The sequence below is a fragment of the Mobula birostris genome, chromosome 10 (assembly GCF_030028105.1).
Source record: "Mobula birostris isolate sMobBir1 chromosome 10, sMobBir1.hap1, whole genome shotgun sequence".
NCBI classification, from domain to species: domain Eukaryota; kingdom Metazoa; phylum Chordata; class Chondrichthyes; order Myliobatiformes; family Myliobatidae; genus Mobula; species Mobula birostris.
The window spans coordinates 57,823,730-58,400,445 of record NC_092379.1 but is presented as its reverse complement, the minus strand read 5'-3'; the positions used below and the strand labels follow the sequence as shown (position 1 = coordinate 58,400,445).

At 45.6% G+C, this 576,716-nt stretch overlaps 2 protein-coding genes and 1 long non-coding RNA gene across 14 annotated transcripts; 1 reads left to right on the top strand and 2 right to left on the bottom strand.

Annotated features, from left to right (window-relative positions):
* Positions 1 to 246,813: 246,813 nt before the first annotated feature.
* Positions 246,814 to 563,688, bottom strand: LOC140204064 (probable G-protein coupled receptor 174). Of its 4 annotated transcripts, none has more exons than XM_072270355.1 (4): positions 563,609 to 563,688; positions 291,636 to 291,746; positions 290,164 to 290,298; positions 246,814 to 251,955 (listed from the first exon to the last, which is right to left on the bottom strand). In XM_072270355.1, the coding sequence occupies exon 4, from the start codon at positions 251,599 to 251,601 to the stop codon at positions 250,642 to 250,644; it is 960 nt and encodes a 319-aa protein (XP_072126456.1). In that variant the 5' UTR covers positions 251,602 to 251,955; positions 290,164 to 290,298; positions 291,636 to 291,746; positions 563,609 to 563,688; the 3' UTR covers positions 246,814 to 250,641. The 4 variants fall into 4 exon arrangements, with proteins under 4 accessions (XP_072126456.1, XP_072126454.1, XP_072126453.1 ...); XM_072270353.1 differs by lacking the exon at positions 563,609 to 563,688 and adding an exon at positions 562,893 to 562,974; XM_072270352.1 differs by lacking the exon at positions 563,609 to 563,688 and adding an exon at positions 556,759 to 556,841.
* On the bottom strand, positions 502,039 to 563,672 carry LOC140204063 (probable G-protein coupled receptor 174). Of its 9 annotated transcripts, none has more exons than XM_072270349.1 (3): positions 562,893 to 562,974; positions 517,540 to 517,638; positions 502,039 to 506,234 (listed from the first exon to the last, which is right to left on the bottom strand). In XM_072270349.1, exon 3 carries the CDS (start codon positions 506,184 to 506,186, stop codon positions 505,224 to 505,226), a length of 963 nt encoding a protein of 320 aa, XP_072126450.1. In that variant the 5' UTR covers positions 506,187 to 506,234; positions 517,540 to 517,638; positions 562,893 to 562,974; the 3' UTR covers positions 502,039 to 505,223. The 9 variants fall into 9 exon arrangements, with proteins under 9 accessions (XP_072126450.1, XP_072126445.1, XP_072126444.1 ...); XM_072270344.1 differs by lacking the exon at positions 562,893 to 562,974 and adding an exon at positions 556,759 to 556,841 and having other exon boundaries at positions 502,039 to 506,237; XM_072270343.1 differs by lacking the exon at positions 562,893 to 562,974 and adding an exon at positions 556,759 to 556,841.
* On the top strand, positions 530,423 to 531,688 carry LOC140204065 (uncharacterized). Its single transcript, XR_011887511.1, has 3 exons — positions 530,423 to 530,504; positions 531,130 to 531,230; positions 531,355 to 531,688. It is a non-coding gene; the product is annotated as an uncharacterized lncRNA (long non-coding RNA).
* Positions 563,689 to 576,716: the final 13,028 nt, after the last annotated feature.

Below are 576,716 nucleotides of genomic sequence, written 5' to 3'. Positions count from 1 at the left end.
CTAGAGACACTGTCACGGAGCCTACAAACTACAGACTCACTGTCACTGAGTCCGCAACCTATAGACACTGTCACTGAGACTACAATCTACAGACTCACAGTCACTGTGTTCAGAGCATACAAACCGATTGTCACTGAGTCCACAACCTACAGACTCACCGTCACAGAGTCCACAACCTACAGAGTCAGTGTCACTGAGTCCACAACCTAAAGTCACAGTCAATGTGCCCACAACCTACAGACACTGTCACAGATTCCACAAACTACAGACTCACTGGCACTACGTCTAGAAACTACCGACTCACAGTCACTGTGCCCACAATATACAGATTAACTGTCACTGAGTCCAAAACCTACAGGCTCACTGTCACTGAGTCCACAACCTACAGAGTCACTGTCACTGAGACCACAACAAATATACTCACTGTCACTGAGTCGACAACCCACAGACTCACTGTCACCGAGTCCACATCCTAAAGACTATATGTCACTGAGTCCTCATACTACAGACTCACTGTCACTGAGACCACAACCCACAGATTCACTGTCACTGAGTGTAAAACAAACAGACACTGTCACTGAGTCCACATCCTATATACTCACTGTCACTGAGTCCACAACCTACAGACTCACTGTCACTGAGTCTGCAACCTACAGACTCATCGTCACAGAGTCCACAACCTACATAGTCAGTGTCACTCTGTCCAGAACCTACAGACTCATTGTCACTGAGACCACAACCTAACGACACAGTCACTGAGTCCACAACCTACAGACTCACTGCCACTAAGTCCACAACCTATAGACACTGTCACTGAGACTACAATCTACAGACTCACTGTGACTGAATCCAGAACCTACAGACTCACTGTCACTGAGACAACAACATACAGACTCACTGTCACTGAGACCATAACCGACAGACCCTGTCACTGAGTCCACAACCTACAGACTCACTGTCACTGAGTCTGCAACCTACAGACTCACCGTCACAGAGTCCACAACCTACAGAGTCAGTGTCACTCTGTCCAGAACCTACAGACTCATTGTCACTGAGACCACAACCTAACGACACAGTCACTGAGTCCACAACCTACAGACTCACTGCCACTAAGTCCACAACCTATAGACACTGTCACTGAGACTACAATCTACAGACTCACTGTGACTGAATCCAGAACCTACAGACTCACTGTCACTGAGACAACAACCTACAGTCTCACTGTCAGTCAGTCCACAACCTACAGACTTAATGTCACTGAGTGCACAACCTACAGACACTGACATTGAGTACACAACCAACAGACTCATTTTCAGTGACAACATGGCCTACATACTCACTGTCACTGATTCCACGGCCTAGAGACACTGTCACGGAGTCTACAAACTACAGACTCACTGTCACTGAGTCCACAACCTACGGAATCACAGTCACTGAGTCCACAACGTATAGACTCACTGTCATTGAGTCCACAACCTACAGAATAACTGTCACTGTGTGCACAATCTGCAGAATAACTGTCACTGAATCCATGGCCTACAGACTCACAGTCACTGAGCCCACAACCTACATACTCACTGTCACTGATTCCACAACCGACAGACCCTGTCACTGAGTCAACAACCTACAGACTCACTGTCACTGAGTCTGCAACCTATAGACTCACCGTCACAGAGTCCACAAACTACAGACTCACTGACACTGTGTCAGAACATACAGACGCACTGTCACTGAGTCCACAACCTATAGACACTGTCACAGATTCCACAAACTACAGACTCACTGTCACTGTGTCCAGAAACTACAGACTCACAGTCACTGTGCCCACAACATACAGACTAACTTTCACGGAGTCCACAACCGACAGACCCTGTCACTGAGTCCACAATATACAGACCAACTGTCAATGAGTCCAGAACCTACAGCCTCATTGTCACAGAGTCCACAACCTACAGACTCGCTGTCACTGAGTCCGCAACCTACAGACTCACTTTCACTGAGTCCACAAGCTATAGACACCTTCATTGGGACCACAATCTACAGACTCACTGTGACTGAATCCAGAACATACGGAATCACTGTCACTGAGTCCTCATACTACAGAATTACTGTCACTGAGACCACAACTCACAGATTCACAGTCACTGAGTCCACATCCTACATACTCACTGTGACTGAGTCCACAAGTTACAGACCAACTGGCAATGAGTCCACAACCTACAGACTCACTGTCACTGAGTCTACAGCCTACAGACTCACCGTCACAGAGTCCACAACCTACAGAGTCAGGATCACTGTGTCCAGAACCTACAGACTCACTGTAACTGAGTCCACAGCCTAAAGTCACAGTCAATGTGCCCACAACCTACAGACACTGTCACAGATTCCACAAACTACAGACTCACTGTCACTATGTCTAGAAACTACACACTCACAGTCACTGTGCCCACAACATACAGATTAACTGTCACTGAGTCCACAACCTACAGAGTCACTGTTGCTGAGACCACAATGAACAGACTCACTATCACTGAGTCCTCAACCTACAGACTCACCGTCACAGTGTCCACAACCTACAGAGTAAGTGTCACTGTGTCCAGAACCTACAGAATAAGTGTCACTGTGTCCAGAACCTACAGACTCACTGTCACTGAGCCCACAACCTCACGACACAGTCACTGAGTCCACAACCTGCAGATTCACTGTCACTGAGTCCACAACTTATAGACACTGTCACTGAGACTACAACCTACAGACTCACTGTGACTGATTCCAGAACCTACAGACTCACCGTCACAGAGTCCACAACCTACAGAGTCAGTGTCACTGTGTCCAGAACCTACAGAATCACTGTCAGTGAGTCCACAACCTAAAGACACAGTCACTGTGCCCACAACCTGCAGACACTGTCTCTGAGTCGACAACCCACAGACTCACTGTCACCGAGTGTAAAACAAACAGACACTGTCACTGAGTCCACATCCTACATACTCATTGTCACTGAGTCTACAACTTACAGACCAACTGCCAATGAGTCCACAACCTACAGACTCACTGTCACTGAGTCCTCAACCTACAGACTCACTGTCACTGAGTTTTCAACCTACAGACTGACCCTCAGAGAGTCCACAACCTACAGAGTAAGTGTCACTGTGTCCAGAACCTACAGACTCACTGTCACTGAGACCACAACCTAACGACACAGTCACTGAGCCCACAACTTGCAGATTCACTGTCACTGAGTCCACAACCTATGGACACTGTCACTGAGACTACAATCTACAGACTCACTATGACTGATTCCAGAACCTACAGACTCACTGCCACTGAGTCCACAACCTAGAGTCTCACTGTCAGTCAGTCCACAAAATACAGACTTACTGTCACTGAGTCCACAACCTACAGACACTGTCACTGGGTCCACACCTGCAGAGACTGTCACTGAGCCCTCAGCTTACAGACTGACTGTTTCTGAGTCCACAAACTACTGACACTGTCACAGATTCCACAACCTACAGACTCACTGCCAATCAGTTCACAACCTACAGACTGACTGTCACAGAGTTCACGGCCAACAGACTCACTGTCATTGAGTCCACAACAGACATACTCACTGTCACTGAGTCGACAACCCACCGAATCACTGTCACCGAGTCCACATCCTAAAGACTAACTGTCACTGAGTCCACAACCTACAGACCCACTGTCACTGAGTCCACAACCTACAGACTCACTGTCACAGAGTCTGCAACCTAAAGACACAGTCACTGTGCCCACAATCTACAAACACTGTCACTGAGTCCACAACCTACAGACTCACTGTCAATGAGTCCACAACATATGGACACTGTCACTGAGACCACAATCTACAGACTCAATGTCACTCTATCCAGAACCTACAGATTCACTGTCACTGAGTGCACAACCGACAGACACTGTCACTGAGTTCACATCCTACATACTCACCGTCACTGAGTCCACAATCGACAGACTCTGCCACTGAGTCTCACAACTTACAGAGTCACTGTCAATGAGTCCACAACCTACAGACTCACCGTCACTGAGACCACAATCTACAGACTCATTGTCACTGAATCCAGAACCTACAGACTCACTGAGTCCACAACCTACAGACTCATTGTCACTGAGACCACAACCTAACGACACAGTCACTGAGTCCACAACCTACAGACTCACTGCCACTAAGTCCGCAACCTATAGACACTGTCACTGAGACTACAATCTACAGACTCACTGTGACTGAATCCAGAACCTACAGACTCACTGTCACTGAGACAACAACCTACAGACTCACTGTCAGTCAGTCCACAACCTATAGACTCATTTTCAGTGACAACATGGCCTACATACTCACTGTCACTGATTCCACGGCCTAGAGACACTGTCACGGAGTCTACAAACTACAGACTCACTGTCACTGAGTCCGCAACCTATAGACACTGTCACTGAGACTACAATCTACAGACTCACAGTCACTGTGTTCAGAGCATACAAACCGATTGTCACTGAGTCCACAACCTACAGACTCACCGTCACAGAGTCCACAACCTACAGAGTCAGTGTCACTGAGTCCACAACCTAAAGTCACAGTCAATGTGCCCACAACCTACAGACACTGTCACAGATTCCACAAACTACAGACTCACTGGCACTACGTCTAGAAACTACCGACTCACAGTCACTGTGCCCACAATATACAGATTAACTGTCACTGAGTCCAAAACCTACAGGCTCACTGTCACTGAGTCCACAACCTACAGAGTCACTGTCACTGAGACCACAACAAATATACTCACTGTCACTGAGTCGACAACCCACAGACTCACTGTCACCGAGTCCACATCCTAAAGACTATATGTCACTGAGTCCTCATACTACAGACTCACTGTCACTGAGACCACAACCCACAGATTCACTGTCACTGAGTGTAAAACAAACAGACACTGTCACTGAGTCCACATCCTATATACTCACTGTCACTGAGTCCACAACCTACAGACTCACTGTCACTGAGTCTGCAACCTACAGACTCATCGTCACAGAGTCCACAACCTACATAGTCAGTGTCACTCTGTCCAGAACCTACAGACTCATTGTCACTGAGACCACAACCTAACGACACAGTCACTGAGTCCACAACCTACAGACTCACTGCCACTAAGTCCACAACCTATAGACACTGTCACTGAGACTACAATCTACAGACTCACTGTGACTGAATCCAGAACCTACAGACTCACTGTCACTGAGACAACAACATACAGACTCACTGTCACTGAGACCATAACCGACAGACCCTGTCACTGAGTCCACAACCTACAGACTCACTGTCACTGAGTCTGCAACCTACAGACTCACCGTCACAGAGTCCACAACCTACAGAGTCAGTGTCACTCTGTCCAGAACCTACAGACTCATTGTCACTGAGACCACAACCTAACGACACAGTCACTGAGTCCACAACCTACAGACTCACTGCCACTAAGTCCACAACCTATAGACACTGTCACTGAGACTACAATCTACAGACTCACTGTGACTGAATCCAGAACCTACAGACTCACTGTCACTGAGACAACAACCTACAGTCTCACTGTCAGTCAGTCCACAACCTACAGACTTAATGTCACTGAGTGCACAACCTACAGACACTGACATTGAGTACACAACCAACAGACTCATTTTCAGTGACAACATGGCCTACATACTCACTGTCACTGATTCCACGGCCTAGAGACACTGTCACGGAGTCTACAAACTACAGACTCACTGTCACTGAGTCCACAACCTACGGAATCACAGTCACTGAGTCCACAACGTATAGACTCACTGTCATTGAGTCCACAACCTACAGAATAACTGTCACTGTGTGCACAATCTGCAGAATAACTGTCACTGAATCCATGGCCTACAGACTCACAGTCACTGAGCCCACAACCTACATACTCACTGTCACTGATTCCACAACCGACAGACCCTGTCACTGAGTCAACAACCTACAGACTCACTGTCACTGAGTCTGCAACCTATAGACTCACCGTCACAGAGTCCACAAACTACAGACTCACTGACACTGTGTCAGAACATACAGACGCACTGTCACTGAGTCCACAACCTATAGACACTGTCACAGATTCCACAAACTACAGACTCACTGTCACTGTGTCCAGAAACTACAGACTCACAGTCACTGTGCCCACAACATACAGACTAACTTTCACGGAGTCCACAACCGACAGAACCTGTCACTGAGTCCACAATATACAGACCAACTGTCAATGAGTCCAGAACCTACAGCCTCATTGTCACAGAGTCCACAACCTACAGACTCGCTGTCACTGAGTCCGCAACCTACAGACTCACTTTCACTGAGTCCACAAGCTATAGACACCTTCATTGGGACCACAATCTACAGACTCACTGTGACTGAATCCAGAACATACGGAATCACTGTCACTGAGTCCTCATACTACAGAATTACTGTCACTGAGACCACAACTCACAGATTCACAGTCACTGAGTCCACATCCTACATACTCACTGTGACTGAGTCCACAAGTTACAGACCAACTGGCAATGAGTCCACAACCTACAGACTCACTGTCACTGAGTCTACAGCCTACAGACTCACCGTCACAGAGTCCACAACCTACAGAGTCAGGATCACTGTGTCCAGAACCTACAGACTCACTGTAACTGAGTCCACAGCCTAAAGTCACAGTCAATGTGCCCACAACCTACAGACACTGTCACAGATTCCACAAACTACAGACTCACTGTCACTATGTCTAGAAACTACACACTCACAGTCACTGTGCCCACAACATACAGATTAACTGTCACTGAGTCCACAACCTACAGAGTCACTGTTGCTGAGACCACAATGAACAGACTCACTATCACTGAGTCCTCAACCTACAGACTCACCGTCACAGTGTCCACAACCTACAGAGTAAGTGTCACTGTGTCCAGAACCTACAGAATAAGTGTCACTGTGTCCAGAACCTACAGACTCACTGTCACTGAGCCCACAACCTCACGACACAGTCACTGAGTCCACAACCTGCAGATTCACTGTCACTGAGTCCACAACTTATAGACACTGTCACTGAGACTACAACCTACAGACTCACTGTGACTGATTCCAGAACCTACAGACTCACCGTCACAGAGTCCACAACCTACAGAGTCAGTGTCACTGTGTCCAGAACCTACAGAATCACTGTCAGTGAGTCCACAACCTAAAGACACAGTCACTGTGCCCACAACCTGCAGACACTGTCTCTGAGTCGACAACCCACAGACTCACTGTCACCGAGTGTAAAACAAACAGACACTGTCACTGAGTCCACATCCTACATACTCATTGTCACTGAGTCTACAACTTACAGACCAACTGCCAATGAGTCCACAACCTACAGACTCACTGTCACTGAGTCCTCAACCTACAGACTCACTGTCACTGAGTTTTCAACCTACAGACTGACCCTCAGAGAGTCCACAACCTACAGAGTAAGTGTCACTGTGTCCAGAACCTACAGACTCACTGTCACTGAGACCACAACCTAACGACACAGTCACTGAGCCCACAACTTGCAGATTCACTGTCACTGAGTCCACAACCTATGGACACTGTCACTGAGACTACAATCTACAGACTCACTATGACTGATTCCAGAACCTACAGACTCACTGCCACTGAGTCCACAACCTAGAGTCTCACTGTCAGTCAGTCCACAAAATACAGACTTACTGTCACTGAGTCCACAACCTACAGACACTGACACTGAGTAAACAACCAACAGACTCATTTTCACTGACAACACGGCCTGCATACTCACTGTCACTTATTCCACAGCCTAGAGACACTGTCACGGAGGCTACAAACTACAGACTCACAGTCACTGTGTTCAGAGCATACAGACCCATTGTCACTGAGTCCACAACCTACAGACTCACCGTCACAGAGTCCACAACCTACAGAGTCAGTGTCACTGAGTCCACAACCTAAAGACACAGTCACTGTGCCCACAACCTACAGACACTGTCACAGATTCCACAAACTACAGACTCACTGGCACTACGTCTAGAAACTACCGACTCACAGTCACTGTGCCCACAATATACAGATTAACTGTCACTGAGTCCAAAACCTACAGGCTCACTGTCACTGAGTCCACAACCTACAGAGTCACTGTCACTGAGACCACAACAAATATACTCACTGTCACTGAGTCGACAACCCACAGACTCACTGTCACCGAGTCCACATCCTAAAGACTAAATGTCACTGAGTCCTCATACTACAGACTCACCGTCACAGAGTCCACAACCTACAGAGTCAGTGTCACTCTGTCCAGAACCTACAGACTCACTGTCACTGAGACCATAACCGATAGACCCTGTCACTGAGTCCACAACCTACAGACTCACTGTCACTGAGTCTGCAACCTACAGACTCATTGTCACTGAGACCACAACATAACGACACAGTCACTGAGTCCACAACCTACAGACTCACTGCCACTAAGTCCACAACCTATAGACACTGTCACTGAGACTACAATCTACAGACTCACTGTGACTGATTCCAGAACCTACAGACTCACCGTCACAGAGTCCACAACCTACAGAGTCAGTGTCACTGTGTCCAGAACCTACAGAATCACTGTCAGTGAGTCCACAACCTAAAGACACAGTCACTGTGCCCACAACCTGCAGACACTGTCTCTGAGTCGACAACCCACAGACTCACTGTCACCGAGTGTAAAACAAACAGACACCGTCACTGAATCCACATCCTACATACTCATTGTCACTGAGTCCACAACCTACAGACTCACCGTCACAGAGTCCACAACCTACAGAGTCAGTGTCAGTGAGTCCACAATCTAAAGACACAGTCACTGTGCCCACAACCTACAGACACTGTCACAGATTCCACAAACTACAGACTCACTGTCACTATGTCTAGAAACTACCGACTCACAGTCACTGTGCCCACAATATACAGATTAACTGTCACTGAGTCCAAAACCTACAGGCTCACTCTCACTGAGTCCACAACCTACAGAGTCACTGTCACTGAGACCACAACAAATATACTCACTGTCACTGAGTCTGCAACCTACAGACTCACCGTCACAGAGTCCACAACCTACAGAGTCAGTGTCACTTTGTCCAGAACCTACAGACTTATTGTCACTGAGACCACAACCTAACGACACAGTCACTGAGTCCACAACCTACAGACTCACTGCCACTAAGTCCACAACCTATAGACACTGTCACTGAGACTACAATCTACAGACTCACTGTGACTGAATCCAGAACCTACAGACTCACTGTCACTGAGACAACAACCTACAGTCTCACTGTCAGTCAGTCCACAACCTACAGACTTAATGTCACTGAGTGCACAACCTACAGACACTGACACTGAGTACACAACCAACAGACTCATTTTCAGTGACAACATGGCCTACATACTCACTGTCACTGATTCCACGGCCTAGAGACACTGTCACGGAGTCTACAAACTACAGACTCACTGTCACTGAGTCCACAACCTACGGAATCACAGTCACTGAGTCCACAACGTATAGACTCACTGTCATTGAGTCCACAACCTACAGAATAACTGTCACTGTGTGCACAATCTGCAGAATAACTGTCACTGAATCCACGGCCTACAGACTCACAGTCACTGAGCCCACAACCTACATACTCACTGTCACTGATTCCACAACCGACAGACCCTGTCACTGTGTCCACAACCTACAGACTCACTGTCACTGAGTCTGCAACCTATAGACTCACCGTCACAGAGTCCACAAACTACAGACTCACTGTCACTGTGTCCAGAAACTACAGACTCACAGTCACTGTGCCCACAACATACAGACTAACTTTCACGGAGTCCACTACCGACAGACCCTGTCACTGAGTCCACAATATACAGACCAACTGTCAATGAGTCCAGAACCTACAGCCTCATTGTCACAGAGTCCACAACCTACAGACTCACTGTCACTGAGTCCGCAACCTACAGACTCACTGTCACTGAGTCCACAAGCTATAGACACCTTCATTGGGACCACAATCTACAGACTCACTGTGACTGAATCCAGAACATACGGAATCACTGTCACTGAGTCCTCATACTACAGAATCACTGTCACTGAGACCACAACTCACAGATTCACAGTCACTGAGTCCACATCCTACATACTCACTGTGACTGAGTCCACAAGTTACAGACCAACTGGCAATGAGTCCACAACCTACAGACTCACTGTCACTGAGTCTGCAGCCTACAGACTCACCGTCACAGAGTCCACAACCTACAGAGTCAGGGTCACTGTGTCCAGAACCTACAGACTCACTGTAACTGAGTCCACAGCCTAAAGTCACAGTCAATGTGCCCACAATCTACAGACATTGTCACAGATTCCACAAACTACAGACTCACTGTCACTATGTCCAGAAACTCCAGACTCACAGTCACTGTGCCCACAACATACAGATTAACTGTCACTGAGTACACAACCTACAGAGTCACTGTTGCTGAGACCACAATGAACAGACTCACTATCACTGAGTCCACAACAAACATACTCACTGTCACTGAGTCAACAACCGACAGACCCTGTCACTGAGTCCACAACTTACAGACCAACTGCCAATGAGTCCACAACCTACAGACTCACTGTCACTGGGTCCACAACCTATAGACACTGTCTCTGAGTCGACAACCCACAGACTCACTGTCACTGAGTGTAAAACAAACAGACACTGTCACCGAGTCCACATCCTACATACTCATTGTCACTGAGTCCACAACCGACAGACCCTGTCACTGAGTCCACAACTTACAGACCAACTGCCAATGAGTCCTCAACCTACAGACTCACTGTCACTGAGTCCTCAACCTACAGACTCACTGTCACTGAGTCCACAATCTACCGACACTGTCACTGAGACTACAATCTACAGACTCACTGTGCCTGATTCCAGAATCTACAGACTCACCGTCACAGAGTCCACAACCTACAGAGTCAGTGTCACTGTGTCTAGAACCTACAGAATCACTGTCAGTGAGTCCACAACCTAAAGACACAGTCACTGTGCCCACAACCTGCAGACACTGTCTCTGAGTCGACAACCCACAGACTCACTGTCACCGAGTGTAAAACAAACAGACACTGTCACTGAGTCCACATCCTACATACTCATTGTCACTGAGTCTACAACTTACAGACCAACTGCCAATGAGTCCACAACCTACAGACTCACTGTCACTGAGTCCTCAACCTACAGACTCACTGTCACTGAGTCCACAGCCTAAAGTCACAGTCAATGTGCCCACAACCTACAGACACTGTCACAGATTCCACAAACTACAGACTCACTGTCACTATGTCTAGAAACTACAGACTCACAGTCACTGTGCCCACAACATACAGATTAACTGTCACTGAGTCCACAACCTACAGAGTCACTGTTGCTGAGACCACAATGAACAGACTCACTATCACTGAGTCCTCAACCTACAGACTCACCGTCACAGTGTCCACAACCTACAGAGTAAGTGTCACTGTGTCCAGAACCTACAGAATAAGTGTCACTGTGTCCAGAACCTACAGACTCACTGTCACTGAGCCCACAACCTCACGACACAGTCACTGAGTCCACAACCTGCAGATTCACTGTCACTGAGTCCACAACTTATAGACACTGTCACTGAGACTACAACCTACAGACTCGCTGTGACTGATTCCAGAACCTACAGACTCACCGTCACAGAGTCCACAACCTACAGAGTCAGTGTCACTGTGTCCAGAACCTACAGAATCACTGTCAGTGAGTCCACAACCTAAAGACACAGTCACTGTGCCCACAACCTGCAGACACTGTCTCTGAGTCGACAACCCACAGACTCACTGTCACCGAGTGTAAAACAAACAGACACTGTCACTGAGTCCACATCCTACATACTCATTGTCACTGAGTCTACAACTTACAGACCAACTGCCAATGAGTCCACAACCTACAGACTCACTGTCACTGAGTCCACATCCTACATACTCATTGTCACTGAGTCCACAACCGACAGACCCTGTCACTGAGTCCACAACTTACAGACCAACTGCCAATGAGTCCACAACCTACAGACTCATTGTCACTGAGTCCTCAACCTAGAGACTCACTGTCACTGAGTCCACAACCTACAGACTGACCCTCACAGAGTCCACAACCTACAGAGTAAGTGTCACTGTGTCCAGAACCTACAGACTCACTGTCACTGAGACCACAACTTAACGACACAGTCACTGAGCCCACAACTTGCAGATTCACTGTCACTGAGTCCACAACCTATAGACACTGTCACTGAGACTACAATCTACAGACTCACTATGACTGATTCCAGAACCTACAGACTCACTGTCGCTGAGTCCACAACCTATAGACACTGTCACTGAGACTACAATCTACAGACTCACTGTGACTGAATCCAGAACCTACAGACTCACTGCCACTGAGTCCACAACCTAGAGTCTCACTGTCAGTCAGTACACAAAATACAGACTTACTGTCACTGAGTCCACAACCCACAGACACTGACACTGAGTAAACAACCAACCGACTCATTTTTACTGACAACTCGGCCTACATACTCACTGTCACTGATTCCAGAGCCGAGAGACACTGTCACGGAGTCTACAACCTACAGACTCACAGTCACTGTATTCAGAGCATACAGACCCATTGTCACTGAGTCCACAACCTACAGACTCACCGCCACAGAGTCCACAACAAATATACTCACTGTCACTGAGGCGACAACCCACAGAATCACTGTCACCGAGTCCACATCCTAAAAACTAACTGTCACTGAGTCCACAACCTACAGACCCACTGTCACTGAGACCACAACCTGCAGACTCACTATCACAGAGTCTGCAACCTACAGACTCACTGTCACAGAGTCCACAACCTACAGAGTCAGTGTCACTGTGTCCAGAACCTACAGACTCACTGTCACTGAGACCACAACCTAAAGACACAGTCACTGTGCCCAAAATCTACAAACACTGTCACTGAGTCCACAACCTACAGACTCACTGTCAATGAGTCCACAACATATGGACACTGTCACTGAGACCACAATCTACAGACTCAATGTCACTCTATCCAGAACCTAGAGACTCACTATCACTGAGTGCACAACCGACAGACACTGTCACTGAGTTCACATCCTACATACTCACCGTCACTGAGTCCACAATCGACAGACTCTGCCACTGAGTCTCTCAACTTACAGACTCACTGTCAATGAGTCCACAACCTACAGACTCACTGTCACTGAGACCACAATCTACAGACTCACTGTCACTGAATCCAGAACCTACAGACTCACTGTCACTGAGTCCACAACCTACAGACTGAATGTCACTGAGTCCACAACCTACAGATTCACTGTCACTGAGTCCACAACCTACAGAATCATCGTCTGTGAGTCCATAACCTACAGTCTCACTTTCACTGAGTCCACAACCTACAGACTCACTGTCACTGAGTCCACAACCTACAGACTCACTCTCCCTGAGTCCACAATCTAAAGACTCACTGTCACTGAGTCCACCAACAAAAGACACTGTCACTGAGTCAACAAACTACGGAGACTGTCACTGAGCCCTCAACCTACAGACTCACTGTCACTGAGTCCACAACCTACACACACTGTCACTGAGTCCACACCTGTAGAGACTGTCACTGAGCCCTCAGCTTACAGACTGACTGTTTCTGAGTCCACAAACTACTGACACTGTCACAGATTCCACAACCTACAGACTCACTACCAATCAGTTCACAACCTACATACTGACTGTCACAGAGTTCACGGCCAACAGACTCACTGTTATTGAGTCCACAACAGACATACTCACTGTCACTTAGTCGACAACGCAGAGAATCACTGTCACTGAATCCAGAACCTACAGACTCACTGTCACTGAGTCCACAACCTACAGACTGAATGTCACTGAGTCCACAACCTACAGATTCACTGTCACTGAGTCCACAACCTACAGAATCATCGTCTGTGAGTCCATAACCTACAGTCTCACTTTCACTGAGTCCACAACCTACAGACTCACTGTCACTGAGTCCACAACCTACAGACCCACTCTCCCTGAGTCCACAATCTAAAGACTCACTGTCACTGAGTCCACCAACAAAAGACACTGTCACTGAGTCCACACCTGTAGAGACTGTCACTGAGCCCTCAGCTTACAGACTGACTGTTTCTGAGTCCACAAACTACTGACACTGTCACAGATTCCACAACCTACAGACTCACTACCAATCAGTTCACAACCTACATACTGACTGTCACAGAGTTCACGGCCAACAGACTCACTGTTATTGAGTCCACAACAGACATACTCACTGTCACTTAGTCGACAACGCAGAGAATCACTGTCACTGAGTCCACATCCTAAAGACTAACTGTCACTGAGTCCACAACCTACAGACTCACTCTCCCTGAGTCCACAACGAACAGACTCACTGTCCCTGAGTCCACAACCTACAGACTCACGGTCTGTGAGTCCATAACCTGCAGTCTCACTTTCACTGAGTCCACAACCTAAAGACACTGTCACTGAGCCCTCAACCTACAGACTCACTGTCACTGAGTCCACAACCTACAGACACTGTCACTGAGTCCACAACCTGCAGAGACTGTCACTGAGCCCTCAGTTTACAGACTAACTGTTTCTGAGTCCACAAACTACTGACACTGTCTCAGATTCCACAACCTACAGACTCACTGCCACACAGTTCACAACCTACAGACTGACTGTCACAGAGTCCACAACATACACTCACTGTCACTGAGTCCACAACCTACAGACACACTGTCACTGAGTCCACAACCGACAGACCATGTAACTGAGTCCACAACTTACAGACCAACTGCCAATGAGTCCACAACCTACAGATTCACTGTCACTGAGTCCACAACCTACAGACTCACCGTCACAGAGTCCACAACCTACAGAGTCAATGTCACTGTGTCCAGAACCTAGAGACTCACTGTCACTGAGACCACAACCTACAGTCTCACTGTTAGTCAGTCCACAACTTACAGACTTACTGTCACTGAGTCCACAACCTACAGACACTGACACTGAGTAAACAACCAACAGACTCATTTTCACTGACAACACGGCCTGCATACTCACTGTCACTGATTCCACGGCCTAGAGACATTGTCACCGGTCTACAAACTACAGACTCACTGTCACTATGTTTAGAGCATACAGACCCATTGTCACTGTGCCCACAACCTACAGACACTGTCACAGATTCCACAAACTACAGACTCACTGGCACTATGTCTAGAAACTAGCGACTCACAGTCACTGTGCCTACAACATACAGATTAACTGTCACTGAATGCACAACCTACAGAGTCACTGTCGCTGAGACCACAATGAACAGACTTACTGTCACTGAGTCCACAACAAATATACTCACAGTCACTGAGTCGATAACCCACAGACTCACTGTCACCGAGTCCACATCCTAAAGACTAAATGTCACTGAGTCCTCATACTACAGACTCACTGTCACTGAGACCACAACAAACAGATTCACTGTCACTGAGTGTAAAACAAACAGACACTGTCACTGAGTCCACAACCGACAGACCCTGTCACTGAGTCCTCAACCTACAGACTCACTGTCAATGAGTCCACAACCTACAGACTCACTGTCACTGAGTTGCAACCTAGGTGGATGTGGGAAGATAGCTTCCTTAACTCATATGTTTTGGGCCTGTCCTACTCTGGAAAATTTTTGGAAAGATATTTTTAATATTATTTCAAAGGTATTGAATATAGATATTTCTCGCCATCCTATTACTGCTATCTTTGGATTACCTAAAATTTCCAGTAATCTTTCCCCTTCAGCCCGTAGATTGATTGCATTTCTTACTGTAATGGCGATAAGATGTATTTTACAACATTGGAAGGAGATTAATGCTCCAACTTCATTCTTCTGGTTTTCCCAGACGATACTTTGTTTTAATCTGGAGAAAATTAGAAGTAATCTTTATGATTCTTCAGTTAAATTTGAACAGACTTGGAGATCTTTTATTCAACATTTTCAATTAATGCAACTTTTTTTTCTTTCTCTGGCCATATCTACATTCCCTTCTTGCTTTTTAACTGTTTTTAATGGAGGTCGGGTTTGAGAACGTGATTGTTTTAAGTTGTTTAACTCTACTTGATACCTAGTTAGCCCATTGTTTTGCTTTGCTTTTTCGTTTAGTTGCACGGTGGGGATTTTTTGGGTTTTTTTTGTTTTTTTTTCCTTATTGACATGTTTGAAAATTAGTATACTATTATATTACCTGGTTATTTTAAATTTAAACTGCACTGTTTGTACTAACTTTTCTTTTGTGTGTATTAATATCTCTTGTAAAGTTATATTGCAACTGTGTATCGGTGCCTATATGGTTTACCCTTTGTGTACTAATTCAATAAAAAGATTTAAAAAGAAAAGATATTGGGGAAGCTACGAGAGGTGCGTGAAAACACATCGATACAGTTGAAGGTATGAAACGTGTGCGAAAACACAATGATGTAGGGGAAGCAATGCGAGGTGCGCGAAAACACAGCGATATAGGGGAAGGTATGAGAGGCCGGTGAAAACACAGCGATATAGGGGCAGCTATGACAGGTGTGCGAAAAAACGGCAATATAGGGGAAGGTATGAGAGGTGCGCAAAAACACATCGATAAGGGGAAGCTACGAGAGGTGCGCGAAAACACAGCGATATAGTGGAATGTATGAGAGGTGTGCGAAAACAGAGATTTTGGGAAAGCTATGAGAGGTGCGCGAAAACACAGCACTATAGGGGAAGTGCGTGAAAACATGGCGATATAGGGGAAGCTATGGGAGGTGTCCCAAATTACAGCGATATCAGGGAAGGTATGAGAGCTGCGTGAGAACAAAGTGATATAGGGGAAGCTATGGGAGGTGCGCGAAAACACGGCGATATACGTGAAGGAATGAGAGGTGTGTGAAAACACGTCAATATAGGGGAAGCGATGAGAGGTGTGCGAAAATGCAACGATATAGGTGGATGGTATGCAGGGTGCGTGAAAACGCAGTGATATAGGGATAGGTATGAGAGATGCACGAAAACACAGCCATATTGGGGAAGGTATCAGACGTGCGGGAAAACACAGCGATATAGTGGAAGCTATGAGAGTTGCGAGAAAACACAGCGATATAGGGGAAGTTATGAGAGGTGTGCGAAAACTCAGCGATACAGAGGAACGTATGAGAGCTGCACGAAAACACAGCGATATATTGGAAGCTATTGGAGTTGCGCGAAAACATAGCGATATAGGGGAAGGTATGGGAGGTGTGCAAAAACGCAGCTATTTAGGGGAAGGTATGAGAGGGAGGCAAAAACACAGCGATATAGGGGAAGCTATGGGAGGTGCGTTAGAACATGGTGATATAGGAGAATGTATGCGAGGTGCGCGAAAACGCGGCGATACAGGGGAAGGTATGAGAGGTTAGGGAAAACATGGCAATATAGGGGAAAGCTATGTGAGGTGCACAAAAACAGAGTGATATAGAGGAAGGTACATGAGGTGTGCGAAAACAGCGATTTTGGGGATGTTGTGGGAGGTGCGGGAAAACTCCCTCACTGCCACTGAGACCACAATCTACAGACTGACTGTGACTGAATCCAGAACCTACAGATTCACTGTCACTGAGTCCACAACTGACAGACTCACTGTCAGTGAGTACACAACCTACAGACTCACTGTCACTGAGTCCACAAGCATGAAACTCACTTTCACTGAGTCCACAACCTACAGACTCACTGTCACTGAGTAGACAACCTACAGACTCACTCTCCCTGAGTCCACAACCTAAAGACACTGACACTGTGTCCACAACCTACAGACTCACTGCCACACAGTTCACAACCTACAGACTGACTGTCACAGAGTCCACAAAATACAGACACTGTCACTGATTCCACAACCTAAAGACTCACAGTCACTGAGTCCACAACCAACAGACACTGTCACTGAGTACACAACCTAAAGGCACAGTCACTGTGTCCACAACCTACAGACACGGGCACTGAATCCACAACATATGGACTCACTGTCACTACGTACACAAACTACGGACACTGTAAACTGAGTCCACAACCTATAGACTCTGTCACTGAGCCCACAACCTATGACTCACTGTCAATGAGTCCACGAACTACAGACACTGTCACAGATTCCACAAACTACAGACTCACTGTCACTATGTCCAGAAACTACAGACTCACAGTCACTGAGCCCACAACATACTGACTAACTGTCACTGAGTGCACAACCTACAGAGTCATTGTCACTGAGTCCACAACCTGCAGAGACTGTCACTGAGCACTCAGCTTACAGACTGACTGTTTCTGAGTCCACAAACTACAGACACTGTCACAGATTCCACAACCTACAGACTCACTGCCACACAATTCACAACCTACAGACTGACTGTCACAGAGTCCACAAAATACAGACACTGTCACTTATTCCACAACCTAAAGACTCACAGTCACTGAGTCCACAACCAACAGACACTGTCACTGAGTACACAACCTAAAGGCACAGTCACTGTGTCCACAACCTACAGACACGGGCACTGAGTCCACAAACTACAGACTCACTGTCACTGAATCCAGAACCTACAGACTCACTGTCACTGAGTCCACCACCTACAGTCTCACTGTCACTGAGTCCACAAGCATCAAACTCACATTCACTGAGTCCACAACCTACAGACTCACTGCCACTGAGACCACAATCTACAGACTCACTGTGACTGAATCCAGAACCTAAAGACTCACTGTCAGTGAGTCCACAACCTACAGACTCACTGTCAGTGAGTCCACAACCTACCAACTCACTGTCACTGATTCCACAACCAACAGACTCATTGTCACTGAGAACACAGCCTACAGACTCACTGTCACAGATTCCATGGCCTAGAGACACTGTCATTGAGTCTACAACCTACAGACTCACTGTCACTGAGTCTAGAGCTTAAAGACTCACTGTCACTGAGTCCACAACCTAAAGACACAGTCACTGCGTCCACAACCTATAGACACAGTCACTGAGACCACAATCTACAGACTCAATGTCACTGAATTCAGAGCCTACAGAATCACTGTCACTGAGTCCACAACATACAGTCTCACTGTCAGTGTGTCCACAACCTACAGACTTACCGTCACTGATTCCGCAACCTAAAAACACTGTCACTGTGTCCACAACCTATAGACACTGTCACTGAGTCCACAACCTACAGACTCACTGTTACTGAGTCTACAATCTACAGACTCACTGTCACGGAGTCCACAACCTACAGACTCACAGTCACTGAGTCAACAACCTAAAGACTCACCGTCTGTGAGTGAACAACCTACAGTCTCACTTTCACTGAGTCCACAAGCATGAAACTCACTTTCCCTGAGTCCACTACCTACAGACTCACTGCCACTGAGACCATAACTTACAGACTTACTGTCAATGAGCCCTCAATCAACAGACTCACTGTCGCTGAGTCCACAACGTATTGACTCACTGCCACTAGAGTTGTCAACCTACAGACTGACTGTCACTGAGTCCATAACCTACACTCACTGTCATTAAGTCAACCTACAGACTGACAGTCACTGAGTCCACAACGTATAGACTCACTGTAACTGGGTACACAACCTACGGACAATTTAAACTGAGTCCACAACCTACGACTCACTGTCAATGAGTCCACAAACTACCGCCACTGTCACAGATTCCACAAACTACAGACTCACTGTCAATATGTCCAGAAACTACAGACTCACAGTCACTGAGTCCACAACCTACAGACTCACTGTCACTGAGTCCACAACCTACAGACTCACAGTTACTGAGTCCACAACCTAAAGACTCACCGTCTGTGAGTCCACAACCTACAGTCTCGCTGTCACTGAGTCCACAAGCATCAAACTCACTTTCACTGAGTCCACAACCTACAGACACTGTCACTGTGACTGAATCCACAACCTACAGACTCACTGTCACGAAGTCCACAACCTAAAGACACAGTCACTGTGTCCACAACCTACAGATACGGGCTCTGAGTCCGCAACCTACAGACTCACTGTCACTGAGTCCACAACCGATAGACACTGTCACTGAGACCACAATCTACAGACTCAGTGTTACTGAATCCAGCACCTACAGACTCACTGTCACTGAGTCCACAACCTACAGTCTCACTGTCAGTGTGTCCACAACCTACAGACTCACTGTCACTGAGTACACAACCTAAAGTCTCACCGTCTGTGAGTACACAACCTACAGCCTCACTTTCACTGAATCCACAACCTATAGACTCACTGTCACTGAGTCCACAAGCATGAAACTCACTTTCACTGAGTCCACAACCTACAGACTCACTGTCACTGAGTCCACAACCTACAGACTCACTGTCAATGAGCCCTCAACCAACAGACTCACTGTAACTGAGCCCACAACCTACAACGCACTGTAAATGAGTCCACAAACTGAAGACACTGTCACAGATTCCACAAACTACAGACTCACTGTCACTATGTCCAGAAACTCCAGACTCACAGTCACTGTGCCCACAACATACAGACTAACTGTCACTGAGTCCACAACCTACAAAGACTGTCACTGAGCCCTCAACCTACACACTCACTGTCACTGAATCCACAACCTACAGATACTGTCACTGTCCACAACCTGCAGAGACTGTCACTGAGCCCTCAGCTTACAGTCTGACTGTTTCTGAGTCTGCAAACTATAGACACTGTCACAGATTCCCCAACCTACAGACTCACTGCCACACAGTTCACAACCTACAGACTGACTGTCACTCAGCCCACGACATACAGATCCTGTCACTGAGTACAAAACCTAAAGACACAGTCACTGTGTCCACAACCTACAGACACGGGCACTGACTCCACAACCTACAGACTCACTGTCACTGAGTCCACAATCTATAGACACTGTCACTGAGACCACAATCTACAGACACACTGAATCTTATTCCACAACCTACAGACTCACAGTCAGTGAGTCCACAAACAAAAGACACTGTCACTGTTTCGACAACCTACAGACTCACAGTCACTGAGTCCACAACCAACAGACACTGTCAGTGTGTGCACAACCTGCGGAATAACAGTCACTGAGTACACGGCCTACAGAATCACTGTCACTGAGACCACAACACTCGGACTCACTGTCACTGAGTCGATAACCTGCAGACTCACTGTCACTGAGTCCACAACCTACAGACTCACTGTCACTGAGTCCACAACCTAGAGATATAGGCACTGAGTCCGCAACCTACAGACTCACTGTCACTGAGTCCGCAACCTACAGACTTACTGTCACTGTGTCCACAACCTAAAGACACTGTCACTGTGTGCACAACCTATAGACACTGTCACTGAGTTCACAACCTACAGACTCACTGTCACTGAGTCCACAACCTAAAGTCTCACCGTCTGTGAGTACACAAGCTACAGCCTCACTTTCACTGAGTCCACAACCTACAGACTCACTGTCACTGTGCCCACAATCTGAAGACACTGTCACTGAGACCACAATCTACAGACTCACTGTCACTGAGTCCACAACCTACAGTCACAGTCACTGAGTCCACAACCAACAGGCACTGTCACTGAGTACACAACCTAAAGGCACAGTCACTGTGTCCACAACCTACAGACTTACTGTCACTGTGTCCACAATCTAAAGACACTGTCACTGTGTGCACAACCTATAGACACTGTCACTGAGTTCACAACCTACAGACTCACTGTCACTGAGTCCACAACCTAAAATCTCACCGTCTGTGAGTACACAATCTACAGCCTCACTTTCACTGAGTCCACAACCTACAGACTCACTGTCACTGAGACCACAATCTACAGACTCACTGTCACTGAGTCCACAAGCATCAAACTCACTTTCACTGAGTCCACAACCTACAGACTCACTGTCACTGAGTCCACAACCTACAGACTCACCGCCTGTGAGTCCACAACCTACAGTATCACTTTCACCGAGTCCACAACCTACAGACTCACTGTTACTGAGACCACAAGCATGAAACTCACTTTCACTGAGTCCAGAACCTGCAGACTCACTGTCACTGAATCCACAACCTACAGACTCACTGTCCCTGAGTCGACAACCTAAAGACTCACTGTCAATGAGTCCACAACCTAAAGACACTGTCACTGTGTCCACAACCTGTAGACACTGTCACTGAGTCCACAACCTACAGACTCACTGTCACTGAGTCCAGAACCTACAGATTCACTGTCAGTGAGTCCAAAACTTACAAGCTCACTGTCACTGAGTCCACAAGCATGAAACTCACTTTCACTGAGTGCACAACCTACAGACTCATTGTCACTGAAAACATTGCCTACAGACTCACTGTCACTGATTTCACGGCCTAGAGACACTGTCATTGAGTCTACAACCTACTGACTCACTGTCACTGGGTCCAGAACTTAAAGACTCACTGTCACTGAGTCCACAACCTAAAGACACTGTCTCTGCATTCACAACCTACAGACACTGTCATTGAGTCCACAACCTACAGACTCACTGTCACTGATTCCACAACCCACAGACACTGACACTCAGTCCAAAACTGACAACATGGCCTACAGACCCACTGTCACTGATTCCATGGCCTAGAGACACTGTCACTGAGTCTACAAACTAGAGACATTCTGTCACTATGTCCAGAATCTACAGACTCACAGTCACTGTGCCCACAACATACAGACTGACTGTCACTGAGTCCAAAACCTACAGGCTCACTGTCACTGAGTCCACAACAGAGAGACTGTCACTGAGCCCTCAGCTTACAGTCTCACTGTTTCTGTGTCCACAAACTATAGACACTGTCACAGCTTCCACTCCTACAGACTCACAGCCACACAGTTCACAACCTACTTACTGACTGTCACTGAGCCCACAACATACAGACCCTGTCACTGAATACACAAGCTAAAGACACAGTCACTGTGTTCACAACCTACAGACACTGGCACTTAGTCCACAACCGACAGACTCACTGTCACGGAGTCCACAATCTTAAGACTCACTGTCACTGAGGCCACAACCTACAGAATCACTTTCACTGAGAACACAACCTACAGACTCACCGTCTCTGAGTCTACAATCTACAGCCTCGCTTTCACAGAGTCCAGAACCTACAGAGTCAGTGTAAACTGTGTCCAGAACCTACAGACTCACTGTCACTGAGTCCACAACCTAAAGGCACAGTCACTGTGCCCAAAACCTACAGACACTGTCATTGAGTCCACAACCTACAGACTCACTGTCACTGATTCCACAACCTAGAGACACTGGCACTGAGACTACAATCTATAGACTCACTGCGACTGAATCCAGAGCCTACAGACTCACTATCACTGAGTCAAAACCTACAGTCGCACTGTCAGTGTGTCCACAACCTACTGACTTACTGTCACTGTTTAAACAACTCACAGACACTGACCCTCAGTCCAAAACATGGCCTAGAGACACTGTCACTGAGTCTACAAACTATAGACTCACTGTCACTTTGTCCACAAACTACAGACACACTGTCACTGAGTGCAGAACCGAAAAACTCACTGTCACTGAGTCCACAACTTAAAGACACTTTCACTGAGTCCACAATCTCCAGGCTCACAGTCAGTGAGTCCACAACCCACAGACTCATTGTCAGTGAGTCCACAACCTACAGACTCATTCTCACTGAATCCACAACCTACAGACTCACTGTCACTAAGTCCAAACCTACAGTTTCACTGTCACTGAGTCCACAACCTAAAGACACGGTTACTGTGTACACAATCTGTAGACACTGTCAGTGAGTCCACAACTTACAGACTCACTGTCACTGAGTCCACAACCTACAGACTCACTGTCACTGAGTCCACAACCTACAGACTCACCGCCTGTGAGTCCACAACCTACAGTATCACTTTCACCGAGTCCACAACCTACAGACTCACTGTTACTGAGACCACAAGCATGAAACTCACTTTCACTGAGTCCAGAACCTGCAGACTCACTGTCACTGAATCCACAACCTACAGACTCACTGTCCCTGAGTCGACAACCTAAAGACTCACTGTCAATGAGTCCACAACCTAAAGACACTGTCACTGTGTCCACAACCTGTAGACACTGTCACTGAGTCCACAACCTACAGACTCACTGTCACTGAGTCCAGAACCTACAGATTCACTGTCAGTGAGTCCAAAACTTACAAGCTCACTGTCACTGAGTCCACAAGCATGAAACTCACTTTCACTGAGTGCACAACCTACAGACTCATTGTCACTGAAAACATTGCCTACAGACTCACTGTCACTGATTTCACGGCCTAGAGACACTGTCATTGAGTCTACAACCTACTGACTCACTGTCACTGGGTCCAGAACTTAAAGACTCACTGTCACTGAGTCCACAACCTAAAGACACTGTCTCTGCATTCACAACCTACAGACACTGTCATTGAGTCCACAACCTACAGACTCACTGTCACTGATTCCACAACCCACAGACACTGACACTCAGTCCAAAACTGACAACATGGCCTACAGACCCACTGTCACTGATTCCATGGCCTAGAGACACTGTCACTGAGTCTACAAACTAGAGACATTCTGTCACTATGTCCAGAATCTACAGACTCACAGTCACTGTGCCCACAACATACAGACTGACTGTCACTGAGTCCAAAACCTACAGGCTCACTGTCACTGAGTCCACAACAGAGAGACTGTCACTGAGCCCTCAGCTTACAGTCTCACTGTTTCTGTGTCCACAAACTATAGACACTGTCACAGCTTCCACTCCTACAGACTCACAGCCACACAGTTCACAACCTACTTACTGACTGTCACTGAGCCCACAACATACAGACCCTGTCACTGAATACACAAGCTAAAGACACAGTCACTGTGTTCACAACCTACAGACACTGGCACTTAGTCCACAACCGACAGACTCACTGTCACGGAGTCCACAATCTTAAGACTCACTGTCACTGAGGCCACAACCTACAGAATCACTTTCACTGAGAACACAACCTACAGACTCACCGTCTCTGAGTCTACAATCTACAGCCTCGCTTTCACAGAGTCCAGAACCTACAGAGTCAGTGTAAACTGTGTCCAGAACCTACAGACTCACTGTCACTGAGTCCACAACCTAAAGGCACAGTCACTGTGCCCAAAACCTACAGACACTGTCATTGAGTCCACAACCTACAGACTCACTGTCACTGATTCCACAACCTAGAGACACTGGCACTGAGACTACAATCTATAGACTCACTGCGACTGAATCCAGAGCCTACAGACTCACTATCACTGAGTCAAAACCTACAGTCGCACTGTCAGTGTGTCCACAACCTACTGACTTACTGTCACTGTTTAAACAACTCACAGACACTGACCCTCAGTCCAAAACATGGCCTAGAGACACTGTCACTGAGTCTACAAACTATAGACTCACTGTCACTTTGTCCACAAACTACAGACACACTGTCACTGAGTGCAGAACCGAAAAACTCACTGTCACTGAGTCCACAACTTAAAGACACTTTCACTGAGTCCACAATCTCCAGGCTCACAGTCAGTGAGTCCACAACCCACAGACTCATTGTCAGTGAGTCCACAACCTACAGACTCATTCTCACTGAATCCACAACCTACAGACTCACTGTCACTAAGTCCAAACCTACAGTTTCACTGTCACTGAGTCCACAACCTAAAGACACGGTTACTGTGTACACAATCTGTAGACACTGTCAGTGAGTCCACAACTTACAGACTCACTGTCACTGAGTCCACAACCTACAGACTCACTGTCTGTGAGTCCACAACCTACAGTCTCACTGTCACCGAGTCCACAACGTACAGACTCAATGTCACTATGTCTACAACCTACAGTCTCACTGTCAGTGTGTCCACAACCTACAGACTTACTGTCACTGATTCCACAACCCACAGAGACTGACACGCAGTCCAAAACCTACAAGCTCTCTGTCACTGAGTCCACAACCTATAGACTCACTGTCACTGAGTCCACAAGCATGAAACTCACTTTCACTGAGTCCACAACCTAAAGAAACTGTCACTGTGCCCACAACCTGTAGACACTGTCACTGAGACCACAATCTACAGACTCACAGTCATGGAGTCCAGAACCTACAGACTCACTCTCCATGAATCCACAACCTAAAGACTCACTGTCACTGAGTCCACACCCTAAAGAAACTGTCACTGTGTACACAATCTGTAGATACTGTCACTGAGTCCACAACCTAAAGACACGGTTACTGTGTACACAATCTGTAGACACTGTCAGTGAGTCCACAACTTACAGACTCACTGTCACTGAGTCCACAACCTACAGACTCACTGTCTGTGAGTCCACAACCTACAGTCTCACTGTCACCGAGTCCACAACGTACAGACTCAATGTCACTATGTCTACAACCTACAGTCTCACTGTCAGTGTGTCCACAACCTACAGACTTACTGTCACTGATTCCACAACCCACAGAGACTGACACGCAGTCCAAAACCTACAAGCTCTCTGTCACTGAGTCCACAACCTACTGACTCACAGTCACTGAGTCCTCAACTTATAGACTCACTGTCACTGCCTCGGCAACCTATAGACTCACTGTCACTAAGTCTACAACCTATAGACCCTGTCACTGAGTACACAACCTAAAGACACAGTCACTGTGTCCACAACCTACAGAGGCACTGTCAAGGAGTCCACCAAGTATAGAAACTGTCACTGAGTCAACAACCTACAGAGACTGTCACTGAGCCCTCAACCTACACACTCACTGTCACTGAATCCACAACCTACAGATACTGTCACTGTCCACAACCTGCAGAGACTGTCACTGAGCCCTCAACCTACACACTCACTGTCACTGAATCCACAACCTACAGATACTGTCACTGTCCACAACCTGCAGAGACTGTCACTGAGCCCTCAGCTTACAGTCTGACTGTTTCTGAGTCTGCAAACTATAGACACTGTCACAGATCCCCCAACCTACAGACTCACTGCCACACAGTTCACAACCTACAGATTGACTGTCACTCAGCCCACGACATACAGATCCTGTCACTGAGTACAAAACCTAAAGACACAGTCACTGTGTCCACAACCTACAGACACGGGCACTGACTCCACAACCTACAGACTCACTGTCACTGAGTCCACAATCTACAGACACACTGAATCTTATTCCACAACCTACAGACTCACAGTCAGTGAGTCCACAAATTACAGACACTGTCACTGTGTGCACAACCTGCAGAATAACTGTCACTGAGTCCACGGCCTACAGACTCACTGTCACTGAGTCCACGGCCAACCCACTCACTGTTACTGAGTCCACAACAAACATACTCACTATCACAAAGTCCACAACCTATAGACACTGTGACTGAGACCACAACCGATAGACTCACTGTCAGTGAGTCCACAATCTACAGACTCACAGTCAGTGATTCCACAACCTACAGACTCACTGTCACTGAGTCCACAAGCATGAAACTCACTTTCACTGAGTTCACAACCTACAGACTCGCTGTCACTGAGTACACAACCTACAGGCTCACTCTCCCTGAGTCCACAACCTAAAGACACTGACACTGTGTCCACAACCTACAGACTCACTGCCACACAGTTCACAACCTACAGACTGACTGTCACAGAGTCCACAAAATACAGACACTGTCACTGATTCCACAGCCTAAAGACTCACAGACACTGAGTCCACAACTAACAGACACTGTCACAGAGTACACAACCTAAAGGCACAGTCACTGTGTCCACAACCTACAGACACGGGCACTGTGTCCACAACCTACAGACACGGGCACTGAGTCCACAAAGTATAGACACTGTCATTGAGACCACAATCTACAGACTCACTGTTACTGAATACAGAACCTACAGTCTCACTGTCACTGAGTCCACAAGCATCAAAATCACTTTCACTGAGTCAACAACCTACAGACTCACTGCCACTGAGACCACAATCTACAGACTCTCTGTGGCTGATTCCACAACCTACAGGCTCACTGATACTGAGTCTACAACCTACAGACTCACTGTCACTGAGTCCACAACCTACAGACTCACTGTCACTGAGTCCACGGCCAACCCACTCACTGTTACTGTGTCCACAACAAACATACTCACTGTCACTGAGTCCACCACCTACAGACTCACTGTCAGTGAGTCCACAACCTACAGATACTGACACTCAGTCCAAAACCTACAAGCTCAGTATTACTGAGTCCACAACCTACCAACTCACAGTCACTGATTCCACAACCAACAGACTCATTGTCACTGAAAACATTGCCTACAGACTCACTGTCACTGATTTCACGGCCTAGAGACACTGTCATTGAGTCTACAACCTACAGACTCACTGTCACTGGGTCCAGAACTTAAAGACTCACTGTCACTGAGTCCACAACCTAAAGACACTGTCACTGCATCCACAACCTACAGACACTGTCATTGCGTCCACAACCTACAGACTCATTCTCACTGAATCCACAGCCTACAGACTCACTGTCACTAAGTCCAAATCTATAGTCTCACTGTCACTGAGTCCACAACCTAAAGACTCACTGTCACTGTGTCCACAACCTACAGACCCGGGCACTGAGTCCACAACCTACAGACTCACTGTCACTGAGTCCACAAATTACAGACACTGTCACTGTGTGCACAACCTGCAGAATAACTGTCACTGAGACCACGGCCTACAGACTCACTGTCACTGAGTCCACGGCCAACCCACTCACTGTTACTGAGTCCACAACAAACATACTCACTGTCACTGAGACCACACTCTACAGACTCACTGTCACTGAGTCCACAACCTACAGACTCACTGCCACTGAGACCACAATCTACAGACTGACTGTGACTGAATCCAGAACCTACAGACTCACTGTCACTGAGTCCACAACCGACAGACTCACTGTCAGTGAGTCCACAACCTACAGACTCACTGTCACTGAGTCCACAAGCATGAAACTCACTTTCACTGAGTCCACAACCTACAGACTCACTGTCACTGAGTCGACAACCTGTAGACACTGAAACTGAGTCCACAACATATAGGCTCACTGTCACTGAGATCGCAACCTGCAGACTCACTATCACTGAGACCACAACCTACACTCACTGTCACTGAGTCAACCGACCGACTGCCTATCGCTGAGTCCATATCCTACAGACTGACTGTCACTGAGTCCACAAAATATGGACTCACTGTTACTGAGTACACAAACTACGGACACTCTAAACTGAGTCCACAACCTACAGACTCTCTGTCATTGAGATCACAACCTACAGAATCACTGTCACAGAGAACACAACCTACAGACTCACTGTCTCTGAGTCTGCAACCTACAGACTCAATGTCACAGAGACCACAACTTACAGTCAGTTTCACTGTGTCCAGAACCTACAGACTCACTGTCGCTTAGGCCATAACCAACAGATGTTGTCACTGAGTCCACAACTTACAGAGTTACTGTCACTGAGACCACAACCTAAATAAACTATCATTGAGACCACAAGCATCAAACTCAGTTTCACTGAGTGCACGGCTTATAGACTCACTGTCACAGATTCCATGGCCTAGAGACACTGTCACTGAGTCTACAAACTACAGACTCACTGTCACTTTGTCCACAAACTACAGACACACTGTCACTGAGTCCAGAACCTAAAGACTCACTGTCACTGAGTCCACAACTTAAAGACACTTTCACTGAGTCCACAACCTCCAGGCTCACAGTCAATGAATCCAGAACCTACAGACTCATTGTCACTGAGTCCACAACCTACAGACTCACTGCCACTGAGACCACAATCTACAGACTGACTGTGACTGAATCCAGAACCTACAGACTCACTGTCACTGAGTCCACAACCTAAAGACACTGTCACTGTGTCCACAACCTGCAGACACTGTCACTGTCCACAACCTACAGACTCACTGTCACTGAGTCCAGAACCTACAGATTCACTGTCAGTGAGTCCAAAACCTACAAGCTCACTGTCACTGAGTCCACAAGCATGAAACTCACTTTCACTGAGTCCACAACCTACAGACTCATTGTCACTGAAAACATTGCCTACAGACTCACTGCCACTGAGACCACAATCTACAGACTGACTGTGACTGAATCCATAACCTACAGACTCACTGTCACTGAGTCCACAACCGAGAGACTCACTGTCACTGAGTAGACAACCTACAGACTCACTCTCCCTGAGTCCACAACCTAAAGACACTGTCACTGTGTCCGCAACCTGTAGACACTGTCACTGAGTCCACAACCTACAGACTCACTGTCACTGAGTAGACAACCTACAGACTCACTCTCCCTGAGTCCACAACCTAAAGACACTGACACTGTGTCCACAACCTACAGACTCACTGCCACACAGTTCACAACCTACAGACTGACTGTCACAGAGTCCACAAAATACAGACACTGTCACTTATTCCACAACCTAAAGACTCACAGTCACTGAGTCCACAACCAACAGACACTGTCACTGAGTACACAACCTAAAGGCACAGTCACTGTGTCCACAACCTACAGACACGGGCACTGAATCCACAACATATGGACTCACTGTCACTACGTACACAAACTACGGACACTGTAAACTGAGTCCACAACCTACAGACTCTCTGTCACTGAGCCCACAACCTATGACTCACTGTCAATGAGTCCACGAACTACAGACACTGTCACAGATTCCACAAACTACAGACTCACTGTCACTATGTCCAGAAACTACAGACTCACAGTCACTGAGCCCACAACATACTGACTAACTGTCACTGAGTGCACAACCTACAGAGTCATTGTCACTGAGTCCACAACCTGCAGAGACTGTCACTGAGCACTCAGCTTACAGACTGACTGTTTCTGAGTCCACAAACTACAGACACTGTCACAGATTCCACAACCTACAGACTCACTGCCACACAGTTCACAACCTACAGACTGACTGTCACAGAGTCCACAAAATACAGACACTGTCACTGATTCCACAACCTACAGACTCACAGTCACAGAGGCCACAACCAACAGACACTGTCACTGAGTACACAACCTAAAGGCACAGTCACTGTGTCCACAAGCATCAAACACACATTCACTGAGTCCACAACCTACAGACTCACTGCCACTGAGACCACAATCTACAGACTCACTGTGACTGAATCCAGAACCTAAAGACTCACTGTCAGTGAGTCCACAACCTACAGACTCACTGTCAGTGAGTCCACAACCTACAGACTTACTGTCACTGATTCCACAACCTGCAGACACTGACACTCAGTCCAAAACCTACAAGCTCAGTATTACAGAGTCCACAACCTACCAACTCACTGTCACTGATTCCACAACCAACAGACTCATTTTCACTGAGAACACGGCCTACAGACTCACTGTCACAGATTCCATGGCCTAGAGACACTGTCATTGAGTCTACAACCTACAGACTCACTGTCACTGAGTCTAGAGCTTAAAGACTCACTGTCACTGAGTCCACAACCTAAAGACACAGTCACTGCGTCCACAACCTATAGACACAGTCACTGAGACCACAATCTACAGACTCAATGTCACTGAATTCAGAGCCTACAGAATCACTGTCACTGAGTCCACAACCTACAGTCTCACTGTCAGTGTGTCCACAACCTACAGACTTACCGTCACTGATTCCGCAACCTAAAAACACTGTCACTGTGTCCACAACCTATAGACACTGTCACTGAGTCCACAACCTACAGACTCACTGTTACTGAGTCTACAATCTACAGACTCACTGTCATGGAGTCCACAACCTACAGACTCACAGTCACTGAGTCAACAACCTAAAGACTCACCGTCTGTGAGTGAACAACCTACAGTCTCACTTTCACTGAGTCCACAAGCATGAAACTCACTTTCCCTGAGTCCACAACCTACAGACTCACTGCCACTGAGACCATAACTTACAGACTTACTGTCAATGAGCCCTCAATCAACAGACTCACTGTCGCTGAGTCCACAACGTATTGACTCACTGCCACTAGAGTTGTCAACCTACAGACTGACTGTCACTGAGTCCATAACCTACACTCACTGTCATTAAGTCAACTTACAGACTGACAGTCACTGAGTCCACAACGTATAGACTCACTGTAACTGAGTACACAACCTACGGACAATTTAAACTGAGTCCACAACCTACGACTCACTGTCAATGAGTCCACAAACTACCGACACTGTCACAGATTCCACAAACTACAGACTCACTGTCAATATGTCCAGAAACTACAGACTCACAGTCACTGAGTCCACAACCTTTAGACACTGAAACTGAGACCACAATCTACAAACTCACTGTCACTGAATCCAGAACCTACAGACTCACTGTCACTGAGTCCACAACCTACAGACTCACTGTCACTGAGTCCACAACCTACAGACTCACAGTTACTGAGTCCACAACCTAAAGACTCACCGTCTGTGAGTCCACAACCTACAGTCTCGCTGTCACTGAGTCCACAAGCATCAAACTCACTTTCACTGAGTCCACAACCTAAAGACACAGTCACTGTGTCCACAACCTACAGATACGGGCTCTGAGTCCGCAACCTACAGACTCACTGTCACTGAGTCCACAACCGATAGACGCTGTCACTGAGACCACAATCTACAGACTCAGTGTTACTGAATCCAGCACCTACAGACTCACTGTCACTGAGTCCACAACCTACAGTCTCACTGTCAGTGTGTCCACAACCTACAGACTTACTGTCACTGAGTCCACAACCTAAAGTCTCACCGTCTGTGAGTCCACAACCTACAGTCTCACTGTCACTGAGTTCAGAAGCATCAAACTCACTTTCACTGAGTCCTCAACCTACAGACGCACTGTCACTGAGACCACAATCTACAGGATCACTGCCACTGAGTCGATAATCTACAGACTGTCTGTCAATGAGCCCTCAACCAACAGACTCACTGTCACTGAGTCCACAACGTATAGACTTACTGTCACTAGAGTTGGCAACCTACAGACTGACTGTCACTGAGTCCATAACCTACACTCACTGTCACTGCGTCAACCTACAGACTGACTATCGCTGAGTCCATATCCTACAGACTCACTGTCACTGAGTACACAACCTAAAGTCTCACCGTCTGTGAGTACACAACCTACAGCCTCACTTTCACTGAGTCCACAACCTATAGACTCACTGTCACTGAGTCCACAAGCATGAAACTCACTTTCACTGAGTCCACAACCTACAGACTCACTGTCACTGAGTCCACAACCTACAGACTCACTGTCAATGAGCCCTCAACCAACAGAATCACTGTCACTGAGTCCACAATCTATAGACACTGTCACTGAGACCACAATCTACAGACTCACTGTAACTGAGCCCACAACCTACAACGCACTGTAAATGAGTCCACAAACTGAAGACACTGTCACAGGTTCCACAAACTACAGACTCACTGTCACTATGTCCAGAAACTCCAGACTCACAGTCACTGTGCCCACAACATACAGACTAACTGTCACTGAGTCCACAACCTACAAAGACTGTCACTGAGCCCTCAACCTACACACTCACTGTCACTGAATCCACAACCTACAGATACTGTCACTGTCCACAACCTGCAGAGACTGTCACTGAGCCCTCAGCTTACAGTCTGACTGTTTCTGAGTCCGCAAACTATAGACACTGTCACAGATTCCCCAACCTACAGACTCACTGCCACACAGTTCACAACCTACAGACTGACTGTCACTCAGCCCACGACATACAGATCCTGCCACTGAGTACAAAACCTAAAGACAGAGTCACTGTGTCCACAACCTACAGACACGGGCACTGACTCCACAACCTACAGATTCACTGTCACTGAGTCCACAATCTATAGACACTGTCACTGAGACCACAATCTACAGACACACTGAATCTTATTCCACAACCTACAGACTCACAGTCAGTGAGTCCACAAACAAAAGACACTGTCACTGTTTCGACAACCTACAGACTCACAGTCACTGAGTCCACAACCAACAGACACTGTCACTGTGTGCACAACCTGCGGAATAACAGTCACTGAGTACATGGCCTACAGAATCACTGTCACTGAGACCACAACACTCGGACTCACTGTCACTGAGTCGATAACCTGCAGACTCATTGTCACGAAGTCCACATCCAAAAGACTAACTGTCACTGAGTCCTCCCACTATAGACTCACTGTCACTGAGACCACAACACTCAGGCTCACTGCCACTGCGTGTACAACCTACAGACACTGTCACTGAGTCCACAACCTACAGACTCACTGTTACTGAGTCCACAACCTACAGATACAGGCACTGAGTCCGCAACCTACAGACTCACTGTCACTGAGTCCACAACCTACAGACTTACTGTCACTGTGTCCTCAATCTAAAGACACTGTCACTGTGTGCACAACCTATAGACACTGTCACTGAGTTCACAACCTACAGACACAGTCACTGTGTCCACAACCTACAGATACGGGCTCTGAGTCCACAACCTACAGACTCACTGTCACTGAGTCCACAACCTATAGACACTGTCACTGAGACCACAATCTACAGACTCAGTGTTACTGAATCCAGCACCTACAGAATCACTGTCACTGAGTCCACAACCTACAGTCTCACTGTCAGTGTGTCCACAACCTACAGACTTACTGTCACTGAGTCCACAACCTAAAGTCTCACCATCTGTGAGTCCACAACCTACAGTCTCACTGTCACTGAGTTCAGAAGCATCAAACTCACTTTCACTGAGTCCACAACCTACAGACGCACTGTCACTGATTTCACAATCTACAGGATCATTGCCACTGAGTCAATAATCTACAGACTGTCTGTCAAGAGCCCTCAACCAACAGACTCACTGTCACTGAGTCCACAACGTATAGACTTACTGTCACTAGAGTTGGCAACCTACAGACTGACTGTCACTGAGTCCATAACCTACACTCACTGTCACTGTGTCAACCTACAGACTGACTATCGCTGAGTCCATATCCTACAGACTGACTGTCACTGAGTACACAACCTACGGACACTGTAAACTGATTCCACAACCTGCAGACTCACTGTAACTGAGCCCACAACCTACAACGCACTGTAAATGAGTCCACAAACTGAAGACACTGTCACAGATTCCACAAACTACAGACTCACTGTCACTATGTCCAGAAACTCCAGACTCACAGTCACTGTGTCCACAACATACAGACTAACTGTCACTGAGTCCACAACCTACAGAGGCACTGTCAAGGAGTCCACCAAGTATAGAAACTGTCACTGAGTCAACAACCTACAGAGACTGTCACTGAGCCCTCAACCTACACACTCACTGTCACTGAATCCACAACCTACAGATACTGTCACTGTCAACAACCTGCAGAGACTGTCACTGAGCCCTCAGCTTACAGTCTGACTGTTTCTGAGTCCGCAAACTATAGACACTGTCACAGATTCCCCAACCTACAGACTCACTGCCACACAGTTCACAACCTACAGACTGACTGTCACTCAGCCCACGACATACAGATCCTGTCACTGAGTACAAAACCTAAAGACACAGTCACTGTGTCCACAACCTACAGACACGGGCACTGACTCCACAACCTACAGACTCACTGTCACTGAGTCCACAACCTATAGACTCACTGTCACTGAGTCCACAAGCATGAAACTCACTTTCACTGAGTCCACAACCTACAGACTCATTGTCACTGAAAACATTGCCTACAGACTCACTGTCACTGATTTCACGGCCTAGAGACACTGTCATTGAGTCCACAACCTACAGACTCACTGTCACAGAGAACACAACCTACAGACTCACTGTCTCTGAGTCTGCAACCTACAGACTCAATGTCACAGAGACCACAACTTACAGTCAGTTTCACTGAGTGCACGGCCTACAGACTCACTGTCACTGATTCCATGGCCTAGAGACACTGTCACTGAGTCTACAAACTACAGACTCACTGTCACTTTGTCCACAAACTACAGACACACTGTCACTGAGTCCAGAACCTAAAGACTCACTGTCACTGAGTCCACAACTTAAAGACACTTTCACTGAGTCCACAACCTCCAGGCTCACAGTCAATGAATCCAGAACCTACAGACTCATTGTCACTGAGTCCACAACCTACAGACTCACTGCCACTGAGACCACAATCTACAGACTGACTGTGATTGAATCCAGAACCTACAGACTCACTGTCACTGAGTCCACAACCTAAAGACACTGTCACTGTGTACACAACCTGTAGACATTGTCACAGAGTCCACAACCTACAGACATAATGTCACTGAGTCCAGAACCTACAGACTCACAGTCAGTGAGTCCACAACTTACAGACTCACTGTCACTGAGTCCACAACATATAGACTCACTCCCACTAGAATTGGCAACCTACAGACTGACTGTCACTGAGTCCATAACCTACACTCACTGTCACTGCGTCAACCTACAGACTGACTATCGCTGAGTCCATATCCTACAGACTGACTGTCACTGAGTCCACAACAAATAGACTCACTGTCACTGAGTACCCAACCTACGGACATTGAAAACTGAGTCCACAACCTACAGACTCACTGTCACTGAACCCACAACCTACGACTCACTGTCAAAGAGTCCATAAACTACAGACACTGTCACAGATTCCACAACCTACAGACTCACTGTCACTATGCCCAGAAACTCCAGACTCACAGTCACTGTGCCCAAAACATACAGACTAACTGTCCCTGAGTCCAAAACCTACAGGCTCACTGTCACTGAGTCCACAACGTAAAGACTCACTGTCACTGAGTCTAGAACCTACAGACTCACTGTCACTGAGTCCACAACCTAAAGACACGGTTACTGTGTCCACAATCTATAGACACTGTCACTGATTCCACAACCTATAGACTCACTGTCACTGAGTCCACAAATTACGGACACTATCAGTGTATGCACAACCTGCAGAATAACTGTCACTGAGTCCATGGCCTACAGACTCACTGTCACTGAGACCACGGCCAACCCACTCACTGTTACTGAGCCAATAACAAACATACTAACTGTCACTGAGTCCTCATACTATAGACTCACTGTCACTGAGACCACAACCCACAGACTCACTGTCACTGAGTCCTCATACTATAGACTCACTGTCACTGAGACCACAACCCACAGACTCACTGTCACTGAGTGTACAACCTACAGACTCATTGTCACTGAGGCCACAAACGACAGAACCTGTCACTGAATCCACAACTTACAGACTCACTGTCACTGAGACCACAACCTACAGAATCACTGTCACTGAGAACACAACCTACACACTCACTGTCTCTGAGTGTGCAACCTACAGGCTCGTGTCACAGAGACCACAACTTACAGAGTCAGTTTCACTGAGTCCACAACCTACAGACTCACTGTCACTGAGTCCACAACCTGCAGACCCTGTCTCTGAGTCCACAACTTACAGACTCACTGTCACTGAGTCCACAACCTGCAGACCCTGTCACTGAGTCCACAACTTACAGGCTCACTATCACTGAGACCACAACCTATAGAAACCGTCATTGAGACCACAAGCATCAAACTCACTTTCACTGATTCCACAATCTACAGACTCACTGTCACTGATTCCACAATCTACAGAATCACTGTCACTGAGTCCACAACCTACAGAATCACTGTCACTGTGTCCGCAACCTACAGACTCACTGTAACTGAGTCCACAATCTACAGACTCACAGTCACTGAGTCCACAACCTACAGTCTCACTGTCAGTGTGTCCACAACCTACAGACTTACTGTCACTGAGTCCACAATCTAAGGACACTGTCACTGTGTCCACAACCTATAGACACTGTCACTGATTTCACAACCTACAGACTCACTGATGCTGAGTCTACAACCTACATACTCACTGTCACTGAGTCCAAAACCTACAGACTGACTGTCTCTGAGTCCACAACCTACAGGCTCACTGTCACTGAGTCCACAACCTAAAGACTCACTGTCACTGAGACCACAACCTACAGAATCACTTTCACTGAGAACACAATCTACAGACTCACCGTCTCTGAGTCTGCAACCTAAAGACTCACTGTCACAGAGTCCAGAACCTCCAGAGTCAGTGTCACTGTGTCGAGAACCTACAGACTCACTGTCACAGATTCCACAACCTAGAGACACTGACACTGAGACTACAATCTACAGACTCACTGTGACTGAATCCAGAGCCTACAGACTCACTATCACTGAGTCAAAACCTACAGTCGCACTGTCAGTGTGTCCACAACCTACAGACTCAGTGTCACTGTTTAAACAACTCACAGACACTGACACTCAGTCCAAAACTGACAACACGGCCTACAGACTCACTGTCAGTGATTCCATGGCCTAGAGACACTGTCACTGAGTCTACAAACTACAGACTCACTGCCACTATGTCCAGAAACTACAGACTCACAGTCACTGTGCCCACAACATACAGACTAACTGTCACTGAGTCCAAAACCTACAGGCTCACTGTCACTGAGTCCACAACATACAGAGACTGTCACTGAGCCCTCAGCATATAGTCTCACTGTTTTTGTGTCCGCAAACTATAGACACTGTCACAGCTTCCACTCCTACAGACTCACAGCCACACAGTTCACAACCTACTGACTGACTGTCACTGAGCCCACAACATACAGACCCTGTCACTGAGTACACAACCTAAAGACACAGTCACTGTGCCCACAACCTACAGACAGTGGCACTTAGTCCACAACCGACAGACTCACTGTCACTGAGTCCACAACCTAGAGACTCACTTTCACTGAGTCCACAACCTAAAAACTCACTGTCACTGAGACCACAACCTACAGAATCACTTTCACTGAGAACACAATCTACAGACTCACCATCTCTTAGTTTGCAACCTACACACTCACTGTCACAGAGTCCAGAACCTACAGAGTCAGTGTAAACTGTGTCCAGAACCTACAGATTCACTGTCACTGAGTCGACAACCTAGAGACACTGCCACTGAGACTACAATCTACAGACTCATTGCGACTGAATCCAGAGCCTACAGACTCACTGTCACTGAGTCCACAACCTACAGTCTCACTGTCAGTGTGTCCAGAACCTACAAACTTACTGTCACTGATTCCACAACCCACAGACACTGACACTCAGTCCAAAACTGACAACACGGCCTACAGACTCACTGTCACTGATTCCATGGCCTAGAGACACTGTCACTGAGTCTACAAACTACAGACTCACTGTCACTTTGTCCACAAACTACAGACACAATGTCACTGAGTCCAGAACCTAAAGACTCATTCTCATTGAAACCACAACCTACAGTCTCACTGTCAGTGAGGCCGCAGCCCACAGACTCATTGTCAGTGAGTCCACAACCCACAGACTCACTGTCACTGAGTCCACAACCTACAGACTCACTGTCACTAAGTCCAAACCTACAGTCTCACTGTCACTGAGTCCACGACCTAAAGACACGGTTACTGTGTACACAATCTGTAGACACTGTCACTGAGTCCACAACCTACAGACTCACTGTCACTGAGTCCACAACCTACAGACTCACTGTCACGGAGTCCACAACCTAAAGACTTACTACCAATAAGTCCACAACCTATAGACTCACTGTCACTGAGCCCACAACCTAAAGACACTATCACTGTGTACACAACCTGTAGACACTGTCGCAGAGTCCACAACCTACAGACTTAATGTCACTGAGTCCAGAACCTACAGACTCACTGTCAGTTATTCCAAAAACTTACAGACTCACTGCCACTGAGTCCACAACCTACAGTCTCACTGTCACCGAGTCCACAACGTACAGACTCAATGTCACTATGTCTACAAACTACAGTCTCACTGTCAGTGTGTCCACAACGTGCAGACTTACTGTCACTGATTCCACAACTCACAGACACTGACACTCAGTCCATAACCTACAAGCTCACTTTTACTGAGTCCACAACCTACCGACTCATAGTCACTAAGTCCACAACTTATAGACTCACTGTCACTGCCTCCGCAACCTATAGACTCACTGTCACTAAGTCTACAACCTATAGACACTGTCACTGAGATGAAAATCTACAGACTCACTGTGAATGAGTCCATAACCTACAGACTTACTGTCAATGAGCGCTCAACCAACAGACTCACTGTCACTGAGTCCACAACATATAGACTCACTCCCACTAGATTGGCAACCTACAGACTGACTGTCACTGAGTCCATAACCTACACTCACTGTCACTGTGTCAACCTACAGACTGACTATCGCTGAGTCCCTATCCTACAGACTGACTGTCACTGAGTCCACAACATATAGACTCGCTGTCACTGAGTACACAACCTACGGACATTGTAAACTGAGTCCACAACCTACAGACTCACTGTCACTGAACCCACAACCTACGACTCACTGTCAATGAGTCCACAAACTACAGACACTGTCACAGATTCCACAAACTGCAGACACACTGTCACTATGTCCAGAACCTACAGACTCACTGTCACTGAGTCGAGAACCTAAAGACACGGTTATTGTGTCCACAACCTATAGACACTGTCACTGATTCCACAACCTACAGACTCAGTGTCACTGAGTCCAGAACTTACAGACTCAGTCTCCCTGAGTCCACAACCTAAAGACTCACTGTCACTGAGTCCACAACCTAAAGACACTGTCACTGTGTACACAATCTGTAGACACTGTCACTGAGTCCACAACCTACAGACTTAATGTCACTGAGTCCAGAACCGACAGACTCACTGTCAGTGAGTCCACAACTTACAGACTCACTGTCACTGAGTCCACAACCTACAGATATTGACACTCAGTCCAAAACCTAGACTCTCACTGTCACTTATTCCACAACCTACCGACTCACTGTCACAGAGTGCACAACCAACAGACTCATTGTCGCTAAGAACACGGCCTACAGACTCACTCTCACTGTGTCCATGGTCTAGAGACACTGTCACTGAGTCTACAACCTACAGACTCACTGTCACTGAGTGCACAACCTGCAGACACAATGTCACTGAGTCCACAACCTACAGCTCACTGTCACTGAGTCCACATGCTACAGACTTACTGAATCCACAACCTACAGACACTGACACTCATTCCAAAACCTACAAGCTCACTCTTACTGAGTCCACAGCCTACCGACTCACTGTCACTGATTCCACAACCTGCAGAATCACTGTCACAGTGTCCGCAACCTACAGACTCACAGTCACTGTGCCCAAAACCTAAAGACGCACCATCTGTCAGTCCACAACCAACAGTCTCAGTGTCACTGAGTCCACAAGCATCAAACTCACTTTCACTGAGTCCACAACATACAGACTCACTGTCACTGAGTCCACAACCTACAGACACTGTCACTGAGTCCACAACCTACAGACATGGGAACTGAGTCCACAACCTACACACTCACTGTCACTGAGTCCACAACCTATAGACTCACTGTCACTGAGACCACCATCAACAGACTCAGTGTCACTGAATCCGGAACCTACAGACTCACTGTCACTGAATTCACAACATACAGTCTCACTGTCAGTGTGTCCACAACCTACAGACTTACTGTCACTGAGTCCACAACCTGAAGACACTGTCACTGTGTCCACAACCTATAGACACTGTCACTGATTTCACAACCTACAGCCTCACTGATACTGAGTCTACAACCTACAGACTCACTGTCACTGAGTCCACAACCTACAGACTCACTGTTACTGAGTCCACAATCTACAGACTCACAGTCACTGAGTCCCCAACCTAAAGACTCACTGTCACTGAGTCCACAACCTACAGTCTCACTGTCAGTGAGTCCACAACCCAGACTCATTGTCAGTGAGTCCACAACCTACAGACTCATTCTCACTGAATCCACAACCTACAGACTCACTTTCACTAAGTCCAAACCTACAGTTTCACTGTCACTGAGTCGAGAACCTACAGACTCACTGTCACTGAGTCCACAACCTAAAGACACAGTCACTGTGCCCAAAACCTACAGACACTGTCATTAAGTCCACAACCTACAGACTCACTGTCACTGATTCCACAACCTAGAGATACTGCCACTGAGACTACAATCTACAGACTCACTGCAACTGAATCCAGAGCCTAGAGACTCACTGTCACTGAGTCACAATCTACAGTCTCACTGTCTGTGTGTCCACAACCTACAGACTCACTGTCACTGTGTCCACAACCTATAGACACCGTCACTGATTTCACAACTTACAGACTCACTGATACTGAGTCTACAACCTACAGACTCACTGTCACTGAGTCCACAACCTACAGACTCACTGTCACTGAGTCCACAATCTACAGACTCACAGTCACTGAGTCCACAACCTAAAGACTCACTGTCACTGAGTCGAGAACCTACAGACTCACTGTCACTGAGTCCACAACCTAAAGACACGGTTACTGTGTACACAATCTGTAGACACTGTCACTGAGTCTACAAACTACAAACTCACTGTCACTATGTCCAGAAACTACAGACTCACAGGCACTGTGCCCACAACATACAGACTAACCGTCACTGAGTCCAAAACCTACAGGCTCACTCTCACTGACTCCACAATTTACAGAGACTGTCGCTGAGCCCTCAGCTTACAGTCTGACTGTTTCTGTGTCCGCAAACTATAGACCCCGTCACAGCCTCCACTCCTACAGACTCACAGCCACACAGTTCACAACCTACTGACTGACTGGCACTTAGTCCACAACCGACAGACTCACTGTCACGGAGTCCACAACCTATAAACACTGTCACTGAGGCCATAATCTACAGACTCAGTGTCATGGAATCCAGAATCTACAGACTCACTGTCAGTGAGTCCACAACCTAAAGACTCACTGTCACTGAGACCAGAACCTACAGAATCACTTTCCCTGAGAACACAACCTACAGACTCACCGTCTCTGAGTCTGCAACCTACAGACTCACTGTCACAGAGTCCAGAACCTACAGAGTCAGTGTAAACTGTGTCCAGAACCTACAGACTCACTGTCACAGAGTCCACAACCTAAAGGCACAGTCACTGTGCCCAAAACCTACAAACACTGTCATTGAGTCCACAACCTACAGACTCACTGTCAGTGTGTCCACAACCTACAGACTTACTGTCACTGATTCCACAACCCACAGACACAGACACTCAGTCCAAAACTGACAACATGGCCTACAGACTCACTGTCACAGTTTCCATGGCCTAGTGACACTGTCATTGTGTCTACAAACTACAGACTCACTGTCAGTTTGTCCACAAACTACAGACACACTGTCACTGAGTCCAGAACCTAAAGACTCACTGTCAGTGAGTCCACAACCCAGACTCATTCTCACTGAATCCACAACCTACAGACTCACTTTCACTCAGTCCAAACCTACAGTCTCACTGTCACTGAGTCGAGAACCTACAGACTCACTGCAACAGAGTCCACAACCTAAAGACACGGTTACTGTGTACAGAATCTGTAGACACTGTCACTGAGTCCACAACCTACAGTCTCACTGTCTCCCAGTCCACAACGTAGACTCAGTGTCACTATGTCTAAAACCTACAGTCTCACTGTCAGTGTGTCCACAACCTAAAGACTTACTGTCATTGATTCCACAACCCACAGACACTGACACTCAGTCCAAAACCTAGAAGCTCAATGTCACTGAGTCCACAACCTACAGACTTAATGTGACTGAGTCCACAACCTACCGACTCACAGTCACTGAGTCCACAACTTATAGACTCACTGTCACTGCCTCCGCAACCTATAGACTCACTGTCACTAAGTCTACAACCTATAGACACTGTCACTGAGATGAAAATCTACAGACTCACTGTGACTGAGTCCATAACCTACAGACTTACTGTCAATGAGCGCTCAACCAACAGACTCACTGTCACTGAGTCCACAACACATAGACTCACTCCCACTAGAATTGGCAGTCTATAGACTGATGGTCACTGAGTCCATAACCTACACTCACTGTCACTGTGTCAACCTACAGACTGACTATAGCTGAGTCCCTATCCTACAGACTGACTGTCACTGAGTCCACAACATATAGACTCACTGTCACTGAGTACACAACCTACGGACATTGTAAACTGAGTCCACAACCTACAGACTCACTGTCACTGAACCCACATCCTACGAATCACTGTCAATGAGTCCACAAACTACAGGCACTGTCACAGATTCCACAAACTACAGACTCACTGTCACTATGTCCAGAAACTCCAGACTCACAGTCACTGTGCCCACAACATACAGACTAACTGTCACTGAGTCCAAAACCTAAAGACACGGTTACTGTGTGCACAAACTATAGACACTGTCACAGATTCCACAACCTACAGACTCACTGTCACTGAGTCCAGAACCTACAGACTCACTGTCAGTGAGTCCACAACTTACAGACTCACTGTCACTGAGTCCACAACCTACAGACGCACTGTCACTGAGTCCACAACCTACAGACTCTCTGTCATGGAGTCCACTACCTAAAGACTGACTGTCACTGAGTCCAGAACCAACAGATGCACTCACCCTGAGTCCACAACCTAAAGACTCACTGTCACTGAATCCACAACTGAAAGACACTGTACACAATCTGTAGACACTGTCACTGAGTCCACAACCTACAGACTTACTGTCACTGATTTCACAACCCACAGACACTGACACTCAGTCCAAAACTGACAACACGGCCTACAGACTCACTGTTTCTGATTCCATGGCCTAGAGACACTGTCACTGAGTCTACAAACTACAGACTCACTGTCACTTTGTCCACAAACTACAGACACAATGTCACTGAGTCCAGAACCTAAAGACTCACTGTCACTGAGTCCACAACTTAAAGACACTTTCACTGAGTCCACAACCTCCAGGCTCACAGTCACTGAATCCAGAACCTACAGACTCATTGTCACAGAGTCCACACCATAAAGACACGGCTACTGTGTACAAAATCTGTAGACACTGTCACTGAGTCCAAACCTACAGTCTCACTGTCACTGAGTCGAGAACCTACAGACTCACTGTCACAGAGTCCACACCATAAAGACATGGCTACTGTGTACAAAATCTGTAGACACTGTCACTGAGTCCACAACCTACAGACTCACTGTCACGGAGTCCATAACCTACAGACTCACTATCACTGAGTCCACAACCTACAGACTCACTCTCCATGAGTCCACAACTTAAAGACTCACTGTCACTGAGTCCACAACCTAAAGACACTGTCACTGTGTACACAACCTGTAGACACTGTCACTGAATCCACAGCCTACAGACTTAATGTCACTGAGTCCAGAACCTACAGACTCACTGTCTGTGAGTCTACAACTTACAGACTTACTGTCACTGAGTCCACAACCTACAGATATTGACACTCAGTCCAAAACCTAGAAGGTCACTGTCACTCATTCCACAACCTACCGACTCACTGTCACAGAGTCCACAATCAACAGACTCATTGTCGCTAAGAACACGGCCTACAGACTCACTCTCACTGAGTCCATGGTCTAGAGACACTGTCACTGAGTCTACACCCTACAGACTCACTGTCTATGAGTCCACAACCTGCAGACTCAATGTCACTGAGTCCACAACATACAGACTAACTGTCACTGAGTCCAAAACCTAAAGACACAGTTACTGTGTGCACAAACTATAGACACTGTCACAGATTCCACAACCTACAGACTCACTGTCACTGAGTCCAGAACCTACAGACTCACTGTCAGTGAGTCCACAACTTACAGACTCACTGTCACTGAGTCCACAACCTACAGACGCACTGTCACTGAGTCCACAACCTACAGACTCACTGTCATGGAGTCCACTACCTAAAGACTGACTGTCACTGAGTCCAGAACCAACAGATGCACTCACCCTGAGTCCACAACCTAAAGACTCACTGTCACTGAGTCCACAACCTACAGACTTACTGTCACTGATTTCACAACCCACAGACACTGACACTCAGTCCAAAACTGACAACACGGCCTACAGACTCACTGTTTCTGATTCCATGGCCTAGAGACACTGTCACTGAGTCTACAAACTACAGACTCACTGTCACTTTGTCCACAAACTACAGACACAATGTCACTGAGTCCAGAACCTAAAGACTCACTGTCACTGAGTCCACAACACATAGACTCACTCCCACTAGAATTGGCAGTCTATAGACTGACGGTCACTGAGTCCATAACCTACACTCACTGTCACTGTGTCAACCTACAGACTGACTATAGCTGAGTCCCTATCCTACAGACTGACTGTCACTGAGTCCACAACATATAGACTCACTGTCACTGAGTACACAACCTACGGACATTGTAAACTGAGTCCACAACCTACAGACTCACTGCCACTGAACCCACAACCTACGAATCACTGTCAATGAGTCCACAAACTACAGGCACTGTCACAGATTCCACAAACTACAGACTCACTGTCACTATGTCCAGAAACTCCAGACTCACAGTCACTGTGCCCACAACATACAGACTAACTGTCACTGAGTCCAAAACCTAAAGACACGGTTACTGTGTGCACAAACTATAGACACTGTCACAGATTCCACAACCTACAGACTCACTGTCACTGAGTCCAGAACCTACAGACTCACTGTCAGTGAGTCCACAACTTACAGACTCACTGTCACTGAGTCCACAACCTACAGACGCACTGTCACTGAGTCCACAACCTACAGACTCTCTGTCATGGAGTCCACTACCTAAAGACTGACTGTCACTGAGTCCAGAACCAACAGATGCACTCACCCTGAGTCCACAACCTAAAGACTTACTGTCACTGAGTCCACAACTGAAAGACACTGTACACAATCTGTAGACACTGTCACTGAGTCCACAACCTACAGACTTACTGTCACTGATTTCACAACCCACAGACACTGACACTCAGTCCAAAACTGACAACACGGCCTACAGACTCACTGTTTCTGATTCCATGGCCTAGAGACACTGTCACTGAGTCTACAAACTACAGACTCACTGTCACTTTGTCCACAAACTACAGACACAATGTCACTGAGTCCAGAACCTAAAGACTCACTGTCACTGAGTCCACAACTTAAAGACACTTTCACTGAGTCCACAACCTCCAGGCTCATAGCCACTGAATCCAGAACCTACAGACTCATTGTCACAGAGTCCACACCATAAAGACATGGCTACTGTGTACAAAATCTGTAGACACTGTCACTGAGTCCACAACCTACAGACTCACTGTCACGGAGTCCATAACCTACAGACTCACTGTCACTGAGTTCACAACCTACAGACTCACTCTCCATGAGTCCACAACTTAAAGACTCACTGTCACTGAGTCCACAACCTAAAGACACTGTCACTGTGTACACAACCTGTAGACACTGTCACTGAATCCACAACCTACAGACTTAATGTCACTGAGTCCAGAACCTACAGACTCACTGTCTGTGAGTCTACAACTTACAGACTTACTGTCACTGAGTCCACAACCTACAGATATTGACACTCAGTCCAAAACCTAGAAGGTCACTGTCACTCATTCCACAACCTACCGACTCACTGTCACAGAGTCCACAATCAACAGACTCATTGTCGCTAAGAACACGGCCTACAGACTCACTCTCACTGAGTCCATGGTCCAGAGACACTGTCACTGAGTCTACACCCTACAGACTCACTGTCTATGAGTCCACAACCTGCAGACTCAATGTCACTGAGTCCACAACCTACAGACTCACGGTCACTGAGTCCACAATCTACAGACTCGCTGTCTGTGAGTCCACAACCTACAGTCTCTCTGTCACCGAGTCCACAACGTACAGACTCAGTGTCACTATGTCTACAACCTACCGTCTCACTGTCAGTGTGTCCACATCCTACAGACTTACTGTCACTGAATCCACAACCCACAAACACTGACACTCATTCCAAAACCTACAAGCTCACTGTTACTGAGTCCACAACCTACCGACTCACTGTCACTGATTCAACAACCTACAGAATCACTGTCACTGTGTCCGCAACCTACAGACTCACAGTCACTGTGCCCAAAACCTAAAGACGCACCATCTGTCAGTCCACAACCTACAGTCTCAGTGTCACTGAGTCCACAAGCATCAAACTCACTTTCACTGAGTCCACAACATACAGACTCACTGTCACTGAGTCCAGAACCTAATGACTCACTGTCACTGAGACCACAACCTAAAGACACAGTTACTGTGTCCACAACGCAGTGACACGGGCAGTGAGTCCACAACCTACAGACTCACTGTCACTGAGTCCACAACCTATAGACACTGTCACTGAGACCACCATCTACAGACTCAGTGTCACTGAATCCAGAACCTACAGATTCACTGTCACTGAATCCACAACCTACAGTCTCACTGTCACTGAGTCCAAAATCTACAGGCTCACTGTCTCTGAGTCCACAACCTACAGACTCACTGTCACTGAGTCCACAACCTAAAGACTCACTGTCACTGAGACCACAACCTACAGAATCACTTTCACTGAGAACACAACCTACTGACTCACCGTCTCTGATTCTGCAACCTATAGACTCACTGTCACAGAGTCCAGAACCTACAGAGTCAGTGTCACTGTGTCCGCTACCTACGGACTCACTGTCACTATATCCAGAAACTACAGACTCACTGTCACTGTGCGCACAACATACAGGCTAACTGTCACTGAGTCCAAAACCTACAGGCTCACTGTCACTGAGTCCACAACCTACAGAGACTGTCACTGAGCCCTCAGCATATAGTCTGACTGTTTCTGTGTCCACAAACTATAGACACTGTCACAGCTTCCACTCCTACAGACTCACAGCCACACAGTTCACAACCTACTGACTGACTGGCACTTAGTCCACAACCGACAGACTCACTATCACTGAGTCAACAACCTATAAACACTGTCACTGAGGCCACAATCTACAGACTCAGAGTCATGGAATCCAGAATCTACAGACTCACTGTCACTGAGTCCACAACCCACAGACACTGACACTCAGTCCAAAACTGACAACACGGCCTACAGACTCACTGTCACTGATTCCATGGCCTAGAGACACTGTCACTGAGTCTACAAACTACAGACTCACTGTCACTTTGTCCACAAACTACAGATACAATGTCACTAAGTCCAGAACCTAAAGACTCACTGTCACTGAGTCCACAACTTAAAGCCACTTTCACTGTGTCCACAACCTACAGACTCACTGTCATGGAGTCCACAACCTAAAGACTTACTACCAATAATTCCACAACCAATAGACTCACTGTCACTGAGTCCAGAATCTGCAGACTCACTCTCCATGAGTCCACAACCTAAAGACTCATTGTCTCTGAGTCCACAACCTAAAGACACTGTCACTGTGTACACAACCTGTAGACACTGTCACTGAGTCCACAACCTACAGATATTGACACTAAGTCCAAAACCTAGAAGCTCACTGTCACTCTTTCCACAACCTACTGACTCACTGTCACAGAGTCCACAACCAACATACTCATTGTCGCTAAGAACACGGCCTACAGACTCACTGTCACTGAGTCCACAATCTACAGACTCACTGTCACTGAGTCCACAATCTACAGACTCACTGTCACTGAGTCCACAACTAACAGACTCATTGTCACTAAGAACATGGGCTACAGACCCACTCTCACAGAGTCCATGGTCTAGAGACACTGTCACTGACTCCACAACCTACAGACTCACTGTCACTGAGTCCACAACCTAAAGACTTACTACCAATAAGTCCACAACCTATAGACTCACTGTCACTGAGTCCAGAACCTACAGACTCACTCTCCATGAGTCCACAACCCAAAGACTCACTGTCACTGAGTCCACAACCTACAGATATTGACACTCAGTCCAAAACCTAGAAGGTCACTGTCACTCATTCCACAACCTACCGACTCACTGTCACTGAGTCCACAATCTACAGGCTCACAGTCACTGAGTCCCCAACCTAAAGGCTCACTGTCACTGAGACGAGAACCTACAGACTCACTGTCACTGAGTCCATAACCTAAAGTCACGTTTACTGTGTACACAATCTGTAGACACTGTCACTGAGTCCACAACCTACAGACTCACTGTCACTGATTCCATGGCCTAGAGACACTGTCACTGAGTCCACAAACTACAGACTCACTGTCACTATGTCCAGAAACTACAGACTCACAGTCACTGAGCCCACAATCTACAGAGTCAGCTTACAGTCTGACTGTTTCTGTGTCCACAAACTATAGACACTGTCACAGCTTCCACTCCTACAGACTCACAGCCACACAGTTCACAACCTACTGACTGACTGGCACTTAGTCCACAACCGACAGACTCACTGTTACTGAGTCCCCAACCTATAAACACTATCAGTGAGGCCATAATCTACAGACTCAGTCTCATGGAATCCAGAATCTACAGACTCACTGTCACTGAGTCCGCAGCCTAAAGACTCACTGTCACTGAGACCACAACCTACAGAATCATTTTCCCTGAGAACACAACCTACAGACTCACCGTCTCTGAGTCTGCAACCTACAGACTCACTGTCACAGAGTCCAGAACCTACAGAGTCAGTGTAAACTGTGTCGAGAACCTACAGACTCACTGTCACAGAGTCCACAACCTAAAGGCACAGTCACTGTGCCCAAAACCTACAGACACTGTCATTGAGTCCACAACCCACAGACTCATTGTCAGTGAGTCCACAACCGACAGACTCATTCTCACTGAATCCACAACCTGCAGACTCACTTTCACTAAGTCCAAACCTACAGTCTCACTGTCACTGAGTCGAGAACCTACGGACTCACTGCCACAGAGTCCACAACCTAAAGACACGGTTACTGTGTACACAATCTGTAGACACTGTGACTGAGTCCACAACCTACAGACTCACTGTCACTGAGTCCACAATGTACAGACTCACTGTCTGTGAGTCCACAACCTACAGTCTCACTGTCTCCCAGTCCACAACGTAGACTCAGTGTCACTATGTCTAAAACCTACAGTCTCACGGTCAGTGTGTCCAGAACCTAAAGACTTACTGTCACTGATTCCACAACCCACAGACACTGACACTCAGTCCAAAACCTAGAAGCTCAATGTCACTGAGTCCACAACCTACAGACTTAATGTGACTGAGTCCACAACCTACCGACTCACAGTCACTGAGTCCACAACAATAGACTCACTGTCACAGCCTCCGCAACCTATAGACTCACTGTCACTAAGTCTACAACCTATAGACACTGTCACTGAGATGAAAATCTACAGACTCACCGTGACTGAGTCCATAACCTACAGACTTACTGTCAATGAGTGCTCAACCAACAGACTCACTGTCACTGAGTCCACAACATATAGACTCACTCCCACTAGATTGGCAACCTACAGACTGACTGTCACTGAGTCCATAACCTACACTCACTGTCACTGCGTCAACCTACAGACTGACTATAGCTGAGTCCCTATCCTACAGACTCACTGTCACTGAGTCCACAACATATAGACTCACTGTCACTGAGTACACAACCTACGGACATTGTAAACTGAGTCCACAACCTACAGACTCACTGTCACTGAACCCACAACCTACGACTCACTGTCAATGAGTCCACAAACTACAGGCACTGTCACCATTCCACAAACTACAGACTCACTGTCACTATGTCCAGAAACTCCAGACTCACAGTCACTGTGCCCACAACATACAGACTAACTGTAACTGAGTCCAAAACCTACAGGCTCACTGTCACTGAGTCGAGAACCTACAGACTCACTGCCACTGAGTCCACAAACTAAAGACACGGTTATTGTGTGCACAAACTATAGATACTGTCACTGATTCCACAACCTACAGACTCACTGTCACTGAGTCCAGAACCTACAGTCTCACTGTCAGTGAGTCCACAACTTACAGACTCACGGTCACTGAGTCCACAATCGACAGACTCACTGTCTGTGAGTCCGCAACCTACAGTCTCTCTGTCACCGAGTCCACAACGTACAGACTCAGTGTCACTAGGTCTACAACCTACCGTCTCACTGTCAGTGTGTCCACATCCTACAGACTTACTGTCATTGAATCCACAACCCACAAACACTGACACTCATTCCAAAACCTACAAGCTCACTGTTACTGTCCACAACCTACCGACTCACTGTCACTGATTCCACAACCTACAGAATCACTGTCACTGTGTCCGCAACCTACAGACTCACAGTCACTGTGCCCAAAACCTAAAGACGCACCATCTGTCAGTCCACAACCTACAGTCTCACTGTCACTGAATCCACAAGCATCAAACTCACTTTCACTGAGCCCACAACATACAGACTAACTGTCACTGAGTCCAGAACCTAATAACTCACTGTCACTGAGTCCACAACCTAAAGACTCAGTCACAATGTCCACAACCTACAGACACGGGCACTGAGTCCACAACCTACAGACTCACTATCACTGAGTCCACAACCTATAGACACTGTCACTGAGACCACCATCTACAGACTCAGTGTCACTGAATCCAGAACCTACAGATTCACTGTCACTGAATCCACAACCTACAATCTCACTGTCAGTGTATCCACAACCTAAAGACTTATTGTCACTTAGGTCCACAACCTAAAGACACTGTCACTGTGTCCACAACCTATAGACACTGTCACTGATTTCACAACCTACAGACTCACTGGTACTGAGTCTACAACCTACAGACTCAATATCACTGAGTCCACAACTTACAGACTCACGGTCACTGAGTCCACAACCTAAAGACTTACTACCAATAAGTCCACAACCTATAGACTCACTGTCACTGAGTCCAGAACCTACAGACTCACTCTCCATGAGTCCACAACCTAAAGACTCACTGTCACTGAGTCCACAACCTACCGACTCACTGTCACAGTGTCCACAACCAACATACTCATTGTCGCTAAGAACACGGCCTACAGACTCACTGTCACTGAGTCCACAACTTACAGACTCACTGTCACTGAGTCCACAACCTACAGATATTGAAACTCAGTCCAAAACCTAGAAGGTCACTGTCACTCATTCCACAACCTTCCGACTCACTGTCACAGTGTCCACAACCAACAGTCTCATTGTCGCTAAGAACACGGCCTACAGACTCACTCTCACTGAGTCCATGGTCTAGAGACACTGTCACTGAGTCTACAACCTACAGACTCACTGTCACTGAGTCCACAACCTACAGACTCACTGTCAGTGTTTCCACATCCTACAGACTTACTGTCACTGAATCCACAACCCACAGACACTGACACTCATTCCAAAACCTACAAGCTCACTGTTACTGAGTCCACAACCTACCGACTCACTGTCACTGATTGCTCAACCTACAGAATCACTGTCACTGTGTCCGCAACCTACAGACTCACAGTCACTGCGCCCAAAACCTAAAGAAGCACCATCTGTCAGTCCACAACCAACAGCTTCAGTGTCACTGAGTCCACAACCTACAGACTCTCTGTCACTGAGTCCAGAACCTAATGACTCACTGTCACTGAGTCCACAACCTAAAGACACAGTCACTGTGTCCACAACATACAGACACGGGCACTGAGTCCACAACCTATAGACACTGTCACTGAGACCACCATCTACAGACTCAGTGTCACTGAATCCAGAACCTACAGACTCACTGTCACTGAATCCACAACCTACAGACTCACTGTCACTGAGTCCACAATCTATAGACACTGTCACTGAGACCACCATCTACAGACTCAGTGTCACTCAATCCAGAACCTACAGACTCACTGTCACTGAATCCACGACCTACAGACTCACTGTCACTGAGTCCACAACCTAAAGACACAGTCACTGTGCCCAAAACCTACAGACACTGTCATTAAGTCCACAACCTACAGACTCACTGTCACTGATTCCACAACCTAGAGATACTGCCACTGAGACTACAATGTACAGACTCACTGCGACTGAATCCAGAGCCTAGAGACTCACTGTCACTGAGTCACAATCTACAGTCTCACTGTCTGTGTGTCCACAACCTACAGTCTCACTGTTACTGTGTTCTCAACCTATAGACACTGTCAATGATTTCACAATCTACAGATTCACTGTCACTGAGTCCACAACCTACAGACTCACTGTCACTGAGTCCACAATCTACAGGCTCACAGTCACTGAGTCCCCAACCTAAAGACTCACTGTCACTGAGACGAGAACCTACAGACTCACTGTCACTGAGTCCATAACCTAAAGACACGTTTACTGTGTACACAATCTGTAGACACTGTCACTGAGTCCACAACCTACAGACTCACTGTCACTGATTCCATGGCCTAGAGACACTGTCACTGAGTCCACAAACTACAGACTCACTGTCACTATGTCCAGAAACTACAGACTCACAGTCACTGAGCCCACAATCTACAGAGTCAGCTTACAGTCTGACTGTTTCTGTGTCCACAAACTATAGACAATGTCACAGCTTCCACTCCTACAGACTCACAGCCACACAGTTCACAACCTACTGACTGACTGGCACTTAGTCCACAACCGACAGACTCACTGTCACTGAGTCCCCAACCTATAAACACAGTCACTGAGGCCATAATCTACAGACTCAGTCTCATGGAATCCAGAATCTACAGACTCACTGTCACTGAGTCCACAACCTAAAGACTCACTGTCACTGAGACCACAACCTACAGAATCATTTTCCCTGAGAACACAACCTACAGACTCACTGTCTCTGAGTCTGCAACCTACAGACTCACTGTCACAGAGTCCAGAACCTACAGAGTCAGTGTAAACTGTGTTGAGAACCTACAGACTCACTGTCACTGAGTCCACAACCTAAAGGCACAGTCACTGTGCCCAAAACCTACAGACACTGTCATTGAGTCCACAACCCACAGACTCATTGTCAGTGAGTCCACAACCGACAGACTCATTCTCACTGAATCCACAACCTGCAGACTCACTTTCACTAAGTCCAAACCTACAGTCTCACTGTCACTGAGTCGAGAACCTACGGACTCACTGCCACAGAGTCCACAACCTAAAGACACGGTTACTGTGTACACAATCTGTAGACACTGTGACTGAGTCCACAACCTACAGACTCACTGTCACTGAGTCCACAACGTACAGACTCACTGTCTGTGAGTCCACAACCTACAGTCTCACTGTCTCCCAGTCCACAACGTAGACTCAGTGTCACTATGTCTAAAACCTACAGTCTCACGGTCAGTGTGTCCAGAACCTAAAGACTTACTGTCACTGATTCAACAACCCACAGACACTGACACTCATTTCAAAACCTAGAAGCTCAATGTCACTGAGTCCACAACCTACAGACTTAATGGGACTGAGTCCACAACCTACTGACTCACTGTCACTGAGTCCACAACAATAGACTCACTGTCACAGCCTCCACAACCTATAGACTCACTGTCACTAAGTCTACAAGCTATAGACACTGTCACTGAGATGAAAATCTACAGACTCACTGTGACTGAGTCCATAACCTACAGACTTACTGTCAATGAGCGCTCAACCAACAGACTCACTGTCACTGAGTCCACAACATATAGACTCACTGTCACTGAGTACACAACCTACGGACATTGTAAACTGAGTCCACAACCTACAGACTCACTGTCACTGAACCGACAACCTACGACTCACTGTCAATGAGTCCACAAACTACAGGCACTGTCACCATTCCACAAACTACAGACTCACTGTCACTATGTCCAGAAACTCCAGACTCACAGTCACTGTGCCCACAACATACAGACTAACTGTCACTGAGTCCAAAACCTACAGGCTCACTGTCACTGAGTCCACAACCTACAGACTTACTGTCACTGAGTCCAAAACCTAAAGACACTGTCACTGAGACCACCATCTACAGACTCAGTGTCACTGAATCCAGAGCCTACAGATTCACTGTCACTGAATCCACAACCTACAGTCTCACTGTCAGTGTGTCCACAACCTACAGACTTACTGTCACTGAGTCCAAAACCTAAAGACACTGTCACTGTGTCCACAACCTATAGACACTGTCACTGCATTCACAACCTACAGACTCACTGATACTGAGTCTACAACCTACAGACTCACTGTCACTGAGTCCACAACCTACAGTCTCACTGTCAGTGAGTCCACAACTTACAGACTCACTGTCACTGAGTCCACAACCTACAGACATTGACAGTCAGTCCAAAGTCTACATGCTCACTGTCACTGAGTGCATAACCTACCGACTGACTGTCACGGAGTCCACAACTGACAGACTCATTGTCACTGAGAACACGGCCTACAGACTCACTCTCACTGAGTCCATGGCCTAGAGACATTTTCCCTGATACCACAATCTACAGATTCACTGTCACTGAGTCCACAACCTACAGACTCTGTGTCACGGAGTCCACTACCTAAAGACTGACTGTCACTGAGTCCAGAACCTACAGACGCACTCTCCCTGACTCCACAATCTACAGACTCACTGTCACTGAGTCCATAACCTAAAGACACAATCACTATGTCCACAAACTACAGACACTGGCACTGAGTCCACAACCTACAGACTCACTGTCACTGAGTCCACAACCTATAGACACTGTCACTGAGACCACCATCTACAGACTCAGTGTCACTGAATCCAGAGCCTACAGATTCACTGTCACTGAATCCACAACCTACAGTCTCACTGTCAGTGTGTCCACAACCTACAGACTTACTGTCACTGAGTCCAAAACCTAAAGACACTGTCACTGTGTCCACAACCTATAGACACTGTCACTGCATTCACAACCTACAGACTCACTGATACTGAGTCTACAACCTACAGACTCACTGTCACTGAGTCCACAACCTACCGACTCACTGTCACTGAGTCCAGAACCTACAGTCTCACTGTCAGTGAGTCCACAACTTACAGACTCACTGTCACTGAGTCCACAACCTACAGACTTACTGTCAATGATTCCACAACCGACAGACACTGACACTCAACCCAAAACTGACAACACGGCCTATAGACTCACTGTCACTGATTCCATGGCCTAGAGACACTGTCACTGAGTCTACAAACTACAGACTCACTGTCACTATGTCCAGAAACTACAGACTCACAGTCACTGTGCCCACAACATACAGACTAACTGTCACTGAGTCCAAAACCTACAGGCTCACTGTCACTGAGTCCACAACTAACAGAGACTGTCACTGAGCCCTCAGCTTACAGTCTGACTGTTTCTGTGTCTGCAAACTATAGACTCTGTCACAGCTTCCACTCCTACAGACTCACAGCCACACAGTTCACAACCTACTGACTGACTGGCACTTAGTCCACAACCGACAGACTCACTATCACTGAGTCCACAACCTATAAACACTGTCACTGAGGCCACAATCTACAGACTCAGAGTCATGGAATCCAGAATCTACAGACTCACTGTCACTGAGTCCACAACCCACAGACACTGACACTCAGTCCAAACCTGACAACACGGCCTACAGACTCACTGTCACTGATTCCATGGCCTAGAGACACTGTCACTGAGTCTACAAACTACAGACTCACTGTCACTTTGTCCACAAACTACAGACACGATGTCACTGAGTCCAGAACCTAAAGACTCACTGTCACTGAGTCCACAACCTAAAGACTCACTGTCACTGAGACCACAACCTACAAAATCACTTTCACTGAGAACACAACCTACAGACTCACTGTCTCTGAGTCTGCAAACTACAGACTCACTGTCACAGAGTCCAGAAGCTACAGAGTCAGCGTCACTGTGTCCAAAACCTACAGACACTGTCATTGATTCCACAACCTACAGACTCACTGTCACTGATTCCACAACCTGGAGACACTGCCACTGAGACTACAATCTACAGACTCACCATGACTGAATCCAGAGCCTACAGACTCACTGTCACTGAGTCCACAACGTACAGTCTCACTGTCAGTGTGTCCACAACCTACAGACTTACTATCAATGATTCCACAACCGACAGACACTGACACTCAGTCCAAAACTGACAACACGGCCTATAGACTCACTGTCACTGATTCCATGGCCTAGAGACACTATCACTGAGTCTACAAACTACAGACTCACTGTCACTATGTCCAGAAACTACAGACTCACAGTCACTGTGCCCACAACATACAGACTAACTGTCACTGAGTCCAAAATCTACAGGCTCACTGTCACTGAGTCCACAACTAACAGAGACTGTCACTGAGCCCTCAGCTTACAATCTGACTGCTTCTGCGTCCACAAACTATAGACTCTGTCACAGTTTCCACTCCTACAGTCTCACAGCCACACAGTTCACAACCTACCGACTGATTGGCACTTAGTCCACAACCGACAGACTCACTATCACTGAGTCCACAACCTATAAACACTGTCACTGAGGCCACAATCTACAGACTCAGAGTCATGGAATCCAGAATCTACAGACTCACTGTCACTGAGTCCACAACCCACAGACACTGACACTCAGTCCAAAACTGACAACACAGCCTACAGACTCACTGTCACTGATTCCATGGCCTAGAGACACTGTCATTGAGTCTACAAACTACAGACTCACTGTCACTTTGTCCACAAACTACAGACACAACGTCACTGAGTCCAGAACCTAAAGACTCACTGTCACTGAGTCCACAACATAAAGCCACTTTCACTGAGTCCACAACCTTCAGGCTCACAGTCACTGAATCCAGAACCTACAGACTCATTGTCACTAAGTCCAAACCTACAGTCTCACTGTCACTGAGTCGAGAACCTACAGACTCACTGTCACTGAACCCACAACCTAAAGACACGGGTACTGTGTACACAATCTGTAGACACTGTCACTGATTCCACAACCTACAGACTCACTTCAATGAGTCCACAACGTACAGACTCACTGGCACTGAGTCCACCTACAGACTCACTGTCACGGAGTCCACAACCTAAAGACATACTACCAATAATTCCACAACCTATAGACTGACTGTCACTGAGTCCAGAACCTACAGACTCACTCTCCATGAGACCACAACCTAAAGACTCATTGTCACTAAGTCCAAACCTACAGTCTCACTGTCACTGAGTCGAGAACCTACAGACTCACTGTCACTGAACCCACAACCTAAAGACACTGTCACTGTGTACACAACCTGTAGACACTGTCACTGAGTCCACAACCTACAGATATTGACACTCAGTCCAAAACCTAGAAGCTCAATGTCACTCATTCCACAACCTACCGACTCACTGTCACAGAGTCCACAACCAACAGACTCATTGTCACTAAGAACACGGCCTACAGACTCACTCTCACTGAGTCCATGGTCTAGAGACACTGTCACTGAGTCTACAACCTACAGACTAACTTTCTGTGAGTCTACAACCTACCGTCTCACTGTCAGTGTGTCCACATCCTACAGACTTACTGTCACTGAATCCACAACCCAAAGACACAGACACTCATTCCAAAACCTACAAGCTCACTGTTACTGAGTCCACAACCTACCGACTCACTGTCACTGATTCAACAACCTACAGAATCACTGTCACTGTGCCCAAAACCTAAAGACGCACCATCTGTCAGTCCACAACCTACAGCTTCAGTGTCACTGAGTCCACAAGCATCAAACTCACTTTCACTGAGCCCACAACATACAGACTCACTGTCACTGAGTCCACAACCTAATGACTCACTGTCACTGAGTCCACAAGCATCAAACTCACTTTCACTGAGTCCACAACCTACAGACTAACTGTCACTGAGTCCAGAAACTAATGACTCACTGTCACTGAGCCCACAACCTAAAGACACAGTCACTATGTCTACAACCTACAGTCACGTGCACTGAGTCCACGACCTACAGACTCACTGTCACTGAGTCCACAACCTATAGACACTGTCACTGAGACCACCATCTACAGACTCAGTGTCAGTGTGTCCACAACCTACAGACTTACTGTCACTGAGTCCACAACCTAAAGACACTGTCACTGTGTCCACAACCTATAGACACTGTCACTGATTTCACAACCTACAGACTCAATGATACTGAGTCTACAACCTACAGACTCACTGTCACTGAGTCCACAATCTACAGACTCACTGTCACTGAGTCCCCAACCTAAAGACTCACTGTCACTGAGTCCAAAACCTACAGACTCACTGTCACTGAGTCCACAACCTAAAGACTCACTGTCACTGAGACCACAACCTACAGAATCACTTTCACTGAGAACACAATCTACAGACTCACTGCGACTGAATCCAGAGCCTACAGACTCAATGTCACTGAGCCCACAACCTACAGTCTCACTGTCACTATGTCCAGAAACTACAGACTCACTGTCACTGTGCCCACAACGTACAGAGACTGTCACTGAGCCCTCAGCTTACAGTCTGACTGTTTCTGTGTCTGCAAACTATAGACACTGTCACAGCTTCCACTCCTACAGACTCACAGCCACACAGTTCACAACCTACTGACTGACTGGCACTTAGTCCACAACCGACAGACTCACTATCACTGAATCAACAACCTATAAACACAGTCACTGAGGCCACAATCTACAGACTCAGAATCATGGAATCCAGAATCTACAGACTCACTGTCACTGAGTTCACAACCCACAGACACTGACACTCAGTCCAAAACTGACAACACGGCCTACAGACTCACTGTCACTGATTCCATGGCCTAGAGACACTGTCACTGAGTCTACAAACTACAGATTCACTGTCACTTTGTCCACAAACTACAGACACAATGTCACTGAGTACAGAACCTAATGACTCACAGTCACTGAGTCCACAACTTAAAGCCACTTTCACTGAGTCCACAACCTCCAGGCTCACAGTCACTGAATCCAGAACCTACAGACTCATTGTCACTAAGTCCAAACCTGCAGTCTCACTGTCACTGAGTTGAGAACCTACAGACTCACTGTCACTGAACCCACAACCTAAAGACACGGTTACTGTGTACACAATCTGTAGACACTGTCACTGAGTCCACAACCTACAGACTCACTGTCACTGAGTCCACAACCTACAGAGACTGTCACTGAGCCCTCAGCTTAAAGTCTGACTGCTTCTGTGTCCGCAAACTGTAGACACTGTCACAGCTTCCACCCCTACAGACTCACAGCCACACAGTTCACAACATACAGACTGACTGGCACTTAGTCCACAACCGACAGACTCACTATCACTGAGTCCACAACCTGTAAACACAGTCACTGAGGCCACAATCTACAGACTCAGAGTCATGGAATCCAGAATCTACAGACTCACTGTCACTGAGTCCACAACCCACAGACACTGACACTCAGTCCAAAACTGACAACACGGCCTACAGACTCACTGTCACTGATTCCATGGCTTAGAGACACTGTCACTGAGTCTACAAACTACAGACTCACTGTCACTTTGTCCACAAACTACAGACACAATGTCACTGAGTCCAGAACCTAAAGACTCACTGTCACTGAGTCCACAACTTAAAGCCACTTTCACTGAGTCCACAACCTCCAGGCTCACAGTCACTGAATCCAGAACCTACAGACTCATTGTCACTAAGTCCAAACCTAGAGTGTCACTGTCACTGAGTCGAGAACCTACAGACTCACTGTCACTGAGTCCACAACCTAAAGACACGGTTACTGTGTACACAATCTGTAGACACTGTCACTGAGTCCACAACCTACAGACTCACTGTCACTGAGTCCACAACCAACAGACTCGCTGTCACTGATTCCACAACCTAAAGACTTACTACCAATAAGTCCACAACCTATAGACTGACTGTCACTGAGTTCAGAACCTACAGACTCACTCTCCATGAGTCCACAACGTAAAGACTCACTGTCACTGAGTCCACAACCTAAAGACTCACTGTCACTGAGACCACAACCTACAGAATCACTTTCACTGAGAACACAATCTACAGACTCACTGCGACTGAATCCAGAGCCTACAGACTCAATGTCACTGAGCCCACAACCTACAGTCTCACTGTCACTATGTCCAGAAACTACAGACTCACTGTCACTGTGCCCACAACGTACAGAGACTGTCACTGAGCCCTCAGCTTACAGTCTGACTGTTTCTGTGTCTGCAAACTATAGACACTGTCACAGCTTCCACTCCTACAGACTCACAGCCACACAGTTCACAACCTACTGACTGACTGGCACTTAGTCCACAACCGACAGACTCACTATCACTGAGTCAACAACCTATAAACACAGTCACTGAGGCCACAATCTACAGACTCAGAATCATGGAATCCAGAATCTACAGACTCACTGTCACTGAGTCCACAACCCACAGACACTGACACTCAGTCCAAAACTGACAACACGGCCTACAGACTCACTGTCACTGATTCCATGGCCTAGAGACACTGTCACTGAGTCTACAAACTACAGACTCACTGTCACTTTGTCCACAAACTATAGACACAGTGTCACTGAGTACAGAACCTAAAGACTCACAGTCACTGAGTCCACAACTTAAAGCCACTTTCACTGAGTCCACAACCTCCAGGCTCACAGTCACTGAATCCAGAACCTACAGACTCATTGTCACTAAGTCCAAACCTGCAGTCTCACTGTCACTGAGTTGAGAACCTACAGACTCACTGTCACTGAACCCACAACCTAAAGACACGGTTACTGTGTACACAATCTGTAGACACTGTCACTGAGTCCACAACCTACAGACTCACTGTCACTGAGTCCACAACCTACAGAGACTGTCACTGAGCCCTCAGCTTAAAGTCTGACTGCTTCTGTGTCTGCAAACTGTAGACACTGTCACAGCTTCCACCCCTACAGACTCACAGCCACACAGTTCACAACCTACTGACTGACTGGCACTTAGTCCACAACCGACAGACTCACTATCACTGAGTCCACAACCTATAAACACAGTCACTGAGGCCACAATCTACAGACTCAGAGTCATGGAATCCAGAATCTACAGACTCACTGTCACTGAGTCCACAACCCACAGACACTGACACTCAGTCCAAAACTGACAACACGGCCTACAGACTCACTGTCACTGATTCCATGGCTTAGAGACACTGTCACTGAGTCTACAAACTACAGACTCACTGTCACTTTGTCCACAAACTACAGACACAATGTCACTGAGTCCAGAACCTAAAGACTCACTGTCACTGAGTCCACAACTTAAAGCCACTTTCACTGAGTCCACAACCTCCAGGCTCACAGTCACTGAATCCAGAACCTACAGACTCATTGTCACTAAGTCCAAACCTAGAGTGTCACTGTCACTGAGTCGAGAACCTACAGACTCACTGTCACTGAGTCCACAACCTAAAGACACGGTTACTGTGTACACAATCTGTAGACACTGTCACTGAGTCCACAACCTACAGACTCACTGTCACTGAGTCCACAACCAACAGACTCACTGTCACTGATTCCACAACCTAAAGACTTACTACCAATAAGTCCACAACCTATAGACTGACTGTCACTGAGTTCAGAACCTACAGACTCACTCTCCATGAGTCCACAACGTAAAGACTCACTGTCACTGAGTCCACAACCTAAAGACTCACTGTCACTGAGTCGAGAACCTACAGACTCACTGTCACTGATTCCACAACCTACAGACTCACTGTCACTGAGCCCACAACCTACAGACTCACTGTCACGGAGTCTACAACCTAAAGACTTACTACCAATAAGTCTACAAACTATAGACTCACTGTCACTGAGTCGAGAACCTACAGACTCACTGTCACTGAGTCCACAACCTAAAGACACGGTTACTGTGTACACAATCTGTAGACACTGTCACTGAGTCCACAACCTACAGACTCACTGTCACTGAGTCCACAACCAACAGACTCGCTGTCACTGATTCCACAACCTAAAGACTTACTACCAATAAGTCCACAACCTATAGACTGACTGTCACTGAGTTCAGAACCTACAGACTCACTGTCACTGATTCCACAACCTACAGACTCACTGTCACTGAGTCCACAAGCTACAGACTCTCTGTCACTGAGTCCACAATCTACAGACTCACTGTCACTGAGTCCACAACCTAAAGACTCACTGTCACTGAGTCGAGAACCTACAGACTCACTGTCACTGAGTCCACAACCTAAAGACACGGTTACTGTGTACACAAACTGAAGACACTGTCACTGAGTCCACAACCTACAGACTCACTGTCACTGATTCCACAACCTACAGACTCACTGTCACTGAGCCCACAACCTACAGACTCACTGTCACGGAGTCTACAACCTAAAGACTTACTACCAATAAGTCTACAAACTATAGACTCACTGTCACTGAGTCCAGAACCTACAGACTCACTGGCAGTGAGTCCACAACCTACAGATATTGACACTCAGTCCAAAACCTAGAAGCTCAATGTCACTCATTCCACAACCTTCCGAATCACTGTCACAGAGTCCACAACCAATAGACTCATTGTCACTAAGAACACGGCCTACAGACTCACTCTCACTGAGTCCACAACATATAGACTCACTCCCACTAGAGTTGACAACCTACAGACTGACTGTCAATGAGTCCATAACCTACACTCACTGTCACTGCATCAATCTACAGACTGACTATCGCTGAGTCCATATCCTACAAAATGACTGTCACTGAGTCCACAACATATAGATTCACTGTCACTGAGTACACAACCTACAGACATTGTAAACTGAGTCCACAACCTACAGACTCACTGCCACTGAACCCACAACCTATGACTCACTGTCACAGATTCCACAAACTGCAGACTCACTGTCACTATGTCCAGAAACTCCAGACTCACAGTCACTGTGCCCACAACATACAGACTTACTGTCACTGAGTCCAAAACCTAGAGGCTCACTGTCTCTGAGTCGAGTACCTACAGACTCATTGTCACTGAGTCCACAACCTAAAGACACGGTTACTGTGTCCACAACCTATAGACGCTGTCACTGATTCCACAACCTACAGACTCACTGTCACTGAGTCCAGAACCTACAGTCTCACTGTCAGTGAGTCCACAACTTACAGACTCACTGTCACTGAGTCCACAACCTACAGACATTGACAGTCAGTCCAAAATCTACATGCTCACTGTCACTGAGTGCATAACCTACCGACTGACTGTCACGGAGTCACAACCAACAGACTCATTGTCACTGAGAACACGCCCTACAGACTCACTCTCAGTGAGTCCATGGCCTAGAGACACTGTCCCTGAGACCACAATCTACAGATTCACTGTCACTGAGTCCACAACCTACAGACGCACTGTCACTGAGTCCACAATCTATAGACTCTCTGTCACGGAGTCCACTACCTAAAGACTTACTACCACTGAGTCCACAAACTATAGACTCACTGTTACTGAGTCCACAACCTACAGACTCAGTGTCACTAAGTCCACAACCTACAGAATGACTGTCACTGTGTCCAGAACCTATAGACGCACTCTCATTGAGTCCACAACCTAAAGACTCACTGTCACTGAGTCCACAAGCTACAGACTCTCTGTCACTGAGTCCACAATCTACAGACTCACTGTCACTGAGTCCACAACCTAAAGACTCACTGTCACTGAGTCGAGAACCTACAGACTCACTGTCACTGAGTCCACAACCTAAAGACACGGTTACTGTGTACACAAACTGAAGACACTGTCACAGAGTCCACAACCTACAGACTCACTGTCACTGATTCCACAACCTACAGACTCACTGTCACTGAGTCCACAACCTACCGACTCACTGTCACTGAGTCCAGAACCTACAGTCTCACTGTCAGTGAGTCCACAACTTACAGACTCACTGTCACTGAGTCCACAACCTACAGACATTGACAGTCAGTCCAAAGTCTACATGCTCACTGTCACTGAGTGCATAACCTACCGACTGACTGTCACGGAGTCCACAACTGACAGACTCATTGTCACTGAGAACACGGCCTACAGACTCACTCTCACTGAGTCCATGGCCTAGAGACATTTTCCCTGATACCACAATCTACAGATTCACTGTCACTGAGTCCACAACCTACAGACTCTGTGTCACGGAGTCCACTACCTAAAGACTGACTGTCACTGAGTCCAGAACCTACAGACGCACTCTCCCTGACTCCACAATCTACAGACTCACTGTCACTGAGTCCATAACCTAAAGACACAATCACTATGTCCACAAACTACAGACACTGGCACTGAGTCCACAACCTACAGACTCACTGTCACTGAGTCCACAACCTATAGACACTGTCACTGAGACCACCATCTACAGACTCAGTGTCACTGAATCCAGAGCCTACAGATTCACTGTCACTGAATCCACAACCTACAGTCTCACTGTCAGTGTGTCCACAACCTACAGACTTACTGTCACTGAGTCCAAAACCTAAAGACACTGTCACTGTGTCCACAACCTATAGACACTGTCACTGCATTCACAACCTACAGACTCACTGATACTGAGTCTACAACCTACAGACTCACTGTCACTGAGTCCACAACCTACCGACTCACTGTCACTGAGTCCAGAACCTACAGTCTCACTGTCAGTGAGTCCACAACTTACAGACTCACTGTCACTGAGTCCACAACCTACAGACTTACTGTCAATGATTCCACAACCGACAGACACTGACACTCAACCCAAAACTGACAACACGGCCTATAGACTCACTGTCACTGATTCCATGGCCTAGAGACACTGTCACTGAGTCTACAAACTACAGACTCACTGTCACTATGTCCAGAAACTACAGACTCACAGTCACTGTGCCCACAACATACAGACTAACTGTCACTGAGTCCAAAACCTACAGGCTCACTGTCACTGAGTCCACAACTAACAGAGACTGTCACTGAGCCCTCAGCTTACAGTCTGACTGTTTCTGTGTCTGCAAACTATAGACTCTGTCACAGCTTCCACTCCTACAGACTCACAGCCACACAGTTCACAACCTACTGACTGACTGGCACTTAGTCCACAACCGACAGACTCACTATCACTGAGTCCACAACCTATAAACACTGTCACTGAGGCCACAATCTACAGACTCAGAGTCATGGAATCCAGAATCTACAGACTCACTGTCACTGAGTCCACAACCCACAGACACTGACACTCAGTCCAAACCTGACAACACGGCCTACAGACTCACTGTCACTGATTCCATGGCCTAGAGACACTGTCACTGAGTCTACAAACTACAGACTCACTGTCACTTTGTCCACAAACTACAGACACGATGTCACTGAGTCCAGAACCTAAAGACTCACTGTCACTGAGTCCACAACCTAAAGACTCACTGTCACTGAGACCACAACCTACAAAATCACTTTCACTGAGAACACAACCTACAGACTCACTGTCTCTGAGTCTGCAAACTACAGACTCACTGTCACAGAGTCCAGAAGCTACAGAGTCAGCGTCACTGTGTCCAAAACCTACAGACACTGTCATTGATTCCACAACCTACAGACTCACTGTCACTGATTCCACAACCTGGAGACACTGCCACTGAGACTACAATCTACAGACTCACCATGACTGAATCCAGAGCCTACAGACTCACTGTCACTGAGTCCACAACGTACAGTCTCACTGTCAGTGTGTCCACAACCTACAGACTTACTATCAATGATTCCACAACCGACAGACACTGACACTCAGTCCAAAACTGACAACACGGCCTATAGACTCACTGTCACTGATTCCATGGCCTAGAGACACTATCACTGAGTCTACAAACTACAGACTCACTGTCACTATGTCCAGAAACTACAGACTCACAGTCACTGTGCCCACAACATACAGACTAACTGTCACTGAGTCCAAAATCTACAGGCTCACTGTCACTGAGTCCACAACTAACAGAGACTGTCACTGAGCCCTCAGCTTACAATCTGACTGCTTCTGCGTCCACAAACTATAGACTCTGTCACAGTTTCCACTCCTACAGTCTCACAGCCACACAGTTCACAACCTACCGACTGATTGGCACTTAGTCCACAACCGACAGACTCACTATCACTGAGTCCACAACCTATAAACACTGTCACTGAGGCCACAATCTACAGACTCAGAGTCATGGAATCCAGAATCTACAGACTCACTGTCACTGAGTCCACAACCCACAGACACTGACACTCAGTCCAAAACTGACAACACAGCCTACAGACTCACTGTCACTGATTCCATGGCCTAGAGACACTGTCATTGAGTCTACAAACTACAGACTCACTGTCACTTTGTCCACAAACTACAGACACAACGTCACTGAGTCCAGAACCTAAAGACTCACTGTCACTGAGTCCACAACATAAAGCCACTTTCACTGAGTCCACAACCTCCAGGCTCACAGTCACTGAATCCAGAACCTACAGACTCATTGTCACTAAGTCCAAACCTACAGTCTCACTGTCACTGAGTCGAGAACCTACAGACTCACTGTCACTGAACCCACAACCTAAAGACACGGGTACTGTGTACACAATCTGTAGACACTGTCACTGATTCCACAACCTACAGACTCACTTCAATGAGTCCACAACGTACAGACTCACTGGCACTGAGTCCACCTACAGACTCACTGTCACGGAGTCCACAACCTAAAGACATACTACCAATAATTCCACAACCTATAGACTGACTGTCACTGAGTCCAGAACCTACAGACTCACTCTCCATGAGACCACAACCGAAAGACTCATTGTCACTAAGTCCAAACCTACAGTCTCACTGTCACTGAGTCGAGAACCTACAGACTCACTGTCACTGAACCCACAACCTAAAGACACTGTCACTGTGTACACAACCTGTAGACACTGTCACTGAGTCCACAACCTACAGATATTGACACTCAGTCCAAAACCTAGAAGCTCAATGTCACTCATTCCACAACCTACCGACTCACTGTCACAGAGTCCACAACCAACAGACTCATTGTCACTAAGAACACGGCCTACAGACTCACTCTCACTGAGTCCATGGTCTAGAGACACTGTCACTGAGTCTACAACCTACAGACTAACTTTCTGTGAGTCTACAACCTACCGTCTCACTGTCAGTGTGTCCACATCCTACAGACTTACTGTCACTGAATCCACAACCCAAAGACACAGACACTCATTCCAAAACCTACAAGCTCACTGTTACTGAGTCCACAACCTACCGACTCACTGTCACTGATTCAACAACCTACAGAATCACTGTCACTGTGCCCAAAACCTAAAGACGCACCATCTGTCAGTCCACAACCTACAGCTTCAGTGTCACTGAGTCCACAAGCATCAAACTCACTTTCACTGAGCCCACAACATACAGACTCACTGTCACTGAGTCCACAACCTAATGACTCACTGTCACTGAGTCCACAAGCATCAAACTCACTTTCACTGAGTCCACAACCTACAGACTAACTGTCACTGAGTCCAGAAACTAATGACTCACTGTCACTGAGCCCACAACCTAAAGACACAGTCACTATGTCTACAACCTACAGTCACGTGCACTGAGTCCACGACCTACAGACTCACTGTCACTGAGTCCACAACCTATAGACACTGTCACTGAGACCACCATCTACAGACTCAGTGTCAGTGTGTCCACAACCTACAGACTTACTGTCACTGAGTCCACAACCTAAAGACACTGTCACTGTGTCCACAACCTATAGACACTGTCACTGATTTCACAACCTACAGACTCAATGATACTGAGTCTACAACCTACAGACTCACTGTCACTGAGTCCACAATCTACAGACTCACTGTCACTGAGTCCCCAACCTAAAGACTCACTGTCACTGAGTCCAAAACCTACAGACTCACTGTCACTGAGTCCACAACCTAAAGACTCACTGTCACTGAGACCACAACCTACAGAATCACTTTCACTGAGAACACAATCTACAGACTCACTGCGACTGAATCCAGAGCCTACAGACTCAATGTCACTGAGCCCACAACCTACAGTCTCACTGTCACTATGTCCAGAAACTACAGACTCACTGTCACTGTGCCCACAACGTACAGAGACTGTCACTGAGCCCTCAGCTTACAGTCTGACTGTTTCTGTGTCTGCAAACTATAGACACTGTCACAGCTTCCACTCCTACAGACTCACAGCCACACAGTTCACAACCTACTGACTGACTGTCACTGAGCCCACAACATACAGACCCTGTCACTGAGTCCACAACCTCCAGGCTCACAGTCACTGAATCCAGAACCTACAGACTCATTGTCACTAAGTCCAAACCTGCAGTCTCACTGTCACTGAGTTGAGAACCTACAGACTCACTGTCACTGAACCCACAACCTAAAGACACGGTTACTGTGTACACAATCTGTAGACACTGTCACTGAGTCCACAACCTACAGACTCACTGTCACTGAGTCCACAACCTACAGAGACTGTCACTGAGCCCTCAGCTTACAGTCTGACTGTTTCTGTGTCTGCAAACTGTAGACACTGTCACAGCTTCCACTCCTACAGACTCACAGCCACACAGTTCACAACCTACTGACTGACTGGCACTTAGTCCACAACCGACAGACTCACTATCACTGAGTCAACAACCTATAAACACAGTCACTGAGGCCACAATCTACAGACTCAGAATCATGGAATCCAGAATCTACAGACTCACTGTCACTGAGTTCACAACCCACAGACACTGACACTCAGTCCAAAACTGACAACACGGCCTACAGACTCACTGTCACTGATTCCATGGCCTAGAGACACTGTCACTGAGTCTACAAACTACAGACTCACTGTCACTTTGTCCACAAACTACAGACACAATGTCACTGAGTACAGAACCTAATGACTCACAGTCACTGAGTCCACAACTTAAAGCCACTTTCACTGAGTCCACAACCTCCAGGCTCACAGTCACTGAATCCAGAACCTACAGACTCATTGTCACTAAGTCCAAACCTGCAGTCTCACTGTCACTGAGTTGAGAACCTACAGACTCACTGTCACTGAACCCACAACCTAAAGACACGGTTACTGTGTACACAATCTGTAGACACTGTCACTGAGTCCACAACCTACAGACTCACTGTCACTGAGTCCACAACCTACAGAGACTGTCACTGAGCCCTCAGCTTAAAGTCTGACTGCTTCTGTGTCCGCAAACTGTAGACACTGTCACAGCTTCCACCCCTACAGACTCACAGCCACACAGTTCACAACATACAGACTGACTGGCACTTAGTCCACAACCGACAGACTCACTATCACTGAGTCCACAACCTGTAAACACAGTCACTGAGGCCACAACCTACAGACTCAGAGTCATGGAATCCAGAATCTACAGACTCACTGTCACTGAGTCCACAACCCACAGACACTGACACTCAGTCCAAAACTGACAACACGGCCTACAGACTCACTGTCACTGATTCCATGGCTTAGAGACACTGTCACTGAGTCTACAAACTACAGACTCACTGTCACTTTGTCCACAAACTACAGACACAATGTCACTGAGTCCAGAACCTAAAGACTCACTGTCACTGAGTCCACAACTTAAAGCCACTTTCACTGAGTCCACAACCTCCAGGCTCACAGTCACTGAATCCAGAACCTACAGACTCATTGTCACTAAGTCCAAACCTAGAGTGTCACTGTCACTGAGTCGAGAACCTACAGACTCACTGTCACTGAGTCCACAACCTAAAGACACGGTTACTGTGTACACAATCTGTAGACACTGTCACTGAGTCCACAACCTACAGACTCACTGTCACTGAGTCCACAACCAACAGACTCGCTGTCACTGATTCCACAACCTAAAGACTTACTACCAATAAGTCCACAACCTATAGACTGACTGTCACTGAGTTCAGAACCTACAGACTCACTCTCCATGAGTCCACAACGTAAAGACTCACTGTCACTGAGTCCACAACCTAAAGACTCACTGTCACTGAGACCACAACCTACAGAATCACTTTCACTGAGAACACAATCTACAGACTCACTGCGACTGAATCCAGAGCCTACAGACTCAATGTCACTGAGCCCACAACCTACAGTCTCACTGTCACTATGTCCAGAAACTACAGACTCACTGTCACTGTGCCCACAACGTACAGAGACTGTCACTGAGCCCTCAGCTTACAGTCTGACTGTTTCTGTGTCTGCAAACTATAGACACTGTCACAGCTTCCACTCCTACAGACTCACAGCCACACAGTTCACAACCTACTGACTGACTGGCACTTAGTCCACAACCGACAGACTCACTATCACTGAGTCAACAACCTATAAACACAGTCACTGAGGCCACAATCTACAGACTCAGAATCATGGAATCCAGAATCTACAGACTCACTGTCACTGAGTCCACAACCCACAGACACTGACACTCAGTCCAAAACTGACAACACGGCCTACAGACTCACTGTCACTGATTCCATGGCCTAGAGACACTGTCACTGAGTCTACAAACTACAGACTCACTGTCACTTTGTCCACAAACTATAGACACAGTGTCACTGAGTACAGAACCTAAAGACTCACAGTCACTGAGTCCACAACTTAAAGCCACTTTCACTGAGTCCACAACCTCCAGGCTCACAGTCACTGAATCCAGAACCTACAGACTCATTGTCACTAAGTCCAAACCTGCAGTCTCACTGTCACTGAGTTGAGAACCTACAGACTCACTGTCACTGAACCCACAACCTAAAGACACGGTTACTGTGTACACAATCTGTAGACACTGTCACTGTGCCCACAACATACAGGCTAACTGTCACTGAGTCCACAACCTACAGACTCACTGTCACTGAGTCCACAACCTACAGAGACTGTCACTGAGCCCTCAGCTTAAAGTCTGACTGCTTCTGTGTCCGCAAACTGTAGACACTGTCACAGCTTCCACTCCTACAGACTCACAGCCACACAGTTCACAACCTACTTACTGACTGTCACTGAGCCCACAACCGACAGACTCACTATCACTGAGTCCACAACCTATAAACACAGTCACTGAGGCCACAATCTACAGACTCAGAGTCATGGAATCCAGAATCTACAGACTCACTGTCACTGAGTCCACAACCCACAGACACTGACACTCAGTCCAAAACTGACAACACGGCCTACAGACTCACTGTCACTGATTCCATGGCTTAGAGACACTGTCACTGAGTCTACAAACTACAGACTCACTGTCACTTTGTCCACAAACTACAGACACAATGTCACTGAGTCCAGAACCTAAAGACTCACTGTCACTGAGTCCACAACTTAAAGCCACTTTCACTGAGTCCACAACCTCCAGGCTCACAGTCACTGAATCCAGAACCTACAGACTCATTGTCACTAAGTCCAAACCTAGAGTGTCACTGTCACTGAGTCGAGAACCTACAGACTCACTGTCACTGAGTCCACAACCTAAAGACACGGTTACTGTGTACACAATCTGTAGACACTGTCACTGAGTCCACAACCTACAGACTCACTGTCACTGAGTCCACAACCAACAGACTCACTGTCACTGATTCCACAACCTAAAGACTTACTACCAATAAGTCCACAACCTATAGACTGACTGTCACTGAGTTCAGAACCTACAGACTCACTCTCCATGAGTCCACAACGTAAAGACTCACTGTCACTGAGTCCACAACCTAAAGACTCACTGTCACTGAGTCGAGAACCTACAGACTCACTGTCACTGATTCCACAACCTACAGACTCACTGTCACTGAGCCCACAACCTACAGACTCACTGTCACGGAGTCTACAACCTAAAGACTTACTACCAATAAGTCTACAAACTATAGACTCACTGTCACTGAGTCGAGAACCTACAGACTCACTGTCACTGAGTCCACAACCTAAAGACACGGTTACTGTGTACACAATCTGTAGACACTGTCACTGAGTCCACAACCTACAGACTCACTGTCACTGAGTCCACAACCAACAGACTCGCTGTCACTGATTCCACAACCTAAAGACTTACTACCAATAAGTCCACAACCTATAGACTGACTGTCACTGAGTTCAGAACCTACAGACTCACTGTCACTGATTCCACAACCTACAGACTCACTGTCACTGAGTCCACAAGCTACAGACTCTCTGTCACTGAGTCCACAATCTACAGACTCACTGTCACTGAGTCCACAACCTAAAGACTCACTGTCACTGAGTCGAGAACCTACAGACTCACTGTCACTGAGTCCACAACCTAAAGACACGGTTACTGTGTACACGAACTGAAGACACTGTCACTGAGTCCACAACCTACAGACTCACTGTCACTGATTCCACAACCTACAGACTCACTGTCACTGAGCCCACAACCTACAGACTCACTGTCACGGAGTCTACAACCTAAAGACTTACTACCAATAAGTCTACAAACTATAGACTCACTGTCACTGAGTCCAGAACCTACAGACTCACTGGCAGTGAGTCTACAACCTACAGATATTGACACTCAGTCCAAAACCTAGAAGCTCAATGTCACTCATTCCACAACCTTCCGAATCACTGTCACAGAGTCCACAACCAATAGACTCATTGTCACTAAGAACACGGCCTACAGACTCACTCTCACTGAGTCCACAACATATAGACTCACTCCCACTAGAGTTGACAACCTACAGACTGACTGTCAATGAGTCCATAACCTACACTCACTGTCACTGCATCAATCTACAGACTGACTATCGCTGAGTCCATATCCTACAAAATGACTGTCACTGAGTCCACAACATATAGATTCACTGTCACTGAGTACACAACCTACAGACATTGTAAACTGAGTCCACAACCTACAGACTCACTGCCACTGAACCCACAACCTATGACTCACTGTCACAGATTCCACAAACTGCAGACTCACTGTCACTATGTCCAGAAACTCCAGACTCACAGTCACTGTGCCCACAACATACAGACTAACTGTCACTGAGTCCAAAACCTAAAGACACGGTTACTGTGTCCACAACCTATAGACACTGTCACTGATTCCAAAACCTACAGACTCACTGTCACTGAGTCCAGAACCTATAGACACTGTCACTGATTCCACAACCTATAGACTCACTGTCACTGAGTCCAGAACCTACAGTCTCACTGTCAGTGAGTCCACAACTTACAGACTCACTGTCACTGAGTCCACAACCTACTGACATTGACAGTCAGTCCAAAATCTACATGCTCACTGTCACTGAGTGCATAACCTACCGACTCACTGTCACGGAGTCCACAACCAACAGACACATTGTCACTGAGAACACACCCTACAGACTCACTGTCAGTGAGTCCATGGCCTAGAGACACTGTCCCTGAGACCACAATCTACAGATTCACTGTCACTGAGTCCACAACCAACAGACGCACTGTCACTGAGTCCACAACCTATAGACTCTCTGTCACGGAGTCCACTACCTAAAGACTTACTACCACTGAGTCCACAAACTATAGGCTCACTGTTACTGAGTCCACAACCTACAGACTCAGTGTCACTAAGTCCAAAACCTACAGAATGACTGTCACTGTGTCCAGAACCTACAGACTCACCGTCACTGAGTTCACAACCTACAGACTCACTGTCACGGATTCCACAACCTAAAGACTTACTACCAATAAGTCCACAACCTATAGACTGACTGTCACTGAGTCCAGAACCTACAGACTCACTCTCCATGAGTCCACAACCTAAAGACTCACTGTCACTGAGTCCACAACCTACAGACTCACTGTCACTGAGCCCACAACCTACAGACTCACTGTCACGGAGTCTACAACCTAAAGACTTACTACCAATAAGTCTACAAACTATAGACTCACTGTCACTGAGTCCAGAACCTACAGACTCACTGGCAGTGAGTCCACAACCTACAGATATTGACACTCAGTCCAAAACCTAGAAGCTCAATGTCACTCATTCCACAACCTTCCGAATCACTGTCACAGAGTCCACAACCAATAGACTCATTGTCACTAAGAACACGGCCTACAGACTCACTCTCACTGAGTCCACAACATATAGACTCACTCCCACTAGAGTTGACAACCTACAGACTGACTGTCACTGAGTCCAGAACCTACAGACTCACTCTCCATGAGTCCACAACCTAAAGACTCACTGTCACTGAGTCCACAACCTAAAGACACTGTCACTGTCTACACAACCTGTAGACACTGTCACTGAGTCCACAACCTACAGACTTAATGTCACTGAGTCCAGAACCTACAGACTCACTGTCAGTGAGTCCACAACTTACAGACTCACTGTCACTGAGTCCACAAACTACAGATATTGACACTCAGTCCAAAACCTAGAAGCTCAATGTCACTCATTCCACAACCTACCGACTCACTGTCACAGAGTCCACAACCAACAGACTCATTGTCACTGAGAACACGGCCTACAGACTCACTCTCACTGAGTCCATGGCCTAGAGACACTGTCCCTGAGACCACAATCTACAGATTCACTGTCACTGAGTCCACAAACTACAGACGCACTCTCCCTGAGTCCACAACCTAAAGACTCACTGTCACTGAGTCCACAATCTACAGACTCACAGTCACTGAGTCCACAACCTAAAGACTCACTGTCACTGAGTCCACAAGCTACAGACTCACTGTCACTCAGTTCACAATCTACAGACTCACTGTCACTGAGTCCACAAACTAAAGACTCACTGTCACTGAGTCGAGAACCTGCAGACTCACAGTCACTGAGTCCACAACCTAAAGACTCACTGTCACTGAGTCCACAAGCTACAGACTCACTGTCACTCAGTTCACAATCTACAGACTCACTGTCACTGAGTCCACAAACTAAAGACTCACTGTCACTGAGTCGAGAACCTGCAGACTCACTGTCACTGAGTCCACAACCTAAAGACACTGTCACTGTGTCCACAACCTGTAGACACTGTCACTGAGTCCACAACCTACAGACTCACTATCACTGAGTCCAGAACCTACAGATTCACTGTCAGTGAGTCCAAAACCTACAAGCTCACTGTCACTGAGTCCACAAGCATGAAACTCACTTTCACTGAATCCACAACCTACAGACTCATTGTCACTGAAAACATTTCCTACGGACTCACTGTCACTGATTTCACGGCCTAGAGACACTGTCATTGAGTCTACAACCTACATACTCACTGTCACTGGGTCCAGAACTTAAAGACTCACTGTCACTGAGTCCACAACATAAAGACACGGTTACTGCGTACACAATCTGTAGACACGGTCACTGAGTCCACAACCTACAGACTCATGTCACTGATTCCACAACCTACAGACTCACTGTCACTGAGTCCAGAACCTAGAGGCTCACTGTCTCTGAGTCCACAACCTACAGACTCATTGTCACTGAGTCGAGTACCTACAGACTCATTGTCACTGAGTCCACAACCTAAAGACACGGTTACTGTGTCCACAACCTATAGACACTGTCACTGATTCCACAACCTACAGACTCACTGTCACTGAGTCGAGTACCTACAGACTCATTGTCACTGAGTCCACAACCTAAAGACACGGTTACTGTGTCCACAACCTATAGACACTGTCACTGATTCCACAACCTACAGACTCACTGTCACTGAGTCCAGAACCTATAGATACTGTCACTGATTCCACAACCTACAGACTCACTGTCACTGAGTCCAGAACCTACAGATTCACTGTCAGTGAGTCCACAAACTGCAGACTCACTGTCACTATGTCCAGAAACTCCAGACTGACAGTCACTGTGCCCACAACATACAGACTAACTGTCCCTGAGTCCAAAACCTACAGGCTCACTGTCACTGAGTCCACAACGTAAAGACTCACTGTCACTGAGTCTAGAACCTACAGACTCACTGTCACTGAGTCCACAACCTAAAGACACGGTTGCTGTGTCCACAACCTATAGACACTGTCACTGATTCCACAACCTACAGACTCACTGTCACTGAGTCCAGAACCTACAGTCTCACTGTCAGTGAGTCCACAACTTACAGACTCACTGTCACTGAGTGCACAACCTACAGACATTGACAGTCAGTCCAAAATCTACATGCTCACTGTCACTGAGTGCATAACCTACCGACTCACTGTCACGGAGTCACAACCAACAGACTCATTGTCACTGAGAACACGCCCTACAGACTCACTCTCAGTGAGTCCATGGCCTAGAGATACTGTCCCTGAGACCACAATCTACAGATTCACTGTCACTGAGTCCACAACCTACAGACGCACTGTCACTGAGTCCACAACCTATAGACTCTCTGTCACGGAGTCCACTACCTAAAGACTTACTACCACTGAGTCCACAAACTATAGACTCACTGTTACTGAGTCCACAACCTACAGACTCAGTGTCACTAAGTCCACAACCTACAGAATGACTGTCACTGTGTCCAGAACCTATAGACGCACTCTCATTGAGTCCACAACCTAAAGACTCACTGTCACTGAGTCCACAAGCTACAGACTCTCTGTCACTGAGTCCACAATCTACAGACTCACTGTCACTGAGTCCACAACCTAAAGACTCACTGTCACTGAGTCGAGAACCTACAGACTCACTGTCACTGAGTCCACAACCTAAAGACACGGTTACTGTGTACACAAACTGAAGACACTGTCACTGAGCCCACAACCTACAGACTCACTGTCACGGAGTCTACAACCTAAAGACTTACTACCAATAAGTCTACAAACTATAGACTCACTGTCACTGAGTCCAGAACCTACAGACTCACTGGCAGTGAGTCCACAACCTACAGATATTGACACTCAGTCCAAAACCTAGAAGCTCAATGTCACTCATTCCACAACCTTCCGAATCACTGTCACAGAGTCCACAACCAATAGACTCATTGTCACTAAGAACACGGCCTACAGACTCACTCTCACTGAGTCCACAACATATAGACTCACTCCCACTAGAGTTGACAACCTACAGACTGACTGTCAATGAGTCCATAACCTACACTCACTGTCACTGCATCAATCTACAGACTGACTATCGCTGAGTCCATATCCTACAAAATGACTGTCACTGAGTCCACAACATATAGATTCACTGTCACTGAGTACACAACCTACAGACATTGTAAACTGAGTCCACAACCTACAGACTCACTGCCACTGAACCCACAACCTATGACTCACTGTCACAGATTCCACAAACTGCAGACTCACTGTCACTATGTCCAGAAACTCCAGACTCACAGTCACTGTGCCCACAACATACAGACTAACTGTCACTGAGTCCAAAACCTAAAGACACGGTTACTGTGTCCACAACCTATAGACACTGTCACTGATTCCAAAACCTACAGACTCACTGTCACTGAGTCCAGAACCTATAGACACTGTCACTGATTCCACAACCTATAGACTCACTGTCACTGAGTCCAGAACCTACAGTCTCACTGTCAGTGAGTCCACAACTTACAGACTCACTGTCACTGAGTCCACAACCTACTGACATTGACAGTCAGTCCAAAATCTACATGCTCACTGTCACTGAGTGCATAACCTACCGACTCACTGTCACGGAGTCCACAACCAACAGACACATTGTCACTGAGAACACACCCTACAGACTCACTGTCAGTGAGTCCATGGCCTAGAGACACTGTCCCTGAGACCACAATCTACAGATTCACTGTCACTGAGTCCACAACCAACAGACGCACTGTCACTGAGTCCACAACCTATAGACTCTCTGTCACGGAGTCCACTACCTAAAGACTTACTACCACTGAGTCCACAAACTATAGGCTCACTGTTACTAAGTCCACAACCTACAGACTCAGTGTCACTAAGTCCAAAACCTACAGAATGACTGTCACTGTGTCCAGAACCTACAGACTCACTGTCACTGAGTTCACAACCTACAGACTCACTGTCACGGATTCCACAACCTAAAGACTTACTACCAATAAGTCCACAACCTATAGACTGACTGTCACTGAGTCCAGAACCTACAGACTCACTCTCCATGAGTCCACAACCTAAAGACTCACTGTCACTGAGTCCACAACCTAAAGACACTGTCACTGTCTACACAACCTGTAGACACTGTCACTGAGTCCACAACCTACAGACTTAATGTCACTGAGTCCAGAACCTACAGACTCACTGTCAGTGAGTCCACAACTTACAGACTCACTGTCACTGAGTCCACAAACTACAGATATTGACACTCAGTCCAAAACCTAGGAGCTCAATGTCACTCATTCCACAACCTACCGACTCACTGTCACAGAGTCCACAACCAACAGACTCATTGTCACTGAGAACACGGCCTACAGACTCACTCTCACTGAGTCCATGGCCTAGAGACACTGTCCCTGAGACCACAATCTACAGATTCACTGTCACTGAGTCCACAAACTACAGACGCACTCTCCCTGAGTCCACAACCTAAAGACTCACTGTCACTGAGTCCACAATCTACAGACTCACAGTCACTGAGTCCACAACCTAAAGACTCACTGTCACTGAGTCCACAAGCTACAGACTCACTGTCACTCAGTTCACAATCTACAGACTCACTGTCACTGAGTCCACAAACTAAAGACTCACTGTCACTGAGTCGAGAACCTGCAGACTCACTGTCACTGAGTCCACAACCTAAAGACACTGTCACTGTGTCCACAACCTGTAGACACTGTCACTGAGTCCACAACCTACAGACTCACTATCACTGAGTCCAGAACCTACAGATTCACTGTCAGTGAGTCCAAAACCTACAAGCTCACTGTCACTGAGTCCACAAGCATGAAACTCACTTTCACTGAATCCACAACCTACAGACTCATTGTCACTGAAAACATTTCCTACGGACTCACTGTCACTGATTTCACGGCCTAGAGACACTGTCATTGAGTCTACAACCTACATACTCACTGTCACTGAGACCACAACCTACAGAATCACTTTCACTGAGAACACAATCTACAGACTCACTGCGACTGAATCCAGAGCCTACAGACTCAATGTCACTGAGCCCACAACCTACAGTCTCACTGTCACTATGTCCAGAAACTACAGACTCACTGTCACTGTGCCCACAACGTACAGAGACTGTCACTGAGCCCTCAGCTTACAGTCTGACTGTTTCTGTGTCTGCAAACTATAGACACTGTCACAGCTTCCACTCCTACAGACTCACAGCCACACAGTTCACAACCTACTGACTGACTGGCACTTAGTCCACAACCGACAGACTCACTATCACTGAGTCAACAACCTATAAACACAGTCACTGAGGCCACAATCTACAGACTCAGAATCATGGAATCCAGAATCTACAGACTCACTGTCACTGAGTCCACAACCCACAGACACTGACACTCAGTCCAAAACTGACAACACGGCCTACAGACTCACTGTCACTGATTCCATGGCCTAGAGACACTGTCACTGAGTCTACAAACTACAGACTCACTGTCACTTTGTCCACAAACTATAGACACAGTGTCACTGAGTACAGAACCTAAAGACTCACAGTCACTGAGTCCACAACTTAAAGCCACTTTCACTGAGTCCACAACCTCCAGGCTCACAGTCACTGAATCCAGAACCTACAGACTCATTGTCACTAAGTCCAAACCTGCAGTCTCACTGTCACTGAGTTGAGAACCTACAGACTCACTGTCACTGAACCCACAACCTAAAGACACGGTTACTGTGTACACAATCTGTAGACACTGTCACTGAGTCCACAACCTACAGACTCACTGTCACTGAGTCCACAACCTACAGAGACTGTCACTGAGCCCTCAGCTTAAAGTCTGACTGCTTCTGTGTCCGCAAACTGTAGACACTGTCACAGCTTCCACTCCTACAGACTCACAGCCACACAGTTCACAACCTACTTACTGACTGTCACTGAGCCCACAACCGACAGACTCACTATCACTGAGTCCACAACCTATAAACACAGTCACTGAGGCCACAATCTACAGACTCAGAGTCATGGAATCCAGAATCTACAGACTCACTGTCACTGAGTCCACAACCCACAGACACTGACACTCAGTCCAAAACTGACAACACGGCCTACAGACTCACTGTCACTGATTCCATGGCTTAGAGACACTGTCACTGAGTCTACAAACTACAGACTCACTGTCACTTTGTCCACAAACTACAGACACAATGTCACTGAGTCCAGAACCTAAAGACTCACTGTCACTGAGTCCACAACTTAAAGCCACTTTCACTGAGTCCACAACCTCCAGGCTCACAGTCACTGAATCCAGAACCTACAGACTCATTGTCACTAAGTCCAAACCTAGAGTGTCACTGTCACTGAGTCGAGAACCTACAGACTCACTGTCACTGAGTCCACAACCTAAAGACACGGTTACTGTGTACACAATCTGTAGACACTGTCACTGAGTCCACAACCTACAGACTCACTGTCACTGAGTCCACAACCAACAGACTCACTGTCACTGATTCCACAACCTAAAGACTTACTACCAATAAGTCCACAACCTATAGACTGACTGTCACTGAGTTCAGAACCTACAGACTCACTCTCCATGAGTCCACAACGTAAAGACTCACTGTCACTGAGTCCACAACCTAAAGACTCACTGTCACTGAGTCGAGAACCTACAGACTCACTGTCACTGATTCCACAACCTACAGACTCACTGTCACTGAGCCCACAACCTACAGACTCACTGTCACGGAGTCTACAACCTAAAGACTTACTACCAATAAGTCTACAAACTATAGACTCACTGTCACTGAGTCGAGAACCTACAGACTCACTGTCACTGAGTCCACAACCTAAAGACACGGTTACTGTGTACACAATCTGTAGACACTGTCACTGAGTCCACAACCTACAGACTCACTGTCACTGAGTCCACAACCAACAGACTCGCTGTCACTGATTCCACAACCTAAAGACTTACTACCAATAAGTCCACAACCTATAGACTGACTGTCACTGAGTTCAGAACCTACAGACTCACTGTCACTGATTCCACAACCTACAGACTCACTGTCACTGAGTCCACAAGCTACAGACTCTCTGTCACTGAGTCCACAATCTACAGACTCACTGTCACTGAGTCCACAACCTAAAGACTCACTGTCACTGAGTCGAGAACCTACAGACTCACTGTCACTGAGTCCACAACCTAAAGACACGGTTACTGTGTACACAAACTGAAGACACTGTCACTGAGTCCACAACCTACAGACTCACTGTCACTGATTCCACAACCTACAGACTCACTGTCACTGAGCCCACAACCTACAGACTCACTGTCACGGAGTCTACAACCTAAAGACTTACTACCAATAAGTCTACAAACTATAGACTCACTGTCACTGAGTCCAGAACCTACAGACTCACTGGCAGTGAGTCCACAACCTACAGATATTGACACTCAGTCCAAAACCTAGAAGCTCAATGTCACTCATTCCACAACCTTCCGAATCACTGTCACAGAGTCCACAACCAATAGACTCATTGTCACTAAGAACACGGCCTACAGACTCACTCTCACTGAGTCCACAACATATAGACTCACTCCCACTAGAGTTGACAACCTACAGACTGACTGTCAATGAGTCCATAACCTACACTCACTGTCACTGCATCAATCTACAGACTGACTATCGCTGAGTCCATATCCTACAAAATGACTGTCACTGAGTCCACAACATATAGATTCACTGTCACTGAGTACACAACCTACAGACATTGTAAACTGAGTCCACAACCTACAGACTCACTGCCACTGAACCCACAACCTATGACTCACTGTCACAGATTCCACAAACTGCAGACTCACTGTCACTATGTCCAGAAACTCCAGACTCACAGTCACTGTGCCCACAACATACAGACTAACTGTCACTGAGTCCAAAACCTAAAGACACGGTTACTGTGTCCACAACCTATAGACACTGTCACTGATTCCAAAACCTACAGACTCACTGTCACTGAGTCCAGAACCTATAGACACTGTCACTGATTCCACAACCTATAGACTCACTGTCACTGAGTCCAGAACCTACAGTCTCACTGTCAGTGAGTCCACAACTTACAGACTCACTGTCACTGAGTCCACAACCTACTGACATTGACAGTCAGTCCAAAATCTACATGCTCACTGTCACTGAGTGCATAACCTACCGACTCACTGTCACGGAGTCCACAACCAACAGACACATTGTCACTGAGAACACACCCTACAGACTCACTGTCAGTGAGTCCATGGCCTAGAGACACTGTCCCTGAGACCACAATCTACAGATTCACTGTCACTGAGTCCACAACCAACAGACGCACTGTCACTGAGTCCACAACCTATAGACTCTCTGTCACGGAGTCCACTACCTAAAGACTTACTACCACTGAGTCCACAAACTATAGGCTCACTGTTACTGAGTCCACAACCTACAGACTCAGTGTCACTAAGTCCAAAACCTACAGAATGACTGTCACTGTGTCCAGAACCTACAGACTCACTGTCACTGAGTTCACAACCTACAGACTCACTGTCACGGATTCCACAACCTAAAGACTTACTACCAATAAGTCCACAACCTATAGACTGACTGTCACTGAGTCCAGAACCTACAGACTCACTCTCCATGAGTCCACAACCTAAAGACTCACTGTCACTGAGTCCACAACCTAAAGACACTGTCACTGTCTACACAACCTGTAGACACTGTCACTGAGTCCACAACCTACAGACTTAATGTCACTGAGTCCAGAACCTACAGACTCACTGTCAGTGAGTCCACAACTTACAGACTCACTGTCACTGAGTCCACAAACTACAGATATTGACACTCAGTCCAAAACCTAGAAGCTCAATGTCACTCATTCCACAACCTACCGACTCACTGTCACAGAGTCCACAACCAACAGACTCATTGTCACTGAGAACACGGCCTACAGACTCACTCTCACTGAGTCCATGGCCTAGAGACACTGTCCCTGAGACCACAATCTACAGATTCACTGTCACTGAGTCCACAAACTACAGACGCACTCTCCCTGAGTCCACAACCTAAAGACTCACTGTCACTGAGTCCACAATCTACAGACTCACAGTCACTGAGTCCACAACCTAAAGACTCACTGTCACTGAGTCCACAAGCTACAGACTCACTGTCACTCAGTTCACAATCTACAGACTCACTGTCACTGAGTCCACAAACTAAAGACTCACTGTCACTGAGTCGAGAACCTGCAGACTCACAGTCACTGAGTCCACAACCTAAAGACTCACTGTCACTGAGTCCACAAGCTACAGACTCACTGTCACTCAGTTCACAATCTACAGACTCACTGTCACTGAGTCCACAAACTAAAGACTCACTGTCACTGAGTCGAGAACCTGCAGACTCACTGTCACTGAGTCCACAACCTAAAGACACTGTCACTGTGTCCACAACCTGTAGACACTGTCACTGAGTCCACAACCTACAGACTCACTATCACTGAGTCCAGAACCTACAGATTCACTGTCAGTGAGTCCAAAACCTACAAGCTCACTGTCACTGAGTCCACAAGCATGAAACTCACTTTCACTGAATCCACAACCTACAGACTCATTGTCACTGAAAACATTTCCTACGGACTCACTGTCACTGATTTCACGGCCTAGAGACACTGTCATTGAGTCTACAACCTACATACTCACTGTCACTGGGTCCAGAACTTAAAGACTCACTGTCACTGAGTCCACAACATAAAGACACGGTTACTGCGTACACAATCTGTAGACACGGTCACTGAGTCCACAACCTACAGACTCATGTCACTGATTCCACAACCTACAGACTCACTGTCACTGAGTCCAGAACCTAGAGGCTCACTGTCTCTGAGTCCACAACCTACAGACTCATTGTCACTGAGTCGAGTACCTACAGACTCATTGTCACTGAGTCCACAACCTAAAGACACGGTTACTGTGTCCACAACCTATAGACACTGTCACTGATTCCACAACCTACAGACTCACTGTCACTGAGTCGAGTACCTACAGACTCATTGTCACTGAGTCCACAACCTAAAGACACGGTTACTGTGTCCACAACCTATAGACACTGTCACTGATTCCACAACCTACAGACTCACTGTCACTGAGTCCAGAACCTATAGATACTGTCACTGATTCCACAACCTACAGACTCACTGTCACTGAGTCCAGAACCTACAGATTCACTGTCAGTGAGTCCACAAACTGCAGACTCACTGTCACTATGTCCAGAAACTCCAGACTGACAGTCACTGTGCCCACAACATACAGACTAACTGTCCCTGAGTCCAAAACCTACAGGCTCACTGTCACTGAGTCCACAACGTAAAGACTCACTGTCACTGAGTCTAGAACCTACAGACTCACTGTCACTGAGTCCACAACCTAAAGACACGGTTGCTGTGTCCACAACCTATAGACACTGTCACTGATTCCACAACCTACAGACTCACTGTCACTGAGTCCAGAACCTACAGTCTCACTGTCAGTGAGTCCACAACTTACAGACTCACTGTCACTGAGTGCACAACCTACAGACATTGACAGTCAGTCCAAAATCTACATGCTCACTGTCACTGAGTGCATAACCTACCGACTCACTGTCACGGAGTCACAACCAACAGACTCATTGTCACTGAGAACACGCCCTACAGACTCACTCTCAGTGAGTCCATGGCCTAGAGATACTGTCCCTGAGACCACAATCTACAGATTCACTGTCACTGAGTCCACAACCTACAGACGCACTGTCACTGAGTCCACAACCTATAGACTCTCTGTCACGGAGTCCACTACCTAAAGACTTACTACCACTGAGTCCACAAACTATAGACTCACTGTTACTGAGTCCACAACCTACAGACTCAGTGTCACTAAGTCCACAACCTACAGAATGACTGTCACTGTGTCCAGAACCTATAGACGCACTCTCATTGAGTCCACAACCTAAAGACTCACTGTCACTGAGTCCACAAGCTACAGACTCTCTGTCACTGAGTCCACAATCTACAGACTCACTGTCACTGAGTCCACAACCTAAAGACTCACTGTCACTGAGTCGAGAACCTACAGACTCACTGTCACTGAGTCCACAACCTAAAGACACGGTTACTGTGTACACAAACTGAAGACACTGTCACTGAGCCCACAACCTACAGACTCACTGTCACGGAGTCTACAACCTAAAGACTTACTACCAATAAGTCTACAAACTATAGACTCACTGTCACTGAGTCCAGAACCTACAGACTCACTGGCAGTGAGTCCACAACCTACAGATATTGACACTCAGTCCAAAACCTAGAAGCTCAATGTCACTCATTCCACAACCTTCCGAATCACTGTCACAGAGTCCACAACCAATAGACTCATTGTCACTAAGAACACGGCCTACAGACTCACTCTCACTGAGTCCACAACATATAGACTCACTCCCACTAGAGTTGACAACCTACAGACTGACTGTCAATGAGTCCATAACCTACACTCACTGTCACTGCATCAATCTACAGACTGACTATCGCTGAGTCCATATCCTACAAAATGACTGTCACTGAGTCCACAACATATAGATTCACTGTCACTGAGTACACAACCTACAGACATTGTAAACTGAGTCCACAACCTACAGACTCACTGCCACTGAACCCACAACCTATGACTCACTGTCACAGATTCCACAAACTGCAGACTCACTGTCACTATGTCCAGAAACTCCAGACTCACAGTCACTGTGCCCACAACATACAGACTAACTGTCACTGAGTCCAAAACCTAAAGACACGGTTACTGTGTCCACAACCTATAGACACTGTCACTGATTCCAAAACCTACAGACTCACTGTCACTGAGTCCAGAACCTATAGACACTGTCACTGATTCCACAACCTATAGACTCACTGTCACTGAGTCCAGAACCTACAGTCTCACTGTCAGTGAGTCCACAACTTACAGACTCACTGTCACTGAGTCCACAACCTACTGACATTGACAGTCAGTCCAAAATCTACATGCTCACTGTCACTGAGTGCATAACCTACCGACTCACTGTCACGGAGTCCACAACCAACAGACACATTGTCACTGAGAACACACCCTACAGACTCACTGTCAGTGAGTCCATGGCCTAGAGACACTGTCCCTGAGACCACAATCTACAGATTCACTGTCACTGAGTCCACAACCAACAGACGCACTGTCACTGAGTCCACAACCTATAGACTCTCTGTCACGGAGTCCACTACCTAAAGACTTACTACCACTGAGTCCACAAACTATAGGCTCACTGTTACTGAGTCCACAACCTACAGACTCAGTGTCACTAAGTCCAAAACCTACAGAATGACTGTCACTGTGTCCAGAACCTACAGACTCACCGTCACTGAGTTCACAACCTACAGACTCACTGTCACGGATTCCACAACCTAAAGACTTACTACCAATAAGTCCACAACCTATAGACTGACTGTCACTGAGTCCAGAACCTACAGACTCACTCTCCATGAGTCCACAACCTAAAGACTCACTGTCACTGAGTCCACAACCTACAGACTCACTGTCACTGAGCCCACAACCTACAGACTCACTGTCACGGAGTCTACAACCTAAAGACTTACTACCAATAAGTCTACAAACTATAGACTCACTGTCACTGAGTCCAGAACCTACAGACTCACTGGCAGTGAGTCCACAACCTACAGATATTGACACTCAGTCCAAAACCTAGAAGCTCAATGTCACTCATTCCACAACCTTCCGAATCACTGTCACAGAGTCCACAACCAATAGACTCATTGTCACTAAGAACACGGCCTACAGACTCACTCTCACTGAGTCCACAACATATAGACTCACTCCCACTAGAGTTGACAACCTACAGACTGACTGTCAATGAGTCCATAACCTACACTCACTGTCACTGCATCAATCTACAGACTGACTATCGCTGAGTCCATATCCTACAAAATGACTGTCACTGAGTCCACAACATATAGATTCACTGTCACTGAGTACACAACCTACAGACATTGTAAACTGAGTCCACAACCTACAGACTCACTGCCACTGAACCCACAACCTATGACTCACTGTCACAGATTCCACAAACTGCAGACTCACTGTCACTATGTCCAGAAACTCCAGACTCACAGTCACTGTGCCCACAACATACAGACTAACTGTCACTGAGTCCAAAACCTAAAGACACGGTTACTGTGTCCACAACCTATAGACACTGTCACTGATTCCAAAACCTACAGACTCACTGTCACTGAGTCCAGAACCTATAGACACTGTCACTGATTCCACAACCTATAGACTCACTGTCACTGAGTCCAGAACCTACAGTCTCACTGTCAGTGAGTCCACAACTTACAGACTCACTGTCACTGAGTCCACAACCTACTGACATTGACAGTCAGTCCAAAATCTACATGCTCACTGTCACTGAGTGCATAACCTACCGACTCACTGTCACGGAGTCCACAACCAACAGACACATTGTCACTGAGAACACACCCTACAGACTCACTGTCAGTGAGTCCATGGCCTAGAGACACTGTCCCTGAGACCACAATCTACAGATTCACTGTCACTGAGTCCACAACCAACAGACGCACTGTCACTGAGTCCACAACCTATAGACTCTCTGTCACGGAGTCCACTACCTAAAGACTTACTACCACTGAGTCCACAAACTATAGGCTCACTGTTACTGAGTCCACAACCTACAGACTCAGTGTCACTAAGTCCAAAACCTACAGAATGACTGTCACTGTGTCCAGAACCTACAGACTCACTGTCACTGAGTTCACAACCTACAGACTCACTGTCACGGATTCCACAACCTAAAGACTTACTACCAATAAGTCCACAACCTATAGACTGACTGTCACTGAGTCCAGAACCTACAGACTCACTCTCCATGAGTCCACAACCTAAAGACTCACTGTCACTGAGTCCACAACCTAAAGACACTGTCACTGTCTACACAACCTGTAGACACTGTCACTGAGTCCACAACCTACAGACTTAATGTCACTGAGTCCAGAACCTACAGACTCACTGTCAGTGAGTCCACAACTTACAGACTCACTGTCACTGAGTCCACAAACTACAGATATTGACACTCAGTCCAAAACCTAGAAGCTCAATGTCACTCATTCCACAACCTACCGACTCACTGTCACAGAGTCCACAACCAACAGACTCATTGTCACTGAGAACACGGCCTACAGACTCACTCTCACTGAGTCCATGGCCTAGAGACACTGTCCCTGAGACCACAATCTACAGATTCACTGTCACTGAGTCCACAACCTACAGACGCACTGTCACTGAGTCCACAACCTATAGACTCTCTGTCACGGAGTCCACTACCTAAAGACTTACTACCACTGAGTCCACAAACTATAGACTCACTGTTACTGAGTCCACAACCTACAGACTCAGTGTCACTAAGTCCACAACCTACAGAATGACTGTCACTGTGTCCAGAACCTATAGACGCACTCTCATTGAGTCCACAACCTAAAGACTCACTGTCACTGAGTCCACAACCGAAAGACACCGACACTGTGTACGCAATCTGTAGACACTGTCACTGAGTCCACAACCTACAGAATTACTGTCACTGAGTCCACAACATACAGACTCACTGTCTCTGAATCCACAACCTCCAGACTCACTGTCACTGAGTCCACAACCTAAAGACACTGTCACTGTCTACACAACCTGTAGACACTGTCACTGAGTCCACAATCTACAGACTTAATGTCACTGAGTCCAGAACCTACAGACCCACTATCAGTGAGTCCACAACCTACAGACTCACTGGCAGTGAGTCCACAACCTCCAGATATTGACACTCAGTCCAAAACCTAGAAACTCAATGTCACTCATTCCACAACCTACCGACTCACTGTCACAGAGTCCACAACCAACATACTCATTGTCGCTAAGAACACGGCCTACAGACTCACTGCCACTGAGTCCACAACCTACAGACTCACTGTCACTGAGTCCACAATCTACAGACTCACTGTCACTGAGTCCACAACCTAAAGACTCACAGTCACTGAGTCCACAACCTAAAGACTCACTATCACTGAGTCCACAATCTACAGACTCACAGTCACTGAGTCCACAACCTAAAGACTCACTGTCACTGAGTCCACAAGCTACAGACTCACTGTCACTGAGTCCACAATCTACAGACTCACTGTCACTGAGTCCACAACCTAAAGATACGGTTACTGTGTACACAAACTGTAGACACTGTCACTGAGTCCACAACCTACAGATTCACTGTCACTGAGTCCAGAACCTACAGACTCACTGTCAGTGAGTCCACAACTTACAGACTCACTGTCACTGAGTCCAGAACCTACAGTCTCACTGTCAGTGAGTCCACAACTTACAGACTCACTGTCACTGAGTCCACAACCTACAGACATTGACAGTCAGTCCAAAATCTACATGCTCACTGTCACTGAGTGCATAACCTACCGACTCACTGTCACGGAGTCACAACCAACTGACTCTTTGTCACTGAGAACACGCCCTACAGACTCACTGTCAGTGAGTCCATGGCCTAGAGACACTGTCCCTGAGACCACAATCTACAGATTCACTGTCACTGAGTCCACAACCAACAGACGCACTGTCACTGAGAACACAACCTATAGACTCTTTGTCACAGAGTCCACTACCTAAAGACTTACTGCCACTGAGTCCACAAACTATAGGCTCACTGTTACTGAGTCCACAACCTACAGACTCAGTGTCACTAAGTCCAAAACCTACAGAATGACTGTCACTGTGTCCAGAACCTACAGACTCACTGTCACTGAGTTCACAACCTACAGACTCACTGTCACGGATTCCACAACCTAAGGACCTCCTACCAATAAGTCCACAACCTATAGACTGACTGTCACTGAGTCCAGAACCTACAGACTCACTCTCCATGAGTCCACAACCTAAAGACTCACTGTCACTGAGTCCACAACCTAAAGACACTGTCACTGTCTACACAACCTGTAGACACTGTCACTGAGTCCACAACCTACAGACTCACTGTCAGTGAGTCCACAACTTACAGACTCACTGTCACTGAGTCCACAACCTACAGATATTGACACTCAGTCCAAAATCTAGAAGCTCAATGTCACTCATTCCACAACCTACCGACTCACTGTTACAGAGTCCACAACCAACATACTCATTGTCGCTAACAACACGGCCTACAGACTCACTCTCACTGAGTCCACAACCTACAGACTCACTGTCACTGAGTCCACAATCTACAGACTCACAGTCACTGAGTCCACAACCTAAAGACTCATTGTCACTGAGTCCACAAGCTACAGACTCACTGTCACTCAGTTCACAATCTACAGACTCACTGTCACTGAGTCCACAACCTAAAGACACGGTTACTGTGTACACAATCTGTAGACACTGTCACTGATTCCACAACCTACAGACTCACTGTCACTGATTCCACAACCTACAGACTCACTGTCATGGAGTCTACAACCTAAAGACTTACTACCAATAAGTCCACAACCTATAGACTCACTCTCACTGAGTCCAGAACCTACAGACTCACTCTCCATGAGTCCACAACCTAAAGACTCACTGTCACTGAGTCCACAACCTAAAGACACTGTCACTGTCTACACAACCTGTAGACACTGTCACTGAGTCCACAACCTATAGACACTGTCACTGTCTACACAACCTGTAGACACTGTCACTGAGTCCACAACCTAAAGACACTATCACTGTCTACACAACCTGTAGACTCTGTCACTGAGTCCACAACCTACAGAATTACTGTCACTGAGTCCACAACATACAGACTCACTGTCTCTGAATCCACAACTTACAGACTCACTGTCACTGAGTCCACAACCTACAGATATTGACACTCAGTCCAAAATCTAGAAGCTCAATGTCACTCATTCCACAACCTACCGACTCACTGTTACAGATTCCACAACCAACATACTCATTGTCGCTAACAACACGGCCTACAGACTCACTCTCACTGAGTCCACAACCTACAGACTCACTGTCACTGAGTCCACAATCTACAGACTCACAGTCACTGAGTCCACAACCTAAAGACTCATTGTCACTGAGTCCACAAGCTACAGACTCACTGTCACTCAGTTCACAATCTACAGACTCACTGTCACTGAGTCCACAACCTAAAGACACGGTTACTGTGTACACAATCTGTAGACACTGTCACTGATTCCACAACCTACAGACTCACTGTCACTGATTCCACAACCTACAGACTCACTGTCATGGAGTCTACAACCTAAAGACTTACTACCAATAAGTCCACAACCTATAGACTCACTCTCACTGAGTCCAGAACCTACAGACTCACTCTCCATGAGTCCACAACCTAAAGACTCACTGTCACTGAGTCCACAACCTAAAGACACTGTCACTGTCTACACAACCTGTAGACACTGTCACTGAGTCCACAACCTATAGACACTGTCACTGTCTACACAACCTGTAGACACTGTCACTGAGTCCACAACCTAAAGACACTATCACTGTCTACACAACCTGTAGACTCTGTCACTGAGTCCACAACCTACAGAATTACTGTCACTGAGTCCACAACATACAGACTCACTGTCTCTGAATCCACAACCTACAGACTCACTGTCACTGAGTCCACAACCTAAAGACTCACTGTCACTGAGACCACAACCTACAGAATCACTGTCACTGAGACCACAACCTACAGACTCACTTTCACTGAGAACACATCCTACAGACTCACCGTCTCTGAGTTGCAACCTACAGACTCTCTGTCATGGAGTCCACTACCTAAAGACTTACTACCACTGAGTCCACAAACTATAGACTCACTGTTACTGAGTCCACAACCTACAGACTCAGTGTCACTAAGTCCACAACCTACAGAATGACTGTCACTGTGTCCAGAACCTACAGACGCACTCTCCTTGAGTCCACAAACTAAAGACTCACTGTCACTGAGTCCACAAGTGAAAGACACTGACACTGTGTACACAATTTGTAGACACTGTCATTGAGTCTACAACGTACAGAATTACTGTCACTGAGTCCACAACATACAGACTCACTGTCTCTCAATCCACAACCTACAGACTCACTGTCACTGAGTCCACAATCTAAATACTCACTGTAACTGAGACCACAACCTACAGAATCACTGTCACTGCGACCACATCCTACAGACTCACCGTCTCTGAGTCTGCAACCTACAGACTCAGTGTCACATGGTCCAGAACCTACAGAGTCAGTGTAAACTGTGTCCAGAATCTACAGACTCACTGTCACTGATTCCACAACCTAGAGACACTGCCACTGAGACTACAATCTACAGCCTCACTACCGACTGAATCCAGAGCCTACAGACTCACTGTCACTGAATCCACAAACTACAGTCTCACTGTCAGTGTGTCCACAACCTACAGACTTACTGTCAATGATTCGACAACCCAGACTCTGACACTCATTCCAAAACTGACAACACGGCCTACAGACTCACTGTCACTGATTCCATGGCCTAGAGACACTGTCACTGAGTCTACAAACTACAGACTCACTGTCACTTTGTCCACAAACTATAGACACAATGTCACTGAGTCCAGAACCTAAAGACTCACTGTCACTGAGTCCACAACTTAAAGCCATTTTCACTGAGTCCACAACCTCCAGGCTCACAGTCACTGAATCCAGAACTTACAGACTCATTGTCACTAAGTCCAAACCTACAGGCTCACTGTCACTGAGTTGAGAACCTACAGACTCACTGTTACTGAGTGCACAACCTACAGACTCACTCTCACTGAGTCCACAACCTACAGATTCACAGTCACTGTGCCCACAACCTACAGACTCACTGTCACGGAGTCCATAACCTAAAGACTTACTACCAATATGTCCACAACCTATAGACTCACTGTCACTGAGTCCAGAAACTACAGACTCACTCTCCATGAGTCCACAAACTAAAGACTCACTGTCACTGAGTCCACAACCTAAAGACACTGTCACTGTGTACACAACCTGTAGACACTGTCACTGAGTCCACAACCTACAGACTTAATGTCACTGAGTCCAGAACCTACAGACTCACTGTCAGTGAGTCCACAACTTACTGACTCACTGTCACTGAGTCCACAACCTACAGATATTGACACTCAGTCCAAAACCTAGAAGCTCAATGTCACTCATTCCACAACATACCGACTCACTGTCAGAGTCCACAACCAACATACTCATTGTCGCTAAGAACACACCTACAGACTGACTGTCACTGTGTCCAGAGCCTACAGACGCACTCTTCCTGAGTCCACAACCTAAAGACTCACTGTCACTGAGTCCACAACCGAAAGATACTGTCACTGTGTACACAATCTGTAGACACTGTCACTGAGTCCACAACATACAGACTCACTGTCTCTGACTCCACAACCTACAGACACACTGTCACTGAGACCACAAACTACAGAATCACTGTCACTGAGACCACAAACTACAGACTCACTTTCACTGAGAACGCAACCTACAAACTCACCGTCTCTGAGTCTGCAACCTACAGACTCACTGTCACAGAGTCCAGAACCTACAGAGTCAGTGTAAACTGTGTCCAGAACCTACAGACTCACTGTCACTGAGTCCACAACCTAAAGACACATTCAATGTGCCCAAAACCTACAGACACTGTCATTGAGTCCACAACCTACAGACTCACTGCCACTGATTCCAGAACCTAGAGACACTGCCACTGAGACTACAATCTACAGACTCACTACTGACTGAATCCAGAGCCTACAGACTCACTGTCACTGAGTTCACAAACTACAGTCTCACGGTCAGTGTGTCCACAACCTACAGAGTTACTGTCACTGATTCCACATCCCACAGAGACAGACACTCAGTCCAAAACTGACAACACGGCCTACAGACTCACTGTCACTGATTCCATGGCCTAGAGACACTGTCACTGAGTCTACAAAATACAGACTCACTGTCACTTTATCCACAACCTACAGACACAATGTCACTAAGTCCAGAACCTAAAGACTCACTGTCCATGAGTCCACAACTTAAAGACACTTTCACTGAGTCCACAACCTCCAGGCTCACAGTCACTGAATCCAGAACCTACAGACTCATTGTCACTAAGTCCAAACTTACAGTCTCACTGTCACAGAGTCGAGAACCTACAGACTCACTGTCACTGAGTCCACAACCTAAAGACACGTTCACTGTGTACACAATCTGTAGACACTGTCACTGAGTCCAAAACCTACAGACTCACTGTCACGGAGTCCACAATCTAAAGATTTACTACCAATAAGTCCACAACCTATAGACTCACTGTCACTGGGTCCAGAACCTACAGACTCACTCTCCATGAGTAAACTACCTAAAGACTCACTGTCTCTGAGTCCACAACCTAAAGACACTGTCACTGTTTACACAACCTGTAGACGCTGTCACTGAGTCCACAACCTACAGACTTAATGTCACTGAATCCAGAACCTACAGACTCACTGTCAGTGAGTCCACAACTTACAGACTCACTGTCACTGAGTCCACAACCTACAGATATTGACAATCAGTCCAAAACCTAGAAGCTTAATGTCACTCATCCCACAACCTACCGACTCACTGTCACAGTGTCCACAACCAACATACTCATTGTCGCTAAGAACACGGCCTACAGACTCACGGTCACTGAGTCCACAACCTACAGACTCACTGTCACTGAGTCCACAATCTACAGACTCACAGTCACTGAGTCCACAACCTAAAGACTCACTGTCACGGAGTCGAGAACCTACAGACTCACTGTCACTGTGTCCAGAACCTTCAGACGCACTCTCCCTGAGTCCACAACCTAAAGACTCAGTGTCACTGAGTCCACAACCGAAAGACACTGTCACTGTGTACACTATCTGTAGACACTGTCACTGAGTCCACAACCAACAGAATTACTGTCACTGAATCCACAACATACAGACTCACTGTCACTGAGTCCACAACCTAAAGACTCGCTGTCACTGAGACCACAACCTACAGAATCACCGTCACTGAGACCACAACCTACAGATCACTTTCACTGTGAACACATCCTACAGACTCACCGTCTCTGAGTCTGCAATCTACAGACTCACTGTCACAGAGTCCAGAACCTACAGAGTCAGTGTAAACTGTGTCCAGAACCTACAGACTCACTGTCACTGAGACCACAACCTACAGATCACTTTCACTGAGAACACATCCTACAGACTCACCGTCTCTGAGTCTGCAACCTATAGACTCACTGTCACAGAGTCCAGAACCTACAGAGTCAGTGTAAACTGTGTCCAGAACCTACAGACTCACTGTCACTGAGACCACAACCTAAAGACACAGTCACTGTGCCCAAAACGTACAGACACTGTCATTGAGTCCACAACCTACAGACTCACTGTCACTGGTTCCACAACCTACAGACACTGCCACTGAAACTACAATCTACAGACTCACGACCGACTGAATCCAAAACCTACAGACTCACTGTCACTGAGTCCACAAACTACAGTCTCACTGTCAGTGAGTCCACAACCTACAGACTTACTGTCACTGATTCCAGAACCAACAGACTCTGCCACTCATTCCAAAACTGACAACACAGCCTACAGACTCACTGTCACGGATTCCATGGCCTAGAGACACTGTCACTGAGTCTACAAACTACAGACTCACTGTCACTTTGTCCACAAACTACAGACACAATGTCACTGAGTCCAGAACCTAAAGACTCACTGTCACTGAGTCTACAACTTAAAGCCAATTTCACTGAGTCCACAACCTCCAGGCTCACAGTCACTGAATACAGAACCTACAGACTCATTGTGACTAAGTCCAAACCTACAGTCTCACTGTCACTGAGTCCACAACCTACAGACTCATTGTCACTGAGTCCACAACCTACAGACTCACTGTCACGGAGTCCATAACCTAAAGGCTTACTACCAATAAGTCCACAACCTATAGACTCACTGTCACTGAGTCCACAACCTAAAGACACTGTCACTGTGTACACAACCTGTAGACACTGTCACTGAGTCCACAACCTACAGATATTGACACTCAGTCCAAAACCTAGAAGCTCAATGTCACTCATTCCACAACCTACCGACTCACTGTCACAGTGTCCACAACCAACATACTCATTGTCACTGAGAACACGGCCTACAGACTCACTCTCAGTGAGTCCATGGCCTAGAGACACTGTCCCTGAGACCACAATCTACAGATTCACTGTCACTGAGTCCACAAACTACAGACGCACTCTCCCTGAGTCCACAACCTAAAGACTCACTGTCACTGAGTCCACAATCTACAGACTCACAGTCACTGAGTCTACAACCTAAAGACTCACTGTCTCTGAGTCCACAACATACAGACTCACTGTCACTGAGTCCACAACCTAAAGACTCACTGTCACTGAGACCACAACCTACAGAATCACTTTCACTGAGAACACAACCTACAGACTCACTGTCTCTGAGTCTGCAACCTACAGACTCACTGTCACAGAGTCCACAACCTACAGACTCACTGTCAATGAGTCCACAACCTACAGACTCACTGTCACTGATTCCACAGCCTAGAGACACTGCCACTGAGACTACAATCTACAGACTCACTGCGACTGAATCCAGAGCCTACAGACTCACTGTCACTGAGTTCACAAACTACAGTCTCACTGTCAGTGTGTCCACAACCTACAGAGTTACTGTCACTGATTCCACAACCCACAGAGACTGACACTCAGTCCAGAACTGACAACACAGCCTACAGACTCACAGTCACTGATTCCATGGCCTAGAGACACTGTCACTGAGTCTACAAACTACAGACTCACTGTCACTTTATCCACAACCTACAGACACAATGTCACTGAGTCCAGAACCTAAAGACTCACTGTCCATGAGTCCACAACTTAAAGACACTTCCACTGAGTCCACAACCTCCAGGCTCACAGTCACTGAATCCAGAACCTACAGACTCATTGTCACTAAGTCCAAACTTACAGTCTCATTGTCACAGAGTCGAGAACCTACAGACTCACTGTCACTGAGTCCACAAACTAAAGACACGTTTACTGTGTACACAATCTGTAGACACTGTCACTGAGTCCACAACCTACAGACTCACTGTCAATGAGTCCACAACATACAGACTCACTGGCACTGAGTCCACCTACAGACTCACTGCCATGGAGTCCACAACCTAAAGATTTACTACCAATAAGTCCACAACCTATAGACTCACTGTCACTGGGTCCAGAGCCTACAGACTCACTCTCCATGAGTCCACTACCTAAAGACTCACTGTCACTGAACCCACAACCTAAAGACACTGTCACTGTGTACACAACCTGTAGACACTGTCACTGAGTCCACAACCTAAAGACACTGTCACTGTGTACACAACCTGTAGACACTGTCACTGAGTCCACAATCTACAGACTTAATGTCACTGAGTGCAGGACCTACAGAGTCACTGTCACTGAGTCCACAACATACAGACTCACTGTCACTGAGTCCACAACCTGCAGACCCTGTCACTGAGTCCACAACTTACAGGCTCACTATCACTGAGACCACAACCTATAGAAACCGTCATTGAGACCACAAGCATCAAACTCACTTTCACTGATTCCACAATCTACAGACTCACTGTCACTGATTCCACAATCTACAGAATCACTGTCACTGAGTCCACAACCTACAGAATCACTGTCACTGTGTCCGCAACCTACAGACTCACTGTAACTGAGTCCACAATCTACAGACTCACAGTCACTGAGTCCACAACCTACAGTCTCACTGTCAGTGTGTCCACAACCTACAGACTTACTGTCACTGAGTCCACAATCTAAGGACACTGTCACTGTGTCCACAACCTATAGACACTGTCACTGATTTCACAACCTACAGACTCACTGATGCTGAGTCTACAACCTACATACTCACTGTCACTGAGTCCAAAACCTACAGACTGACTGTCTCTGAGTCCACAACCTACAGGCTCACTGTCACTGAGTCCACAACCTAAAGACTCACTGTCACTGAGACCACAACCTACAGAATCACTTTCACTGAGAACACAATCTACAGACTCACCGTCTCTGAGTCTGCAACCTAAAGACTCACTGTCACAGAGTCCAGAACCTCCAGAGTCAGTGTCACTGTGTCGAGAACCTACAGACTCACTGTCACAGATTCCACAACCTAGAGACACTGACACTGAGACTACAATCTACAGACTCACTGTGACTGAATCCAGAGCCTACAGACTCACTATCACTGAGTCAAAACCTACAGTCGCACTGTCAGTGTGTCCACAACCTACAGACTCAGTGTCACTGTTTAAACAACTCACAGACACTGACACTCAGTCCAAAACTGACAACACGGCCTACAGACTCACTGTCAGTGATTCCATGGCCTAGAGACACTGTCACTGAGTCTACAAACTACAGACTCACTGCCACTATGTCCAGAAACTACAGACTCACAGTCACTGTGCCCACAACATACAGACTAACTGTCACTGAGTCCAAAACCTACAGGCTCACTGTCACTGAGTCCACAACATACAGAGACTGTCACTGAGCCCTCAGCATATAGTCTCACTGTTTTTGTGTCCGCAAACTATAGACACTGTCACAGCTTCCACTCCTACAGACTCACAGCCACACAGTTCACAACCTACTGACTGACTGTCACTGAGCCCACAACATACAGACCCTGTCACTGAGTACACAACCTAAAGACACAGTCACTGTGCCCACAACCTACAGACAGTGGCACTTAGTCCACAACCGACAGACTCACTGTCACTGAGTCCACAACCTAGAGACTCACTTTCACTGAGTCCACAACCTAAAAACTCACTGTCACTGAGACCACAACCTACAGAATCACTTTCACTGAGAACACAATCTACAGACTCACCATCTCTTAGTTTGCAACCTACACACTCACTGTCACAGAGTCCAGAACCTACAGAGTCAGTGTAAACTGTGTCCAGAACCTACAGATTCACTGTCACTGAGTCGACAACCTAGAGACACTGCCACTGAGACTACAATCTACAGACTCATTGCGACTGAATCCAGAGCCTACAGACTCACTGTCACTGAGTCCACAACCTACAGTCTCACTGTCAGTGTGTCCAGAACCTACAAACTTACTGTCACTGATTCCACAACCCACAGACACTGACACTCAGTCCAAAACTGACAACACGGCCTACAGACTCACTGTCACTGATTCCATGGCCTAGAGACACTGTCACTGAGTCTACAAACTACAGACTCACTGTCACTTTGTCCACAAACTACAGACACAATGTCACTGAGTCCAGAACCTAAAGACTCATTCTCATTGAAACCACAACCTACAGTCTCACTGTCAGTGAGGCCGCAGCCCACAGACTCATTGTCAGTGAGTCCACAACCCACAGACTCACTGTCACTGAGTCCACAACCTACAGACTCACTGTCACTAAGTCCAAACCTACAGTCTCACTGTCACTGAGTCCACGACCTAAAGACACGGTTACTGTGTACACAATCTGTAGACACTGTCACTGAGTCCACAACCTACAGACTCACTGTCACTGAGTCCACAACCTACAGACTCACTGTCACGGAGTCCACAACCTAAAGACTTACTACCAATAAGTCCACAACCTGTAGACACTGTCACTGAGTCCACAACCTAAAGACACTGTCACTGTGTACACAACCTGTAGACACTGTCACTGAGTCCACAATCTACAGACTTAATGTCACTGAGTGCAGGACCTACAGAGTCACTGTCACTGAGTCCACAACATACAGACTCACTGTCACTGAGTCCACAACCTACAGATATTGACACTCAGTCCAAAACCTAGAAGCTTAATTTCACTCATTCCACAACCTACCGACTCACTGTCACAGAGTCCACAACCAACATATTCATTGTCGCTGAGAACACGGCCTACAGACTCACTCTCACTGAGTCCATGGTCTAGAGACACTGTCACTGAGTGTACAACCTACAGAATTACTGTCACTGAGTCCACAAGATACAGACTCACTGTCTCTGAGTCCACAACCTACAGACTCACTGACACTGAACCCACAACCTACGACTCACTGTCACTGAGTCCAGAACCTACAGTCTCACTGTCACTGAGTCCACAACTTAAAGACTCACTGTCACTGAGACCACAACCTACAGACTCACTGTCACAAATTTCACAAACTGCAGACTCACTGTCACTATGTCCAGAAACTCCAGACTCACAGTCACTGTGCCCACAACATACAGACTAACTGTCACTGAGTCCAAAACCTACAGGCTCACTGTCACTGAGTCGAGAACCTACAGACTCACTGTCACTGAGTCCACAACCTAAAGACACGGTTACTGTGTCCACAATCTATAGACACTGTCACTGATTCCACAACCTACAGACTCACTGTCACTGAGTCCAGAACCTACAGACTCACTGTCAGTGAGTCCACAACTTACAGACTCACTGTCACTGAGTCCACAACCTACAGACATTGACAGTCAGTCCAAAATCTACATGCTCACTGTCACTGAGTGCATAACCTACCGACTCACTGTCACGGAGTCACAACCAACAGAATCATTGTCACTGAGAAGACGGCCTACAGACTCACTCTCACTGAGTCCATGGCCTAGAGACACTGTCCCTGAGACCACAATCTACAGACTCACAGTCATTGATTCCACAAACTACAGTCTCACTGTCAGTGTGTCCAGAACCTTCAGACTTACTGTCACTGATTCCAGAACCCTCAGACACGGACACTCAGTCCAAAACTGAGAACACGGCCTACAGACTCACTGTCACTGATTCCATGGCCTAGAGACACTGTCACTGAGTCTACAAACTACAGACTCACTGTTACTTTGTCCACAAACTACAGACACAATGTTACTGAGTCCAGAACCTAAAGACTCACTGTCACTGAGTCCACAACCTACAGACTCACTGTCACGGAGTCCACAACCTACAGACTCACAGAACGGATTCCACAACCTAAAGACTTACTACCAATAATTCCACAACCTATAGACTGGCTGTCACTGAGTGCAGAACCTACAGACTCACTGTCACTGAGTCCACAACTTAAAACCACTTTCAATAAGTCCAAACCTACAGTCTCACTGTCACTGAGTCGAGAACCTACAGACTCACTGTCACTGAGTTCACAACCTACAGACTCACTGTCACGGATTCCACAACCTAAAGACTTACTACCAATAAGTCCACAACCTATAGACTGACTGTCACTGAGTCCAGAACCTACAGACTCACTCTCCATGAGTCCACAACCTAAATACTCACTGTCACTGAGTCCACAACCTAAAGACACTCTCACTGTGTACATAACCTGTAGACACTGTCACTGAGTCCACAACCTACAGACTTAATGTCACTGAGTCCAGAACCTACAGACTCACTGTCTGTGAGTCTACAACTTACAGACTCACTGTCACTGAGTCCACAACCTACAGATATTGACACTCAGTCCAAAATCTAGAAGCTCAATGTCACTCATTCCACAACATAGCGACACACTGTCACAGAGTCCACAACCAACATACTCATTGTCGCTAAGAACACGGCCTACAGAATCACTCTCACTGAGTCCATGGCCTAGAGACATTGTTCCTGAGACCACAGTCTACAGATTCACTGCCACTGAGTCCACAACCTACAGCCGCACTGTCACTGAGTCCACAACCTATAGACTCTCTGTCACGGAGAACCACTACCTAAAGACTTACTACCACTGAGTCCACAACCTACAGACTCAGTGTCACTAAGTCCACACCTACAGACTGACTGTCACTGTGTCCAGAGCCTACAGACGCACTCTCCCTGAGTCCACAACCTAAAGACTCACTGTCACTGAGTCCACAACTGAAAGACACTGACACTCTGTACACAATCTGTAGACACTGTCACTGAGTCCACAACATACAGACTCACTGTCTCTGACTCCACAACCTACAGACTCACAGTCACTGAGTCCACAACCTAAAGACTCACTGTCACTGAGACCACAAACTACAGAATCACTGTCACTTAGACCACAACCTACAGACTCACTTTAACTGAGAACGCAAACTACAGACTCACAGTCTCTGAGTCTGCAACCTACAGACTCAGTGTCACAGAGTCCAGAACCTACAGAGTCAGTGTAAACTGTGTCCAGAACCTACAGACTCACTGTCACTGAGACCACAACCTAAAGACACAGTCAATGTGCCCAAAACCTACAGACACTGCCATTGAGTCCACAACCTACAGACTCACTGTCACTGAGTGCAGAACCTACAGACTCACTGTCACTGAGTCCACAACTTAAAGCCACTTTCACTAAGTCCACAACCTCCAGGCTCACAGTCACTGAATCCAGAACCTACAGACTCATTGTCACTTCGTCCAAACCTACAGTCTCACTGTCACTGAGTCGAGAACCTACAGACCCACTGTCACTGAGTTCACAACCTACAGACTCACTGTCACGGATTCCACAACCTAAAGACTTACTACCAATAAGTCCACAACCTATAGACTGACTGTCACTGAGTCCAGAACCTACAGACTCACTCTCCACGAGTCCACAACCTATAGACTCACTGTCACTGAGTCCACAACCTAAAGACACTGTCACTGTGTACACAACCTGTAGACACTGTCACCGAGTCCACAACCTACAGACTTAATGTCACTGAGTGCAGAACCTACAGACTCACTGTCAGTGTGTCCACAACCTACAGACTTACTGTCACTGATTCCACAACCCACAGACACTGACAATCAGTCCAAAAGTGACAATATGACCTACAGACTCACTGTCACTGATTCCATGGCCTAGAGACACTGTCACTGAGTCTACAAACTACAGACTCACTGTCACTTTGTCCACAAACTACAGACACAATGTCACTGAGTCCAGAACCTAAAGACTCACTGTCACTGAGTCCACAACTTAAAGCCACTTTCACTAAGTCCACAACCTCCATGCTCACAGTCACTGAATCCAGAACCTACAGACTCATTGTCACTAAGTCCAAACCTACAGTCTCACTGTCACTGAGTCGAGAACCTACAGACTCACTGTCACTGAGTCCACAACCTAAAGACACGGTTACTGTGTACACAATCTGTAGACACTGTCACTGAGTCCACAACCTACAGACTCACTGTCACTGAGTCCACAACCAACAGACTCGCTGTCACGGATTCCACAACCTAAAGACTCACTGTCACTGAGTCCACAACCTAAAGACACGGTTACTGTGTACACAACCTGTAGACATTGTCACAGAGTCCACAACCTACAGACTTAATGTCACTGAGTCCAGAACCTACAGACTCACTGTCACTGAGTCCACAACTTACAGACTCACTGTCATTGAGTCCACAACCTGCAGATATTGACACTCAGTCCAAAATCTAGAAGCTCAATGTCACTCATTCCACAACATAGCGACTCACTGTCACAGAGTCCACAACCAACATACTCATTGTCGCTAAGAACACGGCCTACAGAATCACTCTCACTGAGTCCATGACCTAGAGACATTGTTCCTGAGACCACAGTCTACAGATTCACTGCCACTGAGTCCACAACCTACAGCCGCACTGTCACTGAGTCCACAACCTATAGACTCTCTGTCACGGAGTCCACTACCTAAAGACTTACTACCACTGAGTCCACAAACTATAGACTCACTGTTACTGAGTCCACAACCTACAGTCTCAGTGTCACTAAGTCCACACCTACAGACTGACTGTCACTGTGTCCAGAGCCTACAGACGCACTCTCCCTGAGTCCACAACCTAAAGACTCACTGTCACTGAGTCCACAACTGAAAGACACTGACACTCTGTACACAATCTGTAGACACTGTCACTGAGTCCACAACATACAGACTCACTGTCTCTGACTCCACAACCTACAGACTCACAGTCACTGAGTCCACAACCTAAAGACTCACTGTCACTGAGACCACAAACTACAGAATCACTGTCACTTAGACCACAACCTACAGACTCACTTTAACTGAGAACGCAAACTACAGACTCACAGTCTCTGAGTCTGCAACCTACAGACTCAGTGTCACAGAGTCCAGAACCTACAGAGTCAGTGTAAACTGTGTCCAGAACCTACAGACTCACTGTCACTGAGACCACAACCTAAAGACACAGTCAATGTGCCCAAAACCTACAGACACTGCCATTGAGTCCACAACCTACAGACTCACTGTCACTGAGTGCAGAACCTACAGACTCACTGTCACTGAGTCCACAACTTAAAGCCACTTTCACTAAGTCCACAACCTCCAGGCTCACAGTCACTGAATCCAGAACCTACAGACTCATTGTCACTTCGTCCAAACCTACAGTCTCACTGTCACTGAGTCGAGAACCTACAGACCCACTGTCACTGAGTTCACAACCTACAGACTCACTGTCACGGATTCCACAACCTAAAGACTTACTACCAATAAGTCCACAACCTATAGACTGACTGTCACTGAGTCCAGAACCTACAGACTCACTCTCCACGAGTCCACAACCTATAGACTCACTGTCACTGAGTCCACAACCTAAAGACACTGTCACTGAGTACACAACCTGTAGACACTGTCACCGAGTCCACAACCTACAGACTTAATGTCACTGAGTGCAGAACCTACAGACTCACTGTCAGTGTGTCCACAACCTACAGACTTACTGTCACTGATTCCACAACCCACAGACACTGACAATCAGTCCAAAAGTGACAATATGACCTACAGACTCACTGTCACTGATTCCATGGCCTAGAGACACTGTCACTGAGTCTACAAACTACAGACTCACTGTCACTTTGTCCACAAACTACAGACACAATGTCACTGAGTCCAGAACCTAAAGACTCACTGTCACTGAGTCCACAACTTAAAGCCACTTTCACTAAGTCCACAACCTCCATGCTCACAGTCACTGAATCCAGAACCTACAGACTCATTGTCACTAAGTCCAAACCTACAGTCTCACTGTCACTGAGTCGAGAACCTACAGACTCACTGTCACTGAGTCCACAACCTAAAGACACGGTTACTGTGTACACAATCTGTAGACACTGTCACTGAGTCCACAACCTACAGACTCACTGTCACTGAGTCCACAACCAACAGACTCGCTGTCACGGATTCCACAACCTAAAGACTCACTGTCACTGAGTCCACAACCTAAAGACACGGTTACTGTGTACACAACCTGTAGACATTGTCACAGAGTCCACAACCTGCAGACTTAATGTCACTGAGTCCAGAACCTACAGACTCACTGTCACTGAGTCCACAACTTACAGACTCACTGTCATTGAGTCCACAACCTGCAGATATTGACACTCAGTCCAAAACCTAAAAGCTCAATGTCACTCATTCTACAACCTACCGACTCACTGTCACAGAGTCCACAACCAACATACTCATTGTCGCTAAGAACACGGCCTACAGACTCACTCTCACTGTGTCCACAACCTACAGACTCACTGTCACTGAGTCCACAATCTACAGACTCACTGTCACTGAGTCCACAACCTAAAGACTCACTGTCACTGAGTCGAGAACCTACAGACTCACCGTCACTGAGTCCACAACCTAAAGACAAGGTTACTGTGTACACAATCTGTAGACACTGTCACTGAGTCTACAAACTACAGACTCACTGTCACTATGTCCAGAACCTACAGACTAACAGTCACTGTGCCCACAACATACAGACTAACTGTCACTGTGTCCAGAACCTACAGACGCACTCTCCCTGAGTCCACAACCTAAAGACTCACTGTCACTGAGTCCACAACCTAAAGACACTGTCACTGTCTACACAATCTGTAGACACTGTCACTGAGTCCACAACCTACAGAATTACTGTCACTGAGTCCACAACATACAGACTCACTGTCTCTGAATCCACAACCTACAGACTCACTGTCACTGAGTCCACAACCTAAAGACTCACTGTCACTGAGACCACAACCTACAGAATCACTGTAACTGAGACCACAACCTACAGATCACTTTCACTGAGAACACATCCTATAGACTCACCGTCTCTGAGTCTGCAACCTATAGACTCACTGTCACGGAGTCCAGAACCTACAGAGTCAGTGTAAACTGTGTCCAGAACCTACAGACTCACTGCCACTGAGACCACAACCTAAAGACACAGTCACTGTGCCCAAAACGTACAGACACGGTCACTGAGTCCACAACCTACAGACTCACTGTCACTGAGTCCACAAACTACAGTCTCACTGTCAGTGTGTCCACAATCTACAGACTTACTGTCACTGATTCCACAACCCACAGACTCTGACACTCATTCCAAAACTGACAACACGGCCTACAGACTCACTGTCACTGATTCCATGGCCTAGAGACACTGTCACTGAGTCTACAAACTACAGACTCACTGTCACTTTTTCCACAAACTACAGACACAATGTCACTGAGTCCAGAACCTAAAGACTCACTGTCACTGAGTCCACAACTTAAAGCCAATTTCACTGAGTCCACAACCTCCAGGCTCACAGTCACTGAATCCAGAACCTACAGACTCATTGTCACTGAGTCCAAACTTACAGTCTCACTGTCACTGAGTTGAGAACCTACAGACTCACTGTCACTGAGTCCACAACCTACAGACTCACTGTCACTGAGTTCACAACCTAAAGACACTGTCACTGTGTACACAACCTGTAGACACTGTCACTGAGTCCACAATCTACAGATTTAATGTCACTGAGTCCAGAACCTAAAGACTCACTGTCAATGAGTCCACAACATACAGACTCACTGTCACTGAGTCCACAACCTACAGATATTGACACTCAGTCCAAAACCTAGAAGCTTAATGTCACTCATTCCACAACCTACCGACTCACTGTCACAGAGTCCACAACCAACAGACTCATTGTCGCTGAGAACACACCTACAGACTGACTGTCACTGTGTCCAGAGCCTACAGACGCACTCTTCCTGAGTCCACAACCTAAAGACTCACTGTCACACAGTCCACAACCAACAGACTCATTGTCACTGAGAACACGGCCTACAGACTCACTCTCACTGAGTCCATGGCCTAGAGACACTGTCCCTGAGACCACAATCTACAGATTCACTGTCACTGAGTCCACAACCTACAGACGCACTGTCACTGAGTCCACAACCTAAAGACTCACTGTCACTGAGACCACAACCTACAGAATCACTTTCACTGAGAACACAACCTACAGACTCACTGTCACAGAGTCCAGAACCTACAGAGTCAGTGTAAACTGTGCCCAGAACCTACAGACTCACTGTCACTGAGTCCACAACCTAAAGACACAGTCACTGTGCCCAAAATCTACAGACACTGTCATTAAGTCCACAACCTACAGACTCACTGTCACTGATTCCACAGCCTAGAGACACTGCCACTGAGACTACAATCTACAGACTCACTGCGACTGAATCCAGAGCCTACAGACTCACTGTCACTGAGTTCACAAACTACAGTCTCACTGTCAGTGTGTCCACAACCTACAGAGTTACTGTCACTGATTCCACAACCCACAGAGACTGACACTCAGTCCAAAACTGACAACACAGCCTACAGACTCACTGTCACCAAGTGCACAACCTGCAGAGACTGTCACTGAGCCCTCAGCTTACAGTCTGACTGTTTCTGTGTCTGCAAACTATAGTCACTGTCACAGCTTCCACAACCTGCAGACACACAGCCACACAGTTCACAACCTACTGACTGACGGTCACTGAGCCCACAACATACAGACCCTGTCACTGAGTCCACAACCAACAGACTCACTGTCACTGTGTCCACAACCTAAAGACACTGTCACTGTGTACACAACCTGTAGACACTGTCACCGAGTCCACAACCTACAGACTTAATGTCACTGAGTGCAGAACCTACAGACTCACTGTCAGTGTGTCCACAACCTACAGACTTACTGTCACTGATTCCACAACCCACAGACACTGACAATCAGTCCAAAAGTGACAATATGACCTACAGACTCACTGTCACTGATTCCATGGCCTAGAGACACTGTCACTGAGTCTACAAACTACAGACTCACTGTCACTTTATCCACAAACTACAGACACAATGTCACTGAGTCCAGAACCTAAAGACTCACTGTCACTGAGTCCACAACTTAAAGCCACTTTCACTAAGTCCACAACCTCCAGGCTCACAGTCACTGAATCCAGAACCTACAGACTCATTGTCACTAAGTCCAAACCTACAGACTCACTGTCACTGAGTCGAGAACCTACAGACTCACTGTCACTGAGTCCACAACCTAAAGACACGGTTACTGTGTACACAATCTGTAGACACTGTCACTGAGTCCACAACCTACAGACTTAATGTCACTGAGTCCAGAACCTACAGACTCACTGTCTGTGAGTCTACAACTTACAGACTCACTGTCACTGAGTCCACAACCTACAGATATTGACACTCAGTCCAAAATCTAGAAGCTCAATGTCACTCATTCCACAACATAGCGACTCACTGTCACAGAGTCCACAACCAACATACTCATTGTCGCTAAGAACACGGCCTACAGAATCACTCTCACTGAGTCCATGACCTAGAGACATTGTTCCTGAGACCACAGTCTACAGATTCACTGCCACTGAGTCCACAACCTACAGCCGCACTGTCACTGAGTCCACAACCTATAGACTCTCTGTCACGGAGTCCACTACCTAAAGACTTACTACCACTGAGTCCACAAACTATAGACTCACTGTTACTGAGTCCACAACCTACAGTCTCAGTGTCACTAAGTCCACACCTACAGACTGACTGTCACTGTGTCCAGAGCCTACAGACGCACTCTCCCTGAGTCCACAACCTAAAGACTCACTGTCACTGAGTCCACAACTGAAAGACACTGACACTCTGTACACAATCTGTAGACACTGTCACTGAGTCCACAACATACAGACTCACTGTCTCTGACTCCACAACCTACAGACTCACAGTCACTGAGTCCACAACCTAAAGACTCACTGTCACTGAGACCACAAACTACAGAATCACTGTCACTTAGACCACAACCTACAGACTCACTTTAACTGAGAACGCAAACTACAGACTCACAGTCTCTGAGTCTGCAACCTACAGACTCAGTGTCACAGAGTCCAGAACCTACAGAGTCAGTGTAAACTGTGTCCAGAACCTACAGACTCACTGTCACTGAGACCACAACCTAAAGACACAGTCAATGTGCCCAAAACCTACAGACACTGCCATTGAGTCCACAACCTACAGACTCACTGTCACTGAGTGCAGAACCTACAGACTCACTGTCACTGAGTCCACAACTTAAAGCCACTTTCACTAAGTCCACAACCTCCAGGCTCACAGTCACTGAATCCAGAACCTACAGACTCATTGTCACTTCGTCCAAACCTACAGTCTCACTGTCACTGAGTCGAGAACCTACAGACCCACTGTCACTGAGTTCACAACCTACAGACTCACTGTCACGGATTCCACAACCTAAAGACTTACTACCAATAAGTCCACAACCTATAGACTGACTGTCACTGAGTCCAGAACCTACAGACTCACTCTCCACGAGTCCACAACCTATAGACTCACTGTCACTGAGTCCACAACCTAAAGACACTGTCACTGTGTACACAACCTGAAGACACTGTCACCGAGTCCACAACCTACAGACTTAATGTCACTGAGTGCAGAACCTACAGACTCACTGTCAGTGTGTCCACAACCTACAGACTTACTGTCACTGATTCCACAACCCACAGACACTGACAATCAGTCCAAAAGTGACAATATGACCTACAGACTCACTGTCACTGATTCCATGGCCTAGAGACACTGTCACTGAGTCTACAAACTACAGACTCACTGTCACTTTGTCCACAAACTACAGACACAATGTCACTGAGTCCAGAACCTAAAGACTCACTGTCACTGAGTCCACAACTTAAAGCCACTTTCACTAAGTCCACAACCTCCATGCTCACAGTCACTGAATCCAGAACCTACAGACTCATTGTCACTAAGTCCAAACCTACAGTCTCACTGTCACTGAGTCGAGAACCTACAGACTCACTGTCACTGAGTCCACAACCTAAAGACACGGTTACTGTGTACACAATCTGTAGACACTGTCACTGAGTCCACAACCTACAGACTCACTGTCACTGAGTCCACAACCAACAGACTCGCTGTCACGGATTCCACAACCTAAAGACTCACTGTCACTGAGTCCACAACCTAAAGACACGGTTACTGTGTACACAACCTGTAGACATTGTCACAGAGTCCACAACCTACAGACTTAATGTCACTGAGTCCAGAACCTACAGACTCACTGTCACTGAGTCCACAACTTACAGACTCACTGTCATTGAGTCCACAACCTGCAGATATTGACACTCAGTCCAAAACCTAAAAGCTCAATGTCACTCATTCTACAACCTACCGACTCACTGTCACAGAGTCCACAACCAACATACTCATTGTCGCTAAGAACACGGCCTACAGACTCACTCTCACTGTGTCCACAACCTACAGACTCACTGTCACTGAGTCCACAATCTACAGACTCACTGTCACTGAGTCCACAACCTAAAGACTCACTGTCACTGAGTCGAGAACCTACAGACTCACCGTCACTGAGTCCACAACCTAAAGACAAGGTTACTGTGTACACAATCTGTAGACACTGTCACTGAGTCTACAAACTACAGACTCACTGTCACTATGTCCAGAACCTACAGACTAACAGTCACTGTGCCCACAACATACAGACTAACTGTCACTGTGTCCAGAACCTACAGACGCACTCTCCCTGAGTCCACAACCTAAAGACTCACTGTCACTGAGTCCACAACCTAAAGACACTGTCACTGTCTACACAATCTGTAGACACTGTCACTGAGTCCACAACCTACAGAATTACTGTCACTGAGTCCACAACATACAGACTCACTGTCTCTGAATCCACAACCTACAGACTCACTGTCACTGAGTCCACAACCTAAAGACTCACTGTCACTGAGACCACAACCTACAGAATCACTGTAACTGAGACCACAACCTACAGATCACTTTCACTGAGAACACATCCTATAGACTCACCGTCTCTGAGTCTGCAACCTATAGACTCACTGTCACGGAGTCCAGAACCTACAGAGTCAGTGTAAACTGTGTCCAGAACCTACAGACTCACTGCCACTGAGACCACAACCTAAAGACACAGTCACTGTGCCCAAAACGTACAGACACGGTCACTGAGTCCACAACCTACAGACTCACTGTCACTGAGTCCACAAACTACAGTCTCACTGTCAGTGTGTCCACAATCTACAGACTTACTGTCACTGATTCCACAACCCACAGACTCTGACACTCATTCCAAAACTGACAACACGGCCTACAGACTCACTGTCACTGATTCCATGGCCTAGAGACACTGTCACTGAGTCTACAAACTACAGACTCACTGTCACTTTTTCCACAAACTACAGACACAATGTCACTGAGTCCAGAACCTAAAGACTCACTGTCACTGAGTCCACAACTTAAAGCCAATTTCACTGAGTCCACAACCTCCAGGCTCACAGTCACTGAATCCAGAACCTACAGACTCATTGTCACTGAGTCCAAACTTACAGTCTCACTGTCACTGAGTTGAGAACCTACAGACTCACTGTCACTGAGTCCACAACCTACAGACTCACTGTCACTGAGTTCACAACCTAAAGACACTGTCACTGTGTACACAACCTGTAGACACTGTCACTGAGTCCACAATCTACAGATTTAATGTCACTGAGTCCAGAACCTAAAGACTCACTGTCAATGAGTCCACAACATACAGACTCACTGTCACTGAGTCCACAACCTACAGATATTGACACTCAGTCCAAAACCTAGAAGCTTAATGTCACTCATTCCACAACCTACCGACTCACTGTCACAGAGTCCACAACCAACAGACTCATTGTCGCTGAGAACACACCTACAGACTGACTGTCACTGTGTCCAGAGCCTACAGACGCACTCTTCCTGAGTCCACAACCTAAAGACTCACTGTCACACAGTCCACAACCAACAGACTCATTGTCACTGAGAACACGGCCTACAGACTCACTCTCACTGAGTCCATGGCCTAGAGACACTGTCCCTGAGACCACAATCTACAGATTCACTGTCACTGAGTCCACAACCTACAGACGCACTGTCACTGAGTCCACAACCTAAAGACTCACTGTCACTGAGACCACAACCTACAGAATCACTTTCACTGAGAACACAACCTACAGACTCACTGTCACAGAGTCCAGAACCTACAGAGTCAGTGTAAACTGTGCCCAGAACCTACAGACTCACTGTCACTGAGTCCACAACCTAAAGACACAGTCACTGTGCCCAAAATCTACAGACACTGTCATTAAGTCCACAACCTACAGACTCACTGTCACTGATTCCACAGCCTAGAGACACTGCCACTGAGACTACAATCTACAGACTCACTGCGACTGAATCCAGAGCCTACAGACTCACTGTCACTGAGTTCACAAACTACAGTCTCACTGTCAGTGTGTCCACAACCTACAGAGTTACTGTCACTGATTCCACAACCCACAGAGACTGACACTCAGTCCAAAACTGACAACACAGCCTACAGACTCACTGTCACCAAGTGCACAACCTGCAGAGACTGTCACTGAGCCCTCAGCTTACAGTCTGACTGTTTCTGTGTCTGCAAACTATAGTCACTGTCACAGCTTCCACAACCTGCAGACACACAGCCACACAGTTCACAACCTACTGACTGACGGTCACTGAGCCCACAACATACAGACCCTGTCACTGAGTACACAACCAAAAGACACAGTCACTGTGTCCACAACCTACAGACACTGGTACTTAGTCCACAACCAACAGACTCACTGTCACTGTGTCCACAACCTATAAACCCTGTCACTAAGACCACAATCTACAGACTCAGTGTCACGGAATCCAGAACCTACAGACTCACTGTCATTGAATCCAGAACCTACAGAGTCAGCGTCACTGTGCCCAAAACCTACAGAAACTGTCATTGAGTCCACAACCTACAGTCTCACTGTCACTGATTTCACAACCTAGAGACACTGCCACTGAGACTGCAATCTACAGACTCACTATGACTGAATGCAGAGCCTACAGACTCACTGTCACTGAGTCCACAACCTACAGTCTCACTGTCAGTGTGTCCACAACCTACAGACTTACTGTCACTGATTCCACAACCCACAGACACTGACACTCAGTCCAAAACTGACAACAAGACCTCTAGACACACTGTCACTGATTCCATGGCCTAGAGACACTGTCACTGAGTCTACAAACTACAGACTCACTGTCACTATGTCCAGAAACTACAGACTCACAGTCACTGTGCCCACAACATACAGACTAACTGTCACTGAGTCCAAAACCTACAGGCTCACTGTCACTGAGTCCACAAACTACAGAGACTGTCACTGAGCCCTCAGCTTACAGTCTGACTGTTTCTGTGTCCACAAACTATAGACACTGTCACAGCTTCCACTCCTACAGACTCACAGCCACACAGTTCACAACCTACTGACTGACTGGCACTTAGTCCACAACCGACAGACTCACTGTCACTGATTCCACAACCTAAAGACTCAGTGTCACTGAGACCACAACCTACAGACTCACTGTCACTGAGACCACAACCCACAGACACTGACACTCAGTCCAAAACTGACAACACGGCCTACAGACTCACTGTCACTTTGTCCACAACCTGCAGACTGACTGTCACTGAGTCCACAACCTAAAGACTCACTGTCACTGAGTCCACAACTTAAAGACACTTTAACTGAGTCCACAGCCTCCAGGCTCACAGTCACTGAATCCAGAACCTACAGACTCATTGTCACTGAGTCCACAACCTACAGTCTCACTGTCAGTGAGTCCACAACCCACAGACTCATTGTCAGTGAGTCCACAACCTACAGACTCATTCTCACTGAATCCACAACCTACAGGCTCACTGTCACTAAGTCCAAACCTACAGTGTCACTGTCACTGAGTTGAGAACCTACAGACTCACTGTCACAGCAACCACAACCTAAAGACACGGTTACTGTGTACACAATCTGTAGACACTGTCACTGAATCCACAACCTACAGACTCACTGTCACTGAGTCCACAACCTACAGACTCACTGTCTGTGAGTCCACAACCTACACTGTCTCCAAGTCGACAACATACAGACTCAGTGTCACTATGTCTACAATCTACAGTCTCACTGTCAGTGTGTCCACAACCTAAAGACTTACTGTCATTGATTCCACAACCAACAGACACTGACACTCAGTCCAAAACCTCCAAGCTAAATGTCACTGAGTGCACAACCTACAGACTCACTGTCACTGAGTCCACAACCTACAGACTCACTGTCTGTGAGTCCACAACCTACAGTCTCACTGTCTCCGAGTCCACAACGTACAGACTCAGTGTCACTATGTCTACAACCTACAGTCTCACTGTCAGTGTGTCCACAACCTACAGACTTACTGTCACTGATTCCACAACCCACAGACACTGACACTCAGTCCAAAACCTACAAGCTCACTGTTACTGAGTCCACAACCTACCGACTACACAGTCACTGAGTCCACAACTTATAGACTCACTGTCACTGCCTCCGCAACCTATAGACTCACTGTCACTAAGTCTACAACCTATAGACACTGTCACTGAGATGAAAATCTACAGACTCACTATGACTGAGTCCATAACCTACAGACTTACTGTCAATGAGCGCTCAACCAACAGACTCACTGTCACTGAGTCCACAACATATAGACTCACTCCCACTAGAATTGGCAGTCTATAGACTGACTGTCACTGAGTCCATAACCTACTCTCACTGTCACTGCGTCAACCTACAGACTGACTATAGCTGAGTCCACAACATATAGACTCACGTCACTGAGTACACAACCTACGGACATTGTAAACTGAGTCCACAACCTACAGACTCACTGTCACTGAACCCACAACCTACGACTCACTGTCGATGAGTCCACAATCTACAGACACTGTCAGAGATTCCACAAACAACAGACTCACTGTCACTACGTACAGAAACTACAGACTCACAGTCACTGTGCCCACAACATACAGACTAACTGTCACTGAGTCCAAAACCTAAAGACATGGCACTGTGTCCACAACCTATAGACCTTGAGTCCGTAACCTACAAACTCACTGTCACTGAGTCCAGAACCTACAGACTCACTGTCAGTGAGTCCACAACATACAGACTCTCTGTCAATGACTCCACAACCTACAAACTTTGACAGTCAGTCCAAAATCTACATGATCACTTTCACTGAGTACATAACCTATCGACTCACTGTCACGGAGTCCACAACCAACAGACACATTCTCACTGAGAACACGGCCTACAGACTCACTTTCACTGAGTCCATGGCCTAGAGCACTGTCATTGAGACCACACTCTAAGACTCACTGTCACTGAATCCACAACCTACAGAGGCACTGTCACTGAGTCCACAACCTACAGACTCTCTGTCATGGCGTCCACAACCTAAAGAGTTACTACCACTGAGTCCACAACCTACAGACACAGTGTCACTAAGTCCACAACCTACAGACTGATTATCACTGAGTCCAGAACCTACAGACTCATTCTCCCTTAGTCCACAACCTAAAGACTCACTTTCACTGAGTCCACAACCGAAACACACTGTCACTGTGTACACAATCTGTAGACACTGTCACTGAGTCCTCAACCTACAGACTCAATGTCACTGAGTCCAGAACCTACAGACTCACTGTCAGTGAGTCCACAACTTACAGACTCTCTGTCAATGACTCCACAACCTACAGACTTTGACAGTCAGTCCAAAATCTACATGCTCACTGTCTCTGAGTCCATAACCTACCGACTCACTGTCACGGAGTCCACAACCAACAGACTCATTCTCACTGATAACACGGACTACAGACTCACTCTCACTGAGTCCATGGCTTAGAGACACTGTCATTGAGACCACAATCTAAAATTCACTGTCACTGATCCACAACCTACAGATGCACTGTCACTGAGTCCACAACCTACAGATTCTCTGTGATGGAGTCCACAACCTACAGACACAGTGTCACTAAGTCCACAACCTACAGACTGACTGTCACAGAGTCCAGAACCTACAGACTCACTCTCCCTGAGTCCACAACCTAAAGACTCACTGTCACTGAGTCCACAACCGAAAGACACTGTCACTGTGTACACAATCTGTAGACAGTGTCACTGAGTCCACAACCTACAGACACTCTGTCACGGCGTCCACAACCTACAGACTCACTGTCACGGAGTCCACAACCTAAAGACTTACTACCACTAAGTCCACAACCTATAAACTCTCTGTCACGGAGTCCACAACCTACAGACACAGTGTCACTAAGTCCACAACCTACAGACTGACTGTCACTGAGTCCAGAACCTACAGACTGACTGTCACTGAGTCCACAACCTACAGACTCACTGTCACTGAGTCCAGAACCTACAGACTCTCTGTCACGGAGTCCACAACCTACAGACTCACTGTCACGGAGTCCACAACCTAAAGACTTACTACCACTGAGTCCACAACCTATAGACTCGCTGTCACTGAGTCCACAACCTACCGACTCACTGTCACGGAGTCCACAACCAACAGACTCATTCTCACTGAGAACACAGACTACAGACTCAGTCTCACTGAGTCCATGGCTTAGAGACACTGTCATTGAGACCACAAACTAAGATTCACTGTCACTGATCCACAACCTACAGATGCACTGACACTGAGTCCACAACCTACAGACTCTCTGTCACGGAATCCACAACCTACAGATTCTCTGTCACGGAGTCCACAACCTACAGACACAGTGTCACTAAGTCCACAACCTACAGACTGACTGTCACTGAGTCCAGAACCTACAGACTCACTCTCCCTGATTTCACAACCTAAAGACTCACTGTCACTGAGTCCACAACTGAAAGACACTGTCACTGTGTACACAATCTGTAGACAGTGTCACTGAGTCCACAACCTACAGACTCACTGTCACGGAGTACACAACCTAAAGACTTACTACCACTGAGTCCACAACCTATAGACTCGCTGTCACTGAGCCAACAACCTACCGACTCACTGTCACGGAGTCCACAACCAACAGACTCATTCTCACTGAGAACACGGACTACAGACTCACTCTCACTGAGTCCATGGCTTAGAGACACTGTCATTGAGACCACAATCTAAGATTCACTGTCACTGATCCACAACCTACAGATGCACTGACACTGAGTCCACAACCTACAGACTCTCTGTCACGGAATCCACAACCTACAGACTCTCTGTCACGGAGTCCACAACCTACAGACACAGTGTCACTAAGTCCACAACCTACAGACTGACTGTCACAGAGTCCAGAACCTACCGACTCACTGTCAGGGAGTCCACAACCAACAGACTCATTCTCACTGAGAACACGGACTACAGACTCACTCTCACTGAGTCCATGGCTTAGAGACACTGTAATTGAGACCACAATCTAAGTTTCACTGTCACTGATCCACAACCTATAGATGCACTGTCACTGAGTCCACAACCTACAGACTCTCTGTCACGGAGTCCACAACCTACAGACACAGTGTCACTAAGTCCACAACCTACAGACTGACTGTCACTGAGTCCAGAACCTACAGACTCACTCTCCCTGAGTCCACAACCTAAAGACTCACTGTCACTGAGTCCACAACCGAAAGACACTGTCACTGTGTACACAATCTGTAGACAGTGTCACTGAGTCCACAACCTACAGACTCACTGTCACGGAGTCCACAACCTAAAGACTTACTACCACTGAGTCCACAATCTATAGACTCGCTGTCACTGAGTCCACAACCTACCGACTCACTGTCACGGAGTCCACAACCAACAGACTCATTCTCACTGAGAACACAGACTACAGACTCACTCTCACTGAGTCCATGGCTTAGAGACACTGTAATTGAGACCACAATCTAAGTTTCACTGTCACTGATCCACAACCTATAGATGCACTGTCACTGAGTCCACAACCTACAGACTCTCTGTCACGGAGTCCACAACCTACAGACACAGTGTCACTAAGTCCACAACCTACAGACTGACTGTCACTGAGTCCAGAACCTACAGACTCACTCTCCCTGAGTCCACAACCTAAAGACTCACTGTCACTGAGTCCACAACCGAAAGACACTGTCACTGTGTACACAATCTGTAGACAGTGTCACTGAGTCCACAACCTACAGACTCACTGTCACGGAGTCCACAACCTAAAGACTTACTACCACTGAGTCCACAATCTATAGACTCGCTGTCACTGAGTCCACAACCTACCGACTCACTGTCACGGAGTCCACAACCAACAGACTCATTCTCACTGAGAACACAGACTACAGACTCACTCTCACTGAGTCCATGGCTTAGAGACACTGTCATTGAGACCACAAACTAAGATTCACTGTCACTGATCCACAACCTACAGATGCACTGACACTGAGTCCACAACCTACAGACTCTCTGTCACGGAATCCACAACCTACAGACTCTCTGTCACGGAGTTCACAACCTACAGACACAGTGTCACTAAGTCCAGAACCTACAGACTCACTGTCACTAAGTCCACAACCTACAGACTGACTCACTGAGTCCAGAACCTACAGACTCACTCTCCCTGAGTCCACAACCTAAAGGCTCACTGTCACTGAGTCCACAACCGAAAGACACTGTCACTGTGTACACAATCTGTAGACAGTGTCACTGAGTCCACGACCTACAGACTCACTGTCACGGAGTACACAACCTACAGACTTACTACCACTGAGTCCACAACCTATAGACTCGCTGTCACTGAGCCAACAACCTACCGACTCACTGTCACGGAGTCCACAGCCAACAGACTCATTCTCACTGAGAACACGGACTACAGACTCACTCTCACTGAGTCCATGGCTTAGAGACACTGTCATTGAGACCACAATCTAAGATTCACTGTCACTGATCCACAACCTACAGATGCACTGACACTGAGTCCACAACCTACAGACTCTCTGTCACGGAATCCACAACCTACAGACTCTCTGTCACGGAGTCCACAACCTACAGACACAGTGTCATTAAGTCCACAACCTACAGACTGACTGTCACTGAGTCCAGAACCTACAGACTCACTCTCCCTGGTCCACAACCTAAAGACTCACTGTCACTGAGTCCACAACCGAAAGACACTGTCACTGTGTACACAATATGTAGACAGTGTCACTGAGTCCACAACCTACAGACTGACTGTCACTGAGTCCACAACTTACAGACTCACTGTCACTGAGTCCACAAACTACAGAATCACTGTCACTGAGTCCACAATGTATAGACACTGTCACTGAGTCCACAACTTGTTGACTCACTGTCACTGAGTCCACAACCTGCAGACTCACTGTCACTGAGTCCACAACTTACAGACACTGTCAGTGAGTCCACAACCTGTCGATTCACTGTCACTGAGTCCACAACCTACAGACTCACTGTCACTGAGTCCACAAACTACAGACTTACTGTCACTGAGTCCACAACGTACAGATACTGTCACTGAGTCCACAACATACAGACTCACTGTCACTGAGTCTGAAACATATAGACTCACTGTCACTGCGTCCACATCCTACAGACACAGTCACTGAGTTCATAACCTACAGACTCACTGTCCCAGAGTGCACAACCTACAGACTCATGTCACTGTGTTCACAGCCTACAGACACTGTCTCGGTGGCCACAACCTATATACTCACAGTCACTGAGATCACGGCCGACAGACTCACTGTCACTGGGTCTACAAGCTACAGACTCACTGTTACTGGGTCTACAAACGACAGACTCACTGTCACAGAGTCCAGAAACAACAGACTTACTGTCACTGAGACCACAGACTACGGTCTCACTGTTCCTGTGTCCACAACCTACACACTAACTGTCAATGAGTCCACAAACAACAGACTCACTGTCAATGAGTACACGACCTACAGACACTGTCACTGAGTGCACATCCTACAGACACTGTCACTGAGTTCATAATCTACAGACACACTGTTACTGAGTTTGCAACCTATTGACTCACTGTCACTGAATCAACAGCCTACAGACTCACTGTCACGGTGTCCACGGCCTATAGACAAAATCACGGTGCCCACAACCAACATACTCACTGCCACTGTGATCAAGGCCTACAGACTCACTGTCGCTAGGTTTACACACTACAGACTCACTGTCAGTGAGTCCAGAACAACAGACTGGCTGTCACTGAGTTCACAAACTACAGACTCACTGTCACTGAGATCAGAAACAACAGACTCACTGTCACTGAGTCCACGGACTAGAGGCTCACTGTTCCGGTGTCCACAACCTACAGACTCACGGTCACTGAGTCTGTATACTACAGACAATTTCACTGAGTCCACAAACTACAGACTCAGTGTTACAGTGACCACAACGTACAGACTCATTTGTTACAGTGAACACAGCCTACAGGCTGACAGTCACTGAGTCCACAACCTACAGACTGACTGTCACTGAGTCCACAACCCACAGACTGACTACCACAGAGTCCACAACCTACAGACTAACTGTCACTGAGTCTGCAATCTATAGACTCACTGTCACTGAATCCACAACCTGCAGACTATCTGTCACTGAGTCCACGGCCTACAGACACTGTCAGGGTGGCTACAACCTACATATTCACTGTCACTGATATCACGGCCTACAGACTCACTATCACTGGGTCTACAAACTACAGACTCACTGTCACTGAGTCCAGGGACTACAGGCTCACTGCTCCTGTGTCAACAACCTACAGACTCACGGCCACAGAGTCCACAACCTATAGAAACACTGTCACTGAGTCCACAACCTACAGACTCACTGTGACTGAGTCCACGGTCTACAGACTAACTGTCAATGAGTCCACAACCTACAAACTCACTGTCACTGTGTCCACAACCTACAGACTCACTGTCACTGAGTCCAGAAATGACAGGCTCACTGTCACTGTGCCCACAATCTACAGACTCTCTGTCACTGCCTCCACCACCTACAGACTCACTATCACTGAGTCCACAACCTATAGACTCACTGTCACTGAGTCCACGCCCTACAGACTCTCTGTCCCTGAGTCCACGGACTACATATTCATTGTTACTGTGTCCACAACCTACAGACTCACGGTCACTGAGTCCAAAACCTACAGACCAACTGTCACTGAGTCCACGGCCTACAGACTCTCTGTCATTGAGTCCATGACCTAAAAACTCACAGTCACTGAATCCACAACTTACAGACTCACTTTCACTGAGTCCACAAACTACAGAATCACTGTCACTGATTCCAGAATGTACAGACACTGTCACTGAGTCCACAACCTGTCGACTTACTGTCACTGAGTCCACAACCTGCAGACTCACTGTCACTGATTCCACAACATACAGACTCACTGTCACTGAGTCTGAAACATATAGACTCACTGTCACTGCGTCTGCATCCTACAGACACAGTCACTGAGTTCATAACCTACAGACTCACTGTCCCAGAGTGCACAACCTACAGACTCACTGTCAGAGTCCACAACCTATAGACTCACTGTCACAGTGACCACAACCTACAGATTCACTGTCAATGATACCAAAAACTTCAGCCTCTCAGGCTCTGAGACCACGTCCTACAGACTCTCTGTCCCTGAATCCACGGACTACATACTCATTGTTACTGTGTCCACAACCTACAGACTTACGGTCACTGAGTCCACAACGTACAGACACAGTCACTGAGTCCACAACCTACAGACTCACGGTCACTGACTCCACAAACTACAGACTCACTGTTACTGAGTCCACAACGTACAGACTCACTGTCACTGAGTCCACAACGTACAGAGACTGTCACTGAATCTACAACATGTCGACTCACTGTCACTGAGTCCACAACCTACAGACTCACTGTCACTGAGTCCACAACCTAAATACTCACTGTCACTCAGTCCACAACCTGCAGACTCACTGTCATTGAGTCCACAACCTACAGACACTGTCACTGAGTCCACCACGTACAACTCACTGTCACTGTGTCTGCAACCAATAGACTCACTGTCACTGCATCCACATCCTACAGACACAGTCACTGAGTTGATAACCGGCTGATAACCGGCTTGTCTACTGAGTCCTTATGGGTGGAGCTGAGAAACAGGAAAGGTATGGACACATTAGTGGGATTGTATTACAGACCACCCAATAGTCAACGAGACTTGGAAGAGCAAATCTGCAGAGAGTTAGCAGGCAACTGCAGGAAACATAAAGTTGTGGTGGTAGGGGATTTTAATTTTCCATACATTGATTGGGACTCCCATACTGTTAAGGGTCTAGATGGTTTAGAGTTTGTAAAATGTGTTCAGGAAAGTTTTCTAAATCAATACATAGAGGGACCAACTAGAGGGGATGCAATATTGGATCTCCTGTTAGGTAACGAATTAGGGCAAGTGACAGAACACCATTAGTTTCAATTTGATCATGGACAAGGATAGATCTGGTCCTAGGGTTGAGGTTCTGAACTGGAAGAAGGCCAAATTTGAAGAAATGAGAAAGGATCTAAAAAGCATGGATTGGGACAGGTTGTTCTCTGGCAAAGATGTGATTGGTAGGTGGGAAGCCTTCAAAGGGGAAATTTTGAGAGTGCAGAGTTTGTATGTTCCTGTCAGAATTAAAGGCAAATTGAATAGGAATAAGGAACCTTGGTTCTCAAGGGATATTGCAACTCTGATAAAGAAGAAGAGGGAGTTGTATGAAATGCATAGGAAACAGAGGATAAATCAGGTGCTTGAGGAGTATAAGAAGTGCAAGAAAATACTTAAGAAAGAAATCAGGAGGGCTAAAAGAAGACATGAGGTTGCCTTGGCAGTCAAAGTGAAGGATAATCCAAAGAGCTTTTACAAGTATATTAAGAGCAAAAGGATTGTAAGGGATAAAATTGGTCCTCTTGAAGATCAGAGTGGTCGGCTTTGTGAGGAACCAAAGGAAATGGGGGAGATCTTAAATAGGTTTTTTGCGTCTGTATTTACTAAGGAAGCTGGCATGAAATCTATGGAATTGAGGGAATAGGATTCCTGGAGTTTGCCTGCGGGAACCTCGAGGCTTGGGTTGTTGAGTATTGAGCTTGGCTGTGGGTCCCCGAGGCTTAGGTTATTGGAGCTTGTCCGCGGGATCGTCTTGGCTAGTGTTCCTGGAGCGTGGCCGTGGGATCCTCGAGGCTTGGGTACTTGAGTCTTGAGCTTGGCTGCAGGGTACTGGAGCCTTGGAATCTTGAGTCTTGTGCTTGGCTGCGGGATCTTGGAGGTTTGGGTTCTTGAGTCTTGTACTTGTCTGTGGGTAGTAGAGGCCTGGGTTATTGGAGCTTAGCTGCAGGATCGTCGAGGTTTGGGTTCTTGAGTCTTGAGCTTGGCCGCGGGATCCTCGAGGCTTGGGTACTTGAGTCTTGAGCTTGGCTGCGGGTCCTCGAGGCTTGGGTTCTTGAGTCTTGAGTTTTGCCGTGGATCCTTGAGGCTAGGGTTCCTGGAGCTCGGCCGTGGGATGTTCGAGGCTAGTGTTCCTAGAGCGTGGCCACGGGATCCTGGAGGCTAGGGTTCCTGGAACGTGGCAGCGGGATCCTGGAGGCTAGGTTTCCTGGTGTTTGCCTGCGGGACCCTCGAAGCTTGGGTTCTTGAGTCTTGAGCTTGGCTGCGGTTCCCCGAGGCTTAGGTTATTTGAGCTTATCCGCGTGATCGTCTTGGCTAGTGTTCCTGAAGCTTGGCCGCGGGATCTTTGATGCTCGGGTTCATGGATCTTGGCCACAGAATGCTCGTGGCTAGGGTTCCTGGAGCGTGGCTGCGAGATCCTCGAGGCTAGGGTTTTCGGAGGTTGTCTGCGGGATCCTTGAGGCTTGGGTACTTGATTCTTGAGCTTGGCTGTGGGGTCCTGGAGCCTTGGGTTCTTGAGTTTTGAGCTTGGCTGCGGGGTCCTGGAGCCTTGGGTTCTGGAGTCTTGAGCTTGCCTGTGGGTAGTAGAGGCCTTGGTTATTGGAGCTTAGCTGCGGGATCGTCGAGGCTTGGGTTCTTCAGTCTTGAGCTTGGCCACGGGATTCTCGAGGCTTGGTTCCTTGAGTATCGAGCTTGGCTGCTGGATCGTCGAGGCTAGGGTCTGTGAGTCTTGAGACTGGCCCCGGGATACCCGAGGCTTGGGTTCTTGAGTCTTGAGCTTGTCTGCGGGATCCTTGGGGCTTGGGTTCTTGAGTATTGAGCTTGACGGCGGGATCCTCGAGGCTTGGGTTCCTGAGTCTTGAGCTTGTCCGCGGGATCCTCGATTCTTGGGTTCTTGAGTTTTGAGGTTGGCTGCGGGTCCTGGAGGCTATGGATCCTGGAGCGTGGCCGCCAGATCCTCGAGGCTAGGGTTCTAAGAGCTTGTCTGCGGTACCCTCGAGGCTTGGGTACTTGAGTCTTGAGCTTAGCTGCGGGATCCTCCAGGTTAGGTTCTTCACTCTTGAGTTTGGCTGCGGGATCCTCGTGGCTTGGGTTTGCTGAGTCTTGAGCTTGGCTGCGGTATCCTCAAGGCTTTGGTTCTTGAGTCTTGAGCTTGGCTGTGGTGTCCTGGAGGCTTGGGTTCTTGAGTCTTGAGCTTGCCTGCGGGTCGTCGAGGCTTGGGTTATTGGAGCTTAGCTGCGGGATCGTTGAGGTTTGGGTTCTTGAGTCTTCAGCTTGCCCGCGGGATCCTCGAAAGCTTGGTTTCTTGACTCTTGAGCTTGGCTGCGTGGTCCTGGGGGCTTGGGTTCTTTAGTTTTGAGCTTGGCTGCGGGTCCTCGAGGCTTAGGCTATTGGAGCTTGGTCGCGGGATCGACGAGGCGAGGGTTCCTGAAGCTCGGCCGCAGAATCCTTAATCCTAGGGTTCCTGGAGCTTGGCCATGGAATGCTCGAGGTTAGAGTTCCTGGAGAGTGGCTGCGGGATCCTCGTGGCTTGGGTTTGCTGAGTCTTGAGCTTGGCTGCGGTATCCTCAAGGCTTTGGTTCTTGAGTCTTGAGCTTGGCCGTGGGATCATCGAGGCTTGGGTTCTTGAGTCTTGCGCTTTGCCGCGGGATCATCAAGGCTTGGGTTCTTGAGTCTTGCGCTTGGCCGCAGATCCTCGAGGCTTGTGTTCTTGAGTCTTGCGCTTGGCCGTGGATCCTCGAGGCTTGGGTTATTGGAGCTTGGCCGCGGCATCGTCCAGGCTAGGGTTCCTGGAGCTTTACCGCGGGATCCTTGAGGCTAGGGTTCCTGGAGCTCGGCCATGGGATGTTCGAGGCTAGTGTTCCTGGAGCGTGGCAGCGGGATACTGGAGGCTAGGATTCCTGGTGTTTGCCTGCGGGATCCTCGAGGCTTGGGTTCCTGAGTCTTGAGCTTCGCTGCGGGATTCTCGAGGCTTGGGTTGTTGAGTATTGAGCTTGGCTGCGGGTCCCCGAGGCTTAGGTTATTGGAGCTTATCCGCGGGATCGTCTTGGCTAGTGTTCCTGAAGCTTAGCCGTGGGATCTTTGATGCTCGAGTTCATGGAACTTGGCCACGGACTGCTCCTGGCAGGGTTCCTGGAGAGTGGCCGCGAGATCCTGCAGGCTAGGGTTCTCGGCGGTTGTCTGCGGGATCCTTGAGGCTTGGGCACTTGATTCTTGAGTTTAGCTGTGGGGTCCTGGAGCCTTGGGTTCTTGAGTCTTGTGCTTGGCTGCGGGGTCCTGGAGGCTTGGGTTCTTGAGTCTTGAGCTTGCCTGTGGGTAGTAGAGGCCTGGGTTATTGGAGCTTAGCTATGGGATCGTCGAGGCTTGGGTACTTGAGTCTTGAGCTTGGCCGTAGGATCCTCGAGGATTGGGTTCTTGAGTCTTGTGCTTGGCTGCAGGATCCTCGAGAATTGGGTTATTCGAGCTTGGCCGCAGGATCCTCGAGGGTTGGTTCTTTGAGTATCGAGCTTGGCTGCCTGATCGTCGAGGCTTGGTTCCGTCAGTCTTGAGACTGGCCTTGGGATCCTCGAGGCTTGGGTTCCTGAGTCTTGAGCTTGGCTGCGGGGTCCTGGAGGCTTGGGTTCTTGAGTCTTGAGCTTGACTGTGGGTAGTAGAGGCCTGGATTATTGGAGCTTGGCCATGGGATCGTCGAGGCTAGGGTTCCTGGAACTTGGCCGCGGGATCTTTGAGGTTAGGGTTCCTGGAGCGTGGCCACGGCATCCTGGAAGCTAGGGTTCCTGGAGTGTATCCGCGGGATCCTCGATAGTACGGTTCCTGGAGCTTGTCTGCGTGTTCCTCGAGGCTTGGGTTCTTGAGTCTTGAGCTTGGCTGAGGGATTCTCGAGGCTTGTGTTCTTGAGTTTTCAGCTTGGCTGCGGGTCCTCGAGGCTTGGGTTCCTGGAGCTTGGCCGCGGCATCCTGGAAGCTAGGGTTCCGGGAGTGTGTCCGCGGGATCCTCGATAGTACGGTTCCTGGAGCTTGTCTGCGGGAACCTCTAGGCTTGGGTTCTTGAGTCTTGCGCTTGGCTGTGGGATCCTCGAGACTTGGTTCCTTGAATATTGAGCTTGGCTGCCTGATTGTCGAGGCTTGAGTCCGTGAGTCTTGAGATTGGCCCCGAGATCCTTGAGGCTTGGGTTCTTGAGCCTTGAGCTTGTCTGCGGGATCCTCGGGGCTTGGGTTTTTGAGTATTGAGCTTGATGGCGGGATCCTCGAGGCTTGAGTTCTTGAGTCTTGAGCTTGGCTGCGGGTCCTCGAGGCTTGGGTTCCTGGAGCGTGGCCACGGCATCCTGGAAGCTAGGGTTCCTGGTGTGTGTCCGCGGGATCCTCGATAGTACGGTTCCTGGAGCTTGTCTGCAGGATCTTCTAGGCTTGGCTTCTTGAGTCTTGAGCTTGGCTGCGGGATTCTCGAGCCTTGGGTTCTTGAGTCTTGAGCTTGGCCACGGGATCATCGAGACTTTGGTTCTTGAGTCTTGCGCTTTGCTGCGGGATCATCGAGGCTTGGGTTCTTGAATCTTGCGCTTGGCCGCGGGATCCTCGAGGTTTGGTTCCTTGAGTATCGAGCTTGGCTGCCTGATTGTCGAGGCTTGAGTCCGTGAGTCTTGAGACTGGCCCCGGGATCCTCGAGGCTTGGGTTCTTGAGTATTGATCTTGATGGCGGGATCCTCGAGGCTTGAGTTCTTGAGTCTTGAGCTTGGCTGCGGGATCCTCGAGGCCTGGGTTCTTGAGTCTCGAGCTTGGCTGTGGGTCCTCAAGGCTTAGGTTATTGGAGCTTGGCCACGGGATCCTTGATGCTAGGGTTTCTGGAGCTTGGGCACGGAATGCTCGAGGCTAGGGTTCCTGGAGCGTGGCCACGGCATCCTGGATGTTAGGGTTCCTGGAGCGTGGCCACGGCATCCTGGATGTTAGGGTTCCTGGAGTATGCTGCGGGATTCTCGAGTATTGGGTTATTCGAGCTTGGCCACGGGATCCTCGACGCTTGGTTCCTTCAGTATCGAGCTTGGCTTCCTGATTGTCGATGCTTGGATCCGTGAGTCTTGAGTCTGGCCTCGGGATACTCGAGGCTTGGGTTCTTGAGTCTTGAGTTTGTCTGCGGGATCCTCGGGGCTTGGGTTCTTGAGTCTTGAGCTTGGCTGCGGGTCCTCGAGGCTTAGGTTATTGGAGCTTGGCCGCGGGATCCTTGATGCTAGGGTTCCTGGAGCTTGGGCACGGAATGCTCGAGGCTAGGGTTCCTAGAGAGTGGCTGCGGGATCCTCGAGGCTAGGGTTCTCGGAGCTTGTCTGTGGGATCATCGAGGCTTGGGTACTTGAGTCTTGAGTTTGGCTGTGGGGTCCTGGAGGCTTGGGTTCTTGAGTCTTGAGCTTGCCTGTGGGTAGTAGAGGCCTGGGTTATTGGAGCTTGGCCGTGGGATCGTCGAGGCTAGGGTTCCTGGAACTTGGCCGCAGGATCTTTGAGGCTAGTGTTCCTGGAGTGTGTCCACGGGATCCTCGATACTACGGCTCCTGGAGCTTGTCTGCAGGGTCCTGGAGGCTTGGGTTCTTGAGTCTTGAGCTTGGCTGAGGGATTCTCGAGGCTTGTGTTCTTGAGTTTTGAGCTTGGCTGTGGGTCCTCGAGGCTTGGGTTATTGGATCTTGGCCGCGGGATCATCGAGGGTAGGGTTCCTGGAGCTTGGCAGCGGGATCCTCGAGGCTTGGTTCCTTGACTATCGAGTTTGGCTGCGGGATTCTCGAGGCTTCGGTTCTTGAGTCTTGAGCTTGGCCACGGATCCTCGAGGCTTGGATTATTGGAACTTGGCTGCGGTATCGTCCAGGCTAGGGTTCCTGGAGCTTTACCGTGGGATCCTTGAGGCTAGGGTTCCTGGAGCTCGGCCGTGGGATGTTCGAGGCTAATGTTCCTAGAACGTGGCCACGGGATCCTCCAGGTTCCTGGAGCGTGGCAGCGGGATCCTGGAGGCTAGGATTCCTGGAGTTTGCCTGCGTGACCCTCGAGGCTTGGGTTCTTGAGTCTTGAGCTTCGTTGCCAGTCCCCGAGGCTTAGGTTATTGGAGCTTGTCCGCGGGATCGTCTTGGCTAGTGTTCCTGAAGCTTGGCCGCGGTATATTTGATGCTCGGGTTCATGGAGCTTGGCCACGGTATGCTCGTGGCTAGGATTCCTGGAGCGTGGCCGCGGGATCCTCGAGGCTAGGGTTCTCGGAGCTTGTCTGCGGGATCCTCGAGGCTTGGGCACTTGATTCTTGAGCTTAGCTGTGGGGTTCTGGAGCCTTGGGTTCTTGAGTCTTGAGCTTGGCTGCGGGATCGTCGAGGCTTGGGTACTTGAGTCTTGAGCTTGGCCGTGGGATCCTCGAGTATTGGGTTCTTGAGTCTTGTGCTTGGCTGCGGGATCCTCGATTATTGGGCTATTCGAGCTTGGCTGCGGGATCCTCGAGGTATGGTTCCTTGAGTATCGAGCTTGGCCGCGGATCCTCGAGGCTTGGGTTATCGGAGCTTGGCCGCGGCATCGTCCAGGCTAGGGTTCCTGGAGCTCGGCAGTGGGATGTTCGAGGCTAGTGTTCCTGGAGCGTGGCCACAGGATCCTGGAGGCTAGGGTTGCTGGAGCGTCGCAGCGGGATCCTGGAGACTAGGGTTCTTGAGTCTTGAGCTTCGCTGCGGGATTCTCGAGGCTTGGTTTGTTGAGTATTGAGCTTGGCTGCGGGTCCCCGAGGCTTAGGTTATTGGAGCTTGTCCGCGGGATCATCTTGGCTAGTGTTCCAGAAGCTTGGCCGCGGGATCTTTGATGCTCAGGTTCATGGAGCTTGGCCACGGTATGCTCGTGACTAGGGTTCCTGGAACGTGGCCGCGGGATCCTGGAAGCTAGGGTTCCTGGAGCGTGGCCGCGGGGACCTCGAGGCTAGGGTTCTCGGAGGTTGTCTGCGAGATCTTTGAGGCTTGGGTACTTGATTCTTGAGCTTGGCTGTGGGGTCCTGGAGGCTTGGGTTCTTGAGTCTTGAGCTTGGCTGCGCGATCTTGGAGGCTTGGGTTCTTGAGTCTTGAGCTTGCCTGTGGGTAGTAGAGGCCTGGGTTATTGGAGGTTAGCTGCGGGATCGTCGAGGCTTGGGTACTTGAGTCTTGAGCTTGGCCGCGGGATCCTCGAGGATTGGGTTCTTGAGTCTTGTGCTTGGCTGTGGGATCCTTGAGAATTGGGTAATTCGAGCTTGGCCGCGGGATCCTCGAGGCTTGGTTCCTTGAGTATTGAGCTTGGCTGCCTGATCGTCGAGGCTTGGTTCCGTCAGTCTGGAGACTGGCCTCGGGATCCTCGGGGCTTGGGTTCTTGAGTCTTGAGCTTGGCTGCGGGATGCTCGAAGCTTAGGTTATTGGAACTTGGCCGCGGGATCCTTGATGCTATGTTTCTGGAGCTTGGGCACGGAATGCTTGAGGCTAGGGTTCCTGGAGCGTGGCTGCGGGATCCTTGAGGCTTGGGTTCTTGAGTCTTGAGATTGCCTGTGGGTAGTATAGGCCTGGGTTATTGGAGCTTGGCCGTGGGATCGTCGAGGCTAGGGTCCTGGAACTTGGCCGCGGGATCTTTGAGGCTAGGGTTCCTGGAGCGTGGCCATGGCATCCTGGAAGCTAGGGTTCCTGGAATGTATCCACGGGATCCTCGATACTACGGTTCCTGGAGCTTGTCTGCGTGATCCTGGAGGCTTGGGTTCTTGAGTCTTGAGCTTGGCTGAGGGATTCTCGAGGCTTGTGTTCTTGAGTTTTGAGCTTGGCTGCGGGTCCTCGAGGCTTGGGTTCCTGGAGCTTGGCCGCGGGATCATCGAGGCTAGGGTTCCTGGAACTTGGCCGCAGGACCCTTGAGGCTAGAATTCCTGGAGCGTGGCCACGGCATCCTGGAAGCTAGGGTTCCTGGAGTGTGTCCGCGGGATCCTCGATAGTACGGTTCCTGGAGCTTGTCTGCGGGATCCTCTAGGCTTGGGTTCTTGAGTCTTGAGCTTGGCCGCGGGATCATCGAGGCTTTGGTTCTTGAGTCTTGCGCTTTGCTGCGGGATCATCGAAGCTTGGGTTCTTGAGTCTTGCGCTTGGCCGCGGGATCCTCGAGGCTTGGTTCCTTGAGTATTGAGCTTGGCTGCCTGATTGTCGAGGCTTGAGTCCGTGAGTCTTCAGACTGGCCCCGGGATCCTCGAGGCTTGGGTTCTTGAGCCTTGAGCTTGTCTGAGGGATCCTCGGGGCTTGGGTTCTTGAGTATTGAGCTTGATGGCGGGATCCTCGAGCTTGAGTTCTTCAGTCTTGAGCTTGGCTGCGGGATCCTCGAGGCTTGGGTTCTTGAGTCTTGAGATTGGCTGCGGGTCCTCGAGGCTTAGGTTATTGGAGCTTGGGCACAGAATGCTCGAGGCTAGGGTTTCTGGAGCTTGGGCACGGAATGCTCGAGGCTAGGGTTCCTGGAGCGTGGCTGCGGGATCCTCGGGGCTAGGGTTCTCGGAGCTTGTCTGCGGGTCCTTGAGGCTAGGGTTCCTGGAGCATGGCCACGGCACCCTGGAAGCTAGGGTTCCCGGAGTGTGTCCACGGGATCCTCGATATTACGGCTCCTGGAGCTTGTCTGCGGGGTCCTCGAGGCTTGGGTTCTTGAGTCTTGAGCTTGGATGAGGGATTCTCGAGGCTTGTGCTCTTGAGTTTTGAGCTTGGCTGCGGGTCCTCGAGGCTTGGGTTATTGGATCTTGGCCGCGGGATCATCGAGGCTAGGGTTCCTGGAGCTTGGCAGCGGGACCCTCGAGGCTTGGTTCCTTGACTATTGAGTTTGGCTGCGGGATCCTCGAGGCTTGGGTTCTTGAGTCTTGAGCTTGGCTGCAGGTCCTCGAGGCTTAGGTTATTGGAACTTGGCCGCGGGATCCTTGATGCTAGGGTTTCTGGAGCTTGGGCACGGAATGCTCGAGGCTATGGTTCCTGGAGCGTGGCTGCGGGATCCTCGAGGCTAGGGTTCTCGGAGCTTGTCTGCGGGTTCCTCAAGGCTTGGGTACTTGAGTCTTGAGCTTGGCTGTGGTAACCACAAGGCTTTGGTTCATGAGTCTTGAGCTTGGCTGTGGGTCCTGGAGGCTTGGGTTCTTGAGTCTTGAGCTTGGCTGAGGGATTCTCGAGGCTTGTGTTCTTGAGTTTTGAGCTTGGCTGTGGGTCCTCGAGGCTTGGGTTATTGGATCTTGGCCGCGGGATCATCGAGGGTAGGGTTCCTGGAGCTTGGCAGCGGGATCCTCGAGGCTTGGTTCCTTGACTATCGAGTTTGGCTGCGGGATTCTCGAGGCTTCGGTCCTTGAGTCTTGAGCTTGGCCGCGGATCCTCGAGGCTTGGATTATTGGAGCTTGGCCGCGGTATCGTCCAGGCTAGGGTTCCTGGAGCTTTACCGCGGGATCCTTGAGGCTAGGGTTCCTGGAGCTCGGCTGTGGGATGTTCGCGGCTAATGTTCCTAGAGCGTGGCCACGGGATCCTGGAGGCTAGGGTTCCTGGAGCGTGGCAGCGGGATCCTGGAGGCTAGGATTCCTGGAGTTTGCCTGCGTGACCCTCGAGGCTTGGGTTCTTGAGTCTTGAGCTTCGCTGCGGGTCCCCGAGGCTTAGGTTATTGGAGCTTGTCCGCGGGATCGTCTTGGCTAGTGTTCCTGAAGCTTGGCCGCGGTATATTTGATGCTCAGGTTCATGGAATTTGGCCACGGAATGGTCGTGGCTACTGTTCTTGGAGCGTGGCCGCGGGATCCTCAAGGCTAGGGTTCTCGGAGCTTGTCTGCGGGATCCTCGAGGCTTGGGCACTTGATTCTTGAGCTTAGCTGTGGTGTCCTGGAGCCTTGGGTTCTTGAGTCTTAAGCTTGGCTGCGCGATCTTGGAGGATTGGGTTCTTGAGTCTGAACTTGCCTGTGGGTAGTAGAGGCCTTGATTATTGGAGCTTAGCTGCGGAATCGTCGAGGCTTGGGTTCTTGAGTCTTGAGCTTGGCCGCGGGATCCTCGAGGATTGGGTTCTTGAGTCTTGTGCTTGGTTGCGGGATCCTCGATTATTGGGCTATTCGAGCTTGGCTGCTGGATCGTCGAGGCTTGGGTCTGTGAGTCTTGAGACTGGCCGCGGGATCCTCGAGGATTGGGTTTTTAAGTCTTGTGCTTGGCTGCGGGATCCCCGATCATTGGGCTATTCGAGCTTGGCCGCAGGATCTTTGATGCTAGGGTTCCTGGAGCTTGGCCACAGAATGCTCGAGGCTAGGGTTCCTGGAGCGTGGTGTGGGATTCTGGAGGGAATGGTTCCTGGAGCGTGGCCGCGGGATCCTCGAGGCTTGGGTTCTCGGAGCTTGTCTGCGGGATCCTTGAGGCTTGGGTACTCTATTCTTGAGCTTAGCTGTGGGGTCCTGGAGCCTTGGGTTCTTGAGTCTTGAGCTTGGCTGTGCGATCTTGGAGGCTTGGGTTCTTGAGTCTTGTGCTTGGCTGCGGGATCCTCGAGTATTGGGTTATTCGAGCTTGGCTGCGGGATCCTCGAGGCTTGGTTCCTTGAGTATCGAGCTTGGCTGCGGGATCGTCCAGGCTTGGGTTCTTGAGTCTTGAGCTTGCCTGTGGGTAGTAGAGGGCTGGGTTATTGGAGCTTAGCTGCGGAATCATCAAGGCTTGAGTTGTTGAGTCTTGAGCTTGGCCGCGGGATCATCGAGGCTTGGGTTCTTGAGTCTTGCGCTTGGCCGCGGATCCTCGAGGCTTGGGTTATTGGAGCTTGGCCGCGGCATCGTCCAGGCTAGGGTTCCTGGTGCTTTACCGCGGGATCCTTGAGGCTAGGGTTTCTGGAGCTCGGCAGTGGGATGTTCGAGGCTAGTGTTCCTGGAGCGTGGTCACAGGATCCTGGAGGCTAGGGTTGCTGGAGCGTGGCAGCGGGATCCTGGAGGCTAGGATTCCTGGAGTTTGCCTACGTGGCCCTCGAGGCTTGGATTCTTGAGTCTTCAGCTTGGCTGCGGGTCCCCGAGGCTTAGGTTATTGGAGCTTGTCCGCGGGATCGTCTTGGCTAGTGTTCCTGAAGCTTGGCCGCGGGATCTTTGATGCTAGGGTTCATGGAATTTGGCCACGGAATGCTCGTGGCTAGTGTTCTTGGAGCGTGGCCGCGGGGACCTCGAGGCTAGGGTTCTCGGAGGATGTCTGCGAGATCCTCGAGGTTTGGGTACTTGAGTCTTGAGCTTGGCCGCGGGATCCTCGAGGATTGGGTTCTTGAGTCTTGTGCTTGGCCGCGGGATCCTCGAGGCTCGGTTCCTTGAGTTTCGAGCTTGGCTGCCTGATCGTCGAGGCTTGGGTCCGTGAGTCTTGAGACTGGCCCCGGGATCCTGAAGGTTTGGGTTCTTGAGTCTTGAGCTTGTCTGCGGGATCCTCGAGGCTTGGGTTCTTGAGTATTGAGCTTGATGGCGGGATCCTCGAGGCTTGTGTTCTTAAGTCTCGAGCTTGGCTGCGGGTCCTTGAGGCTTAGGTTATTGGAGCGTGGCCGCGGGATCCTGGAAGCTAGGGTTCCTGGAGTGTGTCCGCGGGATCCTCAATAGTACGTTTCGTGGAGCTTGACTGCGGGATCCTCGAGACATGGGTTCTTGAGTCTTGAGCTTGGCTGAGGGATTCTCGAGGCTTGGGTTCTTGAGTTTTGAGCTTGGATGCGGGTCCTCGAGGCTTGGATTATTGGAGCTTAGTTGCGGGATCGTCGAGGCTTGGGTACTTGAGTCTTGAGCTTGGCCGCGGGATCCTCGAGGATTGGGTTCTTGAGTCTTTTGCTTGGCTGCGGGATCCTCAAGTATTGGGTTATTCGAGCTTGGCTGCGGGATCCTCGAGGCTTGGTTCCTTGAGTATCGAGCTTGGCTGCTAGATCGTCGAGGCTTGGGTCTGTGAGTCTTGAGACTGGCCCCGGGATAACCGAGGCTTGGGTTCTTGAGGCTTGAGCTTGTCTGCGGGATCCTTGGGGCTTGGGTTCTTGCTTCGTGAGCTTGGCTGCGGGGTCCTGGAGGCTTGGGTTCTTGAGTCTTGAGCTTGGCTGCGGGGTCCTGGAGCCTTGGGTTCTTGAGTCTTGAGCTTGGCTGTGGGATCTTGGAGGCTTGGGTTCTTGAGTCTTGAGCTTGGCCGCAGGATCCTCGAGGCTTGAGTACTTGAGTCTTGAGCTTGGCCGCGGGATCCTCGAGGATTGTGTTCTTGAGTCTTGTGCTTGGCTGCGGGATCCTCAAGTATTGGGTTATTCGAGCTTGGCCGCGGGATCCTCGAGGCTTGGTTCCTTGAGTATCGAGCTTGGCTGCTGGATCGTCGAGGCTTGGGTCTGTGAGTCTTGAGAATGGCCCCGGGATACCTGAGGCTTGGGTTCTTGAGTCTTGAGCTTGTCTGCGGGATCCTTGGGGCTTGGGTTCTTGAGTATTGAACTTGACGGCGGGATCCTCGAGGCTTGGGTTCTTGAGTCTTGAGCTTGGCCGCGGGATCATCGAAGCTTGGGTCCTTGAGTCTTGAACTTGGCCGCGGATTCTCGAGGCTTGGGTTATTGGCGCTTTGCCGCCGGATCCTTGAGCCTAGGGTTTCTGGAGCTCGGCCGTGGGATGTTCGAGGCTAGGGTTCGCAGAGCATGGCCACGGGATCCTGGAGGCTAAGGTTCCTGGAGGTTGGCTGCGGGATTCCCCGAGGCTTGGGTTGTTGAGTCTTGAGCTTGTCTGCTGGATCCTCGAGGCTTAGATCCTTGAGTCTTGAGCTTGGCCGCGGGATCCTCGAGGATTGGGTTCTTGAGTCTTGTGCTTGGCTGCGGGATCCTCGAGGATTGGGTTCTTGAGTCTTGTGCTTGGCTGCGGGATCCTCGAGGATCGGTTCCTTGAGTTTCGAGCTTGGCTGCCTGATCGTCGAGGCTTGGGTCCGTGAGTCTTGAGACTGGCCCCGGGATCCTCAAGGCTTGGGTTCTTGAGTCTTGAGCTTGTCTGCAGGATCCTCGGGGCTTGGGTTCTTGAGTATTGAGCTTGACGGCGGGATCCTCGAGGCTTGGGTTCTTGAGTCTTGAGCTTGGCTGCGGGTCCTCGAGGCTTAGGTTATTGGAGCCTGGCCTCGGGACCCTTGATGCTAGGGTTCCTGGAGAGTGGTGGCGGGATCCTGGAGGCTCGGGTTCTCGGAGCTTGTCTGCGGGATCCTCAAGGCTTGAGTACTTGAGTCTTGAGCTTGGCTGAGGTATCCACAAGGCTTTGGTTCTTGAGTCTTGAGCTTGGCTGCGGGGTCCTGGAGGCTTGGGTTCTTGAGTCTTGAGCTTGCCTGTGGGTAGTAGAGGCCTGGGTTATTGGAGCTTGGCCATGGGATCGTCGAGGCTAGGGGTTCTGGAACTTGGCCACGGGATCCTGGAAGCTAGGGTTCCTGGAGTGTGTCCGCGGGATCCTCGATAGTACGGTTCCTGGAGCTTGTCTGCGGGATCCTCTAGGCTTGGGTTTTTGAGTTTTGAGCTTGGCTGTGGGTCCTTGAGGCTTAGGTTATTGGAACTTGGCCATGGGATCCTGGAGGCTAGGGTTCCTGAAGTGTGCACGCGGGGACCTCGAGGCTAGGGTTCCTGGAGTGTGTCCGCGGGATCCTCGATAGTACGTTTCCTGGAGCTTGACTGCAGGATCCTCTAGGCTTGTGTTCTTGAGTTTTAAGCTTGGCTGCGGGTCCTCGAGGCTTAGGTTATTGGAAATTAGTCGCGGGATCATCGAGGCTAGGGTTCTTGGAGCTTGGCAGCGGGATCCTCGAAGCTTGGTTCCTTGACTATCAAGCTTGTCTGCGAGATTCTCTAGGCTTGGGTTCTTGAGTATTGAGCTTGGCCGCGGGATCATCGAGGCTTGGGTTCTTGAGTCTTGAGCTTTGCTGCGGGATTCTCGAGGCTTGGTTTGTTGAGTATTGAGCTTGGCTGCGGGTCCCCGAGGCTTAGGTTATTGGAGCTTGTCCGCGGGATTGTCTTGGCTAGTGTTCCTGAAGCTTGGCCGCGGTATATTTGATGCTCGGGTTCATGGAGCTTGGCCATGGTATGCTCGTGGCTAGGGTTCCTGGAGCATGGCCGCGGGATCCTCGAGGCTAGGGTTCCTGAAGTGTGGACGCGGGGTCCTCGAGGCTAGGGTTCTCGGAACTTGTCTGCGGGATCCTTGAGGCTTGGTTACTTGATTCTTGAGCTTAGCTGTGGGGTCCTGGAGGCTTGGGTTCTTGAGTCTTGAGCTTGTCTGTGGGTAGTAGAGGCCTGGGTTATTGGAGCTTAGCTGCGGGATCGTCGAGGCTTGGGTACTTCAGTCTTGAGCTTGGCCGCGGGATCCTCGAGGATTGGGTTCTTTAGTCTTGTGCTTGGCTGCAGGATCCTCGAGTATTGGGTTATTCAAGCTTGGCTGCGGGATCCTCGAGGCTTGGTTCCTTGAGTATCGAGCTTGGCTGCTGGATCATCGACACTTGGGTCTGTGAGTCTTGAGATTGGCCCCGGGATACCCGAGGCTTGGGTTCTTGAGTCTTGAGCTTGTCTGCGGGATCCTTGGGGCTTGGGTTCTTGAGTATTGAGCTTGCCTGCGGGTCGTCGAGGCCTGGGTTATTGGAGCTTAGCTGCGGGATCGTCGAGGCTTGGGTTCTTGAGTCTTGAGCTTGCCCGCAGGATCCTCGAGGCTTGGTTTCTTGACTCTTGAGCTTGGCTGCGTGGTCCTGGAGGCTTGAGTCGTTGAGTTTTGAGCTTGGCTGTGGGTCCTCGAGACTTAGGTTATTGGAGCTTGCCGCGGGATCGTCGAGGCTAGGGTTCCTGAAGCTCGGCCGCGGAATCCTTAATGCTAGGGTTCCTGGAGCTTGGCCACGAAATGCTCGAGGTTAGGGTTCCTGGAGAGTGGCTGCGGGATCCTCGTGGCTTGGGTTCTCGGAGCTTGTCTGCGGGATCCTCAAGGCTTGGGCACTTGAGTCTTGAGCTTGGCTGAGGTATCCTCGTGGCTTTGGTTCTTGAGTCTTGAGCTTGACCGCGGGATCCTCGAGGCTTGGTTCCTTGAGTATCGAGCTTGGCTGCGGGATCGTCGAGGCTTGGGTTCTTGAGTCTTGAGATTGTCCCCGGGATCCTCGAGGCTTGGTTGCTTGAGTATCAAGCTTGGCTGCGGGGTCCTGGAGGCTTGGGTTCTTGAGTCTTGAGCTTGCCTGTGGGTAATAGAGGCCTGGGTTATTGGAATTTAACTGCGGGATCGTCGAGCCTTGAGTTCTTGAGTCTTGAGCTTGGCCGCGGGATCCTCGAGGCTTGTTTCCTTGAGTATCAAGCTTAGCTGCGGGATCGTCGAGGCTTGGGCTCTTGCGTCTTGACATTGGTCCCGGGATACTCGGGGCTTGGGTTCTTGAGTATTGAGCTTGTCTGCGAGATCTTTGAGGCTTGGGTACTTGATTCTTGAGCTTGGCTGTGGGGTCCTGGAGGCTTGGGTTCTTGAGTCTTCAGCTTGGCTGCGCGATCTTGGAGGCTTGGGTTCTTGAGTCTTGAGCTTGCCTGTGGGTAATAGAGGCCTGGGTTATTGGAATTTAACTGCGGGATCGTCGAGCCTTGAGTTCTTGAGTCTTGAGCTTGACCGCGGGATCCTCGAGGCTTGGTTCCTTGAGTATCGAGCTTGGCTGCGGGATCGTCGAGGCTTGGGTTCTTGAGTCTTGAGATTGTCCCCGGGATCCTCGAGGCTTGGTTGCTTGAGTATCAAGCTTGGCTGCGGGGTCCTGGAGGCTTGGGTTCTTGAGTCTTGAGCTTGCCTGTGGGTAATAGAGGCCTGGGTTATTGGAATTTAACTGCGGGATCGTCGAGCCTTGAGTTCTTGAGTCTTGAGCTTGGCCGCGGGATCCTCGAGGCTTGTTTCCTTGAGTATCAAGCTTAGCTGCGGGATCGTCGAGGCTTGGGCTCTTGCGTCTTGACATTGGTCCCGGGATACTCGGGGCTTGGGTTCTTGAGTATTGAGCTTGTCTGCGAGATCTTTGAGGCTTGGGTACTTGATTCTTGAGCTTGGCTGTGGGGTCCTGGAGGCTTGGGTTCTTGAGTCTTCAGCTTGGCTGCGCGATCTTGGAGGCTTGGGTTCTTGAGTCTTGAGCTTGCCTGTGGGTAATAGAGGCCTGGGTTATTGGAATTTAACTGCGGGATCGTCAAGCCTTGAGTTCTTGAGTCTTGAGCTTGGCCGCGGGATCCTCGAGGCTTGTTTCCTTGAGTATCAAGCTTAGCTGCGGGATCGTCGAGGCTTGGGCTCTTGCGTCTTGACATTGGTCCCGGGATACTCGGGGCTTGGGTTCTTGAGTATTGAGCTTGTCTGCGGGATCCTTGAGGCTTGGGTACTTGATTCTTGAGCTTAGCTGTGGAGTCCTGGAGTCTTGGGTTCTTGAGTCTTGAGGTTGCCTGTGGGTAGTAGAGGCCTGGGTTATTGGAGCTTAGCTGCGGGATCCTCGAGGCTTGGGTACTTGAGTCTTGAGCTTGGCTGAGGTATCCTCATGCCTTGGGTTTGCTGAGTCTTGACCTTGGCTGCGGGATCCTCGAGGCTTGGGTTCTTGAGTCTTCAGCTTGGATGCGGGATCCTCGAGGCTTGGGTTCTTGAGTTTTGAGCTTCGCTGCGGGATTCTCGAGGCTTGGGTTGTTGAGTCCTGAGCTTAGCTGCGGGTCCTCTAGGTTTAGGTTATTGGAGCTTGGCCGCAGGATCGTCTGGGCTAGGTTTCCTGAAGCTTGGCGCCGGATCCTGGATCGTGGCCGCGGGATCCTCGAGGCTTGGTTCCTTGAGTATCGAGCTTGGCTGCGGGATCGTCGAGGCTTGGGTTCTTGAGTCTTGAGATTGTCCCCGGGATCCTCGAGGCTTGGTTGCTTGAGTATCAAGCTTGGCTGCGGGGTCCTGGAGGCTTGGGTTCTTGAGTCTTGAGCTTGCCTGTGGGTAATAGAGGCCTGGGTTATTGGAATTTAACTGCGGGATCGTCGAGCCTTGAGTTCTTGAGTCTTGAGCTTGGCCGCGGGATCCTCGAGGCTTGTTTCCTTGAGTATCAAGCTTAGCTGCGGGATCGTCGAGGCTTGGGCTCTTGCGTCTTGACATTGGTCCCGGGATACTCGGGGCTTGGGTTCTTGAGTATTGAGCTTGTCTGCGAGATCTTTGAGGCTTGGGTACTTGATTCTTGAGCTTGGCTGTGGGGTCCTGGAGGCTTGGGTTCTTGAGTCTTCAGCTTGGCTGCGCGATCTTGGAGGCTTGGGTTCTTGAGTCTTGAGCTTGCCTGTGGGTAATAGAGGCCTGGGTTATTGGAATTTAACTGCGGGATCGTCAAGCCTTGAGTTCTTGAGTCTTGAGCTTGGCCGCGGGATCCTCGAGGCTTGTTTCCTTGAGTATCAAGCTTAGCTGCGGGATCGTCGAGGCTTGGGCTCTTGCGTCTTGACATTGGTCCCGGGATACTCGGGGCTTGGGTTCTTGAGTATTGAGCTTGTCTGCGGGATCCTTGAGGCTTGGGTACTTGATTCTTGAGCTTAGCTGTGGAGTCCTGGAGTCTTGGGTTCTTGAGTCTTGAGGTTGCCTGTGGGTAGTAGAGGCCTGGGTTATTGGAGCTTAGCTGCGGGATCCTCGAGGCTTGGGTACTTGAGTCTTGAGCTTGGCTGAGGTATCCTCATGCCTTGGGTTTGCTGAGTCTTGACCTTGGCTGCGGGATCCTCGAGGCTTGGGTTCTTGAGTCTTCAGCTTGGATGCGGGATCCTCGAGGCTTGGGTTCTTGAGTTTTGAGCTTCGCTGCGGGATTCTCGAGGCTTGGGTTGTTGAGTCCTGAGCTTAGCTGCGGGTCCTCTAGGTTTAGGTTATTGGAGCTTGGCCGCAGGATCGTCTGGGCTAGGTTTCCTGAAGCTTGGCGCCGGATCCTGGATCGTGGCCGCGGGATCCTCGAGGCTTGGTTCCTTGAGTATCGAGCTTGGCTGCGGGATCATCGAGGCTTGGGTTCTTGAGTCTTGAGATTGTCCCCGGGATCCTCGAGGCTTGGTTGCTTGAGTATCAAGCTTGGCTGCGGGGTCCTGGAGGCTTGGGTTCTTGAGTCTTGAGCTTGCCTGTGGGTAATAGAGGCCTGGGTTATTGGAATTTAACTGCGGGATCGTCGAGCCTTGAGTTCTTGAGTCTTGAGCTTGGCCGCGGGATCCTCGAGGCTTGTTTCCTTGAGTATCAAGCTTAGCTGCGGGATCGTCGAGGCTTGGGCTCTTGCGTCTTGACATTGGTCCCGGGATACTCGGGGCTTGGGTTCTTGAGTATTGAGCTTGTCTGCGAGATCTTTGAGGCTTGGGTACTTGATTCTTGAGCTTGGCTGTGGGGTCCTGGAGGCTTGGGTTCTTGAGTCTTCAGCTTGGCTGCGCGATCTTGGAGGCTTGGGTTCTTGAGTCTTGAGCTTGCCTGTGGGTAATAGAGGCCTGGGTTATTGGAATTTAACTGCGGGATCGTCAAGCCTTGAGTTCTTGAGTCTTGAGCTTGGCCGCGGGATCCTCGAGGCTTGTTTCCTTGAGTATCAAGCTTAGCTGCGGGATCGTCGAGGCTTGGGCTCTTGCGTCTTGACATTGGTCCCGGGATACTCGGGGCTTGGGTTCTTGAGTATTGAGCTTGTCTGCGGGATCCTTGAGGCTTGGGTACTTGATTCTTGAGCTTAGCTGTGGAGTCCTGGAGTCTTGGGTTCTTGAGTCTTGAGGTTGCCTGTGGGTAGTAGAGGCCTGGGTTATTGGAGCTTAGCTGCGGGATCCTCGAGGCTTGGGTACTTGAGTCTTGAGCTTGGCTGAGGTATCCTCATGCCTTGGGTTTGCTGAGTCTTGACCTTGGCTGCGGGATCCTCGAGGCTTGGGTTCTTGAGTCTTCAGCTTGGATGCGGGATCCTCGAGGCTTGGGTTGTTGAGTCCTGAGCTTAGCTGCGGGTCCTCTAGGTTTAGGTTATTGGAGCTTGGCCGCAGGATCGTCTGGGCTAGGTTTCCTGAAGCTTGGCGCCGGATCCTGGATCGTGGCCGCGGGATCCTCGAGGCTTGGTTCCCTGAGTATCGAGCTTGGCTGCGGGATTGTCGAGGCTTGGGTTCTTCAGTCTTGAGATTGGCCCCGGGATACTCGAGGCTTGGGTTCTTGAGTCTTGAGCTTGGCTGCGGGTCCTCGAGGCTTAGGTTATTGGAGCTTGGCCGTGGAATCCTTGATGCTAGGGTTTCTGGAGCTTGGGCACGGAATGCTCGAGGCTAGGGTTCCTGGAGCATGGCCACGTGATCCTGGAGGCTAGGGTTCCTGGAGCATAGCTGCGGGATCCTCGAGGCTAGGGTTCTCGGAGCTTGTCTGCGGGATCCTCGAGGCTTGGGAACTTGAGTCTTGAGCTTGGCTGAGGTATCCTCGTGGCTTGGGTTTGCTGAGTCTTGAGCTTGTCTGCGGGATCGTAAAGGCTTGGTTTCTTGAGTATTGAGCTTGTCTGCGGATTCCTCGAGGATTGGGCTCTTGAGTCTTGAGCTTGTTTGCGGGATCCTCGAGGCTTGGGTTCTTTAGTCTATATCTTGGCTGCAAGATCCTCAAGGATTGGGTTCTTGAGTCTTTAGCCTGGCCGCGGATCCTCGAGGCTTGGCTTATTGGAGCTTGGCCGCGGGATCGTCGAGGATAGGGTTCCAGGAACTTGGCCGCGTGATCCTTGAGGCTAGGGTTCCTGGATCTTGGCCGTGGGATTCTCAAGGCTAGGGTTCCTGGAGCGTGGCCACGGTATCCTGGAAGCTAGGGTTCCTGGAGTGTGGCCGCGGGATCCTCGATACTACGGTTCCTGGAGCTTATCTGCGGGATCCTCGAGGCTTGGGTTCTTGAGTCTTGAGCTTGGCTGCGGGGTCCTGGAGGATTGGGTTCTTGAGTCTTGAGCTTGCCTGTGGGTAGTAGAGGCCTGGGTTATTGGATCTTAGCTGCGGAATCGTCGAGGCTTGGGTTCTTGAGTCTTGAGCTTGGCCACGGAATCCTCGAGGCTTGGTTCCTTGAGTATCGAGCTTGGCTGCGGGATCGTCGAGGCTTGGGTTCTTGAGTCTTGAGCTTGCCTGTGGGTAATAGAGGCCTGGGTTATTGGAATTTAACTGCGGGATCGTCGGGGCTTGAGTTCTTGAGTCTTGAGCTTGGCCGCGGGATCCTCGAGGCTTGTTTCCTTGAGTATCGAGCTTAGCTGCGGGATCGTCGAGGCTTGGGCTCTTGCGTCTTGACATTGGTCCCGGGATACTCGGGGCTTAGGTTCTTGAGTATTGAGCTTGTCTGCGGGATCCTTGAGGCTTGGGTACTTGATTCTTGAGCTTAGCTGTGGAGTCCTGGAGTCTTGGGTTCTTGAGTCTTGAGGTTGCCTGTGGGTAGTAGAGGCCTGGGTTATTGGAGCTTAGCTGCGGGATCCTCGAGGCTTGGGTACTTGAGTCTTGAGCTTGGCTGAGGTATCCTCATGCCTTGGGTTTGCTGAGTCTTGACCTTGGCTGCGGGATCCTCGAGGCTTGGGTTCTTGAGTCTTCAGCTTGGATGCGGGATCCTCGAGGCTTGGGTTCTTGAGTTTTGAGCGTCGCTGCGGGATTCTCGAGGCTTGGGTTGTTGAGTCCTGAGCTTAGCTGAGGGTCCTCTAGGTTTAGGTTATTGGAGCTTGGCCACGGGATCGTCTGGGCTAGGTTTCCTGAAGCTTGGCGCCGGATCCTGGATCGTGGCCGCGGGATCCTCGAGGCTTGGTTTCCTGAGTATCGAGCTTGGCTGCGGGATCCTCGAGGCTTGGGTTCTTGAGTCTTGAGTTTGGCTGCGGGTCCTCGAGGCTTAGGTTATTGGAGCTTGGCCGCGGAATCCTTGATGCTAGGGTTCCTGGAGCGTGGCCGCGTGATCCTGGAGGCTACAGTTCCTGGAGCGTAGCTGCGGGATCCTCGAGGCTAGGGTTCTCGGAGCTTGTCTGCGGGATCCTCGAGGCTTGGGAACTTGAGTCTTGAGCTTGGCTGAGGTATCCTCGTGGCTTGGGTTTGCTGAGTCTTGAGCTTGTCTGCGGGATCTTCAAGGCTTTGGTTCTTGAGTTGTCAGCTTGGCTGCGGGTCCTGGAGGCTTGGGTTCTTGAGCCTTGAGCTTGCCTGTGGGTAGTAGAGGCCTGGGTTGTTGGAACTTAGCTGCAGGATCGTCGGGGCTTGAGTTTTTGAGTCTTGAGCTTGGCTGCGGGATCGTTGAGGCTTGAGTTCTTGAGTCTTGAGATTGGCCCCGGGATACTCGAGGCTTGGGTTCTTGAGTCTTGAGCTTGTCTGCGGTATCCTCGGGGCTTGGTTTCTAGAGTATTGAGCTTGTCTGCGGATTCCTCGAGGATTGGGCTCTTGAGTCTTGAGCTTGTTTGGGGGATCCTCGAGGCTTGGGTTCTTTAGTCTATATCTTGGCTGCAAGATCCTCGAGGATTGGGTTCTTGAGTCTTTAGCCTGGCCATGGATCCTCGAGGCTTGGCTTATTGGAGCTTGGCCGCGGGGTCGTCGAGGATATGGTTCCAGGAACTTGGTCGCGTGATCCTTGAGGCTAGGGTTCCTGGATCTTGGCCGTGGGATTCTCGAGGCTAGGGTTCCTGGAGCGTGGCCACGGCATCCTGGAAGCTAGGGTTCCTGGAGCGTGTCCGCGGGATCCTCGATACTACGGTTCCTGGAGCTTGTCTGCGGGATCCTCGAGGCTTGGGTTTTTGAGTCTTGAGCTTGGCTGTGGGTCCTCGAGGCTTGTGTTATTGGAGCTTGGCAGCGGGATCCTTGATGCTTGGTTCCTTGACTATCGAGCTTGGCTGTGGGACTCTCGAGGTTTGGGTTCTTGAGTCTTGAGCTTGGCCGCGAGATCATCGAGGCTTCGGTTCTTGAGTCTTGTGCTTGGCCACGGATCCTCGAGGCTTGGGTTATTGGAGCTTGCCGCGGGATGGCCCAGGCTAGGGTTCCCGGAGCTCGGCCGCGGGATGTTCGAGGCTAGTGTTCCTAGAGTGTGGCCACGGGATCCCTGATGCTAGGGTTCCTGGAGCGTGGCAGCGGGATCCTGGCGGCTAGGATTCCTGGAGTTTGCCTGCACGATACTCGAGGCTTGGGTTCTTGAGTCTTGAGCTTCACTGCGGGATTCCCGAGGCTTGCGCTTGGCCGCGGATCCTCGAGGCTTGGGTTATTGGAGCTTGGCCGCGGGATCCTCCAGGCTAGGGTTCCTGGAGCTTTACCGCGGGATCCTTGAGGCTAGGGTTCCTGGATCTTGGCCATCGGATTCTCAAGGCTAGGGTTCCTGGAGCTTTACCGCGGGATCCTTGAGGCTAGGGTTCCTGGATCTTGGCCATGGGATTCTCGAGGCTAGGGTTCCTGGAGCGTGGCCACGGCATCCTGGAAGCTAGGGTTCCTGGAGCTTGTCTGCGGGATTCTCGAGTCTTGGGTCCTTGTGTCTTGAGCTGGGCTGCGGGATCCTCGAGTCTTGGGTTCTTGAGTCTTGAGGTTGTCTGCGTGTCCTCGAGGCTTGGGTTATTGGAGCTTGGCCGCCGGATCGCCGAGGTTAGGGTTCTACGAGTTTGTCTGCGGGATTCTCGAGCCTTGCGTACTTGATTTTTGAGCTTGGCTGCTGGATCCTCGAGGCTTAGGTTCTTCACTCTTGAGCTTGGCTGTGGGGTCCTGGAGGCTTGGGTTCTTGAGTCTTGAGCTTGCCTGCGGTAGTCAAGGCCTGGGTTATTGGAGCTTAGCTGGGGATCGTCCAGGCTTGGGTTCTTGACTCTTGAGCTTGCCTGCGGTAGTCAAGGCCTGGGTTATTGGAGCTTAGCTGGGGATCGTCCAGGCTTGGGTTCTTGACTCTTGAGCTTGGCTGCGGGTTCCTCGAGGCTGGTTTCTTGAGTCTTCAGCTGGATCGTCAAGGCTAGGGTTCCTGGAGTGTGGCCGTGGGATCCTGGAGGCTATGCTTCCTGGAGCGTGGCCGCGGGATCCTCGAGGCTTGGGTACGTGAGTCTGGAGCTTGGCTGCGTGATCCTCGAGGCTTGGGTTCTTCACTCTTGAGCTTGGCTGCGGGTTCCTCGAGGCTGGGTTTCTTGAGTCTTCAGCTTGGCTCAGGGATCCTCGAGGCTTGGGTTCTTGAGTGTTGAGCTTGGTTGAGGGATGCTCGTGGCTTGGGTTTGCTGAGTCTTGAGCTTGGCTGTGGGATCCTCGAAGCTTGGGTTCTTGACTCATGAGCTTGGCTACGGGTCTCGAGGCTTAGGTTCTTGAAGCTTGGCCGCGGAATCCTTAATGCTAGGGTTCCTGGAGCTTGGCGACGGAATGCTCGAGGCTAGGGTTCCTGGGGCGTGGCCGCGGGATCCTGGAGGTTCGGGTTCCTGGAGAGTGGCTGCGGGATCCTCAAGACTAGGGTTCTCGAGGCTTGTCTGCGGGATTCTCTAGGCTTGGGTACTTGAATCTTGAGCTTGCCTGCAGGAGCCTCGAGGCTTGGGTTCTTGAGTCTTCAGCTTGGCTGCGGGATCCTCGAAGCTTGGGTTCTTGAGTCTTCAGCTTAGTTGCGGGTTCCTCGAGGCTGGGTTTCTTGAGTCTTCAGCTTGGCTGCCGGATGCTCGAGGCTTGGGTTATTGGAGCTTGGCTGTGGGATCCTCTAGGCTTGGGTTCTTGAGTCTTGAGCTTGGCTGCGGGATCCTCGAGTCTTGGGTTCTTGATTCTTGAGGTTGGCTGTGGGTCCTTGAGGCTTGGGTTATTGGAGCTTGGCCGCCGGATCGTCGAGGCTAGGGTTATTGGAGCTTGGCCGCCGGATCGTCGAGGCTAGGGTTAATGGAGCGTGGCCGCGGGATCCTTGAGGCTAGAGTTCTAGGAGCTTGTCTGCGGGACCCTAGAGGCTTGGGTACTTGAGTCTTGAGTTTGGCTGCGGGATCCTCGAGATTGGATTCTTCACTCTTGAACCTGCCTGCGGGATCCTCGAGGCTTGGGATCTTGAATCCTGAACCTGGCTGCGGGATTCTCGAGGCTTGGGTTCTTGAGTCCTGAGCTTGGCTGCATGATCCTCGAGGCTTGGGTACTTGAGTCTTGAGTTTGGCTGCGGGATCCTCGAGATTGGATTCTTCACTCTTGAACCTGCCTGCGGGATCCTCGAGGCTTGGGATCTTGAATCCTGAACCTGGCTGCGGGATTCTCGAGGCTTGGGTTCTTGAGTCCTGAGCTTGGCTGCATGATCCTCGAGGCTGGGTTTCTTGAGTCTTCAGCTTGGCTGCGGGATCCCCGAGCCTTGGGTTATTGGAGCTTGGCTGCGGGATCCTCGAAGCTTGGGTTCTTGAGTGTTGAGCTTTGTTGAGGGATGCTCGTGGCTTGGGTTTGCTGAGTCTTGAGCTTGGCTGCGGGATCCTCGAGGCTTGGGTTCTTGAGTCTTGAAGTTTGCTGCCGGATCGTCGAGGCTCGGTTTCTTGAGTCTTGAGCTTCGCCGTGGGATCCACGAGGCTTGGGTTCTTCAGTCTTGTATTTGGCTGCAGGATCCTGGCAGCTTGGGTTCTTGAGTATTAAAATTGGCTGCGGGATCCTCGAGGCTTGGGTTCTTGAGTTTTGTGCTTGGCAGCGGTATCCTCGAGACTTGGGCTCTTGACTCATGAGGTTCGCTGCGGGATCCTAGAGGCTGGATTTCTTGAGTCTTGATCTTGGCTGCGAGATCCTCGAGGCTTGGGTTTCTGAGTCTTCAGCTTCGCTGCGGGATCCTCAAAGATTGGGTTCTTGAGTCTTGAGCTTGGCTGCGGGATCCTTGAGGCTTCAGTTATTTGTGCTTGGCTGTGGGATAGTCAAGGCTTGGGTTCTTGAGTCTTGAGGTTGGTTGCCAGATCGTCGAGGCTTGGTTTCTTGAGTTTTGAACTTGGCCGCAGGATCCTTGAGGCTTGAGTTATTGGAGCTTGGTCGTGGGATCGGTGAGGCATGGGTTCTTGAGTCTTGAGCTTGGCCGCGAGATCGTCGATGCTTGGGTTCTTGAGTCTTGAGCTTGGCCTCGGGATCGTCGAGGCTGGGGTTGTTCAGTCTTGAGCTTGGCTGGCGGATCGTCGAGGCATTGTTTCTTGAGTCTTGAGCTTGGCCACGGGATCCTCGAGGCTTGGGTTATTGGAACATGGCCTCAGGGTCGTCGAGGCAAGATTTCCTGGAGCTTGGCTGCGGATTATTGAGGCTAGTGATATTGGAGCTTGTCTGCCGGATCGTCGAGTCTAGGGTTATTGGAACTTGTCTGCGGGATCCTCGAGGCTTGGGTTCTTGAGTATTCAGCTTGGCCGTGGGATCGTCGATGCTTGGGTTCTTGAGTCTTGTGCTTGGCTGCTGGATCCTCGAGGTTTGGATTCTTGAGCCTTGAGCTTGGCTGAGGGATCCTCGAGGCTTGGTTTCTTGAGCCTTGAGCTTGGGCGCGGGATCCTCGAGGCTTGGGTTATTGGAGTTTGGCGGCGGGATCGTCAAGGCTAGGGTTCCTGGAGCTTGCCCATGGTATCGTTGAGGCTTGGGTTCTTGAGTCTTGAGCTTGGCTGCTGGATCCTCGAGGTTTGGATTCTTGAGCCTTGAGCTTGGCTGAGGGATCCTCGAGGCTTGGTTTCTTGAGCCTTGAGCTTGGGCGCGGGATCCTCGAGGCTTGGGTTATTGGAGTTTGGCGGCGGGATCGTCAAGGCTAGGGTTCCTGGAGCTTGCCCACGGTATCGTTGAGGCTTGGTTTCTTGAGTATTCAGCTTGGCCGCGGGATCCTCGAGGCTTGGGTTATTGGAGTTCGGCCGCAGGATCGTCGAGGGTAGGGTTCCTGGAGCTTGCCCGCGGGATCGTCGAGGCTTGGTTTCTTGAGTATTCAGCTTGGCCGCGGGATCGTCGATGCTTGGGTTCTTGAGTCTTGAGCTTGGCTGCCGGATCGTCGAGGCTTGGCTTCTTGAGTCTTGAGCTTGGCTGTGGGATCCTTGTGGCTTGGGTTTGCTGAGTCTAGAGATTGGCTCCGGGATCCTCGAGGCTGGGGTTCTTGAGTCTCGAGGTTGGCTGCCGGATCGTCGAGGCTTGGGTTCTTCACTCTTGAGCTTGGCTGCGGGATCCACGAGGCTTGGGTTCTTCACTCTTGAGCTTGGCCACGGGATCCTCGAGGCTTGGGTTATTGGAGTTTGGCCGCGGGATTGTCGAGGCTTGGGTTCTTGAGTATTGAGCTTGGCCGCAGGATCGTCGATGCTTGGGTTCTTGAGTCTTGAGCTTGACTGCAGGATCCTCGAGGCTAGGGTCATTGGATCTTGGCTGTGGGTTCCTCGAAGCTTGTGTTCTTGAGTCTTGAGCTTGGCCGCGAGATCATCGAGGCTTCGGTTCTTGAGTCTTGTGCTTGGCCACGGATCCTCGAGGCTTGGGTTATTGGAGCTTGCCGCGGGATGGCCCAGGCTAGGGTTCCCGGAGCTCGGCTGCGGGATGTTCGAGGCTAGTGTTCCTAGAGTGTGGCCACGGGATCCCTGTTGCTAGGGTTCCTGGAGCGTGGCAGCTGGATCCTGGCGGCTAGGATTCCTGGAGTTTGCCTGCACGATACTCGAGGCTTGGGTTCTTGAGTCTTGAGCTTCACTGCGGGATTCCCGAGGCTTGCGCTTGGCCGCGGATCCTCGAGGCTTGGGTTATTGGAGCTTGGCCGCGGGATCCTCCAGGCTAGGGTTCCTGGAGCTTTACCGCGGGATCCTTGAGGCTAGGGTTCCTGGATCTTGGCCATGGGATTCTCAAGGCTAGAGTTCCTGGAGCTTTACCGCGGCATCCTTGAGGCTAGGGTTCCTGGATCTTGGCCATGGGATTCTCGAGGCTAGGGTTCCTGGAGCGTGGCCACGGCATCCTGGAAGCTAGGGTTCCTGGAGCTTGTCTGCGGGATTCTTGAGTCTTGGGTCCTTGTGTCTTGAGCTGGGCTGCGGGATCCTCGAGTCTTGGGTTCTTGAGTCTTGAGGTTGTCTGCGTGTCCTCGAGGCTTGGGTTATTGGAGCTTGGCCGCCGGATCGCCAAGGTTAGGGTTCTACGAGTTTGTCTGCGGGATTCTCGAGCCTTGCGTACTTGATTTTTGAGCTTGGCTGCTGGATCCTCGAGGCTTAGGTTCTTCACTCTTGAGCTTGGCTGCGGGGTCCTGGAGGCTTGGGTTCTTGAGTCTTGAGCTTGCCTGCGGTAGTCAAGGCCTGGGTTATTGGAGCTTAGCTGGGGATCGTCCAGGCTTGGGTTCTTGACTCTTGAGCTTGGCTGCGGGTTCCTCGAGGCTGGTTTCTTGAGTCTTCAGCTGGATCATCAAGGCTAGGGTTCCTGGAGTGTGGCCGTGGGATCCTGGAGGCTATGCTTCCTGGAGCATGGCTGCGGGATCCTCGAGGCTTGGGTACGTGAGTCTGGAGCTTGGCTGCGTGATCCTCGAGGCTTGGGTTCTTCACTCTTGAGCTTGGCTGCAGGTTCCTCGAGGCTGGGTTTCTTGAGTCTTCAGCTTGGCTCAGGGATCCTCGAGGCTTGGGTTCTTGAGTGTTGAGCTTGGTTGAGGGATGCTCGTGGCTTGGGTTTGCTGAGTCTTGAGCTTGGCTGTGGGATCCTCGAAGCTTGGGTTCTTGACTCATGAGCTTGGCTACGGGTCTCGAGGCTTAGGTTCTTGAAGCTTGGCCGCGGAATCCTTAATGCTAGGGTTCCTGGAGCTTGGCGACGGAATGCTCGAGGCTGGGGTTCCTGGGGCGTGGCCGCGGGATCCTGGAGGTTCGGGTTCCTGGAGAGTGGCTGCGGGATCCTCAAGACTAGGCTTCTCGGAGCTTGTCTGCGGGATTCTCTAGGCTTGGGTATTTGAGTCTTGAGCTTGCCTGCGGGAGCCTCAAGGCTTGGGTACTTGAGTCTTCAGCTTGGCTGCGGAATCCTCGAAGCTTGGGTTCTTGAGTCTTGAGCTTAGTTGCGGGTTCCTCGAGGCTGGGTTTCTTGAGTCTTCAGCTTGGCTGCGGGATGCTCGAGGCTTTCGTTATTGGTGCTTGGCTGCGGGATAGTCGAGGCTTGTGTTCTTGAGTCTTGAAGTTTGCTGCCGGATCGTCGAGGCTCGGTTTCTTGAGTCTTGAGCTTCGCCGTGGGATCCACGAGGCTTGGGTTCTTCAGTCTTGTATTTGGCTGCAGGATCCTGGCAGCTTGGGTTCTTGAGTATTAAAATTGGCTGCGGGATCCTCGAGGCTTGGGTTCTTGAGTTTTGTGCTTGGCAGCGGTATCCTCGAGACTTGGGCTCTTGACTCATGAGGTTCGCTGCGGGATCCTAGAGGCTGGATTTCTTGAGTCTTGATCTTGGCTGCGAGATCCTCGAGGCTTGGGTTTCTGAGTCTTCAGCTTCGCTGCGGGATCCTCAAAGATTGGGTTCTTGAGTCTTGAGCTTGGCTGCGGGATCCTTGAGGCTTCAGTTATTTGTGCTTGGCTGTGGGATAGTCAAGGCTTGGGTTCTTGAGTCTTGAGGTTGGTTGCCAGATCGTCGAGGCTTGGTTTCTTGAGTTTTGAACTTGGCCGCAGGATCCTTGAGGCTTGAGTTATTGGAGCTTGGCCGCGAGATCGTCGATGCTTGGGTTCTTGAGTCTTGAGCTTGGCCTCGGGATCGTCGAGGCTGGGGTTGTTCAGTCTTGAGCTTGGCTGGCGGATCGTCGAGGCATTGTTTCTTGAGTCTTGAGCTTGGCCACGGGATCCTCGAGGCTTGGGTTATTGGAACATGGCCTCAGGGTCGTCGAGGCAAGATTTCCTGGAGCTTGGCTGCGGATTATTGAGGCTAGTGATATTGGAGCTTGTCTGCCGGATCGTCGAGTCTAGGGTTATTGGAACTTGTCTGCGGGATCCTCGAGGCTTGGGTTCTTGAGTCTTGAACTTGGCTGCTGGATCCTCGAGGCTTGGGTTATTGGAGTTTGGCGGCGGGATCGTCGAGGGTAGGGTTCCTGGAGCTTGCCCGCGGGATCGTCGAGGCTTGGGTTCTTGAGTATTCAGCTTGGCCGCGGGATCGTCGATGCTTGGGTTCTTGAGTCTTGAGCTTGGCTGCTGGATCCTCGAGGTTTGGATTCTTGAGCCTTGAGCTTGGCTGAGGGATCCTCGAGGCTTGGTTTCTTGAGCCTTGAGCTTGGGCGCGGGATCCTCGAGGCTTGGGTTATTGGAGTTTGGCGGTGGGATCGTCAAGGCTAGGGTTCCTGGAGCTTGCCCACGGTATCGTTGAGGCTTGGTTTCTTGAGTATTCAGCTTGGCCGCGGGATCCTCGAGGCTTGGGTTATTGGAGTTCGGCCGCAGGATCGTCGAGGGTAGGGTTCCTGGAGCTTGCCCGCGGGATCGTCGAGGCTTGGTTTCTTGAGTATTCAGCTTGGCCGCGGGATCGTCGATGCTTGGGTTCTTGAGTCTTGAGCTTGGCTGCAGTATCCTCGAGGCTTGGGCTCTTGAGTCTTGATCTTGGCTGAGGGATCCCCGAGGCTGGGGTTCTTGTGTCTTGATCTTGGCTGCAAGATCCTGGAGGCTTGGGTTCTTTAGTCTTGTGCTTGGCTGCAGGATCCTGGAGGCTTGGGTTCTTGAGTCTTGAAGTTGGCTGCCGGATCGTCGAGGCTTGGCTTCTTGAGTCTTGAGCTTGGCTGTGGGATCCTTGTGGCTTGGGTTTGCTGAGTCTAGAGATTGGCTCCGGGATCCTCGAGGCTGGGGTTCTTGAGTCTTGATCTTGGATGCGAGATCCTCAAGGCTTCGGTTTTTGAGTCTTCAGCTTCGCTGCGGGATCGTCAAGGCTTGGGGTCTTGAGTCTCGAGGTTGGCTGCCGGATCGTCGAGGCTTGGGTTCTTCACTCTTGAGCTTGGCTGCGGGATCCACGAGGCTTGGGTTCTTCACTCTTGAGCTTGGCCACGGGATCCTTGAGGCTTGGGTTATTGGAGTTTGGCCGCGGGATTGTCGAGGCTTGGGTTCTTGAGTATTGAGCTTGGCCGCAGGATCGTCGATGCTTGGGTTCTTGAGTCTTGAGCTTGACTGCAGGATCCTCGAGGCTAGGGTCATTGGATCTTGGCTGTGGGTTCCTCGAAGCTTGTGTTCTTGAGTCTTGAGCTTGGCTGAGGGATCCTCGAGGCTTGGGTTCTTGATTCTTGTGCTTGTCTGCCGGATCGTTGAGGCTAGAGTTCCTGGAGCTTGGCTGCGGATCCGTCGAGGCTAGAGTTATTGGATCTTGGCTGCAGGATCGTCGAGGCTAGGGTTCTTGGAGCTTGGCTGCGGGATCGTTGAGTCTGGGGTTCCTGGAGCTTGGCTGCGGGATCGTTGAGTCTAGGGTTCTTGGAGCTTGGCTGCGGTATCGTCGACGCTAGGGTTCTTGGAGCTTGGCTGCGGGATCGTCGAGGTTTGGGTTCATGAGTCTTGTGCTTGGCTGCAGGATCGTCGAGGCTTGGATTATTTGAGCTTCGCCGCGGGATCGTCGAGGCTAGGGTTCCTCAATCTTGGCCGTGGGATCCTTGAGGCTACAGTTCCTGGAGCATGGCCGCGGGATCCTGGAGGCTTAGGTTCTTGAGTCCTGACCTTGCCTGCGGGACGCTGGAGGCTTGGGTTCTTGAGTCTTGAGCTTGGCTGCAGGATCAACCAGGCTTGGGTTCTTTCGTCTTGTGCTTGCTGCAGGATCCTGGAGGCTGGGGTTGTTGAGTCTTGAGCTTGGCTGCGGTATCCTCGAGGCTTGGGCTCTTGAGTCATGAGGTTGGCTGCGGGATCCTAGAGGCTGGGTTTTTTGAGTCTTGATCTTGGCCGCGGAATCGTCGAGGCTTGGGTTCTTGAGTCTTGAGCTTGGCAGCGAGATCTTCGATGCTTGGCTTCTCGAGTCTTTAGCTTGCCTGCGGGATCCTCGAGCTTTGGGTTCTTGAGCCTTGACCTTGGCCATGGGATCCTCGAGGCTTGGGTTATTGGAGTTCGGCCGCAGGATCGTCGAGGCTAGGGTTCCTGGAGCTTGCCCGCGGGATCATCGAGGCTTGGGTTCTTGAGTATTCAGCTTGGCCGCGGGATCGTCGATGTTTGGGTTCTTGAGTCTTGAGCTTGGCTGCAGTATCCTCGAGGATTCCGTTATTGGTGCTTGGCTGCGGGACAGTCGAGGCTTGGGTTCTTGAGTCTTGACATTGGCTGCTGGATCGTCGAGGCTTGGTTTCTTGAGTCTTGAGCTTGGCCAGGGATCCACGAGGCTTGGGTTCTTTAGTCTTGTGCTTGGCTGCGGGATCCACGAGGCTTGGGTTCTTTAGTCTTGTGCATGGCTGCTGGATCCTTGAGGCTTGGGTTCTTGAGTCTTGAGGTTGGTTGCCGGATCGTTGAGGCTTGGTTTCTTGAGTCTTGAGCTTGGCCACGGGATCCTCGAGGCTTGGGTTATTGGAGCTTGGCCGCGGGATCATCGACGCTAGGGTTCCTGGAGCTTGGCAGCGGGATCATCGATGCTTGGCTTCTTGAGTCTTGAGCTTGGCTGCGGGATCCTCGAGATTTAGGTTCTTGAGTCTTGAGCTTGGCTGCGGGAACCTCGAGGCTTGGGTTCTTGAGTCTTCTGCTGGGCTGCAGCATCGTCGACGCAAGGGATCCTGGAGCTTGGCTGTGGATTATCGAGGCTAGGGTTATTGGAGCTTGTCTGCCGGATCGTCGAGTCAAGGGTTATTGGAACTTGTTTGCGGGATCTTCGAGGCTTGGGTTCTTGAGTCTTGAACTTGGCTGCCGGATCCTCGAAGCTTGGGTTCTCGAGTCTTTAGCTTGCCTGCGTGATCCACGAGGTTTGAGTTCTTTAGTCTTGTGCTTGGCTGCGGGATCCATGAGGCTTGGGTTCTTTACTCTTGTGCTTGGCTGCAGGATCCTCGAGGCTTGAATATGGATTGTGGAGTTCTAGACATTGACAATGCAAATGGAGTGTGGATTGTGGAATTACTATACAGGGGATAGTGGAATGGGAGTGTGGATTATGGAGTTATGGACATGGTAGAGTGGAATTAGAGTTTTGAATAGTGAGTTGTGGACATGGGGAGAGTGGAATGGGAGTGTGGATTGTGGAGTTATAGTGTAGTGGACAAGGAAGTGTGAAATGAGAGTATGGACTGTGGAGTTATGTACAGGGGGGAGTGGATTGGGGGTGTGTTTTGTGGAGATATTGTTACGGGAGAGTGGAATGGCAGTGTGGATTTTGGAGTTACGGACGGCGACGGAGACAGGCATGGGAGTATGGATTTTTGGTGTCTGGATTTTGGAGTTATGGACTGATGCAAGACGGGGTGGAAAGCGAGTGTGGATTGTGCAGATATGGACAAGGGAGACTGGAATGGGAGTGTGGTTTGTGGATTTCTGGAGTTATGGACAAGGGAGTGTGAATTGGTAGTATGTCTTGTGGATTTATGGACATTGGGGAGTGGAATGGGAGTATGGATTGTTGAGTTATTGACAGGGGGTTTAAAATAGGTGTCTGGATTGTGGAATTGATGCTAATACATAAATATTTAAAAGAATCCGTAACTTTAAAAGGAATGTCATCATATATAGAAGCAGAATCATTTAAAGGAAATAATTCAGTTTTATGCTGGTTTACTTTATATCCTGAAAACGTTTCAAATTCATTTAATAATTTCAATAAAGTAGGAATAGATTCTTCAGGATTCAAAACATAAACCAAGAGATCATCCGCATAAAGGGAAATCTTATGAATAGTTCCATTTATGGAAATTCCTTGAATAGCTTTAGCTTCATGAAGTGCAATAGCCAATGGTTCCAACTTCAATTTAAATAACAAAGGGCTTAACGGACATCCTAATAGATCCTAATGGATTCCAGCCACATACATTCCATCTAATAACATTTATCTGTTAAAATACCTTTGAACATTGTTTTTAAACAAGAAAATACATGCTTACCATCATGGGGAGAGTGGAATGGGTGTGTGGATTTTCGAGTTATGGACCAGGGAAAGGGAAATGGGAGTATGGATTGTGAAGTTATTGATACGGGAGAGTGGAATGGAAGTATGGAGTATGGAATTATGGACAGGGGAAAGTGGAATGGGAGTGTGGATCGTGGAGTTATGAAAATGGTAGTGTGGAATGGGAGAGTCCACTGTGGAGTTAATGACAGGGGAGAGTGGAATTGGAGTATGGATTGTGGAGATATGTAGTTATGGACATTGGGGACTGGAATGGAAATATGGATTGTGGAGTTCTGGACATTGACAATGCAAATGGAATGTGGATTGTGGAGTTACTATACAGGGGATAGTGGAATGGGAGTGTGGATTATGGAGTTATGGACATGGTAGAGTGGAATTAGAGTTTTGAATATGGAGTTGTGGACATGGAGAGAGAGGAATGGGAGTGTGGATTGTGGAGTTATGGTGTAGTGGACAAGGGAGTGTGAAATGAGAGTATGGACTGTGGAGTTATGTACAGGGGGGAGTGGATTGGGCGTGTGTTTTGTGGAGATATTGTTAGGGAAGAGTGGAATGGCAGCGTGGATTTTGGAGTTATGGACGGCGGCGGAGACTGGAATGGGAGTATGGATTTTTGGTGTTGTGGACAAGGGAGAGTGGAATGGGAGTGTGGATTATGGAGATATGGAGTTATGGACATGGGAGAGTGGAATGGGAGTGTGGATTGTGGAGTTTTGGACATTGGAGAGTGGAATGGGAGGATGGATTGTGGAGTTATGGACAGGGGAGAGTGGAATGGGAGTGTGGATTGTGGAGTTATGGACAGAGGAGAGTGGAATGGGAGTGTGGATTGTGGAGATATGGAGTTATGGACATGGGAGAGTGGAATGGGAGTGTGGCTTGTGCAGTTATGGAGTTATGGACAATGGAGTGTGAATTGGTATTATGGACTGTGGAGTAATGTACAGGGGGAATGGAATGGGTGTGTGGTCTTTGGAGTTATGGAAGGTGTATGAGTGGAATGGCAGTGTGGATTGTGGTGTTATGGACATGAGGAGAGTGGAAATGGAGTATGGACTTTGGAGTTATGGAGTGATGGAAGACGGGGTGGAAAGCGAGTGTGGATTGTGCAGATATGGGCAAGGGAGACTGGAATAGGAGTGTGGTTTGTGGAGTTATGGAGTTATGGACAAGGGAGTGTGAATTGCTAGTATGGATTGTGGATGTATTGGCATTGAGGAGTGGAATGGGAGTATGGATTGTGAGTTATTGACAGGGGAGATTAAAATAAGTGTATGGATCGTGGAATTGATGATAATACATAACTATTTAGAAGAATCTGTAACTTTAAAAGGAATGTCATCATATACAGAAGCAGAATCATTTAAAGGAAATAATTCACTTTTTTGCTGGTTTAATTTATATCCTGAAAACGTTTCACATTCATTTAATAACTTCAGTAAACTAGGAATAGATTCTTCAGGATTCAAAACATAAACCAAGAGATCATCTGCATAAAGGGAAATCTTATGAATAGTCCCATTTATGGAAATTCCTTGAATAACTTTAGCTTCACGAAGCGCAATAGCCAATGGTTCCAACATCAAATTAAAAATCAAAGGACTGAATGGACAGCCTAATCGGGTGATTTCAGCCACATACATTCCAACTAATAACATTAACTGTTTAAGTACCATTGAGTATTGTTTTTAAACACGAAAATACATGCATACCATTTTTGGGAGAGTGGAAAGGGAGTGTGGATTGTGGAGATATGGAGCAGTTAGAGGGAAATGAGAGTATGGATTGTGAAGTTATTGATACAGGAGAGTGGAATGTTACTGCAGACTGTGGAGTTATGGATGGGGGAATGTGGAATGGGAGTGTGCATTGTGGAGTTATGGACAATGAGAGACTGGAATGGGAGTATGGAGTATGGAATTATGTACAGGGGAAAGTAGAATGGGAAGGTGGATCATGGAGGTTTGAAAATGGTAGTGTGGAATGGGAGAATCCATTGTGGAGTTAATGACAGGAGAGAGTGGAATAGGAGTATGGATTGTGGGGATATGTAGTTATGAACATTGAGGAGTGGAATGGGAATATGGATTGTGGAGTTCTGGACATTGACAGTGCAAATGGAGTGTGGATTGTTGAGTTATGGACAGGGAAGTGTGGAATGCGATTGTGGCTGTGCAGACATGGACAGGGGGAGAGTGGAATAGGAGTGTGGATTGTGGAGTGATGGACGGGAGAGAGTGGAATGGGAGAGTGAACTCTAGAGTTATTGACAGGGGAGTGTGGAATGGGAGTGTGATTGTCAGTTATGGACATGGAAGAGTGGAATGGGAGTATGGATTGTTGAGTTATGGACAGTGGAGAGTGGAACGGTAGTATGTATTGTGGAATTATGGGCAGGTGAGAGTGGATTATGGCGGTATGGACAATGCAGAGTTAATGGGAGTATGAATTGTGGATATTTTGTTCCAGAAGGGTGGAATAGGAGTGTGGGTTGTGGAGTTATGAAAATGAAAGAGTTGAATGGGAGTGTGGATAAATGAGTTAAGGACAGGGGAGACTGGAATGGGAGTGTGGATTGTGGAATTATGGACAGGTGAGAGTGGACTGTGGAGTTATGGTCAGGGAGAGTGGAATTGGGGTATGGATTTTGGAGTTGTGGACAGGTGGAACGTGGAATGGGAGTTGTATTTTGGAGTTATGGAAGGGGTGAGAGTTGAATGGGATTGTGGATTGTGGAGTTATTATACAGGGGATAGTGGAATGGGAGTGCGGATTATGGAGTTATGGACATGGTAGAGTGGAATTGGAGTTTTGAATATGGAGTTGTGGACATGGGGAGAGAGGAATGGGAGTGTGGATTGTGGAGTTATGGTGTAGTGGACAAGGGAGTGTGAAATGAGAGTATGGACTGTGGAGTTATGTACGGGGGGAGTGGATTGGGCATGTGTATTTGTGGAGATATTGTTAGGGGAAGATGGAATGGCAGTGTGGATCGTGGAGTTACGGAATGCGGCGGAGACTGGAATGGGAGAATGGATTTTAGGTGTTGTGGACAAGGGATAGTGAAATGGGAGTGTGGTATGTGGAGTAATCGACATTGGAGAGAGGAATGGGAGGATGGATGTTGAGCTATTGACAGGGGAGACTAAAATGAGTGCATAGATCGTGGAATTTTGGATAGGTGTGAGCGGAATGGGAGTATGCATTGTGGAGTTATAGACGGCAGACTGGAATGGGAGTATGGATTGTAGAATTATAGACCGGAGACTGGAATGGGAGTATGGATTGTAGAGTTATGGACAGGGGAGAGTGGAATGGGAGTATGGATTGTAGAGTTATGGACAGGGGAGAGTGGAATGGGTGTGTGGATTGTGGAGATATGGAGTTATGGACATGGGAGAGTGGGATGGGAGTGTGGATTGTGGAGATATGGAGTTATGGACATGGGAGAGTGGAATGGGAGTGTGGATTGTGGAGATATGGAGTTATGGACATGGGAGACTGGAATGGGAGTGTGGATCGTGGAGATATGGACATTGGAGGCTGGAATGGGAGGATGGATTGTGGAGTTATAGAGGGAGACTGGAATGGGAGTATGGATTATGGAGTTATGGACAGGAGAGAGTGGAAGGAGTGTGGATTGTGGAGATATGGAGTTATGGACATGGGAGAGTGGAATGGGAGTATGGCTTGTGCAGTTATGGAGTTATAGACAATGGAGTGTGAATTGGTATCATGGACTATGGAGTTATGTACAGGGGGAATGGAATGGGTGTGTGGTTTTTGGAGTTATGGAAGGTGTATGAGTGGAACGGCAGTGTGGATTGTGGTGTTATGGACATGAGGAGAGTGGAAATGGAGTCTGGATTTTAGAGTTATGGACTGATGGAAGACGGGGTGGAAAGCGAGTGTGGATTGTGCAGATATGGACAAGGGAGACTGGAATGGGAGTGTGGTTTGTGGATTTCTGGAGTTATGGACAAGGGAGTGTGAATTGGTAGTATGTCTTGTGGATTTATGGACATTGGGGAGTGGAATGGGAGTATGGATTGTTGAGTTATTGACAGGGGGTTTAAAATAGGTGTCTGGATTGTGGAATTGATGCTAATACATAAATATTTAAAAGAATCCGTAACTTTAAAAGGAATGTCATCATATATAGAAGCAGAATCATTTAAAGGAAATAATTCAGTTTTATGCTGGTTTACTTTATATCCTGAAAACGTTTCAAATTCATTTAATAATTTCAATAAAGTAGGAATAGATTCTTCAGGATTCAAAACATAAACCAAGAGATCATCCGCATAAAGGGAAACCTTAGCATAAAGGGAAACCTTATCAATTCCACTCTCACCCCTTCCATAACTCCAAACTACAGCTCCCATTCCACGTTCCCCCTGTACATAACTCCAAAATCCATACCCCCATTCCACTCTCCCTGACCATAACTTCACATTCCACTCTCACCTGTCCATAATTCCACATCCATACTCCCATTCCACTCTTTCATTTTCATAACTCCACAATCCACACTCCTATTCCACCCTCCTGGAACAAAATATCCACAATTCATACTCACATTAACTCTGCATTGTCCATACCGCCATAATCCACTCTCACCTGTCAATAATTCCACAATACATACTACCGTTCCACTCTCCACTGTCCATAACTCAACAATCCACACTCCCATTCAACTCTCCTCTGTCCATAACTGACAATCCAGTCTCCCATTCCACACTCCCCTGTCCATAACTCCACAGTTCACCCTCCCATTCCACTCTCTCCCGTCCATCACTCCACAATCCACACTCCTATTCCACTCTCCCCTGTCCATGTCTGCACAGCCACAATCCCATTCCACTCTTCCCTGTCCATAACTCAACAATCCACACTCCATTTGCACTGTCATGGTCCAGAATTCCACAATCCATACTCCCATTCCACTCTCTCCTGTCATTAACTCCACAATTGTTTCTCCCATTCCACACTACCATTTTCAAAACTCCATGATCCACATTCCCATTCCACTTTCCCCTGTACATAATTCCATACTCCATACTCCCATTCCAGTCTCTCTTTGTCCATAACTCCACAATCCACACTCCCATTCCACATTCCCCCATCCATAACTCCACAGTCCGCACTACCATTCCACTCTCCCGTATCAATAACTTCACAATCCATACTCCCATTTCCCTCTCCCCGGTCCATATCTCCACAATCCACACTATTGCACTTCATGAAGCTAAAGCTACTCAAGGAATTTCCATAAATGGAACTATTCATAAGATTTCCCTTTATGCGGATGATCTCTTGGTTTATGTTTTGAATCCTGAAGAATCTATTCCTACTTTATTGAAATTATTAAATGAATTTGAAACATTTTCAGGATATAAAGTAAACCAGCATAAAACTGAATTATTTCCTTTAAATGATTCTGCTTCTATATATGATGACATTCCTTTTAAAGTTACGGATTCTTTTAAATATTTATGTATTAGCATCAATTCCACAATCCAGACACCTATTTTAAACCCCCTGTCAATAACTCAACAATCCATACTCCCATTCCACTCCCCAATGTCCATAAATCCACAAGACATACTACCAATTCACACTCCCTTGTCCATAACTCCAGAAATCCACAAACCACACTCCCATTCCAGTCTCCCTTGTCCATATCTGCACAATCCACACTCGCTTTCCACCCCGTCTTCCATCAGTCCATAACTCTAAAATCCAGACTCCATTTCCACTCTCCTCATGTCCATAACACCACAATCCACACTGCCGTTCCACTCATACACCTTCCATAACTCCAAAAACCACACACTCATTCCATTCCCCCTGTACATAACTCCATAGTCCATGATACCAATTCACACTCCATTGTCTATAACTCCATAACTGCACAAGCCATACTCCCATTCCACTCTCCCATGTCCATAACTCCATATCTCCACAATCCACACTCCCATTCCACTCTCCCCTGTCCATAACTCCATAATCCATACTCCCATTCCAGTCTCCCTCTATAACTCCACAATCCATCCTCCCATTCCAGCCTCCAATGTCCATATCTCCACAATCCACACTCCCATCCCACTCTCCCATGTCCATAACTCCATATCTCCACAATCCACACTCCCATTCCAGTCTCCCATGTCCATAACTCCATATCTCCACAATCCACACACCCATTCCACTCTCCCCTGTCCATAACTCTACAATCCATGCTCCCATTCCAGTCTCCGGTCTATAATTCTACAATCCATACTCCCATTCCAGTCTGCCGTCTATAACTCCACAATGCATCCTCCCATTCCGCTCACACCTATCCAAAATTCCACGATCTATGCACTCATTTTAGTCTCCCCTGTCCATAACTCAACATCCATCCTCCCATTCCTCTCTCCAATGTCGATTACTCCACATACCACACTCCCATTTCACTCTCCCTTGTCCACAACACCTAAAATCCATTCTCCCATTCCAGTCTCCGCCGCCTTCCGTAACTCCACGATCCACACTGCCAATCCATCTTCCCCTAACAATATCTCCACAATACACATGCCCAATCCACTCCCCCCTGTACATAACTCCACAGTCCATACTCTCATTTCACACTCCCTTGTCCACTACACCATAACTCCACAATCCACACTCCCATTCCTCTCTCCCCACGTCCACAACTCCATATTCAAAACTCCAATTCCACTCTACCATGTCCATAACTCCATAATCCACACTCCCATTCCACTATCCCCTGTATAATAACTCCACAATCCACAATCCCATTCAACTCTCACCCCTTCCATAACTCCAAAATACAACTCCCATTCCACGTTCCACCTGTCCACAACTCCAAAATCCATACCCCAATTCCACTCTCCCTGACCATAACTCCACAGTCCACTCTCACCTGTCCATAATTCCACAATCCACACTCCCATTCCAGTCTCCCCTGTCCTTAACTCATTTATCCACACTCCCATTCAACTCTTTCATTTTCATAACTCCACAACCCACACTCCTATTCCACCCTCCTAGAACAAAATATCCACAATTCATACTCCCATTAACTCTGCATTGTCCATACCGCCATAATCCACTCTCACCTGCCCATAATTCCACAATACATACTACCGTTCCACTCTCCACTGTCCATAACTCAACAATCCATACTCCCATTCCACTCTTCCATGTCCATAACTGACAATTCACACTCCCATTCCACACTCCCCTGTCAATAACTCTAGAGTTCACTCTCCCATTCCACTCTCTCCCATCCATCACTCCACAATCCACACTCCTATTCCACTCTCCCCCTGTCCATGTCTGCACAGCCACAATCGCATTCCACACTTCCCTGTCCATAACTCAACAATCCACACTCCATTTGCACTGTCAATGTCCAGAACTCCACAATCCATATTCCCATTCCACTCCTCAATGTTCATAACTACATATCCCCACAATCCATACTCCTATTCCACTCTCTCCTGTCATTAACTCCACAATGGATTCTCCCATTCCACACTACCATTTTCAAACCTCCATGATCCACCTTCCCATTCCACTTTCCCCTGTACATAATTCCATACTCCATACTCCCATTCCAGTCTCTCATTGTCCATAACTCCACAATGCACACTCCCATTCCACATTCCCCCATCCATAACTCCACAGTCTGCAGTAACATTCCACTCTCCCGTATCAATAACTTCACAATCCATACTCTTATTTCCCTCTCACTGCTCCATATCTCCACAATCCACACTCCCTTTCCACTCTCCCAAAAATGGTATGCATGTATTTTCGTGTTTAAAAACAATACTCAATGGTACTTAAACAGTTAATGTTATTAGTTGGAATGTATGTGGCTGAAATCACCCTATTAGGCTGTCCATTCAGCCCTTTGATTTTTAATTTGATGTTGGAACCATTGGCTATTGCACTTCGTGAAGCTAAAGTTATTCAAGGAATTTCCATAAATGGGACTATTCATAAGATTTCCCTTTATGCAGATGATCTCTTGGTTTATGTTTTGAATCCTGAAGAATCTATTCCTAGTTTACTGAAGTTATTAAATGAATGTGAAACGTTTTCAGGATATAAATTAAACCAGCAAAAAAGTGAATTATTTCCTTTAAATGGTTCTGCTTCTGTAAATGATGACATTCCTTTAAAGTTACAGATTCTTCTAAATAGTTATGTATTATCACCAATTCCACGATCCATACACTTATTTTAATCTCCCCTGTCAATAACTCACAATCCATACTCCCATTCCACTCCTCAATGCCAATACATCCACAATCCATACTAGCAATTCACACTCCCTTGTCCATAACTCCATAACTCCACAAACCACAGTCCCATTCCAGTCTCCCTTGTCCATATCTGCACAATCCACACTCGCTTTCCACCCCGTCTTCCATCACTCCATAACTCCAAAGTCCATACTCCATTTCCACTCTCCTCATGTCCATAACACCACAATCCACACTGCCATTCCACTCATACACCTTCCATAACTCCAAAGACCACACACCCATTCCATTCCCCCTGTACATAACTCCACAGTCCATAATACCAGTTCACACTCCATTGTCCATAACTCCATAACTGCACAAGCCACACTCCCATTCCACTCTCCCATGTCCATAACTCCATATCTCCACAATCCACACTCCCATTCCACTCTCCTCTGTCCATAACTCCACAATCCACACTCCCATTCCACTCTCCCCTGTCCATAACTCCACAATCCATCCTCCCATTCCACTCTCCAATGTCCAAAACTCCACAATCCACACTCCCATTCCACTCTCCCATGTCCATAACTCCATATCTCCACAATCCACACTCCCATTCCACTCTCCCTTGTCCACAACACCAAAAATCCATACTCCCATTCCAGTCTCCGCCGCCATCCGTAACTCCAAAATCCACACTGCCATTCCACTCTTCCTTAACAATATCTCCACAAAACACACGCCCAATCCACTCCCCCTGTACATAACTCCACAGTCCATACTCTCATTTCACACTCCCTTGTCCACTACACCATAACTCCACAATCCACACTCCCATTCCTCTCTCTCCATGTCCACAACTCCATATTCAAAACTCTAATTCCACTCTACCATGTCCATAACTCCATAATCCACACTCCCATTCCACTATCCCCTGTATAGTAACTCCACAATCCACATTCCATTTGCATTGTCAATGTCCAGAACTCCACAATCCATATTTCCATTCCAGTCCCCAATGTCCATAACTACATATCTCCACAATCCATACTCCAATTCCACTCTCCCCTGTCATTAACTCCACAGTGGACTCTCCCATTCCACACTACCATTTTCATAACTCCACGATCCACACTCCCATTCCACTTTCCCCTGTCCATAATTCCATACTCCATACTTCCATTCCACTCTCCCGTATCAATAACTTCACAATCCATACTCCCATTTCCCTTTCCCTGGTCCATAACTCGAAAATCCACACACCCATTCCACTCTCCCCATGATGGTAAGCATGTATTTTCTTGTTTAAAAACAATGTTCAAAGGTATTTTAACAGATAAATGTTATTAGATGGAATGTATGTGGCTGGAATCCATTAGGATCTATTAGGATGTCCGTTAAGCCCTTTGTTATTTAAATTGAAGTTGGAACCATTGGCTATTGCACTTCATGAAGCTAAAGCTATTCAAGGAATTTCCATAAATGGAACTATTCATAAGATTGGGTGTATGGATTTTTGGTGTTGTGGAATGGGAGTGTGGATTGTGGAATTATGGACATTGGAGAGTGGAATGGGAGGATGGATTGTGGAGTTATAGAGGGAGACTCGAATGGGAGTATGGATTGTGGAGTTATGGACAGGGGAGAGTGGAATTGGAGTGTGGATTGTGGAGATATGGAGTTATGGACATGGGAGAGTGGAATGGGAGTATGGCTTGTGCAGTTATGGAGTTATGGACAATGGAGTGTGAATTGGTATTATGGACTGCGGAGTTATGTACAGGGGGAATGGAATGGGTGTATGGTGTTTGGAGTTATGGAAGATGTATGAGTGGAATGGGAGTGTGGATTGTGGTGTTATGGACATGAGGAGAGTGGAAATGGAGTATGAATTTTGGAGTTATGGAGTGATGGAAACGGGTTAGAAAGCGAGTGTGGATTGTGCAGATATGGACAAGGGAGACTGGAATGGGACTGTGGTTTGTGGAGTTATGGAGTTATGGACAAGGGAGTGTGAATTGGTAGCATGGATTGTGGATTTATGGGCATTGGGGAGTGGAATGGGAGTATGGATTGTGAGTTATTAACAGGGGAGATTAAAATAAGTGTATGGATTGTGGAATTGATGATAATATATAACTATTTAGAAGAATCTGTAACTTTAAAAGGAATGTCATCATAAACAGAAGCAGAATCATTTAAAGGAAATAATTCACTTTTATGCTGGTTTAATTTATATCCTGAAAATGTTTCAAATTCATTTAATAATTTCAATAAACTGGGAATAGATTCTTCAGGATTCAAAACATAAACCAAGAGATCATCCGCATAAAGGGAAATCTTATGAATAGTTCCATTTATGGAAATTCCTTGAATAACTTCAGCTTCACGAAGTGCAATAGCCAATGGTTCCAACATCAAATTAAAAAACAAAGGGCTGAACGGACATCCTAATAGGGTGATTTCAGCCACATACATTCCAACTAATAACATTATCTGTTTAAGTACCATTGAATATTGTTTTTAAACTGGAAAATACATGCATACCATTATAGGGAGAGTGGAATGGAAGCATGGATTGTGGAGATATGGACAGGGAGGGTGGAATGGCAGTGTAGATTGTGGAGTTATGGACAGAGAGAGACTGGAATGGGAGTATGGAGTATGGAATTATGGACAGGGGAAAGTGGAATGGGAGTGTGGATCGTGGAGTTATGAAAATGGTAGTGTGGAATGGGATAGTCCACTGTGGAGTTAATGACAGGGGAGAGTGGAATGGGAGTATGGATTGTGGAGATATGTAGTTATGGACATTGGGGAGTGAAATGGGAATATGGATTGTGGAGTTCTGGGCATTGACAGTGCAAATGGAGTGTGGTTTGTTGAGTTATGAACAGGGGAGAGTGGAATGAGATTGTGGCTGTGCAGATATGGACCGGGGGAGAGTGGAATGGGAGTATGGATTGTGAAGTTATTGACGGGGGAATGTGGAATGGTAGTGCGGACTGTGGAGTTATTGACGGGGGAATGTGGAATGGGAGTGTGGATTGTGGAGTTATGGACAGGGGCGAGTGGAATGAGAGTGTGGATTGTGGAGATATTATTAGGGGAGAGTGGAATGGGAGTGTGGATCGTGGAGTTATGGAAATGGTAGTGTGGAATGGGAGTGTGGACTGTGGAGTTAATGACAGGGGAGAGTGGAATGGGAGTATGGATTGTGGAGATATGGAGTTATGGACATTAGGGAGTGGAATGGGAATATGGATTGTGGAGTTATGGACATTTAGAGTGCAAAAGGAGTGTGGATTGTTGAGTTATGGACAGGGGAGAGTGGAATGGGATTGTGGCTGTGCAGATATGGACCTGGGGAGAGTTGAACGGGAGTGTGGATTGTGAAGTTGTGGGCAGAGGGAGCATGGAATAGGAGTGTGGATTGTGGAGTTATGGACGGGGGAGAGTGAAATAGGTGTATGGATCTTGGAGCTATGGAGAGGAGGAAAGAGGAATGTGTGTATGGATTTTTGATTTATTGAGTACTGGACAGGAGAGAGTGGAATGGGTGTATGTATTGTGGAGATATTGTCAGGGGAGAGTGGAATGGGAGTGTGGATTGTGGAGTTATGGACATTTTAGAGTGGAATGGGAGTGTGGATTGTGAAATTGTGGACAGAGGGGGAGTGGAACTGAAATGTGGACTGTGGTGTTATTGTCAGCTGAGAATCGAATGCGAGTCTGGGTTATGGAGTTATGGACTAGGGAGATTGTAATGGGAGTATGGATTGTGGAGTTATGGAGTTATGGACATTGAGGTGTGAAATGGGAATATGGATTGTGGAGTTTTGGACATTGAGAGTGGAAATGAGGTGTGGTTTGTTGAGAATGAACAGGGGAGAGTGGAATGAGATTGTGGCTGTGCAGATATGGACCAGGGGAGAGTGGAATGGGAGTGTGGATTGAGAAGTTATGGACCGGGGGAGAGTGGAATGGGAGTGTGGATTGAGAAGTTATGGACGGGGGAGAGTGGAATGGGAGTGCGAACTGTGGAGTTATGGACAGGGAAGAGTGGAATGGGTGTGTGAATTGTTGGATATATTGTTCCAGGAGAGCGGAATGGGAGTGTGGATTGTGGAGTTATGGACATGGTAGAGTGGATTTGGAGTTTTGAATATGGAGTTGTGGACACAGGGAGAGTGGAATGGGAGTGTGGATTGTGGAGTTATGGTGTAGTGGACAAGGGAGTGTGAAACGAGAGTATGGACTGTGGAGTTATGTACAGGGGGGAGTGGATTGGGCATGTGTTTTGTGGAGATATTGTTAGGGGAGAGTGGAATGGCAGTGTGGATCATGGAGTTACGGATGGCGGTGGAGACTGGAATGGGAGAATGGATTTCTGGTGTTGTGGACAAGGGAGAGTGGAATGGGAGTGTTGATTGTGGAGTTATGGACATTGGAGAGTGGAATGGGAGAATGGATTGTGGAGCTATGGACATGGAAGCGTGGAATGTGAGGATGGATTGTTGAGTTATTGACAGGGAAGACTAAAATGGGTGTATGGATCGTGGAATTTTGGACAGGTATGAGCGGAATGGGAGTATGGATTGTGGAGTTATAGACAGGGGAGACTGGAATGGGAGTGTGGATTGTGGAGTTATGGACAGGGGAAGAGTGGAATGGGAGTGTGGATTGTGGAGATATGAACCTGAGAGAGGGAAATATGAGACTGGATTGTGAAGTTATGGACAGGGTTGAGTGGATTGGGAGTGTGGTGTGTGGAATTGTGGACATGGGAGAGTGGAATGGGAGTATGGCTTGTGCAATTATGGAGTTATGAAGAAGAGAGTGTGAACTGGTAGTATGGACTGTGGAGTTATGGAGAGGGGGAAAGTGGAATGGGAATGTGGTTTGTGGAGTTAAGGACAGGGGAGAGTGGAATGGGAGTGTGGATTGTGGAGTTACGGATTTATGGAAAGAGTGGAATTAGAGTGTGGATTCTGGAGTTTTAGACAGGGGACAGTAGAATTTGAGTGAGGATTGTGCGGAAATGGACATTGGAGAGTAAAATGGGTGTATGGATGGTGGAGTTATGGAGTGTTGGACAGGGGGAGAGTGGAATGGGAGTGTGGATTGTGGAGATATGGACAAGGCAGAGTGGAATGGTAGTGTGGATTGTGGAGTTACGGACAGGGGGAGAGTGGAATGGGAGTATGGATTGTTGAGTTATGGACAGGGGAGCCTGGAATGGGTGTATGATATTGGTAACAAAGTTGATTGCTTCATTAAGAATAAACAAGATGATAAGTAAGAGGTGGAGAGTTTCTAAAATGCATCTATTTTAATGCTAGGACCATTGTAAGAAAGGTGGATGAGCTTAGAGCATGGATTGATTCCTAGAAATATGATGTTGTAGCTATTAGTGTAATGTGGTTGCAAGAGGGGTATGATTGGCAAATAAATATTCCAGGATTTTGTTGCTTCAGGTGTGATAGAGTAGGAGGGGCAAGAGGGGGAGGTGTTGTATTGCTTGTCAGAGAAAATATAACAGCGGTGCTTTGGCAGGATAGTTTAGTGGACTCACCCAGGGAGGCTATTTGGGGTGAATTGAGAAATAAGAAAGGAGTTGTGACGCTTATAGGGGTATATATAGACCATCTAATGGGGACCGAGAACTGGAGGAGCAAATTTGTAAGGAGATAGCAGTTATTTGTAGTAAGCACAAGGTTGTGATTGTGGGAGATTTTAATTTTCCACACATAGACTGGGGAGCCCATTCTGTAAAAGGGCTGGATGCTTTGGAGTTTGTCAAATGTGTGCAAGATAGTTTTTTGCAGCAATACATAGAGGTACCAACTAGAGAAGGGGCAGCGTTGAATCTTCTGTTCGGGAATGAGATAGGACAGGTGACAGAGGTTTGTGTTGGGGAGCACTTCGGGTCCAGTGATCACAATGCCATTAGTTTCAATATAATTATGGGGAAGGATAAGACTGGACCCAGGGTTGAGATTTTTGATTGGAGAAAGGCTAACTTTGAGGAGATGCAAAAGGATTTGGAAGGAGTGGATTGGGACAATTTGTTTTATGGGAAGGATGTAATAGAGAAATGGAGGTCATTTAAAAATGAAATTTTGAGGGTACAGGATCTTTATGTTCCTGTTAGGTTGAAAGGAAAGGTTAAAAGTTTGAGAGAGCTATGGTTTTCAAGGGATATTGGAAAGTTGGTTCAGAAAAAGAGAGGGATCTACAATAAATATAGGCAGCTGGAGTTAATGAGGTGCTCAAGGAATATAAAGGATGTAAAAAGAATCTTAAGAAAGAAATTAGAAAAGCTAAAAGAAGGTACAAGGCTGCTTTGGCAAGTAAGGTGAAAATAAATCCAATTCTACAGTTATGTTAATAGCAAAAGCATAGTGAGGGATAAAATAGGTCCCTTAGAGAATCAGAGTGGACGGCTATGTGCGGAGCCAAAAGAGATTGGGGAGATTTTGAACAATTTCTTTTCTTCGATATGCACTAAGGAGAAGGATCTGAATTGTGTAAAATAAAGGAAACAAGAAAAGTCGGTATAGAAAGTATGACGATTAAAGAAGAGGAAGTACTGGCAATTTAAGGAATATAAAAGTGGATAAGTCTCCGGGTCCGAACAAGATATTCCCTAGGACCCTGAGGGAAGTTAGTGTAGAAATAGCAGGGGCTCTGACAGAAATATTTCAAATGTCATTAGAAACTGGGATGGTGCCGGAGGATTGACGTATTGCTCATGTGGTTCCATTGTTTAAAAAGGGTTCTAAGAGTAAACCTAGCAATTATTGGCCTGTGAGTTTGATGTCAGTGGTGAGTAAATTGATGGAAATTATTCTTAGAGATGGCATATATAATTATCTGGATAGACTAGGTCTGATTACGAACAGTCAACATGGATTTGTGCGTGGAAGATCATGCTTCACAAATCTTATTGAATTTTTTGATGATGTTTCCAAGAAAGTTGACGAGGGTAAAGTGGTGGATGGTGTCTATATGGACTTTAGTAAGGCCTTTGACAAGGTTCCACATGGAAGGTTAGTTAGGAAGGTTCAATCATTAGGCATTAATATCGAAGTAGTAAAATGGATTCAGCAGTGGCTGGATGGGAGACGCCAGAGAGTAGTGCTGGATAACTGTGTGTCAGATTGGAGGACGGTGTGTAGCGGTGTGCCTCAGGGATCTGTACTGGGTCCAGTGTTGTTTGTCATATATATTAATGATCTGGATAATGGGGTAGTAAATTGGATTAGTAAGTATGCAGATGACACTAAGATAGGTGGCGCTGTGGATAATGAAGTAGGTTTTCAAAGCTTGCAGAGGGATTTAGGCTAGTTAGAAGAGTGGGCTGAAAGATGGCAGATGGAGTTTAATGCTGAAAGATGTGAGGTGCTACAGATTGGTAGGACTAATCAAAATAGGACATACATGGTAAATGGTAGTGCATTGAAGAATACTGTAGAACAGAGGGATCTAGGAATAATGGTGCATAGTTCCCTAAAAGTGGATTCTCATGTGGATAGGGTGTTGAAGAAAGCTTTTGGTATGTTGGCCTTTATTAATCAGAGCATTGAGTATAGGAGTTGGTATGTAATGTTGAAATTGTATAAGGCATTGGTAAGGCCAAATTTGGAGTATTATGTACAGTTCTGGTCACCAAATTATAGGAAAGATGTCAATAAAATTGAGAGAGTACAGAGGAGGTTTACTAAAATGTTGCCTGGGTTTCATCTCCTAAGTTACAGAGAAAGGTTGAACAAGTTAGGTCTTTATTCTTTGGAGCATAGAAAGTTGACGGTGGACTAAATAGAGGTGTTTAAAATTATGAGGGGGATTGATAGAGTTGACGTGGATAGGCTTTTTCCATTGAGAATGGGGGAGATTCAAACAAGAGGACATGAGTTGAGAGTTAAAGGGCAAAAGTTTAGGGGTAACATGAGGGGGAACTTCTTTACTCAGAGAGTGGTAGCTGTGTGGACCAAGCATCCAGCAGAAGTGGTTGAGGCAGGTTCGATGTTGTCGTTTAAAGTTAAATTGGATAGATATATGGACAGGAAAGGAATGGAGGGTTATGGGCTGAGTGCAGGTCGGTGGGACTAGGTGAGAGTAAGAGTTTGGCATGGACGAGAAGAGTAGAGATGGCCTGTTTCCGTGCTGTAATTGTTATATGGTTATATGTTATGGATTGTGAAGTTATGGACGGGGGAGAGTGGAATGGGAGTGTGGATTGTGGAGTTATGGATTTATGGACAAGGAAGAGTGTAATTAGAGTGTGAATTCTGGAGTTATAGACAGGGGACAGTGGAATTGGAGTGAGGATTGTGGAGTTATGGACACTGGAGAGTGGAATGGGTGTATGGATTGTTGAGTTCTGGACAGGGGAACCTGGAATGGGTGTATGGATCGTGGAGTTATGGACGGGGGAGAGTGGAATGGTAGTGTGGATTGCGGAGTCATGGACAGGGGTGTGTGGAATGGGAATATGGATTGTAGAGTTATGGATGGGGTGAGTGGAATGGGGGTGTGGATTGTGGAGTTATGGACAGAGCAAGAGTGGAATGGGAGTGTGGATTGTGGAGTTATGGACAGAGCAAGAGTGGAATGGGAGTGTGCATTTTGGAGATATGCACAGGAGAGAGTGTAATGTAAGTGTGGATTGTGGATTTATGGACAGGGGGATAGTGGAATGGGAGCAAGGACTGTGAAGTTAATGACGTGTGAGAGTGGAATGGGTGTGTGGATTGTGGATTTATGGACAGGGGGGATTGAATGGGAATGGTGCCTGAAGCTGGGAAATGATAGGTCAAAGTGACCAAGGTCTTAAGATTATGGATTCTTCCACAGGGAGGTGTTGATGGCAAAGGAAGAGGGTGAAGCAGTTGGAGGAATATACTTCATATGAGCAGATGCAGAATCTGGTAGAGCGGAAACAGATCAGCCATCAGCGCCCTGGTAATTAGGAAAGGAGTGATTCACCAGAAGCTGGAGAATTTGATATTTATTCCTTCAGAATTTGGAAAACCATGGTAGACTGTGGGCTTTGGAATCTGTAGGAGTTCTTTAGTGAACGCCCACGCAGTGGAAAGACTGCTCAGACCTGTTGCAACCTACTCTTGAGCAGTATGTTCCCATTTGACTTTCCATTTTCTTTACTTCTTCAGATATGGGAATGATGACTTTGTTGTCATCATTGTGGTTATTGCATTATCCCAAAATCTGGAGTGATGGATATTTGAAAGGAGTGGTGGAATGGGATGCAAAGTTTTGATGGAGCAAATGGCCCATCTGTGATTTTAATACTTTGTTACAGCCCACATAAAAATAAATATAAATATTATAATGTGCAGATGTGAGTCTATTTCTTTCTATTTGTTTTGAGCTCAATTCACACTCCAGATCCTGATCCCAAGTTCAATTGTCTTCCATGGTTCAGCATAAGATCCAGGTCCCATGGCTTTCCCCAGCCAACGGTGCATACATGAAGTGACATTTTATAATACTGTTTCAAAAGAGCCGGAAATCACACTATTTAATCAACATTCCTCTTCTGAGCACACGTTTACCAACCATTTCCTCTGTATGCACTTACCTATTTGCATACACCCATTGCATGCTCTCCTGTGACTTTATGGGCTCCCTCTTCATTTCCTTTGGGGTACCAGAAACGTGCAGGTTGATATCCTAAATGTAACTGGCTAGCAGAAAGTTGAAGAGAATGTGGAGAGAATAAAACATCAGATTAAAGTGAGAGGGAATGAGTTTGAAGAAGATGTGCAGGACAAGTACTTTACACAGAGGTTGGTGGTGCCAAGCGTGCACCTCCTGCTGTGGTGGTGAGGCAGATATGATTGAGGCATTAAAGAGGCTTTTAGCCGGCCATGTGAATGTACATGGAAGGATTTGAATATTGTGTCGGCAGAAGGGATTAGTTTAGTTGTGCAGTTGAATTCTGATGTAATTATTTTTGCACAACATTTCTGGCAGAAGGGCTTGTTCCTGTATGTTCTTATATGCAGATTGACTGTAAATGGGTGGCTGTAAGTGCTATAGTCCGAAAGGCCTATTTCAATGCTGTATTGGAGGTCTCAGGCACAGGGGTTTCACTCACTAGGTGGCAGAACAAAGTACTGAAGGAAGTGACTGAGATGGGCACAATCACAGCGTTTTAAAAGCATTTGGGCACTCATATAGATTAGAAGGGAGTTGCCGGATATGGCTCAATGTGATCAAACATGATGGCCTCACTGTCAGTATGGATGCCCTGGGACGAAATGGCCCATTTTTGTGCTGAACAACTGTTATGACTTTATGACACATTAATTGCGAACGTAGGATCCATAGAGTAGTGGTTATCACCTCTGCTTTCCATACAGAAGGTCCTGAGTTCAAGCCCGAGTGAAACTACATGTCCTTTGTGTGTGGCATGGCTGTGTGGTGCCAGTGCGATCTCAGTCGGGGTTTAATTCTCACCACTGCCTGTAAGGAGCTCATATAATTTTCCCTTGACTGTGGGGTTCCGTTGGGTTCAAAGATGTGTGGGTAGGGTTGGTAAGTTGTGGGCACACAATACTGATGCCAGAAGTCTGGTGACACTTGTGGGTTGCTCTCAAAAAAATCCTCAGGCTGTATATGTTGTTATGTGACAAATAAAACTAATTTAATTTTGTTTCAATTTTTTTTGCTTCCTCTTTCGAAGTCGGTAAAACTCAACTAAACTACAGTGACTTTACAATTAGGTACATTAAGTTCACAAAGGAATCCTTACATTTACAGTACAGTATTGACTGAAGTAATTCTGTTGACCAAGAAATTGTTGATTGTTGTTAAGTCCGACGACGTTCGGTTTCCCTTCAAGTGATGTGACCCAGCAATGCTGAAATAATCATCCATCTGTATCACACCACCCATCAAGGACAATAGAGGATAGACATGCTGAAAGTGGAGTAAGAAACAGAGCAGAACTTGAATTAACGGCTGAATTTCAACACTGGATGTGATAAACAAACAACCTCACCCACCACCAGCTCCACTCTTCGATGTTTCCTGTGCAGCTGCAAGAGGAAACTATTGCTCTTTTAGCTCTGCAAGGGTTCAAACATTATTTATAGGTGGTGCTGTGTATTTTGTTTCGATTGAGGAAATTGCTCATTGCACATGACAAGATCTCCTGCACAAGCAGCACCGTTAGGTGACGATGTTATGGAACCTGATACTCAAAATGCATTTCCAGGCCCTGACCTTGAAGATTGCCATCCTTTTATCATTTATAATTTATTTATTTATGTTACCATTTATAAATTTGCAGACTACCAATTTCCCCCAGGATCAATAAAGTATGACTACGACTACACCAGGGTTGTTGGTAAAGACCATAAGACATAGGAGCAGAATTAGGATGGAGATGAGGAGGAATTGCTTTTCCCAGAGAGTGGTGAATCTGTGGAATTCTTTGCCCAATGAAGCAGTGGAGGCTACCCCAGTAAATATATTTATGACAAGGTTGGATAGGTTTTTGCATAGTAGGGGAATTACTAGGTCTATGGGGAAAAGGCAGGAAGGTGGAGATGAGTGTGTTCAGATCAACCAGGGTCTTATTGAATGGCGGAGCATGCTAGATGGGCCAGATGGCAACTCCTGCTCCTATTTCTTATGTTCTTATGAAAGTAATTAAGGAGCCAGTGCAGGGTACCCCTGTGGCCATCTCCTTTAACAACAGGGATATCACTTTGGATACTGTAGGGAGGGAGGAATGACCTAACAGAGGAAAGTCACAGTGGTCAGGTCACTGGCACCGAGACTGCGCTATGACTCAGAAGGTAAGTGGGGAGAAGATGCATGCTGTGGAGATAGGGGATTCATTTTTAGGGGAACAGAAAGGAGGTCTGTGGATGAGAACAAGATTCCCAGATGGTATGTTGCTTCCATGGTGCCAGGGTTTGGGATATCTCAGAATGAATCCTCAGCATTCTTAAGTGGGAGGGTGAATAGCCAGAAGACGTGGTCCATGTAGGTACCAATGACATGGGTAGGTCGCGTGATGAGGTTCTGTATTGGGAGTTCAGGGAGTTATGTGTTAAGTTAAAGGGCAGGACCTCCAGGGTTGTGATCGCAGGATTACTACCCGGGCCACGTGCTAGTGAGGCCAGAACTAGGTAGATTATACAGTTTAATACGTGACTAAGGAGTTGGTGGAGGAAAGAGGGCATAAGAATTTTGGATCATTGGGCTCCCTTCCAGGGAAGGTGCATCCTGTACAGAAGGGACAGTTTGCACCTGTACTGGAAGGGACCTAAAATCCTAGTGGGAAGGTTTGTTGATGCTGCACGGTGGGGTTTAAACTAGAGCTTCAGGGGAATGGGAAGGGGAACCAGACTGTCAGAAGAGGTTGTGAAGTGGTTGAAGAGGCAGATATTGGTAAGAGCTCAGACGAGGTCAGGAATCAAAAGTTTGAGCATGGTACGAAAAAAATCTAAAATAGTGAATGCTGTACAGGACTGAAGGTTTTATATTTGAATGTGCGCAGAATATGGAATAAGGTAAATGTACTTGCAGCACAGTTGCAGGTTGGCAGGTATGATGTTGTAGGCATCACTGAATCATGGCTGAAAGAAGATTATAGCTGGGAGCTGAATGTCCAAGGATAGGTGGGAAAGCAGAGGAGTAGCATTGCTCTGTTGGTAAAAATTGAAATCAAATCATTAGAAAGAGGTGACCTACGGTTGGAAGGTGGTGAATCATTGTGAACAGGGCTAGGAAACTGCAAGGTTAAAAAGAGTTTCATACAGACCCTCAAACAATAGTAAGGATATTGCCTACGAATTACAATGGGAGATAGAAAATGCATGCCAAAAGGGCAATATTACAATAGTCATGGGGGATTTCAATATGCAGGTAGATTGGGGAAAATCAGGCTGGTGCTGGATTCCAAAATGAGGAATTTCTAGAGTGCCTATGAGATGGCTTTTCAGAGCAGCTTGTGGTTTGGCTCACTTGGGGATCAGCTATTATGGATTGAGTGTTGTCCAACAAACCAGAATTTATTAGCGAGCTTAAGGTAAAACAACCCTGAAGGCAAAGTGAACACAATATGATCAAATTCACTGTGCAATTTGAGAACAAGAAGTTAAAGTCAGACGTATCAGTATTACAGTGGAGTAATGGGAATTTATAGAGGCATGAGAGAGGAGCTGGCCAGAATTGATTGGAAAAGAACACCAGCAGGGATGATGGCAGAGCAGCAATTCAGAAGGCACAGGATATATACATCCCAAAGAGGAAGAAGCATTCTAAAGGAAAGATGACACAACCATGGATAACAAGGTAAGTCAAACATAAAAGCCAAAGAGAGGGCATCTTCAGCGGAGAGGTGCCTCAGAAAGGCAGCGTCCATTATTTAGGACCTCTAGCACCCAGGGTATGCTCTTTTCTCACTGTTAACATTAGGTAGGAGGTACAGAGCCTGAAGGCACACACTCAGCAATTCAGGAACAATTTCTTCCCCTTTGCCAACTGATCCCTAAAAGGACATTGAACCCTTGGACCCTCACTTATTTTAATATACAATATTTCTGTTTTTGCATGTTTTTTAATCTATTCAATATACATACTGTTATTTATTTATTGTTGTTATTTTATTTTATTTTATTTCTCCTCTATATTATGTATTACATTGAACTGCTGCTGATAAGTTAGCAAACTTCACATCACATGCCGGTGATAATAAACCTGATTCTGATTCTGAGTCTGACTATAATAGAGCAAAGATTAGTGGGAAGTTAGAGGATTGGGAAGCTTTCAAACGCCAACAGAAGGCAACTAAAAAAGTCATTAAGAAGGTAAAGATGGAATACAAATATAAGCTAACCAATAATATTAAAGAGGATATGAAAAGCTTCTTCAGATACATAAAGTATAAAAGAGAGATGAGAGTGGATATCAGACCGCTGGAAAATGATGCTGGAGATATAGCAATGGCGGGTGAACTGAATAAGTATTTTGCATCCGTCTTCACTGTGGAAGACACTAGCAGTATGGTGGAAGTTCCAGGTGTCAGGGGTCATGAAGTCTGTGAAGTTACCATAACCAGTGAGAAGGTTCATGAGAAATTGAAAGGTCATCTGGTCCAAATGGTGTACACCCCAGGTTCTGAAAGAGGTGGATGTTGAGAACCTAGAGGCATTAGTAATGACCTTTCGAGAATCACTAGATTCTGGAATGCTTCTGAAAGATTGGAAAATTGCAAATGTCATTCCATACTTCAAGAAGGGAGAGAGGCAGAGGAAAGGAAATTATAGGTCAGTTAGACTGACCACAGTGGTTGGGAAAATGTTGGAGTCGATTATTAAGGATGAGGTCTCAGGATATTTGGAGACACGGGATAAAATAGGCCATAGTCAGCGTGGTTTCAACAAGGGAAAATCTCACCTGACAAATCTGTTGGAATTCTTTGAAGACACAACAAGGAGGAAAGACCAAGGAGAATTGGTTGATGTTGCGGGCCTAGATTTTCGGAAAGCCTTTGACAAGGTGCCACAAGGCTGCTTATCAAACTACGAGCCCATGGTATTACAGGAAAGATTCTAGCATAGTTAAGCAGTGGCACGAGGCAAAAAGTGGGAATAAAGGGAGGTGTTTCAGACTGGCTGCCGGTGACTAGTGGTGTCCCACAGGGTTCTGTGTTGGGAACAATTCTTTTTACATTATATGTCAATGATTTGAATGATGAAATTGATGACTTTGTTGCAAAGTTTGCAGACAATATGAAGATAGGTAGTTGTGAGGAAGTAGAGAGGCTACAGGAGGACTTAGATTAGAAGAATGGGCAAAGAAATGGCTGATGGAATATAGTGTCATTTCTAAATGGAGAGAAAATAGAAAAAGCTGAGATGCAAAGGATTCCCTAATGGTTAATTTGCATGTTGAGTCTATGGTGAGGAAGGCAAATATAATGCTGGTATTCATTTGAAGAGGACTTGATTATAAAAGCAAGCATGTAATGTTGAAATTTTATAAAGCATTAGTGAGGCCTCGCTTGGAGAATTGTGAGAAGGCATCTTAGAAAGGATGCGCTGAAACTGGAGAGGGTTCAAAGGAGGTTCACAAAAATGATTCCAGGATTGGGTAGCTTGTCATATGAACGTTTGTATTCACTACAATTCAGAAGAATGAGGGGTGACCTCATTGAAACCTATCGAATGGTGAAAGGTCTTGAGAGAGTGGATGTGGAGAGAATATTTTCTATGGTAGAGGGTCTAAGACCAGAGGACACAGACTCAGAATTCAGGGATGTCCTTTTAGAATGGAGATAAGGAGGAACTTCTTTAGCCGGATGGAGGTGAATCTGTAGAATTCTTTGCCGCATGCAGCTGTGGTGGCCAAGTCTATCACGTTTGCTGTTGTGTGCAGCAGGCTGAGGGTGGCAGACATCAACAGAATTAACAAACTCATTCGTAAGGCCAGTGATGTTGTGATGATGGAACAGGTCTCTCTCACGGTGGTGTCTGAAAAGAGAATGCTATCTAAGTTGCATGCCATCTTGGTCAATGTCTCCCATCCGCTACATAATGTACTGGGTGGGCACAGGAGTACATTCAGCCAGAGACTCATTCCACCGAGATGCAGCACTGAGCGTCATAGGAAGTCATTCCTGCCTGTGGCCATCAAACTTTACAACTCCTCCCTTGGAGGGTCAGACACCCTGAGCCAATAGGCTGGTCCTGGACTTATTTCATAATTTACTGGCATAATTTACATATTACTATTTAACTATTTATGGTTCTATTACTATTTATTATTTATGGTGCAACTGTAATGAAAACCAATTTCCCCCGGGATTAATAAAGTATGACTACTACTACTTTATGTATATTTAAGGCAGAGGTTGACAGATTCTTGTCTGGTCAGGGTATGAAGGAATATGGGGAGGAGGCAGGAGATTGAGATTGAGAGGAAATTTAGATCAGACATGATGAAATGGCGGAGTGGACTCAATGGGCCAAAAGGCCTAATTCTGCTCCTATATCTTATGGTCTAAATAAATTGAGTTGGCAGTCTTTGAAAGTGAATCCATAAGTTGTGGAATCAGTTCACAGTAGGGGTGAGTGAAGCTGTCCACTCAGGAGCCTGATTGTTATGCAGTAATAACTGTTGTTGAACGTTGTGGTGTGGGACCTCTCTCCTATGCAGCAGTAAGAAGAGAGCATGGCCTGGATGGCAGGAGTTCTTGATGATGGATGCTGCTTTCCAGTGACAGCTGTCCTTGAAGATGTGCTCAGTGGTGCAGATGGCTTTACCTATGATGGACTGGGTTGCATTCTTTTATGGCAGTCCCAGTCAATGAGGGAAGCTAAAATCGCTTATTATCACGACCTTTTTATTCCTGCATCTATCTACACATTTGCTCCTCTAATCTATTGGTCTCTGGAACTGTGAAGTAGCAGCTTTATTCAATGTGTGTCAGTGTAGTCTGAGATCTCATTTTGCAATGAGTAGACAAAGGAGTAACGAATTCTGTTCATCACTGACATTCACCAATGCTCTGAAAAGTGAATACAGTGCTCTGTAGAACACTGTATCATGAATCCATGCTAAGCTGGCCAGATCTCAATCCTGACAAACAACAGAATGACCCAAAACACTGATTTCTTTCAGCAGGTTGCGTGTTGCTCTAAATTCCAGTATCTGTTGGAGACACAAGATACTGCAGATGTAGCAGGTTACACAAGAGAGAAAAAACATCTTTCAAGATCCTATACATGGCTATCATACAAGAGTCCTGGCTGCACAGTGAATCTGTAGTGTTCTTTATATGCATCGTTGCTGAATGGTGATTCAACTGTTATTATTGGCTCAAATACAATCGATCAATCATGACCAGCAGTACTCTATGTGTTGAATTTTCATGCACTCCTGTCACTGTGGGTGCTCTAGTTTTATGCCACGTCCCAAAGACATGCAGCTTGTTCAGTAAATTGTCCCCAGTATACACTGATGGTAAATGGCAGAATGTGGGGGAGTTGATGAAAGTGTGGGGAGAATATAATGGCATTAATGTAGAATTGTTGTAAGTGGCTGGCTGATGTTCATGCTGGCTCAAAGGGCCTGACTGATTCTGTCAGATTGAGTAAACCTGCCGGGCATATTTATACTTCAATCTCAGTTGCAGTAAATTGTTCTTTTATTTTATAATGTTTCATGAATAAATATGATTAATTGTGAATACTGGAATATGGCTATGGCTGGACTATTTATGACTCTTAATTGAACAGCTTGACCCTCATGGAGTACAGCACAGGAACAGACCATTTGGCCCATAATTTTGTGCTGAACCAGCTAAAAACCAAATCAAAAACACCCAAACACTAATCCCTCTAATCAACACAATGTCCATATCCCTCCATCTTTCTCACATCTATGTGCCTATCCACACGTCTCTTAAAAACCTCTAATGCATTTGCCTCTACCAGCACACCAGGCAGCGCATTCCATGCATCCACCGCTCTGAGTAAATTCCCCTTGAACCTAGCCCCTCTCACTTTCAATGCATGCCCTCTGTAATGGGACATTAACTGGCAGGAGCTGGAAGTAGTATAATCTAATCAAAATAAGAAATAACATATCACTAACTCATAAAATCCTTAACACCTGATGTATTTTTAACATGCACTAATGGAATATATTATACAGTTGAGATCTTTGGCATTTTAAGAACTATAGGGGTACATCCTCCCTCCAAGGTACTTGTGCACCATGATTTCTTTGCAGACTGTAATAATTGCTCACAATACTTTCCTTGTCACAAAGATGTTCTCTGAACCTCTTGGTTTGCTAATATGTAAGTAAATTACATGCATATAAACTAACCATATTTGCTTATTTGTCAAGTGTACATTGAAAGATGCAGCATTAACAACAAACACACCCAATAGCGTGCTAGGGACAGCCCACAAATGCTGGTACATATGCTGGTGCCAACATGACATGACCACAATGCTCTGCAGAACCAGACAGAACACAACATAACAAACAACTACAGCAAAAGCAAACCCCATTCCTCCCACCACCCACACACATGCACAGGACAAGCTCCAGCAGACATTGATTCAGGCCTACATTCACTGGGCTAAGTGATTTGCAGAATTGGCTCCAACCAACAAGTCTCAACTTCCAGACTCACGATTCATCCTCAAGCTTCGAATCTTGAAATCAATCCCAGAACAGGCCGAGCACCAAACACTAAGCCACAAAATCCAGAATCCCAAAAGGCGAGAACCCTGAACACCAGGCCTGAAATTCTGGTCTCAGCAATTTGCAAACCGAGGGGGTCATCAGAACTCATTTTTCCTACCCACACAGAACTCGAGCACTGAATCCATCAACAACTTGCTGACCTTGAGGGAGCCATCAACTTTGGTCTACCCTGCTCTGCCTGTCTGACATCTGGCTGGCCTTGCCAGCTCAGTCCTTGGATGTACCACACTTGTGTTGCTGTGTTTCAAATGCGGAGTGGAAACTTGAGACTTGAGCTTGTCCTTTAGTCTCTCTAATTCCCCCATATCCCTGTCCCTAAACCACTCTCCTGACTCCTAACTCCCTTTTCTATATCCAAAACCATCCCCATGAACCCCCCCCCAAAAAAAACACTGAATAAAACAAACTGAGGGAGGTCACAGTGCAGCAGCATCTCAAGATAGAAGTACAAGCCTGAATTACAATATTGAAGAGGCATTTGAACAATTATAGATTTATTCAGCGTGGAAACAAATCAGTCTGTGCAGCCAAACAAGACAGATGTCTAAACCAGTCCCACTTGCCTGTGTTTGGCTTTGTGTTTCTGTCAGGACACCAGAGCAAGGAATCCAATCACAGACCCAGTACTGTGCACACAGTGATACTAATTGAGTAACAAATCCCAAGGGGCAAACAAAGCCAGCATCAAAGTTCAGGCAGAGATCAAAACATCCCGAGAAATCCAAAAATCTGAATCAGGAAAGAGGTAGAGTCAATATTCAGACAACAAAGTACAGATACTCAAGAAAGACTCAAGAAAATTCACTGGCACAATCTGGCAACAAACAGCTGAAAACGCAGGACTGGAATGCACTGAGCAATAAACAGAGAGGCAGATGATAGGTGGAGCACAAGGAGACACAGGTAAATAATGAGAAACAGGTGAGAGACAGAGTACTCAGTAATACAGAGGCTAGAGTAGAGCAGGAGCGGGGACAGGAGCACATGGCAATACAAAACCACAGACTGACACAAAAAAGCAGAGTTCAGCTGGAGGTACTGACAGTTTCTCTAAGCCTTTCCAATCCATGCATGTGTCCAAGTACCTTTTAAATATTGTTAAAAGATAACAATTTAACTTACCTAAACCACTTCTTCTGACATCTCATTCCACATAGGGGCCAGCTGGATAAAACATTGTCCCTGAGGTTCCTATTCAATCTCTCCCCTCTCACTTTAAACGTATATGTTGTATTTATAAAACTACATATCAAATTAAAAAAGGCACATGCTCGGAGAAGAAGTTACTGTGTATAGAACATAGAACATAGAAATCTACAGCACATTACAGGCCCTTGACCCACAATGTTGGGCCAACCATGTAAACTACTCTAGAAACTGCCTAGAATTTCCCTAGAATTTTTCTAAGCTCCATGTACCTATCTAAGAGTCTCTTAAAAAGACCCTATTGTATCCGCCTCACCACTATTGCTGGCAGTGCATTCCATGCACCCAGCACTCTCTGTGTGAAAAACTTAACTCTGACATCCCCCCTATACCTACTTCCAAGCACCTTAAAACTATACCCCCTTGTGTTAGCCATTTCAGTCTCAGAAAAAAGCCTCTGGCTGTCCACACGATCAATGCCTCTCATCACCTTATACACCTCTATCAGGTCACCACAGGATCGGTCCGAGTCAGCATGGATTTATGAAGGGGAAATCATGCTTGGCGAATCTTCTGGAATTTTTTGAGGATGTAACTATGAAAATGGACAAGGGAGAGCCAGCAGATGTAGTGTACCTGGGCTTTCAGAAAGCCTTTGATAAGGGCCCACATAGGAGATTAGTGGGCAAAATTGGAGCACATGGCATTGTGGGTAGGGTACTGACATGGACAGAAAATTGGCCAGCTGACAGAAAACAAAGAGTAGGGATTAACGAGTCCCTTCCAGAATGGCAGGCAGTGACTAGTTGGGTACCGCAAGGCTCGGTGCTGGGACCGCAGCTATTTACAATATATGTTAATGATTTAGATAAAGGGATTAAAAGTAACATTAGCAAATTTGCAGATGGCACAAAGCTAGGTGGCAGTGTGAAATGTGTGGAGGATGTTATGAGAATGCAGGGTGACTTGGATAGGTTGGGTGAGTGGACAGATGCATGGCAGATGCAGTTTAATGAGGATAAATGTGAGGTTATCCACTTTGGTGGCAAGACCAGGAAGGCAGATTACTATCTGAATGGTGTCAAATTAGGAAAAGGGGAAGTACAACAGGATCTAGTTGTCCTTGTTCATCAGTCACTGAAAGTAAGCATGCAGGTACAGCAGACAGTGAAGAAAGCTAATGGCTTGTTGGCCTTCATAACAAGGGGAGTTGAGTATAGGAGCAAAGAAGTCCTTCTGCAGTTGTGCAGGGCCCTGGTGAGACTACACTTGGAGTATTGTGTACAGTTTTGGTCTCCAAATTTGAGGAAGGACATTCTTGCTATTGAGGGAGTGCAGCGTAGGTTCCCAAAGTTAATTCCTGGGATGGCGGGACTGTCATATGTTGAAAGATTGGAGCGACTGGGCTTGCATACACTGGAATTTAGAAGGATGAGAGGGGATCTGATTAAAACATATAGGATTATTAAGGGATTGGACACGCTAGAGGCAGGAAACATGTTCCTGATGTTGGGGGAGTCCAGAACCAGAGGCCACAGTTTAAGAATAAGGGATAGGCCATTTAGAATGGAGTTGAGGAAAAACTTTTCCACCCAGGGAGTTGTGGATCTGTGGAATGCTCTGTCTTAGAAGGCGGTGGAGGCCAATTTTCCGGATGCCTTCAAGAAAGAGTTAGATTTATATTAGATTTAGATTCAGATTATAAGAATACTCAGTCCTCTTTTATTGTCATTTTGAAATGCATACATGCATTAAGAAATGATACAATATTTCTCCGGAGTGATATCACAGAAAACAGGACAAACCAAAGACTAACACTGACAGAACCACATAATTATAAAATATAGTTACAGCAATGCAAAACAATACCATAATTTGATGAAGAACAAACCATGGGCACTGTAAAAAAAAGTCTCAAAGTCCACGAGTTGATCGACTCCCGAGTCCCCGATAGCAGGCGGCAAAAGGGAGAAACTCCCTGCCATAAACCTCCAGGCACTGTCAACTTGCCAATGCATTGGAAGCACCCAACCACAGCCGACACTGAGTCCGTCTGTCCGAAAGCTTTGAGCCTCCGACTAGCTCCTCCGATACAGCCTCCAGAGTGCCATCCTCTGCCGAGTGCCTTCGACCTAGCCCCGGCCGCTGAAACAAGCAAAGCCGAGGATTTGGGGCCTTCTGCTCCGGAGATTCCGGTTATCACACAATAGCAGCGGCAGCAATGCGGGCATTTCAGAAATTTTCCAGATGTTCCTCCGTACTCTCACGTCCGTCTCTATCAAATCTGAATTGTGCATGTTCCCCTACTTGACAGATTACAGATACTATTCACCGGAGAGGCCACGCGTGCTGCCATCGTGCCACCATCTTCTCCTTCTCCTTTAAGAGTTAGAAAGAGCTATTAAAGATATTGGAGTCAAGGGATATGGGGAGAAGGCAGGAATGGGGTACTGATTGTGGATAATCAGCCATGATCACAGTGAATGGTGGTGCTGGCTCGAAGGGCCAAATGGCCTACTCCTACACTATTGTCTATTTTCTATTATCTCTCATCCTCTGTTGCTCCAAGGAGAAAAGGCCAAGTTAATTCAACCTATGTTCATAAGGCACGCTCCCCAATCCAGGCAACATCCTTGCAAATCTCCTCTGCACTCTCTCTATAGTATCCACATCCTTCCTGTCGTGAGGTGACCTGAACTGAACACAGTACTCCAAGTAATATATTCACTTTGCAGGGAGAGCAACAAATCAATACGCATGGGTAAGTTATCAGTCAATAATTAGTGCAAAGGGGAGGACTTACGCTGAAAGAATAGATCTGTACACTACACTTCCTCCCCTTTAGATTAATATAACATAAAACTCTATATGGAACAATCATTAAATTTCCCTTTAAAAGAGCATATTCAAATAAACATGCTTTCACAATAACAATCCATAACTAACTATCTATACTGAAGGTTCAGTCTTTTGGGTTGTGTTCTGTTTCTTTCAGGATAGTGCCTTCGGACCTGTGGAGTGACATCAGCTTTGGCAGGTGTCTTGTCAAAGACAACTTTTTCTGCTGCAGGATGGTGACTGAGAGGTAAGTCCAGTGGCTGTAATATGTCCGTCTTTTTGGAAGCAGTTGACTCAGGTGTTGTTTTTGGCTGAGCATCCAGTATCTGGTCCACATGATCTCCAACATCCACTGTGTATATTAGTGGCCCGGTTCTTGTAGCTATCCTACTGGGTGCCCAATAGTCTTCTTGGTAATCATGTGCTTCCTGTCTGATCTCGAAGCTCCTTGCTGATTCACTTGGCAACTGGCTGAACTGTTTATTCTGCACTTCCCTCCATAGATCTGGTTTCAGGAGGTCTATACGAGATCTCAGATTCCTGTTCATGAACAGCATTGCAAGTGTTTGATTTGTCATCGCATGAACAGAGTTCCAATACACAAAAAGGAATGTGTCCACCTTGTGCCGTATAGCAATGTTCTCCCTGACTATCGGTTTAGTGGACTTCTTGAATGTTTGAACAAACCTTTCAGCTCATTCATTCATTGCTACGTGATGAGGAGCTGACTTGAAATGCCTGATGCCATTTTTCTTCATGAATAGTCTAAACTCTTTTGATGGGTATTGTGGTCCATTGTCACTCACAATTTGTCTGGGTAAGCTATTTCTGGAGAAGATATCCTAAGAGCAGAGACAGTCTTTTCTGATTTGGTTGACTGCACTGGTATAACCCCCAGCCACTTCGAATGAACATCCACAGCAATCAGAAACATGGAGTCCATGAATGGCCCAGTAAAGTCAATATGTACTCTTTGCCATGGTGAAGACAGCCACTCCCATGGGTGTAACATTGCCTGTGGGGGTGCATTTTAAACTTTGTGGCATCCCAAACAGCTTTTGGTCAGGTCTTCAATCTGTCTATCTATTCCTGGTCACCACATGTAGCTCTTCATTTGACTACCCAGGTGTCTTTCATGCAGATTCTCTAACACTCTGGTGTGCAGTTTACAGGGAACCACAACACGAGATCCACACATCACCATTCTTTGATGTACCAACAGTTGGTCTCATCTCACTGAGAACTTTAGAGACAATGGGTTACTATGAGCTGGCCATCCTTGTATGGTGATGTCACAGGCTTCTGACAATGTGGGGTCATCCCTTGTTTCTCTTTGTATTTCAGAATTTGTTATTGGCAGCTGGTCCAGCAATGCTGTGTGGAACAATTCTGCTGGGTCATACTATGAAGACCTTTCTTCTTCAGTTGCCAGCAGTGGAAGATGAGACAAGCCATCAGTGTTGTTGTGTTGTTTGGTACCCTTGAACTCTATGTCATAAGAGTGGGCTCTTGAGAAAATTGCCCAATGTTCCAACGTTGGATAGCAAACATCACTGGGAATCCCTTCCTGGGATTGAAAATGGACATAAGAGGCAGGATCATTCCCAATGATGTTTAGAGTAAACTTTTGTCCGTAGATGTAGTGGTGGAACTTCATTACTCCCATGCTAGACAAAAGACCTCTCGGTCAATCTGTGTGTGGTTGCGTTCCGTGCTCATCAGTGATCTTGAACCAAATTCAATTGGGCGTTCAGATCCATCTTTCACAGTGTGTGACAAGATGGCATCAATGCCATTGCATGCCACTCTGATGGGTAGAGATGGGTCATAATGGGTGAGCAGTTCAACAGATGTTATTAGTCTCTTTGCTCCCTTGAATGCTTTTTGAAATCTTTCTGACCATTCACACTTTGCTCCTATCTGTAACAGTGCGTTCAATGAATGCAGCACTGCCGCAATGTTTGGGAGAAACCGGTGGTAGTAGTTTACAGGCCCAAGTATGACCTGAGCTGAGACACATTTTCCACTTTGCACTACTTCAGTCTTCTCTTATGACTTTTGTAAGCCCTGCTTGTTAGTGACATGTCCACAACATGAGATTTCATTCTTGAAAAACTCACATTTCTCTCTCTTTGCACACAGACCATACTCACTCAGCCTGGTAATCACTTTACCAAGGGTCTGGAGGTGCTCTTCATCATTCTTGCCCGTCACAATGATGTAATCAAGGTAACATTGTGTTCCTGGGATATCTTGGAGCACTTGGTCCATTGCTCTTTGCCAAAATGCTGGAGCTGATGCGATGCCAAAGACGGGTTGATTATACTGGAACAGTCCCTTGTGAGTGTTGATTGTGAGCTTGACTCCTCCATCTTCATTTGCAGATAGGATTATGACAAGTCAATCTTTGAAAAGCTCTCCTCACCTGCCAAAGATGCAAAAATGTCTTCTATTCATGGCAGGAGATACTGCACAGTACACAGCACTAGGTGGATGCTGACTTTGAAGTCTCCACTTATGTGAATAGCTTCGACCTTCACTTTCTAAATCACCATGATAATGGGCATTACCCAATCGCTCCTCTCATTCTTGGAGAGAATGCCATATGCCTCCAAGCTCTGAAGTACAGCATCAACTTTAGGACATGCTGCGTAAGGCGAAGGGTTCCGGCCTGAAACGTCGACCGATCTTTTCCACGGATGCTGCCTGACCTGCTGAGTTCCTCCAGTGTGTTGTGAGTGACAGCTTTGATTGTGTGCCAGTCTAGTAGGGTTTTTCTCAACCATTCATGTGTGAAAAGTGCTGGCCCTCCATTTTTCAATACATAAAGCTCTAACTGCTGTGTTTAGCTTCCATACATCACATTTACTTTCAGTTTGCTTTTGGGAGATACTTTTTTGCATGTGTAGGTCTTTAGCATCACCGAAGTCTTTTCTAAAATTAGTTTAGAAAACCTCACAACATGCAGGGGGAACTCAGCAGGTCGGGCAGCATCCCTGCAGGCAGCTTAGAAAACCATCTGTTGTAGTCAACCTTTGAAATTACAGACAAAGCTGGTCCTGTATCCAGCTCCATTATCAGTTTTACAGCGAACACATCTGTTGTGATCCAGATAATTTTGTGATTTGCTTCAGTAATGCTAGACAGCTCACCTTTGTCGGAGTCTGCGTTGTCTGATGCAGTTTCACATTCAGTCACTTTATGCATTTGCTTAGTTATGCATTTGAAGCTTTTCACTCTGCGTAGTTTTTCCCTTTGGTAGTTTTTTTTTTAATCTGACTTTTACACTCTCTCAATGTGGCTTTGTGATACTTTCTGCAAACTTTTTCTTTAAACCAACAGTTATTTGCATCGTGGAAAGATTTGCTACATCGATAACAGTTTTGGCTTTATGCACCATTCAGGGACATTTTGTGCATTTCACATCCTAAATTCTTTTTCTGTAGTCCAGTCACATTCTTTGCTATAGTCTCCAATGATATTGCTATGGTCAATGCCTATTCTAAGGTTAGGTCTCTTTCTGACAGTAGCCTCTTTTGAGTGCTTTGACCATGCATGGCGCATACAAGCCTGTCCCCTAATGCATCAGAAGGTCCATCTCTAAAGTCACAGTGTGGGGGAACTTTGCACAGCTCTGCAATGCGTTCAGAAATGCTTTCATGTTTTAACTTGCTCCTTTTGTGAATTCTAAATCCCTTAGATATTACTAGCAGTTTTGCGCTCAAGTGACATTGCAAAATTGTAAGAATTTCTTCAAACGTCTTGCTTGCTGGCTTTTCAGGAGTTACTAATTTGTGTAAGAGACTGTACATTCTAGCACTCATTAAGCTAAGAAGTGTGGAGACTCTCTTTACCTCAGCCACATCGTGACCATTACAATATAGTTCAACCCTCTCAATATACAATTCCCAGTCCTCATTAGCACTATCAAGTTCATCAGCTTTCCCAAGTAAGGCCATCGTCACGTTATTTTTACTTTAGCTTTGCAAGTTGTGCGGCTTTCACTGAGTACCGTCCATTGTTACTTACTTACCCTTTTCTAGCATCCGTGACAGCCTTCACCATTCAGTTCACCCTTCCTCTTGCTCTCTCTCTCCCTTCTTCCAAATTCTGTTGTCTCATAACTGTTGGAGCAGTTGGTGATATTCGCTGACATTTGGGTTCCTGGATTTCAGTGCTTTAAGAGGGATAGAGAGGGTGGAAAAAGGGGAGGAGGGGTGGTATTACTGGTCAGGGATACTATTACAGCTACAGAAAGGGTGGGTAATGTAGCAGGATCCTCTTTTGAGTCAATATGGGTGGAAGTCAGGAACAGGAGGGAAGCGGTTACTCTATTGCAAGTATTCTATAGGCCCCCTGGTAGCAGCAGAGATACAGAGGAGCAGATTGGGAGGCAGACTTTGGAAAGGTGCAAAAATAATAGGGTTGTTATCATGGGTGACTTTAACTTCCCTAATTTTGATTGGCACCTGATTAGTTCCAAGGGTTTAGATGGGGCAGAGTTTGTTAATTGTGTCCAGGATGGATTCCTGTCACAGTTTGTGGACAGGCCGACTAGGGGGAATGCCATACTAGATCTAGTACTAGGTAATGAACCGGGTCAGGTCACAGATCTCTCAGTGGGTGAGCATCTGGGGGACAGTGACCACCGCTCCCTGGTCTTTAGCATTATCATGGAAAAGGATAGAATCAGAGAGGACAGGAAAACTTTTAATTGGGGAAAGGCAAATTATGAGGCTAGAACTTGCGGGTGTGAATTGGGATGATGTTTTTGCAGGGAAATGTACTATGGACATGTGGTCGATGTTTAGAGATTTCTTGCAGGATGTTAGGGATAAATTTGTCCTGGTGAGGAAGATAAGGAATGGTAGGGTGAAGGAACCATGGGTGACTAGTGAGGTAGAAAATCTAGTCAGGTGGAAGAAGGCAGCATACATGAGGTTTAGGAAGCAAGGATCAGATGGGTCTATTGAGGGATATAGGGAAGCAAGAAAGGAGCTTAAGAATGGGCTGAGAAGAGCAAGAAGGGGGCATGAGAAGGCCTTGGTGAGTAGGGTAAAGGAAAACCCCAAGGCATTCTTCAATTATTTGAAGAAGAAGAAGAGGATGACAGGAGTGAAGGTAGGACCAATTAGAGATAAAGATGGGAAGATGTGCCTGGAGGCTGTGGAAGTGAGCGAGGTCCTCAATGAATACTTCTGTTCGGTATTCACCAATGAGAGGGAACTTGATGATGGTGAGGACAATATGAGTGAGGTTGGTGTTCTGGAGCATGTTGATATTAAGGGAGAGGAGGTGTTGGAGTTGTTAAAATACATTGGGACGGATAAGTCCCCGAGGCCTGATGGAATATTCCCCAGGCTGCTCCACGAGATGAGGGAAGAGATTGCTGAGCCTCTGGCTAGGATCTTTATGTCCTCGTTGTCCACGGAAATGGTACCGGAGGATTGGAGGGAGGCGAATGTTGTCCCCTTATTCAAAAAAGCTAGTAGGGATAGACCGGGGATAGACCAGTGAGCCTTACATCTGTGGTGGGATAGCTGTTGGAAAAAATTCTTAGAGATAGGATCTATAGGCATTTAGAGAATCATGGTCTGATCAGGGACAGTCAGCATGACTTTGTGAAGGGCAGATCATGTCTAACAAGCCTGATAGAGTTCTTTGAGGAGGTAACCAGGCATATAGAAGAGGGTAGTGCAGTGGATGTGATCTATATGGATTTTAGTAAGGCATTTGACAAAGTTCCACATGGTAGGCTTATTCAGAAAGTCAGAAGGCATGGGATCCAGGGAAGTTTGGCCAGGTGGATTCAGAATTGGCTTGCCTGCAGAAGGCAGAGGGTCATGGTGGAGGGAGTACATTCAGATTGGAGGATTGTGACTAGTGGTGTCCCACAAGGATCTGTTCTGGGACCTCTACTTTTCGTGATTTCTATTAACGACCTGGTTGTGGGGGTAGGAGGGTGGGTTGGCAAGTTTGCAGATGACACAAAGGTTGATGGTGTTGTAGATAGTGTAAAGGATTGTCAAAGATTGCAGAGAGACATTGATAGGATGCAGAAGTGGGCTGAGAAGTGGCAGATGGAGTTCAATCCGGAGAAGTGTGAGGTGGTACACTTTGGAAGGACAAACTCCAAGGCAGAGTGCAAAGTAAATGGCAGGATACTTGGTAGTGTAGAGGAGCAGAGGGATCTGGAGGTACATGTCCACAGATCCCTGAAAGTTGCCTCACAGGTGGATAGGGTAGTTAAGAAAGCTTATGGGGTGTTAGCCTTCATAAGTCAAGGGATAGAGTTTAAGAGTTACGATGTAATGATGCAGCTCTATAAAACTCTGGTTAGGCCACACTTGGAGTACTGTGTCCAGCCTCACTATAGGAAGGATGTGGAAGCATTGGGAAGGGTACAGAGGAGATTTACCAGAATGCTGCCTGGTTTAGAGAGTATGCATTATGATCAGAGATTAAGGGAGCTAGGGCTTTACTCTTTGGACAGAAGGAGGATGAGAGGAGACATGATAGAGGTGTACAAGATAATAAGAGGAATAGAAGGAGTGGATAGCAAGCGCCTCTTCCCCAGGGCACCACTGCTCAATACAAGAGGACATGGCTTTAAGGTAGGGGTGGGAAGTTCAAGGGGGATATTAGAGGAAGGTTTTTCACTCAGAGTGTGGTTGGTGCATGGAATGCACTGCCTGAGTCAGTGGTGGAGGCAGATACACTAGTGAAATTTAAGAGACTACTAGACAGGTATATGGAGGAACTTAAGGTGGGGGCTTATATGGGAGGCAGGGTTTTGAGGACGGCACAACATTGTGGGCCGAAGGGCCTGTACTATGCTGTACTATTCTATGTTCTATGTTCATACTCATTGTCAATTAGTTGTGTCTGTACAACTACATATCAAATAAATGAAGGCACACACTCGGAGGTGAAGTTAACTTGTAGAGAGAGCAACAAATCAATGCACATGGGTAAGTTATCAGTCAATAGTTAGAGCATAAAATAACTTGTAGAGACAGCAACAAATCAATGCACATGGGTAAGTTATCAGTCAATAGTTAGAGCATAAGACCATAAGACATAGGAGCAGAATTAGGCTAGCTCTAGAGTTTTGTCATTTTAAAAATTATATTCTGAAGTTTGTTATTTCCTACAACCAAAACTTATATCTGTCAGTAGTACACCCGCTTCATAATGGGTAGCAGTTCTTTGGAGTAGTCCCTGATATACAGTGAGTGCCTCTGTGGCCTTAACTTTTGAGGTTATGGGAGCTAGGGTAATGTAGTGTTTAGCATGATGCCATTACAACTCGAGGTGTTTCAGAGTCTGGCGCAATCTGTAAGGAGTTTGTATATTCGCCCACTGAGTGCATGGGTTTCCTCCATATGCTTCAGTTTCCTGCCACAATCCAAGGTTAGTAGGTTAATTGGTCATTGTAAATTGCGCTATGATTTGGCAAGTGCTAAACAGGTGACCTGCTGGTTGGTGTGGCTCATTAGGCTGGAAGGGCCTTTTCCACACTGTAAATAAAAATGCATAAAATAAATAAATAATGTGCAGACAGTCATCCTTGTGGCGATGGAACAGTCAAGGGCAAGGTGACAGAGGTGATTGCCATCCTTTGCTGGGTCTAGGTGAGCTGGCATGCAGAGGATTTTAATTTTAAGTCACTTAATAGCTACTTATGTGATGTACCAGTGACAGATACTTTGTAAAGATAGAAAAAAATTCATTTTGTGATTTAGTAGTTGATTTTTAAAACAATCGGCTGATACATTAAATTACTATCATTATCAGTAACCCATTTAGAGTTTTTTGTTCAGCAACAAATCATTTTCTGTGGCAGAACTCAAACTTACATTGTTAAGCTTCTCTGTGGCATGAGTGGTAAGTGTGACTCATAATGCATGGGGTCAGCAAATTCTAGGAAGGGAATGGTAATCCTCACAATAGTATGACTTTCCATCAAGTCTACCCAGAAGGAGGAATTTTGAAAGAACTGTCTCCATATGATTGGTGGAGGAAGAACGGGTTTTTGTTTGTTTGAGCCTTAGAGTCCTACAGCACAGAAACAGGCCCTTCTGCCCACATTGCCCATGCCAACTGGCAGTTCTGATCCATTTTGATGTCATTTACCAGCACTTTGGGCACAGACCACAGAACTGTGGCACTTTAAGCACTCATCCAGATGCTTGTTGAATGGTGTGAAAATACCTGCTTCTATCCTCTCCTCATGCAGCATGTTCCAGAATACAGTCACCCTCTGCTTCTCAGAGTCTGATGAAGGGTCTTGGCTGGAAACGTCGACTGTTCTCAATAGCACATGTGATCCTTCCCTGACTAATTCCTTCTCGCCGTCCACTGGTTCTGTAAATGCTACCCATCCTATTCAAGTCTTTGTCACTAGACTGAACTATCCTCTTAAACGTGTTAACAGAAATAACCCTCCTCTCTTAAAACCCACCTTCCCTGCTGCACAACTCCAGGCTACTCTGTTTAAGCTAGCTCTTCTAAACGTGAGATCCTTTTCAAATGAGACTTTTATCTTCCATGATTTTCTTACCTCTGCAGACCTTGATTACAGGTTTTTTTTTGCATGTGCGTGTGCAACTGTGTGATGTTGGTGAGACGATGTCTTTTTCATGCCTTTACAAGGCGTGGAGCAAGAGATAGACTGTGTGGCGCACCACTCCTCACACAGACATTTCGCAGTATTTTTCCCTTTATTTTACGAGGTCGAGTTGTGACCTCGACACTCAACCCGGCACGGATGGAAAGCGTACTTGGGAACAGCCCCGACTGGGTTCGAACCCGGAAACCTCCACTCCAGAGTCCGGCACCGATGTCATTGCGCCACCAGCTGGCCCAATTAATTTTAGGTTCTTAACTGAGCCCTGGCTAAAACCAAATGAATACAGCCAGTTATCTGAACTGTGTCCCGCTGACTGTGACAGTTTCAGTGTACCAACGCCCAGTGGTCCAGGTGGCAGGCTTGTCACCATCCTCAAAAAGCATTTTAGGTGTGATCTACTTTTGGTCTACAATTATGATTATGAGGACACGCAGTCCCCTTCTATTGTCATTTAGTAATGCATGCATTAAGAAATGATAAAATGTTTTACCAGAATGATATCATGAAAACACATGACAAACGACTTAAAAACTAACAAAAACCACATAATTATACCATATAGTTACAACAGTGCAAAGCAATACTGTAAATTGATAAGAACAGACCATGGTACAATAAAAATCTCAAAGTCTCTTGAAAGTCTCATCATCTCACACAGACGGTAAACCTCCAGTGCCGCCAACTTGCTGATGCAGCGTCCTGGAAGCATCTGATCACAGTCTGACTCAGAGTCCATCCAAAAACTTCGAGCCTCCAACCCACCTCTTCGACACCGAGCACTGAGCACCATCTCTGCCGAGCTTTTCGACCCTGGCCCCGGCAACAGGCGATACGCAAAGCCGAGGTGGGGGGCTTTCGTCTCTGGAGATTCTCGATTGCACAGTAGCAGCGGCAGTGAAGCAGGCATTTCAGAAGTTTCTCCAGGTGTTCCTTTGCGTTTCTCACGGCTGTCCCCATCAAATCCAGATTGTGCATGGCCCCCTCGTTATACATAATCAATATTCATTCGGAACGGCTGCACATGCTGCTTTGCGCCGCCATCTTCTCCTCCCTCCTTAAAATTTTTCAAGTTTTGAGGTACCTAAGTTTAAAATGTGTGGTACCGATCCTGTCCTTGGCATTGTCGTTTACAGTATCACCCTCTTAAATCAAATGCTTGCTTTCCCTCACAATTATTATCCTGCATTCTCTTAAACTATGACAGGACTGCCATCGCTGGTGATTGGAATATTCATTTAATGATCTCTCAGATGTGAACCCTTTGGAAGCTGAATTCATGAACTTGATAGACAACCTACATCTTATCCAACATGTGACTGAGCCCATCCATTGACTTGGAAATATATTTAATCTAGTAATGACAAAAGGGTTAAATATTATTGCTGTCTCTCCATCTGATACCACTATCTCTGAATGTTTGGATGCCCTCCTGCCTGTAAGCAAAACCACAAAAGAAATTTCAATGAAAACAGATGACGTACACTTGGGAGCTGAGGCCAGTCAGGGTCGAATCAAAGGTGTATTTGTTCATCCTGTATGATTTGCTTATAATTGCAAGACACTGCTGGATACGAAGAACTTCAATTGCTACAGAAGGGGAGGAGAAGATGGCGGCTCGACGCAGCGCGTGCAGCCGCTCTGAAATGATATCAGTATTTGTGAAGTAGGTACCATGCACGATCCTGATTTGATGGAGACAAACATGAGAAGCACGGAGGAACATCTGGAGAAACTTCTGAAATGCCTGCTTCGCTGCTGCTGCTGTTACTGTGCAATCGAGAATTTCCGGAGGGGAAGGCCCCAAATCCTCGGCTCTCCCTATTGCCTGTTGCTGGGGCTGGGGTAGAAGCGCTCGGCAGAGATGGTGCTTGGTGCTCAGTGTCGGAGGGCTGGTCGGAGGTTCGAAGTTTTCGGACGGACTCAAGAGTCGGCTGTGGTCGGGTGCTTCCAGGCTGCTGCATCGACAAGTTTGCGGCGCTGGAGGTTCATGGCAGGAAGAGAGTTTTTTTTCCTTCTACCGTCTGCGTGAGATGATGGGACTTTCGAGAGACTTTGCGAATTTTTTTACCGCGCCCATGGTCTGCTCTTTAACAAATTACGGCATTGCTTTGCACTGTTGTAACTATATGTTATAATTATGTGGTTTTCGTCAGTTTTTCAATCTTGGTTTGTCTTGTGTTTCTGTGATATCATACTGGAGGAACATTGTATCATTTCTTAATGCATTGTACTAACTGACAATAGAAAAGGACTGTGTGTCCTCATAATCTAATCTACTCTAATCTAATTATCCCATCAGTGAGTTGCTCGATAATAATGGAGTTGGATATGTTGTGTTTCCACCTAGACATGTTGGGTACCATTGTTGTGTTGTCACCTGGACGTGTTGTGTTGTCACCTGGACTTGTGACTACCATTGTTGCGTTATGACCTGGACTTGTTGCATAGTGTTGTGGTGTTGTCACCTGGACGTGTTGTGTACTGTTGTGCTGAGATGATGAGCAGTGTAAGTGATTGTGTCAGACGTTTTCATTGCAACAGCAAGGCCCTGTTTGACACTGGGAACATAAAATATGACAAGTCCAGTTCACTGAGGGTGAGGGAGACTGATGGAGGGAGAGACTGATGGTGGGGGAGACTGATGGTGGGGGAGACTGATGGAGGGAGAGACTGATGGTGGGTGAGACTGATGGTAGGAGAAACTGATGCTGGGTGAGACTGATGGAGGGAGATGCTGATGGTGAGGGAGATTGATGGTGGGAAGACTGATGGTGGGGGAGACTGATGGTGGGGGAGACTGATGGAGGGAGAGACTGATGGTGGGTGAGACTGATGGTAGGAGAGACTGATGGTGAGAGAGACTGATGGAAGGAGAGACTGATGGTGAGGGAGACTGATGGTCGGGGACACTGATGGAGGAAGAGACTGATGGTGGGGAGATTGATGGTGAGTGAGACTGATGGTAGGAGAGACTGATGGTGAGAGAGACTGAAGGTGGGGAAGAATAGAAACATAGAAACATAGAAAATAGGTGCAGGAGTAGGCCATTCGGCCCTTCGAGCCTGCACCGCCATTTATTATGATCATGACTGATCATCCAACTCAGAACTCCGCCCCAGCCTTCCTTCCATACCCCCTGACCCCCATAGCCACAAGGGCCATATCTAACTCCCTCTTAAATATAGCCAATGAACTGGCCTCAACTGTTTCCTGTGGCAGAGAATTCCACAGATTCACCACTCTCTGTGTGAAGAAGTTTTTCCTAATCTCGGTCCTAAAAGGCTTCCCCTCTATCCTCAAACTGTGACCCCTCGTTCTGGACTTCCCCAACATCGGGAACAATCTTCCTGCATCTAGCCTGTCCAATCCCTTTAGGATCTTATACGTTTCAATCAGATCCCCCCTCAATCTTCTAAATTCCAACGAGTACAAGCCCAGTTCATCCAGTCTTTCTTCATATGAAAGTCCTGCCATCCCAGGAATCAATCTGGTGAACCTTCTTTGTACTCCCTCTATGGCAAGGATGTCTTTCCTCAGATTAGGGGACCAAAACTGCACACAATACTCCAGGTGTGGTCTCACCAAGGCCTTGTACAACTGCAGTAGTACCTCCCTGCTCCTGTACTCGAATCCTCTCGCTATAAATGCCAGCATACCATTCGCCTTTTTCACCGCCTGCTGTACCTGCATGCCCACTTTCAATGACTGGTGTATAATGACACCCAGGTCTCGTTGCACCTCCCCTTTTCCTAATCGGCCACCATTCAGATAATAATCTGTTTTCCTATTTTTGCCACCAAAGTGGATAACTTCACATTTATCCACATTAAATTGCATCTGCCATGAATTTGCCCACTCACCCAACCTATCCAAGTCACCCTGCATCCTCTTAGCATCCTCCTCACAGCTAACACTGCCACCCAGCTTCGTGTCATTCGCAAACTTGGAGATGCTGCATTTAATTCCCTCATCCAAGTCATTAATATATATTGTAAACAACTGGGGTCCCAGCACTGAGCCTTGCGGTACCCTACTAGTCACCGCCTGCCATTCTGAAAAGGTCCCGTTTATTCCCACTCTTTGCTTCCTGTCTGCTAACCAACTCTCCACCCACACCAATACCTTACCCCCAATACCGAGTGCTTTAAGTTTGCACACTAATCTCCTGTGTGGGACCTTGTCAAAAGCCTTTTGAAAATCCAAATATACCACATCCACTGGTTCTCCCCTATCCACTCTACTAGTTACATCCTCAAAAAATTCTATGAGATTCGTCAGACATGATTTTCCTTTCACAAATCCATGCTGACTTTGTCCGATCATTTCACCGCTTTCCAAATGTGCTGTTATCACATCCTTGATAACTGACTCCAGCAGTTTCCCCACCACCGACGTTAGGCTAACCGGTCTATAATTCCCCGTTTTCTCTCTCCCTCCTTTTTTAAAAAGTGGAGTTACATTAGCCACCCTCCAATCCTCAGGAACTAGTCCAGAATCTAACGAGTTTTGAAAAATTATCACTAATGCATCCACTATGTCTTGGGCTACTTCCTTAAGCACCCTGGGATGCAGACCATCTGGCCCTGGGGATTTATCTGCCTTCAATCCCTTCAATTTACCTAACACCACTTCCCTACTAACATGTATTTCACTCAGTTCCTCCATCTCACTGGACCCTCACTGGAATGATAGTGAGGGAGACTGATGGTAAGGAAGAGTGATGATAGGGGAGACTGATGCTGGGGGAGAATGATGCTGGGAGAGACAGACGATGGGAGAGACTGATACTGGGGAAACTGATGGTGCGAGAGACTGATGGTGAGGCAGACTGATGGTGGGGAGACTGATGGTGTGGGAGACTGATGCTGGGGAGTCTGATAGTGAGGGAGACTGCTGGTGGGTGAGACTGTTGGTGGGGAGACTGCTGGTGGGTGAGACTGTTGGTTGGCCGACTGATGGAGGGAGAGCCTGGTGGTGAGGGAGACTGATGGTTGGGAGACTGATGATGGGGAGACTGATGGGGAGAAAGACTGATTGTGGAGGAGACTGATGGTGGGTGAGACTGATGGCTTGGAAACTGATGGTTTTGAAAGTGATGGTGGGTGAGGTTCATGGTCGTAGTCACTGTTGGTGGATGTGACTGATCGTGAGCCAGACTGATGGTGGGGAGACTCGTTATAGGTGAGAGTTATGGTGGGGGAGACTGATGCTGAGAGAGACTGATGGGAAGAGAGACTGATGGAGGAAGAGACTGATGGTGGGGAGACTGATGGCGAAGAAGACAGATGGTGAGAGAGACTGATGGTGGGGGAGACTGATGGTGGGGAGACTGATGGAGGGAGAGACTGATGGTGGGGTACATGATGATGGGGGAGACTGATGGTGGGGAAACTGTTTGTTTGGGAGACTGATGGTGAGGGAGACTGATGCTGGGGAGACTAATGGTGGGGTGAATGACGGTGGGGAGACTGATGCAAGGAGAGACTGATGGAAGAAGAGACTGCTGGTGGGTGAGACTGTTGGTGGGGAGACTGCTGGTGGGTGAGACTGTTGGTTGGCCGACTGATGGAGGGAGAGCCTGGTGGTGAGGGAGACTGATGGTTGGGAGACTGATGATGGGGAGACTGATGGGGAGAAATACTGATTGTGGAGGAGACTGATGGTGGGTGAGACTGATGGCTTGGAAACTGATGGTTTTGAAAGTGATGGTGGGTGAGGTTCATGGTCGTAGTCACTGTTGGTGGATGTGACTGATCGTGAGCCAGACTGATGGTGGGGAGACTCGTTATAGGTGAGAGTTATGGTGGGGGAGACTGATGCTGAGAGAGACTGATGGGAAGAGAGACAGATGGAGGAAGAGACTGATGGTGGGGAGACTGATGGCGAAGAAGACAGATGGTGAGAGAGACTGATGGTGGGGGAGACTGATGGTGGGGAGACTGATGGAGGGAGAGACTGATGGTGGGGTACATGATGATGGGGGAGACTGATGGTGGGGAAACTGTTTGTTTGGGAGACTGATGGTGAGGGAGACTGATGCTGGGGAGACTAATGGTGGGGTGAATGACGGTGGGGAGACTGATGCAAGGAGAGACTGATGGAGGAAGAGACTGATGGTGGGTGAGACTGATGGTGGGGAGACTGGTGGTGGGGAGACTGATGGTGGGGAGACTGATGCAGGGTGAGAGTGATGGGGAGGGAGATGGATGGTGAGGGAAAATGATGGTTGGGAGACCGATGGTGAGAGAGACTGATGGTGAGGAGACTGATGGTGAGGGAGACTGATGCTGGGGAGACTGATGGTGGGGTGAATGATGGTGGGGAGACTGATGCAAGGAGAGAATAATGGGGAGGGAGACTGATGGTCGGATAGACTGATGGTGAGAGAGAGTGATTGTGGGTGAGACTGATGCTGGGGAGACTGATGGTGGGGTGAATGATGGTGGGGAGACTGATTGTTTGGGAGACTGATCATGAGGGAGACTGATGCTGGGGAGACTGATGGTGGGGTGAATGATGGTGGGGAGACTGATTGTTTGGGAGACTGATCATGAGGGAGACTGATGCTGGGGAGTCTGATGGTGAGGGAGACTGCTGGTGGGTGAGACTGATGGTTGGCCGACTGATGGAGGGAGAGCCTGGTGGTGAGGGAGACTGATGGTGGGGATACTGATGGTGGGGGAGACTGATGGTGGCGGAGACTAATGGTAGGATATAATTATGGTGAGAGAGACTGATGGTAGGATAGACTGACGGGGAGAGAGACTAATTGTGGGGGAGACTGATGGTCGAAGAGTCTGATGGCTTGAAAACTGATGGTTGGAATGTGATGGTGGTTGCGACTGATCGTGAGCCAGATTGATGGTGGGGAGACTCGTTGTGGGTTAGAGTTATGGTGGGGGAGACTGATGGTAAGAGAGACTGTTGGTGAGGGAGACTGATGGTGAGAGAGACTGATGGAGGAAGAGACTGATGGTGGGGAGATTGATGGTGGGGAGACTGAAGGAGGGAGAGACTGATGGTGGGGGACACTGATGGAGGAAGAGACTGATGGTGGGGAGATTGATGGTGGGTGAGACTGATGGTAGGAGAGACTGAAGGTGGGGAAGAATGATAGTGAGGGAGACTGATGGTAAGGAAGGGTGATGATAGGGGAGACTGATGCTGGGGGAGAATGATGCTGGGAGAGACAGACGGTGGGAGAGACTGATACTGGGGAAACTGATGGTGCGAGAGACTGATGGTGAGGCAGACTGATGGTGGGGAGATTGATGGTGTGGGAGACTGATGCTGGGGAGTCTGATAGTGAGGGAGACTGCTGGTGGGTGAGACTGTTGGTGAGGAGACTGCTGGTGGGTGAGACTGATGGTGTGGGAGACTGATGCTGGGGAGTCTGATAGTGAGGGAGACTGCTGGTGGGTGAGACTGATGGTTGGCCAACTGATGAAGGGAGAGCCTGGTGGTGAGGGAGACTGATGGTTGGGAGACTGATGATGGGGAGACTGATGGTGGCGGAGACTAATGGTAGGATATAATTATGGTGAGAGAGAGTGATGGTAGGATAGACTGATGGTGAGAGAGAGTGATTGTGGCGGAAACTGATGGTGGGAGAAACTGATGGCTTGGAAACTGATGGTTTGGAAAGTGATGGTGGGTGAGGTTCATGGTCGTAGTCACTGTTGGTGGATGTGACTGATCGTGAGCCAGACTGATGGTGGGGAGACTCGTTATAGGTGAGAGTTATGGTGGGGGAGACTGATGCTGAGAGAGACTGATGGGAAGAGAGACTGATGGAGGAAGAGACTGATGGTGGGGAGACTGATGGCGAAGAAGACAGATGGTGAGAGAGACTGATGGTGGGGGAGACTGATGGTGGGGAGACTGATGGAGGGAGAGACTGATGGTGGGGTACATGATGATGGGGGAGACTGATGGTGGGGAAACTGTTTGTTTGGGAGACTGATGGTGAGGGAGACTGATGCTGGGGAGACTAATGGTGGGGTGAATGACGGTGGGGAGACTGATGCAAGGAGAGACTGATGGAGGAAGAGACTGATGGTGGGTGAGACTGATGGTGGGGAGACTGGTGGTGGGGAGACTGATGGTGGGGAGACTGATGCAGGGTGAGAGTGATGGGGAGGGAGATGGATGGTGAGGGAAAATGATGGTTGGGAGACCGATGGTGAGAGAGACTGATGGTGAGGAGACTGATGGTGAGGGAGACTGATGCTGGGGAGACTGATGGTGGGGTGAATGATGGTGGGGAGACTGATGCAAGGAGAGAATAATGGGGAGGGAGACTGATGGTCGGATAGACTGATGGTGAGAGAGAGTGATTGTGGGGGAGACTGATGCTGGGGAGACTGATGGTGGGGTGAATGATGGTGGGGAGACTGATTGTTTGGGAGACTGATCATGAGGGAGACTGATGCTGGGGAGTCTGATGGTGAGGGAGACTGCTGGTGGGTGAGACTGATGGTTGGCCGACTGATGGAGGGAGAGCCTGGTGGTGAGGGAGACAGATGGTGGGGATACAGATGGTGGGGATACTGATGTTGGGGGAGACTGATGGTGGCGGAGACTAATGGTAGGATATAATTATGGTGAGAGAGACTGATGGTAGGATAGACTGATGGGGAGAGAGACTAATTGTGGGGGAGACTGATGGTCGAAGAGTCTGATGGCTTGAAAACTGATGGTTGGAATGTGATGGTGGTTGCGACTGATCGTGAGCCAGATTGATGGTGGGGAGACTCGTTGTGGGTTAGAGTTATGGTGGGGGAGACTGATGGTAAGAGAGACTGTTGGTGAGGGAGACTGATGGTGAGAGAGACTGATGGAGGAAGAGACTGATGGTGGGGAGATTGATGGTGGGGAGACTGAAGGAGGGAGAGACTGATGGTGGGGGACACTGATGGAGGAAGAGACTGATGGTGGGGAGATTGATGGTGGGTGAGACTGATGGTAGGAGAGACTGAAGGTGGGGAAGAATGATAGTGAGGGAGACTGATGGTAAGGAAGGGTGATGATAGGGGAGACTGATGCTGGGGGAGAATGATGCTGGGAGAGACAGACGGTGGGAGAGACTGATACTGGGGAAACTGATGGTGCGAGAGACTGATGGTGAGGCAGACTGATGGTGGGGAGATTGATGGTGTGGGAGACTGATGCTGGGGAGTCTGATAGTGAGGGAGACTGCTGGTGGGTGAGACTGTTGGTGAGGAGACTGCTGGTGGGTGAGACTGATGGTTGGCCAACTGATGAAGGGAGAGCCTGGTGGTGAGGGAGACTGATGGTTGGGAGACTGATGATGGGGAGACTGATGGTGGCGGAGACTAATGGTAGGATATAATTATGGTGAGAGAGAGTGATGGTAGGATAGACTGATGGTGAGAGAGAGTGATTGTGGCGGAGACTGATGGTGGGAGAAACTGATGGCTTGGAAACTGATGGTTTGGAAAGTGATGGTGGGTGAGGTTCATGGTCGGAGTGACTGATGGTGGGTGTGTCTGATCGTGAGCCAGACTGATGGTGGGGAGACTCGTTATGGGTGAGAGTTATGGTGGGGGAGACTGATGCTGAGAGAGACTGATGGTGAGAGAGACTGATGGAGGGAGAGACTGATGGAGGGGAGACTGATGGACAAGAAAACTGATCGTGGGGGAGACTGCTGGTGGGAGAGCCTGATGGTGGGGGAGACTGATGGTGGGAGAGACTGATGATGGGGGAGACTGATGGTTAGAGAGACTGATGGTGGGGAGACTGATGGTGGCAGAGACAAATGGTCAGGGAGACTGATGGCGAGGGAGACTGATGGTTGTGATTTTGATGGTGGGGTGTCTGATGGTGGTGAGACTGGTGGTGGGGGTGTCTAGTGGTGGGGGAGACTGGTGGTGAGGGAGACTGATGGTGGGGGAGTCTGATGATGAGGGAGAAACTGATGGTGGCGGAGACTGATGGTGTGGGAGATTGATTGTGGGGAGACTGATTGTGGGGAGATGATGAGCGGAGAGAGACTGATGGTCGGAGAGACTGATGGTTGGGAGAGACTGATGGTGGGGGAGACTGATGACGGGGCAGACTGATGGCGAGGGAAACTGATGATGAGGGAGACTGATGCTGGGGAGACTGATGGTGAGGGAGTTGTTCTGCCTCAGTAATGGTGAGGACTAAGTCCTTGCTGTGGGAACACCCGCTGCAGTCAGTCCAGAGTAGAGAAACAGGAGGTGGTGTGGAAGAGAACAGAGGCATCCGAGGACATGCTAGAATGCGTATTAGATTGAGGGCAGGCCCCTCCCATTGGTGTTGCAGTCCTGAGTTTTCTGGTGCCTTCTGTCCAGTGTTCTGTCTGTACTACCCTCTGGGGCTCACTCGGTACTGTCCTCTGGTGTTCTGTCTGTACTACCCTCTGGGGTCACTCAGTACTGCCCTCTGGTGTTTACTTGGTACTGTCCTCTGGTGTTCACTTGGTACTGCCCTCTGGTGTTCACTTGGTACTGCCCTCTGGTGTTTACTCGGTACTGTCCTCTGGTGTTCACACGGTACTGTCCTCTGGTGTTCACCTAGTACTGCCCTCCGGGGTTACTCAGTACTGCCCTCTGGTTTTCACTCGGTGAGAGAACATGGTGGACCAGGACTCTGACCATCAATCTGCAGTCAAGTCACTCAGAGAATAGGGCTACATTATTTGTTTTCTTTGTGACGGTATGTTTTTCTGAAATCATAGTTGTGCTTTGTGCTCTGTACAGTGTGTTGGGAGCTGTTGGTAATGTGTTTTGCAATTTGGCCCTGGATGTATGCTGTATTGATCGGCTATATTCCTGTGTGGTTGATGATAATTAAACTTTAATGAATTTGAAAGCATTTTTTGATACTGCAACACAACTTAAATTCTCTGAACAGATAAGTTTATTTGACCCATGCGACCCATGTTTCACATTTATCCATCGGTTGTATTGCGTCCTGCTGCTGTGTTCTGTATTCTACTAACTCTGTTGCACCTTTCTTTATGTTTAATGTTCTACACTTATCAAGTTTGTACCTTTAGAAACTTTAGTAACATTTGTATCTTTAGAAAGTAGTTCTATTATTTGAATTAATTGCTTTAGTTTTACTGATGGAGTGAATAATTTCGCAATCATCCATGTTTAGAAGGTATGTCAAGATATAATTTGTTCAGTTGTTTCTCATTTTATACCTAATTTTCATCTGATTCAGTAAATTAGGGAGCGGGTTTAAAGTTAGGCAAAACCACAGTAGTGGTAGGCACCCTGGCAAATTCTTCGGTTTATTTTGAAATTGGCGCTTGTTCTTTATCAGTTGTTGATAGGGTGATTACAATATTCCAGTGCTGGAATAATCAGATGGGTTAGGAATTTCACATCTTGGGTATAATTTATGTACATTAAGAACTTCTATTCCCTGAGTGTGTGACAGAATCAAATGCTTTTTGGTAGGCAATATAACAACACGAAAGATTTCTGCTATTCTGCTGCACTTGATTTTGAATTTCATAGTCTATTATCAGTTGTTCTTTACATCTCTTCATTCCCTTACACCATCCTTTCTGCTCTCTATAAGTATACGGTGGTTATTTCAGTGAGTGGTGATTAGTTGTGATATGCATGATGTTACAATGTTATACCTGTATATAGTTTGTAAACAAGTATATTTTTAGATGGATCATTTATTATTTCCCCTTTAGATAAGAGATACGTTCTGTCAAAAGTTGGGGCACTTTTCATGATTTTGAAGAAAATTGTTGATATTTATTAATAGGTGCGGATGAGGCAGGTGAATGTTTTAGACCATAGGACCATAAGTCATAGGAGCAGAATCTGGCCTTTTGGCCCACTGAGTCTGCTCTGCCATTCAATCATATCCTCAGCCCTGTTTCCCACCTCTTTCCCCATTACCTTTGATGCCGGGTCCAATCAAGAACCTGCCAAACGCTGCCTTAAACACACCCAATGAACTGGCCTCCACAGATGCTTGTGTTAACAAATTCCACAATTTCACCACCCTCTGGCTGAAGAAATTTCTCTGCACCTCTGTTTTAAATAGACACCCCTCTATTCTGAGGGTGTGCCCTCTTGAGCTAGGCGCCCCCACCTTCGGAAACATTATTTCTGCATCTATTCTGTCTAGCCCTCTCCAATGCCAGCACATCTAAGTGAGGCCTCACCAATGCCTTATAAAGCCTCTGCATCACATCCCTGCTCTTGTATTCCAGGCCTCATGAAATGAATGCTAACATTGCACTTGCCTTCCTCACCACCGATTCTATCCACAAGTTAACCTTTAGGGTGCGGACAGAGGACACCAGAGGGCAGTACCGAGTCCCTTTGCAGCTCAGATTTTTGGATTTTCTCCACATTTAGAAAATAGTCTGCACATTTATTTCTACTACCAATGTGCGTGACCATGCATTTTCCAACATTGTATTTCATTTGCCACTTTCTTGCCCATTCTCCTAATCTGTCTAAGTCCTTCGGCAGCCTACCTGTTTCCTCAACACCACCTGCCCCTTCACCAATCTTTGAATCATCTACATACCTGGTAACAAAGCCATCTATTCCATCATCTAAACCATTAATATACAAGACAAAAAGAAGCGGTCCCAACACCAACCCCTGCACTAGTCACTGGCAGCCAGCCAGAAAAGGATCTTATTACTCCCACTCGCTGCCTCCTACCAATCAGTCAATGCTCTAACCATGTTAGTAACTTTCCTGTAATACCAGTGTCTCTTACTTGGTAAGCAGCCTCATGTGTGGCACCTTGTCAAAGGCCTTCTGAAGGTCCAAATATACAACATCCACTGCATCCCCTTTATCTATCCTACTTGTAATCTCCTCAAAGAATTCCAACTTGTTTGTCAGGCAAGATTTTCCCTTAAAGAAACCATGTTGATTTTGTTCTATCTTGTCCTGTGTCACCAAGTAGCCATAACCACAACCTTAAAAATTGATGTTAACATCTTCCCAACCACCGAAGTCAGGCTAACCGGTCTATAATTAGCTTTCTGCTGCCTTCCTCTTTTCTTAAAGAGTGGAGTGACATTTTTATTGTTATAATTCTCTGGAACCATGCCAGAGTCCAATGATTCTTGAAAGATCATTACTAATGCCTCCACAGTCTCCACTGCTACCTTTTTCAGAACAGTAGGGTGCTGAAATCTTTTATACCAGTAACTATGAATATTATCACTGCCACTGCTTTTTATCACTGCCATTTTGTATAACCACTTTTGGCATATCCAGTGTAATGTTATACCATATACCATATCCAGTGCTCAAGGAATATAAAGAATGTAAAAAGAATCTTAAGAAAGAAATTAGAAAAACTAAAAGAAGATACGAGGCTGCTTTGGCAAGTAAGGTGAAAATAAATCCAAAGGGTTTCTACAGTTATATTAATAGCAAAAGGATAGTGAGGGATAAAATTGGTCCCTTAGAGAATCAGAGTGGACGGCTATGTGTGGAGCCAAAAGAGATGGGGGAGGTTTTGAACAATTTCTTTTCTTCGGTATTCACGAAGGAGAAGGATATTGAATTGTGTAAGGTAAAGGAAACAAGAAGGGTAGTTATGGAAAGTATGACGATTAAAGAAGAGGACTTTCTGGCGCTTTTGAGGAATGTAAAAGTGGATAAGTCTCCGGGTCCGGACAAGATATTCCCTAGAACCTTGAGGGAAGTTAGTGTGGAAATAGCAGGGGCTCTGACAGAAATATTTCAAATGTCATTAGAAACGAGGATGGTGCCGGAGGATTGGCGTATTGCTCATGTGGTTCCATTGTTTAAAAAGGGTTCTAAGAGTAAACCTAGCAATTATCGGCCTGTGAGTTTGACATCAGTGGTGGGTAAATTGATGGAAAGTATTCTTAGAAATGGTATATGAAATTATCTGGATAGACAGGGTCTGAGTAGGAACAGTCAATATGGATTTGTGCGTGGAAGGTCATGTTTGACAAATCTTATTGAATTTTTTGATGAGGTTACTAGGAAAGTTGATGAGGGTAAAGCGGTGGATGTTGTCTATATGGAGTTCAGTAAGGCCTTTGACAAGGTTCCACACGGAAGGTTAGTTAGGAAGTTTCAATCGTTAGGCATTAATATCGAAGTAGTAAAATGGATTCAGCAGTGGCTGGATGGGAGATGCCAGAGAGTAGTGGTGGATAACTGTGTGTCAGATTGGAGGAGGGTGTGCAGCGGTGTGCCTCAGGGATCTGTATTGGGTCCAATGTTGTTTGTCATATATATTAATGATCTGGATGATGGGGTGGTAAATTGGATTAGTAAGTATGCAGATGATACTAAGATAGGTGGCGTTGTGGATAATGAAGTAGGTTTTCAAAGCTTGCAGAGAGATTTAGGCCAGTTAGAAGAGTGAACTGAAAGATGGCAGATGGAGTTTAATGCTGAAAAATGTGAGGTGCTACATTTTGGTAGGATTAATCAAAGTAGGACATACATGGTAAATGTTAGGGCATTGAAGAATGCTGTAGAACAGAGAGATCTAGGAATAATGGTGCATAGTTCCCTGAAGGTGGAATCTCATGTGGATAGGGTGGTGAAGAACGCTTTTGGTATGCTGGCCTTTATAAATCAGAGCATTGAGTATAGGAGTTGGGATGTAATGTAGAAATTGTACAAGGCATTGTTAAGGACAAATTTGGAGTATTGTGTACAGTTCTGGTCACCGAATTATAGGAAAGATGTCAATAAAATTGAGAGAGTACAGAGGAGGTTTACTAAAATGTTGCCTAGGTTTCATCTCCTAAGTTACAGAGAAAGGTTGAACAAGTTAGGTCTTTATTCTTTGGAGTGTAGAAGGTTGATGGGGGACTTGATACAGGTGTTTAAAATTATGAGGGGAATAGATAGAGTTGACATGGATAGGCTTTTTCCATTGAGAGTAGGGGAGATTCAAACAAGAGGACATGAGTTGAGAGTTAAAGGACAAAAGTTTAGGGGTAACATGAGGGGGAACTTCTTTACTCAGAGAGTGGTAGCTGTGTGGAACGAGCTTCCAGCAGAAGTGGTTGACGCAGGTTCGATGTTGTCGTTTAAAGTTAAATTGGATAGATATATGGACAGGAAAGGAATGGAGGGTTATTGGCCGAGTGCAGGTCGGTGGGACTAGGTGAGAGTAAGAGTTCAGCATGGAATAGAAGGGCTGAGATGGACTGTTTTCGTGCTGTAATTGTTATATCGTTATATGGTTATCTTCAGGCATTTGCATGTCTTCAATTCTGTGAGTGTGTTCTTTTTCCTCCCTAATCCAGCTGGCTTCTTGATTCCCTGTTTGACCAGATGTTAGACCAAAAGTTCATTATCTCTCTATTTGTTGGTAATTCTGTCTTACGGTTCATGGTGGTTTGGTTTGTTGAATTAAGTTTCAATGTCCTGTACAAATGTTTTTATTGTTTCTGAACTGATAGTTCTGCTTTCTTCATCTGCCGCATTTGATGTGGCCATTTAGTCTGGCTTTGTTTGCACCAAGCTTTTGTTATAGCTTATGTATAAATTCCACAATGCTTTTGTTAGGGTGATCATGTCTTGTATTGGAGCATAGAAAACCTACAGCACTATACAGGCCCTTCGGCCCACAGAACTGTGCTGAACATGTCCCTCTACCTAGGCTTTACCCATAGCCCTCTCCTTTTCTAAGCTCCATGTAGCCATCCAGGAGACTCTTAAAGGACCCTATCATTCCCGCCTCCACCACCACCGCCAGCAGCCCATTCCATGCACTCACCGCTCTCTGCATGAAAAACTTACCCCTGACATCTCCTCCGTACCTACTTCCAAGCACCTTACAACTATGCCCTCTCACGTTAGCCACTTCAGCCCTGGGAAAAAGCCTCTGACTATCCGCATGATCAATGCTTCTCATTATCTTGTACACCTCTATCAGGTCGCCTCTCATCCTCCTTCGCTCCAAGGAGAAAAGGCTGGGTTCACTCAACATATTCTCATGTGGCATGCTCCCCAATCCAGGCAACATCCTTGTAAATCTCCTCTGCACCCTTTCTATAGTTTCCACATCCTTTATTGGGGGTAAGGTATTGATATGGATAGAGAATTGGTTGGCAGACAGGAAGCAAAGAGTGGGAATAAACGGGACCTTTTCAGAATGGCAGGCAGTGACTAGTGGGGTACCACAAGGCTCAGTGCTGGGACCCCAGTTGTTTACAATATATATTAATGACTTAGATGAGGGAATTAAATGCAGCATCTCCAAGTTTGCGGATGACACGAAGCTGGGCGGCAGTGTTAGCTGTGAGGAGGATGCTAAGAGGATGCAGGGTGACTTGGATAGTTTAGGTGAGTGGGCAAATTCATGGCAGATGCAATTTAATGTGGATAAATGTGAAGTTATCCACTTTGGTGGCAAAAACAGGAAAACAGATTATTATCTGAATGGTGGCCGATTAGGAAAAGGGAAGGTGCAACGAGACCTGGGTGTCATTATACACCAGTCATTGAAAGTGGGCATGCAGGTACAGCAGGCAGTGAAAAAGGCGAATGGTATGCTGGCATTTATAGCAAGAGGATTCAAGTACAGGAGCAGGGAGGTACTACTGCAGTTGTACAAGGCCTTGGTGAGACCACACCTGGAATATTGTGTGCAGTTTTGGTCCCCTAATCTGAGGAAAGACATCCTTGCCGTAGAGGGAGTACAAAGAAGGTTCACCAGATTGATTCCTGGGATGGCTGGACTTTCATATGAAGAAAGACTGGATGAACTGGGCTTGTACTCGTTGGAATTTAGAAGATTGAGGGGGGATCTGATTGAAACGTATAAAATCCTAAAGGGATTGGACAGGTTAGATGCAGGAAGATTGTTCCCGATGTTGGGGAAGTCCAGAACGAGGGGTCACAGTTTGAGGATAGAGGGGAAGCCTTTTAGGACCGAGATTAAGAAAAACTTCTTCACACAGAGAGTGGTGAATCTGTGGAATTCTCTGCCACAGGAAACAGTTGAGGCCAGTTCATTGGCTATATTTAAGAGGGAGTTAGATATGGCCCTTGTGGCTATGGGGGTCAGGGGGTATGGAGGGAAGGCTGGTGCAGGGTTCTGAGTTGGATGATCAGCCATGATCATACTGAATGGCGATGCAGGCTCGAAGGGCCGAATGGCCTACTCCTGCACCTATTTTCTATGTTTCTATTTCCGGCTGTTTAGACGCATCTAGGTGTAATACAGCCCTCCGCAGGATGTATAATTAATTATAGAACTTCAAGGAACTCAAATTCTCGAATACAACCTAGTCTCATGTATAAACTGAATAATAGACTCTTCAATCAGATGTTGATTCTCTTGATGGCCAAACAAAGACTTAATAGAAAACCAAAATAAATTTAAGCCAGATAGCCTCTTGAACTCCATGCTTCTTTCAAGTTTGTATCGATTACAGCTCAGCAAAACATGCTGGACTGTCTCTGGACTACCACAGTCACATAATCCAGTAGGATCTTTTCCTATTAGCTTTAAATAATAGTTTAGCCCACAATGCCGCAACCTAAGTCTTGTAAATTTCACCATATCTCTACGACTTAAAAGGTAACAGTCTGAAACCTTTTTGACTAGTGGTTGACTGGAAAAATAATGCCTGCCCCTTAATTCATTTTTCCAATCCTCCTGCCACTTCTTCTCTATACCTGTTTTAATCCTACTTCTCAATTCTGCTCTGCCTAGGGGAACTCTAATTTCCACTTGCCTGTTCTGGAAGGAAGACTTTGCAATGTCATCCACAATTTCATTTCCCTCCACTCCAGCATGCCCAGGTCCATGAAAATCTAACTGCACAACCCATCTTCCCTACTCTAAACAACACTAAGAGAATCTCAAACAACGGGAATTCTGCAGATGCTGGAAATTCAAGCAACACACATCAAAGTTGTTGGTGAACGCAGCAGGCCAAGCAGCATCTGTAGGAAGAGGTGCAGTCGACGTTTCAGGCCGAGACCCTTCGTCATTTAAGCTGAAAAAGGAGGACTGGGTCTACTTCTGGTTCTGGAAAGAGACAAAAAGGGATGGGTGGCAGGCAAATTTGGTCAACTATGTCTTCTTCAGTCAGTTTCAATTTCACAGCCCAGTTATTAACCAAATCTAAAAATGGGTATCTTTTAGTTTTACTTTGACTTCCCCTGCAAAAGACACTTTGATGGACAGCTGTGAGAGAATCCATTTAGTTTTACCCAATACTGCAGGCCCAACTGAATTTGTCTTAAATGCAGAGGCACTTCTCCCATCTCCACACTTAATGCCGGGACTGATGTTGTTCTAAAAGCTCCACAACAGAGTCTAAGTGCTTTGGACTGCACAGTGTCTAGTTTTCCAAGCACTGCCGTAGCAGTGGAACCATCAGCAATACAACCATAATCTGTAACTGATCTAATCATAGCTAGATATGTACATAGTTTCCCGCCCTGCTCCCCAGTCGCATCCAGCAATACTTTTCATAACATTTAAAACTTTCTCACACTTTCCAATTGTTTTATCTATATGAACCCTCCAAGGAAGTCTTTCATCAAACCAGACACCTAAAAACTTGAATACCTTGACTCTTTCTAGTGGAGAATCATATATACACAATTCACAATCAGGAATCTTTCTTCTAAAGCCAAAAATCATGTATTTGGACTTAGAAGCAGAAATCTCGAAAGCCCATTTATTAGCCCAGTTTTCAACTGATCTTAAAGACTTTTGTACCTGCCTTAATATATAACACGTCCTTCCTGTAGTGAGGCGACCAGAATTGAGCACTGTACTCTAAGTGGGGTCTGATCAGGGTCCTATATAGCCGCAACATTACCTCTCGGCTCTTAAACTTAATCCCATGATTGATGAAGGCCAATGCACCATATGCCTTCTTAACCACAGAGTCAACCTGCATAGCAGCATTGACCGTCCTATGGACTCGGACCCCAAGATCCCTCTGATCCTCCACACTGCCAAGAGTCTTACCATTAATTCTATATTCTGCCATCATACTTGATCTACCAAAATGAACCACTTCACACTGATTTGGGTTAAACTCCATCTGCCACTTCTCAGCCCAGTTTTGCATCCTATCAAAGTCCCGTTGTAAGCTCTGACAGCCCTCCACACTATCCACAGCACTCCCAATCTTTGTGTCATCAGCAAATTTACTAACCCATCCCTCTACTTCTTCATCCAGGTCATTTATAAAAATCACGAAGAGTAGGGGTCCCAGAACAGATCCCTGAGGCACACCGCTGGTCACCGGCCTCCATGCAGAATATGACCCATCTACAACCACTCTTTGCCTTCTGTGGCAAGCCAGTTCTAGATCCACAAAGAAATGTCCCCTTGGATCCCACGCCTCCTTACTTTCTCAATAAGTCTTGCATGGGGTACCTTATCAAATGCCTTGCTGAAATCCATATACACTACATCTATGGCTCTACCTTCATCAATGTGTTCAGTCACATCCTCAAAAAATTCAATCAGGCTCGTAAGGCACGACCTGCCTTTCACAAAGCCATGCTGACTATTTCTACTCATATTATGCCTCTCCAAATGTTCATAAATCCTGCCTCTCAGGATCTTCTCCATCAACTTACCAATCACTGAAGTAAAACTTACTGGCTTATAATTTCCTGGGCTATCCCTACTCCTTTTCTTGAATAAGGGAACAACATCCGCAACCCTCCAATCCTCTGGAACCTCTCCCGTCCTCATTGATGATGCAAAGGTCATTGCCAGAGGCTCAGCAATCTCCTCCCTCACTTGCCACAGTAGCCTGGGGTACATCCCGTCTGGTCCCGGTGACTTATGCAACTTGATGCTTTCCAAAAGCTCCAGCACATCCTCTTTCTTAATATCTACATGCTCAAGCTTTTCAGTCTGCTGCAAGTCATCCCTACTCTTGCCAAGATCCTTTTTCCGTAGTGAATTCTGAAGCAATACTGACTTTATAATTCCTTATTATTATCATTATAAAAGTCTAAAAACATTTTTTTCTCAGCTTAAGCTGGTGAAACCTGAGGTAAGGGTATAGCCAAACGTGTTCATTTCTCAATTGCTAGGAACTTATGGACTATTCTAGTAGTGTTTGGTATTGTGGCTTTCTAAAGATTTACAAAGATATTGCTGTGTAGTCCTAATTGTTTAATGCTATTGTGTAGTGCCTTTGGGACTATTGGAACAATGTATACCCTGTTCATGTTCCATTATCTTTCAATTTCCTCTATTAATTCAGCATATTTCTGGTATTTTTCATATTGATTTCTGTAAGTTATGTGCGTTTGGAAGAGCAATATCTATTAAGTAAGTTGTTCTTGCTCATTATTATTATTGTTATAATTTATTTATTCCTCTCCATAGATGCTGCCTGTCTTGCTGGATTCCTCCAGAATTTTGTGTGTTTTGTTTAAAATTTACAGAATCAGAAGACTGTTTCATTTTTAACGAAGCATTAGTACCGAACATGGACATGATCTTCCCTGATCTCATCATTGTGATTTCCTTGAGGGCTAAGTAACACAAACATTAATTTATTCTTTTCCCGTGTATGGTTACAATGGCACAGAATTAGTCAATGCCTCTTTCTCAAAAATGGGAAAGCAAGAAAGCAAGCAGAAGATGAGGAAGGATGGATGGGGTAAGGAGCATATTTCGGAGAGAGTAAGGGAAGTGTTTCTCTATGGATGTGCTGTTGCTGATCCTAGGCGCAGCATGTTCAAGTTTAGAAGGATGATCAAATTCCCCAGTTCCTCCAATTTTCATTGGGACACAATGGAACCAATAAATCTAAGCGGGAGGCACTTCAGTTCTCTTCATTTGTTTTCCAATTTCCATTCTACATTTTACAGCTTTTATGTCATTTTGTTTGCTTTGGCTTCTAGTCAATAAATGTTTATGGCTTTGATTCCTATTAATTTTTGGCCTTATTTCAGCTATTTGGTGGCAGATGTCACAATTCTCACCCTAACTCTACAGTTCAAGTTTGAATTCCTCTTTTGATCAAAGCTGCAATAAAATCCAGTTTAGAGAGTCACAGCTGAACCAACTTTGAGTATGAGTGAAAACTCATTTTAACTTCATCTCACTTGAATTACTAATGACGACTTTATTCAACACTGGAAGTTGCAAAAAGAAAAATCGAAAGAGCACACGTTGGTTTAGGTCATTTGTTCTAAAGTTAAAAAAATCTTGATGAAGCTCATGTCATTGGTTATTAAAGGTGGCAGGATTTTTTTTTAACAAACCACAAAGCACTTACTTCTTAGCCTGATGCTTCAAGCTGTGAATGGAAATGCCCGGGGTTAAAAATAGGTGAGAGGTAATGTAGTGAGTAACACAGCACTGCAAACTGTTCCAATAAGATGGAAAGTTTTCAGTTTTCTTATTAAAACAAAATTATTGATTTATATTCATACAATTCTTTAAAATGATAGTTTCTGAAGAGCCTTCGGTTTTAAATCACAAATATTATTATGATTAATTGTTGCCTTTATCCTTATTTCAAACCCTCTTCCAGCAAAAAAATGATCCAGTAGTTTGATCATTTTACTTCTTGACACAAATAAAGGAAGAAGCACCCTGTTGTTTTAAGTGGTTGATCACTTGACTGTTAACCAGAACTCAAAGTCCCAGAGTTGTTTACCCAGCAGTTTTAGTTGCAGTTTGCCTGTACTCAGCCAAACTCAATTCTGCATCTTGTGGTAATGACAGTATATTCCTCCTTGTTCAGCAGGATACTGTCTAGTTTTATAATTATAGTTCTTGCTTCCTAATTATAGAAAAGTTCACATTGGCTTTTCATCCCAAAGCATCCATCATCAGTTAGTGAAACTTACTCTCATCTCTAAGCTTTGGACTTGAACCCATTATTCCATGGTAAAGTCTTCCACCTTGATGATTGTTGGGTATTGTACTCAAGAGGAAGGAACAAAATGTAGACTGTTCCAGTAGAGTTCAGTCCATGAGGGGAATATGGATTGTATGTAATTCTTGCAGTTAACAACATAACTAGGGGCACGTGCAAATGGTTAACAACATGAATACACAAAGTACATTCATAATATGAGCTGTTTCTTCTCCAGATGGGTTTAACCTCAGCCTGATAGTGGAGAAGTACAAGTATGGACAGGTCAATGTGTGAATGGGAAGGGAAATTGAAATGGCATGCAACTGGCATGTAAATGGCTCAGTGTACTCTGTGAAATGGTTGCACCTTCTGTACTTCGATGCACTGAATGTGTTAGATGAGATTGAAGGTGGTGCTTATGTTCTTACACCTCCTCCCATTCATCTTGTGGTCCTCTGTGCATACTTTAGAAAAATATCACCTGCACTATCTTCTTTGGAAATAAGTTCCAGATTCACAACTTTGCAGACTGTTTTTAAATGTTTTATACCCTCCCGTGACCCAAACTTATCATATCTTTTAAGACCATAAGAGAGAGGAGCACACTTGGATTATTCAGCCCATTAGGTCTGCTCCATCATTCAATATTGGTTGATATATTATTCCGTCACTTGGCCCGAGACTCAGCCGTGACTGGATACATCCACTCTTCCTAACCTTTCCAATATTCAATTAGTTCCAATTTTATAAAGCTTTCCAGTGTAATCACATCCTTTCTGTAAATTTGTGAACAGAGCTAAATGAAGACTTAATTTATGGCCTAACTAGTTTTGTAGCCAATTTTGGTACTTTCTGCAGACTTCTTTATTTGCCTTAATTGCTCTCTGTGCAGCTAATGAAGCAACTGCTAAATCCTTGAATTTCTTTCTTAAGTACCTTCCAATGATTTAAAACCAATGTACCTTCAATTTAACTTTTACCTTTGCAGGTTATTATCAAAATACTACCAGCATGCCTTCTGTCCCCCCAGGGGCCCAGCCACCCTTGACTATTGCTATTAAACTATGAACTATATCTACAGGTCCATCCCCAGTCCCCCCAGGGGCCCAGCTGCCCTTGACTATTGCTATTAAACCATGAAATATATCTACAGGTCCATCCCCAGTCCCCCCAGGGGCCCAGCTGCCCTTGACCATTGCTATTAAACCATGAACTATATCTACAGGTCCATCCCCAGTCCCCCCAGGGGCCCAGCCACCCTTGACTATTGCTATTAAACTATGAACTATATCTACAGGTCCATCCCCAGTCCCCCCAGGGGCCCAGCCACCCTTGACTATTGCTATTAAACTATGAACTATATCTACAGGTCCATCCCCAGTCCCCCCAGGGGCCCAGCGCTGCCCTTGACCATTGTTATTAAACCATGAACTATATCTACAGGTCCACACTTTGCTGAATTAGACAGGTTATGCTCCTTCTCCCTGCATACAATCAGCAGCCCAGTACAAGAAGCTGTACACTGCTAGCCAATACCAGTCCAAAATCAAGCTCCAGGCTAGCCATCAATTGTGACAGAACTTTGAAAGAGACGGGCGAGATGTTTCGTGGAATTTTGCATCTGTTCTTATTCTAGAGATGGAGACAGAGTCTATAGATGTAAGGAAAGCAGCAGCAAAGCCATGGACCATATATAGATTATAGAGGAGGAGATGTTTGCCATCTTGAGGAAGATTATGGAAGATAAATCCCTATGACCAGACGAGCTGTTTCCTCAGATCCTATGTGAAATTAGTGCAGAAATTGCAGGGGACCAAACACAGATACTTAATATATTCTTAGCCACAAGTGATGTTCCTCCATTGTTTAAAAAAGACTCTAAGGATAAGCCAGTGAGCCTGATGTCAATACTAGGTAAATTATTGGAAGGTTTTCTAAGTGAGCTTAATCAGCTGGTTGAATGGTGCTGCAACAACATTAGTAAGATCAAGGAATTGATTGTGAACTTCTGGAAAGGGAAGTCAGGGGAACTCACACTAGTCCTCATCAAGGAGTCAACAATGGAAAAGGTGAGTCATTTCAAGTTACCGGGTTTCTACATCTCTGAAAATCTAGCTTGGCCCAACATATTAATACAATTTCAAAGAAGTCATGACAGTAGTTATATTTCATTGGGAGTTTGAGGAGACTTGGTCTGTCACCAAAGACTTGTCAAATTCTACAGATTTACCGTGGAGAGCTTTCTAATTGGTTTCATCACCGTCTGGTTTGGCCGCTGCTCAGGATTGGAGAAAGCTGCACAATGTTGTTAATTCAGCCAGCTCCATCTTGTGCCCAGCATAGACACCTTCAAAAGATGATGCCTCAAGAAAGTGATGCTCGGCATTCATGAGCCCCATCACCCAGGACGTGCCTGCTTCTCTTTGCTACCATCTGGGAGGAGGAACAGGAGCCTGAGACACACACTCAAAGTTTCAGGAACAGCTTCTTCTCCTCCACCACTAAATTTCTGACTGGACATTGAACACTGCCTCACTATCTCTTTTCTTTACTTTTTCTCTCTTTTTGAGCTACTTATTCAATTTAACTTTTTATATCCACTCCTGATTGTAGTTTATAGTTTTTATTATTATATATTGCAAAGCACTGTTGCCGCAAAACAACGAATTTCATGACATATGCTCATGATATTAAACCTGACAGCAGATAGCAAGGAAGGCTATCCAAGCTTGCAGCAGGATCTGGGCCAGTTGGAAAACTGGGCTGGGAAACGGGAGATGGCATTTACTACAGACAGGTGTGTGGTGATGCAGTTTGGGAGGAAAACCAGGTAGGACCTGTGTGGGTGATTGTGTGTCTTGGAGAACATACCGGACATATCGCAAATGAAAACCATGGATGAACCTGGAGATTCAGGGTCTGCTGAGGGGTTGGTTTCTGGTATTGAAGTACATTTGTATATACGTCAGCTCCAGCAGTGTCTGCAGGCCATTACTTTCTGCAAGGAAAAAACTAACATCATGAATGGCTGTGATACTTCACTCCCGGTGAGCTCAATGCCTTTTTTGCACACTTAGAACTGTAGCATACGAATCACTGCAGCGTCCGGTCACCCCGTGATCTCTGCCTCAGAACACCTTTTAAAGAGGATGAACCCTTGTACAGCATCAGGCCTTGATGGTGTACCTAGTATGCCTCTGAAATCCTCGGCAACCATTTGCCAAGAGTGTTCAAGGACATCTTCAATTTCTCAGTCAGAGGTTCCAACCTGCTTCAAAAGGGTGACAATTATACTAGTGCCCAAGAGCAGGGTGAGCTGTCACTGTCCATCAGTTGCACTCACATCATGAAGTGCTTTGAGAGTTTTGTCACATGCCGAATCAATTTCTGCCTCAGCAAGGACCTGGATCAGCTGCAATTTACCGATCGCCACAATATGTCTACAGCAGATGCAATCCTCTCGGCCTTGGATCATATGGACAATAGCAATACCTACAGGATGTCAGGTTCTGTTTGTTGATTACAGCTAAATGTTCAACATAATCATACCCTCAATCCTGATCAGCAAGATCCAAAACCCAGGCTTCCATACCTTCCTCTGCAACTAGATCCTTGATTTCTTCTTTGGGAGACCACTGAAAGTGCAGTTTGGAAATAACTTCTCCCCTTCATTAACTGGCACAGCTCAAGGATGTGTGTTTAAACCACTGCTTTACACTCATGACTATCTGGCTAGCATATTTCAATCACCACCTATAATTTTGCCAATGACAAAACTGCTGCTGACAACATTTCAGGTGGTGACGAGGAAGTGCAGAGAAGCAGAATATAGATCGGCTAGTTAAATGGTGTTGCAGAAGCCTTGCACTCAATGTCAGTAAGACCAAAGAATTGATTGTGGACCTCAGGCAGTGAAAGTGAGGAAACACACACAATTCCTCATTGAGGGATCAGCAGTGGAAAGGGTGAGCAGTTTCGTATCAACGTCTCTGGAGATTTACCCTGGGCCCAGCATATTGATGCAATTACGAAGGCACAACAGTGGCTATATTTCATTTGGAGCCTGAGGAGACTTGGTATGTCACCAAAGACTTGCAAGTTTTTACAGAGGTACTATGGAGAGCATTCTAACTGTTGCATTTCTGTCTGGTATGCAGAGGCCACTGCACAGGATCAAACACAGCTGCCGAAAGTTGTAAACTCAGCCAGCTCCATCATGGGCACTAGCATTAAGGACACCTTCAAAATATGATGTCTCAAAAAGGTGGCAACAGCCATTAAGGGTCCTCATCACCCAGAACATGCCGTCTTAGCATTGCTACCATCAAGGAAAGGTTCACACTCAATGTTAAAGGAACAGCTTCTTCCCTTCTGCCATCAGATTTCTGAACGGACAATAAATCCATGTACACTACCTCACCAACACACATGTTTCGGGCCAAAACTTCAACTGTACTTCTTTTCCATAGATATGGCCTGGTCTGCTGAGTTCCTTCAGCATTTTGTGTGTGTTGCTCGTGTTTCCAGCATCTGCAGATTTCCTCTTGTTTGTGATTTACACTACCTCACCATTTGTTTTCTTTTTTCTCTCTCTCTTTGCACTACTGATTCAATTTAACTTTATATATATATATATATATTTCTTACTGTAATTTATAGTTTTTATTATTATGTATTCTGACATACTGCTGCCACAAAACAACAAATTTCATGACATACAGTATGCACGTGATATTAAAACTGATTCTGAGGACTTACACAGTGAGTGGTGGGCACTGAGGGGTGTGGTATAACAGAGGGATCTGGGAATACAGGTCCATAATTCCCAGAATATAACATCAGAGGTGGGTTGGTTTGTAAAGAAAGCTTTTGGCACATTGGCCTTCATAAATTATAGAGAACAGGAAGTCATGGTAAAGTTGAAACAGGGATTGGTGAAACCTGATTTGGAATATTCTATGCAGGTGTGCAAGGTTTTTCTACAGAGGTTGGGTGAGGTCATGGGTTAAAAGTGAAAGATGTTTAACAGGAACATGAAGGGGAATCTCTTCACTCAAAGGGTGGTAAGGGTGTGGAACGAGCTGCCAGCAAAAGTAATGAATGCGGTTTCATTTCAACATTTCAAAGAAATTTCTATAGGTACATGGATCAAGCTGGTGAATCTCCTCTGCACTGCCTCCAAAGCCAGTATATCCTTCCTCAAGTAAGGAGACCAGAACCATAAGCAGTACTCCAGGTGTGGCCTCACCAGTACCCTGTACAGTTGCAGCATAACCTCCCTGCTCTGAAATGCAATCCTTCTAGCAATAAAGGCCAACATTCCATTTGCCTTTTTGATAACCTGCTGCACCTGCAAGCTAACCTTTTGTGATTCGTGCACAAGCACTCCCAAGTCCCCTTGCTCAGCAGCATGCTGCAATTTTTTAACATTTAAATAATAATCTGTTCTTCCATTTTAGATAGATTAGATTAGATTAGATTATGACACTCAGTCCTCATTTATTGTCATTTAGAAATGATACGATGTTCCTTCGAAATGATATCACAGAAACTCAGGACAGACCAAGACTAAAACTGACAAAAAATACATAATTATAACATATAGTTACCACAGTGAAAAGCAGTACCGTAACTCGATAAAGAGCAGACCATGGGCACAGTAAAAAACAGTCTCAAAGTCCCAATAGCCCATCATCTTACGCAGATGGTAGAAGGAAGAAAACTCTCCCTGCCATGAACCTCCAGCGCCGCAAACTTGCCGATGCAGCATCCTGGAAGCACCCGACCACAGCCGACTCTGAGTCCGTCCGAAAACTTCGAGCCTCCGACCCGCCCTCTGACACCGAGCACCATCTCTGCCGAGTGCTTCAATCCCGCCCCAGCCGCTGAGCAACGAGCAAAGCTGAGGATTCGGGACCTTCCCCTCCAGAGATTCTGCATTATATAGTAGCAGCGGCAGCGAAACAGGCATTTCAGAAGTTTCACCAGATGTTCCTCCGAGCTCTCATGTGTGCCTCCATCAAATCAGGATTGTGTATGGCACCCTACTTGACAGATAACAGATATTCATCACCGGAGTGGCCGCTGCGTACTGCATCGCGACGGCATCTTCTCCTCTCCTCACAGAGTGTGCAAGTGGATAACCGTGCATTTACCAACAATGTACTCCAGCTGTCAGACCCCTGATCACTCTCCTAACCTACCTATATCTCTCTGCAAACTCTCTGTATCCTCTGCACAATTTGCTTTTCCACTCAATTTAGTATCATCAGCAAACCTAGATACACTATGCTGTATATCGTGAACAGTTGCAGGCCCAACACCAACCCCTGTGGCTCACCACTCACCACTAATTGACAATCAGAGAAACACCCATGTATCCCAACTTTGCTTTCTATTGGTTAACCAAATATCTAGCCATGCTAATACATCACTCCCAACTTTATGCATCCTTATCTTATTTGTGGCACCTTATTGAACGCCTTCTGGAAATCCAAGTAAATAACATCAATCTGTTCTCTTCTATCCACTGCACTCATTATATCCTCAAAGAATTCCAGTAAGTTTGTCAAACAGGACCTGCTTTTGCTGAATCTGTGCTGCATCTGCCTGATGAATCCATTTCTTTCCAGATGCCTCACTATTTCTTCTTTAATGATAGGTTCAAGCATTTTCCCAAGTACAGATGTTAAACTAACTGGCCTACAGTTACCTGTCTTTTGCCTCCATCCTTTTTTGAACAGTGGCGTGACATTCGCCTCCTTCCAATCCACCAGGACCTAACCGAGGTCCAGAGAATTTTGATAAGTTATCACCAAAGCCTCTACTATAACCTCTGCCATGCCCTGGGGTGCATTCCATCAGGACCAGGGGACTTGTCTACCTTCAGGCCCATAAGTTTGCTCAGCACTGCCTCTTTAGTGATCGCTATTGTATCTAAGTCCTCACCTCCCATTGCATCCATAACGTCTCTCTTTGGCATGTTCGACATGTCTTCCACTGTGAAGACTGACACAAAATAGTCATTCAAAGCCTCGGCCATTTCTTCGTTACCCAATATCAATTCCCCCTTCTTGTCCCTTAAGGGACCTACCTTCACTTTAGCCAGCCTTTTCCGCTTGATTTAATTATAAACATTTTTACTATCCGTTTTTATATTTTGTGGTAGTTTACTTTCATACTCTATCTTCCTTTTCATAATTGCTCACTTAGTGACTCTGTTGTTTTTTAAAGTTTTCCAAATCTTCCAGTTTCCCATTACTCTTGGCGACTGTACGGACGTGCTTTTAGTTTATTATCTTCTTTTATTTCCTTAGTTATCCAAGGCTGGCTGTCCCTACCCTTACTGTCCTTGCTTTAAACTGGAATATACTTTTGTTGAGCACTTTCTTTGAAAGTCTTCCACTGTTCCTCAACCATCCCATTTATCCTGTGTTCCAATTTTACCGTATCTAACTCCTCCCTAATCCTGTTGTAGTCTCCCTTGTCTAGGCATAATACACTAATTTTAGATAAAATTATTGTCCCCTCCATTTGTATGAGAAACTCAATCATAGTGTGATCACTCTTTCTAAGAGGATCCCCAACTACAAGATTGCTAATTTTACCCGTCTCATTGCACGGGACCAGATCTAAGATAGCATGTTCCCTTGTAGGTTCAGTAACGTGTTGTTCAAGAAAGCCAAGCCATCATGTATGCATATGCATCTATGAAGTCTTCCTGAAGACTGCCTCATCCAACTTGATTCACCTAATCTGTATGCAAGTTAAGGTCCCCCACGATAACTGCTGTTCCATTTTTATATGCCTGTACCACTGTAATGTTATTATTCGGTGGCCGATAGACAACTCCCACCAGTGACTTTTTCCCTTTACTGCTCTTAATCTCTACGCAGATGAATTCAACTTTCTGCTCCTTAGGTCTTATATCGTCTCTCACTGTCGCCCTGATCTCGAGGAACCGACTAGAGAGCAGGCTATTCTGGACTGGGTTTTGAGCAATGAGGAAGGGTTAATTAGCAATCTTGTCGTGAGAGGCCCCTTGGGTAAGAGTGACCATAATATGGTGGAATTCTTCATTAAGATGGAGAGTGACATAGTTAATTCAGAAACAAAGGTTCTGAACTTAAAGAGGGGTAACTTTGAAGGTATGAGACGTGAATTAGCTAAGATAGACTGGCAAATGACACTTAAAGGATTGACGGTGGATATGCAATGGCAAGCATTTAAAGGTTGCATGGATGAACTGCAACAAATGTTCATCCCAGTTTGGCAAAAGAATAAATCAAGGAAGGTAGTGCACCCGTGGCTGACAAGAGAAATTAGGGATAGTATCAATTCCAAAGAAGCAGCATACAAATTAGTCAGAGAAAGTGGCTCACCTGAGGACTGGGAGAAATTCAGAGTTCAGCAGAGGAGGACAAAGGGCTTAATTAGGAAGGGGAAAAAAGATTATGAGAGAAAACTGGCAGGCAACATAAAGACGGACTGTAAAAGCTTTTATAGATATGTAAAAAGGAAAAGACTGGTAAAGACAAGTGTAGGTCCCCTGCAGGCAGAAACAGGTGAATTGATTATGGGGAGCAAGGACATGGCAGACCAATTGAATAATTACTTTGGTTCTGTCTTCACTAAGGAGGACATAAATAATCTTCCAGAAATAGTAGGGGACAGAGGGTCCAGTGAGATGGAGGAACTGAGCGAAATACATGTTAGTAGGGAAGTGGTGTTAGGTAAATTGAAGGGATTGAAGGCAGATAAATCCCCAGGGCCAGATGGTCTGCATCCCAGGGTGCTTAAGGAAGTAGCCCAAGAAATAGTGGATGCATTAGTGATAATTTTTCAAAACTCGTTAGATTCTGGACTAGTTCCTGAGGATTGGAGGGTGGCTAATGTAACTCCACTTTTTAAAAAAGGAGGGAGAGAGAAAACAGGGAATTATAGACCGGTTAGCCTAACGTCGGTGGTGGGGAAACTGCTGGAGTCAGTTATCAAGGATGTGATAACAGCACATTTGGAAAGCGGTGAAATGATCGGACAAAGTCAGCATGGATTTGTGAAAGGAAAATCATGTCTGACGAATCTCATAGAATTTTTTGAGGATGTAACTAGTAGAGTGGATAGGGGAGAACCAGTGGATGTGGTATATTTGGATTTTCAGAAGGCTTTTGACAAGGTCCCACACAGGAGATCAGTGTGCAAACTTAAAGCACACGGTATTGGGGGTAAGGTATTGGTGTGGGTGGAGAGTTGGTTAGCAGACAGGAAGCAAAGAGTGGGAATAAACGGGACCTTTTCAGAATGGCAGGCGGTGACTAGTGGGGTACCGCAAGGCTCAGTGCTGGGACCCCAGTTGTTTACAATATACATTAATGACTTGGATGAGGGAATTAAATGCAGCATCTCCAAGTTTGCGGATGACACGAAGCTGGGTGGCAGTGTTAGCTGTGAGGAGGATGCTAAGAGGATGCAGGGTGACTTGGATAGGTTGGGTGAGTGGGCAAATTCATGGCAGATGCAATTTAATGTGGATAAATGTGAAGTTATCCACTTTGGTGGCAAAAATAGGAAAACAGATTATTATCTGAATGGTGGCCGATTAGGAAAAGGGGAGGTGCAACGTGACCTGGGTGTCATTATACACCAGTCATTGAAAGTGGGCATGCAGGTACAGCAGGCGGTGAAAAAGGCGAATGGTATGCTGGCATTTATAGCGAGAGGATTTGAGTTCAGGAGCAGGGAGGTACTACTGCAGTTGTACAAGGCCTTGGTGAGACCACACCTGGAGTATTGTGTGCAGTTTTGGTCCCCTAATCTGAGGAAAGACATCCTTGCCATAGAGGGAGTACAGAGAAGGTTCACCAGATTGATTCCTGGGATGGCAGGACTTTCATATGAAGAAAGACTGGATGAACTGGGCTTGTACTCGTTGGAATTTAGAAGATTGAGGGGGGATCTGATGGAAACGTATAAGATCCTAAAGAGATTGGACAGGCTAGATGCAGGAAGATTGTTCCCGATGTTGGGGAAGTCCAGAACGAGGGGTCACAGTTTGAGGATAGAGGGGAAGCCTTTTAGGACCGAGATTAGGAAAAACTTCTTCACACAGAGAGTGGTGAATCTGTGGAATTCTCTGCCACAGGAAACAGTTGAGGCCAGTTCATTGGCTATATTTAAGAGGGAGTTAGATATGACCCTCGTGGCTACGGGGGTCAGGGGGTATGGAGGGAAGGCTGGGGCGGTGTTCTGAGTTGGATGATCAGCCATGATCATAATAAATGGCGGTGCAGGCTCGAAGGGCCGAATGGCCTACTCCTGCACCTATTTTCTATGTTTCTATGTTTCTATGTTAATTAAGAGTGCTACCCCACCTCCTTCACCTTCCTGCCTAACCTTCCAAATTATCTTGAATGGTTAATTCTCAATCCAATCCACCCTGCGACCACGTCTCTGTAATGGCAACTAAGTTATACCCTTTTGTACTGATTTGCGCCACAAATTCACTGACCTTGTTTCAAATACAATGGGCATCCAGATGAAGTGCGTTAACAATCATTGAGCTTTAAAATCTTGTGATCTTCGCCTGCTATGTACTTGACTTTTCTGCACCCCACCCTTACTTTTCTCTTTTACTTTCTCCATTCTTCTCCAATCTTTTGAACCCACTCCCCTGCTATTTAGTTTAAAGCCTTAGTTATGTGATTCGCCAGGATCCAGGTCCCATCACGGTTCGGGTGGAACCCATTACAGTGAAAGAGCTCTAACTCCATCCACAAGTTTATAGGTAACAGCAACGGTAGTGGCTGTACTTCAAATAATGATGAGTCTGAGTAGAGGGAGGAGACAGCATTGTGTAATGACAGCAACGTTTCCATTAATGGCAGCAAAACAAAAGAGCTGGTGTCATTGACTCCAGGAAGTGAGGCAATGTATGTGCTCCTGTTTATATCAATACAGTTGAAAAGGAGGTGGTCAGGAAACATACATATCACCAGTGCCCTGTCCTGATCTAACCACATGGGTTCTTTGGCAGGAAAAGTGCATTATCACTTCTACTTCTTCAGGAGCTTTAAAAAAATGGCACAATGCAAAGCATCCTATCCAGATGTATCGTGGCTTAATACAACAACTGCTCTCCCTGAGAGCACAGGAGCATGTAGAGTTGTACTAGCATCCCCTCTATGGATTCTGTATACACTTCTTGCTGCCTTGGTAAAGTCGGCAGCATATCAAAGACTGCACCCACCCTGCACGTTCCCACTTCTTTCTCCTCCATTTAGGCAGAAGATACAAAAACCTGAAAGTATATAAAACCAGGTCCAAGAACAACTTCTCTCCTGCTGTTAAACGACCTCTTGATAAATAAGGTGGGCCTTTGACCACACAACCTACCTCGTCATTGGCCTTGCACCTTATCTTCAGCCTGTATTACCTTTTCTCAGTATGTAGGCCTCCGTCAGTCTCATGAGACCATGGATTTACACCTTGGAAGGTTTCCAGGGTGCAGGCCTGGTCAAGGTTGTATGGAAGCCCAGCAGTTGCCCATGCTGCAAGTCTCCCCTCTCCACACCACCGATGTTGTCCAAGGGAAGGGCATTAGGACCCATACAGTTTGGCACCGATGTCATCGCAGATCAATGTGTGGTTAAGTGCCTTGCTCAAGGACACACACACAGCCTCAGCCAAGGCTCAAACTAGCGACCTTCAGATCACTAGACCAATGCCCTAACCACTTCACCATGTAGCCTTTTCTCAGTAATGTTACTTTTCTCAGTAACTGTTACACTTAATTATACCATTTGTTATTGTTTACACTTATACTTCTTCAATGTTCTGGTTTGATCAAGTGATCTGTCTGGATGGTATGCAAAGCAAAGATATTCACTGTACCTTTGGCAATTGATAATAAACATCCCAGACCACTTTTGGTGAATCACCGTAAAATTGTTCTCATTGCAATTACTTAAAATTTAATTCTTGTTTTATGCTTATTTCATTATTAAAATACAGAGCTCTGCATTGTTGAACATTTTTTGAAAATTTCTCGTATTTGAAACTGTAAATAACCTTCCATCAGAGCATTAAGTCCCTGTGAAATCAGTTTTTCCTCTGAAGATGTCTATTGCCAGTATTGAAATGATACCAACTCACTGACATCCAGCTCAACTTTCTAACAGATTTTATGTCTTCATAATGTGCTACTCCCATTATCATTCTATATATATTCTTCACATTTATTATCTGTTGGAATGTATAGTCTAAATAAACAAAGAGAGAGAAAAAAAACCACTAATTCCAGTCATCTGGATTCATGCCTAACTAATTAATCATTCTTCTCTTTCAAACCAAAGTACAAATTTCTGTATTTGAGCAGAAAGCAATGCAATGTATATCAAACAATTTTGGATTATCTCAAGGGTTTTAGCAATGTCTGTCTCAGCTCTATTTTGCTTATTTAAAAAAAATACTGTATTTGATTGCAATAGTTTAAATTATTATTACACTACACTACTTCTATCATATGTGACTAAAATTTATATATTTATAATCTAGTTCCAAGAATTCTGCCACATTCCTCAAAGAACTCAACAGCTTTTAAAACAGACAACCTTTAAAGTTGAACCTTCAATTGTACAAACCAAAGAGCAATGCTTGTGAACAAAGTTGTTACCCTTTGTATGTTTAACTTTGACAGGCAGTTGATATCAGTGAAAATGCTGGAAATACTTGGTAAATCAGACAGTGTCTTTAGAAAGAGAAACAGATTTAATGTTTCAGGCATGGACGACAAAACAAGCCCACTTATCCACATGGAAGAAGGGTACCCTTCTAGCAGGATAAAACTGGAGTAACCATGGGAATAAACCGTACGCATGGTTATCCACTCAGTAAGTTAGTGGGAGCAGTTATAGAGTGAGAACATAGACAAGGGAATTTGGAATGGGAAGATATACCTGCCAGGTTAAGCTGGTCATTCCTTACAAATAAGAGGGAAAATAAAAGAGGAAAATTAAAAATAGGCTGAGCCAATATTATAATGGCCGACTGATACAGACAGAATTCAAATTACCTGAAGCTGTGAATTAAATATTAATGTCAGAAATTTGCAATCTGTCCAGATGGAAGATGAGGAGTTGGACCTCACTGTAACACGACAGGAGGCCACAGACTGATAAGTCAGAGTGAAGGTGACATGGGGAATTAAACTAGCAGGCAGATGAAGTTCAGGTCACCATGTGGACTGAATATTGGTAGTCCACAATGCAACACCAATTTGTGTTTCATTTCCTGAGTGTAGAAGAGACCACATTATGAACACTGAATGCACTTCACTAGATTGGAAGAAGTGCAAATACTTCACTGCTTCACCTGGAAAGATTGTTTGGATGCCAGGATAGCACGAAGGGAGGAGTAACAGGACAGGTTTTGCATCACATGTGCTAGCAGGGGAACTGCCGTAAGAAGGTGAGGGAGGAGGGACTGTGGGAATGATGTGTTTGGTAGGAACAAAAGAATGGACCAGTGAGTTGTGAAAGGAATGATTCTGTTGAGAGGAGATAGAGAGATCTGACTTATGGTGCAATCTCTTTGAAGATGGCAGAAGTTGCAGACAATTATCTATTGGCCAGAGGTGTGGACAGTGAGAACAGAGAGCAGGAAATGGGTAAGATGCAGTCAAGGGCTTTGTTAACAAGAAGCTACAGTCATAAATATGCTTCAAGCTGATCATACAAATAACTATTAACAATGCATGTTGAACCTGAAGTACATCACCATCAGTTTCAAAGGTTTCCAGGTGATGGATAATTTATTATATTGCGACTGCTATTTATTCTTTGGTAGACATATGGAAATATTGAGTAACAAGACATTTCACCCAATAGAATACAGTCTACAATCCAACGAATGTAAGGAAATGGCAGCAAGAGTTGCATGATCTTATTTTAGCATTTCATCTTTTAGAAATAAATAACTCAGCAATGGCATCAATTCAATTCAACTATTTAACCAGCTCAAAGATAATGTAGTTGCCATATGCGTTAATATACATATCTCTCTTGTTATTTTCAGCACAAGGCATTAACTTCTCAGCAATCTTGCAATATTAATAAAAGTAGGTGTGGTTAAACACTATCTTTTTCTTCACTACTTATGGTTGGTGATATTATGTGACTCAGCACGATTTCCATCTGCCTGCATTTGATACATATGCCTGTAAAGAACAGACAAATATCCATGGCATGATATAAGGGAGAACAAAGTCAAACAACCTGTGTTCATGCAGCATATTCCAGATGCTCAAGATGTGCTAATGGCTGAATCTTCTCCACATCATTATCCCCAAAGACAAAAGTGATTTTGGGAACTATAGTGGTAGAACAGTCGGTAAAGAAGGCTCATAACACACTTGCTTTCATTGGTTATGTCACTGAGTATAAAAGACAGGAAGTCATGTGCAGGTCTCAAGGTCTGGTCAACTGACAGTTTGAGTTTTGTATGTGGTTCTGGTCACTGCAATACAGAAAATATGGAACATGGAACAGATGACTGAGCTGTGTAGTTGAGAGTAGCACCTTGGAGACATTCAAATCTAAACTCAATAGTTATTTCAACATACTATGTGAATAGGAATTTGGCAAGCTTTGTTGGGCTGAATGGCCCGTTCTTGTCAAAAACTTTCTAATGCTCTAATGTCCTAATATTCAAATGTGAACGCTTTGGGGATGGTGTTGAAAAAGTTCTCCAGGATGCTGTTTGGACTGCAATATTAGCTATAAGGGGAGTTTGGACAAACTTGGGATGTTTTCTCTGGAGCAGCAGAGGATGAGATGTGACCTATTAGAAGTACAGAGCCTATAAAAAATATTCACCCCACTTGGAAATTTTCATGTTTTATTGTTTTACAACATTGAGTCACAGTGGATTTACTTTGGCTTTTTTGACACTGATCAACAGAAAAGATGCTTTCAAAGTGAAACAAATTCCTACAACTTGGTCCAAATTTATTACAGTTATTAAATACGACATAATTAATTGCGTAATTACTCAACTCCTTCAAGTCGATATTCAGTAAGTGTACCTTTGGCAGCAATTACAGCCTTGAGTCTGTGTGGATAGATCTCTATCAGCTTTGTACATCTGGACACTGAAATTTTTCCCCATTCTTCTTTGCAAAACTGCTGAAGCTCTGTCAGATTACATGGGGATCATGAGTGAACAGCCCTTTTAAAGTCCAGCACAAATTTTCAATTGGATTGCGAACTTTGGACTTGTCCACTCAGTTGGACTTTGACTTGCCCACTCCAGGACATTAGCTTTGTTGTTTTTAAGCCATTCCTATGTAGCTTTGCTTTTATATACGGTGTCGTTGTCTTGCTGGAAAGCAAATCTTCTCTCAAGTCACAGTCCCCTTGCAGATTGCATCAGGTTCTCCTCCAGGATTTCCCTGCATTTTGCTGCATTCATTTTACCCTCTACCTTCACAAGCCTTCCAGGGCCTGCTGCAGTGAAGCATCCCCACAGCCTGATGTAGCCACCACCAGGCTTCATGGTAGGGATGGTGTGTTTTTGATGATGTGTGGTGTTTGGTATACACCAAACATAGTGTTTAGTCTGATAGCTAAAAAGCTCAATTTTGGTTTCATTAGACCATAGGATCTTTGTCCAGCTGACTTCAGAATCTCCCACATGCCTTTTGACAAACTCTGGATGAGATTTCATGTGAGTTTCTTTCAATAGTGGCTTTTTCTTTGCCACTCTCCCATAAAGCTGCGACTGGTGTAGCACCCAGGCAACAGTTGTTGTATACGCAGTCTCGCCCACCTCAACCACTGAAGTTTGTAACTCCTCCAGAGGTGCATGCATCTCCTGACCTTTTCACACAGTTGCTTGGATTGCTCTTTTGTCTCCATTGTGTAGTTTTTGCCAGGATACTGACTCACCAGCAGTTGGACCTTCCAGATACAGATGTATTTTTACTACAATCAATTGCACACAGGTTTATGTAACTCTTGGTTCAGCTAGCGGCTTAATCTAAGGGATGATAGCCCCCGGCCCAGCCAAACTTAAGAAATCTCGTTTGGGTGGATGTTGCAGGATGGGTCCCTTGTTACAAATCAGTACCCCGAAATAACAAACAGTACACAATATGTGATTAAATGATTGAGCTTTATAATTCTTAATTTGACTACCTGGTTAGTAAAGAAACAAAAAAGAGAGAAGGGCCCATTCTCATGAAACAGTCTAATGCGCAACATTGGAGTTCACTGATCAACCTCCTCTCATCATTGCAGACCTTTGGACCCTCGCTCCAAGTCTACTCCTTCTGGCAGTCTACCAACTCTCTCCATTCACGTCTTCTCTCCTCATCTCTCCCTGGCAAAAGACCATGACCTCCTGGCTCCCAGATACAAGAAAGAACAACATCCTGCTCATTGGCTGACATGTCCCATTATCTCTAGTCATAACCCAAATGTTGCTGCTACAGAGAAACCATTACCTTAGCAGTGGAACATTACAGAGAGGCCATTACATTAGCAGTGAAACCTTGCAGCGTGTTACATTTATATAAAGCTAGGACACCTTAACTAATTATGTGAATTCTAAAACCAATTGGCTGCACCAGTGATGATTTGGTGTTTCATATTAAAGGGATTGAATACCCATGCAATCAATTATTTTGTGTTTTATATTTGTAATTAATTTAGATCACTTTGTAGAGATCTGTTTTCACTTTGACATGAATGAGTCATTTTCTGTTGATCAGTGTCAAACAAGGTCAAACTAAATCCACGGTGATTCAACGTTGTAAAGCAATAAAACATGAAAACTTCCAAGGAGGGTGAATACACTGTATATAACACTATGAGATGCACAGACCTACAAGGCAGGCACTTTTTTTAAACAGATCATAATAGATGCTGAGAATGTATTGCCAGAGCAGCTGCTGGGAGCAATACAATACCAGCATTTCAGAAGGATTTAGACAATTGTACAGGCAGGGAATAGAAAGATATGCAGATGTGATGAGCTTAGATTAGCATCATAAAAAAGACTTTGTGGGTTTGAGAGTCTGTTCCTGTGCTCCACTGTTTTATATTCTGACAATATGAAAGAAAACTTGTTTTTAGTTGATTACAACACTTGGACAAGCATGTATAACATTTAAAGTGAAATCACCCATTCAGAAGTGAAGTTGGTGAAAGCTTCTTCAGGAATGAATAATGTTTCCATCACAATAAAGCTCAAATTGTAATTCTTCATTCTGAGAAAAATACATTTCTGCAAACCTTGGACATTGAGTGACTCTCCGGATCTGGATAAATATTATGATACTCCTGATTTTCTCATCTGACATACAGAAAAGTGGTGGCTCAGTTAGCAGTACTTAACTCTGATTCACACTGAAGTGCAGTTCTGTTGAATACTGTTTTGTTGGAAGACCTATCTTTTGGGTAGGACATTAAACTGTGCATTTAAGGGAAAATGTTTGCCATGACAGACTACATTTCCCGAGTTAAAATTTTAAGTCAAAGACTCCGAAAACAATCTAAGGCAAGTGAAGAAAAGAAGTAAACAATTTACTTTCTGATGAGAATGTTAAAGATCCTAGAGCTTAATCATGGGTTAAGGGTGAAAAGTGAAAAGTTTAAGGGGAACATGATGGGAAATACACTCACTCAGAGGGCTGTGAGAGTGTGGAGTGAGCTGCCAGCACAACTAGTGCATGTGAACTTGATTTCAATGTTTAAGGGAAGTTTGGATAGGTATATTGATGGAAGGGTATGGAGAGCTAGGGTCAGGGTGCAAGTCAATGGGAGCAGGCAGCTTAAATGGAAGATACTAGCAGTATGGTGGAAGTTCCAGGTGTCAGGGGTCATGAAGTGTGTGAAGTTACCATTACTAGGGAGAAGGCTCGTAGGAAACTGAAAGGTCTGAAGGTAGATCTATCAACTGGACCAGATTGTGTACAACCCAAGGTTCTGAAAGAGGGGCTGAGGAGATGGTGGAGGCTTTGGCAATGATCTTACAATGATCACTAGATTCTGGAATGGTTCCAGAAGACTGGAAAATTACAACTGTCACTCCACTCTTCAAGAAGGGAGAAAGGCAGAAGAAAGGAAACTATAGGCCAGTTAGTCTGCTCTCGGTGACTGGGAAGATGTTGCAGTTGATTATTAAGGATGAAGTCTCGGGGTATTTGGAGGCAGATGAGCAATTAGGCCGTAATCAGCATGGTTTCCTCAAGGGAAAATCTGATGAATCTTTTGGAATTCTTTGAAGAAACAACAAGCAGGATAGACAAAGGAGAATTGGTTGATGTTGTGTACTTGGATTTTCAGAAGGCCTTTGACACATGAGGCTGCTTAACAAGCTATGGGCCCATGGTATTACAGGAAAGATTCTAGCATGGATAAAGCAGTGGCTGATTGGCAGGAGGCAAAGAGTGGGAATAAAGGCAACCATTTCTGGTTGGCCGCTGCTGACCAGTGGTGTTCCACAGGGGTCTGTGTTGGGACCAATTCTTTTTACGTTAATGTCAATGATTTGGATGATGGAATTTATGGCTTTGTGCAAGATTTGCAGACAATATGAAGATAGGTGGAGGGGCAGGTAATTTAGAGGAAGTAGAAAGGCTACAGAAAGAATTAGATTAGGAGAAAGGGCAAAGAAATGGAAGATGGAATAGAGTGTTGGGAAGTGTGTGGTCATGCACTTTGGTAGAAGAAATGAAAGGGTTGACTATTTTCTGAACGGAGAGAAAATACAAAAATCTGAGATGCAAAGGAACTTGGGAGTGCTTGTGGAGGATTCCCTAAAGGTTAACTTGCATGTTGAGTCTGTGGTGAGGAAGGCAAATGTAATGTTAGCATTAATTTCAAGAGAGCTAGAATATAAAAGCAAGGATGTGATGTTGAGACTTTATGAAGCTCTGGCGAGGCCTCATGGAGTATTATGAGCAGTTTCGGGCCCCTTATCCTAGAATAGGATGCGCTGAAACTGGAGAGGGTTCAAAGGAGGTTCAAAAAATGATTCCAGGATTGAACAGCTTGTCATATGAAGAGCATTCGATGGCTTTGGGCCTGTATTCACCAGAATTCAGAAGGATGAGGGGTGGCCTAACTGAAACCTATCAAGTGGTGAAAGGCCTTGAGAAAGTGGATATAGAGAGGTGTTTTCTATGGTGGAAGAGTCTAAGATAGAGGACACAGCCTCAGAATAGAAGGGTGTCCTTTTAGAATGGAGATGAGGAGGAATTTCTTTAGCCAGAGAGTGGTGAATCTGTGGAATTCATTGCCACAAGCAGCTGTGGAGGCCAGGTCATTAGGTATATTTAAGGCAGAGGTTGATAGTTTCTTGACTGGTCAGGGCATGAAGGGATATGGGGAGAAGACAGGAGATTGGGAAGGAGAAGAAAATGGATCAGCCATGATGAAATGGCAGAGCAGACTTGATGGGCCCAATGGCCTAATTCTGCTCCTATGTCTTATGTTCTTATAGCATGGACTAAAAGGACCAAAGGACCTGTTTCCGTGCTGTATCTTTCTACGACTATGACTCTATGACAGTACTTTATAAAGAACAGGAATCCTCTTTGCAGCACAGACCAATATATGCTCCTCAATCACCAGTATTAGTGCTTCATCACAATTCCATTTATAGACATGTGCAAATTGCCAAAGATTGGACTTCATTGTAATAAGATGTTTGTGATGACATAATAGCTCCTAATTTTTTACCGCATTTTTCTGAAAATTACATCAAAAGATCTCCGAATTTTCACCAGAAAAAAATGGGCATGACCATAATGTAACATTATCTGAAAGTCAATATTGAAACAATAAGTTTTTCCAGAGTATTGTGCATAAATTTTGATCCAGATTTTCTTTCCAGTTCATTATAATCTTGAGCTCAATGATTCTTTTATGTACTGAGTAAAAGGCACTATATAAGACTTTAATTAGGATTCTACCACTTAAATACAGGGCTCCAAACATTCAGAAAGGCATTTAATGTTACCCACTGATAAGACAAGAAAACTACAGTTTGTGCTTTTAGAAGGAAATACAATGAGAGGGGGAAAGAAAGCTAATCTGTGGTTCCAATCCCATTATGGTATCTGGGGAGTTAAAGCTGAGATAATACGTAAACTACAATTTTTAAAGTTGCTGGTATTTAATGGAGACTATGAAATGACTGAATGAACATCAAAATGCAACTGGATCAAGAATACAATTTAGTGAATGAACAAAAGCTGATCTGGTCCATTTGTGTGTGATTCATGGCTAAATAGCCCACTGAATTAGTGAGGCATTTAGGAGTGGGCAACAATGCTTGATATTAACATGTCAAGGAATGTTGGTACCAGATGTCACTAATTGAAAACCAAATTACTAAGAAATGTGCTAAATTTTCTCAGAGGATCATGGGTCTTTGGACCTCCCTTGTTTAAATGGTGGAGGAAACAGAGCCATTGGATATGCTTAGAACCAAGTTGGATTTTTGGTCTGGTTACCAGAGGTAGGGGAAATCTGGGTTGAGGTTACATTTAGATCAGTCACAACGGGCTGCACAGTAGCAAAGTTGGCAGCTCTGGTGGCGTTTATATGTCCTCCTTGGAATGTGGGTTTCATCAGAATACTCCGGTACATCCCAAAGGAGTGGAAATTGGTAGGTTAATTGGCTGCTATAAGTTTCTCCCTGTGTGGTGAGAGGTGGTTTCTTGGGGAAGATGATGGAATGGTAGTAAGAATAAAACAGGTAAAGATGGAGCGTGATTCATTGGGCAAAGGAGCCTGTTTCTGTGTTGTTTCTCAGAGTGAATGCTGGAGCAGACTGCATGTGCAGGCCTCACTCCGGTCCCGGTCCCATTTCCTGAGCTTCAGTCTGTCCCACTGATTCAATTAGCAAAGGCTCATATGTAACTGAGACAAGTAGCTTTGTACCAACTTATTGAGTTCATTGGTGACAATCCAGGGTGGTTCTGGAGTCATTCTTTCTCTTTATGTCTCTCATGATCGAGGAAGAATTGCCTGCACCCCTGTTCTGAAAACTCTGGGGTGGTGTATAATGAGAATGTTAACGACATCTGTCATGGGTGGACAGGAGTTTGCTGATAGGCTATTACTATGGGATATAAAGGACTCTTTAAACCATTTCTGTCATGACTGCATATGGGGGTAGAAAGGTGGGTTGGCAAGTTTACAGACGACACAAAGGTTGGTGGTGTTGTAGATAGTGTAAAGGATTGTCAAAGATTGCAGAGAGACATTGATAGGATGCAGGAGTGGGCTGAGAAGTGACAGATGGAGTTCAACCCGGAGAAGTGTGAGGTGGTACACTTTGGAAGGACAAACTCCAAGGCAGAGTACAAAGTAAATGGCAGGATACTTGGTAGTGTGGAGGAGCAGAGGGATCTGGGGGTACATGTCCACAGATCCCTGAAAGTTGCCTCACAGGTAGATAGGGTAGTTAAGAAAGCTTATGGGGTGTTAGCTTTCATAAGTCGAGGGATAGAGTTTAAGAGTCACAGGGTAATGATGCAGCTCTATAAAACTCTGGTTAGGCCTCACTAGGAGTATTGTGTCCAGTTCTGGTCACCTCACTATGGGAAGGATGTGGAAGCATTGGGAAGGGTACAGAGGAGATTTACCAGGATGCTGCCTGGTTTAGAGAGTATAGATTATGATCAGAGATTAAGAGAGCTAGGACTTTACTCTTTGGAGAGAAGGAGGATGAGAGGAGACATGATAGAGGTGTACAAGATAATAAGAGGAATAGATAGAGTGGATAGCCAGCGCCTCTTCCCCAGGGCACCACTGCTCAATACAAGAGGACATGGCTTTAAGGTAAGGGGTGGGAAGTTCAAGGGGGATATTAGAGGAAGGTTTTTTTACTCAGAGAGTGGCTGGTGCGTGGAATGCGCTGCCTGAGTCAGTGGTGGAGGCAGATACACTAGTGAAATTTAAGAGAATTTTATTTTATATTAGACTATTAGACAGGTATATGGAGGAATTTAAGGTGGGGGGTTATATGGGAGGCAGGGTTTGAGGGCTGGCACAACATTGTGGGCCGTAGGGCCTGTACTGTGCTGTACTATTCTATGTAATTTTAACAATGCAATTAGGAGGCCCAGTGTTGCCATGCTCTGCATTGAGAGATCGAGAGTCCAAGGATTTCCACAAGTTAGAGGGAATATTACATTGATTATTTGTCCCTCTAATTATCTGTATCTGTGATGAAGATCAGAAGAGAATGCATGTTTCAGGGTTTTGTGGCCTGTTCTGGAGCTGACTGAGTATTTGGGTCTTTGACAGGGTTGGATCTTTCTATTTAGTGCCTGGACATGTCTGTTATAGATAGCCCATGCCACAGACGTATACAGCTCTCTTAGGTCACTGCTAATCAGTGAATCATAAGATCTGTGTTGGGCACTAGGGATTGACCTTCAGTCTCTTCCTCAGATAACCTCATTTACACATATACTGCTTCCCAAGATAAAGAAAGCCATCCATATTTTTCAGAGTCTTAATTTGAACCATTATTGTCAGCAAGGCATAGAAACATAGACTAGAGACATAGAAAACCTACAGCAAAATACAGGCCCTTCAGCCCATAATGCTGTTCTGACCATGTACCTACTTAGGAATTACCTAGGGTTACCCATAGCTCTCTATTTTTCTGAGCTCCATGTACCTCTCCAGGAGTCTCTGAAAAGACCCTTTCGTAGCCGCCTCCACCAACGTCACCAGCAGCCCATTCCACGCACTCACCACTCTCTGCGTAAAAAATTTACCCCTGACATCTCCTCTGTACCTATTTCTAAGCACCTTAAAACATGTTGGTAAAAATCCAATAGGCTGGTCCTAGACTTATTTTCCATCTGGCATAGTTTGCATTTTGTTGTTTGATTGTTTGTGGTTTTTGTATTGCTATATTTACGCTCTATTCTTGGTTGGTGCAGCCATAACGAAACCTCGGGATTAATAAAGTATATCTATCTATCTATCTATCTATCTGTTTTGCTAATATCAAGTGCAAATCCCTTTCTCTCATATGTTTCAGGACCCAGAGTTCGATTTTGAATTTTCAGACTCATCCCTGAGAATGCTTTATGGACAACTGGATGACTCTCGAACAGCAGAATCCAAAGACCATAAAGACATGGGAGCAGAACTAGGCCACGGCTGATTTATTAATCCTGTCAAACCCATTTTTCTGCCTTTTCTCTGTAATTGTTGATGCCCTGACTAATCAAAAACATATCGACCTCCATCTAATACACTCAATGACTTAGCCTTTACTCTCACCCATTACAATGAGCTCCGCAGATTCACCACTCTCTGGTTAAAGAAATTTCTCTTCCTCTCTGTACTAAGTGGATGCCTCTCTGTTCTGAGGTTGTGTTCCCTGGTCCTGGACTCACCCACTTCCAGAAATATCCTCTCCACATCCACTCTGCCTAGGCCTTTCAATGTTCAATAGGTTTTGATGAGACCCCCCTCATTCTTCTAAACTCCAGTGAGTAGAGGCCATCAAACCCTCTTTATACTTTAACTATTTAATTCCTGGAATCATTCTTGTAAACCTCCTTTCCAATGCCAACACATCCTATCCTAGATAAGGGGCCCAAAACTGCTCACAATGCTCCAAGTGTGGCCTTATAATGCCTCAGCATCAAATCCTTGCTTTTATATTCTAGTCCTCTCACAATGACTGCTAACATTGCACTTGCCTTCCTTACCACTGACTCGGCCTGCAAGTTAACCTTCAGGGCAGTGGTCCCCACAACCGGGCCGCGAGGAAACAATATGAAACGATATGAGTCAGCTGCACCTTTTCCCATTCCCTGTCACGCACTGTTGAACTTGAACAACCCAACCCCCACCCATCGGCCAGTCTGCAAGAATATTGCCAATATTAAACCGGTCCGTGGTGCTAAAAAGGTTGGGGACCCCTGCTTTAGGGTATCCTGCACGAGGACTTTGCACTTCGGATTTTTGAATTTTCTTACCATTTAGAAAATAGTCTACAGCATTATTCCTTCTATTAAAGTGCGTGACCATACAATAAATTCCATCTGCCACTTTGTTGGCCATTCTCCTAATGTGTCCAGCTTCTTCTACAGATGCCCTGCTTTCTCAACTCTACCTGCTCCTGCGTTTATCTTTGTATCCTCTGCAAATTAGGCCACAAGGTCGCCATCTCAGTCATCCAGATTGATGACGTATAATGTAACACCAGGCCCTGTGGAGCACCAGTAGTCACTGGAAGCCAACTAGAATAGTTCCTCTTTAATCACACTCTTTGTTTCTGCTCGACTTATCCATGGTAGTATCTTTCCTGTAGTCCCATGTAGTCCCAACAGTTCATAACCTGTTTAGCAGCCTCGTGCAGAAAGGTTTTCCGAAAATCTAGGTAAACACTGACTCTCCTTTTACAAACAAGAGAAAATCTGCAGCTGCTGGAAATCAGAGCAACACACACAAAATGCTGGAGGAACTCAGCAGGCCAGGCAGGATCTAGGAAAAGAATACATTTGATGTTTCAGGCCAAAACACTGCGGCAGGACACTCCTCTGTCCATCATGCCTGTTATTTCCTCAAAGAGTTCCAACAGATTTGACAGGCAAGATTTACCCTTGCGGAAATCATGCTGACTTTCACCTACTTTATCATGTGCCTCCAGGTGCTTTGAAATCTCATTTGCCCACAGTATCTGCAATGACGTCACATCCAGTAAAATTCGTATCTGCAAAGAGACTTCTTTAGCAGAAAACATAAAGGGAGTTTCAGGATGCAATTACTAAAAATTTCATCAGATTGCAAACCATGGCAACTCGAGGGAAATTAAGTAATCCTTCCTGAACCCAGAAAGAGCACAAAAGGGACAGTATCTCTATTCATGAATGTTTTGTGTTGTCAAAGACTATCTTTTTAGCATATGCAAAGCCTACCCTACTTAAATCCAAGAGCAGAGGGGGCCACATCAAGGGAAGAAAGGCAGTCAAATCTTATTGGTGGAAGACATTGAAGATCTCCTCAGATGCAACTGTGTCCTCGAGATGAATATTCCATTGCTAATTTGATGGTCCAGCATGGCCATCAAAACTGACTAACAAGAAGTTGAACAACTGTCTGCCAGCTGAGAAATGAGCAGATAGTATCTCTCTAAGTTTTGTTACAGCCTCATTTATTGAGCAGGATGAGCGGGGTAACTCAACACATTGTGACCATCTTTGAAAGAAGAAATTCATCCTGCAATGGTAATGTAATCTCCAATGAGCCCTACAATGAGTAGTTATAACTGGGCCCTCCTCAAATACCTGCCCTTCTCCTCCCCCCAAAAAAATGCACTGTGGATTCTTCCACTTAGAGGTACAATGGACTTGAGCATCCACAACAACTTCCAGAGAGAGGCAATGATCATCTTAAACTACTGTAAACATTCTATATCTCAAAGATTTTAATTGTTCTCAATTGAGAACAACGAAAGAGATTTCTTCTCAGTTTTGGAAACTTGCAGAAAGTTGTTTCCATTTATGATTGTGACATTATGGCAATAAAATAATGATCTTAACCAGTGAATCCACAAAAGACCCAATTTTGTGCATTCAGTTGTCAAGCAAGTTTCAACAACTTGCTGGAGGAAATCAGCAAATTAGATATCATCTACGCAGCGGAATAAACAGCTGGTATTTTGGGCCGAGACGTTCATCAGAACAATGATTGGGACATTGCAACAATATCTGGGTTCTGATGTAGTGTTTTGACCCAAAATGTAGACAATTCCTTTCTCTCCTGAGATGTTTTTTGACCCTCTGAGTTATTCCAGCCGATTGCTTGTTACTGAACAATTATCTGAATTATCTTCTATGGGGTGTTCTACACTTAAGTGAATAATATCCTGGCCAATCACTCTTCATAACCCTTAAGTGCTGAGTAAAAAGTAAATGGGTTTGATTTAGTTGCCATTACTTTAAATGGTTGCAGAGTGATCAAATGTAGAAACTATGTATTTCATGGAAACTGCAGTCTTAGAAACCATGTAAAATGGTGCAAAGTCTCTCCTGTGTCCTTCTACATTTAAAGGAAACACATTTCTCATCCATTTCTTTATTCCCATTTTTCACTTCTCTTTCCCAGTGGCAGAGAAAGTGCTCCTGATAATAAAAAAAATCGATTATGAGGAAGGATGTTTAGGATCAGATACTGGAAATGCAGAAAATACTGGTGGTGAAAGATTGTAAGCTCATTCCTGATTCTTTCCCTACATCAAATATTCACCCTTACAGTGTTCATAATTAAACTCATGGAATATGCACCGTGTAAATGAAGCATTTTATTATTATTAATACTATATTGCAAAATTCTTCGAACATTTATGGATGAACTTGCATAAAGTGGGATTTCTGTAAATCAGGTCTTTCATAATTCTGGTTCCACTTTAATAGTCTTTGTGGTGTTATAGTATACATACTCCTTTTAATTTCTTATTTTATGATTGCACAGTAAACATAAACCTTGCATAAACTAAAGAAACAATTGGCAATTGTAGTTTGAAGGCCATTCAAGCAATGCATCTGAGACACCTTCCCTGAAAGCCAATGATGGAAGTGACTTTTTTATATCCAGCAATGCTTAAGAAGGATTGGATTAATCTTATGGCAAAGAATCCTCTGTGGGAGGTAATTGAAATTTTGTATTGTTTGAGAATCATTGTCCACATCTTAGGTGGCAATACATGATGATGATTTGGTCATCTGAGGAAAAGGATATCTGAAGATCAAACCCAATGCAGAAGATGATCCAACAAATAGCAGTGAACTGGGGTTTCCTGTGTAAATCTGTAATATCAGTTACCTACAACTGGCATGCCCAGGCACTGAGGAGAAAGTACCAACAATATCAAGGATGTAATTACACCCAGTCAGTTTTGTTCGGCTGGCCACTTCATTTGCTCCAGTCCCCTGAAGCATACATTCGGTTCTGGTCTCCATAATGAATACAGACAATTAGAGTGTACAGAATAAACAATTTAAAGATCTCCTCAAAGCCAAGCAGGTGTGAAAAACTGAATAACTTCTGTCTACTTTTAAGTATTCTAATGTGGCAGTGAATGTGGTTTGGTTATTCAATGACGTTCTTACTTAAAGTGAAATATAGGTTGATATATAGATCTACCCGATACTGAGTGTCTCATACTCTCAGTTCCTGGCTCTTGCTTGGGAGGATCTTTAGCTATTTTAGGCCAACTTGACAGCACTGCAGAGCCAGGGTATGTTGCAGTTGTTGGGCAGTTGCTGAATCCCCTGACTTGTTTGCATCCACTTTGTTTCCTTGAGTTACAAAAGTACATCTATTCCAAGAATCACAACAGCTTATAGTTCATTGGCTCCTGGACCTTGTGATTCTTCACATCAAACCTGTTTGTGTTCCCTGGTGGGGAAATTGCATATCTCTCTGCAACCACTGATCATGATGGACTTTAGGGCAGATTATGGACATTCTGTGGCTCCTAGTGGTTGGGGTTTGTTGTACTATACTGAAGCAGAGACTGTATATAAAATTCATGGGGGGGGGGGCATGTTTTAATTTCTTTGTCATTGCTCTTCCTGCAGCAGTCTTTCTGTCATTGTATATTTGATACCGATATGGATTGATCTTTGGGCACAAATGAACAATTGTTTGAATAGGCTGAAAAACAGAGTAGGGATGAAAGTTCAGCCATGGCCTTATTATGCCTGAAACAGAGTTCAAGTATGGTCTACAATGCTTTCTTAGTATAACAATAATTTACTGTAGGATAATCTGGTAATTGAAACTAAGTAAATATTATTATAAATAAATACTTGCATTATGTGAAGAAAAAAAATCTTGCAGTGACTTAATCTCTGGAGATTTCTGGAAACTTCCAAAGACAGACTTTCCCAAAGCCTTTGCACTAGGACAGACCCAATCTCCTGCCTTTTCCCCATAACCTTTGACTCATCTCCTTATCAAGAACGAACCAAGCTCCATTTCAAATATACCCAATGACCTGAACTCCACAGTCATCTGTGGCAATAAATTACACAGATTCACCACCCTCTGGCTAAAGAAGTTCATCCTCATGTCTAAGGAGATGTCCTTCTATTCTGAGGCTGTGCCCTCAGGTCCTAGACTCTCCCACTATTGGAAACATCTGCTCCACATCCACTCTATCTAGGTCTTTCAATATTCAAGTGCTTTTCACTGAGATCCCCCCTCATTTTTCTAAACTCTAGCGAGTACCAGCCCAGAGCCATCAAACACTCATCATAGATTAACCCTTTCATTTCTGGGATCATTCTCGTCTACCTTCTCTGGACCCTCTGCAATGCCAGCAAATCTTTTTATAAATTTTTTATTAAGGAGCCCAAAACTGCTCACAATACTCCAAATACAGTCTGGCCAATGCCTTATACAGCCTGAGCATTACATCCCTGCTTTTATACTATAGAGCTCTCAAAATGAATGCTAACTGATTTAACCTGCAAGTTAACCTTTACAGAATTCTGCACAAGACTTCCACATTCCTTTGCACCTCTGATTTCTGAATTTTATCATCATTTCAAGAATAGTCTATGGCTTTATTCTTTTTACCAAAGTGCATGAACATATACTTCCCTACACTATATTCCATCTCTCATTTTTTGCCCATTCTTTTAATTTGTCCTTCTGCAGGTTTCCTGCTTCTGCAGCACTCCCTGCATCTTCATATCTCCTGCAAACTTGGCCAAAGTCCATCAATTCCATTGTCCAAATCACTTAATGTAAAAAGAAATAAGTCAAATACTTCACACCTGCAAAACATCATTAGTCACCATCAGCCAACAAAAAATGGTGCTCTTTATTGCCTTTCTTTTCATCCTGCCAGTCAGCTAAACTTCTTTCTATATTAGTATCTTGCTAGTATCTTTTCTGTAATATCATGGAATCTTATCTTGTTTAATCGCCTCATTCGTGCCACCTTGTCAAAGGCCTTTTGAAAATCCAGGTAACCAACATTCACTGACTCGTTTGTCTATCCTGCCTTAAAGATATTGTTTCTTCAGAAAGTTCCAACAGATTTATCAGGCAAGATTTCTCTTTAAGGAAACCATGTTGACTTCATCTAATTTATTATCACATGCTGATAAATAGGATTTACATAGACAGTTGGCATCAACATGGATTGTTCGAGGGATATGTTGCTGTGCTGGATGTCATAAACAGCTTTGGAATATTGTCCAATTATCTACATATTTGATTTGGGACATAATGGTGTTTATAATATAGGTGATCATTTAAAACCTTTTGCAAAACTATCGATGTACAGAGGGATTTTGGAGATAAAGTCCACAGCTTGCTGGAAGAGGCAAAACAAGTCGATAGGGTAGTAAAGAGCATATTTGTCATATTTGCCTTTGTTAGTCAGATAGGGTTTAAGAGTTAAGAAGTCATGTTGCAGTTGTATAATACTTTATTTAATCCACACATAGAGATTTGAGTGCGGTTCTGATCACCCAATTACAGAGGGAGCAGAAGAGATTCAACAGGAAGTCGCCTGGATCAGAGGGCATGAGCGTAAAGAAGAGTTTGGATAAACTTAGGTTGTCTTATCTGGAGTGACAGAGGCTGAGTGGAGAACTGGCAAAGTTATGAAAGTAGACAATGAGTATCTTTTCTCCAGTATCCGCGTGCGTGGGAGGTATGTTTTTTATAAAGTGGTGGGTGCCTGGAACGTGCTGCTGGGTGAAGGTGGAGGTAATTACGACAATTGTGTTTAAGAGGCTTTTAAACAGGCAAATGAACATGCAGTAAATGGAGGCAAATGGATTATGTGCAGGTAAAAGTGATTATTTTAATCTGGCATCCTGTTTAGCAAGGACATTATGGGCCAAAAGGCCTACTACTGTGCTAAACTATTCTGTGTTCACAGCTTTGTAAGATAATGTACATACTGTAAAAAGAGTTGTAAAGAGCAAGACATTTAACATAGAAACATAGAATACCAACAGCACAATACAGGCCCTTTGGCCCACAGTGCTGTGCCGAACATGTATTTACTTTAGAAATTACCCAGGGTTACCCATAGCCCTCTATTTTTCTAGGCTCCATGTACCTATCCAGGAGTCTCTTAGAAGACCCTATCGTATCTGCCTCCACCACTGTTGCCAGCAGCCCATCCCACGTGCTTGCCACTCTCTGCATAAAAACTTACCCCAACATCTCCTCTCAACGTACTTCCAAGCACCTCAAAACTGTGCCCTCTCGTGTTAGCCAAATCAGCCCTGGGAAAAAGTCTCTGGCTACCCACACGATCAATGCCTCTCATCATCTTATACACCTCTATCAGGTCACCTCTCATCCTCTGCCGTTCCAAGGAGAAAAGGCCAAGTTCACTCAACCCGTTCTCGTAAAGCATGCTCCCCAATCCAGGCAACATACTTGTAAGTCTCCTCTGCACTCTTTCTATGGTTTCCATCTCCTTCCTGTAGTGAGGTGATCAGAACTGAGCACAGTACTCCAAGTGGGGTCTGATCAGGGTCCTATATAACATTACCTCTCGGCTCTTAAACTCAATCCCTTGGTTAATGAAGGCCAATGTACCATTTGCCTTCTTAACCACAGAGCCAACCTGTGCAGCAGCTTTGAGTGACCTATGGACTCGGGCCTCAAGATCCCTCTGATCCTCCACACTACCCAGAGTTTTACCATTAATACTATATTCTGCTATCATATTTGACCTACCAAAATGAACCACCTCACGCTTATCTGGGTTGAAATCCATCTGCCACATCTCAGCCCAGTTTTGCATCCTATCAATGTCCCGCTGTAAGCTCTGACAGCCCTCCATACTCCATACTATCCACAGCACCCCCAACCTTTGTGTATCAGCAAATTTACTCACCCATCCCTCTACTTCCTCATCCAGGTCATTTATAAAAATCACAAAGAAAAACTTAAAAATGAACGGATGAGTCACTTTGACCTGCACTGAGAAAATTATTTGAATTCCTATGGATTTGATTTGGATTATTGTTCTAACACATGCCAGACCTCTCTGCTGTTTCTGTATGACAAATTTTATGGCAAACTTCAAACTAGACAGCATATCTTTCCATCTGTAGTTGGTACTAACAGAATAAACTCCCACATATTTACCACTATGATTGAAATAGGAAGTGGGGTTGTCAGAAAGGAACCAAAACAGTACTCTGCAGATCTACTTAAGGCACATCATAGTTCAATGGCTCAATCCTTACACTTATATTCAAACCCGTTCAACATTGCAGTGCAAAACTCTCAAAATAGAACATTTGAGCAGGCGTTTTTGAGCTGTTCACTACTGTAAAGGATTCATGTATTTTTCTTAAAAGTCTAATGTATGGCAACATATTTGATATAAATATTACTGGAAAGGTATTTATACCAAAGCCAAAGGCATTAACAGTAAATAACTTCCCTTCTATTTGTCTATTTACAAAGAAACTGAAGACTGAAACCTTGCAATGACGATAAATTCTTCACCTACTTTCTGTTAACTGGAGCTGTATACAGTTTTCATTGATTTCTTGCCGTGATAGTCTCCTCCTGAACTCATCTGTTGTGAAGTAGTATATGACTGGGTCTAAACAACAGTTCAGGCTGGCTAGACATAGTGCGACTGGGTGGAATTTAAGTATGAACGTCTTGATTGTACAATTTTCAATGCGCCCTGACAAGGCCAGAAAATGCAAAGGGAAGGTGATGTGATATGGTGCAAAGCAAACCAGAAAGACCATGGTGCAGGTCAACACCATCTTTAAGGCTTTCTTCTTCTCCCCACTGTCCTGCAAGACAGAATTTTTCTCCCGCAGGGACATGATGGTTTTCCAAGAGCAGATTATGGTAATTATGAGAGGCAATACAAATCCTGTTAGTTCAGCCAGTGTAACCATGGCAACGGAGGTAGGGATACCAATTTGTATGATAGGAAGAGCTGTAAAGCAGCTGTTAAAATGGCTGGAGTTGGTTTTTGTATCAATCCTCATCAGTGGGAAGGGCAAGCAAGCCAAACCCACAATGACCCAGCCGATGATACTTGCATAGACATCATACATTCGTTTGCAGTCATTGTACTTGAAGGGCTGAATTAGGAACAGGCATCGGCGGATACTGATGCATACCAGAAAGAATATACTTGCATACATGTTCACATATTTAAGGTAAAAACAAAACATGCACAAAAACCTGCCAAAAGGCCAATCATGGTTCAGGTAGTAGAAAATTCGCAGAGGCAAGGACATGACTTGTGCCAAGTCTGCAATGGCCAAGTTAATCATGAATATCACGGCCCGCTTTGTCTCCTTGATATAAGCATGGAACACCCAAAGAGCTAGAACATTAGCTATTAGGCCTGGTATAAATATTATAACATACATGACAGCATACAGTAAATCTGAGGCAGATCGTATATCGGTGCAGTTGGATGAATTGTTTGTCATTTTCCAGTTGCTTTGTATCTGAAAATAAATGTGGCTGAACTGGAAAAAAAGGATTTTTGAAGGATATTCCCTGTGACTAGAACAAGATTTTTGCTGGAATATATTATGAAGTTATTTGAAAGGTGTTCCAGCAGCAAACTATTAATTTGATCTTGCTTCACCATTAAGTTTGATTTCAGGATTAAATATTGATCCAAAGCTGGCTTCAGGTTGCAGACATTGTTGATGTAAAAGGACTGAAAATCCAGAGTTATGATGGGCACAGCGACATTAACAGGTGAGGTTTTTGCTATCTGTTAAGTGACAGTATCTCTGAGCTGGAGGTCCCGGTGCAGCTGGCCTTCTGGTGAGTGCCTGACAGAAAACAAAGATTAAATAGAAGCTCAATAAACATTCTTTTCCTGAAGAGCAATTACATTCAAAGAAATCTCGGCATCATCTCCAGTGCAATCAGATATTTCCTCAACTGTATGCAGTACTTGAACTATAACCCAAATATGTGTTGTGTCCAGTTCCAGCACAAATCCCTTGCTCACAGATTCACTGTGTAATATTTGATAACTGTTATAAATCAATTTAATCACTTTATTGACTTTACTTTCCACCTTTAACATTAATAATGCACCCAAGTAACTCCACACCATTCAGCATCCTCCCATTTAATGTTGGTATTCTTTCCTTCCAAGTGAAATAAAATATCTGACACTTCTCTGGCTGATACTTCTTTTGTTGTTTCCTTACTGTCTCACCAGATTACCTATAACCTCCTCCAGTTTAAAACTCCTCAACTTGTTCAACTATTTTTGAAATCATCTCAAAGCTTTAATGTGTGAACTTCTGATCAACCCGTGACAGGAAACAAGTGGAGCCTTTGGAAAGTACAGGAAGGGGTTGATGGGATACTGCCTGGATTAAAGAGTGTCTGCTACAAGGAGAGAGCAGACAAACAGGAGTTGCTTTCTCTCAAGTGTTGGAGGTTGAAAGGAGACAAGATAGAACTATATAAAAGTATGTGAGACATACAAAGGGTGGACAGTTCAGAACTTTTCCTATAATAAGAAATGTTAAGTACTGGAGGACATGCATTTAGGGTGGGAGGGGTAAATTTAAAGAAAATGTGTGGGGTATGTTTTATTCCACACAGAGTTGTGGATGCCAACAACAGGCTACAAAAGTGAATGCTGGAAGCACTTGCAATAGGAGCCTATTATGTAGATAGACGAATATTCAGAGAATGGAAGGATATGATGCATGTACAGGCAGAAGAGATTTAGGTTAATTTGACATTACATTTAGTGCAGGCCATTGGGGTTGGGGGTGGGGGGGGGATCTCTATTCCTGTGCTGTACTCTCTGTGTTCTACGTTCTATGTTCTTATCATCTTCTCATGCTTCCTTTATTTAGGTCTAAACTGAAATTTCTAGACTGAGTGCAGAGCCATGTTGCACCCATATTGTAACAGCTTGCTAATGACAACAAATGCCCATCAACCGGCTCTCTTCCGCCCTACCACTTGATCAATACGCCTTTGCCTCCTGAATTCTTTGGCATTTATATTTTGTCTGTCACCGCGAGAAGCGGAAGATCACAGCGTGAACTGGAGATAGTTCTTTGTGCACTTTACACAGCAGGTTTACGAAGTGATTGGGGTCTGTCTGGACTTGTATGTGGAGTGGGAGATGGCTTAGGTTATTAGTAACAGAGCAAGAGCCAAGAAGAAGAAGCAATGTTTAAGACGAACGGCCACTGTGGGAGCAGCTATTGTTGGAGTGCACCAGTGTTAGAGTAGTCAGACTTTATTGGAGGGCACCCATGTTAAAGTAGTCAGACTTTGTTGGAGCGCTCCAGTGTTAGAGTACTCAGACTTTGGCGAACACAGGCAAATGCTAGAACTTAATCTTGAGAAGTAGAGCCAAAGGTATAAAAAGTGTAGACAGGATGGGAGTAAGGTACCTGGTAGTCCCCTAACAGTCTCCCTGATGACTACATCTGCAGGAATTGCATCCAACTTTGGATCCTGACTGACAAGTTCAAGGAACTGGAGTTGGAACTGAATGTATTCAGGGCCATCCAGGAGGCTGAAAGCCTCATTTGTGTAACTTTTAATGAGGTGGTCACACCCAGAGTGTAGGCTTCAGATAGTATGTGACAGACCACCAGGAGAAGGTGGATACTGCTGTCCACTGGGCCGCGGACCGGTACCGGGCCACAAATCATGCGCTACTGGGCCACAAGGAAACAATATGATTTGGCAATAGGAGTCAGCTGCACCTTTCCTCATTCCCTGTCATGGCCACTGTTGAGCCATTACACACGCGTCATCCATGTCAGCATGGGAAGGAGATCAACTCCTCGAGCTTGCAAATGACGGCGGGCTGAAAGTATGTTTGACATAACATCTCTGCTGGCATTCTGGATCAAAGTCAAGATTAAATATCCTGAGATAGTCAGGAAAGCACTGAAAATGTTTCTTCCATTGCCAACATATCTCTGCAATGAATGCAACGAAAACTAAACTGCGGAATAGACTGGACATAAGGAAACCCCTTCGAGTATCACTGTCTCCCATCACCCCTCGATAGGACCGTCTTGTTGTAGGAAACAAGTATTCAGCCCAGGGCTCCCACTGATTCAGCGATGTTGGTGTGTTGCAATGATTTTATATGTTCATACGGGGAAAATATATGCTGTGTGTTTAATATCCAAACGTTACTTAAAATATTATGAAGCTATTGACTTACTTATATAACCATATAGCAATTACAGCACGGAAACAGGCCATCTGTGCCCTTCTAGTCCGTGCCGAACGCTACTCTCACCTCGTCCCACTGACCTGCACTCAGCCCATAACCCTCCATTCCTTTCCTGTCCATATATCTACCCAATTTTTCTTTAAATGATAATATCGAACCTGCCTCTACCACTTCTACTGGAAGTTCGTTCAACACCTTCCCCAGAAGAGATCCCAATGACCCATAAATCTGAAACCCTGCCCTCTGCACCAATTCCTCAGCCACGCATTCATCTGCCAAATCATCCTATTCTTGCCCTCATTGGCACATGACACAGGCAGCAATCCAGAGATTACTCCCTTGGTGGTCATGCTATTCAGCTTACGGCCTAGCTCCCTACTAAAATCTCTCTTCAGGACCTCCTCACCTTTCATACTGACGATATTGGTGCCAATATGCACCAAGATTTCTGGCTGCTCACCCTCCCCCTTTAGAATGCCATGGTTCCAATCCAAGACATCCCTGACCCTGACTGGGAGGCAACATACCAACTGGCTGTCCCTACTGTGTTCATATCATCTTGTTTCTATTCCTTTAACTATGGAGTCTCCTATTACCAATGCAGACCTCTACACTTTTCTTCTCTTCAGACCTACTTTGTCAGGCTCACTGCCAGAGAACGACTCGCTGCAGTTCCCCCCGGTGGTTTGTCCCCCGCAACAATATCCCAAGTGGCATGCTTGTTATTGAGAAGGAATGGCCACTGGGGTACTCTACACTGGCTGACTATTTCCCTTCCTTCTTCTGAAAGACACCCAGTCACCTGCTTCCTGCAACCTGCAGGTGACTGCATCGCAGTAGTTCCTACCTCAGTCTATCGTACAATCCAAAGACAATCAAGCTGCAGCTCCAGTTACTTAACACGTTCTCTGATAAGATGCAGTTAAGTCCACCTGGAGCAGATGTGGTTTTCTGGGAGTCTAGAGGTCTCCCAGAATTACCACATCTCACACATTGAACAAAACAACAGCCCCTGAATGCATCCTCACTGCACTAACTGTGCCCTGGGGCCATTCATACCGAACCAGCTGTGCACTGGGGCCATGCTCACTACACTAACTGTGTCCTGGGACCATTCTCACCACACTAACTGTACCCTGGGGCCATTCACACCGAACTAACTGTACACTGGGGCCATTCTCACTACACTAACTGTACCCTGGGGCCATTCACACCGAACTAACTGTACACTGGGGCCATTCTCACTACACTAACTGTACCCTGGGGCCATGCTCACTACACTAACTGTACCCTGGGGCCATTCTCATCACAGTAATTGTGCACTGGGGCCATTCTCACTACATTAACTGTACCCTGGGGCCATACTCACTGCACTAACTGTGACCTGGGGCCATTCTATAATCACAAACTGTGCCCTGGGGCCATTCTCTCTCACCTAACTGTGTCCTAGGAACATTCTCACCACACGAACTGTACCCTGGGGCCATTCTCACCACACTAACTGTGTCCTGGGGACTTTCTCACAGACCTAACTGTGTCCTCGGAACATTCTCACAGAACTAGCTGTGTTCTGTGGCCATTCTCACCACACTGTACCCTGGGGAGATTCTCACTGCACTAATTGTGCCCTGGGGCCATTCTCATTACACTAACTGTGTCCTAGGGCCATTCTCACCTCACTAACTGTGCCCTGGGGCCATTCTCATCACACTAACTGTGTCCTCGGAACATTCTCACAGAACTAACTGCGTCCTGGGGCAATTCTCACCACACTGTACCCTGGGGCCATTCTCACTGCACTAACCATGCCCTGGGCCATTCTCACTGCACTAACTGCATCCTGGGGCCATTCTCACTGAAAAAGACTGTGCCCTGGGCCATTCTCATCATACTAACTGTGTCCTGGGGCCATTCTCATCACACTGGGCCATTTCCAGCGCACTTACTGTGCCCTCGGGCGATTCTCACCGCACTAACTATACCCTGGGGCCATTCTCACCACACTTACTGTGCCCTCGGGCGATTCTCACCGCACTAACTGTGCCCTGGGGCCATTCTCATCATACTAACTGTGTCCTGGGGCCATTCTCATCACACTGGGCCATTTCCAGCGCACTAACTGTACTGTGGGGCCATTCTCTCTGCACTAACTGTGACCTAGGGCCATTCTACAATCACAAACTGTGCCCTGGGGCCATTCTCTCTCATCTAACTGTGTCCTGGAAACATTCCCACCACACGAACTGTACCCTGGGGCTATTCTCACTGCACTAACTGTGTCCTGGGGCCATTCTCACTGACTAACTGTACCCTGGGGCCATTCTCACAACACTAACTGTGTCCTGGGGCCATTCTCACCACACTAACTGTGTCCTGGGGCCATTCTCACTGACTAACTGTACCCTGGGGCCATTCTCACAACACTAACTGTGTCCTGGGGCCATTCTCACTGACTAACTGTACCCTGGGGCCATTCTCACCGCACTACCTATGTCCTGGGGCCATTCCCATCATACTAAATGTGTCCTGGGGACATTCTCACATCACTAACTGTGTCCTAGGGCCATTCTCATCACACTAACTGTGTCCTGGGGCCATTCTCAGCGCACTTAGTGTGTCCTCGGGTGATTCTCACCTCACTAACTGTACCCTGGGACCATTCTCTCTGCACTAACTGTGACCTAGGGCCATTCTATAAGCACTAACTGTTTCCTGGTGCCATTCTCACTGACCTCACTGCGTCCTGGGGCCATTCTCACTACACTGTACCCTGGGGCCATTCTCACTGAAAACAACTGTGCCCTAGGCCATTCTCACATCACTAACTGTGTCCTGGGGCTATTCTCATCATACAAACTGTGTGCTGGGGCCATTCACACCACACTACCCTTTTCCTGGGGCCATTCCCATCACACTAACTGTGTCCTGGGGCCATTCTCACCACACTAACTGTGTCCTGGGGCCATTCTCACTGCAGTAACTGTGCCCTGGGGCCATTCTCACTGCACTAACTGTGTCCTAGGGCCATTCTCACCACACTGTACCCTGGGGCCATTCTCACTGCACTAACTGTGCCCTCGGGCCATTCTCACTGCACTAACTGTGCCCTGGGGCTTTTGTCATCATAGAAACTGTGCTGGGGCCATTCCCACCACACTACCTTTTTCCTGGGGCCATTCCCATCACACTAACTGTGTCCTGGGGCCATTCTCACCACACTAACTGTGTCCTGGGGCCATTCTCACATCACTAACTGTGTCCTAGGGCATTCTCACCACATTAACTGTACCCTGCGGTCATTCTCACATCATTAACTGTGCCCTTGGGTCATTCTCACTGCACTCTGTCCTGGGAACATTCTCACTGCACTAAATGTATACAAGGGACCATTCTCAAGGCAGTAACTGTACCCTGGGAACATTCTCACCTCACTATCTGTGTCCTAGGGCCATTCTCACAGACCTAACTGTATCCTCGGAACATTCTCACAGAACTAACTGTGTCCTGGTCATTCTCACCACACGAACTGTATCGTGAGGCCATTCTCACCTCACTAACTGTGTCGTGGGGACATTCTCACATCACTAACTGTGTCCTAGGGCCATTCTCACAGACCTAACTGTATCCTCGGAACATTCTCACAGAACTAACTGTGTCCTGGTCATTCTCACCACACGAACTGTATCGTGAGGCCATTCTCACCGCACTAACTGTGTCCTGGGGCCATTCTCACTGGCTAATTGTATCGTGAGGCCATTCTCACCACACTAACTGTGTCCTGGGGCCATTCTCACTGGCTAATTGTACCCTGGGGCCATTCCCACAATACTAACTGTGTCCTGGGGCCATTCTCACCACACTACCTGTACCCTGGGGCCATTCCCAGCACCTAACTTTGTTCTCGGTCGATTCTCACCACACTAACTGTACCCTGAGGCTATTCTCACTGCAGTTACTGTGACCTAGGACAATCTACAATCACTAACTGAGTCCTGGGGCCATTCTCACCACACCAGCTGTATCCTGGGGCCATTCTCACATCACTAACTGTGCCCTGGGGTCATTCTCACTGCAATAACTTTGTCCTGGGGCCATTCTCACTGCACTAACTGTCTCCTGGGGACATTCTCACATCACTAACTGTGTCCTAGGGCCATTCTCACCACACTAACTGTACCCTGCGGTCATTCTCACATCACTAACTGTGCCCTTGGGTCATTCTCACTGCAATAACTGTGCCCTGGGGCCATTCTCACTGCACTAATTGTGTCCTGGGGACATTCTCACATTACTAACTGTGTCCTAGGGCCATTCTCACCACACTAACTGTGTCCTAGGGCCATTCTCACAGACCTAACTGTATCCTCGGAACATTCTCACAGAACTAACTGTGTCCTGGTCATTCTCACCACACTGTGCCCTGGGGAGATTCTCACTGCACTAACTGTGCCCTGGGGCCATTCTCATCACATTAACTGTGTCCTGGGGCCATTCTCACCTCACTAACTGTGTCCTGGGGCAATTCTCACCGCACTAACTGTGTCCTCGGGCCATTCTCGCTGCACGAACTGTGTCCTGGGGCCATTCTCAGCGCACTAACTGTACCCTGGGGCCATTCTCACTGCACTGACTGTCTCCTCATGTGATTCTGACTGCACTAACTGTACCATGGGGCTATTCTCACTGCACTACCTGTGACCTGGGGCCATTCTACAATCACAAACTGTGTCCTGGAGCCATTCTCTCTGACCTAACTGTGTCCTAGGAACATTCTCACCATACGAACTGTACCCTGGGGCCATTCTCACCGCACTAACTGTACCCTGGGGCCATTCTCACTGCAGTTACTGTGACCTAGGACAATCTACAATCACTAACTGAGTCCTGGGGCCATTCTCAGGGCAACAACTGTACCCTGGGGTCATTCTCACATCACTAACTGTGCACTGGGGTCATTCTTACTGCACTAACTGTGCCCCGGGGCCATTCTCACTGCACTGTGTCCTGGGGCCATTCTCAACACACTGTGTCCTGGGGCCATTCTCAACAACCTGTACCCTGCGGTCATTCTCACTGCACTAACTGTGCCGGGTGCCATTCTCACTGCACTAACTGTGTCCTGGGACCATTCTCACTGCACCATACCCTGGGACCATTCTCACAGCACCGTACCCTGGGGCCATTCTCATCACACTAACTGTGTCCTGGGGCCATCCTCACCTCGCTATCTGTGTCTTGGGGCCATTCTCATCACACTAACAGTACCCTGGGGCCATTCTCACCGCACTAACTATATCCTGGGGCCATTTCACTACACGAACTGTAACCTGGGGCCATTCTCATCACACTAATTGTGCCCTGGGGCCATTTTCACTGCACTAACTTTGTCCTGGGGCTATTCTCACTGCACTAACTGTGTCCTGGGTCCATTCTCACAGCACTTACTGTGTCCTCGGGTGATTCTCACCGCACTAACTATACCGTGGGGCTATTCTCACTGCACTAACTGTGACCTGGGGCCATTCTACAATCACTAACTGTGTCCTGGGGCCATTCTCTCTGACCTAAATGTGTCCTGGGAACATTCTCACCACACAAAGTGTACCCTGGGGCCATTCTCACAGCACTAAATGAGTCCTGGGGCCATTCTCACCGACCTACCTGTACCTTGGGGCCATTCTCACCACATTAACTGTGTCCTGGGGCCATTCCCACCACACTAACTGTGTCCTGGGGCCATTCCCACCACACTAACTGTGTCCTGGGGCCATTGCCATCACACTAACTGTGACCTGGGGCCATTCTCACCTCACTAACTGTGTCCTGGGGCCATTCTCAGCACCTAACTTTGTTCTCGGTCGATTCTCACTGCACTAACTGTACCCTGGGGCCATTCTCACTGCAGTTACTGTGACCTAGGACAATCTACAATCACTAACTGAGTCCTGGGGCCATTCTCACCACACCAGCTGTATCCTGGGGCCATTCTCACATCACTAACTGTGCCCTGGGGTCATTCTCACTGCAATAACTTTGTCCTGGGGCCATTCTCACTGCACTAACTGTCTCCTGGGGACATTCTCACATCACTAACTGTGTCCTAGGGCCATTCTCACCACACTAACTGTACCCTGCGGTCATTCTCACATCACTAACTGTGCCCTTGGGTCATTCTCACTGCAATAACTGTGCCCTGGGGCCATTCTCACTGCACTAATTGTGTCCTGGGGACATTCTCACATTACTAACTGTGTCCTAGGGCCATTCTCACCACACTAACTGTGTCCTAGGGCCATTCTCACAGACCTAACTGTATCCTCGGAACATTCTCACAGAACTAACTGTGTCCTGGTCATTCTCACCACACTGTGCCCTGGGGAGATTCTCACTGCACTAACTGTGCCCTGGGGCCATTCTCATCACATTAACTGTGTCCTGGGGCCATTCTCACCTCACTAACTGTGTCCTGGGGCAATTCTCACCGCACTAACTGTGTCCTCGGGCCATTCTCGCTGCACGAACTGTGTCCTGGGGCCATTCTCAGCGCACTAACTGTACCCTGGGGCCATTCTCACTGCACTGACTGTCTCCTCATGTGATTCTGACTGCACTAACTGTACCATGGGGCTATTCTCACTGCACTACCTGTGACCTGGGGCCATTCTACAATCACAAACTGTGTCCTGGAGCCATTCTCTCTGACCTAACTGTGTCCTAGGAACATTCTCACCATACGAACTGTACCCTGGGGCCATTCTCACCGCACTAACTGTACCCTGGGGCCATTCTCACTGCAGTTACTGTGACCTAGGACAATCTACAATCACTAACTGAGTCCTGGGGCCATTCTCAGGGCAACAACTGTACCCTGGGGTCATTCTCACATCACTAACTGTGCACTGGGGTCATTCTTACTGCACTAACTGTGCCCCGGGGCCATTCTCACTGCACTGTGTCCTGGGGCCATTCTCAACACACTGTGTCCTGGGGCCATTCTCAACAACCTGTACCCTGCGGTCATTCTCACTGCACTAACTGTGCCGGGTGCCATTCTCACTGCACTAACTGTGTCCTGGGACCATTCTCACTGCACCATACCCTGGGACCATTCTCACAGCACCGTACCCTGGGGCCATTCTCATCACACTAACTGTGTCCTGGGGCCATCCTCACCTCGCTATCTGTGTCTTGGGGCCATTCTCATCACACTAACAGTACCCTGGGGCCATTCTCACCGCACTAACTATATCCTGGGGCCATTTCACTACACGAACTGTAACCTGGGGCCATTCTCATCACACTAATTGTGCCCTGGGGCCATTTTCACTGCACTAACTTTGTCCTGGGGCTATTCTCACTGCACTAACTGTGTCCTGGGTCCATTCTCACAGCACTTACTGTGTCCTCGGGTGATTCTCACCGCACTAACTATACCGTGGGGCTATTCTCACTGCACTAACTGTGACCTGGGGCCATTCTACAATCACTAACTGTGTCCTGGGGCCATTCTCTCTGACCTAAATGTGTCCTGGGAACATTCTCACCACACAAAGTGTACCCTGGGGCCATTCTCACAGCACTAAATGAGTCCTGGGGCCATTCTCACCGACCTACCTGTACCTTGGGGCCATTCTCACCACATTAACTGTGTCCTGGGGCCATTCCCACCACACTAACTGTGTCCTGGGGCCATTCCCACCACACTAACTGTGTCCTGGGGCCATTGCCATCACACTAACTGTGACCTGGGGCCATTCTCACCTCACTAACTGTGTCCTGGGGCCATTCTCAGCACCTAACTTTGTTCTCGGTCGATTCTCACTGCACTAACTGTACCCTGGGGCCATTCTCACTGCAGTTACTGTGACCTAGGACAATCTACAATCACTAACTGAGTCCTGGGGCCATTCTCACCACACCAGCTGTATCCTGGGGCCATTCTCACATCACTAACTGTGCCCTGGGGTCATTCTCACTGCAATAACTTTGTCCTGGGGCCATTCTCACTGCACTAACTGTCTCCTGGGGACATTCTCACATCACTAACTGTGTCCTAGGGCCATTCTCACCACACTAACTGTACCCTGCGGTCATTCTCACATCACTAACTGTGCCCTTGGGTCATTCTCACTGCAATAACTGTGCCCTGGGGCCATTCTCACTGCACTAATTGTGTCCTGGGGACATTCTCACATTACTAACTGTGTCCTAGGGCCATTCTCACCACACTAACTGTGTCCTAGGGCCATTCTCACAGACCTAACTGTATCCTCGGAACATTCTCACAGAACTAACTGTGTCCTGGTCATTCTCACCACACTGTGCCCTGGGGAGATTCTCACTGCACTAACTGTGCCCTGGGGCCATTCTCATCACATTAACTGTGTCCTGGGGCCATTCTCACCTCACTAACTGTGTCCTGGGGCAATTCTCACCGCACTAACTGTGTCCTCGGGCCATTCTCGCTGCACGAACTGTGTCCTGGGGCCATTCTCAGCGCACTAACTGTACCCTGGGGCCATTCTCACTGCACTGACTGTCTCCTCATGTGATTCTGACTGCACTAACTGTACCATGGGGCTATTCTCACTGCACTACCTGTGACCTGGGGCCATTCTACAATCACAAACTGTGTCCTGGAGCCATTCTCTCTGACCTAACTGTGTCCTAGGAACATTCTCACCATACGAACTGTACCCTGGGGCCATTCTCACCGCACTAACTGTACCCTGGGGCCATTCTCACTGCAGTTACTGTGACCTAGGACAATCTACAATCACTAACTGAGTCCTGGGGCCATTCTCAGGGCAACAACTGTACCCTGGGGTCATTCTCACATCACTAACTGTGCACTGGGGTCATTCTTACTGCACTAACTGTGCCCCGGGGCCATTCTCACTGCACTGTGTCCTGGGGCCATTCTCAACACACTGTGTCCTGGGGCCATTCTCAACAACCTGTACCCTGCGGTCATTCTCACTGCACTAACTGTGCCGGGTGCCATTCTCACTGCACTAACTGTGTCCTGGGACCATTCTCACTGCACCATACCCTGGGACCATTCTCACAGCACCGTACCCTGGGGCCATTCTCATCACACTAACTGTGTCCTGGGGCCATCCTCACCTCGCTATCTGTGTCTTGGGGCCATTCTCATCACACTAACAGTACCCTGGGGCCATTCTCACCGCACTAACTATATCCTGGGGCCATTTCACTACACGAACTGTAACCTGGGGCCATTCTCATCACACTAATTGTGCCCTGGGGCCATTTTCACTGCACTAACTTTGTCCTGGGGCTATTCTCACTGCACTAACTGTGTCCTGGGTCCATTCTCACAGCACTTACTGTGTCCTCGGGTGATTCTCACCGCACTAACTATACCGTGGGGCTATTCTCACTGCACTAACTGTGACCTGGGGCCATTCTACAATCACTAACTGTGTCCTGGGGCCATTCTCTCTGACCTAAATGTGTCCTGGGAACATTCTCACCACACAAAGTGTACCCTGGGGCCATTCTCACAGCACTAAATGAGTCCTGGGGCCATTCTCACCGACCTACCTGTACCTTGGGGCCATTCTCACCACATTAACTGTGTCCTGGGGCCATTCCCACCACACTAACTGTGTCCTGGGGCCATTCCCACCACACTAACTGTGTCCTGGGGCCATTGCCATCACACTAACTGTGACCTGGGGCCATTCTCACCTCACTAACTGTGTCCTGGGGCCATTCTCAGCACCTAACTTTGTTCTCGGTCGATTCTCACTGCACTAACTGTACCCTGGGGCCATTCTCACTGCAGTTACTGTGACCTAGGACAATCTACAATCACTAACTGAGTCCTGGGGCCATTCTCACCACACCAACTGTATCCTGGGGCCATTCTCACATCACTAACTGTACACTGTGGTCATTCTCACATCACTAACTGTGCCCTTGGGTCATTCTCACTGCAATAACTGTGCACTGGGGTCATTTTCACTGCACTAACTGTGTCCTGGCGACATTCTCACATCACTAACTGTGCCCTTGGGTCATTCTCACTGCAATAACTGTGCCCTGGGACCATTCTCACTGCACTAACTGTGTCCTGGGAACATTCTCACTGCACTAAATGTACCAAGGGACCATTTTCCAGGCAGTAACTGTGCCCTGGGCCCATTCTCACTGCAATAACAGTGCCCTAGGGCCATTCTCACCACACTAACTGTGTCCTGGGGGCATTCTCACAACACTGTGCCCTGGGGAGATTCTCACTGCACTAACTGTGCCCTCGGGCCATTCTCACTTAGCTACTGTGTCCTGGGGCCATTCCCACCACACTAACTGTGCCCTGAGACCATTCTCACCACACTAACTGTGTCCTGGGGCAATTCTCACCGCACTAACTGTGTCCTCGGGCCACTCTCGCTGCACTAACTGTGTCCTGGGACCATTTTCACCACAATAACTGTGTCCTGGGGCAATTCTCACCGCACTAACTGTGTCCTCGGGACATTCTCACCACACTAACTGTGTCCTGAGGCCATTCTCACCTCGCTATCTGTGTCCTGGGGCCATTCTCATCACACTAACTGTACCCTGGGGCCATTCTCATCATACTAACTGTGTCCTGGGGCCATTCTCACATGACTAACTGGTTCCTGGGGCCATTCTCACTGCAGTTACTGTGACCTAGGACAATCTACAATCACTAACTTAGTCCTGGGGCCATTCTCACCACACCAGCTGTATCCTGGGGCCATTCTCACATCACTAACTGTACACTGCGGTCATTCTCACATCACTAACTGTGCCCTTGGGTCATTCTCACTGCAATAACTGTGCCCTGGGACCATTCTCACTGCACTAACTGTGTCCTGGCGACATTCTCACATCACTAACTGTATCCTGCGATCATTCTCACATCACTAACTGTGACCTTGGGTCATTCTCACTGCAATAACTGTGCCCTGGGACCATTCTCACTGCACTAACTGTGTCCTGGGAACATTCTCACTGCACTAAATGTACCAAGGGACCATTTTCCAGGCAGTAACTGTGCCCTGGGCCCATTCTCACTGCAATAACAGTGCCCTAGGGCCATTCTCACCACACTAACTGTGTCCTGGGGACATTCTCACGGACCTAACTGTATCCCCGGAACATTCTCACAGAACTAACTGTGTCCTGGGCCATTCTCACCACACTGTGCCCTGGGGAGATTCTCACTGCACTTACTGTGTCCTTGGGTGATTCTCACCGCACTAACTATATCCTGGGGCCATTTCACTACGCGAACTGTAACCTGGGGCCATTCTCATCACACTAACTGTGTCCTGAGGCCATTCTCACCACACTAACTGTGTCCTGGGGCAATTCTCACCGTACTAACTGTGTCCTCGGGCCATTCTCGCTGCACTAACTGTGTCCTGGGGCCATTCTCACCACAATAACTGTATCCTGGGGCAATTCTCACCGCACTAACTGTGTCCTGGGGCCATTCTCACCTCGCTATCTGTGTCCTGGGGCCATTCTCATCACACTAACTGTACCCTGGGGCCATTCTCATCATACTAACTGTGTCCTGGGGCCATTCTCACATCACTAACTGGTTCCTGGGGCCATTCTCATCACACTGACTGTGTCCTGGGGCCATTCTCACCTTGCTGTCTGTGTCCTGGGGCCATTCTCATCACACTAACTGTACCCTGGGGCCATTCTCAGTGCACTAACTGTGACGTAGGGCCATTCTACAAGCAATAACTGTTTCCTAGGGACATTCTCACTGACCTAACTGTGTCCTGGGGCCATTCTCATCACACTAACTGTGTCCTGGGGCCATTCCCATCACACTAACTGTGTCCTGGGGCCATTTCACCACACGAATTGTAACCTCGGGCCATTCTCACCTCGCTGTCTGTGTCCTGGGGCCATTCTCATCACACTAACAGTACCCTGGGGCCATTCTCAGCGCACTAACTGTGACGTAGGGCCATTCTACAAGCACTAACTGTACGCTGGGGTCATTCTCACTGCACTAACTTTGTCCTCGGGCCATTCTCATCACACTAACTGTGTCCTCGGGTGATTTTCACCGCACTAACTATACCGTGGGGCCATTCTCACTGCAGTTACTGTGACCTGGGGCCATTCTACAATCACTAACTGTGTCCTGGGGCCATTCTCTCTGACTTAAATGTGTCCTGGGAACATTCTCACCGCACTACCTGTACCCTGGGGCCATTCTCACCGCACTACCTGTGTAGTTGGGCCATTCTCACCACTTTACTGTATCCTGGGGCCATTCCCACCCCACTAACTGTGACCTGGGGCCGTTCTCATCACACTAACTGTGACCTGGAGCCATTCCCACCACACTAACTGTGTCCTGGGGCCATTCCCACCACACTAACTGTGTCCTGAGGCCATTCCCATCACACTAACTGTGACCTGGGGCCATTCTCACCTCACGAACTGCGTCCTGGGGCCATTCTCAGCACCTAACTTTGTTCTCGATCGATTCTCACCACACTAACTGTACCCTGGGGCCATTCTCAGTGCAGTTACTGTGACCTAGGACAATCTACAATCACTAACTGAGTCCTGGGGCCATTTTCACCACACCAGCTGTATCCTGGGGCCATTCTCACATCACTAACTGTGCCCTGGGGTCATTCTCACTGCACTAACTGTACCCTGGGGCCATTCTCACTATACTAACTGTGTCCTGGGGCCATTCTCACATCACTGTGGGTCCTGGGGCCATTCTCATCACACTAACTATCCTGGCGCCATTCTCACCTCACTATCTGTGTCCTGGGGCCATTCTTACATCACTAACTGTGCCCTGGGGTAATTCCACTGCACTAACTGTACCCTGGGGCCATTCTCAGCATACTAACTGTGTCCTGGGGCCATTCTGACATCACTAACTGGGTCCTGGGGCCATTCTCATCACACTAACTGTGCCCTGGGGCCATTCTCATCACACTAACTGTACCCTGGGGCCATTCTCATCATACTAACAGTGTCCTGGGGCCATTCTCACATCACTAACTGGGTCCTGGGGCCAATCTCATCACACTAACTGTACCCTGGGGCCATTCTCAGCACACTAACTGTGAGTGACCTAGGGTCATTCTCAAGCACTAACTGTTTCCTGGGGACATTCTCACTGACCTAACTGTGTCCTGGGAACATTCTCACCACACTAACTGTGACCTGGAGCCACTCTCACCGCACTAACCGTACCCTGGGGCCATTTCACTACACGAACTGCAACCTGCGGCCATTCTCATCACTCTAACTGTGTCCTGGGGCCATTTCACCACACAAACTGTAACCTCGGGCCATTCTCATCACACTAATTGTACCCTGGGGCCAGTCTCACTGCACTAACTTTGTCCTGGGACCATTCTCACAGCACTTACTGTGTCCTCGGGTGATTCTCACCGCACTAACTATACCCTGGGGCCATTCTCACTGCACTAACTGTGACCTGGGTCCATTCTACAATCACTAACTGTGTCCTGGGGCCATTCTCACAGCACTAAATGAGTCCTGGGGCCATTCGCGCCACACTAACTGTGTCCTGGGGCCATTCCCATCACACTAACTGTGTCCTGGGGCCTTTCCCACCACACTAAATGTGTCCTGAGGCCATTCCCATCACACTAACTGTGTCCTGGGGCCATTCCCATCACACTAACTGTGTCCTGGGGCCATTTCACCACACGAATTGTAACCTGGGGACATTCTCACCTCGCTGTCTGTGTCCTGGGGCCATTCTCATCACACTAACAGTACCCTGGGGCCATTCTCAGCGCACTAACTATGACATAGGGCCATTCTACAAGCACTAAATGTACTCTGGGGCCATTCTCACTGCACTAACTTTGTCCTCGGGCCGTTCTCACCACACTTACTGTGTCCTCGGGTAATTCTCACTGCACTAACTTTGTCCTCGGGTGATTCTCACTGCACTAACTATACCGTGGGGCCATTGTCACTGCAGTTACTGTGACCTGGGGCCATTCTACAATCACTAACTGTGTCCTTTGGCAATTCTCACCTCACTAACTGTGACCTGGAGCCACTCTCACCGCACCAACTGTGTCCTGGGGCCTTTCTCACCGCACTGACTGTACCTGGGGCCATTCTCACCTCACGAACTGTACCTGGGGCCATTCTCACCACACTAACTATACCCTGGGGCCATTCTAACCGCACTAACTATACCCTGGGGCCATTCTAACCGCACTAACTGTGTCCTGGGGCCATTCTAACCGCACTAACTGTGTCCTGGGGCAATTCTCACCTCACTGACTGTGTCCTGGGAACATTCTCACCACACAAACTGTACCCTGGGGCCATTCTCACAGCACTAAATGAGTCCTGGGGCCATTCCTGCCACACTAACTGTGTCCTGGGGCCATTCCCATCACACTAACTGTGTCCTGGGGCCATTCTCACCACACGAATTGTAACCTGGGGCCATTCTCACCTCGCTGTCTGTGTCCTGGGGCCATTCTCATCACACTAACAGTACCCTGGGGCCATTCTCAGCACACTAACTATGACGTAGGGCCATTCTACAAGCACTAAATGTACCCTGGGGCCATTCTCACTGCACTAACTTTGTCCTCGGGCCGTTCTCACAGCACTTACTGTATCCTCGGGTGATTCTCACCGCACTAACTGTACTGTGGGGCCATTCTCACTGCACTAACTGTGACCTGAGGCCATTCTACAATCACTAACTGTGTCCTGGGGCCAATCTCTCTGACCTAAATGTGTCCTGGGAACATTCTCACCACACAAACTGTACCCTGGGGCCATTCTCACAGCACTAAATGAGTCCTGGGGCCATTCCCACCACACTAACTGTGTCCTGGGGCCATTCCCATCACACTAACTGTGTCCTGGGGCCATTTCACCACACGAATTGTAACCTCGGGCCATTCTCACCTCGCTGTCTGTGTCCTGGGGCCATTCTCATCACACTAACAGTACCCTGGGGCCATTCTCAGCGCACTAACTATGACATAGGGCCATTCTACAAGCACTAAATGTACCCTGGGGCCATTCTCACTGCACTAACTTTGTCCTGGGGCCATTCTCACCGCACTTACTGTGTCCTCGGGTGATTCTCACCGCACTAACTATACCGTGGGGCCATTCTCACTGCAGTTACTGTGACCTGGGGCCATTCTACAATCACTAACTGTGACCTGGGGCCATTCTCTCTGACCTAAATGTGTCCTGGGAACATTCTCACCACACGAACTGTACCCTGGGGCCATTCTCACAGCACTAAATGAGTCCTGGACCCATTCTCACCGCACTACCTGTACCCTGGGGCCATTCTCACCACATTAACTGTGTAGTTGGGCCATTCCCACCACACTAACTGTGACCTGGGGCCATTCTCATCACACTAACTGTGACCTGGGGCCATTCCCACCACACTAACTGTGTTCTGAGGCCATTCCTATCACATTGTGACCTGGGGCCATTCTCACCTCACGAACTGTACCTGGGGCCATTCTCATGACACTAACTCTACCCTGGGGCCATTCTAACCGCACTGTGTCCTGGGGCCATTCTCTCTGACCTAACTGTGTCCTAGGAACATTCTCACCACACAAACTGTACCCTGGGGCCATTCTCACCGCACTAACTGTGTCCTGGGGCCATTCTCACTGACTAATTGTACCCTGGGGTCATTTTCAGAACACTATCTGTGTCCTGGGGCCATTCTTACTGCACTACCTATACCCTGGGGCCATTCTAACCGCACTAACTATACCCTGGGGCCATTCTAACCGCACTAACTGTGTCCTGGGGCCATTCTAACCGCACTAACTGTGTCCTGGGGCAATTCTCACCTCACTGACTGTGTCCTGGGAACATTCTCACCACACAAACTGTACCCTGGGGCCATTCTCACAGCACTAAATGAGTCCTGGGGCCATTCCTGCCACACTAACTGTGTCCTGGGGCCATTCCCATCACACTAACTGTGTCCTGGGGCCATTCTCACCACACGAATTGTAACCTGGGGCCATTCTCACCTCGCTGTCTGTGTCCTGGGGCCATTCTCATCACACTAACAGTACCCTGGGGCCATTCTCAGCACACTAACTATGACGTAGGGCCATTCTACAAGCACTAAATGTACCCTGGGGCCATTCTCACTGCACTAACTTTGTCCTCGGGCCGTTCTCACAGCACTTACTGTATCCTCGGGTGATTCTCACCGCACTAACTGTACTGTGGGGCCATTCTCACTGCACTAACTGTGACCTGAGGCCATTCTACAATCACTAACTGTGTCCTGGGGCCAATCTCTCTGACCTAAATGTGTCCTGGGAACATTCTCACCACACAAACTGTACCCTGGGGCCATTCTCACAGCACTAAATGAGTCCTGGGGCCATTCCCACCACACTAACTGTGTCCTGGGGCCATTCCCATCACACTAACTGTGTCCTGGGGCCATTTCACCACACGAATTGTAACCTCGGGCCATTCTCACCTCGCTGTCTGTGTCCTGGGGCCATTCTCATCACACTAACAGTACCCTGGGGCCATTCTCAGCGCACTAACTATGACATAGGGCCATTCTACAAGCACTAAATGTACCCTGGGGCCATTCTCACTGCACTAACTTTGTCCTGGGGCCATTCTCACCGCACTTACTGTGTCCTCGGGTGATTCTCACCGCACTAACTATACCGTGGGGCCATTCTCACTGCAGTTACTGTGACCTGGGGCCATTCTACAATCACTAACTGTGACCTGGGGCCATTCTCTCTGACCTAAATGTGTCCTGGGAACATTCTCACCACACGAACTGTACCCTGGGGCCATTCTCACAGCACTAAATGAGTCCTGGACCCATTCTCACCGCACTACCTGTACCCTGGGGCCATTCTCACCACATTAACTGTGTAGTTGGGCCATTCCCACCACACTAACTGTGACCTGGGGCCATTCTCATCACACTAACTGTGACCTGGGGCCATTCCCACCACACTAACTGTGTTCTGAGGCCATTCCTATCACATTGTGACCTGGGGCCATTCTCACCTCACGAACTGTACCTGGGGCCATTCTCATGACACTAACTCTACCCTGGGGCCATTCTAACCGCACTGTGTCCTGGGGCCATTCTCTCTGACCTAACTGTGTCCTAGGAACATTCTCACCACACAAACTGTACCCTGGGGCCATTCTCACCGCACTAACTGTGTCCTGGGGCCATTCTCACTGACTAATTGTACCCTGGGGTCATTTTCAGAACACTATCTGTGTCCTGGGGCCATTCTTACTGCACTACCTATACCCTGGGGCCATTCTCACCGCACTAACTGTACTGTGGGGCCATTCTCACTGCACTAACTGTGACCTGAGGCCATTCTACAATCACTAACTGTGTCCTGGGGCCAATCTCTCTGACCTAAATGTGTCCTGGGAACATTCTCACCACACAAACTGTACCCTGGGGCCATTCTCACAGCACTAAATGAGTCCTGGGGCCATTCCCGCCACACTAACTGTGTCCTGGGGCCATTCCCATCACACTAACTGTGTCCTGGGGCCATTTCACCACACGAATTGTAACCTCGGGCCATTCTCACCTCGCTGTCTGTGTCCTGGGGCCATTCTCATCACACTAACAGTACCCTGGGGCCATTCTCAGCGCACTAACTGTGACGTAGGGCCATTCTACAAGCACTAAATGTACCCTGGGGCCATTCTCACTGCACTAACTTTGTCCTCGGGCCATTCTCATCACACTAACTGTGACCTGGGACCATTCTCACTGCACTTACTGTGTCCTCGGGTGATTCTCACCGCACTAACTATACCGTGGGGCCATTGTCACTGCAGTTACTGTGACCTGGGGCCATTCTACAATCACTAACTGTGTCCTGGGGCCATTCTCTCTGACCTAAATGTGTCCTGGGAACATTCTCACCACACAAACTGTACCCTGGGGCCATTCTCACAGCACTAAATGAGTCCTGGACCCATTCTCACCGCACTACCTGTACTCTGGGGCCATTCTCACCACATTAACTGTGTAGTTGGGCTATTCTCACCACTTTACTGTGTCCTGGGGCCATTCCCACCACACTAACTGTACCCTGGGGCCATTCTCACCACACTAACTGTGTCCTGGGGCCATTCTCACTGACTAATTGTACCCTGGGGCCATTCTCACCGCACTAACTGTGTCCTGGGGCCATTCCCACCACACTAACTGTGTCCTGGGTCCATTCTCACTGCACTAACTGGGTCCTGGGGCCACTGTGACCTGGTTCCATTCTTACCTCACTAACTGTGACCTGGAGCCACTCTCACCGCACTTACTGTGTCCTGGGGCCATTTTCACTGCACGAACTGTACCCTGGGGCCATTCTCACCACACGAACTGTACCCTGGGGCCATTCTCACCGCACTAACTGTGTCCTGGGGCCATTCCCATCACACTGACTGTGTCCTGGGAACATTCTCATAGACCTAACTGTATCCTTGGAACATTCTCACAGAACTAACTGTGTCCTGGGCCATTCTCACCACACTGTGCCCTGGGGAGATTCTCACTGCACTAACTGTGCCCTGAGACCATTCTCACCTAACTAACTGTGTCCTGGGGCAATTCTCACCGCACTGTGTGTTCGGGCCATTCTCGCTTCACTAACTGTGTCCTGGGGCCATTCTCACCACACGAATTGTAACCTGGGGCCATTCTCACCTCGCTGTCTGTGTCCTGGGGCCATTCTCATCACACTAACAGTACCCTGGGGCCATTCTCAGTGCACTAACTATGACATAGGGCCATTCTACAAGCACTAAATGTACCCTGGGGCCATTCTCACTGCACTACCTTTGTCCTCGGGCCGTTCTCACCACACTTACTGTGTCCTCGGGTGATTCTCACCGCACTAACTATACCGTGGGGCCATTCTCACTGCAGTTACTGTGACCTGGAGCCATTCTACAATCACTAACTGTGTCCTGGGGCCATTCTCTCTGACTTAAATGTGTCCTGGGAACATTCTCACCACACGAACTGTATCCTGGGGCCATTCTCACCGCACTAACTGTGTCCTGGGGCCATTCTCACTGGCTAATTGTACCCTGGTCCATTCCCACAATACTAACTGTGTCCTGGGGCCATTCTCACCACATTAACTGTGTGCTCGGGCCATTCCCACCACACTAACTGTGTCCTGGGGCCATTCCCACCACACCAACTGTGTGCTGGGGCCATTCCCATCACACTAACTGTGTCCTGGGGACATTCTCATAGACCTAACTGTATCCTCGGAACATTCTCACAGAAATAACTGTGTCCTGGGCCATTCTCACCACACTGTGCCCTGGGGAGATTCTCACTGCACTAACTGTGCCCTGAGACCATTCTAACTAACTGTGTCCTGGGGCAATTCTCACCGCACTGTGTCCTCGGGCCATTCTCGCTTCACTAACTGTGTCTTGGGGCCATTCTCACCTAACTAACTGTGTCCTGGGGCAATTCTCACCGCACTAACTGTGTCCTGGGGCCATTCTCACGGCACTAACTGTACCCTGGGGCCATTCCCACTGACTAACTGTGTCCTGGACACATTCTACAATCACTAACTGTGTCCTGGGGCAATTCTCACCTCACTAACTGTGTCCTGGGGCCATTCTCACCGCACTGACTGTGTCCGCGTGCGATCCTCACCGCACTAACTGTACTGTGGGGCCATTCTCACTGCACTAACTGTGACCTGAGGCCATTCTACAATCACTAACTGTGTCCTGGGGCCAATCTCTCTGACCTAAATGTGTCCTGGGAACATTCTCACCACACAAACTGTACCCTGGGGCCATTCTCACAGCACTAAATGAGTCCTGGGGCCATTCCCGCCACACTAACTGTGTCCTGGGGCCATTCCCATCACACTAACTGTGTCCTGGGGCCATTTCACCACACGAATTGTAACCTGGGGCCATTCTCATCACACTAACAGTACCCTGGGGCCATTCTCAGCGCACTAACTATGACGTAGGGCCATTCTACAAGCACTAAATGTACCCTGGGGCCATTCTCACTGCACTAACTTTGTCCTCGGGTGATTCTCACCGCACTAACTATACCGTGGGGCCATTCTCACTGCACTTACTGTGACCTGGGGCCATTCTCATCACACTAACTGTGAGCTGGGGCCATTCCCACCAAACTAACTGTGTTCTGAGGCCATTCCCATCACACTGTGACCTGGGGCCATTCTCACTTCACGAACTGTACCTGGGGCCATTCTCATGACACTAACTCTACCCTGGGGCCATTCTAACCGCACTGTGTCCTGGGGCCATTCTCTCTGACCTAACTGTGTCCTAGGAACATTCTCACGACACAAACTGTATCCTGGGGCCATTCTCACCGCACTAACTGTGTCCTGGGGCCATTCTCACTGACTAATTGTACCCTGGGGTCATTCTCAGAACACTATCTGTGTCCTGGGGCCATTCTTACTGCACTACCTATACCCTGGGGCCATTCTCACCGCACTAACTGTGACCTGGGTCCATTCTCACTGCACTAACTGTGTCCTGGGGCCATTCCCACCACACTAACTGTGTCCTGGGGCCATTCTCACTGCACTAACTGGGTCCTGGGGCCACTGTGACCTGGTTCCATTCTTACCTCACTAACTGTGACCTGGAGCCACTCTCACCGCACTTACTGTGTCCTGGGGCCGATTTCACTGCACGAACTGCACCCTGGGGCCATTCTCACCACACGAACTGTACCCTGGGGCCATTCTCACCGCACTAACTGTGTCCTGGGGCCATTCCCATCACACTAACTGTGTCCTGGGAACATTCTCATAGACCTAACTGTATCCTTGGAACATTCTCACAGAACTAACTGTGTCCTGGGCCATTCTCACCACACTGTGCCCTGGGGAGATTCTCACTGCACTAACTGTGCCCTGAGGCCATTCTCATCACATTAACTGTGCCCTGAGACCATTCTCACCTAACTAACTGTGTCCTGGGGCAATTCTCACCGCACTGTGTGTTCGGGCCATTCTCGTTTCACTAACTGTGTCCTGGGGCCATTCTCACCACACTAACTGTGTCCTGGTCATTCTCACTACACTGTGCCCTGGGGAGATTCTCACTGCACTAACTGTGCCCTGGAGCCATTCTCATCACATTAACTGTGCCCTGAGACCATTCTCACCTAACTAACTGTGTCCTGGGGCAATTCTCACCGCACTGTGTCCTCGGGCCATTCTCGCTTCACTAACTGTGTCCTGGGGCCATTCTCACCACACTAACTGTGTCCTGGGCCAATCCTCACCACACTAACTGTGTCCTCGGGCCATTCTCACGGCACTAACTGTACCCTGGGGCCATTCCCACTGACTAACTGTGTCCTGGGCCATTCTCACCACACTGTGCCCTGGGGAGATTCTCACTGCACTAACTGTGTCCTGGGGCCATTCTCACCGCACTGACTGTGTCCGCGTGCGATCCTCACCGCACTAACTGTACTGTGGGGCCATTCTCACTGCACTAACTGTGACCTGGGGCCATTCTACAATCACTAACTGTGTCCTGGGGCCATTCTCTCTGACCTAAATGTGTCCTGAGAACATTCTCACCACACGAACTGTACCCTGGGGCCATTCTCACAGCACTAAATGAGTCCTGGACCCATTCTCACCGCACTAACTGTACCCTGGGGCCATTCCCACTGACTAACTGTGTCCTGGACACATTCTACAATCACTGACTGTGTCCTGGGGCCATTCCCACCTCACTAACTGTGACCTGGAGCCACTCTCACCTCACGAACTGTACCTGGGGCCATTCTCACCGCACTAACTGTACTTGGGGACATTCTCACCACACTAACTATACCCTGGGGCCATTCCCACCGCACTGACTGTGTCTGCATGCGATTCTCACCGCAGTAACTGTACCGTGGGGCCATTGTCACTGCACTAACTGTGACCTGGGGCCATTCTCTCTGACCTAACTGTGTCCTGGGAACATTCTCACCACACATACTGTACCCTGGGGCCATTCTCACACACTATCTGTGTCCTTGTGCCATTCTGACCGCACTACCTGTACCCTGGGGCCATTCTCACCTCACGAACTGTACCTGGGGCCATTCTCATCACACTAACTGTATCCTGGGGCCATTCTCAGCACATTAACTGTGTCCTCGGGCGATTCTCACCGCACTAACTGTACCATGGGGTCATATGCACGGAACTAAATGTGACCTGAAACCACTCTGACTAACCGTGTCTTGGGGTCATTCTCACCACACTAACTGTGCCCTGGGGCCATTCTCACTGCACTAACTGTGCCCTGGGGCCATTCTCACTGCACTAACTGTGTCCTGGGGCCATTCTCACCACACTAACTGTGTCCTAGGGCGATTCTCACCGCACTAACTGTGTCCTGGGGCCATTCTCACTGCACTAACTGTGACCTAGTGCCATTCTACAATCACTAACTCTGTCCTAGAGCCATTCTCACCACACACACTGTGTCCTAGTGCCATTCTCACTGACTTAACTGTGTCCTGGGAACATTCTCACCGCACTAACTGCACCCTGGGGCCATTCTCACCGCACTAACTGTACCCTGGGGCCATTCTCACCACACTCCATTTGCCCTGGGGCCATTCTCACTAACTGTAACCTGGGGCAATTCTCTCCACACTTACTGTACAATGGGCCATTCTCACTGAGGTAACTGTGTCCTCGGGTGATTCTCCCCGCACTAACTGTACTCTGGGGCCATTCTCACCACAGTAAATGTGCCTTGGGGCCATTCTCACTGACATAACTGTGTCCTGGGAAATATTCCCACCTCACTAACTGTGTCGTGGGGACATTCTCACATCACTATCTGTACCCTGGGTCCATTCTCACCACACTAACTGTATCCTGGGGCCATTCGCACCGCAATAACTGTGTCCTAGGAACATTGTCACCACACTAACTGTGCACTGGGGTCATACGCACTGAACTAACTGTGACCTGGAGCCACTCTCACTAACCCTGTCCTGGGGCCATTCTCAGCACACTAACTGTGACCTGGGGCCATTCTCACCACACTAACTGTGCACTGGGGCCATTCTCACCGCACTAACTGTGTCCTAGGGCCATTCTCACTGACCTAACTGTGTCCTGGGAACATTCTCACTGCACTAAACGTACCAAGCGACCATTCTCAAGGCAGTAATTGTGCCCTGGGCCCATTCTCACCGCAATAACTGTGTCCTGGGGCCATTTCACTGACCTAACTGTGTCCTGGGAACATTCTTACTGCATTAAATGTACCAAGGGACCATTCTCAAGGCAGTAACTGAGTCCTGGGGCCATTCTCACCACATCAGCTGTATCCTGGGGCCATTCTCACATCACTAACTGTGCCCTGGGGTCATTCTCACTGCATTAACTGTGTCCTGGGGCCATTCCACCGTCCTGGGGACATTCTCACATCACTAACTGTGTCCTAGGGCCATTCTCACCACAGCAACTGTACCCTGCGATCATTCTCACATCACTAACTGTGCCCTGGGGTCATTCTCAATGCAATAACTGTGTCCTGGGGTCATTCTCAATGCAATAACTGTGCCCTGGAGCCATTCTCACTGCACTAACTGGGTCCTGGGAACATTCTCACTGCACTAAATGTACCAAGGGACCATTCTCAAAGCAGTAACTGTGCCCTGGGCCCATTCTCACTGCAATAACTGTGCCCTGGGGCCATTCTCACTGCTCTAACTGTACCCTGGGGACATTCTCACACCACTAACTGTGTCCTAGGGCCATTCTCACCACACTAACTGTGTTCTGGGGACATTCTCACAGACCTAACTGTATCCTCGGAACATTCTCACAGAACTAACTGTGTCCTGGCCATTTTCACCACACTGTGCCCTGGGGAGATTCTCACTGCACTAACTGTGCCCTGGGGCCATTCTCATCACATTAACTATGTCCTGGGGCCATTCTCACCTCATTAACTGTGTCCTGGGGCCATTCCCACCACACTAACTGTGTCCTGGGGCCATTCTCTCTGACTTAACTGTGTCCTAGGAACATTCTCACCACACGAACTGTATCCTGGGGCCATTCTCACCACACTAACTGTGTCCTGGGGCAATTCTCACCGCACTAACTGTATCCTGGGGCCATTCTCACCGCACTAACTGTGTCCTGGGGCAATTCTCACCGCACTAACTGTGTCCTCGGGCCATTTTCGCTGCACTAACTGTACCCTGGGGCCATTCCCACTGACTAACTACGTCCTGGACGCATTCTACAATCACTAACTGTGTCCTGGGGCCATTCTCACCTCACTAACTGTGACCTGGAGCCACTCTCACCGCATTAACTGTGTCCTGGGGCCTTTCTCACCGCACTGACTGTACCTGGGGCCATTCTCACCTCACGAACTGTACCTGGGGCCATTCTCACCACACTAACTATACCCTGGGGCCATTCTCACCACACTAACTATACCCTGGGGCCATTCTCACCTCACTGACTGTGTCTGCGTGCGATTCTCACCGCACTAACTGTACCGTGGGGCCATTCTCACTGCACTAACTGTGACCTGGGGCCATTCTACAATCACTAACTGTTTCCTGGGGCCATTCTCTCTGACCTAACTGTGTCCTAGGAACATTCTCACCACACGAACTGTACCCTGGGGCCATTCTCACTGACTAATTGTACCCTGGGGCCATTCTCACCGCACTAACTGTGTCCTGGGGCCATTCTCACCGCACTAATTGTACCCTGGGGCCATTCTCACCGCACTAACTGTGTCCTGGGGCCATTCTCACCGCACTAACGGTGTCCCTGGGGTCATTCCCACCACACTAACTGTGACCTCGGTCCATTCTTACCTCACTGACTGTGACCTGGAGCCGCTCTCACCGCACTAACTGTGTCCTGGGGCCATTTTCACCGCACGAACTGTACCCTGGGGCCATTCTCACCGCACTGAGTCCTGGGGCCATTCTCAACGCACTGACTGTGTCCTCGTGTGATTCTCACTGCACTAACTGTACCGTGGGCCCATTCTCACTGCACTAACTGTGTCCTGGGGCCATTCTCTCTGACTTAACTGTGTCCTAGGAACATTCTCACCACACGAACTGTATCCTGGGGCCATTCTCACCGCACTAACTGTGTCCTGGGGCCATCCTCACTGTCTAATTGTACCCTGGGGCCATTCCCACAATACCAACTGTGTCCTGGGGCCATTCTCACCACACTACCTGTACCCTGGGGCCATTCTCACCACAATAACTGGGTGCTCGAGCCATTCTCACCAAACTACCTGTGTCCTAGGGCCATTCCGACCACACTACCTGTGTCCTAGGGCCATTCCGACCACACTAACTGTGACCTGGGGCCATTCTCACCTCACTAACTGTGTCCTGGGGCCATTCTCAGTGCACCAACTGTACCCTGCGGTCATTCTCACATCACTAACTGTGCACTGGGGTCATTTTCACTGCACTAACTGTGCCCTGGGGCCATTTTCACTGCACTGACTGTGCCCTGGGGCCATTCTCATTGCACTAACTGTGTCCTGGGCCATTCTCACCACACTATACCCTGGGGCCATTCTCATTGCACTAACTGTGACCTGGGGCCATTCTCACCTCACTAACTGTGTCCTGGGGCCATTCTCATCACACTAACGGTATCCTGGGGCTATTCTCATCACACTAACTGTGTCCTGGGGCCATTCTCATCACACTAACGGTATCCTGGGGCCATTCTCAGAGCTCTTACTGTATCCTCGGGTGATTCTCACCGCACTAACTGTACCTTGGGACCATTCTCTCTGCACTAACTGTGACCTAAGGCCATTCTACAAGCAACACTGTGCCCGGGGGCCATTCTCACCACACTAACTGTGTCCTGGGGCCATTCCCAGCACACTAACTTTGTCCTCGGGCGATTCTCACCGCACTAACTGTACCCTGGGGCCATTCTCACTGCAGCTACTGTGACCTAGGACAATCTCCAATCACAAACTGAGTCGGGGGCCATTCTCAGTGCACCAACTGTACCCTGCGGTCATTCTCACATCACTAACTGTGCACTGGGATCATTTTCACTGCACTAACTGTGCCCTGGGGCCATTCTCACAGCACTAACTGTGTCCTGGGGCCATTCTCACCACACTCTACCCAGGGGCCATTCTCAGTGCAGTAACTGTACCCTGGGGCCATTCTCACATCACTAACTGTGCCCTGGGGTCATTCTCACCACACTAACTGTGCCCTGGGGCCATTCTCACTGCACTATCTGTGCCCTGGGGCCATTCTCAGCGTTCTTACTGTGTCCTAGGGCCATTCTCACCACACTGTACCCTGGGGCCATTCTCAGTGCAGCAACTGTACCCTGGGGCCATTCGCACATCACTAACTGTGCACTGGGGTCATTCTCACTGCACTATCTGTGCCCTGGGGCCATTCTCAGCGTTCTTACTGTGTCCTAGGGCCATTGTCACCACACTGTACCCTGGGGCCATTCTCAGTGCAGCAACTGTACCCTGGGGCCATTTGCACATCACTAACTGTGCACTGGGGTCATTCTCACCACACTAACTGTGCCCTGGGGCCATTCTCACTGCACTTTCTGTGCCCTGGGGCTATTCTCATCACACTAATTGTATCCTAGGGCCATTCTCACATCACTAACTGGGTCCTGGGACCATTCTCACCTCGCTATCTGTGTCCTGGGGCCATTCTCACCACACTACCTGTGTCCTGGGGCCATTCTCATCACACTAACTGTATCCTGGGGCCATTCTCAGCACACTAACTTTGTCCTCGGGCGATTCTCACCGCACTAACTGTACCATGGGGTCATATGCACGGAACTAAATGTGACCTGAAACCACTCCCACTAACCGTGTCTTGGGGTCATTCTCACCACACTAACTGTGCCCTGGGGCCATTCTCACCGCACTAACTGTACCCTGGGGCCATTCTCACCACACTCCATTTGCCCTGGGGCCATTCTCACTAACTGTAACCTGGGGCAATTCTCTCCACACTTACTGTACAATGGGCCATTCTCACTGAGGTAACTGTGTCCTCGGGTGATTCTCCCCGCACTAACTGTACTCTGGGGCCATTCTCACCACAGTAAATGTGCCTTGGGGCCATTCTCACTGACATAACTGTGTCCTGGGAAATATTCCCACCTCACTAACTGTGTCGTGGGGACATTCTCACATCACTATCTGTACCCTGGGTCCATTCTCACCACACTAACTGTATCCTGGGGCCATTCGCACCGCAATAACTGTGTCCTAGGAACATTGTCACCACACTAACTGTGCACTGGGGTCATACGCACTGAACTAACTGTGACCTGGAGCCACTCTCACTAACCCTGTCCTGGGGCCATTCTCAGCACACTAACTGTGACCTGGGGCCATTCTCACCACACTAACTGTGCACTGGGGCCATTCTCACCGCACTAACTGTGTCCTAGGGCCATTCTCACTGACCTAACTGTGTCCTGGGAACATTCTCACTGCACTAAACGTACCAAGCGACCATTCTCAAGGCAGTAATTGTGCCCTGGGCCCATTCTCACCGCAATAACTGTGTCCTGGGGCCATTTCACTGACCTAACTGTGTCCTGGGAACATTCTTACTGCATTAAATGTACCAAGGGACCATTCTCAAGGCAGTAACTGAGTCCTGGGGCCATTCTCACCACATCAGCTGTATCCTGGGGCCATTCTCACATCACTAACTGTGCCCTGGGGTCATTCTCACTGCATTAACTGTGTCCTGGGGCCATTCCACCGTCCTGGGGACATTCTCACATCACTAACTGTGTCCTAGGGCCATTCTCACCACAGCAACTGTACCCTGCGATCATTCTCACATCACTAACTGTGCCCTGGGGTCATTCTCAATGCAATAACTGTGTCCTGGGGTCATTCTCAATGCAATAACTGTGCCCTGGAGCCATTCTCACTGCACTAACTGGGTCCTGGGAACATTCTCACTGCACTAAATGTACCAAGGGACCATTCTCAAAGCAGTAACTGTGCCCTGGGCCCATTCTCACTGCAATAACTGTGCCCTGGGGCCATTCTCACTGCTCTAACTGTACCCTGGGGACATTCTCACACCACTAACTGTGTCCTAGGGCCATTCTCACCACACTAACTGTGTTCTGGGGACATTCTCACAGACCTAACTGTATCCTCGGAACATTCTCACAGAACTAACTGTGTCCTGGCCATTTTCACCACACTGTGCCCTGGGGAGATTCTCACTGCACTAACTGTGCCCTGGGGCCATTCTCATCACATTAACTATGTCCTGGGGCCATTCTCACCTCATTAACTGTGTCCTGGGGCCATTCCCACCACACTAACTGTGTCCTGGGGCCATTCTCTCTGACTTAACTGTGTCCTAGGAACATTCTCACCACACGAACTGTATCCTGGGGCCATTCTCACCACACTAACTGTGTCCTGGGGCAATTCTCACCGCACTAACTGTATCCTGGGGCCATTCTCACCGCACTAACTGTGTCCTGGGGCAATTCTCACCACACTAAATGTGTCCTGGGGCCATTCTCACTGCACTAACTGGGTCCTGGGGCCACTGTGACCTGGTTCCATTCTTACCTCACTAACTGTGACCTGGAGCCACTCTCACCGCACTTACTGTGTCCTGGGGCCGATTTCACTGCACGAACTGCACCCTGGGGCCATTCTCACCACACGAACTGTACCCTGGGGCCATTCTCGCCGCACTAACTGTACCTTGGGGCCATTCCCACTGACTAACTGTGTCCTGGACACATTCTACAATCACTAACTGTGTCCTGGGGCCATTCCCACCTCACTAACTGTGACCTGGAGCCACTCTCACCTCACGAACTGTACCTGGGGCCATTCTCACCGCACTAACTGTACTTGGGGACATTCTCACCACACTAACTATACCCTGGGGCCATTCTCACCGCACTGACTGTGTCTGCATGCGATTCTCACCGCAGTAACTGTACCGTGGGGCCATTGTCACTGCACTAACTGTGACCTGGGGCCATTCTCTCTGACCTAACTGTGTCCTGGGAACATTCTCACCACACATACTGTACCCTGGGGCCATTCTCACACACTATCTGTGTCCTTGTGCCATTCTGACCGCACTACCTGTACCCTGGGGCCATTCTCACCTCACGAACTGTACCTGGGGCCATTCTCATCACACTAACTGTATCCTGGGGCCATTCTCAGCACATTAACTGTGTCCTCGGGCGATTCTCACCGCACTAACTGTACCATGGGGTCATATGCACGGAACTAAATGTGACCTGAAACCACTCTCACTAACCGTGTCTTGGGGTCATTCTCACCACACTAACTGAGCCCTGGGGCCATTCGCACTGCACTAACTGTGCCCTGGGGCCATTCTCACTGCACTAACTGTGTCCTGGGGCCATTCTCACCACACTAACTGTGTCCTAGGGCGATTCTCACCGCACTAACTGTGTCCTGGGGCCATTCTCACTGCACTAACTGTGACCTAGTGCCATTCTACAATCACTAACTCTGTCCTAGAGCCATTCTCACCACACACACTGTGTCCTAGTGCCATTCTCACTGACTTAACTGTGTCCTGGGAACATTCTCACCGCACTAACTGCACCCTGGGGCCATTCTCACCGCACTAACTGTACCCTGGGGCCATTCTCACCACACTCCATTTGCCCTGGGGCCATTCTCACTAACTGTAACCTGGGGCAATTCTCTCCACACTTACTGTACAATGGGCCATTCTCACTGAGGTAACTGTGTCCTCGGGTGATTCTCCCCGCACTAACTGTACTCTGGGGCCATTCTCACCACAGTAAATGTGCCTTGGGGCCATTCTCACTGACATAACTGTGTCCTGGGAAATATTCCCACCTCACTAACTGTGTCGTGGGGACATTCTCACATCACTATCTGTACCCTGGGTCCATTCTCACCACACTAACTGTATCCTGGGGCCATTCGCACCGCAATAACTGTGTCCTAGGAACATTGTCACCACACTAACTGTGCACTGGGGTCATACGCACTGAACTAACTGTGACCTGGAGCCACTCTCACTAACCCTGTCCTGGGGCCATTCTCAGCACACTAACTGTGACCTGGGGCCATTCTCACCACACTAACTGTGCACTGGGGCCATTCTCACCGCACTAACTGTGTCCTAGGGCCATTCTCACTGACCTAACTGTGTCCTGGGAACATTCTCACTGCACTAAACGTACCAAGCGACCATTCTCAAGGCAGTAATTGTGCCCTGGGCCCATTCTCACAGCAATAACTGTGTCCTGGGGCCATTTCACTGACCTAACTGTGTCCTGGGAACATTCTTACTGCATTAAATGTACCAAGGGACCATTCTCAAGGCAGTAACTGAGTCCTGGGGCCATTCTCACCACATCAGCTGTATCCTGGGGCCATTCTCACATCACTAACTGTGCCCTGGGGTCATTCTCACTGCATTAACTGTGTCCTGGGGCCATTCCACCGTCCTGGGGACATTCTCACATCACTAACTGTGTCCTAGGGCCATTCTCACCACAGCAACTGTACCCTGCGATCATTCTCACATCACTAACTGTGCCCTGGGGTCATTCTCAATGCAATAACTGTGTCCTGGGGTCATTCTCAATGCAATAACTGTGCCCTGGAGCCATTCTCACTGCACTAACTGGGTCCTGGGAACATTCTCACTGCACTAAATGTACCAAGGGACCATTCTCAAAGCAGTAACTGTGCCCTGGGCCCATTCTCACTGCTCTAACTGTACCCTGGGGACATTCTCACACCACTAACTGTGTCCTAGGGCCATTCTCACCACACTAACTGTGTTCTGGGGACATTCTCACAGACCTAACTGTATCCTCGGAACATTCTCACAGAACTAACTGTGTCCTGGCCATTTTCACCACACTGTGCCCTGGGGAGATTCTCACTGCACTAACTGTGCCCTGGGGCCATTCTCATCACATTAACTATGTCCTGGGGCCATTCTCACCTCATTAACTGTGTCCTGGGGCCATTCCCACCACACTAACTGTGTCCTGGGGCCATTCTCTCTGACTTAACTGTGTCCTAGGAACATTCTCACCACACGAACTGTATCCTGGGGCCATTCTCACCACACTAACTGTGTCCTGGGGCAATTCTCACCGCACTAACTGTATCCTGGGGCCATTCTCACCGCACTAACTGTGTCCTGGGGCAATTCTCACCGCACTAACTGTGTCCTCGGGCCATTTTCGCTGCACTAACTGTACCCTGGGGCCATTCCCACTGACTAACTACGTCCTGGACGCATTCTACAATCACTAACTGTGTCCTGGGGCCATTCTCACCTCACTAACTGTGACCTGGAGCCACTCTCACCGCATTAACTGTGTCCTGGGGCCTTTCTCACCGCACTGACTGTACCTGGGGCCATTCTCACCTCACGAACTGTACCTGGGGCCATTCTCACCACACTAACTATACCCTGGGGCCATTCTCACCACACTAACTATACCCTGGGGCCATTCTCACCTCACTGACTGTGTCCGCGTGCGATTCTCACCGCACTAACTGTACCGTGGGGCCATTCTCACTGCACTAACTGTGACCTGGGGCCATTCTACAATCACTAACTGTTTCCTGGGGCCATTCTCTCTGACCTAACTGTGTCCTAGGAACATTCTCACCACACGAACTGTACCCTGGGGCCATTCTCACTGACTAATTGTACCCTGGGGCCATTCTCACCGCACTAACTGTGTCCTGGGGCCATTCTCACCGCACTAATTGTACCCTGGGGCCATTCTCACCGCACTAACTGTGTCCTGGGGCCATTCTCACCGCACTAACGGTGTCCCTGGGGTCATTCCCACCACACTAACTGTGACCTCGGTCCATTCTTACCTCACTGACTGTGACCTGGAGCCGCTCTCACCGCACTAACTGTGTCCTGGGGCCATTTTCACCGCACGAACTGTACCCTGGGGCCATTCTCACCGCACTGAGTCCTGGGGCCATTCTCAACGCACTGACTGTGTCCTCGTGTGATTCTCACTGCACTAACTGTACCGTGGGCCCATTCTCACTGCACTAACTGTGTCCTGGGGCCATTCTCTCTGACTTAACTGTGTCCTAGGAACATTCTCACCACACGAACTGTATCCTGGGGCCATTCTCACCGCACTAACTGTGTCCTGGGGCCATCCTCACTGTCTAATTGTACCCTGGGGCCATTCCCACAATACCAACTGTGTCCTGGAGCCATTCTCACCACACTACCTGTACCCTGGGGCCATTCTCACCACAATAACTGGGTGCTCGAGCCATTCTCACCAAACTACCTGTGTCCTAGGGCCATTCCGACCACACTACCTGTGTCCTAGGGCCATTCCGACCACACTAACTGTGACCTGGGGCCATTCTCACCTCACTAACTGTGTCCTGGGGCCATTCTCAGTGCACCAACTGTACCCTGCGGTCATTCTCACATCACTAACTGTGCACTGGGGTCATTTTCACTGCACTAACTGTGCCCTGGGGCCATTTTCACTGCACTGACTGTGCCCTGGGGCCATTCTCATTGCACTAACTGTGTCCTGGGCCATTCTCACCACACTATACCCTGGGGCCATTCTCATTGCACTAACTGTGACCTGGGGCCATTCTCACCTCACTAACTGTGTCCTGGGGCCATTCTCATCACACTAACGGTATCCTGGGGCCATTCTCATCACACTAACGGTATCCTGGGGCCATTCTCAGAGCTCTTACTGTATCCTCGGGTGATTCTCACCGCACTAACTGTACCTTGGGACCATTCTCTCTGCACTAACTGTGACCTAAGGCCATTCTACAAGCAACACTGTGCCCGGGGGCCATTCTCACCACACTAACTGTGTCCTGGGGCCATTCCCAGCACACTAACTTTGTCCTCGGGCGATTCTCACCGCACTAACTGTACCCTGGGGCCATTCTCACTGCAGCTACTGTGACCTAGGACAATCTCCAATCACAAACTGAGTCGGGGGCCATTCTCAGTGCACCAACTGTACCCTGGGGCCATTCGCACATCACTAACTGTGCACTGGGGTCATTCTCACTGCACTATCTGTGCCCTGGGGCCATTCTCAGCGTTCTTACTGTGTCCTAGGGCCATTGTCACCACACTGTACCCTGGGGCCATTCTCAGTGCAGCAACTGTACCCTGGGGCCATTTGCACATCACTAACTGTGCACTGGGGTCATTCTCACCACACTAACTGTGCCCTGGGGCCATTCTCACTGCACTTTCTGTGCCCTGGGGCTATTCTCATCACACTAATTGTATCCTAGGGCCATTCTCACATCACTAACTGGGTCCTGGGACCATTCTCACCTCGCTATCTGTGTCCTGGGGCCATTCTCACCACACTACCTGTGTCCTGGGGCCATTCTCATCACACTAACTGTGTCCTGGGGCCATTCTCAGCACACTAACTTTGTCCTCGGGCGATTCTCACCGCACTAACTGTACCCTGGGGCCATTCTCACTGCAGCTACTGTGACCTAGGACAATCTCCAATCACAAACTGAGTCCTGGGGCCATTCTCAGTGCACCAACTGTACCCTGGGGCCATTCTCACCACACTACCTGTGTCCTGGGGCAATTCTCATCACACTAACTGTACCCTGGGGCCATTCTCAGCGCACTTACTGTGTCCTCGGGCGATTCTCACCGCACTAACTGTACCCTGGGATCGGGTTTTTTGAAGTGGCGACAAACAGAATTGACAAGGGCAGGGCCATAAACATTCTCTACATGGAAATGAGATTGGTATTTGACAATTTCAAATGGATATGAGCTGGGTCCACTGCTGTTTGTACATCAATGAACTGCCTGACAATGTTGTTTATAGTAAGTTTGCACATGGCACCAGAATTGACCAGAAGTGAAGTGAGTAATGTAAATTTACAAGTTGATCTCGATCAACTGAGGAAGTGGGCCAGGAAAAGCAAATGGATTTTAACTTGCAACTGTGTGAAGTGTTACGTTTGGTAAGTTAAACTAGGGAAGAAGATAGACACTAAATGGTAGGCACCTGGGGTGTGTTGTAGAACAGAGAAACATAAGTTTCAGTTTCCTGTAAGTACAGGTAGACAGGATGTTGAAGAAGGAGCTTGGTAGCTTGCTTCATTGGGCAGGGCAATAAGCACAAGAGTTTCAGTATCCTGTACAAGATATTTGTGAGATCTCACTTGGAATATGATATGCACTTCTGTTTGCCCAGCTATGGAAAGGTGGTTTTGTACAGAAAAGGGTACAGGAAAGACTTATGAGGATGTTACTGGGATTAGAGGATTTGAGTTACAGAGAGAAACTGGATAGCTGGTATTTTTTTCCTTGGGTATAGGATGCTGAGTGATGGCCTTTTTATAACATAATGAGGGGCACAGATAAAATGAATGGTCCAAAGGAATAGTGCTTATCCAAGAGGTGAAAGGGGTAAGATCTAAGGGTCGTTTTTTTATCACACGGAGGGTGATGCGTATGTGGAAAGAACTGCCAGAGGGAGTGGTAGAATCAGATAAAGTTACAATGTTCAAAGATCATTTGCACACATACATGGATTGGAAAGAATGAGAGGAATATGGGCCAAAAGCAGGGCAATGGGAGTAGCTCAAGTGGATGAGTTGGGCTTACCGACCTGTGTCCTTACTTCAGGACTCTGTGGCTCCAGAGTAAATATTGGAAACACAGTCATGGGGGGACAGAAAGAACAAAAGCAGAAGGCAGAAGTGATGAAATGACAGAAGCTTTATGAATGTGATTAGAGGAAGAAGATTACAGAAAGGTGTTAAAAAAATTGCAGAACTAGTACCTACCATCCTAGAAAAAAATATGTTGGTTTCTAAGCCTTGAAACTTTTGAATTCCATATTGAAGGATGAAGTTTTTAATGGGCTTATCAGACTTTAAAAGGTTAGAAAAATAGGGTCACTGCCTGACACATTGAGGCTGATTTAGCAGTGAGCACTCTCAGATCACTACTGTCTTCCAAAAATAAACTCAACTTGCTGCTAGCAATCTTTCCAAGGAAGAAGCTGGAAACAACAATAGAAGCCACAAAAGATTTAAGGAACTTGTTCTGCCAGCGAACTCGAGTTTCTTAGCCTATTCTTTCAAACACCATGAAACCAAACACATTGTACCCCCCCCCCCACCTCAGTACTTCTCCCCCCTTTTCTTTCTTCCATGGGCTACTTTCCTCTCCTATCAGACTTCTCCTTCTCCAGCCCTGTATTTGTTTCACAAATCAACTTTCCAGCTCTTTACTTCACCCCTCCCCCTCCCGGTTTCACCTATCACCTTATGTTTCTACCTTCCCTCTCCTCACCTTTTAACTCTACTCCTCATCTCTTTTTTCTCCAGTCCTACTGAAGGGTCTCAGACCAAAATGTTGACTGTACTCTTTTCCACAGATGCTGCCTGACCTGCTGAGTTCCTACTGAATTTTGTGTATGCTGCTTGGAGTTTCAGTGTCTGCAGATTTTCTCTTGCTTGTGACTGAAATGCTGTTTCAGAATATTCCTGAGAAATTCTGGAAACATTCATTAAATGTTTACTAACTTAATACTTAAAGATTTTAAGTCTTAGAAAGATTAGCAAATCATTTTATTGCAAAAACATATCAGAAATTAATTTTATGTGAATAAACACTTACCCGAAGCTTATGGTAATTCCCTTCCATTCCACCTCAGGGGTAAAAAAAAAGTTGTGCCTCCTTCTTTATACCGATGCATAGTTGTTCAGCGAGTTTGGAAGTTGCATAGGAAGCAGCAAACTCTTGTGCTGAGATCTACAAAGAAGTATCAGTCAGATTGCAGCCTGTTTCCCACATTTCTCCGCCCATTCACAAAACTTGCTGAGAGCCACAAGGTAGTGATTTTGAAAGCTGGCCCATCAACTAACTTTTCAGAAATATCAGTTGACAGCTTTTCCTTCTCCTTCTATCTATCATTTTCCAGTCTGCAAACTATCAGCATCTACTTAAGTACATTTGAAGTATATGTAGTATTTGAAGCGGAATTGTAAGAACAATTTGTAAAGATTGAAATTGTCACAAATAGCAAAAGGTATTTAGAGATTATTTTTGTAAAATTAAAATTGCTACCAACAGCTAAATTTGCATCCTGTTTAATGAGACATACTCTGACCAAAGTTTATGTTGAGTTTTCTCCTGCACTGATCTTCATCTGAGTTCTTGAATTATTCTTTACAAAACAAGTTGTATAAATTGCATTCTTGTTTATTCTTCAATTTTTAGGGGGAGTTCCTTAAAGAATAACAAAGTAAATAGTAAAATAATTTGTAGATAGTTCACTTTATGACGGTGAACAAGATCATGGTTTCTAGTTATGTTTAAGAAAAATAAGCAATGAAAATCATTGCCCAGATCTTTAGTCCATAATTCGTGAGATTGTAAAACATTACAGGAACAAGTCCTTCAGCTTATGATATCTATGTTGACCATGATGCCAGTTTAAACTGTCTGCACATGGTCTGTATCTCTCCATTCCCTACCTGTTCATGTGCCTTTCTGATTACCTTTTACACATTCCCTGTAATATCTGCTTCCACCACCTCCCTCGGTAGCACATTTCAGTCACATCTGTATCTGCATAAAAAGAACTTACCTTATAAATCTTTAAACTTACCACCAGCAACTTAACTCCATGCTTTCTAATATTTGATATCACCAAAAAAGATTCTGGCTTTTTACCCTGTCTATGGATCTCATAAATTTATATGCTCGTATCAGTTTGCTCCTTAGTCTCCAACTCTCTAGGGAAAACAGCTCAAGCTTATCCAACTATTTATTCCCTTTAGCTAATACTACCTAATCCAGCAAACTCTTAATGAAACATCTGTCCCTTCTCCAAAGCTGCCCTGATCTTCCTGTACTGTTACCAGAACTGCACACAATATTGTAAACTTTGCCTTATCATTATTTAATACGGTTGCAACACGACTTTCTGACTTTTCTACCCAATGCCCCAACCAATGAAGATAAGTTTGCAGTGCACTAGTTTTACCACCCCACTTATCTGTGTTGCCAATTTAAAACTTTACAAGTACTGGGAAATTATGGACACATAAGATATATAAGAAATTACATTTATTGGCACAACTTACTCAGTATTGATTAGCATTTGTTGGCCCTGATATGGATTGCTGTCTCACTTTGTTCTCATCAAAGGATTTCAGGCTTGGTTTCACAATATAACTTCTGCTGAGTGTGGTTATCTAAAGAACACCAGAAAAAAAAACTTATTATTTAAAATATATACTTTAGATGGTAACATAAACAAGTCTATATTGTTTTGCCATGTTCCCGTCACCTAATTATCAGTGCTGATTCATTTTGACTGTTTTTCCAAGGTTTTGATTTTATACAAATTTGTTAGCTATGTGATCTTATAACTGTTGTGCCCAAATACAAATAATGGCTTTTTTAAGAGGAACGTGACTGGCCGGTGGGCTCACCTTGGTTGATGATATTGGTCCATAGAGAAGCTCCTGCAGTTGTTGGTTCCAATGATCTTTGATTTTCTCCTTCCCCACCCCCTGTTATTACCTTTCCTTTCAATCCCTTTTCACTCATTGTGCATCTTGCCTTTCGTTAGATGAATCATTGTTGTCTGCCATGGCCACTCCATGTATCAGGATGCTCCTTCTGGAGAACCAACGTTGGGACGTACACTCAGTGGCCACATCACTACATACCTCCTGTTTATGGTCTTCTGCTGCTGTGGTTCATCCACTTCAAGTTTCAACATGTTCAGAGGTGCTCTTCTGCACACCACTGTGGTAACATGAGTTACTGTTGCCCTCCTGTCAGCTTGAACCAGTCTGGCCATTCTCCCCTGACCTCTCACATTAATAAGGCATTTTCACCCACAGAACTTCCACTCACTGGATGTTTCCTGTTTTTTGTGCCATTCTCTGTAAGCTCTGGAGACTGTTCTTGTTGAAAATTCCAGGAGATCAGCAGTTTCTGAAATATTCAAACCTCTCCATCTGGCACCAACAATCATCAATTGATCAAAGGCACTCAGATCACATTTTTTGGATGTTTCATCTGAACAGCAATTGAACCCCTTGACCATGTCTACACGTTTTTGTGCTTTGAATTGCTGCCACCAGATCAGCTGATTTGTGCTAATAACTTGACCACTGAGTGTATGTAGTCTGCAAACTAAGTACTAAATTCCTGAACTGCAGGTAGCTTGCTACCTGACTATCTCTTTTCTCTCTCCTCCTAATCCTGCTAAACTCACCCTAGTCCCCGTCCCTCTCTGCCCCCCCCCCCCCACTCTCTCTTTTTCAACATAGATTTGTTTCCTTATCTCTATCACTTCTGGACTGATTCATTTAACTGCAGGATGGTTACATTGACTCCATGTAGGTTTATGTGAGAAGACTCCAGTTAGTTCCACCTACCACCATCTCCTCCATTGTCCTGCTACTTCTTCCATTACAGGTAGTTTCTCTCTTTGGAGGACAACCATTAAACTTGCTTTCAAAATTACACTTGGCATTTGATCTGAACCCTGACATTGATCACATCAAAAGATTCCTCATTCACAGCTTCTTCTCCAACTTTATTGATAGAGTCTGTTCTGCTGCCTGTATTCAACTGCATCCTTCACTCATTCAGTTTAAGGTTTCCCTTGTCATCACCCAAACAGTCCAAATTTTCAGTAATCTGCCTTGGCATCTTCTGCCAATTTCAGTCAGGTGTCCACATCCTTGCCTTTTCTACATGAAATGTTGCCGTAGAAAAGCGGTATCCATCATCAAAGTTCCTCACTGTCCAGGCCATGCTCTTTTCTCACTGCTGCCATCAGGTAGAAGGTACAACAGCCTCAGGGCTCACACTAGGTTAAAGAACAGTTACTACCCCTCAACTGTCAGGTTCCTGAACAAAGGGGGATACCTACACTCATTTAAGGACTCTGTTATATTGTTATTTCATGCTTGTTATTTACTGCTGTTTATTTATATCTGCATTTGCATGGTTTGTTTTCACTTTATAGATCCTGTTTATAGTTACTGTTCTATACATTTGCTAAGTGTGCCTGCATAAAAAGAACCCCAGGGTTGTATGTGGTGACTTGTATGTACTTTGAAAATAAATTTTACTTTGAAGTTATTTATCTCAAAGTTCAAAGTAAATTTATTATCAAAGTACACACATCACCACATACAACCCTGGGGTTCTTTTTCTTTCAGGAATTCTCAATAAATCCAATAGCCATAACAGAATCAGTACCCAATAGGGCAGACAACCAGTGTGTAAAAAAACAACAAACAGCAAATACAAATAAACAAACAAATAAATAAACAAACAAGAAATATTGAGAACATAAGATGAAGAGTCCTTGAAAGTGGGTCCATAGATTCTGGGAACATTTCAATGATGAAGTGAAGTTGAGTGAAGTTATGCCCTTTGTTTCAAGAGCCTGATGGTTGTGGGATTCCTGAACCCGGTGGTGTGAGCCCTGAGGTCCTGTACACTCTCCCTGATGGCAGCAGTGAGAAGAGAGCATATCCTGGTGGTGGGGATCACTGATGATGGATGCTGCTTTCCTGCAACAATGCTTCATGTAGATGTGCTCAGTGAGGGAAGGCTTTACCTGTGATGGACAGAGGTGTATCCATACTTCTTGTAGGATTTACCATTCAAGGTCATAGGTGTTTTCAAACCAGGTTGTGATGTAACCTGTCAATTTACTCTCCACCACACATCTATAGAAATTTGTCAAAGTTTTAGATGTCATGCCAAATCTTCGCGAACTCTAAAGGAAGTGGAGATGCTGATGTGCTTTCTTCGTAATTGCATTGAGCACACAGCAGGTCCTCCGAAATAATCATACCAGGGAACTCAAATCTGCTGATCCTCTGATGAGGACTGGCTAACTGACCTCTGGCTTCCTCCTCCCGAAACCAATAATCAGCTCCTTGGTCTTGCTGACATTGAGTGAGAGGTTGTTGTTGTGGCACCGCTCAGCCAGATTGTCAATCTCCCTCCGATATACTGATTCATCACCAGCTTTGATTCTGCCTAATACAGTGGAGTTGACAGCAAACTTGAATATAGCATTGGAGCTGTGCTTAGCCACACCGTCATAAATGAGCAGGGGGCTAAGTACACAGTCCTATGGTGCACCTGAGCTGATGGAGATTGTGGAGGAGATGCCGTTGCCAATCTAAACTGACAGGGGTCTGAAAGTGAGGAGATCGAGGATCCAGTTGAACAATGGGGTGTTGAGGCCAAGTTGTTGAAGCTTATTGATCAGCTTTGAGGGGATAACAGTAGTCAATAAAAAGCATCCTGATGCATGCACCTTTACTGTGCAGACATTCCGGGGTTGAGTAAAGAGTACCAGTGAGATGGCATCTGTTTTTCTGGTAGGTCATTTGGAGTGGATACAAAATCATATCTCAAGAGTTGATATGTTTCATCATTAACTTCTCCAAACATTTCATCACTGTGGCCGTAAGTGCTATTGGACATAGTCACTGGGCAGGCTAACACATTTGTCTAGGGCACCAGTATTATTGAAGCCTGTACTTCGTCTGCTGAGGAGAGAAGCTAGAGATCTCAGTAAACTCTCTAGCCAGTTGATCACTGCAGGCCTCCAGCTGATATATTAGAATGAGGCATTTATTATCTCTCCGTAGACGATGCCACATATGGCGAGAATATCCAGCATTTCCTGTTTAGCCCTTGACCACTCTGCCAAAGAGATCTATCTCTCTCTACCTGTTCTAACCACTGTGTATGGTGTGTACCATTTTAAATGAAGAACCAGATGTCTCTTTATCTTCACTGCTCCCAGGAGAGCATCCTCTGCATCTCCAGTCAGTTTAAAGCCACCCATCCCTGAGATCATTTTGGGAAATCCCTTCTATACAATGTCTAAAGCTGTTGCATCTTTCTGAAAGTGCGGAACTCACACGTAGGATAGTGTCAATTGAACCAATGTCTTATAAGACCTGATTATAATTTCCTTACTCTTAACGCTGTGCCTTTATGTATAACTCTACAGGTCCTATATGCTTTTCAAATCAGTTTTTCCATCTTCCAGTAAATTACAATGATATCCTCCAATCCATTTCCTACCATTTTTTTGTAATTATTTGTAAGGGGTTTCTTCTTTTATGTTACTGCTAAGGCTAATAAAAATGGCTTCTTTGTTATGTTAGAATAAAATGGCTTCTTTGTTATGTTCACTGCTGAGAAAGTGCTTCTCTCTCGCAGCTTGTTTGGGTTATAATTACCGATAAGAAAATTGTATTAATTTGCTAACCAATTGGGATAGATGTTATTCTTTCTTGTGTGTCTGTTTATAGGTTTCCAGGGCGCAGGCCTGGGCAAGGTTGTATGGAAGACTGGCAGTTACCTATGCTGCAAGTCTCCCCTCTCCACGCCACCGATGTCATTCAAGGGAAGGGCATTAGGACCCATACAGCTTGGCACCGGTGTCGTCGCAGAGCAATGTGTGATTAAGTGCCTTGCTCAAGGACACAACACGCAGCCTCAGCTGAGGCTCGAACTAGCGACCTTCAGATCACTAAACAGATGCTTTAAACACTTGGCCACGCGGCAACACTGTGTGTCTGTAAGCTATTGTTTTTTGTGGGCTTTGGGGCAAAAGGCGCAATGGGGACAGAGAGAGGAGACACGATGCCGTAAGCTGGGCAGCGGGACGGACCCCGAGCGGGAGTCCGCGGCCCAGGGTCTTCGGCGAGGAGAGGAGACAAAGACAGACTTGTGTGGAGTGTCTGGTCGACCACCGTGGATGGTTCCAGGCGGCGGGTCGAGGAGGTCGGAGGGGGATCGAATAGTGGAAAGAAGACTCCATAAATTGAGCTCCAACTGTTGTGCACGAGGTGTTTGAACTTTCATAAGATTGGCACCTTTTACTTTCCTTTTATATTTTATCTCTATTAATTACATAGTTCCAGTAAGATCTATAAATTGTCATCATTTAATTGTATCTGGTGTATTGTCTGTTATTTAGCGGGGTGGGGTACATCACACAGCATCTACACAAACTAATTACCCAGTTTGGCGGGGCTGAAGGCTGCTCCCCCTAGATGACAGTGAGCTGAGCGAGTCTGAGGCTTACCAGGGGGTTACATTTGGGGGTTTGTCCGTGGATTTGATTCAGTAGGAAACTGTGTGATCGCCCTCTTTAAATTATGCATGCTGCGGGGACGGAAATTTGGTGTGCCTCTGTGGGATTGCTGGTTATTACTGCAGGCATGTTGGGTGGAGTGTTTGTTGGTACCCTGGCGGTCTTTGTTCGAGTTTAGACTAGCTCTGGCAAGTTGGTGGTGGGACTGCCAGTGTCTATTTGTGCCCCAGGTGAGGTGGGGCCATGGGCAGTCCATACTGTTGGGAGAGAGAGGAAAGAGTGGTCTGATTCGGAGGTAGTGTCTGCAAATAAATGCTCCAGCTATGGAAGGCTCTGCCTGGCTTTTGGGATATTGTCCACCCCTAAAGGGGCGGAGGCGTACGAGACATGGGCGGAGCGGATCTCTCAGTTGTTAGATGAGTGGCAGTGCTCGGTTGAGGGAGAGCGACAGGGATTGGTTGAAAGTTTGAGTAGGCGGGCTGGTGACGGTGTTAGAGCTGTCAGGTTCACTTACACCGTAGTGACAGCTGCCGGTTATCTGAAAACGGGGGAAAATGCGCTTGGTTCGACAGGAAGTAAAATGCAGCACCTGGGGGGGCTTTCCATACCTGTGTCAGGAGATTGGAGAAAAGCTTTCAGGGTATCTTCTCTGGCTAGGAGGGCAGATAAATAGCTTGCGGTGCCAGGGGGATCAGCCCCTTCCTAAGTTGGTCAGCTGATTAGAGAGGTGTTGGGAAATTTAGTGGAGGCCCATTGGGGGAATGGCTTGGGATCTCTGGGGGAGCACGTTCCCAGCAATGTACCAAGGAACTTCCGAAAGGAAAAGACCCTATTCCTGAATGCTTAGAGGGACCACGCCCCCGTGTGTCATTACGGATAGATGGAAGCTATGCTAAAGCCATCCTCGACACCAGGGCACAGATCAAGTTGTTGTACAGTTCGTTTTACAACCGGTTTCTGAAGCATTTACCCTTGACAACATTAAGGGCACTGGAGATTTGGGGTACTAGTGCCAGTGATTATCCAGAAGCTGATTATTGGTCAGTGAAATTGGAGTTCATGGGGGCATTGTCTGTGCACCCAGTGTTTCGAGCTGCTTGTGAGGACGTGTGTAGTAGCATTGGGTCGGTACCGAATTTAAACGAGAGCTGATTGTGGTATGGCTTGGAGGAAGTATCTGAGGGTGAGACACCCTTAGTAGACGCTCTGAAATACCACAAGGGAGGGAAGTTGACTGCTGAAGACACCTCGGTGAGAGAGAGGCCGTGGCGACTGGACCCTGTAGCCGTGGAAGACGAAGGCAGCGTGTGTGTGGACTATAGGACTCTGAACAGGTGCACTGTCATTGACCAGAATACGGTCGATTGTTTTTGCAGGCTTTGAGGCAGAAGGCCCAACAGGGACAGAGAGAGGAGACGCAATGCTGTAAACTGGGCGGCGGGATTGACCCCGAGTGGGAGTCTGAGGCCCAGGGTCTTTGGCGAGGAGAGGAGGCGAAGACAGACTCGTGTGGAGCATCTGGTCGACCACCGTGGTTGGTTCCAGGCGGCAGGTCGAGGTGGTCGGAGGGGATCGAATGGTGGAAAGAAGACTCCGTTAATTGAGCTCCAACTGTTGTGCACGAAGTGGTTGAACTTTCATAAGTTTAGCGCCTTTTACTTTCCTTTTATATTTTATCTCTATTAATTACATAGTTCCAGTAATATCTATAAAGTGTAATCATTTAATCGTATCTGGTGTATTGTCTGTTATTTGGGTGGGGTGGGGTACATCACACAGCATCCACACAAACTTAATTATCCAGTTTGGCGGGGCCGAAGGCTGCTCCCCCCAGACGAAAGTGAGCTGAGCGAGTCTGAGGCTTACCAGGGGGCTACATATGTTTCCTAAATCTATTCTCTTACTTTGGTACACAGATTAACATCCCATTTCTATGCTCACTCAGACAATTTGCACTTGACATCAATTACTGACCTCACAAATCAACACACAAGGCATCCATCTTCAGCTAATTCACTAATCAGCTTCCTCTGTCATTAGTCAACATGGAGCATGTTTTCTGATGATTGCACAATGTTCAATTCTATTTGCAACTACTGTATTCAGCAAGATGAACGCGCTCAGATCTGCACACAGCAAGATCTACACATCATTTTGGCATGGCCTGAGAATTAGCAAAAATGACTATGTCCCTTAAGAGAGAATTTAAACACCCACCCTTGACATTTAAGGGTATTATCATCACAAAGCTACATGCAGTAGGTCAGAGGCTGGAGGCTGGCTACCTTGAATCAAATGACTCACTTCCTGACAACCCAGATCACTTTTGTCATCTACAAGGCACAAGTGTGGAGTGTGGCCAAATACTCTGCTATTGCTGAATGCAGCAAGAATAACTTGATTGATAGCCCATCAACCACCATCCATTCCCTCCACCATTGACAGAAAGCAACAGCAAATGTGTACTTACTCATAAGTTACACTGCAGTTCCTCACCAAGGCTACCCTGAGGTACCTTCCAAATTTATTACCCCCAGCACAAAGGAGAAGGAGAGCAGAGACACAGAAATGTCACCCCTGCAGTTCATCCTTCAAGTCACGCACTATCACACAAAGTTCAAAGAAGGTGTGCAGGGCAAGTGTGTTTTTTTCACACAGAGAGTGGTAGGTACCTGAAATGCATTACCAAGGGTGGTGGTGGAGCAGATACAATAGAAACATTTAACAAGCTCAGAGATAGGCTCATGAGTTGACAATCCACGTCAGGGCTGTGTGAAAAGAGTTACCTTTTAATAAGGAGGCTGATTGAAATTTCAAAGGCAGAGTTTTACTGCAGTTTCTGCAGGTGAATAATTCAAGTGCAAGTGGAGTGGCCATTCTTTGCTCAGCCATTTACTTGTCTAGAGTGGCTTTGCCTCATCAGGTTTGGGTGAGATACATTGTCTTGTAAATCACTCTCTCTCTCTGTCCCTATTTATTTATTCCTCATGTTAGGGCATGACTGAGAATGGCTCCAGGGGCAGTGTTCTGTACTGTGTGTGGGATGTGGGAAGTCTGGTAGATGTCCAGTCTCCCAGATAAACACATCTGCATCAGGTGCATCAAGTTGTAGCTCCTGAGAGAACGTGTTAAGGTACTGGAGCTGCAGCTCGATGACCTTCAACTCATATGGGTGAATGAGGAGGTGACAGACAGAAGTTACAAGAAGATAGTTACCCCAAGGTTGCAGGAGACAGGTAACTGGGTGGCCATCAGCAGAAGGAGAGGAAATGTGCAGCCAGTGCAGAGTACACCTGTGGCCATTCCCTGCAATAACAAATTATACAACTTCATATACTAGTGAGGGGGTCACCTACCGGGGGGGAGCCACGGGGACCGGGTCTCTGGCACTGAGTCTGGTGCTGTGGCTCAGAAGATCAGAGAGATGAAGAGGACTGCAGTGGTGATAGGAGATTCCCTAGTCAGAGGACCAGAGATGAGATTTTGTGAGTGAGATAGAGACATCTGGATGGTATGTTGCCTCCCAGGTGCCAAGATCAGGGATGTCTTGGATCAGGTCTATGGCATTCTCAAGGGGAAGGGTGAACAGCCTGAAGTCTTGGTACATATTGGAATGAACGGCAAAGGTAGACAAGGTGAAGAAGTTCTGAAGAAGGATTTTAGGGAGCTAGGTAGAAAGCTGAGAAACAAGACCTCCAGAGTAGTAATCTCCAGATTGCTTCCTGTGCTAGGTGCCAGTCAGGGCAGGAATAGGATGATTTGGCAGGTGAATGCGTGGCTGAGGAACTGGTGCAGGGGGCAGGGGTTCAGATTTATGAATCATTGGGACCTCTTCTCAGGAAGATATGACCTGTAGAAAAGCGATGGGTTACACCTGAACCAGAGGGGGTCCAATATCCTTGCGGGCAGCTTGTCAGGAGTTGTTCAGGTGGGTTTAAACAAATTTGACAATGGGGTGGGAACTGGAGTGACAGTGCTAAAAATGAGGGGGTTGGTTTGTAAACGGAGGCAACGTGTAGTGAAACTCCTGGCAAGGAGATGCTGTTGATGGGGCAAAATTACAGTCAACAGGATGAGTTGCAATGTAAAAGGTGACGAAATTGAAAAGGGTAAATACAGGATTGAAGGTGTTATATCTGAGTGTGTACAGTATACGGAATAAGGTAGATGAACTTGTAGCACAGTTGCAGATTGACAGGTATGATGTGTAGGCATCACCGAGCCATGGCTGAAAGAATATTATAGCTGGGAGCTGAACGTCCAAGGAGACACATTGTATTGAAAGGACAGACAGGAAGGCAGAGAGGGCAGCATTGTTCAGTTGGTTAAAACTGAAATCAAATCATTAGAAAGAGGTGACATAGGATCAGAAGGTGGTGAATCATTGTGAACGGAGCTAGGAAACTGCAAGGGTAAAAAGACCCTGATGGGAGTTTCATACAGACCCCCAAACAGTGGTAAGGATGTGGCCTACAAATTACAATGGGAGATAGAAAATGCTTGCCAAAAGAGCAATGTCATGGGGGATTCAACAAGCAGATAAATTGGGAAAATCAGCTTGGTGCTGGATTCCAAGAGGGGGAATTTCTAGAATGCCTATGAGATGGCTTTTTAGAGTAGCTTGTGGTTGAACCCAGTAGGGGATCTATTATTCTGCATTGGGTGTTGTGCGATGAACCAGAATTGATTAGAGAGCTTAAGGTAAAAGAAACCTGAGGGGGAAGTGATCATAATATGATCGAATTCACCCTGAAATTTGAAAAGGAGAAGCTAAAGTCAGATGTATTAGTATTAAAGTGGAGTATTGGGGTGGAGCTTAGGAGGATGATGGCGCCTAACGGTGACTCCTCTGCTTGCATCTTCAGAAACATCTCTATTTCTATCTTTAATGTATCTTTTTTTCTTTTAAGGGTTCTTTTGAAGACCCTGACCTGGAGTTACACTTTGACTTCAGTGCTTTACGGAAATGGGACCTTCACGATTGGCTGCTTTTCGATATGCCAGGGTCGCGGCCTGGAAGACTAGCGTGCCTCCAGGGTGCTGGATTTTCATGGCTCTGGAGGCGGGCGGATTCGGGGCTGGTGCCACCATCTGATGTGTCGTGGGAGTACACGTAAGATCGAAAGCAGTGAGCTGGCTGTCGGCTGCGTGCCCAGAGACCCGAGTTCTTTGAGTACAGAGCTTGGAAAAAACAACACAACAGACTTTTAACACCATAAATCAGCAAGGTGCGTTGTTATGTCTTCCCTCTCGCTGTGAAATGGAGACATCTCTTTTTTCCCTTGTAAGGGAGAGAGAGAGCCTGAGGTATGCTGAATACCAGGTGAACGAGTACTCTTTGGGGTACTGCAAGTCTGTATCTTTATTGATGCTTTGGTGCACGCTTGAGTGCTCGTTGGGGGGTGCTGATGCTTCTTTTGTTGGTGGGGGGGGATTGTTGCTTTGTTGCTGCTTACGCGTGGTGGGGGAGCTGGGAGAGCATTGGGGTTCTAATATTTAACTGTCATTCATTCTTTGGGGCTCTCCTCTGTTTTTGCGGATGTTTGTGAAGAAGAAGAATTTCAGGATGTATATTATATACATTTCTCTGACATTAAATTGGCCTATTGAGTAAAGGGAATTACAGAGTTGGCCAGAATTGACTGGGAAAGAACACTGGCAGGGCTAGATTGGATGCAGAAGTGGGCTGAGAAGTGGCAGATAGAGTTCAACCCGGAGAAGTGTGAGGTGGCACACTTTGGAAGGACAAACTCCGAGGCAGAGTACAAAGTAAATGGCAGGATACTTGGTAGTGCGGAGGAGCAGAGGGATCTGGGGGGTACATATCCACAGATCCCTGAAAGTTGCCTCACAGGTAGATAGGGTAGTTAAGAAAGCTTATGGGGTGTTAGCTTTCATAAGTCGAGGGATAGAGTTTAAGAGTCGTGTGGTAATAATGCAGCTCTATAAAATTCTGGTTAGGCCACACTTGGAGTACTGTGTCCAGTTCTGGTCGCCTCACTATAGGAAGGATGTGGAAGCATTGGAAAGGGTACAGAGGAGATTTACCAGGATGCTGCCTGGTTTAGAGAGTATGGATTATGATCAGAGATTAAGGGAGCCAGGGCTTTACTCTTTGGACAGAAGGAGGATGAGAGGAAACATGATAGAGGTATACAAGATAATAAGAGGAATAGATAGAGTGGATAGCCAGCGCCTCTTCCCCAGGGCACCACTGCTCAATACAAGAGGGTATGGCTTTAAGGTAAGGGGTGGGAAGTTCAAGGGGGATATTAGAGGATGGTTTTTAACTCAGAGAGTGGTTGGTGCGTGGAATGCACTGCCTGAGTCAGTGGTGGAGGCAGATACACTGGTGAAGTTTAAGAGATTACTAGACAGGTATATGGAGAAAATTAAGGTGGGTGGTTATATGGGAGGCAGGGTTTGAGGGTCAGCACAACATTGTGGGCCGAAGGGCCTGTAATGTGCTGTACTATTCAATGTTCTATATTCTATGTTCTGGTTGGCTGCCAGTGACTACTGGTGTACCACAGGGATCTGTGTTGGGACTGCTTCTTTTTACATTATATGTTAATGATTTGTATAATGGAATTAATGGCTTTGTTACAAAGTTTACAAACAATATAAAGATAGGTGGAAGGGGAGGGAGCTTGTGGAAGTAGAGAGACTACCGAAGAACTTAAGCAAATTAAGGGAATGGGCAAAGAAGTGGCAGATAGAATACAATGTCGGGAAGTTTATGGTCATGCACTTTGGTAGAAGCAATGAAAGGGTTAACTATTTTCTAAATAGAGAAACAACACAAAAAAACTTAGGCACAAATGGATTCCCTTAAAGATTAATTTGCAGTTTGAATCTGTGGTGAGGAAGGCAAATGCAATGTTAGCATTCATTTCAAGAGGACTTGAATATAAAAGCAAGGATGTAATATTAAGAGGTTATAAAGCACTAGCAAGGCTTCAAGTGGAGTATTGTGAGCAGTCTCGGGCTTCTTATCTTATAAAGGATGTGCTAAAACTGGAGTGGTTTCTAAGGAGATTTACGAAAATTACTCCAGATTTGAATGGCTTCTCATATGAAGAGCATTTGATAGCTCTGGGCCTGTATTCACTGGAATTCAGAAGAATGAGGGGTGACCTAATTGAAACCTATCAAATGCTGAAAGGCATTGATAGAGTGGATGTGGAGAGGATATTTCCTATGGTGGAACAGTCTAGGACCAGAGGACACAGCTGCAGAATAGAGTGGCGTCCTTTTAAAACGTAGATAAGGAAGAATTTTATTCACCAGAGAATGGTGAATCTATGGAGTCGGTTGCCACAGGCACCTGTGGAGGCCAAATCTACATGTATATTTAGGCAGAGGTTGTCAGATTCTTGATTGGTCAGGGCATGAAGGGATACGGGCAGAAAGCAGGGGATTGGGGTACAACAGACTCAATGGGCCAAATGGCTTAATTCTGCTCCTGTGTCTTATGGTCTTAAGGTCTTATGAATAGTCAAGGAATGGAGGAATATCGGCCATCTGCAGCTGTAATAGATTGATGTAATTAGGCATTAGCTTGGCATAACTTCATAGTCCCTCTGCTGTGCTATGTCCTGTCTTCCATGTTCTATCATCATTTGAAAGTATAGCTTTGTTCGTTCAATCACACTGATGCTAAACCATGGAGATCCCTACCCAACAGCACCGTGAGAAATCTTCACCAGGATTGAAGAGATTCCAGAAGGTAATATGTGTGGAGGTACAGGAAATGTACAATATCTAAAAGGAATAGTTCTTGTCTGTATTTACTGTGAAGAAGGACATGGAAGTATGTGAATTCAGAGGAGACAGCAGTGATATCCTAGAGCACATCAAGATCCCGAAGAAAGAGGTGTTAGAGAACTTGAAACACATACAGAAAATGTGCATAAATCCCAGCACCTGACTAACTGTATCCTAGGATGTTATGGGAAGCAAGAAAGGAGAGTATTGGGGCACTGAAAGAGACTTCATCAGCCATGGATGAGGTACCTAAGAACTGGAGGATATCCTATGTTGTCCCTTTGAGAAGGACAGCAGGGATAAGCCAAACATCAATGGTGAGAAAGAGATTCTGACAGACAGAAAAGACAAGATCTGGTTAGGGCTTTGTGTGCAGGAAATTGCCTCTCACAGATCTGAGATTTTTGAAAGAATGACAAAGGAGATCAGTGATGGCCAGGCAGTAAGTTACCCAGGCCTTTGAGAAGCTTCTGCATGGTAGGCTAGATTAGATAGCTTGGTGGAAGGAGGCCAGAGAGTGGTAGTGGAGATTTGTTTTTCAGACTGGAAGCCTGTTACCTGTGATGTGTCAGGGTGAAAGGTGAAAGGTGTTGTTTGTCAGATATACTAACGATTTAAACCAGAAGACATTGGAGCAGAATTAGGCCATTTGGCCCATCAAGTCTGCTCTGTCACTCAATCATGGCTGATCTATTTTTTAACCCTCCTCAGCCCCACTCCCCAGACTTTTCCTTGTAACCTTTGATGTCATGTCCAATTCTGAACTGATCAAGCTCAGCCTTAAATACACCCAAAGACTTAGCCTCCAAACCTGCCTGTGGTAACAAATTCCACAAATTCACCACCTTCTGGCTAAAGAAATTTCTCCACACCTCTGCCTTAAATGGATACCCCTCTATCCTGAGGCTGTGCCCTCTTGTCCTAGACTCCCCCACCATGGGAAACATCCTTTCCACATCCACTCTGTCTAGACCTTACAACATTCAAAAGGTTTCAATAAGATCCCCCCTCATCCTTCTAAATTCCAGTGAGTACAGACCCAGAGCCATCAAACGCTCTTCATATAATAACCCTTCCATTCCCAGTCGTGAACATCCTCTGGACTCTCCAATGCCAGCACAGTTTTCTGAGATGAGGAGCCCAATTGTTCACAATACTCAAGGTGAGGCCTCACCAGTGCTTTATAAAGCCTCAGTATCACATCCCTGCTCTTGTATTCTGGACCTCATGAAATGAATGCTAACATTGCATTTGCCTTCCTCACCACTGACTCTACCTACAAGTTAACTTTTAGGGTGTTCTGCATGAGGGCTCCAAGTCCCTGTGCATATCAAATTTTTGGATTTTCTCTCCATTTAGAAAATAGTCTGCACATTTATTTCTACTACCAAATTACATGACCATGCATTTTCCAACATTGTGTTTTATTTGCCACTTCCTTGCCCATTCTCTTCTGCAGCCTACCTGTTTCTCAACACTGCCTGCCCGTCCACCAATCTCAGTTTGGTTGAGATTTAGATGAGGATGTGGTTGGCACGTAGAGTAATTTTTCAGATGACATTAACGTTGATGGTGCAGTGGACAGTAAGAAGGCTGTATAAGTTTACAACAGGATATAGATCAATCAGGGAATGGGAAGTTAAACTGGGGATGAATCTACACAGCAAGTGATAGCATCATAGGGAGTGTTGCTGAACAGATTAGTATGTTACATGTTCACAATAAATCACTGGGGAGTGTAATAGAACAGAAAGATTTAGGAATATAAGTGAAAGGGGCCATTACAAATTTCAAAGTTCAAAGTAAGCTTTTTATCAAAGTGCATATGTGTTACCATTTACTGCCTCGAGATTTATTTTCTTACAGCAAAAAAGAAATACAATAGAATTTTATCTGAAGAGTACTTGCTTTGAACACAGAGTAGTGGCTATCTGGAATGAGCTGCTAAAGTAAGGAACAGTAACAACATCTAAGAAGCAACTGGATAGATGTTTGAATGAGTAGAACATGGAGGGATATGGAACTAATAGACTGTAGATAGGCATAATGGTCAGCTTTGTCACTGAGCAGTCAACAAACCTCTGCAGAGGTATTGTTGAATTTCAATAATCTGAGATTCATGTGATTATTGGATTATACTTTATATTTCCTTGTGCCAATTGGCAGGTATGTGATCTGTTTTTTTTGTGTGTGGGTGGTTGGGGATTTTATTGCTAATTATTGCTGTTTTTCTGCAGGGGAGAGATTGGGGATTTGTTGATTTTGTCGTAGTTTTTTTCTGTGAGGGAGGGGGTGGGGGTTGGGGTTTGCAAATTTTGTTTCTTTTTTCTTTTTCTCTTTCACGCCAGGGGGAGTTGGTCTTTTGTTTCAGTAGCTCCCATGGCCTTTCTGTATTTCATGGCTACCTGGAGAAGACAAATATCAGAGTTGTACTGTAGATGCTAATGTAAAGAACTTTGACAATAAATGACTGTTTGAAGTTTTAAGCATCCTGACTGGCTGCATCATGGTCTAATATGGCAATTCAAATGTGCAGGAACATAAGAAACTGCAGAGAATTGTGGACCCTATCCAATATAAACACAAGAGATACTGCAGATGCTGGAAGTGCAGAGACACACACAAAATGCTGGAGGAATCAATATATGAGACAGCAGCTATGGAGAGAAATGAACAGTCAATGTTTCAGGCCAAGACCCTTCATCAGGATCCTGCTGAATAGTCTTAGCCAGAAACATTTACCATTTATTCCTCTACATAGACTGCCTGATGTACACAACGTATCACAGACACATCATTCCCCACCATCAGTAGTGTCTACAAATGGCAACACTCAAAAGCATATCTATCAACATAGGGCTCTACAATGGACTTTATGTTTTGTTCCAATTATGCTCTTTCCTGCAAAAATTAAATACAGTTTATGCTTAATTTATATCTTTCTTGTGAATGTAGTGTCTTTAATGCTATATGCTAAATGCGTGTGATGCTGCTGCAAGTAAAATCTTCATTGCACCTATGCACAAGACAATAAAGTTTTAAAAATATATTAACATAATTACAGAGTATTAGAGAGAGATTAGAGAAACTTAGGCTGCTTTCTCTGGAACATCTGAGGGTAAGGCATGACCTGATAGAAGTACAGTATACATGGAACATAAACAAAGAACACTATTGTATAGCAGGTATATAATATCCATTTGCCATATAATTCATCAATGAACTTCATAACCTCAAAGAAACAAGTTTGTAAAAATAATCTCCCATGCACAATGACATGGTGACTATCGCTAATAAGCCCACAATTTTCTGTGTGAATAAATCTTACCCCTAAAAATCTGTTCCAATAATTTCATTGAAGAATATCAGACTCATCAGCCTATAATTTCTTGCTGTGTCTCATAGAAACATAGAAACATAGACAACCTACAACATAATACAGGCCCTTCGGTCCACAATGCTGTGCCGAACATGTCCTTACCTGAGAAATGACCTAGGGTTACCCATAGCCCTCTATTTTTCGAAGCTCCATGTACCTATCCAGGAGTCTCTTAAAAGACCCTATCATATCCACCTCCACCGCCATCTCATTGACTCTTCTTAAACAGAGGAATAACAATTGGCTATTCTGCAGCCCTCTGGGACCTCACCTGTGGCTAAGAAGATACAATGATCTCTGTCAAGGCCTCACCAATCTCCTGCATTGCCTCTCTCAATAACCTAAGATAAAACACATTAAGCTCCAGTGACCCATTCATTTTAATGCTCTTCAAGACATCCAACATGTGTTTTTTCGAGATATCAATATGCCTCAGGATAGCAGCAGACCTCTCTCTGATCTCACTATCCTCCATGTCCCTATCCTTGGTGGATAATATTTTCAAAGTATATTGCCCACTTCCTCTGACTTCAGGCATAAATTGCCTCTTTTCTCCTTGAGTGGTTCAATCCTCTCCCTAATCACCTTTTTGATTTTAATATGTTTAAAATGCCTTAGGATTCTCTAATTGTACTTGCTGAAGATATTTCATGAGCTCTTTTAGCCCTCCTGATTCCCTGTTTAAATTTCTCCTGCTTCATTAAAATTCCCTAAAAACTTGTCTAATTTTGTCTTCCTAAAACTTACATATGTTTTCTTTTTGACTAAGTTGACAACATCCTAGGTTCTCATCATTGTCCTTTCTCCTTACTGGAACATGCCATTCCTGAGCTCTGATCAGCTGGTCTTTAAATGAATCCCAAATGGATCTACCAATAATGGCTAGTCTCAATCACTCTCCCCAACTCCTGCTTAACACTACTGTAATTAACCTTTCCCAAACGTAGCACCTTCCCTCAGGTATACTATTCTCTTTATCCATGACTATCTCAACAGTTAGAGAGTTATGATTATTGTTCCTAAAAATGTTCTCCCACTGCAAGTATATAAAATTATGAGAGGTATAGGTAGGGTAGATGAATCCTTTCTGCTAAAATTATGAGGTATAGGTAGGATAGATGGTAGACGGTAGAAGTATTGGATAGCATATATTTAAGGCAAAAGGGGGAGTGTTTAAAGAAGTTTTATGAGGTATCTTTTTTTAACACCAAGAATGGTAGGTGCCTGGAACACACTGTTAGGGGATGTGGTAGAAACAGCTATAATAGCAATATTAAAGAAGTATTTAGATAGGCATATCTCCAGGCAGAGAACAAAGGTATATAGAGCATTGCAGGCAGATACACACCATGGTCGGCACAGACACGATAGGCTATAGGGCCTGTTCTTACAATTTACTGTTCCATATTACAAGGCTAGCTTGCAGGGATGCCTAGATCCTGAAATATTAAATAGAAAGAATGGGGTCTGTGTGCGTCAGTGTGTTGCTAAAACTGCATCTACTACAGCATTAATTGACAACTCCCTAGACTTATATTATGAAAGTTCAGCATCTATATTGTAACCCAATTATGTTGCAACAGTTCAAATATGCACTTATGCTGCTGCATACAAAACACTTGTTTTGAAAAGGCACTCCATATTTCACACATTATCTTGAAAACAGATCCATTATATTTTTTACAATGGAAGAATATTCTTCCAACATTTCTCTTAGACTGTTCAATACAAAATGTCAGAAATAAACTGCTATTTCATTATTTTGCATTAGCTATGCACATTCTCTACAGTACATCAATATTGCAGTCATGTATGAAAACAGACTTGTGGATATTGGACAGCTTTTTCTTCATGAATTCCTGATTATTACGGTTGTACATTAGATGCCTGCATTGTAAATTGTGAGTATGTTTCCTTAATTTAGAAGTAAACATCCTTTCAAAATCTTCTTAATTTTCCTGTGATGAAAATGCAAGAAAATCCTTGTTTTGGCCATGGTATATCTAAAGGATGTGAGAAATTCCGATTTTAAAAATGAAATTCTTATTTCTAAATAATTGGGCTGTCACAGAGTTGTTGAAACAGGCTTTTCAGTACCCCTCCCACCATATCCATGATGAACTTTGTGCTTTATGTATTAGCATGGAGACTATATCCTGCTAATCATTACAGGTCGACCTTCACTAATCCAGAACCATTGGGACCTGAGGAGCGCCGGATTAGTGAAAATGCCGAATTACAGAAGGATCACATTAAGCATAATCAGTGCTGGATTATCGAAGGCACCGGATTACAGGTAGTCGGATTAGGGAAGGTTGACCTGTACTTGTTTAAGTGCGATTATACCTGATCTGACCACGTCTTCTGGCAGCACATTCCAGATATTACTCTCCATGTAAAAGAAAATCCAATCCCTTTAAACTTCCTTCCTCTTCTATTAAAACTATGACATCTTGTTTCTGATATCCCTACCATGAGATTTAGACTATAATGCTTTGTTAAAGTATTTGGCCTCCAACACTTTGTTTACATAAACGAGTATTACAAACAGGGATTTTGATCAACTTAACTGAATTTTTCTTTTGGTCAATCACATGGTCCTTTGTTTTCGCAGTAGAGCCCCCAAAACAGGGAAATTTGTAAAGCATGAGAAACTAAAAATTCAAAACCTGAAATGTCAGCAGCTCAAAAGTACTCACCCCCCTTTACACAGCACTTAGTTGAACCATCTCTCACAGCTCTTACAGCCATTTGTCTTTTTGAATAAAAATCTGATATTTTTGCACAAAGTGACAGAGCAAAACCTGCCCATTTCTTCTTACAAAACTGTGCCAGGTTAGTTGAGGAGTGGTGGTGGACAGCAATCTTGAGAACTTGCCAGGGATGTTTGATTGGGTTAAGGTCAGGAATCTGACTGGGCCACTCAAGGACATCAATTTTCTTTATTTGAAGTCACTTCATGGTTGCCATGGCAGTGTGAGTTGGATTGTTGCCCTGCTGAAAGACAAACTTACTCCTCAGTTTAAGCTTTCTGGCAGAGGCTAGCAGGTCTTTATCTCTCTGTGTTTAGCAGCATTCATCTTCCCTTCAATCCCGACCAAATTTCCAGACCATGCTGCTGAAGAGCATCCCCATAGCATGATGTACTGTACTCCACTGTACTTTACAGTAGGGATGGTGTTACCTGGCTGATACATAATTTTAGATTTATGCCATATGTACTGCTTAGTGTGAACCCAAGAAGTTCCATTTTTGTCTCAAATGACCACAAGAGCTTTTTCCACACCTTTACAGTATCTAATTTGACGCTTTGCTAAGTTTTTATGGAAAGAATATGCTTTTTTGTCAGTGCATCTTCCTTGCCACTTTTCCACAAATATCCTTTTTGTACAAGGATTTAGAAATTATGGAACCGTGAACTTTGTCTCCAGTTGCAGCCATTGACTTCTGCAGCTCAATCAGAGTGACTGTTGGCATCACAGCAGCTTCTCTTATAAGTGCCATTGTTCTCTGTGACTAAGTTTACCGGGGCTGCCTGACCTTATCGGTGTGGTTGTGGTTTCATATTTTTCCCACTACACTGAGTTTCAAGGTGTGTTTAGTGTCTTTGAAGTAGTCTTGCACCCTTCCCAGATTTGTGCTTTTCTGTTATCATTCCCCTGACTTGTCTTGAATGTTCCTTTGACTTCATTTTGATTTGGTCTGTTGACAATCTACCATACTGTTAGGCCTTACAGAAGGAGGGGTACTTATTCTTATGAATTCACTGAAAACAGGTGATCTTCCAATTTTCTACATCAACATCTTGGATGAGTTGGTAGGGTAATACATATATTGCACCTGAAAGTTATCATATTAGTTAGAAAGGGGATGAATACTTTTGCAGCCTCACAATTTTGATTCTTAATTTTTAGTAAATTGTTACCAGCTTTTGGAATTTTTCTTTAGATTGAACACAATCTATGCTATCAATGACAATCTTACTTACTCCTGTCACTGAGCTGCCTTCATTCCAGGAGAAAGAAGTTCAGATTATCCCACCTCTCTTCATAACTAAGGTTCTCCAATTCAGTCAACATCCTGTTGAATCTTTTCTGCAACCACATCCTGCCTACACGATACGCCAATGAGGCCTAAGCAGTGTTACATTATATCATTCCTCCTCTTAACTTCTGTGCATCTTCCTATGAAGGCAAACATGCCATATCCCTTCTTTATCACCCTATCAACCTCTGTCAATGCTTTCCAGGATTTTTGGCCATGATCTTAGTCCTGACGAAGGGTCTCGGCCCGAAACGTCGACTGTACCTCTTCCTAGAGATGCTGCCTGGCCTGCTGCGTTCACCAGCAACTTTGATGTGTGAATCGAAGCCAGGTGGCTGGAACTGGAAAAGCATTACACGAACCACGTTCCCATACCACCCATGTTTATTTTGACCTTTGAAGAATTGTCATGCTATACCTAAGCTGCCACTTCATCATAATACAGATGCATTGGTACTATTCTCTCTCCCCAAATACCACCCTGTTATGTTTTGTAACTTCAAAACATTAAACTAATTCAAAGGAAGACACAGAGTCTGAAATGCAGGTCTAACTTCATGCTTACTTTAAGCGAGGTGCACACATATCACGTGGTAGTATGATGACATATGCATTTATAAACATTATATAATAAATTATTTAAATGAACAAGAATGCAACTTTTTGCAAGCAACTCTTTGTCCCCCACTTGAAGGCCATGCATGCAGAGTTGACTCTGGTTCTTTGTACTCACAAAAGCCAAATGTTTGCAACTTTCCTTCAGCTCCTTGAAATCTCTTCCAGCTTAAAACCACACTGTATTTTGCAAATAACTGTTTGAAGCTTTCTCAGATATGTTGCTTATGGAAGCTGTTGTAGTCAGACCAATGCTTTTGTCACTTTCATACTGCCCCTGGCAGTATGGTCCTTCCTTCGTCCACTATGCTTTCCAACCACAAGCAACAGGTTGGCACCAACACTTGTTTGTCTTCTGTTGGGCAATGGTTCATGGAGACAGTTGTGGCATCATTCAGTACCATTCTTAATTCACTTTCAGTTCATCCTTTGGGAGTGGGATGTGGCATAAAATATGGTGGCAAGATCTCCAAGCAGTTTTTAATTGTCTCAGCCAATCATATCCCCACAATGCTGGTCCTTCTGATTTTACTATGTACAAGCTCAAGGTGGCTTGTTGATTGTACTTCACCGTTATGAATGTCATTCCCATAGGAGTTACCTTTTCTCCAGTATAAGTTATACTCAGCGCATCATTAAGCCTATCATTGAACTGATAATGCTCAATCTCTTCAATTCAGCCACATACACTGCAATAGACTCCTCTTCTTTTAGATTCTGCTCATGAAACCTAAAACGTGCATGTAACGAGAGCTGTATAACTCTTCTCCATCTACCTACGCCACAAACATATCAATCACCCCTGCTGTGGACCGCCTGGAGGTCTGAGACACTCTTGTTACATGTATGTGCAGTTCAACTCTTTGAGTGATAATGCAGAAAGCTTGAAGTTAGTAACTCATCTCCTTCTACCTTAGGCCATGGACTTATCAATCACCCCTGCTGTGGACCACTTCTACAAAGAAGGGATCCGTATGCTCCACGACCACTGGACTGAGTGTGTACATGTAGGAGGGGACTATGTTGAAAATAAATGTGCTAGTTTTTCTAAAATTGACTCCTTCTACCTTAGGCCACGAACTTATCAATCACCCCTCGTATAAAATGATAAATTATTTAAACAAACAAGAATGCTTAATCAAACACATACATATGTAAGATTACTCAAATCTTATTGAAATATTAAATGCACAACACACCTGACATGTTAAAAAGCTGAAGTGTTGTGAGCTGTGATGGAAGACAAGCAGAGCGTGATTTGCTTAGGATCTCCGCTTCTCACTTCTTAACCATATTTCCAGAATTAAGTCAGTTGTGCTACTTTTACATATGGAAATGTCACAGACTGTGCAATGCTCTGCAATCAGATATGATTTCTAAAATGGTATAGCAAATTGCGTAGAACTATTTCAGAGCAAAGCAGCAGTTACACTAATATCCCAGTCAGGATTTTATCTCTGATTCAAAATTATTAAAACAATGGATCTAATCATTATCATGTTGTGCAAATTTGCTAGATTTTTCTGACATTTTGCATTTTGAACAGGATTTGTATAAGCTTGATTTGGACAAATTGTTCATTGTCCATATGAACTTCATTGGCATTTCAATCATTCTGGGAACATGCTAAATTTGTGCAAAATTGACAAATTGGTCTTTTGCAGCTTAAATGAAAAATGTGAAGCAGCTCACTTCAGGGTGGGCTAGACAAGATATACTCCAGGTTACTACAGGAAGAGATTGCTGCACCTTTGGCAATGCTTTTTGCATCCTCACTGGCCTTAGGAGTAGCACCAGATGATTGGATGTTATTCCTCTGTTTGAAAAAGGGAGTTGGGATAACCCAGGGAATTACAGGCTTACTCAATGGTGGGAAAATTACGAGAGAAGATTCTTAGAGACAGGATTTGTGAGCATTTGGAGAAGTAGAGTCAGATTAAGGCTAGTCAGCATAGTTTTGTAAGAAGCAGGTTATCCCTCAACTGGCTGATTGAATTCTTTGAAGATGGAGCAAAGCATTTTGATGAAGGTAGAGCAGTGGATATGATGTATATGGCATTTGATAAAGTTGTCAATAGTAGGACCATTCATAAAGTCAGGAAGCATGGGATCCAGGGGACCCCACAGTGTGGATAAAGAATTGGCTTGCCCACAGAAGGCAGAGGATGGTAATGCATAGAAGATATTCTGCTTGGAGGTCAGTAATGAGGAATGTTCCACAGAAGATCCCTGCTCAGGATGCAGAACTGGGCTAAGAGGTGGCAAATGAAGTTCAATTTGAAGACGTATGAGGTGATTCACTTCCGACAGTTGAATATGAACAGGGTTAATGGCAGTATTCTTGGTAGGGTGGATGAACAGGGGAATGTTGGGGTCCACATCCATAGAATCTTCAAATTTGCAGCATAAGTTGATAGGGTGCTTAAGAAGGGATATGGTGTGCTGGTTTTCATTAGACAGGGAATTTGAGATCAAGAGACCATTAGACCATGAGGTATAAGAGAAGAATTAGGCCATTTGCACCACTGCATCTGTTCCGCCATTTCATCATGTGCGACCCAATTTTCCTCCTAGCCTGAATCCCCTACATTTCCCTCATATCCCTTCATGCCCTGACCACTCAAGAATCTATCAACCTCTGCCTTAAATATACATGAAGACTTGGCCTTCACAGCTGCCTGTGGCAAAGAATTCCACAGATTCACCACTCTCTGGCTAAAGGAATTCCTCTTCATCTCCATTCTAACCAGACATCCCTCTATTCTGAAGTGGTATCCACTGGTCTTAGACTCTCCCACAGTAGGGAACATCCTCTCCATATCATTCTATCTGTGGAGTTCTTTCACTATTTGATAGGTTTCAAATGGGGACACCACTCATTGTTCTGACTTCTAATGAATACAGGCCAGGATCATCAAATGTTCTTCATATGACAAGCCATTCAATCCTGGAATCTTTTTCAGGAAGCTTCTTTGAACCCTCTCCTATTTCAATACATCCTTTCTAAGATAAGGAGCCCAAATCTGCTCACAATGCTCCATGTGAGGCCTCAACAGTGCTTTATAAAGTCTCAACATTCTATCCTTGCTTTTATATTCCAGTCCCCTTGAAATGAATGCTAATATTGCATTTGCCTTCCTCACCACAGACTCAACTTGAAAGTTAACCTTTGGGGAATTCTGCACAAGACACAAGTCCATTTGTGCCTCAGTTTCTTGTTCTTTCTCTCCATTTAGAAAATAGCAACCCTTTCATTTCTTCGACCAAATTGCATGACCATACACTTCTCAACACCGTATTCCATCTGCCACTTCTTTGTCCATTCACTTAATCTGTCTAATTCCTCTGTAGCCTGTCTACTTCCTCAAAACTACCTGTCTTCCACTCCCCCACCTATCTTCACATCTTCTGCAAACTTTGCAATAAGGCTATCAATTCCTTCATCTAAATCATTGACATATAACGTAAAAAGATTGGTCCCAACACAGACCTTTATGGAACACCACTAGTCACCGGGAGCCAACCAGTAAAGGCTCCCTTTATTCCCACTCATTGCCTTCTGTTAATCAGCCACTGCTTTATCCATACTAGAAACTTCCCTGTAATACCACGGGCTCATAGCTTACTAAGCAGTCTCATGTGTGGAAATTAGTTAACGGCCTTCTAAAAATCCAAGTACACAACATCAACTAATTCTCCTTTGTCTATCCTGCTTTTTATTTCTTCAACGAATTCCAACAGATTTGTCAGGCAAGGTTTTCCCATGTAGACTAGGGCTTATTTTATCATGTGCCTCCATTAACCCTGAGACCTCATTCCTAATAATCATCTGCAACATCTTCCCAGCCACTGTGGTCAGACTAACTAGCCCATAGTTTCCTTTCTTCTGCCTCCCTTCCTTCTTGAAGAGTGAAGTGACATTTGCAATTTTTCAGTCTTTTGTAACCATTCCAGTATTGAGTGATTCTTGAAAGATCGCTACTAGTGCCTCCACAATCTCTTCAGTCACCTCTTTGAGAACACTATGGTGAACACCATCTGGTCCAGGTGACTTGCAGTAGCCAACTTCAGACCTTTCATTTTCCCATGATCCTTCTCTCTGGTAATGGTAACTTCACACATTTCATGCATGACCCCTGGTGCCTGGAACTTCCACCATACTGATAGTGTCTTCCACAGTGAAGACTGGTACAAAATACTTATTCAGTTTGTTCAGCATTTCCTTGTTCCCCATTACTACCTTACCAGATTTGTTTTCCAGCAGTCTGATATCCACTGTCATCTCTCTTTTACACTTTACGTATCTGAAGAAGCTTTGGCTAGCTTACTTTCGTATTCCATCTTTACCTTCTCAATTACTTACTTAGTTGCCCTCTGTTGGTTTTTCAAAGCGTCCCAGTCCTCTAACTTCCCACTAACCTTTTCTCCATTATATGCCCCCTCTTTGGCTTTTATGTTGGCTTTGACTTCTCTTGTTAGTCACGGTTATGTCATCTTTCCTTTCGAATACTTCTTCCTCTTTGGGATGTACATATCCTGTGCCTTCTGAATTGCTTTCAGAAATTCCAACCATTGCTGCTCTGCCGTCATCCCTGTCAGTGTTCTTTTCCAATCATTTCTGGCCAACTCCTCTCTCATGCCTCTGTAATTCCCTTTACTCCACTGTAAAACTGATACATCTGACTTTATCTTCTCCTTCTCAAATTGCAGGGTGAATTCTATCATATTATGATCGCTATCCCTTAAGGTCTGTAATCAGTTCTGGTTCTTCGTTTAACAACCAATGCAGAATAGCTGATCTCCTGGTGGGCTCAACCACAAGCTGTTCTAAAAAAGCCATCTTGTCGGCATTCTAGAATTTCCCTCTCTGGGGATCCAGCACCAACCTGGTTTTTCCAATTTATCTGAATATTGAAGTCCTCTATGACTATCGAAACATTGTCCTTTTAGCATGCATTTTCTATCTCCCATTGTAATTTGGAGACCACATCCTTACCACTGTTTGGAAGTCTGTATACAACTAACTGGAGCTTTTTACCCTCGCAGTTCCTTAGGTCTATCCACAATGATTCAACACCTTCTGACCCTTTGTCACCTCTTTCTAAAGATTTGATTTCATTTCTTTTACCAACAGAGCAATGTCCAGAACCATGATTCAGTGATGCCTACAACATCATACATGCCAATCTGTAACTGTGCTACAAGTTCGTCTACAGTACCTTATTCTATATACTGTGCACATTCAAATATAATGCCTTCAGTCCTGTATTCACCCTTTTCTATTTGTTCCACCTTTTACTTCGCAGCTCATCTTGTTGACTACAATTTTGCCCTATCATCAGCCTGTCCTCACTACATCTTGCCTCTGTTTGTAAACCAGCTACTTCATCTTCAGCACTATCATCCGCCTTCCCTACTTCTTGCATTGAAATATATGCAGCTCAGGACACTAGTCACAACCCTTTGATTCCTAACTTTGTCTGGGGTCTTACCAACATCTGCCTCCACAAACTCTCCATTAACTTTTCGGGCAACTTTTTGGTTTGGTTAGACCAAACATATTGTGTTCAGTTCTGGTCACCTCAGTATAGGAAGAATGTACAAGCTTTAGAGAAGGTGTAGCAAGATTTACCAAAATACTGTCTGTACTACAGACACACCTTATGAAGATAGTTTGAGTGAGCTATGGTTTTTCCCTCTGGAACAAAGGAGGATGAGAGGTGACTTGGTAGAGGTGTACAAGATGATAAGAGGCATAGATAGAGTGGGTAGCCAGAGACATTTTCCCAGGGCTGAAATGTTCAAGTCAAGGGGGCATGAAACTATCAGGGGGATGTGACGGGTAATTTCTATACACAGAGATGGAGGGTGCAAGGAACGGGCTGCCAATGGTGGTGATAGAAGTAGATGCATTTGGGGCATTTAAGAAACTCTTAGATAAGCAAATGGATGATAGAAAAATGGAGGGCTTTGATATTCTGGTGTTTGCCAAGCTTGGCAATTGCTTTGCTGATGCTTCATCACCAGTCAAAGTGAGCAGTTGTTATAGGCTTTATTGGAGGGAAGGGTTAGATGGATCTTCGAGTAGGTTAAAAGTCAGCACAGAATTATGGGCCAAAGGGCCTTACTGAAATGTTCTATGCTCCATGCTCTAAATTTATTGGCAATGTATGATGTCATGGGGTGATAGAGCACAGAAAATGGCCCTTTATCCAATCATGATCACACCATTCAGGTCAGGCCAGGGCCTTGCCTTGCTGCTGGTACCACGTAGCCTAGTACTACCTGTCTCAGGCCGGGTTGTCGGCCACTCCATCAGCACCCCCCGCCCCCACCCGGTGCACTTCGGTTAACCAGGGAGGAGGGTGTGTAGGCACCCAGCAGGACTAAAAACAAAACCTGTCAAAGGGCAGATGAACCCTTTGTGAGTCAACGGCCACCTACTGTCTGTGTGAGGAGTGGTGCGCCACACAGTCTTTCGTTTCACGCCTTGTAAGGCATTATGATGACAGACAACCCAACAAACCCTATACTTCCAGAGCCGGGAGTGCTCAGGAACTCTGCGGAATGCCCAGACCCTGGCCGAGACAGGCAGTATGAAGATGCAACCTCAAACCCCACAGGGAGGGTTGAGTACGACAAGGGGGCTGAGCAAACTGCACCTCTTTTGCGCTGTAAGGTAAAAACGATCATCTCAGCCTTCAACTCAATGCAAACACCATCCGCCTCTTGCCTCGATGCACAGAGTTGGCATCACAGGCAAGCAGATATGAGATCTCCATCCTGGGGATCCAAGAACACCGTTGTGTGCACCCTGAAGAAGAGATAAGGTTCACAGAGGTAGAGGGGATGCACCTCATCACCTCATCCGCATGGAGAGAGCCGACGACGATGTCAGCACAAGGTGGAGTAGGGCTGATGCTGAACAGCAAGGTGAAGGAGGCACTAAGGAGCGTAGTCTCAGTCAGTGACAGAATCCTTACTGCGGAATTCGACAGAAACCCGGTGACCTCTGTCATCATCTGTTACTCCCCGCACAACTGCAGCGAGGAGAAGGAGGTGGAGGCCTTCCACAGTAAACTTCACAAAGCTGTCACTTCAATACTGGCACGTAACTTCCTGGCTGTGCTCGGCAATTTTAATGCCCAGGTCGGACTGGAAGATATTCCACACTCATACCGAGACTTTACCAACAGAAATGGACAATATCTAGTTGATTTCATCCAGGAACACAGTCTTATTGCTGTCAACACACAATTCAAGAAGCGAGCTGGTAAACTGTGGACATACGAAAACAGAGCCTCCATCTACAGGAATCAGCTCGATTACATCCTCGTAAGAACAAAATGGCGTAATTGTGTGAGCAACACGGAAGCCTACAGCACCTTCAACTCGGTCAGTTCTGATCACAGAGTAGTGTCAATGCAAGTGAGACTGAGCCTGCGGCAATACAAAGCCACAGGTCCCAAGGAGAAGATAGACTGGAAGATATTCTCCTCATAACCTATTCTTCAAGCCCAGTACACAGTGGAGGTGAGAAATCACCTTGACCCACTGGAAACGGAGGAGGAAGAGACTGCCACCGACCGCTATCAACGGCTCATAGACGCACACACAGATGCAACAGAGTTTGCCTACTGTGAAGCGAATCAAGAAGAGTCGGATCTCGAAACATCCTGACGTCATCTCAGCAAGAAGTGTGGTCAATGCTTGTCATGCCAAACTTAGAAGGAGAAAAACAGAAGAGCTAAGAGACAAATTCAAGACAGAAAAGAAGAATCTCTTTACCATCTACGACTGATTGAAGGAAGAGGAACTAGCTGAGAGGATTAGATAGGTAGAGGCTGCTAATGAAGACAAGCAGCATGGAGAAGCATGGCTCCTGGTCAACGAGATCAGCAGACGGAAGAAGTCCCCATCAGGTCAAATAAGTGGTAAAGCAGCAGAGGACCATGTCCTGACATGGTTTACCCACTTTAAGAACCTGCTGGGAAGCCCTCCAATGATCACGAAAGAAGAAGAGGACATACCCATGATACTAACATAAGTCGACATCGATAACGGCCCATTCACCATTGAGGAACGGAAGAAGGCCAAATATGCTCTCAGACAGGGCAGGAGCGTTGGACCAGATGGGATACCACCAGATGTCCTGAAGAACTGCGACTTGGACGACATCTTGCTGGACATATATAATACGGCACTGATGGAAGGCGACAAACCAGAATTGTGGTCACTCTCAAACATTATCTCAGTCCCCAAGTCTGGATCCCTCATGAAGACAGATAACTACCACAGTATCAGCTTGACCTGCATCTTAGCAAAGCTATACAATCGGATGATCTTGAACAGGATTCGCACTGCAATTGACCCTAAGCTAAGATTCAATCAGAATGGTTTTCGGCAGGAGCACACAACAGTAATGCAAATACTTGTTCTCCGTAGAATCATCAAGGAAGTCAAGAAGAACAACCTACCAGCCGTGCTTACTTACATTGATTTTCGCAAAGCTTTTGACTCCATTCACCGAGGTAAAATGCTGAAGATCCTGAAAGCTTACAGAGTGCCAGACCATCTACTGAGAGCAATAGAGTCCAGCTACACCAAAACCATGGTGAAAGTTGTACCACCAGATGGAGAAACAGCAGTGTTGGAGCTTCTAGCTGGTGTGCTTCAAGGAGACACTCTGGCACTCTACAGCTTTATAATCGTCCTTGATTACCCTCTGCGTCAAGCTACCAAAGATCATGACGATATTGGTTTTACCATAAAACCAGGACGAACCAAAAGGGTCAGACCAGTTATACTCACAGATCTCGATTTTGCAGATGACATAGTCCTGCTCTCTGACCAGATGAAGGAAGCACTGCAGCTACTGACAAAAGTGGAAATTGAGTGCAATAAAGTTGGACTTCATCTAAATGCTAAAAAGACAGAGTACATGGAGTTTAACTGTGACAAAGGTACTCTCAAGACCGTAAAGAAAGATACCATTAAGAATGCCTTTGACTACAAGTACCTCGGGTCAAGAATGATGAGTTCGGAGAAGGACATAAAGATACGGAAGGCGCTGACGTGGAGGGCTATGAACAACATGAAGGAAATCTGGAAGTCAAACCTGACCAGAGGGCTTAAAAAAAGGATCTCCATAGCAGTCATTGAGTCCATTCTCACGTACGGATGCGAGACGTGGACACTCACCAAGACTATACGAGAGTCTCTAGATAGTTGCTATACACAAATGCTCCGGATGGTTCTTGATGTAAGTTGGCAACAGCACATGACGAACGTCGAGCTCTATGACGACCTACCGATGCTCACCACTAAAATCGAGACGAGAAGACTGCAACTAGCGGGGCTCTGTCTACGCCACCCCGAGCTACCTGACAGCCTAGTCATCATATGGGAGCCCAAGCATGGGACGATGAACCCTGGGCACCCTCCCTAGACTATGGTCAACACGCTCCTAGAAGACAGCGGTGCGGCTAATGTAGGTGAACTGACCACACTGATGAGGGAGAGGGAGAAGTGGAGAGTCCATCATCGTGCCTAACACCAGCCCCCTAGGCCTGAGTAGTAGTAGTAGTAGTAGTATCATCACACCACCCTTCAAGCACCCATTTACACCAATACTACAACAATCCCACATTATATTCCCTGCATTCCAATCACAGATTCAACCACTCACCAACCTACCAGGGCTAATTTATAATGGCCAGTTAGACTGCCAACGGGCTAGAGAGGAAGGCAGAGTGCCTGGGAGAGACCCATCCCATTCACAGTGAGAATAGGCAAACTCCAAAGAGAGCAGCTGTCAGAATTTGTGATTGCCTACTCTACTATAACACTCCCAAGGTCAAAAAGAACACCTGAGTCCAAATGTTGACCCTGAACAATTCACACCTTTTCAACATTAACTTAAGGAGAGCAAGTTTATTGAGGTAAGATTACTTGTTTGGTAATTATCATTATAGCTTCTGACTGATACTCACTGTTATGAACAGAAACTACTTGGAAAATCTCATGGAGCTGGGTTGACCATACCAAGGCTAGGTTTGCTGGAGTTGAATAGGGCCTGTGGTAGTTACAGTTAGATCTTGAGTATCCATTCCACTGAAATGGTCAAAATTTACCTCTGAATAATGACTGGGGCACCTGTTCTGCTTCAAGTAGAACCCTGATTTGGTGCTTTGCTGCACTAAAAGGGGCACCTCAAGTTCACAGCATTTCCTCCCCAAAAAGAAGCAATGCAGGTACAGTCAGAAGGCAGCAAATTCAACAGGTTTAATGATCTCTGTTCTCCCAAAAATTCAGCAAACATGACCTTTGCTGTGCCAAAGAAAGAGTATCGGAAGTATTGTATCAGACTTTCAGCCTGTACACTTGCCAAAGGAAGTGGCAAGTGGAACACTCATGTATCTCCATGGGAATTTATATGGAATATATCCGATAGCTCCAAATTCTTCTTGATCAACGATAGGATGAACATGGACTAACAGAATCACATAAACTTTAGTAGACAATTTGAAGGCTGAGCTCTAAGACATTATCAACTTGTTCATCAAAATATATGAGAGGATTGGCTTTGGACCTGACACTTGCAAGACCAACATCCACCCAATGGATCTCTCTACTCTGCACAGAAAATGGTAAACAACAAAACTCTCTTGGACCTCTTCCCATATCTTGAAGGTGACTACTCAGCAAAAGCTGATGTAAATGTTGAAATTCACTGCTGTCTTCAAATTGCTAGAGCAGTCTTTGATTTATTGACAAAAGAAGACACTTGAAGATCAAGGTCTCAGACTTGGTCTAAAACTTAAGTTCAAATAGGCTGCACTGATTCCTGCCTTCATTTGAAATCTGGATTACCTACAGTAGACATCACAAAGCAATGGAAAGTGCCCCTGTTTGTCTGCAAAATCCTCCAGGTTCATTGGAAGGATAATTGGATCAGATTGTCTCCCATAGCACTATGGTCTGAGGTACTCAGTCGGCAACACTGGACAGACAAAATTGTTTGGGTGTCTGACTGTGAACTATTGAAATGGACCTCTGATATGCAAGAAATCAACATGCACACAAAGGATGTGCTAGAATTCACACTGAGAACATCCTCATTGACATTTTGCAGACTTTCACCCAAGACTGTTCAAAATAGACAAGGAGTCTTTGAGATGATAGTGATGAACTTCAGGCCATTGACTGGGAGCAGCTAGAAACCCTGCGTAAATAGTGGAAGGAGCACGCTATCTCACAAAAGGAAGCACCCAGGTGCACTGTCAGCCAGCCCCTGCCTCACCTGTGGAAGTGTCTGCAGTTCCCACACTGGTCTCCTCAGAACATACAGAGTCAGCAAGTCATCCTCTAGCCTGAGGGATTTCTGAAGAAAGCAAAGAAACTGCAATCACCGGGTTACAATTATTGTGTCACAATTGGTACTTGAAACTTTTTACGTTGTTCAACGCAGTTTGATTGAACACATTTAAAATGGTTTCCCCACCATTATAATATCTCCACTATATTTTCTTTTGAAGATCATTCAACAATTAGCCAATAATAAAAGCAGCTGGAGGTGATTCATGGAAACTTTCCTTCCATTCTTTGGTTGGACAATGAAGGGCATACTCTTCTGTTTCTGTCCTTTACTGACAGCATACCTAAGTGAACAAAGAATCTAACTTTACATGTTACTACAACAACCTTTTCAACCAAAACTTGCATTTTCAACTCTATTCACCTTGGGTTCTAAAGTTAATGCTAATACATTTTTTTTGTGGTTCAGAAGTTCAGTTACATCTAAATGTCACTTTCTACTTTCTTTGTAGCTGAAATATATTTCATTACAAGACAGTTGCAACAAGACAGCTGTTGTCATTGGCTGAATCTACGCTAATACTTTAAAACCATTCCTGAGGAAAGAGAAGGCAGATCTTTCAAATGGTGCATTTGAAAGAATATTCGGTATGTATAATAATAATCCTTCATCCACAATATTTATATGGTTTGATGAGTGTGTGGGCTTCAAATATCTGAAAGCATTGTTAAAAGCAAATGAGGTTTATGAGATGGGGAGGGCAAAATTGATTTGAAATGGTGGTAAATCTTGAACTTCTTTCACTTAAGCAGCAGTATGTGTTAGCAGGTAGCTCAGAGTATGTCTAATGAAAACTCTAAGGGCAGGTAGAACTGTACAGTACATAAACCTGTCAGGAAATATAGAAGAGGCTTCACCCAAATGTAGAACAACATTGCCAAATGAACTCTGAATGATGACTTTAATAATAGACTGTGAAAATAACAAGCCACAAGGAATCATAAAATGAGCGAGTACAGATACTAAACACCACAGACAACTGAAGGCAAGGAGTAATTGGTTAAGGCTGGCTGGTTTGAAGGGTGAAAATAAACATGTATGAGAGCTGGGTTTACATAGGCAACAGGTAATGAGTTGGAAATAAGTGGCAGTTGACTATTTTTAGCTGGGTAGAGACTGGGAGCTGCCTGCCTCCTCCCATGGCTGGCACCCACTGGCTCAGGCCAACCCAGATACGTCCAGTGGATCTCCTCGATAAGTGATGGATCCAAGCTGAAACTGGACAGCACCAATGGCTTCTCCTCTAAGCCGCACCCTTCCCAGTCTACCAGGTACTGCACACCCGTCCACCATGTTGTGAGTCCATCAACCGCTTAACCATGTACACAGGACCTCCTTCCACCATCCTAGGTTCTGGAGGTACCGATTCAGCTGGGTCGAGTGGTCTAAGGAAAATGGGCTTGAGGCTGGACACGTGGAAGGTAGATATGATCCTGAGGTTTAGATTATGAAGACACGCAGTCCTCCCTTATTGTCATTTAGTAATGCAGGCATTAAGAAATGATACAATATTTCCTCCGGTGTGATATCACAAAAACACAGGACAGACCAAGACTGAAAAAACTAACAAAACCACATAATTATAACATATAGTTACAACAGTGCAACAATACCATAACTTGATGAAGTCCATGAGCACAGTAAAAAGTTCAAAGTCTCTCAAATGTCCCACATCTCACGCAGACGGGAGAAGGAAGGAAAACTCTCCCTGTCATGCCCGACCATAATCCGAATCTGAGTCATCCGAAAACTTCGAGCCTCCGGTCAGCTCTCCGACACCGAGTACTGAGCATCATCTCTGTCCAAACGATTCGACCTCAATCTCGGTTGCCAACAGCAGGCAAAGCCGGGGATTTTGAGACCTTCCCTCCAGAAGATTCCCAACCACGCAGTAACAACAGCAGCGAACTGGCATTTCAGAAATTTCTCCGGATGTTCCTCTGTGCTTTCACGTCTATCTCCATCAAATCAGAATTGTCCACGGCCCCTATTTAACGGATACAATATCATTTTTCACCAAAGGGCTGTGCACGTGCAGCACGCTGCTCTCTCTCCTCCCGCCGTCAGCAGATGGAGATGAAATTGATGCGATAGGTAATCTTGAATGGACCTATGAGCTTGCAGAAGAGACAGGGCAAGATCTTGGGTGAACAGCCAGACACGAGACCCCAGGCCAGAGAATTCTGGTGAAAAGCCATTGGAGAACCAGGCTCGCTGTCTCAGCCACTGATGGATGTTTGGAGAACCGGTTCACCACCATCATGATCACTATTGCCCCTTCAAAAGGTGGCAAATCTGTCATGAAATCCATGGCAATGTGGGCCCATGGTGTCGAGAATCTGTTAGGTGCTGCAAGAGCCCAGAGGAGTGTTGGATGGAGGAATCTGGCTGGGCATTTTGAGGACAGACAGCAACATTTGGGGTCATAGTGGGCCACCAGAACGATATCACAGAAAATCCATGGCCGGAGAGAGGTGAGATGGGCCCACTGAAGAGCCACAGATCACACAGCAGCTGACACTTACATCTGGCTGTCAGGACTATTGGCCAGAGCAAGTTTGTGCTATAGGGCTTGACAGATTTGGTTCTCAAGATCTCAGTTGATCGGTGTGAGGATCTGAGAAGATGGGATGATGGGCTAAAGGTCAATCTCTTTTTCCGCTGGGTCAAACTGTCATGACAGGGCACCTGCTTTAGTGTTCTTGGAACCCCAGTTGGTAGGAGATGGTGAAGTTGAATTGCTTAAAGAAGAGGGCCCAGCGAGCCTGATGTGGGTTGAGTTGGTGGGACTGTAGTGGTATGAAGTTTTGCTGGTCAGTCCAGATCAGCAAGTTTCCTATCAGACAATGTCTCCATTCCTCCAAGACCCACTTAATGGCAAATAGCCATTGTCTTCTCCTCCATAACAGTGCTGTGTAGATTTGAACATGCGTGAGAAGAAGGCACAAAGTTGTGTCTTCCCATCTGGTCCTTGCTGGGAGAGGATAGCTTCAGTGTCCACAACAGATCCATCCACCTCTACCACAAAAGATCCAGAGAGGTTCTAACAGCGGAGAATGCGAGCAGTGGTGAAGTGATCCTTGAGCTCTTCGAAAGTGTGGTCCACGGTAGTAGATCAGGTTATCCACGAGGTAGGTGAGAGAAGCAGCGATATGGCTGATGAAACGGTGGTAGAAGTTGAAGAAGCCCAAGAAGCGCTGCACGTGTTTGACAGAATGTGGGCAGGGCCATTCAATGATAGCGCCCACTTTCTCTGGGTCAATGTTAACGTGATTGGGTTTGAAAGGACATAACCCAGAAGGAAATGACTGGGATTTGGAGCTGGCATTTCTCTAACTTGCAGTACAGTTGGTTTTTGAGGAGATACTGAACAAACATTATGTATCTGGTCTAGGGGATCCTTGGAGAAGATGAGAAGGTTGTCGAGATAGATGAATACAAAGCTCTACAGTAAATCTCCAAGTGTCTCATTAATGAAGACTTGGAAAACAGTTCAATGTTGAAAGATGTCACCAAGTATTCCTGGTGGACAACGGGTGTTAGGAACACCATCTTCCACTCATCCTCCCGTGGAAAGTGGCCAGTGAGTGAGTGGGCCAGTGAAGGAGTGAAGCTTTGAGGCTTTGACTCGAGACATTCTGGCAGTTTTGGTAGTTGGTCTGTGCAATCAAGTCAACCAAGATTTGAATAGATCAGCAGAAAGTTGTTTATTAGACAATCAAGAGCTCAGACTCATCTTCCACTCATCCCCCAGTGGATACAAAGCAGGTTATATGCACTTGACAGAAGATCTTGGATCCAGGGGGTGTTTGAATGTGGAGAGGGTATCATTTCTTACTGGAGCTTTTGAGATTCCATGGTATTCAATGCAGGGATGAAGATCCTCATTTATCTTTTTAACAAAGAAGAAGCCTGCACTAGCTGGGGAGTAGGATGCTCAAATAAAGTAGTGCTGTTGTCGCTAGTGGTGATATAGTCATGCATGGTTTCAGTCTCAGGACGGGAGAAGAAGAATGTTTGACTGCAAGGAGGGATGATGCCCAGGAGGAGTTTGATCAGATGTGTTCTGTGATGTGACAGGGTGCTAGATTCTCTTTTTACTGAAGCTGATAGCTAAGTCCCTCTGGTGCAAGAAGTCCTGGATTTCTTCACTTGCAGATTGACAAAAACAGCGCCTCCACAATTTCCATTAGCACAGGTGCACCGCAGGGCTGTGTACTCACTTAGTCCCCTGCTCTATTCACTTTACACCTACCATTAAGTGGCTAAGTACAGCTCCAACACCATATTCAAATTTGCTGATGACACTATTGTAAAGGGTTGTATCAAAGATGGTGATGAATCAGCATACAGGAGGGAGATTGAAAATTTGGCTGAGTGGTGCCACAACAACAGCCTCTCACTCAATGTCAGTAAGACCAAGGAGCTGATTGTAGACTTCAGGAGATGGAAACCAGAGGTCCATGAGCCAGTACTGGGTGGAGGAGCAGAGGTGGAGAGGGTCAGTAACTTTGAATTCCTGGGTGTCACAATCTCAGAGGACCCATCATATAAATTCAATTGCAAAGGAACTGCGACAGCACATCCACCTCCTGAGGAGCCCGCGGAGATTCGGCATGATAAAAAAATCCTTGACTAACTTCTATAGATGTGTGGTGCAAGGTGTATTGACTGGCTGCATTACAGCCTGGCATGGAAACACCAATACCTTTGAACCAAAAGGTAGTAGATTCAGCCCAGTACATCATGGGAAAAGTCCTCCCAACCATTGAACACACCTACATGGAAAGCTGCCAGCGGAAAGCAGCATCCATTATCAAAGATCCTCACCACTCAGCCTATGCTCTTTTCTCGCTGCTCCCATCAGGTAGAAGGTACAAGTGCCTCAGGACTGCAGCACAGATTCAGGAACAGTTATTACCCCTCAAACATCAGGCTGTTGAACAAAGGAAGATAGATATACTCATCTATTGAGATGCTCCCACAACCACGGTTTGTCATCTTCTGTGCTCTACTTGCTCTTTCATTGATCCTGTTCACAGTTGCTAATCTATAGATTTGCTGATTATGCTCACAGGAAAAAGAATCTTCGGGTTGTATGTGGCGACATGTATGTACCTTGATAATGAATTTTACTTTGAACTTTGAAGTCGTGGTACTCTGGTAGGGTTTTGGTGAGGTGAGGGTTTCCTCTGCCTCCTATGGGAGCTACAATTGCAGACATGTGGTCTAGCAAATGGGTCCCCAACTCTGCAGTGAACAGGTGAAGTGATGGTCGTGGGCAGAGCCAGGAGTAACCCTTGATGAGAGGAGCGTTCAGAAAGTCAACCAGGAGGAGGTTGACTGCCATGGTTTGTTGTATCAAGGTGGAGAGTTGGAAGGGAGGGTCAAGCAAATGGGTCAATAGTTTCCTGCTCTTTCTGGATCATTTACTCGTGTTGAGAGACGACTTCCTTAGGCAAGCATACTCTACTGGGTCAATCAAGTGTTCACTCATCCTGTCAGGAGATGTAGAGAAGGCTTTACCCAAATACAAAGTAGCGGAGATGACTCAGAGATGAATGCTAACTTTAATTTATTTTCACAGTATAAGGCCACAGGGACCATAAACGAAAGAGAACACCCCAGACAAAAGGGTAACTGAAGGCTAGGACCAACTGGTTGAGGCTGGCTAGTTCAATGGGTGAACAAGGACTGTAGGTGAGAATTAGGTTTAAATAGGCTGCAGGTGATGAGCTGGAAACAAGAGGCAAGTGACTCTTGTTAGCTAGGTGGAAGCTGGATAAACACTATCTTTATCACCGTATCTACTTGCTTGCCCACTTTCAAGGAGCTATGATCTTGGACCACAAGACCCCTCTGTAAATCAATGATGTCAAGCTTCCTGCCATCTGTGTATATGTCCCCCTTTGCATTAGATGCATCAATTGCAATAACTCACAAGTAAGAGAAAATCTGCAGATGCTGCAAATCAAAGCAACACACACAAAATGCTGGAGAAACTCAGCAGGGCAGGCTGCATCACTGGAAAAGAGTAAACAGTCTCATTTCGGGCCGAGGTGAGATTTTCTCTTGTTTGTGAGGTATTGCAGTTCACACACATAATGCAAGGGGAATGTAGACACAAGTGGTGGGAAGCTTGAAATAGATGCTGCCTTGCCAGCTGAGTTCCTCCACAATTTTGTGTGCATTGCAATAGCTCTCACTTGCTCACTTCTCTGACCATATCTGTAACCAATCAATATTCCCTCTAAACATCCCACGACATAATCAATTTTTGTGTCATCTGCAAACTTACTGACTCCACCAGAACAGCTTCCTGGCTCTGCACACACACCTTACGAAAAGAAAGAAAACCTTTACATTAGATAATAAATACAAGACCATAAGTGATAGGAGCAGAATTAGGCCATTTGGCCCATTGAGTCTATTCCACCATTCAATCATGTCCGATCTTTTTAACAATCCTCAATCCCACACCCGTCTTCTCCCCATAATCTTTAATAGCACATCCAATCCAGAACCTATCAAGCTCTGGCTTAAATACACCCAACGACCTGACCTCCACACCTGCCTGTGGTAACAAATTCCACAAATTCACCACCCTCTGGCAAAAGACATTTCTCTGTTTCAAATGGACGCCCCCCTATCCTGAGGCTGTGCCCTCGTGACCTAGACTCCCCTACAATGGGAAACATCTTTCCACATCAACTTTGTCTATGCCTTTCAACATTCGAAATGTTTCAATGAGATCCTCTCTCATCCTTCTAAAGCTATCAAACATTCCTAGAATGATAACCCTTTCATTTCCAGAATCATCCTTGTGAACCTCCTTTGAACCCTTTTCAATGCCAGGATATCTTTTCTAATATGAGGGACCCAAAACTATTCACAATACAGTGCCTCACCAGTGCCTTATAAACCCTCAGCATCACACACCTGCTCTTGTATTCCAGACTTCTTGAAATGAATGCTAACATGTCATTTGCCTTTCTCGCCACCAACTCAATCTGCAAGTTAACCCTTAGGGTGTTCTGCACAAGGACTCTCAAGTCCCTTTTTATCTCAGGTTTTTGGATTTTCTCCTGGCTTAGAAAATAGTATACGCACTTATTTCGACTACCAAAGTCAAGACCATGCATTTTCCAACATCGTATTTCATTTGCCACTTTCTTGCCCATTCTCCTAATCTGTCTAAATCCTTTTTTCCCACTCGCTGCCTCCTACCACTCAGCCAATGCTCTAACCATGGCAGTAACTTTCCTGTAATGCCGTGGGCTCTTAACTTGGTAAGCAGCCTCATGTGTGGCACCTTGTCAAAAGCCTTCTGAAAGTCCATATATACAACATCCACTGCATCCTGTTTATCTATCCTACTTGTAATCTCCTCAAAGAATTCCAAATGTTCCTCAGGCAAGATTTTCCCTTAAGGAAATCATGCTGACTTCATCCTATCTTGCCCTGTGTCACCAAGTACTCCATAACTTCATCCTTAACAATTGACCCCAACATCATCCCCACCACTGAGGTCAGGCTAAATGATCTATAATTTCCTTTCTGCTGTCTTCCTCCTTTCTTAAAGAGTGGAGTGACATTTGCAATTTTCCCGTCATCTGGCAGCTGAGTTCAACAATTTTTAAAAGTTAATGCCTCCACGATTTCTACCATTACCTCTTTCAGAACCTTAGGCTGCAGTTTATCTGGTCCGAGTGACTTATGTACCTTTAGGTTTTTCAGCTTTTTGAGCACCTTCTGCCTTGTAATAATAACTGCACTCACTTCTCTTCCCTCACACCTTTCAACATCTGGCACACTGCTAGTGTCTTCTCCAGTGAAGACTGATGCAAAATACTCACTTAGCTCATCTGCCATCTCCTCGTCCCCGGTTATTATTTCTCTGGCCACATTTTCTCGTGGTCCTATATTCACTCTCATCTTCCTTTATTTTTTACACACTTGAAAAAAGTTTTTACTATCCATTTTGATATTGTTCGGTAGCTTGCTTTCATATTTTATCTTTTCCCTCCTAATGATTCTTTTAGTTGCTCTCTGTGGGTTTTAAAAAGCTTCCCAATACTTTACTCCACTAAAATACTGCTACATCAGATTTTACTTTCTCCCTACCAAATTTCAAGTTGAACTCAATCATATTGTGATCACTGCCTCATAAAAGCTCTTTTACCTTAAGCTCCATAATCACCTCTGGTTCTTTACATAACACCCAATCCAGTATCAATCCCCTGTCAGGCTCAATGATAAACTGCTCTAAAAGGCCATCTCATAGGCATTCAACAAACCCACTCTCTTGAGATCCATTATCAACCTGCATGTTGAAATCTACCATGACTGTCATAATATTGCCCTTTTGACATGCCTTTTCTATTTCTCATTTTAATCTGTGGACCACATCCCAGCTACTGTTGGGAGGCCTGCATATGACTGCTATCAGGGTCCTTTTACCTTTGTAGTTTCTTAACTCAACCCACAAGGATTCAACATCTTCCGATCCTAAGTCACATCTTTCTACTGATTTGATGCCATTCTTTACCAGGAGAGCCACACCACTCCCCCTGCCTACCTTCCTATCCCTCTGATATAACATGTAACCTTGGACATTCAGCTCCCAAATACAATCATCCTTCAGCACGATTCAGTGATGGCCACAACATCATACCTGACAATCTGCAATACTGCAACAAAATCATCCACTTTACTTTGAAGCATTGAAGAGAGTTCAGAGGAGGTTCACAAGGATGATTCATGGAATGAATGAATTACCATACAAGGAACGTTTGATTGGTCTGGGTCTGTATTTGCTTAAATTTAGAAGGATGAGGAGGGGATCTCATTGAAACCTTTCGAATGTTGAAAGCCCTAGACAGAGTAGATGTGGAAATGATGTTTCCCACGCTCTGCTGGGGGAATCTAGGACAAGAGGGCACAGCCTCAGGATAGAGGGGTGTCCACTTAAAACAGAGATGTGAAGTAATTTCTTTAGCCAGACGCTGGTGAATTTGTGGAATTCATTGCCACATGCAGTTGTGGAGGCCAGGTCGTTGTGTGTGTTTAAGGCACAGCTTGATAGGTTCTTGATTGGACACAGCATCAAAGGTTACGGGGAGAAGGCTGGGGAATGGGGCTAAGGAGGGGAAAAAAGGATCAGCCATGATTGAATGGGGGAGCAGATTCAATGGCCAAATGGCTTAACTCTGCTCGTATATCTTATGGTTGTATGGCCTTACACTCCGTGCATTGAGATAGAACACGTTGAGTGCTGCATTTGCTACCCTTTTTGATTCTGTATCCCTAATAAACAGATACTCACCACGCTGGCTGCAATTTTGCACTTCCTGACAGTCTGACTGCACACTATCTTTGCTTTTTTACCATCCATCCTATACTGAGTCCCTTCACTCTGGTTCCCACCCCACTGCCAAATTAGTTTCACTCTCCCCAACAGCTCTAACAAACCTGCCCGTGGGAATATTGGTCCCCTTGGGTTCAGGTGCAAACCATCACTTTTGTACAGGTCTTCCCTCTGCTAGATAAGAGATTCCAATGAACCTGAAGCCCTGCCTCCTGTACCAGCTTCTCAGCCACACATTGATCTGCCAAATCATCTATTTTCTACCCTCACTGGCTCATGGCACAGGCAGTAATGTAGAAATAACTACCCTGGAGTCCCTGCTTCTCAGTCTTCTGCCTGGCTCTCTAAGTTCTCTCTTCTAGATCTCTTTGCTTTCCCTTCCTTTGTCATTGGTACTAATATGTACCAAGACATCTGGCTGCTGTCCATCCCACTTCAAAATGTTGTAGGCGTGATCTTAGACCCTTGCATTTGGGAGACAACATACCAGTCAGGTGTCCCGTTTTTGTCCACAGAGTCTCCTGTCAGTTCCTCTGACTATTGAGTCCCCTATCAGTACCACTCCCCTCTTCTCCATCTTTCCCTTCTGCAGCATGGACCCATGTTCAGTGCCAGTAACCCGGTCTCCGTGGCGTTCCCCTAGGAGACCGTCCCCCAGAACGGTGTACTTATTATGAGGGGAATGGCTACAGGGTGCTCTGCTCTAACTGCCTATTTCCATCTCTCCCAACAGTCACACAGCTACGGGCCTCCTGCAACTTTATCTTTCTAGAAAATGAAGCTTTTCAATGAGTTCACCTCATTTCCTCCAAGCTAATAGGCCCAGCGTCCTCTTGCAACTGACTTGGCATCCAAGAATGAACCTCTTGCACTTTCACTTTCTCTGTTGCAAAGAAGACCAGGCCTACACACAATATTTCACAGAAGCCACTATCAAGGCACTAGTGCTCTTTTATTCCAAATCCCTTCAGAGGCTGATGGCAAGTTGATCCAAAAGATAGCTCAGATTCAGGATTCACTTGCCTATCAAAGACATTAGGTAGAGGTGGGAAGTTGTTATTCCGGCCAGAGAAACCGAGAGCGGTTGTTTTTCTGCAGAGATAGGCTAAGGGCTCTGTTGAATAGCCTAATTCTGTTTCTACGTCTTAAAAATTCTTGTCCATTCCTTTATTTTGACAATATCCCATCAAAGCTTTTCAACATCTTCCTCATAAACCATCAAGTATGTATCTCCATAGTGGAAATAAGACATTGAGTTTCTTGACCCTGTTCTGATATTAAGTTATATCATATCTATTAGAACATTTATTTATAAAATAACTCTTGATTAGAGGATTCGAGTACAGGAGCAGGGAGGTACTACTGCAGTTGTACAAGGCCTTGGTGAGACCACACCTGGAGTATTGTGTGCAGTTTTGGTCCCCTAATCTGAGGAAAGACATCCTTGCCATAGAGGAGTACAAAGAAGGTTCACCAGATTGATTTCTGGGATGGCAGGACTTTCATATGATGAAAGACTGGATGAACTAGGCTTGTACTCGTTGGAATTTAGAAGATTGAGGGGGGATCTGATTGAAACGTATAAAATCCTAAAGGGATTAGACAGGCTAGATGCAGGAAGATTGTTCCCGATGTTGGGGAAGTCCAGAACGAGGGGTCACAGTTTGAGGATAAAGGGGAAGCCTTTTAGGACCAAGATTAGGAAAAACTTCTTCACACAGAGAGTAGTGAATCTGTGGAATTCTCTGCCACAGGAAACAGTTGAGGCCAGTTCATTAGCTATATTTAAGAGGGAGTTAGATATGGCCCTTGTGGCTAAAGGGATCAGGGGGTATGGAAGGAAGGCTGGTGCAGGGTTCTGAGTTGGATGATCAGCCATGATCATACTGAATGGCGGTACAGGCTCGAAGGGCCGAATGGCCTACTCCTGCACCTATTTTCTATTTCTATGATTCTTGCCTTATAAGGTACAATTGTCGCACATCAAAATATTTTCTAAGACAGAACTTCAAATTTCTGCTAATCACATGGAAAATGCATTTTCTGTGTTTGTATTTGTCCCTTTCTGGGGAACTTGTCCCTTTCTGGGGAACTTACCATCTATTCAAAGGTAGTACAAAATATATCTGAAACAGAGATAATTCTTATTACAACTGCATGGGTTTCCTCCAAGTGCTCTGGAATCCTCCTACACTCCAGAGACTGGTTGGTTAGTTAATTGGTTATTGTAAATTGTCCAGTGATTTATCATCATGCCGTATAACATAGTCAACAATAGTCTTTGACCATGATTTCTCTTTGCAAATTTTTCTGCAGAAGTGGTTTGCCATTGCCTTTTTCTGGGCAGTGTTTTTACAAGACAGGTGACCCCAGCCATTATCAATACCCTTCAGGGATTGTCTGGCATCAGTGGTCGCATACCGGGGTTTGTGATCTGGTCATACGGCCATCCATAACCTGCTCCCATGGTTTCACGAGACCCTGATCGGGGGCTAAGCAGATGCTACAACTTGCCCAGAGGTGACCTGCAGGCTAATGGAGGAAAGAGTTGTCTTAGACCTCCTTTAGTAGAGACGTATCTCCAACCCACCACCAGAGTCCTGTGATTAGGCTAGGATTAAATCAGGACAACTGGGCTGTGCTGGAAGGGCCTATTCCACACTGTATCTTCATAAAAATAAAAAATAAAAACATTACTCATTCAGATGTGAAAACAGAACCAAAGCTTTTGGTTGAAACTCTCATCACAACTAGGAAAGTGAGAAATTTCCCAGTACTGGTAAGGGCTTTCACCTGAAAGATGAGCTTAGTTTTTCTTTTGCAGATGTTGCCTGATCAGCTGAGTGTGACTAGTATTTTGTATTTAACTCAGATCCCTACAGATCCTCTGCAGAGTTTTGAATTTCATCAATTTTCCAGGAAGCTGTGCCCAAACATTGAACAGATCATAGAGGAATTAACACCAATACTATATTGGCACACACAAAATGCTGGAGGAACTCAGCAGGCCAGGTAGCATCTATAGAAAAGAATACAGTCGATGCTATGGCCTGAAGGCCTTCAGCAGGACACAAATACACACACACACACACACACACACACACACACACACACACACACACACACACACACACACACACACACACAGTGAATCCTGCTGAAGGGTAAGGTCACTGGAAGATCGACTGTTTACTCCTCTTCATAGATGCTGCCTGGCCTGCTGAGTTCTTTCAGCATTGTTAATGTATTGCTTGGATTTCCAGCTTTTGAAGATTTTCTCTTGGCTATGATAACACCATTTTTTATTCTCTATACAATCCTATCAACTTATCCAAATTCTACCACTCACCTTGGGGCACATGACAGTAGCCAGGTAGTATACCAACCCACATGTCTTTGGGATGTGGGAGAAAGGGAGAGATTAGACCACCTTGGACTGTTTTCATTTGTGTGTCAGAGGTGGTAACAGCTTGCTCCCCATACCGTGCTTGAGTATCACGTGGACAGCTGGGGTACAGCGTCCACGGTCGACCCAGACCAACTGAAGGCCTCAAGCAGAAATCTGACAGGCGTTTGTTGAATTATGAGAGGATAGACAGCAACGGTCTTTTTCACTGGGTGGCAATATCAAATATTAGTGGACATAGCTTTAAGATGACAGGGGGTAAGTTTAAAAGAAATTGAAAGATCTTTGACACTGTGCTAGTTACTCTGCATTTCAAACTTTTGTTTGTTTGTGTATGTTGACCTTGCACAATGTTACCTTGTAAAGTACATTTCATTCCTTGCAAGCTTCTTACTGGGACAAAAGACATGGGACACACACACACACACACACACGTACGTTATCTTGAGCAGATTTTGAGAAGGTTACCACTTCTCTACTTATGGCATAACCAGACTATAAAAGTTTGGTTCATTAAAGTGTTGAAACTCAGTTGTATTTGAAAATTGATCACCTTTGATTATTAGCATACTAATTTCCCTCACTTCCTACTATAAACTATTAACCATGAGAATCATTATAATAGATAGAATATTTCATATTAATCAACGCTTAGATCGATCCATGATGCATAAGCCTGTTCTCCTTGTCTCCACTCAACTTCCAACAAGCTCACAATGACTACCAAATGATTCTTTATAGATTTCAGTTATGAACATGGTACTGTTTCTGAAGAGAAGCTGAAAAATTGTACAACGGCCCTTGGACCCCTGAGTTAACATGCTGAGCAATAAGGGTTAAAGCAATGGAAATGATTGAATTCTCGGCTCATTAGAGTTAGCATCGAACACTTTACCTGAGAGATCTTGGTACTGCTGAGCTCGGTCCGTGGATGAGTCTTGTCTCAGATTGTCCAGAATCTCTAGTGATGAAGCCTGTATGTTTGCACCCGATTTTCTGCTGTTTTGCAAACACGCAGAGATAGTTCCCCTCTGTGGGTCTGCCGACGGAGACTGGGACTGCTGTGATGGTAACTATGGATCTCTGTGTTTCTGTCCGGAGAGCAGTGTGTGCGAAGCACGTACATTTTACATTTCCTTCTTTGCCCTTGGCCGGTGCTTCCTGTGGTTTTATGTAAATGAAGTCTGCAGGCTGTGACTGTTTCATTTCCTACTTTGCAAATCGAGGAGCAGGCGGTTTCAGCAAGGCGTAGTTTGGAGGTGTCGGGGGTTTCACAGAGCACAGTGAAATGTCAGAACTGCGTTCTGCACCAGAACAAATTCAGAGCCATCTCCAAGATGCAGTGCCAGCTTGGCTCTAGATCCAACTCCTCAATATGGAACTTCCCGGGGCAGGCGGTGTTAACCAGTTGTAGCCTCAGGCCCAGTCCAGACCAGGACCCAGTCCCAAACCAATCCTGATTCCAGACTGAGACCTGGTCCTGAACCTGAACCCCTGCCTAAACCCAGTCCAGGACCCAGTCTAAGTCACAAAGCACCAACAATGCAGGAAGTTTTCTGGTTCCCTGTTCACCATTGCTGCTCATTGTGTCTGTGATGACCCACGACAGTTTACTTTGAGCCAATAAGATATAGGAGCAGAATTAGGCCATTTGGCCATTCAAACTGCTCCGCCATTTCATCATGGCTGATCCAATTTCTTCTCAGCCCCAATCTCCTGTCTTCTCCCCATATCCCTTCAAGAGGACCAAGAATCTAACAATCTCTGTCTTAAATGTACCTAAAGACTTAGTATCCACAGCTGCATGTGGCAATGAATTCCATAGATTCATTACTCTCTGGCTAAAGAAATTCCTCCTCATTTCCATTATTAATAGACACCTCTCTATTCTGAGGCTGTGTCTAGTCTTAAACTCTCCCACCATAGAAAATATCCTCTCCACATCTACTCTATCATGGACTTTCACCATTCAATGGATCTCAGTGAGGTCAACCCTTATTTTTCTGAATTCCAGGCTCAGAGCAGTCAAATGCTCTTCATGTGATAAGCTATTCAATCTTGGAATCATTTTCGTGAACCTCCTTTGAACATAGAAAGAATTGATCCCATCACAGACCCCTGTGGAATACCACTAGCACCGGCAGCCAACCAGAAAGGGCTCTGTTTATTCCCACTCTTTGACTCCTACCAATCTTTCCTGTAATACCATGGGCTTGTAACTTGTTAAGCAGCTGCATGTGTGGCACCTTGACAAAGGCCTTCTGAAAATCCAAGAACATAAGAACAACCGATTCTCCTTTGTTATTTCTTCAAATAATTCCAACAGATTTGTCAGGCAAGATTTTCCTTAAGGAAACCATGCTGACTATGACCTATTTTGTGCCTCCAAGTACCCTGAGACCTCATCCTTAATAATCGACTACAACATCTTCCCGACCTCCGAGGTCAGACTAACTGGCCTATAGTTTCCTTTCTTCTGCCTCTCTCCCTTATTAAGGAATGAATCGACACTTACAATTTTCCAGTCTTCTGGAACCATTCCCAGAATCTGGTGATTCTTAAAAGATCATTACTAATGCCTCCACATTCCCGTCAGCCACCTCTTTCAGAACCCTGAGGCGTACACCATCTGGCCCAGGTGACTTATCTCCCTTCAGACCTCTTAGTTTCCCAAGATCTAGTTCTGGTAACTTCACACACTTCATGACTCCTTTCACCTGGAATTTCCACCATACTGCTAGTGTCTTCCACAGTGAAGACTGATGCAAAATACTTAATCAGTTCATCTGCTATTTCCTTGTCCTTCATTACTACCTCTTCAGCATCATTTACTTGCGGTCCAATATCCACATTTGCCTCTCTTTTATCCTTTATGTATCTGAAGAAACTTTTGGTATCAGGCTAGGTTCCTTTCATATTCCATCTTTACCTTCTTAATGACCTTTTTAGTATTTCAATACAGGTAACTGTGAGGTGATGCATGTTGTAAAGTGAAAACAGTATAGGACTTGGATTGTGAATGGCAGGACACAAGAGAGTGTAACACAGCGAACTAGGAGTACAAGTTTGTTGTAAGTAGCATCACAGATACACAGGGTGGTGAAAAATGCTTTTAACATGGTGGCCTTCATTAGTCAGGCCATTAGGTAAAGGAGTTGGGAGATTATTTTGAAGTTGCATAAGTTGTTGGTGAGACCACACTTGGAATACTGTGTATAGTTTAAGTCACTCTTTTATAGGAACGATGGGTTTAAACTGGAAAGAGAGCAGAAAATTTTACAAAGATGTTGCGAGGTCCAGAAAGCCTGAGTTATCTGGAGTGATCAGCCAGGCTGGGTATTTATGACTTGAAGATTGAGGTGCAACCTCAGAAAAATGTTTACAATTACGACAGGCATAGATAGGGTGGATAGTAGCAGTCTTTTCCTCAGGGTAGGGGAGTCAGGAAATGGGGATAGTATTAGATTGAGGTGGAAATATTTAAAAGGGATCAAAGGGGCAACTTTTTCATACAGGGGGTGGAGAGTATATGGAACATGCTACCAGAGGAACTGATTGGAACAGGTATAATTGTATTACTTTTGAAGCACTTGAATAGATACACAGAGGGTTGTCTTGTGGGCGGCGGGGGGGGGATTTCAGACTAGCTTGGTAAGCACCAACAGTTAGCACAGGCCAAGTGGTCTGTAGCTGGACTATATTGCTCTTTGACTCTATGATTCTACGTTTGTATTTCTCCAAACCAATCCTATCCATGAACCTATTATGTAATTTTTAAATGTTGTCAGTGTATCTATGTACCTCAACTGCCTCCTCTGGCAGTGCATTCCATTTTCTGTCTGGTCTCTGGGTGAAACTGTTGCCCCTCTGGTTCCAATTAAACCCCTCTCCACTGGCCTTACACATATGCCCTCTAATCATTGATTCCCCTGGGAAGAAGAACATGTGCATTTACCCTATTCATGTCCTGCATAATTTTATATATCTCTGTAAAATTCCCTCATGCTTCAATGAGGAAAGTTCATAGAATCACAGAGATGTATGGCAGGGAAAATGGCACCTTGGCCCAAACTGACCAGGTGTATATTCATGCAAATCCCATTTTCCAGCTCTTGCTCCATATTTCTCTAAACTCTTGTCATCTACATTCTTCTTTAATTTCTCTAATGTACTTGCATCAACCACTTTCTCTGGCAGTTAGTTCCGTATACTGTATCTATGACTGTGTAAAAAAAGTTGTCCTTCAGGTTCTTACTAAAGCTTTCACCTGGAAAAAAAACTTAAAACCATGTCTTCTAAGTTTCAATTCCCCAACCCTGGAAAGAAAGATCACTTACCCTACTTATGCCCTTCAACTTACACACTTCTAAGAAATCACACCTCAGTTTCCTATTCTCCTGAGAGCCCAGCTGGTCTAACCTCTCTCTGTAATCTTTTTTTGCACTCTTTCCAGTTTAATCACATCCTTCCCAAAACAGTATAAACAAAACTGATCGCAATATTCTAAGTACACCAACATTTTGCATAATTACACCATAACCTCCAAAGCTCCATATTCATTGCCCTGATAATGAAGGCCAACCTGCCAAAAGACTTCTTCATCACCCCAAATACCAGTGGTTCCACTATGAGGAAACTATGCAGAGTACTTATAGGTCCCTCTGTTCTTCAACAGTACCCAGGGCCCTTCTGTTCAATGTTAAAGTCCTATCTTCATTTGTCCTTTCAAAATGTAACACTTCACATAAATTCCATTTACCATTCCTCAGCACACCTACTCAGCCAATCAACATCCTTTTGCCTTTCTGGACCCTTCTCTTCACTGCCTACACCATCTATTTTAGTGTCATCTGCAAATTTACCAACTACTCCTCATATATCCCCATTCAAATCACTGAACTGAACTCCCAGACCATCCCATTAGCAGATACCTGGCGGCTGTGTGGACAGGAGGGGGGTCTGAGATCCACGCTTCCCCTTAATTGGGTGTGTACATGTACATGAGTTATGCTGATTCAAGAAGTTGTAGTATCCCCTGAAATACAGTTTGACACCTCGAGGCACCAGACACTAAAACAGAGGAAGAGAAAATATGAGCTCGACCTGACGATTCGGATCGACAGAATAGGACAGCCGAGGGGTATACCTAACGAGTTTAAAGCAAGAAATGAGATTGCTGCGGGCTGGGAAGCACTTATACCTATAATAGAGATTAGCAAAAATGTTGAATGGATAAATTATATATATTATAATCAACAGAGATTCATTAACTACACTGATGATGCACTAGAGGCTTTGGGACAGCAGCCAGATGCAACCAGTAGAGCGGTGTGGCAAAATAGACAGGTACTAGACTGGCTATCGGCAGAGAAAGGAGGGGTTTGTGTAATGTTTGGGGAACAGTGCTGTACTTTTATACCGAATAACACTAGTCCGGAGGGATCGTTTACCAGAGCAATGAATAAACTGAAAAATCTAAGAAAGGAAGTTAAACAAAATGCAGGGTTTGGACACCAGTTCTTTGACTGGTTAACTAGTAAACTAGGAGGATGGGGAGCATGGCTGACCAAGATTGCAGTAACCATTGGTATTGTATTGCTAAGCTATGCGGTCATTCTGTGCTGTTTTCTTCCATGCCTCAAGTCGCTTGTAGTGCGTGCTGCAATGAAACGGTTTCCGATGCTCCTGGAAATTATTGGGTCGAGCCCTATGGAAAAGAAGGCACCGATGATGTATTCGTACAGTCTACGAGACATGCAAGACGAACAGGAGAGAGATGAAATATGTGGGGATTAGACTGTGAAGGCTCCTGAGTCTTTTTCCCTGTCTCAGATACGAAGGGACGGGTTTTTGGCTCAGCGGCCTAGGGAGGCAGGGAGAGAACTCTTTGAGTCCTAAGCACAGGAAACTATAGTTTAACCCAAATTTGGCAGTAAATGCAGGGCTTTATTTGAACTTTTGTGCATAGACTCTCAGTCCTCTCTCTCTCTGTATGAGACCCTGTGGGTCTCAAAGCAAGGATTATATTGGAAAATGCAAATGCATGTATTGTATTTTCTATGTATTACAGTATTTACTCAACAGTATTTACTCAAATGCACTCATTGTATTTTCTATATTTACTATGTAACCACTGCTAGCTCAATAAAAGGTATTCACTATGTAGCCATGACTTTTAACCTGTTCGCTATTAATTCATGAAGAGAACTAGAATGAAACCAAGTAGAAAGATAACTGTGGCGAGTAAGGTGATGAAATATGGGGCAGTATGTCAACGCAAGACTAATTAAGAAATAACTGTGTTTAGGGATGAGAGGACATATTGACTAAAATGTAAACTAGGACATAATTAAGTTGGGGAGTAAAACAATAGTGGAAAGTCGAGAGCGGATATATTGATGATAGGTAATCACAGGCCGACTGGATATGATAATGTAGCTAAGATAGGAAAATTGCTATAAAAATGCTGTATACAAGCCTCGACGGGCAGTCAGCTACTAGCTTTCTGATTGTCTCAGCTTTCATTTGCAAATTAAAGTTTAAAACGTCTTGACGAGTTTTCTGCGTCTCCTTGTCGTTTGTGAGAAACGAGAAACCACGACAATACTAGATCTAGTATGGCATTCCCCCTAGTCAGCCTGTCAACATACTGTGACAGGAATCCGTCCTGGACACACTTAACAAACTCTGCCCTGTCCAAACCCTTGGAACTAGTCAGGTGCCAATCAATATTAGGGAAGTTAAGGTCACCCATGATAACAACCCTGTTATTTTTGCACCTTTCCAAAATCTGCCTCCCAATCTGCTCCTCAGTATCTCTGCTGCTACCGGGGGCCTATAGAATACCCGCAATAGAGTAACTGTTCCCTTCCTGTTCCTGACTGCCACCCATACTGATTCAAAAGAGGATCTTGCTACATTACCCACCCTTTCTGTAGCTGTAATAGTATCCCTGACCAGTAATGCCACCCCTCCTCCCCTTTTTCCGCCCTCTCTATCTCTTTTAAAACACTGAAATCCAGGAATATTGAGAATCCATTCCTGCCCTAGTGCCAGCCAAGTCTCTGTAATGGCCACTACATCATATGTATCCAAGCTCTCAGTTCATCACCTTTGTTCCTGATGCTTCTTGCATTGAGGTACACGCACTTTAACCCTTCTACCTTACTACCTTTATACCCCTTATTCTGCTTCTCTTTCCTCAAATCCTCTCTATATGTTAGATCTGGCTTTACTCCATGCACTTCTTTCTCTGCTCTATTGCTCTGAGTCCCATCCCCCTTGCAAATTAGTTTAAACCCTCCCGAACCATGCTAGCAAACCTACCTGCAAGGATATTGTTCCCCCTTGAGTTCAGGTGCAAACCATCCAATCTGTACAGGTCCCACCTTCCTCAGAAGAGATCTCAATGATCCAAAAATCTAAAACCCTGCCCCCTGCACCAACTCCTCAGCCACGCATTCAACTGCCATCTCCTCCAATTCTTACCATCACTATCATGTAGCACTGGCAGCAATCCTGAGAACGCCACCCTTGAGGTCCTGTTCTTCAGCCTTCTGCCTAGTTCCTGAAACTCACACTTCAGGACCTCATCCCTCTTCCTGCCTATGTCATTGGTGCCAACATGTATCACGACTTCTGGTTGCTTTCCCTCTCGTACCAGGATGTTGTGCACCTGGTCAGAGACATCCTGGACCTTGGCACCCGGGAGGCAACAAACCATGTGGGTGTCCTTCTCACTCCACAAAATCTCCTGTCTGATCCCCTGACTATAGAGTCTCCAATGTCGACAGCTCTCCTCTTCTCCGTCCCACCCTTCTGCACCACAGGGTCAGACTCAGTGCCAGAGGCCCTGCCACCGTGGCTCACACCTGGTCAGTCGTCCCTGCCAACAGTGTCCAGGACGGTAAACTTATTATTCAGGGGAATAGCTACAGGGGTGCTCTGCACTACCTGTCTGTTTACCTTCACTTTCCCCCCCCGACTGTCACCCAACGACCTGCTTCTGGCAGCCTAGGTGTGACTATCTCCCTGTAGCTCTCATCTACGACTGCCTCATTCTCCCTTACAAGTCGAAGGTTATCCAGCTGCTGCTCCAGATTCCTTACACAGTCTTCCAGATTGCCAAGCCACACCCAGCTTCTGCACTCAGTAGTCTGATTTATGAAGGCCAATGTGCCAGAAGCTTCACAATCCAATCCACAATCCAAGGAATTATGGATTTGTATTCTGAGAAACCTCTGTTCTACCAAGCTCCTCATTGCTCTACCATTTACAGTGTAAGTCCTAACCAGATTTGTCCTCTCAAGGAGCAACATTTCACAATTGCCTGCTTAAAGTTCTTCTGCCATTTTTGCAGCACATCCCAATATCACTACAAGCTTTGATAGTCTGATGTTGTCTGCAAATTTGCTCTTACAGTTTACCACATTAATATGCAAGTCATTAATATAGATAACAAACCACAATGCTCCCAGCAGTCATCCCTGTAACACAGGCCTCCAGTTAAGGAGGCAGCCATATACTACCATTCTCTCCCTTCTCCCGTGAAGCAAATGTTGAATTTAATTCACTACTTCATCCTTAATGCCAAATGACTGAAACTTCTGGTCCAGCCTCTCGTATGGAACTTTGTTGCTAAAGCCCATGTAGACAACATCCACTGCCTATCCCTCATCACTTTCCACATAAATATCAATAAGATTGGTTAGACATAACCTGCTATGCACAAAGTCATATTGACTACTCCTAATCAGGCCTTGTCTATACAAATATTTACATATATCTTGTCTCTTAGAATACTGTCCAATAATTTCCTTACTACTGACATCCAGCTCACTACTTAGAGCTTTTCTTAAACAACGGAACAGCATTAACTATTATCCAGTCCTCCAGCACCTTGCCTGTGGCTAAAGATGTTTTAGATATCTCTGGCAGAACACCTGCAGTTTTTACACTTGCTTCCCACAAGGTCCAAGGGTACACCTTGTCCGACCCTTGTGACTAATACATAATAGATATACACAAAGACTTGGTATCCGCGGCTGTCTGTGGTAAAGAATTCCACAGATTCACCACATACTAGCAAAAGAAATTCCTCCTCATCTCCATTCTACAAGGACACCCCTCTACTCTGAGGCCATGTCTTCTGGTCTTAGACTCTCCCAGCATAGGAAACATCCTCCCCACATCCATCTCCACTCTATCAAGGCCTTTCACCATTCCATGGGTTTCAAAGTGGTCACACCTCATTCTTCTGGACTCCAGTGAATATAGGTCCAGAGTCATCAAATGCTCTTCACATGACAAGCCATTCAATCCTGGAATTATTTGTGTAAACCTCCTTTGAACCCTCTCCAGTTTCAGCACATCCTTTCAAAGATAAGGGGCCAAAACTGCTCATCAAATCTCCAAGTGAAGCCTTACCAGTGCTTTATGAAGTCTCAGCATTATATCCTTGCTTTTAAGGCGGGAGGAGAAGATGGCAGCGCAAAGCAGCGCGCGCAGCTCTCTGGTGAAATGATATCGTATCTGTTAAATAGGGGCCGTGGATAATTCTGATTTGATGACGACAGACGTGAGAAGCACAGAGGAACACCTGGAGAAATTTCTGAATTTCTGATTGAGAATCTCTGGAGGGAAGGCCCCAAAATCCCCAGCTTTGCCTGCTGCTGGCGACCAAGGCTGAGGTCGAAGCGTTCGGATAGAGATGGTGCTCGGTACTCAGTGTTGGAGGGCTGATCAGACCTCGAAGTTTTTGGACAACTCAGAGTCGGACTGTGGACGGGCATGGCAGGGAGAGTTTTCTTCCTTCTCCCATCTGCGTGAGATGTGGGACTCTCGAGAGACTTTGAACTTTTTTACTGTGCTATGGACTGTTCTTCATCAAGTTATGGTATTGTTCCACTGTTGTAACTATATGTTATAATTATGTGGTTTTGTTAGTTTTTCAGTCTTGGTCTGTCCTGTGTTTCTGTGATATCACACCGGAGGAATATTATATCATTTCTTAATGCATGCATTACTAAATGACAATAAAAGAGGACTGCATGTCCTCATAATCAAATCTAATCTAATATCCTAGTCCTATTAAAATGAATGCTAATATTGCATTTGTCTTCCTCACCACGGACTCAACCTGCAAGTTAACCTTTCGGGAATCCAGCAAAAGGACTCCCAAGTTCCTTGGCACCTCAGTCTTTTGTATTACTCTCCATTTAGAAAATACCTAGTCCATTAACTTCATTTCCCAAAGTTCATGAGTATACATGAACCACCACTATATTCCATCTTACATTTCTTTGCCCATTCTCCTAATATGTCGAAGTCCTTCTGTAGCCTCTCTACTTCCTCAACAGTACCTGCCCCTCCACCTATCTTCATATCATCTGCAAACTTTGCAGCAAAGCCATCACCCAAATTATTGACATTTAACGTAAAAAGAATTGGTCCCAACACAGACCCCTGTGGAATACCACTTGTCACCAGCAGTCAGCCAGAAAAGGCTCCCTATATTCCCACACTTTGTCTCCTGCCAATCAGCTACTGCTTTATCCCTGCTAGAATCTTTAGTGTAATACCAAGGACCCGTAGCTTGTTAAGCAGCCTCATGTGTGGCACCTTATTAAAGGCCTTCTGAAAATCTAATTACACAACTTCAACCGATTCTCCTTTGTCTATCCTGCTTGTTATTTCCTCAGAGAATTCCAACAGATTTCCAAGGCAAGATTTTCCATTGATGAAACCATGCTGACTACAACCTAGTTTATCGTGTGCCTCCAAGTACCCTGAGACCTCATCCTTAAAAATCAACATCAACATCTTCCCAATCAGTGAGGTCAGACTAACTGGCCAATTGTTTCCTTTCTTCTGCCTCTCTCCCTTCTTGAAGAGTGGAATGACATTTGCAATTTTCCATTCTTCTGGAACCATTCCAGAATCTAGTGAAAGTTGTTAGATCATTACTGATGCTTCCACAATATTCAGCCACATCTTTCAGAACTCTGGGGTGTATACCATCTGGTCCAGGTGATTTATCTACCTTCAGACTTTTCAGTTCCCCAAGAACCTTCTCTCTAGTAGTGGAAACTTCACTCACTTCATGACCCCTACACCTAGGACTTCCACCATATTGCAAGCATCCTCCACCATGACGACTGATGCAAAATACCTTTCCATTTTGTCCACTGTTCTGTTGCTCCCATTACTACCTCTCCAGCTTCATTTTCCAGTGGTCGAACATTCACTCTCACCTCTCTTTTATACTTTCTGTATCTGAAGTAACTTCTGGTACCCTCTAATATTATTGGCTAGCTTACCTTCATATTCCACTTTTTCCTTTTTTATGGCTTTTTAATTGAATTCTGTTGGTTTTTAAAAGCTCCCAATCCTCTAACTTCCCACTATTTTTGCTCCATTACATGCACTCTCTTTGGCTTTTATGTTGGCTCTGACTTCTCTTGTTAGCCACGGTTGTGCCATCTTTCCTTTAGAATATTTCTTCTTCTTTGGGATGTATATACCCTGTGCCTTCCGAATTGTTTCTAGAAATTTCAACCATTGCAGCTCTGCTATCATCCCTGTTGGTGTTTTCCTTCCAAGCAATTTTGGCCAATTCCTCTCTCCTGCCCTAATTCCCTTTACTCCACTATAATATTGATGCATTTGACTTTAGCTTCTCCTTCTCAAATTGCAGGGTGAATTCGATCATATTACAATCACTTACACCCCAAATGGATCTTTTACATTAAGGTCTCTAATCAATTCTGATTCATTACACAACACCCAAACCAGAATAGCTGGTCCTCTAGTGCGCTCAACCCCAAGCTGCTCTAAAAAGCCATCTCACAGGTACTCTAGAAATTCCTCCTCCTGTAATCCAGCACCAACCCGATTTTCCCAATCTACCTGCACATTGAGGTCCCCCGTGACTATTGTAACATAGGCCTTTTGGCGTGCATTCCCATCTCCCGTTGTAATTTGTGGGCAACATTCTTATTAATATTTGGGGGTCTATATACAACTGCCATCAGGGTCTTTTTACCTTTGCATTTCCTTAGCTCTATCCACAATGATTCAACACCTTCTGATCCTATGTTGCCTCTTTCTAATGATTTGATTTGATTTTTTACCAACAGAGCAATGCTGTCCCTCTGACTTCCTGTTCATCCTTTTGATACAATGTGTACCCTTGGACATCAAGCTCCCAGCTATAACCTTACTGCCATGATTCCATGATGCCAACAATGTCACACCCGCCAATCTGCAACTGTGCTGCAAGTTCATCTCCCTTATTCCGTATACTGTGCACATTCAGATACAACACCTTCAATCCCGTATTCACCCTTTTCGATTTTGTCACACCATGCTCAAACTTTTGATTCCTAACTGTGTACGAGTTCTTACCAACATGTGCCTCCACAACCTCTCCACTTACTGCTCTGGCTGTCTAGTTCTCATTCCCCTGCAACTCTAGTTTAAATTCCACCGTGCAGCATCAACAAACCTTTCTCCTAGAATATTAGTTCCCCGCTCCAGTTCAGGGGCAAACCGTCCCTTCTGTACAGGTCCCACCTTCCGTGGAAGAGAGAGACTAATGTTCCAAAAATCTATGCAGTCTCTCTACACCAACACCTTAGCCACATATTAAACTATAGAACTTTTCTAGTTCTGGCCTCACTAGCACGTGGCCCAGGTAGCAATCCTGAGATCACAACCCTGGAGCTCCTGCCCTTTAACTTAACACCTAGCTCCCTGAACTCCCGATGCAGAACCTCGTCACTCTGCCTACCCATGTCATTGGTACCTACATGGACCACGACTTCTGGCTGTTCACTCTCTCACTTAAGAATGCTGAGGACTCAATCCGAGATATCCTGGATCCTGGCTCATGGGAGGTAACATACCATCTGGGAATCTCGTTCTCACTTGCAGAGTCTCCTGTCTGTTCCCCTAACTAACAAATCCCCTATCACCACAGCGTGCCTCTTCTTCCTCCTGCCTGTGTGAGTCCTAGAGGCAGAGTCAGTACCAGAGACCCAAACACTGTGACTTTCCACTGTTTGGTCATTTCCCCTGACCGTACCCAAAGTGATAAACCTGTTGTTGAGGGGAATGACCACAGGGGTACTCTGCACTGGCTCTTTAACCCCTTTCCCCTTCCTGGCTGTCACTCAGTTTCCTGTGTCCTGCACCTTGGGTATAACTACCTCTCTACATGTCCTATCTATCACCACTTCAGCCTCCCGAATGATCCAGAGTTCATCCAGTTCCAGTTCCAATTCCTTAACACGGATTGTTAGAAGCTGCAGCTGGATGCACTTCTCACACTTGTAGTTGTCAGGGACACTGAAGGTTCCTCTCCCTTCCCACATCCCACAAGAGGACCATTCCACTCTCCTGACTGTCATATCTACTGTGCTAGATGAGCAGATATAAAGAAGAGAATGGAAAAGCTTGAGTTTTTCTTTCCTTTGTTTTCTCTGAGTGAAGCCTCTCTTTGTTGAAGTCTTGAAGAGCTAAAGCCTCAAGGTCACCACTCTGACTCTGTCCACTCAGATGGCACCCGTTGCAATCAATGATCATCACTACTTTTGCCCCTGCCTTCTTTTAATTTGCTCTTACTAATCAACCTCAAATGCTGATTGGTCACTCATCACAACTCCTTCACTGTAGTGACCCGCTGCTGCCTTTTATCCTCGGGCATTGGACCTTATTGAAGTCCCTCCTCTCAAAACTTCTAATGTCTGGATTGGCCGCTGATCAAAGCTCTTTTCTGAGCAAACAAACCCTGTACTGTCAGTATTCCACTTTTGAAGGCCTCCAACCTACCAAGTATCTATTTGCCAGAAGTCAACCTGACCCAATCCATATGGGACAGATCCTTTCTGATGCCACCAAAATTGCCCTTTCCCCAATTTGGAATCTCAACCCGTGGACCAGTCCTTCTCCACAACTATCTTTAAATGAATAGAATTCTGATCATTAGATCAAAAGTGCTCCCTTATATACACTTCTGTCACCTGCCCTATCTTGTTCCCAAACAGAAGGTCCAGTATCATACTCTTCTTCTGAGGTGGCTGATGAGATCAACTGATAACTGGGAGATCACCTTCGCCCTGTCCACCGCAAAGAGCAGCATCTCCTAATGGATACTCAGTTCAATTCAACTTCACGTTTCATGTCAGTCCATGGCTTCCTCTACTGACAGGGATGAGTCCAAAACCAGGTAGGAAGAGCAACACCTCATATTGCACCTGGGCAGCCTCCAAGGCTTCTACAGATGACATGAACATCAATTTATCTAATTTCTGATCATTTCTCCTCCTTTCCCTCAGAAAGAAGAATCTTCCCTGAGAAGATTGGAAGATATAGGATTCTTGTGAAAAAAGTTAAAAAACTGCAGGGGTAAAAAGACCCTGATGGGACTTATAAAGAGGCTTCCAAACAAATTACAAGAGATAGAAAAGTCATATAAAAAGTGCAATATTATGATAGTCATGGGGATTTTCAATATGCTGGTAAATTGGGAAAATCAGTTTAGTGTTGGATTAGAAGAGAAGAGAAGAGAAGTAAATTGAAGACTGCCAATCAGATGACTTTTTAGAACAGCTTGTAGTTGAGCATACTAGCGAAAGGTAATTGTGCTTTGGGTGTTGTGTAATGTACCAGATTTGATTAGGGAGCTTAAGGTGAAGGAACACTGAGAAGTAAGTGATTATAATATGAGAGAGAGGAGCTAAAATCAGATGTATTTGTACCACAGTGGAATTACAGAGGCATGAGAGAGGAGCTTGATTGGAAGGGGTTCACTAGCAGGGACAGTGGCAGAACAATTCAGAAAGCACAGGATAGATACATCTCAAAGAAGAAGTATTCTGTCAGAACCTCCAGTTGAACTGTCTTTTTATATGTTTCCCCATAGCTGTCAGTCTGTTGTTTTGTATTGCCATGTGCTCCTGTCCCCGATTGTGCTCTACTCTGGCCCCTGTATTACTGAGTACTCTGTCTCTCACCTGTTTCTCATTATTACCTGTATTGCTACTACCTGTGTCTCATTGTGCTCCATCTGTCATCTGCCTCTCTGTTTATTGCTCAGTGTATTTCAGTCCTGTGTTTTCAGCTGTTTGTTGCCAAGTTGTACCAGTGAGTTTTCCTGAGCCTTTCCAGCATTTGTATCTGTACCCTGTCTGTCTGAATATCAACTCTGCCTGTTTCCTGATTCTGGTTTTTGGATTTCATAGAACATAGAACATAGAATAGTACAGCACAGTACAGGCCCTTCGGCCCACAATGTTGTGCCAACCCTCAAACCCTGCCTCCCATATAAGCCCCCACCTTAGATTCCTCCATATACCTGTCTATGAATGTTTTGATCTCTGCTGACTTTGACGCCGACTTTGTTTGCACTTTGGGATTTGTTACTCAATTATTATCACTGTGTGCACAGTACTGGGTCTGCAGTTGGATCCCTGCTCCAGTGCCCTGACATTTTCTAAAGGGAAGATGAGGCAACTGTGGCTGACAAGAGAAGTCAAATGCAGCATAAAAGTAAAAGAGAGGGCATGTAGTATAGCAAAGAAAAAAATGGGAAGCTGAGCATTGGGAAGCCTTTAAAACCCCAGAGGACACAAAGAAATAAACAATGAAGGAAAAGTAGCAACATGGAGTAGCTAGCTAATAATATAAACAAGGATGCAAAAAGTCTTCTCAGACATGTACAATATAAAGAGTAAAAGAGAGGCGAGAATGGATATTGGCCCACTGGAAAATTATGCAGGAGCGGTAGTAATGGAGGACAAAGAAATGTCAGATGAATTTAATAAGTATTTTAAATCAGTCTTCACTGTGGAAGACAGCAGCAGCGTGACAGAAATTCGAGTGTCAGAGGGCAGAAGTGAGTGTAAATGCTTTTACAAAAGAGGAAGGTGCTTGGGAGGCTAATAAGTCACCTTGACCAGATGGACTACACTTAAAAGAGGGAGCTGAGGAGATTGTGGAGAAGTGATCTTTCAATAATCACTAGATTCTGGAATGGTTCCAGGGGACTGGGAAATTGCAAATGTCACTCCACATTTCAAAAAGAGAGGAAGACAAAAGACAGGAACTCAGAGGCCAATTTGCCTGACGTCAGTGGTTCATAAGATGTTGGAATGTATTATTACGGAAAAGGTTTCGGGGTACATGGAGGCACGTGATAAAATGGCCAGAATTAGCATGGCTTCCTTAAGGATTAATCTTTTCTTACAAATCTGTTGGAATTCTTTGAGGAAATAACAGTTAGGATAGATAAAGAAGAGCCAGTGGATGTTGTTTACTTGAACTTTCAGTAGACCCTTGACAAGCTGCTGCACATGAGGCTGCTAAACAAGATAAAAGACTGTAGTATGACAAGAAAGACATTAGCATGGATACTAGCATTGGCTGAGGGACAGAAGACAGAGGATGGGAATAAAGGCATCTTTTCTGGTTGACTGCCTGTGGCTAGTGGTGTTTTGCAAGGGTTGGTGCATCTTTTTGCATTATTTTTTGGATGATGGAATTGATGGCTTTGTGACCAAGTTTGCAGATGATACAATAATAGGTGAGGGGCATACAGGTTTGAGGAAGCAGGCAGTCTGCCGAAGGACTTAGATTAGGAGAGAGGGAAGATGGAATACAGTGTAGGGAAGTGTATAGTCATGCATTTCATTAGAAGGAATACCTGTAAAGCCATAGACTATTTCCTAAATGTGGAACAAATTCAGGAATCAGAGGTGTAAAAAACCTTAGGAGTCATCATGCAAGATTCCCTAAAGATTAATTTGCAGGTTGAGTTTGTTGGGAGGAAGGCAAATGCAATGTTGACATTCATATCAAGAGGACTTGTGTGGGGAAAGTCACAGAGACTAGGTTGCTGGCACTGAGTATAGGTCCATGGTGCAGAAGGGAAAGAGGGAGGAGAGGGGAGCAGTAGTGATAGGGGACTCAACAGTTAGGGGAACAGACAGGAGATACTTTGGACATGAATGGGACACCTGGATGGTATGTTTTACTCCCAGGTATCAGGGTCAGGGACATCTCGGATCGTGTCCACAATGTTTTGGAGAGGGAGGGAGAGCGGCCAGATGTCTTGGCACATATTGGTACCAATGACATAGGAAGGAAAAAGCAGAGGTCCTGAAGAGAGAATATAGAGAGCTAGGTAGAAAGCTGAGAAGCAGGACCTCCAGGGTAGTAATTTCTGGATTGCTGCCTGTGCCAAGCTCCAGTGAGGGTAGAAATAGGATGATTTGGCAGATTAATGTGTGGCTGAGAAGCTGGTGTAGGGGGCAGGGCTTCAGGTTTTGGGTCATTGGAATCTCTTCTGGGGGAGGTATGACCTGTACAAAAGGGACGGATTACACCTAAACCAAATGGGAGCCAATATTCTCGTGGCTAGGTTTGTTACAGCTGTTGGAGAGGGTTTAAGCAGAGAGAGAGGGAGGGAGGGAAGGTGGGAACTGGAGTGAAAGGACTCAGGATAGGACGGATGGTAAAAAAGCAAAGATAGCATGCAGTCAGACTGTCAGGAAGGGCAGGCAGATGATAGGACATGATTGCAACCAGCAGGGAGAGTATCAGTACATTAGGGATCCAGAATCAAAAAGGGTAGCAAATGTAGTACTTGAAGTAGAAACAGAGAAAACCTACAGCACAATACAGGCCCTTCGGCCCACAAAGCTGTGCTGAGCATGTACTTACTTTAGAAATTACCTAGGATTACCCACAGTCCTCTATTTTTCTAAGCTCCATGTACCTATACAGGAGTCTCTTAAAAGACCTTATTGTATCTGCCTCCGTCGCCATCGCCTGCAGCCCTTTCCACACAGTCATCACTCTCTGTGTGAAAAACTTACCCCTGACATCTCCTCTGTACCTACTTCCAAGCACCTTAAAACTGTGCCCTCTCATGCTCGCCATTTCAGCCCTGGGAAAAAGCCTCTGACTATCCACACCATGAATGCCTCTTGTCATCTTATACACTTCTATCAGGTCACTGCTCATCCTCTGTCACTCCAAGAAGAAAAGGCAAAGTTCACTTAATCTATTCTCATAAGGCATGCTCCCCAATCCCCTCTGCACCCTTTCTATAGTTTCCACATCCTTCCTGTACTGAGGTGAGCAGAACTGAGCACAGACCAGAACTGAACACAGTGGGGTCTGACCAGGGTCCTAAAAAGCTGTAACATTACCTTTTGGGTCAAACTCAATCCCATGGTTGATGAAAGCCAATGCACCATATGTCTTCTTAACCACAGAGTCAACCTGCGTTGCAGTTTTGAGTGTCCTATGGACTTGGACCCCAAGATCCCTCTGATCCTCCACACTGCCAAAAGTCTTACCATTAATACTATATTCTGTCATCATATTTGACCTACCAAAATGAACTACCTCACACTTATCTGAGTTGAGCTCCATCTGCCACTTCTCAGCCCAGCTTTACAACCTATCAATGTCCCGCTGTAACCTCTGACAGGCCTCCACACTATTCACAACACCTCCAACCCTCAGGTGCAGTGCATCTGGTCTAGTCAATTTATGTACCCTTAAGTCTTTCGGTTTTTGAGCACCTTTTGCCTTTTAACTGCACTCACTTCTCTTCCCTCACACCCTTTAAAATCTGGCACCAGGACCCTATATAGCTGTAACATTACTGTGTCATTACTCAGTGTTATATCTCAATGCACGAAGTATAAGAAATAGGTGGATGATCTTGTTGCAGTATTACAGATTGTCAGGTATGATGTTGTGGCCATCACTCAATCATGGCTGAAGGATGGTTGTATTTGGGAGCTGAATGTCCAAGGTTACACGTCGTATCGCAGGGATAGGAAGGTTGGCAGAGGGGGTGGTGTGGTTCTACTGGTAAAGAATGGCATCAAATCAGTAGAAAGATGTGACATAGGATCGGAAGATGTTGAATCCTCGTGGGTTGAGTTAAGAAACTTCAAGGGTAAAAGGACTCTGTTGAAAGTTATTTACAGTCTTCTCAACAGTAGCTGGGATTGCACTGCAGAGTACAACAGGAAACAGAAAAGGCCTGTCAAAAGGGCAATATTATGATAATGATGGGGAATTTCAACATACAGGTCGATTGGGAAGATCAAGAGCGTGAGTTTTTTGAATGTCTCTGAGATAGCTTTTTAGAGCAGTTTGTTATTCATCCTACTAGGGCAACCTATAGCCTACAGGCCAGATCCGGCCCGTGAAGGTATTTTGACTGGCCCATGAGCAAATCTTGGTATACTCTGCTTATCCAGCCTGCGAGCGATTTTTCCTTATTCGAGTGTTTCACGCGACCACACTGATGGACATGCATGGCCCCAGGTTCCATTTTGTTCCAAACCAAACACTGGTTTCTACGAATGATGGGAAGGCAGACTACCTTATTAATATGTATTAGATACCCTCTGTGCACCCACAGGTTTTCAGATGGGATCATTCAAATTTGTCAACAGAAACAGCGTCACTGTGTTTTAACAAGAAATCCACACTAAATATCCAGATATTTACATATGCTACGGTACTTGCTGAATAACTCGTGTTTCGAAACAAAATCAAAGAAAAAAATTCCAATAGCAGTCAATGCAAAATGCAGGAAGGTAGACACTGAGTGCCTAAATTTCCAAGACACTTGGACACTAGATTATTTCTTCATCGAGCAAGCTGGGAAACCAGTTTGTCTCATTTGCCTAGAAAAGTTTGCTGTGAGGAAGGTGGCAAATATCAGGCGACATTACGAGACCGCCATAGAGGATATTTTAACGAGTTTACTGGGTAAGCAAGGAAAGATGAAATTGAGCGAATGAAGGTTCGTTTCGGAAAACAAGCGTCATTTTTTGCCAAGAAAAGCAGTGAAAATGAAGGAAATACCCGTGCCAGTTATGAAGTCTCAAAACGTATTGCAGAAAAGATCAGGCCTTTTACAGATGGAGAGTTTGTCAAGGAATGTTTACTGGCAGTGGTGGATATTGCTTGTCCTTAAAAGAAATCTTTATTTACATCTATCAGCCTGTCAGCAAGAACGATCACACAGCGAGTTGAAGAAATGTCAGCAGATGTCAAAAGTTGTTTAAGGGATGCCTGCAATGAATTGCAATTTTTTTTCAATTGCGCTTGATGACAGCACAGACTTGAGAGACACTGCTCAACTTGCAGTGTTTGTGCGAGGAGTGACCTCAATTTTTCAAATTTTTGAAGAGTTTATTCAATTAATTCCTATGAAGGACACAGTTACTGGATCAGACATTTTTGAAGCTTTGTCGAAAATTATGTCAGAAATGAACCTTAATGTGTCGAAGCTAATTGGCATCACAACTGATGGGGCACCAGCAATGGTAGGACAGAAAAAAGGCATCATCGCATTGCTGCAAGGACAAACGGAAAACCTTGGAATTACACAGAAACTGGTTACAATTCATTGCATTATCTATCAAGAGGCATTATGGGCCAAGTCTTTGAAATTAAAGGATGTTATGGACATTGTTGTGAAGGCAGTGAATCTGATCCTATCTTGTGGATTGAATCATCACCAGTTTCAGCAGTTTTTGTTGGATACAGAGGCAGAATATGGGCACCTGGCTTATTTCTGTAATGTACACTGGCTTAGCCGAGGGTCAATGCTGGAAAGAGTATTTGCATTGCATGAAGAGGTGGCAATATTCCTTGAAAGCAAAAATGAGGATGCTTCACATTTTCGCGATCCTGATTGGCTTGCAACCTTGGCATTTCTTGTGGACATTACATCTCATTTAAATAACTTGAATTTACAACTTCAAGGAAAAAAATCAGCTGATACATGAGGTGTACGGTTATATTGTGGCCTTTGAAAGAAAGCTGCAATTGCAGGAGTACCCGCTTCAAAAAGGAAATTGTGCACATTTTCCCACTTTTCAAAAAAAGTAAAGCACAAGATCCAGGCATTTTTGTGAATATGGTCCAAGAATTGAGAAAAGAGTTTTCATCTCGTTTTGCTGATTTTTGCTTGCATGCAAATGAGTTCAAGCTGCTTGCTACTCCATTTGATGTGGAAGTGGATACTGCATCAGAAATTTTTCAAATGGAATTGATTGAGATGCAGTGTGATGACATATTGAGATCGAAATTTCATTCTGAAGATGTGTCAGTGCTTGACTCCTATAGAAAATATATTCATCCAAGTGGGAAGTACCCTAACTTAGTGGACCATGCAAAAGAGATGGCATCATTGTTTGGCAGCACTTATCTGTGTGAGCAATTATTTTCAAAAATGAAGCACACCAAGAACCATTTGAGAACAAGATTGACTGATGCCCATCTGGATAATGTCTTGCTCTTGGCATCAACAAGTCTGACACCCAATATTGAGAAGCTTTCAAGCAACAAGCAGCATCAAGTTTCACATTGATTTATCAACTGTTTGCATTAAAATTTTCTTTTTTATTATACTTAATTTACTACCATTCAATGCATCATGTTCATACGTCTTATGTTTAAAGATCCTTTGTGTCCATTTAATAGATTCAAAAGATGCCCTGATAGAAATTAATTGCAACTAAACTGAGTTCCTTGATTACTAATTGGCATCCTTGGTTAAGCACAAATGATTTTCTAGCATGCATAATTCATTAATTTGAGGTAAAACATAACTAGATGTATTTAAATAGATAATTCCCATATTTCAAGTTTTTTGTGGCATTTATCTGGCCCACCGTCCGCTCATTAATACGCGACCCGGCCCGCAGAGGTAAAAAGGTTGCCGACCCCTGCACTAGGGAATCAGCTACACTAGATTGGGTGTTATGTAATGAACTGGAGGCAATTAGGAAGCTTAAAGTAAAAGAACCCTTAGTGATCACGATATGATTGAGTTTTAACTTGAAATTTCAAAAGGAGAAAGTAAGATCTGATGTGGAGTGAAGGAAATTAGAGTGGTATGAGAGAGGAGTTGTCCAAAGTAAATTGGAAGGAGGTGCTGGCAGGGATGACAGCAGAGCAGCAATGGCATGAGTTTCTGGGAAAAATGAGGAAGGTGCAGGATAGATGCATTCCAAAAATGAAGAAACACTCAAATGGCAAAATTGTACAACTGTGGCTGACAAGGAAAGTCAAAGCTAGTGTAAAAGTAGAAGAAAGGACATACAACAAAGCAAAAATCAGTGGAAAGACACCAAAGGTTCTCGACCCAAAACGTCGACTGAACTTTTTTCCATAGATGCTGCCTGGCCTGCTGCGTTCCTCCAGCACTTAATGTATGTTGCTTGGATTTCCAGCATCTGCAGATCTTTTCTTGTTTGGTATGACAGAGGACTGGGAAGCATGTAAACCCTTACAGAGAGCAACTAAAAGAATCATTGGAGGGGAAAAACTGAAATATGAAAGCAGGCTCAAAAGCAATGTCAAAGTGGATAGTAAAAGCACTTTCAAATCTGTAAAAAATAAAAGAGAGATGAGAGTGCATATAGGACTGGTAGAAAATGAGGCCGGATAAATATTAACGGGGTCCAAGGAGTTGGCTGATGAACTAAATAAGTATCTTGCATCAGTCTTCACTGTGGAAGACACTAGCAGTGTGCTAGATGTTAAAGGGTGTGAGGGAAGAAAAGTGTGTGCAGTTACTATTACAAGGTGCTCAAAAAGTGAAAGACCTAAGGGTACATAAATTACCAGGGCCAGATAAACTTCGCCCAGGCATTACTAATGATCTTTCAAAAATCATTGGACCTTGGCATGGTGTCAGAGGACTGGAAAATCGCAAATGTTACTCCACTCTTTAAGAAAGGAAGAAGCTTAGCCTGACCTCAGTTGTTGGGAAGATGTTGGAGTCAATGGTTAAAAATGAGGTTATGGGGTACTTGGTGACACAGAAAAAGGTAGGACAAAGTCAGCATGGTTTCCTTAAGGGAAAATCTTGCCTGATGAACCTGCTGGAATTCTTTGAGGAGATTACAAGTAGGATAGATAAAGACGTTGTAGTGGATGTTGTGTATTTGGATTTTCAGAAAGCCTTTGACAAGGTGCTACACATGAGGCTGCTTCCCAAGTTAAGAACCCATGGTATTATGTAGTATTATCGGAAAGTTACTGGCATGGTTAGAGCATTGTCTGATTGGTAGGAGGCAGTAAATGGGAAAAATAAGATCTTTTTCTGGTTGGCTGCCAGTGTTCTGCAGGGGTCAGTGTTGGGACTGTTTCTTTTTATTCTGTATATCAATGATTCAGATGATGGAATAGATGGCTTTGTTGCCAAGTTTGCAGATGATAGGAAGATTGGTGGAGGGGCAAGTAGTGTTGAGGAAACAGATAGGCTGCAGAAGGAATTAGGCAGATTAGGGGAATAGGCAAGAGGGTGGCAAATGAAATACAATGTTGGAAAATGCATGGTCATGCACTTTGGTTGTAGAAATAAATGTGCAGACTGTTTTCTAAATTGGGAGAAAATCCAAAAATCTGAGATACAAAAGGACTTGGGAGTTCTTGTGCAGAACACCCTAAAAGTTATCTTACAAGTAGAGTCAGCGGTGATGAAGAAGGCAAGTGCAAAGTTACCATTCATTTCAAGAGGTCTAGAATACAAGAGCAGGGATGTGATGCTGAGGCTTTATAAGGCACTGGTGAGGCCTCATCTTGAGTATTGTGAAGAGTCTTGGGCTCCTCATCTAAGAAAAGATGCGCTGGCATCGGAGAGGGTTCAGAGGAGGTTCACAAGAATGATTCTGGGAATGAAAGGGTTATCATACGAGGAACGTTTGTTAGCTCTCAGACTGTACTCACTGGAATTCAGAAGGATGAGGGAGGATCTCACTGAAACCTTTCAAATGTTGAAAGGCCTACACAGTAGATGTGTTAAGAATGTTTCCCATGGCGGGGAGTCTAAGACAAGAGGGCATAGCCTCAGGATAGAGGGGTGTCCATTTAAAACAGAGAAGTGGAGAAATTTCTTTAGCAAAGGAGGGTGAATTTGTGGAATTTATTACCACAGGCATTTCTAGAGGCCAGGTCATTGGATGTATTTAAGGCAGGGCTTGATACGTTCTTGATTGGACATGACATTAAATGTTGTGAGGAGAAGGCCGGGGAGTGAGACTAAGGAGGGGAAAAAATGATCAGCCATGATTGAATGGTGGAGCGGACTCGATGGGCCAAATGTCCTAAATCTGCTCTTATGACTTACAGTCGTATGGTCTTCTGGACTAGAATATAAAAACAAAATGTAACGCTGAGGCGTTGGACCAAAAACACTTGGAGTACCTTGAGCATTTTTGGGTCCCGTGTCTCGGAAAGGATGTGCTGACGTTGGAGAGGCTCCATAGAAGGCTCACGAGAATGATCCCATGAATGATTGGAGCAACACACATCAAAGTTGCTGGTGAACGCAGCAGGCCTAGCAGCATCTCTAGGAAGAGGTACAGTCGACGTTTCCGGATGAGACCCTTTGTCAGGACTTTGTCAGGAGTCCTAACGAAGGGTCTCGGCCTGAAACGTCGACATACCCGTGGGCATGGAGAGCATCTTTCCAATAGTGGGAGAGCCCAGGACCAGAAAGCACAGCCTCTGAATAGAAGGATGTCCTTGTGGAGCAGAGATGATGAGAATTCCTTCAGTCAGAGTCAGCAAATCTGTGGAATTTATTTGTACAGGTGGCTGTGGAGACTAAGTCATTGGGTACTTTTGAAGCATAAATTAATATGCTCTTAATTAGTAAGGGCATCACAAGTTATGGGGAGAAGGCAGCAGACTGGGGTTGAGAGTGAGAATAAATCAGCCTTGATGATTGGTAGAGTAGACCAAAAGGATTGAATAGCCTTTGTCTTATGGTCTGATGCTCTGCTTTGTGTGTGCTTTACACCATCTTCCTATTGTTCCATAATATACCACAAGGCCCTGCTATTACCTGTGAACCTCCTACCTCAGTTTGATTTTTTTCAAACTACAATACCTCATACTACCTGAATTAATTGATATTCAGTTCATAAAATCACGGAGAATTTGCAGAAAATATGAGGCTCTTTCTCTCCTTGTACCTGTTCTGATTGTAAAAAGCTTCCCTGCTTAAAAACTACCACCCAAAACTAGCTCTGGAGTACTATAGTTGAGGCTCTGCAAGTACACTTCAATGTGCTCAGGATCTGTCTCTAACACCAAGCAAAGCCTTTTACCCTCTAGGTGAAAAATTTCATCTCCCTTCTATACTTTAAATCCCTGTCCCATGGTCTTGTCAGTCTCCTCATCACTCTCAGTCCTGATGCAAGGCCTTGACCTGAAACATCAATAATTCATCTTTTTCTCCCATAACTACATTCCTGCAGCAGTGTGTTCTGTACTCCAGTGTGTTCCTGCAGCAGTGTGTTCTGTACTCCAGTGTGTTCCTGCGGCAGTGTGTTCTGTACTCCAGTGTGTTCCTGCGGCAGTGTGTTCTGTACTCCAGTGTGTTCCTGCGGCAGTGTGTTCTATACTCCAGTGTGTTCCTGCGGCAGTGTGTTCTGTATTCCAGTGTGTTCCTGCGGCAGTGTGTTCTGTACTCCAGTGTGTTCCTGCAGCAGTGTGTTCTGTACTCCAGTGTGTTCCTGTGGCAGTGTGTTCCTGCGGCAGTGTTTTCTGTACTCCAGTGTGTTCCTGTGGCAGTGTGTTCCTGCGGCAGTGTTTTCTGTACTCCAGTGTGTTCCTGCGGCAGTGTGTTCTGTACTCCAGTATGTTCCTGCGGCAGTGAGTTTTGTACTCCAGTGTGTTCCTGTGGCAGTGTGTTCCTGCGGCAGTGTTTTCTCTACTCCAGACTCCAGCACTAGCAGACTCTCATGTCTCCTTTCTTTCTCATAACATTTCAATCTTCCCAGTTAAATTTCCCTTCAACTTCCTCTATTCAATGTACAGTATTTTCTCATAAAAGCTAAAATTTTCTAGACTTAGTATAATTCTCATAATTCTCTCCCACTCTCTCAGTGGAACCACATTGTTCTTGGAATATTATGACACAAGATTCTTTCAAGTATAACAAACTTTACTTTGCACTTCTCTTTGTTCTCTGGAATGTTTTATCTCTAGCGTGAATTTTTCCAGTGATACTGCAAATTTTTTATAGAATTTTGACAATTGTTTTGTCCTTTTAAGTGTTATTAGGGTTTGCACCACTACTCTATATATCTCTTCTAATTCCTTTGTAGCAGTGGACTGCATTGGGCAATTGCCTGCCTCCACTCTTTTCATTTGTTCTATTTTCTCTCATTTCAAGCCTCAAGCATCGTCTTTTGCATACAGCAATTCATGTATCATGTCAATATTCCAGCATTCTCTGGCTAGTGACCAAGTCATGACATGTGATCATTTCACATTTCCTATAGTCTATGTGTATTTGTCTCTACCGTCTAGGTAGTGAACAAATTTCACAACATATGCCAATGATATTAAATCTGATTCTGATGATTTTTGGACTATGTTACAATAGTCATAGGGGATTTCAATATGCAGGTAGATTGGGGAAATTATGTTGGTGGTGGACCCCAAGTGGGGAACTTGTAGAATGCATTTTTAGAGCAGCTCATGATTGAGACCAATAGGGGATCAGCTATTCTGGATTAGGTGTTATGCAATGAACCTGAATTGATTAGTGAGTTTAAGGTAAAGGAACCTTGAGGGGCCAGTGATCATAATATGCTAGAATTCACCTTGCAGTTTAAGAAGGAGAAGCTAAAGTCAGGTGCTTCAGTACAGTGGAGTAAACAAGCTTGTAAAGGCATGAGAGAGGAGCTAGCCAAAATTGATTAGAAGGTGAGATGACCACAGCACAGCTTGGCTGAGATTTCTGGGAGCAATTTGTAAGGTGCAGGATAGATACATCTCAAAGAAGTATTCTAAAGACAAGACAATACATCCATGGCTAACAAGAGACATCAGAGCCAACATAAAGGCTAAAGAGAGATCATACAATAGAGCACATATTAGTGGAAACTTAGAGGATTGGGAAGATTTTAAAAACCAACAGAAGGCAACTAAAAAAGCCACAACAAAGGAAAAGATGGAATATGAAGATAAGCTTGCCAATAATATTAAAAAGGGTAACAAAATTTTCTTCAGATATATAAAGTGTAAAATATCGGACCACTGGAAAATATAGGCCAGTAGTTGGGAAGATGTCGATTTTTAAGGTTATATTTTTAGGCTATATGGGGGCACATGATTTTAAAAGAAACCAAAGTCATCGCGGTTTCATTAAGTGAAAATCTTGCCTGAAAAATTTGTTAAAATTCTTTGAAGAAATAACAAGCAGTATAGACAGAGGATGATCAGTGGATGTTGTGTATTTGAATTTTTAGGACTTTGACAAGGTGCTACATATGAGGTTGTTTAACTAATGAAAAGGCATCCAGAACTAATAAGATGTCCTCCTTCTTCAAATAAAAGGGGCTTTCCTTCCTCCACCATCAGTGCTGCCCTCACCCGCATCTCTGCCATTTATGCATGTCTGCCCTCACCCCATCCGCCCGCCACCCACTAGGGATAGGGTTGCTCTTGTCCTCATCTACCACCCCAACAGGCTCGACGTCCAGCACATAATTCTCCATAACAGCTTCCACCTTCAACGGGATTCCACCACCAAGCACATCTTTCCGTCTCCCCGACTTTCTGCTTTCCGCAGGGATCGCTCCCTACATGACTCCCTTGTCCATTTGTCCCTCCTCACTGATCTCTCTCCTTGGTACTTGCAAGTGGAACAAGTATCATACCTGCCCCTGCACCTCCTCCCTCACAACTATTCAGGGCCCCAAACAGTCCTTCCAGCTGAGGTGTCACTTCACCTGTGAGTCTGTAGGGGTCATTTACTGTGTCAGGTGCTCCTGGTTTGGCCTCCTGTACATTGGTGAGAGCTGATGTAGATTGGGAAACCACTTCGTTGAGCTCCTACGCTCCATCTGTCAGAACAAGCTGGATCTCCCAATGGCCACTCATTTTAATTCCACTTCCCATTCCATTCCGATATGTCAATCCATGGCCTCCTCCACTGTTGCAATGAGGCCACACTCAGGCTGGAGGAGCAACACCCTATATTCCATCTGGGTAGCCTCCAACCTGATAGCATGAACATCGATTTCTTGAACATCTGGCAATTGTGCCCCCCCCACCTCACCTTCTACTTCACCATTCCTCACTTCCATTTCTCTCTCTCACCTTATCCACTTTCCTGCCCATCACCTCCCTTTGGTATTTCTCTCCCATCCTTTTCTTCCATGACCTTCTGTTCTCTCCTATCAGATTCCCCCTTCTCCAGCCTTTTATCTCTCTCACCAATTGACTTACCAGCTCTTTACTTCACCCTCGCCCTCTCCCAGTTTCACCCATCAAGTCCCGATGAAGGGTCTCAGCCGGAAACATCGACTGTTTATTCTTTTCCATCGATGCTGCCTGGCCTGCTGAGTTCCTCCAGAATTTTGTGTGTATTATTTTGATACTCAGTATCTGCAGATTTTCTCTTGTTTGTGATGAGGCTGCTTTACAAGTTAAGAGCCCATGGTATTACAGGAAAGATTCTAGCACTTACAGAGCATTGGTTGATTTGCAGGTGTAGTTGTGTTCCACAAGGGTCTGTGCTGGGACTGATTCTTTTTATGTTAATTGTCAATGATTAGGATGACAGAATTGATGGCTTTGTAGCCAAGTTTGGCAGACAATATGAAGATATGTGGTTGGGCAAGTCATTTTGATGAAGCCGAGAGGCTACAGAAGGACTTAGACAAATTAGGAGAATGGGCACGGAGGTGGCAGATAGAATATTGGGAAGTGTATGGTCATTTAATTTGGTAGAAGAAATAAAAGCAAATACTATTTTCGATTTGGAGAGCAAATTCAAAAGTATGAAGTGCAAAGGGACTTGGGAGTCCTCATGCAGGATCCCCTAAAGGTTAATTTGCAGGTTGAGTCTGGGTGAGGAAGGCGGATGCGATGTTAGCATTCACTCCGAGAGGACTAGAATATAAAAGCGAAGAAGTAAAGTTGAGGTTTTATAAGGCACTGGTGAGGCCTCACTTGGAGTATTGTGAGCGGTTTTGGGCCCTTTATCTAAGAAAGTATGTGCTGACATTGGAGAGGGTTCAAAAGAGATTCACAAAAATTCACAGCCTCAGAATAGAGGGATGTCCATTTAGAACAGAGATGAGCAGCAATTTATTTAGCCAGAGTGGTTAATCTGTTGAATTTGTTGCCACAGGTTGCTATGGAGGCTAAGTCATTGGGTATATTTAAAACAGAAGTTGATGAATTCTTGATTAGTCAGGGTATGAAGGAATACCATGGTGTACAAAGGCTAAGAAAATCTAGTCAAGAAGAAAAGAAACACCTACGAATGTTTCAAAAAACTAGGTAATGATAGAGATCTAGAAGATTATAAGGCTAGCAGGAAGGTGCTTAACAATGAAATTAGGAGAGCCAGAAGGGAAGCAAAAGAGTTACAGAGAAAGGTTGAACAAGATGGGTCTTTATTCTTTGGAATGTAGAAGGTTGACGGAGGACTTGATAGAGGTATTTAAAATTATGAGGGGGATAGATAGAGTTGACGTGGATAGGCTTTTTCCATTGAGAGTCGGGGAGATTCAAACACGAGGACATGAGTTGAGAGTTAGGGGGCAAAAGTTTAGGGGTAACATGAGGGGGAACTTCTTTACTCAGAGAGTGGTAGCTGTATGGAACGAGCTTCCAGCAGATGTGGTTGAGGCAGGCTCGATGTTGTCATTAAAAGTTAAATTGGACAGCTATATGGACAGGAAGGGAATGGAGGGTTATCAGCTGAGTGCAGGTCGGTGGGACTAGGTGAGAGTAAGAGTTCGGCATGGACTAGAAGGGCCGAGATGGCCTGTTTCCATGCTGTAATTGTTATATGGTTATATGGTTATAAGGGACTATGAGAAGGCCTTGGCGTGCCGGAATAAGGAAAACCCCAAGGCATTCTACAAGAATGTGAAGAGCAAGAGGATAAGACGTCAGTGAATAGGACCAATCAACTGTGACAGTGGAAGAGTGTGTATGGAACTGGAGGAGATCACAGAGGTACTTAACGAATACTTTATTTCAGTATTCACTACGGAAAATGATCTTTACAGTGGATTGAAAAGCTTGAGCATATAGACATTAAGAAAGAGGATGTTCTGGAGCTTTTGGAAAGCATCAAGATGAATAAGTCACTGGAACCAGATAAGATGTACCCTGGGCTACTCTGGGAGGCAAGGAAGGAGGTTGCTGAGCCTCTGGCGATGATCTTTGAATCATCAATATTTGTCAAAGTTTTAGTTGACATGCTGAATCTCTGCAAACTTGTAAGAAAGTGGAGGTGCTGCAGTACCTTTGTTGTGATGGCAATTGTGTGCTGGTCCCAGGACAGATCCTCTGATATTGAATACACCAAGGAATTTAAAACTGCTGGCCCTCTCCACCTCCAATTCCCTAATGAGGACCGGCTTATGGACATCCGGCTTCTTCGTCCTGTTGTCGATATTTATCTCTTGTTGTGTGTGAGGTTGGTGTTGTGCCAATGTTCAACTAGATTTTCAATCTCCCTCCTATACGTTGACCGGTTGCCAACTTTGATTCAGCCAACAACAGTGGAGTGCTCAGCAAACTTAAATATGGCACTGGAGTTTTACTTAGCCACACCATCATCAGTGTAATGTGAATAGAGCAGGGGGCTAAGCACACAGCCCGGTGGTGCCCCTGTGTGGAGGAGACATTGTTGCCAAGTACCTGCAAGTGAGGAAATCGAGGATCCAGTTGCACAGGGAGGTGTTGAGGACGACGTCTTGGTGTTTATTGATTAGTTTTGAGGGCATGATTGTATTGAATGCTCAGCTGCAGTCAAAGTAGAGCACTCTGATGCAGGCACCTCTGTTCTCCAGCTGCTCCAGAGCTGGTTGAAGGTCCTATGAAATGGCATCTGCTGCTGACTTGTTGTGACAGTAGGAATATTGGAGCAGATCCTGGTCACTCCTCAAGTCAAGAGTTGATGTGTTCATGACAAACACCTCAAAGCACTTCATCATAGTGCCACTGGAGGATACTGTTTACATTATAAAACCTTGAGACTCATCTTCTGACAGGCAGACACAAAACAAGAAACTGAAAAAAATACATTAAAAAAGACTGACTGGATACCAAATGCGCAGAGAGAAATAAAAACAAACCATACAAACAATAACAGGATGCAAATAGCATTTAAACATTGCGGAGCCCTCTGACACGAGGCCTGGAGCAGCCACAGACAGTGCACAGCTTCAGCTTCAGTGCAGCCACAGCAGGTTAAACATGGTGGAGCAATGAACAGAACCAGCCTGACCCTCTCCTCAGGTCCCAACACCCTAACTTTTCAATATGGCATTTAAATCATCCAAACATTGGGTCATTCCTCACTCTAGGCCTGGACCCTGTCACATCGATACACTATGGGCCTGGACCACATGTCACATCGATACACTCTCGGCCAAGACCTTGTCACATCGTTACACTCTAAGCCTAGACCCTGTCGCATCGATATACTGGGCCTGGAACATGTCACAATAATAGTCTGGGCCTGGACTTATTCACATCGATACACTCTGAGCCTGCACCCTGTCACATTGATACACTCTGGGCCCCGGAACCTGTCACCTCAATACATTCTGGACCCGGACCCTGTCACATCAATACACTCTTGGTCAGAACCACATGACCCATCAATACACTCAGGGACTGGGCCCTGTCACATCAATACACTCTGGGCCTAGCCGTGTGCTTGCAACACTGTGTGTCCGACAGAGTGATCAGCAGCACTGGGGCTCCACAGAGGACTGTCTTGTCTCCCTTTCTCTTCACCATTTACACCTCGGACTTCAACTACTGCACAGAGTCTTGCCATCTTCAGAAGTTTTCTGATGACTCTGCCATAGTTGGATGCATCAGCAAGGGAGATGAGGCTGAGTACAGGGCTATGGTAGGAAACTTTGTCACATGGTGTGAGCAGAATTATCTGCAGCTTAATGTGAAAAAGACTAAGGAGCTGGTGGTAGACCTGAGGAGAGCTAAGGCACCGGTGACCCCTGTTTCCATCCAGGGGGTCAGTGTGGACATGGTGGAGGATTACAAATACCTGGGGATACAAATTGACAATAAACTGGACTGGTCAAAGAACACTGAGGCTGTCTACAAGAAGGGTCAGAGCTGTCTCTATTTCCTGAGGAGACTGAGGTCCTTTAACATCTGCCGGACGATGCTGAGGATGTTCTACGAGTCTGTGGTGGCCAGTGCTATCACGTTTGCTGTTGTGTGCTGGGGCAGCAGGCTGAGGGTAACAGACACCAACAGAATCAACAAACTCATTCGTAAGGCCAGTGATGTTGTGGGGATGGAACTGGACTCTCTGACGGTGGTGTCTGAAAAGAGGATGCTGTCTAAGTTGCATGCCATATTGGTTAATATCTCCCATCCACTACATAATGTACTGGGTGGGCACAGGAGTACATTCAGCCAGAGACTCATTCCACCGAGATGCAGCATACAGCGTCATAGGAAGTTATTCCTGCCTGTGGCCATCAAACTTTACAACTCCACCCTTGCGAGGGTCAGACACCCTGAGCCAATAGGCTGGTCCTGGACTTATTTCATAATTTACTGGCATAATTTACATATTACTATTTAACTATTTATGGTTCTATTACTATTTATTATTTATGGTGCAACTGTAATGAAAACCAATTTCCCCTGGGATCAATGAAGTATGACTATGACTATGACTAAAATCGATACACTGTGGGCTTGGGCCCTGTCACATTGAGACACTCTATGCCTGGACACTGTCACATCGATACACTCTGGGCCTGGGCCCTGTCACATCGCTACACTCTGTGCCTGGACCTTGTCACATCGATACACTCTGGGCCTGGGCCCTGTCACATCGCTACACTCTGTGCCTGGACCTTGTCACATCGATACACTCTGGGCCTGGGCCCTGTCACATCGCTACACTCTGTGCCTGGACCTTGTCACATCGCTACACTCTGTGCCTGGACCTTGTCACATCGATACACTCTGGACCAGGGCCCTGTCACATCGATACAATTTGGGCCTGGTACCTGTCACATTGATACACTCTGGAACTCACCCCCTGTCACATCGATTCACTCTGGAACTTCGCCCCCTGTCACATCGATTCACTATGGAACTCACCCGCTGTCACATCGATACACTCTGTAACTCACCCACTGTCACATCGATTCACTCTGGAACTCACCCCCTGTCACATCGATTCACTCTGGAACTTCGCCCCCTGTCACATCGATTCACTCTGGAACTTCACCCCCTGTCACATCGATACATCCTGGAACTTCACCCCCTGTCACATCGATACACTCTGGAACTTCACCCCCTGTCACATCGATACACTCTGGAACTCACCCCCTGTCACATCGATTCACTCTGGAACTTCGCCCCCTGTCACATCGATTCACTATGGAACTCACCCGCTGTCACACCGATACACTCTGTAACTCACCCCCTGTCACATCGATTCACTCTGGAACTCACCCCCTGTCACATCGATTCACTCTGGAACTTCGCCCCCTGTCACATCGATTCACTCTGGAACTTCACCCCCTGTCACATCGATACATCCTGGAACTTCACCCCCTGTCACATCGATACACTCTGGAACTTCACCCCCTGTCACATCGATACATCCTGGAACTTCACCCCCTGTCACATCGATACACTCTGGAACTCACCCCCTGTCACATCGATTCACTCTGGAACTCACCCCCTGTCACATCGATTCACTCTGGAACTCACCCCCTGTCACATCGATACACTCTGGAACTTCGCCCCCTGTCACATCGATTCACTCTGGAACTCACCCCCTGTCACATCGATACACTCTGGAACTTCACCCCCTGTCACATCAATTCACTCTGGAATTCACCCCCTGTCACATCGATACACTCTGGAACTTCGCCCCCTGTCACATCGATTCACTCTGGAACTCACCCCCTGTCACATCGATACACTCTGGAACTTCATCCCCTGTCACATCGATTCACTCTGGAACTTCGCCCCCTGTCACATCGATTCACTCTGGAACTTCACCCCCTGTCACATCGATACACTCTGGAACTCACCCCCTGTCACATCGATTCACTCTGGAACTTCGCCCCCTGTCACATCGATTCACTCTGTAACTCACCCCCTGTCACATCGATACACTCTGTAACTCACCCCCTGTCACATCGATTCACTCTGGAACTTCACCCCCTGTCACATCGATTCACTCTGGAACTTCACCCCCTGTCACATCGATACATCCTGGAACTTCACCCCCTGTCACATCGATACACTCTGGAACTCACCCCCTGTCACATCGATTCACTCTGGAACTCACCCCCTGTCACATCGATTCACTCTGGAACTCACCCCCTGTCACATCGATACACTCTGGAACTTCGCCCCCTGTCACATCGATTCACTCTGGAACTCACCCCCTGTCACATCGATACACTCTGGAACTTCACCCCCTGTCACATCAATTCACTCTGGAACTTCACCCCCTGTCACATCGATACACTCTGGAACTTCGCCCCCTGTCACATCGATTCACTCTGGAACTCACCCCCTGTCACATCGATACACTCTGGAACTTCACCCCCTGTCACATCGATTCACTCTGGAACTTCGCCCCCTGTCACATCGATTCACTCTGGAACTTCACCCCCTGTCACATCGATACACTCTGGAACTCACCCCCTGTCACATCGATTCACTCTGGAACTTCACCCCCTGTCACATCGATACACTCTGGAACGTCGCCCCCTGTCACATCGATTCACTCTGGAACTCACCCCCTGTCACATCGATACACTCTGGAACTTCACCCCCTGTCACATCGATACACTCTGGAACTTCACCCCCTGTCACATCGATTCACTCTGGAACTTCACCCCCTGTCACATCGATTCACTCTGGAACTCACCCCCTGTCACATCGATACATCCTGGAACTTCACCCCCTGTCACATCGATACACTCTGGAACTTCACCCCCTGTCACATCGATACACTCTGGAACTCACCCCCTGTCACATCGATACACTCTGGAGCTTCACCCCCTGTCACATCGATTCACTCTGGAACTTCGCCCCCTGTCACATCGATACATCCTGGAACTTCACCCCCTGTGACATCGATACACTCTGGAACTCACCCCCTGTCACATCGATACACTCTGGAACTTCACCCCCTGTCACATCGATTCACTCTGGAACTCATCCCCTGTCACATCGATACATCCTGGAACTTCACCCCCTGTCATATTGATACATCCTGGAACTTCACCCCCTGTCACATCGATACACTCTGGAACTCACCCCCTGTCACATCGATACACTCTGGAACTTCGCCCCCTGTCACATCGATACACTCTGGAACTTCACCCCCTGTCACATCGATACACTCTGGAACTTCGCCCCTTGTCACATCGACACACTCTGGAACTCACCCCCTGTCACATCGATACACTCTGGAACTTCGCCCCCTGTCACATCGATACACCCTGGAACTTCACCCCCTGGCACATCGATACACTCTGGAACTTCGCCCCCTGTCACATCGATACACTATGGAACTCACCCGCTGTCACATCGATACACTCTGTAACTCACCCCCTGTCACATCGATTCACTCTGGAACTCACCCCCTGTCACATCGATTCACTCTGGAACTTCGCCCCCTGTCACATCGATTCACTCTGGAACTTCACCCCCTGTCACATCGATACATCCTGGAACTTCACCCCCTGTCACATCGATACACTCTGGAACTTCACCCCCTGTCACATCGATACACTCTGGAACTCACCCCCTGTCACATCGATTCACTCTGGAACTTCGCCCCCTGTCACATCGATTCACTATGGAACTCACCCGCTGTCACATCGATACACTCTGTAACTCACCCCCTGTCACATCGATTCACTCTGGAACTCACCCCCTGTCACATCGATTCACTCTGGAACTTCGCCCCCTGTCACATCGATTCACTCTGGAACTTCACCCCCTGTCACATCGATACATCCTGGAACTTCACCCCCTGTCACATCGATACACTCTGGAACTTCACCCCCTGTCACATCGATTCACTCTGGAACTCACCCCCTGTCACATCGATACACTCTGGAACTCACCCCCTGTCACATCGATTCACTCTGGAACTCACCCCCTGTCACATCGATACACTCTGGAACTTCGCCGCCTGTCACATCGATTCACTCTGGAACTCACCCCCTGTCACATCGATACACTCTGGAACTTCACCCCCTGTCACATCAATTCACTCTGGAACTTCACCCCCTGTCACATCGATACACTCTGGAACTTCGCCCCCTGTCACATCGATTCACTCTGGAACTCACCCCCTGTCACATCGATACACTCTGGAACTTCATCCCCTGTCATATCGATTCACTCTGGAACTTCGCCCCCTGTCACATCGATTCACTCTGGAACTTCACCCCCTGTCACATCGATACACTCTGGAACTCACCCCCTGTCACATCGATTCACTCTGGAACTTCGCCCCCTGTCACATCGATTCACTCTGTAACTCACCCCCTGTCACATCGATACACTCTGTAACTCACCCCCTGTCACATCGATTCACTCTGGAACTTCACCCCCTGTCACATCGATTCACTCTGGAACTTCACCCCCTGTCACATCGATACATCCTGGAACTTCACCCCCTGTCACATCGATACACTCTGGAACTCACCCCCTGTCACATCGATTCACTCTGGAACTCACCCCCTGTCACATCGATTCACTCTGGAACTCACCCCCTGTCACATCGATACACTCTGGAACTTCGCCCCCTGTCACATCGATTCACTCTGGAACTCACCCCCTGTCACATCGATACACTCTGGAACTTCACCCCCTGTCACATCAATTCACTCTGGAACTTCACCCCCTGTCACATCGATTCACTCTGGAACTTCGCCCCCTGTCACATCGATACACTCTGGAACTTCACCCCCTGTCACATCGATTCACTCTGGAACTTCACCCCCTGTCACATCGATTCACTCTGGAACTTCACCCCCTGTCACATCGATACACTCTGGAACTTCACCCCCTGTCACATCGATTCACTCTGGAACTCACCCCCTGTCACATCGATACACTCTGGAACTTCACCCCCTGTCACATCGATTCACTCTGGAACGTCGCCCCCTGTCACATCGATACACTCTGGAACTTCACCCCCTGTCACATCGATACACTCTGGAACTTCACCCCCTGTCACATCGATTCACTCTGGAACTTCACCCCCTGTCACATCGATTCACTCTGGAACTCACCCCCTGTCACATCGATACATCCTGGAACTCACCCCCTGTCACATCGATACACTCTGGAACTTCACCCCCTGTCACATCGATACACTCTGGAACTCACCCCCTGTCACATCGATACACTCTGGAGCTTCACCCCCTGTCACATCGATTCACTCTGGAACTTCGCCCCCTGTCACATCGATACATCCTGGAACTTCGCCCCCTGTCACATCGATACACTCTGGAACTCACCCCCTGTCACATCGATACACTCTGGAACTTCACCCCCTGTCACATCGATTCACTCTGGAACTCATCCCCTGTCACATCGATACATCCTGGAACTTCACCCCCTGTCATATTGATACATCCTGGAACTTCACCCCCTGTCACATCGATACACTCTGGAACTCACCCCCTGTCACATCGATACACTCTGGAACTTCGCCCCCTGTCACATCGATACACTCTGGAACTTTACCCCCTGTCACATCGATACACTCTGGAACTTCGCCCCTTGTCACATCGACACACTCTGGAACTCACCCCCTGTCACATCGATACACTCTGGAACTTCGCCCCCTGTCACATCGATACACCCTGGAACTTCACCCCCTGGCACATCGATACACTCTGGAACTTCGCCCCCTGTCACATCGATTCACTCTGGAACTTCACCCCCTGTCACATCGATTCACTCTGGAACTCACCCCCTGTCACATCGATACATCCTGGAACTTCACCCCCTGTCACATCGATACACTCTGGAACTTCACCCCCTGTCACATCGATACACTCTGGAGCTTCACCCCCTGTCACATCGATACACTCTGGAGCTTCACCCCCTGTCACATCGATTCACTCTGGAACTTCGCCCCCTGTCACATCGATACACTCTGGAACTCACCCCCTGTCACATCGATACACTCTGGAACTTCACCCCCTGTCACATCGATACACTCTGGAACTTCGCCCCCTGTCACATCGATACACTCTGGAACTTCGCCCCCTGTCACATCGATACACTCTGGAACTCACCCCCTGTCACATCGATACACTCTGGAACTTCGCCCCCTGTCACATCGATTCACTCTGGAACTCACCCCCTGTCACATCGATACACTCTGGAACTTCACCCCCTGTCACATCGATTCACTCTGGAACTCACCCCCTGTCACATCGATACATCCTGGAACTTCACCCCCTGTCACATTGATACATCCTGGAACTTCACCCCCTGTCACATCGATACACTCTGGAACTCACCCCCTGTCACATCGATACACTCTGGAACTTCGCCCCCTGTCACATCGATACACTCTGGAACTTCGCCCCCTGTCACATCGATACACTCTGGAACTTCGCCCCCTGTCACATCGATACACTCTGGAACTTCGCCCCCTGTCACATCGATACACTCTGGAACTCACCCCCTGTCACATCGATACACTCTGGAACTTCACCCCCTGTCACATCGATTCACTCTGGAACTCACCCCCTGTCACATCGATACATCCTGGAACTTCACCCCCTGTCACATCGATACATCCTGGAACTTCACCCCCTGTCACATCGATACACTCTGGAATTTCACCCCCTGTCACATCGATACACTCTGGAACTCACCCCCTGTCACATCGATACATCCTGGAACTTCACCCCCTGTCACATCGATACACTCTGGAACTTCACCCCCTGTCACATCGATACACTCTGGAATTTCGCCCCCTGTCACATCGATACACTCTGGAACTTCGCCCCCTGTCACATCGATACACTCTGGAACTTGGCCCCCTGTCACATCGATTCACTCTGGAACTTCACCCCCTGTCACATCGATACACTCTGGAACTCACCCCCTGTCACATCGATTCACTCTGGAACTCACCCCCTGTCACATCGATTCACTCTGGAACTCACCCCCTGTCACATCGATACCCTCTGGAATTTCACCCCCTGTCACATCGATACACTCTGGAACTCACCCCCTGTCACATCGATACATCCTGGAACTTCACCCCCTGTCACATCGATACACTCTGGAACTTCACCCCCTGTCACATCGATTCACTCTGGAACTCACCCCCTGTCACATCGATACACTCTGGAACTCACCCCCTGTCACATCGATACACTCTGGAATTTCGCCCCCTGTCACATCGATACACTCTGGAACTCACCCCCTGTCACATCGATACATCCTGGAACTTCACCCCCTGTCACATCGATTCACTCTGGAACTCACCCCCTGTCACATCGATTCACTGTGGACCTGGGCCCTGTCACATCGATTCACTCTGGAACTCACCCCCTGTCACATCGATTCACTCTGAACTCACCCCCTGTCACATCGATACACTCTGGAACTTCGCCCCCTGTCACATCGATTCACTGTGGACCTGGGCCCTGTCACATCGATTCACTCTGGGACTTCGCCCCCTGTCACATCGATTCACTCTGGAACTCACCCCCTGTCACATCGATACACTCTGGAACTCACCCCCTGTCACATCGATACACTCTGGAATTTCGCCCCTTGTCACATCGATACACTCTGGAACTTCGCCCCCTGTCACATCGATTCACTGTGGACCTGGGCCCTGTCACATCGATTCACTCTGGAACTCACCCCCTGTCACATCGATACACTCTGGAACTCACCCCCTGTCACATCGATACACTCTGGAACTCACCCCCTGTCACATCGATACACTCTGGAACTCACCCCCTGTCACATTGATTCACTCTGGAACTTCACCCCCTGTCACATCGATTCACTCTGGAACTCACCCCCTGTCACATCGATACACTCTGGAACTCACCCCCTGTCACATCGATACACTCTGGAACTTCGCCCCCTGTCACATCGATTCACTCTGGAACTTCACCCCCTGTCACATCGATACACTCTGGAACTCACCCCCTGTCACATCGATTCACTCTGGAACTCACCCCCTGTCACATCGATACACTCTGGAACTTCGCCCCCTGTCACATCGATTCACTGTGGACCTGGGCCCTGTCACATCGATTCACTCTAGAACTTCGCCCCCTGTCACATCGATTCACTCTGGAACTCACCCCCTGTCACATCGATACACTCTGGAACTCACCCCCTGTCACATCGATACACTCTGGAACTCACCCCCTGTCACATCGATACACTCTGGAACTTCGCCCCCTGTCACATCGATTCACTGTGGACCTGGGCCCTGTCACATCGATTCACTCTGGAACTTCGCCCCCTGTCACATCGATTCACTCTGGAACTCACCCCCTGTCACATCGATACACTCTGGAACTCACCCCCTGTCACATCGATACACTCTGGAACTTCGCCCCCTGTCACATCGATTCACTGTGGACCTGGGCCCTGTCACATCGATTCACTCTGGAACTTCACCCCCTGTCACATCGATACACTCTGGAACTCACCCCCTGTCACATCGATACACTCTGGAACTTCGCCCCCTGTCACATCGATTCACTGTGGACCTGGGCCCTGTCACATCGATTCACTCTGGACCTTCGCCCCCTGTCACATCGAGACACTCTGGAACTCACCCCCTGTCACATCGATACACTCTGGAACTCACCCCTTGTCACATCGATTCACTCTGGAACTTGGCCCCTGTCACATCGATTCACTCTGGAACTCACCCCCTGTCACATCGATACACTCTGGAACTTCACCCCCTGTCACATCGATTCACTGTGGACCTGGGCCCTGTCACATCGATTCACTCTGGAACTTCGCCCCCTGTCACATCGATTCACTCTGGAACTCACCCCCTGTCACATCGATACACTCTGGAACTCACCCCCTGTCACATCGATTCACTCTGGAACTTCGCCCCCTGTCACATCGATTCACTCTGGAACTCACCCCCTGTCACATCGATTCACTCTGGAACTCACCCCCTGTCACATCGATACACTCTGGAACTCACCCCCTGTCACATCGATTCACTCTGGAATTTCGCCCCCTGTCACATCGATTCACTTTGGAACTCACCCCCTGTCACATCGATACACTCTGGAACTCACCCCCTGTCACATCGATTCACTCTGGAATTTCGCCCCCTGTCACATCGATTCACTCTGGAACTCACCCCCTGTCACATCGATACACTCTGGAACTCACCCCCTGTCACATCGATACACTCTGGAACTCACCCCCTGTCACATCGATACACTCTGGAACTCACCCCCTGTCACATAGATACATCCTGGAACTTGGCCCCCTGTCACATCGATACACTCTGGAAGTCACCCCCTGTCACATCGATTCACTCTGGAACTTGGCCCCTGTCACATCGATTCACTCTGGAACTCACCCCCTGTCACATCGATACACTCTGGAACTCACCCCCTGTCACATCGATACACTCTGGAACTAACCCCCTGTCACATTGATACACTCTGGAACTCACCCCCTGTCACATCGATTCACTCTGGAACTTCGCCCCCTGTCACATCGATACACTCTGGAACTCACCCCCTGTCACATCGATTCACTCTGGAACTTCGCCCCCTGTCACATCGATTCACTCTGGAACTCACCCCCTGTCACATCGATTCACTCTGGAACTCACCCCCTGTCACATCGATACACTCTGGAACTCACCCCCTGTCACATCGATTCACTCTGGAATTTCGCCCCCTGTCACATCGATTCACTTTGGAACTCACCCCCTGTCACATCGATACACTCTGGAACTCACCCCCTGTCACATCGATTCACTCTGGAATTTCGCCCCCTGTCACATCGATTCACTCTGGAACTCACCCCCTGTCACATCGATACACTCTGGAACTCACCCCCTGTCTCATCGATACACTCTGGAACTCACCCCCTTTCACATCGATACACTCTGGAACTCACCCCCTGTCACATAGATACATCCTGGAACTTGGCCCCCTGTCACATCGATACACTCTGGAACTCACCCCCTGTCACATCGATTCACTCTGGAACTCACCCCCTGTCACATCGATTCACTCTGGAACTCACCCCCTGTCACATCGATACACTCTGGAACTCACCCCCTGTCACATCGATACACTCTGGAACTTCGCCCCCTGTCACATCGATTCACTGTGGACCTGGGCCCTGTCACATCGATTCACTCTGGAACTTCGCCCCCTGTCACATCGATTCACTCTGGAACTCACCCCCTGTCACATCGATACACTCTGGAACTCACCCCCTGTCACATCGATACACTCTGGAACTTCGCCCCCTGTCACATCGATTCACTGTGGACCTGGGCCCTGTCACATCGATTCACTCTGGAACTTCACCCCCTGTCACATCGACACACTCTGGAACTCACCCCCTGTCACATCGATACACTCTGGAACTTCGCCCCCTGTCACATCGATTCACTGTGGACCTGGGCCCTGTCACATCGATTCACTCTGGAACTTCGCCCCCTGTCACATCGAGACACTCTGGAACTCACCCCCTGTCACATCGATACACTCTGGAACTCACCCCCTGTCACATCGATTCACTCTGGAACTTGGCCCCTGTCACATCGATTCACTCTGGAACTCACCCCCTGTCACATCGATACACTCTGGAACTTCACCCCCTGTCACATCGATTCACTGTGGACCTGGGCCCTGTCACATCGATTCACTCTGGAACTTCGCCCCCTGTCACATCGATTCACTCTGGAACTCACCCCCTGTCACATCGATACACTCTGGAACTCACCCCCTGTCACATCGATTCACTCTGGAACTTCGCCCCCTGTCACATCGATTCACTCTGGAACTTCGCCCCCTGTCACATCGATTCACTCTGGAACTCACCCCCTGTCACATCGATTCACTCTGGAACTCACCCCCTGTCACATCGATACACTCTGGAACTCACCCCCTGTCACATCGATTCACTCTGGAATTTCGCCCCCTGTCACATCGATTCACTCTGGAACTCACCCCCTGTCACATCGATACACTCTGGAACTCACCCCCTGTCACATCGATACACTCTGGAACTCACCCCCTGTCACATCGATACACTCTGGAACTCACCCCCTGTCACATCGATACACTCTGGAACTCACCCCCTGTCACATAGATACATCCTGGAACTTGGCCCCCTGTCACATCGATACACTCTGGAACTCACCCCCTGTCACATCGATTCACTCTGGAACTCACCCCCTGTCACATCGATTCACTCTGGAACTCGGCCCCTGTCACATCGATTCACTCTGGAACTCACCCCCTGTCACATCGATACACTCTGGAACTCACCCCCTGTCACATCGATTCACTCTGGAACTCACCCCCTGTCACATCGATTCACTCTGGAACTCACCCCCTGTCACATCGATACACTCTGGAATTTCACCCCCTGTCACATCGATACATCCTGGAACTTCACCCCCTGTCACATCGATACATCCTGGAACTTCACCCCCTGTCACATCGATACACTCTGGAATTTCACCCCCTGTCACATCGATACACTCTGGAACTCACCCCCTGTCACATCGATTCACTCTGGAACTCACCCCCTGTCACATCGATTCACTCTGGAACTCACCCCCTGTCACATCGATTCACTCTGGAACTCACCCCCTGTCACATCGATACACTCTGGAACTCACCCCCTGTCACATCGATTCACTCTGGAACTCACCCCCTGTCACATCGATTCACTCTGGAACTCACCCCCTGTCACATCGATTCACTCTGGAACTCACCCCCTGTCACATCGATACACTCTGGAACTCACCCCCTGTCACATCGATTCACTCTGGAATTTCGCCCCCTGTCACATCGATTCACTTTGGAACTCACCCCCTGTCACATCGATACACTCTGGAACTCACCCCCTGTCACATCGATTCACTCTGGAATTTCGCCCCCTGTCACATCGATTCACTCTGGAACTCACCCCCTGTCACATCGATACACTCTGGAACTCACCCCCTGTCTCATCGATACACTCTGGAACTCACCCCCTGTCACATCGATACACTCTGGAACTCACCCCCTGTCACATAGATACATCCTGGAACTTGGCCCCCTGTCACATCGATACACTCTGGAACTCACCCCCTGTCACATCGATTCACTCTGGAACTCACCCCCTGTCACATCGATTCACTCTGGAACTTGGCCCCTGTCACATCGATTCACTCTGGAACTCACCCCCTGTCACATCGATACACTCTGGAACTCACCCCCTGTCACATCGATACACTCTGGAACTCACCCCCTGTCACATCGATTCACTCTGGAACTCACCCCCTGTCACATCGATTCACTCTGGAACTCACACCCTGTCACATCGATACACTCTGGAATTTCACCCCCTGTCACATCGATACATCCTGGAACTTCACCCCCTGTCACATCGATACATCCTGGAACTTCACCCCCTGTCACATCGATACACTCTGGAATTTCACCCCCTGTCACATCGATACACTCTGGAACTCACCCCCTGTCACATCGATACATCCTGGAACTTCACCCCCTGTCACATCGATACACTCTGGAACTTCACCCCCTGTCACATCGATTCACTCTGGAACTCACCCCCTGTCACATCGATACACTCTGGAACTCACCCCCTGTCACATCGATACACTCTGGAATTTCGCCCCCTGTCACATCGATACACTCTGGAACTCACCCCCTGTCACATCGATACACTCTGGAATTTCGCCCCCTGTCACATCGATTCACTCTGGAACTCACCCCCTGTCACATCGATTCACTGTGGACCTGGGCCCTGTCACATCGATTCACTCTGGAACTCACCCCCTGTCACATCGATTCACTCTGAACTCACCCCCTGTCACATCGATACACTCTGGAACTTCGCCCCCTGTCACATCGATTCACTGTGGACCTGGGCCCTGTCACATCGATTCACTCTGGGACTTCGCCCCCTGTCACATCGATTCACTCTGGAACTCACCCCCTGTCACATCGATACACTCTGGAACTCACCCCCTGTCACATCGATACACTCTGGAACTTCGCCCCCTGTCACATCGATTCACTGTGGACCTGGGCCCTGTCACATCGATTCACTCTGGAACTTCGCCCCCTGTCACATCGATTCACTCTGGAACTCACCCCCTGTCACATCGATACACTCTGGAACTCACCCCCTGTCACATCGATACACTCTGTAACTCACCCCCTGTCACATCGATACACTCTGGAACTTCGCCCCCTGTCACATCGATTCACTCTGGAACTCACCCCCTGTCACATCGATACACTCTGGAACTCACCCCCTGTCACATCGATACACTCTGGAACTCACCCCCTGTCACATCGATACACTCTGGAACTTCGCCCCCTGTCACATCGATTCACTGTGGACCTGGGCCCTGTCACATCGATTCACTCTGGAACTTCACCCCCTGTCACATCGATTCACTCTGGAACTCACCCCCTGTCACATCGATTCACTCTGGAACTCACCCCCTGTCACATCGATACACTCTGGAACTCACCCCCTGTCACATCGATTCACTCTGGAATTTCGCCCCCTGTCACATCGATTCACTTTGGAACTCACCCCCTGTCACATCGATACACTCTGGAACTCACCCCCTGTCACATCGATTCACTCTGGAATTTTGCCCCCTGTCACATCGATTCACTCTGGAACTCACCCCCTGTCACATCGATGCACTCTGGAACTCACCCCCTGTCTCATCGATACACTCTGGAACTCACCCCCTGTCACATCGATACACTCTGGAACTTCGCCCCCTGTCACATCGATTCACTGTGGACCTGGGCCCTGTCACATCGATTCACTCTGGGACTTCGCCCCCTGTCACATCGATTCACTCTGGAACTCACCCCCTGTCACATCGATACACTCTGGAACTCACCCCCTGTCACATCGATACACTCTGGAACTTCGCCCCCTGTCACATCGATTCACTGTGGACCTGGGCCCTGTCACATCGATTCACTCTGGAACTTCGCCCCCTGTCACATCGATTCACTCTGGAACTCACCCCCTGTCACATCGATACACTCTGGAACTCACCCCCTGTCACATCGATACACTCTGTAACTCACCCCCTGTCACATCGATACACTCTGGAACTTCGCCCCCTGTCACATCGATTCACTCTGGAACTCACCCCCTGTCACATCGATACACTCTGTAACTCACCCCCTGTCACATCGATACACTCTGTAACTCACCCCCTGTCACATCGATACACTCTGGAACTTCGCCCACTGTCACATCGATACACTCTGGAACTCACCCCCTGTCACATCGATACACTCTGGAACTCACCCCCTGTCACATCGATACACTCTGGAACTTCGCCCCCTGTCACATCGATTCACTGTGGACCTGGGCCCTGTCACATCGATTCACTCTGGAACTTCACCCCCTGTCACATCGATACACTCTGGAACTTCGCCCCCTGTCACATCGATTCACTGTGGACCTGGGCCCTGTCACATCGATTCACTCTGGAACTTCGCCCCCTGTCACATCGATACACTCTGGAACTCACCCCCTGTCACATCGATACACTCTGGAACTCACCCCCTGTCACATCGATTCACTCTGGAACTTGGCCCCTGTCACATCGATTCACTCTGGAACTCACCCCCTGTCACATCGATACACTCTGGAACTTCACCCCCTGTCACATCGATTCACTGTGGACCTGGGCCCTGTCACATCGATTCACTCTGGAACTTCGCCCCCTGTCACATCGATTCACTCTGGAACTCACCCCCTGTCACATCGATACACTCTGGAACTCACCCCCTGTCACATCGATTCACTCTGGAACTTCGCCCCCTGTCACATCGATTCACTCTGGAACTCACCCCCTGTCACATCGATTCACTCTGGAACTCACCCCCTGTCACATCGATACACTCTGGAACTCACCCCCTGTCACATCGATTCACTCTGGAATTTCGCCCCCTGTCACATCGATTCACTTTGGAACTCACCCCCTGTCACATCGATACACTCTGGAACTCACCCCCTGTCACATCGATTCACTCTGGAATTTCGCCCCCTGTCACATCAATTCACTCTGGAACTCACCCCCTGTCACATCGATACACTCTGGAACTCACCCCCTGTCTCATCGATACACTCTGGAACTCACCCCCTGTCACATCGATACACTCTGGAACTCACCCCCTGTCACATAGATACATCCTGGAACTTGGCCCCCTGTCACATCGATTCACTCTGGAACTCACCCCCTGTCACATCGATACACTCTGGAACTCACCCCCTGTCACATCGATTCACTCTGGAACTCACCCCCTGTCACATCGATTCACTCTGGAACTTGGCCCCTGTCACATCGATTCACTCTGGAACTCACCCCCTGTCACATCGATACACTCTGGAACTCACCCCCTGTCACATCGATACACTCTGGAACTCACCCCCTGTCACATTGATACACTCTGGAACTTCGCCCCCTGTCACATCGATTCACTCTGGAACTTCGCCCCCTGTCACATCGATTCACTCTGGAACTCACCCCCTGTCACATCGATACATCCTGGAACTTCACCCCCTGTCACATCGATACACTCTGGAACTCACCCCCTGTCACATCGATTCACTCTGGAACTCACCCCCTGTCACTTCGATACACTCTGGAACTTCGCCCCCTGTCACATCGATTCACTCTGGAACTCACCCCCTGTCACATCGATACACTCTGGAACTTCGCCCCCTGTCACATCGATACACTCTGGAACTCACCCCCTGTCACATCGATACACTCTGGAACTTCACCCCCTGTCACATCGATACACTCTGGAACTCACCCCCTGTCACATCGATACACTCTGGAACTTCGCCCCCTGTCACATCGATTCACTCTGGAACTCACCCCCTGTCACATCGATACACTCTGGAACTTCGCCCCCTGTCACATCGATACACTCTGGAACTCACCCCCTGTCACATCGATACACTCTGGAACTTCGCCCCCTGTCACATCGATACACTCTGGAACTCACCCCCGTCACATCGATACACTCTGGAACTTCGCCCCCTGTCACATCGATTCACTGTGGACCTGGGCCCTGTCACATCGATACACTCTGGAACTTCGCCCCCTGTCACATCGATTCACTGTGGACCTGGGCCCTGTCACATCAATACACTCTTGACTTGGTCCCTGCCACCATGTTTCAACCCGTACCTGACCTTTCCATATCAGCTGCTGCTTACATTGATCAGACCTCACTCTTGTTTTAGGTGGACAGGCCGCAAATTTGCCTTTCTTCCTTTCCTCCCTCTTTTCTCTGTCTAGCTCACCTCGACTTCATGTCAAAGCTGCATCAACCTTTGCTCTGACCGCCTTGAATCCAGATGCTTTGACCCTCAGCTCAGCCTCACCTTCACTCGCCTCTTCAACATTCGCAGTGATCGTTTACCATTTTTTTTTCACAGAACATGTGTTGTTCATAAAGTATTTAGTTGTACTTCTTGTTTTGGGAGCCGTTCAGTAAGCTGTCACTTGCTCTCAGCAGTACTGGAAGCAGCTGAGTACCTCAGACTGTTGAAGCATGTTGTTTAAGATATGCATAAAGACTCCAGCTAGTTGATTAGCACATATCTTCAGTAGAAGATTCACGAGAATGATTCCGGGAATGAGAGGGTTAACATATGAGGAACGTTTGTCCGCTCTTGGACTGTATTCCTTGGAGTTTAGAAGAATGAGGGGAGACCTCATAGAAACATTTTGAATGTTGAAAGGCATGGACAGAGTGGATGTGGCAAAATTGTTTCCCATGATGGGGGAGTCTAGTACAAGAGGGCATGACTTAAGGATTGAAGGGCGCCCTTTCAGAACAGAAATACGAAGAAATTTTTTTAGTCAGGGGTTGGTGAATCTATGGAATTTGTTGCCACGGGCAGCAGTGGAGGCCAAGTCATTGGGTGTATTTAAGGCAGAGGTTGATAGGTATCTGAGTAGCCAGGGCATCAAAGGTTATGGTGAGAAGGCGGGGCAGTGGGACTAAATAGGATAAAATGGATCAGCTCATGATAAAATGGCGGAGCAGACTCAATGGGCCGAATGGCCTACTTCTGCTCCTTTGTCTTACGGTCTTATGGTCTTATAGTTAGATGCTATCCATAGAATCTCTCTCCTGAAGGATGGATGGTCTGGCGTTGGCCTCGGAGATGGAAATCATTGGATATTGTGAGGTTTCATGAAAGTCCCTCCATGTTCTGCTGGTTAAAGTGACCATAAAAGGCATTGAGATCATACGGGAGAGAAACCGGTTGTCATTTATGTTGCTTGGATTAGCTTTGTAGGAATGATGGCAATAAAGATTTGCTACAGCTGCTGAGAAACCTCCTGTGATTCAAGTTTAGACCTGAATTACCAATTGTCATGTGAGATGGCTTTCTGGAAGTCATACCTGGACTTGTACTTTGCTAAATTGCCAGCCCAGAACCATTTCACCATGTTTGGTCCATAATGTTCTGGATGCTTACAATGCATGTACCCGTCCAACCGTCTCTTTTAAAAGTTGCTATTGTAACTGTCTCAACCACAGCTCATTACACAGACATAGCAGCTTTTGTGTAAAAGTCACACCTAAAGTTCTGAAGTTCAGCTGATTAAATCTTTTCCCTCTCAGTTTAAAGCCTATGCCCTCTCATTCCTCATTCCCTGGAGTCTTGGCAACGTCCTTCTAAATCTTCACTGCACAATTTCCAATATAATAGCATCTTTCTGATAGCAGCACACACAAACTGCTGGAGGAACTCAGCAGGCCAGGCAGCATCTATGGAAAAAAAAGTGCAGTCGACATTTCAGGCCGAAACCCTTCAGCAGGACTGGAGAAAAAGGCTGAGGAGCAGATTTAAAAGGTGGGGGAGGGGAGAGAGAAAAACACAAGGTGATAGGTGAAACCTGAAGGGAGGGATGAAGTAAAGAGCTGGGAAGTTGATTGGTGAAGAGACAGAAGGCCATGGAAGAAAGAAGAAGGGGGAAGAGCACCAGAGGGAGGTGATGGGCAGGCAAGGAGATAAAGTGAGAGAGGGAAAAGAAGATAGGGAATGTGAGAGCACCGGAGATAAGGTGAGAGAGGGAAAAGAAGATAGGGAATGTGAGAGCGCCGGGGGGGGGGGTGCGGGAGGGTGGGCATTACCGGAAGTTTGAAAAACTGATGTTCATGTCACCAGGTTTGAGGCTACCGAAATAGAATATGAGGTGTTGTTCCTCCAACCTAAGAGTAGCCTCATCACCACAGTGGAGGAGGCCTTACTTGTGTTTCTGATAGCATGGTGGCCAACAGCTGAACAAAGTCAGCCTCAGCAGCATCCTGTACAATTGTGGCATGAACTCCCAAATGTTAGACTCATTGCTCTGAGTGATGAAGACCAGTATGTCAGAGACTAGAAGACCACCATCCAGTCTACCTGTGAATCCACTTTCAGTGAATCATGAACTTGTGCTCCAAGGATCGGCTGTTGTATGACACTTCCTAGGGCCCTACGATTCACTACCTTGATTAGATTTGGTTTCAAAAGTGCAACACCTCACATTTAACTGAATTAAACTCCATTTGCCATTCTTTGGCCCACCTACTCAGTTGACTGAGATCTCCTTGTAATTTTTGATATCCTTCTTCACTGAGCACCTGTTTGGTGTCATCTACAACCTATGCCTTGTACATTCCTATCCAAATCATTGATGTAGACAACAAACAATAGGCCCAACACTGAAACCTGAGCCACACCTCCAGCCAAAGCGTAGGAGCAACTAGAAGCAGGGTTTGACCCAAAACACTAACAATCCCTCTGCCCTCACAGAGCTCCTCCAACTCTTTTTTCTTCTTCAGCTGTGGCTGGATATTCCTGCCACCATGCTCAGCAATGGTCCATCCACTGAGTTTACTCGGGCTCCAACCTCAAAGGCCCTCAGTGAAATGCCCAGCTTCAACAAGAAATAGCACACAGGCCACTATTAGAATGCCAAAACGAAGGTTTAAAGATTAGATTAGATTATGAGGACACGCAGTCCTCTTTTATTGTCATTTAGTAATGCATGCATTAAGAAATGATACAATGTTCCTCCAGTGTGATATCACAGAAACACAAGACAGACCAAGACTGAAAAATTGACAAAAACCACATAATTATAACATATAGTTACAACAGTGCAAGCAATACCGTAATTTGATAGAAGAACAGACCATGGGCATGGTAAAAAAAAGTCTCAAAGTCTCTCGAAAGTCCCAACATCTCACACAGACGGTAGAAGGAAAAAAACTCTCCCTGCCATGAGCTTCCAGCGCCACAAACTTGCCAATGCAGCATCCTGGAAGCACCCGACCACAGTCGGACTCTCAGACCGTCCAAAAGCTTCGAGCCGACCAGCCCTCCAACACCGAGCACCAAGCACTATCTCTGCCAAGCGCTTTGACCCCAGCCCTGGCTGCCAGCACCAGGCAAAACCAAGGATTTGAGGCCTTCCCTCCGGAGATTCTCGATTGCACAGTAGCAGCGGCAGCGAACCGGGCATTTCAGAAGGCTTGCATCATTATGAAGCAGAATGCAGTGGAGCCAGACACTCTCTTTTTTGTGGCATGCTTTGTTCCACAAGTTCAGCTATGATAGGGACACCGTGGTTGGCTCTGGTTTCATATCAAGAGGATGAGCATATGGGAAAAAAGGGGAGGAAAAGAAACAGAAGTGAGAAGAGGTGACATTGAGATGCGTTGTAGCTGATGGCTTCATTGACCTTTGATTCCAGTTAGACACCTGTGTGATATTAAAAAGAGCTGGAGAATGAATATTTGTCAACTACATCAATGATTTGCATAGGAATACACAAGACATCATTTGTAAGTTTGTAGATGACACCAAAACAGGTGCTATAGAGAACAGTGAAGAAGGATATCAAAAATTACAGATAGATCTCAATCTTTAGTAAATCTAGGGAAGGGAAGGGAAGAGAAGAGATGGGGGAGATTTGGAACAATTTCTTTTCTTCAGTATTCACTAAGGAGAAGGATATTGAATTGTGTAAGGTAAAGGAAACAAGAAGGGTAGTTATGGAAAGTATGATAATTAAACAAGAAGAAGTACTGGCACTTTTAAGGAATATAAAAGTGGATAAGTCTCCGGGTCTGGACAAGATATTCCCTAGGACCTTGAGGGCAATTAGTGTGGAAATAGCAGGGGCTCTGAAAGAAATATTTCAAATATCATTAGAAATGTGGATGGTGCTGGAGGACTGGCGTATTGCTCAAGTGGTTCCATTGTTTAAAAAGGGTTCTAAGAGTACACTTAGCAATTATCGGCCCGTGAGCTTGACGTCAGTGGTGGGTAAATTGATGGAAAGTATTCTTAGAGATGGTATGTATAATTATCTGGATAGAAACAGTCTGATTAGGAACAGTTAACATGGATTTTTGCATGGAAGGTCATGTTTGAAAAACCTTATTGAACTTTTTGATGGGGTTACTAAGAAAGTTGACAAGGGTAAAGCGCTGTATGTTTTCTATATGGAACTTAGTAAGGCCTTTGACAAAGTTCCACATGGAAGGTTAGTCAAAGCACCTGAGATAGGTAAACGCAGCAGCTGAGATGGGTAAACGCAGCATCTGACATTGGTAAACGCAACATCTGAGACTGGTGAACGCAGCATCTGAGACTGGAAAACACAGCATCTGAGACTGGTGAACACAGGATCTGAGTCTGTTAAACACAGCATCTGAGACTGTTAAACACAGTATCTGAGACTGTTAAACATAGCAACTGAGACTGGTAAACACAGCATCTGAGACTGGTAAACACAGCATCTGAGTCTGTTAAACACAGCATCTGAGACTGGTAAACACAGCATCTGAGACTGGTAAACACAGGAACTGAGAATGGTAAACACAGCATCTGAGACTGGTAAACACAGCATCTGAGACAGGTGAACACAGGATCTGAGTCTGGTAAACACAGCATCTGAGACAGTTAAACACAGCATCTGAGTCTGTTAAACACAGCATCTGAGACTGTTAAACACAGCATCTGAGACTGTTAAACACAGAAACTGAGACTGGTAAACACAGCATCTGAGACTGGTAAACACAGCATCTGAGACTGGTAAGCACAGCATCTGAGACTGATAAACACAGCATCTGAGACTGGGAAACACAGCATCTGAGACTGATAAACACAGCATCTGAGACTGGTAAACACAGCACCTGAGACTTTGAACACAGCATCTGAGACTGTTATACACAGCTCTGAGACTGGTAAACAGAGCAGCTGAGACTGGTAAACACAGCATCTGAGACTGGTAAACACAGCATCTGAGACTGTTTGAACACAGCATCTGAGAATTGTAAACACAGCATCTGAGACTTGTACACACAGCATCTGATGCTGGTAAACACAGCATCTGAGACCTGTAAACACAGCACCTGAGATTGGTAAACATTGCATCTGAGACTGGTAAACACAGCATCTGAGACTGGTAAACACAGCATCTGAGACTGGTAAATACAGCATCTGAGACTGGTAAACACAGCATCTGAGACTGGTGAACAGAGCATCTGAATCTGTTAAACACAGCATCTGAGACTGGTAAACACAACATCTGAGACGTAAACACATCATCTGAGAGTGGTATTCACAGTAACTGAGACTGGTAAACATTACGTCTGACACTTGTAACTACAGCATCTGAGACTGGTAAACACAGGAACGGACTATGGTAAAAACAGCATCTGAGACTGGAAAACACAGCATCTGTGGTTGGGAAACACAGTATCTGAGAGCGGGAAACACAGCATCTGAGACTGGTAAACACAGCATCTGAGAGTGGTAAACACTGCATCTGAGGCTGGTAAACACGGCATCTGAGACTGGTAAACACAGCATCTGAGACTGGTAAACACAGCATCTGAGACTGGTAAACACAGCATCTGAGACTAGTGAACACAGCATCTAAGTCAGGTAAACACAGCATCTGAGACTGTGAAAAAAGACATCTGAGACTGGGAAGCACAGCTTCCGAGACTTGCAAATGCAGCATCTGACTCTGGTAAATGCAGCATCTAAGTCTGGGAAACACAGCGTCTGAGACTTGTAAACACAGCTTCTGAGACTTGTAAACACAGCATCTGATCTGGGAAAGACAGCATCTGACACATAAACACAGCATCTGAGTTGGTAAACATAGCATCTGACACTTTTAAACGCAGCATCTGACACTGCTAAATGCAGCATCTGAGTCTGGGAAACTCAGCATTTGAGACTAGTAAACACAGCTTCTGCGACTTGTAAACACAGCATCTGATCTGGGAAAGACAGCATCTGACACGTAAACACAGCATCTGAGACTGGTAAACACAGCATCTGAGACTGGTAAGCACAGCATCTGAGACTGTAAAACACAGCATCTGATCTGTGAAAGACAGCATCTGACACGTAAACACAGCATCTGAGACTGTTAAACACAGGAACGAGGAGTGGTAAACACAGCATCTGAGACAGGTAAACACAGCATCTGAGACGTAAACACAGCATCTGACACGTAAACACAGCATCTGAAATTGGTAAACACAGCATCTGAGATGTAAACACAGCATCTGAGACTGGTAAACACAGCATCTGAAACGTAAACACAGCATCTGAGACTGGTAAACACAGCATCTGAGACGTAAACACAGCATCTGAGACTGGTAAACACAACATCTGAGAGTGGTATTCACAGAAACTGAGACTGGTAAACACTACATCTGAGATTGTAAACACAGCATCTGAGACTGTAAAACAAAGCATCTGAGATTGGTCAACACAGCATGTGGGACTGGTAAACATGGGAACGGAGACTGGTAAACACAGCATCTGAGACTGCTAAGCACAACATTTGAGACTGGTAAACACAGCGTCTGACACTTCTAACCACAGCATCTGAGACTGGTAAACACAGCATCTCAGACGTAAACAGAGCATCTGAGAGTGGAAAACACAGAAGCTGAGACTGGTAAACACTACATCTGAGACATGTAAACACAGCATCTGAGTCGGGTAAACACAGCATCCGAGACTGTGAAACACAGCATCTGAGACTGGGCAACACAGCATCCGACACTTGTAAACGCAGCTTCTGACACTGGTAAATGCAGACTCTGAGTCCTGGAAACGCAACATATGAGACTGGGAAACACAGCTTCTGAGACTGGGAAACACAGCACCTGAGATTGGTAAACAAAGCATCTGAGACTGGTGAACAGAGCATCTGAGTCTGTTAAACACAGCATCTGAGACTGGTAAACACAGCATCTGAGAGTGGTATTCACAGAAACTAAGACTGGTAAACACTACATCTGAGACTGGTAAACACAGCATCTGAGTCCGGTAAACACAGCATCTGAGACTGTGAAACAAAGCATCTGAGACTGGGAAACACAGCATCTGAGACTTGTAAACACAGCATCTGATCTGTGAAAGACAGCATCTGACACGTAAACACAGCATCTGAGATTGGTCAACACAGCATGTGGGACTGGTAAACACAGCATCTGAGACTGTGAAACAAAGTATCTGAGACTGGGAAACAGAGCATCTGAGACCTGTAAACACAGCATACTGACACTTGCGAACACAGCATCTGACACAGTAAACATGGGAACTGAGACTGGTAAACACAGCATCTGAGACTGGTAAACACAGCATCAGAGACTTGCAAACACAGCATCTGGGCCTAGTAAACAAAGCATCTGAGACCTGTAAACACAGCATCTGAGTCTGTTAAACACAGCATGTGAGATTGGTAAACACAGCCTCTGAGACTGGTAAACACAGCATCTGAGTCTGTTAAGCACAGCATCTGAGACTGGTAAACACAGCATCTGAGTCTGTTAAACACAGCATCTGAGTCTGTTAAACACAGCATCTGAGACTGGTAGACACAGCATCTCAGATGTAAACACAGCATCTGAGAGTGATAAACACAGAAACTGAGACTGGTAAACACTACATCTGAGACTTGTAAACACAGCATCTGAGTCGGGTAAGCACAGCATCTGAGACTGTGAAGCAATGCATCTGAGACTGGGAAACGCAGCTTCTGACACTGGTAAACGCAGACTCTGAGTCCTGGAAACGCAGTATATGAAACTGGGAAACACAGCTTGTGAGACTGGGAAACACAGCTTCTGAGACTGGGAAACACAGCATCTGACGCTGGTAAACACAACATCTGACACTGGTAAACACGGTAACTGAGACTGGTAAACACAGCATCTGACACTGGTAAACACGGTAACTGAGACTGGTAAACACAGCATCTGAGTCTGTTAAACACAGCATCTGAGACTGGTGAACAGAACATCTGAGTCTGTTAAACATAGCATCTGAGACTGGTAAACACAGCATCTGAGACGTAAACACAGCATCTGAGACGTAAACACAGCATCTGAGAGTGGTATTCACAGAAACTGAGACTGGTAAACACTACATCTGAGATTGTAAACACAGCATCTGAGACTGTAAAACAAAGCATCTGAGATTGGTCAACACAGCATGTGGGACTGGTAAACATGGGAACAGAGACTGGTAAACACAGCATCTGAGACTTGTGAACACCACATCTGGGTCTAGTAAACAAAGCATCTGAGACCTGTAAACACAGCATCTGTGTCTATTAAACAGAGCATCTCAGATTGGTAAACACATCAACTGAGACTGTTAAACACAGCATCTGAGACTGGTAAACACAGCATCTCAGATGTAAACACAGCATCTGAGAGTGGTAAACACAGAAACTGAGACTGGAAAACACTACATCTGAGACATGTAAACACAGCACCTGACTCTGATAAACACGGGAACTGAAACTGGTAAACACAGCATCTGAGTCTGTTAAACACAGCACCTGAGATTGGTAAACAAAGCATCTGAGAACTGGTAAACACAGCATCTGAGACTGGTGAACAGAGCATCTGAGTCTGTTAAACACAGCATCTGAGACTGGTAAATACAGCATCTGTGACGTAAACACAGCATCTGAGTCGGGTAAACACAGCATTTGAGACTGGGAAACACAGCTTCCGAGACTTGCAAACGCAGCATCTGACACTGGTAAATTCTACATCTGAGTCTGGGAAACACAGCGTCTGAGACTTGTAAACAGAGTTTCTGACACTTGTAAACACAGCATCTGATCTGGGAAAGACAGCATCTGACACGTAAATCAGCATCTGAGTTTGGTAAACACAGTATCTGACACTTGTAACCACAGCATCTGAGACTGGTAAACACGGGAACTGAGACTGGTAAACACAGCATCAGAGACTGGTAAACACAGCATCTGAGACTTGCGAACACAGCATCTGGGTCTAGTAAACAAAGCATCTGAGACCTGTAAACACAGCATCTGCGTCTATTAAACACAGCATCTGAGATTGGTAAACACAGCATCTGAGTCTGTTAAACAGAGCATCTGAGACTGGTAAATACAGCATCTCAGACGTAAACGCAGCATCTGAGAGTGGTAAGCACAGAAACTGAGACTGGTAAACACTACATCTCAGTCGGGTAAGCACAGCATCCGAAGCTGTGAAACAATGCATCTGAGGCTGGGAAACACAGCATCCGAGACTTGTAAACGCAGTTTCTGACGCTGGTAAACGCAGACTCTGAGTCCTGGAAATGCGGCATATGAGACTGGGAAACACAGCTTCTGAGAGTGGGAAACTCAACATCAGAGACTGGGAAACACAGCATCTGACACTTCTAAACTTAGCATACAGACACTTGTAAACACAGCATCTGACACTGGTAAACAGCGGAACTGAGACTGGTAAACACAGCATCTGAGTCTGTTAAACACAGTATCTGAGATTGGTAAACAAAGCATCTGAGACTGGTAAACACAGCATCTGAGACTGGTAAACACAGCATCTGAGACTGGTAAACAAAGCATCTGAGACTGGTAAACACAGCATCTGAGACTGGTAAACACAGCATCTGAGCCTGGTGAACAGAGCATCAGAGTCTGTTAAACACAGCATCTGAGACTGGAAAACACAGCATCTGACACTTGTAACCACAGCATCTGAGACTGGTAAACACAGCATCAGAGACTTGCAAACACAGCATCACAGACTGATAATCACAGCATCTAAGACTTGTAAACACAGCATCTGAGATTTGTGAACACAGCATCTGGGTCTAGTAAACAAAGCATCTGAGACCTGTAAACACAGCATCTGCGTCTATTAAACACACCATCTGGGATTGGTAAACACATCAACTGAGACTGTTAAACAGAGCATCTGAGACTGGTAAACACAGCATCTCAGATGTAAACACAGCATCTGAGAGTGGTAAACACAGAAACTGAGACTGGTAAACACTACATCTGAGATTTGTAAACACAGCATCTGAGTCGGATAAGCACAGCATCCAAGGCTGTGAAACAATGCATCTGAGACTGGGAAACACAGCATCCAAGACTTGCAAACGCAGCTTCTGACACTGGTAAATGCAGACTCTGAGTCCTGGAAATGTAGCATATGAGACTGGGAAACACAGCTTCTGAGACTGAGAAACATAGCTTCTGAGACTGGGAAACACAGCATCGGAGAGTGGTAAACACAGAAACTGAGACTGGTAAACACACCATCTGAGACATGTAAACACAGCATCTGAGTCGTGTAAGCACAGCATCTGAGACTGTGAAACAATGCATCTGAGACTGGGAAACACAGCATCCGAGACTTGTAAATGCAGCATCTGACACTGGTAAATACAGAATCTGAGTCTGGGAAACACAGGATTTGATCTGGGAAAGACAGTATCTGACATGTAACCACAGCATCTGAGACTTTTAAACACAGAAACGGAGACTGGTAAAAACAGCATCTGAGACTGGTAAACACAGCATCTGAGACTTGAAAATACCGCATCTGAAATTGTAAACACAGGATCTGAGACTGGTAAACAAAGCACCTGAGACTGGTAAACACAGGAACTGAGACATGTAAACACAGTATCTGATATTTGTAAACACAGCATCTGATATTTGTAAACACAGCATCTGAGACAGGAAAACACAGCATCTGAGACTGGGAAACACAGCATCTGGGATTGGTAAACACAGCTTCTGAGTCTGTTAAACAGAGCATCTGAGACTGGTAAACACAGCATCTCAGACGTAAACACAGCATCTGAGAGTGGTAAACACAGAAACTGAAACTGGTAAACAATACATATGAGACATGTAAACACAGCATCTGAGTCGTGTAAGCTCAGCATCTGAGACTGTGAAACAATGCATCTGACACTGGGAAACACAGCATCTGAGACTTGCAAATGCAGCATCTGACACTGGTAAACGCAGAATCTAAGTCCTGGAAAGGCAGCATATGAGAGTGGGAAACACAGATTCTGAGACTTGCAAACACAGCATCTGACACTGGTAAATGTAGCATCTGAGTCTGGGAAACACAGCGTCAGAGACTTGTAAACACAGATTCTGAGACTGGTAAACACAACATCTGATCTGGGAAGGACAGCATCTGACACGCAAGCACAGCATCTGAGTTTGCTAAACACAGCACCTGACACTTGTAACCACAGCATCTGAGACTGGTAAACACGGGAACTGAGACTGGTAAACACGGGAACTGAGACTGGAAACACAGCATCTGAGACTGGGAAACACAGCATCACAGACTGATAATCACAGCATCTGAGACCTGTAAACACAACATCTGAGTTTGGTAAACACATCATCTGAGATTGGTAAACACAGTATCTGAGTCTGTTAAACACAGCATCTGAGACGTAAACACAGCATCTGAGAGTGGTAAACACAGAAACTGAGACTGGGAAACACTATACCTGAGACCTGTAAACACAGCATCAGAGTCGGTTAAACACAGCATCTGAGATTGGTAAAGAAAGTATCTGAGACTTGTAAACACAGCATCTGAGTCGGGTAAACACAGCTTCTGAGACTTGTAAACACAGCATCTTATCTGGGAAAGACAGCATCTGACACGTAAACACAGCATCTGACACTTGTAACCACAGCATCTGACACGTAAACACAGCATCTGAGTTTGGTAAACACAGCATCTGACATTTGTAATCACAGCACCTGAGACTGGTAAACACGGGAACTGAGACTGGCAAACACAGCATCTGGGTCTAGTAAACAAAGCATCTGAGACCTGTAAACACAGCATCTGAGTCTGTTAAACACAGCATCTGAGACTGGTAAACACAGTATCTGAGACGTAAACACAGCATCTGAGTCGGGTAAACACTACATCTGAGACTTGTAAACACAGCATCTGAGTCGGGTAAACACAGCATCTGAGACTTGGAAGCACAGCCTCCGAGACTTGCAAATGCAGCATTTGACACTGGTAAATGCAGCATCTGAGTCTGGGAAACACAGCGTCTGAAACTTGTAAACCCAGCTTCTGAGACTTGTAAACACAGCATCTGATGTGGGGAAGACAGCATCTGACACGTGAACACAGTATCCGACACTTGTAACCACAGCATCTGAGACTGGTAAACACGGGAACTGAGACTGGTAAACACAGCATCTGAGACTGGTAAACACAGCGTCTGAGACTTGTAAACACAGCATCTGATGTGGGGAAGACAGCATCTGACACGTGAACACAGCATCTGACACTTGTAACCACAGCATCTGAGACCTGTAAACACAGCAACTGAGTTTGGTAAACACAGCATCTGAGTCGGTTAAGCAGAGCATCTGAGACTGGGAAACAATGCAGCTGAGTCTGGGAAACACAACGTCTGAGACTTGTAAACACAGCTTCTGACACTTGTAAACACAGCATCTGATCTGGGAAAGACAGTATCTGACACGTAAACACAGCATCTGAGTTTGGTAAACACAGCATCTGACACTTGTAACCACAGCATCTGAGACTGGTAAACACGGGAACTGAGACTGGTAAACACAGCATCTGAGACTGGTAAATACGGCATCTGTGACGTAAACACAGCATCTGAGTCGGGTAAACACAGCATTTGAGACTGGGAAGCACAGCTTCCGAGACTTGCAAACGCAGCATCTGACACTGGTAAATTCTGCATCTGAGTCTGGGAAACACAGCGTCTGAGACTTGTAAACAGAGTTTCTGACACTTGTAAACACAGCATCTGATCTGGGAAAGACAGCATCTGACACGTAAATCAGCATCTGAGTTTGGTAAACACAGTATCTGACACTTGTAACCACAGCATCTGAGACTGGTAAACACGGGAACTGAGACTGGTAAACACAGCATCAGAGACTGGTAAACACAGCATCTGAGACTTGCGAACACAGCATCTGGGTCTAGTAAACAAAGCATCTGAGACCTGTAAACACAGCATCTGCGTCTATTAAACACAGCATCTGAGATTGGTAAACACAGCATCTGAGTCTGTTAAACAGAGCATCTGAGACTGGTAAATACAGCATCTCAGATGTAAACGCAGCATCTGAGAGTGGTAAGCACAGAAACTGAGACTGGTAAACACTACATCTCAGTCGGGTAAGCACAGCATCCGAAGCTGTGAAACAATGCATCTGAGGCTGGGAAACACAGCATCCGAGACTTGTAAACGCAGTTTCTGACGCTGGTAAACGCAGACTCTGAGTCCTGGAAATGCAGCATATGAGACTGGGAAACACAGCTTCTGAGAGTGGGAAACACAACATCAGAGACTGGGAAACACAGCATCTGACACTTCTAAACTTAGCATACAGACACTTGTAAACACAGCATCTGACACTGGTAAACAGCGGAACTGAGACTGGTAAACACAGCATCTGAGATTTGTGAACACAGCATCTGGGTCTAGTAAATAAAGCATCTGAGACCTGTAAACACAGCATCTCCGTCTATTAAACACAGCTTCTGGGATTGGTAAACACATCAACTGAGACTGTTAAACAGAGCATCTGAGACTGGTAAACACAGCATCTCAGACGTAAACACAGCATCTGAGAGTGGTAAACACAGAAACTGAGACTGGTAAACACTACATTGAGACTAGTAAACACAGCATCTGAGTCGGATAAGCACAGCATCCAAGGCTGTGAAACAATGCATCTGAGACTGGGAAACACAGCATCCGAGACTTGCAAACGCAGCTTCTGACACTGGTAAACGCAGACTCTGAGTCCTGGAAATGTAGCATATGAGACTGGGAAACACAGCTTCTGAGACTGAGAAACATAGCTTCTGAGACTGGGAAACACAGCATCGGAGAGTGGTAAACACAGAAACTGAGACTGGTAAACACACCATCTGAGACATGTAAACACAGCATCTGAGTCGTGTAAGCACAGCATCTGAGACTGTGAAACAATGCATCTGAGACTGGGAAACACAGCATCCGAGACTTGTAAATGCAGCATCTGACACTGGTAAATACAGAATCTGAGTCTGGGAAACACAGGATTTGATCTGGGAAAGACAGTATCTGACATGTAACCACAGCATCTGAGACTGGTAAACACAGCATCTGAGACTTGAAAATACCGCATCTGAAATTGTAAACACAGGATCTAAGACTGGTAAACAAAGCACCTGAGACTGGTAAACACAGGAACTGAGACATGTAAACACAGTATCTGATATTTGTAAACACAGCATCTGATATTTGTAAACACAGCATCTGAGACAGGAAAACACAGCATCTGAGACTGGGAAACACAGCATCTGGGATTGGTAAACACAGCTTCTGAGTCTGTTAAACAGAGCATCTGAGACTGGTAAACACAGCATCTCAGACGTAAACACAGCATCTGAGAGTGGTAAACACAGAAACTGAAACTGGTAAACACTACATATGAGACATGTAAACACAGCATCTGAGTCGTGTAAGCTCAGCATCTGAGACTGTGAAACAATGCATCTGACACTGGGAAACACAGCATCTGAGACTTGTAAATGCAGCTTCTGACACTGGAAACACAGAATCTAAGTCCTGGAAAGGCAGCATATGAGAGTGGGAAACACAGATTCTGAGACTTGCAAACACAGCTTCTGACACTGGTAAATGCAGCATCTGAGTCTGGGAAACACAACGTCAGAGACTTGTAAACACAGATTCTGAGACTGGTAAACACAACATCTGATCTGGGAAGGACAGCATCTGACACGCAAGCACAGCATCTGAGTTTGGTAAACACAGCACCTCACACTTGTAACCACAGCATCTGAGACTGGTAAACACGGGAACTGAGACTGGTAAACACAGCATCTGAGACTGGTAAACACAGCATCAGAGACTTGCAAACACAGCATCACAGACTGATAATCACAGCATCTGAGACCTGTAAACACAGCATCTGAGTTTGGTAACAAATCATCATCTGAGATTGGTAAACACAGCATCTGAGTCTGTTAAACACAGCATCTGAGACTGGTAAACACAGCATCTGAGACGTAAACACAGCATCTGAGAGTGGTAAACACAGAAACTGAGACTGGGAAACACTACATCTGAGACATGTAAACACAGCATCAGAGTCGGTTAAACACAGCATCTGAGATTGGTAAACAGATCATCTGAGACTTCTAAACACAGCATCTGAGTCGGGTAAACACAGCATCTGAGACTTGGAAGCACAGCATCTTATCTGGGAAAGACAGCATCTGACACGTAAACACAGCATCTGACACTTGTAACCACAGCATCTTAGACTGGTAAACACAGGAACGGAGACTGGTAAACACAGCATCTGAGACTGGTAAACACAGCATCTGAGACTGGTAAACACACCATCTGAGACTTGCAACCACAGCATCTGGGTCTAGTAAACAAAGCATATGAGACCTGTAAACACAGCATCTGAGTCTGTTAAACACAGCATCTGAGATTGGTAAACAAAGCATCTGAGACTGGTAAACACAGCATCTGAGTCTGTTAAACACAGCATCTGAGATTGGTAAACAAAGCATCTGAGACTGGTGAACAGAGCATCTGCGTCTGTTAAACACAGCATCTGAGACTGGTAAACACAGTATCTGAGATTGGTAAACAAAGCATCTGAGACGTAAACACAGCATCTGAAGTGGTATTCACAGAAACTGAGGCTGGTAAACACTACATCTGAGACTTGTAAACACAGCATCTGAGTCGGGTAAACACTACATCTGAGACTTGTAAACACAGCATCTGAGACTTGGAAGCACAGCCTCCGAGACTTGCAAACGCAGCATCTGACACTGGTAAATTCTGCATCTGAGTCTGGGAAACACAGCGTCTGAGACTTGTAAACAGAGTTTCTGACACTTGTAACCACAGCATCTGAGACTGGTAAACACGGGAACTGAGACTGGTAAACACAGCATCTGAGACTGGTAAACACAGCATCTGAGACTTGCGAACACAGCATCTGGGTCTAGTAAACAAAGCATCTGAGACCTGTAAACACAGCATCTGCGTCTATTAAACACAGCATCTGAGATTGGTAAACACAGCATCTGAGTCTGTTAAACAGAGCATCTGAGACTGGTAAATACAGCATCTCAGACGTAAACGCAGCATCTGAGAGTGGTAAGCACAGAAACTGAGACTGGTAAACACTACATCTCAGTCGGGTAAGCACAGCATCCGAAGCTGTGAAACAATGCATCTGAGGCTGGGAAACACAGCATCCGAGACTTGTAAACGCAGTTTCTGACGCTGGTAAACGCAGACTCTGAGTCCTGGAAATGCAGCATATGAGACTGGGAAACACAGCTTCTGAGAGTGGGAAACACAACATCAGAGACTGGGAAACACAGCATCTGACACTTCTAAACTTAGCATACAGACACTTGTAAACACAGCATCTGACACTGGTAAACAGCGGAACTGAGACTGGTAAACACAGCATCTGAGATTTGTGAACACAGCATCTGGGTCTAGTAAATAAAGCATCTGAGACCTGTAAACACAGCATCTCCGTCTATTAAACACAGCTTCTGGGATTGGTAAACACATCAACTGAGACTGTTAAACAGAGCATCTGAGACTGGTAAACACAGCATCTCAGACGTAAACACAGCATCTGAGAGTGGTAAACACAGAAACTGAGACTGGTAAACACTACATTGAGACTAGTAAACACAGCATCTGAGTCGGATAAGCACAGCATCCAAGGCTGTGAAACAATGCATCTGAGACTGGGAAACACAGCATCCGAGACTTGCAAACGCAGCTTCTGACACTGGTAAACGCAGACTCTGAGTCCTGGAAATGTAGCATATGAGACTGGGAAACACAGCTTCTGAGACTGAGAAACATAGCTTCTGAGACTGGGAAACACAGCATCGGAGAGTGGTAAACACAGAAACTGAGACTGGTAAACACACCATCTGAGACATGTAAACACAGCATCTGAGTCGTGTAAGCACAGCATCTGAGACTGTGAAACAATGCATCTGAGACTGGGAAACACAGCATCCGAGACTTGTAAATGCAGCATCTGACACTGGTAAATACAGAATCTGAGTCTGGGAAACACAGGATTTGATCTGGGAAAGACAGTATCTGACATGTAACCACAGCATCTGAGACTGGTAAACACAGCATCTGAGACTTGAAAATACCGCATCTGAAATTGTAAACACAGGATCTAAGACTGGTAAACAAAGCACCTGAGACTGGTAAACACAGGAACTGAGACATGTAAACACAGTATCTGATATTTGTAAACACAGCATCTGATATTTGTAAACACAGCATCTGAGACAGGAAAACACAGCATCTGAGACTGGGAAACACAGCATCTGGGATTGGTAAACACAGCTTCTGAGTCTGTTAAACAGAGCATCTGAGACTGGTAAACACAGCATCTCAGACGTAAACACAGCATCTGAGAGTGGTAAACACAGAAACTGAAACTGGTAAACACTACATATGAGACATGTAAACACAGCATCTGAGTCGTGTAAGCTCAGCATCTGAGACTGTGAAACAATGCATCTGACACTGGGAAACACAGCATCTGAGACTTGTAAATGCAGCTTCTGACACTGGAAACACAGAATCTAAGTCCTGGAAAGGCAGCATATGAGAGTGGGAAACACAGATTCTGAGACTTGCAAACACAGCTTCTGACACTGGTAAATGCAGCATCTGAGTCTGGGAAACACAACGTCAGAGACTTGTAAACACAGATTCTGAGACTGGTAAACACAACATCTGATCTGGGAAGGACAGCATCTGACACGCAAGCACAGCATCTGAGTTTGGTAAACACAGCACCTCACACTTGTAACCACAGCATCTGAGACTGGTAAACACGGGAACTGAGACTGGTAAACACAGCATCTGAGACTGGTAAACACAGCATCAGAGACTTGCAAACACAGCATCACAGACTGATAATCACAGCATCTGAGACCTGTAAACACAGCATCTGAGTTTGGTAACAAATCATCATCTGAGATTGGTAAACACAGCATCTGAGTCTGTTAAACACAGCATCTGAGACTGGTAAACACAGCATCTGAGACGTAAACACAGCATCTGAGAGTGGTAAACACAGAAACTGAGACTGGGAAACACTACATCTGAGACATGTAAACACAGCATCAGAGTCGGTTAAACACAGCATCTGAGATTGGTAAACAGATCATCTGAGACTTCTAAACACAGCATCTGAGTCGGGTAAACACAGCATCTGAGACTTGGAAGCACAGCATCTTATCTGGGAAAGACAGCATCTGACACGTAAACACAGCATCTGACACTTGTAACCACAGCATCTTAGACTGGTAAACACAGGAACGGAGACTGGTAAACACAGCATCTGAGACTGGTAAACACAGCATCTGAGACTGGTAAACACACCATCTGAGACTTGCAACCACAGCATCTGGGTCTAGTAAACAAAGCATATGAGACCTGTAAACACAGCATCTGAGTCTGTTAAACACAGCATCTGAGATTGGTAAACAAAGCATCTGAGACTGGTGAACAGAGCATCTGCGTCTGTTAAACACAGCATCTGAGACTGGTAAACACAGTATCTGAGATTGGTAAACAAAGCATCTGAGACTGGTAAACACAGCATCTGAGACGTAAACACAGCATCTGAAGTGGTATTCACAGAAACTGAGGCTGGTAAACACTACATCTGAGACTTGTAAACACAGCATCTGAGTCGGGTAAACACTACATCTGAGACTTGTAAACACAGCATCTGAGACTTGGAAGCACAGCCTCCGAGACTTGCAAATGCATCATTTGACACTGGTAAATGCAGCATCTGAGTCTGGGAAACACAACGTCTGAGACTTGTAAACACAGCTTCTGACACTTGTAAACACAGCATCTGATCTGGGAAAGACAGTATCTGACACGTAAACACAGCATCTGAGTTTGGTAAACACAGCATCTGACACTTGTAACCACAGCATCTGAGACTGGTAAACACGGGAACTGAGACAGGTAAACACAGCATCTGAGACTGGTAAACACAGCATCAGAGACTTGCAAACACAGCATCTGGGTCTAGTAAACAAAGCATCTGAGACCTGTAAACACAGCATCTGCGTCTAATAAACACAGCATCTGAGATTGGTAAACAGATCAACTGAGACTTGTAAACACAGCATCTGAGTCGGGTAAACACAGCATCTGAGACTTGGAAGCACAGCTTACGAGACTTGCAAACGCAGCATCTGACACCGGTAAATGCAGCATCTGAGTCTGGGAAACACAGCGTCTGAGACTTGTAAACACAGCATCTGACACGTAAACACAGCATTTGACACTTGTAACCACAGCATCTGAGACTGGTAAACACAGGAACTGAGACTGGTAAACACAGCATCTGAGACTGGTAAACACAGCAACTGAGTTTGGTAAACACAACATCTGAGTCGGTTAAGCAGAGCATCTGAGACTGTGAAACAATACAGCTGAGTCTGGGAAACACAATGTCTGAGACTTGTAAACACAGCTTCTGACACTTGTAAACACAGCATCTGATCTGGGAAAGACAGTATCTGACACGTAAACACAGCATCTGAATTTGGTAAACACAGCAACTGACACTTGTAACCACAGCATCTGAGACTGGTAAACACGGGAACTGAGACTGCTAAACACAGCATCTGAGACTGGTAAACACAGCATCAGAGACTTGCGAACACAGCATCTGGGTCTAGTAAACAAAGCATCTGAGACTTGTAAACACAGCATCTGAGTCGGGTAAACACAGCATCTGAGACTTGTAAACACAGCATCTGAGTCGGGTAAACACAGCATCTGAGACTTGGAAGCACAGCCTCCGAGACTTGCAAATGCATCATTTGACACTGGTAAATGCAGCATCTGAGTCTGGGAAACACAGCGTCTGAGACTTGTAAACACAGCTTCTGAGACTTGTAATCACAGCATCTGAGACTGGTAAACACGGGAACTGAGACTGCTAAACACAGCATCTGAGACTGGTAAACACAGCATCAGAGACTTGCGAACACAGCATCTGGGTCTAGTAAACAAAGCATCTGAGACCTGTAAACACAGCATCTGCGTCTAATAAACACAGCATCTGAGATTGGTAAACAGATCATCTGAGACTTGTAAACACAGCATCTGAGTCGGGTAAACACAGCATCTGAGACTTGGAAGCACAGTTTACGAGACTTGCAAACGCAGCATCTGACACTGGTAAATGCAGCATCTGAGTCTGGGAAACACAGTGTCTGAGACTTGTAAACACAGCTTCTGACACTTGTAAACACAGCATCTGATCTGGGAAAGACAGTATCTGACACGTAAACACAGCATCTGAGTTTGGTAAACACAGCATCTGACACTTGTAACCACAGCATCTGAGACTGGTAAACACGGGAACTGAGACTGCTAAACACAGCATCTGAGACTGGTAAACACAGCATCAGAGACTTGCAAACACAGCATCTGGGTCTAGTAAACAAAGCATCTGAGACCTGTAAACACAGCATCTGCGTCTAATAAACACAGCATCTGAGATTGGTAAACAGATCAACTGAGACTTGTAAACACAGCATATGAGTCGGGTAAACACAGCATCTGAGACTTGGAAGCACAGCTTACGAGACTTGCAAACGCAGCATCTGACACTGGTAAATGCAGCATCTGAGTCTGGGAAACACAGCGTCTGAGACTTGTAAACACAGCATCTGATGTGGGAAAGACAGCATCTGACACGTAAACACAGCATCTGACACTTGTAACCACAGCATCTGAGACTGGTAAACACAGGAACTGAGACTGGTAAACACAGCATCTGAGACTGGTAAACACAGCATATGGGTCTAGTAAACAAAGCATATGAGACCTGTTAACACAGCAACTGAGTTTGGTAAACACAGCATCTGAGTCGGTTAAGCAGAGCATCTGAGACTGTGAAACAATGCAGCTGAGTCTGGGAAACACAACGTCTGAGACTTGTAAACACAGCTTCTGACACTTGTAAACACAGCATCTGATCTGGGAAAGACAGTATCTGACACGTAAACACAGCATCTGAGTTTGGTAAACACAGCATCTGAGTTTGGTAAACACAGCATCTGACACTTGTAACCACAGCATCTGAGGCTGGTAAACACGGGAACTGAGACTGGTAAACACAGCATCTGAGACTGGTAAACACAGCATCAGAGACTTGCAAACACAGCATCTGGGTCTAGTAAACAAAGCATCTGAGACCTGTAAACACAGCATCTGCGTCTAATAAACACAGCATCTGAGATTGGTAAACAGATCAGCTGAGACTTGTAAACACAGCATCTGAGTCTGGGAAACACAGCGTCTGAGACTTGTAAACACAGCTTCTGACACTTGTAAACACAGCATCTGATCTGGGAAAGACAGTATCTGACACGTAAACACAGCATCTGAGTTTGGTAAACACAGATTCTGACACTTGAAACCACAGCAGCTGAGACTGGTAAACACGGGAACTGAGACTGGTAAAAACAGCATCTGAAACTTATAACACAGCATCTGAGACTGGTAAACACAGCATCTGAGACGTAAACACAGCATCTGAGTTTGGTAAACACAGCATCTGACACTTGAAACCACAGCAGCTGAGACTGGTAAACACGGGAACTGAGACTGGTAAAAACAGCATCTGACACTTGTAAACACAGCATCTGACACTGGTAAACACGGAACTGAGACTGGTGAACAGAGCATCTGAGTCTGTTAAACACAGCATCTGAGACTGGAAAACACAGCATCTGAGACTTGTAAATACAGCATCTGAGACTTGTAAACAGAGGATCTGTGACTTGTAAACGCAGGATCTGAGACTGGTAAACAAAGCATATGAGACTGGCAAACGCAGGAACTGAGACATGTAAACACAGCATCTGATACAGGGAAACACAGCATCTGAGACAGGGAAACACAGTATCTGAGTCTGTTAAACACAACACCTGAGACTGGTAAACACAGCATCTGATACAGGGAAACACAGCATCTGAGTCTGTTAAACACAACACCTGAGACTGGTAAACACAGCATCTGAGACGTAAACACAGCATCGGAGAGTGGTAAACACAGAAACTGAGACTCCTAAACACTACATCTGAGACATGTAAACACAGCATCTGAATCGTGTAAGCACAGCATCTGAGACTGGGAAACAATGCATCTTAGACTGGGAAACACAGCATCCGAGACTTGTAAATGCAGCATCTGACACTGGTAAGTGCAGAATCTGAGTCTGGGAAACACAGGATTTGATCTGGTAAACACAGCATCTGATACGTAACCACAGCATCTGAGACTTTTAAACACAGGAACGGAGACTGGTAAAAACAGCATCAGAGACTGATAAACACAGCATCTGAGACTTGAAAATACCACATCTGAAATGTAAACACAGGATCAGAGACTTGTAAACACAGGAACTGAGACATGTAAACACAGCATCTAATATTTGTAAACACAGCATCTGAGACAGGAAAACACAGCATCGGAGACTGGGAAACGCAACATATGAGACTGGGAAACACAGCTTCTGAGACTGGGAAACACAGCATCTGACACTTGTAAACACAGCATACTGACACTTGTAAACGCGGCATCTGACACTGGTAAACACGGGAACTGAGATTGGTAAACACAGCATCTGAGACTGGTAAACACAGCATCTGAGACGTAAATACAGCATCTGAGACTTGCAAACACAGCATCTGGGTCTAGTAAACAAAGCATATGAGAATTGCAAACACAGCATCTGAGTCTGTAAATCACATCATCTGAGATTGGTAAACACAGCATCTGAGACGTAAACACAGCATCTGAGAGTGGTAAACACAGAAACTGAGACTGGGAAACACTACATCTGAGACATGTAAACACAGCATCAGAGTCGGTTAAACACAGCATCTGAGATTGGTAAACAGATCATCTGAGACTTCTAAACACAGCATCTGAGTCGGGTAAACACAGCTTCTGAGACTTGTAAACACAGCATCTTATCTGGGAAAGACAGCATCTGACACGTAAACACAGCATCTGACACTTGTAACCACAGCATCTTAGACTGGTAAACACAGGAACGGAGACTGGTAAAAACAGCATCTGAGACTGGTAAACACAGCATCTGAGACTGGTAAACACAGCATCTGAGACTGGTAAACACACCATCTGAGACTTGCAACCACAGCATCTGGGTCTAGTAAACAAAGCATATGAGACCTGTAAACACAGCATCTGCGTCTAATAAACACAGCATCTGAGATTGGTAAACAGATCATCTGAGACTTGTAAACACAGCATCTGAGTCGGGTAAACACAGCATCTGAGACTTGGAAGCACAGTTTACGAGACTTGCAAACACAGCATCTGACACTGGTAAATGCAGCATCTGAGTCTGGGAAACACAGTGTCTAAGACTTGTAAACACAGCTTCTGACACTTGTAAACACAGCATCTGATCTGGGAAAGACAGTATCTGACACGTAAACACAGCATCTGAGTTTGGTAAACACAGCATCCGACACTTGTAATCACAGCATCTGAGACTGGTAAACACGGGAACTGAGACTGCTAAACACAGCATCTGAGACTGGTAAACACAGCATCAGAGACTTGCGAACACAGCATCTGGGTCTAGTAAACAAAGCATCTGAGACCTGTAAACACAGCATCTGCGTCTAATAAACACAGCATCTGAGATTGGTAAACAGATCATCTGAGACTTGTAAACACAGCATCTGAGTCGGGTAAACACAGCATCTGAGACTTGGAAGCTCAGCTTACGAGACTTGCAAACGCAGCATCTGACACTGGTAAATGCAGCATCTGAGTCTGGGAAACACAGCGTCTGAGACTTGTAAACACAGCATCTGATGTGGGAAAGACAGCATCTGACACGTAAACACAGCATCTGACACTTGTAACCACAGCATCTGAGACTGGTAAACACAGGAACTGAGACTGGTAAACACAGCATCTGAGACTGGTAAACACAGCATATGGGTCTAGTAAACAAAGCATATGAGACCTGTTAACACAGCAACTGAGTTTGGTAAACACAGCATCTGAGTCGGTTAAGCAGAGCATCTGAGACTGTGAAACAATGCAGCTGAGTCTGGGAAACACAACGTCTGAGACTTGTAAACACAGCTTCTGACACTTGTAAACACAGCATCTGATCTGGGAAAGACAGTATCTGACACGTAAACACAGCATCTGAGTTTGGTAAACACAGCATCTGAGTTTGGTAAACACAGCATCTGACACTTGTAACCACAGCATCTGAGGCTGGTAAACACGGGAACTGAGACTGGTAAACACAGCATCTGAGACTGGTAAACACAGCATCTGAGACTTGCGAACACAGCATCTGGGTCTAGTAAACAAAGCATCTGAGACCTGTAAACACAGCATCTGCGTCTAATAAACACAGCATCTGAGATTGGTAAACAGATCAGCTGAGACTTGTAAACACAGCATCTGAGTCGGGTAAACACAGCATCTGAGACTTGGAAGCACAGCTTACGAGACTTGCAAACGCAGCATCTGACACTGGTAAATGCAGCATCTGAGTCTGGGAAACACAGCGTCTGAGACTTGTAAACACAGCTTCTGACACTTGTAAACACAGCATCTGATCTGGGAAAGACAGTATCTGACACGTAAACACAGCATCTGAGTTTGGTAAACACAGCTTCTGACACTTGAAACCACAGCAGCTGAGACTGGTAAACACGGGAACTGAGACTGGTAAAAACAGCATCTGAAACTTGTAACACAGCATCTGAGACTGGTAAACACAGCATCTGAGACGTAAACACAGCATCTGAGTTTGGTAAACACAGCATCTGACACTTGAAACCACAGCAGCTGAGACTGGTAAACACGGGAACTGAGACTGGTAAAAACAGCATCTGACACTTGTAAACACAGCATCTGACACTGGTAAACACGGAACTGAGACTGGTGAACAGAGCATCTGAGTCTGTTAAACACAGCATCTGAGACTGGAAAACACAGCATCTGAGACTTGTAAATACAGCATCTGAGACTTGTAAACAGAGGATCTGTGACTTGTAAACGCAGGATCTGAGACTGGTAAACAAGGCATATGAGACTGGCAAACGCAGGAACTGAGACATGTAAACACAGCATCTGATACAGGGAAACACAGCATCTGAGACAGGGAAACACAGTATCTGAGTCTGTTAAACACAACACCTGAGACTGGTAAACACAGCATCTGATACAGGGAAACACAGCATCTGAGTCTGTTAAACACAACACCTGAGACTGGTAAACACAGCATCTGAGACGTAAACACAGCATCGGAGAGTGGTAAACACAGAAACTGAGACTCCTAAACACTACATCTGAGACATGTAAACACAGCATCTGAATCGTGTAAGCACAGCATCTGAGACTGGGAAACAATGCATCTTAGACTGGGAAACACAGCATCCGAGACTTGTAAATGCAGCATCTGACACTGGTAAGTGCAGAATCTGAGTCTGGGAAACACAGGATTTGATCTGGTAAACACAGCATCTGATACGTAACCACAGCATCTGAGACTTTTAAACACAGGAACGGAGACTGGTAAAAACAGCATCAGAGACTGATAAACACAGCATCTGAGACTTGAAAATACCACATCTGAAATGTAAACACAGGATCAGAGACTTGTAAACACAGGAACTGAGACATGTAAACACAGCATCTAATATTTGTAAACACAGCATCTGAGACAGGAAAACACAGCATCGGAGACTGGGAAACGCAACATATGAGACTGGGAAACACAGCTTCTGAGACTGGGAAACACAGCATCTGACACTTGTAAACACAGCATACTGACACTTGTAAACGCGGCATCTGACACTGGTAAACACGGGAACTGAGATTGGTAAACACAGCATCTGAGACTGGTAAACACAGCATCTGAGACGTAAATACAGCATCTGAGACTTGCAAACACAGCATCTGGGTCTAGTAAACAAAGCATATGAGAATTGCAAACACAGCATCTGAGTCTGTAAATCACATCATCTGAGATTGGTAAACACAGCATCTGAGACGTAAACACAGCATCTGAGAGTGGTAAACACAGAAACTGAGACTGGGAAACACTACATCTGAGACATGTAAACACAGCATCAGAGTCGGTTAAACACAGCATCTGAGATTGGTAAACAGATCATCTGAGACTTCTAAACACAGCATCTGAGTCGGGTAAACACAGCTTCTGAGACTTGTAAACACAGCATCTTATCTGGGAAAGACAGCATCTGACACGTAAACACAGCATCTGACACTTGTAACCACAGCATCTTAGACTGGTAAACACAGGAACGGAGACTGGTAAACACAGCATCTGAGACTGGTAAACACAGCATCTGAGACTGGTAAACACACCATCTGAGACTTGCAACCACAGCATCTGGGTCTAGTAAACAAAGCATATGAGACCTGTAAACACAGCATCTGAGTCTGTTAAACACAGCATCTGAGATTGGTAAACAAAGCATCTGAGACTGGTGAACAGAGCATCTGCGTCTGTTAAACACAGTATCTGAGACTGGTAAACACAGTATCTGAGATTGGTAAACAAAGCATCTGAGACTGGTAAACACAGCATCTGAGACTGGTAAACACAGCATTTGAGATTGGTAAACAAAGCATCTGAGACTGGTAAACACAGCATCTGAGACTGGTAAACACAACACCTGAGACTGGTAAACACAGCATCTGAGACGTAAACACAGCATCTGAAGTGGTATTCACAGAAACTGAGGCTGGTAAACACTACATCTGAGACTTGTAAACACAGCATCTGAGTCGGGTAAACACAGCATCTGAGACTTGTAAACACAGCATCTGAGTCGGGTAAACACAGCATCTGAGACTTGGAAGCACAGCCTCCGAGACTTGCAAATGCATCATTTGACACTGGTAAATGCAGCATCTGAGTCTGGGAAACACAGCGTCTGAGACTTGTAAACACAGCTTCTGAGACTTGTAAACACAGCATCTGATGTGGGGAAGACAGCATCTGACACGTGAACACAGCATCTGAGTTTGGTAAACACAGCATCTGACACTTGTAACCACAGCATCTGAGACTGGTAAACACGGGAACTGAGACTGCTAAACACAGCATCTGAGACTGGTAAACACAGCATCAGAGACTTGCAAACACAGCATCTGGGTCTAGTAAACAAAGCATCTGAGACCTGTAAACACAGCATCTGCGTCTAATAAACACAGCATCTGAGATTGGTAAACAGATCATCTGAGACCTCTAAACACAGCATCTGAGTCGGGTAAACACAGCATCTGAGACTTGGAAGCTCAGCTTACGAGACTTGCAAACGCAGCATCTGACACTGGTAAATGCAGCATCTGAGTCTGGGAAACACAGTGTCTAAGACTTGTAAACACAGCTTCTGACACTTGTAAACACAGCATCTGATCTGGGAAAGACAGTATCTGACACGTAAACACAGCATCTGAGTTTGGTAAACACAGCATCCGACACTTGTAATCACAGCATCTGAGACTGGTAAACACGGGAACTGAGACTGCTAAACACAGCATCTGAGACTGGTAAACACAGCATCAGAGACTTGCGAACACAGCATCTGGGTCTAGTAAACAAAGCATCTGAGACCTGTAAACACAGCATCTGCGTCTAATAAACACAGCATCTGAGATTGGTAAACAGATCATCTGAGACTTGTAAACACAGCATCTGAGTCGGGTAAACACAGCATCTGAGACTTGGAAGCACAGTTTACGAGACTTGCAAACGCAGCATCTGACACTGGTAAATGCAGCATCTGAGTCTGGGAAACACAGTGTCTGAGACTTGTAAACACAGCTTCTGACACTTGTAAACACAGCATCTGATCTGGGAAAGACAGTATCTGACACGTAAACACAGCATCTGAGTTTGGTAAACACAGCATCTGACACTTGTAACCACAGCATCTGAGACTGGTAAACACGGGAACTGAGACTGCTAAACACAGCATCTGAGACTGGTAAACACAGCATCAGAGACTTGCAAACACAGCATCTGGGTCTAGTAAACAAAGCATCTGAGACCTGTAAACACAGCATCTGCGTCTAATAAACACAGCATCTGAGATTGGTAAACAGATCAACTGAGACTTGTAAACACAGCATATGAGTCGGGTAAACACAGCATCTGAGACTTGGAAGCACAGCTTACGAGACTTGCAAACGCAGCATCTGACACTGGTAAATGCAGCATCTGAGTCTGGGAAACACAGCGTCTGAGACTTGTAAACACAGCATCTGATGTGGGAAAGACAGCATCTGACACGTAAACACAGCATCTGACACTTGTAACCACAGCATCTGAGACTGGTAAACACAGGAACTGAGACTGGTAAACACAGCATCTGAGACTGGTAAACACAGCATATGGGTCTAGTAAACAAAGCATATGAGACCTGTTAACACAGCAACTGAGTTTGGTAAACACAGCATCTGAGTCGGTTAAGCAGAGCATCTGAGACTGTGAAACAATGCAGCTGAGTCTGGGAAACACAACGTCTGAGACTTGTAAACACAGCTTCTGACACTTGTAAACACAGCATCTGATCTGGGAAAGACAGTATCTGACACGTAAACACAGCATCTGAGTTTGGTAAACACAGCATCTGAGTTTGGTAAACACAGCATCTGACACTTGTAACCACAGCATCTGAGGCTGGTAAACACGGGAACTGAGACTGGTAAACACAGCATCTGAGACTGGTAAACACAGCATCAGAGACTTGCAAACACAGCATCTGGGTCTAGTAAACAAAGCATCTGAGACCTGTAAACACAGCATCTGCGTCTAATAAACACAGCATCTGAGATTGGTAAACAGATCAGCTGAGACTTGTAAACACAGCATCTGAGTCTGGGAAACACAGCGTCTGAGACTTGTAAACACAGCTTCTGACACTTGTAAACACAGCATCTGATCTGGGAAAGACAGTATCTGACACGTAAACACAGCATCTGAGTTTGGTAAACACAGATTCTGACACTTGAAACCACAGCAGCTGAGACTGGTAAACACGGGAACTGAGACTGGTAAAAACAGCATCTGAAACTTATAACACAGCATCTGAGACTGGTAAACACAGCATCTGAGACGTAAACACAGCATCTGAGTTTGGTAAACACAGCATCTGACACTTGAAACCACAGCAGCTGAGACTGGTAAACACGGGAACTGAGACTGGTAAAAACAGCATCTGACACTTGTAAACACAGCATCTGACACTGGTAAACACGGAACTGAGACTGGTGAACAGAGCATCTGAGTCTGTTAAACACAGCATCTGAGACTGGAAAACACAGCATCTGAGACTTGTAAATACAGCATCTGAGACTTGTAAACAGAGGATCTGTGACTTGTAAACGCAGGATCTGAGACTGGTAAACAAAGCATATGAGACTGGCAAACGCAGGAACTGAGACATGTAAACACAGCATCTGATACAGGGAAACACAGCATCTGAGACAGGGAAACACAGTATCTGAGTCTGTTAAACACAACACCTGAGACTGGTAAACACAGCATCTGATACAGGGAAACACAGCATCTGAGTCTGTTAAACACAACACCTGAGACTGGTAAACACAGCATCTGAGACGTAAACACAGCATCGGAGAGTGGTAAACACAGAAACTGAGACTCCTAAACACTACATCTGAGACATGTAAACACAGCATCTGAATCGTGTAAGCACAGCATCTGAGACTGGGAAACAATGCATCTTAGACTGGGAAACACAGCATCCGAGACTTGTAAATGCAGCATCTGACACTGGTAAGTGCAGAATCTGAGTCTGGGAAACACAGGATTTGATCTGGTAAACACAGCATCTGATACGTAACCACAGCATCTGAGACTTTTAAACACAGGAACGGAGACTGGTAAAAACAGCATCAGAGACTGATAAACACAGCATCTGAGACTTGAAAATACCACATCTGAAATGTAAACACAGGATCAGAGACTTGTAAACACAGGAACTGAGACATGTAAACACAGCATCTAATATTTGTAAACACAGCATCTGAGACAGGAAAACACAGCATCGGAGACTGGGAAACGCAACATATGAGACTGGGAAACACAGCTTCTGAGACTGGGAAACACAGCATCTGACACTTGTAAACACAGCATACTGACACTTGTAAACGCGGCATCTGACACTGGTAAACACGGGAACTGAGATTGGTAAACACAGCATCTGAGACTGGTAAACACAGCATCTGAGACGTAAATACAGCATCTGAGACTTGCAAACACAGCATCTGGGTCTAGTAAACAAAGCATATGAGAATTGCAAACACAGCATCTGAGTCTGTAAATCACATCATCTGAGATTGGTAAACACAGCATCTGAGACGTAAACACAGCATCTGAGAGTGGTAAACACAGAAACTGAGACTGGGAAACACTACATCTGAGACATGTAAACACAGCATCAGAGTCGGTTAAACACAGCATCTGAGATTGGTAAACAGATCATCTGAGACTTCTAAACACAGCATCTGAGTCGGGTAAACACAGCTTCTGAGACTTGTAAACACAGCATCTTATCTGGGAAAGACAGCATCTGACACGTAAACACAGCATCTGACACTTGTAACCACAGCATCTTAGACTGGTAAACACAGGAACGGAGACTGGTAAAAACAGCATCTGAGACTGGTAAACACAGCATCTGAGACTGGTAAACACAGCATCTGAGACTGGTAAACACACCATCTGAGACTTGCAACCACAGCATCTGGGTCTAGTAAACAAAGCATATGAGACCTGTAAACACAGCATCTGAGTCTGTTAAACACAGCATCTGAGATTGGTAAACAAAGCATCTGAGACTGGTGAACAGAGCATCTGCGTCTGTTAAACACAGTATCTGAGACTGGTAAACACAGTATCTGAGATTGGTAAACAAAGCATCTGAGACTGGTAAACACAGCATCTGAGACTGGTAAACACAGCATTTGAGATTGGTAAACAAAGCATCTGAGACTGGTAAACACAGCATCTGAGACTGGTAAACACAACACCTGAGACTGGTAAACACAGCATCTGAGACGTAAACACAGCATCTGAAGTGGTATTCACAGAAACTGAGGCTGGTAAACACTACATCTGAGACTTGTAAACACAGCATCTGAGTCGGGTAAACACAGCATCTGAGACTTGTAAACACAGCATCTGAGTCGGGTAAACACAGCATCTGAGACTTGGAAGCACAGCCTCCGAGACTTGCAAATGCATCATTTGACACTGGTAAATGCAGCATCTGAGTCTGGGAAACACAGCGTCTGAGACTTGTAAACACAGCTTCTGAGACTTGTAAACACAGCATCTGATGTGGGGAAGACAGCATCTGACACGTGAACACAGCATCTGAGTTTGGTAAACACAGCATCTGACACTTGTAATCACAGCATCTGAGACTGGTAAACACGGGAACTGAGACTGCTAAACACAGCATCTGAGACTGGTAAACACAGCATCAGAGACTTGCAAACACAGCATCTGGGTCTAGTAAACAAAGCATCTGAGACCTGTAAACACAGCATCTGCGTCTAATAAACACAGCATCTGAGATTGGTAAACAGATCATCTGAGACCTCTAAACACAGCATCTGAGTCGGGTAAACACAGCATCTGAGACTTGGAAGCTCAGCTTACGAGACTTGCAAACGCAGCATCTGACACTGGTAAATGCAGCATCTGAGTCTGGGAAACACAGTGTCTGAGACTTGTAAACACAGCTTCTGACACTTGTAAACACAGCATCTGATCTGGGAAAGACAGTATCTGACACGTAAACACAGCATCTGAGTTTGGTAAACACAGCATCTGACACTTGTAACCACAGCATCTGAGACTGGTAAACACGGGAACTGAGACTGCTAAACACAGCATCTGAGACTGGTAAACACAGCATCAGAGACTTGCAAACACAGCATCTGGGTCTAGTAAACAAAGCATCTGAGACCTGTAAACACAGCATCTGCGTCTAATAAACACAGCATCTGAGATTGGTAAACAGATCAACTGAGACTTGTAAACACAGCATATGAGTCGGGTAAACACAGCATCTGAGACTTGGAAGCACAGCTTACGAGACTTGCAAACGCAGCATCTGACACTGGTAAATGCAGCATCTGAGTCTGGGAAACACAGCGTCTGAGACTTGTAAACACAGCATCTGATGTGGGAAAGACAGCATCTGACACGTAAACACAGCATCTGACACTTGTAACCACAGCATCTGAGACTGGTAAACACAGGAACTGAGACTGGTAAACACAGCATCTGAGACTGGTAAACACAGCATATGGGTCTAGTAAACAAAGCATATGAGACCTGTTAACACAGCAACTGAGTTTGGTAAACACAGCATCTGAGTCGGTTAAGCAGAGCATCTGAGACTGTGAAACAATGCAGCTGAGTCTGGGAAACACAACGTCTGAGACTTGTAAACACAGCTTCTGACACTTGTAAACACAGCATCTGATCTGGGAAAGACAGTATCTGACACGTAAACACAGCATCTGAGTTTGGTAAACACAGCATCTGAGTTTGGTAAACACAGCATCTGACACTTGTAACCACAGCATCTGAGGCTGGTAAACACGGGAACTGAGACTGGTAAACACAGCATCTGAGACTGGTAAACACAGCATCAGAGACTTGCAAACACAGCATCTGGGTCTAGTAAACAAAGCATCTGAGACCTGTAAACACAGCATCTGCGTCTAATAAACACAGCATCTGAGATTGGTAAACAGATCAGCTGAGACTTGTAAACACAGCATCTGAGTCTGGGAAACACAGCGTCTGAGACTTGTAAACACAGCTTCTGACACTGTAAACACAGCATCTGATCTGGGAAAGACAGTATCTGACACGTAAACACAGCATCTGAGTTTGGTAAACACAGATTCTGACACTTGAAACCACAGCAGCTGAGACTGGTAAACACGGGAACTGAGACTGGTAAAAACAGCATCTGAAACTTATAACACAGCATCTGAGACTGGTAAACACAGCATCTGAGACGTAAACACAGCATCTGAGTTTGGTAAACACAGCATCTGACACTTGAAACCACAGCAGCTGAGACTGGTAAACACGGGAACTGAGACTGGTAAAAACAGCATCTGACACTTGTAAACACAGCATCTGACACTGGTAAACACGGAACTGAGACTGGTGAACAGAGCATCTGAGTCTGTTAAACACAGCATCTGAGACTGGAAAACACAGCATCTGAGACTTGTAAATACAGCATCTGAGACTTGTAAACAGAGGATCTGTGACTTGTAAACGCAGGATCTGAGACTGGTAAACAAAGCATATGAGACTGGCAAACGCAGGAACTGAGACATGTAAACACAGCATCTGATACAGGGAAACACAGCATCTGAGACAGGGAAACACAGTATCTGAGTCTGTTAAACACAACACCTGAGACTGGTAAACACAGCATCTGATACAGGGAAACACAGCATCTGAGTCTGTTAAACACAACACCTGAGACTGGTAAACACAGCATCTGAGACGTAAACACAGCATCGGAGAGTGGTAAACACAGAAACTGAGACTCCTAAACACTATATCTGAGACATGTAAACACAGCATCTGAATCGTGTAAGCACAGCATCTGAGACTGGGAAACAATGCATCTTAGACTGGGAAACACAGCATCCGAGACTTGTAAATGCAGCATCTGACACTGGTAAGTGCAGAATCTGAGTCTGGGAAACACAGGATTTGATCTGGTAAACACAGCATCTGATACGTAACCACAGCATCTGAGACTTTTAAACACAGGAACGGAGACTGGTAAAAACAGCATCAGAGACTGATAAACACAGCATCTGAGACTTGAAAATACCACATCTGAAATGTAAACACAGGATCAGAGACTTGTAAACACAGGATCTGAGACTGGTAAACAAAGCATCTGAGACTGGTAAACACAGGAACTGAGACATGTAAACACAGCATCTGATATTTGTAAACACAGCATCTGAGACAGGAAAACACAGCATCGGAGACTGGGAAACGCAACATATGAGACTGGGAAACACAGCTTCTGAGACTGGGAAACACAGCATCTGACACTTGTAAACACAGCATACTGACACTTGTAAACGCGGCATCTGACACTGGTAAACACGGGAACTGAGATTGGTAAACACAGCATCTGAGACTGGTAAACACAGCATCTGAGACGTAAATACAGCATCTGAGACTTGCAAACACAGCATCTGGGTCTAGTAAACAAAGCATATGAGAATTGCAAACACAGCATCTGAGTCTGTAAATCACATCATCTGAGATTGGTAAACACAGCATCTGAGACGTAAACACAGCATCTGAGAGTGGTAAACACAGAAACTGAGACTGGGAAACACTACATCTGAGACATGTAAACACAGCATCAGAGTCGGTTAAACACAGCATCTGAGATTGGTAAACAGATCATCTGAGACTTCTAAACACAGCATCTGAGTCGGGTAAACACAGCTTCTGAGACTTGTAAACACAGCATCTTATCTGGGAAAGACAGCATCTGACACGTAAACACAGCATCTGACACTTGTAACCACAGCATCTTAGACTGGTAAACACAGGAACGGAGACTGGTAAAAACAGCATCTGAGACTGGTAAACACAGCATCTGAGACTGGTAAACACAGCATCTGAGACTGGTAAACACACCATCTGAGACTTGCAACCACAGCATCTGGGTCTAGTAAACAAAGCATATGAGACCTGTAAACACAGCATCTGAGTCTGTTAAACACAGCATCTGAGATTGGTAAACAAAGCATCTGAGACTGGTGAACAGAGCATCTGCGTCTGTTAAACACAGCATCTGAGACTGGTAAACACAGCATCTGAGATTGGTAAACAAAGCATCTGAGACTGGTAAACACAGCATCTGAGACTGGTAAACACAGCATTTGAGATTGGTAAACAAAGCATCTGAGACTGGTAAACACAGCATCTGAGACTGGTAAACACAGGAACGGAGACTGGTAAACACAGCATCTGAGACTGGTAAACACAGCATCTGAGACTGGTAAACACAACACCTGAGACTGGTAAACACAGCATCTGAGACGTAAACACAGCATCTGAAGTGGTATTCACAGAAACTGAGGCTGGTAAACACTACATCTGAGACTTGTAAACACAGCATCTGAGTCGGGTAAACACAGCATCTGAGACTTGTAACCACAGCATCTTAGACTGGTAAACACAGGAACGGAGACTGGTAAACACAGCATCTGAGACTGGTAAACACAGCATCTGAGACTGGTAAACACAACACCTGAGACTGGTAAACACAGCATCTGAGACGTAAACACAGCATCTGAAGTGGTATTCACAGAAACTGAGGCTGGTAAACACTACATCTGAGACTTGTAAACACAGCATCTGAGTCGGGTAAACACAGCATCTGAGACTTGTAAACACAGCATCTGAGTCGGGTAAACACAGCATCTGAGACTTGGAAGCACAGCCTCCGAGACTTGCAAATGCATCATTTGACACTGGTAAATGCAGCATCTGAGTCTGGGAAACACAGCGTCTGAGACTTGTAAACACAGCTTCTGAGACTTGTAAACACAGCATCTGATGTGGGGAAGACAGCATCTGACACGTGAACACAGCATCTGAGTTTGGTAAACACAGCATCTGACACTTGTAACCACAGCATCTGAGACTGGTAAACACGGGAACTGAGACTGCTAAACACAGCATCTGAGACTGGTAAACACAGCATCAGAGACTTGCAAACACAGCATCTGGGTCTAGTAAACAAAGCATCTGAGACCTGTAAACACAGCATCTGCGTCTAATAAACACAGCATCTGAGATTGGTAAACAGATCATCTGAGACCTCTAAACACAGCATCTGAGTCGGGTAAACACAGCATCTGAGACTTGGAAGCTCAGCTTACGAGACTTGCAAACGCAGCATCTGACACTGGTAAATGCAGCATCTGAGTCTGGGAAACACAGTGTCTAAGACTTGTAAACACAGCTTCTGACACTTGTAAACACAGCATCTGATCTGGGAAAGACAGTATCTGACACGTAAACACAGCATCTGAGTTTGGTAAACACAGCATCCGACACTTGTAATCACAGCATCTGAGACTGGTAAACACGGGAACTGAGACTGCTAAACACAGCATCTGAGACTGGTAAACACAGCATCAGAGACTTGCGAACACAGCATCTGGGTCTAGTAAACAAAGCATCTGAGACCTGTAAACACAGCATCTGCGTCTAATAAACACAGCATCTGAGATTGGTAAACAGATCATCTGAGACTTGTAAACACAGCATCTGAGTCGGGTAAACACAGCATCTGAGACTTGGAAGCACAGTTTACGAGACTTGCAAACGCAGCATCTGACACTGGTAAATGCAGCATCTGAGTCTGGGAAACACAGTGTCTGAGACTTGTAAACACAGCTTCTGACACTTGTAAACACAGCATCTGATCTGGGAAAGACAGTATCTGACACGTAAACACAGCATCTGAGTTTGGTAAACACAGCATCTGACACTTGTAACCACAGCATCTGAGACTGGTAAACACGGGAACTGAGACTGCTAAACACAGCATCTGAGACTGGTAAACACAGCATCAGAGACTTGCAAACACAGCATCTGGGTCTAGTAAACAAAGCATCTGAGACCTGTAAACACAGCATCTGCGTCTAATAAACACAGCATCTGAGATTGGTAAACAGATCAACTGAGACTTGTAAACACAGCATATGAGTCGGGTAAACACAGCATCTGAGACTTGGAAGCACAGCTTACGAGACTTGCAAACGCAGCATCTGACACTGGTAAATGCAGCATCTGAGTCTGGGAAACACAGCGTCTGAGACTTGTAAACACAGCATCTGATGTGGGAAAGACAGCATCTGACACGTAAACACAGCATCTGACACTTGTAACCACAGCATCTGAGACTGGTAAACACAGGAACTGAGACTGGTAAACACAGCATCTGAGACTGGTAAACACAGCATATGGGTCTAGTAAACAAAGCATATGAGACCTGTTAACACAGCAACTGAGTTTGGTAAACACAGCATCTGAGTCGGTTAAGCAGAGCATCTGAGACTGTGAAACAATGCAGCTGAGTCTGGGAAACACAACGTCTGAGACTTGTAAACACAGCTTCTGACACTTGTAAACACAGCATCTGATCTGGGAAAGACAGTATCTGACACGTAAACACAGCATCTGAGTTTGGTAAACACAGCATCTGAGTTTGGTAAACACAGCATCTGACACTTGTAACCACAGCATCTGAGGCTGGTAAACACGGGAACTGAGACTGGTAAACACAGCATCTGAGACTGGTAAACACAGCATCAGAGACTTGCAAACACAGCATCTGGGTCTAGTAAACAAAGCATCTGAGACCTGTAAACACAGCATCTGCGTCTAATAAACACAGCATCTGAGATTGGTAAACAGATCAGCTGAGACTTGTAAACACAGCATCTGAGTCTGGGAAACACAGCGTCTGAGACTTGTAAACACAGCTTCTGACACTGTAAACACAGCATCTGATCTGGGAAAGACAGTATCTGACACGTAAACACAGCATCTGAGTTTGGTAAACACAGATTCTGACACTTGAAACCACAGCAGCTGAGACTGGTAAACACGGGAACTGAGACTGGTAAAAACAGCATCTGAAACTTATAACACAGCATCTGAGACTGGTAAACACAGCATCTGAGACGTAAACACAGCATCTGAGTTTGGTAAACACAGCATCTGACACTTGAAACCACAGCAGCTGAGACTGGTAAACACGGGAACTGAGACTGGTAAAAACAGCATCTGAAACTTGTAAACACAGCATCTGACACTGGTAAACACGGAACTGAGACTGGTGAACAGAGCATCTGAGTCTGTTAAACACAGCATCTGAGACTGGAAAACACAGCATCTGAGACTTGTAAATACAGCATCTGAGACTTGTAAACAGAGGATCTGTGACTTGTAAACGCAGGATCTGAGACTGGTAAACAAAGCATATGAGACTGGCAAACGCAGGAACTGAGACATGTAAACACAGCATCTGATACAGGGAAACACAGCATCTGAGACAGGGAAACACAGTATCTGAGTCTGTTAAACACAACACCTGAGACTGGTAAACACAGCATCTGATACAGGGAAACACAGCATCTGAGTCTGTTAAACACAACACCTGAGACTGGTAAACACAGCATCTGAGACGTAAACACAGCATCGGAGAGTGGTAAACACAGAAACTGAGACTCCTAAACACTACATCTGAGACATGTAAACACAGCATCTGAATCGTGTAAGCACAGCATCTGAGACTGGGAAACAATGCATCTTAGACTGGGAAACACAGCATCCGAGACTTGTAAATGCAGCATCTGACACTGGTAAGTGCAGAATCTGAGTCTGGGAAACACAGGATTTGATCTGGTAAACACAGCATCTGATACGTAACCACAGCATCTGAGACTTTTAAACACAGGAACTGAGACTGGTAAAAACAGCATCAGAGACTGATAAACACAGCATCTGAGACTTGAAAATACCACATCTGAAATGTAAACACAGGATCAGAGACTTGTAAACACAGGATCTGAGACTGGTAAACAAAGCATCTGAGACTGGTAAACACAGGAACTGAGACATGTAAACACAGCATCTGATATTTGTAAACACAGCATCTGAGACAGGAAAACACAGCATCGGAGACTGGGAAACGCAACATATGAGACTGGGAAACACAGCTTCTGAGACTGGGAAACACAGCATCTGACACTTGTAAACACAGCATACTGACACTTGTAAACGCGGCATCTGACACTGGTAAACACGGGAACTGAGATTGGTAAACACAGCATCTGAGACTGGTAAACACAGCATCTGAGACGTAAATACAGCATCTGAGACTTGCAAACACAGCATCTGGGTCTAGTAAACAAAGCATATGAGAATTGCAAACACAGCATCTGAGTCTGTAAATCACATCATCTGAGATTGGTAAACACAGCATCTGAGACGTAAACACAGCATCTGAGAGTGGTAAACACAGAAACTGAGACTGGGAAACACTACATCTGAGACATGTAAACACAGCATCAGAGTCGGTTAAACACAGCATCTGAGATTGGTAAACAGATCATCTGAGACTTCTAAACACAGCATCTGAGTCGGGTAAACACAGCTTCTGAGACTTGTAAACACAGCATCTTATCTGGGAAAGACAGCATCTGACACGTAAACACAGCATCTGACACTTGTAACCACAGCATCTTAGACTGGTAAACACAGGAACGGAGACTGGTAAAAACAGCATCTGAGACTGGTAAACACAGCATCTGAGACTGGTAAACACAGCATCTGAGACTGGTAAACACACCATCTGAGACTTGCAACCACAGCATCTGGGTCTAGTAAACAAAGCATATGAGACCTGTAAACACAGCATCTGAGTCTGTTAAACACAGCATCTGAGATTGGTAAACAAAGCATCTGAGACTGGTGAACAGAGCATCTGCGTCTGTTAAACACAGCATCTGAGACTGGTAAACACAGCATCTGAGATTGGTAAACAAAGCATCTGAGACTGGTAAACACAGCATCTGAGACTGGTAAACACAGCATTTGAGATTGGTAAACAAAGCATCTGAGACTGGTAAACACAGCATCTGAGACTGGTAAACACAACACCTGAGACTGGTAAACACAGCATCTGAGACGTAAACACAGCATCTGAAGTGGTATTCACAGAAACTGAGGCTGGTAAACACTACATCTGAGACTTGTAAACACAGCATCTGAGTCGGGTAAACACAGCATCTGAGACTTGTAAACACAGCATCTGAGTCGGGTAAACACAGCATCTGAGACTTGGAAGCACAGCCTCCGAGACTTGCAAATGCATCATTTGACACTGGTAAATGCAGCATCTGAGTCTGGGAAACACAGCGTCTGAGACTTGTAAACACAGCTTCTGACACTTGTAAACACAGCATCTGATCTGGGAAAGACAGTATCTGACACGTAAACACAGCATCTGAGTTTGGTAAACACAGTATCTGACACTTGTAACCACAGCATCTGAGACTGGAAAACACGGGAACTGAGACTGCTAAACACAGCATCTGAGACTGGTAAACACAGCATCAGAGACTTGCGAACACAGCATCTGGGTCTAGTAAACAAAGCATCTGAGACCTCTAAACACAGCATCTGAGTCGGGTAAACACAGCATCTGAGACTTGGAAGCTCAGCTTACGAGACTTGCAAACGCAGCATCTGACACTGGTAAATGCAGCATCTGAGTCTGGGAAACACAGTGTCTGAGACTTGTAAACACAGCTTCTGACACTTGTAAACACAGCATCTGATCTGGGAAAGACAGTATCTGACACGTAAACACAGCATCTGAGTTTGGTAAACACAGCATCTGACACTTGAAACCACAGCAGCTGAGACTGGTAAACACGGGAACTGAGACTGGTAAAAACAGCATCTGAAACTTGTAACACAGCATCTGAGACTGGTAAACACAGCATCTGAGACGTAAACACAGCATCGGAGAGTGGTAAACACAGAAACTGAGACTCCTAAACACTACATCTGAGACAAGTAAACACAGCATCTGAATCGTGTAAGCACAGCATCTGAGACTGTGAAACAATGCATCTTAGACTGGGAAACACAGCATCCGAGACTTGTAAATGCAGCATCTGACACTGGTAAGTGCAGAATCTGAGTCTGGGAAACACAGGATTTGATCTGGTAAACACAGCATCTGATACGTAACCACAGCATCTGAGACTTTTAAACACAGGAACGGAGACTGGTAAAAACAGCATCAGAGACTGATAAACACAGCATCTGAGACTTGAAAATACCACATCTGAAATGTAAACACAGGATCAGAGACTTGTAAACACAGGATCTGAGACTGGTAAACAAAGTATCTGAGACTGGTAAACACAGGAACTGAGACATGTAAACACAGCATCTGATATTTGTAAACACAGCATCTGAAACAGGAAAACACAGCATCGGAGACTGGGAAACGCAACATATGAGACTGGGAAACACAGCTTCTGAGACTGGGAAACACAGCATCTGACACTTGTAAACACAGCATACTGACACTTGTAAACTCGGCATCTGACACTGGTAAACACGGGAACTGAGATTGGTAAACACAGCATCTGAGACTGGTAAACACAGCATCTGAGACGTAAACACAGCATCTGAGACTTGCAAACACAGCATCTGGGTCTAGTAAACAAAGCATATGAGAATTGCAAACACAGCATCTGAGTCTGTAAATCACATCATCTGAGATTGGTAAACACAGCATCTGAGACTGGTAAACACAGCATCTGAGTCTGTTAAACACAGCATCTGAGACTGGTAAACACAGCATCTGAGACGTAAACACAGCATCTGAGAGTGGTAAACACAGAAACTGAGACTGGTAAACACTATATCTGAGACCTGTAAGCACAGCATCAGAGTCGGTTAAACACAGCATCTGAGATTGGTAAAGAAAGTATCTGAGACTTGTAAACACAGCATCTGAGTCGGGTAAACACAGCTTCTGAGACTTGTAAACACAGCATCTTATCTGGGAAAGACAGCATCTGACACGTAAACACAGCATCTGACACTTGTAACCACAGCATCTTAGACTGGTAAACACAGGAACGGAGACTGGTAAAAACAGCATCTGAGACTGGTAAACACACCATCTGAGACTTGCAACCACAGCATCTGGGTCTAGTAAACAAAGCATATGAGACCTGTAAACACAGCATCTGAGTCTGTTAAACACAGCATCTGAGATTGGTAAACAAAGCATCTGAGACTGGTGAACAGAGCATCTGCGTCTGTTAAACACAGCATCTGAGACTGGTAAACACAGCATCTGAGACTGGTAAACACAGCATCTGAGACTTGGAAGCACAGCCTCCGAGACTTGCAAATGCAGCATTTGACACTGGTAAATGCAGCATCTGAGTCTGGGAAACACAGCGTCTGAGACTTGTAAACACAGCTTCTGGGACTTGTAAACACAGCATCTGATGTGGGGAAGACAGCATCTGACACGTGAACACAGCATCTGAGTTTGGTAAACACAGCATCTGAGACCTGTAAACACAGCAACTGAGGCTGGTAAACACGGGAACTGAGACTGGTAAACACAGCATCTGAGACTGGTAAACACAGCATCAGAGACTTGCAAACACAGCATCTGAGACTTGTAAACACAGCATATGGGTCTAGTAAACAAAGCATATGAGACCTGTAAACACAGCAACTGAGTTTGGTAAACACAGCATCTGAGTCGGTTAAGCAGAGCATCTGAGACTGTGAAACAATACAGCTGAGTCTGGGAAACACAACGTCTGAGACTTGTAAACACAGCTTCTGACACTTGTAAACACAGCATCTGATCTGGGAAAGACAGTATCTGACACGTAAACACAGCATCTGAGTTTGGTAAACACAGTATCTGACACTTGTAACCACAGCATCTGAGACTGGAAAACACGGGAACTGAGACTGCTAAACACAGCATCTGAGACTGGTAAACACAGCATCAGAGACTTGCGAACACAGCATCTGGGTCTAGTAAACAAAGCATCTGAGACCTGTAAACACAGCATCTGCGTCTAATAAACACAGCATCTGAGATTAGTAAACAGATCATCTGAGACTTCTAAACACAGCATCTGAGTCGGGTAAACACAGCATCTGAGACTTGGAAGCACAGCTTACGAGACTTGCAAACGCAGCATCTGACACTGGTAAATGCAGCGTCTGAGTCTGGGAAACAGTGTCTGAGACTTGTAAACACAGCTTCTGACACTTGTAAACATAGCATCTGATCTGGGAAAGACAGTATCTGACACGTAAACACAGCATCTGAGTTTGGTAAACACAGCATCTGACACTTGAAACCACAGCAGCTGAGACTGGTAAACAGGGGAACTGAGACTGGTAAAAACAGCATCTGAAACTTGTAAACACAGCATCTGAGACTTGCGAACACAGCATCTGGGTCTAGTAAACAAAGCATCTGAGACCTGTAAACACAGCATCTGCGTCTATTAAACACAGCACCTGCGTCTATTAAACACAGCACCTGAGATTGGTAAACACATCATCTGAGACTCGTAAACACAGCATCTGAGTCTGTTAAACACAGCATCTGAGACTGGTAAACACAGCATCTGACACTGGTAAACACGGGAACTGAGACTGTTAAACACAGCATCTGAGTCTGTTAAACACAGCATCTGAGATTGGTAAACATAGCATCTGAGACTGGTGAACAGAGCATCTGAGTCTGTTAAACACAACACCTGAGACTGGTAAACACAGCATCTGATACAGGGAAACACAGCATCTGAGTCTGTTAAACACAACACCTGAGACTGGTAAACACAGCATCTGAGACGTAAACACAGCATCGGAGAGTGGTAAACACAGAAACTGAGACTCCTAAACACTACATCTGAGACATGTAAACACAGCATCTGAATCGTGTAAGCACAGCATCTGAGACTGGGAAACAATGCATCTTAGACTGGGAAACACAGCATCCGAGACTTGTAAATGCAGCATCTGACACTGGTAAGTGCAGAATCTGAGTCTGGGAAACACAGGATTTGATCTGGTAAACACAGCATCTGATACGTAACCACAGCATCTGAGACTTTTAAACACAGGAACTGAGACTGGTAAAAACAGCATCAGAGACTGATAAACACAGCATCTGAGACTTGAAAATACCACATCTGAAATGTAAACACAGGATCAGAGACTTGTAAACACAGGATCTGAGACTGGTAAACAAAGCATCTGAGACTGGTAAACACAGGAACTGAGACATGTAAACACAGCATCTGATATTTGTAAACACAGCATCTGAGACAGGAAAACACAGCATCGGAGACTGGGAAACGCAACATATGAGACTGGGAAACACAGCTTCTGAGACTGGGAAACACAGCATCTGACACTTGTAAACACAGCATACTGACACTTGTAAACGCGGCATCTGACACTGGTAAACACGGGAACTGAGATTGGTAAACACAGCATCTGAGACTGGTAAACACAGCATCTGAGACGTAAATACAGCATCTGAGACTTGCAAACACAGCATCTGGGTCTAGTAAACAAAGCATATGAGAATTGCAAACACAGCATCTGAGTCTGTAAATCACATCATCTGAGATTGGTAAACACAGCATCTGAGACGTAAACACAGCATCTGAGAGTGGTAAACACAGAAACTGAGACTGGGAAACACTACATCTGAGACATGTAAACACAGCATCAGAGTCGGTTAAACACAGCATCTGAGATTGGTAAACAGATCATCTGAGACTTCTAAACACAGCATCTGAGTCGGGTAAACACAGCTTCTGAGACTTGTAAACACAGCATCTTATCTGGGAAAGACAGCATCTGACACGTAAACACAGCATCTGACACTTGTAACCACAGCATCTTAGACTGGTAAACACAGGAACGGAGACTGGTAAAAACAGCATCTGAGACTGGTAAACACAGCATCTGAGACTGGTAAATACAGCATCTGAGACTGGTAAACACACCATCTGAGACTTGCAACCACAGCATCTGGGTCTAGTAAACAAAGCATATGAGACCTGTAAACACAGCATCTGAGTCTGTTAAACACAGCATCTGAGATTGGTAAACAAAGCATCTGAGACTGGTGAACAGAGCATCTGCGTCTGTTAAACACAGCATCTGAGACTGGTAAACACAGCATCTGAGATTGGTAAACAAAGCATCTGAGACTGGTAAACACAGCATCTGAGACTGGTAAACACAGCATTTGAGATTGGTAAACAAAGCATCTGAGACTGGTAAACACAGCATCTGAGACTGGTAAACACAACACCTGAGACTGGTAAACACAGCATCTGAGACGTAAACACAGCATCTGAAGTGGTATTCACAGAAACTGAGGCTGGTAAACACTACATCTGAGACTTGTAAACACAGCATCTGAGTCGGGTAAACACAGCATCTGAGACTTGTAAACACAGCATCTGAGTCGGGTAAACACAGCATCTGAGACTTGGAAGCACAGCCTCCGAGACTTGCAAATGCATCATTTGACACTGGTAAATGCAGCATCTGAGTCTGGGAAACACAGCGTCTGAGACTTGTAAACACAGCTTCTGAGACTTGTAAACACAGCATCTGATGTGGGGAAGACAGCATCTGACACGTGAACACAGCATCTGAGTTTGGTAAACACAGCATCTGACACTTGTAACCACAGCATCTGAGACTGGTAAACACGGGAACTGAGACTGCTAAACACAGCATCTGAGACTGGTAAACACAGCATCAGAGACTTGCAAACACAGCATCTGGGTCTAGTAAACAAAGCATCTGAGACCTGTAAACACAGCATCTGCGTCTAATAAACACAGCATCTGAGATTGGTAAACAGATCATCTGAGACCTCTAAACACAGCATCTGAGTCGGGTAAACACAGCATCTGAGACTTGGAAGCTCAGCTTACGAGACTTGCAAACGCAGCATCTGACACTGGTAAATGCAGCATCTGAGTCTGGGAAACACAGTGTCTGAGACTTGTAAACACAGCTTCTGACACTTGTAAACACAGCATCTGATCTGGGAAAGACAGTATCTGACACGTAAACACAGCATCTGAGTTTGGTAAACACAGCATCTGACACTTGAAACCACAGCAGCTGAGACTGGTAAACACGGGAACTGAGACTGGTAAAAACAGCATCTGAAACTTGTAACACAGCATCTGAGACTGGTAAACACAGCATCTGAGACGTAAACACAGCATCGGAGAGTGGTAAACACAGAAACTGAGACTCCTAAACACTACATCTGAGACAAGTAAACACAGCATCTGAATCGTGTAAGCACAGCATCTGAGACTGTGAAACAATGCATCTTAGACTGGGAAACACAGCATCCGAGACTTGTAAATGCAGCATCTGACACTGGTAAGTGCAGAATCTGAGTCTGGGAAACACAGGATTTGATCTGGTAAACACAGCATCTGATACGTAACCACAGCATCTGAGACTTTTAAACACAGGAACGGAGACTGGTAAAAACAGCATCAGAGACTGATAAACACAGCATCTGAGACTTGAAAATACCACATCTGAAATGTAAACACAGGATCAGAGACTTGTAAACACAGGATCTGAGACTGGTAAACAAAGTATCTGAGACTGGTAAACACAGGAACTGAGACATGTAAACACAGCATCTGATATTTGTAAACACAGCATCTGAAACAGGAAAACACAGCATCGGAGACTGGGAAACGCAACATATGAGACTGGGAAACACAGCTTCTGAGACTGGGAAACACAGCATCAGAGACTTGCAAACACAGCATCTGAGACTTGTAAACACAGCATATGGGTCTAGTAAACAAAGCATATGAGACCTGTAAACACAGCAACTGAGTTTGGTAAACACAGCATCTGAGTCGGTTAAGCAGAGCATCTGAGACTGTGAAACAATACAGCTGAGTCTGGGAAACACAACGTCTGAGACTTGTAAACACAGCTTCTGACACTTGTAAACACAGCATCTGATCTGGGAAAGACAGTATCTGACACGTAAACACAGCATCTGAGTTTGGTAAACACAGTATCTGACACTTGTAACCACAGCATCTGAGACTGGAAAACACGGGAACTGAGACTGCTAAACACAGCATCTGAGACTGGTAAACACAGCATCAGAGACTTGCGAACACAGCATCTGGGTCTAGTAAACAAAGCATCTGAGACCTGTAAACACAGCATCTGCGTCTATTAAACACAGCACCTGCGTCTATTAAACACAGCACCTGAGATTGGTAAACACATCATCTGAGACTCGTAAACACAGCATCTGAGTCTGTTAAACACAGCATCTGAGACTGGTAAACACAGCATCTGACACTGGTAAACACGGGAACTGAGACTGTTAAACACAGCATCTGAGTCTGTTAAACACAGCATCTGAGATTGGTAAACATAGCATCTGAGACTGGTGAACAGAGCATCTGAGTCTGTTAAACACAACACCTGAGACTGGTAAACACAGCATCTGATACAGGGAAACACAGCATCTGAGTCTGTTAAACACAACACCTGAGACTGGTAAACACAGCATCTGAGACGTAAACACAGCATCGGAGAGTGGTAAACACAGAAACTGAGACTCCTAAACACTACATCTGAGACATGTAAACACAGCATCTGAATCGTGTAAGCACAGCATCTGAGACTGGGAAACAATGCATCTTAGACTGGGAAACACAGCATCCGAGACTTGTAAATGCAGCATCTGACACTGGTAAGTGCAGAATCTGAGTCTGGGAAACACAGGATTTGATCTGGTAAACACAGCATCTGATACGTAACCACAGCATCTGAGACTTTTAAACACAGGAACTGAGACTGGTAAAAACAGCATCAGAGACTGATAAACACAGCATCTGAGACTTGAAAATACCACATCTGAAATGTAAACACAGGATCAGAGACTTGTAAACACAGGATCTGAGACTGGTAAACAAAGCATCTGAGACTGGTAAACACAGGAACTGAGACATGTAAACACAGCATCTGATATTTGTAAACACAGCATCTGAGACAGGAAAACACAGCATCGGAGACTGGGAAACGCAACATATGAGACTGGGAAACACAGCTTCTGAGACTGGGAAACACAGCATCTGACACTTGTAAACACAGCATACTGACACTTGTAAACGCGGCATCTGACACTGGTAAACACGGGAACTGAGATTGGTAAACACAGCATCTGAGACTGGTAAACACAGCATCTGAGACGTAAATACAGCATCTGAGACTTGCAAACACAGCATCTGGGTCTAGTAAACAAAGCATATGAGAATTGCAAACACAGCATCTGAGTCTGTAAATCACATCATCTGAGATTGGTAAACACAGCATCTGAGACGTAAACACAGCATCTGAGAGTGGTAAACACAGAAACTGAGACTGGGAAACACTACATCTGAGACATGTAAACACAGCATCAGAGTCGGTTAAACACAGCATCTGAGATTGGTAAACAGATCATCTGAGACTTCTAAACACAGCATCTGAGTCGGGTAAACACAGCTTCTGAGACTTGTAAACACAGCATCTTATCTGGGAAAGACAGCATCTGACACGTAAACACAGCATCTGACACTTGTAACCACAGCATCTTAGACTGGTAAACACAGGAACGGAGACTGGTAAAAACAGCATCTGAGACTGGTAAACACAGCATCTGAGACTGGTAAATACAGCATCTGAGACTGGTAAACACACCATCTGAGACTTGCAACCACAGCATCTGGGTCTAGTAAACAAAGCATATGAGACCTGTAAACACAGCATCTGAGTCTGTTAAACACAGCATCTGAGATTGGTAAACAAAGCATCTGAGACTGGTGAACAGAGCATCTGCGTCTGTTAAACACAGCATCTGAGACTGGTAAACACAGCATCTGAGATTGGTAAACAAAGCATCTGAGACTGGTAAACACAGCATCTGAGACTGGTAAACACAGCATTTGAGATTGGTAAACAAAGCATCTGAGACTGGTAAACACAGCATCTGAGACTGGTAAACACAACACCTGAGACTGGTAAACACAGCATCTGAGACGTAAACACAGCATCTGAAGTGGTATTCACAGAAACTGAGGCTGGTAAACACTACATCTGAGACTTGTAAACACAGCATCTGAGTCGGGTAAACACAGCATCTGAGACTTGTAAACACAGCATCTGAGTCGGGTAAACACAGCATCTGAGACTTGGAAGCACAGCCTCCGAGACTTGCAAATGCATCATTTGACACTGGTAAATGCAGCATCTGAGTCTGGGAAACACAGCGTCTGAGACTTGTAAACACAGCTTCTGAGACTTGTAAACACAGCATCTGATGTGGGGAAGACAGCATCTGACACGTGAACACAGCATCTGAGTTTGGTAAACACAGCATCTGACACTTGTAACCACAGCATCTGAGACTGGTAAACACGGGAACTGAGACTGCTAAACACAGCATCTGAGACTGGTAAACACAGCATCAGAGACTTGCAAACACAGCATCTGGGTCTAGTAAACAAAGCATCTGAGACCTGTAAACACAGCATCTGCGTCTAATAAACACAGCATCTGAGATTGGTAAACAGATCATCTGAGACCTCTAAACACAGCATCTGAGTCGGGTAAACACAGCATCTGAGACTTGGAAGCTCAGCTTACGAGACTTGCAAACGCAGCATCTGACACTGGTAAATGCAGCATCTGAGTCTGGGAAACACAGTGTCTGAGACTTGTAAACACAGCTTCTGACACTTGTAAACACAGCATCTGATCTGGGAAAGACAGTATCTGACACGTAAACACAGCATCTGAGTTTGGTAAACACAGCATCTGACACTTGAAACCACAGCAGCTGAGACTGGTAAACACGGGAACTGAGACTGGTAAAAACAGCATCTGAAACTTGTAACACAGCATCTGAGACTGGTAAACACAGCATCTGAGACGTAAACACAGCATCGGAGAGTGGTAAACACAGAAACTGAGACTCCTAAACACTACATCTGAGACAAGTAAACACAGCATCTGAATCGTGTAAGCACAGCATCTGAGACTGTGAAACAATGCATCTTAGACTGGGAAACACAGCATCCGAGACTTGTAAATGCAGCATCTGACACTGGTAAGTGCAGAATCTGAGTCTGGGAAACACAGGATTTGATCTGGTAAACACAGCATCTGATACGTAACCACAGCATCTGAGACTTTTAAACACAGGAACGGAGACTGGTAAAAACAGCATCAGAGACTGATAAACACAGCATCTGAGACTTGAAAATACCACATCTGAAATGTAAACACAGGATCAGAGACTTGTAAACACAGGATCTGAGACTGGTAAACAAAGTATCTGAGACTGGTAAACACAGGAACTGAGACATGTAAACACAGCATCTGATATTTGTAAACACAGCATCTGAAACAGGAAAACACAGCATCGGAGACTGGGAAACGCAACATATGAGACTGGGAAACACAGCTTCTGAGACTGGGAAACACAGCATCAGAGACTTGCAAACACAGCATCTGAGACTTGTAAACACAGCATATGGGTCTAGTAAACAAAGCATATGAGACCTGTAAACACAGCAACTGAGTTTGGTAAACACAGCATCTGAGTCGGTTAAGCAGAGCATCTGAGACTGTGAAACAATACAGCTGAGTCTGGGAAACACAACGTCTGAGACTTGTAAACACAGCTTCTGACACTTGTAAACACAGCATCTGATCTGGGAAAGACAGTATCTGACACGTAAACACAGCATCTGAGTTTGGTAAACACAGTATCTGACACTTGTAACCACAGCATCTGAGACTGGAAAACACGGGAACTGAGACTGCTAAACACAGCATCTGAGACTGGTAAACACAGCATCAGAGACTTGCGAACACAGCATCTGGGTCTAGTAAACAAAGCATCTGAGACCTGTAAACACAGCATCTGCGTCTAATAAACACAGCATCTGAGATTAGTAAACAGATCATCTGAGACTTCTAAACACAGCATCTGAGTCGGGTAAACACAGCATCTGAGACTTGGAAGCACAGCTTACGAGACTTGCAAACGCAGCATCTGACACTGGTAAATGCAGCGTCTGAGTCTGGGAAACAGTGTCTGAGACTTGTAAACACAGCTTCTGACACTTGTAAACATAGCATCTGATCTGGGAAAGACAGTATCTGACACGTAAACACAGCATCTGAGTTTGGTAAACACAGCATCTGACACTTGAAACCACAGCAGCTGAGACTGGTAAACAGGGGAACTGAGACTGGTAAAAACAGCATCTGAAACTTGTAAACACAGCATCTGAGACTTGCGAACACAGCATCTGGGTCTAGTAAACAAAGCATCTGAGACCTGTAAACACAGCATCTGCGTCTATTAAACACAGCACCTGCGTCTATTAAACACAGCACCTGAGATTGGTAAACACATCATCTGAGACTCGTAAACACAGCATCTGAGTCTGTTAAACACAGCATCTGAGACTGGTAAACACAGCATCTGACACTGGTAAACACGGGAACTGAGACTGTTAAACACAGCATCTGAGTCTGTTAAACACAGCATCTGAGATTGGTAAACATAGCATCTGAGACTGGTGAACAGAGCATCTGAGTCTGTTAAACACAACACCTGAGACTGGTAAACACAGCATCTGATACAGGGAAACACAGCATCTGAGTCTGTTAAACACAACACCTGAGACTGGTAAACACAGCATCTGAGACGTAAACACAGCATCGGAGAGTGGTAAACACAGAAACTGAGACTCCTAAACACTACATCTGAGACATGTAAACACAGCATCTGAATCGTGTAAGCACAGCATCTGAGACTGGGAAACAATGCATCTTAGACTGGGAAACACAGCATCCGAGACTTGTAAATGCAGCATCTGACACTGGTAAGTGCAGAATCTGAGTCTGGGAAACACAGGATTTGATCTGGTAAACACAGCATCTGATACGTAACCACAGCATCTGAGACTTTTAAACACAGGAACTGAGACTGGTAAAAACAGCATCAGAGACTGATAAACACAGCATCTGAGACTTGAAAATACCACATCTGAAATGTAAACACAGGATCAGAGACTTGTAAACACAGGATCTGAGACTGGTAAACAAAGCATCTGAGACTGGTAAACACAGGAACTGAGACATGTAAACACAGCATCTGATATTTGTAAACACAGCATCTGAGACAGGAAAACACAGCATCGGAGACTGGGAAACGCAACATATGAGACTGGGAAACACAGCTTCTGAGACTGGGAAACACAGCATCTGACACTTGTAAACACAGCATACTGACACTTGTAAACGCGGCATCTGACACTGGTAAACACGGGAACTGAGATTGGTAAACACAGCATCTGAGACTGGTAAACACAGCATCTGAGACGTAAACACAGCATCTGAGACTTGCAAACACAGCATCTGGGTCTAGTAAACAAAGCATATGAGAATTGCAAACACAGCATCTGAGTCTGTAAATCACATCATCTGAGATTGGTAAACACAGCATCTGAGACGTAAACACAGCATCTGAGAGTGGTAAACACAGAAACTGAGACTGGGAAACACTACATCTGAGACATGTAAACACAGCATCAGAGTCGGTTAAACACAGCATCTGAGATTGGTAAACAGATCATCTGAGACTTCTAAACACAGCATCTGAGTCGGGTAAACACAGCTTCTGAGACTTGTAAACACAGCATCTTATCTGGGAAAGACAGCATCTGACACGTAAACACAGCATCTGACACTTGTAACCACAGCATCTTAGACTGGTAAACACAGGAACGGAGACTGGTAAAAACAGCATCTGAGACTGGTAAACACAGCATCTGAGACTGGTAAACACAGCATCTGAGACTGGTAAACACACCATCTGAGACTTGCAACCACAGCATCTGGGTCTAGTAAACAAAGCATATGAGACCTGTAAACACAGCATCTGAGTCTGTTAAACACAGCATCTGAGATTGGTAAACAAAGCATCTGAGACTGGTGAACAGAGCATCTGCGTCTGTTAAACACAGCATCTGAGACTGGTAAACACAGCATCTGAGATTGGTAAACAAAGCATCTGAGACTGGTAAACACAGCATCTGAGACTGGTAAACACAGCATTTGAGATTGGTAAACAAAGCATCTGAGACTGGTAAACACAGCATCTGAGACTGGTAAACACAACACCTGAGACTGGTAAACACAGCATCTGAGACGTAAACACAGCATCTGAAGTGGTATTCACAGAAACTGAGGCTGGTAAACACTACATCTGAGACTTGTAAACACAGCATCTGAGTCGGGTAAACACAGCATCTGAGACTTGTAAACACAGCATCTGAGTCGGGTAAACACAGCATCTGAGACTTGGAAGCACAGCCTCCGAGACTTGCAAATGCATCATTTGACACTGGTAAATGCAGCATCTGAGTCTGGGAAACACAGCGTCTGAGACTTGTAAACACAGCTTCTGAGACTTGTAAACACAGCATCTGATGTGGGGAAGACAGCATCTGACACGTGAACACAGCATCTGAGTTTGGTAAACACAGCATCTGACACTTGTAACCACAGCATCTGAGATTGGTAAACACGGGAACTGAGACTGCTAAACACAGCATCTGAGACTGGTAAACACAGCATCAGAGACTTGCAAACACAGCATCTGGGTCTAGTAAACAAAGCATCTGAGACCTGTAAACACAGCATCTGCGTCTAATAAACACAGCATCTGAGATTGGTAAACAGATCATCTGAGACCTCTAAACACAGCATCTGAGTCGGGTAAACACAGCATCTGAGACTTGGAAGCTCAGCTTACGAGACTTGCAAACGCAGCATCTGACACTGGTAAATGCAGCATCTGAGTCTGGGAAACACAGTGTCTGAGACTTGTAAACACAGCTTCTGACACTTGTAAACACAGCATCTGATCTGGGAAAGACAGTATCTGACACGTAAACACAGCATCTGAGTTTGGTAAACACAGCATCTGACACTTGAAACCACAGCAGCTGAGACTGGTAAACACGGGAACTGAGACTGGTAAAAACAGCATCTGAAACTTGTAACACAGCATCTGAGACTGGTAAACACAGCATCTGAGACGTAAACACAGCATCGGAGAGTGGTAAACACAGAAACTGAGACTCCTAAACACTACATCTGAGACAAGTAAACACAGCATCTGAATCGTGTAAGCACAGCATCTGAGACTGTGAAACAATGCATCTTAGACTGGGAAACACAGCATCCGAGACTTGTAAATGCAGCATCTGACACTGGTAAGTGCAGAATCTGAGTCTGGGAAACACAGGATTTGATCTGGTAAACACAGCATCTGATACGTAACCACAGCATCTGAGACTTTTAAACACAGGAACGGAGACTGGTAAAAACAGCATCAGAGACTGATAAACACAGCATCTGAGACTTGAAAATACCACATCTGAAATGTAAACACAGGATCAGAGACTTGTAAACACAGGATCTGAGACTGGTAAACAAAGTATCTGAGACTGGTAAACACAGGAACTGAGACATGTAAACACAGCATCTGATATTTGTAAACACAGCATCTGAAACAGGAAAACACAGCATCGGAGACTGGGAAACGCAACATATGAGACTGGGAAACACAGCTTCTGAGACTGGGAAACACAGCATCTGACACTTGTAAACACAGCATACTGACACTTGTAAACTCGGCATCTGACACTGGTAAACACGGGAACTGAGATTGGTAAACACAGCATCTGAGACTGGTAAACACAGCATCTGAGACGTAAACACAGCATCTGAGACTTGCAAACACAGCATCTGGGTCTAGTAAACAAAGCATATGAGAATTGCAAACACAGCATCTGAGTCTGTAAATCACATCATCTGAGATTGGTAAACACAGCATCTGAGACTGGTAAACACAGCATCTGAGTCTGTTAAACACAGCATCTGAGACTGGTAAACACAGCATCTGAGACGTAAACACAGCATCTGAGAGTGGTAAACACAGAAACTGAGACTGGTAAACACTATATCTGAGACCTGTAAGCACAGCATCAGAGTCGGTTAAACACAGCATCTGAGATTGGTAAAGAAAGTATCTGAGACTTGTAAACACAGCATCTGAGTCGGGTAAACACAGCTTCTGAGACTTGTAAACACAGCATCTTATCTGGGAAAGACAGCATCTGACACGTAAACACAGCATCTGACACTTGTAACCACAGCATCTTAGACTGGTAAACACAGGAACGGAGACTGGTAAAAACAGCATCTGAGACTGGTAAACACACCATCTGAGACTTGCAACCACAGCATCTGGGTCTAGTAAACAAAGCATATGAGACCTGTAAACACAGCATCTGAGTCTGTTAAACACAGCATCTGAGATTGGTAAACAAAGCATCTGAGACTGGTGAACAGAGCATCTGCGTCTGTTAAACACAGCATCTGAGACTGGTAAACACAGCATCTGAGACTGGTAAACACAGCATCTGAGACTTGGAAGCACAGCCTCCGAGACTTGCAAATGCAGCATTTGACACTGGTAAATGCAGCATCTGAGTCTGGGAAACACAGCGTCTGAGACTTGTAAACACAGCTTCTGGGACTTGTAAACACAGCATCTGATGTGGGGAAGACAGCATCTGACACGTGAACACAGCATCTGAGTTTGGTAAACACAGCATCTGAGACCTGTAAACACAGCAACTGAGGCTGGTAAACACGGGAACTGAGACTGGTAAACACAGCATCTGAGACTGGTAAACACAGCATCAGAGACTTGCAAACACAGCATCTGAGACTTGTAAACACAGCATATGGGTCTAGTAAACAAAGCATATGAGACCTGTAAACACAGCAACTGAGTTTGGTAAACACAGCATCTGAGTCGGTTAAGCAGAGCATCTGAGACTGTGAAACAATACAGCTGAGTCTGGGAAACACAACGTCTGAGACTTGTAAACACAGCTTCTGACACTTGTAAACACAGCATCTGATCTGGGAAAGACAGTATCTGACACGTAAACACAGCATCTGAGTTTGGTAAACACAGTATCTGACACTTGTAACCACAGCATCTGAGACTGGAAAACACGGGAACTGAGACTGCTAAACACAGCATCTGAGACTGGTAAACACAGCATCAGAGACTTGCGAACACAGCATCTGGGTCTAGTAAACAAAGCATCTGAGACCTGTAAACACAGCATCTGCGTCTAATAAACACAGCATCTGAGATTAGTAAACAGATCATCTGAGACTTCTAAACACAGCATCTGAGTCGGGTAAACACAGCATCTGAGACTTGGAAGCACAGCTTACGAGACTTGCAAACGCAGCATCTGACACTGGTAAATGCAGCGTCTGAGTCTGGGAAACAGTGTCTGAGACTTGTAAACACAGCTTCTGACACTTGTAAACATAGCATCTGATCTGGGAAAGACAGTATCTGACACGTAAACACAGCATCTGAGTTTGGTAAACACAGCATCTGACACTTGAAACCACAGCAGCTGAGACTGGTAAACAGGGGAACTGAGACTGGTAAAAACAGCATCTGAAACTTGTAAACACAGCATCTGAGACTTGCGAACACAGCATCTGGGTCTAGTAAACAAAGCATCTGAGACCTGTAAACACAGCATCTGCGTCTATTAAACACAGCACCTGCGTCTATTAAACACAGCACCTGAGATTGGTAAACACATCATCTGAGACTCGTAAACACAGCATCTGAGTCTGTTAAACACAGCATCTGAGACTGGTAAACACAGCATCTGACACTGGTAAACACGGGAACTGAGACTGTTAAACACAGCATCTGAGTCTGTTAAACACAGCATCTGAGATTGGTAAACATAGCATCTGAGACTGGTGAACAGAGCATCTGAGTCTGTTAAACACAGCATCTGAGACTGGAAAACACAGCATCTGAGACTTGTAAACACAGGATCTGTGACTTGTAAACGCAGGATCTGAGACTGGTAAACAAAGCATATGAGACTGGCAAAAGCAAAAATGAGACATGTAAACGCAGCATCTGATATTTGTAAACACAGCATCTGAGTCTGTTAAACACAACACCTGAGACTGGTAAACACAGCATCTGAGATGTAAACACAGCATCGGAGAGTGGTAAACAAAGAAACTGAGACTCCTAAACACTACATCTGAGACATGTAAACACAGCATCTGAATCGTGTAAGCACAGCATCTGAGACTGTGAAACACAGCATCCGAGACTTGTAAACACAGGATTTGATCTGGGAAAAACAGCATCTGACATGTAACCACAGCATCTGAGACTTTTAAACACAGGAACGGAGACTGGTATAAACAGCATCTGAGACTGATAAACACAGCATCTGAGACTTGAAAATACAGCATCTGAAACTTGAAAACACAGGATCAGAGACTTCGAAACACAGGATCTGAGACTGGTAAACAAAGCATCTGAGACTGGTAAACACAGCATCTGAGTCTGTATAACACAGCATCTGAGACTGGTAAACACAGCATTTCAGACTGGTAAACACAGCATCTGAGACTGGTAAACACAGCATCTGAGACATAAACACAGCATCTGAGTTTGGTAAACACAGCATCTGAAACTTGTAACACAGCATCTGAGACTGGTAAACACGGGAACTGAGACTGGTAAACACAGCATCTGAGACTGGTGAACACAGCATCTGAGACATAAACACAGCATCTGAGAGTGGTATTCACAGAAACTCAAACTGGTAAACACTACATCTGAGAGTTGTAAACACAGCATCTGAGACTGGGAAGCACAGCTTCCGAGACTTGCAAACGCAGCATCTGAAGCTGGTAAATGCAGCATCTGAGTCTGGGAAACACAGCCTCTGAGACTTTTAAACACAGCATCTGAGTTTGGTAAACACAGCATCAGAGACTGGGAAACACAGCATCTGACACTTGTTAACACAGCATCTGACACTGGTAAACACGGAACTGAGACTGGTGAACAGAGCATCTGAGTCTGTTAAACACAGCATCTGAGACTGGAGAAAACAGCATCTGAGACTTGTAAATACAGCATCTGAGACTTGTAAACAGAGGATCTGTGACTTGTAAACGCAGGATCTGAGACTGGTAAACAAAGCATATGAGACTGGCAAACGCAGGAACTGAGACATGTAAACACAGCATCTGATACAGGGAAACACAGCATCTGAGTCTGTTAAACACAACACCTGAGACTGGTAAACACAGCATCTGAGACGTAAACACAGCATCGGAGAGTGGTAAACACAGAAACTGAGACTCCTAAACACTACATCTGAGACAAGTAAACACAGCATCTGAATCGTGTAAGCACAGCATCTGAGACTGTGAAACAATGCATCTTAGACTGGGAAACACAGCATCCGAGACTTGTAAATGCAGCATCTGACACTGGTAAGTGCAGAATCTGAGTCTGGGAAACACAGGATTTGATCTGGTAAACACAGCATCTGATACGTAACCACAGCATCTGAGACTTTTAAACACAGGAACGGAGACTGGTAAAAACAGCATCAGAGACTGATAAACACAGCATCTGAGACTTGAAAATACCACATCTGAAATGTAAACACAGGATCAGAGACTTGTAAACACAGGATCTGAGACTGGTAAACAAAGCATCTGAGACTGGTAAACACAGGAACTGAGACATGTAAACACAGCATCTGATATTTGTAAACACAGCATCTGAGACAGGAAAACACAGCTTCTGAGACTGGGAAACACAGCATCTGACACTTGTAAACACAGCATACTGACACTTGTAAACGCGGCATCTGACACTGGTAAACACGGGAACTGAGATTGGTAAACACAGCATCTGAGACTGGTAAACACAGCATCTGAGACGTAAACACAGCATCTGAGACTTGCAAACACAGCATCTGGGTCTAGTAAACAAAGCATCTGAGAATTGCAAACACAGCATCTGAGTCTGTAAATCACATCATCTGAGATTGGTAAACACAGCATCTGAGACTGGTAAACACAGCATCTGAGACTGGTGAACAGAGCATCTGAGTCTGTTAAACACAGCATCTGAGACTGGTAAACACAGCATCTGAGACTGGTAAACACAGCATCTGAGATATAAGCACAGCATCTGAGACTGGTATTCACAGAAACTGAGACTGTTAAACACTACATCTGAGACTTGTAAACACAGCATCTGAGTCGGGTAAACACAGCATCTGAGACTGTGAAACAAAGTATCTGAGACTGGGAAACACAGCATCTGAAACTTGTAAACACAGCATACTGACACTTGTAAACACAGCATCTGACACTGGTAAACACGGAACTGAGACTGGTAAACACAGCATCTGAGCCTGTTAAACACAGCATCTGAGACTGGAAAACACAGCATCTGAGACATAAACACAGCATCTGAGAGTGGTATTCACAGAAACTCAAACTGGTAAACACTACATCTGAGAGTTGTAAACACAGCATCTGAGACTGGGAAGCACAGCTTCCGAGACTTGCAAACACAGCATCTGAAGCTAGTAAATGCAGCATCTGAGTCTGGGAAACACAGCCTCTGAGACTTTTAAACACAGCATCTGCTCTGGGAAAGACAGCATCTGACACGTAAACACAGCATCTGAGTTTGGTAAACACAGCATCAGAGACTGGGAAACACAGCATCTGACACTTGTTAACACAGCATCTGACACTGGTAAACACAGCATCTGAGACGTAAACACAGCATCGGAGAGTGGTAAACACAGAAACTGAGACTCCTAAACACTACATCTGAGACATGTAAACACAGCATCTGAATCGTGTAAGCACAGCATCTGAGACTGTGAAACAATGCATCTTAGACTGGGAAACACAGCATCCGAGACTTGTAAATGCAGCATCTGACACTGGTAAGTGCAGAATCTGAGTCTGGGAAACACAGGATTTGATCTGGTAAACACAGCATCTGATACGTAACCACAGCATCTGAGACTTTTAAACACAGGAACGGAGACTGGTAAAAACAGCATCAGAGACTGATAAACACAGCATCTGAGACTTGAAAATACCACATCTGAAATGTAAACACAGGATCAGAGACTTGTAAACACAGGATCTGAGACTGGTAAACAAAGTATCTGAGACTGGTAAACACAGGAACTGAGACATGTAAACACAGCATCTGATATTTGTAAACACAGCATCTGAGACAGGAAAACACAGCATCGGAGACTGGGAAACGCAACATATGAGACTGGGAAACACAGCTTCTGAGACTGGGAAACACAGCATCTGACACTTGTAAACACAGCATACTGACACTTGTAAACGCGGCATCTGACACTGGTAAACACGGGAACTGAGATTGGTAAACACAGCATCTGAGACTGGTAAACACAGCATCTGAGACGTAAACACAGCATCTGAGACTTGCAAACACAGCATCTGGGTCTAGTAAACAAAGCATATGAGAATTGCAAACACAGCATCTGAGTCTGTAAATCACATCATCTGAGATTGGTAAACACAGCATCTGAGACGTAAACACAGCATCTGAGACTGGTGAACAGAGCATCTGAGTCTGTTAAACACAGCATCTGAGACTGGTAAACACAGCATCTGAGACTGGTAAACACAGCATCTGAGATATAAGCACAGCATCTGAGACTGGTATTCACAGAAACTGAGACTGTTAAACACTACATCTGAGACTTGTAAACACGGCATCTGAGTCGGGTAAACACAGCATCTGAGACTGTGAAACAAAGTATCTGAGACTGGGAAACACAGCATCTGAAACTTGTAAACACAGCATACTGACACTTGTAAACACAGCATCTGACACTGGTAAACACGGAACTGAGACTGGTAAACACAGCATCTGAGCCTGTTAAACACAGCATCTGAGACTGGAAAACACAGCATCTGAGACATAAACACAGCATCTGAGAGTGGTATTCACAGAAACTCAAACTGGTAAACACTACATCTGAGAGTTGTAAACACAGCATCTGGGACTGGGAAGCACAGCTTCCGAGACTTGCAAACGCAGCATCTGAAGCTAGTAAATGCAGCATCTGAGTCTGGGAAACACAGCCTCTGAGACTTTTAAACACAGCATCTGCTCTGGGAAAGACAGCATCTGACACGTAAACACAGCATCTGAGTTTGGTAAACACAGCATCAGAGACTGGGAAACACAGCATCTGACACTTGTTAACACAGCATCTGACACTGGTAAACACGGAACTGAGACTGGTGAACAGAGCATCTGAGTCTGTTAAACACAGCATCTGAGACTGGAAAACACAGCATCTGAGACTTGTAAATACAGCATCTGAGACTTGTAAACAGAGGATCTGTGACTTGTAAACGCAGGATCTGAGACTGGTAAACAAAGCATATGAGACTGGCAAACGCAGGAACTGAGACATGTAAACACAGCATCTGATACAGGGAAACACAGCATCTGAGTCTGTTAAACACAACACCTGAGACTGGTAAACACAGCATCTGAGACGTAAACACAGCATCGGAGAGTGGTAAACACAGAAACTGAGACTCCTAAACACTACATCTGAGACATGTAAACACAGCATCTGAATCGTGTAAGCACAGCATCTGAGACTGTGAAACAATGCATCTTAGACTGGGAAACACAGCATCCGAGACTTGTAAATGCAGCATCTGACACTGGTAAGTGCAGAATCTGAGTCTGGGAAACACAGGATTTGATCTGGTAAACACAGCATCTGATACGTAACCACAGCATCTGAGACTTTTAAACACAGGAACGGAGACTGGTAAAAACAGCATCAGAGACTGATAAACACAGCATCTGAGACTTGAAAATACCGCATCTGAAATTGTAAACACAGGATCAGAGACTTGTAAACACAGGATCTGAGACTGGTAAACAAAGTATCTGAGACTGGTAAACACAGGAACTGAGACATGTAAACACAGCATCTGATATTTGTAAACACAGCATCTGAGACAGGAAAACACAGCATCGGAGACTGGGAAACGCAACATATGAGACTGGGAAACACAGCTTCTGAGACTGGGAAACACAGCATCTAACACTTGTAAACACAGCATACTGACACTTGTAAACGCGGCATCTGACACTGGTAAACACGGGAACTGAGATTGGTAAACACAGCATCTGAGACTGGTAAACACAGCATCTGAGACGTAAACACAGCATCTGAGACTTGCAAACACAGCATCTGGGTCTAGTAAACAAAGCATCTGAGAATTGCAAACACAGCATCTGAGTCTGTAAATCACATCATCTGAGATTGGTAAACACAGCATCTGAGACTGGTAAACACAGCATCTGAGACTGGTGAACAGAGCATCTGAGTCTGTTAAACACAGCATCTGAGACTGGTAAACACAGCATCTGAGACTGGTAAACACAGCATCTGAGATATAAGCACAGCATCTGAGACTGGTATTTACAGAAACTGAGACTGTTAAGCACTACATCTGAGACTTGTAAACACAGCATCTGAGTCGGGTAAACACAGCATATGAGACTGTGAAACAAAGTATCTGAGACTGGGAAACACAGCATCTGAAACTTGTAAACACAGCATACTGACACTTGTAAACACAGCATCTGACACTGGTAAACACGGAACTGAGACTGGTAAACACAGCATCTGAGCCTGTTAAACACAGCATCTGAGACTGGAAAACACAGCATCTGAGACTTGTAAATACAGCATCTGGACTTGTAAACAGAGGATCTGTGACTTGTAAACGCAGGATCTGAGACTGGTAAACAAAGCATATGAGACTGGCAAACGCAGGAACTGAGACATGTAAACACAGCATCTGATACAGGGAAACACAGTATCTGAGTCTGTTAAACACAACACCTGAGACTGGTAAACACAGCATCTGATACAGGGAAACACAGCATCTGAGTCTGTTAAACACAACACCTGAGACTGGTAAACACAGCATCTGAGACGTAAACACAGCATCGGAGAGTGGTAAACACAGAAACTGAGACTCCTAAACACTACATCTGAGACATGTAAACACAGCATCTGAATCGTGTAAGCTCAGCACCTGAGACTGTGAAACAATGCATCTGAGACTGTGAAACAATGCATCTGAGACTGGGAAACACAGCATCCGAGACTTGTAAATGCAGCATCTGACACTGGTAAATGCAGAATCTGAGTCTGGGAAACACAAGATTTGATCTGGGAAAGACAGCATCTGACACGTAACCACAGCATCTGAGACTTTTAAACACAGGAACTGAGACTGGTAAAAACAGCATCAGAGACTGATAAACACAGCATCTGAGACTTGAAAATACCGCATCTGAAATGTAAACACAGGATCAGAGACTTGTAAACACAGGATCTAAGACTGGTAAACAAAGCATCTGAGACTGGTAAACACAGGAACTGAGACATGTAAACACAGCATCTGAGAGTGGTAAACACGGGAACTGAGACTGGTAAACACTACATCTGAGGCATGTAAACACAGCATCTGAGTCAGGTAAGCTCAGCATCTGAGACTGTGAAGCAATGCATCTGAGACTGAGAAACACAGCATCCGAGACTTGTAAACGCAGCTTCTGACACTGGTAAACGCAGACTCTGAGCCTGGAAACGCAGCATATGAGACTGGGAAACACAGCTTCTGAGACTGGGAAACACAGCTTCTGAGACAGGGAAACACAGCATCAGAGACTGGGAAACACAGCATCTGACACTTGTAAACACAGCATACTGACACTTGTAAACACAGCATCTGACACTGGTAAACACGGAACTGAGACTGGGAAACACAGCATCTGAGTCTGTAAAACACAGCATCTGAGATTGGTAAACACAGCATCTGACACTGGTAAACACAGTATCTGAGACTGGTGAACAGAGCATCTCAGTCTGTTAAACACAGCATCTGAGACTTGTAAATACAGCATCTGTGACTTGTAAACGCAGGATCTGAGACTGGTAAACAAAGCATATGAGACGGGCAAAAGCAGGAACTGAGACATGTAAACACAGCATCTGATACAGGGAAACACAGTATCTGAGTCTGTTAAACACAACACCTGAGACTGGTAAACACAGCATCTCAGACGTAAACACAGCATCGGAGAGTGGTAAACACAGAAACTGAGACTGGTAAACACTACATCTGAGACATGTAAACACAGAATCTGAATCGTGTAAGCACAGCATCTGAGACAGTGAAACACAGCATCTGAGACTGTGAAACAATGCATCTGAGACTTTTAAACACAGGAACGGAGACTGGTAAAAACAGCATCTGAGACTGGTAAACACAGCATCTGAGACTTGAAAATACCGCATCTGAAATTGTAAACACAGGATCAGAGACTTGTAAACACAGGATCTGAGACTGGTAAACAAAGCACCTGAGACTGGTAAACACAGGAACTGAGACATGTAAACACAGTATCTGATATTTGTAAACACAGCATCTGATATTTGTAAACACAGCATCTGAGACAGGAAAACACAGCATCTGAGACTGGGAAACACAGCATCTGAGACTGGGAAACAAAGCATCGGAGACTGGGAAACGCAACATATGAGACTGGGAAACACAGCTTCTGACACCTGTAAACACAGCATACTGACACTTGTAAACGCGGCATCTGACACTGGTAAACACAGCATCTGAGACTGGTAAACACAGCATCTGAGACTTGCAAACACAGCATCTGAGTCTGTAAAACACGTCTTCTGAGATTGGTAAACACAGCATCTGAGACTGGTAAACACAGCATCTGAGACTGGTGAACAGAGCATCTGAGTCTGTTAAATACAGTATCTGTGATGTAAACACAGCATCTGAGACTGGTATTCACAGAAACTGAGACTGTTAAACACTACATCTGAGACTTGTAAACACAGCATCTGAGTCCGGCAAACACAGCATCTGAGACTGTGAAACAAAGTATCTGAGACTGGGAAACACAGCTTCTGAGACTGGGAAACACAGCATCTGAGTCTGTTAAACACAGCATTTGAGACTGGTAAACACAGCATCTGAGACGTAAACACAGCATCTGAGATTGGTAAACACAGCATCTGGGACTGGTAAACACAGCATCTGGGACTGGTAAACACAACATCTGAGACTGCTAAGCACAACATCTGAGACTGGTAAACACAGCATCTGACACTTGTAACCACAGCATCTGAGACTGGTAAACACTACATCTGAGACATGTAAACACAGCATCTGAGTCGGGTAAGCACAGCATCTGAGACTGTGAAACAATGCATCTGAGACTGGGAAACACAGATTCCGAGACTTGTAAACGCAGCTTCTGACACTGGTAAACGCAGACTCTGAGCCTGGAAACGCAGCATATGAGACTGGGAAACACAGCTTCTGAGACTGGGAATCACAGCTTCTGAGACTGGGAAACACAGCATCAGAGACTGGGAAACACAGCATCTGTCACTGGTAAACACGGAACTGAGACTGTTAAACACAGCATCTGAGTCTGTTAAACACAGCATCTGAGACTGGTAAACAAAGCATCTGAGTCTGTTAAACACAGCATCTGAGACTGGAAAACACAGCATCTGAGACTTGTAAATACAGCATCTGTGACTTGTAAACGCAGGATCTGAGACTGGTAAACAAAGCATATGAGACTGGCAAAAGCAGGAACTGAGACATGTAAACACAGCATCTGATACAGGGAAACACAGCATCTGAGTCTGTTAAACACAACACCTGAGACTGGTAAACACAGCATCTGAGACGTAAACACAGCATCGGAGAGTGGTAAAAACAGCATCTGAGACTGGTGAACAGAGCATCTGAGTCTGTTAAATACAGCATCTGAGACATGTAAACACAGCATCTGAATCGTGTAAGCACAGCATCTGAGACTGTGAAACACAGCATCTGAGACTGTGAAACAATGCATCTGAGACTTTTAAACACAGGAACGGAGACTGGTAAACACAGCATCTGAGACTGGTGAACAGAGCATCTGAGTCTGTTAAATACAGCATCTGAGACTGGTAAACACAGCATCTGAGATGTAAACACAGCATCTGAGACTGGTATTCACAGAAACTGAGACTGTTAAACACTACATCTGAGACTTGTAAACACAGCATCTGAGTCCGGTAAACACAGTATCTGAGACTGTGAAACAAAGTATCTGAGACTGGGAAACACAGCTTCTGAGACTTGTAAACACAGCATCTTATCTGGGAAAGACAGCATCTGACACGTAAACACAGCATCTGAGTTTGGTAAACACAGCATCTGACATTTGTAACCACAGCACCTGAGACTGGTAAACACGGGAACTGAGACTGGTAAATACAGCATCTGAGGCTGGTAAGCACAGCATCAGAGACTTGCAAACACACCATCACAGACTGATAATCACAGCATCTGAGACTTGTAAACACAGCATCTGGGTCTAGTAAACAAAGCAAATGAGAGCTGTAAACACAGCATCTGAGTCTGTTAAACACAGCATGTGAGATTGGTAAACACAGTATCTGAGACTGGTAAACACAGCATGTGAGATTGGTAAACACAGTATCTGAGACTGGTAAACACAGCATCTAATTCTGTTAAACACAGCATCTGAGACTGGTAAACACAACAACTCGGACGTAAACACAGCATCTGAGAGTGGTAAACACAGAAACTGAGACTCGTAAACACTACATCTGAGACATGTGAACACAGCATCTGAGTTGGTTAAACTTAGCATCTGAGACTGTGAAACAATGCATCTGAGACTGGGAAACACAGCATCCAAGACTTGTAAATGCAGCATCTGACACTGGTAAATGAAGAATCTGAGTCCTGGAAACGCAGCATGTGAAACTGGGAAACACAGCTTCTGAGACTTGGAAACACAGCTTCTGAGACTGGGAAACACAGCATCTGAGTCTGTTAAACACAGCATCTGAGATTGGTAAACACAGCATCTGAGACTAGTAAACACAGCATCTGTGACGTAAACACAGCATCTGAGACTTGTAAACACAGCATCTGAGTCAGGTAAACACAGCATCTGAGACTGTGAAACAAAGCATCTGAGACTGGGAAACACAGCATTTGAGACTTGTAAACACAGCTTCTGAGACTTGTAAACACAGCATCTGATTTGGGAAAGACAGCATCTGACACGTAAACACAGCATCTGAGATTGGTAAACACAGCATCTGGGACTGGTAAACACAGCATCTGGGACTGGTAAACACAACACCTGAGACTGCTAAGCACAACATCTGAGACTGGTAAACACAGCATCTGACACTTGTAACCACAGCATCTGAGACTGGTAAACACGGGAACTGAGACTGGTAAAAACAGCATCTTAGACTGGAAAACACAACATCTGAGACTTGTAAGTACAGCATCTGAAACTTGTAAACACAGGATCTGTGACTTGTAAACATAGCATCTGAGACTGGTAAACACAGCATCAGAGACTTGCAAACACAGCATCACAGACTGATAATCACAGCATCTGAGACTTGTAAACACAGCATCTGACACTGGCAAACACAGCATCTGGGTCTAGTAAACAAAGCAAATGAGACCTGTAAACACAGCATCTGAGTCTGTTAAACACAGCATGTGAGATTGGTAAACACAGTATCTGAGACTGGTAAACACAGCATCTGAGTCTGTTAAACACAGCATCTGAGACTGGTAAACACAACAACTCGGACGTAAACACAGCATCTGAGAGTGGTAAACACTGAAACTGAGACTCGTAAACACTACATCTGAGACATGTAAACACAGCATCTGAGCCGGTTAAGCTCAGCATCTGAGACTGTGAAACAATGCATCTGAGACTGAGAAACACAGCATCCGAGACTTGTAAATGCAGCATCTGACACTGGTAAATGCAGAATCTCAGTCCTGGAAACGCAGCATGTGAGACTGGGAAACACAGCTTCTGAGACTGGGAAACACAGCTTCTGAGACTGGGAAACACAGCATCTGAGTCTGTTAAACACAGCATTTGAGACTGGTAAACACAGCATCTGAGACGTAAACACAGCATCTGAGATTGGTAAACACAGCATCTGGGACTGGTAAACACAGCATCTGGGACTGGTAAACACAACATCTGAGACTGCTAAGCACAACATCTGAGACTGGTAAACACAGCATCTGACACTTGTAACCACAGCATCTGAGACTGGTAAACACGGGAACTGAGACTGGTAAACACTACATCTGAGACATGTAAACACAGCATCTGAGTCGGGTAAGCACAGCATCTGAGACTGTGAAACAATGCATCTGACACTGGGAAACACAGCATCCGAGACTTGTAAACGCAGCTTCGGACACTGGTAAACGCAGACTCTGAGCCTGGAAACGCAGCATATGAGACTGGGAAAAACAGCTTCTGAGACTAGGAAACACAGCTTCTGAAACTGGGAAACACAGCATCAGAGACTGGGAAACACAGCATCTGACACTTGTAAACACAGCATACTGACATTTGTAAACACAGCATCTGACACTGGTAAACACGGAACTGAGACTGGTAAACACAGCATCTGAGTCTGTTAAACACAGCATCTGAGATTAGTAAACAAAGCATCTGAGACTGGTAAACACAGCAGCTGAGACTGGTAAACACAGCATCTGAGATTGGTAAACAAAGCATCTGAGACTGGTAAACACAGCATCTGAGTCTGTTAAACACAGCATCTGAGACTGGTAAACAAAGCATCTGAGACTGGTAAACACAGCATCTGAGTCTGTTAAACACAGCATCTGAGACTGGTGAACAGAGCATCTGAGACTTGTAAATACAGCATCTGTGACTTGTAAACGCAGGATCTGAGACTGGTAAACAAAGCATATGAGACTGGCAAACACAGGAACTGAGACATGTAAATACAGCATCTGATACAGGGAAACCCAGCATCTGAGACAGGGAAACGCAGCATCTGACTCTGTTAAACACAGCACCTGAGACTGTTAAACACAGTATCTCAGATGTAAACACAGCATCTGAGAGTGGTAAACACAGAAACTGAGACTGGTAAACGCAATATCTGAGACTGGTGAAAACTGCATCTGAGACGTAAACACAGCATCTGTGAGTGGTATACACAGCACCTGAGACTGGTAAACACTACATCTGAGATTTGTAAACACAGCATCTGAGTCAGGGAAACACAGCATCTGAGACTGGTAAGCACAGTATCTGAGACTTGTAATCACAGCATCAGAGACTTGTAAACACAGCATCTGAGTCTAGTAAAAAAAAGCATCTAAGACCTATAAACACAGCATCTGAGTCTGTTAAACACACTACCTGAGATTGGTAAACAAAGCATCTGAGACTTGTAAACACAGCATCTGAGTCTGTTAAACACACTACCTGAGATTGGTAAACACTACATCTGAGACTTGTAAACACAGCATCTGAGACTAGTAATCACAGCATTTGAGTCTTGTAAACACAGCATCTGAGTCGGGTAAACACAACATCGGAGTCGGGTAAACACTGCATCTGAGACTTGTAAACACAGCTTCTGAGACTTGTAAACACAGCATCTGGGTCTGGTGAACACAGCATCTGAGATGTAAACACAGCATCTGAGACATAAACACAGCAACTGAGACTGGTAAACACAGCATCTGAGTCAGGGAAACACAGCATCTGAGACTGGTAATCACAGCATTTGAGTCTTGTAAACACAGCATCTGAGTCGGGTAAACACAACATCGGAGTCGGGTAAACACCGCATCTGAGACTTGTGAACACAGCTTCTGAGACTGGTAAACACAGCATCTGAGATGTAAACACAGCATCTGAGACGTAAACACAGCAACTGAGACTGGTAAACACAGCAACTGAGAGTGGTAAACACTACATCTGAGACTGTTAATCACAGCATCTGAGTCTTGTAAACACAACATCTGAGTCGGGTAAACACAGCATCTGACACTGGTAAACACAGCATCTGACTCTGGTAAATGCAGCAGCTGAGAATGGAAAATACAGCAGCTGAGAATGGTAAACAGCATCTGAGTTGGGTAAATGCAGCATCTGCGACTGGTAAACGCAGCATCTGAGTCTGGTAATCGCAGCATCTGAGACTGTTAAACAAAGCAGCTGAGTGTGGTAAACAAAGCAGCTGAGACTGGTAAACGCAGTATCTGAGACTTGTAACACAGCATCTGAGTTAGGGAAACACAGCATCTGAGAGTGGTAATCACAGCGTCTAAGTCTTGTAAACACAGCATCTGAGTCGGGTAAACACAACATCTGAGTCGGGTAAACACAGCATCTGAGACTTGTAAACACAGCTTCTGAGACTTGTAAACACAGCATCTGACGCATAACCACAGCATCTGAGACTGGTAAGCACAGCATCTGAGACTTGTAATCACAGCATCAGGGACTGATAAACACAGCATCAGAAAATGGTAAACACAGCATCTGAGACTGGTAATCACAGCGTCTAAGTCTTGTAAACACAGCATCTGAGTCGGGTAAACACAACATCTGAGTCGGGTAAACACAGCATCTGAGACTTGTAAACACAGCTTCTGAGACTTGTAAACACAGCGTCTGGGTCTGGTAAACAAAGCACCTGAGACCTGTAAACACAGCATCTGAGTCTGTTAAAAAGAGCATCTGAGACTGGTAAACACAGCAGCTGAGATGTAAACACAGCATCTGAGAGAGGTAAACACAGCAACTGAGAGTGGGAAAGACTACATCTGAGACTGTTAATCACAGCATCTGAGTCTTGTAAACACAACATCTGAGTCGGGTAAACACAGCATCTGAGTCGGGTAAACACAGCATCTGAGACTTGTAAACAGCTTCTGTGACTTGTAAACACAGCATCTGGGTCTGGTAAACAAAGCATCTGAGACTGGTAAACACAGCATCTGAGATGTAAGCACAGCATCTGAGACGTAAACACAGCATCTGAGTGTGGTAAACAGGAACTGAGAGTGGTAAACACTACATCTGAGACTGTTAATCACAGCATCTGAGTCTTGTAAACACAACATCTGAGTCGGGTAACCACAGCATCTGAGTCAGGTAAACACAGCATCTGAGACTTGTAAACATAGCATCTGGGTCTGGTAAACAAAGCAACTGAGACTGGTAAACGCAGCATCTGACACTGGTAAACACAGCATCTGACTCTGGTAAACGCAGCAGCTGAGAATGGTAAACACAGGAGCTGAGGATGGTCAACACAGCAGCTGAGTCTGTTAAACACAGCACCTGAGACTGGTAAACAGCATCTGAATCGGGTAAATGCAGCATCTGCGACTGGTAAACGCAGCATCTCAGACTGGTAAACACAGCATCTGAGTCTGTTATACACAGCACCTGAGACTGGTAAACACGGCAACTCGGACGTAAACACAGCATCTGAGAGTGGTAAACACAGAAACTGAGACTCGTAAACACTACATCTGAGACATGTAAACACAGCATCTGAGCCGGTTAAGCTCAGCATCTGAGACTGTGAAACAATGCATCTGAGACTGAGAAACACAGCATCCGAGACTTGTAAATGCAGCATCTGACACTGGTAAATGCAGAATCTCAGTCCTGGAAACGCAGCATGTGAGACTGGGAAACATAGCTTCTGAGACTGGGAAACACAGCTTCTGAGACTGGGAAACACAGCATCTGAGTCCGTTAAACACAGCATTTGAGACTGGTAAACACAGCATCTGAGACGTAAACACAGCATCTGAGATTGGTAAACACAGCATCTGGGACTGGTAAACACAGCATCTGGGACTGGTAAACACAACATCTGAGACTGGTAAACACAGCATCTGAGACTGGTAAACACAACATCTGAGACTGCTAAGCACAACATCTGAGACTGGTAAACACAGCATCTGACACTTGTAACCACAGCATCTGAGACTGGTAAACACGGGAACTGAGACTGGTAAACACTACATCTGAGACATGTAAACACAGCATCTGAGTCGGGTAAGCACAGCATCTGAGACTGTGAAACAATGCATCTGACACTGGGAAACACAGCATCCGAGACTTGTAAACGCAGCTTCAGACACTGGTAAACGCAGACTCTGAGCCTGGAAACGCAGCATATGAGACTGGGAAAAACAGCTTCTGAGACTAGGAAACACAGCTTCTGAGACTGGGAAACACAGCATCAGAGACTGGGAAACACAGCATCTGACACTTGTAAACACAGCATACTGACATTTGTAAACACAGCATCTGACACTGGTAAACACGGAACTGAGACTGGTAAACACAGCATCTGAGTCTGTTAAACACAGCATCTGAGACTGGTAAACACAGCATCTGAGACTGGTGAACACAGCATCTGAGACTGGTAAACACAGCATCTGAGATTGGTAAACAAAGCATCTGAGACTGGTAAACACAGCATCTGAGTCTGTTAAACACAGCATCTGAGATTGGTAAACAAAGAATCTGAGACTGGTGAACACAGCATCTGAGACTGGTAAACACAGCATCTGAGATTGGTAAACAAAGCATCTGAGACTGGTAAACACAGCATCTGAGTCTGTTAAACACAGCATCTGAGACTGGTGAACAGAGCATCTGAGACTTGTAAATACAGCATCTGTGACTTGTAAACGCAGGATCTGAGACTGGTAAACAAAGCATATGAGACTGGCAAACACAGGAACTGAGACATGTAAACACAGCATCTGAGTCTGTTAAACACAGCATGTGAGACTGGTAAACACAGTATCTGAGACTGTGAAACAAAGCATCTGAGACTGGGAAACGCAGCATTTGAGACTTGTAAACACAGCTTCTGAGACTTGTAAATACAGCATTTGATCTGGGAAAGACAGCATCTGACACGTAAACACAGCATCTGAGTCTGTTAAACACAGCATCTGAGATTAGTAAACAAAGCATCTGAGACTGGTAAACACAGCATCTGAGTCTGTTAAACACAGCATCTGAGATTGGTAAACAAAGCATCTGAGACTGGTGAACAGAGCATCTGAGTCTGTTAAACACAGCATCTGAGACTGGTGAACAGAGCATCTGAGACTTGTAAATACAGCATCTGTGACTTGTAAACGCAGGATCTGAGACTGGTAAACAAAGCATCTGAGACTGGCAAACACAGGAACTGAGACATGTAAACACAGCATCTGAGTCTGTTAAACACAGCATGTGAGACTGGTAAACACAACACCTGAGACATGTAAACACAGCATCTGATACAGGGAAACACAGCATCTGAGTCTGTTAAACACAACACCTGAGACTGGTAAACACAGCATCTGAGACGTAAACACAGCATCGGAGAGTGGTAAACACAGAAACTGAGACTGGTAAACACTACATCTGAGGCATGTAAACACAGCATCTGAATCGTGTAAGCACAGCATCTGAGACTGTGAAACAATGCATCTGAGACTTTTAAACACAGGAACGGAGACTGGTAAAAACAGCATCTGAGACTGGTGAACAGAGCATCTGAGTCTGTTAAATACAGCATCTGCGACTGGTAAACACAGCATCTGAGATGTAAACACAGCATCTGAGTCCGGTAAACACAGTATCTGAGACTGTGAAACAAAGTATCTGAGACTGGGAAACACAGCTTCTGAGACTTGTAAACACAGCATCTTATCTGGGAAAGACAGCATCTGACACGTAAACACAGCATCTGAGTTTGGTAAACACAGCATCTGACATTTGTAACCACAGCACCTGAGACTGGTAAACACGGGAACTGAGACTGGTAAATACAGCAACTGAGGCTGGTAAGCACAGCATCAGAGACTTGCAAACACAGCATCACAGACTGATAATCACAGCATCTGAGACTTGTAAACACAGCAACTGACACTGGCAAACACAGCATCTGGGTCTAGTAAACAAAGCAAATGAGACCTGTAAACACAGCATCTGAGTCTGTTAAACACAGCATGTGAGACTGGTAAACACAGTATCTGAGACTGTGAAACAAAGCATCTGAGACTGGGAAACGCAGCATTTGAGACTTGTAAACACAGCTTCTGAGACTTGTAAATACAGCATTTGATCTGGGAAAGACAGCATCTGACACGTAAACACAGCATCTGAGATTGGTAAACACAGCATCTGGGACTGGTACATACAGCATCTGGGACTGGTAAACACAGCATCTGGGACTGGAAAACACAATATCTGAGACTTGTAAACACAGGATCTGTGACTTGTAAACACAGGATCTGTGACTTGTAAACGCAGGATCTGAGACTGGTAAACAAAGCATATGAGACTGGCAAACACAGGAACTGAGACATGTAAACACAGCATCTGATACAGGGAAACCCAGCATCTGAGACAGGGAAACGCAGCATCTGACTCTGTTAAACACAGCACCTGAGACTGTTAAACACAGTATCTCAGATGTAAACACAGCATCTGAGAGTGGTAAACACAGAAACTGAGACTGGTAAACGCAATATCTGAGACTGGTGAAAACTGCATCTGAGACGTAAACACAGCATCTGTGAGTGGTATACACAGCACCTGAGACTGGTAAACACTACATCTGAGATTTGTAAACACAGCATCTGAGTCAGGGAAACACAGCATCTGAGACTGGTAAGCACAGTATCTGAGACTTGTAATCACAGCATCAGAGACTTGTAAACACAGCATCTGAGTCTAGTAAAAAAAAGCATCTAAGACCTATAAACACAGCATCTGAGTCTGTTAAACACACTACCTGAGATTGGTAAACAAAGCATCTGAGACTTGTAAACACAGCATCTGAGTCTGTTAAACACACTACCTGAGATTGGTAAACAAAGCATCTGAGACTTGTAAACACAGCATCTGAGTCTGTTAAACACACTACCTGAGATTGGTAAACACTACATCTGAGACTTGTAAACACAGCATCTGAGACTAGTAATCACAGCATTTGAGTCTTGTAAACACAGCATCTGAGTCGGGTAAACACAACATCGGAGTCGGGTAAACACTGCATCTGAGACTTGTAAACACAGCTTCTGAGACTTGTAAACACAGCATCTGGGTCTGGTGAACACAGCATCTGAGATGTAAACACAGCATCTGAGACATAAACACAGCAACTGAGACTGGTAAACACAGCATCTGAGTCAGGGAAACACAGCATCTGAGACTGGTAATCACAGCATTTGAGTCTTGTAAACACAGCATCTGAGTCGGGTAAACACAACATCGGAGTCGGGTAAACACCGCATCTGAGACTTGTGAACACAGCTTCTGAGACTGGTAAACACAGCATCTGAGATGTAAACACAGCATCTGAGACGTAAACACAGCAACTGAGACTGGTAAACACAGCAACTGAGAGTGGTAAACACTACATCTGAGACTGTTAATCACAGCATCTGAGTCTTGTAAACACAACATCTGAGTCGGGTAAACACAGCATCTGACACTGGTAAACACAGCATCTGACTCTGGTAAATGCAGCAGCTGAGAATGGAAAATACAGCAGCTGAGAATGGTAAACAGCATCTGAGTTGGGTAAATGCAGCATCTGCGACTGGTAAACGCAGCATCTGAGTCTGGTAATCGCAGCATCTGAGACTGTTAAACACAGCATCTGAGTGTGGTAAACAAAGCAGCTGAGACTGGTAAACGCAGTATCTGAGACTTGTAACACAGCATCTGAGTTAGGGAAACACAGCATCTGAGAGTGGTAATCACAGCGTCTAAGTCTTGTAAACACAGCATCTGAGTCGGGTAAACACAACATCTGAGTCGGGTAAACACAACATCTGAGTCGGGTAAACACAGCATCTGAGACTTGTAAACACAGCTTCTGAGACTTGTAAACACAGCATCTGACGCATAACCACAGCATCTGAGACTGGTAAGCACAGCATCTGAGACTTGTAATCACAGCATCAGGGACTGATAAACACAGCATCAGAAAATGGTAAACACAGCATCTGAGACTGGTAATCACAGCGTCTAAGTCTTGTAAACACAGCATCTGAGTCGGGTAAACACAACATCTGAGTCGGGTAAACACAGCATCTGAGACTTGTAAACACAGCTTCTGAGACTTGTAAACACAGCGTCTGGGTCTGGTAAACAAAGCACCTGAGACCTGTAAACACAGCATCTGAGTCTGTTAAAAAGAGCATCTGAGACTGGTAAACACAGCAGCTGAGATGTAAACACAGCATCTGAGAGAGGTAAACACAGCAACTGAGAGTGGGAAAGACTACATCTGAGACTGTTAATCACAGCATCTGAGTCTTGTAAACACAACATCTGAGTCGGGTAAACACAGCATCTGAGTCGGGTAAACACAGCATCTGAGACTTGTAAACACAGCTTCTGAGACTTGTAAACACAGCGTCTGGGTCTGGTAAACAAAGCACCTGAGACCTGTAAACACAGCATCTGAGTCTGTTAAAAAGAGCATCTGAGACTGGTAAACACAGCAGCTGAGATGTAAACACAGCATCTGAGAGAGGTAAACACAGCAACTGAGAGTGGGAAAGACTACATCTGAGACTGTTAATCACAGCATCTGAGTCTTGTAAACACAACATCTGAGTCGGGTAAACACAGCATCTGAGTTGGGTAAACACAGCATCTGAGACTTGTAAACAGCTTCTGTGACTTGTAAACACAGCATCTGGGTCTGGTAAACAAAGCATCTGAGACTGGTAAACACAGCATCTGAGATGTAAGCACAGCATCTGAGACGTAAACACAGCATCTGAGTGTGGTAAACAGGAACTGAGAGTGGTAAACACTACATCTGAGACTGTTAATCACAGCATCTGAGTCTTGTAAACACAACATCTGAGTCGGGTAACCACAGCATCTGAGTCAGGTAAACACAGCATCTGAGACTTGTAAACATAGCATCTGGGTCTGGTAAACAAAGCAACTGAGACTGGTAAACGCAGCATCTGACACTGGTAAACACAGCATCTGACTCTGGTAAACGCAGCAGCTGAGAATGGTAAACACAGGAGCTGAGGATGGTCAACACAGCAGCTGAGTCTGTTAAACACAGCACCTGAGACTGGTAAACAGCATCTGAATCGGGTAAATGCAGCATCTGCGACTGGTAAACGCAGCATCTCAGACTGGTAAACACAGCATCTGAGTCTGTTATACACAGCACCTGAGACTGGTAAACACGGCAACTCGGACGTAAACACAGCATCTGAGAGTGGTAAACACAGACACTGAGACTGGTAAACACTACATCTGAGACATGTAAACACAGCATCTGAGTCGGGTAAGCTCAGCATCTGAGTCTGGTAAACACTACATCTGAGACATGTAAACACAGCATCTGAGTCGGGTAAGCTCAGCATCTGAGTCTGTGAAACAATGCATCTGAGACTGGGAAACACAGCATCCGAGACTTGTAAACGCAGCTTCTGACACTGGTAAACGCAGAATCTGAGTCCTGGAAACGCAGCATATGAGACTGGGAAACACAGCTTCTGAGACTTGGAAACACAGCTTCTGAGACTGGGAAACACAGCATCTGAGTCTGTTAAACACAGCATCTGAGATTGGTAAACACAGCATCTGAGACTGGTGAACACAGCATCTGAGACGTAAACACAGTATCTGAGAGTGGTGTTCACAGAAACTGAGACTGGTAAACACTACATCTGAGACTTGTAAACACAGCATCTGAGTCGGGTAAATACATCATCTGAGACTGTGAAACAAAGCATCTGAGACTGGGAAACACAGCATTTGAGACTTGTAAACACAGCTTCTGAGACTTGTAAACACAGCATCTAATCTGGGAAAGACAGCATCTGACATGTAAACACAGCATCTGAGATTGGTAAACACAGCATCTGGGACTGGTAAACACAACATCTGAGACGTAAACACAGCATCTGACACTTGTAACCACAGCATCTGAGACTGTTAAACACAGGAACGGAGACTGGTAAAAACAGCATCTGAGACTGGTAAACACAGGATTTGATCTGGTAAACACAGCATCTGACACGTAACCACAGCATCTGAGACTTTTAAACACAGGAACGGAGACTAGTAAAAACAGCATCTGAGACTGGTAAACACACAATCTGAGACTTGAAAATACAGCATCTGAGACTTGTAAACACAGCATCTAATCTGGGAAAGACAGCATCTGACATGTAAACACAGCATCTGAGATTGGTAAACACAGCATCTGGGACTGGTAAACACAACATCTGAGACTGGTAAACACAGCATCTGACACTTGTAACCACAGCATCTGAGACTGTTAAACACAGGAACGGAGACTGGTAAAAACAGCATCTGAGACTGGTAAACACAGGATTTGATCTGGTAAACACAGGATCAGAGACTTGTAAACACAGGATTTGATCTGGTAAACACAGCATCTGACACGTAACCACAGCATCTGAGACTTTTAAACACAGGAACGGAGACTAGTAAAAACAGCATCTGAGACTGGTAAACACACAATCTGAGACTTGAAAATACAGCATCTGAGACTTGTAAACACAGGATCAGAGACTTGTAAACACAGGATCTGAGACTGGTAAACAAAGCATCTGAACTGGTAAACACAGAGACTGAAACATGTAACACAGCATCTGATATTTCTAAACACAGCATCTGAGACAGTAAAACACAGCATCTGAGACTGGGAAACGCAGCATATGAGACTGGTAAACACAGCATCTGACACTGGTAAACACGGGAACTGAGACAGGTAAACACAGCATCTGAGACGTAAACACAGCATCTGAGAGTGGCAAACACAGCAACTGAGACTGGTAAACACTACATCTGAGACTGTTAATCACAGCATCTGAGTCTTGTAAACACAACATCTGAGTCGGGTAAACACAGCATCTGAGACTTGTAAACACAGCATCTGAGACTTGTAACCACAGCATCAGAGACTGATAAACACAGCATCAGAGACTTGTAAACACAGCATCTCAGATGTAAACACAGCATCTGAGAGTGGCAAACACAGCAACTGAGACTGGTAAACACTACATCTGAGACTGGTAATCACAGCATCTGAGTCTTGTAAACACAACATCTGAGTCGGGTAAACACAGCATCTGAGTCGGGTAAACACAGCATCTGAGACTTGTAAACACAGCATCTGAGACTTGTAACCACAGCATCAGAGACTGATAAACACAGCATCTGAGAGTGGCAAACACAGCAACTGAGACTGGTAAACACTACATCTGAGACTGGTAATCACAGCATCTGAGTCTTGTGAACACAACATCTGAGTCGGGTAAACACAGCATCTGAGTCGGGTAAACACAGCATCTGAGACTTGTAAACACAGCATCTGAGACTTGTAACCACAGCATCAGAGACTGATAAACACAGCATCTGAGAGTGGCAAACACAGCAACTGAGACTGGTAAACACTACATCTGAGACTGGTAATCACAGCATCTGAGTCTTGTAAACACAACATCTGAGTCGGGTAAACACAGCATCTGACTCTGTTAAACGCAGCATCTGACTGTTATACGCAGCATCTGTGACTGGTAAACACAGCATCTGAGACTTGTAAACACAGCATCTGAGACTTGTAACCACAGCATCAGAGACTGATAAACACAGCATCAGAGACTTGTAAACACAGCATCTCAGACGTAAACACAGCATCTGAGAGTGGCAAACACAGCAACTGAGACTGGTAAACACTACATCTGAGACTGGTAATCACAGCATCTGAGTCTTGTAAACACAACATCTGAGTCGGGTAAACACAGCATCTGAGTCGGGTAAACACAGCATCTGAGACTTGTAAACACAGCATCTGAGACTTGTAACCACAGCATCAGAGACTGATAAACACAGCATCTGAGAGTGGCAAACACAGCAACTGAGACTGGTAAACACTACATCTGAGACTGGTAATCACAGCATCTGAGTCTTGTAAACACAACATCTGAGTCGGGTAAACACAGCATCTGACTCTGTTAAACGCAGCATCTGACTGTTATACGCAGCATCTGTGACTGGTAAACGCAGCATCTGAGACTGGTAAACGCAGCATCAGAGTCTGGTAAATGCAGCACCTGACTCTGTTAAACGCAGCATCAGAGACTAGTAAACACAGCATCCGAGACAGGTAAACACAGCATCCGAGACTGGTAAACACAGCATCCGAGAATTGTAAACACAGCATCCGAGACCTGTAAACACAGCATTCGAGACTGGTAAACACATAATCCGAGCCTGTTAAACACAGCATCTGAGACTTGAAAACACAGCATCCGAGACTTGGAAACGCAGTATCTCAGTTTGGTAAACACAGCATCACAGTTTGGTAAACACAGCACCTGAGACTGGTAAACACATCACCTGAGACTGGTAAACACATAATCCGAGCCTGTTAAACACAGCATCCAAGACTTGAAAACGCAGGATCTCAGTTTGGTAAACACAGCATCACAGTTTGGTAAACACAGCACCTGAGACTGGTAAACACAGCACCTGAGACTGGTAAACACAGCATCCGCGACCTGTAAACACAGCATCCGCGACCTGTAAACACAGCATTCGAGACTGGTAAACACATAATCCGAGCCTGTTAAACACAGCATCCGAGACTTGAAAACACAGCGTCCGAGACTTGAAAACGCAGGATCTCAGTTTGGTAAACACAGCATCACAGTTTGGTAAACACAGCACCTGAGACTGGTAAACACATCACCTGAGACTGGTAAACACAGCATCCGAGACTTCTAAACACGTATCCGAGACTGGTAAACACAGCATCCGAGACTGGAAAACACAGCATCCGAGACTTGAAAACACAGCATCCGAGACTTGAAAACACAGCATCTCAGTTTGGTAAACACAGCATCTCAGTTTGGTAAACACAGTGCCTGAGACTGGTGAACACAGCATCTGAAACTGTTAAACACAGCGTCTGAGACTGGTAAACACAGCCTCTGAGACTGGTAAACACAGCGTCTGAGACTTGAAAACACTGCATCTGAGACTGGTAAACACAGCGTCTGAGACTTGTAAACACAGCCTCTGAGACTTGTAAACATAGCATCTGAGACTTGTAAACACAGCGTCTTAGTCTGTTAAACACAGCATCTGAGACATGTAAACGCAGCACCTGAGACTTGTAAATGCAGCATCAGAGACTGTTAAATGCAGCACCTGAGACTGGTAAACACGGCATCTGAGTCTGGTAAACACGGCACCTGGCCCTGGTAAACACGGCACCTGAGACTTGTAAACACAGTATCTGAGACTGGTAAACACAGTATCTGATACTTGTATACATAACATCTGAGACTTGTATACACAACAGCTGAGACTTGTAAACACAGCATCTGAGACTTGTAAACACAGGATCTGAGACTGGTAAACACAGGATCTGAGACTGGTAAACACAGCATCTGAGACTTGAAAACACAGCACCTGAGACTTGAAAACACAGCGTCTGAGACTGGTAAACACAGCGTCTGAGACTTGCAAACATAGCATCTGACACTGATAAACTGCATCTGAGAATTGTAAACAGCATCTGAGACAGGTAAACACAGCATCCGAGATTTGTAAACACAGCATCTGAGAGTGGTAAACTCAGGATCTGAGACTGGTAAACACAGCATCTGTGACTTCCAAATATTAAGCAATTGTTTTCAGTAAGTTAAGCTTCCAACCAATATTCTTTGTTCAGTTTCTTATTCACCTTCAAAAGCAAGTGTTCAGTTCGTAATGTAAATTACAAACAATAATTGCTCTGAAGTTAAAAAGGCAGCATTGCGATCAAGCAGCACTGTTTATAGAGCACAGATCACTGGCTCACAGGACCAGGCTGGCTACTCATGAAATGCAGTACAAGACAACAGTGTTAATTGTTTTTTATCAGACAATGCTGACTAAGTTATTCAGTGTAAGGACCAAATTGATACTATCACTTAACACATCAATAGTTGGAAGGTTTGTGTACTCAAAGGGTCATCTTCACACCATTAACTGTTGGTATCTGGGAACTCTTTTCCGAGAAGCTTTTAGACTGCCTGTGTGAAAAGATATCTGAAAAAGTTTCACATGGGTGTGAAGTCACCCAAGTGGCAGAAAAATGGTATAAATGTAAGAGCAGTCAAGCTTGTTAGGAATTGTCATGGAATATCAAGGAGAATGACAGAAATATAGGGTGCACTGGAATCCATTCCTCTGCCCTTGATTTCTGTGTTGGGTGACTTGTTCACCGTGAAGTTATCTAGCTGGCTATGTCATTGGAATGTCTTTTTAGCTTATTGGAATTTTACCTGTATTTTGGAAATCGGTCATGTTTTATAAATTGTTTGTAATTTGGAAATCTTTTAACCATATAACCATATAACAATTACAGCACAGAAACAGCTCATCTTGGCCCTTCTAGTCCGTGCCGAACTCTTATTCTCACTTAGTCCCACTGACCTGCACTCAGCCCATAACCCTCCATTCCTTTCCTGTCCATATATCTATCCAATTTAACTTTAAATTACAACATCGAACCTGCCTCAACCACTTCTGCTGGAAGCTCGTTCCACACAGCTACCACTCTCTGAGTAAAGTTCCCCCTCATGTTACCCCTAAATTTTTGCCCTTTAACTCTCAACTCATGTCCTCTTGTTTGAATCTCCCCCACTCTCAATGGAAAAGGCCTATCCACGTCAATTCTATCTATCCCCCTCATAATTTTAAATACCTTTATCAAGGCCCCCCTCAACCTTCTATGCTCCAAAGAATAAAGACCTAACTTGTTCAACCATTCTCTGTAACTTAGGAGATGAAACCCAGGCAACAGTTTAGTAAACCTCCTCTGTACTTTCTCAATTTTATTGACATCTTTCCTATAATTTTATAAGATAAAATTCTCTAAGTCTTAAATGTGAAACCCACTTTTACTGGGCATCATTGGAAATGCAGCTTATTAGCCAGCGCTAACAACCACTGGTCTCTATGCAAGAACCCACCTTTCTCTGGCTTCATACATTATACTGAGGGAGTATATGACTTTGGTACTGCCAGATCTGTGAGGATGGGATGTGTGAATGCTGTGTGATATACTGCCCTTCATGAAATAACAGATCACACTCGGCATACAATTATAAAGAAGTATATTTGAGAACAAAGAGTTAGTAAAGAAAAGAAAGAAGGAAAACAAAAGGGCCCATTATAATGAAACAGTCAAATATGCACAGGTTGCGTCTCAAATCTCCCAAAAGCCATATTCACCAATCCGTGGTAGACCTCTGTGCCTTGGCTCCATTGAATCACGTTTTCCCACCAGATAGAATCCTACAACCAGTTCCCTCCAGCGTCTTCTCTCTTCAGCTCCCACCGAACAAAGACCAAGACCGACCTCACTGTCTCTCACAAAACCTCTCTCCTTAATGTTGTCCAGAACCTTCTCCCAGTCTCATCATCCTAATTGGATGACACACATTCTTCAGCATCCCTTATCTTCAACAATAACCGAAAGAAAGCAAAACAGACTTCTCTTACAGAACTGCTAAGATGAAATACCTAGACCCTAGCAGTGAAAATGTGAACTAGGACATTACAAAAGCATTTTCAGAATGTTTTCTAAATTTAAATGTGTATCACTAAAAATACATGAACTATATTTAAACTCCTCTGTTAACTGAAAAATCTTCTCCTTGGTAGGGAGGGGAGGCGGAACCCACACCTCAAATAATGGGTTTTGGCAGCTAAGTCACTGCTGAGGGAAAACAGTTAAATAATCTAGTCTTAGCTGGCTATAGTATAACCTCTCTTTCGTCAGGATTCCCGTTGCTATCTATATCGGATAGGGTTTACAATATTTGTTTGAGTTTAGAATTTCACAGTCGTCACATAAGAATATAAGAACATAAGAAATAGGAGCAGGAGTCGGCCATCTGGCCCATCGAGCCTGCTCTACCATTCAATAAAATCATGGTTGATTTGGCCATGGACTCATCTCCACCTACCTGCCTTTTCCCTATAGTTCTTAATTCCCCTCCTTTGCAAAAATCTATCCAACCTTGTCTTAAATATATTTACTGAATATTACGCAGACACGAGGAAACCTGCAGATGCTGGAAACTCAAGCAACACACACAAAAAATGCTGGTGAATGCAGGCCAGGCAGCATCTCTAAGAAGAGGTACAGTCCACATTTTGGACCGGGGCCCTTCGTCAGGACTAACTGAAAGAACAGACAGTAAGAGATTTGAAAGTGGGCAGGGGAGGGGGAGATCTGAAATGATAGGAGAAGACAGGAGGGGGAGGGATGAAGCTAAGTGCTGGAAAGTTGATTGGCAAAAGGGATACAAGGCTGGAGAAGGGAGAGGATCATGGGACGGAAAGCCTGGGAAGAAGGAGAAGGGGGAGGGGAACCCGGAGGGTGGAGAGCAGGCAAGGAGTTATAGTGAGAGGGACAGAGGGAGAAAAAAGAGAGAGATAAAAGGGGGGGGGCGGGGGGAAATATTAAATAAATAAATAACGGATGGGGTACGAGGAGGAGGTGGGGCATTAACGGAAGTTAGAGAAGTCAATGTTCATGCCATCAGGTTGAAGGCTACCCAGATGGAATATGAGGTGTTGTTCCTCCAACCTGAGTGTGGCTTCATCTTGACAGTAGAGGAGGCTGTGGATAGACATATCAGAATGGGAATGGGACATGAAATTAAAATGTATGGCCACTGGGAGATCTTACTTTCTCTGGTAGACAGAGCGTAGGTGTTCAGCGAAACGGTCTCCCACCCTGTGTTGGGTCTCACCAATATATAGAAGGCAGCACCAGGAGCACCAGACGCGGTATATCACCCCAGCCGATTCACAGGTGAAGTGTCGCCTCACCTAGAAGGACTGTCTGGGACCCTGAATGGTGGTAAGGGAGGAAGTATAAGGGCATGTGTAGCACTTGTTCCGCTTACAAGGACAAGTGCCAGGAGGGAGATCGGTGGGAAGGGATTGGGGGGACGAATGGACAAGGGAATCGCGTAGGGAGCGATCCCTGCGGAAAGCAGAAAGAGGGGGGAGGGAAAGATGTGCTTGGTGGTGGGATCCCATTGGAGGTGGCGGAAGTTACGGAGAATTCTATGTTGGACCCGGAGGCTGGTGGTGTGGTAGGTGAGGACAAGGGGAATCCTATTCCTAGTGGAGTGGGGGGAGAATGGGTTGATATACTGGGGTGAGATGTGCGTGAAATGGGAGAGATGCGTTTGAGAGCAGAATTGGTGGTGGAGGAAAGGAAGCCCCTTTCTTTAAAAAAGGAAGACATCACCTTTGTCCTGGAATGAATAGCCTCATCCTGAGAGCAGATGCAGCGGAAACGGAGGAATTGCGAGAAGGGGATGGCATTTTTGCAAGAGACAGGGTGGGAAGAGGAATAGCCAAGGTAGCTGTGAGTCCGTAGGCTTATAGTAGACATCAGTAGATAAGCTGTCTCCAGAGATAGAGACAGAAAGATCAAGGAAGGGGAGGGAGGTGTCGGAAATGGACCAGGTAAACTTGAGGGCAGGGTGAAATTTGGAGGGAGGCAAAGTTAATGAGAAGTCAACGAGCTCAGAATGCATGCAGGAAGCATGTTGTTGAAATAGCGAAGGAAAAGTGGGGGACAGATACCAGTATAGGCACGGAACATGGATTGTTCCACAAAGCCAACGAAAAGGCAGGCATAGCTGGGACCCATACGGGTGCCCATGGCTACATCTTTAGTTTGGAGGAAGTGGGAGGATATAAAGGAGAAATTGTTAAGAGTAAGGACTAATTCCGCTAGACGGAGGAGAGTGGTGGTAGATGGAACGGGTTAGGTCTGGAATCCAAAAAGAAGTGGAGAGGTTTTAGACCTTCCTGGAGGGGGATGGAGGTATATAGGGACTGAACATCCATGGTGAAAATAAAGTGGTGGGGGCAAGAGAACTTAAAATCATTGAAAAGATTCAGAGTGTGAGAAGAGTCACAAACATAAATGGGAAGAGATTGAACGGGGGGGGTAAAACAGTGTCGAGGTATGCAGAAATAAGTTTGGTGGGGCGGGAGCAAGCTGAGACAATGAATCTACCTGGGCAGGCAGGTTTATGGATCTTGGGTAGGAGGTAGAAACGGGAAGTGCGAGGTGTGGGAACTATAATGTTGGTAGCAGTGGATGGGAGATCCCCTGAGCGGATAAAGTTGGTGTGGGAGACAATAGCCTGGTGCTCCTTAGTGGGGTCACGATCAAAGGGTAAATAAGAGAGGATATCCGCGAGTTGTCGCTGTGCCTCGGCAAGGTAGAGGTCAGTACGCCAGACTACAACAGCACCCCCCTTATCAGAGGGCTTTATAGTAAGGTTAGGATTGGTGCAGAGGGAGTGGAGACCAGAGCTTTCGGAAGGAGTGAGGTTGGAAGTGGAACAAGGTGTGGTGAAGTCGAGATGGTTGATGTCCCGTCGGCAGTTAGCAATAAAGAGATCCAGAGCAGGCAAAAGACCAGAGCGGCTGTCTATGAAGAGGATGAGGGTTGAAGACAGGAGAAGGGGTCATCAGTGGGGATGGGAGAGTCCTTGCTGAAGAAGTAGGCTCACAGACGGAGCCGGCGAAAGAGGACTTCAGTGTCATGGCGTACGCGGAACTCACTGAGGTGTGGGCGAAGAGGGACAAACATAGAAACATAGAAACATGGAAAATAGGTGCAGGAGTAGGCCATTCGGCCCTTCGAGCCTGCATCGCCATTTATTATGATCATGGCTGATCATCCAACTCAGAACCCTGCACCAGCCTTCCCTCCATACCCCCTGACCCCCATAGCCACAAGGGCCATATCTAACTCCCTCTTAAATATAGCCAATGAACTGGCCTCAACTGTTTCCTGTGGCAGAGAATTCCACAGATTCACCACTCTCTGTGTGAAGAAGTTTTTCTTAATCTCAGTCCTAAAAGGCTTCCCCTTTATCCTCAAATCGTGACCCCTCGTTCTGGACCCCCCCAACATCGGGAACAATCTTCCTGCATCTAGCCTGTCCAATCCCTTTAGGATTTTATACGTTTCAATCAGATCCCCCCTCAATCTTCTAAATTCCAACGAGTATAAGCCTAGTTCATCCAGTCTTTTATCATATGAAAGTCCTGCCATCCCAGGAATCAATCTGGTGAACCTTCTTTGTACTCCCTCTATGGCAAGGATGTCTTTCCTCAGATTAGGGGACCAAAACTGCACACAATACTCCAAGTGTGGTCTCACCAAGGCCTTGTACAACTGCAGTAGTACCTCCCTGCTCCTGTACTCGAATCCTCTTGCTATGAATGCCAGCATACCATTCGCCTTTTTCACCGCCTGCTGTACCTGCATGCCCACTTTCAATGACTGGTGTATAATGACACCCAGGTCTCGTTGCACCTACCCTTTTCCTAATCAGCCATCATTCAGATAATAATCTGTTTTCCTGTTTTTGCCACCAAAGTGGATAACTTCACATTTATCCACATTAAATTGCATCTGCCATGAATTTGCCCACTCACCCAACCTATCCAAGTCACCCTACATCCTCTTAGCATCCTCCTCACAGCTAACACTGCCACCCAGCTTCGTGTCATCCGCAAACTTGGAGATGCTGCATTTAATTCCCTCATCCAAGTCATTAATGTATATTGTAAATAACTGGGGTCCCAGCACTGAGCCTTGCGGTACCCCACTAGTCACTGCCTGCCATTCTGAAAAGGTCCCATTTATTCCCACTCTTTGCTTCCTGTCTGCCAACCAATTGTCTATCCACACCAATATCTTACCCCCAATACCGTGTGCTTTAAGTTTGCACACTAATCTCCTGTGTGGGACCTTGTCAAAAGCCTTTTGAAAATCCAAATATACCACATCCACTGGTTCTCCCTTATCCACTCTACTAGTTACATCCTCAAAAAATTCTATGAGATTCGTCAGACATGATTTTCCTTTCACAAATCCATGCTGACTTTGTCCGATCATTTCACCGCTTTCCAAATGTGCTGTTATCACATCTTTGATAACTGACTCTAGCAGATCCCCCACCACCGATGTTAGGCTAACCGGTCTATAATTCCCTGGTTTCTCTCTCCCTCCTTTTTTAAAAAGTGGGGTTACATTAGCCACCCTCCAATCCTCAGGAACTAGTCCAGAATCTAAAGAGTTTTGAAAAATTATCACTAATGCATCCACTATTTCTTGGGCTACTTCCTAAAGCACTCTGGGATGCAGACCATCTGGCCCTGGGGATTTATCTGCCTTTAATCCCTTCAATTTACCTAACACCACTTCCCTACTAACATGTATTTCCCTCAGTTCCTCCATCTCACTGGACCCTCTGTCCCCTACTATTTCCAGACAAAGGTGAGGCCCTTACTGAGGACAGCACGCTCTGCCTCAGACAGTTGAAGGTCAGAGGGGATATTAAAGACTCGGCACGGATGAGAGCTGGGATCAGAGGGGGGAGGGGGAGGGAGGCTGGTGGTGTCAGTGGAGAGGGGAGGGTTGGGGTGAGAGGAAGAAGGAGCCTCTGAGGGCCCAGGAGCTGACGGTGGGATCTGAGGAAGACGGGGTTGCAGCGTGGTGGTGGGCGAAGGGAGACGGGAGTCACAATAGCAGCACGTGAAGACCCTGCCTGGAGTTCAAGGCTGGAGTCACAGTTGCTGGTTGTGCAATCGCTTTGAAGGTATCCATGGTTGTTGCTGGAATCTGGGTTTTGAATACGCTCAGGTTGGAGGAACAACACCTTATATTCCGTCTGGGTAGCCTCCAACCTGATGGCATGAAGAGATGCGAAGAAACTTTTTTAGCCAGAGGGTGGTGAATCTATGGAATTTGTTGCCACAAGCGGCAGTGGAGGCCAAGTCATTGGGTATATTTAAGACAGAGATTGACAGGTATCTGAGTAGTCAGGGCATCAAAGGTTATGGTGAAAAGGCGGGGGAGTGGGACTAAATGGGAGAATGGATCAGCTCATGATAAAATGGCGGAGCAGACTCGATGGACCGAATGGCCGACTTCTGCTCCTTTGTCTTATGGTCTTATAAATATTGCTTTCTCTATCTTCCGTTAACGCCCCTCCTTCCCTTCACACCCCATCCCTTATTTATTTATTTAATATATATTTTATTTTTTCCCCTTTGTTTTCTCTCTTTCTTTTTTCTCCCTCTGTCCCTCTCACTATAACTCCTTGTCTGCTCTCCACCCTCTGGGCTCCCCTCCCCGCTTCTCTCTCTCCCCAGGCTTCCCATCCCATGATCCTCTCTCTTCTCTAGTCTGGTATCCCTTTTGCCAATCAACTTTCCAGCTCTTAGCTTCATCCCTCCTCCTCTTGTCTTCTCCTAACATTTCAGATGTCCCCCTCCCTCTCCCACTTTCAAATCTCTTACTATCTCTTCTTTCAGTTAGTCCTGATGAAGCATCCCGGCCAGAAACGTCGACTGTACCTCTTCCTATAGATGCTGCCTGGCCTGCTGTGTTAAGAAAGAGTGATCTGCATGAGATAGCCTCTGCTAAAAGTGGTAGAAAAGGCTGTGCAGGATCTATTCTACGGAGGAGGAAGGTCACTGCCTTTAAAACCGTTTTATTTCCGTCGTCGTGGATCCTGTGGACGAGGCAGGATCTGTCTGGGAGTGGCAGTGACGTCGTGTCTTCAGGAATTCATTACTTCATGAAAGTCTCTCCTAATTGACTACATAAATCTCTTGGACTTTAAGTCCAAGAGCCACACAGTCATGGACGTGGAAAAAGCAAGTCAGTGGACTAAGCACACATCCTTGAGATGCATCTGTGTTGAATGTCAGCACAAACAAAATGTTCTTACCAATCTGCAAACCAGCCAGAGGTGTAATGGCATCTGCACTGGACACAGCTGAGTGATCCTGGGTTCAAATTCCTTGCATGATTTCATAGTCATAGTCATAGTCATACTTTATTGATCCCGGGGGATCACTCCTGTGCCCAACCAGTACATTATGTAGTGGATGGGAGACATTGTCCAAGATGGCATGCAACTTGGACTGCATTCTCTTTTCAGATACCACCGTCAGAGAGTCCAGTTTCATCCCCACAACATCACTGGCCTTACGAATGAGTTTGTTGATTCTGTTGGTGTCTGCTACCCTCAGCCTGCTGCCCCAGCACGCAACAGCGAACGTGATAGCACTGGCCACCACAGACTTGTAGAATATCCTCAGCATCATCTGGCAGATGTTAAAGGACCTCAGTCTCCTCAGGAAATAGAGGAAATAGAAAATCCACTACATAATGTACTGGTTGGGCACAGGAGTACATTCAGCCAGAGACTCATTCCACCAAGATGCAACACAGAGCGTCATAGGAAGTCATTCCTGCCTGTGGCCATCAAACTTTACAACTCCTCTCTTGGAGGGTCAGACACCCTGAGCCAATAAACAGGCTGGTCCTGGACTTATTTCCTGGCATAATTTACATGTTACTATTTAACTATTTATGGTTTTATTACTATTTAATTATTTATGGTGCAACTGTAACGAAAATCAATTTCCCCCGGGATCAATAATGTATGACTATGACTATGACCATGACTAGCACTCCTAATAGGAACACAGGATGTTTCTTATTGGATTTATACTCTAATCAAATCAAGAGCTGATACAACTGCACTGGATGAACAAGACATAAACATTCAGAAACAGCTAGACTGTCATCAGGATAAAATGATCAGAGCAAAATTGAAACATACTTGTACAAACGTTATGACATACAAACGTACAAATATTATGACCATCTACAACAACATCCTGACCACTGTGGAGCAGTGAATACTGAACTAACTAAATTAGGAAGCAAGCATTCCCCACACCAGAAACAGTGGCATATTGCTGGACCATAGGGAAAAGCAATCCCTACAGGAAACTGTCGACCCCTCTACAAACAATGTGTTTTGATCAAAGAAACTTCTCGAAGTTCGGTGTAGCAAAGCCAGATAGATGATGGTGATTGGTCATCAACTCCATCATCCTGAATAAACACACAGAACTAACTCAGCCCAGTATCAGTCATTGCAACAAATGCTGCAAGGATTGAGTCATAAAAAATATAAATCTTGCATAGATCTGGCCAATGGCTTCTAGTCACACTGAATTTTTGAAAGACACAGACGTTACATAGCCTTTACTGCACCTGATGGCTCACAATATCGGTGAATCAGATTCCCAGAAGGTTTTTGAAAGAGTCCACTGGAGTTATTCAGAGTCTACAGGGTATTTGTGTTGGCATGTGGCCAAGTGGTTAAGGCGTTTGTCTAGTGATTCGAAGGTCGCTAGCTCGAGCCTTGGCTGAGGCAGCGTGTGTGTCCTTGAGCAAGACACTTTACCCCACATTGCTCTGCGACGACACCGGTGCCAAGCTGTATGGGTCCTAATGCCCTTCCCTTGGACAACATTGGTGGCGTGGAGAGGGGAGACTTGCAGCATGGGCAACTTTGCCCAGGCCTGCACCCTGGAAACCTTCCAAGGTGCAAATCCATGGTCTCATGAGACTAACGGATGCCTATATAAAAATAACAGGGTACTTGTGGACCCTGATATTTACAAGATATTTGTGTGTATGTTGATGATGTGCTGTACACTACACAGTTCACCCTCATGATGAGCACTTAACACAGACTGAGACTGACAGACAGGGTCTATGTACTGTAAACAACATTTAAAAAACCTCCACTCCGCTGTACAGAAGTACACTTCCTAGGCACGACAATTACCGATCAGGGACATGGTTTAGCTCCTGAATTTAGACAAAAAGTTGCTTGGGTAGGATGTCCAAAGATCTTAAAACCCTTACTCAACCCTAAGCCTATTGAATCATGCTAGATTTTATACCTGACTGTGCTCAATTGATAAAACCATTATATGACAGAACGCCTCTGTCGGTCAGAGCTAACCATGGATATTACATGCCAGCTGTTTAGATACGCAAGCCTGGGCAGTAGGATATGGAAAGCAAACTGTTGTCCATGTAGCGAGCTCCCTCTCTCCACACATCTGAAAGTGGCAGAGACCGATAAATTTTGGTACCAGCACTGTTGCAGGATTTGCCAGTCAGCACTGACTGAAAGTAGTGCTGTGTGAGGGACTCCAGCTCCGGATTTTTCCCTCAGGGTTTACTCCCAAAACCTTCCCCATGAGTGGGTAATGCCATAAGGCAGCAGAGATTCGAGATCAAAGTTTTCCTTCCTCCAGATGAGCTGCCAACCATGGCTGATGAGTGACTGCTTTTAAGACTCTAGTAACTCACTTTTGCCCCTTCTCCTGTCAGTTTGTCAGTGATTTAGATAGTGGAGTTGATGGCTTTGTGGCAAAGTTTGCGGATGTTATAGGTGGTGTGCTGAGGAAGCAACGTGATTGAAGCAGGACTTAGACAGGCTGGAAGAATGAGCAAAAAAGTGGCAGATAGAATACAGTGTTGGAAAGTGTATGATAATACATTTAGGTGAAAGGAACAGACTATTATCTAAATGGGGAGAAGGTTCAAACATCAGAGATTCAGAGGGACTTAGGAGTCCTGAAGGTTAATTTACAGGTTGTGTCTGTGGTAAAAAAGGCAAATGCAATGTTGGCATTTATTTCCAGGAGAATAGAATATAAAAGCAAGGAGGAAATGCTGAGCCTTTATAACACACTAGTCAGGTCACATTTGGAGTATCGTCAACAGCTTTGGGCCCCATATTTCAGAAAGAATATGTTGTCATTGGAGAGAGTCCAGAGGAGGTTCACAAGGATGACTCTGGGAGTAAAGGGGTTAACATATGAGGAGCGTTTGGCAGCTTTGGGCCTGTACTCAGTGGAATTTAAATCTCATTGAAACCTACTGAATGTTGAAAGGACTAGATCGGGTGAATGTGGAGAGAATGTTTCCTCTGATGGAGGTATCCAGAACTAAAGGGCACAGCCTCAAAATTGAGAGGTGGCCATTTAGAACAGAGGGAAGCATGAATTATTTTAGGCGGAGAGTGGTGAATCTGTGGAATGCTCTGCCGCAGACTGTGGTGGAGGCCAAGTTAGGGCGTATATTTAAGGTGGAAGTTAATCGTTTGCAGATCGGTCAGGGCATGAAAGGATATGGCAACAAGACAGATACATAGGGTTGAGTGGGATCTGGGATCAGCCATGATGGAATGGTGAAGCAGACTTGATGGGCTGAATGGCCTAATTCAGCTCCTATGTCTTTTGCTTATGTGGTCTTATGGTTCTGCCAGGCCACATGTGAAGCCAGGAGATGGACTTGGTTGTCAGAGGCTAATTGAGGCGTACGCCATTGGGAACATTTAATAGGTTACCATCCCTGGCTACACCAAAAAGTGAAAAATCTTGTTTTTACCCCAGAAGATTATGAGGCAAAAGAGAAATTGATGAATTCAGTTCAAAATAGGCCTTTGAGAAGAGACCTAACAAAATCTCTTGTTCTACACATTCATGTTTCTCTAAAAACTATGGTAGCCATCTGCTATAATGAGGGAGAAAAAGCACAGGCCCCCATAGACTATGCCTCATATGTTTTCACTCCGACTGGACAGAAATTTACTGTCTTAAAATGATGTCTAACTATCGTGTTGCATACCCTTATTTCAGTAAGACCATTACAAAGGGTCAAAGTCATTATTATACAGAGTTTGCAGCTTTGTAAAATGACAGTAAATTGCCCACAATGAGTGGAGAGCGACCATCATGAGATATAGAGAAAGGAAAACGCTTCAGGGTGGGAGTATGTTGCTGAGAGCTCTGACTTACATTCTTTACCTGTCATGGAAGACGCTGAACCAACTTCTGCATCACCCAACGTAGCACAACACCATTTCAAACACTTTCTCAAATATGCTACTGTGCTGCACCAGCAATAAAAATCCACAAAAATCCACAAAGGAAGAGTGTGGAGGTCCTGAAAGGTGAGTTTAGGGAGTTAGGTGCCAAGTTAAAGGACAGGACCTCCAGGATAGCAATCTCGGGATTGCTACCAGTGCCACGTGCAGGCGGGTTTAAAAATAGCAAGATAGTGCAGATCAACACGTGGCTGAAGGTATGGTGCAGGAGGGAGGGCTTCAGATTTATAGATAATTGGGCAGTTTTCCAGGCAAGGTGGGACCTGTTCCGGCAGGACGGTCTACATCTGAAATGGAGGGGGACAGATATTCTTGCGGGTAGGTTTTCTAGAGAGGCTCTGGTGGATTTAAACTAGATACGAGGAGGCAGGGGAACCAGAATGTTGGAACAGATGTAGGGAAGAAGGAAGAAAAAGAAAATAGTAAAATTGTTTGCACAGTTAGTGATAAACAGAGAGTAAGAGATGGAAAATTTCTTAAATGCATTTATTTTAATGCTACGAGCATTGTAAGAAAGGTGGAGTGAGCTTCCAGCAGAAGTGGTTGAGGCAGGTTCGATGTTGTCGTTTAAAGTTAAATTGGATAGATATATGGACAGGAAAAGAATGGAGGGTTATGGGCTAAGTGTAGATTGGTGGGACTAGGTGAGATTAAGAGTCCGGCATGGACTAGAAAGGCTGAGATGGCCTGTTTCCGTGCTGTAATTGTTATATGGTTATATGGTTAAAGCATGGATTGATACCTGGAAGTGTGATGTGGTAGCTATTAGTGAAACATGGTTACAGGTGGGGTGTGATTGACAACTAAATATTCCTGGATTTAATTGCTTCAAGTGTGATAGAATCGGAGGGACAAGAGGGGGAGGGTTTGCATTGCTTGTCAGAGAAAATTTTACAGCGGTGCTCTGGCAGGATAGATTAGGGCAGGGGTCCCGAACCTTTTTCGCACTGCAGACCGGTTTCATATTGACAATATTCTTGCGGACCGGCCGAGCGGGGTTTAGGGTTGCCAACGTGCAAGAGTAGCAGTCAAATACAACAGGAATTCTACAGATGCTGGAAATTCAAGCAACACACATCAAAGTTGCTGGTGAACGCAGCAGGCCAAGCAGCATCTGTAGGAAGAGGTGCAGTCAACGTTTCAGGCCGAGACCCTTCGTCAGGACTAACTGAAGAAAGAGTGAGTAAGGGATTTGAAAGTTGGAGGGGGAGGGGGAGATCCAAAATGATAGGAGAAGACAGGAGGGGGAGGGATAGAGCCAAGAGCTGGACAGGTGATTGGCAAAGGGGATATGAGAGGATCATGGGACAGAAGGTCCGGGAAGAAAGACAAGGTGGGGGAGGGGACCCAGAGGATGGGCAAGAAGTATATTCAGAGGGATAGAGGGAGAAAAAGGAGAGTGAGAGAAAGAACGTGTGCATAAAAATAAGTAACAGATGGGGTACGAGGGGGAGGTTGGGCATTAGCGGAAGTTAGAGAAGTCGATGTTCATGCCATCAGGTTGGAGGCTACCCAGACGGAATATAAGGTGTTGTTCCTCCAACCTGAGTGTGGCTTCATCTTTACAGTAGAGGAGGCCGTGGATAGACATGTCAGAATGGGAATGGGATGTGGAATTAAAATGTGTGGCCACTGAGAGATCCTGCTTTCTCTGGCGGACAGAGCGTAGATGTTCAGCAAAGCGGTCTCCCAGTCTGCGTCGGGTCTCGCCAATGTATAAAAGGCCACATCGGGAGCACCGGACGCAGTATATCACCCCAGCCGACTCACAGGTGAAGTGCTGCCTCACCTGGAAGGACTGTTTGGGGCCCTTTTATAAATTGGTGAGACCCGACGCAGACTGGGAGACCGCTTTGCTGAACATCTACACTCTGTCCGTCAGAGAAAGCAGGATCTCCCAGTGGCCACACATTTTAATTCCACATCCCATTCCCATTGTGATATGTCTATCCACGGCCTCCTCTACTGTAAAGATGAAGCCACACTCAGGTTGGAGGAACAACACCTCATATTCCGTCTGGGTAGCCTCCAACCTGATGGCATGAACATCGACTTCTCTAACTTCCGCTAATGCCCCACCTCCCCCTCGTACCCCATCTGTTACTTATTTTTATACACACATTCTTTCTCTCACTCTCCTTTTTCTCCCTCTGTCCCTCTGACTATACCCCTTGCCCATCCTCTGGGTTCCCCCCCCCCTTGTCTTTCTCCCCAGACCTCCTGTCCCATGATCCTCTCGTATCCCTTTTGCCTATCACCTGTCCAGCTCTTGGCTCCATCCCTCCCCCTCCTGTCTTCTCCTATCATTTTGGATCTCCCCCTCCCCCTCCAACTTTCAAATCCCTTACTCACTCTTCCTTCAGTTAGTCCTGACGAAGGGTCTCGGCCTGAAACGTCGACTGTACCTCTTCCTAGAGATGCTGCCTGGCCTGCTGCGTTCACTAGCAACTTTTATGTGTGTAGCAGTCAAATACGTTCCGTTTACCCTGAGAAAGACTACAATGACCATGAAGCCTTGCGCGGGCACCAGTGCGCATGCGTAACTTGCGCATCTGTGTACGTGCCGATTTTTAAAAAAATAGTTTTTGCCGATTCTGTTCGGCGGGGGGTGTTAATCACGACCGGAATATCGGTGATAAGTGGCTAATACAATCAATTTCATTTCTAAAAGGGTTTATCTAATGAATTTAATATTAAACGCACAGCGCATATTTTCCTTGCATGAATATAGCGATAAGACAATTATCAAGGGAGGACAGGGGAGCTTGAAGTAAGTGTTGAACGAACTTCCAGTAGAAGTGGTAGAGGCAGGTTCGATATTATTTAAAGAAAAATTGGACAGCTATATGGGCAGGAAAGGAATGGAGGGTTATGGGCTGAGTGCAGGTCGGTGGGACGAGGCGAGAGTAGCGTTCGGCACGGACTAGAAGGGCAGAGGTGGTCTGTTTCCGTGCCGTAATTGTTATATGGTTATATAATTCACTTATAATAGCATCTTAACATTTTAAGTAACGCTTGGATATTAAACACACAGCGCATATTTTCCTCATATGAACATATAAAATCATTGCAACGCACCAATATCGCTGAATCAGTGGGAGCCCTGGGCTAAATACTTGTTTTCCTGCAACAACACGGTCCTATCGAGGGGTGATGGGAGACAGCGATACTCAAGGGGGTTCCTTATGTCCAGTCTCTTCCACAATTTAGTTTTCGTTGCAGAGATATGTTGGAAATGGAAGCAACGTTTTCAGTGCTTTCCTGACTATCTCAGGATATTTAGCCTTGACTTTGATCCAGAATGCCAGCAGAGATGTTATGTCAAACATACTTTTCAGTCCGCCGTCATTTGCAAGCTCGAGGAGTTGATCTCCTTCCCGTGCTGACATGGATGACACGTGCGTAATGGCTCAACAGTGGCCATGACAGGGAATGAGGAAAGGTGCAGCTGACTCCTATTGCCAAATCATATCGTTTCCTCGCGGCCCAGAAGCGCATGCCTTGTGGCCTGGTACCGGTCCGCGGTCCAGTGGTTGGGGACCACTAGATTAGAAGACTCGTCTAGTGAGGCTACTTGGGTAGAATTGAGGAATGGGAAAGGTGCAGTAACTCTTATGGGGGTGTATTACAGACCACCAAATGGAGAGCGAGAATTGAAGGAACAAATTTGTAAGGAGATAGCAGATATTAGTAGTAGGCACAAGGTTGTGATTGTGGGAGATTTTAATTTTCTGCACATAGACTGGGAAGCCCATACAGTAAAAGGGCTGGATGGTTTGGGGTTTGCAAAATGTGTGCAAGGTAGTTTTTTGCAGCAATACATAGAGATACCAACAAGAGAAGGGGCAGTGTTGGATCTCCTGTTAGGGAATGAGATGGGCCAGGTGACGGAGGTTTGTGTTGGGAAGCACTTCGAGTCCAGTGATCACAATGCTATTAGTTTCAATATAATTATGGAGAAGGATAGATCTGGACCCAGGGTTGAGATTTTTGATTGGAGAAAGGTTAACTTTGAGGAGATGTGAAAGGACTTAGAAGGAGTAGATTGGGACAATTTGTTTTATGGGAAGGATGTAATAGAGAAATGGAAGTCATTTAAAGGTGAAATTTTGAGAGTACAGAATCTTCATGTTCCTGTTAGGATTGTGAAAGATAAGGGAAACGGGTAGGGAAGTTATGGAAATTATGATAATTAAAGAAGAAGTAGTACTGGAGTTTTTAAGGAATATAAAAGTGGATAAGTCTCCGGGTCCTGACAAGATATTCCCTAGGACATTGAGGGAAGTTAGTGTGGAAAAAGTAGGGGCTCTGACAGAAATATTTCAAATGTCATTAGAAACGGGGATGGTGCCGGAGGATTGGCGTATTGCTTATGTTGTTCCATTGTTTAAAAAGGGTTCCAAGAATAAACCTAGCAATTATTGGCCTGTGAGTTTGACGTCAGTGGTGGGTAAATTAATAGAATGTATTCTTAGAGACGGTATATATAATTATCTGGATAGACAGGGTCTGATTAGAAACAGTCAACATGAATTTGTGCATGGAAGATCATGTTTGACAAATCATATTGAGTTTTTTTGAAGAGGTTACTAGGAATATTGATGAGGGTAAAGCAGCGGATGTTGTCTATATGGACTTCAGTAAGGCCTTTGACAAGGTTCCACATGGAAGGTTAGTTAGGAAGGTTCAATCGTTATGTATTAATATTGAAGTAGTAAAATGGATTCAGCAGTGACTGGATGGGAGACGCCAGAGAGTGGTGGTGGATAACTGTTTGTCAGGTTGGAGGCCGGTGACTAGTGGTGTGCCTCAGGGATCTGTACTGGGTCCAATGTTATTTGTCATGTACATTAATGATCTGGATGATGGGGTGGTAAATTGGATGAGTAAGTATGCAGATGATACTAAGATAGGTGGAGTTGTGGATAATGAAGTAGGTTTTCAAAGCTTGCAGACAGATTTAGGCCAGTTAGAAGAGTGGGCTGAAAGATGGCAGATGGAGTTTAATGCTGATAAATGTGAGGTGCTTTGGTAGGACTAATCAAAATAGGACATACATGATAAATGGTAGGGCATTGAAGAATGCAGTAGAACAGAGGGATCTAGGAATAATGGTGCATAGTTCCCTGAAGGTGGAATCTCATGTGGATAGGGTGGTGGTGAAAGCTTTTGGTATGCTGGCCTTTATAAATCAGAGCATTGAGTATAGGAGTTGGGATGTAATGTTGAAATTGTACAAGGCATTGGGGAGGACAAATTTGGAGTACTGTGTACAGTTTTGGTCACCAAATTATAGGAAAGATGTCAAGAAAATAGAGAGACTACAGGGAAGGTTTACTAGAATGTTACCTGGGTTTCATCACCTAAGTTACAGAGGAAGGTTGAACAAGTTGGGTCTTTATTCTTTGGAACGTAGAAGGTTGAGGGAGGACTTGATAGAGGTATTTAAGATTATGAGAGGGATAGATAGACTTGATGAGGATGGGCTTTTTCCATTGAGAGTGGGGGAGATTCAAACAAGAGGACATGAGTTGAGAGTTAAAGTGCAAAAGTTTAGGGGTAACATGAGGGGGAACTTCTTTACTCAGAGAGTGGTAGCTGTGTGGAACGAGCTCCCTGCAGAAGTGGTTGAGGCAGGTTCGATGTTGTCGTTTAAAGTTAAACTGGACAGCTATATGGACAGGAAAGGAATGGAGGGTTATGGGCTGAGTGCAGGTCAGTGGGACTAGGTGAGAGTAAGATTTCGGCATGGACTAGAAGGGCCAAGATGGCCTGTTTCCGTGCTGTAATTGTTATATGGTTATATAAAGATGGATTCACTCAATTACAGGCAGGAACTGGGATTATAAAAGGAAAATTTTAATTGGAAACTGCATCTGAACCACATGAGTTGCAAGTGCATCCTTTAGAGAATCATCCTCTAAGCTAATATTTAGCTTAATTAGCAGACCCTAAAATCCTAGAATTATGTTGAAAGCAAGTAAATATGACAGAACCAGTCCTGATATGGACTGACTTTAATTATGTTAGGAATGCACTAGAAAGACATCTTCCCACCTGATTAACTACTTGATGTAGATCACACAGAGGTAAACTCCTTCCACATGGAAAAATATTTGTGAATATTTATTGACTCGACAATTAGTACAGGTGTTCCACATTGTAGGACATACTGCAGGCCTCTTACACAGCTATTGTAATAAAGTAGCACACTAGGACCACTGTTACACTAAGATAAGGAATTACTAAGGTTGGTAAATCGGATCACTTGGCCGTCCTTCTCCGACCTGCAGACAGGCAGAGGCTGAAGAGCAAAGCTCCAGAGATCAGGACGACAAGGAGATGGTCACGGGAGACAGAGGAGCAGTTACGGGATTGCGTTGTGTTGGTGGACTGGGCCACGCTCAAGGGCTCAGCTGTGGGTCTGAATGAGTGCACCAGGGACATAACAAACTTGATTAAAACAGCTGTAGATGAGTGTGAGCCCACTAAGTCACTCAGAGTCTTCCCCAATCAGAAGCCCTGGTGAACCATGAGATCTGCAATCTGCTGAGGGCTGGGTCAGAGGCATTCATGTCTGGTGACCAAAACAGTTTCAAGAGATCTAGGCATGAGCCCTGGAAAGACATCTCATGGTAATTCCAGACTAAACTTGAATCAATGAAGGTTAGTCGACAGTTGTGGCAGGGCTTGAATGCTATCACGTCTCATAAAGTTAAATCAAATGATATAAGTGTCAGCAGGGCTTCAGTTTGAGATGAGCCCAAAGTTTGCTATGCTTGCTTTGACTGTTAAAACACAGAGGAACCATGACAAAGTCCTGCAGCCCCCAATGATCATGTGATTTCAGTCTCTGAGGCTGATGTGTGAGCAGCCTTCTGGTGGGTGACCCCACACAAAGTATCTGGCCCGGGCAGGGCACCTGGCCAAGGACTAAAGACCTGTGCTGATCAACTGGCTGGAGTGGTCACTGAGATCTTTAACCTCTCACTTCTGCAGTCTGAGGTACCCACCTGCTTCAAATAAGCTTTACCTATATTGGTGCCCAAAAAGAACTTGGTGACCTGTCTTCCTAACAGCAGCATTAACATCCAGAGTGATGGAGTGCTTGAAGAGGTTAGTGATGAAACCTATCAACTTCTGCCTGAGAAGTGACTTGGATCCGCTCCAGTTTGCCTACCAGAGCAACAGGATCCTCAGCAGATGCCATCTCATTGACTTTTCACTCAACAGGTTCGATTGGGAGAACTGCACAGACACAGTATTTTGTCATTGTGCAAGACTGCTGAGAAGGTTCTGGGATAAAAGGGAGACACTGCCTAGCGTAGCAGGCATGGAAGGAGCGTGAGTTAGAGTAGTAGGGCTTCGGCGAGGTAAAGAGGTAAGTTACTTTCATATCTCTTTTTTTCCTCGAACCTCAGAAGAGTGGGTATGACTGCGAGGCCAATTTTCTGCTCTGGGAGTCAGATGTGGGACATCCAGGAGACTTCCAGCCTCCCTGATGGCCACATTTGCGCCAGGCGCATTGAGCTGCAGCTCGATGACCTTCGGCCTGTTAGGGAAAGTGAGGAGGTGATCAATAGGAGTTAGAGGGTGGTAGTCACCCCGGGACCATGGGAGACAGATACGTGGGTGACTGTCAGGAGAGTTAGGAGAGAGTACCAGGTAGTGGAGAACACCCCTTAACAATAAGTACTCCATTTTGAGTACTGTTGGGGATGACGACCTGTCTGGGGGAAGCAACAGTGGCTGTGTCTCTGGCACTGAGTCTTGCCCTGTGGCTCAGAAGGGTAGGGAACAGAAGAGGGGACTCTATAGTTAAGGGGACAGATAGGCAATTCTGTTGGTGCAGGAAAGAAACGCAGATGGTAGTTTGCCTCCCAGCTGCCAAGGTTCGTGATGTTTCTGATCGCATCCACGCTATCCTGCAAAGGAAGAGTGAGCAGACAGAAGTTGTGACACAGATTGGTACAAATGACATAGGCAGAAAAGGGGTGGAAGTCCTGAAAACAGAATACAGGGAGTTAGGAAGGAAGCTGAAAATCAGGAATTCATGCAACAGTGAGTATTGGAACAGAATGAAGTGGAGGATAAATGCATAGCTGATGGATTGGTGTAAGGGGGCAGGGATTCAGATTTCTGTATCATTGAGGCCTCTTCTGGGGCAGGTGTCACTTGTACAAAAAGGATAGGGTGCACTTGAACCCGGGGGTGGGGGAGCAATGTCCTGGCAGGGAGGTTTGCTAATGCGACTGGGGAGGGTTTAAACTACATTTGCAGGGGGGTGGGAACTGAAGTGAAGAGGCACAGGATGGGGCGGTTGGTGCACAAGTAGAGACAGCTTGTAGAGAGTTTGTGAGGAAGGATAGGCAGATGATAGAACAAAGATGTTGTCGGCCAGATAGTTTGAGATGTGTCTATTTTAATTCAAGGAGTATCATAAACAAGGCAGATGAACTAAGAGCGTGGATCAGTACATGGAAGTGTGACATTGTGGCCAATACAGAGACTTGGATGTCTCAGGGGCGGGAATGGCTGCTGAGTGTGCCAGGCTTTAGATGTTTCAAAAAGGACAGGGAGGGAGGCAAAAGAGATGGGGCCATGGTAATGCTAATTAAGGAAAGTAGCATGGCTGCAGGAAAGGAGGAAGTCATGGAGGGATTGTCTACTGAGTCAGTGTGGGTGGAAGTCAGAAAGAGGAAAGGGGGCAATAACTCCACTGGGTGTTTTTGATAGACCCCCTAACGGTAACAGGAATATTGAGGAGCAGATAGGGAGGCAGATTCTAGAACGGTGCAATAATAATAGGGTTGTTGTGATGGGAGATTTTAACTTTCCTAATATTGATTGACTTCCCCCTAGCGCAAGGGGTTTAGATGGGGTGGCGTTTGTTAGGTGTGTTTAGGAAGGTTTCCTGATGCAATATGTAGGTAAGCCAACCAGAGGAGAGGCTGTACTTGATCTGATATTGGGAAGTGAACCTGGTCAGGTGTCAGATCTATCGGTGGGAGAGCATTTTGGAGGTAGTGATCACAACTCTGTCCCTTTTACCATAGCACTGGCAAGGGATAGGAGCAGACAATTTGGGAAAACATTTAATAGGGGTCGGGGGAAATATAATTCGATTAGGCAGGAACTTCAGAGCATTAATTGGGAGCAGATGTTTTCAGGGAAATGCATGGCAGAAATGTGGCAAATGTTCAGGGAACATTTGAATGGCATACTGCATAGGTATGTTCCATCGAGTTAGGGAAAGGATGGTAGAGTAAAAGAACCATGGTGTACAAAGGATATGGAAAATCTGGTTAAGAAGAAAAGAGAAGCTTACAAAAGGTTAAAGAAACCAGGTACTGATAGAGCTCTAGAAAATTACAAAGTTGCCAGGAAGGAGCTCAAGAATGAAATTAGGAGAGCCAGAATGGTCCATGAGAAGGCCTTGGCGAGCAGGATTACGGAAAGCCCCAAGGCATTCTCTAAGTATGTGAAGAGCAAGAGGATGAGCCGTGTGAGAATAGGACCAATCAGGTGCGATAGTGGAAATGTATGCATGGAGTCGGAGGAGGTAGCAGAGGTACTTAATGAATACTCTGCTTCAGTATTCACCAGGGAAAAAGACCTTGGCAATTGTGGGGATGACTTACAGTGGTCTGAAATGCTTGTGCATATAGACATTAAGAAAGAGGATGTGTTGGAGCTCTTGAAAAGCAGTAAGTTAGATAAATCACCAGAACCAGACAAGATATACCCCAGGCTACTGTGGCAAGCGAGGGAGGAGGTTGCTGAGCCTCTGACGACGACCTTTGCATAATCAATAGGGACGGGAGAGGTACTGGAGGACTAGAGGGTTGCAAATGTTGTTTTTCTTCATCAGGAAAGACAGTAGAGATAACCAAGGAAATTATAGACCAGTGAGTCTTACTTCAGTGGTGGGCAAGTTGTTGGAGAAGATCCTGAGAAACGGGATTTATGAACATTTGGAGAGATATATCTGATTAGAGATAGTCAGCATGACATTGTCAAGGGCATGTCATGCCTTACAAAACTGATTTATTTCTTTGAGAATGTAGCAAAACACATTGATGAAGGTAGAGCAGTGGATGTAGTGTATATGGATTTCAGTAAGACATTGTCATGGTCCAGATCAGGTTCCCTTTAAATTTACTTTGTTCGTGTTACAATCTGGACCGTTGACTCTCTGTTTCCCTTCGGTTCCCTGTTTTCCTGTGTCCCTCGGGCTTGGTGATTAGAGGCAATTTACTCTTGGCTGAACCGGCAGTTTATAAGTCTCCGGCTTTCAGCCGTTCGGTGTAAGAGCGTTAACGAAGTCACCGAAGGTAGTGCGAGCCAATGTCATCTGGCCAGAGCCAACTAAGTTCCTTGCTGGAGCAAACCTAGTCTCCTCCCGAAGCAAGTGCCAGCAAGCCGCCTTCCCTTGCCAGAGCGGGTCAGTCAAAGTTAACCCGCCGGGGTGAGTCAAGAGCTTGCCGCTGCCTTCATTGAGTGGTCTCCGTATCCATGTCCTGCGTCTAAAAGGGGTCCCGGCCCTGTACCCTGGAAGGGTCCTGACCCTGTGTCAAGAAGAGTCCCAACTCCGTCCTGTGTCTAAGAAGGATTCCCAGCTCAGTGTTTTATGTCCTTTGTCTGAGTCTGTCCCGTGAATAAGAAGAGACCCTGGCTCCAGAGGTGTCAAGTATCAAGTCCTGGCTCTGGGGGTTTCAAGTATCAGTTCCTGGCTCCGAGGTCTGTGTTCCGAGTCCTGGCTCAGACCCTTAGTCCTAGCCTAGTCCTTGTCCATTGCGCTAATCCCACTTCTGCTTTGCTCTCCTTGGAACAAGCAATAAACTGAATTTAATTCATCTCACAAGACGTGTTTGTGTCTTGCATTTGGGTCCACCCTTGCTCCCTTCCTTTGTGACAGACATTTGATAAGGTTCCCCATGCAAGGCTCCTTCTGAAAATAAGGAAGCATGGGATCCAAGGAGAGCTTGCTTTGTGGATCCAGAACTGGCTTGCCCACAGAAGGCAAAGGATGGTTGCAGATTATTTGTATTCTGCATGGAGGTCAGTGACCCATGGTGTGCCTCAGGGATCTGTTCTGGGACCCCTCCCCTTTGTGATTTTTATAAATGACCTGGATGAAGAAGTAGAAGGGTGGGTTAGTAAGTTTTCTGATGACACAAAGGTTGGGGGTGTTGTGGATAGTGTGGAGGGCTGTCAGAGGTTACAGCGGGACATCAATAGGATGCAGAACTGGGCTGAGAAGTGGCAGATGGAGCTTAACCCAGATAAGTGTGAGGTGGTTCATTTCAGTAGGTTAAATTTGAAGACAGAATGTAGTACTAATGCTAAGACTAATGTATTACTAATGCAGTGTGGAGGATCAGCAAGATTTTGGGGTCCGTGTCAGTAGGACGTTGACAGTATTGTTAAGTGTATTGGCTCTCATCAACCATGGGATCCCCACAAGAGCTGTGAGTTAATGTTACAGCTATATAAGACCTCAGTTAGATGTCCCTTGCAGCATTGCGTTCAGTTCTGGTCACCTCACTACAGGGAGGATGTGGATACTATAGAGAGAGTGCAGAGGCGATTTACAAGGATGTTGCCTGGATTGGAGAGCGTGCCTTATGAGAACAGGTTAAGTGAACACGGCCTTTTCTCCTTGGAGCTACAGAGGATAAGAGGTGACCTGATAGAGGTGTGTAAGATGATGAAAGTCATTGATCATGTGGATAGTCAGAGGCATTTTCCCAGGGCTGATATGGCTAAGACAAGGGTGCATAGTTTTAAATTGCTTGGAAGTAGGTACAAGGGGGATGTCAGAGTTAAGTTTTTCACACAGAGATTGTTGGGTGCGTGGAATGCACTGCCAGCCATGATGGTGGAGCCGGGTACAATAGGGTGTTTTAATAGACTCTTAGATAGGTACATGGAGCTCAGGAAAACAGAGGTCTCTGCAGTAGGGTAACTCTAAGCAGTTTCTAGGGTAGGTTACGTGGTTGACCTAACATCGTGGGCTGAAGGCCCTGTAATGTGCTGTAGATTTCTATGTTCTAGAACCCTGGAACATCTAGGCAGAAAAGATACATACATTAGGATGCTCTTTATAAACTACAGCTCAGCATTCAATACCATCATCCCTTCTAAGCTCACCAATAAGCTCCCACACCTCGGCCTGAATACCTCCTTGTGCAATTAGATCCTCTATTTCCTCTCTTGCAAACCACAGTCAGTTCAGATTGGCAAAACTTCCCCTATGATCTCTATTGGCACAGAGGAACCACAAGACTGTGTGCTTAGCTCCCTGCTCTACTCACTTATGACTGTGTGGTTAAGCGCAGCTCCAATGCCATATTCCAGTTTGCTGACAACACCACTGTCGTAGGCCGAATCAAAAAAGGTGATGAGATAGAAAGTCTGGTTGAGTGCTGTCATAACAACAACAGAAAACCACAAAGGATTTGGACACAATCATGATGGTGGACAAGCCACTCATGCGGAATTAGCCATATTATACTGGTGGCCTTACATGTTGAATAGTTGTAATCAATTTGTTGCAAATTGAAATAACTGTCTGGCCTATAATAAAGGAGCAGTCACAAGACCAGCTCCAATGAGACAAACAAAACCAACTGCACTAATGTCGTTGAGGCAAATTGAAAGTTTAGACCCATTTCCAGCATCTCAAGGCAATCCACCTTACCAGAAACCTCATGGGTATGTTCCTGTGATTGCTGATCTTTATAGGGGATATATGTGGTTAGCCCCCATGACTTCTTCAGTGAGGCCACAACTGCCCCAACACTCTGAAACTATATACTGTACGTATGTTTCCATCAGTTACATTACACCACACAGCCACCATCACTTGCCCACTCCCCCAGAATTCACTAACACTGGCATTATGAGCCTGTCCAGAGCTCAGACAAGACACCTGGCTTGGGTCCTATGTTCCATGTGTTACCTCTGGCTCGTCCAGAGGTGTCTTGACATGCTCATGGTCATGTCTAACCAGCAGGGGTGTGGTAGTGGAAACCTCCAAGCCTTGGTGGGCTGGTTTAAGGCAATCTACTGAAACACATTAAGGTTTACCCCTCTTATCTATGATAACAGTCTTTTCTCTCCATTCCAAAGAATGGAACAGACCATTGTAAGAGGGCCTAAGGGGACGTTGGTGTGCATAGAACCATAGAAACTACAGCACAGAAACAGGCCCTTTGGCCTTTCTTGGCTGTGCCGAACCATTTTCTGCCTATCCCACTGACCTGCACACGGACCATATCCCTCCATACACCTCCCATCCATGTATCTGTCCAATTTATTCTTAAATGTTAAAAAAGAACCCGCATTTACCACCTCACCTGGCAGCTCATTCCATACTCCCACCACTCTCTGTGTGAAGAAGCCCCCACTAATGTTTCTTTAAACTTTTCCCCCCTCACCCTTAACCCATGTCCTCTGGTTTTTTTCTCCCCTTGCCTCAGTGGAAAAAGCCTGCTTGCATTCACTCTATCTATACCCATCATAATTTTATATACCTCTATCAAATCTCCCCTCATTCTTCTACGCTCCAGGGAATAAAGTCCTAACCTATTCAACCTTTCTCTGTAACTGAGTTTCTCAAGTCCTGGCAACATCCTTGTAAACCTTCTCTGCACTCTTTCAACCTTATTTATATCCTTCCTGTAATTTGATGACCAAAACTGAACACAATACTGGAGATTCAGCCTCACCAATGCCTTATACAACCTCATCATAACATTCCAGCTCTTATACTCAATACTTTGATTAATAAAGGCCAATGTACCAAAAGCTCTCTTTACAACCCTATCTACTTGTGACGCCACTTTTAGGGAATTTTGATTCTGTATTCCCAGATCCCTCTGTTCTACTGCACTCCTCAGTGCCTTACCATTAACCCTGTATGTTCTACCTTGGTTTGTCCTTCCAACGTGCAATACCTCACACTTGTCTGTATTAAACTCCATCTGCCATTTTTCCAGCTGGTCCAAGTCCCTCTGCAGGCTCTGAAAACCTTCCTCACTGTCTACTACACCTACAATCTTTGTATCATCAGCAAATTTGCTGATCCAATTTACCACATTATCATCCAGATCATTGATATAGATGACAAATAACAATGGACCCAGCACTGATCCCTATGGCACACCACTAGTCACAGGCCTCCACTCGGAGAAGCAATTCTCTACTACCACTCTTTGGCTTCTTCCATTGAGCCAATGTCTAATCCAATTTACCACCTCTCCATGTATACCTAGCGACTGAATTTTCCTAACTAACCTCCCATGCGGGACCTTGTCAAAGGCCTTACTGAAATTCATGTAGACAATATCCACTGCCTTCCCTTCATCCACTTTCCTGGTAACCTCCTCGAAAAACTCCAATAGATTGGTCAAACATGACCTACCATGCACAAAGCCATGTTGACTCTCCCTAATAAGTCCCTGTCTATCCAAATGCTTGTAGATTCTGTCTCTTAGTACTCCCTCCAATAACTTACCTACTACCGACATTAAACTTACCGGCCTATAATTTCCCGGATTACTTTTCGATCCTTTTTTAAACAACGGAACAACATGAGCCACTCTCCAATCCTCCGGCACCTCACCCGTAGACAGCGACATTTTAAATATTTCCGCCAGGGCCCCCACAATTTCCACACTAGTCTCCTTCAAGGTCCGAGGGAACACCCTGTCAGGTCCCGGGGATTTATCCACTTTAATTTTCCTCAAGACAGCAAGCACCTCCTCCTTTTCAATCTGTACAGTTTTCATGATCTCACTACTTGATTCCGTTAATTCCATAGACTTCATGCCAGCTTCCTTAGTAAATACAGATGCAAAAAAACCTATTTAAGATCTCCCCCATTTCATCATGGCGGATGAAAACAAATGAGGCGGAATGCAGGTCAAAGGGAATCCAAAGGTGCTGTACACCATGATGGGAGATGGGAATAGGTGCAAAGAGTTGAATTTTCTGAGGAGGGTTGTACGCTGTTGAGAGGTCAGCCAGACAGTCGTGGCATCAGGAATAAAATCACCTGATGCTCGTAATGGCTGACCGTACAGTAACTCACCTGCGGACAACTGCAGGTCCCCTTTTGGAGCTGTTCTGAGCCCAAGCAGGACTCACAGGAGACAACCATGCCTACACTCATCGGTCAGGGAATCCCTCAGAACAGCCTTTAAAGAGCAGTGAAACTGCTCGCACGGGGCATAAGACTGCGGGTGATACGCCATGGTGTGTTGTAGCCAAATGCCGAGGTGCTGGGCCATCGTAGCCCAGAGGTCTGATCTGAATTGGGGACCGCATTAAGAGAAGCTATCAGATGAGGTGCCAAACCAAGCAGCGCAGGTGCTGATCAACGCACGAGCCACGTCTGTTGCTATTTTTAATGCTAGAGAGATGATCTCTGGCCACCTGGTGGTACAGTCCACCACGATAAGAAGGTGCATGAAACCATGGGATGGGAGATGAGGACCAACAAGGCCCATATTGACATGGTCGAACCGTCACTCAGGGAGCTTAGACGATGCCAATGGCACCTGAACATGATGGTTAATTTTTGCCCGTTGGCACTCCACACAGGCTGCAGTCTATCTCTAAGGCCATGCCATACAAACTTTAGTGCAACCAGTTTCCGTGAGACCTTCCAGCCTGGATGCAAGAGGCCATGTATGGAGTCAAAAACAGTCCCCCTCCAGTTTGTGTACACTCTGGGCTGAAGCTGACTGGTTGAGACATCACACAAGAGAGAAATCCCTGCTTCCCCAAAGTTAATGTCAGCAAACCACAGTAGGCCCGTGACTGGTTCAGTAAGCCTGGGCTTCTGGGCCAGTAGCTTGGTCGGCTGCCATCCTGGTATGGTCAACCCCTATGTGTACGGTCACGACGACTGACCGTGTGAGGCAATCAGCCATGGTGTTAGTTTTTCCCCTTGATATGTTGTTTATCCATTGTGAACTCTGATACTGTATGTAGGCCAGGTGGCATTGCTGCTGTGCAGACCAAGGGCCTGATATTTTGGCCATCGTGTGCATGAGAGGTTTGTGGTCAATGAACGCTGTGAACTGGAGACTGAGAAGCTCACTATCAAATGTGCTATACTTCCTTTTGGTGCGGTGGGGGGGAGGAGCTATCAGTTGAAGAAGGTGAGTGGCTATCACACACCCCTGGTCAACTGTTTCTGCACAGCGTCCATAGTCTGAGGCATCAGTAGTAATGTCCATGGGTGCATTGGGGAGCAGGTACACCAGTGGGTCATGTTGGAAAGAGCTCATTTGGTATCACCAAGGACCCTCATCATGTCTGCTGACCAGTCAAGCACTTGACTAGGAGTATTGTTTTCAAGCAAACTCTACAGGTGAAGCATTGGTTCAACAGCTCACAGAATGAAGTAGTGATCGAAATTCACCATATCTAAAAACTCCTGCAGTTTTTAGTAGCACGGGGCAGAGGGAAATCCATATAGTGGCTACTTTTGATGGGAGGAGTTTCTGACCTTCTGCAGAGATGTGATGGTCGAGAAAGTCAATGATTGACAGCACAAACTCGCATTTAGCAGGGTTAATAATCAACCCGTGCTGGTTTAAGTGCTTGACTGTTTTGCGTGCTTATGCTGCAGGCCCTGATGATCAGGCTTATTGAAGCAGGGAAAGAAGCAGGAATGATGCACCTCTGCCTGGCTGAGTGTAAACTATCAGCCATTTTAGCAAGCTCCCAATAGTCCTTCAAGGGTGCATTAGCAAGGGCTAAGCGAACTTGATCAAGCATTTGCTACATGAAGAGTTCTTTAAAAAAATAAAACAAGGATGGTGATTTCCCAGGAGAGACAGCACGTGGTCCATTAGCTCTGATGGCTTAGCATCGCCAAGGCCGGGCAAAACGAGCAACTCTTTGGCACGCTCAAATTCCAATAGCCCAGAAGTCTGTAAGCGGTGAGAAAGGTAAGTTTTCAGCAATCAGTACTTATCGAGTTTTGACAGCTGTCCTATTAGACTCACCATTTTTAATGCTGTGGAACTGCTGAGTGATGCGACCACCTAGTGTCTTCGGTAGTGATTTCTCACAGAGTAAACTGGGCCTCAGCTTGTACAAACTAAGCAATAGCATTTTACTCCTAAAATTAGGGCAGTTTCAAAGCATGACTTCATTGGTCGTGAAGGTGTTAGGAGTCCACAAGATAAGATGGGCCACACTTAGCATGGTTCCCTGAAAGGGAAATCTTGTCCGATACATTTATTGGAGGGAATAACAGGCAGGATAGACAATGGAGTGTCAACGGATGTTTATTACTTGGATTTTCAGAAGGGCTTTGGCAAGGTGGCACACATGAGGCCTCTAGCAAGAGGCCCATGGTATTACAGGAAAGATAACAGGATAGTTAGAAGATTGGATGACTGGCAGGAGGCAAAGAGTGTGAATAAAGAGGGCCGTGGTTATCTGCCAGGGACTAGTGGTGTTCTGCAGAGGTCGGTGTTGAGTATGCTTCTTTTCACATTATATGTCAATGATTAGCTGAGAGAAATGATGGTCTTGTGTCCAGGTTTACAGATGATACAATAATAGGTAGAAGGGAAGCAGGGAGTCTGCAGGATTAGGAAAATGGGCAAAAAAGTGGCAGTTGGAATACAATGCAGAGAAGCGTGTGGTCATTCACCTTGGTGGAGGGAATAAAGGCTTAAACTGTTTTCTAGGTGGGGAGAAAATGCAGAAATCAGAGGAGCAAGGGACTTGGGAGCCTTCATGTGGGATTCCCTGAAGGTCAATTTGCACCTCGAGTCAGGGGTAAGGAGTTCAAATGCAATGTTGCCCCCATGTCTCTCACATTTAAGGCACGTGCTCTATCTTGGTCCTGTGTTCTTACTGATCACCATCCATGTTTCAGCTGACAACAGTGAGCTCGTCGGTGAATTTGTATTTATTATAGAAGCTGTGTTGAGCCACACAGCCATGCTTGTAAAGAGAGTAGAGGTGGAGGGCTAAAAATGAATCCTTGATGTGCATCTGTGTTGATGGGCAGAATGAATATGAGCCATTATGTAGAGGTTAAGAAGTAGCACTTTGAGGGGAGTGCTTCTCCTGGTGCCACATAGAAGTGAAGTCCGACAGAGTTAAGTGAGATGAATTTGTGGCTGAGGAGCTGATGTTGAGGGCATGGTTCAGGTTCTCAGGCCACCGAGGTCTCTTCTGGGCTATGGCAACCTTTACAAGAGGAATGGATTGTACTTGACCAGTACACTTCCGAGGACGTTTGCTCATGCTACACAGGGGGAGTTAAACTAGACTGGCGGGAGCAAGTCAGGGAATATGAAAGAAAAAGTTTAATAATCAAGATAGTCAGGAGCACAATTAAGGGGGGGGGGGTTGTTTGGAAGGAACACAGAATTAAACTGTATTTATTTTAATACATGAGAATTAACAAGTAAAGTAAAATGTGGATTAGCTCTTATACCATTGCTGACTGAAAGAAAGGCTGAATTGGGAGCTCAATGTTCCAAGGTACTGATAACCAGGACTCTGTGTCAGGTGTGATAGAGGTACCAGAGTAAACTGACAATTTGAGGCAACACTGGCTGATCAGAGATATTGAGTCTCTGGTCAAGACAAGGGAGGAATCATAAATTAGGAATAAAAGGTCAGATAGAGGTGAATCCTTCAATTACTATAAAAAGATTAAGAATATGAGATGAGCAGATGAGCTTACAGTGTGGATCAGTACTCGGAGCTATGACGTTGTAGCCATTACAAAGACTTGGATGGCTCAGGGGCAGGAATGGTTACTTAGAGTGCCAAGCTTTAGATGTTTCAGAAAGGACAGGGAGGGAAGCAAAAGAGGTGGGGGTGTGGCATTGCTGATCGGAGATAATTTCATGGCTGCAGAAAAGGAGGAAGTCATGGAGGGATTGTCTACTGAGTCTCTGTGGGTGGAAGTTAGAAACAGGAAGAGGTCAATAACCCTACTGGATGTTTTTTATAGACCACCCAATATTAAAACAGACAGAGAGGAGCAGAGAGAGAGAGACAGATTCTGCAAAGGTGTAATAATAACAGGGTTGTCATGGTGGGAGATTTTAATTTCTCAAATATTGATTGGCACCTTCTTAGAGCAAGAGGTTTAGATGAGGTAGAGTTTGTTAGGTGTGTTCAGGAAGGCTTCCTGACACAATATATAGATACAAAAGGAGAGGCTATACTTGATCCGGGAAATGAACCTGGTGTCAGGTCTCTCAGTGGGAGAGCACTTCGGAGATAGTGATAACAATTCTATCTCCTTTACCATAGCATTGGAGAGAGATAGGAACAGACAAGTTAGGAAAACATTCAGAGGAAATATGAAGCTATCAGGCAGGAACTTGGAAGCATAAATTGGGAACAGCTGTTCTCAAGGTAATGTTCGGCAGAAATGTGGCAAATGTTCAGGTGATACTTGCTGAATAGGTACGTTCCAATGAGACGGAAAGGATGGTAGGGTACAGGAACTGTGGTGTGCAAAGGCTGTTGAAAATCTAGTCAAGAAGAAAAGAAAAGCTTACGAAAGGATTGAAAAACTAGGTAATGGTAGAAATCTAGAAGATTATAAGGCTAGCAGGAAGGAGCTTAAGAAGAGACTAGGAGAACCAGAAGGGGCAATGAGAAGGCCTTGGATTAAGGAATACCCCAAGACATTCTACAAGCATGTGAAGAGCAAAAGGATAAGTCATAAGAGAATAGGACCAATCAAGTGCGACAGTGAAAAAGAGTGTTTGGAACCAGAGGAGATAGCAGAGATACTTAATGAATACTTTGCTTCAGTATTCGCTACAGAAAAGGATCTTGGCAATTGTAGGGATGACTTACAGTAGATTGAAAAGCTTGAGCACATAGACATTAAGAAAGAGGATGTGCTGGAGCTTTTGGAAAACATCAAGATAGATAAGCCTCCGAGACTGGACGAGATGTACCCCAGGCTACTGTGGGAGGCAAGGCAGCAGATGGCTGAGCCTCTAGCAATGATCTTTGCATCATCAATGGGGACATGAGAGGTTCCGGAGGATTGGAGGGTTGCAGATGTTGATCCCTTATTCAAGAAAGGGAGTAGAGATAGACCAGGAAATTATAGACCAGTGAGTCTTACTTCAGTGGTTGGTAAGTCGATGGAAAAGATCCTGAGAGGCAGGATTTATGAACATTTGGAGAGTCATAATATGATTAGGAATAGTCACCCGGCTTTGGCAAGGGCAGGTTGTGGCTTACGAGCCTGATTGAATTTTCTGAGGATGTGTCTAAACACATTAATGAAGGTAGAGCAGTAGATGTAGTGTATATGGATTTCAGTAAGGCATTTCATTAGGTACCCCTTGCAAGGCTTATTGAGAAAGTAAGGAGGCATGGGATCCAAAGGGACATTGCTTTATGGATCCAGAACTGGCTTGCCCACAGAAGGCAAAGAGTGGTTGGAGATTGGTCATATTCTGCATGCAAGTTGGTGACCAGTGGCATGACTCAGGGATCTGTTCTGGATCCCTACTCCTCGTGATTTTTATAAATGACCTAGATGAGGAAGTGGAGGGATGGGTTTGTGAATTTGATGATGATACAAAGGTTGGGTGTGTTGTGCATAGTGTGGAGGGCTGTCAGAGGTTACAGCGGGACATCAATAGAATGTAAAACTGGGCTGAGAAGTGGCAGATGGAGTTCAACTCAGATAAGTGTGAGGTGGTTCATTTTGGTAGGTCAAATATGATGGCAGAATATATTAATCGTAAGACTCTTGGAAGTGTGGAGGATCAGAGGGATTTTGGGGTCTGAGTCCATAGGACACTCAAAACTGCTGCGCAGGTTGACTCTGTGGTTGAGAAGGCATATGGTGTATTGGCATTCATCAACCGAGAGCCAACAGGTAATGTTACAGCTATACAGGACCCTGGTCAGACCCCACTTGAAGTACTGTGCTCAGTTTTGGTCACCTCACTACAGGAAGAATCTGGAAACCATAAAAAGGGTGCAGAGGAGATTTACAAGGATGTTGCCTGGATTGAGGAGCATGCCCTATGAGAATAGGTTGAGTGAACTCAGCCATTTCTCCTTGGAGTGGCGGAGGATGAGAGGTGACCTGATAGAGGTGTATAAGATGATGAGAGGCATTGATTAAGTGGATAGTCAGAGGCTTTTTCCCAGGACTGAAATGGCTAACATAAGAGGGCACAGTTTTAAGGTTCCTTGAAGTAGGTACAGAGGAGCTGTCAGGGGTAAGTTTTTTTCTGTAGAGATTAGTGAGTGTGTGGAATGGGCTGCCGGCAGCAGTAGTGGAGGCAGATATGATAGAGTCCTTTAAGAGACTCCCTGGATAGGTACATGGAGCTTAGAAAAATAGAGGGCTATGGGTAAGTACATGCTCAGCACAGCATTGTGGGCCAAAGGGCCTGTATTGTGCTGTAGGTTCTTTGAGGAATTAGCAAGCAAGGTGGAGAAACAAGAGGCAGTGGATGTCCTTTACTTGGATTTTCAGAAGGCATTTCTGGGGCTGCTTAAAAAGATAAAATCCTATGTTATTACAGGATAGATACTGGTATGAATAGTCTATAATTCCCTGGTTTCTCTCTCCCTCCTTTTTTAAAAAGTGGGGTTACATTAGCCACCCTCCAATCCTCAGGAACTAGTCCAGAATCTAAAGAGTTTTGAAAAATTATCACTAATGCATCCACTATTTCTTGGGCTACTTCCTTAAGCACTCTGGGATGCAGACCATCTGGCCCTGGGGATTTATCTGCCTTTAATCCCTTCAATTTACCTAACACCACTTCCCTACTAACATGTATTTCCCTCAGTTCCTCCATCTCACTGGACCCTCTGTCCCCTACTATTTCCGGAAGATTATTTATGTCCTCCTTAGTGAAGACAGAACAAAGTAATTATTCAATTGGTCTGCCATGTCCTTGCTCCCCATAATCAATTCACCTGTTTCTGTCTGCAGGGGACCTACATTTGTCTTAACCAATCTTTTTCTTTTCACATATCTATAAAAGCTTTTACAGTCAGTTGCTATGTTCCCTGCCAGTTTTCTCTCATAATCTTTTGGTCTCCTTATTTAAGAAAGGATGTGCTGACATTGGAGAGGGTACAGAGAAGATTCACTAGAATGATTCCGGGAATGAGAGGGTTAACATATGAGGAACGTTTGTTCGCTCTTGGACTGTATTCCTTGGAGTTTCGAAGAATGAGGGGAGACCTTATAGAAACATTTCGAATGTTGAAAGGCATGGACAGAGTGAATGTGGCAAGGTTGTTTCCCATGATGGGGGAGTCTAGTATGAGAGGGCATGATTTAATGACTGAAGGGCACACATTCAGAACAGAAATGCGAAGAAATTTTTTTAGTCAGAGGGTGGTGAATCCATGGAATTTGTTGCCAGGGGCAGCAGTGGAGGCCAAGTCATTAGGTGTATTTAAGGCAGAGATTGATAGGTATCTGAGTAGCCAGGGCATCAAAGGTTATGGTGAAAAGGCGGGGGAGTGGGACTAAATGGGAGAATGGATCAGCTCATGATAAAATGGCGGAGCAGACTCGATGGGCCGAATGGCCAACTTCTGCTCCTTTGTCTTATGGTCTTATGGTCTTATAAGCTGAAAGGAAATGTACGACCTTTTTTTTATAAAAGCAGAGAGTGCTTTAAAAGCAGGGAGGTGGCAGAAGCAGGGGCAACAGCAATATTTACTTGAACAGGCAGGGAATAGAGGGATATAGACCAGCTCCAAGCAGATGGGATCAGTTTAATTTGGCATCATGTTCATTATGAACATTGTGGGTCCTGTGTTGTATTGTTCTTTGTTTTATCTTAAGGGAGATAAGATCTTTATATATTGGCCACACGTTATTTGTGGATGGTTCTTTATGGGATTGTATCCATGTCGTATTGCCCACCTATGTGTTGTGACTGTCAACGAAAGTCACTGGAGAGACATGTAGCAGATAGTATAAAAGTATTTATTCAGTACACACAAGCTGACAGTGTTTGGAGTCACTCTGGAGAGAGGCTCCCTGATTCAACATTACATGACATTTTTAGATGCTAAAGATTAAAGGTAACAGCAGGACAATTCTATATTTACAATGTATTCATAATGCTTCAGTTGAGTTATATATGATTTTCAAACACCTAGGTCTTCACACCTACACTCCAGACACCCTAAATTGAATGTTAATCACCGCTGTCTCTGAGCTGCCTTCATGCATATGCAGACAGTTCAGGCCAATGGGGTGTATCCTGGTTTGCAGTCGACCACAGTCCGCAGCTCCAAGATGACCATTGTTCTGAGCTGCATTTTAAATTCAATCTACAATCCACATTCAGATCTGGTCTGGTTGCTGTTGAAGTTAATATTTTCTATACTCCATAACTCCAGAACACACCTTAACACTCTGGTTGAAGTGCTTAAAGTTTATATGTTGATCCATTTACTACTGGAGTAATAAAGTACTGACCTGCTCAGAGTATTGTAAATATAGATACCTAAACAGTTTTGTGGCCCACCTACTTCTTACATTATATGTTAATGTTCTACATGATGGAATTGGTAGCTTTGTGGCCAAGTTTGTGGATAATACAAACTTAGGAGGAGGGGCAGGTAGTTGAGGAAGCAGGGAGTCTGCAAAAGGACTTGAAAAGATTGGGAGAATGGGCAAAGAAGTGGAAGATGGAATATAGTGTAGAGAAGTGTATGGTCATGTACTCCGGTGGATTGATTAAAGGCAGAGACTTATCTAAATGGGGATTGAATTCAGAAATTGGAGTTGCAAAGGGTCTTGGGAGACCTATTGCAGGATTTTCCAAAGGTTAACTTGTAGGTTGAGTTCATTGTAAGGAAGGCACATGCAATGCTGAAATTCATTTTGAGAAGATTAAGTTATAAAAGCAGGTTACTTGGGGTGCTGAGGCTTTATTTGAGTTCAAACCATATTTGGAGTATCGTGAGCAGTTTCGTACCCCATATCTATAACACGATGTGCTGCCATTGGATAGGAAACAGAGGAGGTTTACAAGAATGAAAAGGTTAAGGGTATGAGGAGCATTTGATGCCTCTGGGCATGTGCTTGCTAGAGATTAGAAGTGAAGGGGTATCTCATTGGAACCTACCAAATATTGAATGGCCTAGATAGGGTGGAAGAGGAGAGTATGTTTCCAATAATAAGAGAATCTAGGACCAGTGGGCACAGCCTCCAAAAGAAGCATGTCCCTTTAGAACAGGAATAAGAAGGAATTTCTTCAGGTAGAAGGTGGTGAATATGTGGAGTTCATTACCAAAGATGGCTGTGGAGACCAAGTAATTTAAAGCAGAGGTTGTTGGGGTGCTTGATTAGTAAGGGCATCAAAGGTTATGGGAAGAAGGCAGGAAAATGTGTTTGAGAGTGATTGAATAGCAGAGCAGACTCAATGGCCGAATGGCCTAATTCTGCTCCAGTCATGGTCTACTTGCTTGTTTCTTCCCCACTCTTACTTGATGGTTTAGCTATAGGGAAACCAGCAGATGTGCCTGTAACCTAATGGGGATTTTGTACTCTTAGATTCCCTGACCCTCCCACATCTTATTTTACAAATCAACTTTCCCCCCATTGGAAAATGTAACTCTTGGGAAATGCTGCATCTTGATAGTGAAAGTAAGTGGTGGAAAATGTGTGGGGGGAGTGTTAGAAGGTAAGAAGGAATATGTGGAAGGAGAATACATAGGCATGTATCTTCTCCTTCAGTGGAAACAAATTTTTATTTCTGTGCTACACATTCTATCCAGTTCTACATTGATTTACCATTAAATGAAACAATTCCAGCTCTAGTCAGAAGTCCAGAAAACACCATTAACAGTGGAATATTTTGCCAATGCCCAGATGGGCTGTTACACACTTACCAGCCTAATACCCAAACATTACTGTAAATTCAGCAGGGTACATAAACACAGTAATGTAGTAATAAGTGTAACACTTTACAGTGCTAATGATCAGGGATAGGAGTTTAATTCCTGCCACTGTCTTTAAGGAGTTTGTACGCTCTGCCTGGGACTGTATGGGAATCTCCGGATGCTCTAATATCCCTCCACATGCCGAAGACGTACCGGTTCGGGCTAGTAAACTGTGGGCATGTTATGTTGGTGCCAAAGTTTGGTGATTCTTGCAGGCTGCCCCCCAGCACATATACATACTTTTTTGGTCATTGATGCAAATGACGTATTTCATTGTCTGTTTCCAGCTTCCCACTGGCTCGTGTGAGGAAACTATTGAGACTGTAGCAGGTTAATTTCCTTCACCCCCATGCTCTTTCAGTTTTGGGCTAGAGTGGAACATGCCAAAAATATCATTTTCTGATGCAGATGATGGAAAAAAATGCAAACTTTGTTTTGTGGTGGCTTCCTTGTAGTTGATACTCTTTTTGCATATCAGAAATATTAATATCTAATTGATTGCATCATAATTCATTCGTTGAGTGCAAAATAACCAGAGCAAATCACTAAACCAGTGGCAAGAGACATGCAGCTCTCAAATTATCAACCTATCTAACCTTATACACATAGCAAATAAGAGTTCATATCTGATAATGAATGTCATATTTCAAGTATTGCAGAATAGCCACCTGTCAATATCAGCAACTACTCGCACTAAGTGTAAACTACTCTAATAGTAGCTGAAAATCTGCTGGTGCATAGTATTACACTGGAAAAGTATATCACCAAAATGACCTTTAGAAATTGTTATTCTAGCCTCTTTTATCAAGAAGTTCCCTGCCAGAGTGAGCAGTTGCTTTAACCTGAGTAAGGTGTGTGTTTCCACACTCCATGGCAGATGTGACCATTACATTTTGAGCTTAAAGTAAAGAATGCAGAAGAAGCATTCTTGATCTTAGCTTAACAGTGAGAGAATATGAAGTATGAAGTACTTAAGGGAAACAAGAAGACTTTTTCTGCCAATTGTTAAAGTGCTACTTGCAAGAAAAGCTAGTTGCTGCAATCTTTCTTGCATAGGGTGGAAAATATGATTCATTCCACATGGCAGCCTACTGTATTGATTTCTATCTCTAAAAAGTCTACTGCCATTCTGCACAGAGACAGGACAGAGAGTGAGAGGTGACCCCGAGCTCTAAAATGGAAATATCTGAGATCATCAGAGATTACCGACTGGTGGTGCTTTCTCTGCTCCAGTGGCGACTTCGCAGAAGGAAGCTACCTGTGCGTGACAACTGCTCGCGAAATTCATTTGTGACAAAGTAATAGATGATTGGATCCAAACAGGCATTCATGCTTGCCAAACACAACGACAATGAGTGCAGAATCACGATATTCATTCTCATCGAACAATCCGTGATGAAGTTCATCTTTCTGAGCTGGTTGAGCGGGAAGAGTATGTGATAGGGAGCAAAGCAAACCAGGAACACCACTGCACACATCAGTAGTAATTTTAAAGCCTTCTTTCCACCTTGGTTATTGGGCAGCGTTGACTTCACCCTTAGAGACTCTGTAGTTTTCCAAGTGCAGACAACAATGATGATTAGAGGCCCTAAAAATCCCAGTAATTCTGCTGCTGTAAGCATGAATATGGAAGATCCCAGCATGATCTGCTTCGTGGGAAGATCCACAAAACAGAGTGAGCTGTTGAACGATTCGGTGGTCCGCATGATGGGGAATGGTAGGCACATCACAATGACAATTACCCAACCAGTAATGCTGATGGCCACATCGTACCTACGTTTCCAGGTGCTGTACTTAAAAGGACTGATTAAGAAAACACAGCGCTGAACGCTGATGCAAACTAAAAATAAGATGCTGGCATACATGTTGACAAACTTTAGATAAAAGCAGAATAAGCACATAAATTTTCCAAAAGGCCAGCTGCGAGTTATGTAGTAGAAGACCCTCAAGGGCAAGGTCAACATATGTGCCAAGTCGGCTATGGCCAGGTTCATCATGAATATTATTGCCTTCTTCTCCCTCCTGATGTTCCCATTTAAGACCCACAAGGCCACACTGTTACCCAAGATCCCAGGAATGACAATTATTCCATAAAAAAATGCATAAAGAAACAGCTCGTTCTTCCAGTTTTCTTCTCCGCAGAGAGAGGTTGTGTTCGCTGACATCTTTGCTGTTTGTCAATTCTTCCGTCTTCAACAAAAATGCCTTATCAACTGCTGGAAAAAAAAAGGTTAAAATATAATCAGTCTGATAAACATCATTGACACAATATGACTGCATGTCAATTACCGAGTAGAGTGATGCCTTCTATATGTAGCCCTCGTGAATGTTTCCTTAGTCTTCCTCAGCTCCTGTTCCAAGATATTTCCATTCTTTGAATGTGTCCCAACTATCTCATTTGTACCTTATGAATGCAGGGAAGATGACTAATAGGATCCACAACTGGCTTGATAGTGGAAAGTGGTGTGTGGTGATGAGTGGTCTGCCCTGGGGGTCACTGCTGGTCGATTGTTGTTTGGACAAGTATGCACAAGGACTGATTTGTGAGTTTGCAGCTGACACTAACTCGGTGGGAAAGTAGACAGCGAAGAATGTTATCAAAACACTACAGGGGAATCTCGATTACCTTAAGTGTGCTGAGGAATGCCAAATGGAATTTAATTCAGCTAAGTATGATGTGTTACACTTGGGAATGCTAATTCCATGTTTGGCTTTCACAGTGAATGATGAGGCCCTGGGGATTGCTGTAGAACAGAGGGACCTTGCTGTACCCAAAGTGGAATCACATGTACACAGGGTGGTGACCAAGAATTCTGACATGCTGTCCTTCATCAGTCAAGACACTGAGTATAAAAGTTGGGGGGTAATGGTACAGATGTTCAGGATGCTGCTGAGGTTCAATTTTTGTCACCTTACTTATAGAAAATATGTTACGAAACAAGAAAGAGCACAGATTTACAAGGATGTTCCTGAGACTTATGGACTGATTTGTAGGGAGAGATTAGGCAGGCTAGGACTTTATTCTTTCAAGTGTATGAGACAGAGGTGTAATCTTATTGAGGTGTGTAAAATCACAAGGAGCATAGATAGAGTAAGCACACTCAGTCTTTTTCCTGTGAGAGGGGTAGTCAAGAACTAAAGGTTACATGTGTGAGGTGAGAGGGGAGAGATTCAACCGGAGCTTGAGGATTTTTTTTAAAGACAAAGGTTGGTGTATGCAGTATGTACAATGAGCTGCCAGAGATAGGTTGGTTCAGATACAATAACAACTCTGTAAGGATATGGACAAGTACATGGAAAGGTTTATGATATTATGGGGCAAACACTGGCGAATGGGCCTAGCTTGGATGGGGCATCTTGGTTGGATGAAGTGGCCTGTTTCTAAGCAGTACAACTCTATAACTCAAACAGTATGTCCAAGGAGATCCTGTTTCAAAGGGAGCAGTTGGTGGGGGGGGGAGAGGGGGGAAGCTTTAGAAATTGTTGGGTGGGAGGGAGGGAGAATGCAGTAAAGTGGTGCTGATGCCAAAAAAATGTCATTTCCGTGGTGACAGCATGGACAGCTGAGATTGTGGTATATCAACACTAATGCGGAGGACATCCAAATCCCAGTATGCACACAAGTCTATTGTTCACAGAGATGAGTCTGGGGTAGAATATGCTGGAGAAGTTCAAGCGATAAAAGGTTTACTGAGAATCGTATGTCTCATTTCTCATTGTCATGGGCAGCACAGCACAGAAATGGACTGTGATTTTAGGACAGTTTTGAAATGGTGAGGTTGAGATGAAGACTAAACTGTAAGGGATTGGGAGCAGAAGAAAGATGTTGTAGCATTGAGCAGAGACATGGATATGACCAAACCAACTAGGGATTGAAATTGTAAGTTTAGTAGCCATAACTTGACTACGCATACTGAAGGGAAGTGAATGCATGTGCAGACTTGCTCATGTTGGAATATTAGCAGGATTTCTATGATGAGGCATTAGGAGAATGCTGGCTTTAGTGTCCCTGGTGAAATTATCTCCAAATAACTCACAGGTGCATTTGATCCCCTCCGCTCGCATGGGTGGACCCAATGTCTGGATGAGATGCCAATTAATAACGGAACACAATTTCAATTTGTTTTAGTCTGGATGTTACATAGTGAATAGTTCTTGTCCTGGTGAACCTGGCAAGCCAAATGGGAGCGTGGGAGGGGGGTCCGTAATGAACTACTGGGAAGTGCAGCAAGTGGAATTTCAGTGAGTTCCAGTAAGCACAGGGTCTGGGGTTCTGGTGCTTGCTAAGGTTGTAACGGCAAACAATATCTACTGAGTCAGATGGCAAACCATCCGGATTTCTGCAGTATTGTGTTACGGATTATTGGCGTTGTACAGAATAGATTATATAGTACAGAAACAGGCCCTTCAGCCCGTTATGTCCAGGCTGACAATCATGCCCTTTCTATACTAACTCCATCACTTGCATTAGTTATGTACCCTGCCCTGTTGACTCAAGTACCTGTCCAAATGCTTCTTAAAAGCATTACCATTTCTGCGTCCACCACCTTCTTTGGCATTTCTTTTCCAGATACCAACAACTATTTCTGTAAAAATGTTACCTGTCAGATCCCCTTTAAACCTTTTTCCCGCTCACAACCCTATGCTCTCTATTTTAAGATTACCCTACCATGCAAAACAAACTTCAGTTGCCTACCCCATCTCTACTTCTCATAATATCATATTTACATCTTCACCATGTCACCCTCCTTTGCTCTAGGAAAAACAGATAGCATATTCAGTCTCTGCTTATGACTCAAGTCATCCAGTCCAGGCAGCATGTTCTGCCCTGATTTAACTTCCTAAAATGCCTCACTTTGCATTTCTCCAAGTTATATTTTTACTGTCATTCCTCTTCCCACTTCACCAATGTTATAATCTAAGGTAATCTTCTTCACTGTCTACTCGACCACCAATTTCAGTATAGTTTGCAAAACTTACAAACTACATTTCATCCAGTTATTTTTATCTGACAAACAACTGTGGACCCAGCGCTCATTCCAGTGGCACACAATGGTCATCGGCCTCCAGACTGAGAAATCAAACCTCCACTACCACTAAGTCATTTTTGTATGTCATCGTCTAGCTCAACTGGGAACCTCCATATCTGCTCATCTCTGACATTAGTGTTCTTCTTTTCTTTGAGCCAGTCTTCAGTATTCCTCATCAATCAGGGATCCCTAATACCGATTTATCCTTCCCCTTCCCTCCGACAGGCACCACGGTCAGCACGGCCCTATTACAGCTTGTGCCATGAAAATTCGGGGTTCAATCGCAGTGTTCTCCATAAGGAGTCTGTACACCCTCCCACAATCCAAAGACGTACTGGGTCATTGTAAATTGTCCCATGATTAGGTTAGGGTTTAATCAGATCAGGGTTGTTGGAGCTTGCCAGCAATGCTCCCTCTGATCTGCAAAGACCACTGTGCATAAAAATCTTGCACTGTGCAATTTTTTGCCCAGTGACAACAACATGTGCACACTGAATAATTTTTTCAATAAAACGGTATAAATAAGACGATTCTAAAACCTGAAAGTTAATCATTGCAAATGCCACGTTGTCAACACAGTATGCATCAGAAACCGGAAAAGGAAATGTGGTTTAGTACGATGGTGAAATATGCTTAACATGCCAATGAGGTAGAGGGTGACAACGATAAATTTTAGTTCTGAACCCCCTGCATTTCACTTTTGAAAGCATCCAGCTTGTCAGGTATCCTGTTACCTGCACATCTCATCTCCCAATGAACGTATCAGAGTTCCTGTGTAATGCCATCAACAATTAGAACCTTACCTTGATGACCAGTCCTCTTTTATTTTCCATAACCATGTTGAAGCTAATGGAATCATAGTCACTGGTCCTAAAGTGCTGCCCACTGACACTTCAGTCACTTGTCCAACCTTATTTTCTAAGAGGATGACAAGTGTATCTCCCTTTCTATTTGGATCTTCAGAACCATGCTACTTCTGAAAACTTCCCTGGACACACTAAACAAACTCTGTCTCATATAATTCCTTGTCACTAATGCAGTCCTCATCAATATTCCAATCACTGTTCTGACCCCATTTACCAAAATTTATCTTTGATTTCTATACATAGTTCCTCCACATATTTCTACTGACAATTTGGGAGCCAATGGTTTAATGGCAGTTTTCCAAGTTCCACCCTCATGGCCTTTCTGGAGCTTTCCTCTGGATACTCTAAGTACCTGCTTTTGTGTTCTCCCTAATCAATGATACAGATTTCCCTCCTCTTTTACTTCCACCTCTGGTACCCCACACCACTGAGCTGCCAGTCCTGCCTATCTGCTCAGTTTTATGATTACAAGAGTAATGTATTGTTGGAATTAATGGTATGTTTTTAATCATTTCTCACTCAATAAAATTTGTTGTTTTAAACACAAGCTAGCCAATACCATGCTAAAGTGCCAAGTAAGATAATCAAATATTTCAGGAAATGTTTCAGGATGAACATATATGTGGATTAGAAGGAAGTGAGTGTCCACTAATTAATCAGATAAAGTGAGCAGTGTCTTTAAAGGATGTGCTTTAAGAGCCAACAGTATTTGGGACTACAGCATAAACTGGCGTTAAGTATTTGTGTCCAGGGAATTACAGAGATGTCAATGAAATATTTGCAAATATAGGCATAAGATATTTGATGCAGGTGATTGCAAAGCTTTATAACTGGAAAGCAAAGATAGAAACTTAATACATAGCATCAACTTGGGTAATGTTGATGGTGAAAGAGGAGCTTAGGAGGAGACAACGGTGCCTAACGACAACTCCTTTGCCTGTATCTTTGGAAACAGCTTTACTTCTATCTTTAATATCTCTTTTTTTCCCCTTTCATGGTTCTTTTGAAGTCCCTGACCTGGAGTTACACACTGACTATGGTTCTTTGCAGGAATGGGACCCCCTCTCGGGGTCTCACAACTGGCCGTCATTTGCAAGTGCTACACCTGTCCCTACACCTCCTCTCTTGCCACCATTCAGGGCCCCAAACAGTCCTTCCAAGTGAGGCAACACTTCACTTGTGAGTCTGTTGGGGTCATCTATTGAATCCAGTGGTCCGGGTGCGGCCTCCTCTACATCGGTGAAACCCGACGCAGACTGGGGGACCGCTTTGTCGAGCACCTCTGCTCCGTCCGCCACAACAGACAGGATCTCCCAGTAGAAACCCACTTCAACTCTGCTTCCCACTCTCATTCAGATATGTCCATACATGGCCTCCTCTACTGCCATGATGAGGCTCAACTCAGGTTGGAGGAGCAACACCTCATATACCGTCTAGGTAGTCTCCAGCCCCTTGGTATGAACATAGAATTCTCCAACTTCCGGTAATTCCCTCCCCCTCCCTTCCCCTATCCCTATTTCACTCTGCCCCCTCCCCCAGCTGCCTATCACCTCCCTCATGGTTCCACCTCCTTCTACTACTCATTGTGTTTTCCCCTATTCTTTCTTCACCTTTCCTGCCTATCACCTCCCTGCCTCCCCTCCCTCACCCCTTTATCTTTCCTCTTACTGGTTTTTCACCTGGAACCTACCAGCCTTCTCCTTCCTACCCTCCCCCCACCTTCTTTACAGGGCCTCTGCCCCTTCCTTCTACAGTCCTGATGAAGGGTTCTGGCCCGAAACGTCGACCGATCTTTTCCACGGATGCTGCCCGACCTGCTGAGTTCTTCCAACATGTTGTGAGTGTTGCTTTGACCCCAGCATCTGCAGATTAATTTGTGTCGCTGTCATTCAATGCACCAAGGACGCGGCCTAGAAGATTACCTTGCCTTCAGGGTTTTGGGATTTTGTGGTTCTGGGGGTGGGTGCCTCTGCAGGAATCGGTGTGTCGTGGGAGACGGAAAATCAAAAGCAGCAAACTGGCTGCTGGCTGTGTACCCAGCGACCCGAGTTCTTTGGGCACAGAGCTCAGAAAAAGTGACACAATGGACTTCTAACGTCATAAATCAGCGAGTTGTTTGTTATGTCTCCCTTCTCGCTGTAAAATGGAGACACCCCTTTTTCCCTTATCAGGGAGAGAGAGAGCCTGTGGTATGTCAAATTATCGGGTGATCAAGTGGTCTTTTGGGTACTGCAAGTCTGTGTCTTTATTGATGCTTTGCTGTACGCTTGAGTGCTCGTTGGGGGCTGCTGATACTTTTTTTGCTGGTGGGGAGGGGGATTGTTGCTTTGCTGCTGCTTACGCGTGGTGGGGGAGCTGGTGGGGTGGAGGTTTGGGGTTCTAGCATTTGACTGTCATTCCTTCTTTGGGGGAACTCCTCTGTTTTCGAGAATGGTTGTGAAGAAAAAGTATTTCAGGATACATATCGTATACATTACTCTGGCATTAAATGTACCTTTAAAACCTTTGAATGATTCACACAATGCTGAGCTGCAATGAGCAAAACAGACTATTTATCAGCGCTCCTGAAAATGCAACTCGATTCTGTGCACAGACACCCATTGAAAAGTCTAAGCTCTTACAACCTGAAAATTGTTCAGTTATATCCTGGCAACAAAAAGTAGGACAACTCCAAACTAGTTAATCACTACTCAACTAGTTTACTCTCAGTCATGAGCCAAAGATTTGCAGTTTTGTTGACAAGCTGCACTTACTAATAATCTGCTTTCACAGGAACCTGAGCTCAGCACAGCCTTGTTTCTTGGAGAAAGGAGTTGAATTCCAGGGGCACACTGACCCCAACACTTACTGTGGCTTTGTTTCTCTCCCCTTCTTTCTCTTTTATGGATTAAAACTTACTTGACGTTCACAATTTCTCAGCTCTGGCAAAAGATCATCACGCTTAAGTATAACTATTTCTCTTCAGATGCTGCCCGAGCTGTTAAGTCATTTTCTGCTTTATTTTGGATATCTATAATCTGTAGCTTTTCTGTCAACTGGATAGTGTGTTTTTGAATTAAGTCCAGAACTACACACTGAAACTACACAGTTAAATGAAGCAGCCTAGGAAGCAAGCTACGTATTGAAACCACGTGACATAGAAACTGGATGTTTCTAACAAAATGTGAACATGCAGTATTACATTTAAAAACATTTAATTACTGCTACTCTTTACTGCAGCAGATTGATAAAATAAATAATAATGTGTATTATACCTCTTGGTGTGGTCTATCTCAGAGTTTTGGCCCTAATTATAAAGAGCAATAGGAGCAATGAGTGGATAGAATTTTGAGGTCAGCAGCACAGAGGTCTAGCTGAATTTAGCTTCAGTGTGTCATTGCGGTTTCTTGTTTCAGTTGAGTAGGGAGGGGACAAAGTAGGAGAGTGGAGCATAGTATTTATATTTCTCTTCTAAATCTTCTGACAAAGTGTGTCACTTCATATGTCTCAGCATTAACTTTCACCTCCATATATATTATACACATATATACAGTCCAACTACCGTTTGTATATTGCATAATTATCACGCTTCAAAGTTTTATGTCAGTTGTAGCTATAGAAATTGTGCTCTACTCCCAAGTCAGAATGATGAATATGTAAAAAGAAACACTGCTTCTAGTGTTAGCCCTGTGATAACCATGGAATCAGATTCAAATCAACTTCTAACCTGCAGTATAGGCCCATAGAATGTGAATCACAGCAACCTTATTTGAAAATGTTACCACGTCTTGAGACTGTCCAGAACAATAGGTTTAATACTAATTCTAAATATCACTCCCTTGGGTAGTTGATGTGGGCTTAGAGAGAATTCGATATCACTGACACTGGACATTCCCATCAGTAACAATCCAGGCCAGGGAAGAGTCCATACATCATGCGTAAAAGGAAGACCACAATGCAATTTGCAAGCTCAGAGAATCAGCCATGATGCAACATTAAAGAATAACACAAAAGGCCTTGGAGTAAAAACTAAAGAAATCCAGACTAAAGCCTCTTGGGTCCGTGTTGAAGGTTAGAATCCAGCTTTGTACCATTTATAAAATGGTATAGATTTTGTGCACAGACACTTCACTGAATTTGCCATGATAACGATTTTCAGTGAAACAGTAATTTTGGTGGAGTCAATTCTGAGTGCTTCCTGTCCTGACAGATCTTTTTTCAGCCGATCAGTGATAGCACTCTCTCAGAGACTGATCATATGTTCAATAAGAACCAGATGACACAGTGTATCAATACAAATTCTCACAAATTATTCCAATAGTAATGGGCTGTGCTAAATACAGCATAATTTACTGACTATGTCTACCAGGCCATTGACTGTTTATGGGAGGCCAGCGACATAATTGTGAAGGCCCTTTTATTGATGCTTGCTTCATCATTAACCACTGTGTAAGTTCCCAAAGACTGTAAGAGGGCTAATGTTGTACCATTGTTCAAGAAAGGTAGCAAGGAAAGACCGGGAAACTACAGCCTGATGCCAGTGAGCCTGATGTCAGGTGTAGGGAAGTTACTGGAGGGAATTCTGAGGGACAAAATCTACAATCACTTGGATGGTCAAGGCCTGATCAGGAATAGTCAACACAGTTTTGTGTGGCAGGTCACGTCTGATGAATCTTTTGGAGAGGTAACCGAAGGAATAGATGACTGCACAGCAGTGGATACTGAACTTTAATAAGGCTTTGACAAGGTTCCAAGTGGCAGGCTGATCTGGGGGGTTATATACAATGGGACTTAGGAGAAGCTATCGAGGAGGATTCAGAATTTGCTCAATGTAAGAACATAGAACAGGCCATCTGGCCCAATGTTGAGCTGACTTTTTAACCTACTCCAAGACCCTTCCCTCCCACAGAGCCCTCCATTATTTCTTTCATTCATATGCCTATCTATTCTGCTTCTAACATCACTCTTCAATAAGAAGCAGAGTTTGATTCTCTAACTGGAGGCCTGTGATTGGTGGGTGCCCCAGGTCAGTGTTAGGATCTTGAGTTTCTCATTAATTATGTAAAAGAGATGAATATGATTACACACAGCCTAATGAGCAAGCTTGCTGATGATACTAAATTGTTGACTGTGAAGCAGGTTACAATGACTTGCAGTGAGATCTTCATCAATTAGGAGACGTGGATTTCAATGTGGACAAGTGTAACGTGATGTATTTTGGTCAGTTAATTCTAGGATAAGGTTTATACAGTGAATGACAAGGCACCGGTGAGTGTTCTGGAACAGTACAAGTACAGAGTTTGCTGAAAATGGCTATGCAATTAGACAGGTTGGGGAAGAAGGCATTTGGTATGCTGGCCTTTGTGAGTCAAAGCATCAAGTATTTGAAGGAGAGTAGTACCCTCGGTGACTACTCCAGAGACTGTTGTGTGTAAAAATCTCTGGAGATCAGCAGTTTCTAAGATACTCATATGGCACCAATAATCATTCCATGTCAAAGTCACTTCGATCAAATTCTGCATGCTTTTGTGCATTGAGTTTCTGCAACATAATTGGCTGATTAGATATTTGCATTAGCAAGCAGGTGTACAGGTGTACCTAATAAACTGGCCACTGGGAGTACACTGGTTAAAATGAGTCATTGGTGAGTCAGCAGTTGGAGGATTGTATGCGACTGGGTCATTTTTGCAGGAGAGACATTGTCAAGCTGTATAGACTATAGGATGCTGCCTGGTCCAGAGCATTTGAGTTACAGGGAGACTCTGTCGTTGCTGGTATTCCCTCGAGTGCAGAAGAATGGAGGGTGACCTCAGAATTTTGTGAAAAACATGAGGGGCCTGTCATAAATCTAGAGGACACAGATACAAGATGGGAGAGATTTTACAAAGACCTGTGAGATATACTTTTTTTTTCCATAGAGGTAGCGAGTATCTGTAATGAGTTAACACAGAGCATAAGACAAAGGAGTAGAATTAGGCTATTTGCTCCATCATGGCTGAGTTAGCTCATCTCCATTTTCCTGCCTGCTCCCCACAACCTCTGACACCTTTATTAATCAACCTCCACTTTATATATACCCAATGACTTGGTTTCCACAGACATCCCTGGCAATGCATTCTACAGATTCACCACTCTCTGTCAAAACAAAATCAAGTTCACTTGTATTCTGAAGCTGTAGGCTTCCTCAGTACAGGAAACAACATCCCCATGTCCACTTTATCCAAACCAGTGATTCCCAAAGTGGATGATATACCCCTACCACCACCAGGGGCTGGTGGGAGTTTCTAAGGGGAAAAATAAAGATAATGGGAGTGCTGGGGGGGGAGGTCTTAATAGCAAAGGAGGCAGCTGAGGGATTACAGGCTTAATTTAAGAAATAGCCTACAGTATTTTATACTCTGTGCCTCATAATTGATTACAATGAAGACGCAATCACCTCATCCCTTGGTAACACGCCATTCTCTTAGACTTTTCTCGGAGTGTTATTGTTGTTGAAAAACAATGAGACACTTCTGTATTTGGCATATTATGAGAACTTTGGACTGAAGAAATAGTGGTATTTTCAGGCTTGCCATTCACTACTGTAGAGTATAGCGTTAGTTAGTGTGATTCCCACACTCTAATCTGTTCCTATGTCATGGTCTTAATTCAACATGTCAGGCAGCATCTATGAAGTGGAACTGCTGTTAGGTTGGCAGAGTGAAGCATCACACATATAAAGCCACAACTACTCTGCAGATATGTAGTGTCTTGGGCTGAGGCCTTCATCAGGACTGGAAAGGAAGTGAATAGCAGAATAAGAGTGGGCTAAGGAAAGTATATGTGATAGGGGAGTGGGATTGTGGGTAAGGGGACAACGAATACTCTCTTCTCTAATCTCCTCTGAAGAACTTCCATCTAGCACCTTGTCATAAGCTTGATGCCCCCACAAGTGCACCCCTTCCTCACTGTCCAATTTCTCAGCCCACAGTGGACCAGACTATGCTCAAGGCAGCCAGAGCTTTGTGGTCACTTCCTGCATCAGCTCCACAGATGCACTCATCCTATTCAACTCTTTGGCTTCCAACATTGCTGCTGTGGCCATTACATATGGTAAAAAAAGCAGAAACTAAAGCGGGTCTGACGAGAGTGACCATGAGGAACACCAATGGTCAGGAATGTGAGGAGGCTTTCCATTGAAGGCAGAGGCCGGTACTGTGACAAGCTGAAATACACCAGGTCTTGTTTCCTGCTACTGAGCTCATTACAAAATACATTACCCCATTTTGTAAAATGCAGAAAAAGTGAACTATAAGTATGTTTGCTTAATATCTAATTTCAGTTCAGAATGGAGCACAAGCACCTATTAGGAGTTTTACTGTACACATAAACTGGTGGAGATTTCTTGCTACTGTTGGGTTGTCAGTGCAAAGCATCTCATATATAAAACCACAATCACTGTGCAGAGAAATAGCGTGTTGGTTCTGGACTTAAATGAAGACCCTCAATTGACAAATTCAGCCACATCGACAAAAGGGTGTGAATCATCACATTTCGTTATTTGTAAATCCTTTTTATGCTTGATCACATTGCACAGGATACAATTTTGCTCATGTTTACCCAAATGCTTAACCGTGCATTCTGGTTGTTGTTTAGATACCCACCCTTCTGCGTCATCAACACTCAACCTGCAGAGATCTCATCTAACAACGGACTTCTGCAACTTGTGCAGCTGCAGTTGTTTGTGAGCACGTTAGTGGCATCTGCAAAAGCAAAAATAAAGCAGAAAGAAACTCAGATTTGGATTTTGTTTGTTATCTTTTCTGCATCTGTTGTTGCCCTGCAGCCAAATCAGTCTCCCTGTTGATCAGTCCTGTTGAGTTAATTAGTTCTACGTTCCTGGTTCTCTAATACCCTCCAATGAGAACTGAGGATCTTCAACCTGGAGTGAAAATCTCCAACAAACAATCGATCTGGCCATGCCAGCTCGAAACAACGCAGACCCTTCCTGTCCTACGACATCATCTCACTGTGGAATTGTTTCATTGTTTATTATTATCACACAATAGAACTGCAGTGCAGTTAAATATTACATACTAAATACAGGGAAATTAGTCACTAAACTATGATCTCAGTTCCAACAGTGAGTCTTCTTAAACAAAAAGCTAGACGAGATTTAAAATGGCCACATTTGTAAAAGCCATTCAATATTTTACTTCAAATTCTGTATGATTCCGATTCCAAATACATGGTACAAGCTCTCTGTACATGATCACGTCTTTCTGTGGTCCATTTTTCATAACAGAACCAACACCTATTCACACTTGCCCAGTAACCCTCCTATTATTGTCTACATGGACTTCAGTAAGGCCTTTGACAAGGTCCCGCATGGGAGGTTAGTTAGGAAAATTCAGTCGCTAGGTATACATGGAGAGGTGGTAAATTGGATTAGACATTGGCTCGATGGAAGAAGCCAAAGAGTGGTAGTAGAGAATTGCTTCTCTGAGTGGAGGCCTGTGACTAGTGGTGTGCCACAGGGATCAGTGCTGGGTCTATTGTTATTTGTCATCTATATCAATGATCTGGATGATAATGTGGTAAATTGGATCAGCAAGTTTGCTGATTATACAAAGATTGGAGGTGTAGTAGACAGTGAGGAAGGTTTTCAGAGCCTGCAGAGGGACTTGGACCAGCTGGAAAAATGGGCTGAAAAATGGCAGATGGAGTTTAATACTGACAAGTGTGAGGTATTGCACGTTGGAAGGACAAACCAATGTAGAACATACAGGGTTAATGGTAAGGCACTGAGGAGTGCAGTGGAACAGAGGGATCTGGAAATACAGATACAAAACTCCCTAAAAGTGTCGTCGCAGGTAGATAGGGTCCTAAAGAGAGCTTTTGGTACATTGGCCTTTATTAATTGAAGTATTGAGTATAAGAGCTGGAATGTTATGATGAGGTTGTATAAGGCATTGGTGAGGCCGAATCTGGAGTATTGTGTTCAGTTTTGGTCACCAGATTACAGGAAGGATATAAATAAGGTTGAAAGAGTGCAGAGAAGGTTTACAAGGATGTTGCCGGGACTTGAGAAACTCAGTTACAGAGAAAGGTTGAATAGGTTAGGACTTTATTCCCTGGAGCGTAGAAGAATGAGGGGAGATTTGATAGAGGTATATAAAATTATGATGGGTATAAATAGAGTGAATGCAAGCAAGCTTTTTCCACTGAGGCAAGGGGAGAAAAAAACCAGAGGACATGGGTTAAGGGTGAGGGGGGGAAAGTTTAAAGGAAACATTAGGGGGGGCTTCTTCACACAGAGAGTGGTGGGAGTATGGAATGAGCTGCCAGACGAGGTGGTAAATGCGGGTTCTTTTTTAACATTTAAGAATAAGTTGGACAGATACATGGATGGGAGGTGTATGGAGGGATATGGTCCGTGTGCAAGTCAGTGGGACTAGGCAGAAAATGGTTTGGCACAGCCAAGAAGGGCCAAAGGGCCTGTTTCTGTGCTGTAGTTTCTATGGTTCTATGGTTCTATTTCAGCATTTGCAGTACATCCCATTGATAGGAGTACATTCCATCAACAGGGGCATTTGTGGCTACTTCAATATTTATAAGGGCATTCTGAAATGTAATGAAAGACTTACATTGTTTTGACATCCCATGACCTTAGGTCATCCAAAAGTACTTTATAGCCAATTAAATTTAGTTGTTCTTGCAAGACAGAAAACTATTTGTCCAAAGTCCTGGTCAAAAAGGACGAGGTGGTAAATTGGATTAGACATTAGCTTCACAAAAGGCGGCAGAGAATGGTAGTAGATGGCTGCCTTTCTGATGGGGGTGGATGTTCTGATTAAGGGTCTTCTGCATAGGTTGGTAATGGATTCATTGTTTGTCATCTATATCAGTAAACTGGACATTAATGTGGCAAACCAGATCAGCAGATTTGTGGATGACACCAAGATTAGTGTGTAGATGCAAGAGAGGCTACAAAACCTTGCAGTGTGATCCGGACCAACTGGGAGAATGGGCTAAAAAAAATGGGAGATGGAATTTAATGCAGACATGTGTGAGGTGCTGCACTTTGCAAGAACTAATTAGAGTAAAACTTACACAGTGAGCATAGAGGAACTCAGAAGAACAAAGTGATCTGGGAGTACAGATGTATAATTCCTTGGAAATTGCATCATAGGTAGATAGGATTGTAAAGGGATCTTTGGCACAATTGCCTTTGTAAATCAGTGCACTGAGTACTGATCAGTGCACTGGAGTTGGGAAGGTATACTGAAGTTGTATAAGATGTGGTAAGACCAGATTTGGAGTAAGTATGTACAATTCTGCTCACCTACCTGCAGGCAAGATACCAATAAGATTAAAAGGGTACAGAGAAAACTGATAAGGATGTTGCCAGGACTTTGAGTGCCTGAGTAATAGGATAATATTGAATAGATAGGACTTTACGCCCTGGAGTTTATGAGAATGAGGGGAGGTCTGGGGTTAATGCAAACAGGCTTTTTCCACTGAAGTTTGGTGAAACTAGAACTAGAGGTCACAAGTTGAGGGTAAACGGTGATCCATTCAAAGGGGAACCTGAGGGGGAGCATTGAGCGGGGAATGGACTGCCAGCGGAAATGGCGGATGCAGGTTTGATTTCAATATTGAAGAGAAGTTTGGATAAAGACACCAACTGGAGGAGTATGGAGGGCAAAGGTCCAGGTGAGGCTTGATGGAAGTATAACAATTCAACATGGACTAATAGGCTAAAGGACCTGTCTGTATGCTGCAATGCTCCTTGGCTTTACGTCTATTATTTGTTGTCAGAGTAATCAGGTGATAATAGAAACATAGAAAAACTACAGCACAATATGGGCCCTTTGGCCTACAAAGCTGTGCCAAACATGTTCTTACTTTAGAACTACCTACGGTCTCCTCTGTTTTTCTGAGCTCCATGTACCTGTCCAGGAGTCTCTTAAAAAACTCTATCGTATCCACCTCCAACACCGTCGTCGGCAGCCCATTCCACGCGCTCACCACTCTCCCTGACATCTCCTCTGTACCTACGCCCAAGCACATTAAAACTGTGCTCTCTCATGCTAGCCATTTCAGCCCTGGGAAAAAGCCTCTGACTATCCACATGATCAATGCCTCTCATCATCTTATACACCTCTATCAGGTCACCTCTCATCCTCTGCCACTCCAAGGAGAAAAGGCTGAGTTCACTCAACCTATTCTCATAAGGCATGCTCCTCAATCCAGGCAACATCCTTGTAAATCTCCTGCGTACCCTTTCTACAGTTTCACGATCAATGCCTCTCATCATCTTCTACAGCTCTATCAGGTCACCTTTCATCCTTTGTCACTCCAAGGATAGCTAGGTTATTTTTATAAGACCATAAGGAATAGGAGCAGAATTAAGCCAATTGGCCCATCGAATCTGCTCCACCATTCAATCATGGCTGATCCTTTTTTCCCTTCCTCAGCCATCTTCCTGTAACTTTTGAACAATTAAGAACCAATCAAGCTCTCCCTTAAATACCCCAATGACCTGGCCTCCACAGCTGCTGCTGTGGTAACAAATTCCACATATTCACCACCCTCTGGCTAAAGAAATTTCTCTGCATCTCTGCTTTAAATGAACACCTCTCTATCTTGAGGGCTGTACCCTCTTGTCCTAGACTCTCCCACCATGGAAAACATCCTTTCCACATCTACTCTGTCTAGGCCTTTCAACATTCGAAGGGTTTCAATGAAATACCCCTTCATCCTTTTAAATTCCAGCGAGTATAGGCCCATCAAATATTCCTCGAATAATAACCCTTTCATTCCCAGAATCATCCTTGTGAACCTCCTCTGAACCCTCTCTGATGCCAACACATCATTTCTAAGATACAGGGCTGAAAACTGCTCACAATAATCAAGATGAGGCCTCACTAGTGCCTTATAAAGCCTTAGCATCACATCCCTGCTCTTGTATTCTAGACCTCTTGAACGAATGCTAACATTGCATTTGCCTTCCTCCCACCAACTCTATCCGCAAGTTAACCCTTGGGGTATTCTGCACAAGGATTCCCAAGTTCCTTTGCACCTCAGATTTTTGGATTTTCTCCCCATTTGGAAAATAGTCTACATATTTATTTCTACAGCAATCCACCAATCTTGACATCATCTACAAACTTGGCAACAAAGCCATCTATTCCATCAACTAAATCATTAACATACAGCACAACACCAACCCCTGCAGAACACCACCAGTTATTGGAGGTGAACCAGAAAAGGATTCTTTTATTCCCACTCACTGCTTCCTACTAATCAACCAATGCTCTAACCACACTGGTAACTTTCCTGTAATACCACAGGTTCTTAACTTGGTAAACAGCCTCATGTGTGGCACATTGTCGAAGGCCTTCTGAAAGTCCAAATATACAACATCCACTGCATTCTCTTTATCCTACGTGTAATCTCCCAAAAGAATCCCAGAAGTTTTGTCAGGCAAGGACTTTCCCTTAAGGAAACCATGCTGTCCTTTCTGCTCCCTTCCTCCTTTCTTAAAGTGTAGAGTGACATTTGCAATTTTCCAGTTCTCTGGCACTGTGCCAGAGTCCAATGATTTTTGAAAGATCTTTACTAATGACTGGATGAACTACGGATCATTCGGGAGGCAGAGACAGAGATAGATAAGAGTTATCGGGAGGTAGTCACACCGAAAAGACGGGAGGTAGGCAACTGGGTGACTGTCAGGAGACTGAGGGGGAGCAGGCAGAGAGAGTAGAGCACCCCTGTGGCCATTCCCATCAACAATAAGTATACCGTTTTGGATACTGTTGGTGGGGATGACCTACCAGGAACAAGTTGCAGTGGTCCTGTCTCTGGCACTGAGGTTGGACCCTTGACTCAGAAGGGGAGGAGGGAAGAGCGGTAGTGACAGGGGATTCTATACTCAGGGGGGAAGATAGGAGATTTTGTGGGGGAGATTGGGAGTCTCGGATGGTATGTTGCCTCCCTGGTGCCGGGGTCTGGGACATCTCAGATCAGGTGCAGGTTATTCTTGAGAGGGAGGGCAAGAATCCAGATGTTGTGGTCCATGTCGGGACCAACGACGTGGGTAGGAAGAGTGAGGGGGTCCTGTGTAGTGAGTTCAGGGAGGTAGGTGCGAAGCTGAAGGACAGGACCTCCAGGGTAACAATCTCAGGATTGCTCCCTGTGCCACGTGCGAGTGAGGCGAGGAACAGAAGGATTATACAGATCAATACGTGGCTGAGAGGATGGTGCAGGAGGGAGGGCTTCAGGTTTTTAGATAATTGGGCTTTGTTCCAGGGAAGGTGGGATCTGTTCCGACGGGACGGTTTACACCTGAACTGGAGGGGTACTAACATTCTTGCAGGAAAGTTTGCTAGTGCTGCTTGGGGGGCTTTAACCTAAATTTACAGGGGGCAGGGATCCAGAATGTGAGAGAGGATAGCAAGATGAAGTATAAAGGACAGGTGGGGACTACACGGTTCCGGAATATTAAGTGTGAAGTAGAGAAAGGTGAGGCGGAACGAGTGATAAGGAGGATACATGTGTAGAGGGATGGTCTGACGGAGCATGGAGTTAAATGTGCAGAAAGAGTAAGTAAATTTAAGAAGTACAACAAAATTCAAGGGGCGTATAGCCCGGTGAGAGTTCGGGGATCTGGGTTATGCACAATAGGCAGCGATTTAAACAGAGAGTGGAGAAATGGGTTAAAAATTCTATATCTGAATGCACGAAGTGTCAGAAATAAGGCGGATGAGCTTGAAGCTCAGGTGCGAATGGGTAACTATGATGTTGTTGGGATAACGGAGACATGGCTGCAGGGGAATCAGACCTGGGAATAGAATGTACAAGGGTATACGTGCTATCAAAGGGACAGAAAGGTGGGCAGAGGGGGTGGGGTGGCCCTGTTGGTGAGGAATGAGATTCAGTCCCTTGCAAGGGGGGACATAGAATCAGGAAAAGTAGAATCAGTGTGGATAGAACTGAGAAACAGTAAGGGAAAAAGACCCTAATAGGTGTTATCTACAGGCCCCCAAACAGTAGCATGGATATTGGGTGCAAGTTAACAACGACATGTGGCAAAGGAAATGTTGCAGTAGTTATGGGGGATTTCAACATGCAGGTGAACTTGGAAAATCAGGTTGGTACTGGACCCCAGGATAGGGAGTTTGTAGAGTGCCTACGGGATGCATTTTTGGAACAGCATGTACAAGAGCTGACCAGGGATAAGGCTATTCTGGATTTAGTGTTGTGCAATGAACGGGATTTGATAACTAATCTTGAAGTAAAGGAGCCATTAGGAGGTAGTGACCATAATATGATAAGTTTTTATCTGCAAGTTGAGAGGGATAAGGGCAGATCAGAAGTGTCAGTATTGCAGTTGAACAAAGGAGACTATGGAGCCATGAAGGAGGAGCTGGCCAAAGTTGACTGGTTGGATATCCTAGCAGAAAAGACAGTGGAACAGCAATGGCAGGTATTCTTGGGAATAATGCACAAGGTGCAAAATCAGTTCATCCCCCGGAGAAGGAAGGATTCAAAGGGGGGAAAGTGGCCACAGTGGTTGACAAAGGAAGTCAGAGATAGCATAGCATTAAAAAAGAAGTATAACAGAGCTAAGGTGAGTGGGAAGACGGATGATTGGGAAATTTTTAAGGAGCAACAGAACTTAACTAAAAAGGCAATACGGGGAGAAAAAATGAGGTATGAACGCAAGCTAGCTAGGAATATAAAGGAGGATAGCAAAAGTTTTTTAGGTATGTGAAGAGAAGGAAGATAGTTAAGAACAATGTTGGGCCCTTGAAGAATGAATTGGGAGAAGTTGTTATGGGAAACAGAAATGGCAGATGAATTTAATAAGTACTTTGGATCTGTCTTCACTAGGGAAGACACAAGCAATCTCCCAGATGTATGGATGGGCCAAGGACATAGGGTAACAGAGGAACTGAAACAGATTGACATTAGGAAGGAAACGGTGATGAGTAGACTGATGGGACTGAAGGCTAACAAATCCCCAGGTCCAGATGGTCTGCATCCTAGGGTACTAAAGGAGGTGGCTCTGGAAATTGCAGATGCATTGGTGATCATTTTCCAATGTTCCTTAGATTCAGGATCAGTTCCTGAGGATTGGCGAATGGCTAATGTTATCCCACTTTTTAAGAAAGGAGGGAGGGAGAAAACAGAGAACTATTGCCCTGTTAGCCTAACATCAGTAGTGGGGAAGATGCTAGAGTCCATTATTAAAGATGAAATAGCGGCATATCTTGATTGCAGTGATAGGATTGGGCCGAGCCAGTATGGATTTACCAAGGGCAAATCATGCTTGACTAATCTATTGGAGTATTTCGAGGATGTAACCAGAAAGATAGACACGAGAGATCCAGTGGATGTGGTGTACCCTGACTTTCAGAAGGCATTCGACATGGTACCACGTAGGAGATTGGTGGGTAAAATCAGAGCTCATGGCATTGGGGGGGAGGATATTGACATGGATAGAAAACTGGTTGGCAGATAGAAAGCAAAGGGTAGCAGTGAATGGATGTTTCTCGGAGTGGCAGGTGGGGTGCCACAGGGCTCAGTATTGGGACCACAGCTGTTTACGATTTACGTCAATGATTTAGAGGAAGGCATTGTGAATAACATCAGCAAGTTTGCTGATGATACTAAGCTGGGTGGCAGTGTGACATGTGATGAGGATGTTAGGAGAATTCAAGGTGACTTGGATAGGCTGGGTGAGTGGGCAGAAACTTGGCAGATGGCGTTTAATGTAAATAAGTGTGAGGTTATTCACTTTGGGAGCAAGAACAGGAAGGCAGATTATTATCTGAACGGTGTGGAGTTAGGTAAGGGAGAAATACAAAGAGATCTAGGAGTAATTGTTCATCAGTCTCTGAAGGTGAATGAGCAAGTGCAGCAGGCAGTGAAGAAGGCTAATGGAATGTTGGCCTTTATTACAAAGAGAATGGAGTACAAGAGCAAGGAAATCCTTTTGCATTTGTACAAGGCCCTGGTGAGACCACACCTGGAGTATTGTGTGCAGTTTTGGCCTCCAGGGTTAAGGAAGGACATCCTGGCTGTGGAGGAGGTGCAGCATAGGTTCACTAGGTTAATTCCTGGGATGTCTGGACTGTCTTACGCAGAGAGGTTGTACACGCTGGAATTAAAGAGATTGAGGGGGGATCTGATTGAGACATATAAGATTATTAAGGGATTGGGCAAGATAGAGGCAGGAAATATGTTCCAGATGCTGGGAGAGTCCAGTACCAGAGAGCATGGTTTAAGAATAAGGGGTAGGTCATTTAGGACAGAGTTGAGGAGGAACTTCTTCTCCCAGAGAGTTGTGGAGGTGTGGAACGCACTGCCTCAGAAGGCAGTGGAGACCAATTCTCTGGATGCTTTCAAGAAGGAGCTAGATAGGTATCTTATGGATAGGGGAATCAAGGGTTATGGGGACAAGGCAGGAACCGGGTATTGATAGTAGATGATCAGCCATGATCTCAGAATGGCGGTGCAGGCTCGAAGGGCCGAATGGTCTACTTCTGCACCTATTGTCTATTGCCTCCTCAATCTCTACTACTACCTCTTTCAGAACCCTAGGGTGCAGTTCATCAGGTCTAGGTGACTTATATACCCTTAGGTCTTTCAGTTTTTTGACACCTTCTCCCTTGTAATCGTAACTGCATTCACATCTCTTCCTTCCACCCTTCAACATCTCGCACACTGCTCATGTCTTCCACAGTGAAGACTAATGCAAAACTCATTTAGTTCATCTGCCTTTTCATTGTCCCCCATTATTAGTTTTCCAGTCTCATTTTCTAGCGGTCCTATATCCACTCTCAACTCTCTTTTATTTTTTAACATATTTAAAAAAGCTTTGACTATCCACTTTGATATTGTTTACTAGCTTGCTTTCATATTTCATCATTGCCCTCCTAATGATTCTTTCAGCTTCTCTCTGTAGGGTTTAAAAAGCTACCCAATCCTCTGTCTTCCCAATAATTCTTGCTTTGTTGTATGCGCTCTCTTCTGCTTTTACAATAGTTTTGACTTCCCTCGTCAGTCACATTTCTACTATTTTGCCGTTTGACTATTTCTTTGTTTTTGGAATACTCCTATCCAGAACCTTCCTCATGTTTCCCAGAAACTTATACCACTGCTGCTCTGCTGATATCCCTGCCCGCTTCTCCCTCCAATTTACTTTGGCTAACTCCTCTCTCATACCACTGTAATTTCCTTTACTCCACTGATATACTGCTACATCAGACCATAAGACCATTAGACAAAGGAGCAGAAGTCGGCAATTCAGCCCATCGAGTCTGCTCCGCCATTTAATCATGAGCTGATCCATTCTCCTATTTAGTCCCACTCCCCCACCTTCTCACCATAACCTTTGATGCCCTGGCTACTCAGATACCTATCAATCTCTGCCTTAAATACACCCAATGACTTAGCCTCCACTGCCGCCCATTGCAACAAATTCCATAGATTCACCAACCTCTGGCTAAAAAAATTTCTTCGCATCTCTGTTCTGAATGGGTGACCTTCAATCCTTAAGTCAAGCCCTCTCATACTAGACTCCCCCATCATGGGAAACAACTTTGCCACATCCACTCTGTCCATGCCTTTCAACATTCAAAATGTTTCTATGAGGTCTCCCCTCATTCCTCTAAACTCCAAGGAATACAGTCCAAGAGCAGACAAATGTTCCTTATATGTTAACCCTCTCATTCCCGGAATCATTCTTGTCAATCTTCTCTCCAACGTCAGCACATCCTTTCTAAATTAAGGAGCCCAAAACTGCCCACAGTACTCCAAGTGAGTTCTTACCAGCAACTTATAGAGCCTCAACATCACATCCCTGCTCCTATACTCTATTCCTCTAGAAATGAATGCCAACATTACATTCGCCTTCTTCACTACCGACTCAACCTGGAGGTTAACCTTAAGGGTATCCTGCATGAGGACTCCCAAGTCCCGTTGCATCTCAGAACTTTGAATTCTCTCCCCATTTAAATAATAGTCTGCCCGTTTATTTCTTCTGCCAAAGTGCATAACCATACACTTTCCAACATTGTATTTCATTTGCCACTTCTTTGCCCATTCTTCCAATCTATCCAAGTCTCTCTGCAGACTCTCTGTTTCCTCAGCACTATCGACCCCTCCACCTATCTTCGTATCATCAGCAAACTTAGCCGCAAAGCCATCTATTCCATAATCCAATTCGTTGATGTACAATGTAAAAAGAAGCGGCCCCAACACTGATCCCTGTGGAACACCACTGGTAACCGGCAGCCAACCAGAATAGGATCCCTTTATTCCCACTCTCTGTGTCCTGCCAATCAGCCAACGCCCTATTCAAATATGTAACTTTCCCGTAATTCCATGGGCTCTTATCTTGTTAAGCAGCCTCATGTGTGGCACCTTGTCAAAGACCTTCTGAAAATCCAAATATACAACATCCACTGCATCTCCCTTGTCTAGCCTACTTGTAATTTCCTCAAAAAATTGGAATACATTTGTCAGGCAGGATTTTCCTTTCAGGAAACCATGCTGAGTTCTGCCTATCTTGTCAGATGCCTCCAGGTACTCTGTAACCCATCCTTGACAATCGACTCCAACATCTTCCCAACCACTGATGGCAAGCTAACAGGTCTATGATTTCCTGTTTGCTTCCTTGCCCTCTTCTTAAATAGCGGAGTGACATTTGCAATCTTCCAGTCCTCCGGAACCATGCCAGAATCTATTGACTTCTGAGAGATCATTGTTAATGTCTCCACAATCTCCACAGCTACTTCCTTCAGAACACGAGGGTGCATTCCATTTGGTCCAGGAGATTTACCTACCCTTAGACTATTCAGCTTCCTGAGTACTTTCTCTGTTGTAATTGTGACTGCACACACTTCTCTTTCCTGCCACCCTTGAGTGTCCAGTATACTGCTGATGTCTTCCTCAGTGAAGACTGATGCAAAATACTCATTCAGTTCCTCCGCCATCTCCTTATCTCCCATTACAATTTCTCCAGCATCATTTTCTATCGGTCCTATATCTACTCTCACCTGTCTTTTACTCTTTATATACTTGAAAAAGCTTTTAGTATCCTCTTTGATATTATTTGCTAGCTTCCTTTCAAAGTTCATCTTTTCCCTCTTAATGTCCTTCTTAGTTTCCTTTTGTAAGCTTTTAAAAACTTTCCAACCTCTATCTTCCCACTAGTTTTTGCTTCCTTGTATGCCCTCTCCTTTGCTTTAACTTTGGCTTTGACTTCTCTTGTCAGCCACGGTTGCATCCTTTCTCCATTTAAAAAGTTCTTCTTTTTTTGGAATATTTCTGTCTTGCACCTTCCTCACTTCTCACATAAACTCCAGCCGCTGCTGCTCTGCCACCTTTCCCACCAGTGTCCCTTTCCAGTCAATTTTGGCCAGTTCCTCTCTCATGCCACTGTAATTTCCTTTACTCCACTGAAATACCGACACATCAGATTTCAGCTTCTTTTTTTCAAATTTCACAGTGAACTCAGTCATGTTATTATCACTGCTTCCTAAGTGTTCCTTCACCTCAATCTCTCTAATCACCTCCGGTTCATTACACAATACCCAATCCAGTACAGCCGATCCCCTAGTGGGCTCAACAACAAGCTGTTCTGAAAAGCCATCTCGCAGATATTCTACAAATTCTCTCTCTTGAGATCCAGTGCCGACCTGATTTTCCTAATCCACTCGCATGTTAAAATCCCCCATAATTATCATAACACTGCCCTTCTGACAAGCCTTTTCTATTTCCTGTTGTAATTTGTAGTCCACATCACTGCAGCTGTTTGGAGGCCTATAAATAACTGCCATCAGGGTCCTTTTACCCCTGCAATTCCTTAGCTCAACCCATAAAGATTCTGCACCTTCTGATCCTATGTCACCTCTTTCTAACTTTACTTTCTAACTTTCTAACTCTTCCTAAATTTCTAACTTTCAGACTTTACTTTCTCCCTATCGAATTTCAAGTTGAACTCAATCATATTGTGTTCACTGCCTCTTAAGGGTTCTTTTACCTTAAGCTCCCTAGTCACTTCCAGTTCATTACATAACATTCAATCCAGTATAGCTGATCTCCTAGTAGGCTCAACAACAAACTGTTCTAAAAAGCCATCTCATATGATGGAGATAAACTGCTCAGTTCAATGTACATCTCATATCTTCGTCCAGCATTGTGGCTTGTTTGTACTCCAAGGTTTAGCATCAGTCAGAGTGGTTTGTCACCCTGGATTTTCATGCTTATTCTCTGGAGTGACAGTTGGTGAACCCACAAATGTCTGCTGACTCACAGACTTGAATCTTTCCTTTTCAAAATGAGTGCCATTAAATAAAATGTCACTGACATAAATTTATGGAGTGCCCCAATCTGTATGTGCAGAGTCCTAGGTAGTTTCCAGTGTTTACACTAAAGCAGTGTCCTGTAATTAATGATATCTGAGGAGATCATCAAACACCCACTAACATTTGTACTGATCTTATTTTTGCAGATTTATTTCAGTGATTCATTTTGTGGAGGTTGCTTAAAATTTGATTGCATGAAAGCTGGACAATAAAAAGCAGCGCTTGCTTAATGCGGCTTGTTTCATGAGGTGAGGGCGAGCTGTCGGTAGTATGCATACATATCATATCAACATCGGCATGAGCTGAGGCGGGAGATTCATGTAATCATTCCTTCAAAGGTTGATGTTTTCACAATTAGCAGCCTTTAAAACTTCAAAGCAGTCCTCTTAATCAGAAAATATATCTGTGGGTATATTTTTATCCTCCAATGATGATGACTATTTTCAAGATGTCATTGTCACATTCAAACTGAGATTAAATTGAAATGTAAAATATTTTCTGTAAAATATATAGAGTTGTAAAGATTTTAAATACAGGAAACATGATCCAATCATAGGAACTAGAGAACCACAGATTTAAGACAGTTTTAATAAAAAAAAACACAGAAGGGAGATTCCATACCAAATTGTTTTGATCTGGAAAGCACCACCTGCAAGTGTTGTGTCAGGTGATTCAATAGCGACTTAAAATAGGGAAATGGATACATATTTGTGGGGGAGAGGGAGGAGGGAGAGGGAGGAGGGAGAAGAACATCGAACATGGGAATGTGCCGAATTTGGAGAGCTTGTTCATTGAGCCAGTCTTGGCTTTTGAGAATAAATGCCCTTACTGTGTGTAGTAAGATTATGTTGTGTTTTAATTTATTTTCCAAAGGTATATGAAAAATTGCACAGGAGCTCTAAAAACAATCAGTAAAGGAACAGCACGACAAATCTTCCACCATCATTACAGTTGACAAAGGTCTATTTGTTAAAGTAAGGGGTTATCTTTTATAAAAGGTTCTTTACGTTTTGCACTGAAGTCATTTCATGTAGTCATGCTGTCATTTCTAAGCTTTCAGTAATGATGGCTACATTTCTCTTTGTTTCTGTTTTATAGTTTTCGTCATTTTTATCCCAATATCAGCGAATGCTCAACATACAAGAGAAGACACAACAGAAAAGAAAGGTTGCTGATGACAAAGGCAGCATTGTGAAGACCAGAGAGAACCTGGCTCATTGCAGATGGAAAGCAGAAGTGGAAACTGAATTAAGAGAGACAGATCAGATGAGAGAAAACAAATAGCTGATAACATAAATGTGAATTCAAATGTTTTACAGGGAAATATTTACTATATGTTTAAATAGTACATCATTTGGAGTGGAGCCAAACATGAGCTAAAAATGTGAACATATCCATTGGTAATGAGGGCAGTGACAAAGTACAAAATAAATACTTGGGATTGTTGTGTATTTAATATTGAAGTAATGTTTGAGTACTCTTGTGTGTATATATTTATTATGCATTCTCATTCATTTAAATAATTCATTACAAATTATAGGTAAGGAAAGCAAATGTGATGCTAGCATTCACTTCAAGAGGACTAGAGGAAAAAAAGGATGTAATGTTGAGACTTTATAAGGCACTGGTGAGGTGTCATTTGGAGTATTGTGAGCAGGTTCGAAAGGATGTGCAGAAACTGGTTCGAAAGGATGTGCTGACACTGGAGAGGGTTCGAAGGAGGTTCACAACAATGATTCCAGGATTGAATGGCTTGTTTGATGGCTCTGGGCTTGTATTCCTGGAATTCAGAAGAATGAGGGGTGACCTCCTTGAAACCTATCGAATTGTGAACGGTTTTGATATGGATGTGGAGAAAATGTTTCCTATGGTGGGAGAGTCTAAGACCCAAGGACACAGCCTCAGAATAGAGGGGCATCCTTTTAGAATGAAGATGAGAAGGAATTTCTTAGCCAGAGAGTGGTGAATGTGTAGAAACCAAGACTTTATGTACTGGTATATTTTAGGCAGAGGTTGATAGATTTTTTTTATTGGTCCGGGTATGAAGGGATACAGGGAGAAGGCAGGAGATTGGGGCTGAGAGGAAAATTGGATCACCGAATTATAGGAAAGATGTCAATAAAATTGAGACATTACAGAGGAGGTTTACTAAAATGTTGCCTGGGTTTCATCTCCTAAGTTACAGAGAAAGGTTGAACAAGTTCGGTCTTTATTCTTTGGAGTGTAGAAGGTTGAGGGGGGACTTGATAGAGGTGTTTAAAATTATGAGGGGGATTGATAGAGTTGACGTGGATAGGCTTTTTCCACTGAGAGTGGGGGAGATTCAAACAAGAGGACATGAGTTGAGAGTTAAAGGGCAAAAGTTTAGGGGTAACATGAGGGGGAACTTTATTCAGAGAGTGGTAGCTGTGTGGAACGAGCTTCCAGCAGAAGTGGTTGAGGCAGGTTCGATGTTGTCGTTTAAAGTTAAATTGGAATGATATATGGACAGAAAAGGAATAGAGGGTTATGGGCTGAGTGCAGGTTGGTGGGACTAGGTGAGAGTAAGAGTTCAGCACAGACTAGAAGGGCTGAGATGGCCTGTTTCCATGCTGTAATTGTTATATGGTTATATGGATCAGCCATGATGAAATGGCAGAGCAAACTCGCTGGGCCAAATGGCCTAATTCTGCTCCTATATCTTATATGTATAAATATGTGAAATACATATGTCATCACGCGGTCATGTGATACATGTCTGCCTCACAAAATAATCGCAAAGTTAGATCTGTATTTCGGACTCCTGTGTCTTCCATTGAATTTGTTTAAATGTTCTGAAGGTACAAAACATAATATTGGGACACAGCTCCCAGCCCTGGGGGACACCTACAGCTCACGCTGCCTGCGAAAAGGACCATACACACCCATGCAATCATCTGTTTGGACTTCTTCCATCTGGCAGACATGATAAGATTTTCCATGCCCACACTTCCAGACTGAAAAATAGCTTTTTCCCCAGAGCTATAATTGCTCTGAACCAATCGATCAAGCATCATCCATAAATGTGTTATATTGCTACTTTAATACTGGTTTTATGGCTGTCATGCATCTGAGTTGTGCTTTTGTACTGCTGGACATTGCTTGTACTGGCTGGTTACTGGATTTTATTTATTTTATTTGTTGTTTTGTAGCATTGAGTACGAGAGTTGCAAACTCATTTTCGCTGTATTAGTGCATGACAACTGTACTATGCAATGACAATAAAGATATTTCATTTCATTTCATTTTTAAAACTAACATGAGATGGCTATCAACCTGGTAAAATGCAGGAAGATATTTCAACATAGGAAAAAAGCACAGTGTTTTGGTTTTACCCAATAGTGAATAAAACATGCATCCCAGCACATGTTCTTTAGAAGGGAAGAAAAGATTGAGTTTTTTTAAAGTCAGAAAACAGAACAACTCACAGGCTGATAAAGTGTGAGTACAGCTGATAATAATCGTAACAAAAAGAGCAGAAATGGCTGATTACATCGGAGAGATTGACACATTTGATTGCTCAATGGGTAACTGAGCTAATTCAACCACAGTTTGAAGCAAACAGGCAATGAGAAGAAGGGTCAATTTTGCTGAATGCATTGGTTTAAAGGCATACAGTTGGTTTTCAAGCTTGACTGCTCCAACCAAACCAGCAGAACAGAGATTTACTGATATTGTCAATGCAATACAGGAACATTTAGGACCAAAGCCATTGTTGATTGCAGAATACTTCAAGTTTCGGAAATGGAATCAAAAAGGGGAGTCCACTTCAATGTATGTGACTGAATTAAGGAGATTGTTTGAACACTGTCAGTTCAGTATTGGGCTCAATGATACACTAAGATTGTTTAGTTTACATAGAACATATAACATAGAATAGTACAGCACATTACAGGCCCTTCGGCCCACATCGTTGAGCCAACCCTTAAACCCTGCCTCCCATATAACCCTCCACCTTAAATTGCTCCATGTACCTGTCTAGTAGTCTCTTAAATTTCACTAGTGTATCTGCCTCCACCACTGACTCAGGGAGTGCATTCCACGCACCAGCCACTCTCTGAGTAAAAAACTTTCCTCTAATATCCCCCTTGAACTTCCCACCCCTTACCTTAAAGCCATGTCCTCTTGTACTGAGCAGTGGTGCCCTGGGGAAGAGGCGCTGGCTGTCCACTCTATCTATTCCTCTTAATATCTTGTATACCTCTATCATGTCTCCTCTCATCCTCCTTCTCTCCAAAGAGTAAAGCCCTGGCTCCCTTAATCTCTGATCATAATCCATACTCTCTAAACCAGGCAGCATCCTGGTAAATCTCCTCTGTACTCTTTCCAATGCTTCTACATCCTTCTGTAGCCCCCCGGCCAGCCTCAGGGTCGCTCAGCTCGCTGTCGTCTAGGGAAACAGCCCTCAGCCCCGCCAAACTTGGTAATTAGTTTGTGTGGATGCTGTGTGACGTACCCCACCCAACCCAAATAACAGACAATACACCAGATACAATTAAATGATTTACAGATTATAGATATTACTGGAACTATATAATTAATAGAGAATAAAATATAAAAGGAAAATAAAAGGCGCCTCACTTATCAAAGTTCAATCTCTTCGTGCACAAACAGTTGGAGTTCAGGACCCAACTTCTCCTTCACACTGCGACCCCTTGGACCAATGTAGGTGAAGGAGGAAGTTTAAGGGCATGTGTAGCACTTGTTCCGCTTACAAGGATAAGTGCCAGGAGGGAGATTGGTGGGGAGGGATTGGGGGGAATGAGTGGACAAGGCAGTCGCGTGGGGAGCGATCCCTGCGGAAAGCGGGGGGGAGGAGGGAAAGATGTGCTTAGTGGTGGGATCCCATTGGAGGTGGCGAAAGTTACAGAGAATTATATGTTGGGTGCAGAGGCTGGTGGGATGGTAGGTGAGGACAAGGGGTACCCTATTCCTAGTGGGGTGGCGGGAGGATGGAATGAAAGCAGATGTGCGTGAAATGGGGGAGATGCGTTTGAGAGCAGAGTTACACATGCCCTTACACTTACACCCTCACCACCATTCAGGGCCCCAGACAGTACTTCCAGGTGAGGCGACACTTCACCTATGAGTCGGCTGGAGTGATATACTGCGTCCGGTGCTTCTGATGTGGCCTCCTATATATTGGCGAGACCCGACGCAGACTGGGAGATCATTTCGCTGAACACCTACGCTCTGTCCGCCAGAGAAAGCAGGATCTCCCAGTGGCCACACATTTTAATTTCATGTCTCATTCCCATTCTGATATGTCTATCCACGGCCTCCTCTACTGTAAAGATGAAGCCACACTCAGGTTGGAGGAACAACACCTCATATTCCGCCTGGGTAGCCTCCAACCTGATGGCATGAACATTGACTTCTTAAACTTCTGCCAATGCCCCACCTCCCCCTCTTACCCATCCGTTATTTATTTACATACATGCATTCTTTCTCTCTCTCTCTCTCCTTTTTCTCCCTCTGTCCCTCTCACTATACCCCTAGCCCATTCCCTGGGTTTTCCCCTCTCCCCCTTTTCCTTCTCCCTAGGCCTCGTGTCCTCTCATATCCCTTTTGCCATCAACTGTCCAGCTCTTGGCTCCATCTCTCCCCCTCCTGTCTTCTCCTATCATTTTGGATCTCCCCCTCCTCCTCCCACTTTCAAATCTCTTACTAGCTCTTCTTTCAGTTAGTCCTGACGAAGGGTCTCGGCCCGAAACGTCAACTGTACTTCTTCCTAGAGATGCTGCCTGGCCTGCTGCATTCATCAGCAACTTTTATGTGTGTTGCTTGAAATTCTAGCATCTGCAGATTTCCTCGTGTTTTCATTGAGGACCTCACTCACTTCCACAGCCTCCAGGCACATCTTCCCACCTTTATCTCTAATCGGTCCTACCTTCACTCCTGTCATTCTTTTCTTCTTCACATAATTGAAGAATGCCTTGAGGATTTCCTTTACCCTACTCGCCAAGGCCTTCTCATGCCCCCTTCTTGCTCCCCTCAGCCCCTTCTTAAGCTCCTTTCTTGCTACCCTATATTTCTCAATAGACCCATCTGATCCTTGCTTCCTAAACCTCATGTATGCTGCCTTCTTCCACCTGACTAGAATTTCCACCTCACTTGTCACCCATGGTTCGTTCACCTTACCATTCTTTATCTTCCTCACCGGGACAAATTTATCCCTAACATCCTGCAAGAGATCCCTAAACATTGACCACATGTCCATAGTACATTTCCCCGCAAAAACATCATCTCAATTCACACCCGCAAGTTCTAGCTTTATAGCCTCATAATTTGCCCTTACCCAATTAAAAATTTTCCTGTCCTCTCTGATTATATCCTTTTTCATGATAATGCTAAAGGCCAGAGAGCGATGGTCACTGTCCCCCAGATGCTCACCCACTGTGAGATCTGTGACCTGACCCGGTTCGTTACCTAATACTAGATCTAGTATGGTATTCCCCCTAGTCGGCCTGTCAACATACTGTGACAGGAATCCACCCTGGACACACTTCACAAACTCTATTTGTGGAATCTTTAAAAAAAATTCAAGAGCGGCTCCTAACTGAAGCACAATATGCATTCAAAAGAGCATTTGAAATCTCTGTTTCATGAAAACCACAGACAGCTGAGTTGCAGTCAAGAATGAGAGTGAGCATGAATAAAATTGCAGCATCTAAACAGAACCCTGCCTGGCTGAACAAGCTGTATTACCATTTTGGCAGGAGCTCATATTCACCAAACGAAGTCAGACTTGAAGACAAAATGTGCAGAAAATGCAACGAAATCAGCGGGAGGAGAAGATGGCAGTGCGCCGCACGTGCGCAGCTCTCTGGTGAAAAATGATGTTGTATCTGTTAAATAGGGGCCGTGGACAGTTCTGATTTGATGGAGATGGTCGTGAAATCACAGAGGAACATCTGGAGAAATTTCTGAAATGCCTGCCCGCTGCTGTCGTTACTGTGCAGTCGGGAATCTTTCGGAGGGTAGGCCTCAAAATCCCTGGCCTTGCCTGTTTTTGGTGACCGAGAAGGAGGTCGAATCATTCAGCAGAGATGCCGCTCAGTACTCGGTGTCGGAGAGCTGATCAGAGAAGTTTTTGGATGACTCAGAGTCATGTTGTGGTCGGCATGGCAGGGAGAGTTTTTCTTCCTTCTCCCGTCTGCGTGAGATGTGGGACATTTGAGAAACTTTGAACATTACTGTGCTCACGGACTTTCTTCATCAAGTTATGGTATTGTTACACTGTTTGTAACTATATGTATAATAATGTGGTTTTGTCAGTTTTTTCAGTCTTGGTTTGTCCTGTGTTTTGTGATATCACACCGGTGGAAATAATGTATCATTTCTTAATGCATGCATTACTAAATGACAATAAAAGGGGACTATGTGTCTTCATGATCTAAAATAGGACACATGTAAAGAGCATGTTGCACAGACAAAGTGGTCCGTGTAGCCAAGAAGGAGGGTCTGTCAGGATCTGTGGTGATTTTAAGGTCACCATCAATCCAGTGCTGAAAGTAAATCAATACCCTCTGCCCAGGATAGAGGACATCTCTGCAAAACTTTCTGGAGGAAAATACTTCAGCAAAGTGACCTAGCTGAAGCTTACCTACAGATGGAGATGGAAGAAGAGTTCAAAGTGTTTCTCAGCATAATCACTCACAAAGGGATTTATTGCTATAATGGGCTTATTTTTGGAGCAGCACCTGCACCTGCTCTCTGGCAGAAAGCCATGGACCAGGTACTGCAAAGCTGCCCGGGCACTCAGTGTTACCTGGATGACATCACTGTTACCGGTAAGGATGACTACTGTAACATTGCTTTTTCAGCATGCATTTTCTATCTCCTATTTTAATTTGCAGGCAATATCCTTACTACTGTTTGGGGGTCTGTATAAAGCTCGCATCTGGTCCTTTTTACCCCTCCAGTTCCTTAGCTCTACACACAATGATTCAACACTTTCTGATATCATCTCTCTCTCATGATTTGATTTCAAATTTTACCAACAGAGCAATGCCACTCCCTCTGCCTTCCTGCCTGTCCTTTTGATACAATGTGTATCCTTGGACATTAAGCTTCCAGCTATAATCTTTGAGCCATGATTCAGTGATGCCTACAACATCATACCTGCCAATCTGCAACTGTGCTACAAGTTCATCTACCTTATTCCATATACTGTGCACATTCAAATACAATACCTTCAATCCTGTGTTCACCTTTTTCAATTTTGTCACACCATGCTCAATCTTCTGATTCCTAATTTGTCTGAGGTCTTACAACACCTGCCTCCACAACCAATTCACTAATTTTTCCGGCACGCTTGTTCCCACCCCAACTCCACCGTGCAGCGTTAACGAACCTTCCCACCTGGATATTAACCCCTGCAGTTCAGGTGCAAGCCGTCCCTTCTGCACAGTCTCACCTTTCCTGGAAGAGCAACCAATGATCCAAAAATCTTACAGCAACCCTCCTACAGCAACTCATTAGATACGTATTAAAGTGTATAGTCATCCTAGTCTGGCCTCATGTAGCCCGAATAGCAATCCTGAGATCACAACCCTGGAGGTCCTGCCCTTTAACTTTGCACCTAACTCCCTGAACTCCCTTTGCAGAAGTTGTCAGTCATCCTGCTCATGTCATTGGTACCTACATGGACCAGAACTTCTGGCTGTTCACCCTCCCAATTAAGAACGCTGAGGACTTGATCCGAGATACCCCGCCCAGACCCTGGCACACCAGAGGCAACATACCATCCAGAAATCTCTTTGCCACCACAGAACCTCCTGTCCATTCCCCTAACTAACCAATCCCCTATAACCACAGCATGGCTCATCTGAGTCACAGAGGCTGCCTCAGTGCCAGAGACCCACCCACTGTGACTTTCCACTGTTAGGTAATTCCAACCCACACCCCAACAATATCCAAAGTGATATACCTTTCGTTGGGGGGATGGCCACAGTGGTACTCCGCACCAGCCCCTAAGCACTTTCCCCATCCTGACTGTCGCCCAGTTTCTTGTGTCCTGGATCTTGGGTGTAACTACCACTCTATGCGTCCTGTCTATCACCCCTTCAGCGCCTTGAATGATCCGGAGTTCATCCAGTTCCAGCTCCAGCTCCTTAATGTGGATTGTTAGAAGCTGCAACTGGATGCACTTCTCGCAGTTGTAGTCATCAGGGACACTGGAGGTCTCTCTGCCTTCCCACGTCCCGCAAGAGGAGCATTGCACTGCTCTGATGTCACCTCCACCTAGCTGAGCAGATGTAAAGAAAAGGAAAAAAAATGCTGAGCTTTGCTCTCGCTGATTGAAGCCTCGAAGGGCTAAAGCCTTAAGATCACCACCTTGTCTCTGTCCACTCAGCCAAAGGCCTCTCCGCTTGCCCCACCTTCCTTTAATTTGCTTTTACTAATTAATTTCAAACACCAAATGGCTGCTGGTCAAAACTCTACTATGCTGCCGCAATCCGCTCATGCCTTTTATCCTCAGGTGGTGGACCTGACTGAAGTCCCCTCCTCTCCAAACTTCCAAATTTTTTCAGTAACCCCCTCTGCTACTTCAATTAAAAACACTACCATATTTGTTTGAAACAATTTGGCTTCAACAACTTTGCAAACAAGGGTTGCCTATACAGCACAGACCTGCTGGAGTGCAGCACTCGGGCTTATTGTTCCAGAGAGACAGTGTAAAACAGTGGGTTATGTTAATTGGCTTGAATCAAACCAGACAATAATGGCTAAGTTACTTGGCTCAAGGAAGCTTGCAGACATGATTGATACTATCACTTGGTACATCAAATAGCTGATCTGTTAATAGCTGGAAAGTTTGTGTACTCAAGTTTCACAGCATTAATTGTGGGCACCTGGGATCTCGGTCTCCAGAAGCTTTCAGACCACTTGTATTAAAAGGCATCAGAAAAATATCATACGTGTATGAAGTCACCCAAATGGCAAAGAAAAGTTTTAAATGAAGAGAGCTGTACAGGATTATTAGAAATGGTAATAAACATCAAGAAGAATGACAGAAAAATGGAAATCCATTCCAGCGTCTTCAACTTCTGTGCAGGAGGATTCATTTGTCTGTGGCTTGTGCATATGTGGGGAAAGGCAATTCTGGATTGGGTGTTGTGTATGAACCAGATTTCATTAGTAAGCTTAAGGAAAAGGAGCAACACACACACAATGCTGCAGGAACTCAGCAGGTCAGGCAGCATCTATGGATATGAATAAACCGTCAACATTTTTATGTACCAGTATTAAAGTAAGGGAAATTACAGAGGCATGAGAGCTAGCCAAAGTTAATTGGAAGGGGACACTAGCAGAGATGATGACAGAACAGCAATGGCTGGAGTTCTGGGAGCAATTTGGAAGGCATAGTATAGATACATCCCAAAGCTGAACAAATATTCTAAAGGCAGGATGAAGCAACCACGGCTGACAATTGAAGTGAAAGACAGCATAAAAGCAAATTAGAGGGGATATAATATAGCAAAAAATTAGCGTTTTTTTTTGTCAATCTTCACTGCAGAAGGCACTAGCAGTATGCCAGATATTTGAGTGTATGGGCAGAAGAGAGTGTAGTTGCTATTATTGAGGAAAAGCTGCTTGGGAGGCTGAAAGGTAGGAAGGCAGATAAGTCAACTGGACCAAATGGACCACATCCTTCAAGCCATGCCAACAAGCAACCCCCTAACAAATCCAAAGAACCTTAACCTAATCCCTGAACAATTTACATAGACAATTAACCTACCACAGTCTTTGGACTCTAGGAGGAAACTGGATCACCCAGGGGAAACCCATGCATTCCACGGAGCTGATAGAAGACTCTTTACATTGACCTTAGAACTCTAGAACGGACTGAGCTGCAATGGCATTCTGCTGACCATGGGCCGCGAAGAATGCAGCGGTGCAGCGGTAGCCAGAACGCACCCAGCACATCTTTAGGAAAAAAGCTGAAATAAACAAGCACCTAATTGATTAGGTGCCACTCGGTACGTAAATGTCGGCCCAGATCAGAGGCAACGCAATCGGCAATTGTCTCTGATCTGGGCTGACATTTACGTGCCGGGCGGCACCTAATCAATTAGCTTGTTTATTTTGGCCTTTTTCTTAAAGATGTGCTGGGTGTGTTCCGGTCACCGCTGTATTCTTCGCGGCTCAGTGGTTGGGGACCACTGAATTATAAGTCACTTAGAAGTCAATAACATCATAACATTTTAAGTAACGTTTGGATATTAAACACACAGCACATATTTTCCTCGTATGAACATATAAAATCATTGCAACACACCAGTATCGCTGAATCAGTGGGAGCCCTGGGCTTGTTTCCCTGCAACAAGACGGTGCCATCGAGGGGTGATGGGAGACAGTGATACTCGAAGGGGGTTCCTTATGTCCAGTCTATTCCGCAATTTAGTTTTCGTTGCAGAAAACTCCGCTTCACAGAAATAACTTGGAAATGGAAGCAACGTTTTCAGTACTTTCATGGCTATCTCAGGATATGCAGCCTTGACTTTGATCCAGAATGCTGGCAGAGATGTTATGACAAACATACTTTTCAGCCCACCATCATTTGCAAGCTCAAGGAGTTGATCTCTTTCCGCGCTGACATGGATGATTCACCGGGGACATTCACAAATGGGTCACGGACCCATTCCTTTGCACATCTTGGGTCACTGATGACCTCGCGTGCGTTAAAATTCAACAGTGCATGACAGGGAATGAGGAAAGGAGCAACTGACTCATATCATTTCATATCGCCAAATCATTTTGTTTCCTCACAGCCTGGTGGTTGGGGACCACTCTTAGCATGAAGAGAGACCTATCAGAATGCTTGTTCTCTCTCTCCCTCTCCCTCTCAAAAAAATCTATTTCTGGGATATTGTATATAATTTCCGAGCATCAGGGAGTCACTATCGATATGCGGGAGACTCCTGGAACTTCCGGGAGAGGTGGGATGTCTGGTACTTAGTAACACCCCCTTTGGCAAATATCACAGCTTGTAAACGCTTTCTGTAGCCAGCTAAGAGTCTTTCAATTCTTGTTTGGGGGATGACTGTGCAGCCAGATTCAAGGAGAACCTGATCATTAAATTTGCAGATGATACCACAGTGGTGGGGCTCATCAGCAAAAATGATGAAACAATGTACAAGGAGGAGGTCAAACACCTAGAGAGCTGGTGCAGTGATAACAACTTGATGCTTAATGTCACCAAAACCAAGGAGATGATCGTCGATTTCAGACGGTCTCAGCCTGAGCACACACCCCTCAGCATCAGCGGCTCCACAGTGGAGAGAGTGGAAAACATCAAGTTCCTTGGGGTGCAGATCTCGGATAATCTCACCTGGTCCAAGAACAGCACTGGGATTGTGAAACGGGCCCAGCAGAGATTGCACTTTCTGAGGAAGTTTAAACAAGCATCACTCCCCACTAACATCTTAACTACATTCTACAGAGGCGTGGTTGAGAGTGTGCTGACCTTTTGCATCACAACCTGGTACTCCAGCTGCAGTGCTGTTGACAAAAAAGCCTTGCAGAGGGTGGTTAGGGGAGCAGAGAAGGTTATTGGGGTCTCCCTACCTTCTGTCCAAGACCTCTTTCAGAGTCGATGCCTCCAGAAGACACGGTACATCATTAAAGACCCCTCACACCCTCTCCATGAACTGTTTGTTCTTCCGCCATCAGGAAAATGTTACAGGAGCATCAAAACTAAAACCACAAGGCTACTAACAGCCTCCTCCCACAGGCAGTCAGACGGCTAAATAGCTTCTCCACCTGACTCTGCTTTGGACACTTTTAACTTGCACTGGACACTTATAACTTGATTTTAACTGACATGTGGCTGTTGTGTTTTACTATTTATTGTTATGTTTAATATTTAGTGTTGCGTTTGTTATGTTATGATTGCACTGCTCCTGGGAAACGCTGTCTCATTCTGCCCTGCAGAGCTGATGTATGGTTAGAATGACAATAAAGTTTTTTTGAATCTTTGAATCTTTTTGCCCATTCTTCCTTGCAAAAGGCTTCTAGCTCTGTGAGATTCTTGGGCCATCTTTCACGCACTGCTCCTTTGATGTCTATCCACAGATTTCCGATAATGTTTAGGTCAGTGGACTGTGAGGGGCATGGCAAAACCTTCAGCTTGTGCCTCTTGAGGTGGTGCATTGTGGATCTTGAGATGTGTTTAGGATGATTATCCTGTTGTAGAAGCCATCCTCTTTTCATCTTCAGCTTTTTTACAGACGATGTGATGTTTGCTTCCAGAATTTGCTGGTATTTAATTGAATTCATTCTTCCCTCTACCAGTGAAATGTTCCCCGTGCCACTGGCTGCAACACAAGCCCAAAGCATGATCAATCTACCCCCATGCTTAACAGTTGGAGAGGTGTTCTTTTCATGAAATTCTGCACCCTTTTTTCTCCAAACATACCTTTGTTCATTGCTGCCAAAAAGTTCTATTTTAACTTCATCAGTCCACAGGACATGTTTCCAAAATGCATCAGGCTTGTTTAGATGTTCCTTTGCAAACTTCTGATGCTGAATTTTGTGGTGAGGATGCAGGAAAGGTTTTCTCTGATGACTCTTCCATGAAGGTCGTATTTGTGCAGGTGTCGCTGCACAGTAGAACAGTGCACCACCACTCCAGAGTCTGCTAAATCTTCCTGAAGGTCTTTTGTTGTCAAACAGGGGTTTTGATTTGCTTTTCTAGCAATCCTACGAGCAGTTCTCTCAGAAAGTTTTCTTGGTCTTCCAGACCTCAGCTTGACCTCCACCGTTCCTGTTAACTGCTATTTCTTAATTACATTATGAACTGAGGAAACGGTTATCTGAAAACGCTTTGCTATCTTCTTACAGCCTTCTCCTTCTTTGTAGGCATCATTTATTTTAATTTTCAGGGTGCTAGGCAGCTGCTTAGAAGAGCCCATGGCTGCTGATTGTTGGGACAAGGTTTGAGGAGTCAGGGTATTTATAAAACTTTGAAATTTGCATCACCTGGCCTTTCCAAATGATGATAGTGAACAAGCCATAGCCCTAACAAGCTAAATAAGGTCTGAGACCTTGGTAAAAGTTATCTGAGAGCTCAAATCTCTTGGGGTGCCCAGACTTTTGCATGGTGCTCCTTTCCTTTTTTTTCACTCTAAAAATGTACAAAACAAAAATAATACACTAACCTTGGCCAAGTGGTTAAGGCATTCGACTAGCGATCTGAAGGTCATGAGTTCGAGCCCCAGCCGAGGCAACGTGTTGTGTCCTTGAGCAAGGCACTTAACCACACAGTGCTCTGTGACGACACTGGTGCCAAGCCCTTTCCCTGCTCTTGGACAACATCAGTGTCACAGAGGGGGGAGACTTGCAGCATGGGCAACTACCGGTCTTCCATACAACCTTGCCCAGGCCTGTGCCCTGGAGGGTGAAGACTTTCCAGGTGCAGATCCATGGTCTCGCAAGACTAACAGATGCTTTACATACACTAATCTTGTTTAAAATGTTGAAAAGAATATTTCATATTTAACTTTATGACTTTTGGAGATAAGTTTATCTCCTACTCACTTAACTATTCACAGTAACAGAAATTTTGACCGGGGTGCCCAAACTTTTGCATGCCACTGTATACTTGATTCATGTTTTCTACATTTATTATATAATGCATTGTACTGCTGCTGCTAAGTTAACAAATTTCACGACATATGCCGGTGATATTAAATCTGCTTCTGATTCTGAAGAGAAGCATCACTGTGAATCATCAGACAGAGGAGCAGAATTAGGCCATTCTGCCCATCAATTCTTTTCCATCGTTCGATCATGGCTGATCCCAGATTTCACTCAACCTCATACACCTGCTTTCTTGCCATATCCTCTGATTCCCTGACCAGTCAGGAAACGATCAACATCTGCCTTAACTATACCCACAGACTAGGTCTGCACCTCAGTCTGTGGCAGAGCATTCCACAGATTAACTACTCTCGGGCTAAAAGAATTCCTCCTTACCTCTGTTCTAAAAGGTCGCCCCTCAATTTTGAGGCTGTGCCCACTGGTTCTAGATACCCCCAGTCTAGGAAACATCCTCTCCACATCCACCTTATCTAGTCTTTTCAACATTTGGTAGGTTTCAATGAGATCCCCCAGCATCCTTCTAAATTCCAAAGCTATCAAACGCTCCTCATATGTAAACCACTTCATTCTTTGAATCATCCTCGTGAACCTCCTCTGGACTCTCTCTAATGTAATGATACACATCCTTTCTGAGATAAGGGACACAAAACTGTTGACAGTACTCCAAGTGCGGCCTGATGTGTGTGCCTTAAGATGTTAGGTTTTGCTTTGTAGGAAGTCATGACCTGCAAACTCTGCCAGCATTGATGTGCATCCGATTCCCCCTCTAATCTATTGGAATTGCTCTTTTGTATTTGAGATAGCCCTCCATAGTTCATACCTGCCCTTCTTGTATAGTCCTGGATCACCAGACTTGAATGCTACCAATCTAACCCTCAGCAGACTATGAATATCCTAATTCAGGCATAAGACCATAAGATACAGGAGCAAAATTAAGCCACTTGGCCCATCCAGTCTGTTCCACCATTTCATCATGGCTGATCCAATTTTCCTCTCAGCCTCAATCTCTTGCCTTCTCTCCGTACCTCTTCATGCTCTGAGCAATAAGCTCCTGTCCTAAACATGCATGAAGACTTGGCCTCCACAGCTGCCTGTGGCAAGGAATTCCACGGATTCACCACTCTCTGGATGAAGAAAGTCCTCCTCATCTCCATTCTAAAAGGACGCCCCTTTATTGTGAGGTTGTGTCCTCTGGTCTTAGACATTCCCATCATAGGAAACATCTATCGAGGCCTTTCACCATTGGATAGGTTTCAACGAGGTCAATCCTCATTCCTTTGAATTCTAGTGGATACAGGCCCAGAGCCAACAAACACTCTTCATATGACAAGCCGTTCAATTCTGGAATCATTTTTGTGAATCTCATTTGAACCCTCTCAGTTTCAACACACCCTTTCTAAGAAAAGGGATCCAAAATTGCTCACAATACTCCAAGTGAGGCCTCACCAGTGATTTATAAAGTCTCAACATTACATCCTTGCTTTTACATTCTAGTCCTCTTCAAATGAATACTAACATTACATTTGCTTTCCTCACCACAGATCCAACCTGCAAATTAACCTTCAAGGGATCCTGCACAAGGACTCCCAAATCCCTTTGCACCTCAGATTTTTATATTTTCTCTCAGTTTATAAAATAGTCAACCCTTTAATTTTGTCTACCAAAGTGCATGACCATACACATCCCAGCACTGTGTTCCATCAGCCATTTTTTCCACTTGTCCTATGTACGGTATGTTCTCACAGGCACACATGCACAGAGATTTTAATGAACAGAGACAACTGTGGCACTTTCATTCAGACTCAAAATGAATCCTTAAATACTGTCCATCTACTGATTCGAAGTGGTTCTGTAAGCAGCCCTCTGCTTCCCTTGTCCATATCTTCTTGGTCCTCTCCAGTGGTGCTGTGGACTCTAGTCTCTGCCTGCACTCAAGAAGTAGAATTACAGTCGGATGATCAGACTTTCCAAAGTGTGGGCGTGGGATGGCACAGCAAGTGCTCATGAAGGTGGTGTACCAGTGGTCCAGTGTGTTGGCTCCTCTGGTTCCACAAGTGATATGTTGGTGATAATTATTTAGAGACTTTTTCAAGCTGTCATGATTAAAATCCTCCAAAATGATGGGAAGGCATCAGGGTACACTGGTTCCTACCTGTTGACTATGTTTCTCAGTTCATCTGGAGTCTCTTTGACAGGGGTATGAGGCAGGATATACACCATTAACCAAATGATGGCTGAAAACTCCCAGGGCAGATAAAACAGATGACACTTAACCTGAGTGAGTAGAACCGGCTAGGGCAGCCACTTCTCAGTCATAACGCATACAGCAGCTCTTCTGCCTGTGAAAGACTCAGCAGTCCTATCTTGGTAGTGAATCATGAAGCCAGTAAGCTGTATCACTGCATCTGGAATGGTGTGGGGATATCCAAGTCTCTGAGAAACAATAAACATAACAGTCCTCGATGTCCCTCAGGTAAAATAGAACAGTCCCATATACTCGTAAACACGAGGAATTCTGCAGATGCTGGAAATTCAAGCAACACACATAAAAGTTGCTGGTGAACGCAGCAGGCCAGGCAGCATCTCTAGGAAGAGGTGCAGTCGACGTTTCAGGCTGAGACCCTTCGTCAGGACTAACTGAAAGAAGAGCTAGTAAGAGATTTGAAAGTGGGAGGGGGAGGGGGAGATCCAAAATGATAGGAGAAGACAGGAGGGGGAGGGATGGAGCCGAGAGCTGGACAGGTGATAGGCAAAAGGGATATGAGAGGATCATGGGACAGGAGGCCCAGGGAGAAGGAAAAGGAGGAGGGGGGGGAGAAAACCCAGAGGATAGGCAAAAGGTATAGTCAGAGGGACAGAGGGAGAAAAAGGAGAGAGAGAGAAAGAATGTGTGTATATAAATAAATAACGGATGGGGTACAAGGGGGAGGTGGGGCATTAGCGGAAGTTAGAGAAATCATGTGGCCTTCTATATATTGGCGAGATGTGGCCTTCTATATATTGGCGAGATCCGACGCAGACTGGGAGATCGTTTTGCTGAACACCTACGCTCTGTCCGCAGGATCTCCCAGTGGCCATGCATTTTAATTCCACATCCCATTCCCATTCTGATATGTCTATCCACGGCCTCCTCTACTGTAAAGATGAAGCCACACTCAGGTTGGAGGAACAACACCCTATATTCCGTCTAGGTAGCCTCCAACCTGATGGCATGAACATTGACTTCTCTAACTTCCACTAATGCCCCACCTCCCCCTCGTGCCCCATCCGTTATTTATTTATATACACACATTCTTTCTCTCCCTCTCTCTCTCTCCTTTTTCCCCCTCTGTCCCTCTGACTATACCCCTTGCCTATCCTCTGGGCTTTTATCCCCCCTCCCCCTTATCTTTCTCCCTAGGCCTCCTGTCCCATGATCCTCTCATACCCCCTTTGCCAATCACCTGTCCAGCTCTTGGCTCCATCCCTCCCCCTCCTGTATTCTCCTATCATTTTGGATCTCCCCCTCCCCCTCCCACTTTCAAATCTCTTATTACTTTCAGTTAGTCCTGATGAAGGGTCTCGGCCCAAAACGTCGACTGTACCTCTTCCTAGAGATGCTGCCTGGCCTGCTGCATTCACCAGCAACTTTGATGTGTGTTAGTCCCATATACTCAATGCCTTGACTAATGGAGACAAACATGCCATTCACCTTCTTTACCATTCTGTCTGCTTGCAGGGAGCTGTAGATTTGAAACCCAAAATCATGCTTTTAAGGATCCTGCCATTAACTGTAACTTTGCTCTTAAATGTGACCTCCCAAAGTGCAACTTCATCTGACATTTCTCTGCCCATATCTGTAGTATTCTACATACAGTGGACACTTCATTAGGTACAAGATATTCCTAATAACCTGGAATGCTCCTCCACACACCACTGTCGTAATGCATGATCATTTGAGTTACAATCACCTTCCTGTCAGTTTGGTAATTCTGGCCATTCTCCTCTGACCTCTCATTAACAAGGCGTTTTTGCTCGCAGGACTGTCACTCACAGTTTTTAGTTTTTAAATACTATTCTCTGTAAACTGTTCTTGTGAATGAAAATCCCAGGAGAACATTCCTTTTTAATCCCCCCAGATTCCCAGCAATGACATTGATCGTTTTCTCTAAGTCCAGAGTGTATCATCTTGCTTTTTCTCTCTCTCTTCTCCAAAGAGAACAATCACAGAATAATAAAGTGTAGCGGCATATAACCTTACCTTACATTTGTCAGTTGCATTAGGGTTTTGCATAAAAAGCTAATGAAAATACAGATCTCTTATGCGTAGGTTTGGCAACGTGCTGGTTGTGAAGACAGGGTTCAGGGTTGAAGGTGAGTGGTTGTTGGATTTGGGCAACTTGTTTTTCAGAGGAAATGGTGAAGAAATGATGTCATGCTTGGCCTCCTCAGCCAAACGTCTGAAATAATCCAAGTATCTGTCTCAACGCAACCCATAAAAAACTAGCAATATAGGTTAGGGTTAGGGTTAGCATGGTAGCACTGATGAACCACAGAAAATATGCAACTCCAGTCTAGCTAAAGATCAAGATAGTAGCGATGCCACAGATCTGAAAACAAAGCACTGTTACATCACTTTTAGTTCCTGTCACAGAAATGCTTAATGCTTTTCAATGCATGGGAAAAAACTCATTATCAACAGAAAGTCTCAGTCTTATACACATCTCTGTATCAACTTCTAATCACTTACATTTGTGCTAACATGAGTATTGTACAATGACTTTCCTGCTCCTTGGGCTGGTTTAATCTAATGAAAAAAAAATCCGATGACCCTGCAGAACAATGTCTGCCAGGATCCTATTTATCCTAACTACTTGGATTGAAATAGATTATGATCTACTTCAGGAATCATCTATGATTTAGGTGTTCTGTGGCAATGCTTAGCATACATCAGGCATCTTCTTCAACTTTTAGGGCCTATTAGGCCACAACCAAAAACTATTGTAGACAAATGGCCAAACAGGAAGTGACCAGCTGAAGGGTCTGCTTCAACTATAGATCTACAATTAAAACTTGTGTTTTACTTATTTTCTAGCCACAGCACAAACTAAATTACCTCCTTCTGACCTGTATGACTACTAGCTCTCACTATTGTTGAAAGAAACTGCTATGCAAGGATGTTTTTTACACCATTTCATAAGGAATCATGTAATTCAAATAGAGGGGCAAATTACTTGTAACTAAGATAATTGATTGATTTTGAAGAGTTGAGGAAGAGGATGTCTGAGGGCAAAGTGATATAGAGGTTATCTAGATGGCTCAGGCTTCTGCACCTGTATTTTCTTGGGTACAGTTACCACAAAAAGCAGAAATAATCATAGGTATTGAGGTTGGTCTTATAGGTTTACAGCTTAAAAAGAACTTGTTTCAATTCATTAGGTTTCATTGATAGACACTAGAACAGAAAGCAGGAGATCCAATGAGCTACCAAGAGTTGTTGAAGTGTTATCAGTATTTGCTGAGCAATGTACAAACAAAAAGCTTTGAGAACCTCAGCTCTAAAATGATCAGTTTAAATCTATTCTTGCCTTTATTTTAAATCTGTGGTTGACAGAAATAGAAAAACTGCACTATTTATCACATTGATGTGACAAATACAATGAAAGCTTTGATAGAATTGCTTCATTTACTGACAATTATTCTAAAAAGTTCAAAGTAAATTTATTATCAAATTATATATACATTTATGAAAACGAACCCTGAGATTCATTTTCTTGTGGGCATACTCAAAAAAATCCATAGAATAATAGCCACAACAGAATCAATGAAAGACTGCACCAACTTGGTGTCATGGTCCGGTCCGTGAAGTCCACATTCTGGTTCACGGTCCGATCCATGGATTCAGGACTCCGGGTCTTCCAGCTGTCCCTTGTTTTGGTTAAGTTAATCATAGGCACCTGATTCCCATCTTGGGGATTGGAATGTAAGTAGCCTTGGGGATGCCTGTGGGCTGCTGGTTTGTCTTGTCAAGATTCCCTGAGAGCAATCTGCCGGTGGAAGGCTAGAGTGGCCACTTGCCATCTTTAGGCTGCATTGGGGACCCATCCCCTCATGGAGCCTTGCTGTCGATAGTCGGAACTGTCTTTGAGGTATGGATTTGGCCTCAGGATGATACTTTGATTATGAGGATAGGTTGAGTGAGCTAGCTTTTCTCTCTGGAGTAAAGGAGGATGAGAGGTGATGTGATTGAGGTATACAAGGGACAATAAGAGGCATAGATTGAGTGGCTAGCCAGAGAATTTTTCCTAGTATGAGGGGCATAATTTAAACTTGACTGGAGGAAAGTATGGGGTGGGGGGGGAATGCCAGAGGCAAGATTTTTTTTAACAGCACAAAGAGTAGTTGAGTGCCCTGCCAGTGGTGGTGGTTAGAGGCAGATACATTGGAGCACTTAAACTCTTAGATAGGCACACGGATGATAGAAAAATGGAAGGATATGTAGGAAGGAAGGGTTAGATTGAAATTAGAATAAATTTATAAAGTCAGGGTTGAATGACCTGTACTGCATTGTAGTGCTCTATATTCCATGTTCTAGAGTGAGTGCAGTGGTAGCCAAATGATTCTTGATTGAAGAAGGGGCTAAGGGTTATAGAGAGAAGGCTCATAGAAAGGGCCGTATAAAAATGAAGTTGAAAATAAAATAACAGCCATGATTCAATTGCCTTTATGGGCTGAATGGCCTTATTTTGCTCTGATATCTTATATTCTAAATCCAGATGTACCCATTAACAAGAGATGAAACGATACACCTCAATAATCTCAGAAAATTTGCAAAAATAAAAAAACTACAATTTAAAAAAACAAATTCTGGCACTAAGGTATTTCTGGAAATAAGGATCAGAGTATTCATTATTACAATTCCATAGTATATACAGCGCCTATAAACAGTATTCACCACCCTTGGAAATTTTCTTGTGGTCTCCTCTTGGCAGCTCATGGAGTAAGATGTTTTCATTGTAGCTCCATCTTTCACAACTTACTTTCCACTGTTAGATTTGTTTAAAGTTTGAAGATTTATTATTTTTGCTGAAGGATCTACGATTTAATTATGATGGCTGATACTTGATCTGGAGTCGAATTAAGAGGTGGCAAAATTCTTCCCGAAGTTGAACAAACAAAAAAATCAGAGGAAGTCTCTACTTCAGAAAGAATGCTCTCTTTAATAGAAGCTATTAATATGAAGATTGGTACAGTGGACACTAAGATCGATAAACTGACGGACGCTCATGAAAAGCCAGAAAAAAACATTTTTGCTGTTCAGGAATCTTTGAAGAAATTGGAAGTTCGATATCAGATGCTTAAACAGAACACTCACAGAATTGAAAGAGAACAGGAGTTATTGAGTCAGACTATTAAAGAACAAGAAATGAAGTTGTCTTTTATGGAAAAGAAAATTAATCACACAAACAACAGGAATTCTGCAGATGCTGGAAATTCAAGCAACACACATCAAAGTTGCTGGTGAACGCAGCAGGCCAGGCAGCACCTCTAGGAAGAGGTGCAGCCTGGCCTGCTGCGTTCACCAGCAACTTTGATGTGTGTTGCCAGAAAATTAATCAGGCTGCTTCGGAGTTATCAAGAAATTAGAAGAAAATGATCAATCTGGAAAGCAGCAGAAGTCGCAGGATGAATTTACGGGACTGGGTTTGCCTGAAAATACGGAAACCGGTGAGCCATTAAAGTTCTTTTCGAACATGTTATATTCACTTTTTAGTGACATTCTCGAAGCCTGTCCGATTCTGGACAGAGCCCACCGAATTCAACCTCCTAAGCCTTCAGCCGAAATAAAACCACGTCCTGTGATTCTGTGTTTGCATTATTTTGCAACCAAAGAAGCTATTCTTCGGGACGCAAGGAAAAGGGATAAGCTAATTTATAGTGAAGTAAAGATTCGTATGGTTGAAGATTTTACCCCAGAGATTTAAGCTGAAAGAATTAAATATCGGGAAGTTATGGCTGAATTTTATAAGGTTAACTGTTGTCCCTCTTTGCGTTATCTGGCTCAACCGATAATTAGGGTATGAACACTCAGTCTTCTTTTATTGTCATTTAGAAATGCATACATGCATTAAGAAATGATACAATGTTTCTCCAGAGTGATATCACAGAAAAAACAGGACAAACCAAAGACTAACACTGACAGAACCACATAATTATAACATATAGTTACAGCAGTGCAAAGCAATACCATAATTTGATGAAGAACAAACCATGGGCACGGTAAAAAAAAGTCTCAAAGTCCCTGAGTCGATCAACTCCCGAGTCCCCGATAGCAGGCGGCAAAAGGGAGAAACTCCCTGCCATAAACCTCCAGGCACTGTCAACTTGCCGATGCCTTGGAAGCAGCTGACCACAACCGACACTGAGTCCGTCCATCCGAAAAATACGAGCCTCCGACCAGCCCCTCCGATACAGCCTCCCGAGGGCCAACCTCTACTGAGCACCTTCAACCTCGCCCCGACTGCTGAAACAAGCAAAGCTGAGGATTCAGGGCCTTCTGCTCCAGAGATTTTGGTTACCACACAGTAGCAGTGGCAGCGAAATGGGCATTTCAGAAGTTTTTCCATATGTTCCTCCGTACTCTCATGTCTGTCTCTATCAAATCAGAATTGTGCACGGTCCCCTACTTGACAGATTACAGATATCAATCACCGGAGAGGCCGCATGCACTGCCGTCACGCCGCCATCTTCTCCTCCTCCACCTACTCCACCTAATACTCGTCCAAAACAGATTGACTCCCCAGAAGACAGTTGGAAATTTATAAAGGAGTTTAAGCCCACCTCGCAAGCAATTTGAAAAGTTAATCCTTAGCTGGGAGTTATTTGTTACGGTTTTGATGAAAGTCCGCTCCATGTTTTATGAGTGCCCAGACATGGATTTGGTTGACTTACTTAGATCTGTAGCTGTTTTCTTTAATAGTTAATCTAATTTTGGATTTTGTATATATACTCTTTTTTTTCCTTTGTTTTGTAAGTCTTTAGCATTAGTTGTAGTATATTGAAGAATGTAGTGGAACAGAGGGATCTAGGAATAATGGTGCACAGTTCCCTGAAGATGGAGTTTCATGTGGATAGGGTGGTGAAGAAAGCTTTTGGTATGCTGGCCTTTATAAGTCAGAGCATTGAGTATAGGAGTTGGGATGTAATGTTGAAATTGTACAAGGCATTGGTGAGGCCAAATTTGGAGTATTGTGTACAGTTCTGTTCACCGAATTATAGGAAAGATGTTAACAAAATAGAGAGGGAACAGAGAAGATTTACTAGAATGTTCATCACCTAAGTTACAGAGACAGGTTGAACAAGTTGGGTCTTTATTCTTTGGAATGTAGAAGGTTGAGGGGGGACTTGATAGAGGTATTTAAAATTATGAGGGGGATAGATAGAGTTGACGTGGATAGGCTTTTTCCATTGAGAGTGGGAGAGATTCAAACAAGATGACATCAGTTTAGAGTTAAAGGACAAAAGTTTAGGGGTAATATGAGGGGGAACTTCTTTACTCAGAGAGTGGTAGCTGTGTGGAATGAGCTTCCAGCAGAAGTGGTTGAGGCAGGTTCGATGTTGTTGTTTAAAGTTAAATTGGATAGATATATGGACAGGAAAGGAATGGAGTGTTATGGGCTGAGTGCAGGTTGATGGGACTAGGTGAGAGTAAGAGTTCGGCAAGGACTAGGAAGGTCAAGATGACCTGTTTCTGTGCTGTAATTGTTATATGGTTATATGGTTATATATTAGTTGGTTGGATTTATGTTCTTTTGAATACATGGTTACGTATTTTAAATGGATTTAAGATGGTCGTCGTTAGTTCGGTGTTAACTATTGTTAGACATAATATGAAAATATTTGGAGTCTGTTTATTTCTTTATGTATTCTTTATTATGGCTTTTTGGTGGTGGTAACATGTTACTTTGTAAGCAGGGGCTGCTATCTGGAGACAGGGGTCAAGGGTCATTAGAGTAGCGTGCCGTTCGCCTGTTGGACAGTTTCTGGGTTTTCGGGGGAGGAGTGTGGGTCTATTAGATTAGGTTTTTTTGGCTGGTCAGTCCTGAGAGGTTTTTTTTGTCAATTATATTTCTTTTCTTTCTGATCGAGTCATCCTTTGTCCTTTCTTTGGATTTAGTTTGTGCCTGCGCATTAACTTTATAAAATTTTTAAATTAAACTCTAAATATGGATCTTAATAAAATTAATATAATATCTTGGAATTTAAACTGTATGAACCAACCTATTAAGTGCAGAAAGATTTTTGAGAAATTAAAAACACTTCATGCAGATGTTATTTTTGCGCAGGAGACTCACATCCGTAGGCAGGATGAAAATCGTTCTTTTAAATTTTGGAAGGGGTATCTATTTTTATTAATTCTAAAATCCCTTTTGTTCATTTTAACACTGTTACTGATTTAATTGGAAGATATTTAATTGTTACTGGTCTGTTATGTGGTCAAAAGGAGGCTTTGGTGTGTGTCTATGCACCTACTATAGACAGCCCTGAGTTTTCTGAGAAGCTATTTTCTGTGCTGCCGAATTTAAATGAATATAAGTTGATTATGGGCAGTGACTTTAACTGCTGTCTCAATCCGTCGATTGACAGATCGTCCACCAATCCGTTGCTTCCTAATAAAGCTGCAACTTGCATTAATACTTTTTTATTAGAATACAGTTTGGTGGATATTTGGAAATTTAGACATACTAAAGAAAAAGATTTTTTTCCCCATGTATACCATAAATATTCAAGAATTGACTATTTTTTGCTGGACACGTGATTCGTGCCCTCTGTTGCTGAGTGTGCGTTTGATGTGACTGCGTTGTCAGATCATGCACTTATGAAACTAACTTTGAAGTTTTCTGATAATATTCAGATACCTCAGTGGAGACTTAATGTTTCATTGTTAGAAGATTCAACTTTCATAAATTTTATTAAAGAGAAAATTTCTCTTTTTTGAATTAAATTTACTGTGAATTTAAATTTATTTTTACTGTGCCATGGTCTGTTCTTATCAAATTATGGTATTGCTCTGCACTGTTGTAACTATATGTTATAATTATGTGGTTTTTGTTAGTTTTTAAGTCGGTTTGTCATGTGTTTTCGTGATATCATTCTGGAAAACCATTTTATCATTTCTTAATGCATGCATTACTAAATGACAATAAAAGGGGACTGCGTGTCCTCATAATCATATCATAATCATAATCATAAATACAACTGAGGGAATGTCAAATTTGGTTATTTGGGTTACGATGAAATCTTTTCTTATGGGGACAGATAATTTCATACTCAGTAAGTTTAAGAAGGAAAACCAAGGCGGAACTTCTAGTGATTACTGATAGGATTAAAGAAATAGATAAAGTTTATTCAGTGATGGCTAGAGAAGATCTCTTTACGGAAAGGGTTGAACTCCAAACACAACATGATTTGCTTTTGACTTTTCTTATTGAACAGCAACTTCTTAAATCTAAAAGTCAATTTTATATACATGGAGACAGGCCAGGCAAATTATTGGCTGGTCAATTAAAAGCAAATATGGATAGAAGACTGATCCTGAAAATAAGAAGACCTGATAGAACTGAAACAGTAGATCCTTATGAAATTAATAAGGTATTATTAATCTTTATAAATTCCTAATCTTTATAAATCTGAATTTTCAGACAATATCACTCTTACGAATAGAGTTTTGCAAAAATTGAATATACCTGAAATTTCTAATCAAGATATGAATACATTAGATGCACCTATTAAACAAGAGGAAATAGCAAGGACTATATCCTCTTCCCAAACAGGTAAGGCCCCGGGACTGGACGGATACACAGTGAAATTTTATAAGACTTTCACTGAAATACTCACACCTCATTTATGTCAAGTCTTCACTGACTCTATATCCTCTGGGATTCTCCCGAAAACTTTTTATGAAGCATCAATCTTATTAATTCCTAAAAAAGAAAAAGATTTATCTGAATGCGCTTCCTATAGACAAATCTTTCTACTGAATATGGATTTTAAAATTCTTTCTAAGATCTTGGCTAATAGACTTGAGAGTATTTTACCTAGTGTTATTTCCAGTGATCAAACTGGATTTATTAAAAATAGATATTCACATTTTAACATTCAAAGATTATTAAACATTATTCACTCTTCTCCATCTAAAGAATCTGAACGTGTTGTTTCTCTTGATGCAGAGAAAGCATTTGATAGGGTGGAGTGGTTTTACTTATTTCAGGTTTTGGAAAGATTTAATTTTGGTCCAGGATTTATTTCCTGGATCAAATTGATCTATCACGCCCCTATGGCTGCAGTTATAACTTATAATAAAAAATCTCCTTACTTAAGATTATACAGGGGTACTCGGCAGGGCTGTCCTCTTAGCCCTTTATGATTTAACTTGGCTTTAGAACCCCTTGCTATTGCTCTTAGAGAACCTAATACTGTTCAGGGTACTAAGAGAGGGGACAAAGTACACAAGGTTTCGTTGTATTCAGATGACCTGTTAGTTTATATTTCAGATCCTAGGAAATTTATTCCTTCTATGTTATCTATATTTTCTGAATTCAGTAGTTTTTCTGTATATAAATTAAATTTACATTAAAGTGAGTTATTTCCCATTAATAATTACTTAGAACAAAATCATCAAGTACCTTTTAGTATTGCTAAAAATTACTTTACTTATCTTGGTATTAAAATTACTAAAAATTTTAAGGACCTCTATAAATATAATTTTCTACCATTAATTGATTACACCCAACAAATGCCTTCTAAATGGTCACCTATGATATTATCATTAATAGGTCAAATTTATGCTATTAAAATGATGGTTCTACTGAAATTCTTATATATATTTCTGGCAGTTCCTTCCTTTGTTCCTAAAACGTTTTTTGACAGAATAGACTCTATAATCTTATTTTATATTTGGAATAATAAAAATCCTAGATTGAGTAAACCCTCACTGCAGAAATTAAAAAAAGGATGGTGGTATGGCTTTGCCAAATTTCAGAATATATTATTGGGCAATTAATATTTGATACATTACTTTTTGGATTCATTATTCAGACATACATGAATGTTCTTCATGGTTGGAATTGGGGGAAAACTCAGTGAAGGGGTTCTCTTTGGCCTCTTTACTGGAAACTCCTCTTCCCTTTTAGTTTTCTAAGATTAGTAGACAAGATTTTAATCCCATTATTAAACATAAATTAAGAATTTGGTTTCAGTTTCGTAAATTTTTTGTGTTAAACAATCTTGTTCTTTCTAGTCATATCCATCTAAATTATTTTTTTAAACCATCAATTTTGGATAAATAAATAAGGCATCCGTTAGTCTTGCGAAGACCATGGATCTCCGCATGGTCTTCACGCTCCAGGGCACAGGCCTGGGCAAGGCTGTATGGAAGACTGGCAGTTGCCCATGCTGCAAGTCTCCCCTCTCCACGAGGGCCAATACAGCTTGGCACCAGTGCAGTCGCAGAACAATATGTGGTTAAGTGTCTTACTCAAGGACACACCACACTGCCTCGGCTGAGGCTCGAACTCACGACCTTCAGGTCACTAGTCGAATGCCTTAACCACTTGGCCACGTGTCCACAATTTTGGATAAGGCCTTTTTAATTTGGAAAACCAAGGGAATAACAACTTTTTCAGATTTGTTTTCAGGGGATTGTTTAATGTCTTTTTCTCAGTTAGTGGATAAATACAGACATCCCACCTCTCCCGGAAATTCCGGGAGTCTCCCACATATTGATAGCGGCTCCCTGACGCCTGGAAATTATATACAATATCCTGGAAATCGATTTTTTGAGAGGGAGAGCAAGGGTGAGCATCCTGATTGGTGTCTCTTCGTGCTAAGTAGATCTATCAGTTTTCTCTGTGGGCGGACTTTACAGTCGACCTCAAAAATAATGACAGTGTTGCTCGCTGCACTGTTTGCAACAGTGACTTTTCTATTGCCCATGGTGGGTTAAAATGTAAAAGACATTTTGAGGTGAGTTTAACTGGTGTCATTCATTCATTAGCATAGCTCACATTATTTAATGTTATCCTCGGCCTCCTCTACTGTAAAGATGAAGCCACACTCAGGTTGGAGGAACAGCACCTTATATTCCATCTGGGTAGCTTCCAACCTGATGGCATGAACATTGACTTCTCTAACTTCCGCTAATGCCCCACCTCCCCTTCATACCCCATCTGTTATTTATTTATTATATATATATATATATCTCCTCTCCCCTCTCCCCTCTCCCCTCTCCCCTCTCCCCTCTCCCCTCTCCTCTCTCTCCCCCCCCCCCTCATCCTCTGGGCTTCCCTCTTTTCTTTCTCCCTAGGCCTCCCATCCCATGATCCTCTCCTATCCCCTTTGCCAATCAACTTTCCAGCTCTTGGCTCCATCCCTTCCCCCTCCTGTCTTCTTCTATCAACTCAGATCTCCCCCTCTACCTCCCACTTTCATATCTCTTACTAGCTCTTCTTTCAGTTTGTCCTGACGAAGGGTCTCGGCCCGAAACGTAGACTGTACCTCTTCCTATAGATGCTGCCTGGCCTGCTGCGTTTACCAGCAACTTTGATGTGTGTTTCTTCAGAATGGACCGCCCAGTCCTCTTTTTTTTTTTTGTTTTTTTCTTAGTGTAGTGGGTTTTTTCTTCTCATTTTAAAAATTTAAAGTTTTTTTTCTCTCCATGAATTGATAAGAGGAGAATTAGTTGACTTTCTTTTTTTACTATATATTACATATTTGCTTAATACTATGTATGATTTTGACAATGTCTATTTCACTTTCTGTTTGTATTGTTATTGTTATATATATTTGAGATAATTCTCCTCTTGTTTGTATATATGCTCTTTCCAAATCAACAAAAAGATTAATAAAGAAAGAAGGAAGTTTTCTTGTTTTAAAACATTGGATCATAGTGGATTTAGCTTTTTTGACACAATCAACAGAAAAAGTCTCTTTCATGTCAAAATGACAACAGATCTCTACAAAGTGATTTTAATTAATTACAATTATAAGACACAAAATAGTTGATTGCATAAGTATTCACCCCTTTCAAGTCAGTATTTAGTAGATGCACCTTTGGCAGCAATTACAGCCTTGACTCTGTGTGGATAGGTCAATATCAGCTTTGCACATCTGGACACTGCAATTTTTCTCCATTCTTCTTTATAAAACTGCTCAAATTCTGTCAGATTGCATAGGGATTGTGAGAGAACAACCATTTTCAAGTCCAACCATAAATTCTCAATTGGATTGAGGTCTGGACTCTAACTTGGCCACTCCAGGATATTAACTTTGTTGTTTTTAAGCCATTCCTGTGTAGCTTTGACTTTATGCTTAGGGTCATTGTCTTGCTGTAAAATAAATCTTCTCTCAAGTTGCAGTTCTCTTGCAGACTGCATCAGGTTTTCATCCAGGATTTCCCTGTATTTTGCTGCATTTTACCCTCTACCTTCTCAAGCCTTCTAGGGTTTTCTGCAATGAAACATCCTACAGCATGATGCAGCCCCACAGGCAGCGGTGGTGTGCTTTTTATGATGTGTGTTTTTGCTTACACCAAATATATTGTTTAGTCTGATGGCCAAGAAACTCAATTTTGGTTTCCTCAGACCACAGAACCTTCTTCCAGCTAACTTGAGAATCTCCCACATGCCTCTTAACAAACTCTAGCCAAGATTTCATATGTTTTTTTTCAACAGTGGCCTTTTCCTTGCCACTCTCCCATAAAGCTGTGATTGGTGAAGCACCTGGGCAATAGTTATATGTGCAGTCTCTCCCATCTCAGCAATTGAAATATGTAACTCCTTCACAGTTATCATAGGGCTCTTGGCGGCCTCCCTCACTAGTCTAATTACACGGTCACTCCATTTTTTTTTGAAGATGGCCTACCTTAGGCAGATTTATAGCTGTGCATTATTCTTTCCATTTCTTGATGACCTGACTTAACTGTACTCCAAGGGATATTCAGTAACTTGGAAATGTTCTTGTATCCATTTCCTGACTTGTGCTTTTTAATAACTTTTTTGCGGAGTTGCTTGGAGTGTTTTTTTATTTGTCTTCGTGGTGCAGTTTTTGCCAGGATACTGACTACCAACAGTTGGCTCTTCCAGATACAGATGTATTTTTACTACAATCAATTGACACACCTTGACTGCACACAGGTCTCTAAAACATATCTCCATTTAACTAATTATGTGACTTCTAAAACCAATTGGCTGCACCAGTGATGATTTGCTGTGTCATATTAAAGTGGGGGGGAAGGATACTATGCAATCTATTATTTTGTGTTTTATATCTGTAATTAATTTACATCACTTTTTAGAGATCTGTTTTCACTTTGACATTAAAGAGTCTTTTTCTGTTAATCAGTGTCAAAAAAGCCAAATTAAATTACTGGCAGGAGGAGAAGATGGCAGCGTGACGCAGCTCGCACTGGCCACTCCGGTGGTGATGTCTGTTATTTGTCAGGTAGAGTGCTGTGCACAATCCTGATTTGATGGAGACAGACGTGAGAGTACGGTGGTTTTGTCAGTTTTAGTCTTGGTTTGTCCTGTGTTTCTTGTGATATCATTCTGGAGGAACATTGTATCATTTTTTAATGCATGCATTTCTAAATGACAATAAATGAGGACTGAGTGTCCTCATAATCTAATCTGTTAATTAATGTTTAAAACAATAAAACATGAAATCTTCCAAAGGGGGTGAATACTTTTTTTTATAGTCACTGTAACTGGAATGCATAACCAATCCTCGCTAGTGGTACCATGAACATTGAGACTATGATCCTGAAAACCTAGCTTGGATGGACAGGATATGTCATACACAGGGAGGACTCCAGGATCCCCAACAGCTACTGAATGGCATGTATGCTGTGCAATCTCTGAACAAGAGGAACAAAGGTGGGCTTCACAAGAGATTTAAAGATTATGTGAAAAGTAACATTGCATTGGCCAGACTTACTCCAAAACAGCTGAAACAGTGTGCACAAGACCGAACTAGATGGCGTGCCTTGGAAAGACTCGCCCATGACAAAATGAGGAGAGGCATCATGCAGATCTGTTGCTGCCCAGGCGCAATGGAAACTTGCAGCAGTAATTATTCCAGCTGACTCAGGACTGTTCACCTACCCTCACTGTGAACAAGTCTGGCTCTCAAAACTTGGATTCCACAGCCACCATAACAAATGTTCTGCACAAGAATAATAATCATCATCGCACATGATAGACGGCCATCACATAACCAATACTTGGATTCTACTTCTTGGATAACATCAAGTTAAGCAAATTATGAACAAACTTGGGCTGCTTTCTCTGGAGTGGGAGAGGCTGAGGGAAGACCTGATAAAATAATGAGAGGCTTAGATAGAGTAGACAGGGAGTATCATGTTTCCAGGATCAATATGTCTAATACTAGTGGACATGCATTTAAGGTGGGAGGGCAAAAGTTTGAAGAAATGTGAGGCAAGTTTTTTTTAAAAATAGAGTGGTAGTTTACTGGAATGCACTCACAGTGACAGAGATAGGTATCATCGAAATACTTAAAAGCTTCTGAGGCAGCAGCAGAAGGGATATAGATTTGACACAAGGGATTAATTTAATCAGACATCATTAGCTAAATTAGATTGGCACTACATGGGTGTGATCTGGTTTCCTATTTTTCTATTTTCCGTACATCTAAATAATGATGTTTCAATACAAACTCGGCACCCATCTCAAAAAGTTTATGCTGGCAAATAATGGGCTGACCTTCTACACAAAACAATCAGTTACCCCCAAGTATTTGGTGAATCTGTGCAGAATAGACAATTGATTGAGACATGGGCATAGAGACAAACCCTTCATAGCTCTGTAAATTCCCCATTTCTTCCCTCCTTGCTAAGTATAATAATGCCGACAAAAATAATACATTGAAATCAAGAACTGAAAACAGTAAATGCTTAAAATACACCATAAATCATCCCGGCAGTGACTATAATTTCAGCTCTTAAATTGAAGAATTACCTGGACTTTTTGACACAGAAACTGTATATTTCGAGTCTGTTTCAGAAGATATCAAAGGTTTTGCTGCAGATATACAAATCTGGGTTCCTTTGTTGATTAAAAGTGGGACAAGCTCCTCATAATGTGAGACCGTTCATTCTGTGAGGACTGCATTGCTCACATTCGAAACAATGAGCAATTGTTTATGAAAAATGAACAGAGCAGAAGTGGTAGAAAGTCAGCAAAGGCGATGTAACTGAATCAGAGAAAAAAAAACAGGAAACAGTGAATAAATGTACATGTTGCGGGAGTATATTTTGATATTTCATCAGGTTTTCAAAGGTACCTTGAATTTTCTCGTTAAATAGTGAGTTTCTAACCGCTCACACCGGGATATTAGAATACCATTTTGGAACATAGAATCTTTAATTTCTTCAGATTTTTTTCTTATGAATCTGTTTACGCCCTTGCGAAATGGAGCGTAATTTCGCTGGAGCTACTTCACAACTACTGTACCTTCGGTCAGTCTACGCTCCTCAGATCCACGAGCCCTGTACTTCCAGCGCGAATTTTAAACAAGATGAGTTTTCCGCTTAAAACGAAACCTCTAACACCCCAACGTGACATTTTTTGCCCAAAGCACTTTAAGTCATCATTGCCGCTGTTACAGATGGACTCGCTTTCTGACTTACACACATACACATCATACAACTTTTTGTAAACAGCAGAGTACTCACGGCTGGAAGTATGGCATGTCAAAACTGATCGGTGTTTACACTTCCTTCTGCAGCTCCTCCGAGTACTGACGGTTGCAGAAAGCAGGTAAATGCATTAGACGGCTGAGCCACGGAAATGGTCGAACCCTCCTTGCGGTTGTCTAGATCTTGCCGTGACCACTGTCACTTGCCGTCGTCACTGAACAGGGGAAGCTATTTGATCATATCTGAATCCACAGAGTACATGGGCCACAAATTCAAACTGACTATTCACGGAGAGCACTTTGTTTTAATTACTTGGTGTCTTGTACCACCCGCCGGAAGGTGGTCCCGAGTTCGGATTCAGCAGATCAATGATTTCAAGTCGGCAGTCTGCGGAGGCGTGTGTATCGCAAGATTTCGTTAAGCGACAAACTAACGGCTGCTCAAAATTGAAGAAGCTAAAGCGCGTTTAAAAATAGATTCATAGTGAAAGCTACCCGATTCCTGTACCGGTTTCGTGCGTCCAAAGTACAAGGACTTATGTTTCACGCAAACTATTATAATATTTTCAAACTAACGCAGAATTACGCGGGCGATCTGAAAGAAGAACGGGGGGTGTTAAATTATTTAGAAATACAGCACAGTAAAAAAGAAATAGCACCGCCTAATTACATCCACATGACCAATTAACCCTCTAAACGGACCGCCTTTGGAATGTAGCAGGAAACCGGGGCTCCCGGAGGAAACTCACACGTTTACTGGGAGAACGTAGAAGAGTAGTTTGAACCTGGGCCACGGACGCGGTGATGGAACTACAGAAAACAAACCGGGGAAACTATCTATCTGGTAGCATCTGAGGATGGACGTAGCTGAGTTTTCAGTTTTGAGACCCTTTGTCTGAACTATGGGAATGTACAGGTAATTGATTTTGCACTAATAATGGTAAGATCAGTGATAGTAAATGCAACCGAGTTAAGGAAAATAAACAAAAGTGTTAGCATGTGTTAAAAGCTGAAATGGGCAAATCTAAATCTTCTGCATCTGAATGTTGAAAGGATCATAAGAGTTATCCATGATACCTAAATGTGATGCAAGTTATGTGCTTCAGGTGACTTGGGCTGGGAACTAGATATCCAAGATTTTTTTTTAGGAACAATAGACATAAAAGAGTAGGAGGGGTAGCAATGTTATTGACATGAGAATAGAGCATTAACCAGAGATAATAGTCAGAAAATCAAAGTGTGGAATTAAACAATCTGAAATCTGAACTGGAAGAGTAGAATCAGTCTAAGTAAAGGTAAGAAGAAACAAGTCCAGAAAACACAGAACAGAATTATCCGTAGAAATGGAAATTTTGTATTGTGAACTAGACTGAAAATATCCTGCTGAATCTCTCTAGCAGTGTCTAGTCATAGTCATAGTCATACTTTATTGATCCCGGGGGAAATTGGTCTACAGTATAAGGAAATAATTCCTATCATGTCGTGTCCAGAACTGCACATAGTGTGTTTTCTTGCTGTTCCTTTTCGGCCTTGTGGCATATCGGGTGGCATTTTTTATTGCTGTTTCCTTAGCATTCATCTGTTACTTTTACAAGGCTGAGTTGCTAGCTCGTCACTCAACTCAACACAGATGGAAAACATTCAGGGACCTGGATGGATTTGAACCTGGGACCATTGGCCTCAAAGTTGATGCTGATGCCACTACATCACTGGCCAGCTACTCCATGTATGGCTTAAGCAATATTTGTAAAGTTTTAACATGATGCTCCAGCTCTCATTTTTCATTCCACAATTAATGAAGGCAAGTACCCTATTTACTACCCTATCCATCTCTCCTGCCACTGCCAGGACTTGCATTTCGTATCTCATCTTGTCAGCACTCCCATTTACTACAAAATTTAACTTTACACTCTGAATTACATTGCAGGTCTCAGGATTCTCCACTCTGCATGTCTACTTCGTCAACAAGACAATCCGTTTCATAGAACATAGAACAGTACAGCACATTACAGGCCCTTTGGCCCACAATGTTGTGCCGACCCTCAAACCCTGCCTCCCATATAAGCCCCCACATTAGATTCCTCCATATACTTGTCTAGTAGTCTCTTAAATTTCACTAGTGTATCTGCCTCCACCACTGGCTCAGGCAGTGCATTCCACGCACCAACCACTCTCTGAGTAAAAAACCTTCCTCTAATATCCCCCTTGAACTTCCCACCCCTTACCTTAAAGCCATGTCCTCTTGTATTGAGCAGTGGTGCCCTGGGGAAGAGGCGCTGGCTATCCACTCTATCTATTCCTCTTATTATCTTGTACACCTCTATCATGTCTCCTTTCATCCGCCTTCTCTCCAAAGAGTAAAGCCCTAGCTCCCTTAATCTCTGATCATAATGCATACTTTCTAAACCAGGCAGCATCCTGGTAATTCTGCTCTGTACCCTTTCCAATGCTTCCACATTCTTCCTATAGTGAGGTGACCAGAACTGGGCACAGTACTCCAAGTGTGGCCTAACCAGAGTTTTATCGAGCTGCATCATTACCCTGCGACATTTAAACTCTATCCCTCGACTTGTGAAAGCTAACATCCCATAAGCTTGCTTTTCACATAGCAGTGGCATCCAAGACCAAAGCACATAGATTCAAACTATGAGGCTCAGTGTGTTTCTGAAGAAGGTTTTTCTATCACCCAGATGTTTGTAGCAAACTGGAATGCACCATGTAACATGCAGGGATTCTCACATCTGTAAGAACAATTAACTAAGTGAGTGTGAGATTGAAAAAGTGAGCAGAGTGTGCTGCTGCATCTGGTAGGCTTCAAATTGCACAAGCTCTACTTGTGGTGAATGAGTGTAAGATTTTGAAAGGTGAATGAGGCTTGTTGGTACATTTGGCATGTTTGAAATTGTTGGGTAAGGAAGTACTTGAGGAGAACCAACAATGAAGTTCAGTTTAAGCGGAGTGGCCAATGTGTGGATGGGTCAGGATTAGAGTGAGGAGCTTAAGGCATTGGCATAAGAGGTTTTGGTGAGAAGATGGAGGCAAAGGTAAGTTTCCGAGTGGAAATGCCAGTCAGGACAGTGGAGAGCTCCTCTTGTGGGATGTGAGAGGACAGGGGGACCTCTGGCATCCATCTTACAGAGTGTGTTAGGGACTTGGAGCTGGAGCGAGAGGAACTCCAGACCATTCGTAAACCTGGGGGATTATATAACCATATAACAATTACAGCACAGAAACAGGCCATCTTGGCGCTTCTAGTCCGTGCTGAATGCTTACTCTCACCTAGTCCCACCGACCTGCACTCAGCCCATAACCCTCCATTCCTTTTCTGTCCATACATCTGTCCAATTTAACTTTAAACGACAAAATCGAACCTGCCTCAACCACTTCTGCTGGATGCTTGGTCCACACAGCTACCACTCTCTGAGTAAAGAAGTTCCCCCTCATGTTACCCCTAAACTTTTGTCCTTTAACTCTCAACTCATGTCTTCTTGTTTGAATCTCCCCTACTCTCAATGGAAAAAGCCCATCCTCGTCAACTCTATCTATCCCCCTCATAATTTTAAATACCTCTATCAAGTCCCCCCTCAACCTTCTACGCTCCAAAAAATAAAGACCCAACTTGTTCAACCTTTCTCTGTAACTTAGGTGCTGAAACCCAGGTAACATTCTAGTAAATCTTCTCTGTACTCTCTCTATTTTGTTGACATCTTTCCTATAATTCGGTAACCAGAACTGTACATAATACTCCAAATTTGGCCTCGCCAATGCCTTGTACAATTTTAACATTACATCCCAACTCCTATACTCAATGCTCTGATTTATAAAGGCCAGCATACCAAAAGCTTTCTTCACCACCCTATCCACATGAGATTCCACCTTCAGGGAACTATGCACCATTATTCCTAGATCCCTCTGTTCTGCTGAATTCTTCAATGCCCTACCATTTACCATGTATGTCCTATTTTGATTAGTCCTACCAAAATGTAGCACCTCACATTTATCAGCATTAAACTCCATCTGCCATCTTTCAGCCCACTCTTCTAACTGGCCTAAATCTGTCTGCAAGCTTTGAAAACCTACTTCATTATCCACAACTCCACCTATCTTAGTATCATCTGCATACTTACTAATCCAATTTACCACTCCATCATCCAGATCATTAATGTATATGACATACAACATTGGACCCAGCACAGATCCCTGAGGCACACCACTAGTCACCGGCCTCCAATCTAACAAACAGTTATCCACCACTACTCTCTGGCGTCTCCCACCCAGCCACTGCTGAATCCATTTTACTACTTCAATATTAATACCTAACGATTGAACCTTCCTAACTAACCTTCCATGTGGAACCTTGTCAAAGGTCTTACTGAAGTCCATATAGACAACATTCACCGCCTTACCCTCGTCAACTTTCGTAGTAACTTCTTCAAAAAATTCAGTAAGATTTGTCAAACATGACCTTTCACGCACAAATCCATGTTGACTGTTCCTAATCAGACCCTGTCTATCCAGATAATTGTATATAACAGTGGTCCCCAACCACCAGGCCACGGACCGGTACCGGGCCGCAAAGCAAGTGCTACTGGGCCGCGAGGTAACGATATGATTTGGCGATAGGAATCAGCTGCACCTTTCCTTATTCCCTGTCATGGCCACTGTTAAGCTTGAACGCACACGAGGTCATTACCCACGCGTCATCCATGTCAGCGCGGGAAGGAGATCAACTCCTCAAGCTTGCAAATGACGGCGGGCTGAAAAGTATGTTTGACATAACATCTCTGCCGGCATTCTGGATCAAAGTCAAGGCTAAATATCCTGAGATAGCCACGAAAGCACTGAAAACGTTGCTTCCATTTCCAACATATCTCTGCAATGAATGCAATGAAAACTAAATTGCAGAATAGACCGGACATAAGGAACCCCCTTCGAGTATCGCTGTCTCCCATCACCCCTCGATGGCACCGTCTTGTTGCAGGGAAACAAGCCCAGGGCTCCCACAGATTCAGCGATATTGGTGTGTTGCAATGATTTTATATGTTCATATGGGGAAAATATGTGCTGTGTGTTTAATATCCAAACATTACTTAAAATGTTATGATGCTATTGACTTATAAGTGACTTATATAACCATATAACAGTTACAGCATGGAAACTGGCCATCTCTGCTCTTCTAGTCCGTGCCGAATGCTACTCTCACCTAGTTCCACGGACTTGCACTCAGCCCATAACCCTCCATTCCTTTCCTGTCCGTATACCTATCCAATTTTTCGTTAAATGATAATATCGAACCTGCCTCTACCACTTCTACTGGAAGTTCGTTCAACACTTACTTCAATCTCCCCTGATAATTGATTTATCACTATATTCATGCGAGGAAAATATGCGCTGTGTGTTTAATATTAAATTCGTTAGATAACCCTTTTAGAAACAAAATTGCGTGTATTAGCCACTTATCACGGATATTCCTGTCGTGATTAACACCCCCCCGAACAGAATTGCTAAAAACAATTTGTAGAAAAAAATAGGCACGTACACGCATGCGCAAGTCACGCATGTGCACTGGTGCCCGCGCAAGGCTTCATGGTCATTGTAGTGTTTCTCTGGGTAAACACAACATATTTGACTGCTACTCTTGTCCGTTGGCAACCCTACCACCACCTCCCCCCACCCCCCGGGCCGGCCGGTCCACAAGAATATTGTCAATAATAAACTAGTCCACGTTGCAAAAAAGGTTGGGGACCCTTGGTATATACCATCTCTAAGAATACTTTCCATCAATTTACCCACCACTGACATCAAACTCACAGGCCAATTGATTGCCAGGAAACACAGAGAGGTAGTTACACCCAAGGTGCATGGCACAGTTAACTGTGTGACCATCAGGTGTCTTGGTCCAGTCCATGAAGTCTGTATTCCGCTTCACGGTCCGGTCCATCGATCTGTATTCCAGGTTTGCCGGTTTTCCATTGTTCTGTTGGGTGCTCTAATTAAGGCACATGATTCTCGTTTGGGCAGACACATAAACACCTCCAGAGACCAGGGCTTGGTTGCTGGATTGTTCCTATCAAAACCCCCTGTCTGAATCCCTTCTCTGGCCCTTCCTCCTGAAGCCTTGCCTTGCCTGTAACCTTTGCCTGTACTGCTGTCAAGTTCAACTGCTGGAGCAAGATAAGGAACTGTCTATCGTTGTTTGGAACTGTCTCTCTGTTCACATCTTCACTAGGTAGGTCCAGCCGTTTGCTGCTACCTAGTGTTGGGACCTGTCTCTGTGTCCACGCCTTCACTAGGTAGGTCTGGCTGTTTGCCGCTACCTAGTGTTGGGAACTGTCTTGTTGTGTTCAGCATTCTGTGTAGAGCCTTGGCCCCAAGTCCTGTTCCTAAGGAGGGGTCCTGGCTCTGTGTTCTGTGTATGAGTTCCAGTCTAAGTCCTGTTCCCAAGAAGGGGTCCTGGCTCTGTGTTCTATGTCCTTGTGTTCCCATGCTCTAGACCAAGGCTCTGTGTTCCTGTCCTTCCCAAGACCAAGGCTCTGTGTTCTGCATTCCTGTTGTCCCAAGTCCAAGGTTCCGAGGTTCCTGTTGTCCCAAGTCCAAGGCTCGGCTGTTCCTGAGTACCAAATCAAGGCTTCCTGTTCTCGTCCTGTGCTGGAGTTCTCTCGTCCTGTCCTGTAGCCTCGCCTAGTCCTGTCTCCCAAGACCATGTCATGTCTTCACCTAGTTCCAGGGCCCAAGCCCAAGTCAAGACCCAGGTTCTGGGTCCTTGTCCAGTCTGAACCCAAGCCTTGTCATGTCCTCGCCTCGAGCAACCCAAGCCTTGTCATGTTCTCACCTAATTCTAGGGTCCGAGCCCGAGTCAAGACCCAGGTTCTGGGTCCCTGTTCAGTCTCCATCTCAGAGTCCAAGCCCAGGCTCCTAGTTCCCAGTTCCTTGTCCTGCTACCACTTTCCTAGCCAAGTCCTAGTCCAAGTCTGCATCCAGTCACGTCCCTACCTCTAGTCCTGTCCTATTCCTAGTACGTCAGTGTCTGTGTCTTGCATTTTGGTCCGCCACCAGCGCCCCCCTTATGACATCAGGAGAGGGAAAGGGCATGGGTAGCCAGTGCAGTGGAGTGTACACCTGTGGCCATCTCACTCCATAACAAAAATATTGTTTTGGATTCCTTTGGAGGGATGACCTAGCAGAGAAAAGCCATGGCAGTGTGGTCTCTGGCACTGAATCTGGCTCTGTGCCTCACAGGGAAGTGGGGTAAAAGAGGTAGGCAGTATTAATAGGGGATTCATTGGTTAGGAGAACAGACTGGAAGTTCTTGAATGAGAATGAGATTGCCGGATGGTATGTTGCCTTCCAAATTCCAGGGTTAGGAACACCTTGAACTGAGTACATAGCATTCTGCAGCAAACAGAGGACCTGGTCCACATTAATTTCAATGACATAGGCAGGAAGGGTGATGAGGTTCTGCAAAGTCAGTTCAGAAATTTAGGAGCTAAATTAAACAACAGCACCACCAAGGTGGTGATCTCAGTATTGCAACCCATGCCGTGTGTGAGTGAGGCCAGAAACAGAAAGATAGTATAGATTAAATTGTGGCTAAATTTAATAGATTAATAGATAAAATAGATTTAATAGGATAAATCTTTGGATCTTTGGGCCCTTTTCTAGGGAAGGTGGGACCTGTACAGATAGGACAATCTATATCTGAATTGGAGTAGGATCTTGCAGGAATGTTTGCTGGTGGTTGAGAGTATGCGGGCAGTGGGCAAATCAGCCCTCTTGTGCTTTTTGATCTCCTCACTTGAGATTCAGATTCATGCAATCCTGCCACTTTGATCTGGCCCACGCCTTCATTAACCAGGTCCAACACTTGCCTTTCTTGGATCTTGCCCCTCCTGACACAGGTCATCGGGTGTGTCGGGGTTTGGCCAGGGTTAATCAAGGTGTGCCTAGGGTTTGTGGGGGTGTTGCCAGGGTTAATTGGGATGTGCCTATGGTTTGTGGGGGTGTGTGCCCCCTTTTTTTTGGAGGGCCATGCCCTCCAAATATCCAGACCTGCATCTCAGTTTTTTTGCACTACCTTACTTTCCATTTTTATATTTTCTATTTATGATTTATAATTTAAATTTTTAATATTTACTATCGATTTGTAATCCAGGGAGTGGGAAGCACAGAATCAAATATCGCTGTGATGATTGTACGCTCTAGTATCAATTGTTTGGCGACAATAAAGTATGAAGTATAGTTCTGGTCTGAGTTTTAAATTCGAGCTACACGGGCTGGGAAACAGTGCTCGGGCAGATAGTGGAGTGGTTTCTGAGAAAAATTGTTGAGCCTACGTATAAAGAAAGAGACCAAAAGGTGGGAATAATCTTCTGAATGGCACCTGTTTCAGTACCAGGAGTACCAAGTAGGGTGGATGAGCTTGGAGCATGTGGAATTATTGTATTGTAGACATTAGTAAGATGGTTGCAGGAGGGGCAAGACTGGCAGCTCAGTGTACTGACCTTCCATTGCCTTAGACATGAGATAAGGGGAGATATTAACGGCAGAGGTGTGGGATCACTCGTCATGGCATTGCTCAGACAGAACATATTGGAGAATTTGTCTGCAAAGGATCTCTGGATGTGTATGATTTTTAAGACGGATTCTTGCAATATCAGACTCCAATTTAATAACCATCTAGTCTTATCCTTCATCTTAGTTAGAAACACTAACGGATTGTGATCCATGTAAACCACAAGTGGTCTCTGGGCAGGACAAACATAGACTTCAAAATGTTGTAAAGCCAGAATAAGTGCTAGTAATTCCTTTTCAACAGTGGAATAATTTTTCTGGTGCACATTAAATTTCTTTGAGAAATAGGCTACTAGGTGTTCAATGTCATCCACACCCTTCTGTAACAGTACTGCCCCAGCAGCTCCGTCACTAGTGTCTGTTGCTATCGAAAATGGCTTGGAAAAATCAGGTGTCTTGAGCACAGGATGATAACACAGGATGGTTTTCAGGCATTCAAATGCCTCCTGGCAAAAATCACTCCATATAAATCTTTCACTCTTCCCTAGAAGTTTTGTTAGGGGGAGAGCAATGTCAGCAAAGATCTTACAGAACTTACGATAATATCCAACCATTCCCAAAAACCTTCTTAATGCTTTCTTGCTGGTCGGAACAGGAGCCTCAGCAATAGCTTGAAGCTTGGCCTGTACAGGAGCCAGTTAGCCCTGGCCTACCACATAGCCCAGAGATGTAACCATGGCATGGCCAAACTCACTTTTAGTGAGGTTCACAGTGAGATTGGCCTTGGAAAGTCTGTCAAACAGTTTTTCTACCCCTGCAATATGCTCTTCCCACGTGTCATTCTAGCCGACTAGATCATCGATATAAGCCCCTCTGTTTTCTAACCCTCTAATCACAGAATTGATCATTCTTTGAAATGTCCCCGGAGCACTTTTCATCCCGAAGGGTAAAACATTGTACTCATACAGTCCAGATGGTGTCACAAAGGCTGATCTCTCTTTAGCCTTCTCTGTCAAAGGAACACACCAATGTCCTTTTAACAAGTCAATCTTTGTAGGGTATTTAGCCTTTCCTACTCTATCAATTGTGACGAGAATACACATAGATTAAGATGTTAGCTGTCCTGTGCTGGCACCAGTGGGATCAGCAGTTGGTCTGCCACCTGTCTTCAGGAGAAAGAGAGATAAGGAAAACAATGGAGCAGCATTTGGAGATGTTAATGAAGGGACGGAAGGAGAGCTGTCAAGATCGGCCCCCCTTTGAACCCTGAGCTGTTTGAAGTGATGGACAGGCGATACCCCAGCAGGGGGATAAAAAGGGACAGGTTCGCTAAGGCAAGACACACACGACACCATGAGGTAACGAGACCCTGGAAGCCGTGCGCCTCCCACAAGTCGGTGGGAGTTTTGGAGGGTTGATCGCGGGACCAAGCCATAGACGCACAGGGTGGAAAGGTACGATCGGCGGGAACCTGGTGTGTGTCCGCCCTTGCCTGGGTACCAGGTTCACCGCAGAGAAACGATCGTATCTGGAAACGGAGGGGTCACGGTCGGTGACCTCAGAAGACATCACAAAGGGCTCGCCCGAAAGCTGACTGCGAAGAATATCGAAGGTCTATGTGGAAGCCGTTTGAATATTCATTCGTTTTTGCTCTCTCTCTCCTTCCCCCCACTGTCCATCGCCATGGCAGTGATTACTGTGAACTGAACTGAACTCAGTTGAACTGAACTTTGCGTCACTTTGAAACTGGTCATTTACCCCTAGACAACGATAGAGTTTGATTGATCCTGTTATCTTAATTCTGTGTACACGTGTGTTTATCATTGCTGAACTGTTGCATTTATTATCCTTTTGATTAGAGTACTGTGTTGCTTGTTTCTTTAATAAAACTTTCTTAGTTCCAGTAGTCCAGACTCCAACTGAGTGATCCATTTCTGCTGGTTTGGCAACCCAGTTACGGGGTACGTAACACAATACAGTCATCCACTCTTGGGATAGGATAAGTGTCTGTCTCGGTTATTGCATTGATCTTCCTGTAGTCAGTACAGAATCTCATGCTACCATCCGGCTTAGGGTCAAGGACGCAGGGCGGCCCCCAGTCTCAGGTAGAGGGCCTAATGATACCAGCTGTCAGCATGTAGCCAATTTCTTTTTCAACCATTTTGCTTTTCTCTAAGTTCATTCTGTAAGGATGCTGTTTAATGGGCTGGGCTGAATTTATAATGACATCATATACTGCACCTATGCACCGTCTTGGAATGTCAGGAAATAAATCTTTATGCCTGCTAATTAGTTCCTGCAATTGATCTCTCTGTGCATGCTCAAGATGACAGACTTTATCAGTAAGGTCTTTCAAAATAGTGGAATTCTCAAGTCTTGTTGATACAATATTCAGTTTGGTAAAATGATCTTGCCCCTCATTATCAAATTCCTCAGCCCCATTTGTTTTCATAACAGTACTTATTGGTACCATTTCAGGATTGTAATAGGGCTTCAGCATATGTACGTGTACCAGTTGGGTCGCCTTCCTTCTGTCGGGAGTTTCGGTAACATAATTCAAAGAATCAATTTTCTTGGAGGGGGTTGGTCACAAGAGGGAACAGCACCAGCACTTTATTTCTATCCTCAAACACCTGTTCCCTCACTCTCTTATCAAACCAATGTTTCATTTTAATTTGGGAGTTTTGCAGGTTCTTCTTGGCAAAGTCACAAGCTTTGTTAAGTCTTTTGCGAAATTTTAAAGCATAATCTAACACGCTGACACACACTTTTCGGTTAGACCATTGCTCTCTGAGCAAGGTCAGATGTCTTCTGGGCCTATGGCCGAAAATGAGCTCAAACGGGCTGAAACCCAAAGACTCTTGAATGGTGTCTCTCATGGCAAAAAGTAATAAGTGTATCCTTCATCTCAGTCCCTGTCATTCTCATAACAGTAGGTTTTAATCATGGTTTCTAAAGTGGAATTAAACCGCTCCAAAGCCCCTTGAGACTCCGGGAGGTAGGCAGATGACACAATTTTTTTAACCCCCAGCTCAGAAACTATTTGCTGGAATGTTCTTGAAGTAAAGCTACTACCCTGGTCAGATTGAATTTCTTTAGATAAACCTACCAGTGCGAAGAACTTGCTGAGTGCCTTTTCCACAGTCTTGGCCTGGATGTTTCTGAGGGGCACAGCTTCCGGGAACCTAGATGCAGCACACATAATTGTTAACAAGTACTGATGACCTGCTGCAGTTTTGGCAACGGTCCTACACAATCCACTATGACTCCAGAAAAAGTTTCACCAAAGCAGGTATCGGCTGAAGTGGTGCCTTTGGGATGGCCTGGTTAGGTTTTCCCACTACCTGGCAGGTATGACACCCTCTGCAGTAATTGACAATATCTTTCCTCATGTTAGGCCAATAAAATTCCCTCATAATCCTGTGCACTGTCTTCTTTACTCTAAAATGTCCCCCTAAATGCATCTTGTGGGCCAGGTTTAAAATTTCAGCCCTGTAAACCTTTGGAACCACCACCTGATGCACAATACCCAATCCTCACTTGCAGGCACAGTGGCTGGTCTCCACTTCCTCATCAACAACCTATCTTTAAGGTAATATCCCACTGTCTCTTTCTGAATTTCATCCTCAGAGAGAGCTGTCTCTTTTAAAGCCACAATTTCAGGATCTTTATTCTGTTCCTCTATAAATTCCTTCCTCGATAAGGACAAGTCATTCCCTTCCTCCTTGCTCTCCTCAGTCTTACTGCCCTCTAAGTCCTGTTGGTATAGGGATGGTAGGAAAGTCTCAGATAAATCAATATTAGCATCAAAACCTTTCTGGACATGCTTCGGGTCACTGCGCATGTGGGATAGACATCAGCATCTATGGGGGGGTCCTCAGCAGCAGCAGGCTTACTTGTGAGCTGAACATCTCCACCTGCACGGTCATTACCGAGTAAGACATTAACATTGTCTATCTGTAGTTCAGATCGTACCCCTATTGTGACAGGTCTAGATACCAAGTCGCGTTCCAAAATTATCTTATGCAAAGACATGGCCTCAGTTCCCCTTCCAATGCCCTTGATAATATGTCTTTCACCAGTCTCCGTCTTAGCACCAAATTCCAAAACATTCTTTAATATCAGTGACTGAAAAGCTCCAGTATCTCTCCAGATTCTCACTGGAACTAGGGTTGACCCCTCCTTCACAGACACAAACCCATTTGAAATAAATCTCTCGAGTCCCTCTTGAACTCGGTCAGACCCCACTTTCTTCAGGGGTGTTTTAACCATCTGAACGCAGGCATTTTGGGTTTTCTCTTTCCCTTTTCCTCTTTCTCTTTTCATAGCAAAACAATTGGACGCCACATGACCAGGTTTCCCACAAAAGTAACACTTGAAACTGGGAAATTTCCTCCCCGAATGCTTTCCACATTTTAGAGGTCACCTTTAGTCTTAACTTTTGAGCAATTGCCAACAGCGCATCCCTTTTAGCATCATCCAACGTCTCAGGGGTTGGTTCTGCCACAAACTTACTAACCCAAAACTCTATTTCTGCTGACATTCCACACAAGCAAATCAAAAGGGATTTTTCCCAATCAATTCAAACAAGCCCCCCAACCAATTTGTTCATATCACGGATGCAGGCCCCAGTT

Excerpts from the sequence above, each read along its gene's own strand:
- LOC140204064 (XM_072270355.1), bottom strand. The coding sequence starts at position 251,601 with ATGACAAACAATTCATCCAACTGCACCGATATACGATCTGCCTCAGAT.
- LOC140204063 (XM_072270351.1), bottom strand. The coding sequence starts at position 506,186 with ATGTCAGCGAACACAACCTCTCTCTGCGGAGAAGAAAACTGGAAGAAC.